Here is a 413,379-nt window from a genome sequence, read left to right as displayed (position 1 = left end):
CTTCTGCCTGCATCTTATTTTCCCCCCTCCTTGTGTTTTCCAGCTTAATGTCTATTCACATTGATCCCTACGCCTTGACACTAACATGACATAACAGGTGAGACATCTGTCTTCCCAATTCACCTGCTCCCCTCTCTCCCTTTTGACACGATCTTGGCACTGGAGACCCATCCAGAAATCCCCTGCTGGAGAAACAAATGAGTTTGCCTCAAGAAGGAGCTCTGAGGAGGAATGAAGGACGTTTCTCACGGCGGCTGATGGACACCCCGGCCCCTCTCTGCAAGGCTGGAGGTGTTGCAGGTGCTAAACAAGGGCCAGGATTGAGTGGAGAAATGCGTGTGGTGAGCAGGGCTGTGCGTTGGGTGGGATTTCACTTGTCATTATTCACATATTTGTTACAGCTACCAAGCAGGGCTGTCAGCTGCCTTCACCCATCTCCCACCCCGTCCATCCAGACAGAGATAAATGGCCACAGGAGCACCCGGCAGCATCGCTATTTCACGCCCCTAACCAAATCCACATGAACCTCCCAGCAATGCAGCCTCCAAACCCTTCACATCGTGCTTCACTACCTCTGCATGCTGCAGACAGTGGGGAGATGCCCTCAGTTGGACAGGGAGCCCAACACCAACCCTGTACATGGCACAAGAGCACACCTCAACTCCCCCATCCAGACTTTTATTCCCTTTATTTGGAGCACCAAAGACATGGCCCAGAGCTCTGCTCTTGTTTAAGAGCATCCCACTAACAGGAGCAAACTCACATCCGCGGAGCACTGAGTCATGATTGAAGGCCTGTGTGCATCTCATTAGCAGCAAACATCCTGGGGCTGGCTATAAATACACTTCTAGTTATTCAGAAAGCTCTTTGAAAGTTCCCCTGTGGGATTTGCACGTTGCGGATGGGAGCCCTCCTGCCCCCCAGCATGGGGATGCAATGAGCATGAGCACAGCTCCCAGCCTGGCTGATGAAGTCTTCATTGAGGTTTTTTTTTTTGCCCAGTAGCAAGGACAGCAAGCATGAAATCCCAGCTCCAGAGGTGGTCGTCTGTCTGCACGCTGGCACAGCCAGCACCCAGTGCTTTAATGCTGCTGAGCATCACAGCTCAGAGCTCACCACGGCTTTGTGCAGCGCAGCGATTTGGGGCCACCCAATATGAAGACACAGGACTCTCCATTTCTCCTACAAAGCCAGCAGAGCTTTGCTGTGTGCACATCCCCAGAGCTGCCCAAGGCCAAAGAAGACAAACGCTCCATCTCAAGCAGCATCCACCCCCAGGGCCCCTCCCTGTAGTTGGTCCATGGCAAGCAGTGGTGATAACACACCAGCAGCCCATCTCCTACCCTTAGGCAGCTGGCTCTGTCCCAGTTACTTAAGTCTTGGCTCAGAGCCCTCAGTCCTGGACTCGTTTTGCTGCATTGCTTTAAGCACAGCACTTCTGGCAGAGGAGATGCGCTTCGTCCATCAAGGCTTGGCCATTACCATCCATATTCTCGCATCTCTTCCCTTCTGCAGCTATTCCCATGCACAGAAGGTCCTAAAAGGAAAGTAGAACCAACAGCATTTCACCACATGGTGTTTCCACTTCACTTGAAGCACTCCTGTCAGCAGCTGGAGGCCAACAATGCATCTGGATTGAACCCAACCTTAGCACAGAATGAGTTGAGTTGGAAGGGACCCTAAAAAGCCATCTGGTCCAACTCCCTTGCAATGAACAGGGCCATCTACAGCTCAGTCATCTTACTCAGAGCCCCATCACCCTGTGTATGTCCAAGGATGGGGCAATCACCACCTCTCTGTGCAACCTTGACCCCCAGCTGATCCCAAAGCCCAAGGACGGGTGTGATGCAGCTCAGTGGCTCTGCAGACACAGGGAACAGGAGCTCAGCGTTGCAAGGAGATGGCAGCCTGCCCAGGGAAGGGTGAGCCAAGGACTGAGAAATGCAATGAGACAGCCCCTGTGTACCCGAGTCATTCACCTTCAGCAGCTTGGCAAAGGCTTCCAACCCTGAAACACTGTGGGGCTGTTTTTACTGCTGCCGAAGCCATACAAGTAATTACTATTCCTGAATGAGCACAGCTTTTCTGGACTCCCTTTTAGAGAAGTCTGCACACAGCTTTTACCATTATTAACTGCTCTTGTATAAACAAGGCTTTGAAGCTTATGGCAGCTAAAGCAAGCTCTAAAAATAGCTTGGCCAGGAGAGTTTTAAAGAAGGGGGTAAGGGCTACAGGGTGTACAAGCTGGGTCGTACATACTGATATTCCTCCCTTAAGTCCAGAGGGCTTGGGTTCTCCCCTGGGTCTTATTCCAAATGTCCCACTAGAAGCAGGGTTATCAGCCTTGATACTCAGGTTCCATCTTCTAGATGCAGGGAAGAGTCAAGGCCATGCAATGTGACATCTAAAGACCCCAGGTGAAGATGCTAAAAGGGATTAAGTGACATTTAGCCCATTAAAACCATGAGCTTTGTGCTGCAAGAGTCAGGACCTGGGCTTCACCATCACACATCCAAGTACCCACCCTCACCATTGTGCAGTTGAGTAATGCAAACATGGCACCCCAATGGCCCAACAGAGCCCATCCACCCATTCATCTGGGTGCTGCAGGGAAGATCTGAGGAGCCAGAACCATGTTCTGCTCCTTCTTAAGCAGCTTCAGATTTGAGCCAGAGCAGCAAGTCAATAGTCAAGCTGGAAGGTTAAGATAGAAGTCCGCCCTGTTGTAACCACAGGTGCCCACGGTCACATTTTTAGAGCCATTTCCAAACAGACCCTCTCTGTTTCCTTCCTTGAGGGTATTCAGCAATCTAAAAAGAAAAATCCCTTCTTTCATTCTCTAAAATTAACATCATCCTCTCCTCGAAATGCTCATTGTGCTGCTGTGATTTTTCACACACCCTGCAGTCTAACCACGACAAGGGGAGACACAGCAGTGGTTATGACCCAACTTTCTGGCTAATTAAGGAGCTCATCAAAGAGATGCTTCTTTCCTTGGAAAGCCCAGGGCTGGAAACAAGTGGTTTCCCTGGCACGTGAGTGAGATACATCATGGCATCCCATGGGGTTGGGTTTGGTCATCCTATCCCTTCTTCTATACTGTTGTGAGAGGCAGAAGTGAAAACTTCAGTGGTCCAAGTCAAATGGGGGTTGGAGCTTGATGATCCTTGTGGTCCCTTCCAACCCAAGCCATGCTGTGATTCTATGATACTATGAAATCAGTATCTGATCCAATAGAATGCATAGAATCATAGAATGGCCTGGGTTGAAAAGAGCCACAATGCTCACCCAGTTCCAACCCCCTGCTGTGTGCAGGGTCACCAACCAGCAGCCCAGGCTGCCCAGAGCCACATCCAGCCTGGCCTTGAATGTCTGCAAGGATAACTGCCTTGCCAAGCTGGGAGCTGACAGCTACCCACAAAGCCCCCCAAAATGAATCAAAACACTCAAAGCAAACCCTTAAAAACCTTGTAGAGGACAGAAAACTTTGTCTTCATGCTGTTCATACATCCCCACTGCATGAGGAAGGCTCCCATCCCTCCTGGTTCTTCCCGGCCGTGCCGCGGGGTGGCAGCAGGCGTCTGCCGATAGCAGCGGTAGGATCCGATCTACATCGGCCCTGGATGGAAGCATCCCTATGGATGTCAGAGCGCTGCAAGGAGATAGGGGTAAAACTCCCCTTGGGTGGCAATACAGAACAGAGCAAGAAGGCTGGAGATGCTGAGCAGCCAAATTGAGCTTTGAGAAGAACACCTGGCTGCCCTTGAAGACTCCACCTTGTTCTACCCAACCCCCTGCACCAAATCTGCAGGGATCAGCAAATCGTACCCTATTGCTCACCCCATTCCCCCTGTCTCTTTATAGGGACAGCACCATCTTACATCCAGCACTGTGCTCACAGTGGGATGCTGTGGGTCCTGCTGCCCTGACCAGCAAAAGGGAGCAGGGAGCCTGCTGCTCACCACAATGCCCTGCTTGTTGCACTGCAGAGACCTTTAAACATCAAGGCAACGTGACATTTTAGAAAGGAAAGATCTTAATAAGACATCTGAGCTCGATCATTCTACTTCCAGCAGCAACGTGCTGTAATTTATCACCAAAAGAAAGTGTGGGGACAACATAGTGCAACGCATCAAGGTCAATGAAAACATATGCCAGGCTCTATTCTCATTCATGTGTCATCCCCTACAGTTTTTATTAGCAATTAATCCTCTATTCTGCTCTCAATGTGTGGGTTATAACAATATCTTCTGGTTTGACTGGAGCTGGGTGTCTGGAAGGGACAGCACTGGGACCAGATCACCCCAATATTTCATATCACACTGAGCTGTGTGTATGCACATCTCATCCTGTTCTGAGAGACCTCTTCAGGATTACAACATGTAAATACCCTTGTAGATTTTATATATTAGTAGTCATTATTTTTTGATCCAATAGTTCTGTTCCCATCCAATGGTAATGGCTTTGAGTTGCACTGGCGGAGGTGCAGGTTGGTACAGGGAGGTGGTGGGGTCCTTGGTGGTGTTCAGTGTGGAGATGTGACACTGAAGGATGTGGTTGGTGGGCAGGTGAGGGTGGGCTGGGGGTGGTCTTGGTGATCTTCAAGGTCCTTTTCCAGCCTTAATGACTGCACTATTCAGGGAAGCATCACTTTGAGAGAGGCAGAGTGAAATAAGCCTCATCTTCATGGTGATTTTCTGAACTTATTTGCAAGGCTGATGTTGGGAAGAAAGGCAAATTAAGTTCTAGAGAAAAGGAGGGGGGGAAAAAAAAGGGAAGAAAAACTAAGCCAACCATCTTCTAACTGCAAATGAGCCAATGGACAAAGAAACAACACAGCATTTAAAAACTTGGGGAAGAAAAAGAAAAGTTTATGTGGAGCAGCTCTACCCTCATCACCCTGTGACCCCAAGACAGCAGCTTGCCTCCCTCCATGCCACAAAACCCCCATCTCACTCCAGGGGGTTCCCTCCCACCCAGCCAAGCCCCAATTCCTCTGTTGGTTCCAAATTGCTTTAAGCGTGGCTTAAATCCTGCTGACTTCCAGAGGACAGCCTGGAGGCATCCGGGATTGCCAAGGGAGTGGGGATGGAAGCAAAATGCTCCATGCAAGGAGGATGAGGGGCTCTTGGTGGGGATGCGTGGGGTTCAAGTGTGGTTCTACCAAGGTGGTGGTGGGGATTTAGGAGTGGAAGTTGGGTGTTGGTTTCAGTATGGGCTGGAACAGAAGCAACCCAAAGACACTTGAAGCATCCCTTCATTAGGAACACATTCCCACAGTCTGACCCATCAGACCTGTTGTCCCAAAGCTTTATGGGTTTGTATGGGGAAGAACTCATCCAAGCAGAGCCTTTGGACTTGGCGAGAGTAGAGCAAGACCAAGCATGAGCCTGATTTTAATTCTATGCAGCTAGCAAGTGGCCAGCACCCCCTCCTCCGAACATTTCCACCCTTTAGAAGTTAATTCTCCAGCAACTTTATTTTAGAGCAATTTCCAGCTCCTGTTCTGCCCGCTGCGCTGGGTGATAAGTGCGGCTCGCCGCCTATCTGCCTGCCTCCAGTCTGGAGATAGCTCTACCTCTGCCCAGGATGGTAGGAAAGTGGGTCCCCGGATTACGATAAAGGCAAGGGGTTATTTCATATGCTGAGCAGCCCTGCTAACTTACCTCCCTTTCTACCAGCCTCGCACAGGCTATTTTCCATGCTGCTCTATCTCCTATCAATGGGAAGCAGTCAAGTACAGGCTGCATGTTAGAGGAAAAGAGCCTTCTTTTACAGATACTGCATCATCCAGAGCTAATGTAACCATGGGCTTAAAAAATGATAGAGGTAATGGCTGAAAAAAATCTAATCAAAACCAGCAAAGGTGCCTCAGACAGAAAGATTTTCATTTTAACAGGGGGGAAAAAATAATAAATAAATGCAATTTGATTCTTTTTTGTTCCAGAAGAAAAAAAGTCTCTTTTTTTTTTGGGAGCTTGTTAATTTGTTTTTCCTAACGCCGAGAAATAAGTTGTGAATGTTAAATATTGGCTTGCAGAAACGGGGCCCCAGTGCTGCTTTCCATTACGCCGGGCACGCATCCAGCGCCGCGACAGCGCTGAAGTCAAAGAGTTGCTTTGGATGTTGGCCAAAGTAATTCAGATCGAAATCTCATCCCTATTTGTGCTATGGATCTGTGAAGCACTTTGGGACCTTCTCCAGGGTTGGGCTTTAAGGGCTGATGGGGCTATGGGTGTCGCTGCTCGTTGTAGGGGAGTTGGACCTCATGGCCTTTAGGGTCCCTTCCAACTCAATCCGTTCTATGATGGCCTCCATAGGCTCTAACAGTGCCAGAAGCAGGAGGTCACTCTGCAAACATTTAAGTATAGCGAAAGCAAGCAAAACAATTAAATTACGTGCTTTCAACACTTTGTCACCTACGTCAAATATTAAAGCAAATCAGTTGATTATGGAGAGAACACGGAGAGAAATTAATGGGAGAGAAGAAAACCTCTCCCCTCCTTCCTAATGAAAATTCAGGAAATGAGAATTGACTCTTGGAGGAACAAGAAAAGAAAACCCTCCTACCTTATTTACGGGGTTTGTCAGCAGATTTTTTTCCCCTTGCTTTACGGTGCATTAGCAACTAGATTGTCTTTCATCTCACAGCCCTGAGCTGGTCTCAAGGAAAAGAATTCCTGCTTAAAAGCCAGCACCAAATTAAAGCGAGCTCCCCACCAAGGGGCTCTTCAGACCCAAAATCTTCACTGCAAAATTTGGTGCTGTGTTTCCTCTCTTGCAGATCTCAAATACATCTTCAGTCTTCATGGACAGCCAGTGTCTTTGGGAAGGATCTCCTGGAGCTGATGACCAAAACTGGGAGCATCTTCTACACAGCAGCATGATGGAGGTGGTATATATGAATGCCAGATGCATCAATATATCTTCATCCTACATGTAGGATTGGTCCTACAGCTTGTATTTACAGTCTCAGAATCACAGGATCCTTAATGCTACAGGAGACCTCTAAAGATCATCAAGTCCAACCAGCAACTCATCAGCCAGCTGTGGGGCTCCCACTAACACAAGACCCCAAATGGAAGCACTTTGAGCACATGAATCACAGAACCACTGAGGCTGGAAAAGACATCCAAGAGCGTCAAGTCCAACCCCAACCCATCCCCATTAACCACATCCCTTGGTGCCACATCTCCACATTCCTTGGGTGTCTACCCAAGTAGGAGGGAAAACCCACCCAGGAGGTGGGTGACACCAATGGATCCCCCCCCCTTGACTTCTCACCTCCAGATAGAGGTGCAGATGTTGATCACCCAACGTTTCTATTAGATCCCAGTGACAGCCGATTGCAATTTTAATATCTGTTTAATTATTCCACTGCCAACCCAAGCAGCAGTGATTATTGCATGAGATTAAGCACAACGAGGCTGAGCCGCGTGCAAATTTCCTTCTGTGTTTCTGAAGACTTATCTCCTTCAGACAAAAAAAATTACGCATTTCGTAGATCGGGATTTTTCTCCTTTAATGTTTTGTCTCACAGCATAATCACTATTATGGGATGAGGAAAAAAATGGCTCAAAAAAATATGTTTTAAAAGGAAGACAAAACAGCAGCGAGTTTCATGTTAGGGAAGAAAACAGTGCTCTTCCAATGGTGCTCAACCCCAAATGAGGAAGCACTTTTGCAACAGCTTTTCCCATAGCACTGAAAGGCAATAAACCCTCATTCCCAGCACTTCTGGGCACTGATATGGAAGAAGGTTCACCTTCAGGATGCACCCATTGCTACAACCAAGTGGGGACAGCAGTTCACCATCTGATGTCACCCAAGTATTTGAGACCAATCCAGTTGGTCTTGAGTAATGCACCCTCACATTAACATGATAAAACCAACCCATAGAAGCCTTTCTTTATTTTCCTATTGAAAAAACACCTGGCCAAAATATCACCACCGAGGGCCTTAGCGGGGTGCAAGGGTGGGAGCCCTTAACTCAGTTGCCAATAAAACATTTTTCCCCTCATTGTGGCAGCCTCCTCCCACCTCCTGACCTCTCCCATTGGGGGTAATTAGAAGCTACCTGGTGTGAATGGAAGGGAATTGAAGGTTGTGGTTTAACCTTTTCTTCCCCTGTGCTCATCTCATCCCTCTTCCTCAGGGCTGGAAGGGCCCAAAATTTCCATCTGGGTTTTGGGGTGGGATGTAAAGCCTTGCTTAAATTGCAGCATGGCAGTAAAAAGGCGTGAACAGACCATAGTGGGGGATGAGTGAATCTCACACAGGTCCAGGAGGGACAGAACCCACAGGGAAACAAGGCAGGCATCACAAAAAGCAGAGGATGAAAGGAGCCAACAGCCCTCCCTGCTGCCTGCTGAGCCCCCACACAGGTTCTGCAGGTTTGGAAATGACCTGGGAAGAGCTCTGCTTTGGGGAAAGCCAACTCAAATCCCACTCCATACAACATTATCTGGATGATTTGGATGCATTCAGCCCTTTTCCTCTACCGTCCAAGATGAGAACACATCAAGAATCAGTGCTAAGCCTAAAGCCCAGGTTATGAGGGCTGCATCAGACCCTATTCATGATGGAAAACCACCACCATGCTGTAGAACCTGTGCACAACAACCAATATCATCCTGCTTTTACCACTTTCTATTCTCTAAGAACACCTATTTTAGAAGAAACACCTTCATCTCCTCACTGACTGAGTAGGGTTTGTATATAGGGTCTTTCCTGAGCTCATAGATCGAAGGCAGAAAGAAGAAAGCTATAAGGCCATTAATATTTTCGAATAAATTAATTAAAAACCCCTAGCAATTGTATAGCTTTGCTCTATAGCTTCAAGACTATCACCACAGTAATATTATGATATATATATTTTTTTTATCAGGATGTTTGCAAGATTTCATAGTTGCTTTGTTCTTATTATTCATTTTATAGGCTGTAGGGTTGGCTGCAGTCGCCTGGGCTCAGTGCTGGAGCATTGGGTGGGGTGGATAGTGCCATGGTTTTGAATTCAAGTATTTTCAAGACACAGTTGATCTGGAAACCGTGTGGGAGAAGAGGTAGAAGTCTCTGCAAATGCGTTTTTTGATCTGCCTTAACACTACCACTATAGAGAATTAAATGGAATTCATTTCTGTGATGAAGGAATTAATGGCAATATGGAGAATCAGGTTCAGGTAGGAGACTTGAATCCAAAGAAGGGAATAAAGCCTTGAAATTCAAATGAAAAAATTATTATATAAGCATAAAGGGAAGTTATTTTACACCTGTAAGACTAAATGTATAAATATGAAGCAACCGCTCCCTCTGGGAAGAGAGGATTGTGCTTTAATTCACCCAGACAAATATGCAGTTTGGTTCCATCTGATTCCTTACACTTCAGGAAAGACCAAACCAAGCCTTTGTGTTGTGTCTCTGCCATGCACACAGCTCCTTCCAGGGCTTCTATGTGATGCCAGGTGATGGGGTGGGATGCACTGATTTAGGGGCAGGGTTTAATGGGTGATATTGGTGTTGGGTGGGCTGTTGGACTGGATGATCTTAGAGGTCTTTTCCAACCCTAATGGTTGGTTGGTTTCCCTTTCTCTTGGCTGAGGTTTCATAAAGCTTGGTGTTAAAGGAGATGAGTTGTAGCTGCAGTGGGGCTTCAGCCTTGGGTTCAAGCAGCTGTGGGTGTAACGGGTTGTTGTGTGCCCGGCAGTGCAAGCAGGGAAGAGTGATATCTTTATGGGGGTGAGCACTGGAGTGGGACTAATGTGGGAACAGGTGAGCTGCTTTTCCACATAATGAGGGATTTGAGTGTACATCCAGTGCAGAGGCATCTTGACATATTTGATGGCAGGTGCTCTCTATCCCTTAAAATAAAACATGTTCTGAATGGGGATGGTTCAGTTTAAGAAGAAAACCCCTCTTGCTTTCTCCATCATTGTGTTCCAGCATCTCCCCCCATGCAGTGCTGCCCTCAATGCAAGTCATGTGTTTGGGAGAAAGCCTCCTCCCAGCTCTAAAACCCATGTGAAATGGGACATGGGAGCACAGGACTCCTGTTGTATGCAGAGCAAACCCAATTAATCCGTGCACCCCGACAGAAGTAGAACTGAGCCTTTCAGCAAGGAGGAGTTAATCTGCTTGAGAAAAACTAAGCGAAATAAAACTTGGTGTGGGGCTGTAGAACATCTCAAAAGCCACTTAGAGGTTCAAAGAATGAACAAGGCCATTGCCGGCCTTATTATTTTGATTTGTTTAATGAAAATACTTTGCTCATTCCATAGATGTTATGCTTTGATAAGGTAATTGTTCAAGGGTGCAGCTTACATCCTATTAATACTGCACTGTGGGCAAATTAAACGTGACCCAGCAGAGAGGCAGAGCCCGGTGCTGTTGTGACACTTTGCCTTTTGTTTGGTGTCTGGATGGGGGGGGGGAGAGGAGTTTTGTTCTTGGGTTTGTGTTTTGGGAGGAAGATCTGAATTCTGGTTATGTGCATCAATTGGCAGCATGGCCAACTGGACTCTCTGCAGGATTTGCATGGGCATTCTGCACTGAGAAATGATGCAAGTTCTCCTTTAGAAGCTGGATGGAAGGGGTGAGTGTTTTCACCCATCCTCTGGGCTCTGTGGTTGGATTGCATAGAACGTTCCTCCTTTGCAGCATTGAAGTTGGGAGCATCCCTTGCAAAGAAAGAGCAATGCAGAGGATGGAGACCTTGCAAAGCAAAGCGTTGATGTCTGGAGCAGAGCATTCAGCCCTTAGCTTTCTTTTCTAGACCTCTTTGCCTTTTCTAACCCACCTACAGCAAACAGTGCACTGAATTCAGTTTGCATCCCCACGTGTTGGCCAAAGGTCTTCGATAACCATTGGGTTTTGGGGTCTACCCATGAGATGGGTGCTGTGCTTCACCCTGGGGAGCAATAAGGTGCTCAGAGCAGCCTCTGCATCTCCTCCATCTGTCAAATAACACAAAACAACCCTGAGCCTTTGCTACCCTGAGAAGGAGCTCTCAAACACCGCTCTGCTTTTCCAGCACAGAGTTTTTCCTTACGCTCGCCTCGAGCTCTGCAAATATTCCTCCTCTCCTTTCTGGCTTCTCTGACAAAACAAACACTTCAGCCTCAATACGTCCCTCTGCTTTTCTCCATTCCTCAGTGGTCATTTTGAAAAATGCGGAAGTCCCTCTGAAATATTTGGGTTTAAATCCCTGGTTTTCAAGGTGGATTTATCGCCCTTTAAAGAGAGATTTATTGGATAATCGCTTAAAAAAATAATGCTTATTACTCTGAGATCTCAAATGGAAAACCTTCCCACATTAGTAATCTTCTTGTAATTGCAGAAGGTAGCAACTTTTCATTAAATAATTCATCCCCAGGCGGTTTGGAGTTGGGTTTTTGATTATTATTATTATTATTTCTTCACGTTTTCCCCTACTTGTAAGGGAAGGTATCGGTGATTAAATCCTTCAGGTTGCAGCAGATGAGCTGCTGTTTGCTTATCACCGAAGGAGTGCTCCCTTCTAGATCTGCATCGCTCTAGAAATTGAGTTTTGAGAGGGGAAAAAGGGGGAAAAAGAGGGACTTTCATTTGGAGGATGGTGATTAATAGGGTGTCCGTGGGACTGCGGTGTACATTGGTGGGGTTGGGGATCCCCCCAATGCTCCTACCCGTGGGTTTAGGGCAAATATAAGGGAGAATTAACACCCTGGGTGCATCTTTCTATAGGGGAGAATTAACCCCAGAGCCCCTTTGCTCCCATTGGGATACCTTACAACCCCCCCCATCCCATCCTCTGGCAGCGCAGAGGTGAGATGCTCCCCAAAACCAGCCCCAAGCCCATTCCCTTCTGCTTATGAGCAGCCTTTCAGCTCTGATTTACAGCCGTTCCCCCAAAGGGACCAGCGATATAGGGGCATTTATCAACCAGAAACATACCTTAGGAAACCATGGAGATGCGCGGGGAAGTGGGGAAGAGGGGAGGAATTCCGCCCTGCTCCTTTAAGCAGTTTCCTTGCTCCTTTTCCTGATTGATGCTTGTTTTAATCTATTGCTCGCTGCTCCCAGGAGAGAAAAGAAGGGGTCTCTCCTTTGTCAACGTGGGTAATGAAGCAGAGCAGTGGCTCCAAAAAAAAAAAAAAAAAAAGAAAAAAACAACCAAAACCCCAAAACACCCAAAAAGCACCAAAAAAAAAAAAAAAAAAAAGGAAAAAAAGATATATATTTTTTTAGTATTAATATTTAATTTTCAACTTTATTCTCAGGCTTTGACCCAATGAATGGCAAATAATTGAATTACGGCCGCGCTGGAGGAAGGCGGCAGTGAAGGGACTCCGGATCGCACCCTCTCCCCTTTATTTTTGTGCCTAAAACTTCACTTTCGGGCCGAAGTTTAGGGAGGTGTGGTGGTGGTGGGGGGGGTAAAGGATCTTTATTTTCGCTTGCCGGAGCCCCAACTCATGGGGCCGAGATTAGAAGACTTGGGGAGGAATTTGACACCTCGGGAAGAATTTCAGAGTTCCTTTAGCCCCCCCCCCAACCCGCTTTATTTCTCCCCCCCTCCCCTTTTTTCTTCCCCTTTATTTTCTCCTTTCCCCCCATTTTTCCCCTCCCCCCCCCCCCTTTTTCTTTTTTCCCCTTTCCCCCCATTCTCCCCCCTTTCCCCCTTCCTCTCCCTTTCCCCCAATTTTCTCCTTTTCTCCTTTTTCTCCCCCTTCCTCCCCTTTCCCCCCCCCTTTTCTCTCCCCTATTTCCCCCTTTCCCCTCACATTTTCTTCTCCCCTTTTCTACTTATTTTTCCGAGTATTTTCGCTACGAAGTTTCGCCTTACAGACATTTATACATTTACACAGAGAAGGCTGAGGATGAGTGTGAGCGATGAAGATGCGGTGGGGCCGGGGGGGATCCCTTGCGCTTTAATTTCAAAGCACAGTAAAAGAAAGGGGGGGGAAGGAGAGGGATTAGGGGATGGTGGTGCCCTCAGGGGAGCAAAGGGGTAATTTAGGGACCGCATTTTGGGTCCAGACAGCTCAGAAGTGGCTCTGGCTGCTTCATTTCCCCCCAGGACTCTTCTTCTTCTTCTTAAGGGAGGGGAAAAGAGAAGTTTCCAGCGGTTTGCACGGAAAGTCCTTTTACAGCTGCAAACAAAAGGGTTCGCGAGCCCTGGCGTCATGCCCCGCTGAGAGGAGGATTCCTGCCCCTCTCCCACTTTTTTGGGGGGAAAACATTGGGTATTTGTTCAGCCCGTCCCGGGTCAGCGGGCCGGGAGCCGCCCCTATGGCACCTGGGTTATGGGAAGGAGCGAGCGAGAGGATGGTTCGGTGGAGAACCGCGTTTCTGCCCATTCTAAGCAATGGGACCCGTAGGGATGATCCAATTCATTAAGGATGCTAATGAAGGAGGTGCGTCGGGAGCTACCGAGCGCAAAGTGGAGGGGTCTAGGTCTCATTTCGGCCCTATTTGAGGAGGGGTGTGTGTGGGGGTGATGTGGAAGGAACTCTATTTTCTCAGGGGAGAGGCAGGTGCGACGCATCCTCAAACGTCGGGAACAGCAGGGATGAAACCCATCAACCCCAGAAGCTTCGTGGGGAGGAGGGCGGGGGGCATTTGCTATTTGCTATGGGGGATTGTGTATATTTGGAACCCACCACCCCAAACCCCACCCCAGAGACTTTGGGAGGGGGCTGTTTGCTATGGGAGACTGGGTATATTTGGAACATGGGGCAGGATGTGACCCCTTTGGGATGCATACGGATGCTCCAGCCTTACACGGGCTGAAGTTTGTGAAGCAAAAAAAAACAAAAAACAAAATCTTTTATCCTAAAGTTTTCCTCATCAATATATTAAAAGAAAGGGGGGTGAGGGGGTGGGGGGGAGGGAAAGGTGAGGGGGGGAAAAGGGGGAGAGCCCCGGCTTTCCATCAAAAGGAAGCCAAGCCTAGTAATGAATAATAGCGTATAACAAAATAACCCGAGCCCGTAGATTTGCCTGCGCGTTGGGAAGCTGCTGCCTCTTATTGGTCCCTCAGCCCCGGCGCGGTACCCCCTTCCCCGGTCATGAATAAAAGAAAGGGGCCGGAGCCTATCACAGCGCTGGGGCTCGTTCTATCCTCCCCACCGCCCCAAGTTGGGCTCTTTAACAACTTCCAAACCCTCCTCCCACCCATCCCCAAAGCACCAAAAAAAAATAAATAAAAAGAGGTAGGGGGGTGGGGGGGAGGATTGAGGGGGTGGCAAAAAATAAAGCAGCGATAAGAAAATAAGGGGAACAACTCAGCTTAAGGGGGGAAAAATCAGCTCCCTCTACGCCCCCCCATCCCTAAGCCCAACCCAGCACCGAGGCAACTTTGGATGTGTCTGTTTCTCCCTGCAGTCTGGGTTACATTCCTCCGGAGCGCCCGCTCAGGCCGGTTGTGACATAGCCCGAAAACTTTCCGAGGGATTTCTGGTGGGTGATTTCCCCCCCTCCCATCCCTTCACCACCCCCCAAACTCCCACCTCCCCCCCCCCTCCCATCATCATTTCACCCCCATCTCGTTATGATTATTCCGATGAGGATATATATATATTTTTTTTCACGGAGCAGTGATTTCTCCCTTGTTTGTTTGGGTGTTCCTTTTTTTAACAGCCGAGGGCTGGAAGACCACCGAAAACCTTCAGCCTCACGGGGATCACCGAGAGGAGAGACCGTAGATCTCTCGGCTCTCCCGGGGTTCGGGGGTGACCCCGCTCCGTACGGAGCCGCTCCGCCGCCCCCCGCTATGGCAGCGCTCCCCGGGACGGTACCGCGGATGATGCGCCCGGCGCCGGGGCAAAACTATCCCCGCACCGGCTTCCCTTTAGAAGGTAGGTATATATAGATTTATGTGTGTGTAATGGGGAGGGGGACACCCTCAAATGGGATGGATTTGAAGCCGGGGTGAGGTGAGCTGGGTGAGGATGGAGCTTAAAGCGGGGGGTCCTGTGCGGAGCATCGAACTTTGAGGGAGGTTGGAGCTCTTTTCCCACGTCGTGCCGTTCCCCGAGCAGCTGCGCCGCTTTGCTCTTTATTTTTCCTCCCGTTTCGAGTAGTTAAGTGCGGGTTTGAGCGGACAGGATCGCTCCTAGTTAGTACAACTACTATTATCATTTACCAAACTCAAAGGGTCCCGGCCCTATAGAGAAGGAAAGAAGGAAGAAGGCAAGAAAACCCGATTGTTTCCAACTTCTCCCCAGGAAAATAAAGCTAAACCCAGAGCTTTGGGGCTGGGAACAGATGCGGTGCTTCGTTCGGGGCGGCTTTGGCCGAGAAAAAGGGGGGGAAATGGGAGCTGTCACCTCGAGAAGTGTCATCTATGGGGATGACATCTCCACTCGCGGAGCAACCAACTTCCCCCCGTCTTCTTCTTTCCCTTTGTGCGTCCGCCCGCCTTATTATTTCTACCCAAAGCTGAGCGAGCGGATGATAATAATAATAAATTAAAGACCCCCAAAAATATATTAAAAATTAAATCAAAATTGGAGCTCTTTCCCCGCATTTATTAAAGAGGAGAATTTCATACAGACCGTGATCAAGTGGCGAAACTCAAAGCTGGGGAAAGCCACGCAGACTGCAAAACATACAAGCTGGGGGGATTTGCTGAAGTGCTTTTCTGTAGCAAATGAAGTAAAACAGACGGCAAGGGAAAGGATCAAAGGATTACAACAATATTTGCACAACATGACTGGGAATAATGAAAAGAGAGAGCGGGCGGCGGTTTTAGTACCTCTTGAATGTAAAATTGGCCACTCGAGTGTTATCTGTCGATAATGATATATCCAGGGAGTGCTGGCCAAGTGACTTTGAATTAGTGGTGCATGATTCTCGTTAAATCGCGAGGCAATTTCTGGAATCGACTTTTCTTTGTAAAGAGAAAATCACCCCGTCGGCCCCTCCAGCCTCGCTGCAAATTGCGCAGCTGAGTTCTTCCCTTCGTGGTTTTTTGCCGTTCCATTTTTCCTCTTCCTTCACCACCACCTCCCCCTTCCCCCCTTCCATCATCCCCCCTTAATTTCGAAGCCTGTGAAATCGTATTAATCTCTGAAATCTACAGCGGGAGACACCGACCCCGCAGGTGCTGCGCATCGCGGCTCCTCCGAACCCGTAGGAAGAAAACCTCGAGGGGATTTCGAGAGCCCGTTCCCAAAAAGTTTGGCCGCTATTAGAGAGACCCTCATTAATTCGGAGCGCGGAGCCCCTCATTGGAGACGCGGAGCCCTTCACTGGGAACGCGAAGCTCTTTAATGGGGACTCGGAGCCCCTTATTCGGAGCGAGGAGCGCTGCGCGCTTTAGGGGAAAGTGTGAACTTCCTTTCTTTTTTATCCTATTTGGCTTTGCTGGGAGGTTTGAAATCTTTTCCTCTTTCGGCTCCGGTTCAAAATATAGGTGTGAAATGGCCAAAAGACGCGCAGATCCGTAACCCCGAGGGGAGATGAGATGCGCGGCTCTTTCTATTTTCAACGCGAAAACTTTCCCCTATAGCAAAGGGCACCGCGGGGATACGGGATAACAGTTCCATGGGATGGGAGAGGTTTTCCCCTGGTTTTAGGTTGCACTGGTGAGGTGTAAATCTTTGGGATGAAAACTGGAAGTGTAGGGAGGGATGCGTGGAATTTTGACGGATTTTTTTGCCCTTTTTCACCTTATTTTCCCCCCCCCATTCTCAGTGTCCACCCCGCTGGGCCAGGGCCGAGTGAACCAACTCGGTGGGGTTTTCATCAACGGGCGCCCACTGCCCAACCACATCCGCCATAAGATCGTGGAAATGGCTCACCACGGGATCCGGCCCTGCGTGATCTCCCGGCAGCTGAGGGTCTCCCACGGCTGCGTGTCCAAAATCCTCTGCAGGTACCAAGAGACGGGCTCCATCCGGCCCGGGGCCATCGGGGGCAGCAAACCCAGGGTGAGTGCAATGTGGGGCCACGCTATGGGCCCGATAAACAGCGTTAGGAAGCAGTGGGGTTCTGGGGGGGGTGACTCTTATTTTGGGATGAGAGGGGGTGAATTTAGGGATGAATGAGGTTTCGAGCAAAGGTACGGTTTGCACAATCAAAAACAGCGCCGGGAAGCAGGATGGGAATAAATTAACGGGGTTTTCAGCATGCAACAAGTGGCAAGCATTCGTGCGTTTCCTTTGGTCCCGGTTTGTTTTAGGGTTTACACAGCCCCCCCAAAAATCATCCCTCGCACCCCTTCCCTCCTTCCATCTCTGGTTAAACCCGTCCTTGCTCTCTCCTTGTCCTCCGTCCACTTTAATTTTAAGGAGAACGAATGGAATCCACACCTGGGGGATTACATTATACCTCTTCCCAGCTTTATTTTCCTCCTTCCCACCCCTTGAATTCCACTTCTTTCTCCCAAAAAAACTATCAGCCTGGCTTAATTTTTCAATTAAAAGGGCTTTTTCTCTCTCCCCTTCCCTCTCTCTGCACACGCACGCACTGGTGGCCATTGACCACAAAAGCAGGTTGCGACTCCCGACGTGGAGAAGAAAATCGAGGAATACAAGAGGGAGAACCCTGGGATGTTCAGCTGGGAGATCCGGGACAGGCTGCTGAAGGATGGACACTGTGACCGCAGCACTGTGCCCTCAGGTGAGAAGGCAGCTTGGCCATAAGGCCAACCATGGTCCCAAAAAGGCATAGTTGTCTCCAGCATCCTCTTGCTCCTTGCTCTGCATGGGGAGGGATGCAAACCAGAGTAGTTTTCTTGAGTTATTCCAGCTCTATGGGGAGAACCAGGGGTCTCCAACCTGAGGACAGGATAGAGGGGATGTCAGCCCATGGATTGCTTATTGGGGATACACAGCGGTGCTTCCATTCATCCAGGAATGCCATCGCTCACTGAGATGTTGTACCCCAATGTTGAGTAGTGCAGAGTGTCTGGGTGTTTTTAGGTCCCGATTCCTTTGGCTCAGAGTTCTTCTCTGCTCCAGGGGAGCTCAGCCTGCTCTGCAGGGCACAGATCCCCAAAAGTAGGGTCCTGGGGAGGCTGAATCCAAACTTCTGAGCCTTTTGTGGTCCCATTGAGGGTGCAAGCCAAGAGCTGGGGGCATTTTCCCTACTACAAAGCAGGTGGGAACCCTGGGACATGCAACCCCATGAGTGTGGCCAGGTGTTTTTGGAGGGGTGATGAATGCATCCATCTTCAGGAACCCAAGTTAGCATCGCTCGGATGAACTGAGGGGTGTTTGGATGTGGTTGGCAGAGGGAATGGGTGTATAACTCTGGGAAGAGGCAGGTGCCCTTCATGTGTATGAGGCTCCAGCTTGGGTTCCCCTATGCGTTCCCAGGCAGCTTATACTTGCCTTCTTGTCTTTGACTGTCTGAGGTTTAGTGAGTTCGATTAGCCGTGTGCTACGCATCAAATTCGGGAAGAAAGAGGAAGAGGAGGACTGCGACAAGAAGGAGGAAGACGGGGAGAAGAAGGCCAAGCACAGCATAGATGGCATCCTGGGCGACAAAGGTAGAGGCGGCCACGCGTGCTCCAGGCTGGATTGGGGGGACCTTTAGGATAAGGGGAACCTTTGGGACATGGCCCACCACTTTAAGATGGGCAATAAGCAAGGGGTTGGCTGCAGAGCTATACAGTTGTCCTTTCCAAATACGACTGATGGCAGAGCCAAGGTGTGATGCTGCTGGGGCTGGTGGTACCCAGCCTTTGGGGTTGTGATGTTTTCTCATCCCTGTGAGGAAGAGTTGTCGGTGTTTTGCTTGCGGCCGCTCCAGATCAATTATTTATAAAGGGAGATGACTGAGGGGAGGCATCTCTGATTCCTAAATGAATTTGTTAAACAGATTTCTCTCCTGCTCTCTAAGTGGTCCCCTGAAACTCTGGCTGACAGTTGACCGATTTGGCCAATCAATATCAATTAGAGAGCACGGGATGCACGCTGCTGTGGGGCTGCAGTGAGAGCCACCAGCACCGGGCTCGGGGGGAAATAATAAATAGGGAAATAATAAATAGGGATAATAAAGCTGGGGCTGCTGGTGGAAAGCTTGAGGGCAGCTTGGTAGGGGGGGACCTGGTGACACCACCCGTGGTTGGCACTTGTCTCTTATTGGGGGTGGGGGGGAGAATTCAGGTTCTTCAGGCTCATGGTGCTGGATGGATGGGGGAGATGATTCCTCACCCCGCAGAGAAAAGAAGAGGGGAAAACGGTATTTTTAGAGCTAATAACCGAAGTTTGGCAATGAGGGTGTGTGAAACCAGTTTGAGGAACGGAAAGGAGGTATCGCTTTAGGCACAGAATGGTCGTATCAAAGAGCTCAGCCCTTTTTTGGGGAGGAAAGTGGTAATGACGAAGTCCCGTAGAAGAGCCTTAAGAACGGAGATTTTGCTATTCTTCCCTCCTCCCCCCCCAAAAATTGATGGCAAAATGGCGATGGTAGAGGCCTGACGGGTTGAACGGCACCGAGTTTGGGGTCGATTTGCCATATAGGCAACGGAGCTCCCAGATCACCGGGTGCGAAGCACGGAGATCCATTGCAAAGTTTCCCACTGGCTGCAAAGTCTCCCCAGTTGGGGACAATGAGGGGGAATATTGAAGTGAGGGGAATTTGGGGCATAGAGAAAAGCTTCTCCGTGTCACCATCAAACGTTGAAATGAAGGTGCACAAAAGGGGGTTCTTTAAGGATCCGATCTCTCTCTCCCTTTCTCTCTCTCTCCTTTTTTTTCCCCCTCCAACCTTGAAGATGAACTTCACTTACAAAGACCTTCGAGTCTATTGAAGCTTTATAAGCAAAAGATTCCCGGCTACAAAAGCAAACAGTGGAAGGGAAAAAAAAAGAAAGGGGGGGGGGGGGGGGGGGGAAGAAAGAAAGGGGGAAAAAAAGAAGGGGAAAAACCTTAGGCTGCCTTAAAAATGGAGTAAAGGGATGGGGGAGGGAGGGCTTCTCTATTCTCATTCAAAATTCGGCAAGGAGGAGAAAAAGTTCGGACAAAGGGCCAAGGAAGGGAAGAAAGGGAGATAAATTATTCAAAACTCCCTGCTGTTAGATAGTTTTGTAATATTATAGGACCGTCTGTTGGAAAAAAGGCGAGCCGTTGGACGTTGCAAAATGTTGCTTGTGATTTGGAAATAGGCGATGCTCATTTGCAAATCGGGGCCATTGTGTGAGGGGGAAAACTGCCCCCGCGTCACCGCGCGATGCGTAGGGTTTCATTTCGGGGAGATGGTTTTTCTCCGGCTCTCATCGCTCGGAAAAGAAATGATTTTTACACCACCGGATCGGTTCTTTTTAGTTATTTTCCTTCCTATTTTTTCCTCTCTTAAAAAAAAAGCCCCCAAACGAACAGCGGGGTTGTTTGGGGAACCCGCTTTGAGTCGAGCGCTAATTTGGGCTGATTCCCTTTTGCCGCAGCCAGCGGAGCGCCCATTCCCGGAGATAAATCACTACTGATGGGCTGTTGGGCTCTCGTTCGTTTTATTTTCGCCTTTTTCTGAGTGGATTTCGGGGGGGAAATGCCGTCTAAAAACGCGTTTCTTTTGCGGCGCTGCCGAAATAGCGCGCAGCGCTGAAGCCGGGTGCGGGGCTGGCTGCGCTCCGATCGGAGCAATGAGAAAAGAACAGCGATAATAACGACCGCCATCAATATAGAGCAAAGTTTCTAACAGCCCCAATTAAGATAATTAACGAGCGGTCAGTACGTAAAGCGCTGCGAGGCGGTGTTTTGCTATTCTTTCTTCTTCCTTTTAGAGCCGGGAAGAACGATATCACTTAGAGATCAATTCCCATTTACCCCGGCAAGTTTGATATTAAATATATAGATGTGTGTATATATATACATATAAACGTATTGCTGGCACTTGTTCCCAGTTCCGCGTCGGATGAATGTATTTATCTCTTTTATTTCCCCCCTCTATTTCCCCCCCCTATTTTTTAAGGGCATTTTCATGATGATTGCGGACTGGGAGGGGGAGAAAAAGGAGAGGGGGAAACTTTGTTTTGGCCTTTTTCCTCCTGCCAAACGCCTTTGCTCCATTTGCGGGTTCTCCTCGCGGGGAGCCGGAGGAAGACAGCCCTAAATGCTCTCTCTTTTTAAGTGTTAAAGAAAGCTTCCACCCTGCGCCTGTTTCTTTCTATCGTCTGCTTGGCATTTAATAATGTTAAGACTTATTAGAGCTGGTAATGAAAACTGTGGCTGTTGAATAGGGAGCTGTGTTGGAGAAGGGTGTAATAGCTCCAAGGCATGCTAAGAAATGTATTTATCCCCAATCAGTACTCACTCTCTGAGTTCCCAGCACAAACGTTAAGTTGAAGGGTTTTAAGGCAGATTAAATTGAGCCTTTATTTCTTTGCACTTTCATCTTTAAACGGCTCACTCCAGCTAGCCCTGGGCATATATTCATGAGGCTTCACTGTATTTTTTTTTTTCTATCCTTGTTAAGAGCGAGTTATTATTATTATTATTTTGGTTGTTGTTATTTATTGTGACTGGTTGGGGTTTATTAGGGAGGGTCACTCGTGGGTGATGCGTTCCTTTGGTTCACCCCACAACCGGACACGCGAGATGGAGTCGTGGGGTGAACGGGGAAACGATCCCCCCCCCATCTCCCCTAAATTTAAGGGGTGCTGAGGATGGTGCCCACCCTTTGGACGAGGCCTCGTATTAATTACAAGCAGATGTGGGGCGGTGGGTGATGGGGAAGGCATGGGAGGAAGGGGATGAGCTCCAGCGAAGGAATGACCCCCCCCTGCATGTCACTTTACGGCCACGGGTGTCCCGCTTGGGGCTGTTGTGCTGAAATAAGGTGGGAATGGCCGCAGGGTTTGGGATCAGGGCGGTGGGGATGGACAGGTAGCTTTGCGTTATTACGCATTATTATTTATTACGCCTTATAGTTATTTATTTATACGATTTATTTTAATTATTATTTTTAATCGCTTATCGCGGCGCTTTTATGACTTCAATCTTGGTTTTTTATTATTTATTTATGACTCATCACTGTTTCGCATCCCTTCCCCAACCCACCCCCCCATCCCGCTTTATTTCTGTACTCCTCTTTATGGCGCACGGGGCACCAATGGTTACAACACTCTGTTTCCCACCCCCCCCCAGTGGAAATAATGCGAGGGGTTGGGATGGGATCGGTAAACCCGGTTGGAAGAGGTGGACACAGCGCAGCATTTAATTGTATTGGGGTTTTGGAAGCGTGAACAGGTGTGACCCTCCCCTATGCCACCCCCCCCCCCCCCCCAGAGGTGTTAATGATTTAATGTGATAGCAGTCCCTGGTGTAGTTTAGGGGTTCTTTTTTTGGGGGGGATGTTCGGGTCCTGCCAAATTGAATTAAATACGGGGGAGTGGATATGGGAAAAATAGAAGGGGGGGGGATCAGCCCCTCGCTGCCACACCTGGGAAGAGGCTTTGTCCCTAAGAGCCGGGGGGTGGGTGGGGGAGTTCGGGTCCATTTATCAGCAAACAATCTGCATCGTTGTAAAACCAACAAGCGCTTTCTCTGTCAATGTATGTTTAGGGGGGAAATGGGGGGGAACAGACACTTCATCAAATCAAGGGATTACGAAAGGTTGGCAATCTAATCAAACAGAGACCAGGCGGGATTTGTGAGTGTTGCGAGTGGGATCAGCTCTAATAATGGGGGGCAGGAAAGAGATAGGGTAGTGTCAAGCAATTCATTGGCTTTAGGCTCAGTTATTCTGTGCATATTTCAGGGAGAGAGAGAGAGGAGAGGGGAGGGAAAAGGGAAAAGAAATACAGGGAGAGGGAGAAGGGAGGGGGGGTTGGATGTGAGCACACACGGAGCTTACATGTCACAAAAAAAGCTGAGACAAATGAGGTACAACAATAAACACAGATAACAATTACAAAGGCAAACAGTGGCTTTTGGGAACAAGTAGCTGCAGAACCTGGTCTACATAAACAAAGTAGGCAAATGTTTGCAAGATAAACTCCTTCCTAAATCGAGTGTGACGGGAAGGAGAGAAGAGAGGAGGAGAGATAAGGTTTGAGGGGGGAATGAACGAGTATAATCTAATACAAGACGTCTTAAAAAACAAACTTAAGACAAGGATGCGGGGAGAGAGGTTCAATTATACAGTGGGAAGTGAAATAATATAAGGGAGATGTTTGTGATCCAGGGGTTGTTTGGGTTTTCTGCGTCCCCTCCCCTTCTTTTTGGCGGTGGGTGGGGAGAAGAATGGGTTGAATTGTAGAAAAAGGGAAAAGAAAAAGGGGAATGTGGGTACGGGGAAGAGAGGGGGGGTTCGGCTCAGCAGGAAGGGGAAGGAAATACAAGGCAGCCATAATAATCTCTAATTTGAAGGTGAATGGTAGATTAGGTGATACGCTGGGAGGGATAGGAAGCGGCTATGGGGGGAGATGGATGCCGTGATAGAGGAGGGCAGGAAGGAAGCTGGAAGGTATATATTTCTAATCCCGGGGTTTTGGTGGTAATTGGGGTAGGAGAGATGGAGCGGAGCGGGGAGGCTGCGGGGCTGATGTGCCATCCAGGTGTGTTTCCCACCCCCCCCAAAACCAAAACGCTCCCGACGCCCAGAAGGAGTTTAAGGCGGTGTTGGGGTTTATTCTCTGTTTTCTATCTGGATCTCGGCAAATGAGAATTGTATATAAGAGGGGAGAGACGTGTCTGCAGTGTGGTTAAAGGAATTAGATATTTACCAGTTTGAAATAAGCCTGGTTATAGGAAAAAAAAAGAGGGAGAGAGAGAGAGACACTGAAAAGATGAGACGGGAGAACACTTCAAACGAATTCATCATCTGGAGTGGTGAAGGGGAGATTTAGAGACAGTATTGGGAAGTTATTTAGATATTAATAACATATTTTCCTGAGGCGTCAGGAGTGCCTCCATACGCACTTTTTTCTCGCAGCTATTTGGCTGGGTGAAATATGGGAGACCCAAATGTTGGGAAGAGATAACACAATCAGCCTAGCCCTGGTCCTGTGACTGCATCATAGCATTAAACCCGGATTAACCTCCCCTTTCTCCCCCTCCTCCATTCCAACCCCCCCCTCCCCAACACACCCACCCTTACCCCCCCACCCCCCCCAAGAGAAGCTTTCCAAATTTTTCAGGGGAATTTACATGGCAGGATTTTAAAGCACATATAACACTAGCCTTAAAGCTGTAAGGTACTTACTCGAGCATTAGGGTAAAGCGGGGGGGGGGGGGGAAGGGGGGGGAGAAGAAGCATCTTTCTGAAAATTACGTTTCCTACAAAAGAAAGAAGCAAATAAGGGACCCTCTTAAGACCTGAGCTTTGGAGATATTATATATTTATAGAGACTATTCTTAAAATAAAAAAGGCAGCCCGTTTCTATCAGCTGCCACATAACTCTTCTCTCCACCAATGGCCTTTAAATTGTCTTTTCTCCCAACCCCAGCCTTTTCTTTTTTTCCTCTTCTTCTTCTTTGATTTAAGCTGAACTTCATCTCGGTTTGGACTCTTTCACTTTTCTTTCTTTTTATTATTAGTATTTTTTCTTTTTCCTTTTTGTTTTGGATGAGTTGTGTGTAAGAAGATGCTGGGATGGGGACAGCGATAAGGACGCGGCTCCGAGCTGCCGGCCGGGCCTTGGTGGCACCGCTCCCCATCCGATGTGTGCTCAGAGGATGGGGGGGTCCTTTAAAGGAAGGGGGGGGGGGGGTTACTTCTCATCCCATCCATCCCAAAGCAGTCCGGAATAAGAAGTAAAGCACCGCCGAAGCGCAGGTGCGGTTGAGCAGCTCGGTTCGGGATGGGGATGCTGTGGAGCCAGGAGGGAGATCTGCTGCATCCCCCAATCCCCTCATCTTCCTCATCTTCATCCCCATCCTCCTCCTCGGCTCATCCCGCCCCGGGGCTGGAGCTGAGCTGGCCACAAAAGAAACGAGATGTCAGCTAATGCTTGGTTATAAAGACATTTGTCACCGGGAGTTGGGGAGAAACGGGGAAAGGACGGGGTTGGATTTGGGGCTTTTTCAGGCAGAACGGGGCTCATGGAGAGGGGTCGGGGCTGCGCAGAGGGAGTGGAGGAGAGAAAAAGTAGGTGAGGAAAAGTAGAGGCAGCTTGAGGAAATTGAGAAGCTTATAGTCTTTGATCCTTGGATGCTTTTCCTTATCAGAAACATTTGTGGTGACACCGGTACAAAGGAAGTTCATCATATTACAGACTGTTCGGGCTGCTCGCAGGAATCACTGTCTATTAATTAGCAGGCGCTCTGTCTTGTGGGACATAGGAGATCTGAGGCTGCACATTACTTGCTTGGATGGCTCTGGGTCCTGTGATGAATTGTCGCAAAGACTCTGTAGGGTCTGCGGGGGAAGAAGGGGGGGGACCCTGGGCTCGTTCCTGAGCTGTATGGCAGTGCTATAGGGGAAGGGTCCCCCAGCTCTGTGCTGCTCCAAGGGCAGCTGAGCTCATCCCTTCTGTGTGACCGTGCCTGAGGTTTGGGGCTCGGGGTGATGAAATGGAGCAAAGCGCTTGTTTGTTTAAAAAGTAGATGTTTATATTAACGCCGATAATGACGATAAGAACTCGTTTTCACCTGTCGAGTCTTCCTGGAGATGGAAATTGAGGCTTTCCCTTCATGCAAAGGCAGGACTCAAGGGATGCTTCCTTGCTCACCTCCACCTGCCCGAGAAAAGCAGTCAAAGGGCTTGAAAAACAGAATTAAAAGCAAAAAGGCTTTTATTTATTTACTTTTTTTCCCTTTCGGAGGGGAAAAAAACAAATAATTGGCATTCAAAAAAGAGGGTCGAGCTTCCTATTGAGGGAGGAATGGAAAACCCGCAGGGCGGCTTTGGGGTCGCGGTGTGAGGGTGACACGGAAGGCACGAAGGGATGCTCAGAGGTGCGAGGGGGGAGATCCGATCCCTTTGCCCCCCGCCCCCGGGGCTCTCTGGAAGGCAGAGGAAACCCTTCTTGGTTTTCACTCTTCTCTGGGCTTTCTTTTTTCTTTCTGTCTTTTTTTTTTTCCCTTCCCCTTTGCTTGTTGTTGCTGTTGCTAAAATTGGAAGGAAGCACTTTGCCTGACCCTAAAAGAGTGGGGTTGGGGGCACGGCTGTTTGCAAGGCTCCCGCTCGGGGTAGGTGGGGAGGGAAGGGAAGAGAAGGGGAGGGGGGGGGGGGGGGGGTTGGGGGACGACACCCGGCAGCCTTCAGCCTTCAGTGGCTTCTTTGTCCCGAGCCCCTAAAGATCGAGGATCAAAGTGACCCGGTGGCTTCTTTAAACGGGAGAAAGAGGAGGGGGAAACGGCGAGCTGCGAGGCTGCGTCCCCGCGGAGAGACGGCTGTCCCCAAAGTGTGTGTGTATATGGAGGGGGGGGTGACATCCCATCCGACAGCCCCTATAGCGTTCCTGGGGGGCTGCCAACCCCCCCCCGCTGTACCGCTATAGGGATGGGGACAGAGCCGCGACGGGAGACGGGAGTTGTGGCAGCGCTGTGTCCCCGGTGATGTCCCCTTTTATTGGGAGGGGGGAGGCTCGGAAAAACGTAATTTTCCTTTCTTTTGAGGAAATGGAAAAGGGAAGGGAATGGGGATCTACCCCTGACCCACTACCGTTTCCATTCGCACCCAAACCTCGTGGGTGCAAAAGTCCGAAGAGACAGCATTTGTGTCATCTATTTCTTTTCCCCGTTCCCATTATGGGGACGAATCGATTTGCATATTTATTGGGAATTAAAGGAGTGAGGGAGAGAGGAAAGTTGACTCGACGGGATCGGTGTGGACGAGAAGCGCGTTCCGAGTAACTTCAGGCTCTCGGGTTTATTTCTCGCCTCGCCTGAAGTTTGCAGAAGTGGCCTTAAATCCCATAAAACTCACTTGAAACTGTGGGATTTGGGTCCCATCAGCCCAAGCGGAGCCCAGGGTGGCTCCTTCATACAGCCCACGGTTGCGTTCTTTTGCGTTTTGAAGTGTAGAAACGTCTCTAAAAGGAGAGGTTGAACGCACAAAGGACACTTGGATGTCGAGGGATATTGAGGGGACAGTCATGTTTAAATTCCCTACAATTGTTTCCAGCACATTTGATTGCTCGGAAAGAGAAAGAAACACTGACATGAATAGGAATGGGGGGTAGGGGGGGAACCTTTGTATGGTGTAAATTATCCGAGAGAGGGCAGATAGCCGGAGCTGCTGGTGATTCTAAGGGACCATATAGACGGCCACGTATTTAGGGAAAGCCGGCATTATTTTTAATAGGGATTCCTTATTTAGAAACTTCATTCTTTTCGGTTCTTCCCCCCCCACCCCCCAACTTCTCGACGAGCGTTTGATGTTAAATAGCAGCAAATTGAGCTATTTGAAGCCGCATTTCTTGGTTTATTTATTTATTTTCGGGTGGAGAACGTGAATTTTCTCTTCGTACCTCGTTGCTCTGCTGCTTTTTTTTCCTGGAGTTTCCCCCCCTTAATCTCCTTCCAGCCACAATCCATCCCTTGTGCTTGTGGATCGCAGCGGGTAAACTGTAATTTCCACTCCTGGAATTGAAAAGGAGGGGAAAAAGTTGGAGCCTTTGACAAACGCTTTCGTTTATAAAACAAAATATCCCGTTCCTCTCTCTCTTTACCTCCCCGTTCAGCGGAGGGAAGGACGGCGCAACCCCAGATTAAGACACGTCTAAAGGACGAGGAGATCGAGTTAAATCCAAGCGATGTTCCGGGGGAGGGGGGGGAGTTATGTATTTATACTGTCAAAGCTTCTCAAGAGAAAATGGGCAGAGGTGAACAGTGCAGAGATGGACAATCTTCCCCATTAGCGCTCGGCAGCAGCGCCTCTGCAAACCTCCGTTATGGAGAAAACGCAGCGCTTGTTGCTGGTAATAACATCACTTCAGCGCTAAGCACGGATCTGCTTTGGCTTTCCAAGCAATCAAAGGTCCCCAACGGAGGAACCCCCCCTCCAGTGGGGTTCCCAAAGGGTTCCCACCCGATTCTTTTCCCCCCTTCAATGTTCTCCTTCGGGAAGGGAAAAAGAAAACGGAGCCGAACCCCGGCTGCTGCGACTTCGTGACTTTTCTCTCCAATTTTAAGCAATATTGGATCATTTAAACTCTTTTACCCCCTCTTCCCCCCAGTCCTTTTATGACGGTATTTTTTCTCACTCTGTTTTCTCCCCTTAACCTCCTCTTTTTTTTTTCTCTCTCTCTCTCTGTCCGCCTTTCATTTGAAGCGAGGCTTTACAGCTTGCTACACTTTCTAAGTGCATCAATAGCCACTTTAGAAATACAAACAACTTTTAAAGATAAAATAACCAAACCAGAATGGGACTTTCAATGGGGGAATAGTTGTTGTCCTTTACCATGGAGTGTGCAGCCGCCTCTGCCTAATCCAGCTTTCATTTTCACCGACAAATGCCAAGAATCTATATCTGTCTCCCAACCCCTCGGGAGCTTGATTACACGACAAAAGGCTGCCATTATCCGCAGGAGAAAACAGGGAGGGGACACGGGGGCTCGGGCCTCTGAGGATGAGGGCATCTCCAAACTATTGACTTAGTGGATGAAGTCAAGAGCAAACACGCTGAGATCTAAAGGGGGGAAGGCAGGGGGCGGGGGGAGAAAGAACGGAGGAAAAGGAGCAGCAGAAAGTCCTTGGAAGTAGCGGGGATATCAGCCCTTTCGGGGATATCAGCCCTTTAGGGGATATCAGCCCTTTCGGGGATATCAGCCCTTTGGGGAAAGGCTTTTTCTCTCCTTCCCCGAGCAGGTTAGCTTAGGAAATCTTTCTGATTCCCAATGATTTCCCCCGCACCCCATCACCACCTTTGCCCATTTCCTCGTCTCCTCTCAGGGAGGCTGATTTTTCAGCCTCGCTCATTTCTTTTTTCCCCCTCCCCATGGGGAATTTGGGTCTTTCCCCACCGAACAGATGAGGAGAAACCCAACCTCGAGGGTGCTGAAGCGACCGGACTTCTCTTTTCCCCACTAAAACGGGGACAGACCGGGTCAAGGTCGAACTCCGAGGGTTGGGAATGGAAATAGGAACGGCCCGAAACCCACCCGCGGAGCCCTGGAAGGAGAAGTCACCCCGAGCCGACTCTTTTTAGGTTTAACTCGCTGCGTTTTGCATGACTGCCTCATTAACCACCGCTGTGCGGGGATTTACGGACCGGGCTCATCCCGGCCCGTCGTGGACAAAAGTTATTTCAACCCTATCTGTAATTTATCTGGGTCACCTAGGGAGAAATCCTCCGGGCGAGGAGAGTCCTAGGAGCAGCACCAAAGGAGTCCCACCGCCCTTAATTACTCTTTAATCAACCTAACGCTGTGGTCCCTTTTAAGAGCTGCCTTTGGTGCAAGGGCTGCGTTTAAACATCTGCTTTCTGGCCGGGTTTGGGGGAGCCAAAAAAACCTGTGCGAGCTTAAGGGATTTAAAGGTGTGAGCTGTGTATCGAGCTGGGCACTGCGAGAGTCCCTTTAGCTGCAGCCACAGAAGAATTAAACAAAGGGAGAGGGCGGTGGGGGTAACCTGGAGGCTCCCATTTAAACTACAAAAGCGCCCAGGGAGCTTAAATTCACCTTTTAGGCGAGTTTATCTCCGCGGGTGGAGGAACGAGGATGCTCGCAGGATCCCATCTCCAAGCTGAGCAGCTCAGCTTCAGATTTATCCTGGCTTTTTGGGGTTTTCTCTATGCAGAAACACCCAGCTGGGTATTGCTTTTTTTCCCCCCTTTATTTTTGCTTTCCCCTTATATAGAAAAACCCGGGGGATCTGCTGACCTGGGCTCCCGGCTTTCCTCCCTGATTCTTTAGCCCTTAGCTTGGGTTTGGGGAAGCTGCACGGGATCCCCTCTCTTTGCGGTCCTGCGGACACTTCGGTGTCTGGCATGGAAAGAGCAGCTGCTCGGAAAGAGAATAAGTATTAGAAGCAAGAGAAATCCTCGTAATCTTGGGACGTATATAATCTACGTCGCCCTGAATCCCAAAAGGCAGCGGGCCCGTCTCTCTGATTTATTTTTATGCTAGCCTAGTTTGCATCCCAAAGAAGTAAACTGCTATTTTTAACCACTGGTTTAAAGCTTAATTAAAAGCCCCTAAACTGATTGTTTTGAAAATTGATTTAGAGGAATTGCCCCAGGGCTGAGACGCTATCTAAGCCAAGTTGCAGTCCCAGAGCTCGCAGTGGTGTCTGAATCGTTAACCCCGCAGAGCCGGGAGTCGCCGGGACTGGATGACACATGGGGCTGGCCGGACTCCTTGCACCCTCTGCAAAGAAAGGTCCTTTGTTAGCCCCGGCTACTGGTTTGCTCGGGTGGATCTCCGCTGGTTTCCTGGCGTTCCGAGGTTTAATTGAATTAAGGCAAGCTCGGAGATGCTGGTGACATCGGGACGGGAGAGCTCTGCCTTTCATATGCTGGAGGGGAATGTGGCTGGATCGGGGGACGTGGAATTTGGGGACGGGACCTCGCCATTCGATCGAAGGGAGCTTTACCTGCTAGAAAAAAGACCGGGTGGGAGATGGAAGTTGGTTGAAGGCAGGGGGGCTGCGGAAGGGAAGTGGCATTTCGGCCCCTTAATTAGATGTAAACAAGAATAGGGACGGAGCTCCATGGTCAGACAACTTGATTGTTAAGGGATTAACACCTAAGTAAACCAATAAAGGCTCTGCGGGGCTGGTGAGAAGGCTGCGGGCCAGGCAAGCCCGGCACACTAATGGGTTCCCCCCGGCACGACCCACCCCAAAACGGCCCTCTCCTCCCTGCAAGCGACTTTAGGAGCCCGGTTTTAAGGTTATTAGCCAAGGCACGAGTTATTTTTTGCTGCCTGGGCTCCTTGGAAAGCCCCCTTCGGGATGCTTTAAGGTGAGGAGCCTCTCACTACCGGCACCCATCGTCCTAATTAATCAGGTGTATAAATGAACTGGAAGGGAATGTCCACGCATGGGGCTGAACACCTCCCGTGCATCCACACGTAAATAGGACCGTCCCTTTTGCACTGCAGCTTCCTTGAACCCTTTCCCTGGCCTTCCTTGGTAATAATTAAATAGAAATCCTTCAAAGCCAGCTCGAGTGAAACACTCCTGGGCGTAGCTCTCCAGGTTGGCCTCCAACCGGGCTTTTGTGGTGGTTTCTTTTCCCCCCACTTCACCCTCGTTTGGTATTTTCCCCCTCCCTTCTCTCTCCGGCCAGACTTGGAGTAGATGGAGGAGTTTAACCTTTGGAAAGTCAGGTCTGGCCTTAAGTGATGCTGTACCTGTAAGCCTAATTTTCATGGCTTTCTTGCCAGGGTGGATTTGGGTTTGAGAGAGGTACCTGAAAGACTCAGAGTCAAACTGAGTTCAATAACTTTGCTCGGTTTTGTTTTCCTCCATCTCCTCAGCTTCCAGTGGTCTCTTTGCTCGGCTGGCAGGGCTCTAATATCGGAGCACTCTAGGGTGTGAGTATTTCTTCCTCCTGATTGCAAATAACCGAAAGATTAGCACCAGCAGCTGTTTGGAATTGGAACAATAGAGAGACCTAGGAAGTGGAGAAATTGAAAAAGGAGAACCCCCCCCACCAACCCCCCCCTTAATCACCCAGCTCAAAGTTCACGAAGTCAGACTGCATGACTTAACATGACCTCCACCTCGGCTTCACAGGGCTGTTTACTTATATGAAGGTTGATGGGGGGAGAGACAAAAAGGGAAAGGGGGGTGGGGGGGAAGGAAAATAGCCAGGCGTTTAATGCAATTTCCAATAGAAATGAGAGGTTATTATGGGACCGGACGGCTCCGTTTGGTCTCTCTCAGCGCTGCAACCCTTTGCCCTGTGGGATGGGTTTAGGGGAGACCCTCTCCTTGCCCCTCAGAAGGTGAATTACCTCTTCCCTTTAGCTGCGGAGGGGTGAGTGCAAGTCCCTATCCGCCCCGGGAACCCATAGCTCTGTTCTGGGCTATGGGGCTGAGGAGGGGGTTCAGCTTTGGGGCAGAGATTTGGGGTTTCTGCAGGCCTTGTGCCGGCTGGTGAAGTGTGAGAGCGGCTGAGCTGTCAGGCAGGGTTTGAATGGGATCTCCTAATGGATTTGACTCGGAAATCTCGACTTGACCAGTTTTTTCCTCTTTAAAACAAACTCATTAAACTTGTCAACACTCATTAGGGCCTTAAAACGCTGAACTGGAGTCACTGGGGAGAGCGGTTGGTGGGGGGCTGCCTTGGGAAGGAGGTGGGGAGGGGGCAACCCAGCAGCTCCTCCGAGCTTGCGGGGATTTGCGGGGCGGGAGAAGGGGGAAAATAACCCCCTGCAGGGAAAATAAACGCCTTAAAAGAGAAATCAAGGGAGGAGAGAGGGAGCCGGCACGGGGATGGGGCCGGACTTTGCGTTGGTGCTTGGAAATAGGGGAAATCTCCGTGTTCCCCCCCCCCAGCTCCGGGGTTGCCTACAAAAGACGGGGCGGGAGGTTTGGTATTCCCCGAAGAAATCATCGTTAGCTGCGATTTGAGCTTTGTTTTGGGAGGGGTTTGAGGGGGGGTTGTATCTGCTCGGCTGTGATTTCTGCAGTTGCCGGGAGAAGGTGGAACTCGGGGGAAAGGTTCGAGCCAGCTTTCAGCCCTAAATCCTCTGGAAATGAGCCTGGGCTCCGAAATTCCTCCCCCAATCCCCCTACCCCAAATATTTTGAGAGCTGTAAAATGAGGCGGAGATCGTCTTAATTCTGTCGGCAGGACGAGAATTGCTTTCGGGTGTGCGTGTGTGTGTGTGTGTGCGCGCAATTAAACGTTGCGCATTTCTCCGTCTCTTGAATGGAGGTTTTGTTTGGGGTTATTCTGATGCTTTTCAAGCCTCGCTTCTCCTTTAAGGGGTAAGAGAAAAAAAAAAACACACCCCCACCTCTATTAAAAAACAAAACAAAACCCCCAAAAAAACCTTCGAGACCTTCTGTTATTCCCCTCTCTGAGAATGAGAACATCAGCTATTCAAGCGTATTGATGAACTCCCCCAAAAAGTTTATTAAGAGAAGCGAAAACAAAAGGACTAAAGGCCGCAGGCAACTGGACAGACAGTTTATAAACTAAGGTCCCATTGTCCCCCCGAGGCAGATGCATGAATACCTCTGAATGGGTCCCTTTGGAGTGACAAGATCAAGCCAGACAACAGCATGTTAAAAGGAAGGAGCGCTGTTTCTCTTTCTCCAGCCGAAAGATCTGCTCCCCCTACTCCTCCTGCATTAATGTACATCTGCAGGGGGAGGAATAAATAGCTCCTTAGGATCTGCGCCGCTCAGGGTTTTTATTCTTCCACCCCCAGCACTGGCTCTTTGCACCATATGCTCCAGATCAGCCTCCTTTCTCCGCAGCCTCCAGCCAGGCAGTCGCCTAAAATGATCCCCAGCCATTGCAAACTTTCTTCTCTCCCTTTTCTCCCCTCCTCCTTTCCTTCCCTCTGCCGCTGTTAAAATCGCGATTTACGGCCTTTTTGCCTAGGAGATCCCTCGTGGTCAATTAGGTTTGCACAGAGCAATTTAACTAATAGGCTCTGATGGATTATTATTATTATTATTATTATTATTATTATTATTATTATTATTATTATTATTATTATTATTATTACTATTTTACCTTGGGATATTAGCCCTGTGCTCTCAGGACACGCCATAGAGGGGGCCAACCTGGTAGAATCTTGAAGCCAAAGCCCAAACCTGCCTTAATTAAATGAACAACCGATTAATTAAAAGTCCTGAAATTGATAGCAGACCTTCCCTGGGCTCTGCTGCCCATGTCACCATTGGTGTGGGTTCCCTCCTGGCTCCAGCTTCCTTGTTATGGAGATGAGGATGAGAGATGGTTGGGTCATACTGAGCAGCTCTGGTTTCCTTTCCTTGCAGATCTCACAGCAAACCCCACAAGGGCCCATTTTGCCCAGGTTTGCTAAGGTTCAGTCGGAAAAGTTTTCAGAGTATTAATGTGTGTTTGAAGCTTTATGATGTTGGGTTATTTCATTGCCTGGATGGTGGGAAAAGAGGGAAAGAGCAAATTTCGCATCACTTTGCCCCTCAAATCACTTCTAGAGGTGCAGATGGCAACTAAATGCACAGGGCACAAGCCTGAATGCAGAGATTTATGCAGCCCAGTGGTGCTGACCTTCCCACCCCAGATTTGGGGCTTGGAAGGTCTCCCCTGCCCCTGTTGTCAGATTGGGAGCTGCTGGTGAGCCCTGCCAGCTGGGAACATCTCATCCCAATGGGGCTGGTAAGTGCCGTGATGGATCGGTCCAGTGTGTCCCTAGTGATGGAGGGGCCATATGCCTGTTTGCACGCTCCTAACAAGAGGCAGCTCTGAGTGTTGAGTTGGGAGGTCAAGCGATGATAATAATAATAAAATTACCCCTCTCCCCCCCTTCCCAGCCTCACTTTCCCCTCTGCAGTGGAAGATTTGCTCTTTCATGGCTGACTAAAGCCAAACTCCCCTCAGAGGGGTTAAGTGACACCCGCTAACCTGTATTTAGTGCTGTCCTGGATAGGTGACCTGAATGTAGGCTGAGCCACAAAGGCAAAACCAATCTATAAACTGAAATAGCTGCGGGGAGAAGACACTGAACAAACATCTAAAATACAAATCTAAAACAGCAGAAGTGATTCTCTGTTGGGGAAATACCTGTTTCGTCAGCTTGGGCAGCAGTATCCAAAGAGCAGTAGGAAGTTGGAGAGGCAAGTTTCCCTATATCCAGACGTGGTTCAGAGGTGGCAATGGGATTTTACTCGTTAGTAATCTCTTTGCCTTCAGCGGACCTACTGCTGGGCACAGGTTGTTGCTGGACCTGAAAGAGTGTTTGAGGTCCTTCTGTGCAGGAGTGCTTTTATTATTTCCCTTTGGGGCTTCCATGAGGTCCCTTTGCCTGAAAGCACTGCAGATGGGGCAGGGGGAGAAGGGGAAAAGAGAAAGAAACAGATGAGGAACCGATGTGATGAAAGAGCAGCAGATTTTGTGTCGTTCCTGTCCCCACAGTGGCTCCCTGAGGCCTTTCAAAGGAGAAAAAGAAAGAGAATTGGGAAAACACAAACACATAATCAAACCAAGGAGCCGGTTAACCAGGCCAATACCCGGAATCCCAAAGTCCCATTTAGCTGCTCACAGGATTATCACTTGTTGCTGATTCAAAACCAGCAGGTGTTGTCAGCTATTTATGATCACTGTTATTTATACAGTGCCACTGGTGTGCCTGGCGCACGGCAGACAGACAGATGAGAGCCAACCTCTCCCCTGAGAAGATACCAAACTAAATTAGACTTAACACAGCGGCAGACGTTAACGCACAGCATATGGGGACGAGGGGAAAAGAGAGGTTCAAATCCACAAAGATCATGATATCTCCAGCCATTAAATCCCGCAGCCATCAGCTGATTAATTCCCATTTTATAGGAAAAGCAAAGGAACAGTTCTGTATGTAGGGACCAGGGCAAGGTGCAGCACCTTCCTTTGCAGGCAGAGTGGGATGGATGCTGTTTGCTTTAGGGGATGAGGTGACATTAGAGCTGGGGATAAGCAAAGCGAAGCCACTTGCTCAGGTTCACACTGAGTATCAGCAGCAAAGCCAGGGCTGGAGCCTCCTGTAAAAATTACTAAGCAGAGCTGAATCCAGAGCCTTTTTCTTCATAACCTGAGGGTTTTATGCAGGAAAATACCCATGGTATCTGCTGGGGCTATAGATTGAATAAAGACCTGGAGTTTTGGCTTTTATTATTGTTATTATTTTCTTTAGAGGCTCGAAGAGCAAACAACGAGATGTGACTTGGAAATAAACCACGTTCCCAGCTTAGGCCTGCAAAGACTTACATTGGTGGTGTGACTTTATCCAAATGAGTCATCCCATCCCATGGTCCGTGAGAGGATTCCCCATGTAAGCAAAATTGACTAATGCCACGTAATGCCAGGCACCGGTAAGAAGCATTCCCCAGCTTCCAACAAGGAGGCTGCATAGGGGAAAGAAATCAGCTCTGCACAACTCCAGCAGCCTCCTCCTGCCTTGGTCTTAAAAGACAAAAGTCACAAAGCTGGTAACTGGTTGCTGCTTAGCTGGCAGGGGTGTAAAATGCAAAGTAACCCCCCGTAGTTATTTGAAGAAGGCTTGGTCCTGCTGTAAAGCTCTATAAACTGGGCTCCTTCCCCCATCCCCTCCTCCCCGGCATGTTTTAAATGATTTTGGATTTTAATGCAGGGCCCGGAGCTCATTCCACCGTATTCATGGCATCAAACAAGAGGCTGCTGCCCCCAGCTGGGTTCCTTGAACTTAGAAGCAAAGCTCTACTCAATATTACCTTAATTAATTAACTAAAGAGACAATGGCTTTTGAGGTCTCACCTCTGTTTCCAGGGAGGGGGGTCTTTTGACAGAGCCCTACCATAAACTAATTCAGAGTTCCAGCAAGGAGTCATAGGGGGAAGAGTTAAATGACACTATTTACTTGTTTACCAAGACAATTTATGCCATATTTGTTTTTCCCCACCTTCTGTCTGCTGCACTGAAAACTCTGTCGGGGGTGCAGGGGGAAAGAGGAGGAGGAGTGAGTATTATTTGCATTAACCACCGAAATCAAAGCATATTCCCATCTGAAAAATACCACTTCATAGCTCTTGGTATCTTCTTCTTCTTTTAATTTTAATTTACAAAAAGTTTTTGAAGCTTTCCAGGTTCAATATAACAAATCTGAGCTTTGATGCTTTAAAACCTCCATAAAGAGCTACAGGCAACATTGCAGTTAACCAAATATGTATATATATATATTAAGGCTCCTGGGAGTACTTGTATCTTCTCTGAATGTTGTGGGGCTTTTCGTTCGCTTGCAAGCAAGCACTGAGTCGGTGGTTTATTCCACTTAGAAACAGACATCTCATGTTTTATATCAGGAAGAAAAACCCTTTAAAAGTTCAAAATGGAGAGTGACCATCTGGAAAATCTACCTAGGAACAGATAGTGAACTCACAACAGAGCATCCTTACTGGATTTAGGGTCACTGTGCACAAGCTGGAAGGCAATATGATCAAAACTTTATAGGTAAGGAAATTAGAGCATGGCCTAGACCGAGTGTGTCACTTACTTACTGGGAGCTCACAGTTAAAAACAGAACAGAATGTGTGCCTCATGAGCTTCCCTCTCCATTGGAGCCTCCTCCACCTCCCCAAGTCTCAGTGCACCTCCCCAAGTCTCCCCTTGTCTCAGTGCTGAGGCTGAACCCACTTAAGTAATGTAAAATGGCTTCGCTCCGTGGGGTTTTGCAAATGGAGTAGGCTGTGGATTTAAGGCCCTTTAGGTATTTTGGTTCTGTGACCCACAAGCTCCATATCTCCTGTTATTTCACATGCTTCTAAGGGTAGCATTTCGATTACTTGGCAAATGATGCAACTGTCTGCCCAATTTTGTTTGCTAAAAATCATCTGCTCTGAAACGTCCAAGAAATCTCATGAGTACCAATCTGGAATTGTGTTCTTTATGTGCTATGAAACTCGGATATTTCATAGGAGATTCCCCATTTGCATCAGAGAAGGGATCAGTCACTTCTCTCTCCAATCGATACGTTTTTGCTCTGGGTTTCATTGTTCAGAACTTGGGTTGGTGCGTGCAAAATGTGTGTGCGTGTGTTTCAGAGCTCTGGGGCATACGAGAGCGTGATCGTTCATAACCGCATCTCCCAATTTAAGGCATGCAGTTTTGGAGGCCTGGGCTCAGCCACTGAAAATTCGGTCCTTATTGTCTCCTGTCTCAAATCTGCAATTACTTACATCAGTATTTAACTTTATGCACGTGAGCAGCCTGATGGCTTGAAACACAGACGTGCTAAGAAGGTATTTTGCTGCAACCTCCTAGGAAAGGGAGCAGCTGAAAGAGAAACCATTAATTCAGTTAGCAAGGACTCCCCATTGTATGCAAGGTTTCTTTTTATACTCATTTTAGAGGAGTTGTGCTCACATGCAAGGTTTAAGGGACAGGTTCTGCCATAAATGTGTGAGTCTGATGGACCTATTTGAGCTTGCAGTAAATACAGAACTTTAAAGCAACTGAATTCGATGTCACCACCCCTTTGGTTAATCTGCAAACATACAACTTTTCCTGGCTCTGGATGTGCTAAGTGTTTTGTCTAACAGCTGTGGAGCTAAGCAACAACTCTGAGCAGTGGCTTTTTATTTCTGGCTCCAGCAGCAAATTGCTTTACCTTTGAACAAGCTACTTCTTCTCCCTCTGGCTCTGTTTTGGTTCCCACCCCTGTCTTGTCTAACCAGTCTTACCTTGAGTTCATAGCATAGCAGGGAACAAAAATGACCAACCTGCCTCGTTTTTACAATAAGACAGACCAATGTTGGTTTAGCTAAGTGTCTCCTGAGGCTAAAAGATGTTTAAGAAACATGTAAGCTATCTGAATTGATATATAACCCCACAAAACTCAGGGCTGCTGCAGAAGCTACCAGCCATATCCCTGTCCCGTTCCTTTGACAACTTCTCTTTGATTCTGATTGGGGTGATCTGCCCCCAAAACAGGCAACTTATTAGATGCTCATGTTACTGGGACTACAAAACTAAGGGCTCAGACCTCTGGGTTTGGGACAACCAGTTTCCTCAAGGCTCATCCGAGACAGACCTGCTCAGTGCATGTAAGACTGGAGTTCAGACTTGAGCCAGGAACCCAAGGGAGAAAGCAAAACCCACTTATAGAAAAGGGGAGAAAGGATGTCTTGTTATCAGTTAAGCACCTGGCTTCCTTTACTTACACTGTGCTGCTTATGATGTACCTACTATTGGGGCAAGAGGGTGAGGGGACTGGAAACACTTCAGAAATGGAAATGCCGTCCATTTGTTTATGATTTTGTACCCCAACGTGTAACCTGAACCCGATGGAGTCAAAAAAAAAGAAAGAATGAAACCTCTGCATGTTTCCTACCTCAAAAATACTGGAGCGAATCCAGGGGCTCTTGAAGGCAAATTATTCCATAGGGCTGAAAGGCAAAAGAAAAACACAACACAGGAGGAGGAATTAGAAAAAGAAGGCTGCCTTTTTGTATTCCTCTTTTCTCCTTTCCCCCCTTCTCTCCAGGTTTTGAAAGAGTGCCCTTACTTGTTCTCCAACATCAATGGGCGACCCATGCATTTTCGGGAGCACGGCCAGCTAGCTCTGAAGCAAGCCCCACAATTTGCAAATAATTACATTTGTTCGGAGGATATTTGAGGACAGAAACTGATTCCAAGAGCACAACATTGCTCAGTCCTTAGCGAGGACTTCTCATTTTCCATTCGTTTTCTTTCTGTTTTCAGGGAGAATTTTCTGCTCACATAATATAAGTGAAACACCTCCGGATGAGCTTACTTGTTGCAATTATGCAGCTCGGGTTATTAGATAAGCTGTGAATATATTTTGCCATTAGCATCCTTGCACAGAGAGTTGGGTATTTTTTGTTCCTTTGGTATGTTTAGTTTTGTCATCATTTTGTTTTAAATGGAGGGTAGAATCAGCTTACATAGGGTAAAACTGACCTAGCTGGGGAAATAGCATCAGGTTTTGCACGTCACACATTGAAGGGTCATGTAGAGATAGAGGTGCTGATTTGGCTGATAATGCAAATTAAAAGTAGGGATGATGTAGGATGCTGTGATGTCACTTTGCTTTCATACCTGCTAGCCTGATATTCTTCAGTCTATGCCCAACTCAAGCCAGTGGTGAGCCAATTATTGCAAGGCGTTGTAGATGTATAATTTCTGTTTCTTCTGGAGCACTGGGAAGAAAATACACTGTTAGAACCATGCAGCAAACGTGCCTTTGTTCAGGACTCCTATATAAATAGTGAGGGAGAGGGCAGCACCTGGGGAATTCTATACGTGCGTATTTACTTTGTAAAGTAGCAGAGGCCAAAAATACAGCCTGCAGGGCCGCAAGCCTACAGGGATATATAACAAACTGTAAATGAGAGCTGCCTCCATGTGTGATTTTTTACATATGGGCTATTCATGATCAAAGCACGTGTGTAACATAAATTGGTGTCTAGATGGACAGATCTGTGAGCAGGGAATTGGCAGCTTGGGGTTATCCTGGCTTTACTTTTGCATTGCATGCAACCACAATCAGCTCTGTGGCCACTAGAAATGAGAACAGCTCCACTGAGATGGGGACAGAGATGGGGACAGCATGCTGCTTGGCCTTGCTCTGTGCTCTATCCCATGCGCGCCCTGTAGGAATGATGCTCCCAGTCACAGCGCTTGGGCTCCGTGTGGCCAAGAGGAAAATCTGGCTCTTATTCTGGACATTCTGAGCCGAAGATGCTCAGAGCAGTGCCTGAGAAAGCCAGCTGAAAGGCTGTCAGGTTTCCAGCCATTTATCCAGTCCCCTTATCCTATGGATCTAGAGGTAAGCGGTGCCGATAACTCCATTTTGCTGCACAGCATGAGTTTGGGACACCCCTTTCTAAGGGCCAGCATGGCCTTTTCCCAGCATCACTGCCAAGTAACATGCTTTAAAAACAGCCTCTCAGGATGGCAAGGGAGTTTTGGTTGTTGTTGGTTGGTTTGTGGTTGTTGTTGCTATTTTTTTTTTGGCTAACTTTATCATTGCCCGAGCACGCCTCAAAGTGTCAGCTTGACATAATATGTAACAGTAATTAAGAAATAAGCCTCTTGCCCGGTTTCACAGCAATCATTTAGCTAAGTAACTACCATGGTCCAGTGCCTCAAAAATCACCATTAGCCCACGCCACTTATGGCCATAAAATTTCTTGTTTTCTGCTTTTCATCGGACTCACCCTGGAATCTTCGTTTTGCTTTATTTATACATTTGCACTCAAACAATGGCAATAAACCCATTCCCAGAGTGTTGCAAATCAGAAATTTGTCCACATTTTTTACACCACCTTCCTGGGTGAAGCTGCCTTTTGCTTGGGAACGGCGGTGGCTGAAGGCAGCTGGGAAGGGGGGGGGGGTGGGTGTCGCTTTGGAGATTGATCGGTGCTGTTGGAAGTCGCTGGGATGGGGCAGAGAGGGGGAGCAGGGAGGAATCTGGCATGAAAAGGCAGTTTGTGGTGACAGGAGTTTCTTTTGAAAGACCTGATTGAATCAGACCTGAGGCGGGAAGAAACGGCTGTTGCCTTCATTGAGTTTTTGCTAACTTTTCCCCCCCCCTTTCCCTCCTCCTACTATCGAGGTTTTCGGTCCGGGCCTTTTTTATTTCTGCTTTGTTCTGTTTTAATGTGTCTTCTGCTGTTTAAGCTGGAAGAAATAAGCACGGGGTCCTGCCTGCAGGGTGAAAAGAAAAAAAAAAGATCAAGTACATCTCACTCAGTCGGCAGCAGCCCGAGAGACATATTTTTTGCACCATTCTAAACCAGTGGACCGCTAATTTCAACAAAGCCCGCGATTTTCGCCCGCTATTAGGAATTTCTCCTCCATAAATTACAATTAACACCCTCTGCAGGCAACTCGGTGGACTGGATCGTGATGCTGAAAGACCAAACGGCGTTGCCTTTGCTGGGGGAATCTATAGAGAAAGCTGCTTGCTTTGCCATGAGCTTCTCCCCACATATAGCAGGCAAACTATTCTCATAGGTGATACTTATGGAGCTGAAGGATGTTTTCTCCATTTCAGGCTCTTTCCTTTTGCCTCTTCAGCCCAACCATGGCCACCTCCTGCAGACCCGGTGCAGATTTTCCTGGGCGGCCGACTTAGGAGCAATGACTGCTCACTCAAGCAAGAGCCAGCTGGCATTATGGAGATTTTACCCCCAGTGACATCTGAATTGAGCTTTGAGTAAATGCCCTCGTATTTGGTCCACTCGACTTCAGAGGGAGTTTTGTCTGAATCAAAAGAAATAGGGATAGAGGGAAAAAAAGAAAAAGAAAGAAAGATTTTAGTACTTAGTGGTTAGAGAAGCCGGAATGCCCGGATTTCCCTCTCTTGTGGCATTTGGGCACTGAGGGAAGTGCTGGGACTTAAACTGAACTATCAGCATTGGAAGGAAAAATTCTCCCTGGCAAGAGCAGCCTTGGGCTGATGGACGTGTGCCGGACATGACCTACTAAGTCTTCTTTTTTCTCTTGCTGTTAAGTTTCCTCATCCCCAGCTCCTGTGTTATTCAGTTATGCTGCTAAATTTCTCCTCAATTCCTTATGCCAGCATCTCTCTCCCCAAGGAGACACTAAAACCCTCCATATAATGCCTATGTCATTATAACCTCCTGGACCCCAACTTGCTTCTTCTTCTTTCTTCCTTTCACCCCTTTGGAACCATTTATCCAACTTTCTCTCACAAATCTCAGATATTACCAACCCAGCATCAACTGGAGATGCTCACAATCCCTTTGGCAGACAGACAATGGGAATGCAGCCCCTCACCTAAGGTGAGCCAGGTGGAGGGAGGTGGGAGCTTCCTGGCTCAGCTTGCAGAGGTGTCACTTCAGCTTTCCTTGGGCTGTGCTTTATTTCTTCTTTATTTCTTGTTGTGCACTCCATCCCTTTTGTCACTGCTCCCACCACAGTGGCGTAAGGGGTGGTGCTGTCTGCTGACGTTTCCACCCTTGGCACTCAGGTATCACAGAGAACCTCAGAGATGAAGTTTCATTCTCAAACTTGCACGTTTAGCCCTTTTGTTACCCACTCTCCCCCATTTTCTGTTCTACACATCTCCCCTCTCACTGTCATTGGGGGTACAGCAAAATGTCTTGCTTCTTCTATGCCTTCTTTACTGCTCATGGCCTATGGGGATGTAAGATAGAATGTGAGATGCAGAACTTCTTGCATGTTGAGCACCCCAGATCTATCCATCACCCCCTTTAGACATCACACACAGCAAGCATGTTAGAAGGTCTATATGTCATTGTTATATGGACTATATTAGCATTTCCCATGCTTCTCAGCATTGTTATTTAGATGTGTGCAATCACTAGTAAGCTGCCTGTACCTCTCTATTTCAATTTACCTGACCATTTAGACTCTGAAAGCATGAAAACATTTGAGTGTAATCTCTACCTCGAAGCTTATGGAATAGGACTTAGAAGCTGCTAAATCGGTGCCTTTTTGTTTGCATGTCAACAGGAAAAATATTAAAACAATTGTGTAGGTGCTTCTGCACAGCAAGCCAAGGAGGGGTGAAAATGGAAAAGGGGATACAGGCCTCGTCTCATGAATATAAAAGGATTTCTAATAAATTAATAGTTATTCATGGTCTTGCTCAGATCGCTTCTAATTCCTCTCAGACTTTCAGTTCTCAGAGCAGAATCTTGCCAGCAAGTAATGAAGAGTTTATAGGGTTTTCGGGGAGGCCTTTTCCAGCCTTCAGACTCAAAACATGTGGACTTTTAGATGCTGCCTACAATGTGAATAACTATTTTTTTTAATGAAGTGATTTTTTTTTTTCCTAATCTCTATTTTGGCACAAGTCAACCATAAGTTAATCAGCACCAGGAAACCACCATTGCTTCCACTGGGTGAGGGCTGCAGGAGATAATAACAGGGTAGTTTGCATCTCCGTTGGGAAGCATCTGACACTGGGATCTGTCAGAGGAAGGACTGTGGGTATTAAACGAACCCTTTATCTCTTTTGTTATAAAAACTCCTGTTTGAACACGTCAGCAGAGGGTGACATTGTGCAGGTTTGGGATATCATCTTGAGTGCCATCAACATAAATTCGGTGAGTGCTTAGAATGGATTCCAATTTGAAGAAGGTGGGTTAAGTTTTATTGATGACAGAATTATTTTGATGTCGCATAACTCTGAGCTACAAAGATATTGAAAATCCAAATCTAATTTCCTTTATGTGTTCTTAACATTGAAGATATCCACCTCATCCAGTTTGTACGTTGCTTTGGATGGAAACTTCAGCTTTGGGCAGGGAATTTCTTGTGTCTTAGTATGAAATTGATGCAAGTGAAACTATGCAGGAAAATAATATAAGAGTTGGACTGTGTTTGTACTGAAGGAAAATTCGTGCTGTTCCTACCACTCTTCCAAGGTTGGCTGTGGATGGCTATGAACTAAATGAACTTAGGCAGCACGCGCATGTTTGTAACCTATCTCCCAAGGTGTGTGTGTGCAGGATTGGGTTGATAGCCTATGGAGAAGGTACAGTGCATTATCATGGCTCTGTGCAGCAACTAACACAACAAAGCTCCCATGGGGTCAGCACGAGGCAGAATCTTTCATAATCAATGAGGGCAAGATTGTTTGTAGGTACAAAGGGAGCACTCAGTCTCCGCTGGGTTGAGATGGGTGGCTCCACCTAATACTAAGTAGGTGCAAGGCATGTGCTGCTCTTTGAAAGTCTTTCCCAGAAATATCAGCATCCCGTGCAGATCGCAGAGACACAGTGTGCAAAGCGTGCCTTTAAAAGACCCAGTCATGGCCCGCGCGACGAGGTTCAAGGCTTGCTGGAACTTCTTGAGTTGTGTCTGTGTGTGTGTCAGCTGTCCCCGAGCCCAATACCCAACAGGAGACAATACAGACAGATAAGATAATGGATGAGAAGGGAGTGGAAAATCTATCCTGTATTCTGGTGGCATTTCTAATAGCGATAGCGCTGGCAGCATTGGACCGAAAAGCGTATCCAGCACAAAGGGGCTGGTAAGTCCTCTCCAGCTCCCACTGTGACGCTAAAGCCGGTTGCAAATATCCAACGCTGGGGCCCCTCGCAGTGGGGAGTGGGACGGTGGCTACGTGACCCAGGGCAGCCCTGCCATTCCCAGAATGGGGCTCAGCTCCCGCTGCTGCCAGGCGCTTGAATATCCCGGTGGGGTTTCTCCCCAAAACCACAGCAAGCCCAGGGTTAAAATTCATATCCAGCATCCAGCTCATCGGCACGCATTTTACCCAAGTCTCACTTCTAGGTTTGTTGCTTATCCTGGTCCCATAGTTTATTTTACATCCCGCGGGTTGTTTTAATGTTGACTTGTCTGTTTAGAAAAACCAGCAAAACAAATAAACACTCCAGCTTTCAAAGGGCACCTTTGATTTTAGACCTTTGCTGACCCATTGAATTTGCTAGAAGACATCTGAATTCTCTGTTTAGTTGAAGGCTCTGCTTTGCTACTGCTGCTCACGGCTCTGGGGTTGTCCACCAAACTCGTGCAGCCCAAGAGCTTGTTCTGTCTGGCATTTCTGAAGCATGAAATGGGAATCTTTAGGCATGGAGGAAAGTGTTAAAGTAAGAAGGGCAGGCTAATCAATTACCTGAATAATGTGTTAGAGCTGTAGGTGATATTTAGCAAAGTGATGTCTTTCAAAAAGGAATGTTTTCACCTGGCCAGGAATTTGGAGCTTGATGTAGGAGTTCTGCAGCAAGGAATCAGACCAAGCCATGAATTTTTGGGGTGTTATAATCTAAAAGTATCATGTAGAGGATGTAGCAGCTGCCTGGGAGTCGGGACATCCACATTTTATTTCCAGTATTGACTCAGACATGCAAAATGAACTCACACCACCTATTTGCCTTGCCTGGTCCTTCCACCATGTTTGGCTTAGCACAGTGTAAAGCCCCCTCTGAACCCCAACGTATGGGCTATAGGAAAGGCAGAAATACAAGTAACAGTTAATGTTTCACACCCCAAAACACAGAGAATTTGGACAATGCAGGCAACTGCATTTTTGAAGTGTTTCAAATTTCAGGGGAGGTAATTTCTTAATTTAGCTAAGCCAACTTGCTCCGTCCCAAGAGGAAAATCTCCATGCTTGCACCCTGAATGTCCTCAGCGTGCAGAATGAAATTATTTACCAGCTGAAAAAGTATGAATATCAAAAGGTTCATTAAACATTCCAGCTAATTTTCTCTGGTCTGTAAAATTCGGTCGGGAAGAAGGGCTGGATGAAAGGGGTTGGGTTTTTGCATGGTCAGTACTCAGCTTTCAAAACTGTACGTGGCCTGGAACTAACTTACATATTACTGAGCCCCATGGAGGGTGAGTGATTCTCATGTGGGCTCATCAGTAGCTGGAAAAATAGTTTTCTTGTGACTCTTTGCTGTGCCTGTTCAAGCTGAGAGTGGGAATTTCCTTGTTGTAACACTTCACTGCTTGGTTTTTAAGTAGTTTTCTTTGGGTTTCTATCTTTTATTATTGAGTGTGTGTTGCTAGTACCTGTCTTTGCTTAGAGGCTGTTTGCTTGCTAGGTGGTTGTGCCAATCCCACATGTAGCTCCTGAGATATTTTTTTGCCCACCTCTTCGCTGACTTAGAAGACTGCATGTGTCCGTACAGGTTCCAGCACACAAATGCTCTCAAATTTTCACAGCAGCATTCACTAGGGAGCCAATTGTTTGATGTCAGAGACCTTAAAAACCCTCTACCTCATGTTTGTCCAGCTTAAGAAGCAGATGCTGCTTATTATCTGCCACAGCTAGACCCTGTGGTAGGTCACAGACCATTAATATTTCTGTGTGGTGCTTCTGTTTCTGAACAGGTGTGAATGGCACCAAGATTTGTGCCTTCTCTGTCTCTAAACAGCATGGCACAACTCCTGGATACCTCAGATTCTGAGCCTGGCAAAGGGCACAGAATGGTCAGCATTGAACTATAGAAGCAGGGGCTTCTGCAAAGATCCCAGGGCCATCAGCCATGCATGGGGGGGAAATAAAAAGATCCAGGAGGTTTTCAACCTCTTCTCAAATCACAGCATCATGTTGAAATGTTAAATTCCTTAATGGGAAAAAAGCCTAATCCAAGTGATCTGAGAGCAAAGTGAGATTTCTCATTTCAGGTCCGCTTGAACATCTCTACTGTGTGAGATTAAATTCTCTTGTTTATTTAAAAAGAAATAAGAAATAACATCAGCAGCCCAAGCAAGTAGGAATGATTTAAAGTTATCCTGAACTGTTCTCATGCCTCTGCGTTTGGGGAATTTGTCTGGAAAACAGAAAACCTCAGGATCTGAACAGCTGTAACCAAAGTAAACGTAGCGACAAATGTACCTGCTCCCATCACTGTTTGACAGGCAAGGCCACTATACTGCACATATTGAATCTCTCCATTTGGTAAGAGAAGAGCACTGTTGAACACATCCCTCTGCTTTAATGATGGTGGGAAACATGGTTTACTTTGCTCCTCATCTTAAATTCCTAAGCAAGAGGGGTTTCAGCTTCTGCTGCATGTCTGTCAAGGCACAGTTGCTTCATAGGATCACAGTCCCAGAGGGAAAGAGATCATTGCAAGCCCCTCAAAGATCCCTTGTTATATTTTAAAATAGCTGAAGAATGAAGTCATGTATCCTGAGCATTCTTGGCAGATAAAAACCACAGAATGCCATGCAGATGCAGTTATCTACCTCCCCAAAACTGCTCTGTAGGGCTGGTGCTGGACTCGTAAACTTAGTTTTTCTGGGTCGATCGTGGCTTAATGTCACAGTTGTGTCCTGCTTTCATTGGGACTGAAGGACCTGCTCAGCACAGCTCTGCTCCTCTGCTGGGTTTGCTCACCTTCTAACATCCATCACCATCCATCTGAGGCTCTGAGTGCTTAATTCAGAAATCTGCCCTTTGCAGCAAAACTAAAACTTCAGAGCTGTGATCTGAGTGGAAATGGAGCCTGTAGTCATTACATAGTCTTAGAGAGCCTGGCTTGGCTCTGAGCTTCACACAGATGAGTTCTGGTGGTGTGAGCTGCCTCTTCTGTCTCAGCTTTGCATGTTCACTCTGGAACCTAATGGTGGAAAGTGTCAGCAGAGAAAATAGTTTGCAGTGTTAACAGGCATGAATTAGCATGTAAGTCTGTCATGATGCTGTGTGTGCTCTTCTGGGGGAGCATCCTTTCATGGTGTTGGAAGGGACAACCATGCTAAACAGCATCCCATTGGCAAAACAGGCTCTTGTCACTCTGGGCTGGAGGTTTTGCTGGTAGCACGGCTGAGACCTTGTCACCAGCTGATGTATTTCAGCAGCATCATAGAATAAACAGCGGTGTGCAAAGAGGCAGGGTATTTGCTCCCTGAAGCAAATGTCCACCAAGCAGGATGTAATACTGAACAGGTGAGCTCGGATTTTCCTTTAGCTTCTGGGCTCCTGTCCAGCTCAGTTCCTAGCAGAGAATCCTTGCTCCAGGACCTGGAGAGGATCTGGATGCCACTTGTCCTTACTGGTGGCCAAGAGGAAAAGCAAAAAGACACGGAGCAGTTACTCGGACAGCAGGTAGCAGATCCGTGATGCTGTTTATTTTGGCTGCCCTGCTCCCGGCTTGTGCTACCGCAGCCCCCTCTTGCTCTGAGCCACCTCCTCCCCCCCCCTCCTCTCCACCCCAAGCTTATTTCCCGGCCTCTGGAGGTTTTAATATTCAAGCCGTACCTTCCACATGAGCTGTGCTGAAGAGTTGACGTGTCGGAGTTTATTGATATCACATCGGGCAGCGCGGGGCTGTCAGCTGCACATTCAGCCTTCAGCGACCCCCTAAGGTGCGGGCTCTGGCAGCTCTAAAGGAATCTGCACAAAAAACGCCTTTTTGTTTTGTCCAAGGTGAGACAATGCTCACAGGGCCCTGCACCAGATGACAGGGCTGATAAAGGACCAAGCGGCGCAGGGATATCTTTCTTTCTTTTCGCTCCTTCATTCAATCCTTCTTTCTGTCACTTGCATTCTCTCCTCCCTATACTTTTCTTTCTTCTCTTTCTTCTCGCGACTCGGCGAGCAGAGAGCAGCAGAGACAAGCAGAGGGGTTCAATTGCAGGCGAATGTCACAGTCTGGCTTCTCAACACGTTTTCAGCTTGCTGTTGGCCAACTTGACGAGGGGCACGCTCTGCTTGCTGGGCCCTTTTCTCCTCGGGCTCTACACAGTCACGTACTTTGGTTTTCTCTCCATGGGATGAAATTAATGTAAAGCCTTCTCTGCTGTGCAAGCAAACAGGGGGGGACTGGTGTAAGCAGAGAGAGGGACAGGAGAGGGTAGGAAGGCAGCAAAGAGAACAGAGAAGCAGTGGAAGTAGCAGTGAGGATGCGTGCACACATAAAAGCACAGGGACTCAGGGAAGGGAAGGAAAAAGAAGAGGGAAACGGAATCAGACCCTCTCCCAGGACACCTGCTCTAATGACTCTTGCAGCCCTCTGTTTGCACAGACATGGTAGAGTGCAAAGCAAAGGAAGCAAAGTGGCTGCTCGTGCCCACTCTTGTACACCTCTTGGCTTCAGGCAGTCGCTCTGACATTCAGATAAATGAAGCAGGGCTTGCAAACAGCGGGAGGAATGTGTTTCTCATGTGTGGTTAAGTGGTCTCTGGTGCCTCATTCTCACAGGCTGCTTTTTCAGGGTTGGGAAAGGTTTATGAGGTTAAATTTGTTTATCTTTCCTGAAAGAGTCTTATATTGAAAGGTCTTTAACTTGATGTATCCAGCCAGGGAGGCCAGGGCTGGAACAGCAGAGGAACTACAGGACAAGATTAAGAGCCATTGGCAGAGCTATATAGGAGATGGGGATGAAAATAAAAGAGGGTGTTGCAAATTGGGATGCAGGAGCAGTGATAGAGCTGTGCAGGGACCCCAGGGTAGCAATAGCAAGGCAGCTATCGACTTGGATTGAGATGTGTTGGCAAAACACGCAGTAACAGGATGGGAACAGGAGGGATGGCAGGAGGTTTTCACAGGAAAAGGAGGCAGGTGAATTTGACTTTAGATATCTGAGACAGTGCTTCTTGCTCAGTCAGCTGGAGGAAAATTCTGAGCATAAGTAAAGTGCTGGAAGAGGTTAAGGACTAAGACTAAGGACTAAGACTAAGGACTAAGATCAGAACCAAGGAATAAGGGCAGAACAGAGCCCAGCCAGACGACAAGCATCTCTGGGTAGTTTGGATTCTCGCTCCTGTGGATCTGAGTTGTTTTCATGAAGGTGTTTGGATGGTGCAGTGTCTTTCCTATGATGGTGTTTGTAGCTCTGGGCGCCCTCAGAGTGTGGTCGTAACGCACGCACGGAGCACTTAGATATTACATTGTGCTTGGAATGAGGAGTCCAGCTGGTGTTATGTGCTCCTGGAGGCTCACCCCCTTATTAGAGTGGCTGTGATGTTAGAGATGCTTTGCTTGCAAAACAGACATTGCTGGAGCATGGGCTGAGAGCGAGGAGAGGCTGCGTGATGCTTGGGGCTGCGATGTATTGCAGCTGGTTTCCCTTTGCTTCCCATTTTTGGGAGCACTATCGATGCCTCTCCGACTGCATCGTTTCAATTCAAGTCGGGCAGCCAGCAAGCCCCTGCAGTCCCTCTGGCACAACCCTCCGCTGGACCCCGTGCCTGCCACAAACACGCAGCTATGAATATTGAAGTGAAAAAGGGGCCTTTTATGGACTTCACAGATGTGCTGGGGAGTTGGGGCAGGCCTCATTACCTCGGGGTTCTTTAAAAGGCCAAACAAAAACCAGAAGAAAGAGTGTTAAGGGTAGAGGGGAGGGGGGGGGGGGGGGGGGGGCAGGGAGGCGAGAACTAGAAACAAGTTGAAAGAAAAGAAAAGACGACTGGAGTTGATGGATATTCCATCTGTTTATGTTCAGACCAGTGCTGGGAATTAACAAAGGCTGTTGGAGACGTAGGCTCTCTTTCTCCCTCCCTATCTTTCTCCAAATGTTCTGGATGATTTGGTTTTGTTCGCTGCTCGGAAGGAACAGAGTGGGTTGTGTTTTGTTGTGTTAGTGTTTTTTTTTGGGACCATGTGTCTTTGCACTGGGGCTCTGCAGCTGGTACCCGCACTGCCAGACCCTGATTTGCAGTAGGAGCTGCTGGGGCCCCGATGGCTCTCACCACTTTCACATGCAGAGTAGATGAAGTCTCCAGGGCCAGATCCCTCACCCAGAGCAAAAGTGTTGTTCTGTTTAAACACGTTGCACAGCTGGTTAAGGATGCAATTCCTGTTCCCCTCTGGGGTTAGAAAAGCCTTCATTTAGCTTAACTTCCAACTTCAAGGCAAAGGTTTGTGCCCAGCATGAACAGGGTTACATGGGAAGATGGGACAGGAGCTGCTGGCTGCATCTTTGCTCAGTGCGAGTTTCATATTGGCATCATCACTTTTAGTGATGGATGAGTCCCCCATGGAAAACAGGGGCTTTAGCTTTTTCTTTCCAAAGTCCATTGGCACCTGACTAGATCTGAGCCCTAAAGTCACTTAAGTCAAGGAGGTATAGAGATTTCACAATGGAATATGGAGGTGAATATTGGACTTGTGTGTATCTGAAGCTGGCACATGAACCAAGAAGTTAAACTTGCATAGAGGCAGATATGTATATCATGGTCAAGTCCTAGCTGAGATTCTCCCTATGTATGGCAGGGGGGCTGTAACTGTGTAGCCCCTCTATCTTTGACACCCACCTTTCCACACTCCCCCATAGGCAGAAATTCTCTCTGCCTGTATCCCTCTTCAAGTGCATCATCTTCATTGTGAGTATTAATTCCAAGTTGTAAAGCCCATAATGGACATTACCTCCGTCTGTGGTTTGGTTACAGCTAGCCAGTTCAGTGCCTGAATAAAATAAATACATATAAAAAAACACCCAAACCTTTATCTCCTAAGGTCCCCACGCTAATGCTTTGCTGAACACCGCAGCCCCCAGCTGAGCTGTAAATGACTTTTTCATTTTCCTAGGCCTGCTACCCAGTCTGTTTGGTATTCAAGGGCACCCCACCAACAGGCACTATCATTCTGCTTGGGCCGAATTACTTGATTAAAACGCATATCAACTATTATGTGATTCGTTTTCTGCCTCCGCTCCACACCACAGCCCTCTAAACTATGTTAAACTGTAATACAGCTGCACAGGCACGAGCAAATGCTGGAGAATGGGGAGTTTACAGGTTGGAAAGGGGAGGGAGGGGGAAACCCAAGCTTTATTGTATGTGCTGTGCCGCTGATTGGTTTTGTGTGTGTCTGGGAATGTGCTTGGGCAGGGGCAGAGGGGTGAGAGATGAATTTGAAACACCTCCGTCCCCTCTTTGCAGTCCCACCTGCTGTTGGATGGGCTTGGAGGTGAGTAGGGTTATTCTGCAAACAAATACGTGTCTCTTTCTCATTGTGAACTCAAGACTTTATCATTTTCCAAGCAGAGAGAGAAAAGACTGCTCTTGTTTTCACATCAGAAAGAAAAACCAAGGCAATGCAGTTCTGCTCCTGTGATGCTGCCACTGTCTCTCTCCTTCTCTCAGGCTTTCCATGGTCTTGTTTGCATTTTGATGGGTTTTGTTTGCTTTCTGCCAGAGGGAAAGGCAGATGCTAAGAAGAAAGGGAGAGTTTCAGCTCTTGCTTCTGAAGCTGTTGGCTACAGATCTAGCACAGGAGCCATACCCTGAATAAATGGCTGCTTCCTACTGATCCTTGTTATCCCACCTGGGATACTAGCTTGCTTCTGGGAGGTGCATAGTCCCACCTCCCTACTCCTATATGTGCTAGAGAACAGCAGTGGAGCCCTCTGCTACATCCTCATCTGACTTTGCTCTATCCAGAAGCTCCGCTATGGATGTGCTGGGTTGAAGCACACCTTCTGTCAGTCCTGGCATGGTACACAGGCTACTTGCACAAGCAGGTGGTGAAAAAAGAGCATGGAAATAGCAGCATCACAGAGCTGGACTACAGCCAGTTACAGCCTCAACCTGCTAAATATACTGTGGGTGCTTGAAAATAGAACAGGAAAGAATAGGGTAGCATTGTGGATGTAGTGAATATATGCAGATTTTTTTTCTTCCCTCTGGTTTATTATTTCATGCCCTCACAGCAATCAGGAGAGATTTCCATCTGTGAGATGGGTACCTCCTTTCTGTCTTGTGAGAACGTGGCTCTGTTTATTGAGACAAGCAAAAGCACCATGTTGCAGGTGAAGCTGCCCTTTCCAAGGCCATTGAGAACCTCTTTATTGTCCTCCAACGTGCTTATACTTTGTTGTTGGGGAATCAAGAATGGCAGCTTTGGTGGATGGAGAGCTTTGTGAGCAAGGGGAGACCTGGCATAGTGCTATAATGAGTTAATTCAGTGATACCACCAAAGTGAGATTTGCCTTCATTCTTGTGCCATCCAACCCAATTTCCCCTGGGGCACCTTCAGCTTCCCAGCTGTCACCTCCAGCCCTGCTTTTGTAGAGCATCACTGCTGCTCCAGCAGTGCCTGGGTGGGTTTGCTGAAGCCATTTGCAGAACAAACAGTGCAGTTACAGCTAAGCCATCCACGATACCATTCCCTTCTTATTCACCTCTCCAACATTCAATTTTTAGGATGGTGCAGCTGGAAGCAAGAGAGAAAGAGAGTGGAAATGAGAGAGGGTGACAAAGAGATGAGAAATACTGGAGGCGAGAGTATGTGGTTTCCCTTTCCCCCCCCTCAATAATACCCAATCCCCACTTTAATGAATGCGTTTTCATGTCTGGTCCTGCCTGCCAATCCTTCCAGACGGCACCAAGGTGCTTCACCAGGAGGCAGCAGGTCCTTGTAGGGCATCAAGGGCTCAGTCTGAGCCTGGAGGGTCTTCTTGCAGCCGATTCCACCTAATCCTGTTGATTAATTTAACTCTGGGGCTAAGAGGCGCCCAGAAGCGGTGAATGGAGATGGAGAGGAGAAGGGGGGAGGATGAGAAAGCTGAAGAGGGAGGACAAATCCAGCCCGTAATTATGGAGGCTTTTCCTTACTCCTCTCCTCCAGCCTCAGTCTACTTGTGCTCCTTTCAAACCCTTCCAGAGAGCTCTGCTTATTGTACTCCAGCCTGAACAGGCATGAGGAGCAAGTAATGGGGAGCAAGAAATGAAGCACTCAGGTTTTTGGATGGATCCCCCTGGATTTGCTTGGGAAGGGAGGTTTCCTTGAGTTACTCCTGCAGCTCTGGGAAGCTTCTCATTGCACAGAAACTTCATGGAGATTATGGCAACGGTTTGTCCAGCACATTTAGGAGTGGAAAAGACCTGTTTGATCCTCAAGTCATGTGTTAGGCAGGTAAAGGACAGTCCCTGTTATCAGGGGATGCTCTAAGTAACAGGCTCATATTGCAGTCTATCTCAGCCAAACGACTTTCTGTATTATTTAGTGAATCTTGTGGCTGACAGCAGCAGCTGCACTGTACTGAAACCAGCTGGTTCCAGGCGTGCCCTGGGATTTTTCTTGCTCTCTTGGTTTTGTCTTTGTAGTTGGGCTGCTGGAGCCTTGGACTTGGCACAAGGAGCTGTGGCTCCTTTTCCCAGCTTTGCTCCTAACTCACAGAGTGACCGTAGGTGGGTGACTTCCTCCATCCCTGCCACGGCTGTGAAATGGAGATAATGCCAGCTGGGGACTGCTTGGAGTCTTGTGGATAGAGAGTGTTACATCAATTTCTGTGGCAAGTTTGGGTTCTTTCTCTTTCTAGCCCTATAGCCAGGGTGATGGCCAGCATGGTCACTGGTGCTGATGTGAATAGGACAGATTGTTACTGGTGACAATTGGTTTTCCTTTCTCAAATCCTTAGGGCAAATTGGGATCTGGACTTTTCTGACCTGGGGAGATGCTGGATCCAAGCCTTGCTGTATGCTGTGTAAGCAGCTGCATCAAGAAAACAGTGAGCTATAGTAGATAACACAGCCCAGTATTTGTCTTGGTGTATTTTCCTTTTCTTTCACTGATCCTGTCACTTTCTGAACCAAAACACACTTCTATCCCCCTTTTTTTTGTATCAATGATCAAGAAAAAAATCCTAATTGAACCAATAATCACCAGTGACTTATGTGATCAACGTGAAAAACTCTGTTGTGTGCTGCAGGTTTCCAGATGTGCTTTGGCACAGCGCTGTTCTCCGAGCTCCAGATGTGCTCCTACCTGCCCCAAATCATCTGGGGTGCAGATGTGCAGGGCTGCTGTTCTCAAGTACAGATGTTCCTTTCACACCACTTGAGATTCCAGACCTTTTCTAAACACGGATGCAACCAGAAAGCTGGTTAATATGCAACTGGAGTTAACTCAGCTCTAACGTGTCCTCGAGACATAAAAGCATTTTTGTCCCGCAGCAAACAGAATGCGATGGCATTTTGTGGTCTTCTCAGGATAAACAAGTGAGCTCCGGTGGGATGTTTGCCTCCTACTCCTCCAAGCAGAGCAGCTGTTGGGGAGGCACAGCTGCCATTCCCAGCTCAGAAAAGAAAAGGGCAGATTTTGGGTGACGGTAGCACAGGAACTGAACAAAAAGATCAGTTGGATCCTCAGGCTTTGAAACCCAAGCTTTGCTTCATGAGATGCTGCTAACAAATGCTAGAGACATTGGTAATGCTTCTGGCAGGGCGTTCCATCCAAAACCCAATGGGTCTGAGGGGAAATTTGGTGAAAATCTGTGTTTTCTTCTTCATTTCCAAGCAGAATAGGAAGAAAATAAAGAACAGAATGAGACTTGCTTATTCCAGCTCCACTATGGGGGAGAGAGAAAAGCAAAGAGATTGAGGGGACCTGGGGCTCAAGAAGGGAAAGGCAAAGGCCCAGAGCAAGGGAAGGGAGAGGAAGGAGGTGAACATTTAGATCTTAGTGAAGGACTTTGATGCTGTCTTCATGCTCTAAGAGTCTGTGTGCAAAATGACCACTGAAATCTGTGAAGTAAGAAAAGAACTCTATAGGTTGGGCAGCCCAACCCAGAGGTGAAGCAGAGATAGCAATGTTGTTCCCAGCTGGAAAAAATTCCTAATAATTCTCATTTCTTTCTCAAGGTGCTTTAAAAAGCCTGAAATCTCATAATACTAACACTTCACCAAAACACAAGAGGAAATCAGGCTGCAGAAGCCAAAGCATTGGATACTGAAAATCTTTTTGCTCTTATTTCAGTTTTTATGTATTTTAAACACAGTCCCTTCAAACCAAAAATGGAAATTACTTGAGGTAACATAAGTCAACAACTGAAATCTCTTTCCCTGTGACCACTGTGGGGTGTGAAGCATCCCTTTGTGCAAATGGTTCCCATTCTGATAGGCTGGCTTTTAACAGTACGGGGAACGATGATGAGAGACAACTGTGGTAGTGGTAGAAAGCTGGTAGATGTGTTGTATGTAGATAGAGAACTTGTTTTGATGGACGCCATCACTGTAGCACTGAGGCTGCTTTCCTGGTGTGCCCTATAGCTTTGTTCCCTATCTCTTGTTAAGCATCATTCCCCTCCTCTTGCCCACCCAGGAAACAGGCTGGATGAAGGCTCTGATGTTGAATCTGAACCAGACCTGCCTTTGAAGAGGAAGCAGCGCCGCAGCCGGACCACTTTCACTGCCGAGCAGCTGGAGGAGCTGGAGAAGGCCTTTGAGAGGACCCACTACCCAGACATCTACACCAGGGAGGAGCTGGCACAGAGAACCAAGCTCACCGAGGCCCGCGTTCAGGTAGGAACCAGAACCTTAGGATGAGTCTGGTGGCACAGCTTCTTGTTTCCCTCGGGTAGAGAGACAGCAGCGTTGGGGATGGAAGGTGGAGATTTGGATGGACCTCTTCTCTGGAGCCTCACACGTGAGAATCTGAGGCTAAAATCCAGTTGTGCACATGCCCTCATTCCCATGGGTTTGCAGCTATGCCATTTGGGTTTGGCTTCTTGCAGAGGTACCAGCTGCAGGATTTCCATCCAGGTTGGGATGAGGAGCCAAACCTTCCCCCTCTTGGCAAGGCTCTTAGCTCTCTGTTTGCTGTGCATGGAAATTCCTTGGAGGAAGCAGTGTGAGTGTGTTTGTATTTGGTGCTGGAGGAGAAATCGCACCATTGACCAACCTTGCCCAGGGGAGCAGATCATATTTTGCAAAGTTTGCAAGATCCGTGTGTGAATTTTCATCAAACTTTCTTTTTTTTTTTTTTTTTTTTCTTTCCCCAGAGAGCACAAAAAGGGTGGGGGGAGGGAAGAAGAAGGGAGGAGCAGGAAGGGAGGGTTTGGGGCCGGGGCACTCTGACATCTACACGATTAATAGCCCTTGTGGGAACTCCACACAGAGACCCTTATGTCTTCCAGATAAAGGCTGGGTCAGCAGTGTGTGCAAACACGCAGAGGGATCAGGAGTGTGAACAGATCGGGGGGTATAATAGGGTCCCTTGGGGAAAGGGAAGGGAAGGGGGAGGGAATGGGGATTGTGCTGGGTTAGAGAAGTGAAATGGAGACCCCAGCAGTCTGAGCTCCGCGCGGCCGTGCGATTGGGTTTCAGGCTGAGCACTGAGCTGTGTGCATGCAGCCAGAGCTGGGCAAGGAGGGAAAGAGCATTGCGGGCTTGTGGCAAGGACACGGCCTGTTAACCAGCCCCTCCAACACAGAACAGCCTTTTGTTTTTGTTCTGTGGTTCTCAGTGGGATGAGCTTGGTGTGATTGCCGCAAGCTTGCCCCATTTTGCCTGGATGGGGATGTTTGCCACCTGTGCACACCTGGGACATTAAGGGCTTTTTCCATCAGCATTGTGGCAGGTGCCTTCTTACCTCCTTCCATCTTCTGCTTCTAAGTACTATTCCTTGCATAGATTGATATGGGGTATTTTTTTAAGTGCATTATAAGGGAGAACAGAGTTTAGGGTGTATCTTTTAATGAAGCACGAGATATCTGCATTGCATGAACCGTGATGGAGAGGAAGGGGAAAGCCCCAAAAGTACCAGGGAGTGCAAAACCCAGCAGTAGACCTCACTGTGACAAGGCTGGGAGGCGAAAGCAGAGAAAGGGAAAGCTAAATAAATAAATAAGGGAAACCTTTCCCTTGTTTCAAGCTGTGATCTCTGAATCCCCCTACTTGCTCCCAGGCAGCTCGCGTGGAGGTTCCTGCCAGGGCTCTAGTAGCAGCTGTTCTCTGAGGCACATTCCTGATGGCTTTCTCATTCCGACATCCTGGCAGGCTCAGCTTCTTCCCACCACTTTTAAGCCTGCCGCCCCTTGTAAAATTTTCTGGATATCAGAGCAGATCTTTTACTGGCTCTCGGGACCTACAAACATTAGTCAATCAAGTTCTGGTGGGGGGAAGAAAAGCCACACACACACACATGCATCCAGCAGGGAAATCTCCTACCACCTTGCAGTCTTAGCCCTATTTGGGAAGAGGTTTTAAGGTTAAGAAATTGCACTTTGGGTTTGAGAGGGTTATAATGATGGTAGGATCAGGGGGTCTGGGTGTTAAGGGACAGACTTTGTCCTCAAGAGCATTTTGTGTTAACATGGGAGGAGGGTATATGAAAAGTACATTCAGAATAGGTGATTTTGGAGGTTCTTTCCAACCCTCTGTGAAACACAATTCTATAGCAGGGCTGTTGTCATGCTTTCTAACTTTAATGTATACAGGCACAACTTCTACATGGGATCCCATTGAGCTAACATACTTCTTTCTCTTCCTTTACCATATGAAAGATGAGCTTGCCCATCTCTCGCTCACTCTCTCTGATACCTGAGTGCTCCTGTAGTGTAATCTCCTCCACGTGAAAAGCTGATAGCTCTGTTAAACTTTATTGGCAGACCTTAGAGTCCGGCTGGTCATGCAGCTGTCCAGCTAAGTGGAAGTTTGACACGTTGACAGCTAATAAAATTCCCAAGCCGAACAACAAGAGGAGGTGAAGGGGGAGCGCTCCCAAGCTCCGGTTTCTCATCTGCTAGGATGATCATGGCAGGGTGAGCAGTGCTTTAGCGGGGTCAGCGCAGTGTCTGCATGGTTGGGATGTGGGATTCCAGCACTCAAGCTACAACACGCCATAGGGTCTGAGCCATTCAAAGGTTAATCCCAAATTTGGTGTAGACAGGGACAACACCGCTGTGGATTTCCGCTAGAGCAGGATTTCAGTTCCAGATTGGTGCCAAACGAGGCCACCAGTGGAAATTCCCACTGTGTTTTCATGCAAGGCGATGTCTTGACTCATGTGCCCACACTAATTGCCCAGCACTGAAGGAATTCCTGCCCATCTGCATGCTCCTGTTTCCACCCTACCAGCAAACAAGCTGCCGAATGCCAAAAGTTCATGGATTTTTAAAATTAAGCCCAACAGCTAAGCAATTCACTTAGTGAATTTAATGGAAGCTTTGGGTTTGATCTGCAGTGTATTTTGGGGTTTTACACTGGTTTTTTTTTTGCAATTACAGAACTGGCGATGACAATGTTTTACATGGAAGAAAAACCAAACCAACCTTAATGGGATTCTCTGATCATTTTGAAACTTTTCTCCCTGGTATTTCTAGAGAAGGGGCCATTTTCAGAACAGCCCTTTTTTCTCATAGGCTCAGCTTTGTCAGTACAGCATTTTTCAATGGGAGAATAGTTTTGTCAGAAATCCTTACGCAGGTGTGGAAATGACTTCTCAAGGTGACAGTGCCCAAAGAGACAGCGGGTACATCAGTCATGGCTCTGCAGAGTTGAACCTAATCCCTCTTGTAGATGATCCCATTTGTTGGGTCTGTTTGCCCAAATGCCTTGTGCTTTTAAAGCAAGTTATAAACAAATAGTGGTGCTTATTTCACTTTGGTGTTTGAACAACATCAACAGAAAGAGTACATGTCCCCTGATCAGCCCTGCAATCCAAAGCCATTTAGAAGTTTGTATGTTGGAAATGGAGACCTTGGTGCATAGGTTCCCACACAAACAGCCCCTTTCCCTTTGCCCTGGTGCTATGGTGAGTAAGACATGATGGGTTCCAAAGAATGATCTCAAAATCCTTTCCCAGAAACCCACCAAAATCATTATCCCACCTACCTCCCCCCCAAAAAAAAAATGGTTTTACTTCTCAGCATCACCTCCGAGTGATTCAGATGGCGATACCACAGCAGCTGGGGACAAGCACGTGTGCCACAAGCTCTGTTCATAGAATGAGAGAGTCATAGAATCATAGTTTGAGTTAGATGGAACTCTTGAGGATGTCAGATCCAACCCCCCTGCAATGGACAGGGACACCCACAGCTCCTTCAGTGCTCAGAGCCCCATGCAGCCTGACGCTGTGTGTCTCCAATGATGGGGTACCACCACCTCTCTGGGTAACCTGTGCCAGTGCACGGAATTAAATCAGGAGGGGTGGATTTGTTGTGATGTTGATGTTTGTTGTTAATCCCCAGGAAATTCCATGCACTGAGAAACAGTTATTACAATAACAAAATTAAACTAGAGAGCAGGAGTCGCAACCCAATGCTTTATTGATCATTTCTATGATGGATCCCATTGTGATTTCAGCCTGGGAGTAAATGGATGTTTCATTTAATAAAAAGGCTCAGAGCAATTCTGTTTCTGAAACCTTGGTGCATTTCTAGGCTACTCACATCATCTGTATTTTATGACACACTTTCAAACGGTAGTAAACAAACAGCCATACTCCAGATCGTGCTGCGACGGCTCCGGCATGCCAAATGGAGCACCAGAAAGAAAATTCCATTTCATTTTGCTCAAGATTTTGCACAAAGCAGTTCTGTTCTCAGGGTTGGAGGAGCTGCAAACTACCAAACCCTTGTTTTTGTAGCAGCTTTCTGCAGTCTGTTTTCCAGGTTACACAGAGAGCTGTGGGTGCCCCATCCTTGGAGGTGCACAAGGTTCAGGTTGGATGGAGTCCTGGGTAGTGTGAGCTGGTGGGGAGCACCCAGCCCATGGCAGGTGGTTGGAACTGGATGGGCTTTAAGGTCCCATCTGACCCAACCATTCTGTGGTTCTGTGATTTCCCAACAACTTCTCAGATCTCTCTGCTCTGTGCTAGAGGGATGCTCTCACACCAGCTGTGGTCAGAGGTCCGTGCTTTGCTTTCTGAAGGCAGAGGTGATGGATGGAGGGATGGGGTGGTGACAGGCAGCTCTCCCAGCTCTGGGCATGAGCTGGAGTCGTGCAAAACGGTGGGAGCCTGATGCTGTTTGCCTGCTGTTTTGCTTCCCAAACCCTTTGAGATGTGTCCAAACAGGCTCTTTTGAAGCAATCCTCCATCCTTAAAGGTCAGCTGAGAATGTTTTCTTTCTTCCTGAGGGTCTCACTCATTTACACTTCTTGAAGAGAGCTGCGAGGGGGTTATGACACAACAGCTGCCCCGTGGTTTTGGCATTGGTGCAGTGCTGCAGAGCTGGGAGCTGGGGCTCTCCTTGGCAGAGCTGAGCTTGGCACGCTTATTTTCCACGGCACTGGGCCAGCCATGCCCTCGCACACCGGAGCATCCAGCTGGGCAGAGAGCAGCCCCTGGCACTGTGCAGTCAGGCCGTGAGAACCACAGTGGTGCCTGGGCATGGTAAGGGACAGCAGCACAGTGCCAAGCTCCCAGCAAGGTCAAAGCGAGGGCAGTACGCTGATCCAGCTTGAATAAGGGACTTTGCAAGGCAAAGCCAGCAAGGCTGGATGCAGCTGAGGTGCAGAGTGGGGTCTGGATGCTCGCTGCCTCATGCTGCAGAGGGATGCTGCTAACCACATTGGGTGGTTATGATCTCTTAGCATCTCTTCCCACTCACTTAGGGGACCAGTGCTTGATGTCCCAGCATTGCTGCTCCTCTTTCACATCTCCTCATCCAGAATTAAGAAACAGAAAAGCACTTAAATAAGACTAACCAGGAGCACGCTTATCCCAGCTAATATTCTCCAAAGAAGCCCTCAATCTTATCACAAATAAAAAGACAAATGGTAAAGTAGATTTTCAGAGATCCAAACCGCATTGGCAGGTCTTTTTCCACCTAAATTTTGCAAAAGCAAGAGGTGAGCACTTGAAATTGCAAGCACGTCCCCTGCCTGTATCTAAGGGTTTGCTTAGAAAACCATCAGCACTTTTGGTATTCGTAGTAGAATTATAGTAAGCAGCACCCTTGGAAATAGAAATGTCCCACTGATGAGGGACAAAGTCCCAGCTGTGTAAGCCTGAGGGCATCTTGCTGGAGAGAGTCAGCACTATTTCATTAAGTATGAAATTTACTGGAGATGAAGATGATAAACCTAATCCCATAGTCCTTCTAGCAAAACATGGCTGGGGATCAACAGGAATGACTGCAAGCTTGAGGACGAGCAGCACCATTTGGCAGTAGCTCGTTTTGCGCTGCGTTCCTTGGTCTGCTTTGCTTGTGAGCTGAACAAGGGATTGCCTCAACAATGTGGCAAAGATTTGCTTTTCTTACAAAGGAAAGAGGGCCCAGAGGCCAAAGCAATGAACTGGGTCCCAGTTCCTCAGATGAGACCGTCGTGTGGAATGCCGTGCGTTAAATGGGAGCGGGTGCAGTCGCACTGATTTATAGCAGCGCAGTGTCTGTCCCATTGTGTGAAAAACAAACAGGGCCTCCGAGTTTTGTGAGAAGAACCTTTATCACCAAATTTCCAGCCCAAGGAAAGTGGGCCAAAATGGTTCTGGCTTTGAAACTATGTGGTGAAGCTGTTTTGGTGAGGAGGGTTGGGTTTGGAGATGTGAAGCCATAATCAAACATCTTACTGCCAAAGATGGTTGGTTTAGTCAACAGTGGTTTGCAAAATAATAATAATAATAATAATAAGCCCACATACCAGAAATGGTTCAGACTCTTCAGAAGAATGTTACAAATAGCCAGCACCTTCAGGAGCAGGGAAGTGCCAGGAGAAATATAGGATAAATTCATTGGATAATCTCATTTGTGAGGAATCATTTGTTCTGCTCCGCTAACCTTGTCTTAACTGTATCACCCACCAGTGACAGAGGTTCAGCATTGTGGGCACTGAACCAAAGTGTCACTAGGTACAGCTGGGTCCCTGCATGCATGGATAAAACCTGTGTGCCTAAAATCTGTGCCTTGTTGTGGGCTTAAATCCCCTCTGTTCTGTAAGGAATTATCTCAGCTGCCTCAATGATGCTCTTGCATTCCTAATGCTTAGGACTGGTGTGGACCAGGACAGGCAATGTCCTGGTTTGGAGGAGAACCCAATCTGCAAAGCCTCCATGCAACCTGCAGAGGGATCTCATCTGATTTTGGTGGAATTTGGGTGCCTGGGTTGTGAGATTCTTTGCCACCAGGTTTCTGCAACACTTGCTGCATCTCTTCCATCCTTCTGCAGAGCAAGGACACGCCTTGGCTTTTCCATCCCTGTTTCCATTTATGAGCTCATTTATCCCATCCATCTTTCTCCAACATCAAGTCCTGATTAGGACGAGCAGGAAAACAACAGGCTTTCTTTCCCACAGGAGGCTCTTTTTGACCTTCCTTTCCTCTCCTTGTCTGACAAATTGTGGGAGCTGACCCATATCTCAGCGGCTGCGGGGATAATTCAGTCCAGCCCCATCCTGGCAGGCAGCTGTCTCTGCAACCCTTCCCTGCTATTCTCTGCTTGAGAACAAGTGACTGGGACATCTCAGTGAGGGCTGGGTCCAAGCATTCGGGTTAAATAAGAACCAGTGCTAACCTTTGCCCCAAACCCAGGCTGGTGGGGAGGATGGGCTCTTCCAAAATCAGCTGACAGTGAGGGATTGAAGAGGTTTCTTAGCTTCTCTGTGCCTCCCTTTGCCATCTGTGTAAGGGATGCTGGAAGAGATACTCTGCAATTAAGAGGTGTGATCGCAGGTCTCAGAGCAGCATCCTTGTTTGCTGTGCAAGTGTAGCCCATGGTGCAATGCTCTTGTCACAGAGTTCTCATCAGATGTAAGGAAGAAGCTTCTTATGCTAAGGGCATCAAGGCACTGCACAGGTTGCTCAGAGAGGTGTGCACACAGCCAAGGTCAGGCTGGAGGGTTTCACTGATAGGGCTGTGGGTGTCCCTGCTTATTTCAGTGCATTTGTCCCAGCACAAAACTTTACCCATGCAGTTTTGCTCGAGCAGCTCCAAAACTTCTTCCTCTTCCTCAGCTCCTTCCCACCAGTCTGCTTTCAGCAGCCTTAGCCTTCACCCTGGGCTTACCATGGTGTAACAGGATCCTCTGGCAGGGGGAATCTTTAGTGGCTGATAAAACCTTAACTGTTGTGCAATGAAAGCAGGTTCCCTTTGAAGTGCGCCTCGCGTTACAGTTAGATGCTCTAGCCTCTGTATTTTAACTACCAATAAAATGATTTATAAGCATAAAGGCCTGAGCCACCTTTAAGGCGGGGGAAGGGAAAGAATTGCTAACGTCATTAGCTGGAATGTATCTGCCTTTTTTCTGGGGGTTATAAATAAGGGGCAGAATCAACCTGTTTGGGCCATGAAATGTCCCTTCCTCTGCATGGGAAGATAAATCCTATCAATTCCTTTGTGGAAGGTTTCGGTGTATTTGTGGCTGGAGAATCCAGGCTCTACTGAGAAGCACTGCACTTCAGCGTGTAGTTATGAATCTCATTTGCTTGCATGCGTGTTTACTATCATTATTCTTTATTATTTGCTGCGACGCTCCATCTGAGACAGAGCTCTCACCTTGTTGGGAATACCACATAGTGGGAGTTAATTATGGCCCCTACCTTAGGTGGTTTCAGGGAGCTGAAATGAACGAAAATGTCAGAAAAATGGGCTGATGGTTGGACTAAATTATCTTAGTAGTCTTTCCAGCCTAAATGGTTCTATGATTCTATGTAAAGATGGGGTTTATCTTCACTTTATAAATGATGACCTGATGCATAAGGACCAACATTTCTTGAATGTTTCTACTGATTTCAAATTGGAAAGGCAAAGCTTGTCCAAGGTCACGGGAGGAGCTTGTAGCATAATTAGGAACCAAATTTTTCTCTAGTTATAGTCCAAAGCCATGAAAATAGCTTTCCTTCCTTCCCAAGCCCACATGTACTGTAAGCTGAAGGGCATCCCAAGGGTGACCCCTGGAAAGGCCTTTCTGGCCCATGTGTTGTAAAAATATCTGGTCAGTCGTCTCTCTTCAGAATAAAATAAAATAAATCTGAAATAAATAAGAAGTAAATCAACTACACACCCTTTGCTTTGGAGAAGCATACTAATAGAAGCTGTACACACTTTTGCATTTTAACCTCGTCTGAATAAGTGCACAGACAGCATTAACTTCATGTGATGTAATGGAACATGATCCAAATCTGCTCAAAGTTTTGACATTCCTGGACTACACTGAGGGTGGTGAGGCACTGAAGTTGCTCAGAGAGGTGGTGAGGACACCCAAGTCAGGCTTGAGATGCTCTGAGCACTGATGGAGCTGTGGTTATCCCTGCTCAGTGTAACAGAGTTGGACCAGATGGCTTTGAGGGTCCCTTCCAATTCCAATGGTCTTAAATGTGGAAGAGGAGAGGAGGAGCCAAGCTACGTATCCTTAAGGAGCAGGAATTAACACATACCTGTGTGTGAGAGAAAAGGGCAGGACCATCCACTTCTAATGACCATGCAAACAAAAGGTTATTTATTTCTGCAGCTCACTGCTCTTAGAAACTGTGTCATGGGTTGGACCGGATAAAAAGAACTCGAAAGCGCTACAGGCCTTGATGCTCATTCATTTCTCTCTCCTTAACTCTGTCCTAGATTTTGCTAGCGACTTCTGGTGCCAAAAATGAACACAGAGATTCCGACCTGCATGGGCTCTGTGGATCAATGCAGATCGGATGTGAGCTGACCTATTTCTGTCACGCTTTTGGAAGGTGTTGGGAGGTTACGCCGCTCCAGGCAGCGCAGTAGGGACAGGTCTGTAAAGAGGCACGTTGGGTGCCAAGGACCTGACATCAGCACTGCATACATTTCAGAGAGCTGCTCCAAAGAGGGAAGGGAGCATTGGACTCAGATTCCATTATATTTAGGGAAGAGAGTTTTGTTTTGGTTCACAAGACGTGGGGACAGTTTGGATGGCAGTGCCTCAGCCCCCTTGTAACCCCAGCTTCTGACCTCACGTTGAGCAGCTTGGAAGCCTGATGGAGGATATTTTTTCCCTTGAATGCTTTACACTCTTGATTTTTGCTTCATTTTTTCATGTTGCTGTGAAATTTAATCGTGTTTCCTAGCCCTTTAGGCCTCACAAAGTCCAGCAGCTGCATTCTCATCTGGCTTGAAAGCTTATCCGCATACTTCTGAACCCCAAACAGGGATCGGTCCTGAGAGCCTCTCTGATTAAATAAAGTAAACCAAGCCCAAGAGACAGCCTGAGAAGCACTTCTCACTCTCCAGAAGGGAGATTGCCCATGATAAAACACATCACTGCAGGCATGAATTTAGAAAAACCTCCCCTTGTGTCTTACAGGTAAACTAGTGCTGTAGGAAACACGAGCCCAGATTTGCACATGCATTAATACTGCGTCTGTTTTAATGCACAGAGATTTAAATTGGCTGCAGTACAATGCTTGAGCACACTGCAGTGCCTCTTGCAAGGAGAGCATGTCTTAGCATACAGACAACAGTGATTTGCTGCAGTACAGAGGAGCTAAGAAAACCTTGTATTCCCTCCGGTCTGGTTGTATCTATTTAGCTTGTCTAACATAGAAACCATGATGCTAATCTGTCTGTTTATCCCTCCTAACAGTGCAGCCGTGTTGCTATTATGGTACTTAATCCTTCAGCATAATTCACATAGTTGTCAGATAACGAGGCAGAATGGCCAGGTGGTAGCAATGCATCTATTTGGTATGGACTGTCTCGGAATACACAAGCTGAATTATTCCTCTTTTTCTCACCCTACTGCTGATAGAACCCTCCCGTGCTCTTAATGATATCTTTCACAATATTAAATGCATGTATCTTTACCCAGGAGACAGGGCAGTGGTAGTGCTGTAATTGGAGAGAAAGGAGACTAAGGAATGGGGACAAATACCCTGAAAGTCAATGCCAGGGCACAACTTCAACCTATCTTTGGCCAGTGCTGTATCTTAGGACAGGTTGCCATTGGATGTGTTATTAAGATATCATCCAACTTGAGTTTATTTTCAACCAGTCACACCTACTCTTTTCTATCCCCATCCCAGGTGTGGTTCAGCAACCGACGAGCAAGATGGCGCAAGCAGGCGGGTGCAAACCAACTCGCAGCATTCAACCATCTGCTGCCAGGGGGCTTCCCACCCACAGGAATGCCAACTCTGCCCCCGTACCAGCTGCCAGACTCCACCTACCCAACCACCACCATTTCCCAAGGTAAGCACTCGTTTACCCACCTTGTTCCTCTCTTCTTGTCCTACATCACCACGTTGGCCATCCCTTCTATGCATTGCCCTACATCATCCCATTGGCCATCCCTTCTCTGCATTGCCCTACATCATCCCATTGGCCATCCCTTCTCTATATTGCCCTACATCACCCTGTTGGCCATTCCTTCTCTGCTTTGCTCTACAACATCCCATCAGTCGTTTCTGATTTGTGACAGAACTTAGACCTTTGTAATGGGTGGATGGTTTTCCTTCATTGTGAAGGCCAGCTTTTGGCTCACATCAATGGAAAGTCCTTTCTCCTCCGGAGAGCAGGTGGATCCTCTCTGCTCACTGTCTCATGGTCCTTTCTGCTACACCAATGTGTCTCACATCTGTTTAACTCAGCTTTGAGGTGAAGATTCCATCAGTCCAAAGCAAACAACATGGGCCAAGCTGGATGTGGCCCCGGGCAACCTGGCCTAGTAGGTGGCAACCCTGCCCACAGCAGGGGGTTGGAACCAGATGGGTTTTAGGGTCCCTTCCAACCCAAACCATCCTGTGATTTTATCACCACCTCTTTGCAGATGGAGGCAGCACCGTGCACAGACCCCAGCCCCTGCCACCATCCACAATGCACCAGGGAGGGCTCGCTGCCGCTGCTGCAGCTGACTCCAGCTCTGCCTATGGGGCCCGACACAGCTTCTCCAGCTACTCAGACAGCTTCATGAATGCTGCAGCTCCTGCCAACCACATGAATCCTGTTAGCAATGGCCTCTCTCCACAGGTATGTGACCCGCTTCCATTCTTTTTCTTTGGTTGAGAGCATTTGGCTGGTCCAGATCCTCTGAGAGCAGGGCAGGCTTCAGGCTATCACAATGAATTAGAGTTAACAAGGGAGTTATTGTTATTGTCGTGAGTTCTTGGAGGCAGCCTAGTTAAAGCAATTAGTTAATTTGTTTATCGGCAGTATCTCAATCCTGAGCCCATCACTGTACTGCCAGAGCATTTGCATCCTGTAGGTTACCACATTCAGGGCATCTCACTGCAGTTGTCAGGACCTAGAGCATTGGTGCTTGTCTTCTTAGTGCTCCAGAAGGATTTCTAGGGCAGAAATTACTTTACTCGGTTACTTTTTACCCTGCCCAAGGTCCAAGCAGAGCCCTGCCTTGTCCCAGCTGCCTTGCAAAGGTTATCACCTGGCTCTGTCCTATTTCTTCCAATGGCATGCATGGCATTGCACGCTGTGTGTAGCAGAGAAACGAGCCTCAGCAATGTGGAGGTTATGTCCTCCATCAGCAGCAAGTCCGGAGCAAACAGAAAGGCTTGTGCTGTGTGTGTGTGTCACAGGATGAGGCTTATGTTCTTGGCCTAGAAGTGAATGGAGATGCCAGGATTTGCACCAGCTGAGAATGCACCCCCTACTTAATCCATCTCTATCACCATTATGAGATAAAAATCCTAATTTTTTGTCACCTTGTTAGGCAGAGCTCAACACAATCTGTTTTCCAGATCCATGTTTCCTTTTAAGTGCAGTAAAGCACATACCGTATGCTGAGCATCAACAGCAATGACTTGTACTTATGCAGTGCCTGCTGTCCTGTCCTGGGGTGGGTGCCAAATGTCTTTCACTTTTGCTCTCAATCAGTTGTGAGATATGGAGGCTCATGAAGTGCCCTGCAGTCATCGTTTCAGTTTGGCCAGTATCACCATTTAGGACAGGAAGCACAAAATAATCTGATACTACTGGGATAAATTAGGTAGGCATCTGAAATGAAAAGGCTACAACTGTTTTAGAGAGGGGTCCAGTAAACAGGGACATCGCAGAGGTAGATAGATTTTAAGGTCCAATAACTTGTGAACTCTCGAGTGTGAAAACAAACATAGAGTGTCAATGGAAAGAGGGAAATCTTGCAGCTCCTCTGAAACAGTATAAAAATCCCACTTCTATCTTTGGATGGTCGTAAGATAGAAAATGTAGAAGTGTGACTGGTATGGGGCTGAATATTGCCACAAACAGTGTAATTTTGTGGGGCAAATAAGGAGACATCTTTCTGACAATGGGTTTCTAATAGCACTAGGCTTGGGAGATGAGCATACAATATGGGATTCTAAGGCAGGTTAGCTAGTTGAGGGCACATGATTAATTCCTATTATCACAAGTGCAATTTAGCACCAAGGAATAAGTTGGGGGGTGAGATCCACGTGATAATCTGCACAAGCACCAGACGTATGCAAGTCCAACATGCAATTTCCATTTCTGTACCTTCAGCATCTACTTACTAGTCCTCCTCTCTCAATCAGAGGCTCATGGAAATGACCATACCAATGCTTTTTCTGTGCTTATCCCTATCCCAAATTACCCTGCCCCCAGGCTCAGGGTAGGGGAAGATAGAGGCCTGAGCCAATAAGCCCTTTGTATGGGAAAGAGAGGATACATTATCTTGCAGTCCTGAAGAAAAGAGAGCTTTGCACCCCCAAGAAGGGGAGATTCCCATTTTCCTAATGCTTCTAATCATGTGAGGGCCAAGATATCAGCATTTAAATTCTTCTATTTCCTTTGTGCCTGGTAAGGACTAACCCAGGTTATTTTATGACTGCTTTCTATTTACTTATCTTGCCAACTCACTGCTTTCCTAAGCTCTTTGCTGTTCCTAGTGGAGGGATGTGAGAAATGCTCTTACCCTCCTCAAAAAGAGCTGTTAGAAATGTCCTCTTTTACGTGGTGAGGTGTGCAAATAGGGGATAGAGGATGCTCTGCAACTTATATGTGCACATTTCATCCATTCACCTGAATTACAGGTCAAACCTCAATGCTCCCATCCTCCTGTGCTGCTCTCTGTGATATCTCCGGGGCTAAATGCCAACTGCAGGAAAGGAGGGAATTCACGAGGTAAAAAAAACAACCAAGCAGAAAACTTAAAATGATGGCAGTTTGTCTGGGCTGCAAACAGACAGTTCTCTGGTTTCATCCCTCAGCAGCAGCAGGAGGGAGATTTCTTTGCAGTTTAGACAAGGCGGTGGGGGATGCCAGCTCAGAGCTCCCAGCATTTGCTCAGCACGCTATCCAGTTACCCTGGGATTGGGTGTCCCAGCCAGAATCCACCAGACAGGCTCGGTGCTGGCAGCTGAAATTCAAGAGGAGAAGCATGGCATTTCCATTCCCACAACAGAGAAAAGGGGATTACATTTGGCCTCAGCAGGCTTGGTCCCCCCACGCTCAGTCCTCCCCTCTTGACACAAAGGACAGACGTTGCTGAGTTTTACCCAGACTTCACATGGGAAATGGCCACATTTCTTGCTTGTTTTCCAGCCTTTTTGCCTTGTTCCTGCTCTGCTCCTGGTTCTGTATGGAGCTTCCCAGCCAGGACATCCAGTTGACCCAGTTTAGAGGCCATTGTGCCTCTATTCCAGACCTCAGTAGTTTGGTCTCCAGCTCCCTTATCCTATGGTGATAGTTGAGGGACATGGTTTAACTCATCATGGTAGCGATGAGTTGATGGTTGGATTACATGACCTTGGGTGTCAGCAGTCATGGATTGTCAGAAAGCTGCTCTGGACAGTGGAGAACATCACAGTGAAGTCCCCATCTCCTCAAGGTATTTCGTAAATACCTTTTAAACACTTTCAACTCACTTTCATCCCACAGATAAATGATTTCCCATTTGTCTGGGAACACCTATCAACCGATATTATTACAATGCCAGATACCAGGGCATCTTTAGCCATGTCCTGCTTCACATTTTGCATCCATCTGTGCTGAAGTTCTGACCTTTGCTATCTGAGAATCATCTCTCTCTGTGGCTGATGTTAGGTTCATCACAAGGTTCATCACAATCATTGTAATGGTAGACACTGCATGAACCTGGTTAAGTCCAGGTAAACATTTCTCTGATGGTCTTTCAGGATGGTTTTTGAGGGGTGTGGTTGGACTACATGATCTTAGTGGTCTTTTCCAACGTTCTGCGATTCTGTGAAGTGTGGGAAGTGGGAGGAAATTGAGTTGATGACTACCTTACAAGTCAATGTAGAGAGAAAATTAAAGACTGTGTCTGAATGAGCCTTTGTGATGATGGGAGATTCCCTGGGTACCCTTCAAATAGCAAAGAATTAGTGTATTGTGTTGTATTCTGAGCTGCTTTCCTTCTAGCACATCTTTTCTGCCTCTTAGAATGTCTTCATGTCTTCAGGATTTTTCTGTTTACTGCTTTACCTCCTCAAATCTCTGCTTCCAGAAGGCTATGGCTCCAGGCCTGTATTTCAGACGTATCTCATCCTCCACTGTGGCATGTTGGGGTCTTGTGAGGTATTGCCCAAAGGCAAAAGATGGTTGGTTTATTGCAAATGGCTGCTGTCTATCTGGAGAATGTATTAAGGCAGAGTTAAGAGCCAGGAGCTCCCTGTGCTTCCATCACATGTTATTTCTGAGAGCTTTGAATCTTTCAGCAAACCCACAGGATCACCCAGCGATTAAGACAGCTCCAGAAATACTAAGAGCCAAGAGAAACTTGTTCATCATCTCATATTTGTTGCTTTAATTTTCGGAGGGCTTTCAGTGGCTTTTTTTTTGCTCCATGAGCAGGTTCATTCCCAGTGTAACAGCTGTAGAGCCAACACAGTCAGTGTGTCTATGGCTGGAAACCAAAGATTTCCAACCAAATTTTGCAATCAGGTTTTACAACTTCAGGTTTATCACCACTCCTGGAGGGAGCCTCGAAGCCACAAAGTCAGGTTCTGACCACACGTTTTCACTCTAAACTCAGAGCTCTCCTTAGTCTACCCAAGCGTTGTATTTCTCGACACCATCCCAGCTCTTCCCACTGCCCAGGGTAATGTTTTCCTCAGCCCCGCTGGGGTGGGATTAGAGATGATCTGAATGTGAGAAGAGCCAGCTGCAGCCTTATTTTTTTGGAGGGGGGTGAGGGGGAACCTGGCAATAGGGAAGGACACGATGTTAGCTGGCGAGAGCAGAGCAGGCATCGCGGTGTCTGGCTCCTTCCTGCAGTGATATGGATCCTTTCTGTCTGGTTCTTCTATTTCTTTTTTTTCCTTCTTCTTCCCATTTTTCTTTTTTTTTTTTTTTTTTTTTTTTAGTTGGAGACACTGTGCCTTATAATAAGCATTCAAAATGAGTCTTGCTGGGCCAGGAGAAGGGGAGGGGAAGAAAGAGGGGGAGGAGAGGGTGAGATCTGGGGGGGACAAAGAGGGGGGGGAGAGAAGGGGGGAAAGGGAGGAGGGGGTTTAAATAGCAAAGAATTAGGAAAAAAAAAATCTGATGCAAATCACTAGTAGAGAGAAAATTATGTGCAATTACCCAAGCGATACTGGGCAGCCGTGCCCACCCCAACCAACAAGATCTCATTAACAAGCAGAAAATAAGATTGAAATGGTGTGTAAAAGAGCTGAAAAATGAATTTGAATGCTGCATTTGTCCACAATTACCCCCTCGTTCACACATATTTTATTGCAATTTTTTTATTATTCTTAATCTTTCCATCCCTCAAAGCAGATTGGGAACATCCTGGCATTACAGTTGCTGAGGGAGGAAGCATTAAGGATTCCCCGTTTCCCTGAAAGCAGACCCTTCTCTCGCTCGAATTTTAAAGGGTTGGTTTTGGAAGGATAAGGATTCATTTCCCCAGCTTATCTTGGTGTAGGAACATGTTCTTCTCGTATTCTTTAACCTCTGTCGCTCTTGGGTGCCACCCCACACGAGGGCTTTTTCCTTTCCTCCTGGTTTCCTCCACCTTCCTTTCCCATTCCCTTTCTCCATTCCGTGTTTCCATTCCATTCCTTTCCCAGTCTCTTTCCCTCTTTCCTACCCCTCCTTTTCCATTCCATTTTCCCCCCACGTTTAGCTCTGCTCCCCATACAATACCTCTTCCACATTCCCCATCTCTCTAGAGTGCTCTGAATCTCTACAATGAACTTCTCCCCATTCCAAAGGTGACCGCCATCCCTCTTTTGCACCCCAACCTCTCCTTACACCCTATTTCTTCCTCACAGAGTGATTTTCCTCCTTACAGCAGACTATAAACGGGATTTTAGGAGGAACACATGCTCAAACCCACATCTTTTTCCACCAGGGAGAGCCTGTTGAGACCGCGTTGGTGCTTTCCCTTACACGGTGCCAAATGCAGCTCCATCTCTCACAACACTTAATGCATGTGTCCCAGGGAAGCTGGTGCTTTCTCCACTAAAGTTTCATTATTTATTTAATTTTTTCCCCTCCCCTGTTTAACCAAACAGAGCCCATCTGCTCTTGTCAATTAGATGCCTCTGCTCCAAACAGCGGCAAAAGGGGAGAATGGAACAATTTTCTCATGTGAAAATAGAGACGTGTATACATATATATATATATATACATTTTTTTTGCCTGATTCTTATTGATGTTACTCCTGCAAGCACAGAAACAGGGTCCAAAATTCTTTCTGTCCATCTTCCCTGTGCAGTAAAACCGTCTTCCCTCACTCTTTACACCTATTAGGCTCATAACTGGGGCTGAACTAACCACGGTCCCTCAATTTTCTCCTATGCTTGCAAAGAAAGTGTACTCTTAGCCCCTGCTCAGGGTGTGAGGTGAGGTTGGTTGTGCTCTGTGTGGATTGCTGAGATATTACTGGATGAGAAAGGCTGCTTTTGGAGCAAACTGCTGCTTCCTGAGACTTGGGATTTTAAGAGGAGCCTCAGTAAGACCAGGATTGGACTGAATGATGTGTCAGAGATAGACAAAATGGGGAGAAAGGGGGATAAAGAGAAAATAGGAGAAGAAATATAAAGGAAAAAAAGCCATGAGACAAATGAGAGGAGGAATAAACACAGGGAGGTGTGAAGGTGAAACAGACCGGGAGAATAAAAATGCAGGATTTTCCCCACTTTTAATAAATAAGGGAACTCAAGACAAGGCAGGCAGGGCAGATAAAGAAAAGGAGAGATGAGCAGTTAATACAGCATCCAGCCTGGTAACGAGCAGGTCAGAGTGACCTCTGGCATTCAGAGGCAAGAGCTTGGCTGCTGCCAACGGAACCAATGGGAAACAGCAGGGAAAGGCAGCAGTGGGATACAGGATGCAAAACAGAGGGGAGGCTTAAAAGGGAGGGATGCAACAAAAGGAATAATTAGGACTCAGAGGCAGGACTCACAGCCTTGCACGCCTGCCTGCACGAGGGCATTGATATCCGTGTGTGCACACCAGTGTGTGTGCCCGTGCATCGTGTGTGCCTGTTAAAACCTGCTGATGGGGGAACAGCTGTGCTCCAGCTGTGCCCTGGCTGTGAAAAGCCATCTGTGATAGGAAAAACCTACAGCAGTGGGTCAGGCACGAAGCCCAACATGCACCCTCTTTTTTTCCATGAACAGGGATTGTGGAAAGTATATTGAATTCAGGGGGTGTGGGAGAACTGTAGAGCTATGAGGAGGTGGAACAGGTTGTGGGTCCATGACCTCCAGCTTTCCTAACCGTAATGGGTGTGCTTTGAAAGGGAAACCCATACTTGCTCCTATCCCAAAGGCAATAAGCTGCTGGGACTGCTGACAGCACATGGATGCAGGTTGCAAATGGGACATCCAGAGACTGGGAGGGCTGAGGGGTCCCTAGGGATGCATCCCCATCCCCAGAGTGTCCTCTGGGGCTGCTGAGATGAGCCATGCACATTGCACCCTGAAGTATCAGGAGGAGCTCATGGAGGAGATATGCACTAAAGGGATGCTGCATCAGTCTTTAGTGTGAGAAGAGAATTTGGGCATTGTGTCAGCTTACTGGTTCCTGATGCACTGTGCGTGGAGAGGGAGCAGTGTATTGCTGTGGTTGAGCAGGATGGGGCTATAGGGTTGTGCTTCTATAGTGTGTGGGAGGCACAGAGGCTGGGAGTTACCCTATGGGGTACTACTGGGTTCTAGGGTGCATGCCACCAAGGGGTCTCCTCCTTGCAAAGGCGAAGGGGAGATGCTTGGGTGCTGCTGCCTGCCTCCCCCAGACAGATCCACTTACAGCGGGGGCTGGAGATCAGAAATCCTAGCAGGGTCTGGGGTGGGCGAGTGGGGAATTGATCAAAGGTGTGGAGGGTCTTAGCTCGCCGCGGTAAGCTGGAGTCAGCCCTTAAGCCTATCCAGTTTGGAGATGAGGGGGATCTTATTTCAGAGAATAAGTACCTGAAAGGGGATCGTGAGCAATGCGGGAGAACTGTGGGGAGCTGCTTGTTGGAAGAATAGGAAAACTTTTTGGGAAGGATGCTGGGAGGGGAACGCTCCCAATGGGGAATGGAGAAAGCAAAGGCTGCTGTCCGTCTGTCTATCCGTCCTTGAGCTCCGGAATGGCACAGAGCCCCTCGCTGCCTCCTCTCTGCCTCTCTCCCAGCTTCTCTTCCCCCTCTCCCTTCTTCCTCCCGCTCCTCTCCTGCCATTTGATGTGGAGGAGAGCTGTCTGCCACTCGCGCGTCTGTACCGAGAAGGGATCAGAAGTTGCAGCGAGCGCTCGGCGCCTCTCCTTTGATCCATGTCCTGAGGCCTGCTTGACAGCGAAAAAAAGCATGGAGACAAAACGACTCAGTCAAAGTGATTCCTGACAACTGTCTCCATGAGATAAGGAAGCTCTCTGTGTCTTGGTTTTTTTTTCCCTCTCTCTCTCTCTCTCCTTTTTTTTTTTTTTTTCTAATACCGCCTCTCTGCTTCCATAAGAAGTCACTTTAAACCAGAAGAGCTGAGCGGAGAGCAGCGCGAGCAGGGAGCGCCTGGCTGAGCTTTATCACATTTCCCGTCTCCGTTTCCATTCCTTTCCCCTTATATTTCTTTTCTTTATTTTTTAAACCCTCTTTTTTTTTTTTTTTCTTCCCATTTCCTCCTCCATGCCGTGTTACCCTGCTGCCTTACCCCGCTGCTGCTGCTAATTATGGTTTCAGAGAAAGCCCAGCACGTTTGTAGGTGACCAGGACATCATTCAGCTCAATCCCAACCAGAGGGAAATGCCTGCCTTCCCCACGAGGGGCTGGGGGGCAGATAGAAAGCCCTGTACACTATCTGACAATAAGCAATCCTTTTAGGGATCGGTGGCAGGCCTCATTAATAGCGAGGCATTATGCCCCGCTGGCCACTTAGAGATGTTCCCCTGCTGCTGAGCCCCAGATTTTCTTATTACTGCTTTATTTTTCTTGCCTGGTTCATGTCGGGCAGGGAAGTGCCCCTGCTTTCCCTCCAGGTTCCTCATAGGAATGCGTTTGCAAGGGCTCGGTGACACTAATCTCCATGGAAGGGATGTGCATGGGATGGATGCAAAAGGGACGTGGAGCTCCTTGGAGAGAGGCGGATGCTGAGGGAATGCTGGATCCAGATGTGGAGCTTGGAGAAACAGCTGTTCACTTTCCCATCCTCAACGTCATACAGATTAAGGTCTTCCTGAGGTGACAGCACCTCCAGTGAGGGGGTTTGGTGGTCACCAATAGGATGAGGGACCAACTCTGTGCTCCAGTGGGATACAATGATGGGGCTCATCCCTCTTCCCCGACACTCACTCTAATTAGGCTTTTGTTGTAGGTTTGCTCCAAAGTGAGACCCCATTAGCATGCAGGATTGAGGGGGTGGAATGGACGAGGGGGGACATGGAGGGGGAGTTTCCCTTCCCCCCCAGAACTGCACTGTGCTGCGCTGATAAACAGTAAATATCGGGGAACAGGATTTCCACATTATCTGAGCACGGCAGAAAATCAAAATTTCAGTCTAAATCCGAGGAGACGAGGCTCATAAGCTCCTCCAGCTGATACAGAAGCCGAGCCCAGCCAGCAAGGCTCAGGAGGCACAAAATAACATATTTTTTTTCATTCAAAAAGAAAAAAAGAAGGAAGAAAAAAAGAATGAATGAAAGAAAGAAAAAAAGAAATAGAAGAAAAGAAATAAAATAAGGAAGGAATAAGAGGAGAAAGCAAGAAATATGGAATGCAAGAAGGGGGAAGAGGTAACTCAGAGCATTGGAAATGAAGGGAATAAATAGGAAATAAATACCCGAGTGTATTGAGGACAGGGAGGGGGCTGGATACTGCCCATACAATGAACTTTCCAATCGACAGCTCTGGCTCTGCAGAGTGTTGCTTGGGGATCGACCTGTAGGACACTGACAGCTGCTGGAGGATGATGGCAAACCTTTAATTAGCGATTAGAGTGTGCAGCTGAGCACAAATCCAGCCCCGAATTAGGAGCCACATGGGGTCTCCCAGACCCTAAAAGCCAATGTAGGATTCAGCAGTTCTGTCTGATGGCTCTAATGGGGCCCTGGACTGTACATGCTGCTCTTTGCAGTTCCATGCCTTGCCCTGGCCCTGCAGCTATGCCCATCTGTAGAGTGCCGTCTCTCACATAGATGTTTTGGGGTCTGCGTTGCCTCCAGCTGGCTTCTAAGTATAAACTCTTTCCACGCTGTGTAGATCCAGATGAAATCTTCCTGGATTCTGTCGCAGTATGTAAGATGTCCCACTGTGTAAAATGTCCCATTTCATAAGAAAGACGTCCCAATGCTTCATACGTTGGCTCAGATCTTGTTGTGTGCTCTTTCTCTCTTCAGTATTGGGGCAGCTGGTGAAAGCTGGAGTATCTGCCCTTTCCCTTCTCATGGAGATAACCCAGAAGTTCTAAGGCTGAAGCCCAAAGTCCTAAAGCTGAAGATCAAACCAGAATTAACATAGTTGTGTTCACATCATCTGGCTCCAAGGTTGGAGTGACTGAGCCATTCTGCATCAGTTTATAATCTGGCCATGCATGTTAAAGAGCAATATTCTCTTAAAAAATTTACTATATGTTATTTGAAGATCCTTTGGCAGGTATGCAGGGCTCTCTTCTACTGTTGAGAAGGTGGAGCTTTGCCTTGGGTTTCATTGGCATGGCATTTTGGCCTCCACTAAGCACAGGAAAGGCAGATGGAGCACCAAAGTGTGCTGAACTGTCTGTGCCAATGTATAAGTTATATCTAATCCAAACCAAAACCCATCCAGGGGACACATAGAAAGGCATAGAGATATTTCACCCCAAATATTTCCAGCAGCTCTTGCTACCCATCCTGCATGGCATGGAGCCTCAGGAGGATCTTCCTCTTGCCTTGTTGGCCAAACCATGGCATAATCTGTTTATTCCCTCCTTGCATCCAAGTCTTTGCACCAGCTCTTCGTTTGAATTCTCCCACCAGTGCCAGAAGGTTACTGCTCCCTCCACCAGCTCTTTCTGCTTCCCCCATGGCTCATTACCCAGCTCCTGCCTCTCTCCCCTTGCTTTATTTCACCTGGGGTCTCAGAGCTGCAAGAGGGTTTCTCAAACCTCTCAAGAGCCGCAGGCTTGTCTGGAGGGCGAGAGGTCAAGTACTAGCAAGTGTTTCCATTTAGTTCCAGATACCAGCCTGACAGGTGGGTGCCTCTTGATTAATTCTCAGCTCCCCTAAATGATCCCATGGTCATGTGCCGTGGTCCTGTTCAAGTCTAGGTAAAGTTGGTAGGGGGGAAAGAGGAGAATATTTGAATGAATCATAGAATCTTTTGTGTTGGGAGGGATCCTTAAAGGTCATCTAGTCCAGCTCACCAAGGAAGAGGACAGACTCCTTAGTAGGGTCTGTTGTGATAGGAAAAGGGGAAATGGTTAACTAAAAGAGAGGAGGTTTAGACTGGATAAGGAAGAAGTTTTAATAGTAAGTGTGGTGAGGCATTGGCATGGGTTGCCCAGAGAGGTCATAGAAAGCCCCATAATTGGAGACACTGAAGGTCAGGCTAGATGGGGCTCTGATGGAGTTGTGGGTGTCCCTGCTCACTACAGGGGGTTGGAATAGATGGCCTTTAAGGGTCCCTTTCAACTCAAACCATTCTATGATTCTCCTGTTCAGGCCGTCATCATTTAAAGGTAGCAACTGGAGAATACTGCCCAAGTTCATTCTTCTTATCTACTACACTTCCATTGGAGGCAAAGTCATTTTATATTCTCAGTATGATAGAGAGATGGGAATCATCAGAAGATTAGTCAGACCTTGGAAAAGCTGAATCACTCTTTGATGATGATATGAACTATGGAGAGGTGCATTGGTTGCACTGGAACCTGCCATTTCATTGCCCAGCCTTAAGGAGTTCTCATACCCTCTTTCTCTCATTTCCTTTCATATACATTGGTTTATAAATGTCCAGAAATACTAGAATTCTCACAAGAATGTCACTGCACACATTCAAGTGTGCAGTGCATGGGAGGAGCAGGGAAGGACAAATTCAGCATCCTCTGAGTGTTGAGGAGGAAGAAAACATCCAGCAAATATGAGGTTTTGGGGGAAGCAGCCAGTGCCTGAGCAGTACATTTTTATTTTATATATTTATATATAGTATATAATATATATTTTGCTCAAGGACATGACTTACTGGTGGGTTGTTAGAGTTAAGGGAGTACTATGGTTAGATTGAGGTTGGACTTGGTGATCTTGAAGGTCTTTTTCAACCTGAGCAATTCTATGATTCTATTATATATATATATATAAAACCTTATTACTTTTTTTTTTCCTTGCTGCATCACTTGCTTATTCAAATACTGCCAATTTCACCGTGGATCTGATATCAGCTCCCCGCATCTCCCAGCCTCAGTACTTGGGTTATATACGAAGAGAGAGAGAGAGGGGGAAAAAAACTGCAAGCAAAATAAAAGCTGCTATCTGACAGAATCTCTCCTGGGGATCTCAGTTATTAAAAAAAAAATAGGAATCATTTTTCTCTTAGCTGGTGTTTGTTAAATGTGCAGGAGCCATAGGCAAATTTTTGCTAATTTTGTGCATGCTTTTATCATACTGTTGATTCACTGGCAGCTTTATCCTCCGATAAGTGGATTAGTTGTTGAGCTAAACAAAAAGGTGTTTGACAACCAGGAAGCTCTAAAGAACATATTTGTTTTCCAAATAATGGAGCTGTGTTTGTTGCTCAGTGCAGTGTGGGGTGTTGTTGTGAATTTCATTAGCCGAAAGGAATGGCCTCAAAGCTTTTCTCCCTTATACAAGGCAGTGGTTCAGTAGGAACGTCTCCATCCTATCAGTGGCAGGTTATTTGTGTTGATTTCCTTTGGTCTTGCATCTCAGCTTTGGAGTGATGGGAGAGATGTCAATGGGTTTGCATGTGGGGCATCTCTCATACCACCAGGCACAGGGAGCAGCAATCCCTGGGTTTTCTGTCTACATCTTTGGTTGGGTTAAACCATTCCTGCCCTTGTGAGCAACCTTACAGGTTTGTTTGTCTCCAGCCACAAGTTATTTCTGTTCCTCCAGCAACGAGGGGTAAGCAGCATGGGCTTGCTTGTTGGTTAGAAGAGCTTTATGGCTTATAATTAATCCTGATTTGTAGGACTGGGAGCTAAACTGAGGGCGCAAAGAGATAAATGGACCAAGTGGAAGAGAAAAGGGCTAAAATAATGAGCTTAGCTTTATCTAAGGCTTTCATCATAATATCTGAGCATCTCATCATCCTGGGAAGCGTTTCTTCTCCCTGTACCATGGGGATGGTTGTTATCTCCGAGACTAAGAACGGTGGCACGAGGGTTTTGTTCTGCTTAAATTTAGATGTGTAAGGTAGGAACCCCATTGCCCCTGACTTAGGGTGTAGTCTGTGCCCTTTGCTCTCACCCCAAAGGCTTTCTCTGTAGAAGTACTTCAACTTGTAGTAATCGTGTATCTATGGATTTTGGACATGGGCAGTAGGTGGACAGTTGGTCTGGATGGCCTTAGAGGTCTTTTCCAACCTTAATAACTCTATGATTCTCTGTGCAATTGCATGTTTATTTTATGGAGTCTCCCCCGCTCATACACTCACATCCCTTTGGCTGTATCATCAAAGCAACCTGGGACAGACAACCCAAAGGGCAGTTTGTCTGCCTGGCACTCCTCTGTGGGCTTTAATGCTGATGATGCAATGCCTTTTTTCCCTTGGTCATGTCTCAGCAGTCTCAGATGATGCACTATGCTGAGCCGTGCCCTAGGAGGGAGTGGGGTAGAAGTGCAGAATGCTTTGGGTCTTTATTTATATAAGGGCTAGAAGCATCAGCTCAGGCTCTTTGGAAATGAAGCATCTTTTAGCACCCTGATGCTGAGCCTTATGTTCTCCCATGTCCTTTTGAAATAGAGACAACCTTGGTGATAAGAAGAACATAATCCTACTGTTTGAAACAGATAGCTGCATCCCTCTTGACATTTTAGGACCCCACAGTGGTGGGAGGACAGCCAGCCAAGATATTCTCACCTCTCAGCTTTACTCACAAGATGACCAAACGTGAATCCACTGAAGTTTGTTCTCCCTTTGCAAGGGGCTTAAACCCCCCCACTGGTGGGGAGGGCGATGCGAGGAGGCAGCGATCCCCCAAAGAAAGTGGCTGCAGGGTTTCAGTATTGCGCTTGCAGCTCTGGCAGAGATTAAATGAGGGGAGGGAGGGAGGAAAGAAAGGGGGGAAAATGACAGTAGAAGAGCGAAAGGTCCCCAGCTGGCTGTTAGTGGCATCTGCACTCGGAGTCCAGACTCCAGCTGAGAGCTATTTCACTATTTATTTACATGTAATTATTGCTATGAGGTGCAGATATTAACACTGTCAAGAGCAATTTGCCCTGACATTTTTCACTTGCTCTGTTCCCTGACGTTTCGGGTTTGGTGGGATTTTTTTTTCTCCCTTCTCTCTCTCTCTCTTTTCTCTCTCTCCCTTCATCACTCTGCTTCAGTTTTGGCAGCTCAGGGTCCAGGCTTTTTAATCCAGAGCCCTTCGCAACTCATTAAACTTTGAAATTTAATTTTGCCCAGCGAGGAGCTGGGGCACATCTCCCACCCGCATCTCCCCCCCCCCCAGTGCTCTCACACCCGCCACCCATCCACAGCAGTTCAAGCATTTCCACTCTAAACAAACCAAATTTACCGGTTGCCGCGTTTTCAATTGGAATGCAATCTCCAGCATTAACCTTTGCTTTCGACGCTGCATTTAGAACACAGAGAAAGGTGCTCAACCGTTTATTAGGGGGGAGAGTTTTGAAGGAGTGTACGTAGAGGGGAGCAGGGGGAGAAAGCAAATGCAGAACAAATATTTTTTGAACCAGAGCTGTTATCGCCATGGAAATCACAACCCATTTCAGAAGGTGGGTTAGGACCAGTTACCACTTCCCACTTCTCTAAGCCCCATTTCTTTCCCTTCCCTTCCCTTCCCTTCCCTTCCCTTCCCTTCCCTTCCCTTCCCTTCCCTTCCCTTCCCTTCCCTTCCCTTCCCTTCCCTTCCCTTCCCTTCCCTTCCCTTCCCTTCCCTTCCCTTCCCTTCCCTTCCCTTCCCTTCCCTTCCCTTCCCTTCCCTTCCCTTCCCTTCCCTTCCCTTCCCTTCCCTTCCCTTCCCTTCCCTTCCCTTCCCTTCCCTTCTCCTCCTGCCTAAACCATCTGAATTCAATAGCTGGTGACACTTTAAATTAAGACTTCCGGCCTATACTCGAGCCCTGATTTAATGAGACAGTTGTTGTATGTCATCTAATAAATACCAATTGTGCATTAGGACTTATTTGCCAAGGAGGAGTGGTGATGTGACAAGCACAACTCACCACAGCCTGCTTTTTTTTTTCTCATCCAATATGGTGCTTGTAATCATTTAGCATTTGTTTAATACACGATGGAGCATATTCCTCCCTAGCAGAGCTCCACCGCCCACTGATTGCCCCTCTTGTCCTATAAACCAGAAGGAAAATGATGGGTGTACTCTAGTGTAGGGAAGAGAGTGTGTATTATGAATAAGGAAGAAGTAAATGCTGAGTATTTCTGCAGTGCCTGTGCAAGGCAAATTTCCAGAAGGCATTAATAATCCCCATTCCTCCATTTTCCCTGTTGCATCTTAGGCCATTTAGCTTTTGGGTGCTGGAGCAGGGTTGGCTCCTACTCTCTTTTGACTTTATATTGGAATAGAATCAGGAATATGAAGACTTAACCCTATTTTTTTCCCCCCTGAATTTGCTCTCTTGGAGTGAGAGTAGAAAGAGAGCCAAGCTTGGTGGGAGATAGCCATAGATATGCCATTTTGGGGCACTAGGATTTTATTTCTACTGTACAGTGGTGCCCATTCCTTGACCGTAGGACTTCCAGATCTCTGCAACACAAATATTCACCAATAAAAGTGGCTTCAGTTACACATCACCAAATCCCATGTCTGCATGATGCTCACCCTACAGCTGAATGGACAATTGAGGCCAGCAGGGACAAGGAGGCAACTGGGGACATCTTGGGAAGAGCAGAATGGTTCTGTTTCATTCAGCGCACTCTGGAGAATTTCTTTTGCTTTTATAAGCAAGGGCACAAAACTGTAAGGGGATATTTTATTTTAAACGTGGTTTTGCTACAAATTGCAAGGTTTTACCTTATTTTCATCTTCTTGAAATAAAAAACTTTGCATTTGCTCTTGCATCTCCCACCCCCTTTCCATTTCCATTTATGCTGTTTGAAAGTCAGTCTTTCATCTGAGAGAAAAGATTGCGTATCTTTTTAGTCCTATAACATTTTTCACCACTTCTCAGCCCTCTGCAGACCCCTGACGATGGGATGTGTAGCACAATGCAGGAGCCCAGCAGTGTGTTCATCTCTGCGGGCGGCATGTTGGAATGTGATCAGAGCCCAGCATGGGAACTCAACATTTTCTATTCTTAGCTCTTTCTCCCCATGTTTCTCTACTTATCACCTTTATGTGTGGGAATAGGAAGCTGTTCCCACCTGTATAAGGCTGTCTTATACCTTCCAGACCTATAGGGACACCCAACAGCATCTGATGGCACTGATGTTTTTGAGGTTCCTTCGGCTTGGGGATCTTCCCTCTCGGATGTGACTCTGGCCAGCCAATTCTGTGTCCTGATGGGACAGGGTCAGGATGCTTGGCTCTCAATGGGATTCAGGGGGCTCATAGCCTGGGCTCTCTAATTCATCATAGGATCATAGTTTGAGTTGGAAGGGACCCTCATGGCCATCTGGCCCAACACCCTTGCAGTGAATAAGGTCACCTGCAGCTCAACCAGGCGTTCAAAGCCCCTCCAGCCTGACCTTGGATGTCTGCAGGGATAACGCACCTCTCTGGGCAGCCTGTGCCAGTGTTTAGTTCATAGGGATTCACGCTGCCAGGTCTTTCTTCATGAAGAAGGATGTTTTTCCTCCACATAATGACCAGAGAACAGTAGGTAGTGTGGTATCTCTACGACCCAAATACACCCACAGAACTCAGTTACCAGCTGACACGTACATCAACTCCTGTTTTGTGCTTTTTAAGCCAATCCCAGAGTGTGACAAGGATGGGAAGACACAGGGCAAGCAGTTTTTCTAAGGCTCTAACCCACACACACCAACCTGAACCACCAGTGCCGTCGGCGCTGCTGGCCTTAATGCACGGTGAGATATGGCAGCTTGTTTGCACGGCTGTTAACCAGCCTCTCCCATCCCCTTCTTGTCACTGCCCAGTGCCTGCCACAGCCAATCTGCATCCTAATCTCCATCAATTAACGAGAAACACTTTCACCCCCTCACCCTCCATCACCTCCCATCCAGGCACCCACCCTGAAGCCTTGGATAAAGAGAGAAGAGCCCCCTAGCCTTGGCCCTCTCCCCCTTTACTTCCCACTAACTCAGCGCAACCAATTAGGCATCTGACACCCGTACTGGCTGACAAATTGTTTCTGTCATCTGCTTTCTGTCTTTCATTAAACGCGAGGCGGAGGGGGGAATCGGGAAGGGAAGGGGGGAGGCTGGGAGATGTGATCTCCCATGCTTAGCGAGGCCAGATACATTAATTACAAAACGGCCATTTGCAGCATGAAAATGCATTAATTAAATTTATGCAATCATTATCTTTAAATAGTCATATCTTTAAAATAATCAGCCCTTCCTGAGTCTTCCCTCTCCTCCGCTAAGTATCTCTAATCCCTTTTCCACCATTTATCTCTGGATCAGCAGCGCCTTGTGTGCTTTTAAACTTTTGCATGCAGGAGATGCCTTGAAAACTCTGCTCGAGCACTACGAGGTGTGATCCCCCCATCTCCCCTACTTGGCCGTGCAGCAAGGGGCACAGCTCAGCAATTTTGCCATTCTCTTGTTCTTCCAAACAAGGTATTCTCATAAGAGCCAGCTCAATCAGGAGTTGTGGGGTTGGGATATGAAGTGCGTTGGGTTGGTACAGCGAGCTGTGCCGTGGTTTATGTGATCCTTCAGTTAATGTGTGACTGTTCTCTTTTGGTTGAGGTTTAGTATTAATGAGGTATTGACCCTTCCCATTGGTGTAGACATAGTTTGGCCAGCAGTCCAACGGTGTATCTTTACTCTTTGCATTGGGTAATCATACAAACTGATTGAGTTTTGTGCAGGCATTGAGTGCAGAAATGCCAAAGCACTGGGGGAAGGGGTAATCCCAACCCCTGTTTAAGTAAGCACCTCTCACACTGTGGGGAAACGCTGGACCAAAAAGCTTTGAGAGAGAGCTGGAGGACTCCAAGAGGGATATTTATCTCAACTCAAATCCTTTAGGGTTTTCTTATCGCTTCTGGTTAAAGATTTTGTTCTGCTCTTTGTGCATCTGCATCGTTTCTAATAAATCCTACATGGCTTTTTTTTTTTCTTTTCCTCTATCTGCAATGCCTGGTGGGCTGATGTCCAATTAGACAGCAGCCCATGTGGTGCTGTTTGCATCCGAACCTCACGTTGTGTTCGTTGAGTTATTAGTTCAGGATTAAGGCCAGGTAGAATTTAGGGAGGATTTATCTGCAATGAGCTCAGGAACAGAAGCACAATGGAGTCCCTTTGACACCCCAGTCATCCCCAAACCCCCCAAAAAAGGGTGTTAGAAAGCCATAAGTTATTTGGATCCAGCCTGTAGGTGATCAACTTAATGTAAAGGTGATTATAAATAATGAATGCAAAGGGTTCCATTTTTCCTGGTCTGTCCCTGAAGATGGACATTTATGGAGAGAAAGGAGAAGGTTTACTATGGAAACAAGCAGGGTAGAGGTTGTCGAGGTAGAATGCCTTGGCAGTAAGGGTAATCCTGTAATTAAGGCACCGTCCTTAGCAAGTTGCTTGCTTTATCATCTCGTTTTTTCCTCCTATTTATTTGCAATACCGCTTCCAGTGGACCCCAAAGCCTGCATGGACATAACCCCATTGCCCAGAGCTCAAATCCTACAAGGGTTCTGAGCCTCATATTTGGCCAAAGCAAGGAGCTGCCTGCCTTTAGAAATACCACACTGCTCCCTAGCAGCGAAGAGAAGCCTAAGGGGAGAGCACATGTGTAGGGCTGCAGAAGGGTATTTCCTTGGATTCAGCTGTCATTGAGAATTCATCGCTGCAGTCCTGGACAGGATCAAGGTCTGGGTTGCTCATTCATTGGAGTGAGCTGAAAAGAGAAACTGAGGGAGAGCTGGGGGAGCAAACAAACAAGCAGAAGAGGAGCTGGGAGTAGGAAACAATTCTGATTGTTCCTTTCTCCCATTCTTCTGCCAGCTCAAGTTATTAAGTTTTCTATGCGAGCCTGGCTAGCACTGCACTTGCCGAACTTATCAGGGTTATTTCATCTCCCCATGACCTCTCCGTATTTATGATGGGAACCCTGGAGGCATTGGCTTTGCTTAACTGGTGTATCTTACACTGCAGTTAAGCTGGACCTTAACTGATTACAGCCCCTCGATTGATCAGAGAAAGAGGGAGGGGAAGAGAAAGAGGAGTCCTAGAACAGATACGCAGGACTATCAGTGCACCAAGCAGCTTCGCCCGAGGCTGGGATATGCCACTCGGGGGATTCTTTGTAGTGCAGCTCCTTTCACATTTATAGAGGCTCCCCTCCACTCTCCAAAAAGAGAGAGAAAAGCAGGCGAGGGGGAGGCATGGAGCGAGCTCAAAGGATCTCAGGAAATCTTGTTTCGAAGCAGTAAGGCAGCACCCGCACTCCATTACCAGTGTCCGCGGGGGGTTGTGATAGTGAGCGAGCACAGACTGGCTTAGCAAAGGGGAAATAAATATATAAAAGGAGGGAGAGAAGTGGGAGGGGAGGAGGGGGGAAAAGGGGACCTTTCTGTGGATTTGGGGCTGTCTTTGTTAGTCTCTGCTGATGTGGGGATGCTGAAGGGTGTTCAGGGAGAAATGGCTGGAGGTTTGTTGGGTGTTCCTTGATGTTTGGTGTATATTCTTGGTGTATATTCTTGCCATCATCATATCTCAGCCTACCCAGAACTGGATGAATAGGTGCCGAGTAAAAAAACACAAGGGATCACCAGCCCAACCCATTTCCAAAGCCAAACCTAACCTGAGTCCCTCGCAAGGCTTGGAAATGTTTAGGAATTCCTGTTTTCTATGGCTGTGCCTTTCTGCTCTCTCATCTTCAATGACTTTGTGAGTTTTAAAATGGCACGATCAAGATTTGTCTTCCTGCAATTAATGCCCAGAGATGCTCCATATCCCAACAAAGCAATTTCCCTATGGAGGATCCAGTCCCCAGTGCATTCACTTGGCCTTCATGTAGCTGGGAGTAAAACAGCATCAGGATAAGGTCTGCATAGGTAGCATCAGGTGAATAAAGATGTCAATGGTTAGTAAAGAACAAAGGCCTTTTTCAGAGGGAGATGGTCAGCAGTGCACAAAAATCAGCCCTTTCAGCAGTTTCAACATGGTAAGTCATGGCTGGCTTGAGTCTCACCCAGTTGTGGGAGGGGTTAGTCTTGATTTTGTTCATTAATGAAGCTGATTTCTGTAGAAATAGAAATATATTGGGATTCCCCTATACCTCAAACAGCTCGCACCGTCACAGTAGGTCTGTTTGTTTCCTCTGGTTATCCAGACTGTTAGAAGCTTTAGCATCTGCTTTCATGTAGGTGACAATAGAGTTTGGCTCCCAAGCACCAAGAGCAGTGGCTTGTGTCTCTGGATCAAGCAGTTTTTGATGTAATTCCCATTCAGAAATGCCTCCCCTCTTCCCTCCAAATTATACTTCTGCTACAATTTTCCTCATACCCATTATTGGATGTATAACCCTGTGGTGCTTCTGGTTTCCTTACAGTATTCCCACTGAAAGAAGAGCTCATTCCTCTTACCCAGACCATCCAGCCTTAAGCAATTTCTCTTACTGTTAGAGACCTTCCCATTCTTTTCTGTAGCTTAGAAACTTTTCTGTAGACCTTCTTCATAATTTGTACATCTCTACAGAAGCAGGGTGCCCAAAACAAGATGCAGTGCTCCAGGTGGAACCTCACCATAGCCTTGAACAATCAGGTAATAACTTCCCATCGCCTTTTTTTCCCCCTAATCCTCCCCTTGTGCAGCCTGCATTGGCCTGCTTTGCTGCAGCTCACCATTGCATCCCCGGCTCCATCTCACCACCAGCATCTCCCCAAGCCCTCTCCATCCTCATCAGTCAAGTGAACAGGGTCGTCTTAGGACATGATGCTCATCTCCATTTCACCCGCTGTGTCTTAGACTACGCTGAAACATCCTTCAGGTGTTTTAAGTCACTGAAAAGGCATTGATGGTATTTCTGGTTTTACTGTTCGCTGGCAACCATTGCTGATCGCTTTGAAGGGATCCGGCACGCTCTGTCCCATGCTTAGCAGGAAGGATCCAGGAACATCGTCTTCTGTTCTGGCTCTGCTTCTGACTCATGTGGTGTGGCCTTGGGCAAGTCTCAAGTTTCACTTGTCCCCATACGCTTTCCTCTGGAGTGGAAGAGGTTATGAAAATGGAACATCATTGCCCTGGAGCAGTCCTTTGCCATTAGTGGTGAATGGTTTTTTGTGGGGTATGGCCTTTTTGTCTGCTTCCATTCAAAGTAAATACACTGGTAGTGTTGGTTAGCAAACACTGGCACTACTCTTCACTCGCTTTGTAGGAAACACCAGTCAGAGCTCTTTCAAATCAATAGTATAACAATTAATTCCTGCAGCAAAACAAATGCTCCATTTAAATTAAGAGCTAAACTCCCATTTATCTCACTGGGTCGGCCTTTCGCTTTTCAAGTGCCATTTAAAAGACATTGCTGTGGTGGTGATGAGTTAATGGTTGGAATGGATGATCTTAGTGGTCTTTCCAACCTTCATGATCCTATGGCCAACCTTTAATCCCTGGGCTCTGAAATCTCCTAGGAACTGCCATTAGACTGAACAGATCAGATTTTTCTCTTAGGTGCAAATAGTATGAAGTTTCTTGGCTTGAATGCAAAAGCACATGTGGAGGGAACGCTTACTGGATTGGTTTGGCATTTTGAGGTACAGCTCAGCTGGATCCAGTGGTTTAGAAAATATTCAAAATTAATTACTTGGCTTTGTGAGTGCAGTGTTAGTGATTGCTACATAAGTCATTTTAGGCCTACCTAAGGGCATATTTGCATATATTTATCCTCCTTTCAAGTGAAGATCTTTGGGGAGCTATTTATCTCCTCCCAACTCTTTCTTCAACTCTCAGCAGTCCTACAGTCACCTCTTCGTTTTGTTCCCGTTTAATGTATGTATAGAATAATCAACTCTCCCTCTTCCCATGAAGTGAGAATGAATCCACGGAGATCAAACAGCATCGATGTGAGGAAAGGTTACCTTCTGCAAGAGGGAAGGTAAAGATTAGCTGAAAAGGCTGCCAGGGAAAGGTGGGAATATTAAAGCTGGGTCCCCACCAAGTAGCTCAGAACAGCATTGGAAGACAGAGCATCACCTGCCCAAAGCAGAAGATGCGAATGGTGGAGACCAACCCAATGGTGGAGACCTCATAGGGGAACTCACAGCAGACCAGCTGTCTGCTCCTTGTAGGCAGGAAAGCCAAGAGACCCATAGCCTTTCCCATCATGACTATCAGATATTCAGATATTCATTTCCCACTGACTGGTGTAAATATTGACACCACAGAGCCTACAAACAAACACATTCTTCGCAGCAGAAGTTCGTAGTGCTTTTGTCTGATTAGTATTAAATATTCAAGCCAGTTGTGCTTCCAGCCTTTCCCAAAGTTGAGGTTTTATACCCATTCCTAGGAAAACAGCACCACAGCTTCAGAAATACCCCTCACTGCCATGAGTCTCTGCTTTTCCCTCTTCACTCTGCGCTCCTTTGGGACCAGCTGGCAGCTCCTTTGGAGTTAACACCCTCCAGCTAGTTGCAGATGATTACGTCTTCCTTTTATTCACAACTTAGCCAGACTCAGCAGTTTCTAAATGCAGCATTATTTCTAAGGCAGCCTCTGATTTTGGATGCTTTACGCTTTGTCAGATCGGATGCCCAAAAACAGAGACAAGCAACACTGGGAGCCACTCTGGGAAATGGTGTTTGTAGACTTCCCCATCATTTTGGGATATTGGGATGTGATCTCTTCCAAGCATCTCTGCATCCTCCCAATTGTCTTGGGCTATTTACACACTGCATATGGTGGTGTTTCAAGGTGATGTCACCAATGGGCTGCTCTGGTTTATCCCATGACTTGACCAGGTCTACAGGGCAAGGGTTGGTCATCAAACTTCCCCAATGTCCCTTCCCTGACATGCGTTTGCTCTTCTCCATCTGAGCAGTATCTTGTCCCTATCATTGTTTGCCCCTTGAGTCCCTCCCGCCCCCATAACACACATAACCACCCCCCAGCCTCCAACCCTAAAATCTGAAGGCCTGATTGCACAGATTGAAGGCCCTAATTGCGCTTCCCTTCCCAAAGCCGCATTCGTTTATCATAAAGGGTGCACATTTCCCCTGCTACAGTTTCCACGGCCAGAGGCCCTGAGGGCCAGCTCAGAAATGGAGGGAATTAATTACATTTTTTTAACTCCCCTTCTTTTAAAGTATGGGAGAGAGTGATGAAACGTCCCGGGGGGGGTGTTGGGGAACAGGGGGAGATGAGGGTGGGGAGGGCGGCAGCAGCAGGAGGCTGGCTCTTTCATCCAGGAGGGTCTTTGTGTGGTAACCTTGGGCTCCCCAACACACCAAAGCCCCCTACCACTTTTCCCCTATGACAAATGACCTCCGGAAAGGGTAGGAGTGAGGCTGAAGGCTCCTAGTACCAGGGCTGTTATTGACTTAGTCTAAAGTACAAGCCCATGCAATGCCTGTGACTGATTTGGGACAGCAGCAGAGGTGAAGGAGATGGGGAAGGGGAGAGAGTCAGTCAACGAGAGGGAGGGGAAAGGGAAGGCTGTCAGTCACCGTGATGGACAGGGAGCAGATTTCCCTCCAGATAAAACCTTACAGATGTGAAGTGGGTATTGATTTTTAGTTAGTGATGATAATGCACCAAGAAGTAATAAATTATAAGAAAGCAAGGTCAGAAAGAAAAGGGGAGAAGGACGTGGCATTCTTGAGGAAGAGATTTCTCCAGATGCACCCGCACCTTCCTGAGTTCAAAAGTTGCCTGGAAAATGAGTTTATCCAGCTGAAACAAGAAGTCAGATAGTGCTGGCCAAGGTTTATCCATGCTGCAGAGCAGAGATGGAGCACAAAACTCTGCGTCGTTCTTGTTAGTCCCAACACCTTCATGTCCTGGGGTGGATTGGATGCAAACAGGGTCCTGGCGGGGCCCAGTCCCAAACTGTTCACAGCATGCCTAGAAAAGGCAAAAAGACAGATGTTCCCATGGTCGGCGGGGATGTTCTGGTGTAATATTGGCATCCTTATGTCTTGTTATGCATTTCCAGAGAGAAATTTTGTCTTTTTTTTTCAGAAAGGGGTCTCAGGATGGGAGGAATGGTCCTTCAGAAGTGTCACTCTCTCTGTAGGTGGATTCTGGAGGATTAGTATAGACCAGAAGCATCATGGCATGGCTCAGGTTAGCTGAGTCCCAGCTTAAGTGACTCACCTGAACCCTTCAGAGTCAGTAGCAGAGCCAGGTTTAGAAATCAGCCCTGATTCTGCCTGATTAAAGCCAATTACTCTCTTTAGTAACATTTCTGCGAGTGCATTCTCCCATCTCCCAGCTCCTGTGAGTGTGAAGAGTGTGAATCTGGGTTTCATTTACCAACACAGCTTTACATCCCGCTTTCTTTTTAAGAGGGCCTTTAGCGGAAGTGTTAATATGACTTCTACTTGCTTTAAGACCCTTTTATTTTTCCTGAGTAATATAAAGCAGCTGACTCTTTTAGGGGGAGATGGCCAGGAGGGAGAGCACCAGCAAACCCTCCCATCTCTGAGTAGTTCCAGTTGCACGTTGTTTTCTAGCAGATGATTTCTTCCTGCACCTGCAGAGGTTTGCAGTGCATGCAGCAAATCTGTAGCTCTGCAACTCAGAAAGGGAGCAGCAAAACAGCCCTGATTGGTGCTGCCTGTGCCAGAGCTTGCAAAACATAGCACAGAATTTCATATATCTGTATGCAGGGAGGATGTTTATTGTTTTAAACATCAGATTCGGTTCACAGATGAAAGGCAGTAGTGTCCTGTGGCTGCTGGAGATGTGAGCATCCCAGATGCCTATTGGGGCAGGCTGTGACACCTCCAGCCCTGATGCTTGGAGGGATATCTGCAGGGACTGAGGGGCAGAGGAGGGGGATTTGTGGCTGAACCAGATCAAAGTTCGTGACCCAGCTTTAGTGGAAGGTTACAAACAACTTTGCAGCTGGAAAACCAACGCTGGGGCAGCACTGCCACTGTTTCCCCATTGCCTAAGCACTGAGGCAGAGAGGTTTGCATTACACCCACCCTCACAGCTCTGCTCACATATTAATCCACTCTGTCTTGCATATTTAAATGCAATTTCCTCTCTTCATCCCCCTGCTGTCATGGGGCAGGGGATTCCACGGGCAAGTGGCTGCAGCTAAAAAACTTCATCTCAAGGCTTCATTGAGTTGAAGTGCCTGGAGGGCTGGAGGGGATTTAGGCTCAGATGGACAAAACAGCTCCATTGCTTTTTAGCTGGTGTGGACCAGCAGCAAACTAAGCTCAGTGCAGGCAGGAAAACTCAAAGGAGGGCAGGGTAAGTGAGCTCTGCTCACAAGTGCTTCTTGTCCAAAGCTCGCACCTCCATCTCTGCCCCAGTGTTAGACTGATTTTCCAGGCTTTTTAACTCCCCCTCCACAGGGGCCCAGCCAGCCCTGCTCCCAAATTCCCCCCCCCCAGACAAATTTGGGAAGGATCTCATGCCGGCAGAGTCAGGAGGTGGGATCCCATCAAGGCAAAGCGGCTTTGCGGGGCTCCGGAGCCCTTCCGGAGGGAGGAGAAGCTTTAGAAAGCAAAGGACAGTGCATCCCCTAAGCCCCAGTCCAGCAGGAAGGTGAGGGAGGAGGGGACAGAGATGAGGAGGAAGGGGACCCGGAGCTCTATACAACAACTCTTGTGTCCTTCCAGAGAATGGATGCTTCGCACAATAGCTCACCAGGCCGCTGGCGGGGGATAAAGGGCTCATTTTACCACTTGCCAGGCTCCAAATATTTCCAATTTGCCACTTTAATTGATGTCAATAAGGTTATGCTAAAGTTGGAGATTTTCAGCCATCCCAATGCTGCTATGGCCCCCCGAGGTGACGGGCTGTCCCCTCACCTCCCCCAGCACAAATTCAGTACCGCCGGTCCTACAAACTCCTCACACCCTTAACCAGGCACCCAGGGGTCACTTTGCTTGATTGCAGGAGGCAATTGCATTAAGGCATTATATCAGGATGGAGGCCTGTAGGCAGTGGTTTGCCCCACACTCACCCACAGGAACAAATCTGGCATTTTGGTGGGGAAAAAAAAACCCCAACCCCAACAAAACCAACAAAAACAGCGTAAATTCATCTGTTTCAGGTCTCAGAGCAGGAAGATAGCTGGTGTGCAAATTCAATTACATTCTAAAACTGAGCACTGTGCTGCAATGTGACCTGTCATCTTTGAACTCGTGGACATTTCAGGGTGAAGAGAACTTTGACATTTTTGTCCCTAAAGCAGAATCTGCATCAAAACCAGAATGTCTTGGGATCTCCATTAACCCACCCCCATGCAGACTTTCAATGGCAATAGCTGATGTCAGAGTCCCTTTAGGAAACCGTGGGTCTTGACTTGTGCATCCCTTGTGTTTTCCTTGGTTTATTCCCTTCTCTGGTGTTCAGTGGCATTGTTGGCAGGGCAGCAAAGTGTAACTGAAGGCTGAGTGTGCATGGAAGGAACCTCTCCATTATCCCTTAGGAAGGTCTTTCAAATAAGCTTTATGGGTGTCCAACATTTTGGCTTGCCTGGGCTGCATTGGGTGAAGAGGAATGGGTCTGGGTAGTATATATAACATATACAATACAGTTAAGATATATAAGTAACAAAACTTATTTTTATACAGATATATTTTTTTATTAAAACATTAAAAAAGAGGGCAACAGAAACATAAAACCAGTGGGTTGGATGTGTATGAAGGACATGCTATTGTGGGCATGGGTGATGGGGTGATGGTTGGACATGGTGATCTTTGTAGTCTTTTCCAACCTTGATGATTCAACGATCCTATGAAATAAAGCCTTAGAAACAGGGGAGCCAAAAATGAGGTCTGTTCTTACCAGGTGGAAGCAGCTTTCATTCTCCATCCTGGTAGACTGTTTCTCACCTACCCCTGCTGACACATTGCCTCCCATGTTTCCCCAGGTGATGAGCATCCTGAGCAACCCCAGTGGGGTTCCTCCGCAGCCCCAAGCTGACTTCTCCATCTCTCCTCTTCACGGTGGTCTGGACACCACCAACTCAATCTCTGCCAGCTGCAGCCAGCGGAGTGACTCCATCAAGTCTGTGGACAGCCTCCCGACCTCGCAGTCCTACTGTCCTCCCACCTACAGCACCACCAGCTACAGCGTGGACCCAGTGGCTGGCTACCAGTATGGGCAGTATGGACAAAGTAAGTGCTGGGTGGCCCCTGCACTGAGAACAGGGGAGGAGAAGAGGGATCTAAGAATGTGTGGGTGTTGTCATGGAGGGGATTGGGATGGAATTGGAAAGAAGTCCATCCACATAGAGAGAAAAATGGAATCTGATAGATGGAGATTGCTCCATATAGAGATTGCTCCCATCATCCTTGCAGTCCAATTCAAAAGTCCAAAATAAAATATTTTAGGCAAAACATTTCTGCTAGAAAATATAAAGAACAAGAACTCAGAATCGTAGAATGGCTTGGATTGGCAGGGACCTGAAAGATCATCCAGTTCCAACCCTTTCCTTCCTTCTCTCCAGTTTTTGCTTCTCCAAAAGCCCAACTGCTCAGCCAAGGGGATTTTAATACCATCCCTTAGTGATGCACAACTATGTATGTTGCTCCTTCCCCTGCCCTCTGTAGGGATAAGGGATGGTTCCATGCTCAGCTTCCCTTACAAAAGCCATAAGTCTGCCAACCAACCAGGCTGCAATCCTACTATAGCCAAAGCAAGGCTGGAATTGCAATCCTCAACCCTCAGCTCAGACCTGGAAGGCACTGCAACCCAGGGAAGGTCTGTTTCTCCTCCAGAAACCCTGCCAAAGGGCTCACCTGCTGGTGTTAAACTAATAATGAGTGTGGTGTTGTGAGAGGGTGATCTGCAGAGGGTTAAAGGTGCATCCTCTTCCTCCGGGAGCGCTCCTGCTTGCCCATAGCTTGTCCTCAGTGACCTTTCCTTCCATTTGGCTGTGGCTTTTTATTCCCCTCTCCGTCACAGCCCTTTAATGTCTTTAACTTCTCCAGCTAAATGAGAACCGGCTGTGGCGGCAGACGGGATCAATAGCAGCTTCCCCCCACCCCTCCTTTTTTTGTTTTTCGGGAGTTTGATCTGTGACCCCTTGACCTTCCCCTCGCTTCTGGATGTGAGGCTGGACACACGTGCTATTGATAAAAATCTTAAACAAATTCCAATACCATGTATTTCCAATAAAGATTCCCTTAGGCAAGACGTTAGTCACACCCATGTGTGTAAAAAATAAAGCTACGTTTTTGAAGAGAGAGTGACCAGCAAAGGAGAGGGAAAGAGAAAGAAGGGTTTGTCTTGGTTTGCTGCAGGAATTTTCACTTGGGCCTCTCCTTGAAGAGCTGCCCACCCAACCCTATCTATGCTGTTTTATTGCCTTTCCTGATTCCTCTCCCTCTTTTCTGTTGGACGTCCATTCAGTTTGGGAGCCACAGGGCTCAGTTTGGAGCAGGAATGTTTTCCCATTCAATTCTTGCATGGTTGGTAGAGTTACTCAAGATATATCCAGCTGTGGCCATTTGAAGATGAGATCCCCATCAAGCAGCAGACTCTCCACATCTGCACATTAATATGTGGATATTCGGATGCCCAGCTAAATAGAGGCGATACATAAATCTTCACTATAAGCTTTTCTGTTAATGAGCTCCATTTATAATGATCTCTATGTGAAGAAACCATTTTGTTGGTAATTAGAACTGCTGAGCAAGGTCTTGCATGGTTATGACCTTGATATAACAGCATTTTTTTTTTTCTTGTCTTTCTCAGTGCATTTTATATTCAGCAGATCTTAGTGGTGAACTTTTCCAACCTTAATGATTCTGTGATTCCCTTCACCCAGAGCACAGCTGCCAAACACACACAAGGGCTTCACAAAGCTGTTATTTAATGTGATCACCTGAAATATCAGGGGAACAAGCTGGAAAGGTTTGGACACAAGCCATAGAGCAGGGTCTTCCCCAGCCTTTAACCCTATGAAGTTGGAGGCACCATCACACAACTTGCAGAGCCCAGTGCTCAAGACAAGCTGCCCCTACTGGGATTCCTCCCAGTCCAGGAGGAGCACCAGCCCAACTGTGCCACCTCCAAGTGTCCAACCAAGAGCCACCAGCAGAAGTTGTACCCTTTCTGCTCCCCAAACACCAGCCAGTGCTGTCCCAGCCGGTGAGGAGCAGCGATGCCAGATTAATGTGGTCCTTGCAGTTCCCAAAGGCCGGAGCTGTGTTAATGATGCCGGTGATGGAACGCAGAAGCGTGAAAGGAATTCTAATAGATATGACAAGTCTAATAAGAATTTGAGTCTGGAAGGGACCTCCTCTGGGGCAGGCATCTGACAAGATGTTGATGGCTGAAATTTGTTTACTCATTGGCACCGATTGTACATCTCCTGCCAGCTCCTTATTAATCTAATTTGAGACATTAAAGCTAGGGAAAGGGAGAGACTTTGACTGAAGCTCAGCTAATGAGCAATGTCACCATCCTGCCCCACTCCTCGTCCCCCCCCACCCCAGACCATGGGGCAGGCTGGAGAGTTGGGATGCATTTCTCACCCAGACAAAGTGTTTCCCTTAGGACAGAGGAATGAGTCAGCACATGGTGGTGGCTGAGTCACATTCAAGCCCTGTCCAGGTTGGTGAGGTCCTACTGGAATTTCATTTGCACTGGCATCACTGGTGGCACAGTGTGAGGCTGGAGCTGTCTCGGGCTCATCAATGGGCAACTCCCCTGGAAAGACCATTTTCTGTGGCATGAGTAGGATCTTCACCCTTAGTAGGTGCTGGGGGGGATGTGAGGGACCCACAGCCCTGGCAGGTTGATGTAGAAGGATGCACCCTATCCCAGGAGCACAACCTCTGATCCAAGAGTCAATTCCTAGGAATGGGTCTGTGGGGTCTGTTGGTTACACATCTTTTGATGGCAAATGCCTCATTTCCACTAATAATCCTCATGTTGTGCTGTTTTCTCACTCTCCCTTCCCCCATTGCTTTTCCCTTTCAGCTGCTGTTGATTATTTGGCCAAGAACGTGAGCCTGTCCACACAGCGCAGGATGAAGCTGGGAGAACATTCAGCTGTTCTGGGGCTCCTACCAGTAGAGACAGGCCAAGCTTACTGAAGAGTCCGACTGTGCCAACAACCCACTCCAGCAACTCGGTACCACTGGAGAAACACTACCAGCCTTCCAGGGATTTGCCTGTACCCGGACCTTACTCCTTCCCAACTCCCTTTCACCTTGCATCAACTTGTGAAGGAGACGGGAAAGATCAGGAGGGCTCTCCATTAATCCAGCTCCTCCAGGAGTGCTCAGAGGCAAGCCTGGCCTCATTGACCTGCATTCTCTGGCCAGAGACAATAGGTTGGGTACATTTATTAACCCCGAGTTCATGCCCTCCCTCTACCTGGCCACGGAGTTTTGCCCATGCTTAAGGACCTTCCATTCATCTAGGTAGTTGGCATAGTCAAAACCAAATTGATCTCTTTCCCCCCCCCCTTTGTTGAAAGAAGTTTCTTTTTTGTTTCCTTTTCTTTCCATTGGTGTAAATTTGGTGAATGTTGTATAGGAAGGAATAACCAAGCTGACTGTTAAGGATGATGTAATTCGGGACCACAGAAGACCTATGGACCAAATATAAGAACTTGTTTAAACAAACAAACAAACATAAAACAGCAACGCGAACACAAGAAATACGAACAAAGACAAACAAAAAGCTCAAACGTAAATTAAAGAGACAACAAATGTCCCCCACCCCCACTCTACCCTTCTGTTCTCACCGATGGCTTCCCAAAGCAGGGCCAAAGCAGGCCAGATTGCTGCTAAGCAGGGGCGGGGTGGATGTCCATCCAGCCTGGGACCTTCGGAAGGTGTAAATGTGAATTGCTGCATGAGGTCTGGAGATGGTGGGCACAGGCACGAGCAACATTTACGTTTCCTCCTAGGGACCAAGTTTGACCTGTTTATCACCAAAAGGACACGAGCGTCAGATAGTAGCAGAAGATGTGATAGCAAACTCTGGCCAGAGAGAGGGCATCAGATACAGATGACTACTGTGGGTCTCTTGCCCTTGTAATTGAGAAGGGTGAGGACTGTTGTGGCCCTTCCATCCTTCAGTAGGAGAGAAGCTGCCCATTGAGAGCAAAGACAGCAGAGAGAAGGAAGAGTCAGAGATGTGTCAGAGGGTCAGTGTGCAGAATGGGGCTCTGCTGCAAGGAAAGGGCCTCCCAAATGAAAATGGGGCTGCACAGTCGGATGAGTTTTGCTCCAGCACATGCTTCTAGGGACAGGTTGTTACAGACACTTCTGCTGTGCCCTTTTTCTCTTATTGCTGTTTCTTCAGTTCTTTCCAAATAACCTGATGTTGTTTTTGCAGCTGGAACAACGTTTTTCCCAGGGAATTCTTCCCTGCCTTGCCCCAGCCTCATTTATCATGATCCTCTGAGCTGCTTTCTCCTGAGCCATGTGGGCAAGTACCTGTTGGGACCAAAGCCGAATTTTGCTTCTTACATTGCTCAGCATCCTGTCAGATCCATGCACAGCACCAATCAGCTTTGCTGCATGTGGGTGATGGAGCCTACATTCCTAAAAGCGTGCTAACACACTCGCTTGGCCATTCTGCCAGTCACACCATCTCTGGTTGTGTCAGTGTGAAGTCTTGGAAAGCAACACAAGATGCTGCTCTTGATCTGATAGAAGGGAGAAATCCCTTTTGGACCCAAATCCTGGCTTAAATATCATTCCCAAGTCACCTTCTGTGACTGCCATATCAGAACAGGGGGTTCTAGGGCAAGGACAAGGGTGTATGTGATGGACATGAGCATAGGGATTAATGCCAGAAACACCCATTTACTACAACAACCTACTCTTTAACAAGAAGCCAGCAATCCCCACTGCTTAACCCTGAAATCTCTGACCAAATGCATTCCTCGCTGCCTGCAAAACTAGAAGGAAAGTTCCAGTTTGTGACAAGAATCCTTCCCGCTCGCAAAATCCTACCAGCTCTCTCCTCCCCACTCCATCCTATCACCCATCCTCAAGGAGCGGTGCACAGAACCCCACCAAGTCAAGTCTTAAAGAGAGGGAGCACCGTAGAATCCTGTTTGCCATTCGCCTTCACCTGAAAGTCCGTGAGCACCCGGGCACTGCTGTAAATAGAGTTTGTAGGGGAACCCGAATCGCCCCGCTAGCACCAATAGCTGTTCTCTGACCTTTCCCTCGTGGTCGCACTTTGTACATTAGTTGGAAATTGGGTCATGTGCTGTATGTTTATAGGAAGTTGACTTTCTTTCTTTCTTTTTTTATTTTCTTTTTTATTTTCTTCTTCTTTTTTTTTTTAAATACTAAAAAACACAGTGAGTGCCGTGCTAGTTAAAAATAATAATAATAATATTCAAAAAAACATAAAAAAATAGAAAAAATTAAAAAAAAAAAATAAAGGGAGGAGGGGGGAGTGGGGAGGGCGAAATGTAGAGATTTTGCCTATTGTGTGTTTTCAAAATACATTCCAGAATCTTTGGGGTGGGATGGGTTTGATTTGGGGAATTCTTTTCTCTTTCGTTTGTTTCTTCGTTCTGTTCTGAAGGTAACATTCATGTATGAGAGTCCAAGTGTTTTGGTTTTTCTTTTCTTTTTTTTTTTCCTTTTGTTTTACGGGTTGCCAACCTCAGTTCTGCTGAAAAGAGACAAACTCAGGGGGTAGGGTGGGACAGAACAGAGGGAGGTGAAAGAAAACCAAGCATGGAAGAGCAGAGCCGGTGGTGGGACCTTGAGGGACGCGCGGACCCATCGGGGATGGAGCAGACCTCCACCCAATGGTGACTATGTTGGGTAACCATGGATCCCAACCACACAAGAAGCCAACGAGCAAAGGGATGGCGCTCCAGAACCGTTCTCTCAGGTCGATATTTCTTCCATGCCTGAAGACTGAGATCCTTAGGGGACAGCCAACCCACTGATGGGTTTTGGACCTCCCTGTGCCCCTGCTTCACCTCTCAGCACCGTCCTGAGACCACAAAATGGACATTTCCTCACTGTGTCTGATAACTCAGCAGATTGGCTCCTGTTGCTCAGAGACTTTTGTGTATTTAACGCTTCTAACCCGTCATCCCTAACACCTCCATATACCCACCTGGGGAATATCTACATAGCACTATAGGACATTCCTTATTCCTAGTAACTGCGGATATGTTGCTTCTGTGTTTGACTCATAGCCATTTTGCTCCATGTGTATGCCTGCCTGGGAGTGTGTGCGCGTGTGTGCCTGTGTGCGTGAGTGCGTGTGTATATATATAATCGCACCATAATTTATTCAGCTATATGGAGTAGTAATAGTAGAAAGAGAAACTGGTATTTGCTTTAACTACCTGCTGCCTGTAGGTGTCTCTCTGTAACTCAGGCATAACTGTTATACATTAAAAGAAAAAAAAAGAGAAAAAAAAAGGATTAAAATGTGTCTTTGGATGGCTTGTTTGCTTGATGCGCTCTGCCAAGCTCAAGGGGAAGAAGTGGTAAACCAACATTAGCCAAATGCACAGACAAAATGCAGTTTTGCTCCAAAAAAGAGACCAAAGTTGTGCAATTTGTCTGTAGGAAGTAGTGGGTTTGGTGGTGATGGGTCAGTGCTTGGAGTGGATGATCTTAGTGGTCATTCCAACCTTCTATGGTTCTATGGGTGGGCACAGTGGGCATGGGTTGATGGTTGGGCTCAATGATCTCAGTGGTCTTTGAGGACTCTGTGATTCTGCCTGTGATTTATACCAAGTTGGAAAGGATCCATAAGAATCATTGAGCCCAACTCCCGTACAGATCATCGAGTCCAATTCCTTAATGCAAATCTATGTGGAGAAATGAAACATCCATTTTCACTGTGACTTTTCACAAGGGAAGGACAATCACCTGGCCTGTTCCAAACACAACTATGTCTTTATATATTAACTTTCAGCGAGTGATGGTGGGGCAGAGGGAGGCAGGATGGGACAGTGCTGCCGCTCTGGCTCTGCAGGCACCTGGCTCTCATTAGAGGGCAAAGCACAGCAGCAACAAGCGGAACAATATTTTGAAACTCTGCAGAGCAAGGCATGGCTCGGGGCTTCGGCAGTCGGTAATAAGGCATTTTGCCTTTAAACAAAGCCAGTTCCATCTGAAGATGTTTTGGTTCCCCGTAAAATAAGTTGATCTCCATCCAAGCGGTGCTGGACCAATATCCGCATGCAGAAAGCAGGGTAATTAGTCTCTGGTTTTTGGTGGGTTCTTTTAAATTTATTTATTTTCTGGTTGCCTTTCAGCAGAGAGATCGTTCCATAGTGGGGCAGTGGGAGGTGGGGGCTGCGGGGGCCCTGCCAGCTCTGGGGTCACCCAGGCATGGGGTCTGCCCTGGGGTGCTCCCATAAGGCTTCTTCCATCATTTCCTAGGAACCCTAAAACAGGCCAGCATTATTTCTATAGCCACAGCCCTATTTTCCAACTCGCTCTGTTGCTGGAAGCTCTGTGCCCTCCCTGAAACAATCTTGCTCCAGTGCTGGCCACATCCAGACAGCGCCGTTGTGTTTCAACACTGCCCTCAACTGTTCCCAGAGCTCCTCGTCCTCTTTTCTGTCTGCTCGAGCCTTATCTGAGCAGCACAGGACATCTCCCAGACCTCACCAGAGCCCAAATATTGCCCTGTGGATGATATCAAGGGCACAAGTGAGCCCACAAGGGAGCAGCTCCGGGCCGATGCAGCTCCTGCAACAAGGATCACTGCTCAATTATGGCCCTAAGCTGTCGTCAGCTTTAATCTGCCGATAAACCAGTGATAAATCAGAATCAAGGCCATTTGACACCAGCTGCTAATTTCTGCCAAACACACTGTGTCTGCAGGCTGGGGACAGGGCACTGATTGTGCCGCAAGCACAGGGTACCCAAGGTCCCCACCTCATGGCCGTGGATCCCCATGTCACAGCCTTATGGATCCCCAATGTCATGGCTTCATGTGTCCCTGTGTCATGGTCTTATGGAACCTTGTGTCATGGCCTCTGGATCCTCATGCCTTGGCCTCAAGGTCATGGTCTCATTGGTCCCCAAGTGTTCTGGTTTCATGGATCCCCATGTCACGGCCTCAAGGATCCCTATGTCATGGTGTCATAGATTCATGTGTCAAGGCCATGGGTCCCCATGCTGTGGCTTCATGGGTTGACATGTGACAACACTGAACACATACAGGCACATGTGTACTGCAAGTTCTATTCCCCAGCTTCATGCCATTGCCATTCAGCAGCTGAGGAAAGCACATGGGGATGCAGCCCAAACACGTTTGGAAGGGCATTGATCAGCACTTTTCTTTTGAATTACTGAAAAAACAACCAAAAAACTTACTTACTTCATCTTCTCAGACATTCTCATGGGTATTTTTCTGAAGTGAAAGAGGAGGAAAGGACCCAAATCTTTCTTGTTTCCACTTTTTTCTTTCATTTCCAAAATACGAGAAGAACAAACTGGAAGGGGAACATTTTTACGTTTCTAACCATGAAATTTAAAACCTCTTCTCAAACCAACACTAAGGAAACTGAGATTAAGTCTCAATTCTCTTGACTCGAGGCTTATTAATAAAAGAGAATTTAGGAAAAGGTCCTTATGATAAAACCAAAATATTCTGGAAAAGAAAATGGCTTTTACCTCCTCTCTATCACTGTTACCCATCCCAGCCCCACTGTAACGCAGTGGTTTCAGAGCTGTTTTGGGAACAGAGAGGTGAAGGTTAAGTGACTTACATGAGCCCACATGGGTCGACACGTCGTGTTCGGGTGTTACACTAAGAGAGTGGCTTTGCTGTCAGCAGCCTTCAGCCTCGCAGCATTCCATGAGCAATTTCTTTGCAGAATAGGTGTAGAGAAGTTTATTATAATGGGCTGTGGACCTGCATAAAATCAGGGTATTCCGAGCAGGGAGAGGTGTACGAAAGGGAATTAAACGACTGAAAAAGGATTTCCTTGGGAGGCCCATTTCTTTCTTTTTGAAGGATTAATATAATTAATATCCCATCCTGGGCGGGCCACGTTCTCACCCGGCACAAACCAGCCCAGAATTTTAACGGGTTTGGTTGATTTATAGTAACCCAACGGCTCATCCTGCATTCCTATGGCGCTCAGTCCCCTAATGCTGAACATCAACGGGGCACATATCCCATCCTCTCCTCCCTACAGTGGCTTTAGTGCAGAATTCCCATCCCCAGGGTGGAACACATTGGGTTTTCCCATCCTTTCCTCCTCCATTGCCCACTATTCCTTACCAGCACACAACCTCGGGGTGCTGTGCTCCCAAATAAATAACGATGCAGAAATCTTTCTGCACAGAAAGGCCTTTTGTGTTTAGCCAGGCTAATTGTTATTAACAGTAGATATGGGAAAGAAAGAAAGAAAAGGAAAGGGGAGGGAGGATGAGAATGGGAGGGAAAAGGGGAAAAAAAGGGAAAAAAAGAAACACAAACCAACCCACACAACAGAGAGAAGAAACCCACAAGAAAACTGTTCACATTTCCCGAGACGTCGACAAAGCTTTTATGAATATAACGGGATTTGTAACAAGCATTGCAGCTGCATATAAGGCATTCAGACATGGAGACAATTTTACTAGATAATAGACTATCACGCAGGATACAATTTAAATTAAAAAATGCAATTTTCACCTTGAAATGAACAAATGATTACAATTTCTATACAAATTAAGGCATTCAGGCTCTCTTTCAGTAGTGGCATCAGTCCATGAAATATGACATAATTACCATGAAATACATTTTCAAATATTTTGATTTTTTTTTTTTTTGTCCATTGCTTTTAAAAAACAGAGCCCCGTCTTCTGGGTACGTTTGTGTGTGTGTGAATGTGTATTGGGGTGGGGGGGGGAGGGTGGCCTCATCCCACCTTCTAGGGAAAAACACATTAAAAAGAAAAGAAAAAGTACCCAAAGATTACTCTCCCCCCCTCCCCACACACACACATACACCCCTTCCTGCTCCCCCCACCTTCCCCCTCCTCTTGACTTGTGAGATAAAATTGAAAGAAAAAAAATCAGACAGAAAGAAAAGGAACGCGAGCGAAAGGCTCTAAAGCCTCCAGATTTATCTAAATTACTACGCTTATCTGCAAAAATCACATCTGCTGGTTATCTACTGGCTCTGTGCATCTCCTGCCCCCCCCCAACTCCTCTTTCTGCCTTAAAATGATGTGGGTTTTTTTTAATTAATTATTTTTCCATTATGTTCTTTCTTTATAGCTGGAGAAGTAGGGTGATGAGCTGAAATGATGATGCCCCGTGCATTTGGGATCCCAACCCAATGGGACACCAACTGGTGGGGTTTCTTGGGGTCCATCACTCCTGAACCAGGGGGATGTGGGATAGGGTTCCCATCCACACCAGTGGATGGGAAACGGGAACAGTGAGGAAGTTTGTAGGAGAAAAAAAAGGAGATGGTCCTGGTTTGTAGTTTTTGCCAAATGTGAAATATTTGGGATTGAATTTCCCATTTATGTGTCTTGAGAGAAGTGGAGATGTGGGCACACAACCCAATGGGTCACCAGCAGTTGGGGCTTCTTGGGGTTCATCACACCCGGACTAAGGGGATGTGAGTTAGTGGTAGTGGTAGGGTTGGGCTTTGGAGATGCTCTGCTCTGTTTACTGTCTGACTTGCAGTCTTAATCAGCATATTTTTGAACTAATGACCATTAGTGGATTTACAGGAAGGTGGTGGAGTCACTGTCCCTAGAGTTGTTCAAGAACCATGGAGGTGTGACACTGAGGGACATGGTCAGCAGGCATGGTGGGGATGGATTGGTTTGATCTTAGAGGTCTTGTCTAACCTTAATAGTTCCATGATCCTATGATGGGAGAATGAAGTATGCCCATTCTTGCACAGAAAATCAGTGATGTGTTGGTACTTTGGTACTCTCTCCAGCACTGGTTCCTGTCTGCACACCCACACAGGCAATGGGGAGCTGTGCATTTTCAGCCTCGTGTCTTTGAGGTGTGTTGACCTCATTTCCAAGATACTGCTCCCAAAACCACAAGAGCTAGAGGTTTCTAACCAGAAATTTGCATTCTGTGGTCTGTGTTTAGCACAGCTGCAGGTCAGCAAGGGAGAAATACGCCATGTCCATTGTAAATTCAGTTACGCTGATGACAAAGAAACTGTTGGAAAACTGCAGAGGAGTTTATTGCAAAGTCTCAGAGTGCAGTTACCTGCAGCTGCCTGGCTGAGCGGACAGGGATTGGGCAGGAAATGATTTCTTAACCCATTACAAACAGTTTTATTCTTTGAAATCTCTTCACCCAGAAAATCTAACTCTGCTCTGTTGGGAGAGGCACAGCTTCACCCATAGTGGAGATTTGGGATTGCTTCAGCTGTTGCCCATCACCCTAAGGCTGCCCTGGCCCAGCTCTGAGCACACCCAACCTGCTTCTCAGCCCGATACCTCTACAAGGCTCAGATCTTTATTTAAAACCTTCCCAAAATGTTTCAGAGATCTGTTTTGGGGATGACACCACCCATGGAATGTCACCGACCAACCAAAAGCTGCGCCATGGGGCTGCCTCAGCTTCTGCTGTGCCTCTTCTCCCCACTTCAGGTACCTATGCCTGGAGATCAGCCTCACCCTGCAAAGCCCACAAGCTCAGGGAGGGAAATGTCAGGCAGGTCTGGCTTCAGGTGGTGCTGGGTGAGGTCTGAGCTTAATTAGTTGTCCAGTTATCCTCACTTTATTATTATTATTACAAAGCAATTGCAATTAAAAAGATAAAACTTCAGAAGAGGAGAGCAGAGCAGCCTCACTGACACTGTGTTGGCAGCAGTCTCGTGCCTGCTTTATGAGGCTGTTAATGAAGCCCTAATTCCTGGCAGTGATTGCTTGTATTCAGCAAAGCCCCAGCAGCCTCAGCTCTTGCCCATCAGCTCAATGCTCCCAGAGCAGAGCTTGCAGAAAGAACAGATCTTTGCTCTCTGTTCACAGACTTGCTGCTGGAGGAGAAGCTCCCTGTGTTTGGGGGGGGTGTGACATGAATTAAAGGAATTCCAAGAGAGGATTTTGTTCACCAGAAGCATGAGGAACACCGGGCTGGTCTGAGCTATTGCATGCTCCCAAAAGATCAACCCAACATTGCCACAGCTGAACCCATCCCAACTTCACATTAGTATGGCCTAACCCAACCCAACCCCACATTGCTATGGCTGAATCTCACCCAACCCAAAGGTGTCAAGGCTGAACCTCAGCCCACGTTGTCACGGTCAAACCTAACCAACCATATGTTGCCACAGGTGAACCCAACCCAACCCCATGTTGCCACAGCAGAACTCAGTCCAGCCCAACACTGCCACAGTTGAACCAACCCAACATAGCCACAGCCAAACCCAACCTAACATTGCCACGGCCAAACCCAACCCAACGTTGCCATGGCCAAACTCCAAGCAACTCAATTTTGCCACGAGCAAACCCAATCCAACCCAACATTGCCATGGCCGAACCCAACACAACCCAACCCCATGTTGCCATGGCCAAACCCACCTCAACTCTATGTTGCTATGGCTGAACTCAACCCATAGCTGCCATGACCCAACCAAGTCCATCTCTCCATTCAACAAAGGATGTCCAGCTCCAAGAGGACAGATCAGGGCCATCCCAAGAAGACTCTCACCTCCAATGCCAGGCTTTGCTCAGGTTTTGAGAACCTCCTGTGCCTTTAAGGCTGGCCCCAGCTGCGCTTGCCACCGTACAGAAGAGGATGCAAAATTAAGTTATGTGAGGCTCCTGCAGCTGAACCAGATGCGACTAAAACCAGCCTCTTTATGTATTCATGAGCTGTGTGGAAGAGAAATAAAAGGATTCATTACCACGCAAACTGTTACTAATGACATGTACCTGGTGCCGAGCACCTCTGGAAATCTAATGCGACACACTGGAGGAGAAAATGTATTCGCTTTTTCAGAGGCCAACGCTGAATGGAAAATTTCCCCTCCTTGGCCCTTCCTCATTCTGCATTCACTAAAAGCAACATTTACAATTCTTCTGCCATTATGTCCTACCAGGGCCTCTGCGCTTTCTGTCACGACCTTGATATTAGCTGAAAATTGGAAATTCGCTGGCATAGCGGAGGTGGGGAGGGCTGCAAAGCAAGTTGCTCTGCCGCCTAGTTTGCTCAGAAGAAAGAAAGAAAAAGAAGAAAAAGAGCGAAAAAAAGGCAACACTTAACTCCCTGTGAGTCACCAGCGGGAAAATGCAGAGGATGCACAAGCAAGGAGGGATGGGTGGAGGAGGTGGGAGAGCTCCACAGCGCTGCATGGTCTTTGGTGGCACCAAGGCTCTGATGCTAGAGAAGATGTTAGGGAGGAAAGAGCTTTATCTGATCCCAAATGCTTCCTTCTGTCACCAGGAAGGGTCAGCAGCTCCTTGTAACACCCATTTTGTTTCTTTTTTACCTCTTTTGAGCAGGGACAAAGCTCTCAGCATTATTCTGTATGTATCCAAGTGGGGATAAATGCTAACCAAGTGGGAGGAAATGATACTTTGGGATCTGTTCTAGCTTCCCTTTAACCCCAAGGGCTCTCTGTGTTTGTAGCCTAAGTCATTCTTTTTCATGCTGCTCCCTCCCTACCATTCCCACTCCCTTGTTTACTAAGGGCCATCCCTATTAGTTGGCGAGCTTTCTAATTTAATCAAGGCTGGTCCCTCTCACTGATTAATTCACAGGATGTCAGCTGAGCTGTTCTGCTTTGTCACATCCCCAGCACTTCGGGTGTGTGGTGATGGGAAAGCACTTTGATGCTCAGGGGCAGAGCAATGGGAGCCTCCCTGAAATGAAAAATAGAGACGTGGCACCTCAAAGTCACATGGTTAGGAGCAATGAGCCCCAAGTTCATTCCGTCTCCATGGGAGATGAACCCTTTCTTCTCTATCAGGGAGCTCAATCCAAAATGGGCAGATAGATGTTAGATATGAGCAGCCCTTTGATAATCCACCCCCGTTTCCCTTCTCTAACCCAATCACTCACTGGCTGCCAGGGGAAGGGATGTCCCTTCCTTTGAGGACCGCCATGAGCCAATGTAGGATGTGTTGCTCATAGACTTTGCCTTTCTGCACTGGCCAGGTATGGGCGGAGATGAAAAGGGGAGAGGATGGGGAACACATGGAAGAATATATTTTAAATATATATATCTGGGAGGCTCTATGGGGGAGCTGGTAAGAACTTCACAAGGCTGATTCCTGCTAAAAACTGCTAACTCGCATTCTCATTGCCAAGGGCAGCGCCAAGGGTGAGGTAGGAGAAGGTCTCCAGCCCCTCTTGTGGTTTGGAAGCACTGCATGCCTGGCTTTGGAGGAAAGGAACCAGATCTTCCATTCCCCAACCCCTCACAACTCATTTAATTGCCCCAAGGAGGACACAGCACTGACACCAGCATCTGTGAGTCTGCTTTTGGCCAAATATCAAGAGATTTTGGTTTGAATGATGGTTGGCAAACAGGGATGGAGGCCAGCATTAGGATCCCTGATCTCAGGCTTTGTCTTGAAGGTTGGATTTCCTGCTCTGGAAACCTTCCTGCCTGTTTCTGTCCCCACCACCAAATTTATTGATCACGTTTGGTCATAGTGCTGCAATAACAGCTCTCAGCTGTGCCTGAACCTGAATCCAAAATCCAACTGCGTACGGTTGTCAATCCAATCTCAAGCCAAAGCCATAGGACTGAGGCTGCACATCTGTGCATCTTTCCCATCCCTGAAACCCGATGAGGTTGGGGGGGGATTGGAACAAATTGTTGATCCACCACCCATGGGATGGTTTGAGATGCGCACCCAAAGCTTTGCTGGAGACCTAGCAGGACCCGTCAGCCCTATCCTCCTGCAGGAGGTACATACCAACAGTAACACTTGTTCTTAATGTTAATCAAAGGCAGAAATGGTCATTTGGGGGGGTCTGGTTGTTAGAACAGGGATGTGCTCATCGATGTGGTGCTCCTGGGGGGGGGCTGAGGGTCCATCTCCATCCGTGCGCTGTCCACGCTCTGTGGTGCTGAGATGCTGTGAAATCTCTTTACACCTTGTTGTCAAGACAAACCATGAGTGCACATCTAAAATCAGGGATAAGTGGCATTTTTCAACTGCTGTGGCTTAGTTTACTGAGGGATCTCCTAAGAAATAGATGTGGGCTCTTTGATTGTTGACTGCGACCCCATGGAGGTACAGGGACATTGTACCACCTCCTTATCCTATAGACATGGAAAAAAGAGTGGGATTTCAAGGAAAATCTTGGAATAGTTGGATACGTAATCTCAAAAAACAATGGTGTGGTGAAGGAATGGGTTGTTATTTATGGAGGGGATGGGCATAGTGTTGAGAGTTCTTGTAGGTTGCTGGATGGGCGGCCCAATCCAAACCTGACAAGGGAGGAAGAATGCTAAATTCCAAAGTGAGGGCTGTGTAGGCTGTGTAGGGTAGTGAAATGCAAAGGGAAGGGAGGGGGCAGCAGGAACAACAGCCACTCGGATTTCAGGGCTCTCAAGGAAAAGTCGAGCCCTGAGCTATTTTCCCAGGCTGTGAGGAGGCATCGCAGCTGGTTTCCACCCGCCTGGGACAGGGGAAGGGTCTGAAGTGGTGCCAGAGCCTTAGTGGGGAGGTTACGGCTGAGTCCCCCAGGGTTGGAGCAGAAAGATGAGAGCTGCTGCGTGCACAGCTGCCGGCCCCAGTGCCCAGCGTGGGGGGAAATCAACATCAGGAGCCAGGGACGAGTTATCTGCTGCTGTTAAAAGGAGCTGACAAGTGGGAGAGGCAGAAAATGCAGGTGTTGGCAGGGAATTACCACCTTCCCCGCAGGCTGGGCTGCAGTAAATCAGTGTCACAAAGATATCGCTTGGGGAGGGGGAATGTCTGAGGATCGGGATGCTCAGGGCTGGAGGTGCTCAGGGATGGGGATGCTTGGAAATGAAGATGATCAGAGATGGGGATTCTTGGGGAGCTTTGGGCCAGGAGCAGCTTCCAGCACCGCTGACATACATCATGTCTTAATTAGGATCAAGGGCTTAATGGGCACCTGTGTCCTTTAGGGGAGTCTGAATTCACCCCAGAGGGATGGGGCTGCCACAAAAGGCTGGGCAGTCCCCAATCCAGTAGCCAGAATAGGAGAAAAGGCAGCGATTCACCTCCTCCTTCCCTCTTTCCTCCTCTCATCTTCACTCCCTAACAGAGAACATGAAATCCAGCACATGCATCCCTGTTTCCCCCCCTCTAGCTAGCCCTACAGAAGGAGCACTGTGCCAAGCAGACCTCATAGCTGCCTGCTGATGTCAGGGCTCTGAGCAGTGCAGCTGTCTGAAAGTGTCCCCTGGATTAGAGCATTGCACTGGGATGGAGTGGGAGGGGGTACATTCCTGGGGGGTGGCGTCACTGCAGTGGATAGAGCCAAAGGCTGGGAGCCCCATGTTCTGCTGCTGTTTGCAATGGGGCAGCAGTGGGGTCTGGGTGCAGCTGTTTCCATTGCTGTGCTTCAACATTCCCATCTGCAAAATGGGCACAGCACAGCTCCGCACCCAAAACACCAAGAAGGGATTCCCTGGTGTTGGCACACAGCTGTGAATACAGAGAGTGCCATAAATGCAATACGGGGGTTCTGTTTACCACCAGGACCCGTTTTGAAGGATTCCCTGCCACCATTCCCAACAGAGACACCATCCCATTATCCCACCCAAGGAACACCAATGGAGATGCTTGGAGTTGGGAGCCCAAAGTCCAACTCACCCTAATGTCTACACCCCACAGTACCTTTTCAGATGGACACAGCCATCCATCCACGCACCCACTTCAACTTGCTCCTCTCTCCCCCCACCATTATGCCTTGAGCCCCACTTGGGGGTGTCGTGCATTATCGTAGGCTGGAGAGAAAATAAACAAAAAATAACAATTAAAAACAATAATAATAATAAAGGAAAGCTGCTGGAAGGGCTGATCTTGCTCCGATTAAAGGTTTTGGATGGCACTATCCGGGGAGAATCAATTCTCATCACCCACTCTGCCTGCCTGGCATCACGGTGCCGGCACCGAAATGTCACGTCTGTGATCTCCAGGATGTGGAGTGGGGGGGGTCAAATAAAAAACCTAACACATATAAAAGCACAGAAAAAGAAAGAACATCTTAAATGAAAATAGAGCCTGAGCGGGTTCGCCTCTGTGATAATGTTAATAATTGGTGTGAGGAAAGGGGGGGGGAAGCGGTGTTTGTTGGTAATTTTCTGGGTGCTGTGTACACGCTGATGCCTTATCGCTATAGGATGGAAAACAGCAGCAATGATGGCACTGCTGATACATTTTAAACACCCAAAGGATGCGATGCTGCATGTGATGCTGATCCCCAGGGCACTGGAGGGGGGGTACGGGTGGGATTGGAGTCCCTGAAATCCAGAGCATCCCATGGCATAGGTGGGAGCGGGCTGGTCTGCAGCTCTCTGTGCCCCTTTATTTGCTTTCTGGGATTTTCTTCTGGCCCCAAAGGGTCACATCGCTCAGTTCCAGCCCCAAGGATGGAAGCCAGGCTTTATTTACTCTAGCTGGAGGCTGACATCCTGCTGTATTCTCATGACTCCAGGACCTGGGGCTTTAGCACAAAAATGCCAAATATTAGCTATCATCTCTCCATGGCTCCGCAGCATTTTGGAGGGGCTGCTCCCTCAGAACACGACGTTTATTTGTTGAATAGGGCCAACATCTACGTCCCATCCCCTTCTTGCTCCTTGGGTTTTCCATCTGCACTGTGGGAAAGTCCCACTGTGGGGCTGGATGTGCGCTGTCTGCATCTCTCTGATAATTTCTTCTCCTCTGATGCCTTATTTTTCCAGAGGTAGAAGAGCTGTTCCTTTCTCCCCATCGCTCTCCTCAAAGGCAATTCCTTTCCCCATCCCTGCAGGCATGGAAGCACCCAAGGAAGCTTGTGATCCCCCCCTGGTGCACTCCCAACTTCAAAAAGCCAACTGCTTCAATAGCATTAGGGGGCTGATTTGAAGCCACAAAAGCCATGAAATTCGGAGTTAAGGCTCAAAAATCCACTTGACACCCTGCCCTTAAGTCCTAAAAGACGTTGAGCCGAAGGCAGTAGCTCACAGCTCCCCTAATTGCTGGCTTCCCCTGGCACAGGGCACCAAAGATGCCCCCTTCCCCTGTATTCAGCACCCAAAGCTATTTCACCTCCCAAAGGCTGCAAGGAGAAGTTTTCCATGGGAGATTATTTATTATCATCATTTCCTATCATTATTTATGACTATTATTATGATGGCTATTATTGGTGTTATCATTCTCACCCATTGCTCTCATCCTTGCTCAAAACACTGCGTGCACCGAACACGTGCGTTGTCTCAGCTCATCCTCTGGCAACAACTGGAAGAAATAACTCATTAAAACAGCACAGAAAGTTTTTTGCAATGCATTTTATTGCGATTTTCATCACTTAAGCCTGGATTTGCAGGTGTTACTGCAACTCATTCTTCACCTGCATGCTGAATACCGGCCCAGGCACGGACAAGATCAATACTTCAGTGCTTATTGCAGCAGCTGTAACAGGGTTAGCTACACTATCTGCAAATCCTGATAGTCTCTGGTTTGAGGGATGCTGCAGCCAGTTGTGCAGAGTGGCACTGAGGGTGCTAGAAAACCCCTCTGCTTTCTCCAGTCGATGTCCAAGGCTCAATGATGGGACATGGGACAGCTGGGCATCCCCATGGGTAAGGAAACATGGGTACCACGTTGGAGCTGCTGAGCCCACGCGAGGGATGCAGCCTTGGAAGTGCCTTCTGCAGTGGAATAAGGCACTTTGGATAATTTCTAAGCAGCACCGAGCTCGCAGCTGCCCTCTCTTGGCAAAACGTGCCTCCTGCAGACGTTGCTCAGAAACAAGGAAAAGATAAGGCTCAAGGCTCCCACTGCATCTCACGCTGGCTTAAACCAAACCAAGATCTCTTGGAAGTCCCTAAGTTCCATTCACTTTGCTGTGCCAGGCTCTGCCCATGGATAAAGGATGTCTTGAGAACATCGGACACTCACTGGATGGATAAAGGGGAACTGGATCCAGCACCCCTTGGTGAGCTCAAAGCCCTCTGCAGAGGCACAGTGCTGCTAGCTCTGAGATATGCAATAGAAAAGCCCTTATGTAGTGGAAGAAGTGCTACTCCTGCATGGGGCACTGCCCTCTTAAAGCACAGAGCATAGGAATCGATTCCCAAAGGCCACGGCGCTCTGTGGATTTGCTGCATCCGACTCAGTCCTTTATTTTATTAACATTATTCTTCGTGTGAGTTCATTTAATAAAAGAATCACTCCCTAAAAAGAAAACCTTTGCTAAAGAGCTTGAAGTGCTTTCAAGGCTGCGGCAGGAAGCCGCAGTGTGCGTCGAGCATCAGTAGTAGGGCACGGGTTGGGGGAAGGCATCACTGCATGTAGGCATAGCGCCAGTCTGACAGAGGCACGTGGGTTTCCTTGATGGCCTGGGGAGATGTCCAGCGTAGGATGTAGTGGGGGCCACCAGGCTTGTCATTGGTTCCTGTTTTGAAGGGGAAAAAGGGACACAAGGGATGTGGTTTAGTGGGGATGGGTGATGGGTTGATGGTTGGACTTGGGCGATCATAGCGGACTTTCCCAATGTGAGTGATTCTATGAGAAGTAGAACCTTGGGACCTCGGGGTGAAAGATGTGGTTGGAGGGGACGCATCCCATTGTGCTGATGAAAGAAGGGGGTTTTGAAGGGTCTCACCTGAGATGCGGGAGCCCCCAAAGGGTTGTTGGAACACAACGGCGCCCGTTGACTTGTCGTTGATGTAGAAGTTGCCGGCTGCGTTGCGCAGATGGCTCCGGGCTTCCTCAATTATGCTCCTGGGGAGGGATGGGTGGATGTGAGCATGGGGGGGATGATGAAAACGTGCCTGGGGGCCTCTGCTCCAACCCCAACTCCAATGGCAACAAAGTTGGGCACTGCTTTCCTTGGCATGTACCTCCAGGACTGCATGTTTAGCTAAGCCAAGTTCAACTCTCAATCCAATGGGATCTATGTGCTTATAAAATGAAGTTCTTTACACCTAAGTCCAAGGACAGCCCAACTTACTGACCTTCTATGTTAGGACAACTCATCCTAATGACGAGTAAGTTGGGTTTAATGACCTCCTAGGTTACTTATTCAATACCTGCTCCCTGGTTTCACTAATATTTGGTTTATTCTTAGGTAATCCTTGAAAAATTAATTCTCCATCTGTCTTGTCTGAGCCTCAAACTTTCTCACAACAACAACAAAAAGTGTTAAATAGGAAAGCAACACAACGCAACGATGCAATACAGGACAATGCAACAACTTGCTTTGTATACAATCTAAAAAGCTTCTGGCTCTCCCCCTTGCTTAGAGATAGTGCTCTGTTCTCTCCTAGGCTTCTTAAGTAATGAAATAAACAACTCTCTTCTTCTAATCTCTTTTTCCCATGGTAAATAGAAACTCAAAAAACAAAAGGATTCTCGAAACCAGTTTCTAACCTAAAAAAGCACCCTGCATGCAAGCCCTGAGGGGCTGGAGCACTGACTGGTGGCTGGGAGGTGATGGGAGGACCAACCCCCCCTACCCCCTCCTCTTGTCCCCTCCTCCTGTCCCCACTCGGTCCCTGCTCACCTCTCCTGGGCGAACACCGCCCCCGTGAGGCCATAGGGTGTTGTGGTGTCGACCAGCTCCAACACCTCCTGGTATTTCTCCTCTGGGTACACGTACACGGTGAGGATGGGTCCAAAGATCTCCTGAAAACCACAAACACAAATCATACAACTCAGATATTTAATATAAGCCAGCACCCTCCAACCGCCAGCATCTAAAAGTTAACACCAGGTTAACTAATGCCATCAAACAGCCAATGTGCTGCCCGAGTTATGGATCCACACCCCTTGTTTTCCCTACTCTCACCTCCTTCATGATGGGGTCTCTTGGGTCCTGGCTCTCCACGATGCATGGCTCAACAAAGTACCCAACGCTGTCATCACAGCCGCCCCCAGCCAAGATGCTGAGGTTGGGGGATGCCTTGGCGTGTTCGAGCCACTTCTTTATACGTGCAAATGACTGAGGAATGGAAAGATGAAGAAAAAGGTACCTAACTTTATGTTTGTTGTTGAAGTTGGGCTGGAGGTGAGGTTTGGGGGATGCTTTTCAGGACTACGTTGCTCGCTTCCAGCTCAGGATGAAGACTGGGAGGAGGAAATACAGCCCTGTGCACTGAGCCTTATATCTGAGATGGTTTCCCAGCAAGATATCTCACTTCTCAAAAGAAGCAGTGACATATCATAGAATGGCTTAGGTTGGAAGGGACCATAAAGAACATTGATGCTTAAAGATCACTGAGTTCCAGCCCCCTGCCATGGGCTGGTTGCCCCCACCAGACCAGGCTGCCCAGGGCCCCCATCCAATCCAGCCTTTAACATCTTCAGGAATGGGGCAATATGTGATAGTTGGGTTTGTTACTCTCCTGGATTACTGCTCAAAGCTTTGCTCCCCACCTAACCAAGCTCCTACCAGCATCCTGGTGGCAATACCTCCATGCAGACAGGACACATGAGCTCACCTTGTCATCAATCACTGCTGAGAAAAAGGTCCTAAAGTCCTGGACAGGCTGCAGGGGCAAAGACAAGACAATATAATCACAGAATCATTAAGGTTAGAAAATACTTCCAAGATCATCCAGTCCAACTCAGCATGCCAACCTATCCCTACTGTGCCCACTCATAGGGCCCTTAAGGTTGGAGAAGACCTCTAAGGTCATCTAGTCCAACCATCAACCCAACCCCACCATATATAGGACCATAGAATCCTTAATGTTGGAGAAGACCTCTGAGATCACTGCGTCCAACCAATGTGGGTCACTCCTGATGAACACACTGGGCTGAAAGATGGAGGAGGAAGCACGAGGACCTGCAGCCACCAAGGCCTGGGGTCAACACTGTGCCAAAAAAGCTGACTCTAAGACTGAAACCCCCACAACAAGGCACCCCTCCTCACCCCAAAGCACACCTCCGTTTGGAGGGACCAACCTCCCCTTTTTCAATTAGCCCGCAGTATTCAGCTCTTTGCACAATCCTTCCCGCAGATGCTGGCTACAAGTTAATTTCTAATCACTAAAAGAAAAAAAAAAAAAGATGAAGGGGGGGGGGGGAAGATGGAGGGGTGGTGGTGGGGAGAACCAGTGGATAAAAAGCTTGGTTCAATAGGAATTAGTAGCCAGTTACCGCAGTCTCTAATCCCATCAGCCACCCGCTGAGCCGCAAAGCCCTTCAGCAGCCCGGCAGCTCCACTCACGTCTCCCACTTTGATCTTCTTGGTCTCTTCCAGCAGCTTCTCTTTGATCTGGGGCCACAGTGAGCGCGGGGCGTAGAGGCGGGAGCAAGCGGAGCATTTCTGGCCTCCGTACTCGAAGGCGGAGCGCAGGGTGCTGTTCACCACGCTGGACACGTCGGCCGAGCTGTGCACCAGGTGGAAGTTCTTCCCCCCACACTCTGGTTGGTGGAGATAAAAAGGAGAAAGAGAGGAGTTGGATGGCACGAGGTATAAGGATGGGGTATCCGCGGTCCCCAAAATGTGAGCTCACCTCCAGCCAGGCGTGGGAAGTTGCGGTAGCGGTCCAGGTTTTGGGATACTTGCTTCCAGAGGTGCTTGAAAGTCCTGGGGGAGAAAGGAAGAGCTGTGGGCAACTTGGGAAAGGTGTGACAGCGTCCTGACCCTGCTGTGACACCCCATAGCACAGGGATGCTCTGCACATGGAAGACATGTTGGTGAGAATAAGACCCTGGATATCAAAGCGCTGGGCAACGCACAGAGCCCAGAGAGCACCCAGCAGAAGTTCCCCTTTTAACTCCTTGTTTTTTAGTTAAAGCAGCTCCTCGTGCTCCCCCACCCCGACTTACGGCACGCTGCCAGTGAAGTTGAGCCCACAGAAGTGCTCGGAGCTGGTGACAGCATCACCAAACACGGGTCCATCCGCCGGCACAAACTGGATGACGTTGGGAGGGAGCCCAGCTTCCAGCAGGATCTTGTAGACAGCGTAGCTGGAAAGCATGGCCATGTCACTGGGCTTCCACAGCACCACGTTTCCCTGCAGGCAGAGCACAGTGAGTGCACGGGGAGAGGCTTCCAGCCCTAACGTGACCCAATACCAGCTGAGGGAGCAGAGCAACCTCCCAGGCATGTATTAACAGAGCCCAAACAAACAGCATAATTGGCTGCAAGACACAGAGCAGCAGCCCTGCTGGGCTCCCACCCCTTTGGCTCTGTGCCCCCAGCATTGCTGCAGCTCGTGACCTGCCCTGTGTCACCATCACTGCAACCATGAGCAGGCTGTGAGCAAGGTTCAGTAGTGCAGTGCATAGAGGAGAACACCCTGGGCTTAATTAGCACCCACCTATTAGAGCACCCCAAGCTGCTCTCTGTGTAAAGCCCAACCTATGGGTGAAACATGGAATGGTTCAGGTTGGAGTTGGCTTTAAAGAGCATCCAGTTCCAACCCCTGAATTGGGCTGGTTGGCCCCCAACAGATCAGGCTGCCCAGGGCCCCATCCAACCTGGCCTTTAATGTCTCCAAGGATGGGGCACGTCTCAGATTTTCCATCCCTTTTTCCAACACTTGCCCATCTAAGCTGTTTAATGGACAGGTCTACCCAGCAGCCAGGGGAACGCTTGACTAATTAACACCCCCTGAACCTGATTACAGAATTCATGATGGGGTCTAGAAGGGTCTGGCTGAGCAGAGCATAGAGGTGCCCAGTTTTGAAGCCACTTTTGGAAACAGCCCCAAAGGGCTCCTCCATCCCCAGGTGCAAATAACCTGAGATTTAGGATCAGGACCCCCAAGATTTGGGAACAAAAAGGGGAAACACCACTCCATGATGCTCACCATCAAAGCCGGAGCGCCTGCCAGGTTACCACCAATGGCTGTGAAGTTGAAAGGAGAGACAGCCGCCACAAAACCCTATGGAAGGAAGAGGAAAGGGATGGGTTTTAGCATCCTACATCACCCTACAGCACCCCATGACACCCCATAGCCATGAGTTTGACCAGCTGCTCACCTCCAGGCCGCGGTACACCATGCTGTTGGTGCTGGCCTCCACGCTGAGCGGTTGGCTGCCCTGCAGCTCCAGAGCAAACTTGGCATTGAAGCGGAAGAAGTCGATCAGCTCCGCTGCCGCGTCGATTTCTGCCTGGATGACTGTTTTGCCCTGGTCATGGCCAATAGAAACAACAGATTACACTGGGATTTGGCCTTTCCAACAAGGGCTGGGTCCCCTTCAAGACCCCCATCCCACTCCTTCCAAGACCCCATCCTACTCCTTCCAAGGGCCCATCCTATTCCTTCCCAAGACCCCATACTGCTCCTTCCCAAGGCCTCAGATCCTTCCTGCTCACCCCAACCCACTCACCTGCCCCACCATGGTCTTGGCCAGCACCTCGGCACGCCGTGGGCCGCTCAGCATGTCGGCTGCTTTGAGAAAGATCTGGGCCCTGTCCTGGATGGGTTTCAAGTCCCACTCCTTCCTGGCAGCCACGGCAGCATTAATGGCTTTGTTAATGAGGTCCTGTGGAAGGGGAATGGCAGCCATGAGGAGATATCCATTACAGATGATCAGGGTGGGGGTGAAGGGCCATCTGCCCAACGATCTGTGCTCACTGGGCTATCCCCATAAGGAAAATTAAAGGGAAAAAGGGCTCACCTTGTCAGCATAGCAGAACTTGGCCACTTTATGTGCATGGTTGAATGGCTGTAAAGAGAACGTAGTGTCACAGTAATTCCCTGTCATTGATGCACCCCTCAGAATGCCATATTTCACCCCAAAACTCACCGATGGTTGGTACCGCACCGCTGACGTCCACACCTCCTCCCCACCAACCACACAGGGGATGGCTTCAGTCCGACCCTTCAGCTCAGCGAGAGCCTGGAGAGCAGAAAGGGCAGCGTTGGGGATGGATGGAGATGGGTTAAAAATGGGGGGCGGGGGGGGTCTTACCTTCTGGAGAGCTGATCTCTCAGGGCTGCCAGGCTTGAACTCGAGGATGGGCTCGTTGGTCACTTGGATGGCTGCATGGTGAAGGCATCTCCGCCTATGGAGGGAGGGAGAGAGGGATGGGGAAATCCCACCCGTGCTTCCAATAAAGGGTGGTTTTATCCCCCAAAAGTGGGGTTTTACCCCAGTAAAATGTAGTTTTATTGCTATGTGGTTTTAACCCAGCAAAACATGGGTTTAACCCAACAAAACTTGGGTCTATCCCCTCAAAAACCGATATTAACCCAACAACACCTGAGTTTAACCCAACAAAACTTGGGTCTATCCCCCCAAAAACTGTTATTAACCCAACAACACATGAATTTAACCCAACAAAACCTGGGTTAATCACAATAAAATGTGTTTCGATCACAATAAAACATGGTTTTATCACAATAAAATATGAGCTTACCCCAACAAACACAGCTTTATCCCAACTAAACTTGGGTTAATCACAATAAAATGTGTTTCTATCACAACAGAATAGGGTTTTATCTAATGAAAAGCTGCATTTCTTCCCCCCAAAATGTGATTTTATATCAACAAAATGTGGTCTGACCCTCCATTTTATCACAATAAAATGTGTTTTATCCCAATGAAAAAAGCCTTTGTCCCAATAAAGTGTTCTTTTAACCCAAGAAAACTTGTTTTTATCCCAACAAAACATGAGTTTCTCTTCCTAAAATGGGTTTATTCCCCCCATAAAAACGTGTTTCTATCACAATAAAACACGTTTTTATTCCAATAAACACCATTTTATCCCAACAAAGTTTGGTTTCATATAAAAACTCGCTTTTTGTCCCTTCCCCCCCAAACAAAACGTGGTTTTATCTCTTAATTTACATCTCCCAGTCTGAAAAGGCTGCAGAAGACGCCGGATCAAAGGTTTCTATATGAGATGGGAAATGGGGCTGTGGGCACCGGAGCGTGGCAGCTCTGAACCTTTGCCATCCCAACGCCCACCCCATAGGGGCAAAGGGGAGGAAGGAGGGCAGCGAGAGGGGGGCAAAGGTTGGGAAGGCAGCGGGGGCAATGGGGGGGGGAAGGAGGTATTAGGGGACAGCCAAACACGCGTGGAGCTCCCCCACTTGTGTCCTCCTCCATAGGGCATCAATTGGGGTCGGGGGAATGGGGTGAAAGAACGGGGGATGCCTGGGGGGGACAGGAGGATAGAGAGGGGGGGGAGAACGACAGACAGTGGGAATAGGACAGACTGAGGGTCACCATGAGGGGGCAGAGGGACAGATGGGGGGACATGGGGTAAGAGATGGGACAATATGGGGGGATATGGGATCGTCCGGCACTCACCCACGGCCCCGCAGCGCACGCCACATCCCGCACCGCTTCCCACGGCTGAGCCCGCACCGCTCCGAGAAGGGAAGGGGGAGGAACGAAAAGTCTTCGTGGTTATTAAAAGGAGAAGATGATTTGGCGTTATGTGATAACGGGAAGGGGAGGGAGGTGATAACAGCTCGGGGCTCACGGACACGAGTGGGGATGTGGGGTCCCGGTGTTGGGCTGCGAGATGGGGATGGTGACGATGGGAAATCAACCCGGGTACGGAGCGACAGTGGTTGAGGCCGGGACGTAGGAAGGGGCGGAGCGTTAAGATAAGGGGAAATAATTAAATAAAGGCAATTAATTATTTTTCTACCGCGTGGGGGGGTCTGAAGGGGGTAAAAGAAAAGGGGGAGAGAGAAAAAAAGGGGAGGAAAAAAGGGGGAGGTGGGGGGAAGTGGGGGAGGAAGAAAGGAGAAAAGGGGGGAGGAAATAAGGGGAGGAAAGGGAACAAAAAGGAGAGAGAAAGAGGGAAGGGAAAAGGAGCAAAATGCGATTGTAGCCCTAAATGGATCCCTGGCACTTGGCATGGTGAGGTTGGGCTGTGTGAGCATTGGGTGCTTTAATGCCCCCCTCCCACCTCAAAAGGATGAGAGCACTGCTCAAAGAGCTCCATTCTGTACTGGGGTGATTTGGGGTTGGCTCAGAATTCCCTACACCTCCTAAATGTGGGGCTTTTAGGGAGCAATGATGGCCACCCCCACACCCCTCCCCACCCCTTTACTGCTGGCTGCAGCACAAGAAGGAGCAGGCAGAGGCAGGAACCAGGAGGTTGGTATTTATTTAAAGTGTTTTTCTTTCCCCTCGGAAACAAAGAGCCCGACCTGCTCCCATCACCCAGCACAGCCCCTTCCTGCAGAGCAGAACCGGGACGGACGGACTGACGGATGATGGAGGGAGCAACGAGCAGAGCTGAGCGGTGGGTTTTGGCACCAATGAGGAAAAACTGCAATAATCCATCTGATATCACAAGAGTTGGAGTCCTTTGTAGCTCTTCCATTAGGATTGAGGTCAACGTGAGCCTTCATTGGTCCCAAATCCACCATCAATGAGCATCAGACACCATGGACAGGGCCCAAATCCACCCCCAGCTCAGCTCAGGACCCGGTGCTGCTCCATCCTCAACTTGGAGCCTCCGGTTGGCATCACCAGTTCTTATTTTTCTTTAAAAGAAGCCAATATACAGAATACAAAGCACAATATTTACAACCGGACGGTCAACAGATCCCGCACCCATCAGTAGTCTGTTTTAATGTGTATAAAAAAATACCCCTCTTACAACGACCTAAAGAGGGACTGACATGAAGTGACACCAACGTGGGAAGAGATTCATTCATCGACACCTTCCACTCCAATTAAATAATAAATAATTGGGGTGTTTTGTGGCAGAATCGAGGCTACGTAGGCTTGAGCGAGGGCTAAAATGTGTTTGTTTTAAGCATTATTTCCTCTACAGAGACCCAACCCAGAACTGGGTGATCTTTGAGGTCCCTTCCGACCCAACCTGTGGTCCTATGGAATTAAATAGGAGGAGAAGCATCACGTACCCATTTCTGCCAACACAATTTGTTGCTTCTGCAAAAGAGAAGCTCGGAACGGCTCCCATGAACATGGAAGGGTCTTAAGACACAGAACTATACACAAAAAACAGACAACGAGAAATAATCAAGTGTTTCTTCACTACTCTGCCAAAGACTTGGGGTCAAGCCTCCACCAATGGGTGGGGAAGGACTGAAGTAAGAATTTGGCAGGCAGTTATTGTCTTGTTCACCTCTACCACCAGCATCATTAATACCAGGATACAGTGCAGCAAACTCAAACTGACCAAAGTCACCTTGTAATAAAAGCTTAAAATCGAGCATTTTGGGTCCCCCTGCAACCCAAGTGTATAAGAATCAAAACCCAAAAATCCTGAAGCAAAACGTGGAAAATCCTCATTGGGGTGTTATTACACCATGGAAGCACGGCATGGAAAAGTCTGGTCAACCCCATTGGTCGACCAACTGTGATTTAGCGTTGACCACAGCATTTTAATTGCTTTAAATATCACCTCTAAAGTAAAGCACTCACAAATGTGCAACACAGCTGGAGACTTCCCCGTACTGCAGTTCCAGCACAAACATTCTCCCAGCTATTCCCAGAGCCAAAGGAAACAACAAGCAAAGAGCTGCTCCACATAAGGCTGCGCACAGCCAACCGTCGCCACTCTTTGGACCATGACCTCAGCTTGTGTTTTTGCTGGCAGCAATGGTGATGGAAAAACACCTCGTCTTGGGTGGAAAGAGCTTTAGATCTACAGCCAGGCTCTATTTAAGTCTACAGCCAGGCACTGTTTAGATCCACTCTATTTCATTCATTTCCATTTACACTGGCGTAGACCAACGCAACGCGTCTTCCAAGCGGGCAGGACACGAAGCCAAGGTTGGGGCAGTACTAAAGCAGCAGTGATTCTACAGGTTGAGGCTGTCAGCCTGCTTGTCTTCCCTACCTCTGAGGAAGCAACGGGGAGCACATCACAGCCATACCCATCCCATTGTCCCACATCATCAATGGGAAACAGCCAGAGATTTTGGAGTCCCATCAAAGCCGAAGATACTTCACGGGGGAACAGCTGCATTTGCCAACAGAACTCTGTTTGCACTTTAAAAACCTCTCATAAAAATAGAATATATACTGTGTGGTTTTGGTTTTGTTTTGTTTTTTATATATAAATAATTACATATTTAGCTTAGTTAAATTTCATTGCCCCTCCCACCCCACCCCCTCCCCATTTTTCTTTAATACATTTGTTTTTACGTTGCCTGAACTAATACAACAATGATTACACCATTGAGAAAGTGTTTGTATCACATCACTCTTTGGACATTTCTGAACGACATGCATCCACAAAAGCAACCGCCATTGTTTACCGAAAACGTTATTAATTGTCCATATTATTTTTGTACAAACCCATTTTAGGAACTGGACACATTATTACACAGCTAACAAGCAAAAAAATTTGCTTCCTTGAAACCCCCTTTTATAAAATGAGAGACAAATGAGGAGGATTTTTCTGATTATCGGTCTAAAAAAGTGTCAATATGACACCGCATTATGAGTAGTAAACAAAAATAAAGTATTTACAGCTTTACAAAGGAAAGGAAAAGAAAGAGGTCATCAAAATCATTTTCCAGCATTTTCACCATGTTTTTTGTTTTTTTTTCTGGCAAGCTTTTCATCTGGTTGCTACAGAGTGGTTCAACACAAACAGAACAGGGCCGCTGTCGGCATCACTTGATGCCAAACCAACCGAAGACCTCCAAGGGAAACTATCAAGGACCAACCTTGGTCATATCCAAAAGATTGACCTCTCTGAGACCTACGTGAAAATAAAACCCCAATCCCAAGTATGAAAACACCTCTTTGTTGTGTTTTTTTTCTCTCCCCTAAAAAATGGATTACATATGGTTATAAGAAAGACACCAACGAGCATGGTAGCTTCCCATCACACACATCACCACCGTACACGTTATTTCTATACTGTCTACTACAGACCCACATCCCCTACACTTACCAAAAAATACAACCCTATGACTCCTCTACAACCCTATGACTCCTCATAAGTATGGCTACGAGATAAGCTGTAGGCTACAGCTCGATTCCTGCTTCCTCACTTGGCTCCTGCTGTCAAACTGAGGATGTTCTTTCCCATCTCACCACACCAGCTCCAAGTTTCAAGACCACTCAGCCTTTCTCTTACTACGTCACCAAGTTTTATAGCAGCTAAGCCAGATGGTCATTTAAACCAAAAAACATCCCATAATTTGAGGACAGCCACACGACAGCCTCCGACGAGGCTGACACACTGTGCAAGGAGATTGCTTAATGCCTCCACCAAAGTCACTAAAGCATCACAGACATTCAGCTTTGGCAGACGGTTTCTCAGGCCTTGTGAGAAACAACATATTTTAGCAGCTGAAGTTCATACAGGCTCAAAAACCCCAACAGTACTTTATTGAAAGCATGCAGTCACAAAAATATCCCATCTGGTATTTCTTACCCCCTCCCACCCCACACTCGCAGCCCTAAAGACGTGACACTTACCGCTTTGGCCACCAAAGAAATAATAGGAATGAGCACTTTGGAATAAGGTTTCTTCCTCACCCTACGCGATGAAGAAGCCCCTAACACACACCACAAGAACCAAGAAGCTGCTAACTCTGCTAATAACAACGCTGAGTATTTTAACCAGTGAAGGAACCATAACCTTGGATCTCTTCTTTTGGACGGAGGCCACGGATGCTCACGTTGCGGATCCAGATGGATCACCCCCAGTAGTTCTCTTTGCTCTGAACAACCAGGAGAATCCCTCTGAGGTCCTGCCCCCTCTGCACAGCTGCATGAGATGGAGAGGTATTTTCAGCCCATTTGCTGCAACACTCGTGCTCTTTTTGCAAGGAAGCAATATTGATCTCTACTGGCTGTATGCTTACGATGCAGCCCTGCTGATTTCAGATCAATAAAGAAGAGAGGCTTGGAAACAATACTCAGGAAGCTAAAAGATGGCCACCCTACCTTTATATAACACTGAGAGGGTGCTTAAATCTGGAATTTCCCTGCCCAGTCCTAGAACTGCTCAGATGAAGCAGCTGCTGAATTTTCTGGCAGGTACAAAATACATTTGGTATTTGCTCCTCAAGTCTTGCAACTGCTAGTTAACTACAGAGCTACCTTTAGGCAGTATTAACTACACTTGCAATCTTGCTCTAAAATACAAACAAACATTATTGGCTTAGGTTTATACCCTGTTTTTACCTGGCTGAGGTGCTACGACCCCCACTAATAACCACAAACAGCTTGATGATGCCAGAGATTAAGACTTCCGACCCTGCCTTCTCCTGCCAAAGCTTTCTCACAGAGAAAGCACACAGCTGTTCCTCCCTAACTTTAGGGCAGCAGCAGTTTGGGACTGACTTTACTACGTCCTAAAAAGGATTACAGTGCTGTCCATCGTTCAGCTTTGCTGAAGAACAGTGGTCTGGAGCTCTCTGCAGTGTCATCTCAAGCCCACATCCATAGCATAACATGTCAGTTCATCCTGATGTGTCAACTATCCCACATCACGAAAGCAGCATAAAGCGGAGTTACCTCCCTGTCAGCAAAGTAAAATCTGCAAACGTTGTGGTTTAAAAAACATATCCTGAAGAAAAAGAAAACAAAAAACAGCTCCGGAACTGAAGGTCTCACTTCCACCTTAATCCAACCACTGGAAACAAAGGCATTGAAACAAGACTTTCCTCCTCAAAAGAAGCTCTACAGGTAACTAATGTGTGCAAAGTGTTTTGAGCTTTCCTTCCCCCAAGAGATAACTGTAGCCCAGCAGGGACCAAACATTCCATATAAATAAGGCGCGCTTATTTTTTGTTGCATAGTAGTTTATCAGTGACAGTCCCACCCCAACAAACCCTCCCTCACCCACTGCTTTGCCACCGAGCTGAGACCTGCTGCTTCTGAGTCTGGAGTTTGGCAGAGAGCTTGTCCAAATCTCAAAGGCTCCTTCAGCCAAAAGGAAGGAATGAAGAAACACCTTTCAGTCTTGAAACCCTGTTATTGTTTTTAAATGTTTACAGATCAATTTGCAGGCATTCTTTTTTTACCTTCGTGCCAGGCATTGGTAATTACACCACAACTGCCTCGGGTTCCTTACTCAGTGTTCCATTTGCCAATCAGTGCAGCAGTTCAATAAAACCAGAAGCTTATTGAAATATCCGGAGCCTTTGCAGCACCATTCTCTGCTGCGACCAGATTTTTCAATATATATATATATAATTTACTTCTTTTTTTTTAATATAAAAACACCTGCTAGTAATGTTCCACTGGAGCTCAAAGTGGCTCAGCTTGGGGCAAAGGCACAATTAAAACACCGTGTTTTCTTACAGGACTCTGCATTTGTGAATTGTATAACAATAGAAATTTACAGCACCAATCCTTGGGTGGGGTGGGGATGCGTGTAGGAATGAGTCCTTAGAAGCCCAATGCAGGGGCTTACAAGTCTTGTATTTATTCTTTTCACCCCCCAACAGTGTGTTGTTTTCCAATCTCTGTCTTCCCTTTCACTGGAATGCTCCAACCACGTATCAGCTGACCATGGGCTCCACATCCGCGTCTCTGTCCAATTCGTCCTGAATTTCATCTGTGTTTCCTGAGTCACTGCTGGCTACAGAGCTGGGAGATGGAGAATTTCTGCAGAAAATTCAGAGAGAGGTTTAGACAAAGCATTAAACACAGGCAAGAAAACGTGGGGCTCGTGAGGGGAATCATCACTTCAAACACTCTTCAAACAATGAAGAACACCTTTCATTACCAACAAACTTCAGTTTCGCAGTAAATAAAAGGTAGGATGGTAAGGAGGAGGATTCTAAGATTCACTACCTGTCAGCTGAACCTTTGATTAGCCTACGACAGGTTTCCATTTGTACATCCAGGCCCCTTTTCATGCTGCACATCTCCATGTACTCGTGAAGGTGGCGGTTCATGTCGCTCTTGGCTGTGGCCAATTCCAGCTGGAGGAAAAGAGAAAAACATCAGCTCAAGGTGAGTTGCTGGCAGCCCCTCCCAGCCCCTATTTTACACAGTGCTGGGGTTACATAAATCCTTTATGACAGTGTTGCATGCTGAGAATGAGTTCATCTCCTTATGAGGTGTATTTTAATCAGAGCTCAACACTGGCTTTAGAACAGCTCTTACATCCCGTTCTGCTGCTTGGCGCTTGGTTTGTCAGTGTGTAGTAATGAATGAAAGCACATTAAGGCTAAGGTGGTGAGAGGCTACAGATGATCACCACTACAGATTGCATTCTTGATAAGAGATGCACATTCTTCCTTGCCAGTATGTGCATGTGTACATGTGACCAGGACAATCCGCACGATTTTGTCCATTAGTAATTATTTATATGGTCATGAATCACTTCCTTACCTCTATCTGCCCTATTGTTTCTTGGTATTCCTTGTCTCTTGTTTTAAAGAAAGATTCTGTTTCGTGGATCAGGTTGCCCAGGTTTTCTTCCTGATGGGAAATCGGGACACAAAGAATTAGTAAGAAACCAACAGAGCAGCAGACTGCTCTCATAGAACCTCACTGGGAAATGCAAGGTCTTACATCCTTCCATGCAAAGGAGCCTCAGATCATCACTCCAGCAACAAACACCGACCTGATGAGGCCAAAGAATGAAACCACTGCATTTGCAGAACCTTCCCCAGTCAGATCGTGCAGAAATAGGCAGCAAATGCTTTCCAGACATGAAACTCCATTCTCTTCCTTGTATTGAGCACACCACTACTTACAGCATTGCTCTGGAATCCTTATTTTCCGATATTCCATACTGTTACTCCCAAGACCATTCAGTTTCCATCATACACACAGCCTACACTCATTGTTTCCCATTAAAATGTGTTACTTAAATGCTATGTAAAGTAATCAATTTAACACAACTGCCTTGATGAGCATTAATTTTGCCACCATCCTTCGGCCACATCTGCAGCAGCTTTATCAGGATCCTACACGGGATCAACGTCAGGCTAACCAGCCTATAGTTACAAGATTCACTCCACTTATCCTTTTATATGCAGAAAGCGCTTCGAGGAGGAAGGTCTTCAAAGAAGGTGGTGAGGGCACCGTATAAGAACTTGAAAGGAATAAAGCCAGTGGAAGGAAGATTCAGGCATGTAAAGCACTGTGTTAAAGACCAGGCACAGACGGAGCAGTCTTTATTCTGAATCTCCATCTACAAGACGGATCTACCCTTTCCTTGTATAATTTTCATTTAGAAGGATTTAAGCTTCTTAAAACCTTTAGAGTTTTTGCACTGAAGGTCTGAGTTCGGCAATATTCCTCTGATAGCTGTGCTTATACACGCACACATGGGTATATGCAAATAAAGCTGTCACTAATTCCAGTACATGGCTGCACGTTATCACTCTGCCACTCTTCCTGCTCAGAAGACGACGTACAGCTCTAAGTCTGCTGCTTTCTGCAGTCCCAGCACTTTGAAATAATCTCTGCAGTTTCAGGCTATGCCAGATGATACACAAATGGGAAGATGTAAATTAACACACCCCTGGCAGTCAACACAAGACAATATTCAGGAGTCTGCTGCCTCAGCATCTCTGTACTATGGCAATGATGGGAGAAGGCAGGATTATTGCCTACCTACTGCTGTCATGCTGCTCAGTAATGAAATAATAGCATCACGTTTAAGACTGCCTGCACAGAGCCAGACCTTGCCATTTCAATCTCTCTTTAGGCCTGTTTAAAAAGGCTCAGGAGTCACTGAATAAGGCAGCGTGCAGCCATTAGCTTACTTTGCATGGGATCTTAAGGATTAAGAGCAAGCTGTTTATTATCCACCAGCACCAGGAGATTCCTACTGACTGGGAAGATAGAAGCACAAGATTCGTGGGCTCAGAAGATCCCTCGGGCCTTCCACAGCTCTTTGTGTCTGGCTGTATGTACCTCAGCATCACACACGGCCCACACCAAGTTTGCTTTTCTCCCTGCTGGAATGAGGGCACAGTACCATCTCACGCACTACATGTGCTGTTTTGACAACAGAAGGGTGAATGACACCCTGCAGAGAAAGTGAGATGCTGCAAGGAAGATAAAGGGCTTTAGGTAACTTGCTGGTCAGGGTGACAGATGGTGTGATGCTTCTACAACAGCCAGAGCCTTGGATCTTTTGACACTTGCTTGATATTTCTATCTCCTTCAGTTTGAAGGAGAAGAAGAAATGAAGTTTGGTAAACAAACTGAGAAGCAACCACGGAGAGAAAGCACTAAGAGGATTTTCAAATCAAAGCAAGTCTGTGTGGCAAACTAGATCACCAGACAAACATCCAAAGGCTCAGATGGCTGAGAAAGCAGATGAGGGATACCAGTTTTGAAGAGTTTAAGAAGGTAACTGAAATACTCACCTCTCCTTGGAGGTCAATCGAAGGGTTGCAGTTTGTGAAGTCCTCCCAGAGAAGCAGCGTTTCCTCGTTCTCCTCCCATGTTAAGCTATCACAGTCGTCATCGAAGTCAAATGTCTCACGACTGTGAAGGTAATGGAAAAGCATGAGTGAAAAGAACTGCCCCACTGCTTCAGCCCTTCAGTCAATGCTTAAGGAAAAAAGAAAAAGCAAAAAAAAAAAAAAGAAAAAAAAAAAGGGGGCTTACAAGAACTGAACAAAGGAAACAAAGCAGTTGGAAATCCAGAAAGATTTTAAAAACAGGCTTTGCCGCTGTCTGCAAGTCCCTCCTGGGCTCTTTGCCACTCCAAAGTGGAATAAAAGACCCTTGTTAGCATTCCCAGCCCAAGCACACAGTCCTAGATCTGTCCTCCAGATGGTGCTGCTTGTTAGTTTCCCCTGTTTGCAAAACCACAGAAATGTTTTAAACTGTTCTTTCTATACATGGGAAAACGAATTCAACCACAGTTTGGGGAATTACACAGGAAACAGCCACTAGAAGATTCCCTGCTGATTTCATGCTGAAGTTTAGCCAACATTTTCCCCTGCAGCACTCACAAACATTCATTTCAAAACCAAGTATGAAAAAAACTGAGCCCCAGAACGATGCACAAGTGAATGTAAGTACTTACTATTGAACAGGACAGCCAAAGATACTGCTAAAGCCACTTAAGACTGAGAAAAAACAGTGGCAGAGTGGCCTTTAACCTCACTATTTGGTCTAGCCCCTTTAATATGGCCAGTTGTGCAATAAAGGAAAGTTTCAGAAGGCAGCCAGGTCCCTCTTGGTTTGAACAGCAGGCAGTGAAACACAAGTAGCTGCTTCTTGTCTTTGTTAAGGAGGCCCGGCAAAAACCTGAAGCTGCTCACAGCAGCAGTTTGCTCATTTCTGGCTGATGCATTTTTGTTTCTTTAGCTCACTTCCTTTTTAGCAGATAACATCTCAATCCGGAAGCTGAGTCCCCCCACTGTCTTCAGGAGGCTGAGAAGCTTGGCACAAGAGATGGCGTTTATCTCCACTCAGTACAACTTCATGAAATAATAAACATTTTGGACATACATGATGCCGTCTTTTGCAATTGAATTTCTCCAGCTCAGTTTCTTTTCGCTGCAAGAGCTATCAGAATGCAGACTCCCACTTCTTAATGCTGCCTATTGCAGACCAATGTTGTTCACCATCAACTACGTTTCAGCTTTTCAGTGCTAGGCACTTATGCATTAAGGTCATCACTATAGACACAATGCAAGTTGCATAAGGTTTCTGTTGATAAGATCAACTTGTAAAATACACCTTCTACCTGACAAAGCCTCCAGATGAAGAATTTACTTAGACATGTATCATCTTCAGTAAGCCACAAACACAGCACCAGGAGTTAGAACATGAAGAATGGCTGCTCGGGCACATCGTGCCCTCCTACATATGAAACTGAGGAGGGAAGGAAGGGGGCATGGCTTGAAAACAGAACTTCTAGCAACAGCAGGCAACAGAAGAGGAGCCAGTGCTCCTTAGAGAAAGACTTGTATACTCCTACGTATTAAATGCTGATGTGTGGGTAAGCACTAGGAATTCTTTTCTCTCCCAGCGCAGTCATTGCATTAGTTGGCAGAAGACAAAAATACTGAAATGCTACTGAAATCAGACCTACAGCACTGGCTGGGGCTCCCTGTGCCAAAAGAAAACAGCAGAGACCCTTAACTCCCATTCACCCGTGGACACCAGGGGTAAACTTTTAGGCTAAATAAATTAACTCTTCCTGCCCAGGAGACCTTTGACATTCTTGGAATCTATACAGTTGTCATCCTCTGCTACCACTGATCTGGACACATCCATCACTGCAATGGACCTACAGCTGACCTGAAAATCATGGGAAACAACAGAGAAGTTGGAATCACTCCTGAACTGAGCTGTCGGTCACAATGATGCCATATTCCATCCAGCCCAAAAAGCAGCAAGGCTCCTCCTAAAACCCCAACACATAGAGAAAACAGACTCTGATTCTGTAGCATGAAAAAACTTCTCAACACTTATAGAAATAACTCAGTATCTGAGCTCTGAGACTAAGTCTACACTTCAGTCTTCCCCATGTTATCCACGATACTCACAGCTGATTGAACATACGCTTCATTTCATCTGTGATGTTCAAAGAACAGCTGACCTCGTCGTCAGAGAACCTGCTGTTGTCTGCATCCTGTTCTGAGAGGTCATCATCAGAGGCGAGTTTTCGTTCTTTCTTCTTGGAAGCCACCTTAATTGGAGAGAAGAGGAGTAACTAGAAGGTTCGTTTGAGATGCTGTGTCAAATAAAGGAGAGCCATTACGTTGGGGTGGTTACAACCACATCAACTCCCAGGCAGTTCAGGGATTGCACGTATTCAAGATTTGCATCCATTAGTAAGTGGGGAACAAAGAGCACAAGGAAGCAGTTCAAAAATGGCAAAGAGCAAAGCAAGCTGCAGGCTGTCAGCGCTCTACAGGTGTTCATCTGTTCACTGACAACAGCCCATGGCCTACCAGAGAACATGCAGAGGTTAGAATGATACAGGGGAAAAGCAAAAGCTTGCAGGAGTGCCCAGGCAGCAGGCTTGAGAGCAATGACAGAACTCTCCCTTTCCTGCCACCACCACAGGCTGTTGCTCCCAGTGTTGAACAACTGCGAAGAGTAGACAAGAAACCTTCCAGAGATTCTTTAAGTCAGGTTTGTTCCCTCCCCCATAAGCAGAGGCAGACTGTTAGTCTTCACACTGACAGGAGGAGGATTGACCCAACCGTGACAATTCCTGGACAGCCTCAAAAGAAAGGAAGCTTGCAGATGTGCAGAGAATTCAAGGGACACTCCGTGCCACAAAGGGCAGAGAGCATCGCTGTATAAGATGCAGTGCCACTGAGTCACACACAGCCTGCTCCCAGCCTACTGCAGTTTTCCATCTAATTGGCACCTGAGCCATCCTTTGTTGGTGTTGCTCTCCATCCTGATCATTTTAACCACTGCATGCTTGACCAAAAGCGTGCTTTGCAGTTACCTTTGAGCAGAAAGACAGAGTGATTCTGCCCAGAGACAAGAAGGAACCATGAGCACAACGCAGTGGCTCAATATGCTACAAAAATTGTCTCCGAAAAGGAGATCAGAATCTTTCTGGAAACAAAAGGGAAAAAAACCACCCCAAAACAGAAAAACAAACCACCAAACATTAAGGCAACTTCATCACAGCCAAAATACACAATCAGTAGAGACCACAAGGGTATTTATAGTGTTTTCACATGGCATCACAACACAGGGAAAAGCACTGGACTTATTCAGGGATTGGACAGGACACACTGAGACCAAAGTGAAGCTGGGTTAATCACAACTGAAAGAGCAGGTACGACACAAGACCAACTGCAATGGGAGTTACAGGTTTGCTCAACACACAGCTATAACTGCTGGCTTTCGTAGCAAGTTATACGACTTTTCCTACTAGCACAAGGAGCCATATGAGCTCAAAGAAGGCAATTAGAGCTGCTGGTCTCACAAAGCAATCATAACCCACCACCATAGAAGTGTTATTTCTGGCTTGAGCCAGAAATAAGAACATGGCAGTTCTAGAAGCTTAGAACCTCTTATTGTGAGAAGGAAACCATTTATACAAACCTAGGCCCTGGAATGCTTTTTTTTAATGCATCCATTACCAAATGGGATCAAGACTAACATCAGGTCTTTTTTTCCCCCTCTTAGTGCTACATCAGAAGACAGCCACACTCCAGCACTGAGAAAGAAGAGAATAGTTCCATACAGAGACATTTCAAAGAGTGGGAAGCAACCTGGACAATGCTTCTCAATGGTGCTCCCTCTTGACCCATCACTGCTCGTCCTACCCTACAGAAAATTCACAGCCTCATCACCTGGAATATCTTGGAAACGTCTTCAGAGTTGCGCTGCTGCGCTACATCACACAGCTTGGCTGTGATATCGATTCGCCGACAGATGTCCATGTCCACCTTCATGGCCTTTTCTTGAATCTTTGTGTCCAGGTCTGTCATGGGCTGCAGGAAGGACAGCAGTGATTATCTTCTATTATTATACAGTTCAGGAAAGCAGAGATACCCCATAGTATCTCTCTAACCCCAGGGCAAACCATCCTTAAACAATATTACGTCCTGTTCTCCTGGGAAGGCAGTCTAAGCAGACTAGACAGCTAACAGCATTAACATTTGTGTCCAAGAAAATTTCAGCTCAGTTATTTGCCACTGAACAACATCTGAATTTATAAGGGATGCTCCTATTCAGACAGTACTGCTGGATTCCACATGAATTAACACCATTCTGTATAACACCCAGCCCAGGTGAGACGTTCTCTGTTGGAAAGCATCTCAGTGGTTGGGAAAACATCCCACTCTTTGCAGAGCACTCTTAAATGGCAAATTTGCTTTCCAACAATAGGGCTGGGTTTTGTTTTCTTTGTTTTAAAGCATTACGCAGGTTTCTTTAGGAGCTGGACTCCATGTTCTTAATGGGTCCCTTTCAACTTGGTTTATTCTATGACTCTGATTTTTCTCCATCTTCTATCAAACACCTCTGGACAAAATGGGGAGGTTTTTATACTCCAAACACACTGAAAAAAAAAGGGAGGCTATAAACAATGCCACTCTTTAAACACAATCTTATCAACTGAGCAGGTAGCAGCGATTCTTATTGACAGGAAGGCAAAGAGGCACACGCCAACATTTTGTGTTTCCTTGCTCTATATATTTACACGGGGGGGATTCAAACAAGCATTCTTGCTGCTTTCCTTAGGCTCTCTTCCACCTTGCAAAGCTCAAAGCACACCTTCTCTCTCGAGTCCAGCAGGATATCCGCATTCACCACCACCCTTTTTGTACACACTGAACAACACTTTTCCCTCTGTGAACGAGTTCTAAGCGATGCAGCCCTAACAAGATTCACACTGCCTCTAACCAAGCATGCCTATTCTTCATTAAACACCAGAAGAAGAGACAGCTAATTGCCAAATTTCGCATGAATAGATCCAGTGGCCCCGAGAGAATATATTTGACACCGGGGAGCAGGTTCTGCAAGCTTATATAAAGACTGGAGGAAGCGGTTCTAAACAAAATTACTGAATAAATAAGCATAATAGAACATCTTCATTAGACAACTGGCATCAGCACACTGCTTCAGTCTTACGGAGAAAGCCACTTTAGTGTGCACACAGCTTTCCTACCAGATATCTGCATGATTATATGATCGGTATGGCTAAAATGCAAGATAGCTGCATGGTGAGTGAATCCTTTTCCCTAACCTGGGAGTGCTCCATCACGTTCCCCATGGCTGCAGATTGGAATGCCAGCATCGCCAGCAGTGGAACAGGGGGAGGAAGGGAAGAGTCCGGTTTATGGGCCAAGCAGCAAGTTAATGCATCTCTACACAGACCAGACAGGAAGCAGGGGGGAAGGGTGATCTGTCTGATGCATTAGATCATAAAGGCGGTCATAATACTAACTACAAAGCAGCACTCACTAAGACCATAACTTTTTCATGAATGAAGCCATTTGCACAACACACACATTTCGCAGAGGCAGTGGGAGTTGGCCACTCTGCTCTCCAGTGTACTTACATCACTCATCAGACCCTTAAACACCACAAGTTCTGCTTTCAATCTCTCAATCTTTTCATTTAACTCCTCCTGAAGAGCTTCCGCTTCCTGTGCCTCCTGCAAGAGAAAGCACACAAAAGAACTCAGAGGCCACAGGGCAACACACACTTCCTCACTTAACCTGAGCAGGGCTGATAAAGCATGTCACCACCCCCACACTGCACTCAGCTTCCAAGCATTCTCTCTAGCACACAGCAATGCATTCAGCTGCTGGGACAACAGGAAGGGTTTTAATTAAAAGACAACAACTGCTTGAATGATTATTAGCACAATGAAAGGTGGAGAGAAAGCATGTGCTATTCAGCATGTGCTATTTGCACTGAGTGCTGTGGTTGGTGGGCATGGTGGGGATGGGTTGATGGACAGACTTGGTGATGCTAAAGTCTTTTTCAACCTGAAGGCTTCTAGGGTTCTATTCCAAGCTCACCTCTCGCAAGGTTTCTACCATAGACTCCAGGCTCATTCTTCTTGTCAGTTCCTCTTCCCATCTGAAAGACAAGATGTGCAGATGGAGTGTTAAATGTGGGAAAGGAGGTATTTTTTTTCCATATCACAAGTTTTCTGCTCGCTGTAGGATGATGACAGCTATTTCAAACGTCAAGCAGATGGTCCCCCCTCGTTTATACACCCTCAAACCAGGGATGGAAGTCTATAAAGGAACAGAAGTGAAATCAGCTCTCGTTGGGATCAACACCCTTCCTACAGTTCTGCGCAATATTTGGTTCCAAATAAGGTGGGAAATGTTCAGAGCAACAGAAGGTGTTTGAAGTTGAACCACCCAAATCAGCACTCTCACTATTCACCTGTTCAGTCCAATCAACTCAAACTACATTCATGTTCTTTACATCAAAACCTGCAAGAACCTACAAGCCTCTGCCACGTCCCTGCAGTCTCAAGTAGAGCACCCAGATGAGCGTCTCTGAACGCAGGGCATACACAGGACTGTGAGGGTACAAGGAAAGGAATTACATCATCACAGTGTAATTAAACCTTATACTATGAGCATCGTTTGGATACAGAACCATTAGTTGATGGGCATGGTGGGTTGGTGATGTGAGTGGTCCTTTCCAACCTTCATGATCTAATGGTTCTGTAGTGCCACAGGAGACCTGCCCGGTCCATTATAACAGAAGGAACTGTGTGTTCACTATCAATGATCCAACAAACACTGGAAACTATGAGACTGAAACACTCACGTGAGCATCACCTCTGAGGACCATAATTTCTGCTACCACTTCCACTTCTTTTTTCCTTGTAGGGACCAAAACACGATCAAACAACACACTGAAGGGTGAATTTAATCCCATCTGAACTAGAAGGTGAGGAGGATGATCTCCTGCCTATTGCAGCTTGCACAACTTGAGGCAGCTGAATGGGTTACAGCTCACTGCAGCAGCACCACGATGACATGCTGGCTGCTCCTGCTCCCTCCTGCCTTTGTGCTGCAGCAACAGCCAGCAAAACAGCATGTGCACTCACCCCTTACAACCCATGGCTGATTTACGCAGGAAGGTTTGTGGTGCATCTTTTTACCAGCAAGGATTTACTGCCAAGCAGGGTAAAATATTTAGGCTGAAATCTGCATTTGTCATCAAATATTTTCGCTTGTATTTCCACATCCTGTTTCCTTTCTGACTGCTGATTACATGTGTGCTCCCTATAAAAATAGCAACTTGGCTTTCCACATTTAATATTCAAGTCGAGAAGGTGAAATTAAAGCAGACAGTTGTACTGCAATCTATGATAGGCTCTTTCAGATACAGCAGTGCTGCTGGGCTCAAATCACTCCTCCTGGTCATGCAAGTCGATGCTGGCACTGCATGCTGCTCCTCTAGGCTTTAATTGCTCCATCAGGAATAGAGGCTGCATTCAGGTTACCCTGCTGTATTACCTGCATTCCTCTATGAGCTCTGCAGTGGAGGGATGTGTTTTCGGGAGCTGGAGCTGCATATTTGGAGCGACTGTGCCAAAAAGCAAGCAAAAAGGATTAGCATTCCACCCCAGCAGTTCAGCCATGCTGGGAAGCTGCCAAAATTACACATCTCAAACGTCTGCTCAGCCCAACCTCCCTCATCCTGTAAAAAAATTCCAGCCGTTCCATTTCTTCTCTTTATGCCACTTAAAGTGCATTTCGCAGAGCAGTGATTTACAGCCCTAATTCCTTTCCTTTAGACTCAGAGAGAAGGAAAAGGCTGCCCTCTCTTACACACAACACACCCCACTCTGGTTTCTGTTTCTCTTAATTAGAGAAGCCATCGGGTCATTGGTAGGGAAGAAGGGAAAGGAGAAGGCTGGGAAGCTGGAGGAGTGACAATGAGGCAGTTGATTCATTCTCCGTTTAAACTTCCAAGCAAGTGAGACAATAGAAAGATTGCTCATTCATACGATCATGCTCTATTTGCTGTAACACACAGGACTTTACAAGGGACTTTGGCAGCTGCTATCACATGCTCCAACAAATGCAACAAGAAGCCACTGAGAAGATGCTCAGTACGGCACCAGCATCATTAATAATCAATGTGCTCCAAGTTATCCTCCTAATACCATTATGTTAATCAATACCTTCTTGATACTGATTTGACAGCAGAAGAGCTGGTCACTGGGGTAGTGACAGAGGAATGCAGAGGTATGGCTGTACTTTATGATCTCAGTGGTCTTTTCCAACCCTGATGGTCCTATGGCCTTCCCCAAGGCTCAACCACTGCCTGCTGTATCAGAAATACATAGCACAAGCCTAGCCATGCTTTTTCCCCGCTTTTCCCACCTACCAAGGGTGCTTTAGTCATAGCCACCACCCCCGAAAAAAGGCTTTTGTCCGGAGCAGATCCGGACCCATTCCCTTTTAACAGATGTGACATATTACATTCCAGCAGTGTGCAGTCACTGCAGCTCCAGGCCCCAAACTACTTCTGCAGCCTGTGATTAAGAGTCAGTGTCTTGCGTAGCTTAGAGGAGAACAAAGGCTGTTTGCTGTCTTTAAAGGGAAGAGCAGCGTTGCAGGGCTATTAGACAAACAATACTCACCAGCAGTCAGCTAGGATTAAAGTTGCTTAAAGCCTTATTCCTGTAAAGCTGAGTCACACTGCAAACTTGTGTGTTTCCTTTGAAATTGGAAGAGCAGATACATCAACACTGGTAAAGGGGGGGGTATCCCAAGAACTCAATGGTATCCCCTAAGATCTTCACCAAAGCACACAAACCTCAGCATTCATGAGGTCGACACAACAAGCTTCCAATCTTTATCCTGTATACCTGCACCAACCAACCCGAGCTTAATTCTTCTCCCTCTATATCATCAGAGTGAATATCAGAAGGAGAGAACTGCCCATCAGATTCACAATAGCTATTGAGGAAAGGGAGATTTAGAGACATTTGCCTCTGCAAAAACTGCTTGGTGAGTTTCTTTCATGAATGCAGTACAGTGTTATTTAGACAACAGACAAGATGCTTGCAAAATAAGCCAGATATAAACATGCAGCCTTAAATATGCTTTTGCTCAAGGCAAATAGAGCAGCTGATCGTTAATGATGCCTGATGGCATCCACTGCACTCTTTCTTTCATTAAAAACACCTTTCCTCAAGGGAGCAAAACCCTCCTCAAATAACATTTAATGACAGTATAGGTCTGGACTTGGAGTCTTTCAACTCTGCCTTTTCTTCAGTTTGCAGGGAGATGAAGAAAAAGCAAAGAGCTCAAGTGCTGAAGTCTACAATAGGAAAGAAAGGAAGTGTGTATTTGAACAATGGCTAAAGAATGCTCATGGACGTACATGGCTCCAGTTGGCTTTGAGTGCCTGATGACTCCAGTTGGCTTTCCTTGCACGCCAAGACACCACCAATCCATTTTTGGGCATGAGATGCACCCAGTCTTGCTCACCTGTAAGAAATCTATCACCTAAGCTGCATTCTCTGTGGCACCACACCTGCAAGGAAGTGGAGAAAACACCCACCCCATGGCAAGACCAAGCCATTCCAATGGAGACACGTTCCTTTGTGCCAGCACCGCTTGTTCTTTTGTGCTCTCAGCCCTTTGACGCCCATCCCTTGTTGATGGCAGCTCCAAATGGAAGGTGTGCTGCCTGCTCAACACCTCTGGCACGGGATTGAACACCGTGCACTGCCCAACCCATTTCATCACCCCACATTACTCATGGTTACGCACCGGGGCTGCAGCAACATGCCCACTAATCCCCTTTCCACCACCTAGATCATAACTATCAACATTACACTTCATAACTCCAGTCATTATATGCTGATTTCACTTAACGGCCCCTCAGAAGTCAAACTATGGCACTCCCACACATGAGGATGCTAATCCTGTGTATGGCTGGAGGCAGAATATGGGCAGGGCATGTAGGCTGGGATGCACACCGGGCTAAGAGAGACCGTTTGGACTATTTTAGGGGGATCTGAGGCTTTCTGGAGATGTAAACAAATCTTTACACTACAAAAAACCCACTTTCTGTTCTGTTGAGTCAAAAAGCCAACCAATGTTCTCCTTGTTTTTAGAATCCATTTTGCCATCCGGTCTGTTTTGCACTAAGTGAGCTGCAAGGTCACGTTAAGCAATTGCTAACTGTGAACAATTAGCTTGCTCACAAATGCTACCTCTTGATTAAGAGAGCTTTTGCCACACAGGGATTCTCCTAGACGATCCCAAGCACAGACCACTCTGTTCCCACATGCCCTGCCTTCGTATTGAAGTAAATTAAATGTTTGTTGATGGGCTCCATGTAAAACGTATTAATTTAATGTGCACATCTGATTCCATTAAAGGCTGGCTCTAACACAGCAGCAAGCAAGCAGCGCTCTTGAATGAAGTCATCTGTTGTTTGCAACAGGCAGAGCAGCATCCCAGCATCAGATCTCCCAAAGAACAGAGCAATGAGGGCATCCATGCCTTGAACCTGTAGCAATGGTTGAGGCTAGACAGGTAAATTGCACTGTTAAAGCTCAGGGGGTTTGTTACAAAGGAGAGGTTAATATTAAAGCCCTCTTCTAGGCTCCATTCCTTGTGAAGGGAATTAGTGGAAGAACTTACTATACAGAAGAACATTGTGTAATTATACCTCTTGATTATATTCATGTGGAATGATGATTGAGCCTGTTAATGGAACCACAATAAAAATCAGCTGCGAGTTCATTTGTTCATTAAGTTCATTAAGCCATGCATAATGTCACAGGAGCTCAATAACTTCAAGCAGCAGCAACATGCTGGCATTCCTTTAGAGAGCAAATGGTGTTGCTTTTCTTACACTGGGAGAATCTACATATAATAGTGTAAGATTCAGAGCCAAATGTAATGCATCTTAAGTGACACAGCTACAAGACACCTCCTGTATGACAACCCTGCAATTAAGTTCTCACTCTAAAGCACCTTTTGATACCCAGACAGGCCTTGTTTTTTGCACGTGCACCTTGGAGGCCTTCCATTGACCACTGCAGGGTTGGACGTGGTCTTAGTGGTCTTCCCCAGCTATTAATGGCTTTGTAACCTAAGCCTGCATGACTCTGACCTGCTATTCTGCAGCTGTGAGTGATTACAGTTAGATTAACACATTAACCACACCTCCTACCACCCACAGCCATACACCCTCCTGAAATGGACCTGATTAGGTAAGGCAATTCCATTTTGTGTTACCTGCAAGCTCACAGCATCCCTACATTTCTACACAGCTCCGTCAGGCATGTGGAAATCCAAACAGCTCTGGAGGAATGGAGCTTTAAGGAGCAAAACCACACAAGGCCTTTGCCTATATGGTTATTTCTCTATGAAGCATCCATACTCTGAATCAGAATGTAATTAATTAGAGTCACATTTACCTCTGGAGCTCACCAGCTCCTCGAACCCAACTGTTTCCTGCATTAAGAGATTTCTGGTCAGTCGATAAGATAGCAGCAAACCTCATGATGTAATGCACAATACATGAACTACTACACGAAGTTAACCAAACACTGCTTTCCACAGCCTCCTCCTATATTTGCCAGTGCTGCAAAGAGCCTGTATGAAAGCAGGAAGGATCAGATAGAGCTGGATGTGCTGAGCTCAGAGAGCTGGGCATAGCAGTCTGCAGCCAAGGGTTCCAGCAGGATTAATGCTTGTTCTTTCCCACTCAGCACCAGCAGCTTAAATTCATTTCTCACTCCTGTCTAAATCTTCTTGACGGTGTTTACAACCCCTGAACAAATATACTTCTCTTAAGCATGAACAAACAATTCTGCAGCGTGGCAATTTTTGACAGCTGAAATGCCATTTTGTCCAGTGGTATAGAAGACCCTGGGGAAGGGGAGAAGGATTTGTTCAGTAACGTGAGAACACAGGGCTGCCTGCCTTCCATTTTGCAGTGAGTAACTGAAGCTAACCCAGTTCAGCTCCTCACAAAAGAGCCTTGTGGGGAGGGGGGGAAGCAATTTAAGAACATGCAAGGCCTGAGGGTTGGAGGGTGGGCAGGGAGTTCAGCATTCACTCTGCACAAAGAGCAAGAGTGAGGATACAAGTGAGAACGAGGAGCAAAACCATATCAGTATCTTAAGATGAGGTGAAGATGGAAGGGGGAAAACAGAAGGGGAACTACTCAAAAGCTTCCATCTGCAGAGCTCATCAGTCAGTCCTGGCTGGTGGAGCCCCTGCAGAACACAGCAGCAATGAGCTGCTCCTATGCATGAACACAACGAGCCCCTTATCTCCTTTGCCACCCAGGTATAGAGGAGACAACTGCGAGCGCAGCTTATGGAACAGCCACAGCAAAGAATATTACATCCCTGCGAAACTGTTGTCATAACTGCAGATAAAGTAATTACTCTGAGTCATTTTGAAACAGGTAATCTCAAAAGCACAGGATTACACGACTGCATAGAGCTGCTAGCTACGAGTTAATTATCAAATGCTCAATTCCCATGTAAGGAAATCTCCAACAAACACAAGCACTACAAACACCGTGCATTAAAGGCAGCTGATCGTGTATAGACATTTCTTTTGCAGCTACATCATTCTGGTAGGCAGCGTGTCAGACATCCAGGTGCTCGGTCCTAATGCTTTGCAAACTGCTCTCTGAGATTTGGCCAAGTAAATGTGTTATTCCTGTCTATATTTCCAAATATTTCCCAAACAGAGCGACAGATGCTGCAAAACTCAAGCGAAGCACAAAGAGCAGAAGGGAGACTATGAGCCTAAAGAAGTGCTACGTGCTAAATTCCATTATTAGGGTCTCATGTAGACATGTACAAGCATCTCTGAGCACAGCATAGGGTTGAAAAGGACCACAATGATCATCCAGTTCCAACCCCCTGCTGTGTGCAGGGTCACCAACCAGCAGCCCAGGCTGCCCAGAGCCACATCCAGCCTGGCCTTGAATGCCTGCAGGGATGGGGCATCCACAGCCTCCTTGGGCAAAATGAGAAGCATTAGTTTGACATCTTGATATAGCGTTTATTTCCTAACCCTCCAACAGCAGGGCAGGCATGGTCACCAATGCAAAGCTGCAAAAATCATATTGCACTTATTGCACGGCCTGCTCAGCACCTCAGATTCATTCAGAGAGAGCCTGGTGCAAGCATTAATGTGAGCAACTCATAGAGCTGCAATGGGAAGGCTGGGGAAAACAAGCTCAAAGAGACCCCGTGCACACAAAGGGGACTGTGAGCTGCAGAATACAGTGTGCCATTATCACCGCGTCCCAAAAACGCCACGTGATTCCTTTGGGCAGCTCATCCCCATCATCTGCATCATTACTGACATAAATACAGGCTGCAGCGGAGCAGAACGGAGAGAGAAAGGTTTCCTCACCCAAATTGTCAGGTTGGACTTTTGGATGGGAGGTACCGAGAAGACTTTAGCACTCAGTTTCAGGAAGAAAAAGTGCTCAATGAAAGGGGATTATTATGACTGAGTCACGTTATAATCACAGAAGAATCCATCCATTGTTGAGAGAAACTCAGAAATTGCTTCATGCTCATCATTTCATTGCAAGAGATGATGATAGGCACCAGCATGCCCAGGGCATCACCATTCCCCCCCCTTCAATTATTAGTTCTTTTTGATTTATATACATTTAAATCCCCATGTAGGAGACACTCCAAGACCTGGTACAAATATTAGCACTCTGGGGGCAGGAGGAGAATAGAAAAACTAAGCAAGGCACGCTTTGCTCTCTTAGCAAAACAAAGCTGCTTGCCAAAGCCTGGCAGCTGAGGAGACAAGTAGTTAGAGATTTAGAGCCATAATAAGGTCTAATGCTAAGCTGTCGGAAAGAACAGGCAAACTTCTGTGGCATGAATTTCCTTTCTATTTGCTATAAACACCTAATGAAAGCTTTCATGAATGTCCTCTTGGAGGCTGCCAAGTTAAAACGGTGCATTATCTCAGCTGATGCACATGACTGCGTGGAAGATCCTTACATCACAGCTCTAAGCAGTAACTGAGCAAGCTTTTTAACTAAGGGCAATTTTTCCCATGTAGGGTGAGGATTATTGCTTTTCAGCACTGCCTTCGGACCTCACAGCAATGCTATGGGAAAAGGCTGAGCTCTGTGTGTCTCCTGCATGGAGCAGGGAGTTCTGAGTAACACTTACATAAGAAGTCTTCACTGAGTCCCCCTGATCTCAGAGCTGGGTTTGCTATGGGCAGACAATCCTCATCTGTGTTGTAACCACACTGTGACCACCGTGGAGCACTTCTGGAAGGCACAAGCCTTGATAAGACCAAGCAATAAATAGAATTGCAATGATTTCTCTGCAGAATGGAAGCAGAGCTCCTGCTGGAGTGTAGTGCTGTCAGGTCTGTGTTCACTTCTGCAGTTCCTCAGCCTGAAAAGCCAAGAGTAAACACTAAGCCTCTCTCTACCCTCCCTCTCCCCCCACGTCCTCAAAACCAAGAGCCAGACGTTGTCTTAATCTCTGCCCCAACACTGAAGGCTTTGTTGAACCCAATAAGGCTGTTTTATCAACTGAGATAACCCTTATCAGCTTTCAGGAAACCAAAGTGGCAGTTGAGATACACAGCAAAGCCTTCACACTGTGTTCCTATGCACTCAGCTTTACCTTACCTCTATTTTATGAGCTGGATTATCTTTGCAAAGGTGAATCACAGAACCTTTAAAGTCAGAAAAGACCTCTATGATCATCCAGGCCAACTGTTCACCCATCAACAACATTTACATGCAACATCAGGGCTCTAAAACTGCGAGCAAAAGCAAAAGGTAGGAAGTAAACAGCTCTTTAGAGCCTGCTGTGATACTTGAGGAAACACACAGCACTCCTGACACAGCCCTCCAAGAACTGTGAGGGTGCTTACTGTGTTTAAGCTGCTTTAATCACTTCAGTACAATGGGCAGATTAATTTAGTTTAGTATTCCTAGCTAATTACGGTGACTGGTCTTTATAGTAGTACCATTAAACAGCAGTACCCTGCCATTTCAATGGGAGCAAATTAATAAAGATGACACCAAGGAGGATACAGCATTCAAGCTCAGGCATTTTTCAGTGTGTGGAGATCAGCCTTAAATTCACACCACCACAATGGCTGTTTTTGTTGTAGCATCAATTCCCAGTGACATAACTTAATGCACAGATAGACAATGAGGGATGAACAGAGGCTGGTGTTGGAGATCTGCTTTGCAGAGCAAATGCTTACATTACCTGAGCTAAATGAGCAACGTGGTTATTAGTGGGATGCAAAGCTCCGGCAGTGGAATGCTTGTGCTATTTAGGGAAGGGAAGAGATGATGGAGGGCTGAGGAGCTGCAGGACAAACTTGGTTTGAAGGCAGCAGGGCTGTCAGGAGCAGCGTGGCTGGCAGTGAGCTCACTGCCTGCAGCTCCAGGCTGAGTCACAGCCCCAAGCCCAGCTAACCCAAGGGACGGCTGTCCCCAAATGAGCTTACTGAAGTCCCAGAGCTGTTTTGGAAGGGCTGAAATCCTTCATGGCATCGCTGCAGGAGGGGTTTCGTTCCCAGGGTCGTTTTGTTCCTGCTGGCAGCCAGCAGCTCCACGTGCTGGGTAAAGAATACAGATTAGTGGGAAAACATTGCCCTGTGAATTACGAGTTCTTAAGGGCCTTGCACTCCTTTTTCCTCCCTTTCTTTTTGAGAGTGGAGGGTTTCAAAGCAAAGCGGAACATAAAGACAATCAGAGGTCAGGGATGCTGGTGGAGTCATTGGGGAGGTATTTGGGGGAAGAGGAAAGACAGAACTCAGACTGCTCAGTGCTTCATCACAGCCAATGCTTTACAGGAAGAGCCATGGGGGGGTTATGTCACATTGCCTTATGCCTGCAAGGGGGAATTCTGTTTTTCACCCTGAGAACCGGCCCTGAGAGCAGCAGTGGGGCTTATTAGAGTGCTCAGAGTGTGAGCCAACGCTGCTTTTGCATGCTGACCAACACCACTTGTAGCACAGAAAGCAGGAGAGGGATTCTCTTATGTGTTAAGGACAACACTAATAATTTCATTTCTAAGTTCCTGGACTCACCAGCAGGCACTGGGAAACCACTGGGATTTTTCATGCCTGCTTTGAAGCAGAGAGACCCAGAGACAGCCAGGGATTACAAAATGCCATACACATGACTTCTTTCTTTCGCACCAAAACCAAATGCCACCCTCCAATGTGAGTCATTAACCAGCAAGCGTGGGCATCTCCAACCTCAAACCAATGCTTTCCAGCAATATATCCAAAGCATCATGATCTATCAGTGCATCTGAGCTCACATCACACTCTCTTTCTCCTCTATTCTGAAGATAAAATGGAGATGCATTCAATCACATCGCTTGCAGCTCACACTGGACACAGCCCATAGGCATGGCAGTCATGGGTTGATGGTTGGACTTGGTGATCTTGGAGGTCTTCAACCTTAATGGTTCTATTTAGGGACACATTCAATGGGCACGGTGATGGCGTGTTGATGGTTGGACTTGGTGACCATAGAGCTCTTTCCTAACCCTAATGATTCCATGAAAACAGCTGGACTTTATGTTGAAAATAGAGACTTGAGCCAAAAAGAGCAACATCCTGTGAATACTTCCAGCAAACTGAGAATAGTGAGTTAGTCACAGAGAAGGAAATGCAGGCAGCTAACTTAAGACCTGGCAGAGCTTCACCACAAATGCCCAACCACAAAAAAGCAGCCATTGAGCTGTCTATGGGCTCAGCGCTTCCTTCAGCTCCATCCCAGTGCTCACTGCAGAAAGGCTGTGATTAGCCATGGTGAAGAGCCAGAAATAACTCGGGTTTAGGTTTGTTTTCGCCTCACCTCTATGCTGGAAGGGTCTTGGGGTTGATAAGTTGGAGATCAGAAGCACGTGGGGGTTTTGCAGCCCCATAGCTGAGTTCCCTGCCTGGTTATTCCCCTTCACCAAGTCCGAGGCTTCCCACCGTGAGTCACTGAGGAATAAAAGGCCAATTCAACACACACAGAAAGCGTCGTGGTTCTCTTTCAACAGGGGAAGCCACTCTTTGAAGAGCACAGCCCAAGTTTCTCTGAAACTCACGGCACGACGCGGCCATTCCTCCCTCTGATCCAATTCATCTGCAAGTTCGTCCTTTTAATTGGGGTTCTGAGCTAATAGCGAGGCAAAGATAAAGCACAGAATGAATAGCTAATGTGCTATTTGAAATCAGTCTTAGCAACTCAACCCTACCCCCAGTGGTTCCCATTCCAAGCCAGTTTAATAAGGTACAACGTTCATCTGGTGTAAGTATTTAACAAATAGAGCCTCGATCCCTTGGTTCTGTGTAGCACTGCTGGATAGAAGGATCAAAAGGAGCCCTGTGTTCTCCTCCCAAACTCATCCTGCATTACTACAGCCCAGAAATCCCATTCTCTTGCCCTTGCAGGGTGAGTAAATTCCTCTTTTTAAGACTGAATATCCCAAAGGTGGGCACTTAAGGGTGGGCAGTTGGAGCAAAGGTCTTCTCCAGCCTTATTGATTCACATCTATGAGGGGTACCTGAAATCAATGACATGGGGCCGCATCCATATGGGAAGCGGCGCAGAACACAAACAACCTCACTGCAACACAACCACCCCTTATAAATATAAAGCTACACATCCCAGAGTTAAATACATCCCTATATGCACCGGAATTAAACGTATACCCACATATATACGTGTGGCCTTTGCATCATTGCCAGCTCTGTAACCAACTGAAAGTCCAACCCCCAGGTGCTTCTGCTGACTGCATTCTTCTGGAGGGATAACAAAACTACTTGTTTCTGCTTGGCTCTATGCGTTAACATTTGCATCTTGTTACCACTGCTTTAAAAGTCCTCAGCCGTTCCTCCAGGGCTTCTCTTAAGCACGTTTTTATTAAGTTCCCCCCCCCTTTAAAACATGAGACCCGGTGAGTTTTGACGCGCGGTGCCTTTGACAATGATCATCTTTGTCCTTTCCAGCTGCAGCAAATTTAAGATAATCTCTTTCTTCAAGTGGACTTGATTAATCTTCCCAACCAAATACCATCTTGGGGGTAAAACAATTATTTCCAGTCTAACCCTTGCTAAGAGTTAAGCCTGGGTTGGGAAAGACAACCAACATCTGGCCAGCTCAATATCTGCTCCAATTAAGAACAATTTTGAAACCATAATAGACAAATCTATTCAAGCATTCAGAGCAAAGCTTGCCACAGCAGTTAAAGGAAGGGAGAGGAATAGAATAGAGCAAGGCAGGACTGCAGCAGTGTTTCACCACGTCAGCAGAGCTCTGTTGGCAGAGCACACGGGTCTTAAAGGAGATCTTCAAGGCCTCTTCCAACCCAAAGCTGTGATTCCATGGTCTTTAAGGGCAGCTGAATGCAAAGTGTTGCCTCTTGCATGGCTTTGTAGGATCGCAGATCTGTATCAGAAAGTCCTGCATGCAATGAGCTTTATGCAGGCCCTAACAGCACGAGGCTCATTATCCATTGGAAGATTGTTTCCCTAAATAACTTGAATATATTCCTGCAAGATAATGTCAACATGTGCCACAACAAAGAACCCTCCCCCTTGCAAACAGGCATGAACGCACTCACACCCACCTTTCCAAGGCTGCTGATAAACACAACACCACGTTAACCCAGGATAATAACACCAAACTGAGGCATCTAATGCAAGAATGGCACTGCCGACACCACAGCCCCATTGGTGAGCAGGGATGAGGGTGCTCAAAGCCAACCCAGCCCATGGAGCACAATGAGAGGGCATCCTGGTGACACAACACCCAGCCCCATTGCACTGCAGCTTCCTCCCATCTCCCTGGTACCAACCAAACAAACACAGCCCCACGGTGGCAGCTGAACAAAGAGGAAACCTTCTTTTTTCCATTGGATGCAGTGGGTGACCCAACGCTTGGCAATGAAGGCACGGCAGATTGCAGGAGATGCATTGAGATTAGCTGCTAGCAATAAACACACAGGGCAGAAATCATTACCAGGGCAGAAATCATTACCGGAGCAGAATATTCCTACCTATAGATGCATCCTGAACCAAGTTAATTCACGAGTCCTGTTATAAAACAATGCAAATAAAGCCACACAATGCAGCTCTGTTATACAGGAGACATTCAGCTCCACCAGAGCTGCTCCCTAAAGAAATAAATAAAGGATTACATTTGCTCTCCAGCAAAAAAAACACAAAAGAAACACATTTTAAGCCCTAAAACACCCCAAAATGGGAGCGCTCACATCCATCCCATCACCCAGCAGCTCTCATGCAATGCAGGGATATCCCTGCAGAATCCCTTCTACCCTTTTTCTCTCTCTTTTATTCCTCCCTTGGCCTCCATCTCTACCACAGACGCGTTGAGCAGCAAACACAGCACTGCAAAAGGAACGTTATCCGTCATTGGGGTAAAGAACATCATTTCAAACCCTCCCCAATAAGCTGAAGGGAATCTTGAGGTTCCCAAGGCTCACAAAGGCTGCCTGGGTGGCTTTTGTTTTGTTTTGATCAATTCAAAGCAGCTCCCCTTCACGTAAACCTTCCCCTGCAGTATTTGCAACCCAAATATTGCAGCACTGAGCTAATTGAAGAGAACCGGCGGACCAAACCGATGGCTGATTAAGCCACAAAATGAAGAACGAGCTCAATTAAGGAACAACGACCCAATGCGATTTGAACGACAGATTATTCCCCATCTCCAAAAAGGGGGTTTTGAGGGGTTTTAGAGCACAGCTGACAATGCTTGGAGCACGGAGCCTCCCTGCAGCACAGTGGATGCTGGCGGAGGAGCAAACCCTCCTTAATTATGGTCCCCCCCAGCACTAAACCCATGAGCATCCTTCCTAAAGGGGGGAGCTTGGGCTGCCAGCATCTGGATTGTGATGTTGGGGGGCCCATCCTCCTGCCACCCAACCTGGGGTAAGGGGGTTAAATCCCTTCTTTAAAGATCATGGTGCTTGTGGGGGGGGTACTCACAAATCCCTTTTCCATAGGCTGTAAAGTGGGCCCCATCCCCAATTGGGGTCTCCAGATCCTGCCTCCAAAGGACTGTGGTGCTAAGGGACATATCCCTGTGCCCCCAGGGCTGAGCTACCCAACTGAGGGGACCCAAATCCCTCCTCCAGGAGGCCCATCCCCAATTGAGGGTCTCATATTCCCTTCCCAAAGGCTTCAAGGGGGGCCCATCCCACAACCCCAGGGCTCTGCCACACAACTGGGGGATCCCAAATTCCTTTTCATGGGGGCTTAGCCCTAGCTGGGATCCTCAAACCATTTCTCCAAAGGATAATATAAACAAAATAGGGGCCTAACGCCAGCTGGGGGTCCCCATATTCCTTCTCCAGAGGATCACAGTATGAGGGGGACCCAAATCTCATCTCCAAAGGCTCCTGGTGCAGCCTAACCCCAATAGGGGTCTGCGTATCCCTTTGCCCCCAGGGCTGTGCCATCTTATAGGGGAGGGGGAACTAATCTCTTCCCCAAAGGATCACAGAGCTGGGGGAGCCCAACTGGAGCCCCCAGGTCCCTTCTCTAAAGGAACACAGTGTCTGAGGACCCAATCCTAACTGCAGTCCCCACATCCCTTCTCCAGAGGACCATGGTGGGGGGTGGGGGGGCATCCCTTCTCAAACAGGTCACAGTGTTGGGGTCCCACCTGTAATGGGGGGGGGGCTCCAAATCCTTCCTCCATAGGATGGAGGTGTAACACAGGGCCCATCCCTGTGCCCCCAGCGCAGTGCCACACAACCGGGAGGGCCCTAAATCCACTCTCTATAGGGTGTTGGGAGCCAATTGGGGATCCCTTCTTTGGATGCTGGGGGGAAGGGTATTCATAACTGGGGGAACCCAAATCCCTTCTCCAGAGGATCAAGGTGCATTCAACCCTAAACAGAGCCCCAAAACCCCTTGTAAAGGGAAGGGGGGGGTCCAATTGAAGCCCACCCCCCAAATACCCCACTCACTTTCTCTTGTACTCGTCTCTCTCCCTCTTGACTTTGGCCAACACGTTGTAGAGCGCTCGGATCTCGGGTGTGATGGTATCGATCTGAACCCCGACCCCATCCGGATGAATCCACGATACACCGGGTCCTTGAACCGTTTCTAACCCACCACCACCGGTACGTCTCACTTGGGTGTAGCTCCATATAGTACCGGGTAAACGACTATAATGAGATGGAACCAAACCCGGTCCGGTGCCTGCAGACAGAGCAGTTAACGGGAGGCCTCCATCGGTTTGAACGGCCTGGTCCCGGTTGAAGGTCTTATATCGAAGCCGTCGGTCCCGTTCGCATTGCTGGGCCGCTAATTGTTTCTCTAACAGCCGGTTCCTCCGTTCCAACTCGTGCACTTTAGCCAGGAAACAACGGAACCTCACGTTGAGGCCTTTGAGGAGATGGATGTTAGAACCCAAATCGTTCCTCAGAGCCGCCGTTACCGGTGGGCCTCCCGCAGCTCCTCCAGCAGCCGGACCGGGTGAACCGCTTCCAGTCGTTGTGAGTCCGGGGGAGAAAGCACGGGCCATCTCACCGAATAGAAGCGAGTTCATGGCGGATGGGAACGGAGGGGAGCGGCCGCCTCACGGGAGGGGAACGGCCGGTGTGAGGGGACGGGAGGGACGGGAGCTGCCGCAACCGCCGCACCGGCACTAAGCCCCGCCCACCAACGCTACGCCCCGCCCACCGGCACTAAGCCACGCCCCTTTATCCACAGCCGCCCTCCGCTCTGGCCACGCCCACTATTCCAGTGAGGCCACGCCCCCCTCTGCATGTGTTGGTTGGGGGTCGTTTATGGGGGGGAGTGAGGAGAGCTGGAGGGGAATGGGGGATGGGGAGTCATATAGGGCCATTGGTGGGTATTGGGGAGGATATAGGGCTATTGCTGGGCACCATATAGGGCCACTGGTGGGTATATAGTGCCATTGGTGGGTATTGGGGGGGTGTATAGGGCCACTGTTGGGCATCATATAGTGCCACTGGTGGGTATATAGGGCCATTGCTTGGCACCATATAGGACCATTGGTGGGTATTGGGGGGTGTATAGGGCCATTGATGGGTATTGGGGGGTATAGGGCCATTGCTTGGCACCATATAGTGCCATTGGTGGGTATATAGGGCCATTGGTGGGTACTGGGGCTATATAGGGCCACTGGTGGGTATTCGGGGGGTGTATAGGGCCACTGTTGGGCACCATATAGTGCTATTGGTGGGTATATAGGACCATTGGTGGGTATTGGGGAGTATATAGGGCCATTGCTTGGCACCATATAGTGCCATTGGTGGGTATATAGGGCCATTGGTGGGTATTGGGGGGTATATAGGGCTATTGCTGGGTATTGGGGGGTATATAGGGCTATTGGTGGGTATTGGGGGGTATATAGGGCTATTGGTGGGTATTGGGGAGGATATAGGGCTATTGGTGGGTATTGGGGGGTATATAGGGCTATTGGTGGGTATTGGGGGGTATATAGGGCCATTGGTGGGTATTGGGGGACATATAGGGCCTTTGGGGGCTATTGGGGGGTATATAGGGCCATTGGTGGGTATTGGGGGGTATATAGGGCCATTGGTGGGTATTGGGGGGGTGTATAGGGCCACTGTTGGGCATCATATAGTGCCATTGGTGGGTATATAGGTCCATTGGTGGGTATTGGGGGACATATAGGGCCACTGTTGGGCATCATATAGTGCCATTGGTGGGTATATAGGTCCATTGGTGGGTATTGGGGGACATATAGGGCCATTGCTTGGTACCATATAGGGCCATTGGTGGGTATTGGGGGGTATACAGGGCCATTGCTGGGCACCATATAGTGCCATTGGTGGGTATTGGGAGCATAAAGGGCCATTGCTTGGCACCATATAGTGCCACTGGTGGGTGCTTGGGGCTATATAGGGCCATTGCTGGGCATCATATAGGGCCATTGGTGGGTATTGGGGTGTATATAGGGCCATTGGTGGGTATTAGGGGGTATATGGTGCTATTGCTGGGCACCATATAGGGCCATTGGTGGGTATTGGGGGATATACAGGGCCATTGGTGGGTATTGGGGGGTATATAGAGCTATTGGTGGGTATTGGGGGGTATATAGGGCCATTTCTGGGCACTATATAGGGCCATTGGTGGGTATATAGAACCATTGCAGACACCATATAGGGCCAGTTGTGGATATTAGAGGCTATATTGGGCCATTAGTGTGTGCTGGAGGCTGTATAGGGCCACTGGTGGGTTTTCAGGGCTATATAGGGTCATTGATGGGTGTTAGAGGCTATATAGGACCATAGGTAGGTGCTGAGGGTTACATACGGCCATTGCTGGGCACCATATAGGGCCATTGGTGGGTACTGGGGTCTACATAGGGCCATTGGTAGGTTTTCAGGGCTATATAGGGTCACTGATGGGTGTTAGAGGCTATATAGGACCATGGGTAGGCGCTGGGGGCTATATAAGGCCATTGGTAGGCACCATATAGCCCCCCAACTCCCATCAGTGGCCCTATGTAGAGCCATTGGTGAGAGCTGGAGGCCATAGAGGGCCTTGCACAGTGCCATCCTAAATCCCAGATGAATCACACTGCATAAAACAAGCAAATAATTGTGACAGCCCTGGGACCGCGCTCCTCACATGCTGATCACCTTCACATATTCTCCATATTTCTGCACACTGGGAGTTCCTACCATTATCTCTGCAATGGGACAACACCATCTCGGTGTCACCAACATCCCCTTTCCGCGTGGAGATAAACGAAATGTTTTGGAAACAAACCCGCAGCAGATACAAAGGGAGCGATGGGAGGTGCAGGTGACAGCACTGCAGGCAGAGCATGGCAGAGACACGGCCCTTGGTGATAGGTGGTAACATTGCCTGCTTCCCCAGTAACCAAATATTTGCATCAGCATTGAGAAGAGCAGGAATCACCCCGATAAGTCGGCACACTCATCACTATGGCATTTCATTGAGGCAATTTGACTTTACATCCCTCCCAGGGAGAGGCAAACCTTACCCAAGTTCTGAGCATCCCTTTGGCTGTAACACATCCCCACCTGAAGCCCCTCCTGTATGATCCCTATTGGAAGCAGCAGTGCAAGGCACTGGGTTCCCTTGAATAGCACCCAGTGGTTTTCCTACCCTCATGTCCCAAAGGTGGGACCCAAACATTGTGCTCAGAAAGCAGCAGTTTGGGCGGCCACATGGGGAGATAAATGACTTCTACATTGGAAAAACTGCAGGGAATCCTCCTTGATGCCCAGAAGCACTGGGGTGTGTTTGTGTTCGGCTGTATTGAAAACATACCAGGGCAACGGCTGTGAGAAACAAAGCAGAGGCTCAGCCCTGGTTTAGGAACATGGAGACTGAGGCAGAGGAGCGAAATAAGCACCTGCAGAGGTGAGAAGGAAAACAGCACTGTCACCCATCTGCTCACTGCCAAATCACAGCACATGCTCAGCACTAAAAGGCATCAAACAGGCCGGCGAGTTATTCATCCTCTGAAATAATTACTAGTTACAGTGACGGGACTGCGTTAGGATTGCAGAAATTCAAGTTCAAACAGAGATGAAGATGACAGGGAAAGCTTTATTGGGTTCCAGCTCAGCCAGGTGGCAGGTGGGCTACAGGACAGCAGTGGTAGAGGCAGCTTACCATCATGCACAGCTCGGTAAGAAGGGCAGGGCTGTGTTCAATGCAGGCACATGGTGCTGGGTCAGGGCACAGCAAAGTGCATGATTTACCAGCAGAGAGCAAGCACCCAGCTCTAGAAGCACGTGGCATCTTGTTTTCCATGCATTTTTCATAGCTGAAAACTGTACTGGATTAAAGAGAGGAGTGACACACAGCTCCCCTTGGCCAGGTGTGATAAGGGGTGTGTGTGTGTGCAATACACGGGTCTCTAAAGCTCACATCCCATAAGGGAAACCTGCTCTGTGAGTGCATCAGTGACCACTGCCAGTCTGCTCCCTGCAAGGCTTTTGCTTCCTATGTCTCCACAAAGAGCAGCAGCTCTGAGCTCTGAAAGAAAAGATGGGAAAGAGCTTGGCATTTAGGTTAAAATACTCGTCAAACCCATCTTACTTATTGGTTTGATTTATTTAACTTCAAAGAGGTGCACACTAAAGCATTAAGATTTCCTAGTATGGATTCCTCTCTGTACAAGTTCTTTCAACCAGCTGAATACACAAAAGGCTTTACAGACAGAAGCACTGAAATAAAAAGATAAAACAAAGCTAAATTCCACATCACTCCAGGAAGAAAAAATCCTGTAGAAAATAAAAACAAAAGAAAAAATAAACAACAGGGGGGGAAAATAAAACAACCAAACACAACCAAAACCAAACCAAAACCCCAATAAACTGCAGCACTCCTCAAGGAAGGGATAGACTGCACGAGGAGGAACACGGGGATGGAAGGCAAGCTAGTGTGGTCTCTGCCCATCACTTCTGTGCCGGAGGCTCAGGGGATGGAATTCAAAAGATCTCTGAGGAAGCTGTCGGGGTCACTGATTTCTGATAGGAGTCCTTTAAACAGAAGAAGACAAGACAATAATTAGCTCCAAGAAGTGGTTTCTCCAGCGGACGCTACAGATTGGTGCTAAGGGCATGTGGATTCTAAGTTAATAATGACAGCTGCGATGTTATTTTTAAGTATGGACCCAACAAAGATAAACCCTTCTGAATGCATGGGGCTGAGGTGTGTGTGTTAAAACCATGCAGGGAACAGAGCTGCTGCAGGGACCCAGTGAGCTCCATACATTGGAAAATGGGAGGCACTGGGAACTCTTAGCAGAAGAGCAGCTTCTCTGTGAGTTTTTAGAAGCTGGGGATAACGAAAACCCACCAGCTGGAACAATGATCCACTGCTTCACTGTCTGAAATGGCTTCAGACTAAAAGAGGGGAGATTTGAGAGTGGATAGAAGGAGGTTTTTTTACACTGAGGGCCCATTGAGGTGGTGCAGACACCCAAGGTCAGGCTGGAGGGGCTCTGAGCACTGATGGAGCTGTGGGTGTCCAGCTCAGTTGGACCAGGTGGCATTTAAGCGTTACCTCCCAGCTCCAACCATTCTATGGTTCAGTGATTCATATACCCCCAAACATCCTTATGCTGTGATGTCAGCTATTTAACAGAGCAGGGGGAGGACGAGAAGATCAGGTGAGAGAAATTTTCCTGTCTGGGGATGCTCAAGCGTGTTTGGGAAATAGCTGAGGCCACAGCTGGGTGCCAAGGTCTCCTCCCCTCCCTGCAAACAAGTCGTTGCTGTGTCGGGAATGTTGCCGTCTGGAGTCACGAGTTGCATAAGGCAGCCTATAAAAGGGAAAGCAAAGTGCATTGCATGCTTACCAGCCACATCCAAAAACTCGGAAAACGTTTCGACTGGCATGAACTCCTCCTGGAAGGTTTTCAGAGCCTTGTCTGCAGCTTCGTGTATTGGCATGTCGTTGTGTCGGATGAACTCAGCAAGAGAGTAGGACCAGCCTCCCTCTGTGTTACTGGTAGGCACCTTCTGTAAGAGGAGAAAGAGGGACAGCTCAGTGCCAACCGGTCCAATGGACAACTTCAAGACTGACAACCATGCCCTGCTGTCACTGGATTTGTCCCAAACCCCATTACAAAGTCACCCCATTGATGACTTCCCAGTCTCTTTGTACAGAATGCAATGAGGTCTCTTCTCACCCTAATTATTTAACCCTTCCTGGAAGCTTTAAGCTATTTGGTGGATGCCCCTATCTGGTTCCTCACCCTCTGAACACCCTTGGTTGAAAAATAAGCAAGTGCACAAGCATAACCTTTATGATTCTCTTACCTTGAACATGTTGTAAATGAGATCTACGAGGGCCCAGAAGAGAAGCCCAGAGCGGTACGTTGCGTATTCCTTCACCGCCTTATCTGCCAATCTAGAGAGATAATGAAATCCATCTTGGAGTTAATCACTTTATTATGCTTTGGTAACCCATGTGATGAATAGTGTGAAAGCTGAAACGGCCCCAAAGCTGTCAATAATGTGTGGGGAATGGCTGTTGGGGAGCTCTGCTATGTGCTCTTGGACACAAAACAAACCTTGGGCATCCTGCATTGGTTCCTGTGGTTGGGAAACTGCTTTACGAGCTGTACCTGCTGTTACCAAAGCAGGTGAGCCAATAAAAAACATGTTTCATGGGGAGAAATCAAGCAGAGAGGGAAGTGAACTGCTAAGGCTGAGTGGGGAGTCAACAGCAAAGCTGGAAATATAATGCACAGCCCTTGCTTTTATGTCCACCATAGAATATTCCCAAAGAAATAACAAAACATGGGTCTCAGACAATGGCAGAATGTGATTCCAGCCCCTAAGAGGAACCTTGGTGAAATGGAACAATTTCTGCTTAACGCTGCTGGATTCCTGTACGGCCATGGGGGGGTTTGTGCCTTGGGATGTCTACCATCCAGCTGCAGAAATGCTACAAAAGGAGCAGAGCTGTCGTGGTGCACCAACTCCCAAAGCTTGCAAGATGAATCACCAACAGGTTGTGGCACGGCAGAACCTCCTGCCAGCAGCTCTCATGCCTTTGGAATTCTCTTGCACACTTTGCTCAGGTACAGCCACCTCCGTCACCAGCCTCTTCCAATCACTGCTCAAACGCTTTGAAAATGGCCTTTTTTGGGTATCCAGAACCAGCCCAGCTGCTGCTGACAGCAGGAAGCAGGACAGAGAGTATCACAGAATGGCTTGAGTTGGAAGGGACCCTTAAAGGTCTTCTAGTTCCAACTCACCTGCAATGAACAGGGACAGCTCAATCATCTGACCATCACCTGCAATACGCTGCTGGGTGGCAGCTAGGCTTAATTATTTGAAGGCAAAGCAATTAGTAAAGGTGACTAAGTTTGCATGGGAAGAAGAGCAATGTAAAGCGAGGCTAATTCTAGGCTCCTGAATACTGCAAGCCAGAGTTTCTTTTCATGTGCCTGGTTTTGATCTAATTGCTGTCTGCTCCTTTAATTGAAAACTAAAAGGCCCTTGTAGGGTCAGTCTGGGTAGGTTCCTTCTGGAGCAGCTGCTCCATGTAATACTCTACCTGGTCATTAATGTGAGCCATAGAATCAGGAAGGTCGGGAAAGACCACTAAGATCATCAAGTCCAACCACTGACCCATCACCTCCATGCCCACCAAACCATCTTATCCTCATTTGGGGAGGATAAATGGGGTATAATCTGTCAGAATTCATTAATCCCACATTTTTGACAAGGCTCTCCCCAGATCTGTTTCATACACAACAGCAAGGAAAGGGTGCTGAGGTTACACCACCTGCACACAGGGCATGGGCACCATTTCCCACCTTCATTTAGCACAGTGTTCTCTGCATCCTCCTTAATGAGATTTCATGGCCCTTTTTGGGAGCTGGAGGTGATGCTCAGCTGCTTTCAGATGCACTGATAGTTGCTATAGCAACTCTCCTGCATCTCTGCCACAGCAAGAGTGGAAGTGGGTCCCTGTTTCTATTCAGCATTCCAAAGTGCTGCGAAAAGCAGCGTTTCCACTAACGCTCTGCACTGCTTCTAACAGGGAATGCTAATTTTAATCTACTGCATGCAGACGTATCACCCTGTTGTTACAGACACAAGCTCCCTCACCACTGAGATATTGGCACTTATCTGTGGAGAGTCTGGACATCCACCACCCTCCTCCTGACTTCCCACAAGAATAAATAAGCCGAGACCTTGGAAATCAGAACTGGTGTTATCAGTGGAAGGCTTTGTGCTCTCTTAGTCTGCAGAGATTAAAGAAAGCCCTTGAATAAACCTTGACATAATTCCCAAGAGCTATTTCTGAGTGTTCTCCCTTGCAATCCCACAGACTGTGGGGCTGCTGGTGGTTCCTTCCACTTCAATCTGCTTTTATTGCCTACGTGCCTGGAGATAAGTTTGGAAAGAAACAACACCACGCATGGAGGGTTTCCAAGAACACCAGTAAACCCACACAGGGGCTTTGCTTCACCCATCTCTTCTGCAGACCACATGAAAGCATGAGCAAGCAACCCTCCAAGATAGCATCTCCTGTAACTGCTGCTCCCCCTTCCCAGCACTCAGGCAGAGGAATGGGAGCCAAGCAGGGAGCAGGCTGAGCTGGAACAGCAGAAAGTAACGCAGCAATCAATACAATAGCCCCTTTAAGGGCAAGGAAGCTCTTTTGATGCCTCTAATAGCATTGATGCACACTGTGTTATATGTAACTGCAATGTAATGACTTTATCAAACACGTAATTAATGTCATCAGAGTAAGAATGCCCCGTAAGATGACTTAGAATAATAATGAATGCATTCCTAATTATGACAGCTATTTAAAATCATCTTTTCAGAAACTGGAATTCCCCTTCCTGCTCTGGAAATATTTCCTTTTGTCAGGCAGCAGAGCCACTTATTCTCGTACATCTCAAGTGCCTGACAGCTGCTATTGATTCTTTTCTTTTTGGAAAGCAATGGCATTTGATTTCTATTTCTATTTGTCTATTTAAGGAAGCTGTTGTACTGATCACAAAGAGAACAGAAGGAGCCTTTTTACAAAGGGAAGCGCAGGAAGTTTTACTAGGAAAAATGTCTTCTCTAAAGAAGCAGTGATGCACTGGGGTAGGCTGCCCAGGGTGGTGGTACAGTCACTGTCCATGGAGGTGTTGAAGGAACAGAGATGTGGCACTGGGGAACACAGCTTACTGGGCATGGTGGGGATGGGCTGGGGTTGGACTGGGCAATTTTAGTGGTCTTTTCACAAAATCATAGAATGGCCCAGGTTGAAAAGGCCCACAATGATCATCCAGCTCCAACCCCCTGCTGTGTGCAGGGTCACCAACCAGCAGCCCAGGCTGCCCAGAGCCACATCCAGCCTGGCCTTGAATGCCTGCAGGGATGGGGCATCCACAGCCTCCTTGGGCAACCTGTTCCAGTGCATCACCACCCTCTGGGTGAAAAACTTCCTCCTAATACCCAACCTAAACCTCCCCTGTCTCAGTTTAAAACCATTCCCCCTTGTCCAATCACTATCCATCCTCGTAAACAGCCTTTTCCCCTCCTGTTTTATGCTCCCTTCAAATACTGGAAGGCCACAATGAGGTCTCCCTGGAGCCCTCTCTTCTCCAAGCTAAACAAGCCCAGTCCCCTCCAAGCCTAATGACTCTGATTCTGGTGGTTCTATGAGTGGGCATGGTAGTGATGGACAAGATAATCTGGTTTTTTTTTCCAACCTTAATGACTTTATGATCAGCTCCACCCCCACTTTATGATCAGATCCACCCCCAAACTCACACCTCTGCAACACTGAACACAGAGCTACAAAGAAATGGTTAACAACTGCCATTCTAAAATACTCATGTTCACTTCCTCAGGTCCCCACAAGCTGCCCATGTGGCTCAGGCAGTAATAGGAAGGAGGAGCTGTTGGTGGCTGACCTGCTGGCTCCCCCTGGTGACACCACCCTGGCGTGGGAGGTCACCAGGAGCCGCTTGAGGATCTCCACTCGTATGGCTTTCCACTTCTCAGGGGGTGAGATGTGCAACGCCAGCACGGTGTAGTAATGGGGCCCATCCACCTCATAGGCACTCTCCAGCCACTTCTCCCTGGGGTGCTCCATGAAGCTCTGGAGGTTTTTCTCCTCTCTCGACGTTGCTCGCGTTCTGAAACACAAGAAAAGCTTTAGCAATTGTTCTGGTTCTTGCATGCTGTTTGCTGCTTCCCAAATTCATCCAGTGCTTGAGTCTGTATTTGCTCATAGTGAAGCATGCAAGCCTAACAAACTCATTTCCCTGGAGCTGCATAAGTATGAGAGGTCTGCAAGGCAGCTGGCATTGCCCCAGGAAGACAATAATACTGTAAAGCTATTTTTCCTTTTGTTAGGGGAAAAAGTCAGGCCAAGAATCCCATGTGTTGGGTTGAACCTCTGCCCAACTGACTCTAAGCACGACTGCTCCTACAGCCAGATCTCAGGATCGATCCGTGTAATTCATCTGCTGCAAAAGCAATCAAGGAGGAGATACAGGCCAATTTGAAACCAAAAAGGTGGAGTGCTTACTGTAAGCTTCCATATTTTATACATGTGCATGTATATTTATCTCCCTTCTCTGCTCTGCTCTCTTCAGAAGAGCTATATAAACACCTATGAAGATGTGCAGCCCCTTCATCACAGCTCACTGCTGCATCCTCCCCATCAGGAGGTACCAATCAGTATCCCTAGCAGATAAAGCTATGTCTGAGCGTTCCGCATACCCCACATTTGCTATATAATGCAGCTGGTAGCCAACTAGTAGCTCTTTATTTTCTACATTTAGTAACAAAAACTGTGTCTGGAAAGGACATAATGCATTTTTATACAACAGCCACACAGCGGTTGCTGGGCTCGCTGGTGCCACTAAGCAGCCTTACAAGATGAAAAGAATAGTTTCATTTATGTGTCTCTCGAGAGACTCAGAAAAACAATAGTACAAGGATCTGGAGATAGATATTAAAAACAACAGGCAAATTGCATTACAGCCAAAATGCTGATTAGTTCCAGGCGGCAGAGATTTCACTGCACTCCATTTGGAACGACCTCAGTTTAAGAGGCACGTGTATCAACACTTACAGCCTCTTCCCATTAATATTACTTTTCAATATCTAACTGCAGAAATAAAAGGCATAAAACTGATACTGACGTGTTGAGGACGTAGAGCACCGTGTGGATGATGTAGGGAATGAGGTGTATGTTGCTCTCCCTTCCTCCTCCTCCAGTATCTACGCTGAACGATTGCTCCATAGCAAAACGCAGGAACAGCAGTTTAATGTCATGGACATTGAGCTGGTAGGTGGGCTCCCGCTGCCCTGTGCATTCTTGGAGGTAAGTGTTGTGTCTGAAAAACAGCAGTGAAGTGTCATTGGATTAAGAGTCTCTAAAGACTTTTCAATAAAGTTTCTTCTTCCACACTATGAATAAGTTAGAATGTGAGCAAGTATGTCAAAGCAAAGCTCTATAGAACAAACAGAATATGAAGATGCAAAGAGAGGCTCTGAGCTTACTCCAGCCAATCCAACTCCATGTGCATACACATTTACACACAGCAATATTATTTTCCTATGTCCAGGGCTTGGGATACAGCTCCTTGGCTGAAAAGCATTAGAGAAGTTACAACTCCTCATTTCTAATATGACTTCTAGAAGCCCTTCACAAAGTGAACCAGAATATGGACAACAGGATGATCAATCTACAAGCATTCTAGGTAAGTGGCAAGGACATTGTAACTCATTAGCACTGAGATATGGAGATCTACAAAAGGATTCTGTTGGTCTCACCTAACTCAAATGCAAAACACCATGAGAAGTGACAAATACTCACCGTGCTAAGCAAGTAGCAAAAGCAGACTCTGGCACATGAGGTCCCCAGACTGGCAGGAGCCCATTACACTTGGTGTTGGCATTTTGTAGGGCTGCACTCTCCCACTCTTCACGGCCACGAGCGAGTCTGTATTGAGAGAGCAAGCCATACACAGGCAAGTTAGAAACATGCAAGATTCTTTCAAAGGAACCACGAACAACTTGGCAGTTCCATAGTTTAAACTACAAACTACAGGCCTGACTTCCATTTAGCACAAGAAAGCAAACTGCAAAAGAGAAGAATGTGGCTGTCTGCAGGCTGCAAAGTGACAAATTCCTAAGCAAAACCCATTATAAGGCCAAGTGCTGTGCCCACACGCAAGCTCAGAAAGTAACATCAAGCACCACAACTCTGCTTATCATCAGAACGTACCGTACAGCTGCAAGGTGACAGTCGTAATGGACAATGTTGAAATGAGAGACTGTGCTGTACCCCTGCTGCTTTCGGGGCTTGTTCTCAAACTCCTCTAGTGCAACACGCTTGGTGAAAGTATAGATACCTAGGACCTTTGTAGGCTGCAATGACAATAGCTATGTTAGAGATCATCCACATTAGGAACAGTTCACACTTTGTGCCATTCTGACACTGCACTGAGTTCAAAAACTTGCACTGAGTGCATTTTCCCCCCAGCTCTCAATGGAAGCTTCCACTTCCCAACCACCTTTAGATCCCAAGAACCAAACCTGGGACTTCCTGACCTCCCAGAGCCAATGCACCGAGCCCTGTGAAGCTGGATGCTGAGTCCCCCTCAGGTGGTGAGAGAGCTTTGTAAACATATTGTGCTATACCTGAAACTTGTATCCTTCTCGGCAAATGCAGCAAGTCAGGCCTGGTTCTTCTATGAGCTCCTCCATCTGCTTAAGCAGTGCAGTCTTGGTCACCACCTGACCCTTCTCATTCGTCTGGAAAAGAAAACAACTTGAGCAGGTCAAAAAGACAATAAAGAACTGCACCGTCCCCACCACTGTAATAGGAATGCCCAACCCTATTCCCAGCTTGCTATTAGCAACCATATTTACTCTCCCAGCAGCACCAAGCAAACCGTGGGCTTCAGCTCTGCAATATTTGTCAATAAATCATTTTACACAATTCCTCATGTGGCAGTTTTAGCAGGGCACAAATAAAAGCCCATTAGATCACCAGTTGTCACCGGTGCAAACAGACATTACCGTCATCCCCAGCGTGCCCAGGGCCTTCTGTCTCATTGCCATGGCCATACGCTTCTTCTCTGCCCGTGTCTCCTTCCGGGCAGCGTCGATCTTCTTATTCACCTCTGGATGTTCCCTCAGTGCCTCCAGAAGATTCTCTGCTAACGTCCCAATCCCTTCATCACTCGACACCTGCTCGAGCTTGTGCAGGTTGGTAATGGAGTCTGTACCTATCAGCACCTGGCAGACATTGAAACACAGCACCTTCTTCAGAAAAAGGCTACATGCAATGCTGACCCTTCTTTTTGATCCCACTCATCACAGCTGACCAGAAGCACTGATCTAGAAGAATGTTTTGACTTCATTTATTCTTACATTATGGACTCTGGGACTTAAAACCATGTACAAGCAGCCTCTGCACTGGCCATCACTATGATACTGTCCCTCTCCAAGCCCAACAAAAAGCGTAGAGTCAAATACTGTAGAAACACCTGCTTAGCTATGACCACAAAAAGCAGTGTACCGAGCCAGTCATGCTCAGCTCAGCTTTGAATGTGGTCTCCTTACCTGTGTAGCAGGGTGCTGCGTGGCAAGTCCTCGGAGCAGGCGCAGGATAAAAGGAAGCGCAGGTCGAGATAAGAATTTCTTCCATATGTCTGCATCCAGACTGCACAGAGAAAAAGAGGCAGCAGCTGAAGGGCAGTCACCCATTCCAAAAAGGCCACTGGCAGTCAGCCAGCTGCACAGCTTGCAGAGCACAGGCTGCAGGCAAGACAAGCACCCCTCCCCCTGTGCCCCTTCTCTATTAATTAATGAACTGACATTCACACTCACACTTCCATGTTGTGCACATTAATAGCCAGACTGTCAACTCTCAGCCTTGGGATTTATGTTTGTGAGCTGTGCAGCAGCAGCAAAAGCTCTGTTCCAGTGTCACAGGTAAGGAACAGGCAGAAAAAAACCTGGCACTATGATACTCTGTTGTGATGGGTATCAAATGGGATGACTGCAGGCTTTTTAGCCTCTCTCTACAGCAATATTTTCTCATTGGATTCTCTGCATCTCAGATTTAGACAGTACCAAGTCTAAATGCTTCAGAAGGTGGACTTGTTAATAGCTGTCCTGGAAGATCACTGCATTTGGCAATGAAGAGATGAGACAAAGGTGTCTCACATTATCACGCTCATTAAGTAGTGACTCTTACTTCTTTGCACTGGGAATGTGTTTTTTCATGTAGTCAAGGGCGTTCTGTGTAATCCCCTTCTGGAGGATGAGATCTTTCAGCTGATGGCCGTTGCTGTTGTTTTTTATTCCCGCTGCTATTTTACAGAAGCAATCTAGGAAAACTTTATCATCTCCACTATGCTCCTCATCGTACCTGAAAGAGGAAAACAAAGGGTGACTTGGAGGTTCTTCAAGAATCTCTGCCTGTAATTCTCATTGCATTTATCATTGAAGGAATGTACATACTACAAATCAGAGACTCAAAATCCAACTCAGACCCCTGTCATCTCAGAAAGTACTTTAAAGCACCATTATTTATTTAAATTTTGTTTAAATGGCTAAGAAAATAAATGGGAAATCAAGCTAATGTACTAGGAATCTCTGAGGCTTTGTATTACACTGAAGTAAGCATCAGTAAGGTATAGATCTATCAATGTATTTGATTTCACATGTTTTTAGTTGAAATACGGCAACATACTTATCAAAGTTACAGTAGGGCTTAAACCGATCCACCAGGATCTGCATTTTCTCCATTTCCCCAAAGGACAAGTAAGGGATGATGCGTAACAGGCCCTGCAGGACGCTGAGATTGGAACGGACAAAGGTGCTGTTAATCTGGTCGAGCAACATCACCAGCTGATCTTTGTCACCAGTTAGGAGGAGGTTACCCTGCAAAGGGAAAAAAAAAGGATGATTTATGTTCAGGAATAAATCGACATCCTTCAAGGAAACCCAGTTTTGAAGGATTAGATTTCTAGACCCCGGATGAAGCAAGAAGATCCATCCTCATTTCCAAACAACTTATGAAATGGTTGCAAAACTCTTCAAAGCTGACATCTAACTTTTTCTACCTACTATTATTTTCTAGTCTAATAATCCCAGCCCAAAGGAAGGCAGATTCCTATAAAGCAATAGTTTCCAATGATGAGCAAGAAACTCTTTTCACTCTTGATGTACTTGAGATACAGCTCTTATCCTCAATTAGCTGTAAAACCAAGCATGTTTTCAGTATGTACAAAAACACTTGACAAAACAAGGCAGAGCCGCGTCTTTTCTTGTCTCTTATTGCCCTGTGGCCCAAAGCACCAGGGAAGGGATCCAAGCAGTGCTTATTAACCCCCACCTGGACTGTGCAAGAATCATCCCAAATAAGCTTTGCAGTGCTTTTGGTTCCTCCTGCCCTACCTTTGAGGCCTGCTAAGACATGCCAGCAAGCGTAACAAGGGTTAGGCTCCCATTTAGCACACCTCTGCAGCTCCCGAAGCTCAGCATCCCTGTAAGAAGATCCTCACCAGCCTTGAATCCCAGTCAACATTTCCATTTGTGCAGTAAGCCCCAGGCACTCACCTTGTCCTCACTCAGAGGTTCTGCATTGGATTCATCCAGTATTATTTCCATTATACTGAGCACTTGTTCTGCCACAGCTGCACCTCCACTGTCCTTACTTTCTTGCTCAGCCACCAGAGCCTGGAGAAGACAGCAGCAGTTACTGAAACAGCAACCCAGCAGCACTTAAGATCTCTTGCAGTTGTCATAAATAAGCATGACGGTAGAGAGGTAGTGTAAATTCACTGGAGTCCATAGAAAGCACTTCATGGAAGTCCAGGATGTCCTTACCAAGTTGAGAGTTCCCAGCATGACATTCAAAGTGTTCATCTCTGGCTTGACCAACTGCTGACGATTTATTTTCACCTTCACGCAGTAACTGAACAGTTTTAGCAGCACCTGCAAAACACAGAATGTGCTCCCTAGGGTACCTTCAAAACGAGCACTGGGGTTTTGCTGAAACCAAAAGCACTGAACAGTAGAGAATGATTATAGAAACAGAATGATTAGGTTGGAAAGGGCCTTAAAGACAGTTCCCATCCCTGCTGTGGCTGGCTGTTGCTCAGGCTGTCCAGGGCCCCAGCCATGACCCTGGTTGTATCTTCTAAGAAGAGAAACTGAGACTCACAGTGAGAAGGTGCCGGCCTTGCTTGAAGTCCTTAATACCAGTCAGCCTGTTGAGCATGCACTCCAAGCCTCCACACTGCGCCATGACACCTGCCATCTTGTAGACTTCTTCCTCATCCTCCTCTTCATCTACAGGAACAGAGACAGATCATGAAGGCAAAACCAGAGCACAATAGTGTACATTTACCAACAGTTCAAGTCACATTGACTGTATCAAATCTGAAAAGGCTTATGAGCAGGAACATGAAGGAGGGCCAGGCAGAACAGCCACGTGCCACACCAGTGTTTGTGTCTATAAAGCACAGAGTTGAAGTGCTGTTAAAATCCTCCTCCACACTAGGTGAAGCAGGTAAAGGCAGCAAAAGGAACGTCAATCAACTGTAAGCTGTGGGGATAAACAGTGTCACTGCTCTGCAGCGAACTTCAGACTTCAAATCTAATCCCAGCTTTCAGGAGACAAGTGCATTACCGGTGGTGGAGTCGAGAGACTCGATGAATTCCTCAGTTGCATCTCCTAGTAACCCTCGCATGCGGTAGATGATCCTCATTGGCTCCCCCTGCAAGAAAGGAGAGCATTATAGGAACTGTGCTTCTGGGAACATGCATATACACAGCCTTGACTTGACCTGACAGCTGATGGTAACAGGGAGAAATCTTTCACTGCCTCATTCTCCCCTTACTGAGATGAATTAGGAAAACAGCAAAGCTACTACCTACAAAAACCTCAATCACTCATCTGTCTGTCTGCTAAGTTAGACAGACAGCCCGTAATAAACAGACTCCTCCTTATGTCTCCTCCAATGGTTTCCTTGAGCACCAGTGAAAGATGCAGGTAAGGAAAACGTGTTCATCTCTAGGGAAGCATCTGCTTTTCACAGCAACTTCTCTGAGGGTATTCACAGCATACCTGGGAAATACAGGGCACTGGCAATGAAGCAAGAAAAGCTAATTGGATGAATGATTTCAAGCAGATAAAATCCGCAGTGATGGAAAATGGAAGAGGAGCAGAAAAAGCCAATTTAACGTGCTTTTAAGTAAGGTGGGATGTTATTACAGCGATACAACCAAACCCAATACCAGGCCGTGCTTCTGCCCTGGGAAAGGATGAGTTTTCCAGCTGGAAATATTGACTGCATATCGCTACACTTTCCATTTTAATCCATAGGTCTGAATAAAAAGCAGAAAAGAAAAATCCCAGATTTGGGAGCAGGAGACCTTGTGAGAGAAAACCTGTCAGAGAGCGCGCTAAGCCTAATGTGGAATAAGCAGTGCTTAATGTCACAGCAAATACATAAGCACGGGGAAAGCCCCGGGGGGAAGATCTGCTCAAAGGCCACGCTAGAGACCAGCAATTAACACCACAGGGGCCCTGGTAAAATGGCAGATGAACAAAAAAAAGCCAGCAAGAGACAAGAGAAACAAAAAGGGGCCTGAGGTTGCTTTCTTGTGAGCCTGTCTATTTCCTAGGGAACACAAGCTGCCACTCCAGAAGTGCTTTGCAGAGGTGCTCACAAAGGACGACAGATGAAAGCTGCTTGGTGACAGTAAAGCTGAGCACACTCTGCCTCTCCCTGCCAGCGCTGCATCTCAGAAGAGAAGAGCTCTGGGTGCTGCTCAGAGAGGGCACGTGGGCTGGGGCAATGTGTGCCATGGGTGCCCTCATTTCCCTTTGGGACTGCACTCAAGTTCAAGCAGGACCTCAGTGGTTGAGACTGGCATCTCATTCCCCTGTTCAAGCTGAACAAAAATGCAAAGCAATATGGAGATATGTCAGATGCTCTCTCTGCATAAATAATTTGGGCTCATCCCTGAAGTGCAGACTGATGGAGCAATCAGGTGCCTCAGACTGCAAGCACGCAGTAAGCTGCCATGTGCATACGGAGTGTGAAATGTGCTTTGAAAGGAAGTGACACAAAGCTCAGACCCTTCCCTAAAGGAAGGTAAGAAAGTTAGTCACTCAAGAAGGCAGATCAGGTACCTGACATACTGCACAGGTAAGTTCAACACACTCACCTGGGTCAGCATGATGTGCTTTTAAATCACTTATGTTGCAGAACTGACTAACAGTCTATCCAAATAGAGCAAAACAGGTGCTGAGCAATTATGTGAAGAAATTCTTTGTTAGGAAATAAATACCGACTTGTGATTTATCTGTTCTTGATATCAAGGATAAGTGCTTTGTGCTGTTAATGTACACACATATGAGGATAACACATACCTCATTAGTAGGACACCACACCTTCTTGTAGACCTCAGCCACAGGCAGATCCAAACTGATGATCTTATTGTTCACCAAAAGCTGAAAGAGAGAAAAACAATAGATCTAGAACAAGCCCACAACACATCAGCTGCCTGGAAATGTCCCCACACATTTGTGCAAGAAATCCACACTTGTGCATTCTCACCTCCATTCCACTGTCATCCTCCAGCAGAGCTACCAGGTCACAGTCCTGACAGATTTTGTTCTTGATGTCCCTCATGAGCGGCCCAATGCCAGGCTCATTACTGCTATAGGGATTTCCTGGCATTCTGCCTTGCAAGAAGTCTTCCTGCTGAGGATCTTTCTCCAGTGTTACAAAGAACTCAGTTACTTCATTCTCCTCCTAAAGAACAACAGAGCAGAGGCAGGGTAAAGGAGTTTTCTCCAAGTCCCATTCCTATTCTTACATTCTTATGGTAGCAATTAGCAGGATGTCCTTTAAACATAAAGTGCTTCCATCATTGGAGTATCCTGCTTTACACACACACATCACTTAGTTAACAAATTCCTGAAGACAAAGCAATACTGCTTTTTATTGCATGCCAAAGCAGGAAACCTCAATATTAAATTCCCCAAATGGGCCTGTTTTACATTGGCTCACAGTAAATCATTATCATAGGCTATTGTTTTTTGACAATATACTAGCACTTCTGATTCCATACATCATGCTGTGGCCATCTGTATACTTACAGGATAGATAATACTGCACAATCTCTCAAAGATGAAAACAGGAGTCCTGTAGTCATCGAGGCTGTAACGTTTTGCAGTCTCTATACACACTGCCATAAACGCTTTGGTTTCAGATTCTGTGCCTGCCAAGAAACACAAGTATTACAAAAGACACAAGAGTCAGTATAAAACTGGAGACCAAGCCATTAAAAAAGCCAGCAACAACTCGCTATAGAAGTCTCTTAGAGAGAAGCTCTTCATGTGGCTGTAACTATCTGCTTTTCATCTTAATTGATCCAGAGCCTGTATTCATGGAACCAAGGTGGCTTTACCTGTTGTCATATCTTCCAGCATCTCCAGCAGCATGTCCTGGGTTTCATCGATCAGCTTTGTTCTCTGTACTACTAACTTCCTCAAACACAGGTACCCATTCAGGACAGTACCCACCAGGCGGCTTTTGAAGTGTCGTTTGATGGACTCCACCTCCACAAAGGAAGAGAGAAGGCCTACAAAGCAATGACATATTCAGGAAGAGGGGAAGAGAATTTGGTTTGCTGGCTCTGAATTTCATGTGGCCAGAAACTGGGCAGAATAATATAAAACAGCGTGATGAACTGTCTTATTCCAACTCCCCTTGTCGGTTTGTGGTTTAAAACTCAAGCCTATGAACTGAATGGTTGGAAGCAAAAATCTTGGCCTGCAAGAGCTGTCTATAAATTATACCATGTGGAAATGAGGAAAAGGTACACAGAGATTTTTCTCTTGTGAGATACTTCAGAAGCAAATGGCTGCTCCCCTTCCAATGCTGAAGTTGCCTCTGACAATGCGACTCATCAGTTACATCACCACACTCCTTGTTAATACAGCAAAGAAAGGAATCAGTGGACATTTTGATTCTTTCCCATTACATTTATCAACATGCTTTTTCTGGCCAGAAGCCACGCTTTATGAGTTAGTCCATTCATTTCTGAAGAATGTGCAGGAGGATAGAAAAAAGAACAACCTAGTTATTATAAAACACTCCCATTTCCAAGAAAAGGGGAGTGGAAAAAAAGCATACATCAGGAGATTGAAAAATGAAAAGCTATGATACATTAAGTGAGAAACAAACAGTAGCAGCCCCAGGAATCATAGTGGTCAATAAGTACAAAGGAGAAAAGTGATATGACAAAGTTTGCTCATGATACGTTACCACAGTTCAGGTAACTGCATACTGAAACTGACCACAAAAGATAAAGGAAAGTCTACTTTGGGACTGAATGTTGAACTGATGGCAAAAATCCAATGCTGACAGCTGAAGAACATTGAATCACTTCTCAGAAATTTCATTATATGCTGTGATAGAAGGATGATCATCCTGCCTCCAATCCTACTGCAAGAATTACATTGATACCACCAAATACCTGTGAGACTCTTCAAGGCATATCCTTGCTGCAAATCAGTGCTGAGTGTTGCTTCCTCCAAGGCAAGTAAGCGAGCTATTTCCTGAAAATAATTAACAAGTCCATTAGGACAACGAGCTGCAATGTCAATGCTGATGAGCTTGTGAGCGTCTAACAGACTGAAACCTAACATACATTGACTCGTGGGGTGCAGAGGAACATAGTAAAAGAACAAAGTCAGCCACAGAGAAACTACAACTGCTCTGCAGCAGTGAGAAGGAAGAGGAGAGAAAAAACAATCCAAATCTCCTCCTTTACATTCTCCCTGTACTCACCTCATGACTATTAGCATTGCTTTGCTCTAGGGGCCCTCCATGATGGACCCACCACCCCCACTGAATCTGTCACCTTCTTTGGGGTGCAGCTGTGAGCACTACACAACAGCTAAACACTAAGACCTCACTCTCTGACAAATGCAATTTAAATGTGTTTCCTCTCCAACAGGCTGTAAATTCATGTTTAAGGAATGGTAGCACACCTAATCTTCCCTTGTCATGAAGAGCTTTCAGAGTCCAGCCTGGCAGCTAAGACAGCTTTCAGCTTGGACCTCATGCCAAGTCAGGGGAGCAATATTTATACCCTTTAGCACAGCTGTGCACCTAACAGATAATCATGTACCAGGCAGTTTACACAGAGGCCTGCTACTGCTGGGGCTAAAACCACTGCAGCTGTTTCTGTTGAGATGACAGGGTAAAAGTGTGAAATTCATAAACCTGGCAGTGGTCAGCAACTGAACAAAGAGATGAAGGTTTAAAAACACAAAAGCCAGACAGATTGAAGGGTCTGGGACAAGCTTTCTGCTACAATTTACTTCCTCCAAACATGCCCATACCTTCGTGATGAGGCTGCCAATATAGGGCAGAACGCCTCTGGCTGCCAGGTAGACTTTCCAGTGGGCAGGTTTGATGAGTTTCTGGTACAGTGCCAGGTACTCAGCAGCACATTCGCCAGCAATGCTCAGCTCATCCAGGTAGCTGGTAAAGAGAAGCACATGCTGACAACCAACACTCAGCAACAAGTCCCCCTCACTCTCTGTTCTTCCTCACTAGCAGCGTTACCAGTATTCGTTAATCACTGCTAAAGTGATACTTCATCCAAAAAAAGATGGTGACCAACTGTGATAACACTGTCACTTGTGCTAAGTTATGTCATGTTAGTTAGAAGAGAGTTTCCCCTGTTATCTTGCTGTCTAAGAGACCAAGAAAATTATGTCCACGCAGCTGAATATCATCTGCTTACCTCTGGAAAATACAGAATGCCAAGCAACAAAAAAAGTCTTTCCTAAAACACTATCCACCAAGCTAATTAAATTTAAGAACCCAGCACAAAACAAGATGTCAATCAGAAGTATACTATAGGCGGAGGTGATAAAAGAAGAAGGGAGTGATTCTCACGGGAATTAAGAGAAAAATAATCCAGGAGCTGCCAAGTGTGGCATCATGGAAATACCTCGTAAGGAGATCAAGGACCTGTTGTTTGCGGCTGGGGATGGTAGCCAGAGCTTCCACAATGGTACACGCAGCCTGCCTTGCGGCTTGAGTGGCTGGAGTAAACAGCACCTAAAGCAAAAGCATTAACATAAGGTATCACTTGATGTGCGGAGATAAACCAGGGATACCTCACTAGACAGCACACATTGGGACAGTTTGGTGACTTGATGGCAGCGTTTATTTGTTCTTCTAAAGACTTCATTCTAAGAGAATGCCTACATGATGTTCTACATCAAAACATTTATACTATGCACTCATCCACACAGCATGTAAATGATGGCAAACTACCAACATTCCCTGGTGGTTAACTGTGACCCATGGTGCTGACAGGCCAATACATCACACTGGAGCTTTCACCCATGTTTACCTGTCGCAGCCAATTGTTGTGTCCCAGCTTGAGATCCAGTGGACAAGTCCTCTTCCCACGACGACTCATAAACTGCTTCCATTTCCAGACATATTTTTCTGACAAATAGAGTTGGTGAAGTTCTGCTTTGCTGGGAGGTTTCCCATTGGCATCTACACCTGCAATATTGAACACAAATCAAGAGAAATGTTTATCTTCAGGCATAGTGTGTTTTCTGCTCAGAAGCTGAGCAGTGCAGCTTAGAAAGGTCACTGCTGCCATCTCCACAGATGGCATGGTTAAGTGTGAAGATGGTATCAGATGGCAGGGATAGGAGCCAACGTAACAAAAATACATGCATGTTCTTTCACAGCTAAAAAACACACAACTACCTCTGGCAGGGAGGCACTTTTTCCAAGCTTCATACGATGCTTTGGGGTCCCTCTTGAGCCACAGTTGAGCTTGTGCATGGATTTCATTGCTGTAAGGCTTCACAGTGGTGAGTGCATCTGCAGGCACATCCTAGCAGACAAAAGCAGCTCTGTGACTCCTGACAAAGCCACAAACTGCAGCTAAATCAGTCATGGAGCAGCCAACCAATATGGCCTTTATCAGAATTATAGCTGTATTTAAAAACATGAGTCAGATGTACTTGATTCCACAAAACTGCTGGATGTACCAAGAGCTTACCCCTAAAAAGCAGACTCTAATCAGCTCATTTTCAGATACTTTGCTCCAATTCTAAGGCAATACCTTGTTTTTCTTGCTGGTTGGAGCAGGTGGTTTGATCAGCTTTTGAAGAATGCGCAGGCACATGAGGGTGATGTTTTCAACAACCACTGGAGTCTTAATGTTCACTGCCATCAGAAAGAGGCTGAGAGCTGAAAGAGAGACATGCTCATGCCACCAAGATCTGCACGTGGGGACCCCTCCACAGCTCTGTACAGCACCTCAGAAGTGCTTGGACCTGGGCATAGCGTTTAAAATAAAGCTTTTACTTCTAGCTCTTTCAACTCACCACAGCGTAGTCGGAGCTCCCAGCAGCTGTCTTCCTTTGAGATGGAGTCTGTGAGCAGCAACATCTCATACTGGAGACTGCTAGCCTGTAAGAGAGACATGCAAAAGCTTAAAAAGGTGACAAAGGATTCCCTTTTGCCTTCTGATATTTAAAAATACAGCTTTAAAACACATTGATCCAAGTACATCTTAGTCCCATCCCTAATTGAGATGACAGGCAGTCTGCCTGAGAGAGCTGCAAGCTGAGCTGCAAACAACAGTTAAGGCATGTAGAACAGCCTGAGGAAACTCAGGCATGTTACTATCATGTGATGTTGTACTTTACCTTAATTCCTATCAAGACACCTTATATATCACACACAGATTATGATAACAGAGAAAATGTAATGACTGGAATACACCAGCAACTGAAGAGGGTCAGAAAAAAAAACAAAGAAAGCACTGGAGTCACTCACCAAGTCTGGATTTGCCCAGTGTCCCTTCAGAGCTGCAGAAACCTTCCCTATGATTAAATCATTCATCTGCTGCGTGGCTTCTGGATTGTCCCTAATGCAAGAAGGGAAAAAGAGAATGCTGCTATGCTGTGCTCCTACTGAATACCAAAAGCTCCTGGGATTTCAGCATAGCTGATGACAAAGGTACAGCAAGCAGTTACGGTCTACTGTTTGCTGATGTTAGATTTCTCCCCTACACAGCTACACCTTCCCAGTTCTGCTTTTACTAGGAGAGGGCTATGAGCACTGGATCAAACCATACCTGGTCAGAAGGCACATGAGCTGACGGACCTCCTCCCTCATGGTGGCTGCACCCCGCCGCAAGTTGTAGTCAAACAGCTCTCGGATAAGGCCCTGGGACACGAGGATATGCCTGATGGCAGAGTTAGTTGCCAAAGCCCGAAGCAACGTTATGCAGTGTTCAGTGACAGCTGAGGCACAGCCGTAACACTTCGTTGACGACGTGTGACCGCAGCCTAGAACAGACAAGGCACGGTACTGGCTGGCAGTGAATGTGGGTTGGACAGTGGTCCGTGAGGACTTTGTTGCTGCCTCCCTCTGTTGAAGGTCATACTCCAGGAGCTCCTTCCGAGAGGCAAATACTTTCTGGAAACACAAGAAAGGAGAAATGAAAGTTGTGAAGCAGTACACAGTCACTAAACCTACTTACAGATCACTTGCACTGTACACTTTATGGACATACATTATGTTTCATAAAACTCAAAATCTCTCATGTCAGTGGCAGACTTGGGAAATTCATTAGAAATGTCAGCCTAAGTCCCAGTTATCTGCTCTGTTTTAAGGCTCATTGTCCACATTAGAAGCAGAAAGAAACACATGACCCAAATATAAATCAAAGCTCATCGTACCTGGATGATTTTGGAAAGTTCATCAAATGAGTTCTTGCAGTCCCCACAGTACTCCTGGGCTAACTGCAGTATGTATCTGTTCACACTAGCTGAGGTAGAACTAATCCCTCCACTACTACCAGATTCATCCTGGAACAGAGAGGAAAATAAAAGGCATCAACATATGGAAACTACATGCAAAAAATAACCACTACAGAACAGCATCTGAGGCAAGGGTCTCCAGCTGTCCTTGGCAATATAAAAGCCAATGTCCCGCCTGCCTCCTACAAGGGTTTTTCTGTGCAAAATCCATTTGTCCTTTGTTACCTGGGGCTTTTCAGGAGCTGCTTCATTCACTTTGCACAGAAGGTTTTCCAGCTGCGGTCGATGTCCCATCAGCTGGTGATACACTCTGTCAGCTTTGTCCAAGAGAGTGTTGATGTTTGTTACTGCCTAAGAATAAAAGAAGAAAGGAAACTTTTGGTTTATGTTCAGACAGGATTTCTAATTCTACTGAGCTACACCTCCAAGTTTTCCCACATCTTATGAAGTGTAACTAAAAAGTGTGAGCTTTGCTTCTTCCACAAGTATCCAGTGTGCAACACTGTAATCTGCACACTCAGACTTTGTGACAGGCCACACGGACACTGCATGTACTGCAATGGGTTCCTCTTTCATTAGCAGGACTCCAGAGATGGGATGCTAATGTGTACAGCACAACATTGCACAGCAAGACAAAGAGATGCAGTGCTAGATAGCTAGTATGTATGCAAAGCACTGAATAATGTCTTTGAAGAATGATCTACTTAGCGGATGAAGAGAGTAAATAAGGGATTGCATTCCATACTTCTCAAAATGCCAGACATGAGAATGAGGATTTTGAGAGATCACCAGAATCAAAGAAAATGCATTCGTCAGTAAAAAGCATAGAAGGAGCACTGCTTTTCATGTTACTCCCAAGACAGATGGGCCTCTTATGTCCCTACACTGTTTACTTAGCCAAGAGACACAGCATTTTGTTAATAATTCTGCTATTAGCCCAACCTTCTTTCGATCCTCCTCGTTCTCTATGGGATCCACTGCACAGCAAGGCTTGGCATACAACATGAAGTCAAAGCGCGCGTATTTACAGAACCCACAGGCATTGCAAAGGAAGGGATCCTTCTCATCGTAATTAATGGACCTGGAAGGCAAGCCAGAAAGGTCAAAGTATGCATCTGAGCTTATCAAGGTAACTGTGAGAATAAAGCAAGTAAGCTCTGAATGCATTCATTCATTAGGCAAAGGAGGATGGCCACCAAAACATCTAACCCACCTTAAGGAAGCTATTATGAGTAAAGCACATGTGGTATGTGACAATCAAAACCTAGGCACCAAAAAATCCACGTAGAAGTAGTACATTCTGAGCAGGAAGTAGAAACAGGCATGAGTTTGTGCCTAACAATCCTGCTTCAACAACAATTCCCAGCAGAATGTCAGATGAGGACACTGTGACCTTTATGAGGACACAGATTAAAAGAAACAGTTTTGTAAGGTCTGGGCTCTGAATAGCTTTCACTCTCCACACAGTTGCAGTGGGACTAACTGCAGCATACTTAATATCCTCTGTTGCAGACTAGAGTAGCATGATGTGAACTGGTATATAGCTCCCATATCTCAATACTGGACATGGAAACCTTTCAGCAGACCAACAATCAAATGATCTGTGCAAAGAATCTGCTGAACACCTCGAATCCCCCGCATACTTGAGAGCAACGTGGGACAACACGATGGGGGAAGAGACACCAAACGAGGCAACTAAACTCACAAAAGAGGAGGATTTGTGATACTGTAGTAAAAGCCTGAATAGCACACAGTAAATTACACCCTGAGCCCTGCTCTGAATGAGGAGAGCAAAACAAAAGCTCTGAACAGACAGCACAGTCCATCCTGCACACCATGATGGGGAATCCTGGGGGGAACCCCCCCAGAATTGAACTCCAGCTCCTTCTTTAACCAAGCAAACTGAAAATAAGCTCCTCCTGGGAATGTGCCATTTTAAACTTCTGAGGGCTTGCTTCAAAACTTCAGCATTCTCTCAGCATTGTTGTATCAGGTTTCCTTTGTTCGCCTGCATTAATGCTAAATCCCTCTGTAAGCCTGTTTTATACTTCCCGACTAATTTGATTGCTCGCTCCTATTAACCAGAATGGTGCATTTCAATAGCGGGGTATTCTGCTGAACATCCAACGTGAGCAGCAGCACGAGGGTTTGAGGGCTCCATAGAGAGGAACTGGGACGACCTACCTGCACTTGTGGCACTGATACACGTTCTCACCACAGTTCCCACACACCCCCGGGTTGGCAGGGACGGATGCGCTGCATCGAGGGCACTGCAGGGTCTCTGTGGAAGCCTGATAGTTCTCATAGAAATCTGCGAATTCAATCATCAGGTTGGAAGCCACGATGGGTAAAGGGAGGTCAATCTTCACCTCTGTCTGGCCTGGGGTCAGCTGGACCTTTTTAGCTTTGTGCCATCGAGCTGGCCTGGGAAAGAAAAGAGAAGCGCATAGCTTTTCAATGGGGAAGTACCCTCCTGCCCACGCACAAAGAGGAGCTGAGCACAACTGCCTCAGCTCCAAATCTACTTTATATGGGATGAATGGAGAGCAGTTCTAGGATTCGCTTCCTTAGCTTCTGTACTGACATGATATGTAGCCAGAAATACATTTTAAGCCTTTATCCTTTTCATAGAGAAAGACTGTTTAGGATTAGAGAGCTGTTGATGCCTCATGGAAGAACTTTAATTCTACAGACATTTTCTAGGGATTTTCACCTCCTTTTTTTAAAAATTTTTTTTAATTTTTATTAGTAAAGACATTTGCATGAAAACAGGATATTTATTTCTAAAGATCTCATCTACTCCCACTGCTTATTTTCAACCTGAAGTCAGAATCCTCTCTTTGTGACATCATAATCCCCTCCACAGCAGCCACTCGTGATGTCACAGAAGATTAAGACTTCAAATAAGCAATAAGCAGCAGGCACAGATTAATCCTTAAGCCAAAGAGATCTGATTCTGGTGAGAAGATCTCAAGAAGTGAGAAGGGAAAGCATATAAGCAGAACTGGCTCCAGACTGAGCAATGTACTGAAAAAAGAGAGGTTTTTCCCGAGTACAGCAGCACTTGTGAGCTAGGCCATCCAACTTCTACTTTTAGTTCTACTATACAGCTTCACACAAGTAATGTTAACACTTCCAGCATTCCTGGATGCACTGCAAAGCCCAAATTCAAAGTCAAAATCCCCAGGATGCTCTTGGCACTGTTTTCTAAACACAACACAGATTCAAACCCATCCACCTCACCAGAAATCCCAATGTCAAACTCAATGACACACGTGGATGAACGTACTTGTTTTTCAGCTCCACTATGGCTTGCACTGTCCTGTTGTTGTAATAGAGGTTGATGGTTCGGACCATTTTGGTGCGTTTCAGGTCTCCTATCTTCACTGTCACTTTGCTGATGGTGTGGCTGCCAATCAGCTTCACCACTTGCTGGGTGGTTGTATATCGGGTGTCCACTTTAATGGAGGAAAGCTTAATATACTGAGAAGAGAAAAATAGGGACGCATTGCCAATATGATCACATTCCCCCGAAATACAGAAACAGCTGCTGTAAATGCTGGGAACCCTGTAACTAATTGGAAAGGGTTTAAGAACGGCAATACTTACACAGAAGGGCACCTCTGGATTGTTGCAGACAAGGCAAGGATCACTCTCTAGGTAATAGCCATCAAATTCCACCAGCCCAGACAGTGTGCTGGAACGAAGAGAAAGCAAATAAAACAATCAACCACCAAGGTATGACTAAGAACACAATTAACAACTCTGCACATCTATACTCTCCAATCATTCCTACTATTTTCTAACAAAAAGGAAAGCAAAAAAGCCAAAGCCAAACTACTGCCAATAGCGCATATATTCATTTCTTTTCACATGGCAGAAAGGAGTTTGCTATTCTCACAAGACCAGCTGCAGCAAGCATGTAATCTCGGTGGGGGTCCTTCCTCCATCCCAGTTTCATTACAAGAACTGGGTATTGCTCTGTGGATTGCAGTTCATCTGCTAAAAAGCAGAATGGATCAAAGGCAAAAGTTACTCACTTGTAAATGTTGGAGTTAGGGTGGTTGGTAAGAATGTGGTTTTGAGTCCGGAGGATCTCCACAGCCTTCTGGGAGTATTCCTTCAGCTGAAATACAATTAAGGGAATATTGTCTGCTCAGCATTTTCTTTTAATGCTGCTAAGACATCACAAGGCATGCTCGGTCCCCCAGACGATATGTTTGCTGCACCCACAGGTATTTGTGTGGTTAAGTCATTACCCAAGAATGTAACAGATCCTAAAGTTAGACCTTTACCACAACAACAGCACTGTTTGTCACAGCCAATGACTGGAATGCTTGCCAAGATTCATAGGGCATTTCCAAGCTCTTTACAAACACACACGCAATTATCAGTGCATCTAAACTAGCTGTTCTCTGTTTGTGGCCCCTTAAGAAATTCCACCACTGTCTTTATTCAGAAGTCACAGTTAAGAGACGAAATATCATATCTGTAAATTGGAGCTAGCATTAGAGCTAGCAGTACTTTCCTCATAGACTTCCCAAGGAACAGTTTTGCAACCCACAACAGAACCACACAAGAAAAATCCCCACTCTCCATTTCAAGGAATCCAGCTGCACCATAAATGAACACTGAGAAAACTCTTGACAGCTGAACATGAGATGCTGTTCTGCCTTTTCTGAATGACACTGTACCTTCTTCTCAGTCTGCTGTGTTTTCAGAGAGAAGTATCCCAGGAGATCAACAAACTGGGCAGCCTTTCTCCCATAGGCTGGAAGTTCTGGCCAGATTGACCACATGAGATCCAACAGTAATTCTTGCTGAGACTTGTTAGAGTTCCTGTTGGACAGATTACAGATCAATTAGGCTTGTCAAGATAGCTATAATGACAAGATAGCTATACACAGAGGAAGGAAAATACATTTACAGTTCAAAAAGAGGTTGCAACTAATTCTTATCTTGCTATACATGAGAGCTCACAGAGTCAAATGTCAACTCTTCTCATCACCAATGGCGTTCCAGCACTCTTCGAAATGGAAGAGCTCTCTAGTAACAACAGACTCCTGAGGGAGTTCAGCACCCTGAAGCCTGCCTTGACACACACAATTGCCATCTTTTTATCTGCACCAGCTTGTGTTTGCCTTGGGAATTCATTCTCCCACAAACACCAGATTCTAAAGGCAGAAATCAGATGCTTCTTGCAGATGGTAACTCACGTTGATCAGCTTTTAGGGCAGAGACAGATCTATTTCATCTTTCCAGAACTGAGCTGGGACTGATTCAAAGGAACCAGCTCAGAGAGGCTCCCTCCCAGCTCACCTGTAGATGTGGAGTGCGAGGCAGTGTGCCTGCCATCTGACAGAGGATGAGTTGGATTCCAGCAAGAAGCAACGCAGGAATTGAATGAGGGTTTCCTTATCAGCAAACTTGTTCAGCTGGTTCACCAGAGCTGTACACAGCTGGTCTTCCTGACTGCCTGAATTCTCACCTAGGGGACACCGGGTAGCACAAGAGAGAAAGAGTTAATAAAGCAGATGATTTGAGTACTTCACAGGCAGTCCAGCTTCCTATTTTATAGACCATACAGAAAGAACATGGGAATAAATGACAGCGGTTCAGGCAACACGTATAATATAATTCTCTTTTTCAATAAATATAATTTAACACTCCTGACTATTACAGGAGAAAACTCCTGCAACGCTTGCCAGTAAGGACATGAGAAATGTGCTACACATCCCGATAAAAAGAAAAGGAACAATAATAGGGCAGTGAATAGAGTCACAAAGAACCGTCTGTCAGAGAAAGCCAAAACAGCTCCCTGAAGAAAAGCCAAGAGAGAATTTATGCCCATGACTTTTATAGAAAAGCTTAATTACTTTCCCAAGACTTTGGACATCCATTAAGAAGCAGCCCTGGCTCCAACATAGTTTACAAGTCAGACAGAGGAAACAAGTCTGAACACAACCACTAAGGAGCAGAGCTAACTGGGTGTGCATCAACAGCATTTGTTTTAATTCCCATGAGGATTTTAGCCTCCTACATCTGAAGACAAGCAACTTAGGTAGAAGCTATTCAGTCACTGCTATAAGCAACTTCTTTTAGACAACTCAAAGCCCACTCAAATTAATAAATACTCACAATGGGTTTGGGATATGCCCAGTATCCAATTTCAGCCCCAACTCTTACAGCATATGTACTCCATCTTTGAACCTACTATTATATACAGTGAAACTGCTCTTCCCTCCTAGATGTTGCTACAGGTTTCAACCACCCACGCCAAGATTCATGCCCCCTTCACAACAGTGGTATTTAACACAATTAGAAGCAGTGCTCTCTAAAGAGAGGTACATAAAGCTGAGAGGAGCAGACTTCATCCGTAAAAGAACCACAGAAGAGGGCACAGCTGCAGCTCACCCTCTCGCTCCTTTTCCTTTTCTTCCTTCTTGCTCTTTTTGGTGGATGATTTGCTCTGTGTGGCTGGCTGCCCAGAGCCTGATGCTGCAGGAGCAGAGGTGGAAGAAGCGCTTGATGATCCAGAGGATGAAGCCACAGACAGCACTTTGCTGCCACACAGAGCACAAGAGAGCAGCTGCAGGAGAACTGGTGACACTCCTTCATCTACCAAGAAGCTGACTTGAAGGAGGAAATAGAGAACCGCTGCAGAGAAAGGAAGACAATTTTGATTGCCTGAATTCAAACTAAATGCACCCACACCAAACCCAACAAAAACTACCTCCCAACACAATAAGGAGCACCCCGCATGCTGGCAGAACCCTACGCTATGGAAGTAAAACATTTGGGTACACTAAGGTTAAGTATCACGTTTTAATTTACAAACAGCAGTGCAAACAATGCAGATTTCCTAATTCATGTTCTACTAAGTTATCCATTACAGCATACTGTGTTCTTCAGCTAGGGAACAGCTGCAATTAGAGCACTGTGATAATCAGTATTGGAAACAGTTCAGTCCGAATCAGACTCTCAGCTCTGTTCCCCCTTTATATCTGCTGAGCTTCTCCATCTGAGAAGCCTTCATTTGAAACAAGACATGCAATGCAAACCCTCTGCTCTCCTGAACACCCTCAGAGAAAGAACTCACAGTCATCTTTAATGCAGAATTTCTGCCAGTTCACTGTTCGCTGCGTCGCAATCTCTGCGCAAGCCTTTAAGTGTTCCATCTGAAAGGCACAATGGGACAGGATTAAACACCATGTCACTATATCTAGGACTGACATCTTACAGAAGTGCAGCATAGGCTTTCTCCAAGTACACGTGCACACTTTTCCTTACCAAGCTGATCAATGTATCATACTGCAGAGCAGAGCCTGAACTTGCTGTGACCACACTGGCACGAAGGAAAATGCCTTGCTCTTCCAGGAGCTTTTTGATTCCACGAACATGGGAGTCTAAAGTGTGGAGGTCTCGGAGCTGACGGTATTTATCCTTGGATCCACAGATAAAGAGCAAAAGCTTGCGGACTTGGCGGCGCACAAACGGAGTCTGCTGGATCATCAGGTACTAAACAAAGAAAAGCCCATAGCATCAGCACTGTGAACTAACCAGTAGGCAACTTGCGACAACAGAAATAAGGCTTTTGTACAAAAAGGACAAGATAGTGGAGATGAATTAACAGGGAGTCACCCATAAAAGCAAGTAAAAGGCAGAAGACACTGCATGGCAATACTGCAGCATCCTGAGCTGAGTGATTGGGAGTTTGCTTCTGAAAACCATTCTGTAACCTCAGATAAAAAGCTGGTCAGGCTTCATTAAGAAATCCTTTCCGCAAACTTGTGTAAGATAACTTGTTATGTAGGGAGCTATTCAACCAGAGGAAGGAACTGAAAATAAATACTTCAAAAATCCTACTGTTTTAAGGACTAAGTGAAGTTCAAACAGCAAAGCATGAAGTTACATTGCACCATCAGTGAGGTTTTAGGTTAAAGCTTTCTGCAGGTAAATACTGAGTTATACAGACTGAAAGACACCTCATTTTTCACATATGCTTTCTTATAGTTATTCAACAAGAATAACGCAAAGCCAATCAGACATGGATCAGATTGGCCCTACAGAAGTCTTCATCTCTCCCAAGTAAGGTAACATCAGTGGGATTTTCTGGTTGAAACCTGTGGGTGTATTACGTTCTCACCTCAGACAAAAAGTAGAACCAGGAATGATCAAAGACAGGAGGTGGGATACGGGAGTTTGTGTCTGCAATCTTCTTGATCTGGTAGGGCAGCCGCAGCACCATCTCTGTCAGAAGCTGAGTGTAGGCCTCAAACACATCTGCGGCGTGACCCTGGGAGTGAGAGACATCAGCTGGGACCAGTGTGTTGTTCTGACACACTACCCAGTGTGTTTGTTTAAAAACATAGTTCTTCTGCACCTTAGAAACCTGAAGAAACATTTCAAACTGATAAACAAACACAAGCTGACAAACCTGCACAAGGAGCTAATAGGCAACACGGAGGATGCATTAAGCTACTCTGTAGCCCAAAGGCATTTTAATATACAAGCTTTCAACTTAGGACACGTGCTTCTATACAACTAGCCCTTTTTTCACTGCACCTGTACATATATAAAAGGTCTCTACTGGAATAAAGGTGACTGAACAAGTCTGGGATTTAGTGTGAAAATCCCCACCAACTGCTAGGTGTAGGGCAGGACTCACCTTCACATACTGGCGGAGGAAGAAAGGGCTCATGTCAGGTGGAGAAGAAGTAGTGTGAGGTTTCAGGAGCTGGCTGGTGGCAACAGGCTCCTCATCATTCTGCTGACTTTTCCAGTACTCCAGTAAAGACTTCAGCACATGCAGACAGTAGTCAACAGCACCAGAGCTCAACAGTGCAGCAGCAGTGGCACTGGAGATAAGCGAGGAAGACTGAAAGGAAGAGGGGAAGGATTAACAGAGCACCTGAGAACCACCATGTCAGGAGAGCAGGGACAATCAGACAGCTGACACTATGGGTAATTGAGGAGGGTTGTGGTGTTGTCTTTTAAGAAACTTTACAGGCAGCTTTTAAGTTTGAGGTTTGTTTGAGGTTGGGTTTGGGTTTGTTTGGGGTTTTTGTTGTTATTTTGTTTATGAAAAAGCAACTTAAATATTTACAGAGACTCTTTTGAACAAGCGCTTAGTAAAGGAAAACAAATAAAATCTCTTCTTAAGTCTAATCTCCCCTCGACACATGTGCCAGAGGCCACTGTGCTATGGATTAGACGACTAGGGCTTTTTTTTTCCCCCTCTCTCTTCTTCATTTTCTTCTTTAAGTTGGGATTTCTATTTGTTTATCTGGGATTTGGCCAGCTGGGGGTGAATCCTGGTAGAGAAAGAGTCCCTGTTGTAGATGCTGCTCAGAGGCTCTGCTCCACCCAGGTATTGCTCCACCTGCATTCTGCAAGACGATGAGCTTTGATTTCTGTGGGAAGCTCAAGTGAATAACAAAGGCTGGAGAAAAAGCTACTGTAAATAAAACTATTAAAGCAGCCCTGTAAATCCAAACAAACCCCACAGCTCATAAGCTCATTAAAATTTGATGCAGTTCAGACTAAATTTTTTAACCTCTATGCTTTTTTATTAATCTCCTTCCCACCACACATACTGCTTTTTATGCCTTATTACTGTACCTTTTAGCAACAAATATCTAAGGAATCCTCTTAGCGACTTTTACGTTGACACAGCAGCATATTGCTTTCCAATAATCACATTACAAATCCTTTTTAACCCGTTCAGTGCTGGTGAGATGCAATGACAAATCTGCTAGAGCATTTTAAATAACCTTTATAATCTTCTGCCCTCAGCTCAGCCAGAGACCACGCACAAAACAAATTCTAGCCATCTTCTCATGCTGTTTTCCTGTGTTCCGAGTTTCAGCAAGCATCCTTTATGGCACGAGTCAAGTAACACTGTTTTTGCAAAGTATTTTAAACTGTCCTTTAGTTTTACACCATCTATGTGCACCTTTTATACCATCTCTGATGAAGAAAAGCTCCCTAACCACATCCTACCCCTAAAAAGCACCCTGAAGAACATACCTCACAAATGGAAGACTTTGATCCTGACTTTGTTCTGGACATGAACACACTAAGCAGCCTCATTACCACCAGGTGGACTTCATTCACAGGAGAGCGTTCGTTTTTCTTAGACACATCCTGCAAAGATAGAGCTGTCTTACTTACAGAGCTGAGCATAACATCCTCACACCAACGTGTCAGTGCTCTGACCCTCACAAGGTGCTTCTAATTTAAGCTCAAGCAATAACACCAAGAAAAAAGCAGTCTGAATTCCACAGTATAAGAGCAGATGGTAGCCTGGGTGTCAGAGAACAGTTAGACAGATAGACATGCATGTATGTCAATACATCACTGATCGGTCATCCCTGTTTGAATTGTTGAACTCAAGTCATACAAGTTATCATGCTCACTTGCTGATGTTGGAACTAGGTAACAGTGAGTTATTTCATACATTATGTGAGATTAGCTGTCTGAACATATCCATACAGCAATTTGTTGCTATGATTCCCATGCACCCAACCCCTCCATGGGAAGAAAACCTGTCTAGAAGGAGCAAATCAAGACTGTGTGCTTATATTACAGCTTGCCTTTTTCTCCATGCACAGTTCTGCAATCAGCTGGGACAGAAGGTTATCTAAAGCTCCCTTGTCCTTCTCGTCATCTCCATCCAGGTCTGTTGTGAGCATGAGAATAACCTGGAAATAAAAGTCAGACAATGAACAGAAGACAGATGTTGTGTTTTCAAAACAGATAGAATCTTTCACAAAACTTCTGTAATTTACATATTGATTAATTTTTGCTTTTCCCCAAATTCTCCCTGTACAATGACACCTTTATAGGAATACTTGGTATAAATGTGAAGGACCATCCCACATACATAAAGGTTCAAGGACTTTAGCCTTTAGGGTCACCATTAAACAGCCATGCAACACTAAGAAAGTGCAGATGTCTAAATCTTTGGGTAAGGAATACAGTGCAACAGATTGAACACTTCAGAGAGGGACTCCTACACTGTGACTAGGCAAGAAAGAGAAAAGGTTAAAAGTGAGCGCTAACAAAAGCCTGTCATCAGTGGCAGCAATAAACTTTTTGACTAAGGCTTAAAACCTGAGCCCTCCTCAGTTACCTGCATGTAAGGGATGGCCCGGACTCCCCCAACGTTCCTCAGCTGCGGTAAGTTCTGCAGCAGCCTCTCCAACAACATCAGTCGGACCATGTGCAGCCTGAGAAGTTAGAAAGCAGCAAGCAAATGTAAAGCATTTTCAGACATGCTGAAAGAAATACTAGACCAACAAGATTACCAGCTTGTAACTCTGCTACAAACAACACTGCAGAGCAGAAGCATGACTTTTGAAAAGGAAAACAAAGCCCCTTACCTGTTGCTGGTGTGGACATCTCCCTCTGCCTCCCCCTCTCCTTCTGAGCCATCTCCTTCTTGCTGGCCTGTGGTAGTGCTGATTGCACCCGTGCTGGAGCTGACACTGCCTGGTCCAGCAGGATGGCCCTCAGCTGTCGTGTCCCCATAGGCACTGCTACGGCCAGACACTGAAAAACAATGAAAGAAAAAGAAAGGGGCAGAGCGGGGAGGGAAGAATATCAGCACAACTGAACAGCCCCTTCATACCAACCATAGCACTACCCTGTGGAATTATGGTTCTAAGCAGACAGTGTCCGTGGTTACTTTCAGAAAGTTAAAAGAGCAGCACTTGCACAGATACAACACAACACCCTCAGCAGTGCTTTGTTCACCAGCCTCGTCTTGGTGGCACAAACTGAACTGGTTCCACAGCAGTAAGTTGAAGGTGGGTTAAAAGAAGGGTGTACAGCATGGGCAGCATGAACACAATTGTTCATAGAAGCCTGTTTGCAGCCTTTAAATAAATCATTAATTTATTTTTCCAATCAGTTTTCTTTGTTTCCTCAAACAAAGGGGAGGAAACTACATTAATTCCATTTAAACTTATCCTGTATTTTAAGGATTTCTTTTATTCTTACCCTAGGTTGCTGCACTGTGTAATTGATCAGCAAAAACTGCTATTCCACATCTCTAGAGAACTATAAGAGGAAATATTCATACTCTGTAGGGCACTTTGATAGTAACCACAAAAATGACGCATGGCATCACCTATCCAGAACAGATTTCTTCTCTTCCAGGGACTTCCCATCCCTTACTCACTCCTGGTAAGTCTTCATACTGTAGAAATCAGATGTACAAACACCGTTCCAGCAACAGATACTCACCACTGTGCTCACCAGCCACTGAGTCCACAGCACTGCCACCACTCTCCGAGCCCACACTTCCACCATGGTCAGCAGGTGAAGTCCGAAGAGTTGAGCCATCTGTTGCAGCTGTGCTGCCTTCATCATCAGACGCTGGAGCTAAAAGAATAAAGAGAGCTGTTACAAGTAAAAACACTGTCTTAATAGAACTGCAAAAGTAGTATATAGTACAAAAGAAAAGCCACAAAGATCTGTCTTTTAATTTTCAACTACAAATCCAAAAGGAATTCGGACTGTTCAATCAGTGCACTTAAGCCTGATAAAAGAAGTGCAAGGGAGATACCCTGAGAATGAAACCATATTAGTAACCTGGAGGGCAACATCTGTCCACTTTACATGCAAAGAAAATACTGCATATGATTTACTTTATTTTAAGAAGAGGAAATCAGTTCCTCAAAGAAGCACACAAGGAAGGTCCTCCAAAGCAAGCAAAGATCCTGTATAAACCATTAAAGATACATGAAGCCAATAATAAGGACTGATTCTTCAAAACGTCATTTGCAAACGATTTAAAAATCATTATTTAACTTAAGACTAAAATAAAACACAACTTGATTCCTTGCAGTGAACAGTTACCTGATGCTGTTGTATCTGAGAGTGTTCCAGCATCGAGAGAAGAAGAGCTGGGTGCTTGGCCAGACAGTCCTAAGCTCTGCAGTCCAAGCGCACTGCTGCTGCTACCTGCAAGAAGAAAATAAATGTTGAATACCCTTCTCCATATAAACTATGTTAATTCCGGTCTACTATGTGCATTTCATTATTCTGTTATCTTTGTTTCGATGGTGGTCACATCAACAGCTTCTGCTCTGCTTTTTTCTCAGTTTTCTCATATTCTGTTTCCCTTTTTGAGTCACAGCAATGTTGTCATCTTACCTTGCTGATCCTGTTGCAGGCTCAGGGCAATAGCCAGTTCCACCATGGTTTCATCATCTGCATCTGGAGGGATATCCAGCATTGGAGGGAATCCCTCTGCTCCAGCCAGAAGAGCCTCCAGAGGAGAAGGGTTCCCATTGTTCACGTTTTCAGAAGTCTCCAGAACCATTGATTCAGACTGTGGAAAAAGAACACAGTGAGAGAGATTTTGCCAAACCACCGTCAGCTAATGGAACAGTAAGTATCAATTCATCATACTCTATAAACAAACCCCAAGCACTGACCAGATTCCAAAGAGAAGCACTCTGGACTTACCACCATCTCAAAGTCACCATGATCAACTTCACTCTGCTCCTGGCTTTCTTGGCGGATATGTTCACCATTTGCTATCCCAGAGCTCTGCAGCTTGTCTTCTGCATCATCGTCATCATCATCATCTTTATCTCCTGTGTTACAAAAGATCAATTCACAAATTAATTCCCAAAGGCTTTTAGGTTTTTTTTTTGTGTGTGTCTTTTCTGACAAATCAAGTAGGTCGTGCTCATTTAAAGGCAAAGATGAATGGATTTGGCATACCCATAGGAGTATTGCTGCGAGGGGAGGACGGCAAGGTCACATGTCTCCTCTTGTTCCTTGGTCTCAGCACTCTGATCAAGGCTTGTTTGCAAGAAAAGCTCACTGCAGGATCCTAAAGGGTTAATAGTTAACCATTAAACTTAAGCTTCATGTGCTTACACAATGTGGAAGGATGGGAAATAATGCTTATGACTCTGCTGGTCATGATTCACATAATGCTTACATCACTGCCTAACTTCTAAACTCCCTGTCTTCCCCAGCAGCCATAAAGCAATACTTATCATTACACAAGCAGTACATGACATACATTATTAAAACACAATGAGAGACATTTCTCCTTCATTCACTTCTGGCTCTATGTTTTTGGCTGCATGTCTCTACTTCGTAAAGCCTCGTCTTACCATTGTACCTTTACTTAACTCTCTTTGTGTCACTTGCATTATAGGCTGATAGAGAGCAGAACAGATTACATACTGGGCAAAGTAACATCTGCATGTAGATCTTGGATGCCGTATGGATACAATCTAGTTCACACGTGCAGTATCCATGGATAATATCCACCAAAGCATTGACTGTGGCCTCGACGTGAGTCAGACCTAAGGAGAAATAAAAGCAGGCCTGGAATCAATTCCCTCTACACTTCAGCACAGAACACAACACTGCAGGATGCATCTATTATTTGAAGACTTTAAGGCACAAAAAATTCTAAAGCTCCAATCCAAAATGAGCTTACACACCAGCCCTGTATGATATATGGAGTACTGCACATGCCACACACCACTGAATATCCTGATAGCAGCATAACCAACCATGAACAAACCAATCATCAGTCCCTTTTTATTAGGATATACATGTATTTTTAACAAAAATGTCAGTGTAGAATTTACAGACCTACCTCAGAAAGCATGTGGCATCATTAGCAGCTTAAGACTAGTTTGGAATAAATCATTTTCTCTGTTTACAAGCTTAAAATAGACCAAAACACACAAGCTTGTCAATAGTAAATGAAGAGTTAGCACACCTGGCAAGCAGGCAGGAGCAAGGAAGGCATTTTTGGGCTTTGATGCGTGTAGCTTCCAGAAGTGGTTTACCAGCTGGGTAATAAAGGTGCAGCCCTCCCCTTCAGTGTGTTTCTGAGCCTCCTGCCCTTCTTCACTCTCTGTGCAATTGGAAGAACAGTTGTCAGACTTGTGCAGGAAGAAGTACTAACAAACATGGAAACATCAAGTTTATTTGAAAAAGGCCTTTGTTAGAGTGTCTGATGTCCTCATTTCAAGGACCATCTCAGGCCTATTATAGTTCAAACACGGCCCCATCACACCGGACCACAGACCACAAAACATTCTGAGTTAACCTAAAAGAGAATTAGAGAAAATCCAGACTTCTCTACCTGTTTCCAACTGTGACAGCTTCGACTCCGTATAATGGACCAGATTGTTGGGTCTCATAATAGCAATGGATCGAGCAGTGATGACCAACCTCTGAAACACTTCAGGATCAAGGTCCTTTCCTTCTTTGGTTGAGGAACTCAAATACTGAATGGCTTTACTTAGCAATGCTTGATCCTGGAAAGCAAATGATAACATTGGCAAAGAGAACCAATGCGCAGCAGAAGAGCAGAACAGCTGAAATACAACTGTAGGATAGTTCATAGGGGAAATTTGCTTTAACTTTCTTGGCCAGTGTCATCTAGAAATGACAACTAGTATTATAAAACCACCCAATAACATTAACAACAACAAAAAAATCTGGCTGGAGAATCCAAATATTCTTTCCATCATGCTTAAATGTGGACAGGAAGACCATTGTAAAACCATAACCACTGAAGTGGTTAGCAAAGGCTATCTGCAGGCTTCTATGCATTTACTGCAATTATGTTAGCAAGTATCCTAACCACTACTTACTCTAATAACTTTCCTGTCACCCTAAGCCAGATGCATGGGGAAATGGAAATCTTGAGCTACACAGTTTACAAACCTGTGCTTCAAGATCCTGATTTCTGTTGATTAGCAGATATTATTCCACATAAAAGTTTTCAAAGAGCATTTTAGCTAGTGAAGCTCTGAGGAAACACTATCAGCACAGCAGACAGCAGGATCTAAAGGAAAATTAGTCCACAGCACTACACTGCAAAGAGAAGGTGCTTCTAGGGCTGGCTGCAGCTCTACCATAAGCTAGCAAGAGGGCAGAAGATGTTGAAATCTTTGAACCACGTTACCTTATGGTTATGGTATGCTGAGCGACTGGTGTGCAAGCTGGCTAAGAGGCTCTTGGTTTGCTGCTGGACACTGGAAGGAGCAGGCATGGACAGGAGCATGGTAGCCAGTTCCTGAGCAGTCGCCTTATTTTTCTCCTGTTTCCAAGAACAGACAAAAAAAGACCATTCTTCAGATCACAAACCATTAAGGTGATGCATGACTCCAATCTCACTGCAAGTTCCTACCTCCCTGCAACACAGTTTTGATATTCCCTCAATGTATTATTTGACATTTAAAGAACATTTCACATGCCTAAACAAGAAAAGTCCTTCTCAGATTTATGGGTTTCTACCCTGCTGTTTTTGCAAACGAGGTCACTCTACAGCACAAAAATCCCACCAGCAATAAATGCAAATGCCAATTGTCATTCTAAACTAGTTTCAAATGCTTTTCGCTAAGTCAACTTTCAGATCAGTGCTGTGAGCAAAACGGATGCGGCTCTCTCCTATCAGGCCCCCAGGGCTGCAGGAGGTGCTGCTGATCTCACCCCTCCTCCCCCATCTTAGAAGAATGTATTCAGAAAGTTACTTGCCTTCTCGTTGACTGGTCCTACAGCAAAGCAGCTTTCCAGCGCTTCTAAAGAACTCACTACTAGCCTGGAGGGAGAAAGGAAAGCAGGCTTGAGTACAGCAACCCTTCTCTCTCCTTAGCACTTTGCTTTATGCGGGCTACAGTCATGAGTAGCTCAGAGACAGCTAACGAATGCCAAGTACAAAATCAAAGCATGATAAAACCTGCCACAGGCACCATGCATATCATTTCATTGTGTTACAGACCAGAGTTAAACCTGGCTCACGCTCACAGACAAACTTAGGACTGCTTTAATAATCCACAGCTGAAAGACAGGGGCTTTTCTCTACCAAAGAGGATAAAACATTTCCTTACGCAGCCTGCAGCAGGGATAACTTGGATTGTCTTGACAGTACCAATTCACCATGGCCCACAGACGTACATATGACTGCAGATCAAGGCTTGGTATGACACATGGGAAAAAGCGTAACCGACTTTTCTAAGGGAGCAAGATTCTACTCGCTTGCTATTTTCACACAGGTTGCTCTTTCCAATTTGGAGTTTCAGCACAAAATACTCCGGAGGAAAATTAACTGGGTATGACCCGCCTGAGAGCTGCTGAAGTTCTGACAGTAATAAGGCAGGCTGGTAAAATACTTGCCCCAAGGAAAAAAACCTTATTTACACCTTTGCAACAAAGTGCTGACCCTCCCCTGCAGCACCCCTTCATGCCTTGAAGTAGAACTAGCTGAAGTGTCACCTGGCACACCAGGAGCAGAGCAAGAGTATAGGAAAAGGGAGGGATGAGACAGCGTTAAGGGGAGAAACAACAGCGTAGGATTGGATACAAGGTAGAAGGAACAACAATTCTGAGGTCTGGAGGTGGTAAATAACATTGATTTCCCGCACCCGCAGCCATAAAGCCAACAGGGGAAGAGAAGTGGGAGAAAAAAAGCATAAAGAGGGACAAAGCAGAAAGGAGTCTGTCCAACAAGCAACAGTCAAGCTGTATGCAGCAAAAATCCGCCTCATCTTTACATTTTGCTAAATCATCTGCCATGCAATGACCAGAATGTAAAGAAGCGAATGTCACTTGGAAAACAGAAAATCAACAGTCAACAAAAGCCACAGCATGTGTTCTATCTCTGACACACACTCATTCGTGCAGAGAAAAGGATGGCATACTAACCGGTCCAGGGTGGTTAGGGACTCAGTTTCAGAACTTTGGGGGAGCAAAGAAAAAGGAAAAAAAAAAAAATATAATAATAATAATAATGTGTAAAGCTCACAGAAAAAAACTCCCTACAACACATTCTAAGCAAAAGGCAAATTAAATGGGCAAATCAGGAAGCTGGGAGAGCGATATATACAGTCAATCTAAGCATGACTCTTTCTGTCTGGGCAGCAGACACTTTGCCTAATAGCACAATGGATAAAGGAGACCCAGGCCACCTAGCACAGAGAAGCCAAGCACAATGCTTAAAGCACAACTGGAGCTTCAAATCTGAAGTACAGGCACTGAAGTTCTGATAGAAAAGCTGCTTTAGCTGTTCCTGTCCAAGAGGCCCTTTGTAAGGTAACCGTGCTGTGTTCTGTATGTAAAAATAAAATGCATCATTTCTTTCAGCTCCAAGTTTTTAGGATCTAATCCCACTGCTTTGGGAAATCACAAGGCATGTCTGTGCAGAGAGAGACATCTGGTGGAGATGTCACAGCGGAGGGGGGGGGGCAAGAAAAGAGAAATTACACGCAGGACAAAATTAATGCCAAGATAAAACATTAAAGGACAGCAATCAGCGTCCAAACAGGTCGTTCAGGTGGATGCAACTGGTACTTCAAGTCCTGAATTTTCATGTGAGGATGTCAGTAAGACAATTAGCTATGACTTGCTCAAAGTCAAGCAGCATATAGCTTAGAACACCAAATTTTCAGCAGTATTATCTCTCCTCTGACCTGTTACCCTCTCATCCTTGCTAGCTTGCCAGACTGCATGGCACAGACTGAATAAGCTCAAAGCAAATGGGATGGACATCAAAAAAGTTCTATTTCTTCTGCCCAATATATCCCCAGATCACCCCTATGAGTCTCAATAGGGATACTGGAGGAGGAATCAACACCTTCTCCCCTGAAGTAGTTAGGCCTGCAACATACAGGTTATTAAGACAAGCTGTTGGGAAGCACTCTAAGCAAAGTCACACTCCAAACTCAACTTGAGAGAGGCCTAAACTTGGTGAGCTCCAGGGAATGGAAGAGGACTAACTTGAAATGAGAAAATGCACCAAAGAAAGCAGAAATCTACTTTAGCCCTTCAAGACTCCTACAGCAAATGGATTTAGCAACATGAAGCATGCACACAGAACTCTCCCTCTTTAACTCACCAGATAAATCAAGAGCACAACCATCAACTTTTCAGCTGTTATTTTGTATGGCAGTGAGAACCTTGCACTAATACCCTATGTTCTCCAAGTTACTGAAAGGCACACAAATATGACTAGGAGCCTTCTAGAGCTACTGTTCATTTACAAGGAGCAATACAAGAAAGACTGCAGAGATACCTCTCCAGGACAGTCCCACTTGTAGCAGCAGGAGTAGCTGACTCGGTGTCTCCAGTACCGTTCCCTTGATTCAGGTTTGGGGGACAAACGTTGCTCACGGAAGCAGATGGGAAATCCTCAGGGGGCTCGTCAGGCCATCCAAACTGCTCTTTGGTTTTGCCATAGATTTTTATGGAATCCAACATGGTGACTCCAGCAGGATCCACAGAAGCCCCAACTGTGGTGAGGAGAGAAATTTGTTCAATGACTAACAAAATAAGCTGCATGATTGTATGCCCATACTAACAGTTTAATCTCCTTTTCAAGGTTACTTCCCTTCTCTATTACCTCCACCTACTGTACATTCATCCATCAGGCCCTACAGAAACAGCTACTGTGTGTGCATGATCTGCCCCTCAAACTGTCTCTGTGGTCAGGTCAAAGCAACAGCTTGTGGGAACTCTCCTTACTATGAGCTGAAGTAGCTTCAGCACAGCCAAACAAAACCAACAGGCAGGCAAAGCAAACGATTAACTAAGACTTACTGAAGAAGGTTAGTTTTTTGTCTGCTTGCAAGGCTTCCTCACGAGTGAAAGGGAAGTCAAACCAACGAGCTCTGGTCAGATTCAGCTGCATAGTGCGGCCAAATATCTCCAGGTATGAGGGTGCTCTCTCTATTGCTTGTGTGCCTATCTGGATCCGCATGCCTGTCATCACCATCGTGCTGTTGTTGTTTGTAACCTCAATAGTGAAACCTCCAGGCTGCAGAAGATAAATCACAAAGGAATATCATCACTCTGGACAAGAACATCACCCTGAAGCCCAATGAAATGCCCAAAGTGCCCTCATTTACCTTTGTGTTGGCCACATACATGCCAGTTGAATTGAGCCGGTGCCTTATCTGCTGAGCATTGTAGACCTGCAGCAGATCATTGCCTCCAAACTCCACATCCGTGAGCTGCTGGTTGTGTTCAAAGAAGTCAATAGGAAAGTTCACTTGGCTGGATGTGCGAGTTGCTAGAAGAGATAAGATGGATGTTTCTGACATTAAATATTGTCAGGAGGCAAAGATACAGTAAAACAACCTGCAAGAAGAGCTCTCCTCCTTTGGAAACACCCATGCTAGCCAGATAGCTACATACTGTTACATAGATATATAGAAAGACTTCAGCCAAACCAGTACTTAGACCTGAGGTAATTGTCAAAAGGGAACGTCTTAATATCTACACGAAGTTGATCAATCTTCATGTTTCTATTTGCCACTGCTACTTTGCACGAGACATAAGAGAAGTCCCTTACCAATAGCAGCTGCCTTGCGCTTGCGGACAGGCTTCATGATGCTGATGACACTGCTAGGCTGCAGGGAGGGCTGGAGCCAGTAGGAGGTGTTCTCCACATTGGCCATGTAGATCCTCAGGCTGCCATCTTCACACAGCAGGATCATAGTAGTTCTCTGCTGCTCATTGCAGGCTGTGTGGCGGATGGCCACCATGTCCTGAATCTGTGAATGCAGACAGTGGAAGTCAAGGAAAGGACCTGGCAACTGCTACTTGAAGAAACAAACACTCTGGATTAAAAAGGCTGCCAAAACTAGAGATCTTGATATTGGAAACAAGGGATTACACCTGGAGAGCCAAAAATATAGAGAATCTCCACAGACCTTTGCTTTGGCTGGCAAGGTTTTAATCTCCTGGATAAGAAAGGTGTCTGGTTTCACCATCACCACCAGCGGGACACCTGTGGTTTGCTGAACACAGCACACCAAGCCAGGATGGTTCATGACCTCAGACCACTGACACAGTGCTGGTGAAGTCTTGCTCCCACCATTTGAACTGCAAGAAATGAAGGACAGAATGACATTAAGAAGCAACAAATGGAACCACATAAAAATTCATGAGCATTAGACCAGTTAACACTTCCTCCACTGCTGGAATTCGTATCACTGAACTGCCAGGGACATATGTACCCAGTTCATAGAGGAGAGACCTGAGATTAAAGTTCTGGATGTCTACCTGTGCAACCTACTTTAGCTTTAGCAGGGGGTTTGGACTCGATGATATCTTGAGATCCCTTCTAATCCCTGCAATTCTGTGATACTGCAACTTAAGCAAGCTGTTATCAGGCTACCATTACGGGTAGCAACAGACTGCTATGTTCGAGCACAGGAAGCTGGTACGTAGGTTTCATTCACATGGATACACAGTTCCATGTTTCAGCACACTCAGTAGCACTAACTAAGGGCCAGTGTAGGAGAATCTATGTGACTTTGTCCACTGGATGAAAATAGAAAGCTGAAGAACACTAAGCCAAACATAACTGAGGACAGAGAGCTCTTGGAACATGACCCATCCTCAGGGCCTACTCAAGATAGTGGCTTTGTGTCAAGCCAGCAATGAGCCTGTGGCTGAAATGCCCAGCTCCAGTTGTCAGAGCAGATGACAGGACAGATTTTTTTCTTGCCACATTCATAGCATAAGAGATTGGTTTCCCTCGAGGGAGCCTGAAAATAAGCCTTAATATGCACAATGCACAAGGTCCACTGCAGTACTGGTGCCGAAAGGAAACAAAGGCTTCCTGCTCTGCAGCCTCTGTGAGGGTGGGTAATCCCATCAGTTCCAGCTGCCGCACCAGAAGCAGCTCCACAAAGTGCAGTAAGGCTGCTCTGAAACCACCTTTCTGTTGTGGAATCCTAGTGGGAAGAGATGCATATGCATCCCAGTGCTGAAACACTCAGCTCTAGTTTCAATTCATCCTGATATTAGGCCAGAAATAACATTACAAGCAATGAAAAAACATCAGTCAAAGAGGGGGACTTCACTACAGGCTTTGGCTATTTAGAACTGGGTTGTTAATTAGTAATATTTATTACTAATAAATTGACAGAAAAACTTCAAAGGGGCTTTGCACCTGAGTCTCACCTCTTTATGTTAATCGGGAATAGCCGCTGCACTTCCAGACTGGCCCGGCTGATGGTGGCTGCAAAGGATTTGCCTTGACAGTAACTGAAGAACAACATCTGTAGGACATGGGAGTAATACACTGACACACCACCTCCTGCTACCTGGCCATTACTGTCCTGTAGGATGAGAGAGAAATAAGGATGTTCAGGATAGACATGCATCCTCTGAAACACTCTCAAGCATTCAGGCTTTTAAGTTTCCCAACTGATCAAATTACTCCAAAAGCCTTTCCATCACTCCCTCTCCACCTGTGAGAGAAAACAAGTCCAAAATGACATTTTCTAAGCTAAATTCCCTGATGAACTCATCCAGCAGATACTTCAAAGACTTCCAAACGAGATACTGAGATTGCATACTGCAGGTAGGGCCCACAGCTATTGCATCTGTGTGCTTGAATGCTGTATGGCAGCCTCACACGGAGCACTCCACATGTTCCCAGCTCACAAAGGAGCTGTTCTGCAGGCCCTTCCTCTCATCTATTTCCCTGATTCAAAAATGCAGGCTGAGGGAAAAGCACTGAGCAAAACGTGCATGGATTTTAAAGACACCTGCATGCATAGCACATCCCAAGAATACAGAGCTGCTATGAACGAGAAACAATGGCTCATTCCACCTAAGCAGCTCCAGCAGTGGTCAGTAACTTCATTTGTTCTTGCTGCCACACCTCTGGTGTGCCTCTCACTGAACAGCACAGCTCTCAAGACGTCTCCCTGCTGAGAAATCCTGCTGGGCATAACTTCAGAGGGAGCCATGGAAAAACATGCTACATTTTCTAGATGAAAGGATCAAGGGGTTTAATTTTTACCCCTACTCCCTTTCACTGCAAGGATATTTCTCTCCTCAGAGGAATGGCAAACTCACTGATCTAGATAAGCAAGCTTTAATAAAGGGAATAAAAGGAAAGGAAACTTTTGTCTTCGACTGTAAGACTAAAAAAAATGAGAAGTCACTGTGCCTATACTACAAGAAAGAGAAGTCATCAGTACCTTTAGGTCCTCATGATTGACTTCAAGCACATTGGTGACATAGAATGGACCATGCTGGGCACCGCTTGCCTCCTCCATGAGCTGTGTATAGATGTACCCGGCAGAAGACATGATCACTATTATGTTCTTTCCCTCCTCATTGAAGAGGAAAGTGACATCCCTGATTTTGGAACTTGGTAGAAGGAAATAGAACGTTGGGCTCAAGGCATCCACTGAGAGATCATAAATCTGTGGGAGGAATGAAGAAAAGAGTCAAACACTAAGAAACTAAACAGTCTTTTATTTTCCCACAGCATAATTGGACAAAAGCAGGGGATGCCTATTACGTGTTATAGTTCGATTTTCTGCTCTTTGAGTTTTGCCTTTTCTTGCAGTAGCACAAGCTTACATTTCCAATTTGTTTCTAAGTATGAATATAACTCCTCTTTTCAGACTTCAAGTCTGAAATAGACAATCACAAATCATCAGAAGCTTATGAGCAAAGCATACCTTCACAAAGTCTGCAGTCACGATAGCAAGCTCTGTTTGGGATCCTGGCAGCCACACAGCTTTAATGATGAAATTCCCAGTGGCCAATTGGGGATGAAGTACCAGATGGTCAGAAACTGATCCAGAGCTGCTGAATGTTAACACGTGGCAGTCCTGGAGTAATGAAAACAATTGCTCAAATATCAGAACAAAATACCTGTATATGTTTCAAGCCAAGAACAGAGTTAAAAGCTGGCATTCATTTCAACTTCAATAATGATTCATGCACTAAGAATCTAAAATTCCTGCTCTTAACGTGACATGAATGTCAGTTTAAAAATACATATATATATTCTGTTCCAGCTGTTTCTCAGCTAAATAACAGATTTGTGGCTTCTGCACTGTGAAAGCTGAATTCGAACCTGTGAGAATACCAAAAAGCGAGTCCTTGTTACAACACACCAGTTGTTAAAGAGCAGGTTTAACACACTTCAAGTTCCACATGGATAAACCTTGAATCCTGTCTTCAAACCTGGCCTAAATACAGTAAGAACTATTATTTTGAGGCATTGCCCCATGTATTATGTTACTCATATAGGTACTGCCTCTTTTACTTTATATATATAGTAAGAAAGTGACTCATAAGCTCGAGTTAGTGACAGACCTTTGGAGCTGGCTCTGAGCTAGTTCCTCAAAAGAAAACCACAGATGGCTTTGAGATGAGGCTTCCAGCTGTCTAAGGAAGAGTTAGTCAGGCACTTACTTTCAGTCCACACACAGCTAAGTAGTCCTCCTTGCAGGGATTCCCAGTGAGGCTCAGTACAGTAAAGGGAACAGGTGCAGATGCAAGACGTGTGAGGGTCAGTTTTCTTTTGCTGGAGTCTGCTTGTTTCAGCAATGCTGAGAGCTGAAGGACTGTAATCTGCAAAAAGAAATGAACTTACTTACCCAGATTTACAATTTCAGAGAGAAAGCCATCTCCATTGTAGCTCTATGGTGCCATCCCTGTGCTTTTCACCATTTCTGCTCTAAGAATTCTTTCCTCTGCAGTACGAATGGTTGTTCTAAGCCATGCAATCCTTGACAGAAGACCTTACTCACTCACCTTGCCCTTTTCATGACTCACAGCCAGGTGCTGCCGACGTCCATGTGGGGATGACAGCACACACATTGCCACCCGTCTCAGCACATGTGCACTGATCAGCTGCCGGATCGTCTGGCCCTGATCACCGCTGTAGTTCATGCGGACATTCTCAAACGCACCCTCTTGGGAGCCAAGAGTTGGGACCTGAGCCATTAGCAACGGACAAAGAATTTAAAAGTGCATCACTGAATGTTAAAAGCAACCCATAAGTTAATAACCCAGAATAAGCCCTTCAGTATCGTACCATCAACTGATCTGTCATTTCTACTGACTTGTCCAATGTATGCAGCTCATTGAGAGCCTGCTGTGCACGACTGCTGCTCCCCATGGCTGAAGCTTGCTGGAAGTTTATCTGAATTGCATCCATTAAGAAATTCAACATCTCCAGCACCAAAGGAGCAAAGGAGAAGTTGGCCTACAAGAAAGAGATATGGCAAGTGAGGATCAAGGTGCTCCTGCTGGGTATTCATACTTGTTTTTAAAACCAGAAGTCACTTCTGTGACCTCTGGCATCAAAAAGATGACCACAGAAACCAAGCAGCTTGGCTGACAACCAACACTGCTTGCTTAAGATCCTCTACACTGAACACCTTCCTTCTAACAGCCAGTTTAAAACTATACCTGGGACTGTAATTCCTCTCGACAGCCCTCAACGTTTCTACACAGGCTGCTCTTCTTGGGTTTTTCTTCATCAGGGCCCTTTCCCTCACTGATGGTGACCTTGGCCTTCTCTGCAGGAGAGGTGCTTGCATGTCGAATGACACTCTCGGGCACTCTGGGCTCACTCTGGAAGGCCGATTCCTTCATGGTAGAGCTCATACCACTGCTAGGAGTTCTCTTCACCAAAGCCTGGCGATGACAAAGGAATATTAAAAGCCTAAACTGCCTTGACATCACTGACAAAATGAATACAGATTGTAACAGCAAAAAGACAAAGGCAACTGCAAAGAAACAGAATGCAAAGCTCTTAAAAAGCAGAGATTTTCAAGAAAACAGTATCCTGCACACCACTCCCCATCCAAGTACCATAAAAATGTTCCTTTTTGATATAAAGCTACTCTGCTGCTACATGAAAAAAGATAGTACCAGCTGCACAGCTAAGGCTAACTTGTGCATGCTGTAATGGTAATTGGAATTAAGACACTTTACCAGGCAGCTGCCATCTTCCTTGGCTCCACAGTCACAGAAGAACGATCCGTATTTGGCATAAGAAATCTCATGATCCTTGTGACAAACTTTAGCACAAACGGTGCAAACACCAACCCCATCAACCATCTTGCAAGTGTGACAGTGATACCTGCATAAAATAAGCTGGTTATGTAACACAGTCCTTCCAGAAGGCTCCATAGACGGCATTTAGGTTTTTTTCCTTTAATGGCCTGAATTAGCAGGCTGAAATTCTGACCAAGAGTTTTGAGAGATTCTTACCAATGCTGATTCATGAATTCTTTCTGTGTAATGGTGAAGGTACAGAGTTTATTACAAAGAGAATCTTCATCCTATTAAGAAGAAAAGCATTCTGGTAAGGTATTATAACTGCACTTCTACATCTAAGGCATGTGGCACAGAATGCGTCTCCCATACATTTACATGAGTATTTTAACAGCAGTAAGTTTTAGAACCACCTGGCTCATTTACAGCATTAACTGTGTCTGTTGCCTACCGAATCTTCAGCTTGAGAGTCCTCCTCTTCCACTGCCAACTCTTCCACCCAATCTGAATCCACCTCAATTGCCCGTTCCTCGCCATCGACAGAAAGATGACTTGGTCCTTGTCCACTGGTCTGGCTCAGTGCATTAGTGACATCAGCCAGGTAAGAGACGATATGGCACGTACACTCCAGGATAGTAACATGCTATGAAGTCCAGATGAATGAAAATGAGAGGCAACACTTAAATCTCATAGCAGTTACTATAAAGCAGGAAAATACAACGCACACACCCCCAGTCAAATTGCTTTCAAATTCTCACTATGCAACAAGAGAGCTGATGCACCTCGGCCTGAGACTTATTTCTGCCAGTAAAACAACAGCCATGGGCCTTACCTTCCCCTGCATGACGTTAGCATTCATTTTTTCTACGACGTTCTTTTGAGACAGGTATTTCTTGCTGTAACACATAGAGAAGATCATTACAACCAGTTGCCTTTGGGAGGTATAAACTCAGTTCCCATGTTAGCTTCAAGCACTGAATTTGCTCTAGCTCAGCAACAGCAAGTGTAACAATGTAGTGATTAATTAAAACCATCAAGAGCAGAAAAGATGAAGAAACCACGTTTTTTTGTGGTGGGGGAACACAGCCTAGCTTGTCTCAGACACCCTATACTCCAAACAACAAAATAAGTGAGCATCAGTAAATATGTGCTTCTGTTCCTTTATTATCAGAAAAAAAGATAATTTAGTTGAAGCAAATGAACAAATAGCAGTATACAGTTTGCTCTTACCATTTGCCCAGCCAATCGACAGCAGCTCCGTGAAGCTGGAGGTGTCCTGCACCTTGTCCTGCACTAGCCAAAGTCGCCATCACAACCATCAGTTCAGGAAAGCCTGTGCCATCACCATTGGCCAACATTTCTGTTGCCATTGGTATCAGAGTACTCAGCAGAACAGTGCACACGCCTTCTCCAACTTGGCTAATAAAAAAGGAGAAGGTTTCAGACGCTGCACATCACCTACTGGAAGGGCAGCTAAGGCCCACATTGCAAGAACACTGACCCAGCAATGCCCTCATATGCAACAGCTATGCCCCAACCATTTCATTTGAAAGCTGACAAAAGGAAGCAATCAAGAACTCAATTAATTTATGTATCTAGAGACTGAAACAAACCCACAGTGCACAAAGTAATGACAAAAGCTGTACTTCACCTGTTTTCCCGAACAATGTAAGTTGTCAGGAGTTGTAACAGCTGCCTGTTCTCTTGAACAACATCCAGTTGGTCTGAATCTTTGGGTGGAGACATGGTCATCCTCGTTAACCAGGCTTGGAGACGTACGGGCTCCACACAAGCCAGCTGAGCCAAAGAGCCACAGAGTCGCAGCAGGCTGGGGTTGGGACTCTTCTCAGCTGATGGAGAAAACTACAGTGAGTGACAGATGCTACAGTGAATGTGTTTGAAGGTGGCTTTCCCTCTGTTAATGGTCCTACTCAGATAAAAACTTTACTTGCAATGGGAACCTGGTGCAAAACCCTTGCTCTCTCTCCTACTTAGGAAAAGCAATCAGCTATAACAAGCAAATGCAATTGTTTTCAGGATGCTTCATTTATTTCCTGACGTGAGCTCAGACCTAAATCATGTTCATCTTTCTCTAACACTAAAATTAGCTGTTATTTGGTATTAAAAGGAAAAAAAGCCAAACAAACTTGGGAAGCTTAAGAGAGGAAGTGAGAAAGGAATGAGCAACACACAGAGGTGACACAAAATCATTAAGAGTGAAGTCACACCAATTCCTTTTAGAGCTTTTCTTTCAAGCACCTTCCTATTGCAGTCTCTCCAATCCAACAGCAGCAGTAGGCAGACAAGGACATGACAAGGATATTCAACACAACCACTTACTTAACTGGAAGAGTTTGGTGAAGAATTTCAGCACCCTGTTGCAGAACTTTGCTGAGAGGTTTTCATTGGCTGTTGCCATCATGATCTGGACCAATTCTCCACTAATATGAAGAGAGTGAAAATTAAAGCCAGCTTTACAAAACAGCCCAAAACCAGACATTAAGTCAGCTTTCCAATGAGGGAAAAGCTTTCCTCCACTTAACCCTTTTATATCTCTTCGTATCACTACTGTGGTGTTAGCAGTTTCCAACACAATTAGTCTTGGTAATTCAGTGCCCCACCTTCATCCCTACAATGAGCCATCTTTTGCTTTGAGAGGACAGAGAGAAACTGGGATATCACAACTTAAACTGCACTGTCTTATAGTACAGAGCACCTCACACCAAAATGCTGATGCTTTTAATTTCACTACACCTCCAGTGCTGATCTCTACAAGGATTTGCTCATGTTTTACTTGGAATGACAAAATCCTAAGTCTTCTCCCACACAGAAAATCTTCTCACTCTCCTGCACTGCTTGAAGGCTATCCTGTCCTTACACGGGTCTGCATTGTTCTGCACAAAGGCATTAACATTCCTGAAGAGCTGACAAACTGACAGAAGTGATGTGTTTGCTTTACAACTTTCACACAGATTTTACCTTTCTGAAAAGAATTCCTCCATGGCTTTTCGAGCTTGGCTGCTCTCCAGCTGTTTCTCCAGATGCTGTAAGCATTCCTCCAAGATGGACTCATCCAGGCCACTGAAGGTCAAAAAATGCATATTAATTAGAATATATAAGAATAATTTCAATAATTCCAAGAGCCAATTAGCAAAATAAGAGCCAACACTGCTAACACAATAGTAACAAACCTTCCACTAGCTATAAGAAGCTCTGCTTCTAAGAGACAAGAGAAAAGCAACTGATGAACAAACATCACATAAAGACCAATATATCCACTAAATGATCAGGAAAAAAAGGGGCACACACTGTAGGCAAGCAACACAGAATTCTAGGACAATCTACATCTTTCCAGCTTCTCATGTTTCAAATTCCTCCAACTTGCTGTTCTTTTACAATCTCTTTCAGTTACTCCACCCATTCTTTACTGTGCTCACTCTTGCTCCACAACACACACTGCAAGCAAAATCCAATTATTTTTACATTCTCTAACAGAAGGCGCTATAGATCTCCTTCTGAATACCCTCCATCCGGGGAGGATCAGTGTTAAAAAGATGCAATATCATCACGCCTAATGGTTTTATGTTTCAGATGGGCACAATCAACATCTGTGCACCAAGCTTATCCTCTCTATATACATAGCAAGTAAGGGGTGGGAAGCATAAATCTGGCTAGTTGGCCACGATAAAGGAGGGATTAGCCATCCTTATAAACAGCAAGAATAGAGACAAAGGAACATAAAGCAAGTTAGGTCGGCATCTCCAGCTTTGATTTTGTGCTTGTATTTACATAATTTTCTATTTGATTAAATAAAAAACTATGCAGATACATATGTAAGCCATCCAGAGTTAGAAGAGATGATTAAAATCCGCGCTGCCTAAACTGCAATGCTGAAAATGCTGGTGAGCTGAATAAAGTATCTTACATTTTCAGTCAACAAGTATAATAGTCTTCAACAGATAAAAATAAGCTGATTTTTTGCCTCTCTGTCTTGCTGCTCAAGAAACTACACTGATTTTTAAATACACTGTAGTAATTCTTTGTACACAGCTTAATTGGAAGAGAACTAGAAGCCACACAGTCCGTTACCTGTTTGGATCAGAGTGATGGGCCAGTATGTTATAGCACCCTGTGATCAATTTCTCATATACACGTGCCAGGAATTCATCTGATTCTGCAGGACCCAAGATCCTTTCTAGGGAGTTGCTGCTTATCTCTGCCACACTCTCTGTGCTGGTTTCCAAAAGGAGGGGTAACAGGGAATGGATCACCTGTGGTGGGTTTAGATCATCTGACCAGCTTGAAAAGAAAGAAAAGTAGGTAACTATATGCAGTGTAGACAATTATTTTGTTTGAGATTATCTCAGTGTTAAATGCCTGGAAAAAAACAGTTCTTTCATGTCACTTCTTTCTTACACTTTGAAAAGATCACATAAATGAATGAAAATAGTCACAGTCAGATTTGATCCATATGGCCTCACACAATCATAGAATGGCCTGGGTTGAAAAAGATCACAATGATCACCCAGTTTCAACCCTCTGCTATGGGCAGGGTCACCTACCAGCAGACCAGGCTGCCCAGAGCTACATCCAGCCTGGCCTTGAATGCCTCCAGGGATGGGGCATCCACAGCCTCCTAACCCAACTAAGGGTTCCTTATCAAGGACTCTACCTTTGGAGATACCACACCAAAACCGAAGAGCTATTCAAGTAATATAAAAAAAGACCACTTACACAATGAGATCCCCAGTGAGTCTGACCAAGGAGAGAAGGGTGTGCTTTAGGGAAGCTGCAAGAGGTAGACTTTGACTGCAGAGAGTACCAAGGTGGGCAGCCTGAACTGCACTGATGTAGCTTTCTGCAGGGATTGTGTCATTTGCGAAGGCGTTGCGCTAAGGGTTGAGACACACACATGAAAATCAAACCAAATTGTGTTTAGCAGAAAGGCAGACTATTTGCCATTCCCACTAATTTAGAGAGTTAAGATTATGCTGGTTCAACCCACAAGGCAGGACTCACCCACGAGCCAATGTTTGGAAATTCATTGGTATGAATATTGTTCCATGAGTCGCATAAAGTCTGCACAGCTGAAGGTAAGTTCTGAACAAGCATTGAACCTGCAAGCAATCCAGAATTGTAAGGCACTGTGTAATACCACAAGTCCTGTTGAAAACCAGAATACTTCTAAAAACTGTTCAAAACTAGACCTTGAGTTAACCAGGACACCATTGTAGCTAAGTTCTATCTGTTATCCTGCTGAAGGCTACTCTCATGCTCCTCTACCAGTCAAAAATATTCCTAAAGTTTGCATCAGCTTCTTTCTCTTCATTAGAACAGGAAATGTGGCAAAAATACTAATTCACAGCTGTCTTCAACACATGAATATTTCACAGTTTGCCATATATTTCCATGTCATTCTACTGGAGCACCAGAATGGTTATAAAAGCATTTTAAGAAGCCAGATAAGCTCACAAGTTAGTTACTTTTTCAAGGCTTGCCCCTCTTTTTCAGCTGCCACAATAATAAAAAGAAAAGACTTCCCAGTTTGATGCTGACAGGATAATACAGTCATCTGAACACGGTGGTAGAGGGGAAGGAGCACATCAGCCAGCACACAACTTTGAAGCTCAGAGTTGGAAACACTGTAGAAAGCTTCACCTGTGCACAAAAGGAAATCTGAACCATGCCAGATGCTCACCTAGAGTATTGGACTTGCAACGGCTGGATCCAATGGCCAGGACAGCAGCATAACCTTGTAGCTTCTCTTCAGAAGGCTTGTTCTCACTGGAGCCCTCCTCAGAGAGGCTACGTAGCAAGTAAGATCTGCATTCATGAGGGAAAGGATTCACTTCAAGGAAGCAGTTCTGAGTTTCATAACTAAATGTGTCAATATGGTGACAGATAAGAAAGCAAACTTCTGAAGTTCTGCCCCATACTTCATGTGATATCACTATGAGAGTTCGAGGCTTTTATCTCCTCTAAGCTTCTTACCAGCAAAAGCATCTGCTCAAAAGAAAAAGCTGATTTACTTTTGCTTTCTTCTGCATAGGGGCTAATGAGAGTTTAGAAGACTTCAGACTCTTAATCTAAGAATTAACACTCCCCTCCTCTCTCTGATGGTCTCTGACAGTCTCAATAATGAGAGTGAAATAACCTTAAGCAGCACTGTCCTACAGAGTGGTAAGAAGAGGTTTCATATTTGGAGGAAAAGCTGATTTTGCAAACTTGCAAGGAAGTCTTGTAAGATCAACCTACTTAGAAATAATGACCAAATTACAGCCCGAGTAGCTTTGCCTTCTTTTAAAAACAATGGTCAGTCTAAAGGATCTAAGTTAAGGTATCTATACTGGACTATTAACAGATCCAGCTCTCTCTACCAACAAAACAAAATAAAAACCCTCACGTACAGAAGAAAACATTATTTCTATCACAGATTCTATGGGTTGTACCTGGTAAATGTAGCATAAGTGTCAATAAGCTGCAACGTAGCAGGTAGGAGGTTCTTGGTCATCTCTGAAGACTTATGTGGATCAGTTTCTGCAGCTAGCTTGGTAAAGTGCTCATCTAGAGAAACCTGGATCTTGGAAATTGCAGCATCAAGGGTGTAAATGGACTGTAAGCTGGGAACTTCATGCAGCTGGAGAATAGTTGTACAATCGATGCCACAAAATGAAGATATCTTAAAATATGAATGAATTGGAACTGTAAGTGCAAATCATTCCACAAAAGCAGATGTTCCACGTGCATGTTTGTATCTGAATCAGCTCACCTGTCGAGCAAAGTATTCTTCTGCTATTTCCACATCATATTTTACTGAGCTGCACTTGCTGGAGGCCAATTCAATGAGAGACGCAGCATGTTCAGCTTTCATCCCCTGTTTGGTAAGGTGATCCTACAGATACCAGAAAAAGACCACACTTTAAAAGTGCTCTATAATAAAGCACTCTGCCAACTACCAGGCTAGAAAATGCAGACAAGTTCCCACTTCAAACCATGCCCACACAACAAATCCCACACGCACTAAGCATAGAAGAACAAGAAACTGACATTCTTACTAACAAACAACATTACAAAACACCCCCAATGAAGATGAGACTTTAACCTTGATCCATGTGACATAAGATGGGATTCGCAGGCGAGAAGACCAGCGCAACGTGTGTAAAATATCACATTCACTCATCTCTGGTGTGTTTGTAGCCAACTGATTCATGTAGTTTTTGGATGGAGGCAATATCCCCAGTATCCGCCACAGTATCAAGAAGTAGTACTGAAGTGCACAGGCTTCCTAAACAAGAGCACGGTTGGATAAATTAGTAAAGGAAGGTGACAGTTTCAACCATTCTATCTACAGAAATGATTTCATCAGGGCTCCAGACTCGTATAGATGTGCTAAATCAGGCAAACATGGTGAATACTTTGTTGAAAACACTAAGATTGAAAACCTGTTACACCTCAGCACAGACAACATTACAGCAACACATAACAGTCTTACCAGTGCAGTGACATTTTTGTTCTCTTTCCTCCTGAGTGTATCAAACTGTGACCCCGCTGCAAGTAGCGAAGTCAGCGCTGTGTAAAGCTCATCATATTTCATAGTCCTGGAGAAAAGGACCTCACAGACCTGCAAAAGATAACAGTCACAATCACTGCTTTGCATCTGCATTTATTTATACTTTCCATTAAGTATTCAGAACACCCACAGACCAAAACTATGCAAGAATGTGACTTCAGGAAGTTAATTCTGCCAGGTATTCTGGAAGAATTGGATCAAACTGAATGGGAATGTAACCCTACTTATAATAGCCTTGCCTCAGATGTTTTAGCAGCAATGAGAAGTAACTGTGGATATGATGGGGCTCTGCTTTGCAGCATAAATAATTGAATCACATGTATTATGACAAGCTGTCCAACATAGCTTCATAGTAGTACATCTGAATTTGCAAATGGACTTCCCTGACATACAACTCAGTGCAAAAAAGAATCCCACATTATCTTACTGAGTCACTTCTCTTTTCTCCATTTGGATAAAATTCCTGCTCTAGCCACTGCCTCAGGTCCTTCCTTCTCATCTGTTTGCCCTGGCACTTGTCAAGCCAACACTGCCCTTTGAAGGCTTACAGACATATAAATCCCAGTACCGTGCTATCCAGACGGTTCAGATCATCTTCACAAGCTTCTAGGGATAGGATGCAGTAGAACCTTGGCTGTGGAACTGCATCTGGAAGGCCATAAACAGCAAAAGTGTTGTTTACTAAAATTGCTCAAGCACAATTACATGCATTTTTATCTGATTTAAGTATGTGTCTCAAAGGCAAGAAAAGTTACCGAAGGCCATGGGAATGGCTTTCATCTATTTGCAAAAGCAAGTCTTGGAACAAAAAACTCCTCACAGGTTCTTTCTTACCTGATGAGCAGTGTTTGGTCCAGTTTTCTTCTACCTCCTTAAAACCATGATAGAGTGGGACAGAGGTTCGTCTGCTACTGTCCTGAGACCCACTCACCCAGCCAATGGGTGGAGTCAGCAAATTATATTGCACCTAAGTAGAAAAGCATTAAGCCATTAAGTAGGAGAAAGACAATAACAAAACAAAGAGCCATTAAGACACAAACAATCCCATTCCTACAACACTGTTTTCTCAGCTTCTGAAGGAAGACCTGGATCCTACCTAACGAGCTTCCACCTACTGAAAAAGCCATACACAAAATACTAGCATCTCATTAATGAGAACAGTGCCATAACTCAATAGGGACAAGCTAAAGCAAGAACAGTGCATATGAAGTATTTGAAATGATATCTAAATACACAAAATAGTAACAACTTTGAAAGATGAGGCAGGGCTTTCACCCTGTTCCCAGCAGGATTTATTAGGACAGCAGTTACATCACAAATGTATGCTCCAACTGAACCTGCCATTAGGAATCAACAACAGCAGTTACTCTCTCATTATAATCTGAAAGACTGGTAACAAAACCAAAGAGATTAGAATGCACCAAATGATTGTCACAGATTTCTGCTGAGCAGTGAGCTACATTTCAGAATAGAATCACAAAATTTTACCTGTTCAAATAAGTACACAGGGGCTTTGGAATACTGATGGAGCAGATAGTCAAACACCAAGAGCAGGCGTGCCACAATAAGCGGTACAGAACTTTGCTGGGTGTCCATGTTCACTGTCAGCTCCACAATGGTCTGGATACAGAGCATCATGATAGACCTGCGGCCCCTCTCAGAAAAGTTGTGAAAAATAAGCAGCAGCAGCTGGAGATGTTCAACGTTCAGATCTTCTGCATCACTGGGAAGAGTCCCTTGCAAGGCATTCTGCTTCAGCGTGCCTACAAACCTGACAGTAGGAAAGGAAGTTCATACATGACTTTTCTTCTTGCTTTGTTACATCTTTAAGATCTCTTTAACCAGAGCTTAGAGAAATATTTTTATCGTTTCATTTTTCTGCCTATTCTTCTAATCAATATCGATGATTTCACAAAGATGATGACTGACTTTCAAGCTAAAATAATATTATCTTACCTTTCCCAAACTTTAAGGCATTCTGGGACGTCAGGGTCTCCCTGGGCAGTGGCTTTATGCTGCCAAATGAGGAGAAGTCGTGAGAGCACCGATAAACTTTGAGGGTGGATGTAGAGAGGCCATGGACCTTCAGAGAAAGGGGCAACTCCCAGTTGCTGAAGAAGTGTGTTCTGGAATAAAGCAGAGACTTGGTGAAAAGAAGGAAGTACTGCCTGCTTTCTTTAATTAAAAGCATGATTTGAATAAAGAACGTTGTTCCCAGGGGTTGTAAATGGCTAATACAGCAATATTTCTCTAATCTTAAATATATCACATAGCTACTGAGGGATATTTACATTGTCATTTTGCCACCTAAGACATAACAAGTTTTGAACTTCAGCACCAAAGCAGGACAAAATGGCATTAATGACCTCTACTCATTTGCCACAAAATAAGAGCAGGACATATTAGGCTTTGGTAGAATCATACAGATCAGCCTACAGTTTGTGCTTCAGCAAAAAGGTTGTTCAGCTGCTTTTAGGGGAAAAAACAACTGTAAAAAAATGATGTTTTAAACATAGACAACTAAAAGCATAGGCTCTGAATACACTGATTGGTAAGCAAACCCTACTTACAGTGTTAAGTCAGGTCAGTCCATGACCCAGCAAAGAAACCTAAAGGCTACAAGGTTAGCGCATGAAAGCAAAGGGATTAACTTGATTCTCCTGAGAGAATTCCAAGGCCTTTTGGCATCAGTCCTGACAGAAAAGTAAATCTGCAGGAATGCCTCTTGCTAACAAATGGATAGAGGCAAGTCTCCAAAACAAACCCACTTCTCCTTCAGCCTTCATCACCTCCAAAATGCAGTGGATTAACCTGAACTCTGGATGTTAAGCTTACACACTGCAAAGCATCATTCAATTTGGATCCAAAACATTCCAAGCTCTGTTTGAAAAGTACCATTCTCTAGGGCCAAGTGGAATCACAACACGCTACTCCAGGTGCAAAGTCCACACAGAAGCATGAACAGACACCAACATTTGTTCATCTCATTTACATATTCATCATGGCTTTACCTGCAAGGCAGGGGACTGAAGATCTGAGGTCACTAAGGAGTGGTTGAAGTGATACAGTGCAGCAGCAAACTCTTCATCCGAAGTGCCTGTAATACAGAGATTGAGCCATTTACTTACTGTTACTCTCCCATATTTAAGATTTCTGTATGGAACTATAAAAATAGACACCTGCAAATCCTACTATCTATGATTTCCAACAGAGAAGTACTGCTCACTCACCCTTAATCCCATCTTTATCCACTTCTTTGATGATGCTAGCAAGCGTTGCCATGTGCTGCTCTGAAAGAGAGACGCTCAGGTAGTTGCGAATGAAGTTATTCCTGGAGTTCAGCATAGAAGAAGTGATAAAGTTCAAAATGTTTGAAGCTAGGCTCAAAAACTGAAAAGAAAAAGAGAAACACGCTGTAGAAAGCAACAACAAAAACACATTAAAAAAGCCAGAACTGTTGGTAAAATAGATCAATTTCCCTATTAACAGCCCTGGCAGCAGAGAGCAGATTTACTTTACTCATTGCAATGCAGTTAGTTTAGTAATTCTCTTAAAAAAGAGAAAAAAAGTCTCTAAAACTCCTGGCAGCAGAATTTCTTGGTGTCTTTCCCCAACACTAACAGCATTCCATCAGCAACTTCACTCACTTATAGCTCTGCCCTCATTTTCCCTCTTCCTTTGTAACCCACACTGATACTCTCAGTCTGATTCCCTAGCAATAATCAATACATCAGCAATATTCCACTTGATGGAAGAATAATGCAAACATTTCTTCAAAGCCAATCCTCCATCAGCAGTATACTTAATATCTGACACATATCACGTTACCTGTCAACACAGCTAGCTACAGCACACATCATTTCATTAACCCTGGAGACCTTTCCATACCAACTCTGGATCTTTGCGGCTGGCCAGGATGTTCCCATTCTCTCCAGCAGTCTGTTTGTTTGGGCTTTTGACTCTAGGAGAGCTCTCCAAGGGTGGTGGTGGAGGGGGTGGTGGTGGGGCCACTTTCTCTTTGCTTGGAGATATCGTCTCTTCAAACCATTGCCCAAGGATTGGTTCACTGTCATCATCTGACATAGGAGGTAAAAAAAGGCAAAAGCACAGGGTTGTAAAGAACAACCTCACACAAGGGACTTGGTACAGTAAAGGCCTGGAGAAGAACTTCAGTGAGCAGAGTTAGAGCATCTGCAATCTTCATTTCTCCCTTCCACTCACAATGCTCAGCAGTTTTACAGTGGGAATTCACAAGATGAAATTATTTCCACCCTCCTCTCAAGCAAATACTGCCAAATACCAGCCTCTCTGGCTTCAGTTTACACAAAGGAGTACAGTCAGCATTGCTTCTGCCAAACAGATCTCACAAACTGCTTCATATTTTCAGCATTACATGTTATTTCAGCCCAAGAAGGCAAAAATCCCAGTAGCCAGGTTTCCACTATATCTGAAAAACAGCATAAAACCCTGACTTAATTTCTTTGCTGGAAACTCTATTACCTTGGCTGCTGTCCTCCTCAGTGCTGCTAAAATCATCCTCGTAGTAAGTATTTGAATCAGTGGAGGCACTTGCATCACTGCTCATGGAGCCCTTTCTCTGACGTTGCAAGACACACGCCTTACAGGAACAGCAGAACAAATTAAATAAAGAATATGAAAACAAATTATCTTCCTAAAGCATTTTAATTCGCTTCCAGTAAATTCCAGTTGAGCGATTTATTAACAGTTTCTCAAGATCCCTCTCCCTTAAAGTTGTATCAGAATTTATGCGGGTTGGTTGAAAAGAAATTATGCATGCCAAGAATTTAAGCAACACTTCAAGTAACAGCTTTAACATGAAAGCATCTGTTCTGAACACGGCCTTTTCATCTTCTCGTTAAATTCACAAATGCCACCGTGCTTACAGAGCTATTTTGTTACAACAAGTTTGTCAAATTTACGGCCTCCAAATGAGGAGGGATAGCGCCTTTGCTTGACACTGTCAGTTCTTCTTTGCATATTCACAGCTAAAGAGAGAATTCTTCCACGCAGATGACACTCAGTGGGAGTTGCTCAGATATCTCCCCAGCTGCACAGACCAGTTCCTACCTTTCTATACGACGTAGACAGCAAAGTCAGCAGCAAATTAGTGAGTGGTACAGAATCTATCAACCGCTGGATTCTCTGGATCGATGTGCTTTGAGCCATGATATCCAGCACTGCTGGTGGGCCATCGCTCTCCCAGCCCTGGAGGACAGCATTGAAGAGAGAATTTAAAGCATGTTTCAGCAGAGAAGGGCAAGTGTTTCACAAGAGCTACCTACACACCTTGTGCAATGCCTCCACTTGCAGATCTTGAAAGAGGGATGACAGCAACTTGATGGCATGATTTGCAAGCACCACTGACAGAACACCAAATCCTTGATGTCTATGGAAAAATAAAAGATACAATGTAATTACGGGGGGGGGGGAAGCAGACTGAGTGAGGTGACTGAGGAACTGCTTTGCTAAATTGAAAAAGAAAAGGTGACTCGTTTTCTTTTCAAGAATCAAGACTTGAATAACAAATGGCGAGACCAACCAGACTCCATAGTAATTATCTGCTCTGCATAGTTACATGGACAATACTCCAGTGGGGGCCTTACATACCCTTTTCCAGGTCCGAGTTTGGGAGACCCAACGCCCTCCTTGGTCCGAGCAATAATGTCTCTGACACGAAGAGCAGCCAATGGATCTTTCTCCTTCCCCTTATCAGCCAATGCTGTGGGGCTGAGGTTCAAGATGAGGAAGAGACTGTTTAGCAAACACCAGGCCCCAAGCAGCTGGAAGTTCTGATAATGCTATCATCCAAAAGGTTGAGGGGAAAAAAAAAAAATAACAACCAAACAAAATAGTGTGAATCCAAATGCCAAAATACAACAGCATAATAAGAGCTTCCTGAAGGGCACAGATCTTACCTCACCCCCAGCTCGGCGTGAATTGCTGATGGCTTGTCCAATCATCTCATAGATTTCAAGCTGCAAATAGATATAAAACCACAGTAATGTTTAAGCATTGGACTGGGCAATAACTAAACCAGCCCACACACTTTTCAAACTCCAGACATGATTGCTGTTTCCTATCCGCAATTAGCCAACCCAATCACTTTATCAGCCAGTCTATTGCCTAGAAATAACAAGCATCTACTGCAATCCAAACAAATACAAGTTCTATATTTCGCTTGCCAAGAATGAACAAACACACTCTTTCCCATTTACTTACACATTTCTGTACAATAGTAGCAGCATCATTTTCATAGTCTTCTTCTTTGGAACTCGTAGATCCAGTCCGTACCTGCTGAGTGGTACCCACGTGTAGGATGGCCATGCAAGTTGCCACACTCACACCTGGATGAAAATAAGTGAAGGCAACGGCCTTCTTATAACCCAATCTTGGCACAAAATCTTCCCATTTAGCACACAGAAACAAGCAGAATTAGACATTCACACATGTTATGTGAGAGGGAAGAAATTACAGGTTATTAAGATGTTGAGTCACCAAGTCACACTTGCAGAACATACCAGAACCTCAGTACCACCAGAACAAAGCTCACGTTGCCCCAGGCCCCACATTATACAGTATGGGGTAAAGCTGTCGCATCCATAATGAAGATTACTTGTGGGGTGAGCCACAAATGTGTAGGTAACAAAGGAGAGAAGAAGCAAGAATGACTTAGAGGCCTAAAAATAGAGGAAATCAGTCACCTGCATAGAGACAGCTGAGAGCAAGAACAGTCACATCTTGGAGCCGTGTGGGCGTTAGGGGCTCCAACACAGGCAGAGACAGAGTATCCAGTGCCATGGTCACATCTATTACCAGCGAGTGAAACCTAAAGTAACAACACAGGTTAAGGATCAGCAATGCAGTCTGTACAGTGCTCATGAGAGCAGCACGGTACAGCTGGTACAGCTGTTTCCTCTCATACAGTGCACCCAGCATATACCAAAGAAGAGTGATGACACGATCTTACCCGTTACGAACAGCAGTGGCATCTGCCACAGTAGCTGGCATAATAAAAAATGAGTTGGCTGACACAGCATCTTGAAACCGATTTATGTATCTCAGGAAGTATGGGAGGTTCAGGCACACTCGTAGCAACTTTTCAGAGCCACCTACCAAACAAAAACAGTGTTTTACTGTTACTGTGGCATGGGAGAGCTTCTAAGCAGAACAGATCTAACAGCCATCAGGAGAAATGCTTGCTTTATCCCTTCAGTGTTACAGAGCTGATCCTCACCCAGTTCTTGCAGGCTGGCTACATTCTGAGCAATGAATATGCTTTTTGTCTTTGCTGCAGAGGTTTGATCTGCAGAAGCTTGATCCTCGTTTTCTCCTTCCACCTAAAATCAAGCACAAACTAAATATATCACAGAAGCACAAAAAATATAGGGCATTGCACCGACTCTACAAAGCAGCAACGTGCATCAGCAACAGAATTCAGACAAGTCCTTGAGTGCACCGATATTCATGTTAGAAATCAGGCTGCTTCTACTCTGGAGCTGTATACCTGTGTCTCTGGCATGATTGATGGTGATGCTGAAACTCTGGGGTTAAAGACTGATGTCAGCTGATTGAGGAAGTTCATCTGTACTTCTTTCTGCCTTAGTTCTGGGCTCACTGGGGAAGCCAACTCCTTCTGGTCCTCTACTGCAGGGCAAACAGCAAAACACCATTTCATCCATCAAAGCACATAACGTTTTCTACAGCTCGCTCCATTGCCACAGCAATATAACAAATTGAACCACCTACCATCAGAGAGGGTTTTGATGGTCTGAGGCAGCTTGGCTGATTTCATCATTGCTGTGAAAGTGATGATTTCTGTTCTATCCAGGCGGCTGCAGCCTGTGCACAGCCCCTTTATCAGCAGAATGAGGTGTTTCTACAAAGTAAAAGGCATCAAATACATCATAAACTCTCTTGATTCCAAGTATTTAGTGGCATCGTACACCCTCAGCTGCTGCATTATGAGTAATGCAACAGCAGCATCTCAGATCCAATCTGATCTCATAGCAAAGGTCGTGATGGCACTCTTGCTTTGCACAACATCAGAGCAAATATTTAAGGAATTAAGAGGCCAGAGTCCATTTTTGCTCTCAGGGCCACGTGGTTAAAATCTGTGCTCACCTGTGATACAGCACACGCTTCATCTGGGTTCTCTAAACGCAGAAGGGAGAACTCGATCAGGACTTTACATGCTGCAGCCACAGACTGCAATTGGTTTCTGGGTACTGAAAAAGCAGATGGTAGCATCAGTTAGGACAAGACCTGAAGTAATTTGGTATAGCATGTTCTTAATGCTTTTGATAAAGCAGAATGCTAGACAGCATGCATTCATGCATACATTGTCCATCATGTCTAACAGAGAGATATAGTGTCAATTTGGTCTAATTAAAATGTAACTTAAGAAACACCAGGAAAGCAAGATTAAAACCTTCTAACACAGGCACATACGATGGGTTTCCTTGCAACATTTATGAGCTTATGGACTGCATTAATATCTGACTCAGAAACGGGGCCTGAGACAATACACAAGAGAACAACTCAGGCCTACTTTCACTATCCTTCAGCTGTTGTACAAGGGTAAAATCAGAGGATGGAGAACACTTACTGAGACCACACACAGTAGTGATGTAATGTGTTGAAAGTGCAACAAAGGAGGAGTAAAAAGGCTCGTATTGTTTGTCGTGGTGCAAGATTTCTGATTCACTGCAATAGGAGAAGAAGGGATACGTCAATTCGATACGGCACAATAGCGGCTGCCATACAACACTCAGAACATGATATATCCATTAACACGTGTAAGACAAGATCATTAAGATCACACGATCTTTCCAAATCAAAGTGTTGAGGACAGGATCTTGTCCTGCATCCCATTCGTGTACCCTCAGGCTTGAAGACAAATCAGGGCATCAGGACTACAGCCTACACTGGAAGTTTAAGCAAACAGCCCCCAGTATGGCCAGTACTTTTCCTTTCCATCACCAGAAGTCAGCCTCTCTAACAATCACCCTCCTGTCAGCTTTCATTAATCTTTAAGTTCCTCTAAAGTCAGCTGCCCGTAAAGTTGGGGCTGTTTGTTCTGCTGATGCCAGGGCTGCAGCACAGGCATTCCCGTCCTGCCAAGGCAGAGCCAACAGCAGTTTATGCAATTCTGCAAAACAGAAGGATCAAAACCAGCCCATTGCATAACAACAACAAATACTCAATGCGACATGTGCACAAGCAGAGGAGCAAAGAGTTTTGGCAGGTAGCACACAGTCCAGAAGAATACATCCGCTGTCATCAGCCTCGTGGGCAGAGGGTGGTGATTTCAGAGCTTTACAGCACTTTCTCTGCACACAAATTAACACCAGTGTAAATTCAACGTCGACTCAAAGCTAAAGTAAGAACTGGGAAGCAAAAGACTTGTCAGCACACCGAGAGTCAAAGCTCTGAGGCTTCCCATTGAGGTCTGCTGGCCACAGACAGCGGCCGTGTGTTACAGAAACGACACACCGAAGGCAGCTGTGGGAAGGCTTCACCCCACGTCCCATCTGCACCGATCTGAAGGCGGCCACAGTGAGAAGCAGAGCTCTGCCTGCAGGGCTAGGCCAGCCCACGAGTCCACCCATAAAACAAAGTGGTGTGGATGTCCGCTTATTAAATACTTAAATTAATTGCCTTCCCATTTGCAGATGACAGAAACGCTCAGGCAACGAGTGAGCTGGATGAAAAGCTGGCACGACAGCTTCACCAGGCACCCTGCTTCTAATAGCAGCAACTCTTCCACCTCTGGCAAGAAGACCTTATTCCAAGGGAGCTGCTTGGAGGCAGAGGCTGCCAGCTGTCATGGGCACCATTCCCAACCCAAAGGACAATTCCTCAAGCTTGGCAACAACCAGCACTGTCAGACACTGGATGCGCCAACGCATTTGTGCTGCTGTCAGACACTCGTTTTGCTCACCTTCTGCTTTATGGCCAGCTCTAAATCAGCGGCTGTGGGTGCACATGATGTATTTTAAGACAACAAGCAAGAACAGTTTGGGAGTAACAGAGCACAGAAGAAACTGGCAGCACCTAATGAGCTCGCTGCCATAAAGGTCAAGCTGAGCAACACACAATACCTGCAGGTATAGGAACAGATATAGGTATAGGTACAGGTATAGGTAGGTATAGGTGCAGGTATAGGTACAGATACCTGAACCGGGGGGGGGGGTTCACCCCAATTGGACAACAAGAGGATTGAGATTTATTTAAACAAGTTGTGGTCATAAAGTGGAAGGCACCTGTCTGCTAATTGTCATCATCAAGTCCTTGCAAATGACAAGAAAAGAGGTAACAGCTTAACCTGTAATGTGTTATAGTGTATATACAGTGAAACTTGATAACAGCTTCAGGCCATTGTGTTGTGATTTATTGCTTAAATGACATTTGCTTACCAGGGAAAATCATTACTCACACTAAGAAGCCAGCCATCAATACAACCCTTCAGCAATGAATACCACCTCCTTCTCTCTCCTACTTCCAAACCTCAAGCAGCCAGAAATAGACCCTTTATGTAAGGCAGCAGCACAGAGCACCCTCCTCCAAGGAAAGGTACAACAGCAGGTGCAGCTCTCTCCCTATTGACAATCTTTGCTGACAAATCAGCCCCATCACAGACTCTGTAAAATGTGTTTCTCTGGGTCTTTCCATGAGGTTGACATCTATTCATCCCTGAGTATAAATGTAATAAGAGAAGGAGTCGATAATGTTTAAGCTTAGGATTAAAATAGAAGAGCTATCAGGAAAAGGAGCATCTTAATTCACTTCAAAACGAACGATGTTGGTGATTTCACTGTTGTAGCGCCAGGACATCCAACCACACTGTGGATCAAGCAGCCAACCCGCTCACTATCAATCTTGTGAAAAAAAATATGACAAAAGGGGCATATTTTAATGAGAAATCTAAAGATAGGCTGGTTCTTAGAACAGAAGAACATGGTTCTGTGCAGTAATGAGCTATTTTTTCCCCCTGCGCGAGGCATGACATAAAAGCTTCTGCCCTGCAGGACTCCAAAGGGATGTGCAGAGTTTACCCAATGCCAGGCAGCGGGTAGGGGAGGAAACAGGCCTCACCCAGCAGCATTACAAGGAGTCATTTGGGTTGGAAAAGGCCTCCAAAGTCACAATGTCCAACCCCACCACACTGCACCCACTGCCCATGTCCCTCAGAGCCACATCACACTGAATAATAGTGACCCAGGGTGGGCAGCTGTGCCAACGCATCGCCTCTGTGTAACATAAAGCCACTCCCTCTCATCCTATCGCTGGAGAAGCGCCTTGGCCGACCCCACCTCACCACAACTAAGAGCTGGAAGGCGATGAGATTTCAGAGCCTCCCATCACCCAGCCTGACCCATCCCCTTCCCTCAGCCGCTCCCTCACAACTCAATTCCCTTCACAGAATCACAGAGTTATGTGGTTGGAAGGGACCTCTAGACATCATCGAGTCCAACCCCCCTGCCAAAGTAGGCTCCCTACACCACATCACACAGCTCGGCGCCCAGACGGGTCTTAAATATCTCCAGAGAAGGAGATTCCACCACCTCCCTGTGCAGCCTGTTCCAGTGCTCCGTCACCCTCACTGTAAAGAAGTTCTTATTAAGGAACTTCCTATGCTGTACTTTCATCCCATTACCCCTAGTCCTGTCCCCGCGCACTACTGAAAAGAGACCAGCCTCACCACTATGGCTCCCACACCTCAGGTATTTATAAACCTGGATCCAGTCCCCTCTCAGCCTTCTTTTCTCAAGGCTAAACACACCCAGACCCTTCTATTGACTTCAGAGCCCCGAATTCACCCTTATATAACACACACAGCACTGAAGAGCTCCGAGCAATAACACCTCAGGCCCGCGCGCCTCCTGAGGGGAAAAACAGGGCCCGGGGCCTCTCCGTCTCAACCCACGGCTACCGCCCTCACCTCTCGATAACGGAGGCGAGCAGCTGGGGGAGCTCTTTCATCTCGAAGGCCGAATAGGAGGCGGAGAGCAGCGGCCTCACCGCCACCTCCCAGCCCGGCTCCGCCGCGCCGCCGCCCGCCGCCATCTTGCCGCTGTGCTGCGCCGGGGGGGGGCGGCGGAGGGGGGGGGGGGAGCGGGCCGGAAGTGCCCCCCCACACTGCGAGCAGCGAGACAGGAAGTGAGGCAAAGCGCATGCGCACAGCCAGCAAGATGATTGGTGGATGAACCGCTACCCTATGCGCCTGTGCAGTACGTGAGTCAGCAGGATTAGGGGTGGCGCATGCGCAGTGTGCTTCCCTCCTCCTTCCCCTTCCCCCCCACTCCCCGGGGGTGGCGGCGCATGCGCACAACTGAAGGCGGGAAAAAGAAGGCGCACCTCAGGGCTTCAAGAGGCGCTGAGGGGAAACACCACACAGACCTAAACGCTGTGTTATAGTCCCAACGCAGAAACGTTTAAAGACTGGAAGAAAGTGATGTTTTAATCGTAATAAATAAAGGATATGGAGAGAGATTTGACATTCCGAGGTGATCCCACACAGCCTGACAACTTGAATTCAATGAGTGCCAAAGGATGTTTCCAATGGTCAGGTAGGAAACTTTTAAGCTTGTTAATGGGATGAGTGTGCGGCTCCTCACATCTCATATACACACCCATGGTTCGGTCACAGTGGGCTCTGAGGCAGCAGGGAGCACCCCAAGGACACATTCTTGGTAAGGACGCATTATTGGTATAACCTCCCTTAAAATCAGCAACAAAAAGGTTGTAGATTTTAGGGCTGAAGCTGTAGAGTTGTGGGAGGTTTTGAAGACGTTATATTACTGTGTCTCTTCATCATTTCTCTTCCAGCAGCTCTCCCCTCCACTATCCTCCAGTTATAATGTTTGCAGCCATTGCAGTCGCTCCAGCTGGAATTACTAACAGAAACCCCCACACAGCCCTGCTGGGTCACAGATCCTCAGCCACAACAGTGCTCAGGTACCAGCCCCAGCCCCATGTTGTGTCTCTGCAGTCCTACCGCCAGGCTCGGTTCAGTAGTTTCACCTGGGCCAGTCTCTTGGTGATCATGGTGGCAAACACCAGCCCAAAGAGGACGCTGCTGATCAGCACGTAGTCATAGTCATCTTTCAAGACATCAAATTGCTTTGAGGGATACACTCGGGTCTGGTAGATATCCAGGCCGTATGCCACAACCTAAAGAGATATCATTATGAGCTGGTGTTTCATAAAATAATCATCATATATCTACAGTTTTGATTAAAAGAAGGAATTATGAAGCGCTGAGCAGCCACACCATCAGAAGTTACAGACTGCCTGCTGCTCATAAACACCACCACTCCATAGAGAAGCTGCTGCCTTGTGCTCACCAAACAAGTAGACTCCAGCCCAGATGGGGATGTGTAAATCCCTCTTATTTGGGATACGGTCTGATTGTAGTTGATAAACCTCTCAGCGTGGATCTGCACATCTGGGGAGTAAGGAATCAGGTTTTCTTCTCTGAAAGGCATGTTAAAAGAGAGATCAAAACCCATCCAAATAGGTTACTGCCCTAAAACAGCAAAATTAGCAGCTCTGCCCTAGTGCAGATTTATTCTTGCTACAATCAAATATGCCAGCTGGGTCAGACTGCACTGCAGCAGCCTCCTTTTAGGGTTCTAATGTTTTATGTGTCACTCTAACAGGCAGTTACTCAAACTGCTACCTCTTAGGGTTTTTGCTAATGGGAAGCCCTGCTGTATTACATACATTCCATTGTCACATCCAGGGAACAAAGCAGTTTCACTTAAGTTCCTGTAAGAGTTGCCCTGAGTCTGTACACTTTACCACACTGTTATTATACACAAGGCTTCAATATAGCAGCTGTTGTGCCTTCCTTACCTGCTCTGCTCTGTGGGGATCTCTGGGCGGCGAGGATCCAACAGAGCCTTGGGAAGGGAGAGGATGGCACCGGAGGGAAGTCCGACTGTACATTAAAAGAAATGAACCTTAAAACCTGTCAGTTCTGACAGCATTTTCTAACAGGTAATACAAACACACTCCTAGTGCACATTCTAGCACTAGCCAGGAGTCCAGAGCAGCCCATAGGTAAGCAAAGCCTTGAGCAGAGAATCACACTGGCCTGGTTTTGAGCACAGTGTCCGACAGTACGCACTTACTCAACAAATGACGGCTGGTGATGCCTCGCTCAGTGATGGTGGCCTCCATGGCACTGATGGCAGAGGGGAAGATGTAGGACTGCTGGAGGACCTGAGGTAAAAGCGGGCGGTCCAGGGAGCTGAAGGCTGTGGCGTTGTATTGCTCCGTCCCCTCGTACAGCTCCAGCACAGTGAACTCGTTCCGACGTGCCTTTGTGTTCCAGTACTGGTACTGAAAGGAGAGAAGGATCAAAAGTCTCCTCCATGTAAGTTTACCAATTGCCCCTAAATCCTAAAGATAAAGAGTTAAGAACAGAATAACGCCCCTTACCACCACCCAGTTCTCTGAATGGACGATGTGGACAGGACCCTTTGCTTTCTTCTGTACTGAAGAATGGATGATCCTGCCTGTGACTCCATCGATCAGGTAGATCCCAACGAACGTGCGCTCATGGTGCGTATCAGTGCTCTCTGTCACCACTGCAAGCAGGTTTGGATTCAAGGACTGTAGCAGCAAGTAAAGAAAAAATCAAGTAAGATCCTCACCTTGGTGCTACATTTCTCTGTATTTCACCTGGCATATAATCAGTTATCCCTATTAGAGCAAATAGGGAGAAATAAAGCAGCAATTTGCCCATCATTAGATGCCTGAGTGCACTGCAGCAAGAAGAATAAACTGCAAAAGAAATCTGCAACACAATTAGTATCGTTTGGGAAGATTGTAGATACATAAATAGGAAGAAACAAAAGAGTGGCACCACAGAGCAAAGGCTCAAAGTCACGTCCACAAATGCTGAGATCTTTCAGTGAGTGAATGCATGACAGAAAGCTCCTACGGCACCTTATAAAGAACACTGCGATCTCCCATCACACGGCCCTGCGAGTGCACGTGCTCACTGGATCTCTTCCCTTTCACTGTCACTATCCTCTGTACTTCGGTGGGTATGGACACCTGCCAGCTCTCCTCTGTTGTCAAGTCCTGCAAGAAAAAAGCACAGCATGGTAGTTAACCTGTCCTCACAAGACACCACCTCAACTGGTAAGACATGAGCAGCTTTTGAGACATGTTTTAAAGCTTGAAAGAATTCTTAAGTCAGCTGAATTGCTTTTATTTTATTCCAAGCAAAACATAACAAACCGAGTGATCTACTGTTATCCAAACAACACTTAAAGAAGGTGACATCACTTAGATTGTAATATATCCTTCCGTACCTTTTTCAGTCTGAACCCAGAGAGCTTTCCCTGCTCGGCATCCACTAGATAAAAGAAGATGGAATGGGCCATTTCTTCCAGCTGGCGAATAACGTTCTTAGTTGCAGGGAAAGCTGTAACCTGGGAAAGCAAAGAACAGTGGGAAGAGGTTAAAAATGAACAAGCAAACAGAAAGCAGAGCAGATTATTTCCAATGTGTTAAGCAGGATGAGCTCTGCATTACCAGAATAGGATTATAAAATATATATATATATATATATAATAGAAAATGAGACTTAATAGCAATTTTTTTTTTTGCCCAGCTCCCAAAGGAAATGGAATCACTGGCCACAACATAAAGAAAACTGTCTCCAGGCAAAGCAATTTACCTTGTACTCATCATCAATCAGAAGCAGTACTTTGGCGTAGTCTTGATCCATAATAGGCAGAAGCAAAGTCTGAAGAACCGGACGCTTCAAAACAGGGGGTGCTACTTGGCTTTTCTTCCCAAAGATCGGGTTAAAGACGTACAGAAAGCTCATTTTGGTTTCCTGAGAACCAAAACAAGATGCAAAACTTTATTTAAGACAGACAAAAGAGCTGTTTTTCTATCAGTTATCTGCTGCTGTTCATTATTCAAAACCAAGATTCACCTGCTCCATCACAGCATTCTGTCTAGATGTCATTATAGCACTGAAGTAATTTATCTAATGAGACACTGTGAGGGACAGAGGGACCCACCTTATCCTTAACAAGCAAGGTGCACTGTGGAGGGTGGGGGAAGTGGGCTGTTGTTCTTTGGACCATCAGCTTGAGGGAGGCACCCGGTCTCACGTTCCTGAGGTACTGCTTCCATAGGATGGTGCCAGAACTGCTTTCAATGCCAAAAAGCTGAGCAGAGATGGAGCAGAACCAAAGTCAAGAACACCTCTCTCGCATTCAAGCACAGCACCTTCTTTTGGGGTATGAAACAAGAGCTTCAGTTCCTCCCAAAAGCTACTCTGCACATCTTCAAGACATCATTCTCAAAGCCCAGCTAAAAACTGGGGGGAAATTCAGCTCTGAGACTCTTCACTACAGTCTAGAAACAGAGCACCACTCTGGCTTCCTCACCTTTCCCGAAGCAGTGACCATCACCATCATTTTCTGCAGGTTGAACTCATCCCTGGCTAGATTGTCAATGTTAATCTCATTTTTAATCTGGCTCCGGGGTTTCCTGGCATCGTAGAACATCTTCCAAAGGTGAGCAGTCCAGGCTTGCAGCAGGATAAGCTGCGAGGACAGCCGCTTCAGAAACATCCCCAGCAACCCATCTGCAAACAGACCAACGGTGGTAACAAAGGAAAAATGCCTACATCCCACTTCATGTCTGAGACTGCAGCCTCAGCCAGTAGAAGAAACACTGCCATGCATGAACTTACACTGCCTGTTTTCCTCTGCCTTTCCCTCCAGATTTATACTCACTTCTATGACAGACCCTCTGGCATTTACCAACCTTTTCCCCCTTACACCTTGACCCAACTTTTATCAACTGAAAGCAAACCTTCATCCAGAGAACATAACCTCCTCTTTAATATCCCTTCTTTCTCGTGCCACACAACAAAAACCACAATTCTGCCCAACAAGAGTTGATATTCAGCTACTTGAAAGAAGCAAAGCACAAAGCATCAAGTGTATTTTGCTACTAGGAAAGCAAACAGAAAGTAAATCAAGTTCCACTTGAGAGCTGTTAGTTTAGAAGCAATTAGAAAACACTGCATGCAGTCTGAGGTTACCTTGAATAGCTGCATCCAGGACAGCGAGAAAAAACAAAACAAAGCAAAAACAAAAGCTATTGCAAATGGGTCTTCCAGAAAGGGGACTCAGAGGGGATCAAAGGGAAATGTTTAGGGGGAGTGGTGAAGATCACCCACAGACAGTGGCTGGTTTTGACTGTAATACATTCGTGCCCTCCGCCTTTAGCATCAGACTTTAAAAGCTTAGGCAGAAATGGGTTTATTTCTGCTCACTTTAATTGCCAGGAGTGAAAATTTGAATCTGAACTCTTAGCTCAGAGGGAAAAGAAAATGATCTACTTCTTTAGGGAGAAAAACAACCAGACTCAGATGCCTAAGGGTGATTCTGTTAGTCTATGGCTTACCTGCTTTCTTCCCAAATTCTCCCTCCAGCTCAGCCTGTGCACCCGTCAGAGGCAGGTCCACCATCTCCAAGCTCACCACTTCTGCCAGCGACTCCTCTCTGCTCCACACAACCTTTCCTGGTAAAACAAACCAAACCACAACGATACTGGAAAAAAAACTCAGAACCAAGTGTGAGGACATAAGCCCTGGAACATTCATATCACTGAGATGGACCTGCAACCCCTTCTGCAAATAAATGTTATCTGTCACAAGGGTTTTTATTCTGTAGAAACATTGAGAAAGATCTAGAATGTGGTTAGACTCACCCTATGGTAAGATGTTTGATAAACCCTAAACTAAAACACTATAAAACTGATTGGTTCTCCCTATACAAAGAACATGGCAGAATAGTCATCTCAGGTGAGATATCTTTTGAGGGTGAAAGATGATGAAAGACTGCAGTATCTTCCACAGCACAACAGCAACCCTATAAATATGGGGCCTGGGTTCTACAGCACTGCAGTTTTCTTCTCCTCCTGAAGAAGGTTGCTGGTAAAACCCAGGTCAGGTTTGCAGTTTGTTCCAATCACCTGGCTGCTGGAGGAACATCAGCATGTGGTCTTCTGTTTGCACCAAGGCTCGGTAGCCCACCGAGTCATCCTTCTTCAGGAAAACCTGGATGTAGAGCTGAGGGAAAAAGAAAAAGATTAAGCCAGACGGTTGGGTTAGTGATCACACCATCTGCTTGGATAACAGTAAACACACAGGTGAAACAAACAGCGTAGCTGCACACAGTAATGATTTCACCACATCTCAACAGCTCTACAAATGGTGCCAAATCATGGTGTGAAGGCGATTGCAAGCATCACAAACCAGAGGACTGAAGTAATCTCTTCCCACCCACCTGCTCCGGCTTGACACCGTTCAGCTCCAAGTTAAAGGTGATGGTGGTATCCAGCAATCTTTGTCCAGTTTCAACCAGATAGAGATTGATGTTGTAGGTTTGATTGGAACAGGTTAAGGATTCCTGTAACATCGTGCAGAAAAATGCTCAGATCAATTTACCAGTCACGTCAAATTCTGCTGCAGAATCTCATGTGAGCAAGCATTATGGTTTCAAAATGTTTTTAGATGGTTTATCTATAGGTGCTGTGAAACATCAGCCTCCAAAACCAAAGTGTTACACCTTCTACGTTCTATTCCCACAAGCAAAGGAAGAAAAAGGAACCATCAAGAACTTCTATGGCATATGGGAACTTGTTTTTCATACTTGTTTCTGGGAATCCTCCAGAACACTTCCATGAAGGCCATCAAAACTCCCAGGTTTCTGCAATGAGGATGAGAGAAGGTAACGTGATTTGACACTGCCATGAGAGCGTGATAAATGAATTGCTTTGTGTGCTTGGCAATCTCAGCTTGGCTTTAAAAGCAGCAGAGAGTTATGCTAAAAACGAGGCTGTGCTCAGCTCAGTGCCCGTAAGAACTGAAATCCACTGCAGTGAACTTATACGTGACACAACAGCTTAGACAAGGTGAGCCTAGGCTGGATGTAACCAAGACCTGCATGCATTACTTCCTAGGCCCGAAAAGATCATTAAATCCCACTCTTTCCCAAGCTACTCATCATGCAGGCCTGCAAAGGAATAAGTGTGGAACCCACTCTAAGCCACATTCAGATGACAGAGCTGCACCTACCAGCTCGTTCCTACAGGTCAGCACAGCAGCAACAGTTTTCTCCCCAGTTGTTGCAAAGCTCACCAGGGCTGCCTGAAAAAAAGGGAAAAAGAGAACGGAGCAAGAAATGATAAAACTCAATAAAAAGGGGTGTTTGTTGTTAGCAATGTTAAGCTGTGTTGGCCCTTTCTCCTGGTTACCTGCTGGAAGTCCCTCAGGTGGCTGAGCAGCCCCTGTTTGCACTGCAGCAGGGAGAAGGAGCCCGGAGAGAGCTGCAGGAAGAACTGAGTGCGCGAAGCGTTGATCACACTGGGCTGAGTAGCCAATATCCTGGGCTGGAAACCATCAGCAAACTCCAGGTCAAGCGACTGTGGAAGGGAAACAAGCACATGCATTGATGGAAACTTCTTCCCCAGTGAAACTAACAGCTTCCTTGTATCAGCAGCAACAGACAGCACCGCCAGGCACCAAATCAGCTGGATAACTGCACACAAAGCCTCTCAGCACCGCTCACCTGCAGCGGGATCTGCTTCATCTCCTGCTCCGTCTCCAAAGAGCAAACATAGAGCGAACGCGTGGCTGCATCTGCACACACCAGCACTGCCTCCCCCACCACGTTGCAGGCTCCATTTAAGCTCTTCAGCCACGGGGCTGCTACTTTGGTCTGCCAAGAGAGACATCAAGAGATGAACATATCAACAGCATGATGATGTTTAAGGAATGAACTTACACAGCTCCACACACTGTGTTTGTTCATATCAAATTTTCTATATTGGATCCATAATCAAGCACAACTACCTGTTCTATGACTTCTCCATCCTCCACACTGAGCGTTAACACCTTCAGATGGCTCTGGGGGACAACTCCGAGCACGTGGATCACTCCAGCCCCACGGGAATACAACATCTGGTATCGAGTATCCTCACTGTGCGAGAAACAAAGGGCACGAGGCATCATTTGCTCGTCTTATTGCTTCCAAAGCTTTTCAAGGACACGAAGGAACTGAAGCATCCTGAGTTGGGCTGTGAGTCTGAACTTTCTTCAGCTCCAAATACATCCTCACCTTTCAGGCAGCTGTTCCACCCACTTCTGGTGCCCGTTGGACAGGTAGTGCAGGGAGATGGCCACCTTCTTCAGCACTGCCACGTATTTCACCGCGTCCTGCAGCCCCACCAGACTCGCGGCCTGGAAACTGAGCACAGGTCAGAGATGGTTGATTAGAGAATGATCTGTGGGCTCTCAAACAGGGGGAGCTGTTGGATACAACCATCCAGATTTTCAAAGCCTGATGTCCAAACTGCTGTACTGCAGACAAGGTACGTTAAGCTTACTAACTAAATACTGACTTATCCCTGGTGCCCAGCACTACCTGCCCGTGTCCAGCGACGTCTCCCAGTTCAGCCCTCCGATGTTGGTCTCCCAGGAGCGCAGGATGCGCCCGGCGCTGGATACAGTGATGGCATCTACACAGGGAGCAAAGGGGAGGTGAACCCAGAGCCAGGGCATCCAACATGGGGAGCAGAGCAGCTGCTGTGTGTCATGTGCTCACCTTGACCGTGGATCAGCATCACGTCGATGGCTCCTTCAGGGCCAGCCTTGTCTGCATGGCGCCACACTGAGACACAGAGCAAGGAAATGAACACAATGAAGATGTTGATGACTGCTCTCAAACCCACAGCCCTGGGACCTCCCAAAGAGCCTCACTGCAAAGAGCCATGTCCTCACTGCAAAGAGCCATGTCCTCACTGCAAAGAGCCATGTCCTCACTGCTCGCTGCGGGAGCTGCAGCTTGGATTTCAGGGCCAACATCCCCCTGAAGGCGCACTGATAACTGGCACACATGGGCTTGGTGTCACCCTCATTGAGGACATACAGCACTGCGGGCAGTGACCCACACCCCGCCCCACTCACGGATGTCTCCGCTGCGGGAGTTGAGCGCAGCCACCACGTTCTTCTCGGTTCCCACCAGCAGCTTCTTGGAGCCCTGCGAGGCCTCCAGCGAGGCGAACTTCAGCTTCCCCACGTACTGCTGCCTCCTGCGGGGACGGGCAGCGTTACACGGACACGAGCCGTGGGTTCAGCCCCGCACTGACAGCCCGGCACTCACCAGTCGAACTTCCCCACTTGATCCTCGTACACGGCGGCCGCCAGCGGCAGCAGCAGCACCCACAGCCCGGCCGCCATGACAGCGCCGGGACCTCCCCGCATCACGGGGCTGCCCTGCGCTCCGCCTGAACGGGGAGGCACCGAGCGGGGCAGCCCGCACATCCCCAGCAGCACCCGCGGTGCCGGGGGGCCTCGAAGCACGGGGAGCCATGCCGAAATCCAAGCGGGACCGTAAGGGTGAGTGAGCGGCTCGGATCGCGGCGTTCCGTCCTCCCCTTCAAACATTAACCATTCAGGGGGATGGAGCACCTCCACTATGAGGACAGGCTGAGGGAGTTGGGTTTGTTCAGCCTAGAGAAGGTTGCGGGGTGACCTCATTGCAGCCTTTCAATACCTGAAGGGAACTTACTCCCAGGAGGGGAGTGAACTCTTGGAAAGGGCTGACAATAGCAGGACACGGGGAAATGGTTTTAAGTTAAAAGAGGGAAGATTTAGGTTGGATGTTAGGGGAAAGTTCTTCACTAGGAGAGTGGTTAGGCCCTGGAACAGGCTGCCCAGGGAGGTTGTGGATGCCCCGTCCTTGGAGGTGTTCAAGGCCAGGTTGGACGGGGCCCTGGGCAACCTGATGTAGTAAATGTGTGTGTTTGGTGGCCCTGCTAGGCAGGGGGGTTGGAACTACATGATCCTTGAGGTCCCTTCCAACCCGGGTCATTCTGTGATTCTGTGAACCGCGTCCCCTCCCCACAGTGTCCCTGACGCGGACGCCTAAGAAGGGACTGGAGGCCAAACAAGCGCTGATCACGGAGGTGAGTCGTGCCCGGTGCGTGCTGCCCCGCTCCACCCCCCATTAGGCCCCGCTAACCGCTGTCGTGCAGCTGCGGCGATGCGTGGACACCTACAAACACATCTTCATCTTCTCCGTGGCCAACATGAGGAACAACAAGCTGAAGGACGTGAGGAACGCGTGGAAACACAGCAGGTGAGCAACAGGATGGGGGATGATGAAGGGGGGTCAACCCCATCATCATCATCATCATCTTCCACTTGGTTGCATTGTAGGATCTTCTTCGGGAAGAACAAAGTGATGATGGTGGCGCTGGGCCGGGAGCCAAGCAGCGAATACAGGGAGAACTTACACAAGGTGGGAGGGAACTCAGTTAGAAACAACCAGCACAGCTGCCCCCGGGGGGGGGGGGGGGTTCATCATCCATGGAGGTGATGAGGGCATTTCCAGCCTTAACTCTGAGTCTCAGCACCTCTGTGCTCCTTTATCACAGGTCAGCGAGCACCTGAGGGGTGAAGTTGGTCTCCTCTTCACCAATCGCACCAAGGAGGAGGTGGATGAGTAAGTATGTGTGTGTGACCGAGCCCATCGCAGCTCATTGTGAGTCCAAAATGCACAACAGGCTGTTCCTCACCTGCTCTGTCATAAAATACCCCCAACCCCCAGCAATCTGCACAGTGCCTCCATTCCTGGGTGTGCTCATCTCCCTCAGGTGGTTCTCCAACTTCAGGAAGGTGGATTTTGCACGAGCAGGGAACAAGGCGACCTACACGGTCAGTCTGGACATGGGGCCCTTGGAGCAGTTTCCCCACTCCATGGAGCCTCAGCTGCGGCAGCTGGGATTGCCAACAGCTCTAAAGAAAGGTACGTGGTGTGAGGGAGCTGCTTCCCTTTCTCTTCCATTGTTCCTATGCAGTCTGTTAAAAAGAACATTCTGTAGGCATTTAGGGTTGAGTTTTGGAGCAAAGTTGGTGCTCAAAGCCTTATCTTCTTCCTGTCGCACCACCTGGCTGCTGCCATAGGAAGGGAGGCAGCCTTGTGCCCTCCTGCAGTGCTGATCCACTAACAAGCCACATTGTGGGGTTTTCTTCCCCTGCTTTTCTTCCTGCAGGAGTGGTGACGCTGCTTTCAGATTATGAAGTCTGCAAAGAAGGGGATATTCTGACCCCCGAGCAAGCGCGGGTCCTGGTGAGCAATGGAACACAATGGAACACAGGCACTGGGACGTGCGCTGTTCCATGTGGTTCTCACAGCAGCTCATCTAAGAGCTGTGTCATTAGGATAATGAGGTGGGATGATGAGTCTGTGTCCTTTCCTAGAAACTCTTTGGCTACGAGATGGCAGAGTTCAAAGTGACCATCAAATTCCTGTGGAGTTCGGAGACGGGCGACTTTGAGAAGCTGGCGGGAGATGGGGAGGAAGAGGAGGATGAGGAGGAAGAAAAGGAAGAGGAGAAAGAAGAGGAAGATGTTGACATCAATGAGGACTAGCAGCAGTCCTTGTGCTTGGACACTAAGCTCTATTTTAGAGCTGAAAGATGAGGATGTTTTCCTTCCCTGCCTGCAGGAGGGCACAACTCAGCATTCTTAAAGGTGATCTAACTCCACCATTTTTATATAAAAATATCTATAAAACCCTCAGATATTGTCGGTGCTGCCTGTTGACACTTGAGTGAGGAATGGGGGATCCATTTCAGGCCCAGATTGGCCTCCACATGTGGAGCCAGCACTGCCCTGCCCAGGGGTTCTACGTCATGAGGTTCAGTTTTAGCTCTGCGGGCATTTTAGCTCAGCTTTATTTCTGAGCACATTAAAGCTCTGCTATAAAGACACAGCGTCTGCATTAGAAAAAAAATGGTTTATTCTCATCCATGCTCCAGATTTGTTATTAACTGAGTGCAGATCTAAAGCCTTCCTTTGATTAAGTGCATTTTGAAATCACAGCATAGATCAAGGTCCCCAAGGGGAGACAGTGTAAGGCATGGCCCCACCTGTAGTGCTGGTAGCGGTAGTGTAGGCACAGGAATGGCTGACCCTACAAAGCTTCATTAATAGGACAAATCGCAGCCATAGGGCAGTGTGGGTCAGTACCTCCTGCTCTGCTCCTCTGCTGGCACTTCCCTCTCTGTCTCTAGCGGAAGTAATTGGGGCAGTCGTGTGCAGTCAGATTCCAGGCTCTGTCAAACGCCTCCACCACAGGAGCAAGCAGCGGCCCCTCCTCGCTGTACTTCAGATTCTGCTCCAGCTGCTCCATGTTGGACATCCCAACGATCACAGCGTCTCCGAGAGAACCCTGTGAAGCCAGAAGGGGAATCACTCACCCCCAGATAACCCCAATGCCTCCCAAGCCAAACTGTGAGTGCTGTCAAACTCTGACCTGCAGCTTGGAGTGGTGATACAACCAACGCAAGGCAGCGGAGGTCAGGCTCGGTGCCTTGGAACCGTAAGCATCTTTCAAAGCTTTTTCTACTAGCTCAATTCCTTCAAAGTTGTGCTTCTTCCAGTACCTGCAAGGAGGCAAAGAGAAATACATCACCATCATTGCCCTCGAGAATCATCAATCCATATTTGAAGCAAGCGTGACAGGCTTTTAAGAGGCTTTTAAAAGCTATTTGTAGCCCCCAAGACTTCTGCAATCCAGCTCAGTCACGAGGCACGGCCCAACTGCCTCTAAAAGGAGGAAGCGAGCTGCTCATTGTCCCCAATCCCTGCAGCCACTGAGACAGGACATGAGGCTGCAGAATCACAGCGTGAACTTGAGCCCATTCCGCTCCCTCCCATCTTATAGCTGGGATTTGTGGTTGTGTTTAAACGCAGCCGACTCCTGGCCCAGCTCAGCAGCTCAGGACACACCTGTCCCTGTAGGCTTGAGCCCAGTCATTGCCAAAAAATCTTCCAGTGGGTTGTCGTGTGTCTTTGTCCTCATACTTGTACTTCCCAGTCAGGAGCCCTCCTGCAAAGTGTCAGCAGCATGTTTAGCGACGCTCCAGCTCTTACACTGCCCTACATGGCACAGCTTTGCCTCCACGCTCCAATCCAGACGACACCTCAACAAACCCTATGGCCTCACACCTGCTTTTAGTTACCCACATCACACCTCCCCTCCCCATACCAGCCAGTGGATTGTAGGCGTAGAACCGCAGCCCGTAGTGTCTCAGACAAGGGAACAGCTCCAGCTCGACCTGGCGGGTGGTTGCGTTGTACATGCCCTGCACAAAGACAAAGCAGGTGGCTTCAAACACGGGCTGACAGCACCAGGATGGGCTCACAGCTCCAGCACAAAGCCTGGCTGCTAAAGCACGACCTGGATCTGCTTATCGGGTCATACCTGGGTGTCATACTCAGCTCTAACCATCCCATAAGGTCCTAAATGAGCAGCTCCTCTGTGCCTATAACACAGGGCTCCCACATACCTGGTACACGGTTGGCATCAGCCAGTTGTTGCACTTGCAGATGGTGCAGATTTCTGCCACCTCCCAAGCTGCGTAGTTGGACAGGCCGAGTTCTTTAAACTTTCCCTGCAGGGAAATAAAAAGACATTCAGATCCAGCTGCTACAACAGCATCGGTACCTACACAGTGCAAAATACATACAGTGAAGGGGACAGCACTGAGATTTAGCCCAGAGTTCTGTTCATCCCCACTGCAATATAACACCAGCCATAAACATAACCCCTATTGCATGAGCTGAATTCACAGCTTTAATTCTCAGGCCAACACAGCTCATGAATTCATCTCTGCCCATTATAATAACATTAACTGGTTCAGTCAGAAAGCAAAGTTCATCAGCTCTAACATTCCCCATCAAAGAGCAAAGGGCACCACGTGAGCAGCTCTTGGCAGCCCCCTGCTCCTTCCCTGCACTGCACAGGGGCACAGCAAGCACTGATAAGGTGTCAGGATGGATTCAAGCGTTGGCCCCAGCTCTGCGTTACCTCCTTGTGCAGCTCGTTGCAGACACGCAGAGTCTCCTCCACCGGGGTCCCGTGGTCGGGGGCGTGGAGGTAGAACAGCTCCACACTTGTCCTCTGCAGCCGCTCCAGGGACGTGTTCAGCTGTGAGCGCACACTGTCCGGCTTCAGCGTCTTCCCATCCCACGGGTTGGCTTTGGTGGCGACTTCCACTGGTAAATAAGGAGAAATGAAGGAGGATGGGAACGGGGCATGGAGTGCTCAGGGTGCTCTCAAAGTGTGTTCTCTATGGAAACACAACATCAGGGGGACCCTGTTCATTGGGGTGGAGGTCTGCCCAGAAAACAAAGGGGCTTTTCCTCACAGATATCAGCTGCACAGCAAGGACTTCACCTCATGGAGCCCCTTCACCTTATGGAGCCCCTTCACCTCATGGAGCCCCTTCACCTCATGGAGCCCCTTCTCCTCATGGAGCCCCTTCACCTCATGGAGCCCCTTCCCCTTATGGAGCCCCTTCTCCTCATGGAGCCCCTTCACCTCATGGAGCCCCTTCCCCTTATGGAGCCCCTTCACCTCATGGAGCCCCTTCACCTCATGGAGCCCCTTCACCTCATGGAGCCCCTTCACCTCATGGAGCCCCTTCTCCTCATGGAGCCCCTTCACCTCATGGAGCCCCTTCCCCTTATGGAGCCCCTTCACCTCATGGAGCCCCTTCACCTCATGGAGCCCCTTCACCTCATGGAGCCCCTTCACCTCATGGAGCCCCTTCACCTCATGGAGCCCCTTCACCTCATGGAGCCCCTTCCCCTCAGGGTCTGGGGGCTGCCATACAAACCAATACAAACCAAGGTCTCTTTCCCTCACTAACACCTCATCCCATCAGGGAAAGCCCTTCACCTCAGGAATCGAGGCTTTTCCTTTCCAAATGAGCCCATTTTACCTCAGCAATCAGCGAGTCCTTTCTCCTTATACCCCATAGGCGCCCCCTCCCCTCACACAACACCGCTTTCCTCCTCACACCCCCATACCCGAGTGCTCCCCGCCGTTCAGCAGCGTGCCGAGGATCCGCTCGGACTCCCCTCCCGCGTACATGTAGGCGGTGTCGAGCAGCCGGTATCCCCGCTGTAGGAAGGCTCTCAACATGGCGGCACTGGCCTCAGGCCCCGCTCGCCGCCCCATCTCCATCGCGCCCAGCACGACCCCCGGCCGAGCGCCGCCCGCCGCCATCTTGCCGCCTCCACTGCGCAGGCGCAAGGAATCAAGCCCCGCCTCAGAACCCGGCGGTGAGTTGCGAGAAAACGGGCGGATTTGGGGTAAAAACAACCGGATTTGGTGCAACGCCGCTGGTTTAGCACTAATACAGGCGGTCTATAAGGAAATCAGCGCGTTTCTGAGGAGAACGGAGCTTCGGGGGGAGGAAAACAGCAAGATAAACAACACCGAAATCCAACCCAACTTCTGCTTTCCCAAAAAGTTACTTTTTCGCCTTAAAAAAGAAGCATTAAATAAAGCAGCGAGCGAACGAGGTAAGGGGGGGGATGGGGAGCGCTGGGTGCCCTCCTTACAGCCAACTACCGCCACCATGACCGTATATATATATAATATATATATGGGTGTTATTGCAGGCTGTATCTCCTTATCTCCCCATAGGTTCCATCCCCCCCATATGGCCGAGGGGTTTTGGGTGCCGCCCCCAGCCGGGAATGGGTCGGACTGTCCCGGCGGTGCCCGCTGGGTGCTGCGGCTGCTGGGGGAGTGCGCCCGGGATGGGCGCGATGTGGGCAGCGCGCTGCTGGGGATCGGCTCCATCGGCTGCTTCGCTGCTGCTGCGCTGCCGTGAGTGAATGGGGTGATATGGGGGTGGGAGGGGAGTGGGGAGGGAGTTGTGGGGGTCTGGGGGCTCTGAGTGCTGGGAAATGGAGGTGGCTTCCAACACAGCCATCCTAAGGTTCAATGAACTTTAAGGACCCTTCCAACCCAACCGTCCTATCGTTCATTACTCTTTAAGGACCCTTCCAACCCAACAACCATCCTATAGTTCATTGATCTTTAAGGACCCTTCCAACCCAGCCATACCCAACCATCCTATGGTTCAATGATCTTTAAGGACCCTTCCAACCCAACAACCATCCTATGGTTCAATGATCTTTAAGGACCCTTCCAACCCAACCATCCTATGGTTCGTTGATCTTTAAGGACCCTTCCAAACCAACCGCCCTATGGTTCATTACTCTTTAAGGACATTTCCAACCCAACCATCCTATGGTTCATTGATCTTTAAGGACCCTTCCAACCCAACAACCATCTTGTAGTTCAATGATCTTTAAGGACCCTTCCAACCCAGCCATCCTAAGGTTCAATGAACTTTAAGGACCTTTCCAACCCAACCGTTCTATGGTTCTATAATCCTTAAGGTCCCTCCTGACTATCCTATGGTTCTATAATCTTTAAGGTCCCTCACAACCATCTTATGCTTCTACATTATCTTCCAGCTCCCTCCCAACCCAACCATCCTACAGTTCTATGGTCTCTAAGGTCCCTTCTAACCTAACCCTTCCAACCCAACCCATTCTAGACTTCTCGTTTCAATCTGTGCTCCAGTTTTTTGCCCTTACTCTCAGTCAGACCTGGGAGCAAGACCATGAGGTCCCAAAGCAGCTTGGAACAGGTTAGAGCTGATGCTTTGTGTCCTTCCTACAGGCAGTTCTACCAAGCCTGCAAGACAGGCATCATGGACCAGGCGCTCTCCATATACTTCCTTCTGGGCTGGCTCGGTGGAGACCTCCTGAACCTCATTGGCTCCTTCCTGGCAAACCAGCTGCCCTTACAGGTACCCCCAGATCCACCCAGCGTTGCCCCCCTGTCCCCAGGGCTGGGATCGGGGTGTGCTCAGATCTCCCGTCCTTGTTCTGTAGGTGTACACTGCTGTGTACTACGTGCTGGCAGACCTGGTGATGCTTTCCCTGTATGGCTACTACAAAGCCAAGAACTGGGGCACAAGAGGTGAGCTGTGACTAATGCCCATCTATGGGGACATAAGTGGGGCAAGGAGACCTTGGGGACACCCACAAGGTGTGGGATGCCCCATTCCTGCTGTTGTTCAGGGCCAAGTTGGGGGTTGGAACTGGGTGATCTTTGAGGTCCCCTCCAACTTAAGCCATTATTTGACGTAAAGAGAGCCCCTCTTAGCCCTGTCCCTTTAGCTGGGTGGGCTGCAGGGTTGGGGCAGCGTGGCAGCAAAAAACCTTGGAGTGATTTTTAACCCTGAACCACAGAAGCTGCTGAGATAGGAGCAGTTTCCTCCCCACTAAGTTACAGATGGCCCTTATCACTGCAAGATAAAAACCCCACATGCCCCACGGCCGGATCCCAGTGCCACAGATAGAGATAAGAGGGCTCAGACCAAACCGAGCCCTGCAGAAGGAGCAACCCATCTCAAGCATCCCTCTCTTATCTCCCCATAGCCACAGCCTCCATCAACGCCGCCTGCCTCCTCTGCCTGCTGGGAACAGCCACGACCCTCACGGTGCTGAGCCACAACACAGACCCAGCCCTCAACCCTGCAGCCTTCAGAGGGAGATCTCTGCTCTCCTTGGGCCTGGAGGGGCCTGGCCCTCAGGTGGGACATGGGGGTGGCTGGGGGTGTGGGTAGCCATATGGCCTTGCTTAGGACTCACCTTATCTGCAGCCCATCAGTAAGACTGAGATCATCGGCTTTGCCATCGGCTCCATCTCCTCCGTGCTGTACCTCTGCTCCCGGCTCCCCCAGATCTACACCAATGTAAGTGAGGGCAGTGGGCAAAGTCTTGGTCTGAACAGGGCAGTCTATTTCTTCCTTCCTTTCTGCTTGCTGGGTGCAGCTCCCTTATTTCTCACTGTGTCACGCTGTGAGGCCCGATTCATTTTCCTTCCCCTCCAACTTAACAGTATTGTCAGCACGGAGCTTTCATTTCTCATCCACATCTGCAAGCAAAAAGGGAACCAAAAGGCATTCAGTTGGTTCCTGTTGTCTCCTTACCCATGGCAGGGTGATTAACACCATGTAGATAGGTGGATTTCAGGGCTTCTTTCCATCTAACGCAGTTCTCCCTCCAGTACCGCAGGAAATCCACGGCCGGAGTCTCCTTCCTGCTCTTTGCCCTGGTGATGCTGGGGAACTTGTTGTATGGCACCAGTGTGCTGCTGAAGAACCCGGAGCCAGGGCAGAGCGAAGGCGACTACATCCTGCATCACCTGCCGTGGCTTATTGGCAGCCTGGGCGTCCTGTCCCTGGATGTCATCGTATCCTTTCCCTTTCCTTGCTTTCCTTCAGGGTGGCGATGGTTTGGGGTTGTGATGTGTGTGATGGTTCCTCCATCCCGTTGCTTGTGACTTATGCAAGAGCTGAATGCTTTGCTTATAGTCACATCCAACGCATTGTTCTTATGGTGCAGATGGGCCTGTTGTGCTGGTCCTCACCTCGTGAAGATCCTTAATGCCTCCTCAGATCTCATTCCAGTTCCTCGCCTACCGCACAGGACGGCCCAGTGCTGGTGAAGAGAGAGAGGCGCTGCTTGCTGAGCATGGTGACAGCTGATGGAGTGACCCCAGTGCTCCTGGTCCTGTCCTCTTCTCTGCCTGGTGCTGGGGAGGGGGGGACTCAGGCCAGCCATGACTTATGCTGCTGAGACCTTCTGCCTGGCCTGGTGGCACGTGAGACCTTGAGCCCCTTTGGTACCAGTGGTGGATCAATGAGAAAGCATCACATACCTCAGGAGGTCACTGAGCCCTGTGGGGTGACCGACCCATCTCAAGCACCAGCACTTTGTGGTTCTTCTGTCGCTGCCTCTGGACTTCTGGAAGACAGGGCAGCACCTGGAACCCTTTGGAATAAAGAAGGGAAGGTGCAGGGCTGCCAAAGTGTTTCAGGTTATGGGTATGGCTCAGACATCCATAAAACATTGCCCCACGTGCCTTTGTGTTCTGTTGGTTCATGTGTCACTTCCTGCCTCTTAATCATTCTCATTAGTCCTCGTTCCTGTGTAATGCTTGGACTCTTCATCTTGTCTCACCCCTGTTTTGTTCCTATGGGATCTGGGGGAAGTTGGTTTGTTGTTCTGATGTCAGACAGGAGCTGCAGCATTCCGACTCCAGGAGGTCAGTGCTGGGAACCGACAAGCACTTGTTGGCATTACCAACATGGTGTTACAGCAAGGGCTGAAAGGAAACCAGCACAGATCGTCCCAGAAAAGGGAACTTTCCCTCTCCTACACTTTCCATGAGCTCGTCTCTTTCTTCCCCTTTTTTCACTCTCCAGCTTTCCTCGCCCTGCCCTCCCAAGGAAGGCACAGAGTCTGGATGCTACGTGGGACTGTTTGATGCCTCTCTAACTGCCACAGCCATTAATTAATTAAAACCAAAGCAGCCCGTGGTTGGAGCTCACCCTTTTTGTTTCCAGACTCCTCAACCTTCCTGAATGGAGAGGGTGAGTTTTTCTCCTCTGCTCCACGGCTGTTTCCCATGCAGGGCTCCCTTGCTGCTCTCCTGGCTGGGCAGTGGCCAAGCACGTGTTAGCAAAGGTTTTCTTAAGGCTGGAAGAGCCTCTACCTAAAGAGATTAAAACAAAAGGGAGAAGAAGGGTTATTCACACAGTGTAACCAAAGCACAAGGGCTGGGAACCCAACTCTCTGCATCCCTGTTCCCAAAGGGGTTTGGGTGTCGCATTGAAATGGAAAAGGCACAGCCATAAACCTGTAGGCCACAAGTATGTTAACACAGCTTCATTTTTGGCTTTAGTGCAGGTAAATGGATTTGGAGGAGGAAAACAAGCCTTGCAAACAAGCACACACAGATGTGTGTTGCTGCCTCTCCCCCACCCGTCTCACACCCTGTTGTTATTAAGCTTCAGGACTTCCCACGAGCTTATCTCCAGCCTCACATAACAGAGAACAAACAGCCCCACACACAGGAGCAGCTTTTTAAGAGCATCATCAAAAAGAACCACCCCACCTGAACCCACCAAGCCCCAAACACCCCCCTTCCAACCCTGCCTGCAAGTGCCAACACAACCAGTGGGTGCCCACTGCCACAAACAGGCCATCCATCCTGCTTATAACAAACACACCTTGCAAGCTTTCTAACATATAAAGCCATATAACGCAGGAGATATTTGCATCACTGCTGGGCTTGGTGATCCCAAAGCCCAACAACAAAACCATCACATCCAGAAGCATTTAAAGAACCAATATCAAATCCAGAACCAACCCCAAGCAATGCAACAGGAAGGAAAGAAAGAAGGACGACACCAAACTGCACACACAGCATCCTGGGATTTGTTTTTATTTTCTTTTTTTTTAAGTCTTTTTTTCTCTTTATTTTTTTTAGTATGGAGGCTCAAGTATCAGATGTAGATTCAATTTAAGCTTTACAAAAACAAAAGAAACACCCCCCAAAAAAAAAAAAATCAAAACCGAACCAAACCCCATTAAAAACTGACAGGAAAAAAAAGCGCCTTGGAACCAGGCTATAGAAGAGCAGAAGGTTCAGCAGGTCTCCTAATCAACGTCTCCTTACACATCTGGTTTAGTCAGTATAGTACAACACCAAGGAACACCCTCTCTCTTCCCTCCCTCCCATCAGCCGTTACCCCTGTGCCCGACCCCCCCACCCCCATCAAACACACACGTGGAATAGATAATTTCTGTTGGTTGTTCCAGTTTTTCCTCTTTCACACACCACAGTCATTTAATAAATCGTTTTTGTTTTACATTTTTTACACCAATGTAACAAAAGGCAGGAAAGGGGGGGGAAAGACAGACGATGATCCGTGTGTATGTGTATAAATGGGGGAGGGTGGAATAGAGGGGGGGGAAATAATACATGGACGTCTACAGAAACAAAGCCTAAGGTCTCAATAGTAAAACGTGGTGCAAAGTAGGCCTCAGAGACTGAAAAAGTTTGTACAGCTTTATTCATGGGGAGAAGATGGCGTTGCATGAATAGTATTGAATGCAAATCGTGACGTGACGTAACAGAAAAGGTCGGGGAGGGGGATGGAGTTTTCTAAGAAAGGAATCTAACGAGTGCATGGCATGTCTTGTTAGCATGAAGAGTACTTTAACTTTGCTGCTTTCTCTTCAAAGCCTCCACCAGGTCGTTTTTAAGAGCTTCTTGTTTTGATTTGTCTGCAAAAGTCTGCACAGACCTGTGGGGAAGAAGGAGACAGCAAGTCAGAATCAATGCTCTTCGGTTGGTTCGCACACCATGGGAGCAATAGCAGAAGCACCTCAACCCAGGCTTAGAGAAAACAAAACTCAGCTCGCCTGTTTAATACAGGAAAAAAACAGAAGGCAAAGTGAACACTTCAGTGCATATGTCAGAGAGGAGTTAAGCCTAGAGCAAGGGCTGCACCAAGAGACGCTCCCAGCAGTTGCAACCCACCTCCAGCTGCTGGAGGGGGAATCCCACTGTTTAATGTTACAGGTTGGAATAAAACCCCCAGTACACCACCAGCAAAAGGTGTTAGTGCTCTCACTCTCCAAAGGACCACGATAGGAAGGTGGAGAAGTCCAGGCTCTGCCCAACCAAGAGGTGAAATCCCAGCTCTGAGAGCTCCTGAGCCTTCCTGCAGACTGTTCACCCAGGATGGAGCAGCCACGTCAAATCCTCTCTCCAGCACATTCAATAATGGGAAAAGCACCCAGAGTTTGTCCTTGGATTTGCTTTTCCAGCTTAAACCTTGCCTACAGTTTACTGCAGGGCTTCCTTTTTGCTACCAGTTTGGTTACAAACAGCCTCCCAGCCATCTGGGCTCACTATAACCACAGAGAAACCTCACTTTCTGATGGTAAAAACTTCCAGCTTCAAGAGAACAAACTTAAACATGACCATCAATGGAATGACCCTACAAACACAGCAGCAGCTTGGTAGGGTTTCTCCCCCCCAAAAGCCATATTTCACACCCTCCTCTGTGCTCCAAGCTACCTCACTTTGCCTGGATGCCATCTGTAAACAAGGCTGCTCTGTGTCTCAGTTATTTTTCTAACAGTTATTTCCATTCTCTGGTCTCTGGAGACTTTCACCGCCTTAATGAAAATATATACATTTTCTATTTGCATTTGTCACAGGTTAAAGAAGTGGTTCTCGGTTCCATTATCAACAAACAGTGCATTTTCCCCTTCGTCAGCTGAATACAGACAACATCTGTAACTCATTACCAACTGGAGTGGAAGGTTAAATTGGCTCAGGGTTAGTCACTGGACATTCAGAGCTCCAGAGCAAATGAGAGCATATGAACAAATCCCATTGGAGGCCATGCAGGGCACTCAGCAGAGCCTGAGTAGGTCTGGATTTTCAAGCTGAAGATACACCAAGCACTAGATGTGCATGTAGGGGAAACTGACTCAAAAGTAGCACAGACATCTTGCCCAGACATTCCAAATGTTATTCCTTTCTGCAAGGAGGACTTGAAGATTACAAGGAATCTCTCCATTGGAGCAATGTACCACAGCTGTAATAACTCAAGGTGCACAAAGGACAGAGTCCCAGGGCTCATGGAGGCAGTAAGTCCAAGCTAACAGCTCTCTAGGTAAATGACCATGTGCTCCTTTCTTGCTCCCGAGCTACAGTGCAAAGTGGTAAATGCTGCCCCATTTCAGAGCGTGACATTTCAGGTCTCAAGTCAAACCACACACGTTTAGTTGGCTGTATTAAAGAACAACCCCTGGGTGAAAGATGGGTCAGATGTTGCTGGTCAGTCTGCGGGAGTTAGGGGTTAGTTCTGCCCTCAGTTATCATGCAGAGGTCTCGGCTGGGTGAGTCCTGGTTTAGTGCTGGTTGTCACACCTGGCAGGGTACCTGGATTGGTTTAGTTATCAGGCTGGATGTAGATCTGGCGCTGGGTCAACACTTGAGATAGTTCCCTCTGCAACTGCTTATACTTTTGGTTGTCGGGGATAGCATCAATAGATCTACAGAGAGCAGTTTAGAAACGAGGGGGGTAAACAGGGAAAAGAACAGTCAGAAGAAATCGGTAACACAGAGCCGGTATTCTGGAACCCACTGGAAGCAAAACTGAGGGAGGAAAACTGTCAAATCCTAAGTGGGAAGAAACAGGAGAAAGGCAAGAGGGAAAAGCACAGCTGGATGCTCTGCGTGTTGTGAGCAGATCATCTCAGCACTGCACAAAGTGCCACACGAGCCCACGGGGAGACACAGGAAACGTTTGGCTGTAAAATGTGAAGGCCACGTTCACAAGGAACAAAGTCTGCAGGATATTCTTCGTGCTAAGATACGATTCCTGGTTAAAGCTCTGCACGCAGCAAATGGAAATCTCGCTTGGAAAGCTGGGATTTGGAAAATAAAAGGTAAAAACAAAACCAGAAAAGCTGCTTTGTCATGATGCTGTCGACTCCTTCTGGCCATGCACAGATATTCAGATACTCAGTCAGCTCCATTATTCCATCATCTGAAGAAGAGGATATTGATTTCCCCACCCTGTATTTCAGAACAGGAGGGAAGAGCAGCACACATCTGTGCACCACTTGGATATTACCCACTGTGCATAGGAGCTCTATGTGCAGCTTAAAAGGAAAAGATTTGGCATCACATTTCTACACTTTCCTCTCTACAAGCACGAGAACCACCAGCTTGGGATTGCTATACAAAATGACATGAGAAGGGGCTGAAAAGCAGATAGTTTCCCTGCAGAAAGGCACAGAGGGCTCATTCACTTCATTTGTATGTTATATTTTGATCAGAGGTATTGAGAGAAAGCCAGAATTTAAAACAAAGCCTAAATATCACAAGCCATTTACTGTCATTACTTAATTCTGGGACTGTCTGTCTTTAAGAAAGCTGCAAAGAGAAGTCAGAATTTCAGGGCTACTTTCAGAACTGTGCAGAATAAGGCTCCCAATTAACAGTGGTTCAACAAGCTGCTAATTGAGCTGGTTTCTTCCTGGTGAGGGAATAAAGGATTTAAACCCTGCAGTTACAAAGTAGAAACGTTCCCCAAACTCCACACAACAAATCAGCACAGTGAGGTGAGTCATTAAACGTGGAAAGGCTTTGTGTAGGAAAGGGCAGTGCCAGCAAATGAAAGCAGATGACTGCTGGGGAAATAGAGCCACAGGCACAATGAGGGGGACAGATGTTCAGCTGGAGGGCTCCTTACCTCAGCCCATTCACAATGTCCTTTGTTTTTCCAAAATAAATCTCATTCAGTGTACTTCTGATTTTGTTTTCCATGTCCTAGAAAAGAAAAGTATGAAATCAGTCTTTAGGCCGTTCAGCTGCTTTCAGGACTGTGGCACTTACACTCCTTTGTGTAGCTTACATATTCACCTCAACGTTCAACATTATGGCCCTCATCTCTCTGGTCTTATCCAAGTTTAAAAGGCTTAGCTCTGTTATTGCCCAATCCCGAATGTTACTCCATGAGATGGCTGTTCTGGGCCACAAGAGGGCAGTTTCTGCCCACCCATCTTTGTTTCTTTCCTGCATACAGCAGCAAAAAAAGTGCATTTCACCTCTATTTTACATGGTAATTTCCAAGCACTGAACAGTCACCCAACCCCAAGTCTTCAGTGTCACCATGCTGAGCACATGAGACCTACAGGTGCCATAAAACCATAATCAGAACCAATAATTCCAGTCGACTTAATAAGCACTCAATTGCATTTCTGAGTTCTGAATAACACACCCTGCCTTCAAATAATTCTGCCCTAAAAATGACTGTAAAAACAATCAGGGGGGCAGGTTGTTGTTTGCTGGTTCTCAGAACAGTTTCTTTCATAGGAAGATTACTGCTCTACTGACCACATGCAGATGGTCCTTTTGCATCTACAGAGGGTTGGAGGATGTGCCAGGAGATCTGAGCCACCAGACACTGAGCACCATTGAAACCACTAGGTGTGCTACAGTATAAACCAATAACTTGCTTGTGAAGCAAGCAGAACCCAAGGTTCTTCAGCATGGGTGAGAACCTACAGCAATCTCAACCTACAGTGGCTGCACAGCCTTACCTCTACCAAGCGTCCAATATTGGCTATGTGTGGAGAAGAGTCGCTCACAGTCTCATCTTTCTCCATCTGTTAAGAAAAGACACAGATCCATCAGTGATATGGGAATCTGATGACACATGCACGACAGCTTTACTTCTCAAAATAAGGAGTAAAAGAAATAGATCTCAAAATCCTGGATAACTCTATTATTTCAGTGTGCAGAGATGTAAAATACTGAGAAATTCCCTGAGCTACACCAAGACTCACATGTTGATAACAGAAACGTGGTGTAATGAAAGCCATGAATCAAAGCAAAACCCTGCAGTAGGCTCCTGGTGTAGACAGGCACAACAAAACTGCCATTCCCTGCCTACTAAGGGGCTGCAGGAGCTGCACATGGAGCAGGGCAAGCAGCAAAGGAGCACAGCAGGTGGATGCAAAAACAAGGCTGCTGATGAGATGCACACAAGGACGGTGCTGTCAGTCTAACTGCTGGGAACTATCTCTGCAAAAACAACTGTTTCTTCTCATCTTCATCTCTATTTCCAACCACACGTGGGGCACAGTCTCTATCTGCAGGATTTCCTGGCAAATGAAGTCTTAGGTATTACCAAAACCAAACCAACTTAGCAGATGTTTGCCCACTGGGGGAATAAGTGCTGATTGTTAAGTATGGAGGGGAAAGAAGCAGAAGTGAATCAGAGTTGGCCCAAGGTTAAGTAACATCACAATACCACACTCTTAGTACTGCTTGAACAGGAGACAAGCACCAACCCAGGTGAGATTTTCCATTACAAAGACTGAAAACTGGAAGCTGGCACTGCAGAATGCCATGTTTTCTATGTTTAATCTGCCTTTATCCAACACAATGTTCACCCAGGGGCTGTGGCTGGCTGTCCATGATCTGCAAGCTTCAGTTGCTAAGGGAAAAGACAATCTTCCCCTGTTCCCAAGATGAGAATCCTGGCTAAGAGCAGACAAGCTGTTGAGCAATCAGACCCAGGAACCTCAGATGACACAAGATGTGCTGAGATGGCATGGAAAAGAAAAACAACCAAAAACTGGGAGAAAAAATGTACTGGGAAGAACAGCCTTCAAAGGGTTTCACTAATCCCACTGAATTCTCTTATCCATCTGTTCATATCCCTCCCTCAGGGTAGAGTTTAAATATCTGGGCCAGCTACAGGTTTCTTCTAATAAGCCAAGTCTCTAACAGGCTTAGGGAAGCATGTAATTTAGTTGGAACCCTGAAGGCAAAAGATAACCCAGAAGGGGGGGAGAAAAAAAGTAAGAACGTTTAAATTCTTCCTTTAGATTACAGTCAGATTGTTTACATGTAATGGAGACACATTGCCTGAAGAACGGATCCAAGAGAAGGAGAATATAAATGTGAACTATGAAAACACACACGCATACAAGTTACGGTGAGTTCGGGATCTATCAGTAAATGGAGCAGATCTGGGGCTGCGGGGCAGCTGGCAGTGGGTCATTGACTTTGACAAGCTCCCCACTGTGTCTCCTCCACACCTGGACACGCCAGCTTCATTGGTAAGAAACAGCAACTGAAAATAGAATTCTTTTCAACGCGTATTATTACGTCTCCATAAAATCTGCTGCCAGAAGGAAAACATTTTTTATGTGCTGTAGAAGCCCAGATGTTACGAGAGGCTGTTTTAATGGAGTTCAGAGTCAGTAAGCAGCCGTGTTATACAAACAGCAGAGTTGTTGGGATTTTTAAAGGTTCCTTCCATTGGTTGTCACTGCACGGACCCAGGCAAAAAGCCTACAGCTACTTAAATAAAGGGGTTAATTTGCTCAGAGGGGAAATTCCATTCTCTAAGTTGATGTTAACAAGCAGCTCGTCTTCCCACTATCCCTCCCCATCTGCCACTGAGCTCAGCCAAAAGCCCTAATGCTCCACAAGGAGCCAAGTCCCATCTCCATGGCCTGGTCTCTCCCATTTGAGGGAGATGCTGCCTGGCTTCCTTGCCTCGTTTCCCCAGCCATCTGCTGCAGGTCTGACTCAAAAGGAAACCGGCTCTTCTGGGCATATTAAGCTCTCGATGGCTGGCTGATCACTTGGGTTGTTTCCTGCATGGAACACAGCGGCTGTTTGGGTTTTCTGTAAATGTTATTTGGAGGAAGAGTTAGCGCTGAATGAGAAACCTAAGTTGGATAAACACTGGTTCATCATGAAAGCATCTAAGAATACGAGAAAGATAAGAGGGAAACTCATCCACATCGCTCTGAAGAGCTGACGACAAACAGCCACAGCTGCTCTGGCCATGGAGCGACGTGAAAATCTCCTTAATGAAACACAAACAGACCAGCTTGAGCTGAAGGCTCCCAAGCCACAGGCAGTGAGCAGGCTGAGGTCTCCAGGTGGAAAATATGCGGAGTTATTTGGATATCAATGAGGCAAAAATTGGCCCTTTTCTCAAACACTTATTTCAAACCCTAACCAGATAAACGAAGGCTGTGAGCTCCACATAGCTTGTGGTCATGTAGAAATCAGCCAAGAGCTAACCTCATCCTTTCACGGCCTTCAAGCACATTTATTCCCATCAGTGTTAACCAAACAACATCCTCTACCCTTTACCAAACTGTACCTTCCAAAACATGAGCAAAACCAGTCCTATTACACCAGCTCTCCATGCTATCAGCCCATATTTGCTCATCTCTTTTACACTCTCTCATCCTAAATCAGTAAAACCTTCATGCCAGGTGAAGCAGAAAGTTTCCTTTTCCTGTACAATTACTTCTCGGTACATCTCTGCTATTCTCTGCACCCCAAAATTCCTCCAAGAGTTGGGACAATGGCATAAGGAGACTGACAGCTACAGCTTACAGATCCCTCTGTTGGAAATACACTCCTGAACACCCCATTCTGCCTCAACATCTGGAAGTCAGTGGGATAGGCCTTTACATGAAAGCTCAGCTTGATGAAAATATATGACTTGCCTAATTGCAGAGCACTAGCCCCAGAGGATTTACCTATTATGATAAATGGCAGAATGTCTCTGTTGGTGCTTTATTGAGCGGTAATATATCACAGAGCACATCTTCCTGTGCGCAGGAAAAGCTCAGATTGCAGCAGACCAGCCTTCATCCAGCTCTGCAAAACGTTCCACCTTTGCTACAGAGTATTTCAAGCACAAAAATCAACACACATCTGCGCTGCTTTAATCTGAAATCCCAGGCTTCGCTTCCTCTACAACTTTATATCCTCCCCTTCCCATACCTCCAGATGTAAATAAACTCCAGGTTTGGAGACAACGTCTTCCTCAGTGAACTGGCACTTCCTCACAATGCTCACCCAGGCTTAGGAAACACAGACGGGTTCTTTGTGCACAGCAGGAGCTCAGCAAGGCACCTGTTGGCCTTGCTTTTAAGGAGGGGGGCTCCAGAAAGCTGTCCAACAAAGTGCACATTTGATTGTTTGCCAGAAAGCTGGAAGGTTTCTTTCTACTTTGCATAAAATGAAACAGGACCATAGAATTGCTCTGAGTGAAATTAAAGCGCAGCCTGATGCAAGCACAAAGCTTGGTCAAAGCAGCACGGTACCATGGTGGACAGCACAAGTAATTGCAGCACACACTGAGGATGGGACCTTAATGTCTGTCAGACAGAGAATCATGTGCCAAGCATCTGGCTCGAATCAGGATGGGGTGGGAGCTACCTGCTGCCATTGGAGTATGTGCATGGTAACCAAAAAGCTGCTGGCATTTTTCATTCCCCTGTAAGCACCACTCCTTGTTGCAAATTGAAGGCAGTGTGTCCTGTCCTTTCCTCTCCTCTCAGACGTACAGCACTTCAATCTGTGGCCCCTCATTGACGCAGACAGCACAGAACATGCCGAGTTCCTTTCCAAATTCCAGCCTCGCTCCCTGTATTTATTGAAGCCTGCCAGTGTCAGATGTGAGCTGGGAGCTGCTTCCTCCATCCTGGCTGTGGTGCAGCAGCTCTGCGCTCTCTTGAACAGCATCCAGGCTTGTCCCCAGAACACAAGCTGCCTGGAGAGCACTCTAGTTGCAGGAACAGGCCTCTATCTGACTTTTCTTGCCTTCTGGGGCAAGACAGTAGCAATGGATATTGAATGTACAAAGCGAAAGCCTGAAGTTCTCATTTAGAAAACCATCAGGCTAAGTGAAGCTACACAAAGAGCTTCAGCCTCCCAAACCAGGACAAGCTCCTCAGTGTCTCACATCTCTCCCTCCTTATTCTGTCTACTTACAAACATAAAATGCTGTAGTCTCCCATTCCAAACAAAGAGACAAAACTAAAGGAGACACAGGACAGGGAAATGACTTCTGAGTAATAACTACCCAGAACAGAACTTGCCACGGCCCCAGGTCACGTATAATACTGAGATACACAGCATCTGGGGACAAGGCAGAGGAAAAAAAGGTTTTAGTCTTAAGAAATCTCTGCAACATTCAAGAAGAGCCTAAACAGGAGGATTTTAGGCTCTTACTTTCATATCCTTCCACAGTACCGTGCTGTCCGCTCATAGAACAAACAGGACTGCCTGACTGCTTGCACCCTGTGTCATCTGCAAACATCAGGACGGGGAATTACTGAGCAAGTGTTTCCATTTGAAGCTACAAATGCTCCCCACAGCATTTCAATGCGAGCCATGCCCAGCTCTTGGAAGCTGCCAGAGGTGGTGAATTAGGAGGCATTACATGAGCTGTTCCTTTGCGCCTGCTGCTGGCCACCAACTTAATCATTCCAGTCATCACTCGAAAAATACCCGATTTGCAGCTCGGAGGTGAAACTGGTTTCAAAGTAATGGCTCTCAACAGACTTCCCTTTCCAAGCACTGAAAGGTTCTCCCTGCCATCAGCATTTAAGCCAGGATATTACGAAACTTGTGAACACTTCAAAAGCCTGCACTGAAACACAAGGACATCTGCTGTTCGCATTTTAGGATCAAAGGTGGTCAAGTAGCTTCAATGTTGAGTTGACCAAAAACATGAACAATCTACTCTAGATAAAGGCACTTTGTAATGACGGTTAGAACAGCTTACTGATGCTGTCAGACAGCGACGTGTCATTCACATGATAACTACAACCTACTGTCAGTGTATGAGCTCACTGTAGACTGTATGAAAAGCCCACCAGGAAGCAAAAATAGAACTGCTGTCCCATTAAGCGTATGGTGGCATCTGCAAAGCAGAGCTCTCCAAGCCCAAAGCTAAATGCTAAAACTCAAGTTTCCATTGTTTGTGCAGGAGCAGTGCATCATTACCCCAGTGGCTCCTTTATGGTTACTTACATTGGAAGCAGGCCCCTGCTTTAATGCATCACATATGAATTAAATGATCTGCTGTTCAAATGATGACAGAAGCATGAATCTCCTCGCTAAAGCTGAGAGAGTGAAAGTCAAACTAAACAAGGCCTAGGAGTTCAGGCCAAGGTGTACTGAGGACACCCATCCTCAACAGACTCTTGTTTTCCTTGGCATAGCTCTCACACACCATAAGTCCATGGCCAGAGTCAAGCCCTTGGCGTCCACTTCACAGCTATGATTTAAAGCATTAGGAAGGCCTGTGATTAAATATTTGTCCGGGTCACCATAACTCGAGTGTAATTACTGCAAACATTCTAAAAGAGTACACAATGCTCAAAAACCATCTCCAGATGCTTCTTTTTCCCTTTCCTGTTATTTTTCCTATCAGTTTCTTCTGTAAGTCAACAAGGTGGAAAGAAAAATCACCCAGGTCTAGGGCAAGCTTCCATGTCTGCAAGAGTAACACAATTCAGTTCCTTCCGATGATCGTAGACCCTTTGTTCCCTTGCCTGACTCAAACCTGTACAAAACCACAGGCTGCTTAACAGAGTCTGCATTGTCCTTTGTATCGAAAGCAACAGGCTGCCCTGGGAAGTCTCATAAAGGAGTTTTAGCAACTGCCAATCTCTCTAGTCACTCATGACCACACAATATGCCTCCTGTCCCCCTGAGTTTATTACTCTTTTCGTGTCACTGACTTCCACAACCCAGATCTTAAACAACCCCAATTCATGCAGTACAGAGACAGCAACCTCTGGCAGGTGGCTGGGGCAGAGGCACCTTCAGGCAATGCACTCAGCTCTGCCAGAGCCTTTGACAGCAGTGCAGCCTAACAGTCACCATTCTGGCACCCTCCCTCTGAGAAATGGCTTTCTCAAGGGGAAGCCAAAGCAATTTGAGCTGGAATAAAAAGCAAATGCTTAGAAGACATGTCATTTTTTATCACTGTCCTGGTACTGCAGGACTAAAACACTAAAGAAGGATACAGGCAAATACTGAAAGCCTTTCAGAACAGAACTGAAGGTCTAAGCACAATATAGGGCTGGCTGCAGTGACCACAAATTAAAGACTTAAATGAACATCTAAGCTCCCGCTGAATGCTTTGTATTTCTAATTGAAAGTTACAGTGCCATCAAGCCAAATTCAAGGGGCTTCCTGGTAACCACACACTTGTGCCTTATATTCTTCAGTAGAGTGCACAAGCAGCATGAGAACAGACGTTGATCCAACACCTCACAGAATAAGCTTTCTGTTCCTGACTGAGGCTACCGGGTATATAAATAAGGAAAGGCATGCAGGGTCTGCAATGTGCACCGGCGCAGTATGCAGGCGTACCTGTCTGGTAAGGCTCCCGCCAAGGTTCATGGTACCAGAACCAGTTTTATTAGTCTGCAGCCACAGCATCACTGTGGAGGTCAGCTTGTAATGAGCAGTACGGCCGCTGGATTTCTCCTGCAAAAGGGAGGAAAAAGGAAAAACACAAAAGGTTACAAACCCTCCAGAAACTACACAAGGTGGCTGAGCACAGAGGCTCCACGAGTAAAAGGACAGATGCATGTAACTGCAGTTACAGGGCACAGCCTGCCTATTAAAAACAAGCACAAGTTTGCCTATTTTCCCAGTTCTCCAAAAGCAAAATCTTGCTGGAGCAATTTAACCTCCCGTTACCTCGTTTTTATTACCTAATTAGTGATATTTATCTGTAAACCTTTATGTTTCTTAAGAGGGGGGAAAAAAAATCATCTCAGGATCGCAAGTACAGAAAGCAACATACCTTCAATTCTTCTGGGATTCTTTTTGATTACAGGCCTGACTTATCTCTATCCAAATTGCTTCGGGGAATTTTCAAAATTAACAGGGGAAAGAAGTTTACAGCCCCGAACACAATATTGCATTGTTCAGTGGAACACCTGTGCTCGTTAATTGTCTGGAATTAACTGGGTTTTGTTTTCACTTAGGAATATCAGCTGCCCCAGAGGCTGTACCTGAACCTCCACCACGTGGATGGAATCCCAGCATCCCTTAATCTTCTTTGATCCATCTCCAGCTTTCTTAATGAGGATCACACCGGCAAAACCATGATCCAGATCCCAGAGGTAGACAGAGGAGACTCCACCTTCGAAATACCTGCAGGATGCAATCCAATAGGCGTGTTAACAGAAAGCAGGATCCAAGCTGGAGTCAGATAATCATCTTATATAAGCAGAACCTCTACATCTTAACAAAGATCTTTTGATTGTAAGACGGCCCAGTCTCAATGGTTAGATACCTAGAAACAAAGCAGTTGACATAATTTTATGATACACAGATTTTAATTGCAACAAGACCGTGTATTTCTCTAAAGGAAAATAAAAGTCTAGTGAGAAACAGAGCAAGCTGCACATTTCTACAGTACTTTAGCAAACAGTCCCTCTGATTCCAATTAACTATAACAGCTGGTGAAAGCACAGGCTACAAAGCAGGCTGAGTAAGGCTTTATTTTTTACAGTTTTTGAATCCTTTTCCTCTTTTTCTTTCTCCATTGAGCAAGTCTGGAAGTTCCTTATATCACAGTCTGCTAATTAAGACGAAAGGGAGCAAGTAGCAGCTTTATGCTGCTATCTTAAGAGTTTGGGTGATGCTGACTTACTGACTGCAAACGCAGCTGAACTGAAACCAAAGTCCTCATGAACAAAGGGATGCTGTCTAGGTTCACATCATACTCCAGCTTCAGATACAGCATACAACAGACAACAAGCTAAACCACCTCAACCTCACGTTTCTGGTAGCACAAGGTGTATACTAAGAAAACTAACAAAGCAATGACACGTGCAGAACTCAGCTGCTTTCTAGCACTGGTGCTCTGTATTCCTGCTTCTTGCTATACAAGCAACATGATCACAAAGATCTTCAAGTGGCTGCAAGTTTCTCCTCTCCATCAAGAAAGGGAAGCATCGCCAACATGAAAAACGTGTTGGAGCCTCCCACCTTCGTGCTCCCCTCCTTTCTAAACACGAGCCTGGCAGTTGTTAATGGCACTTCAGATGTGATTTCACTGTGCATTTTGGGCTTGGCATATCAAAGTGCTGCAGGTTCAGGAAAACCAACCCATCATCTTCCACAAGCTGGGCAAAAAAACATCAGGAATGTATTGCAAATAACCTATGTTGCTTTGAACACTTGATCTGCGTCTACAGACCGGTCCAGCATGCTGTTGGAAGGCCGAGTCACCAAAACAGCCCTGATTCTTTTCAACTGTGTGCATGCGTAACTGTATAATTGAAGAAACAACCACACACAGCACTGTCCCGTGACATTTGTTAAGGCACTGCCTTTAAAGGAAAGCCCTGTGCTCTGCAGGCGTGCTGAAGCCAGACTTCCAGCAGGCAATTTGAACCTAACAAACCAACAAACACCCTTTTTATGTCCCCAGGGGAATTCACAAGTGGATTTTGGTTAATGCAGTTAACAGGAATTTCAGGACCTCAGCAAACTAAGTTCTGGTTCTGATGTTAAGTTCTGATGCTTCCTTTGACAGAAGGGCTTGAACCAAAGGCCAGGGAGCCCAAAGCACTGCCCACTTCCACAGCAAGTTTGCTTAAAATATTAATATAAGGAATAAGTGAATTAACTCAAAATGAACTGGAAGCCTCTGAGAACATTACCATGTATACAGAGTTTCCCTATTACCCACTTTATGAGCTTGCTACGAGCATGAAACATTAATTAAGAGAGAGACCAAAACAAGGCTTTGGGAAATTCATTCTTACCTACTGTACTTTGATCCTAATGACATGAAACAGGAAAAAAAAAAGAAGAAATGATTTTTATGTGGTTCACCTTTATGAGATTTTACATAAAGGCTTTTGTGGGTATTTTAAGAATGTGCTAAAATGTTGTCTGAAACCACATAAAATCATCTGAAGAACCCCCCGCCAGAACTAACAGCGCACACATGGAAATGCTTTAACTTGCCTTTGTATATTTAATGAATCAAATATAGCATTAATATTGTTTTAAATACTAATGTGCTACTTCATTGAAGTCGCTTTGACACAGTATATGGGCACTGGGTGATTGAACCATCATGAATCCAAGGCACGCTGGGATGAATATGACCCAAAGCTTTCTCTGTGTCTCATCAGTCCACAACCATTCCACTCATTCCTCCTTCATGGGGAGAAAAGCTACAGAAAAGAAGACATTTTTTAGAGTCCTCATGCTGCAAATGCACTGAAGGGAGATTTCTGAAGACTATTTAAAGCCAAGAAAGTCATGTTTGGAGGGGGGAACGTCCCTTGAAACCTTGAAATTAAGAAGTAAGACAGGTTAATTGGCTGCTGCATAATAGAAAATGGGATGACAGGTAGATTGGTGGGGATTTAAAGCTACATTTGCTGCAAGAAGGTTGGGTTATCTCCAAGAAACCCCTTCAACTATGATTGAAATATACATATATATATTTACTAAAAGCTTCCATCTCTTTGGGCCAGATCCTACCTTTCCCTACAGCAAAATTAAGGGAACAACAGAAATTTTGTTTTATAGATAAAATATAGATATTATATAGATATTTATGCCATCACTCACAGCCCTCTATTGCTCAGCAAGAGGTCACCATGCTAATGCTACCACCTGCTCTGAGGACAGCCAGTGCTCATTCACCTCCAGTATAACCACCTTTTATGTGGCTGCCCAAGAAGGTGACTGAAAGCCATAAGCCCAACATAACCCCTCGCTTTATTTCCTCTGCAAAATTCAGTCTAGCATTTCACTCAAAACCAATTCTAGCTCTAAAGCCGTGATCAAACACTTCAGCTCTATATCCGCTGCTCATCAACCACAGAGCTCCTGGAAAAAGCTGTTTTGCACAAAAAATGTCACACTTAGGGCTGACCTACTTTACGAACGCAAGAAGAAAGGAAAGTATTTAAGCTAAGAGTGATCCAAAGCTTTATGAAGTGTTTGAAGTTCCAGAGGGTGGAGATGCAGGATGGAAATTTGTTTAAGGAACCTGAGCTGTATCCATCAGACAGAAGCTGTGGCCAGAACAAAGCGGTGACTTCAAGAGGGACCTGACTGATTCCTTGGTATAGGACAGATTCATAACGTTACCACTAAGGAACACATCAGGAAAGACACCATAACCTTCCCGATAGCATTCTGCTTCCCAGAAGCCTTATAAATGAATGTTGAGAAAATGAATTTCCATCACACGGCAATAAAAAGAAGCCTTGACTCTCAGTTACACTCCAGAACCAAATCATTCATCCATAAAAACACTTGTGAGTCTTCCAGTAGGGAACTGAGTGCCAAAGGCAGTGGGTGGGTTTTTGTAGCTGGCTTAGGACTGTTCACAGCAACAAAACCCTGATGCCAAAGTACCAATAGTGGGATCTCAGATGGGCCACGCAAACCTTCAAAAGAGGTGCAGCGCTTCAAGCTGGCTCTTGCAAAGAAGTAATATATTTTCTCAAGGTTGCATGGATACTTCTTCCAACTGCACAAGTTCAGCATGGAAAGGGAAATGTCCTTATTCAGACTTAGAAACCTACCTTAAAAAAAGGGGGGGATGTATTGAGTGTTCACCTACAAGTTGTTTTTTACTGCAGTGACAATGACTGGGTCACAACCAGAGAAGCAAGTGTCTAATAGCAACCCAAAAACATGATGAGGTGAGGAAGGAGAAACCTCAGCTCCTATTAAAACACATGACACTACTGCCATGTGACTTGGTACAACTTCCCCCCAGTCCTTCCTCTGTGCCTGCACCCTATTGTTTCAAACACAAACAGCAAGAGAAACATGAAGGAAGTGGGCAATTTCAGCAGTTCTCTCCCTGCCAAATCCAAAACACTGCTGAGGTGTCTGTTCCAATCACCTGCAGCCATGTAGCTCAAGTCAGGGGGGGAAAAGTCTTTAGGACAGCAGCTGTCACTAAATAATTTCACTGCCTGCATCCCTACTCCAGCTTTCTAGTAATGATGCTCAAGAGCCTATTCTCTATTAAAAGACCAGGCTGGTACCAGAACTAACACCTTTCCTGCTGGCCTGCATACAAGTGATTGAGAATTCACCTCTCCCTCCTTGGTCCCAGGGGTTCAACCATGTAACACATAAAGAATGTTACCTAAATACTTACAGTGCGGAAGGTAAAATGTTTGTGTATTCACACCAGCTGTTTTTTTCCCCCCGCAGTTTATGAACGCAGCCCAAATTATGCCCGTGGACTCTGCACAGGTATTTTACAGAAATTCTTTCCAGCATACACAGGTGCAAAAGTCCCTGGAGCAAACATACCAATCTTGTTAGGTATGTGTAACTTCAATGCCAGTTGTACTTAAAAGCACACATCTGGACCGTGGTGGGATGACTCAAACTGTGAAGCAGAGTTGTGAAGTGCAAGAACTCTGCAAACAGTTCCCAGACAATGGGATCCTGAAGGCTAAACATCCCCCAGGACCTTGGATTTCGTGCTTTCTAGTGCCTTTCATTATATAAAAAAACAAAAACCTGCATTGCTCACACCTTCCTTACCATCCAACTGCTCTTAGAAGATGGAAACTACAGACCAAATCCCTTTTGAGAAGTCACCTGGAAACAGCTCCACCTAATAATCAAGACAATGGGTCACTTTGTAGCATGTCCAAAGGGGGAACTGGCTCATTACCTGCCAGGAAGCACTAAATGCTCATAAATCTCTCACCCGTGCCCATCCGTTGGAGCAGCACATTCTGCACTGCTTCATCAGCCAACAGTCTGACACGTTGCAGAGGCTGCCAGCTACAATTCCTGGATGGGTAGGAAGGGAGAAGACAGCAACACAAGTCTTGTGTGTCATGTACTAAGTGTGCCAAAGCCTGAGCAGGCTACAGATCACATGCAGCTTCTTCCTTCAAATATGCATCTATCAGATATGCTGCAAGATGGCTAATGCTTGTTCCATCCTTTGAACTCCATACATTTGTGACTGTGCTGGTTTCCTAACACAAGCTGTCCCTCTTGTGCTCAGACTTTATGTAATCATAGGGAACCGTGGGAACTCAAGGGAAAAACCTCCTCCTCCTCTGAAAACCTCAGATTCAGAAGATAAGAATGCAGCCTGTGCAGATAAGCTCCAAAATGAGGCACCCAAAGAAAAAAGGAATTGGATGAAAAACAACTAATTTAGTTTGCACAGCATGACAGTGTGCTTAATGCTTTCCTCTTCTAAGTTCACCTTAACCTTTGTAATGCATAACAACTCCAGCTTTGGTGCTGCTTTGAGTTTTGAGCTGGTTATGGGTGAGCTAAGGAAGGGATCCCAACACTGCTCTTCTGTTTACTCTTATATCTAAACACAATTTTCCTTGGGAAAATAACATGGCTTTAATTTTAAAAGCACACAAACATTAAAGCAGTGAACATCTTGGCAGTTTAGGTTTGTCTTATGAGCCTTCATCTTGTACTTATCAGCATAACCCAGAGGCAAGAATCTCACAGATGACATAATCCTGATGTCACACCCTATTGTGCAAAAGCCCAGCCAGCAGTGAGATGGAAAGTCAGGTTTCCTTAGTGCTAGGATGCATAACAAATGCATCTGGATTCAATCTGTATGGCCCTCGCTGTGCAAACCACAGCGACTCTTGAGCCCAAGAGAAAGCCAGCACAAAGGGCTAGTAACCATTAATGAGGAACAGTGAGCTAATGGCAATAAAGTCACTTCAAAGCTTTCCATGGGTTTTCAGTTTAGGCGAAGTAGGTTTACATCTAAACACAGACAGAAGGCTTACAGAGAGGGTGTGCAGCTGCCTGGTCCCTTGGAGAGCTGGAAGCTGGATTGTGCCGAACCCAGTCGTAAGCTTCACCTCCTCCATCTGCTCCTTTGCTATCAGTGTGGTGGAATCAGCACTTCTCCATGTGCAAAATGAGTCAAATTGGATCAACTTGGTAAATAAAGTAATTGCTACCAACCTTGCCAGCAGTGCAAAATGCCCCATCCCTGGAGGCATTTGAGGCCAGGCTGGATGTGGCTCTGGGCAGCCTGGGCTGCTGGTTGGTGACCCTGCACATAGCAGGGGGTTGGAATGAGATGATCATTGTGGTCCTTTTCAACCCAGGCCATTCTGTGACTCTGAAAATATTTTCAAACTCCAATGAATGAAATCCACTTGGAGGATCTCGGAGTCAGATCAGGCAAAAAACATAAGAACACCTAAAAAGGGGAAAGCTACCCAGAGCTCCAGCACTTGAAGACACTCAGTGGTAGAGATGACAGCACAGAGCCCCAGAGTTGATCCACAATAAGACATCCCTATTCTCCCTATGATTCTACTTCTATGATCCCCAAAGAGGAAATAAACCAGCCTGTGCAGTGACATCAAACACCAATAAGAATAAACGGAGCACTCTGAAAGTTATAAGGTGAGGTGCCAGCTTGTTTTTACCTCCACTTCAGACACAATTCCAATCCAAAATTCAATAACAAGAGGATTATGCACAATAAAAGACATATTTTAGAGGTCAATCCTCTCCCAGACCTCCTTCCACTCCCATTAAATTCCTCATCCAGAGCCCTAACATAACAAATTGAAAATGGATCAACATCTAAACAAAGACAGAAGCAGAAGTTCAAGGCTTCAAGGCTGAAATAACTCAGAGTCTTAATCAATAAAAACATTTACAGAAGCTGAATGATCAACATGAGAAGGTATTTTGTTGTTGGGGTGGTTTTTTTTGGTACAGCTGTTAAAAATCAAAACCACTAAGAAATTCAAGAAATGAAGAGGTAAGAACAGCTCTCTAAGTGTATGTGCACCTACTAAACTAGTCTGGAGTTGCCAAAAATCACCCTGTTTGCAGCAGCGTCCTTCCCCAGGGAGGTCTATTTAATCACTTCAGAAACGATTTCTTCCAGACAACAAAGAGCGATTAGATTACTTAATTAAAGCACTGATTATCTCCAACCCAAAACAACAGAATGCAGAATCTCAAATAGATTCACCCAGCCGCCCTGGTCCTCATTATGCTTTGATTTCAATCAATTGCGCGCACACACACGTCAAAGCAAAAGGCAATAAATTACAACCATGTGTTTGAAGAAATTATCTTCACGATACTGGAAGTGGAAAAGCCAAAGCCCTAACTGAATGGTATGAGATATTAGGCTTCCATCTGGGAATAATAACCCGCTGAACAAAAACATACCAGGGCATTAGCTTCAGGCAGCGGCTGAGTTAAACCTGGCAGCAGGAGATCAAACTTAAAGTTGTTGTTTTTGGGGGGGGGAGGAAAGTGACATGCATTTTGGTCAAACTGAGAAACGTGCTTGTTGTGAGTGCAAAATATATATGAGCATAACACCTCTTCAACCCAAGGAGACACGAATATGCTTCCAGAAATAAAAGGTGGGCAGCCTAGTGATGTTAAGAGGAAATAACAGCATTGAGGCTTCCACGCCCCAGGAAAGCTTTTCTCAAGCCTTAATGATTTGAAACTATTCTGTTGGGCTCTACAAGACTCCTCCAAAGTTGTTGTCAGGCTGCAGTCACCCCATGTGCTGCTCAATAAGCTTTTAGGGGGCAAAACTCAAACATACACCACCAGCAAATAAATTCGAATGGATTATTTCACGCCGATTGTTAACAAATGCACAACAGGCTGCTTTCCTCAAACCACCCACGCTAGCAGGTGTCAACCCCTTGGGAAATGGCAGATCCATGCTGATGACTCACTAGATGTAGGTGGATACTTAACCACACCTGATTACAACAGAAAACTAGAAAGGAATGGTTATGTGGGCCAAATGGGACCGACACGAGGAAAAGCTGAAACTATCTGAGGTTTTGGAAGAGGTTCAAAATGAACTCTGTGAGATATTATCACTTACTGTGCATGAAGGTAAAAAGGGAGATAATCCAGAGGAAGCTTGGACTGCTTGCTGAGAGCTGAGTGGGAACAGCACATATTCTCTACAGTACTTATTTTTCTTTGGAAAGTAAACATCCTCCTCTTCCGCTCCCTGCTGGAATGGCTGCTCTAGGATATATTCTAAAGCTGAGCACCATGCAGAGTAACATCTCAGAAACAAGTACTTCCAACGTACTAATTTAGGCCAGGGTAGGAAATGCTCTGTTCCCTTTATTATGGTCAGTATTTTGTCTCAAGCGAAGGTTATTCATCCTAACCTTCTCACACCCACCTGCAGGCTGCCATCCAATGCCAGACAAACATGTATGCTGCAGGTTGTTGGCTGGGTTTGCTTTTGTTGTTGTTTTTAAACTTGGTTTCCTTGTGCTCAGGCTCTTCTGGTGCAATTAACACAAATTGCTTTGGCAGCCTGAACTCACCTCTGCATACAATCTTCCTCCTCCAGCCCTACAATCAACAAGCCCATACAGTGCAATGTCTTTCTGCCTGGAGAAGTGCAAGTACAAGAGTCAGCGGGTCAGCCCAGCAGGGCTAAGAAACAAAGCTTCAAAGTGCTTTGAAACACCTAGCAGAAACGTTCATTATATGAAATTTGAGCACAGAGGAGAATGGTGTTCTATGTGAATGAATGTCTAAAAACCAAACCAGAAGGCTAGTGACACCCCGAATCAACAACACTCAGACCTTTGCAGTGGGGATATATGGTTAATTTCCAGCTTCAGCAGTTCATGGAAATGACATCAGAGCAATTGCCATCTTCTTCCCACTACAAGCTTCCCCACATTTTGGGCTCCCATGTGATTATAGCAGCTGTTATGCTAGTAATTGTTACAGCCATTCCCAACCTGACCTGCTGGCAGCAGAAGTGTGAAAAGCTGGCACTTGTTACCCCCACCTCATTTTTTCCCCCCTTCGATCCCCAAGTAAAAATTAAGCTTTTGCTGTCAAAATACCAAATCCAATTGTTAAGGAAACGGCAGAGTCCAACTATAAGAACAAACTCATGTTTCTATCCAGACCTCTCTTGTATGTGGAGTACAAATCACTTCCAATTCCAAGCACTAGGAGCCCTTCAAGTGGTTGGGTTAAGTTTCCCTAACTTTGCAAATTCTTCCCAAAAATACTACAATTTTCACACCACTCAGCAAAACGTAAGCCACTCTTTTCCTCTTTTTCTGACACCTTTTTGAGATCCTAACATGCATCAGAGTGTGCTCTGCTGACTGATGCTCTTATCTAGTCTGTACTGCAAGCCATAATGCCTCAGTCATTTCTGGCTGGTGCCACAAGAATGAGGTCTTTGTGAGCAATCCCCCCTGTATCCCTCTCACAATGTATTGCCTGCCAAATTTGGACTGGCTGACTGAAAGATGAAATTTGATCAAATCTTTCCTTTTACTTCCATACAATATATTAATGCTACTATTGTACCCCATGCTGAGCAGGGATCGGCAGATTCACCGAGTCTGAGGGCAGGCTGTACACTGAGCTTTCCTTTCTGGAAATGAAACTTCTTTAGAGGAGTTATTGTATCCAGCTGTGACTTCATGGTTAGTGATCACAGAGGGATTCAATCTCTGTTCCAGAAAGCTACTCATTTTCATCTTAATGAACAAAAAAACCTACTGGTCTGGGTCCTTTCTGCACCTGAAGAGTAACTGCAAACCTCCCATTCCTTCCCTTTACATCGCTTTAACAAGACAAGGCCTAAAATACAACTATCAGAGAATGGTCTTTACAGAAGTACTGACTCCCCACAGCACTGCCACATCTCAGAATTAACACGTGCAATCTGACAAGACATACAAGTTTCTGCTGCACAGGTAGGTATTTTGAGAGAGAACTGTCTTGAGGGAACAGAAAATGCAGATGCTTTAGGACTGAACTTAGTCAAGATCAAAGAGAACACAGTCATTTCAGGACAAAGATGCCATTAATCTATTCAAGAGATGAGAGAGCCAAGAAAGCACTTCAGCTTCTGCCGTTAGCATCAGCTGGCAAAGTGGATCATGTTTTCCTGACATGAAATCATAGGCGATATGTTCCCCAGCAGAAGATCAGCTGCTGCCTACCCTTCTGCCTCCACTATACACAGTCATGCCACCCTCAGAGGTGCTGCACTTCAGACCAATACACGTAATGCACGCCTGCTGTAGGAAACAAAGAAAGTAGAGGGCTGTGTATGGTAGAACTGACATACAAGTCTCTATACTGGTCAAAGGCATTGTTGGCTTCCACCTCCAGCTTGCGCAGGCGAGCAGATGGCATGGCACCGTCTTCCAGGGGAGGATCATACTTGTTACTCCACGGTGATCTGCAAAGGAGACAAGGAAAGCAGAGTTAGACAACATGGAAACTCAGGAGAGGTCAGAGTGGTGGGTCTGACCAATCCTACAGCAGTCAGCATCCTTTGTATTTCTGCTATATAAATAGCTATACCTGGGTTTGTATCTGCTCCTTCGCAAATATTCAAAGGTTCAGCCTCAGCCGTTGCACATCAGGTATTTAAAAATGATTTCCGTGCAAATACAGATACATTGTGCAGCTTGTTTGGTACCTCACAATACATAAGCCAGACTTTGCTGTCTACAATTAAGGTCCAAAAGTTTTGCCTTCAAATAAAACCCGTCTTTCAGCACAGCGGTAGGAAAACATTTGAACAACACACAGGGTTTAACAGGGTCTGTTAAAGCTCCGAGTTTTTATTGTATGATTTCTGCAGGTGTGGAAGAGATTTTGCGCTCCTAATGAAAGATGTGGTATTAAAAGATTAATGGAACCCTTTGCCCATCTGCTCGAGACTTTTATAACTCCCTTTCTGCAAACTTGCATTCTCCTCTTCATTTCCCCTGGGGATAACCAACCTACATCTATCACTGCTAGTCAAAGAAAAGGTACCTCCACCTTCTGCCTACTCAGTTTACAGAATACTCCAGTAGACTAGCGCTAGGTCTTAATGCAGTCCATACTTAAGGGCTTTTTTCTCAGTAGCCATTTGTTATTCGTTTCTCTGAAAAGTAACTCGTTTTGACATGTTTAATGCAAAGCACAAAGTAACAGGCTCTGCTTCATGCTGCCCTTGTGATTTCATAGCATTTCACCCCTCCCCTCCTGACAAATAGGTGAGACATCAGGAAGAGCTAAATCACCGTGTCACATCCACCCAGGGCAACGTGCTTCAGCTGGTGGTTCTCAATGTTAAATAGGTGTTTAAAACTCACTTGGGTTGGAGAAGATGGCTGACATTTATTTACCTATCCAGCCTGCTGAAATCCAGAAGAGATCTGCAAAAAAATCCCTCAAAAGGTAAGGCTCCCAAATAGGACACCTGCACCCATTGGGCAGCAAGCTAAAAGCCAGCTTAGGCCAAAGAGATCCAGGAGGACGAGCACAGAATCAATGCTGAAGGCACAGTGGAAATACACAAAGTGCAAATTACATTTCTGTTACTGAGAATGGATTAAGAATGGCACCTGAAAATGAGAATTACACTGTGTGAAGTAGAAGAACTTGGAGAAAATTTAACTGCGATTATTTAAAGGAGATTCTTAGAGGAAATGATGCAAGATGGAGATAAATGAGACTTGAAATACCAGATGCTTGTAAAAAGCTTCAGTTTCCCACCTCTGACAGATTGGTTTGTGATCAGATCAGCAGCCCCTTCACGCTTTGTTTCCTTAAGTGTGGCAGATCCTTATCTGTCCTTATGATCCTTATCCGCACATAAGTAAGACAAAGAGCAACTGAGTTCGTAGTGCAGGGTAAAAGTAGGTAATAAACATTTATGAACTTATAGGGGTTGCTAGACCCCTTAGTAAGATCTCTTAACTGCCAACAGGTACACTTGGTGGAAGCTTCTGCATCCAAAATGGTGAGAAATAAGACAGTGGCATGATCTGGTGGGTGGCAAGATCTGGTGGGTGGCAACCCCATCCACGGCAGGTAGGATTGGAACTACATGATACTGAGCATCCCTTCCAACACAAGCCATTCTCAGGTTCTGTGCTCAGATCTCTTTTGCAGGCTGCTGGGATGGTGCTGAAGGGAAGGCCAGCAACTGTGTCTTTCTAGCAAGCAGACCATGGCATTTTCAACCCATTATAGTTGGAGCCAGAAGCAGCTTCACCTAAAACAAAATTCATAACACAAGCCCATAATGTTTTCTTCTGCTTCATGGAAAAGCACTCACGACACATTTCAAAGCTTTAATGGAGGCTATTTGAAGAAAGACAGATGGACAAGGGCACTTACATTTCAAAAGTCAGACCTCTCATTTCCCTAAAAGAGAATGTTTTTTGTTTCAGTTAACAGGCTTCAGTGTTGTTGGCACCAAATCCCCCATAAGGATTCCATTTAATGGGCTGATCAAACATACTCTGAATGGGAATGTATGGACAGAGTCAGAGACCTTGAAGTTCCGTATATTGAAAAAGAAAATGTTGCTTTCACAATGTGGATTCCACTGCCTTTTGATATGCCCCCAAACCTTCCTTTTATTACAGGAGCACTCAGAGAACTGCCTACAAGCAGATACACATAAGAGGCTGATCGCATAAGCAGCAGTGTGATAATATGATGAAACGTGAAACTACTGATGTATGAAGATCCAAGAGAGACTCCAGGATGTACTTTGTGGTCTGATCCATGCCAACACAAAGAAAATCACGTTCCTTAATACGAAGAAGGAGTGAACTGTGAGCAGCTCAGCAATTAGGATATTAAACTCCTTGAATGATGCCCCATGAAACAGGTGAGGTTATCATCAGAATGGACAAACATCCCTTTCTTTTCTCAAAGCTGCCACCCAGTCAAACTGTAAAGCTGCTCAAAAAAGGCCTATGAAGCTTGATTCCCAGTGAGGAAGCAGAATTCATATGAGCCTCAACTGTCCACTGAACACCTTCAAATCCTTGGATTTGTATTAAAAGAAATGCAAAGTCTCCAAGAGAAGAAAACTGAAGCTTAGTTCAAAGCGTGCAGTAATTGGGGATGCAGCATTCTGCAGGTGACTGCAGCCCTTCTTGTTGGCTTCTCATCTAGCGTGTGGTTCTGAAAACCTCAAAAGCTTTTAGAAGTATAACACACTCTTCCAATTCTGGTCTAATTGATTACATTAGTGCAAGAGCCACTTCCCAGTAACAACTACAGAATTTATGAGGTATGAATAACATTATCTGAACACAGGCACGGATTGGATCAACACATGCACATGTTCATGTTGCCTGGTTTTCAAAGGCTTTTGCCTTCTGTTGAAGGAAGGAATTTACTTTGTGAAACAGAGCTGAGGTCAATCAGTTCCAGAAGGGAGAATCACTTCAATCCAGAACACTTGAAGCAAAAGCCTTAGAGAAAGCACAGCCTTCTTTAAGGCCAACAATTAATACATCATGGCTATTCACTACAAAGAAATGAAATACCTTTTCTGAAATCTCATTATGTAATAAGTTCTCCTGCTTCCTTGTCGCTATTTAAGTACCTATTCGGTAGAGAAGCAACTAAGCAAATTTCAGAGGCAAGCATGAAACTAACCTTAAAGAAAGGGCTTCCAAATGCAGTAATTTAACATGGGCTGTTGGGGAATGGAGAGGGGTGAGTGTTATTAGTTATGTAACAAGTGCCTTCTCCATTTTGCTGAGCCTCTTGGCAATAGATGCTCATGCCAACAGCCTAAAAAAGATCCAAAGAGACTGACAGAAACACATCACGGCCTTGGGGAGAAAACATCTCGTGAAGGACCCACAAGAAATACATCATCTGTGGTACGCTCCATCCTCTTGCATGTGGCAGAAAGGATGCAGCTGTGCACATACATCTTGTGATGGCCTGGAGAAGATTTCAGCGTTAGGATAGTACCCTTTGGAACACAAGCAGATGCTTCACCTTAGAGACTTTCTTACCTCCCGGCCCACTGTAATAGAGGATATACTTAGAAAAGCTCTCTGTCATTTACAGATGGCCATAACCCAGATGCACTGTCAAACTCCACATCCATTAGCAGTCTGCTCCTCACGCTAACAGGGCAAAATGAATCTCAGCATGTTCTCTGTATCAATCATCTACAGATGTGCTTTCAGTTTAGTTAAGTACCTCTCCTGCAACTCAAAGTGATCAAAACCAACTACGTTACAACCCTTCATAATCTTACCTGTGTCTGCAATGATGGTCTGAGCCAAAGAATAAAAAAGTCATAATATTTTCTGGAATAATTTTCTTGAAACTTTCTGGCCAAATGAACATAAATCACCACCTCAAAGCAAAGGAAAGCTAAACTCCTACTGCAAAGCAGCCCCAATTGTTAGCACTAGAAATGTAAGCTATTACACCAAACCAGAAAGGGAGCGCAAGATGTAAGCCTCTAATCGGAACCAGAGGAGGAGGTGGAACGGCTGAGCTGTTAACTCAGGACAGAAGATGGATGGTGTTCATTACTTCATGGCGTAGCAGCCTTGGTTAAGAGAAAAGAGCAAAAGCCAGGTGATGCAATGTTCATAGAGGCTTCTGGACAAGCTCTGTAATTCTTTATGAAAGTATTTGGAACCATGGCACCGACACTACAGACATTAACAAAAGACAGGCAGTGGAAAAAGGAAAACAAATAGCTTTAAGCATCGGTCGCTGAAATACAATCATCCTAATGGCAAGGTATGGAATAAAAGCATAAAAGGAGAGACTGCATTCAAAGCAGCTGCCAATATACTGAACACTCATCGTATTATTACAGCCCTTTCCACTTTGAAATTTATTATAAGTATCTAAAGCTCATATTGTTCAAATATTTTCATTGTCCTCGCCTACAGTTCTCAAAATAAATGAGCTATTTTGGTAGAAAGGGATTCCTTTCCTTCACTAAAAGCTAAGGCCAAGATTTTCATTGAGAACTAATGACACTGAACGTCCAAAATGAGAACAACCCCTTGAAAATGCAACTGAAAGAAGCTTTTCCCAGCTGGCAAGTCCACACTGCTTTGTACGAACCAATAATTCTTTCTCTCTTATCAGCCATTCCAAACATTTTACAACCTTACAACAAGAGGTGATTTAATTTCACACCACAGTTCTGGGGATCCAATTGGTTCCAGTCCTCAAGGATAGAACTGTGCTACATGAAGCCTAAGAGGAAGCCATTAGTGTCAGCCCTTTAATGGGATAACAGCATCAGATTTTAGGCTTAAATGAATGACTACAAATCTTGGTACAGAAAACACACAAAGTCCTGGGGTTTCTAGGATAAAACATATCTTGTTCCTGAGACAGACAGACAGAGACCTGAGCTGCAAAGGTCATCAGATTAGCAGCCACACAACCACAAATGTCTGAAAGCAAAGCATTCTATAGTTGTTAGGTGATGAAGATGTTTGCATCAGGGAAACACTTAGGACTGTTTCCACAGTCAGTGGATGTATTCTCTTACTCAAGAGAACAGGATTTGAAACAGTCCCAGATTCATCACCAAGATGAGTTTAATATAGTTTAATATCATTTAAATTTCCCTTTTTTGGATGAGAATAAGAGGGAGAAGGGACTTCAGTACTCTGATATAGAAAGTGAACCAGATTGGTCCTTTCTTGAACTCACCTATACGAGTCTCCATCTCTGTTGTAGTCACACAATAGATAGTCTTTTCCTACCACCTTATCTCGTGCAATCTTCAATGGCTGATCAACAGAGGAGAGGAGATCTTCACAGAGGCTTGGGACCTGAAGGATGGGGGAGAAACAAAGACAGAGAGAGAAGGTAAGAAGATTAAAATTAAGAGACGGCGGTATCCCTAAGAACAGCTTTTGTTATTAACAGCCCACCTCCAATAATTTCAGATTTAATTACCTAACCACTGGTGTGGTCCAGTATGCTTAAATATACACAGCCTGAATGTCAGCTTCTTGCCAAGGACGGCCAGTAAAGCAATTGTTGAGGACTGATGAACCAAGGCAAATATTTATAATGGAATGGAAAGCAGAGAGCTGCTAAAAGAACACACCATCCGTATGCACTAATGTATTTTTCACAAGCTCCCACTCCGGGTACAGTTTAGAACAGTTTCCAGGCAGCTGGCCAACCATTACCATGCTGGTTAATAAAAATATGTGCATTTATGTGCACACGCTCGTGTAAAACCAAACCCATCTCCTACATGGGTGTCAGCATTCCTGCATTAAGGATCATAGCAAATCCCCTCACCCCTCTCCTCTGGGGGTTAAGGTGCATTTATTTATTTACTAAAGGATCCCTGGGGTAGAAAAGAATGAGAAAAACACAGTAGAGGTAGGACTTTGGTTAAAGCATCACTGCAAAACACTCAGATGCCATAGAGGGATGTGGAGCACTAAGCCTTGTGGTTCCAAACCCAATGACCCCAAGCACACAGGGATGACTGCATCATCCCCACCTGCAGAAGACAAATCCGAGATCCAAGATCACCAGCTAAAAACCCCTCAGGATAAAACAAAACCAGACCAAACCTACAAATTCCCATTTAAAGTTCTATTCAGTCCTTACAGAACTCCACAAATTCTCACATCCAAGACAGGCAAAAGAAGTCGGGTTGTTATTGAGCGGTGCTCAGAGGTTGCTGGGATGATTCTTCTTGTGCTGTTACAGCTGCAGGCTTTTTCCTGTGTTTACAACCCTTGTTTTCATAATGTAATAGTAAGGATTTGTTATTAAAATTCCAAAAATTCCATGCAGAACAGCAAGATGTGCCACTCCTGGAGATCCCAGGCTGAGGGTGTTGCTGCATTTCTTACTGGAACAGCACAAGCTCTCAGTGACTAGAAAGCACCCTTGACACATTACTTACATCTTAAAAACAATGAATTTCATTTCTATGTAGTAATGATTACTAAACTCCTCCCTGGGTGATTCAGTAACAGAAATGTGCATAAGCACAGATATTTTTGCAATCTGTACGAGCTGTACAAAGCCTCTTAAAAGGCAAAGCCACCAACCTCCACATTTAATGCTAGACCAGGCTGCCCAGGGCCCCATCCAACCTGGCCTTGAACACCTCCAGGGAAGGACGGGGCATCCACAGAGCAGCTGTTTCAGCACCTCACCACTCTCTTAGTAAAGTACTTTTCCCTGACATCCAACCTAAATCTTCCCTCCCTCAACTTAAAACCATCTCCCCTTGTCCTGCTGCTGTCTACCATTTCAAAGAATTGATTTGATTCATCACCCCTCTGTGAGTAAACGTTACTGCAATGAAAACCTTGGCTGTACGGGGATGGATTGATTCATAAGCAGAGTGTGCTCCCATCTCTATTCTGACACCCATTTCTCCTGCCTTAAGCAGGTCACGTGCAGAATATAATCTTAGCCTTGTATCTTGAGCTAAAAGCCATCATTAATTCTATTCGGTCCATGGCACACCCATGTTTCCACAAATAAGAGCTCAATGACCTATTCTGCAGCTCATATGCACAGCTATGAAGCGAGACCACCCTCGATGTACATCAGTAAAGAAAAAAGAGGGCTCTTGGGAGGCCCCGACTCAGCCTGGAACTGAATAGCAGCATCATTCAGCAGCACATACTTTGCAACAGGGCACTGCTTGGGGGGATGGATTTCTTTTCTTCCCAAGGAGATAGATAATGAATGCATAGTACAAAGGAAGGAGAAACAGAATGAAAGTGAGTTAAGCATACTCTCCTGCATGTTGAACAAGGTTTCTGTTGTCCTGTGTAACAATATTCTCCATCAGAGCAAGCCAGGTATGTGGACAGTGTTTTAATTAAGTCGACTGCTATCATGACAAATAATCACTCGTGCCAAAGTCAAAACCATACCCTTCTCACAGCAGCTCACCTAGTAACGATTCCCTCTCATCTCACTTCTTGGTAAAATAACATATCACCAAAACAATTACTGCTGTTTTGCTGGTTAAATTAGCAATTTAAATTAGCCCCTTAAAAAGACTGAAGTAAATGAGCAGTAAAGGATAAAGAAGTCAACTCCAGCTTTTCACATCGGATACTCATTCTCCACCTTGGCTTTGATCACGCTCATTGGATTGCATCAAATTCTTCACCTTACATATTCAGAACAGCTAATGGGTTGGCTTGCTAGCCCTGCAACCCGAGCACACTACCATCATTGTTTTTTTCCAGCAGCCTTGACTGAAATGAATCATGTTCGCAATTGAAGCAGTAATATTGTTAGTGTGAGGTTCTGGGCTTAAAAATACCTCTTTTTTTCCATGTTTATGCAGTGGTCAGTACATTCTGACCTCCACAGGAGCCTCACGTTGCTGGAAAACTAAGTTAGAAGCAGTAAAATTAACAGATGAAGTGTTTTTCCTTAAGGAATCAGAAGGAAGATGGAGCTCCAGAAGTAATACAAGCATTCCGATCTATTTGCTGTTTGATTCAGGGCCTGTAACACACAGGTATCCAAAAGCATACACGACAAGTTGCTTTTAATTAAAACCTTCATGCAAACAGGAAACTGAATATTTTAGATGTGTGTGAACTCATGGGTTTGATTTGCTTTTTCTCTTTTAAGACAACTCACACAATAAACCCTGCACGTGTCACTCCACAGCAACGAAGAGCCCTTGCAAGTCACCAGCACTTCTACAGCAGAACTGCTTTGGCACCAGACCCCCATCTGCAGCCTGAGTTCCTCCCCTCTGGGTTAACATCTAATAAAATATTATTATAATTTGAGTCATTCCACAGCCTCAGATTTTCCTGTTCCTGCAGAACACAGACACGGCAGAACGGATGTTGTGGAAACTCGAGAAGGAAGCCTGGCTCCACTCATCTTGGGCCTAAAACCACCAGTAAAGTCACTCCCACAAATCCACACAGTGCTAAACCTTAATTTGATCCATCAGATGTCCAAAGGCCGCACATTCTTTAAGCTCTGTTTATTAAATGACACTTAAATGGACTTTTGTGTTCAAGGCCAGATGAAATTGATATTGGAAACAGCTCAGCTTTACTCGAGTATCTCTGCACTGAAGTCCAACGCTGCAACAATTTGCAGAAGTGAAATAAAAATCAATTTGCTTTGCTGGCAAAAGGCAAATGCTAATTAGGATGCAGGCCTAGTTAGTGATGTCATGGCAGAAATTAATTACAGACATTTTCAGCTTAGCTGAAGGAAGTGCATCTGAACTCTCTGAAAGGTGACAACCAGGATGGAATTCAGCATTATGCAGCTTAGCGAGAAACAAAAGCTGGCCATCTGGCAGGCACAATGAGATGCCCCACTTTTTGACTAGTGACCTGTAGGTGAAGGCTTCTGTATCCCATTACCAGTCCTGAGTCCCATGAGCCATCACAGCATATCAATATCTTGGGAAGTCCTGGCCGTGCATCCAGCTGGTGGTGGAGATACCCAGTGACAGCTATGGGAAAGGCAGAGGCATACATACTCTGTGCAGTCCTTCCTCTTGATGTTTCTATAGTCTAACTTTCCCCACTACCTTTAAAAGAACATAGATAGTTTTCTAATTAGGATTCAAGCACATCAAGCGATTCCCCTCCCTACATTCCTTTAGGAAAAGATTTAAACAGGCAATTCAAGGGTTTGTTAACAGCAGCAGTGCAATGGCAAGAGCCTGAAAGAAAGGTACAGTTTAGGCTTAAAAAGAAAAATACTTAGGTGAAATTGAAGCCAGAAGTGAAACAGAAATGCATGGCCTCACACATGGGGAGGTTGCAAGCTTTATGCCAAGTGTTCTATTGACAATTTAGATGCACTGCAATGTCCAGTTGCCATCAAGATACCCAGAGGGAATCTTTTCTAGTTGGAAAAGCTCCTGCTTACAGCTACTCACCAAATGGAAACCTGGCTCTCACCCACCATCAATTCACCCAGAGCCAGAGCCCCTTTCTTTAGCCAACAGGCTGCTGCCAGCCTGGAGCGCACCACAGCACTCAGCCAGCTTAGGACCAGCAGCAGGGCAGAAACCCAGCTCTGGTTGGTCAGTGTCCTTCTGCCTCCACACTAAAGTCTGAATTTTATTCTAATTTTCATTAAAAGAAAATCTTCCACCATCACCAGTTGCTCAGCTAGCCATCTGTAGTCTATTATTTTATCTTTCTTCACAGTACTGCAGATTGCTCAGGCTTTTGGATTCCAAATACATAAAGCTCCAGTCACATTCTCATGTTCTTTATGGTCTGTGCAGTTTTCCAGAAGATAAATTCTCCAGCTTAATGTATGTTCTGTTACTGAAGGCACACAAGCAGATCTGAGGCTTGCCTGGAAGCACAATGTGAAGCAAGCTCATGAATAGTGTTCAAATATTTCAACATCTGAAGTTCATACAGGCATAAATTCATCACTCTGGGACTTTCTAGATAGTAACACATGCTACTAAAATAATTAAGCATTCTCCTCTGATGAGAAACATCAAGTAAAGATGGTCACCCTCAAAACTGCAAACAACCCTTGGGAGAAAACAACACATAACAAGGTTAGCAATTGATTAATAGATGAAGAACTTGAGCTTTGTTTCTTCTGTGGCAACAAGAACCTGAGTCTTTATGACAAGAAGGCCTTCACATTTAACACTGAATAAAAATGGGATAAGCTGAATACCAGCTTTACTAGGGAGAGAGACAAAGAAAGTCATGGCTGAGAGCAAACCCTGTCACGGCAAGTCTGTATGTCTGCTCTGCAGTCAAGTTCTATAAGGACAGTTCTCCATGCTCACCTTCATGCCAGCCATCAAATTCTTCCAAGTCAGCTGGATTTTTTCATTTAATTTATACATGCACCCACAGGCAAACATCCAAATTAAACACTCTGCAGGAAATTCTCACTTGCAGGGGGAACCTGCTTAACTTTTACCAACACAGAGGGCACATCAACTTCCATACTTGAAGCCAAAGTCATCAAGACATCCCTGTTGCAGACTCATTACTTGTGCATATGGCCCACGAGCACAGCCAACCCCTCTTCTATCCTGTGATGGGAAAGGTGTCAAGAAGGTGGCACTCAGCCACTGCTCTCCTACCTGCTGTGTGCTCCTTAGCAGAAGTTCTCCATAGCTCCACCTGAAAGCTGATGTCTTCTGTGCTGTTTCTTTTGGAAAGAGCACAGCAGAAGGTATGTGAGGACTGACTGACTGCACAGATGTCACCTTCACAGTAAGGAAGGAGGAGAGCAGCTCCCTGAAATGGGTCTGATCTGTCAGTATAAGCCATTTAACAGCACTACCAGCCTCCTTACTAGTGGCAGGAAGCGTGATTTGCATGAGCAGTGCAATCACTTCATGCCTTTTTCATGTATGCTGCTTTACATCCCACACTTGGCTGACAGGTACAAGCTCCAAGGCAACCCTCATATGATTTTCCAGAGGCATTACACAAAAATACTTTAAATAAGTTGCCCTTAAAAAGGCATATACCTGCACTAAACACATTTGCTAGTGATTTAGAAGTCCTCATGCACATTCTGACAGCCTCCAAGTAGCCTGTTTTACAAATAACAGCTAATTGAACTCCAAGCAGTGCATTCCATGCCAACACACATCACCAGCACCCTGCGCAGCTTCTTTCAGGCAGAGCTCCTGAGTCCTGTGATTGACAAGGTCTCTAATGAACTCTAATTGAGGACTCTGCAGTCTGAAAAAGCAACAACAGATGTGGTAAAAGGGCAAATCACAAACTGTTTTGCTAATGAATGAAAAGTGTCTGGTCTGATGAGGGCCAGTGACCCAAAAATCCTATTCTTTTCCCCCAGCCTTTTACTTCATGTTCAAGTTTGGGACCCTTGCCTAGTCAGCCTAACACTTGGGGGCAGTAATGGACAGCCTTGAACATATTCCTGGCACCAAAATGCTCTTTTATTAAAAAGCAGAGCTTTGGGTATAGAATAATAGGGACCCGAGAGAGGAAATTTAGCATAGCTGTTCTTCCCAGCAGCATGACAAACCTAGGAAATAGACGTTACTTACTTTCTGGATTCGTTTTGGAAACACTTTGCATACAAAGATACCTTTAAGTCACCATCCATGTCTTTCAACAGGTTTAAATAAGCATCAAAACAGTAGCTATGCATCATTCCACAGATCAACTCCTATCAGATGGAAACATCCTATCCAGATGGAAAGCTGAACTGCAAATAGACCACGGAATAACCTGTACTTCCCACAGGAGACTTAAAAAAAACAACAAGACTTGGGTCTCTGCACCAAGTCTACTCCAGCATGGAAGTGTAATGAAGCAAGGAAACTAAATGCAAAGAAAGCAGAAGTCAAGGTGCCATCTTTTATAATTCTATCACAAACTTAATGAACCTGCTTGTGCTCGTCACGCATTTAGGGCCTGACCTTTTACATCAAGGAGGTTATTGTCTGGTAATGGTAAAGCAAACAGAATAAAAATCATCAGCTGTAAAGGTTTGGATGAAACTTGCCAAGAAGGGTCAAAAAACCTATTTGCTAGAGGTTGGCTCGTGATGTTTTTGGAACTCTTTCAAGGTGGCAATGCATATAGTGCTCTTATCTAAATATTGTAGGCTTCTGTCTTGGGGAGGTCAGGCTGAGATTGGGCTGCAGAAGAGGTTTAGAGATGCCTCTCTAATAAATAAATCATACTGGTTTTAACATGTTATGTCATCTCCACCCCACAGAAAGGACTGCAGAACTAATGAGGGGGGATCTGTATGAGTCCTTCCTCTTTGGCATGTTTCAAACTGGTCTGTTTCATGTTACGCTTTCAATATGAAAAGAAGCCCCCAGAGCGTGCTGCTGATGGAAGGCATGTAGAGCACTAATGAGCACCATCCAAAAGTAATTCCTACAACTAGCAATTTTCTGAGTCATTAGAAAAACCTCATACCAATTACACGGTCAGGCTTACCATAGCTCCCCAAACAACTCATTGTTCTGGATGCCCCTTGGAGTTGCTCAGACCCTGATATCCACTCATTCCCCCACATTTCATCAGAAAACCTACTGTATCAGACCAGATCAGACAAGGATTTAGTTATTGTGTCCTACCTCCTACAACAGCCACAAGAATGATGCCTTGAGCTGCCAGGAGTTTTGGTGGCACAGATGTAGACAATTACTAAATGGTTTCAAGAAAGAGAAATAATCCCTTCCTGGAGGGAATGATTTCTTTCCCTGACCCATAGAGATTTCTTACCTATATCCTGGCTTATGTAACCAAATGCAATATTTAAATGGAGTTTGATAAATTTCAGTCAGCCAGAGCTCTTTCACCATAGGACTCCTCCCAAGCTCACCAACACCAGCTGCAATACCACTCAGAAACAGACTCCTCAGCTAAGTTTTTCCCTGTTAAGCAGCCACTCTTCTGCAAGATAAGATGGCAAACAGCTTGGATGCTATTTAAGCAGTTTAATTAAGAGGTACCAGTTCAAGCAGATGCTACACGCAGGAACACCAGGATTTTAAAGTGGCTGACAAACCTAGTCTGAGAGTCACATATAAGATTCAGATCCACCAATTCTCACAGGAAAATAGGAAGAAAGTCTTAATTCAAAGCTCTTACAGCTCTGTTCCAAACTCAGTATCCCTGTCTGGAAGCTCAGGTCAGAATACTGTTGAGCATAAATCATATATTCAGAGTGGACAGTGGAAAAATACTTTTCCCAGCTTCCTAAACAGTTGGTTCTATACAGATTACATTTGCATTTAGTACTACTTTAACCTGCTCTAGAGGCAACTGTGGCACAGTTTTGAGGGACAGCTGACACTAACAAGCCTATTGCAAACCTAGATGCATAGCACAGAATGCACAACTCAACCTTATGCAACTGAGAATGGGAATATGTGCACTGCTTAAGACTTAAGTTACTTTGCTACCAGTTCATGGAAGGATAATGGGCAAGCAGAAAACAGGTACCAGCACAAGGTAGTTGGCAAGGATTCCTTCCTAGATACTCACTGGACTGCAGACTACCTGGTATGTCATAATGTATAAATAGATCTGGACACTCTCCAGAACTGCAGTGCTCTAGTCCTGCAATATTTTGTTTCAGTAAGGCCTCTGAAGGACGTGTCATTGTACATCTGCTGCATCTATGGTAAAAGTCCCATGTCAAACTGCAGACTGGAAAGTAACTAACCTGGAGAGAATACTCATGTATGAGGGCATGCGCCCAACTTGTATGAACTCTTCAGTTATTTTTAATGAAAAGCAGCCTTCAAACTGTTGGTTTCATCAAGAAAGGTGCTGATGATCCTTTAGCCAAAAGCATTTCCATGCACACACAGCAGTACCTGCTGCTCTGCCCAGAACAAACACCTGGTGTTGTTTGGGCAGTTCTTTAACTGTGCCAAAACAGGTGGAGAGAACTTCACCATACCTGGGAGATGCCTCAGGAAATGTTCTTACATACCAGATCTGTCACACCCAGGACTCGGTCATTCTTTGGTTGGAGCATGCTGTACTCACCAAGTCAATGAGGTCACTGAGATTCTTCTCTATCTGCTGCGGAGGCAGACGCCTCATCAAATCCAAGGCACAATCCAGCTGCTGGTCACTCTGCAGAAACAAGAACATCCCTGTGTCACAGTATGCACAGATAAGTACAAAGTCACATAAACGAGAACTGTAGTGCTTGTCAACCCTCCTAATGGGGAGAGAGACAGCAGTTCCAATCTGCGGAATGTTTTACATCAAAAAGATTTGATAAAACACCATTTAGAACCATTTCAACACTGATTATTCATATGGTATTGCAAGTGTTCTAAAGCCCAGCTCAAAGGGCACTGTTTAAGCTGGTGCTGTGCCATCGATTTAACACCAAACAGTTCAGTCCTCACCAAAAACTGTCTCCTACACTTCAGGAAACATTCAGTGCAATGTTTTTCCACGCTATCTCAGCATTAATCTGGGTTAGGGAACTGAAAGTTCCTTCTCCTGAAACAATTTTAGCACTTCCTCATTCGTGTTGTGTCATTCAGCTCAAGACAATCAGTACCAAGGCAAATTCTGTTCTGACAGATCTTTCTCTCCCCCTCCTTCAGCTTTACCAAAAAGCAAAGTGAAACACGCACACAGTATGATCCATTATTGCCTTCTTATTCCAAAAGACAATCCAAAAGCTGCCTGTATCTAAGGAATCAACAGCTTTAATTCTCTTGAGAAACCACAGCAACACACCCCAATGGGATTTATTACAGTTGGCCTCCCAACAATTCCACACAGGAAAAAGAAGAAAGCCTAAAAATCATTTCAGAGTCGGGAAGTCTGCAACAGATGTTATTGCAGACACTTGATGAGCGGAACGAAGTTCCCAGCACAACCTTTTGCTCTTCTTCTCACCAAGGGTCAGAGTCACTTCCCTGCAAACCCAACAGCACATTCCTTTCATCACCATCGTGAAGCACAGCAAGTTTGTTTTCACTCTTCTTCCCCTCTCTTTTTGTTTCTCTACTTCTAGCTGCCCATATACAACAATCTTAATTTTCCTCACATTCAACCAAGCTCTAAGATGTACTTAAAGGCTTCAAAACTGAAGCAGTTGCATTACCACAGGATTCAAGTAGCAGCCCCCATGCCAGGGAGAAGAAGTGGGAGCTCAAGTTTTGTGCAGACAAGCCAAACCCTGGCAACTGAAAAAGTCCTCAGTTCAGCAGCCATCCGTTATGAAAACAGATCTAAAAAGGCACTGCCTATTCGATATCAAAAGGTAAATACTGTATGGACAGCAAGATAGACAGACCGGTTTGGTGAGATTATGGAGTAACCTATTTCTTAAGTTATTGAGCATCACATTTGGCAAAACACTCCAGCTCTACAGGCAGGTAGGCATCAACTCACCTCTCTGCATCAGCCAAGCCCAGGCAGGGGATCTATGACACCAAGTATTATCTTTACCTCCTGCTATCTCATACGTCACAGAAGGAGAGCTGTATGTGGTTGCAAGGTCGTGCTCCCTGCTTGGGGATCGTGGGAACGCTCACGGAAGTGCTCTCTCCTGCTCTGCCAGCTGCAATTGTTTGACAGACAAAAAACTAGGGAAATAATAATGTTAAAAGCCACTATTAAAGTGCAATCTCAAAGAAGGTGTTTTATAGTATGGCAGTCTCGAAATGAACTGCATCGAGTGAAGGATTATCTTCTGCAGTTGCAGAATCCTTTTATGGATAACCAGAAGAACTTGTACTGACACTTTTATAACAGTATATTCATTAGCAGCTGTGAAAATACATGAGCAAGACTGCTTAAGGCAGAGATTCTTAAAGGCATTCAGCCACAGCTGGCACAAGTGGCTGTTTGCAACCAAGAACAGCACAAAAATATCCAAGCATACACCAACAAGAAGCATATCTTTTCCTGAAGGAGAAACAAGAATGAACAGCAGGATTCCAGCCTTGCAGAGTATTTAAATAATATTTGAATGGCTTGCTTGCAGATCCCTTAAAGCACTGAAATCAAAGGAGGTTCTGATGTGACTCTGGGCCTAAGTTTGTGGCTATATGGTGACTTTAACCCGGCACAAATCCACGCTGGTCCAAACAAGAATACAATATGAAGCACACTCAGCACAGCCATATGTTTGGGTGCTGGATGCATTTATTACGCCCTAGTTCAGAAGGAAATGGGTAATTCCACCAGGAACAAATGCTTCTGCCGCTTTCTGTGCTGGGGAAGCGAGGCTTTTAGGAACCAAACCTCTAGACAAAACACTGCATAATTCCTGCCTTTAGCCATGGAGAGGCTTACTCCCCAGCTCTGTAAGGTGATCAGACAGCCAGCTCTCAGCCTGGACTTGAAGCCAAGCGCTTTGAGGCTGCAGGACTTAATGAGCTTAGTGTTTACTTGATACCAGCCTGCTTTCCCCTCATCCCACTGTTATATCCAGCACAGAACTCCCGTGGAGGAGTAGGGAGTTCAGACAGAAATTCTAAATGAAGTTTTATTACAGCTCAAGTCACTGAAGGATTTAAGAGATCATAGGAATCTCAAAGACTGAAAATATTAGCTGAGATGAAAGCTCCTTAATAAGTTTTCTCTAAGATATCTGGCTATCTACAATCTCTACTTAAGCATCTGCTATACTGCTCCCATGATACCACTGCAGGGCAAAATGTTATGAATAGGTCTATAGGAATAGTTATTTAGCTTCCTTTGCCTGCATTCTGCTCTTCTCTGCTGTCTGTAGCAAATAAGCCAAGCATAGCAAAGACAGAAACCCTCTCAAAACAGTCACAAGTCTTTGTTCATGTCAGCACAGCACTGAGGCTGAAAAAAAGGCAGTTAATAAGAGCATAGTTGGCTTATTTATCCTGTTCATATTGTAAGCAGGAGTGTTTGAAGGCTGAGGATGGACCTATGTCCTTCAACACAGAAGGCACAAAGGAAGAACCCAGGAAGTGACTACAGTGTTGTCTGATTGTTTTGAGGAGGGTTTGTTGGCTACATAGTAAACTAGTTTGTTTCCACCTTCCAATGTCTGAAAGAGGGGCACGTTAAGGTCATTGTTACTTAAGAGCAAGGGACTCCTGACCTTACATGTGTAGGCAGCTAGCATGAAAGTGGATGTGAGCTGCACAGAGTAAGGAAGTCACTCCATACATTTACAGAAACTCCTAGGCTGCTTCCCCAGGTTTTCCCAACTCACTATTGCAGCTACCTGAGATTCAACCCACACTCCAGGCTTTAGAAGGCTCATTTTAAAGGCTGACCACTACAGATTGAATTCCTTATCCCCCACAGCTGTGTTGGGACGGCTCCTGCTCATTTGCTTATGTTGCTCCTGAGCACAAACAAAAATCAGCTTTTTCTTCAAAAAACAAACCTGACTGGTTTCACTTCTGTGTTGTCTTCCTATATTAGCACTGCCTTGAGCTCGGCTCCTGAACCAAGACAGACCAGCTGGGGCAGCCAAGTGTTGTTGCACTGGGCACCTCTCCCTGCTTCATCCTGTTCTGGGAAATAAGCCACTTTGGGCAGCAAATCTTTCCAACTAGAAGCCAGCATAATGCCCATCCATGCCAGGTCTGGATGTGCTGCACTAACCCACGCTGTCTCCAGTCTCTGATGCAAGTTGAGAAGAACTAAATGACCTAAAAAATGACTTCACAAGTTATGATTAAGGTTAAAAAAAACAAAGCACATGTGAAAACATCCATTATTTGTGCAGTGCTGCCCATGTTTACCAGTTGAAGGCTCTGGCTTGGCTATATAACAGCATGGCTGCCAGGCCCCTGGTGATGACCTGGAGGTCTGCAAGCTGCTCGTACTCAGATTTGCTCCAGCCTGGAAGGTGAAAAGTTACCAAACTTCAAGTACAAACTGGCATCTCAGCTTTCAGAGAACTGAAATAAAAGATAAAGACCCAAAGGGACACCGAAAATAGAATATTTGCTTAACTTAAGCAATTTGAAGCAATCACACATCAGAGCGCTTTGATCGCTGGTCGGCTTACAAGCAAAATACCTCCGTAAATTAATCCAGGACCAGAAGTACGCAACCAGCAAATGGCTTTTTCTCTTCCTTTTATGTTGCAGACATACCCCAGATTGTAAATCATATTATTTCCTGCCAGTTCTCCCCAACAGGAATGTCTGACTAATGTTTCAGCTTTGTGGCACTAAACACTAAATTTCTTTAATTGAAACAGATACGTGGCTTCCCATCCTCCTCGTCATTTTACTCCTTGCCAACTTCCCGAGCTCAAAAGGCAGAAGCCTCCTCTTTCAAATTACACAATAGGATAGTATTACTGCTAGAAGCTTTAGCAAAGGGTTGAATTATTGTAACCCTGAGTAATGAGAAGCACAGCCGTATGTTAAGAGCAGGATTCCACGCCGGCTCCCAGCACAACAGGCTGTCAGCAATCACTTTTTAGTATGTTAGATGGGAAGGGGAACAACTTCATCCAATCTATGAATCCCTGCATTCATGACACTTCCATCAGCTGCACACACCCCTTGCAATCTGTTTTCCTTCGTCATTTTCCCCTTGTCTATTAACCCTCTTCTGGCAGACCCTATTTAAAGCCACTTGTAAGGCTGTTATAAATCAAGGCTTCCTGGCAGCACGGCACACCAGTGGGAGAAAGTCCGACAGCACACTTAAGAAACAATCGCATGTAGTAAAAGCTGAAGATCCATTACATCACGGATAGTAATACAGAGTAGTTCTCTTAATAATCTTTGATCGTGACTCTGACGCAAACAGACTCCTCCTCTTGGGACTACTCTCTTGTTCGGATGGGATCCAGAGGCTTTTTATCTTCCCAAACAATTACGGCCATCACATATCTTTAGTAACATTTAGCTCAGTTTGCTGTTACTTTAGTGCTGTGGTCAAGATCAAACAAGACAGGCCAGCTGCTGAGAAAGCTCATTCCATAGATGTGAAAGGAGGGCTGAAGATTACAGAAGAGGTTGTCAAAAAGCAAGAGGACGACCCTGACCAGCTTTTGGTCCATGAACTAAACAGACAAACCTCGAAGACAGGCACTCACAAGGCACCTCTTCTTTGCAGATCTTCTGCAGGAGACATTAACACAGACATCTGCTCCAAAGGCTTGCACAGGAACTAAAATAATCCATGGGAAGGAGAGCAAAATGAGGCAGCTTAAGTTTCATTGCCACCAGCATGCTAGTGACATCGGATAGTTAACACTATTTCAGGCTGACAGCACAACTAAGGCAAGTTCTGGATGGAAAGAGCAGCACTGGTCATATAGGAGCAACTATTGGAGAGGTCTATTCCTGCAGGCACACTCAGTGATCTCAAAGCTTGCAGGAAGCCTCTTCCCAAATCCTCGCTGCTTTACCTTTAAGCAGATGCTTTCAAGTGCCCTTTGACTCAACCTCTGTGTTTTGACTTCATTCACTGTTACCACCAGATCAGGTGAGCACTGCCCAGCGCTCACAGGGCACTACCCAACATTCTTGCTCAACCTCAGCAACAATTACCGAGTGGATTACAGCACACCGAAGGCATTTCCATCCAGCAGTTTCAAAACAAACCACAGCTCATTACACTACCTTACTAAGAAGCTCAGTCTCGTGGAACAACTGTCAAACTATTTTACACCGACAGAGGAAAACCGAACAGCACTGATGGTTTGGGGCAGGCCAATGGACTGTAACTCTTTGCTGTAGAAGCAGGAATTCAGCAGCACATTCTGCAGCCAATTTACACTCCTTGGGGCTGTGTCTCTGTTAGAGGCATTTCAGCTCCTGCCAGCACATCCACAGGTGTGATGTAAAGCCCAGTGCAAGCCTGTCATCTGTCCCACAAACAGACAAGCAGGGTGGACCAGCACTAAGGCTTTCTGGGAACAGGCTATTCATCTTGACCTTTTTTTCCACCATCACTAATGATTTCTGCACCAGTGTTTGTCTTCTGGGTAACAGAAACAATGTTTTATTTATTAAACTTGTCATTGAACATGACAATGTAATTTACCGGCTTTCATCTTCTGCCAAGAATTCCTGTGAAGCGTAAAGTTTGCAAAAAGTCATTTCCCAATAAATCATGGCATCAAGTGAATGTGCAATCTATTAGCCCCACATGAAAGAGTCAAGAGGAGACAGCACAGCAAACCTGCAGACAGCAAAACCGCATTGCTAACTCTTAATAAATGGGATTAAAGTCACTGAAGTTGACTGCAGAGTTGACCACCTTAATCTAAGCAACGCTGAGAAATTTAATTAGGCTGATGTTAACTCACAATGGTTGTGAGAGACTTTTTGCTTGGTTTAAGCTTGGATGTAAAACAAAATAGCATCTGCTTCATTAGATATTTCTATAGATAGGGAACATAAGAATGTATCCCAGTCTTGCAACCGCTCTGTATGAAAGCTTGTCTATCTGCCTAGCAGCTCTGCTATCGGAATAGATGCTGGCTGCAGCACAAGCACACACATACCCCACTGCAGACATCCCGGCGCAGGCTGCTTTTCTGACACTGTAACCATTCAGTGTCACTTAATGCAGCCAGTAACTTAAGATGCCTCCAGATATTTCCTCGCGACTCAAGTCAGCACTGTACTTTAATCCCTTTCTGTAGCTCCACAAATACCACGGCATGTACAAGGCACCCTGCAGGTAAGCACCTCTTGCTTTCTCAAGACTGAAGGCACAGCTCCCCTGCCCCCACGTGCAGGTTCACCCTGACTCACCCAATGCAGCTACAAGTTTTCAGAGAACTTGTAACAGGAAATTGTTCAAAGGATCTTCCTGACCCTATCAGCCCTTTGGCTGAACCTCCCTTTATCTCAGCTTCAGCCCTGCAGATGTACCCCAAATTACTGAGTCTCTTGTCCCCGCATCCTCCCATTTCATTCTTTCTTTGCACTGCTTCTGATTACCTGGGTTAGCTCAGCCATTGAAATAAGGCAATGGAACAGAGATTCCAAAACAGGAGGTTCCATTGTGTGCCACAGTCCCTTTCCAAAGGACAGCACTGAGGTATCAGACTTGGGTACCTCTCAAAGAAGCTACCTGCTTACCAGTGGATTCACAGCTGAACGCACAGGGCATGTAGCACCTTCAGATGGGTGTGATTAGAACAGGAAATCCTTCCATTTCATTTTCAAATACAAAAACCAATCACTGCAAACCCAGCAGCTCCTGCGACTCAACACTGCCATTTGCCATCCTGACCATCTGTGAATGCACTGCATGAGATGCTTTCTTTTAATCCCAGATGATCTCTTCAAAGCACTGCTCTGTCCTACGTGCTGCTTTGTTTCACATCCCAATCAACTTGGTCACGAAAAGCATCAGAAGAGAAGCTGCCCAAATCAGATGGTGCATAAAGTGAGCAGCTCCTGGCCTGGCAGATCCACATTCTCCTTTCAGCCAACTGCAACCTAGATCTTTTTTCATACTAACATCAAAAACAGGAGAGAAAGCACATGTTATTATAGCAGCAGGGAGGCACATACACTGTCACCAAATGACTACGAACAGACATGCTTACTGAGAACCTAATCAACACAGCTTCATGCTGGGCTGTTAGTGCAGCCCTGTGCTCCTGCTTTAGGACTAGCTCAGCACTTTCCAGTGCCCTGAAGTCTCGTAGCTGGGGTTGTAAATTCATGGGATAACTCTGGCAAGTAATCGGATGCTTGGCAGGGCAGCGAGGAGACAGGGAGAGGTTATCTAATTAGCTCTCATCCCCCAGCATTCTCCCATTGCCTAAAAGGTCACAAAAGTAGGTTAATATGCCTTTCGGCTGTGCCCAGCGAAACGCACCTTGCTGATTACACCTCAAAGCTTGCAAACAGTTCAGCTTCATCCAAAGGATCTAGTGGTAATAAAAGTTTTAAACTAGGAAGCTAGTGGTTTTACTGTACCAGGGCCATGAGATTCCCATCTCCATCCAATACGATACTCATGCACCCTGGAATTCCCTCTCCCCTTGCCATAACACTAAGGCTTACCCAATGTTTCCATGTTTTTTCATGCTTTTCCTGCTGCTTATGCACATGTTTGACCTACCCCCAAGTCAGAGCAGCAGTCAGATTCCAATCCAGATATGCATCTGTTTCCCAAGGTTTTAATACATTTAAGGAACATAGACATGTTATATTGAGGTGCATATTTGCCAATCCCAATCCACATCAAACTTCCCCTTCAGTTTCATACAAAGTTCAGTTACTCCATTTGACCAGTTTCCATCTGACCACACTCTGCAGCACCTCCACCTGTACCAACAGCCATACAAAAGCTGTACTTGGCCATCCAGCACAGCAGTCAGCATTGAGCCAAGATCACATCCACTCTCCACACTGCACCCAAAGCTCTCCAACATGACCCCTGGCTTTGCACAGCAATAGGAATTGCTGGATAAACGCAGTTCTCAGCCTGATGCAGCTGATATTTTACCTCATTTCCCAGTTTTCTCATCCCTTGAATTAACTTACCTAAAGAAGGGAAAAAAAAGCAAAACAACAAAACCATCTCTTGTTTCTTAAGCCTGTCTCAAGTTGCCATCACAGCCACCTCAGCAAGCTCTTTTTAAACCCAGCTATTTCCCAAAGCAAAAAGGGGAAGCCAGGTTACAGGACATCACTTGCAAGCTCAGCACTTTAGCAAACATAGAAGATAGAAAGTATCACCTGAAAGAACACAAAATACCCCAGAGGAAATAAAAAAGTATTTCATTTATGGTGGCGTGGATTGATGGCTTAAGGCAACCTCTAAGCTGATGTCTTCAGCGCCATCTCAACCCTTTTTCCTTCCACACGAAATCCTCTTAAGTGCTCTTCTTGTTCTTGTCTGGCTGATGGTGCTAAAATTCTCAGATCTCAGGTTCTGTTTTCACCCAGACTGCTCGCCCTCCCACTTTGCAACAAGGACGTGATGGAAATCCCAAGGCGCTGCACAAAGCAAGAACTCTGCTCTGCTTTCCATTACTGAAAGACCTGGAGGACATCCTCTCTGAGATCAGAGCACCACCAGTAATGACTTGCTCTGCAACAAGCTATGTGAGCTATATGTGAGCTATGAACACTTACAGAAATGTCTTATGGGTTTAAACCAAGAGGCAGGGCTCCCAAATCAACCCCGTGCTGATAAACAGCACAAGCTACGCCGGTGGAATATAAAGCAGCAAAGCCGAATTTGCATTCATTAGGAATAAAGCAGGTAATTTATGGGAAGGGCAGCCAGATAAGTCAAGTGCCTACAGATGTATTCTGTAATGCTTCAGCCCAGCTCGGATGAGGCAGCACATAGAGCACAGCACATTGCACACTTCCACTCTAAATCCTAAAGGAGAGTGGGGCCAAAGAAGAGAACCAAATAATACAAGGAAGTCTGATTCTTTGATACCACCATTCTAGGAAACCAAGCACCAGGTATTACCTAATGCAATTAAAGTAATTCTAAATAAAAGCCTATTTTAGACAACCACAGATAGGAAACAGATCCTATTTCTGATTCTTGAACTTAGGAGATTTATTCCATCTAAACAGCCAGAAGGATTGTGTTGCCACTCCATTTGGCACTACCCCGACAGCATCCATTGCAGAAAATTACAACTTTATAATTAGGAAACAAGCAGAGCAGCTTCCTCAAGCATTCTCCATTTTCTCCTCATAATAAAACCTCTCAGCTCAAACAGCAGGGAGACATCTTTAAAACCTGCTTGACCAGCATTCAGTCTTGAATTCTTGTTCAAGTTAGAAAAGCTTTGTAATAAATAAACAAACATAACCTACCAGCAAGCAAACCCTGCATCACAGCACAGCTAGATGGACCAGGGAGGTGGGAAAAGGTTTATAAAGCCCAGACATTCATTGCTCCTTCACACACATGGTTTTAAGTACAATTTTCCCCCTTCCTTGCTGGAAATGGCAAAGGATCAGGAAAAATGGGCACATTGGAGGCAATTGCTTTGGACCCTGTGCACCAGGGGAAGAGAGACAAAGGTTTGGAGGGGCATTGCAAACTCTTCAGAGCTCCTTACATAAATCAATTGGAAAGAAATTACAATGCACAGTGTCTGAGTGACAGCTCTACAGTGTGAATTAGAGTGAGGAACCCTTTGGATGTGACCAAACATACCTCCAAAGGGCAGGCAGGAGAACGCTCCATGCACAGCCTGCAGCTCATCAGCCATCCTTTGCATGGGAAACTCAACAGAGAAGTCCAGCTGATTAATGCAGAACATATCTTTCCCAAAGAGAATCATTGAGCTACTAATGTAATAAGCACTAAAAATAGTAATTCAAAAGAGTTAAACTGTGCTTTCATTCCGGTTTATTCCCAGATGTTAACTAATAAGATATCAGCACATATATTTACCATATGAGGAAATCCCATCTGAAGATCTTGTGGTTCAAATATTCTCAAGCCAAAGATTTCTCATCACTGCAATGACAGTATTCCCTATCCCAGCAATACCAGCCAATTTGATTTACTTGGAGAACTTGGCTTTTAAGACAGCATTTATCTAAGCTCACATACGTGGCTAACAAAACATGGACTCTACAAAATAACACGAACGAGGATTTCTTAGATGGTACAAGGACTAAAGGATGTGCTGTGGGCACTGAAAACTTTCCCTGAGCTGATGCCATGAGTTTCAAGAGTGACACAATCACAATCAGAGACTCAGAATTCAGGGAGATGAAAAAGTGTTTAGTTTCACAAATCTTACATTGCTTTGGTAGCAACCACGTAAAACAGCAGCTGTCAGTGCCAGACCTATTTTAGTTCCTTCATGCTACATTTGAGTATTGTCTACAAAAGCAAAAGATCCTGGGGATACTGTAAAAACCAGAAGGGAACTAAAGTTGAAACTGGGTGCCAGAATTGCATTGTCTGCATAACGCTGATTCTAAAAGCAAGGCTTTATTAACACATCACCACAGCTCATTTGTCTCCTGTAACCAAGCCCAGTGACCTTTCTTGCAGTAGGCCTGCATAAACCACACTCCAGTTGCCCCACTCAGTGAACAAACCTTCGGGTGTGTACACAGCCACCACAACACACAAATAACGGGGCAGCTGCCACAGGTTCCTACCTGAAGTCCACCCAACAGCTGAGCCTAGCACAGCACTGTGGATCCTGGTCAGGTTTCTCCTGTGCCCACTGATCTCCATGACTAAACATGAGAAATCAGAAGACAGCAAAAGCTTACAGCACTCAAAAAACTCCTAAAGGGCTTGTGCTCTATCTCCCCTAAGGAGTAACGAAGTCACACACCTCAATTGAATTATTCTTACAGCATACTTCTGCATTCCCTTAAAAGCAGCAGGTAACACCACTGTCATTTTACATGAAGCCTGCTTGTTTTCCTTCAGTTCTTTCTCTGTGAGGATTTTTAAGTTAGGACAGTTGGTTGGCCTCCTGTCTAATAAATCCTGCAGCAGGTCTTGTGTACAAAGACTTCAGCCAGGGCTCTTGGTCTAACATTCACATGTGAAGTTAGATGCTCCATCACGCCAATCCCACGCTTGGGTGCCAAGCACAGCTTTGTTCCAACAGGCACAGAATCTTGACCATAAGCATTCTTCACCTTCCACTAGAAACCAAACATCTTCATCCTGTGCCATATAAGCATTGGGATCACCAGGACCTTCAGCCTCCAGAGGAAAGGATAAGATACTGCCTCTGAAATTCTTACAGTTGAAGCAAAGGATTGATTACTAAACCATTCTTTACATGTAACCAGGTACATTTTGAACCTAACTATATTTGAACAGTCCTAAAAAACATCAAACCACAAATTCCTGAGCAGTACCAAGCACTGGAGCAATTACAGCCCTCCAGGTACGCTGTATTACAGGGGCTCGGTGGGCACCCCACCAGGTGGGCTGGGCACAGCAGGACCAGTCCACCCTTAGTGCTGGGTGAGCCCATAGGAGATGAGACCCCAAAGGCTGCACCCCCTCCATGCACAGCACCAAAGGGAAACCGAAGGTTTTGTCCCTTGGGTGAACTTGAGTTAAAAGAAGGAAGATTTAGGTTGGATGTTAGGGGGAAGTTCTTCACTAGGAGTGTGGTTAGGCCCTGGAACAGGCTGCCCAGGGAGGTTGTGGATGCCCCGTCCTTGGAGGTGTTCAAGACCAGGTTGGACGGGGCCCTGGGCAACCTGATCTAGTAAAGGTGTATGTTTGGTGGCCCTGCCAGGCAGGGGGGTTGGAACTACATGATCCTTGAGGACCCTTCCAACCCGGGTCATTCTGTGTGCACTCACCCCCCAGCACATCGCGGCCAGGCTGCGCTACACGGCCGCAGAAGCCAGACACTCCAACCCTCATCGTGTGAGCCGCACACACCGCAGCGGTGTCTGCCCGGACAGGCTCGGCCGCCCCGCACGCCGCCGGTTCCTGGTTCCGCACAGCTGCGGTGCGACGCGGGGCTGGAGGCAGCGCTCCGGCCGCCAGTTCCGGCTCCGTTCGAGCCGCCAGACCCTGCGTTACCCCGGGCCCTGCCCCACCGCCCCCCGCGGGCCCTGCCCCCACCGCCTCCCCCCGGTGCAGGCCGCAGCCGGGGCCTCCCTCACCGCCGCCCCGGGGGAGGGAAAAGGAAGCGATAGGGCTCAGCTGCGGGGCTGGAAGCGGCGGATCCCGCACGGTGCTCACCATGGCGGCTCGGCGGGGCTGCGCTGGGCGGTGGCAACGGCGGCGCCTCCCGGTCCGCTCCGCTCCGCTCTCCCTCGTTCCGAGGCAGGCCGCGGCCCTTCCACTTCCGCCGTTGCCTAGGAGTGAACATCCGGGTCATCGCCCCGCCGGCCCCGCCCTCACCTCACAGCTCAACCAATCAGAGCGCGGCTCGCCGGCCATCGCCAAGTATGGAGCGCTGCGCGCGGACGGGGCGGGAGAGAAGCGCGGGAGGGGCGGAGGGAGCAGCGCCAAGCAGCCAATGGGGGGAGACCGGAAGAAGCTCAGCCAATCAGGTGCAGGGGGTGGAGCCTGCGGGAGCGCGCCGGCGCGCCGCTGTGGTGGTGGTTGTACTTTGCTTTCCTTGGTTTGCTGTAGAAACTGTAAGGGGAGTCATGTATCGCTTCCTGCTGTGATGCAATGCTGTGAAAGCACGGCATTACTGTGTGCACTTGTAACAGAACTGATGTGTTCTCTAAGGGAACGGCTTCAGTTTTTCCTGGGAGGTGACGTTTTGTGGTACATCCACCCGGCGGGTCACATCCAAGGCCAAGCTCTTATTTTCCATTCAGCCATTATCACAGATGGTTTTAGTTCAGGTTTAGTAGCTCTCAGATACCAGGCAGAACCTTCCAAGAGATGCCAGCTCAAGCAATCCAAGCACCTTCTATTATCCAGCCCTTCAGTCCTTCCAGAGGTCCCTACCAGCAGTAATTAAAGGCTGCCTTCATCACTCCAATACATTATTCCTTCATTTAACAGCATTCCACACATCTAACATGAGCTGGGAGCACAGAGCAGATAAAACACACGTTCTAAACTTCACAACCTTTGTTAGAAACACATGCAAACTCCTCAATGGCTGTTTTGCTTTTAGGTCTTAATGAGCAAAAAAGGTTTCTACCCTCTTGCTGAACACAAAGCAAAAGCAGATTCATGCAGCCTGTGTTAAACAGTTTGAGAACTGAATGAACATCGATGCCAAGAGGATGTTTTTCTCACAAGAAATACCAGCATCCTGGATTTTGTTTCCCTGCTAATAGGTATAAAGCAACAGAAACAGCTGCTTTTTGTTTGCCCCAAAATATTTGCATGAAGAAGAAGATCTGCGGATTCCTTTGTGAAATGGATGTAACGTCTTTTCCAATGAGGACCAGCTGCTTGCTTTGCTTGTTTATAGCAGGGAATGCTTTTGTTTGTTTATGAAGATGTAGGAGCAAGCTCTTCCTGGCAAGCTGCAATTTGCAGCGTGGAGATCTCAGCTGGTTGAAAGCTCCCTGCGTGGAGCTACAGTTGTGGCCATCCTACCTTCTGTTGTAGCTCTTGGAGGGGCTGATATAAAACAAAGCTAATTCAGGCTCTGAGTGGGAGATATTCAGTAGATCTGGGTGCTGTGAGTTGAACTCCAGGCATGTCCCACAGCTCCCAGCATGGAGTCATTCACCTACAGCCAGGAGTGCACTCAAAAGGCTCAGCAGCAGGAATTATGCATCTTAGAATGAGGGCCTGTAAGCAAAGGAAGCAAACAATTATGTTACTCAGTGGCTTAACAGCCCTACAACATCAGATTCATGTGTAATTAATAACAAAGCTTTCCATCTTTTCATCAGGGACTATAAAATACATATGCTCTCCCTGTACTTTTGATTATATTCAAAGAAACAAAAGGATAAATACTCTTTTTTAGCACTGTCACGTTTAGCCAGAACTCCTTAAAACATGATATGCTTTTTATTTTATCCTCCTTGCACGTGTTGTGAAACACTGTTTATTTTCCTTATTCCAGCATTAAGCCAGGACCAAAGAGTAAATGAGAACAAGCTTAGAACCCAGGTCCTACAGAAAGCTTTAATGCCTCACTGAATACTCATTTATCCACTAAAGAAATAGACATCTTAGGCTTCTTTTTCTTTTTTGTTCAGTCAGATTGAACATTTACTTTCAAGTCCAGCTTGAGGCACTTGAAAGATAAGTAAACTTTTTATTAGGTGTTGTCATAAATTGAATTTACTGTTATTTATAAGGAAAACTCACCGATGTGGTTGCCTTCAATAGGAAATACTGAAGCAATCTCCACCAGGCAGCAATCCCCAAGAGATGCTGCCTTAGTGGTGGTCAGCCCTTAAATGGGGTCTAGAGGAGGTGGAGTCGAGCTCCACCCCTTCCAGGAGCACAGCTGAATTACTCTCACCTGTGCTCCCACAGCTGACCTTATTTGCCTCAGCTGATTAATCAGAGGTTCAGGCTGTGATTAGCAATTTCCCATACAGCTTCTTCATTGTGTATCTGAGGATGCTGCTTACTTTTGTGCTAGTGATTGCAATTTTACCTGTAAAAAGTGCAATAGAAAAGACCACCCAGAACTGTCTATAGCCTGAGCAAAGAGTATAGAGAACATTCTTGTCAATCTCGGTCATTAGCTGTAGTAATAATGTCTGCAGCCTGTCATTAAAAGAGAAGCAAGGAGAAGCTGATTAAATGCACCAGAAAGAAACAAACCTTTCCATTCCTTAACTTCTTCCTTGATATGTTACACTTCATTGGAAGCGTGCTAATATACCAGCCAAAAGAGTTGCAAGGGCTTGGATTCCTCCTTAATACAACAGTCATGGTTCACTAGTTAGAATCTGCATAGAATTAGTCAGTGACATGGGCAAATGGAAAAGTAAGTACTTAAAGAGCTGAGAAGGAGAACTTTCTGCAGGATTATTCATTAGACAGTCTCTATCAGTACAGTGATACTCACAGTACAGATACTCACAGTACAGTGAACTACAGTTTTCTTTCAACAATCCAACTAAAAAATGGATGACAAAGTAGCACGCATCAAATGAAGACGTGTTATAACAGTGCTGATGCCTGCAAAGGAGACAGCCAAAATCTGGGAGTTAGCAAAAGCTCAGCTCAGTCTTTCCATGCAAAGTGCTTTCTTTCAGGTTCCTGAACCAAACTTCATGGCAAAAGCAGCTTGAAGCAGAATTAGTACAACGAGCTGTGACACATCTTGTTCCATTTCTTAAAGTTCCACTTCAATCAGCTGGAGCTGACAACTGTAACCAGCACCACACCGCTGAATATAACATTACATCAGCTTTGCAAAACTGGCATGAAAATACATTAGCACAGACACAGGATGGACTTATTAATGTGAATGTGATCACTGTGAAAGAGCTGAATGATCACTCTGCATCACAAGCTGTGTTTCCTAACGCAGTACCTCAGCCCTTGGCCTATTGTTCATCCCCATCAGTATCCGAGTGCCTTCCACATAAAATCAATAAGAATAGCAAAGCAGACTTAATGGAGTCTCTGGCACTTTTCCCACTTGAAGGCAATGTCTTGCTGAGGAGGGGTTTCTTTTTCCTCAGAATTTGGATTTATGCTTCTTTTTGTTGTGGCTCAAGTAGCAAGGAGGCTTTTAAAGAGGAAAATAAGCATCGGTATCTGCTGGCAAACACTGGTTACTGAAGTGGTGACCAAGAGAAGTTTCCAGCTTGAGTTTCGTTCTCTCTGTAACATGAAAGAAGCATTCTGAGAGCAAGTGAGGATCCACTATGGTTGTGTCAACCAATTCAAGCAGATAACTCCTACGCTGCTGTCTTCCTCTGCTGCTCTTGGCAAGAAGAAAAAGTGTGTGTGGGAGGGAATTCATGTTATTGAAAAAATAGGCGAGAACTTACATGTGCATTCTTTGGAAAAGAGGAGTTTGGGAACACACTTATGCCCAATAGGGAACTGACAAGAGAGATGCTACAGGATTGCTTGTACCAGATGAGGTGATATAATTATCCCAGGCGAAAGTCAGGATTTAAAAGAAAGTCGATTGTAGTTTTGTAACAAAAATTATTGAGGTGAATGTGAATTTGTCCCATATTGCATTATGCATTAGCAAAGGGTGAAAAGACAAGCAACAGCTTAAAGAGTTGACCTGTGTTGGTGTAGCACCAGGGAAGCTCTCCACCTCTGGGTACAAGCAGGGACTGTGCCCTCTGCAAGCATCTGCACAGCTTCTTCCTTAGGGAAATACAATTCTCCCCAGTTCTGTCTCTTGATTGCTCGATGGCCATCTGTAGAACAACAACCCACAGTGTATTTATGTCAATCCCTAATGTGAACAATCCTATTATTTTAATACTTGAAGTATACAATTAAGTCAACTGGTGATAGAAGATCTGAACCAGTTACAGTTTGATTTCCATCAGTGAAAGGTAGGGATATTTAAAGCTTCTTTCAATGCCCATCCTCTGTCTTTTCACATCTTTATTTTCTATGCTGACAAAAAGACTGGAAAGGAAGAAGAGAGTGCAAGGGAAGAAGGGAGGGAAGGCAGCTCATGCCAGACTGTGAAATGTAAAACAGGTTTTTCAAACCCACGTGTTCTCAACATCACCTTGGAGTCATACAATAATAAATACTCAATACTAACTGAGAGGGTCTAATTGCCAAGTAACTATAGCAATGGGGAGAAAAGGATCTTTGGACGCATTCTCTCCTGCCTTAGTTTTCCCTTGGGTGTGTGGGGGAGAAGGGGTGCAGAGAATGTGTTCTAGATTGTTAATGGATAACATTTTCCAGAGACCCATCAGTCAGTGAGTCTGGGATTTAAAAGAAGCAGACATTTCTCAGAAGAAATCTGGACATCCAAAACAATTATACTGAACTATTCCATCTCTTCAGAAGGGGTTTAAAGCATCAGGTTCCTGACACAAGGCTGTCAAAATACTTCAAGACCCATTAAAAAGCAACATGACCCTTCATAAATCCTCTTACAGCCCAACAGCTCACTGCCACTTCCTTCATCCAGGAAGAAACGGTGCATTCCAGCAACTCGAAAAGCCTGAAAACAAAGTAAGTGTGAAGTGAAACTACACACTGACAATAACAAATAGCCAGCACAGGCCAAAGACAAGACAGTATTTCTGGCTTGTTTGAAAAATATCGATTGCTAGAATTTAAATTGGGGGGAAAAGGAAAGAATAATCTGAATGCTTTAAATATCTTTTCCCTCCTAATATGTTTCAGAGCTGAGTGTGCCTGGAAATAGAAGGGTGGAGCTGGCACACTGGGATGTACCACAGGATCAGCAGTTTCATCCGGCCAGGGAAAAAATTGCTTGATGCTGCTGGTATTTTTATAAGCAATTTGATGCACGGCTCTATTTTTGATACTGACCCCAATGTGAAGTGATGCGAGTATAGAGGATGGAGGAGAAAATGAGGCTCCCTTTACAGGGAAACAAGATTTGCCTTCTCAAGTCAAAGCTATTAAAGCTGCAAGGGTTTGGTTTAACCATGTGCTTTCCAAAAACCTTAAAAAATAAGTTAGGTTATTAAATAAGCAAATATAACAGCCAGTTATGAACATTTCATGTTTTGCTTTGGTGAAGGCATTCAATCAATGCCTTCCATCATTGCTCTAGATCAAGAGCAGTTACACCTTTATGATAAACCAGAGTGCACAAACAATAATAAATAGCTTCAGAATATTTTCTACCCACTTTATTTGTCAGCTCAGCCTTTCTCTTACCTTTTAGAACATCCACTTTTCTAAAGCAATAGAACCTTCATCTCCTTAAGTTGAACTTCATCGTAACAACTGTTAAAAGGTTCATACTAACTTGAGATATGATTATTTGAAAAGCACCTTCTTTTTAAACAAGGCTTCTAGAGAAAGACTTCAAGGGAAAAAGAAGAAGGAAAAAAAAGCCTACACAGCATCTGGAAGCTGAAATTCATGACAGAAAGCTCAAAACTATTTACACACACATTCCCAGCTCCACAACACTGCAGCCCACTTCAGGCTGTACCAAAGACTGGTGATTGTGATTCTATGATTCATTTAAGCTCATCATTCACGTAATACCTCTCCCACAGATCCTCACCCTAATGCTGCCATCGTAGGTTCCTGAAGGGTGCTCTTTTCTTTCTGATGATACTCTTTTTTCCCACATAAGGAAGCAGGACATAGGGCTGAGTCTGGCCTTAAGGAGTCAATGGCTATAGGGTATCATTGGGGCTGGAAACTGCTTTCTGTTCAATCCTATACCTCATTTCAGGCCCTGAGGAGATGCTGTGCAGGATGAAGGTCCTCTGTGAGTCTTGCTGTGTTAACAGCTGCCTGTGGGATGAAATGGACACAGTGAGAGATAGAGCCCTACAGTACAGAGGGGCTCTTACCAACTACAGGTGGGAGCAGCTCTGTGGGGCATACCCTGGGCTGTGAGGGAATGAGGATTCTGCCTGACGGATCTGAGACCTCAATAGGGCACAGTAGAAGCTCGAATGAAGAGATAGGGCCCAAGAGTGGCTGAAAGTTCGGAGCCGGGCACTGTAGGGAAGAACAGCCCTTATGGGAGCGGGGATGGTGAGGAGGAGAGGCCTTGAGAAGCAGAGCCGCCATCTTGCGGCTTGCCTTCCCGCCCGTAACCTCGACAACGAGTATCGCGAGATTTCCCTCGCCTCCTCTAACACACTGCGGAGAGTCTCGCGAGAATTGCTGTGAGGAGGGGGGCGGTAGAGGCGCGGCTTGAGGTGGGAGGGGTCTGTCAAGATGGCGTCGGAGGGCGAGCTGGGCAGGAAGTGGGATCGTTGTCTGGCGGACTCCGCCGTCAAGCTGGGTAAGGGCGGGGAGGACCCTGAGCAGGAGGAGGGCCCGGGGAGGAGCGGCGGTGGCAGCTCGGTGTGTATCCCGGGGCTGTGTATGCAGGCTTTGAGGGCACGGCGTGAAGGGCCCGGTCCGGCCTATTGCCCCCCTTGGGGGTCCTGTGTAGGCCGCTGAGGGGCGGGCGGCACAGCGGGGGGGTCCTGCAGCTCCGTCCTCACCGGGAGGGCCGAGGAGCGGGACGGCTGGAGATTGTCCCGCAAGGTGACCTTGGCGGCGGACACAGACCCCCAGGGCCTGCGGCTCTGCCCCCGGCCCGGGCTGATGGCGGAGGGTCGGGTTTGACCTCTGGTATCGCTCCCTGTGTTGAAGGTGAGTGGGGTCTGTGAGTCAGTGCTGAGCCCCTACGGCCAGTACTGAGCCCCTACGGCCAATACTGAGCCGATACCGTCAGTGCTGAGCCCCTACGGCCAGTACTGGGCCCATACGGTCAGTGCTGAGCCCATACGGTCAGTGCTGAGCCCATACGGTCGGTACTGAGCCCATACGGTCGGTACTGAGCCCATACCTTCAGTACTGAGCCCATACCTTCAGTACTGAGCCCATACCTTCAGTACTGAGCCCAGATAGGCATTGCTGCGTCCATCCTTACCACCACCTCAATTTTGCTATGATGGAGATTTAGGTTTAGAATTGTGTGCAAGAGGGACTGTGTGTATTAAAAGCAATACGCAGCGTGGCACGCTGATAGCTTTGGCATGTGTTACATAGTACAGCGTGCACGCTTTGACATTGAGCTTTCCATGTGGTGTCCCAGCTCTGCACACAGCAGTGCTTCTTCTTAAAGCGTAAGAACATCAATTCTTGCTTTCTTGTTTGCTTATTAGTCCTTAAAGTTAGGACAGTGTGTGTGTCTGAAGCAATTCACATGCAACAAACCACTGATAGCATTTAACATCAACCTGGGAGCGATCAGAACTTGTCTGTATGGTTTGATCTCCACATCACTGAATGAGAGACTGGTTGTGGCTTGTGGAAAAGAAACACGGTGATACAGCACTTACGGATAAGGTTTAATGGGCTGTATTGGTGGTAAGCAGACAGCTGGACTGGATGATCGTAGAGGTCTTTTCCAACCTGAATGATTCAGTGGACAGAGTGCAGCAAAGCAAGTCTTTAAATGCTCTGTATGGAATGAGATGTATCTGATATGGGAGGCCTAAGTGCCCTGTTGGTGCAAAGACTTCTTTTAGGAGCATAAATAATATCTGAGAAATGCGAGTGTTTATCTCTTGTTGCTCTAGTGGCATTAAGCTTAAAAGCTGATGAGGGACTTGGGGCTTTAGTTGCCTAATACTTTTCCATTAGAAAAGCTGTTTAATAATTTTGAGTAAACTGAAACTTTCCTTGTTTATAACAGGCCTTTGAAAAGTGTCAAGTGCTCTGGAGCAGTGTTTTGTCTTCTGAAATTCTATTCAGGTTTGCCTGACAAACATATCCGGATATGTTTATGTTTCCATACCATTGGTTGCTTTATCATAAAATATTAAGTATGCCAGATTATAAACAAGAGCTTCTTCCATGCTGCAGCTGTAGGGGTCCATTATGTGCAGAGCTTCCCTGGGAGGCTGGAAGAAACATTCAGATTTGATTATGATGCAGCATTCCTCTTCATCAGGCCTTTTGTTATCATTGATGTTTTCATCTGTCTGAAAGTGGTGATGGAGGAAATAAGACATGAAACTTTGGCTTTAGAGTTCCTGCTTGTTATCTTCACAGTGGCATTGAGTAGAGGTCTAAGTAAAACTCAGATTGATCACTATATTGCCTCAGGTTGGCAGATGAGCTGCACTCTTTGATTTTTATCCTTAGCTCTCCTCAGGTGCAATAGAGATTTTTGTTGTTGTAGATACTAGATTAAAAGAACAGCAATCTCTTTTATGGCAATAACAGCAGGATGGACTCTCTGTGAACTCTCTGACACCCCAGAAAGTGCTTCCTATTGCAGTAAGTGACTGAAGATGATGCTGGCCTTGAAAAGGGACGTGGCTTGGGCAAACTGTTAACTCAGTGGCAGCACCAACTCAATGGCAATGATTATTTTCTCTGCAGGAGTTCAAAACCTTGATGGTTGTGGTGACTTTTTATGTTGCTTCTGTGTTGGAGTCTCCAATAAACTCTCATTGGTGGTTGTTATAATGGAAAGAGAATGGGTGAGCTTTTTCACTTGAGAACTTGTCAGTTATGTGAGATGTAGAGATAGACCAAATCCTCACTTTGTTGGGTGCTGGCTTCCATCCTCTGTGTCCCATCATATCCCAAGCACAAGGGGCAGGAAGTACCATCAGAACCAGCTGGGATGAAAGTGAACCTGGTGGTGAGCTCTGCATTTTCCCCTTTAGGTGCTGTAATAAAGATGGACATTCAGTTTCTGAAGCTTTACAAGCATCTGTGAGAACTGTAGCAACCTATAACTGCACTGATTTAATGTGAGGAATGAAGATTCTCCTCTGCTGCCTGTGTACCTTTATAAGCAAAAGTATTTTGTGAGATAATAGCTATGGGGTATATGCAGCCTGTCCTGTATTATTAGTCTGTTAGGCTTCCCACTGGTCTCTTAAAGCAGTTTGTTTGTGTATGGCTCTGATGTTTGTAGTTATGCTGTACTGTTTTAGTTGGAGATGTCCTGTCTCTACAACATCCAAAATACATATTTATCTTAAGCTGTATCTTCTGAAATCCAGTGTTATATTTTTGACCTTTCGGTCACTACTTGGATGCATCTTGTAATCCAGTATTTAAAGTCTTTCTTTTTTCCTGTATGAAATAGATCTGTTGTCAGGTCTAGTGAAGGCAGTGTTTCATTTCAAAGGATTGAATACTTAAAACCACTGTGTAAAATGTCAAATAGCAGCTAAATGGGGTTTGTGTGCTATCCTCCTTTTGAAGGAGACTGTCTTTTTCTATGGCTAATGATGAGGATGAGTCTAAATCTGGCTGCAACCACAGTGTTCTGTGCACAGTGGGCTGGTTTGCATGTCCTTGGCTAACCAAGGGGTTCCTATGGTGAGTGATGCAGATCACTCTGACTTTGGCCTCAACCAAATTGCTTCCAACCCCGCTGCTTAAAGGGTTTTGATGTTGGCTTTGTTTTCTCTTTGTTTTTTAACTGATAGTTTTTGCCTCTTTATTTAGAAAGACAGCTACATGTAAAAGACTGGCAGAGCGCTTTTCCTCTGTTAGGCTGTAATTTAGGGCTGTTTTCAGAGCAAAGAGTGTGTATGTAAGCGGAGGTGGAATTTCTATGCATGTGTGTTGTGTTGTTTTGGATCTGTTGTATTTTTACAGTATTAAATGTTGTAATTTACCTGTAACCAGAAGGTAATCCAGGAAATCTATTTACTTTTTGGCTCGCATGTTAAGTTGCTGTGCTGACATCAGTTTATTTTTTGCAGAAGATGAATGTTTTGGAGTATGTCTGTGTTTGACCAAGATTCAGCCTGGAAGCTTATGAAGAACTCAGCATAGTAACGTCCATTTTCCTCTAATCCTCTGTTTTGACATCTGAAAATAAAATGCTTCTAATTCCCATTTAATAGGAATTTTTTAAGGGAAGAAGGCACTCTATTCTCCTGCAACTGTTTCATGATTTCTTCTGGCTTGCATCATCTTGCCTGCTTGAATAGCTGTTTCTGTTAATGGTAAGGGTAGGATGGTATTGTTTGTGTCATTCCCCAGATTGAATTCATCAGAAAGAGCCCTTGTGTGGATTGCAATGTCAGTATATTTAAATAATCCTTCACATGGTTATGAACAGGACAAAGTCAGTCCATATAATGATAAAACTTGATTACACTTTCTGAAAACTGGATTAGACTTTGTCTAAATATACAAAAAAAATCCTGAAATTCCTATTTTTGAAGTTTTTGTTGGCTGTTTCTGTTGTATTTTTGTCTTCTTTTTACTTGGCAATTGTAAAGTGCCATTTAGTCTTAGATAGAAGACTTGTTTTTCCTTTGGGAATTTGGTTTTAATGCTGGAGGATGCAAATGTTCTTCATACACGTAACTGCGTTATCATGTTCTCTGTTTGTAACCCCAGGTTTGTTTCCTTTATCTGTAAGGTGGCAGCTGGTTCTGTGTGTTTGGCTTGTGCCTCCATGCCAGGGAGCTGGCAGCAGTGCTATGGGGAAGCCCTGGATATACTTCTGTTGTGCCAGGAAGCCCAAAGGAAGATCTGCGATGTCCATGTGATACTGCAGCCATTTGAAACCTCCTGACTTCATAATATCTCTTCTGCTGGAAATAAATTCAAAACTCATCAACTTCCTCATCCTCTGCACGAGTGCATTGTTAAGGTGCCAGCTTTGCCTTATTTAGGAGTTGGCACACGGGGACACTGTCCAGCAGAAGGTGACTCCTGCCAAATGGTGTCCTAAATCACTTGTTAGGGCCATGAGATACGACAGCAGTATGTGGAACAACTCCTTGTTCTTTGAGACTCATATTTCCATCTAAATCAGGGCTTCTAGTACACACAAACTATTAGCAAGAGATTTGATTAGAATTTAGGCTGCTTTTTGGAGCATTTCTAGTAGGTGTTGGTGTTTCTGCTTCTTGCTCTGTTGTCACTGTCCTTTAGTGGTGTCTGTAGACATCAGTAATGATCCTCCTGCATTGGGGGGGATGTGAAGGAGCCAAAGAGAGTGCAACCCTGATTTGTGCCCACAAGCTTCATGCAGTATTAAGGAGATCCTTTCTGCAGGATGAATTATTCACAGAGCTGCTTTTCTCTTTTCTCCTTACCCTCTAAAGGAGGAAATGTGTATGCCTTCTTGTCTCATTCCCCACTGTGGGGATGAGGAGTTTCTTCTTAGGCTCTGAGACTGAGTGGCTGTGACCGCGTTAGGAGATCACACACTGAACTTGATACTCCCTGCTGCACTCAGTCTACGTGCAAAAGTGCTGATGTCTATCTAAGCTTTGCATCTGGGCAGTGGTTAAACTGCAGGAGTGCTGAAGGGTGAAAGCGGCCCCTGAAAGCGTGGCAGCATTTTCATATTATATGGCTGTTTGGCTATTTTTATTCTGTCTTTCCAACTATTCTGTGTTACTACGGTCAAATGCTACAAGAAAACAAAACACGCTTTTTTCCTGCTTCTTCCTCGAGTCCTTGGGATATGGTTTCACTGTGTTTTCTTCCAGTGTCCTTGCTCGTTTTTCTGTCTGCAATGTAAACAGTCCACGCAACAGGGGAGATGAGAATGAAAGCTTGAAGGTTGGTGTTTGAAGCAAATCCCACTCCTGCCATGAAAGACCTAGCAACAAATCTGCTTGGAATTAATTTCCTCTTGGTAAATCGGTGGTTGTGTGCTCTCAGACTTCAGCTGGTGTAATGTGTAATGGCTCCAGTGTGCAAAGAAGGCTCACTTTTGCACAATAGTTATCTATGTATGTTGTCAAAGTCGTTTTTTAGGAGCAAGATGGGGAAGTTAGGATGGGACATGCTACAATAGGAAGGAAAGGATACTTTGCAAACAGCCTGTTTTGAATACCTTAATTTTTCTTAAAGCACTTTCTGTTGCTGCTGAGCTGAAGCTCGCATGATACTTGGGCCTGTGGAATTGGGCCTTCACTGCTTCTGTTGAGTCTAGTCTCTATGGAGGCATTGCTATGGAAGGAAGCCAGATTCCAGCAGTTGCTTCCTCATTTTGCTGTAGTCATTTAGAAGAACAAAGTGTAAAATGAGAGAATCTAAAGGAGATGCTGAAGCTTTGTGTTTAGGAGAAGGAAAATCATCTGATGACCAATAAAAAAACACCAAACCCAAACTCTTAAGTCATTGAAAACCTTCCAGCTGCTATAGTAACGATGACACGTTGCCAGATGTCAGCAAGCACTTTAATCCATCTATTTTAAAGCTATTGGAGAAAAGGCTGCCGAGGTGTGGCAACACTCATAGCTGCTCCAGCCTGTCGCTACTTGGGTCTGTGTGGCTGTGCCCATCCGTGCAGCTGGGCATGTAGTGTCTGCTGAACCCCCCTGTCCTCTGCTGACACCGACTGTAAATGAGTTTGAGCTCAGTTGATAGATGGAGGGTGGAAGAGGCTGCTTTCCTAGTTAAACATTTTAAACTGTCAAGACGAGGTGAAAAATGTGTTGTACCTTTTCCTGTGGCCTTTCCCTCCAAAGAGCCTGTCATGCAAGAGAGGGAGGGGGAAAATGTGCCCAGTGTGGCTCAAGCCCTTGGCTTTTCCATGTCGGTTTGTTTTTATTGTAAGGTAAACCTTTCATGTTTTATTGTTCTGAAGCTCAAGCCTGGCCTAGAGGTGCTGCTCTTTAGTAGAAACAGCTGCAGAGTCAATGTCCCCTGGTCGGGTGGGAGGTTCTTTGAAGCAACGTGTTGCCTCTTTAAAGGGAAATTGAGCATGTGAGAACTTAAACCTGTAAAACTCATCAAAGGCTCTGCCATTGTTTATCTCTGGTGTAACTTTATATAGAATTAAAGCAAAATGCATTACTTTGCTTCCAAGAGAAGATGGTTCAGCTCCCCCCTTGGTCTTGGAGACGCAGGAAATGACCACATAACCACAAATACTTTCTAGTGGAACGGAGATGAGTGACAGACTGTCCGCAGAAATAGATTCCTAACCAGATGGGCTAAGAAGTGAAATGTAGCTCAAGCTTCTGGTTTGAAGTTCAAAACAATGTTTAAATCAACCAAGAAAAGAGCAAATGTTATATAAGCAGTGGCTACATGAGAGGGCAGAGCTGAGCTCCTCTTACTGATGGGGGTGTTGGGGTCAGCCACAGCTTTCTGCATAGGTAGAAACCTATAATCTATAACACCTTACCTGGCAGATCTCTATTTCTCTGTAGTGTTTTCATTACTTAAAGCAAGGCCCTGGCTAATTTACCATCACTTTTCTTACCTAGTCAGCCACTGTACTTACCTTCCTCCCCAATAGGATGGAGTGATAGCATCGAGAACTCAACGCTTTGCATTTTCATTGCAAAGAGAAATGCCAACAGGAAGCTGTGCTGATGATGTCTGTGCAGAGCCCTCACAACTGGGGGGGGTGATTCTCACTTCTGAAGGAGGGAGGTGAAGAGAATACAGATAATGAAGATTTCTGAATGTGGTTGGAAAGAAAATGCATTAACTACAGCTGCTTCTGTATTATAGCCTTTTTAAGACCAGAACATAACTGGTTTACCACCACACTGGTAAGAAGAAACGTGGGTTTGACTGGTAACGGTGTCTGGAAAATATGGTGTCATTAGAAACTGCTGTGCATTGAGATGATGCAGAGTTTGTCATCCTTCAAATCATTTCTCATTGATTAGCTAAACTGTTTGAATTGGCAGAGGGGATCGTCTCTTGGACTTCTATTCTTGCAGCAGGACAGGCCTTCTGAACCAACAGTTCACACATCACCCAGTGCTTCCTGCCTCCTAAAAGTTGGATTGTGACCTGCAGGACAATAGCTGCAAACAAAAAGGCAGTGTATTGTAGGAAAAGGCAGTCGGGGAGGCAGGCCAAAGGGGCAGACAGTTGTCCATTGGATGAATTCTTGAAGATAGTAATTATCCCTAATAGCATAAACATTCTGCTAGAGCCAGCACCAGCTGTTTTATAGCAGAGGTACGGGAGGAAGGCTCTGCATGGGGACGGGGAGTGGAGGGCTTAGTGGTGATGAACTGCTTGATGTCTCTTCCAGCCCAAGCAGAAATGCCAGTCAGTGATACAGGAGGAGCAGTGAGCTGTTTATATGGGATTCTCCCGAGTATTGCATCTCTTACTGCCTGGATTGCAGAGAAAAAGCCTGAAACTCTGCATAGACGTCTGAGGAGCTGAGACTTTATCATTTATCAGCTTGGTTAATATGGACAGTGAAGTCCTGGTGGGAGAGTTGACATAAGGAGTTTTATTCTATAGTCATCTTGTCTAATGCTTAAGACTTGTTAATTCAAACCCCTAACAGGGTGTGTTTGCAGCAAGACAAACCTGAAACTGCTGGGTATTTTGTAGTGAGCTTATTGCGTGCATGACTGGTTTTATTTTATTATTATTTTTCCTTTAAAACCTTCTTTTTCTTCTGCACCTTATCTGAAATTCTTGTCTTGAATGGACATAATTAAGGGTAGGATTCAGCTGCTGAGCTCAGACTTTTCACCGTTATATTTATTGGGTTTGGGGAGGAATTTTGCAGACTTGCCTGAATTCTCCCTCCAAAAAATCACATAAGCACCTTCCAAAGAAAGCAGAAATTATTTTTAAATACGCCAGCTGAGTTCTTTAATGGCGTTGGAGAAATGCTTTCAACTGCTGCACTTATTTCTATATATAGGATGGGGATGTGAAAAGTCACTCATTGCTTTAAATACGTTTAAATGTGCTCCGCAGTGAATGCTGTGGATGTGAAAGATAAGCAGCCCCAAGCTTGCTTTTGCAAGGTATAGAGTAACACAAAGCACCGACGTTCTGCTGCCCTCAGGCCACACGTTGAAGTAGTTAACGTTAGCGAGATAAACCAAATACAATAAGATATTCATCTGCAAAATCTGAAGCTCAAGGACACAATAAGTTTTCATTTAAGCGCTTCTCATTTACTGACAATGAGCCAAATAAATCTTCATTCCACATGGTGAATTGTGACACAAATTCAGGACGTTTTCTCAGGGATGAGAGTCTGGTTTGTTTCCCAGCTCCTTCTGGTTATAGAGTCCTTACATGTGTTAGGATTCTAATCTGAATGAGCTGCATATAATCACTGAAGAAAGTAAGAAGTCTTGGTTTCAGAATTGCTTTTAAGAGCACTTTGGTGTGCTGAAATCACACGCACTCCGCTATTCCTGAGTCACAACAAAGAGTGACTGCAAAGAACTAAATAATTCTCCATCTCTTTGCGTTCTCTTAGGTCTTACTCACTGTATTTCTTTCTTACAGGTGCTGGATTTGGGTTAGGAATTGTTTTCTCAGTCATCTTCTTCAAAAGTAAGTGCACTGCGGTCATCTTCCTTTCCTAGCTGTTGTCCACTATAGCTGCAGTTTAAAACCAAGACATTTTTGAGGCGTGTAGAACTTAATTGAGGTGTTAAAGCAATTCATTATCAGTCATGTCTTTCAAGCTGAAGTGAAGTTACCCAAGCTTTTAACTGCTGGGTAACAGAGCCATTCTATGTAGCATCTCTAAACTACCCTGCTCAGCTCAAGTTCTGGAAGTGCTGTGCCAAATTAATCTTGGTGTTTATGTAGTAAGGCTATTGCTTTCATATGAAATTAATGGCCTTTCTTGGTATATTTACCCTTTCTTCTGTGCTTTTCTTCCCACAGGAAAGTCATGGCCTATTACATTTGGGTCTGGGATGGGGTTAGGAATGGCTTATTCCAATTGTCAACATGACTTCCAGTCTCCATATCTTCTCCATGGTAAATTTGTGAAAGTAAGTATCAGTTATTAGTAACTGCTTATTGTGTACTGAATCCAAAGACCAACTCATGAATGTTATCTTTATTTCTTCATGTATAGAAGTCAGGACTGTTTTTTTCTGGTCACTTTTTGTTGTTGCATCTTAAAACAAAACAAAAATGGGGGTATTTTGGATCTGCAAAGCAATACAGTGTGAGAAGCGCTGCAGTTACCAATGGAGAGCCACCCACCGGGTGGTTATGTGAGTACTTCAGAAAGTACTGACGTCAAATGTCCTTCCAGGAGTGTTTTGTGGTCAGTAAACAATGCAGAAATTGACTTTGTTTCATTTATCTTCTATCTAATGAGGCAGATCTGATTGTCAGGCTTTTCCCAAACACATCCAATGCATCTAGAGGTGAGAGGTGAAAGTTGAGACTGGTCCTCCTTAGATTGACTTGGCAGATGAGCTTATGGCAGCCTTACCCAGCACAGCTATTCGTGGTTATCTCCAGCTGCCCCTTAAGAAAGGGAAATAATAACAAGCTTCATGAACTGCTACTCTAGGAAAACATAATATGGATAGCAAAGCAGAGCAACTGTGACTTAGATCTCGCTGATACAACATTACCAGCTATGGCCCAGTAAGAGTCTGTGTATAATTTTTCTGGCCATATTAGTTCATGTCAGAATTGTGTTAGTTTTGTGCACCATCCTGAGCAGATTCCTCCAGTTTATAAAGAAGCTGGAACAAAATGCCTATGGCTGCACATGAAGGATGAATGCCCTGCATACGCATTCTGAGAAAGCATTGTTCATTCTGTGATGCTTGTTACTAAGGATGTTGAGCAACAGAAAACTGACTTTCAGGTCAGCCTAGTAAGGGATTTTGTTTGGATTAAGGACTAATCTGTGCTTTGGAGCAAGGGTGGTCCTTTGGAGCATGAGGTAATCAAAAGGACACTGCACAGAAGAAGCGCAGCTGCCTGCGTGGCACAAGACTAGACGAGTAGTTTCCAGCACACTGTCTCCACTAACTTTCTCTGGCACAAAGAGGCTGAACATACTGAGAGATGAAGGCATCTAACGGTTAATGCCATTAATTCTCTCCAAATTGTCATGTCATGGATAATGGATCCAGGGTTATTACAACAAAATTAGTTCATTTCACTTGGTTTGGAGCATGGAAAATATTGTTGCATTATCACTCATCTGTTTTTTCCTAGAAAATACTGGAATCTATGGGACTTCCTTTTTCAAAACTTGGTGGTTTTTTTTTTCTTTCCAAATGCTAACTTCTCAAAATGTGAGATTCTGCAAGAAAATCAGCTTTACTGAGGGAGAAACACGTAACGTGGATCAACTTGAATGCAGTGATTTCTAGTTTTGTGACCTGTCACGTTCATAAGGTCACAGGATGACTGAAGTTGAAAGGGGCTTCAGGAGGTCACCTAAGCTAACCTCCAAGCAGGGTCAGCGTTGAGGTCAGAGCAGGTTGCTCGAGGCTTTATCCAGTCTGAATTCTTGATTCTTCAGGATCAAGTTCTTAATTCTGAATCCTATGTGAGAATGAGAGAGGATGGAGAACCTTCGTGATAGCAGATAATCAGGAGATTCCAAAGTGACAGCGCACCCACCCTCGCTGTAGATTGGATCATCATTCTGCCTATTGAGTTAGTAAACTGATCATGAAGCGCTAACACCAATTCCAGAGCCATTCACCTTCAGCAAGAGACTCATAAAATGCAGTAAAATTCTAATCTGTGATCATAAGATTCTGAGGGCTTTAAGTCATTTGATCAAATGGATTTTACTGTGACTTCAGCTGATTTTAAACTGATGTAGCAATTATTCCAGAGCTTAAAAGTGCATAGCTGAGAATTACGTGACCTAAATATCATTGCAAAATGAAAACATACAGTTCAAATACCTGAAAAATGATTTAGCATGCATGAAAAATAGACGACAAAAAAACACCACTAACAACGTGGATTGTATTGATGTACTGCAGTACAAGAAGTTCAGCTGTTGGAATCTTTTCTCCTGCCTTTGTGGCTTTAATTTATCTGATCTCTATTCAATCTTTAAATAGTGAACTTGAACAGTTTGGGTTTTTAAGTACCCAGATGAGCAGAACAGAGGCTTGTTTGCACAAAAGCACGTTGCTGGTATGAAAATAGCTGTGTAACTTCTCCCTATTCAGCTTCTCAGTGTAGCGAAAGTTGAAAACATTAACCCACCTTCTGGAAACATTACAAAGCTAGGAGGCTTGCTTTACATCGTGCAGCACCTTCCACGCGAAGAACCCAAATGGCTTTTTAATAATATAAGCCTTCTTACTTTACAGGAACAGTGACTAATGACTAAGACTATCCCAGTGGGAAGGAAGGAGAAATCAATGATTATTCCTCAGGAATACTGAAGTGCGCCTGGAATAAGCCAACATTCTTCAGTAATGATCACCAGTAACTCTTTATACTCCAACAAACTGTTTCTGTACACGAAACAAAGTTCTGTTTTCTTGTTTTGTATCTTGTGTCTGGAAAGTGCAAGGAAGAGCTCGTCTGGGAAATAAATAAAAGCAAAATGGCTTTCTCTGGTGTGTTGACTTTGTACGTGAGCACAAGAGTGAAAGAGAGGAAGGGGAGGACTTCATTTTGAGTACCTAGCAGCAGCTGTGTCCACCTGGGTAAAACCTAAGTGCTCTTCAGAAAAGACAGCCGTGGTATGTTGCTCTCCACTCTTGAAAGGCAGCCCCATCTAACATCCAGTTCAAAGAAGCATTCCCACCTCATAAATCACCCATTAGACCCCTGCTGCTTGTGCTGGTGTTTGGAGAGGAATATAAATATTCCTATGTCCTGTTTGCGCAGTTGCCCTTCAAAACTGGATTTTTTTTTGTCCTTTCCAAAGAGAAAGAATAGAAAAGAGCCAATCCCAACCCTGTGGCTGACTCAGTGTTGTCCCTTTGTAGCTTTGAGTTGTGGGGTGAGCCAAGCTTGGAACTTTCTTGGTATGGTGGGTGAATTAAACAGATGCACATGCTGCCTGGCTCTGAGCTTTACGATTCAGGTTTGATTGCTTTTTCACCCCTCTTCTGTTGGGAGAACATTTCAGTGTCTGGGAGTGGGTCGCAAATATTTAAATCTCTTTACTGCCTTGGCAACTCACTGCTCTAAACGCTCCCTTCTGTTTTACATTTACCCTGCTCCTTGTAAATAGCTGTTAGCATGCAGCTTACTGCTCTACATCTAACTTGAGGTCTTTGCTGTTTTACTCAGCCCAGTTTTCTAGCAATTTAGATGGCTCTTAAGGACTTAGTTTCTTCCTCCCATGCTTGCTGCAAGGTATAAATGCATGACTCCCAAGACAGAGAGGAAATGATACGGGTTCATACAAAGCATTCCTCTCTTGCTGTTCTGCTGCAGGGTGAGTGCAGGCAAACAGAAGAGTGACAGCTCCTCTCCACGAAGGGGAGACCATGGAAAACAAGTTGCACAATATTTATTTTACAAACTGTGCCAAGAAAGGAAGGAGACAGACTGAGGGACAGCCCTGTGAGTTCAGCGAGCTTGAGAAGCTCCTTACCTTGCAGAGCAGCAGCACTGAGATTTGGCTTGGGTGCTACAGCAGTCCTGCACTCCCACCACCCCCCAGGTGCTTGTGTGTGGATTGTGCACGCTGAAGGAACATGTTGAGCTGTGCTCGGAGTCAATAGAAGCAGGAGAGCCAGCCTAGAGCAGGGGACTTGTGAAATAAAATTGCTTTCATGCCAGAGCAGCCTTCAATTCTGTCAAAGCATGATACCATCCAGGACCAGTGCTTGAGCATGTCCTTGTTTTTCCACCTCCTCCCTTGCTGGACTGTCTTCATCCATCAGGTCAAAACAACTTTATTGGAAACAGGATCTCTTCCCAATTTTGAATCATTTTATCTGGCCCCAATTTTTAATTGGAACTATGTACTTTGGAGCCATTGCTCCTCTGTGGTTTGGAAAGTGTTTTTATTGAGCTCTGTGCTGCAGTGCTAACAGCCCAGAAAGCCAACAGGTTCAGCTGGAGAGAAGAGCATCAACCTGGGTAAGAAACAAGAGAACCAGAAGTGGCTGCAACCATCAGAATGTGACCATCAACATGCAAAAAAGCTTTAGCCAATGTTGTGTTATTGACTGAGAAAATAATGTTTCTGATTTGCACAGCCTTGCTTCTTGATATGTATTTTATATATCTATGCCTATGTAACTTGCGCACAGTCAGCCTGTATCTATTAAGGTGCGATTAAAATTGCATTATTCAAGCTGTCTTTTTGAGCCTGTCCATGTAAGCTGTACAAAACCCCTTGTGAGGACAAACCTCTTCTATGAGAATGAGACCGTACCGTTCCCAACCGAGGTTGGAACAGGAACAGTTTCCTGCTGCTTGATTCCTAATTACATAAATGGAAGGGGAAAAAGTGGAAATTCTAAGTACCAAAAGGCACGTTAAATTTAGTGTAATACACTCATCTGGAAACTATCACATTTTTCCTTCTTTCTTGAGCCTGCTGAAATCATTGCTTCGTCTGACTGTAGTGTGATTTGGATCCATACCAAAAAGTGCAAGAAATAGGCCTAAAATGTCAGGTGTCTCTAACCCGAAGCTTAATGACGCCTCTTAGTGAAGAAGTCACTGTGTCACCCTGATGTGATTTTAATGGGAAAAATGGTGAGTATGGGGTGAATAAAGAAACCATGTTTCTATCTGGGAAAAGGGGGGGGGAAATAGTAGCTGTTTGCTGAATAGAACTGGTTTGGAGCATTTAACAAGTCCCTGAGTGCTCGACTGACAACAAATTAGATTAGATTTCTGCTGAGGCTTTGGGATGGATAAACAAGTCACGGAAAGCAAGAGACTGCAGAGAAAAATATCAAGCTGCTTTTCTGTTGTTTATCCGAGTTCTTCGTGTTTGATCAAGATAGCGTCATTTCTTTGTATTTCAGTCATGCCTGGGAGCCCTTGCCAAGGTCGGGACCTTGCTGTACGTAGCACTGCACACACTAATAGAAATTAAGCTCTGCCGTGGAGGGTTTACAAACTAAACACATAGGATTAAAGGGACGGGGGGTAAAAAAGGGTTTGTAGTTCTCATTTTAGAAATGGGAAATGCTGCTGAGACTCTGATTCCAGCCTCCATCAACCTTCATTTCTGACTGTTCTTTCACTTGGCAGGTCGTGGAGTCTCAGGGGAAGGCTGCCCACTTCATAGGCTGGGAGTCTGCAGAAGGGTATGTTCTGTAACTGTTCACTATGCTGACATTGCCTCCTGTTCTTCATTAAACATCTCTGATAGATGAGGAATTGTTTTACCATCCAGTGAGTGGCTGTTTGTACAATCACTAATGCAAACACCAAGATCCTCAGTATTGACTTTGGTGTAAACCTGCGTGTGATAAGCAGAGAAGATACTGAAATGTATTGCCTGCTATTGAATCACAGCCACATCTGGGATGCTTTCTCATGTAATAGGGCATCCCTGTGTCAGGTACAAATAGCCTAAGCATGAGAACTTGGACACTGCCATAGTGCTCCCACCTTAAGGATGAACTTATGGAGGGAGAAGATAAATAGGGGCCCATAAATACCCCGGTAGGAATGGGGGAATTTGGGGACCATAGGGACCTACAGATACGAGGTGGGACCCATAGGAAAGGAGGGCACCCATAGGACCCATAATAAAGGGGGTAACCCATAGATATAGGGTTCTTCAGATGGGGGAGGTCCCTAAATGATATGGTCCCTAAAGATGGGGGAAACCCATAGATATCCCAACAGGAATGGGAAACAGCCCATAGGATTCAGAATGACCGGTGTGAATTCTGGCACACTAACACCAGTAGGCAGCTGTATGCAATGTGTACAGAGTCTTAACTGCCCCGATCACCCACCCTGTAGCCCACACACAGTGAGATACTAAACTGAGACCAGCTAAAAGGGAACAGAGTTTATGGAAATTCAGCTGTGAGTCTCTGTTTCTCTGGTGACTTCTGGCTGTCAGCACTTAGTGCTGGCCTTTTAAAGCTGGATATTCCTTGTGGTGGTGGATACCCACCTCCTGTTGCTTATAAAGATGCTGAGAAAGTTGTTGGTGACTAATAAATCACTCGTCATCTATATGTCTTTATTGGTACTGCTTGTAAAGGCTCCAGCTCTGGGTTAGAAGTGTATATCCCTTCCTAGAAAGGGTCATGCCCTTATCAGTTCAAACTCAGTTCATAAATCTCTTGTTATATGAAGGGGTGTGTTTCTTTTAGAAGTCTAAGACAAGAATACTCTTCCTCCCCCTCAGTGTTGCATTTGAAGTAGCAGTGACTAAAAGCTTAACCCAAGACCCTCACTAATCCCATGAGCCATGCGGTCCCTGAGGATTTAGGAGCCCAGTTGTGATAGACAGCACCTCACTTTTGTCCTATGATAAAGCCATGATATTCTCCCCACCTGGCCACGGCTTTGAGCCCTGCTTCACCCAGAGGTGATTCAGCTCTTTGAGGATACCAGAAGGACAAAGTACAGGTGCAAAAATGGCCACAACAGTTCTTGAATCAGGAACATGCACTGAGAGAAGCTGTTCCTATAGCTGTGAGAGGTGGTCTATTAAAATATGGAGCTGAATTCATGGAAGGGAAGGGAAAAAAATACACAGGACCAGGGTTTACTAATGGGGAGAGGTACAATGAGAAGCAGAGAGACTAAAGCTTGACCCCTGCAGCTGGGTGTGAGGCACTGGATTATAACCATTGAGAATGGGGTGAGCCAGCATAGGAATGGGTGCATTTTTCAACTCTCGGTGTCTGAAATACAAGTTACAGCTCAACATGGGAGTAACCGGGTGAAGTCTAATGACCTGTAACACACATGGATTCATATCAGATGATCTAACTGTTCGTGTTGGCCACAAATTCTACTGAACTTCCAAGGCTGTAAAGGTTGACTGCACTGTTCTCATCTCCATCCCACGGCTTAATCTGGTATGAACTAAAGGCAGGAATTTATTCGACTCAAGGACACCATTAGACACTCCTTGAAGATGTCCCTGACATGCTTCTCTGGTGTAACAACCTATTTCTATGCTGATCATGACTGCTTTGTTCTCCCAGCTCCTCCCTATCGCCTGTTTTCTCTTCCTTGCTTTGGTCTGAGGGAACAGCTGATGCTGTTTGCTTTTATTCCCCTTTTCTTCCGGGCACGGGGCCCATTTTTTGTTTAGTTCTCTCTGAAGTTTACATGGTGTCGGAGATAATCAGTCAAGAGCTGGGGGTGTTTCATGCATCAATAAATGCATCTTTGGATGATGGACATCAGCCTGGGGCTGCAGGAACTGGGTTCTCCTATGCCTGAGAAGTAACTCCCTGAAATCCTTGGGTGCACCCCGGTAGGCGACAGGCCTGTGGGAGGCTGTGGTTTTTCTATCAGCTCAGCTGTGGATTTTATATCCATATTAGGTATAAATAGAGGTGGGCTGGCAGATAGAGACAAGGTCGCTGTGACTCTTCGGAGCACAGGATGAGCCTCTAATGATTTCACTGAGGCTTCAGTGTTTTAACTCTTGTTATGCACCCGAGGAGCAACTGAAGCACTCGCTACCAAGGGCACTGTTAGAGACATTAGAAGTAGAACAGTGAAAAATGGCTCAGACCTCTTGGCGTGCTGAAGAAAGCAATGACAAGCCAAGACTTCTGGCCGTGTCCCCTGGCAAGCTGCGTTCAGTTCCTCACCAGCTGCAATAGAACAAGAGAGGATTGCAGTTAAGGTGGTTACGGGGGGGTTTAGCTGGTTGTAATGGAGTTGGAGGGAAATAGAAGTGGAAGGGGGGAAAAAAAGGGTTTGAATTGTTAGGGAGGAGGACACCTGTGAATGAAGCCCAGCCTTCATCGCAGCCTTCCCAGGTAGAAACTCTCCCTGCAGACACGGGTTGAAGAGTTTTGCATGACCTGAGTTGCTGGGGAAGGAAGAAAGGGAGGGATGGAGGGGACTGACATGCCTGCGAGCGGGAGCAATTGGGCAAGGTGGAAAGAAAAGCAATTAAACACACTTGGACTTGCTCGCGGATGGGAGGGGTACGTTGTTTTTTACTGCTGCCCCAGGGCCCCAAAATGCATTGGCACGGCACTGCAGAGAAACCACTAATCCCAGTCACCGAGGGGAGGGAGCAGGACTTTCTGGTTCCCTCCTGCATGCAGAGCATTGGACCCCCGTGGCAGAAAGGCTGATGGGATTAGAGGAAACAGCTGGCTCGAGTCTCACCCTGCAGGAGCTCACATTCCCTGTGCTGGAGAAGAGAGGAGCGCCCTGCTGCTGAGTCGCATTCCAGGTCTTTTGCTGAGCCCAGATGTTTTCTAATGAGCTTGATGATAAATCCTTTTCTCTTACTCCTGAGCACAGACCCTGCCAGCCCAGTCTGCCCATAAGTTTTGCTTTTCTGCGCATCTTTTTCTGTGTGTTGGGCTTCCTACTTCATGCCACCTAACCCAAAGAAAGGCTGCCTTTCCCTGCAAGTGTTTTCTAGCATCCAGCCCTGGGCAGGTCACCTTGGAATCTGTGCTAAGACACAAATAAAAGGAATCATTTTATTTTTAACTTTCCAAATCCACCCTGTTCATTCTCACGCCCACAGTTCCTAGTCCTGTCCTGACAAGCGAAGGAGCCCCTGGCACTGCGGGTGTTTGTCAGCAGGCCCAAAGCAGCAGCAATGGGTGAGGAAGGGAAGGTCCTGGAGAGTGGATTTGTGCTCTGCAGCAAGGGAAAGGGTGGAGGTGGAATGTCCATCAAGGCACAGACCTTTTAGGCTCTGCTTTCCAATGGCATCTATGTGTGATGTCATGAGGTGAGACTGCAGCACGGTGTCATACTAACCCACATATTGCACTGCTTGGTGTGGGAACAGCAGTGTGGTTTGGCACCAATGTTTTGGGGGCAGGTAGGGAGTTCCCAGAGCCCACAGTGAGCAGGAGCCCTCACCCTTCAGATGCTCCCCCACCTTCAGATGGCCACGTTTCCTCTTCTGCTGTTTGACTGTTTACAGCCCTGGAACACAAATGAATAGTAGGAAGCAGTGAATGAACCTCGGGCTGGTTTACATGGCTCCAAATAATCACACCCAGCTGAGATCCCACGTATCTGGTTGTGCCTCCAGCTTCATTATCCATAGACCTGAGAAGCTGCTTCTAAAACTGCGGCGTCAACCCTTTCATCATTGGGAATAAAACATCCCCCTGGGCAGGAGCTCGATGCTGCTGGTTGCACTGGCCCCGAGGAGCAGGGCTGAGTCCAAAGCCCACGTTCAGCCCCGTGGGGTAATTGAGTTCAAGCTGCTCCTTTGTCTATTGTTGGCCCTTTTGGGGCTGAGCAGTTTGAGGCCAGGTAGGTTGTATCCAGCAGGGTAAGAAAGAGATGATGGAAGCGAGATTTTGCCATTGGGTTTCGCTGTGAGTCTGAATGGGAAGGAGGGAGGTGGAGGGAGAGAGGGGGAAAGGGAGAGAAAGAAAAAGAAAGGAGAAAAAGGAAAGCAAAGTGTGTCGTAGAACGTTCTCAAAGCCTTCCCCGTGGCTCAGCCTCTGCCCCAAACCCTCTCTATTATATACTGCGTTTTAATGGGAATTGTTTGCGTTCAGCGAGCCAAAGCGCAGCCTTTGTTTATGTCACCGCTGGAAGCAGCGCTGGGAAATCACCTCCGCACACAGCGCTGCCTTCGTCCCACGGCCCCGTTCGGTGGCTCAGAAGGGCGCTCTGAGGAGGAGGAGGAGGCGGCGGTCCCCTCCCTCTTTCCCCCCCCTCCTTTCGCTTTCCTTCCCCCCACGCCCCGATTGTGCAATACAGAGCGGCGGGGCCGGCGGCACCGCCCGGAGCCCGGCACCGGGGAGAGGGAAGGAGGGAGGAGAAGAGGGAAGGAGGGAGGGAGGGAGGGAAGGAGGGGAGGGAGGCGGCAGCTCCCGCCCGCCCTGCGCCTCCGGGGGCCGCGGCGCCGAGGATGCGGCAGCCGCCGGGCACCGCGGGGCTGTAACCGCCCGCAGCCGCCGCCCGCGGCCCCGGAGCCCATGGGATGTGCCCGCCGAGTCCTGGGTGGTGAGTACCCCCCTGCCCGCACCGAGCGGACCCGCTTCGCTTTTCTCAGCCCTTCAATCAGCGATAGATTTTCTGCCTCGTTTTCTCTCCCGTTCTCCTCCGAGCGATTGATGAGCGCGCTGCCGCCGGCACGAAGCGCTTTGCAGACGGGGCGATCCGGCTGTGCGCTCGATAAAAGCTTTTTTCACCGCCGCTTTGAGCTCGAATGAAATAAAGAGGACGAGAGACGGGGAGCACTGAGTGCGCATCTGTAGGGCAGAGTTCTTCCCGGCCGTGTTGGGGCTTTAGAACCGCAATACTCGGTTCTCAAAGCAGCGCAGGACGAGCCGTCGCTTGGGAAGTGGGGAGGAAGGTCCTTCTCAGCTGCGATCGGCTTGAGAAGTTCGCACTGCGAATGGATCCCGAAGGTTTTACCTCCTTTCCTCGTAGCCGGTTTATCTGAGCTGCCTGTAGCCGCTTCTGCAACCATAACAAAAGCATTTCCATTTTTACAAGGATTTGCAGCAATCCTTTACGTGTTCAATACAACAGGCTGCACGTTTGGGGGAGGTTTCTCTTTTTCTTACTGATGTTTCGGGGGCCAGAATGCAGTTTAGCTCATTAAAGCTAAAGGATGATCCCTTATGCCATAATTTGCCTAATTATGAGGGCACCATCCTCATGCTCTGCCCCACGGACTAATTCTTTTGTATGGGATTAACCCCATCAACTTCAAAACTCAGATTGATGTGTTGGTGCAGTTGCCATAAAGCTTTGCCATATGGATTCTTTGGGGCGGGGGGAGGAAGAAATCAGCACCTCGCTGAAACAAGCAGGGATTTCCCTTGTAACTTTAGCCTAAGAACTTCACCATCCTCTTTGCAATGGCCAAAAATCTGCCGTCCCACAAGTGGCACTTTGGCTTTTTGAAGGCAGTTTCCCATCTGAAAAACAAAAGCAGCTCGCCTCAAATTTGCAAACCGCAGGACGGGAAACGGAATTCGCCTTCAGTATAAGAATCCCAAGTGTTTGCAAACAGCTCCAGAGAAGAATCCGAGCTCTTGGCTTGACCTCTCAGCGCTGAATTCCAGCTTGGGGAGTTTGTGGTCTTGCAAAGGGGTCGAACGAGCTCAGCCTCATGAGCGCCCGGCTGCGGGGAAAGGAGCACAGCTGGAGGGAGGAACGGCTCGGCCGCTTTGATCAGGCTGTGATCGACCTTCACTGCGGGTTCTGGGCCCAGAGCTGCTGTTTTGGAGAGACTGAATGTCAAGTGTGAGGTCAGCCCCAGCGCCTGGCAGTAATTGCAGAGAGCAGCAGGGCTGTGAGCGGTTCCATTTGCCCTGAAAGCCGCCGGCCCTGCAGCGCTGCGTCTTCTTAATCTTCATGCCGTGGGTAAGTAGTACAGGCCATGGATTTTCTATCAGCAAAACAGAGATTAATCAAGCAGGTAGAACAGCAGCACTGGAGCTAGATGGATTTCTGCCCTTGCTTTGGCTGCGGATACGGCCCAAACAGGACAACAGCAGGACCGTCGCTGTGGATCCATCCCTGTTCTGTCCCCTCTTCCCACCTCCCGCTGTCAGCTTGGAACCCGATCCCGCTGCACGGGGCACGGCTCGATTCTTTATGCAAGTTTGGTAATGAATGAGCGACCGAACCAAAAGAGAGCGGGGTTGGCATTCGAGACAACACCCATCCCATACTGCGAGCCGGCCTTACGCTGCGGGTGTGCTCAGCAAAAAGAAATCATCATCCCGGTGGCCACTATTTACTCAGACTGGTTTTATCTGGTTCCAGTTAGGCTTGTTTTCGAGTAGGATGAGCGGTGCCAGATTCTGATCTCATTTGCACCAGCGGAGTCATTCAGAGGGAGCCGGTCCCAACTTTGTTAAGTGAAAGCAGAGCTGGGGCCTGCTGGGATCCAGCGCCCCGGGGACGTGGATGGTGCTGGCTTCATATCTGACACTAGGAAAAGCTTGGGACCCTCCCCAGCTTCACTCACAAAGGACGAGTGTGCAGGGAACGAGCAGCCCCTTCCCACAGCAGATATAGGAGGGACTGAATAACCGTGGTGTCTGATTTAGGGGCAGCACATGGGAGCCTCACCTCGCTCAGGTCTGGGCATGTGAACACGGTCTGCAGCTGCAACGCTGCTCCAGGTGCCTGGAGGAGAGAGGGGACAGAGGGCAGCGCTTCACGCCCCTGTCCGTGTCTGTGTTAACACTGAGCAGATCGACCCGCTGGAATAATGCACCAGAAACTGCTTACGTTGCTCTCGCCTCCACCACAGGCTGTCGTGTCCTTCCAGCAACGCTCCTTTCAGAGCCCATCCTAAGCCTGGGTTGTTAAGTAGCTCGCCAATGACTTTAGTAGGCAGAGGAGCTTGGATTTCTCTTTCCAGCAGCATCGGTTGGGTTTTTCAGGCACTTGGCCTCCCTCCCTCCTGCTTTATTCCTGCAGATCAGCCAGCCGTGCTGTTACAGAATGAGGAGCTCTAACAACTCCTGCTTCAGAAAGGAGCAGTGAGAAATGCTGCGTGGTGAGAGGGCAGGAGTTTATAGGGCTTTTTCCTTGTGCAATTTAAACACTTTACGGTGGGTGTCCCCTTTTTGTTTCGTGTTGTTTCATCCCAGGTTTTGCAGCTCAGCGAAGCAAGGCCGAGGCTCTCAGATGGGATTTCTGCCTTCACTTAAGCACTCATCTGTCTTGCTGTCCTGAAGAATTACCTCTAACCGCTTTCAGAGCTTGGTCTCTTCCCTCTCCCATGGCGATATTACCATGTCATCACTCACATTAATTCAGGGCACTGCTGGCACAGCAGTAGAGCCCCAAAAGGATCCGGTGCTGTCTGGTTTTAGTGGCCGAGAGCTGACTGTGTTTCCATGCTGGTGGGCTTTGAGCCGTGTTTATGAAGCTCAGAGGTCTTGCATAACCTGGGATGCAGCATGTGTGGCCATGGGCACCACATACATACATACATCTTTATGCCAACCTTATGGCAAAACTGCAAGATCCTGGCTAAGAAAAATACAGCATAAACGTATGAAACCACTCCTGAAACACTCCCCACGTCCACCTGCAGGCTCATCTTCTATCACAGTTTACATTTCCCTCTGGAAAAACAGGGTAACGCCGATTAGATCCTTTTTGTTTTTCCTATTTTTCCCTCCTGAAGTGTTTGGTTTCCAAATGGCTGGGAACAGCTGTGGGCTGGGTGCTGGGAATGTGGCCTCATAGGGAACTTGCTGTCATTGATGCAGGTTTTCCCAGCTGCTTCCAGGCATCATTGGGACCATCCTCCTTACAGGGCTCAGGGCTGCTGGCTCTCCACCTCCAGACCCCCATCCTGGGCTCTGCCATGAGCTGACACCCTTTGGCCATGAATATTTTACCCTTTGGCTCCGTGGGTGCAGGTTGTGGCTGGAAAAGGGCTGTGGGTTTGAGGCTGCAGCTGTGCACATGTTGTTTGTCTCTGGAGTCCGGGATGTGCCAGGCTCTAGGGCTGAGTCATTTCTTTACTCCTTCATCTGGGAGAGGAACTTGGGGCTGTGATAGAAGTGTTTTAATTCTGGTTTTTGGTGCTCATGAGTGACCTCAGGTGTCTTCAGGGCAGAGCCAGGGCGCCTGGGCACTGCGAGGGAGGAGGAGGAGGAATACAGCTGGGGATGGGCAGTGTGGTTCCAGAGGGGGAGACCCTGAACTGAGCTGAGCTTTCTGCTTGGAAAGCTTTGGCCAGAACAATCCATGGAGAGGAGAAAGAAGGCTCCATGTGCAGTGTCCTGCCTGCAGGCCAGGCCTGGGGTCAGTGCTGGGGAGTGCACACTTGTTCCTTGAGGGGCTGCACCACGTAATTTAACTTGTCACTGAGGAATGTGCTCAATGCCTTTATTTCATGGTGAGTTTGCAAACCTGCTTGGATACTTCGTCTTCCTTTCTTGCTTCCCTTCCCAGCCTGGGAGGAGAAGGAAAACAGTGCTTTTGTCCCCCGCCCTGTGGCTGCTGTCACATGGATGGTTTTCATGGCAGCTCTGTTTGCTTGGCTGGTTCCAACGATGCCAGAGGAGGAGGCACAGCTGCCAACAGGCTCCTTCCAGCCCCAGCTCCCTCCCAAACTCAGCTGCACTGCTGTAAACGTCCTGCTTGGTGCCGCTGCAAACAGCACCATCCCCACAGTGTTGGGGCCCCGGTCTTGAAGGCATCGTTTCTCAGGACTTTAACATGTGCTTAAGTGCTTTCCTGAATCCAGGCCAGGGTCTGTGCTTTAGCAGAGCACACAACCTCACCCTCCTTCCTCTTGGTATCAGAGGCAGGAGCCCAGATGCTGCAGGTGATCCCTGGTGCCTGGGTGTCTGCTGAGCCGGGCTGCAGAGGGACGTTCCCAGGGCAGTGGAGCTATTGGGGCTGCTCTCCTCCATGTGTACATGCAGAGAAACCTGGAACAAAAAGCAGCCCCCACCTCCTTTGGAAGGAAGGAAATTGCTCTCATGTGGAAGTGAACTTGTGCGCTGACTCCTGAGGAATTTCAGCTGTTCCCCGGGGGGTTTGCAATTGCTGTTTGGGTCACATCCCAGCTCTGATCTCGGACTTGCCTTTGGGAATGGGATTCCTCAGCACGGAGCCGCCGGCATCTGAGGAATGAGTGATGCTGGAGGAAACCAAGCGAACCCAGCGTGTGCAGCTCAGCGGCGTGTCCCTCAGCAGGACATTGCAGGCTTTGCCTAATGAAACGGAAAGAATTCTCAGGGAAATGAGCCCTAAGAATTGTCTGCCATCCTCAGAAGGACAGCGCTGCCCAATGGGAACGGCTCTAAACATCAACGCTCCTTTGGCCATCTCTGTGCTTTCCTCTGGATGGAGGTTTGCTCGTGTCCCTGCTGCCTTGCAGCGACACCTGCTGCGTGCTGAATGGAGAAAAGCTGTTTTCCTCCCTGGGAAAGCAGCCCCGCTCTGCTGGGAAGCAGCGAGGATTTGGCTTTGAAGGTGGGAGAAGCGGAAACGTTGGGAAGTCTGCGCCTTCCTCACATACAAACATCTCCGCGGGCTGCGACCTTTCCAACCTGGCGCGGGTTGCGGTGGAGATGCTTTTGTTTTGCAAACTCCTTCCAGCCTGTGCTCGGGTAAGGAGTGGTGGAAATGCTGCTGTTACTCCTGGCACTGAGCTTGGCAGAGAAGGGTTTGGTGCAGGGGGGAGGCAGAGCAGCGTGTCCTGCTCCTTGTGCAGCACTCCATGTGTGGGTGTCCCAACCAAGGGCTGCAGATGGGTCAGTTTGCCTGTTTTCCTTCCCGCTGACACTTTGCTCCCTGGCTCCAGTTGCAGATTTCCAGCAGAGCTGGCCATGATGTTCCGGTTTGTGGTCGGATTCCTCTTCCCAGTGCTGCTCCTGGCTGCACCACCTCCCATAAACAAACTCGCCCTCTTCCCGGACAAGAGCGCTTGGTGTGAAGCAAAGAACATCACCCAGATCGTGGGGCACAGCGGCTGTGAGTCCAAATCCATCCAGAACAGGTAGGGGTCCCACCTGCCAAATCTCTTCCTGCCTTTGTTGGGAAGAAAAGGTCCCTTCCCTGAGCCCTCCTTCCTCCTGTTGTCTCCACAGGGCCTGCCTGGGGCAGTGCTTCAGCTACAGCGTGCCCAACACCTTCCCTCAGTCCACAGAGTCTTTGGTTCATTGTGACTCCTGCATGCCAGCCCAGTCCATGTGGGAAATCGTGAGTATCCCTGCTCTATTAGTCCCTGCATTATTCATCCTGGGTGCCTCACTCTGCATCCTCATCCCTCTCCCCAGGTGACGTTGGACTGTCCAGGCAACGAGGAGATCCCCAGGGTTGACAAGCTGGTGGAGAAGATCCTTCACTGCAGCTGCCAGGCTTGCGGCAAGGAGCCGAGCCACGAGGGAGCCCTGTTCAATGTCTACTTGAACGCGGAGGAGAACATGCCCGCAGAGGGTCCCGGCCCCCACCACTATGCCCACCACCAACAGGAGGTAGAAGAGCCCCCTGCTTCCAGCCACCACCACCACGAGGAGGAGGGCGACGAGTGACCCGGCCCTCACAGCACAGACTGTCCTTGCGGCGCGGGCAGGGAGTGTGTGTGAGGGAAAGGGACAGAGCTTGGGGAGGGAGGGGGGTGGTGGAGGCTTTGCTGTCTAATAGCTGCCCTCACGCTTTGCTCTCCATGACACCCTGGAGCTGGAGGAGCATTTTGAGGCACGAGCTGGATGTGGGGCTGGAGCTGCGGGGACAAAGGAGGGCTGGGGGGTTTCTGATGCAAAAGTACTTGCACATCATAGTAATAATATATTGAGAGAAGCAGGGATGTGGGCTTTGGTAGAGAGTGGGAGCCAAGCCGGGCTCCCCAGGGGGTGTCTGTAGGATCCTCAATCTGCTGTGGAGCCCTTGATGAGCTCTCTGGGTTTTTCTTTTGTACGTGGCTCTTGCCTGGCCTGGAGGAAGAAGGGATGCAGCTTCCCTGCAGCCACACAGGAGATGCACATCTCTTCTGTGGCATGTGGGATGGGAGGGTCTCCCTTCTTCCTCTCACTCCCCCTGCCCACGTAGGGATGCCTGGGCTCAGCATGGGCGCTCTGTTCCTCCTGGCACTCACTGGGTCTTACTCCAACCCCCATATGCCTTCACGTTAGGTAGCTCATAGGGAGTATTTTGCCCTGGCTGTGCCTCTGGGGCTGTGTGTGAGGCTGCTGGGAGCCGTGGTGCTCAGAGCCCTTTCCTTGCTGCTCCTCCAGGCCACCACAAAGCTTGCAAAGGTGCCACGGGCACCGGGGGTTTCACATCTCACAGCCCGTGCTGGGGTGGTTGTGGGTGGGAGCCGGCCCCTCTCCCCTCCTTCCCTGCTGCACTTTAATGGTGGTGGAGGGAGAAGGGGGACGAGTCCTGGGACGCTGATGGACCTTTATAGGGGGCTGCTCTGGACCCCACTGCAGATGCAGGGCTGGGCTCAGGGTGGGGGCCCCTCCTGCTACCCCTCTCTGTTGTATAAAGCTGTTTTCTTTGGCACTGTCCTGACAAGAGCTTCCAGAGCTTGTAACCGACGCCTCCCTCTCCTTTTTTTTTTTTTTTACAACTTTTGGGTTGTGTTTTTCGTTGGTTTTTGGTTTGTTGTTTTGTTTTGTTTTATTTTCCCCCCTTAAATAAATTAGTTCTGACTTCCATTTCTGGGCGCTCCGATGCGTCTGACTGGTTTTCAGCACCAAGTTGGATGTCAGAGCCGGGCAGCGCTGCAGGAGCACAAGGAGAGCTAAGAAACCCTTCAGCTCTCTGCCTCCTTCCATTCAAGAGCAGGAAGAGCTGCTGAAAGGAAACCAAACCGGCCCGTGTCTGCACATCTGGTCCCACTGGCGTGGGCTCTTATGGTACATTGTGACCTTGGTGGGTTCTGTTGCCACTAGGTGACACTCTCGATCCAGTTTGTTTCGTGGCCTCCAGGACCAGCTGCTGGATGGGCTGCAGCGTGCCCAGGTGCTCAGGCTTTGTTCGGTGTCCTGTGGAGCAGCAGCTCTGCAGTGAAGCTGAGATGCTGATAAGGAAGCAGGACGTTGCACCTCCTCACCAAGCAGCAGCATGAGCCCAGCTGGGTTCAATGTGCTGCTGCAGTGATCTATCCCAGCTGGGAGGCAGCGCAGTGTGAGCTCAGGGTGGGTTTCTTTGCTTGTTCCCAGCGCAGATGGGACGAGGAAGTGAAGCTTTCCTGGTACAAGCACTTTATGCTCAAGAAACCTCCTGCTGCGATCAGAGCCTGGTGTGTGCGTGCTCTGCCCCGGCTGCCTGCCAGGACAGCGTGACGCAGGGGAGGTTTGCATGGGAGCATCCCAGGAGGGGGGTCCTGCAGATGCAATGGGGGCAGAAGCTGCATGCAGGCATAGCCCTGCTGTGCATCTCCTTTCTGTCTCGCTCACAGCTGGCATCCAGGCCAGGCACGGCCATTCAGCTGCTATGAAAAGCAGGGCAGCGTTGTTGAAATGAGGATTAGCGAAGCAGATCTCGACAAAGAGACAAAGTTCTGTTCCTTCCCTTCATTCATGTTTGAGTTTCCTGCTGGTACCACAGGCATTAAGATGCCTTAGGTGCATTAGGGTCAAACAGGCACATCCTCACAACTCATTGCTGCTCTGGCCATGGCGATGTAGGGTTGTCCCATCTCTCCATCAGCTGCATCCAGGTATTGGATGCAGGTTTTGTTGCTCCATATTTGGTTCAGCACAATTTTGCTCTCATCGATGCCGGCCTGCAAAGCGAGCACGGGGTCTGCACAGCACAGAGCACGGTGCGGGCTTGTCTCTTTAAGGCAGAGAAGGGAACTCTCCGGCTGCCACTTCGTAGAGTTTAGAGCAAATCCCCGTTTCCATTAGCATTTCATTTCATCTCCTCCTCTCCCCTCCGCTCCACCTCCTCCGAATCGGCATTTCTGCATCCTGCGCTGTGCATCGCAGAGCAGCAGGTAAAAGTCTGGCTGGCTCCTACACACACACACGAGCTCACACACATCCTTGCACGCCAGACCCGCATCTGCCGGGGGGCAGGAACCGCCGGGCGGCTCCCCGTGGTCCTTGACTCCCGGTGCGGAGCATTCAGAGCATCACAGAGTCCGAGGTGTCCTCCCGTCCGGAGCTCCCGCGGTACCCACGGATCCAGCAGCGCTGTCCGGGCACATCCCGGCACGGAGAGGATTTGCAGGGACGAGTGGACGCCGGGCTGTGAGTAACGGGGAGGGGAATCTTCCTAGTGCTCATCGTCTCCTGGAAATGTCACTGTGCCCTGATTGCCAGTGAACAGAGGGAGAGCAGAAAGGAGGACAGCCGGAGGGATGGCATTCCTCCCCATGCAGCTGGCTCCGGCGATGATCACTTAGCACAGGTGGAGAAGGTCCCCAGCTGCAGAGCCGGCCCTGCTGCCCCGCTCCCCATGGAGGGCAATTTGGGGTCCCCCAATGCCAGCGTGCTGGGGGAGCGCTCGCTGCTGGTGGGGAGCAGCTGGGTGGCCGCCTTCCTCTGCTTCATCATCCTGCTGACCACAGCCGGGAACTTCCTCCTCATCCTCCTCATCGTCACCCAGCGCTCACTCCGAAACACCTCCAACTACTTCCTGGTGTCCCTCTTCATGTCCGACCTGATGGTGGGGCTGGTGGTGATGCCCCCGGCCATGCTCAACCAGCTCTATGGCCACTGGGTGCTGCGGGGAGACTTCTGTTCCCTGTGGTGCGCCTTCGACGTCATGTGTTGCAGCGCCTCCATCCTCAACCTCTGCATCATCAGCTTGGACCGCTACCTGCTCATCATCTCCCCTCTGAAATACAAGCTGCGTATGACATCCTGCAGAGCCCTCTGGCTCATCCTGGCCACCTGGACCTTGGCTGCGCTGGCCTCCTTCCTGCCCATCAAGCTGGGCTGGCACAAGCTGGAATTTGAGGTTTGGTCCCCAAATGTCACCTCCCGGGGGGACGAGGAGCAGTGCCGGCTGGTGGTCAGCTTGCCCTATGCCCTGGTGGCCTCCTGCCTGACTTTCTTCCTCCCATCTGCTGCCATCTCCTTCACCTACTGCCGCATCCTCCTGGCAGCCCGCAAGCAAGCTGTGCAGGTGGCTTCCCTTGCCTCCAATGTGGCCACTGCCACCGCCGATGAGAGCACGGAGCAGGTAAAGGGCTGCAGGAGGGTGGGCGGGGGGGGAAACAATCACTGGGAGAAGCCAGGGAGCAGGGAAGGCTGTGAGGTCTCCACAGCTTGAAGCTGAGTACGATGGGGCTCCAGCAGGTGCCTTGTTCCCATGTGTTGTGTCACAGCCCATCACTGCCGGCCGTCAGCAGCATCTCATGCTCTCCTGGGATGGGAGTGGGGATTTGGTAACTGGATGGAGCAACACTCACCTCTGTGGATGGAGGACGGTGGCTCTGCACTGTGCCCACATCTCATCCCTGCAATGGCGAGCAATGAAACTGCTCCGGAGCACAGGAACAGCATGAGCAGAAGCAGAGAAACAAATTCAGATGCAAAAAGACAAAATAAATGCTGCTTCACCCCCCTCCTGTCTCATCCCAGAGGGTTTTAATCTGACTTTCAGCTAGGAAATCTTGGCCGTGGTGGGTGTGAGACATATGGGGGAGCAGGAGTTTAAATAGCAAATAGGAAATTCTGGAGGGCACCTTATTTTTGCACACCCGGGTTCTATTTTTGTTACCTGGTCTACAGTAGGAACTGCAAGATACCAAAGTGTGGCTGCAGCTGGGGCAGTCTGCATATCTCCAGGAGAAGGTAATTGCCACTAAATCTAACAGCTTTAATTCCTTCTAATAGGCTTTACTGACCTCATATCCTACAGGAAAAGACAAAGTTAATTGCATTTAAGTGCCTTGATTTGGTTTGTTGTTCTCTCTCTTTTAAGAAAGGAGCCAGGACTCAGACCTAGCCAGCCCTCCTGCACACAGTGAGTTGTACCAGACTTTGAAAAGGTAAATTAGAATCAAAGGAAAAGCAGGCAATATCGAGATGTGTTCGTTTTCTCCCCCCTGGATGATGGGTTTTTGGACCCTACAGAGCAAACCAAACCCAACCAAACCCAACCAAGCCCAACCAAGCCAAACCCAATTCAACCAAATCCAACCAAGCCAAACCCAACCCAACCAACAAACCCAATCAAACCCAACCAACTAAACCAAAATCCAACCCAAATCCAACCCAACTAAACCCAACACAACCAACAAACCCAATCAAACCCAACCAACTAAACTCAACCAAACCCAACCAAAACCGAACCCAGCCCAAATCCAGCCCAACTAAACCCAACACAACCAACAAACCCAGTCAAACCCAACCAACCAAATACAACCCAAACAAAACCTAAACCAAACCCAACCAACCAAACCCATCACAGCCTCATGGCCCCACTGCTGCCCTGCTCAGGGGGTGCCCAGGTACTTTCCTCTGCCACAGGCAGCCTTCATCCACCAATTATTCAGCAGAATTAAAGTGAGGAAATGATCCCAGCAGGGTGCAGGTTGTAGGTTGTTTGTAGAAGCCCCACATCAGCTCAAGAGTGTGGCCAGCTGACAATGCAGTGTCAGCTGGGGAGACTTTGAGCTTTCAAATGGATTTTCGTTCCTTTTTTGGGCAGGAAGCTGAGTGGCAATAGGGCCTCACCTAATTATGACAGAGAGCTGAGATAGTAATTTAATTTTAGATTGAGAGAAGGGACAGAGAACTGAGTTAGTTACGGTGTTTGTAGGCTGACATGTTTGACGTCCCACTTTTAGAAGTATAATTAGTTTGCTGCTCTAATCAGCAGCTGGAGCTGCCTCTTCGGGGCATGCTTTACTTTCACCAAGACACTATATAATAGTGAGGTTTTCTTGCAGGATTTGCAGCACCAAATTACACTTCCCTTGTACAGGAGGCTCCAGCCTGGTGAGAAGTGTTTACTCACCACCATCTATCTCCTACTGCAGGTTCCCCATGCCCCAAGTCAACCTGCAGCTGGAAGTGAGAGCAGGAGGTTCGCCAACAAGCACAGCAAGAAGGCACTGAAGGCCAGCCTGACGCTGGGCATCCTGCTGGGCATGTTCTTCGTGGCCTGGCTCCCCTTCTTTGTCACCAATGTGACGCAGGTAAGCAAGTTCTTGGGTTTTCTTTTGGCTGAAAGAGCTTATTTTTTCCAGTGGAAGCTGTATCTAACCCTCACTGTCTCCCACCAGGCAGTGTGTGACTGCGTCCCAGCTGGCTTCTTTGATGTGCTCACGTGGCTGGGCTATTGCAACAGCACCATGAACCCCATCATCTACCCACTCTTCATGAGGGACTTCAAGAGAGCCATGGGCAAATACCTGCCCTGCTGCCGGCGCACTGGGGAGCCCCGGCCCAGCGCCATCTCCCTCTCCATGAGGAACTCCAACAGCGGGCCCCGTGTGGCCACGTCCCTCAAGAACGTCCTCACTTTACAAGCTGAGACTGACTCTGTTGTCTCTGAGGTGGTGGCAAATGAACACAGCCTGCTACCGAGAGCTGAAGGTGCCCTGCCAGCCCCCAGTGCTCACTTGGTCGGCCTTTTTGAGATGGAAACCCCAGAGCTGGAGCTGCAGCGCCGGCAGCTTGGCACCCCTGTGGCCTGAGTGCCAGCCTGGGTATGTCTCCCTGTGCTTCAGCCCAGGGGAGGTGCTCAGCTTCTGATTGTACAGCCCACTAACTCACACCAAGAGGAAAGAAAAGGTGGGAAGCACATCCCATGACTCACAGACAAGGTTTGGGGCTGCTCCAGTCCACAGCGCATCGTGTTTACTGGGGGTTTAATTTCCTCGCCTGGTCTGGGCTGTATCTGTCAGTTTCCTGTGTGACTTGCAGCACGCTGAAACCATCCTCTTTAATCATGAGCAGTCTGAGCTTTGGGGGATTAAATCTGATGCGAAATGTTCAGCGCTGCTTTCTGGATACTCCACAAGGGCGTGGGTGTTCAGCTTGTTTGTGGCTCCACGGGTATCCTGACAAGTAGTAAGGAAAGAAATAAGCTTTCCTTTAGCTTTCATCCTACAGCTTCCTATTTCTGGCATACAGCCATCACACTTTGCTCTGACAACCCATCAATTTGAAGATGATGCCATTAAAAGACTTTTTTTTTAATCTTCCAATGCAGTCAGCAGGCATTTAATAAACACCAACAAATTCCTTCAGCCAATTCTTCCTCAAGTGCCTTTCAGATCAGAGATGGGTTGGAAGGCTGTTGTTGTGCCCTTCTTGGACTGGTACCCCACCATGAGGTTTTGGCTGCCCCCCTGAAGCACACACTTACACAAGTGGATCCAAAGCGTCCCTCCAACATGGGAAGCAAGGAGAAGAAAACCACACGGCAGGCGAAGTCTCGTTTCATTTTCATCCTGTGTTGCTGTGCTGCGTGTTCGACTGCATGAGAAATAATCCGGAGGTAAGGTGTGTGGAAAGCTCGGGAAAAAAAGGGGAGGTTGTTGGCACAGGGAGGGCTCCAAGTGAGCCAAAAACACAAGCTGTAATTGCACTGAGTCAATGAGACATTCCAGATCAGGAGGTGGGAAGGTATTTGTACCATACAACGCTTGTTTTGACACTGAAAAACCCAGAGGTGCTCACAGGAGGGGGTTTATCCTCTTGCCACGTTCTTACTAAGTTGCATTTTCTTGGGCTGAGCAGCAAAATCAGTTAGAAAAGGACCTTGTGTAAAGCTGAGTCCCTCCAGGTTGAGGCTGAGGAAAAAGGGAGCAGATGTCAATTTACTTTATGAAAGGAAAGAGATATCAAAGAGGTTTGTGTTAATTCTACACCAAGTATTAGCTTTATTTTAAACCAATTAGAAATATAACTAGAGGGGGCTTTTAAGGCTGGAGATGTGTGTGGGACACAAGATGAAAGTCTCTATGGGTTGATGGTTTGCAAAGGAAGAAGCTTCACCAAAGCAATAAGTCATAAAAAGCCCACTCTGTTTTCTGCTGTTTTTTCACCTATGGGACTCAAAGCATGTTCCTTGTAGTAATGAGGTCTCAGACACTCATCGCCCTCAGTTTGCAGTGAGGGAAATAACCTTGTAGGTTGGAAAGTGTCAGAGCCATGGTAGCAAACCTGCAGCAGAGCAGGGAGGGCAGCCAGAGGCTCCCAGCCTTTCACCTCCCTGCTTAGCAGAGCTGAAGTGGAAAAATGTTTTTAATGACCACAACATGCTTAAAGATACCAACAGAGCCACCTGCTTGCTAAATACCAGAACCAAGATCCCTAATGGTGGCAGCTGCTTCCCTCAAGAATAAAAGAGCTTGTTCAGTGAGGGGACTGGCACTGCTTCCTGAGGAACTGTGCTGATTTGGGCCAGAATTGGCTTTTTCTTGTCAATGGGAGAGCAGTGGGAGACTGCTCTGAGAGCTGTGATCCAGTGACACTGTGATGCCATGTGCTGGGCCCTTAACAGGGCCTGAAAGCTGCAGCTCAGCTCTGTGGGCTCTAATGATTGTGTTTTGAGAGCAGATTTAGTGCTGGCTGAGTATCCCTGCTGGTCACAAAGAGCTGCAATTGGCCTCCACACAGACCAGGCAAAGTATGGGCTTGCTGACAGTTCTGCTGCCTCCCACCCAGCCACGCAGCAGCCGAGGGAGCTGCAGGGCAGCAATTCACACCCTGCATGGGAAGCTCTGCAGACTGTGTAGGGCAGGAGGCTGAGGATGGCTCCATGCAGCTGATTCTGGGCACGATGCACGTGGCAGCTGGGCTGTGAGGAGAGAATGTTTGGAGATTCATTTCAGTCTGTGCTATCACCCGCTGCCTGCTTCACACTGCTGGGGCAGGCTGGGCAGGGAGGTGAGCTTTCTGCCAAGAGAGATCCAGGGGAATCCTCTTGGTGAGCACAGCTGGCCAAGGAATCATCTCCTGGGTGCAGGTCACCATCGCTGCTCGTGCCAGCACTCACTGGCTGTGTTAGCGCACAGCTCACACTGGTGCTGGCTGTGGGTGCTTGGCAGTCACTGTCAGCTCCATCCTCCTCTTGCACAGTGTTTTCCTCTTCCTGAGTCTCACTGCCTGCTGCCTGCTGTGATTTCTTGGCTAGAGGGGAGAAAAGACTGACGCTGCCCTTCTCCTCCTGCCGACACTCCTTGGTTTTAATGCCCACAGCTTTCAGAATCACGTCCATTTGCTTCATGTAGTCCAGGTGGCCGCTGACCTACAAGCAACAGGAGGAGTGCAGTTAGTGGGGAAGCTACAGGGAACCCAGATCAGTCCAGTCCTCCATCCCCAAAGCCACCACTGCCATGAGATTTGGTTTCAGCTCCGACAAGCTGAAAGGGAGATAGGTGGTATTCTTTGGAAATAACCCTACATGGCTGTGCTCCTGGATTGCTTTACCCCTAAGGAATGCATAGAGTGACAAGACTGGACTCTGAGTGCCAATGAGGGTAAAGGAGGAGGTGATCTGCGCTGGTACCAGACTCCCAGGTAGGAAACTCCTTGACTCAGTTAAACTCCCTGTTCTCTGGTAAATCATGAACCCTCCCTATGCCTCATCTTCCTTGTAAAAGTAAACAGCTAATTTATATTGAGATAAAGTAATTGGAGCAACAACTGCTGAGTGTGTTGGCTGGAAGAGGAGGTAGTATTTAAATGTGCATTGATCTGCCCCATATAAAACTGGGAGTCCACGAGGTTTTAAGTTCATAAACCAAATTAAAACCAGCAGTAAATAACCAGACATTTATCTGTAGGGTGATTTCCATGATAAGATAAACCCTTCTGATACAGATGTTAGGAATGTGTCCTTCATGTCAGGGCACAGGAGGGAGAGAAAACCTCCTCTGCAGCAGTAATTATTGTTATGTGTTAAAGGCTACCTGGCTGCAAAGGCAGAAGCTGCCCTTTCTGATTTGGGTGTCCCATTCAAGCCTCACATTAGAGATAACTACAGCCAAGACCCTCCTACAGACCGGTCTTCAGATCTCCAAAGCTGGAAGCACAATGCAGAGCACAGAGCTCCTACCCAATTGTGTGAAGCAGCCTCTGAGTGGTAACATTTGGAGGCACTTAGGACTTGGAGCAAAATGAAGGATTTAATCAGCACGTCAGTAATGCAATATGCGACTTTAATCAGTCCAGATGGTTCAACAGGCTCTTGATGTTTTGAACAGATTAGTTAATTAAAATAACTATCGAGGGTCTCATGGACTGGTTGTTAAGATGCTCTACCCAAGAGTACAGATCTTTTACTGCCCCACAGCAGAGCTTGGTGCTAAGGAAGGAAACAAGCCCAGCATTGGAAGAAGTTGAGAGAAATAAGAACGCAACAGACTGGCTGGGAAGGGCTGCTGGATCTCTTGGTTTGCTGTGTTCTGAAACCCCTATGGCCATTACAATCAACCTGTGCTGGTCAGGGCTTGGGGCAGAAGTGGAATGGAGTGACATGACGTAGAGTGGTCATAGGCATGTGCTGAGGGCTGAACTAGATGATCTCAGTGGTTGGAATCTTACTGAACCATCACCAACAGAACAGCAAGCAAAATTCCCTGCAGTTTCCAAGCAGTGAAGGCACCACAGTGGGAAAATTCAGCAATTCCACTTCTCAAAAACCTCTTTCCATCTGCTGTCCAAAGAGCTGAATGCTTCTGCTGGGTGTGTTGGGAACTTCTACATTGCAACAGACAATAAAATCTTTAAAGAGAAATAAACAATTTTTTTTGTTTGAGTCTTTGTCAGATCAAAGTTCAGGAAGAATATCAGAACAAAAGGAATGGAAAAGTGTTCTTGTAACCAAAGCAAACAGATTTACGCTTGTTGTAAGGAACAGTGGGTTCGGTTTATCACTGTGCTAAGGTGACTTCTCCCCTCTTGTAACTGATGTCACTTTGACTCACTGGAAGGCATGACCCAAATATTTATACCACCAATTTGGTACAGTTTGATTATAGACTGTAACAGCATTCGGGTAGATTTATCAGTCAGCTGGAAGGAGCCATCACTTCAGAAAGAGATGGAAAGACCTTCAGTTTAACATCAAGAGTTTCCTCCTTTCGGTATCAACAGTGAATGATCTACAGGATTTCCTTCTGATTTTAAGGGAAGGAACTCAAATGCCTCTATTTCTTCTTTCCAAAATTCCTCAGTCATGGATACTGCCTCAAAACCCATGCAGCCTCCTGCTTCCATATGGTGGCAAGGACCATCAAAATGCTTGGAGTTCCTCCCACTTGCTGGGTGTACCCTGCTTGACAGAGGACATTTGGTTTTGCCAGAGTTTCCTGTTTTCCCCAGTGTTTTCTGGAAGCTTATGGCAAAAACCCAGCAACCACACACTGCTCAGCCAGAGGAACGGTGCTGGAGCTGGAGTGAATGTAAAAGCCAATGGAAGAGTGGATTCCCATCATGAGATGCCATCAGAACATCAAGCAAACCTTGAAAGAGGCTGTGACTGGGTTGAGTTACCACAGAAACAAAATTCTCCAGCATCCATTCTTTGGAAACAGTGTTTTACTGAAGCGAGGACAGTGAACATGACCAGTAATTTAGAAGCTGGGATTTAAATGGATTAATAAAGAATTTGACGTCTGCAACAAGTTCTATTTGTGGAAAATTCGGTGGAGCTGAAAAGACTCTCAATGTCTCTTGCATTATTCCTCTTTAATGTTTCTATTCCTGTTCTGAATAACTGATGGAATAAGGGTTAGAGCATGATTCACCATTATAGTTGGGAAATGGTCTGGTGCCTCATCTCAGACTGCCCAAAAAGACTCATCCTTTACAAGACTTGTGCTGATCCCAAGCACTTCTGCTGGGGCCATGGCTCACATCTCTCTCTGCTCCCATTTTGTTGATGGAAATGACTGTACGTACTGAGAGGAAATGATAAGGTGGCTGCAGAGTGATAACAGCTTTCAAGATAACGCTTAGGTTACAAGGGCATAACTCTCCTCCTTACATCAGCACCCACTTCTGCACTGCTAGAAATCAAACTGCCCTCTCTCTTTTAATGGGTCATTCAGGGAGAGCTGTGCTGCTTCAGCGTCATCCTCCCGATGCAGTTTACAGCCTCTTGTCCTTACTGCCTCCTATGCTGGACTGAAACTTTGCATGGGTGGCCTCAAGACATGGGTTCAACCAGCAGCAGGTAGGACACAGGAAGCTAAATACTCCTAAATTCACCCAACTGTGCTTTGTGTAGCCACTCTTCCAGAATCAAACATTATTACACGACTTATGGAAAACTTCCACTGCTTTTACTGGCAGTTATTAATGGTTCCATGTGCACTTTTATTTTTGGAGAAAGCCTTTCAGTTCCTTCCTCTGTTTTCAATACATTATCAATGCCCACTGCTTGAATTCTAAAGATAAAAATGTATTTAACATGTATTTAATATATTATTTGATTGTTAGAGCTCCCATATGTCTTCAACAGCAAGAGGCACCATTGAAAACTAAGTCCAACTTCAGGGTAGCAGGGAGACATGAAGAGGAAGAAATCATCTCTGTGAGCTTTTATATCCCAGTGCACCTCAAATAATGGAGGAACACAACCCTTACAGCTTAGCAAACAACTCGACTTGTCTCCACAAAGACTTGCATACAGCTCCAGGAAGAAATCATCATCAAACCTGGCCACCAAAGAGCTGTTTCAGCACCACCATCACCAACACTTCCCTTCTGCCAGCTGACAAAGGGATGAGAATAAAAGAAACACATCTTTGGGATGCTGAAGAAGTTGAGAAGAAAATATTGTGAGACTAAAGGGAAGACACTAAGGAATTCTTTCAGGGTAGATCAGTTCCCTGTAACACCATGAAGAGGACTGGATTTGTCTCTGCCTGCATTCTGACTCTGAGCAGTGCTGCAGTATTCAAATGTTAATGCAAAATGTAATCTACAATATCCCACTTGAACAAACAGCAATCAATCTAATACATTGCAGCTCAATGACTTCCTTGGTATCTCTAACAGGTGCTGTCAAATAAATCCACTGAACAAATCAGTGCCATTGTAACCATTAGGAAGGCTTTTATAACTGCATTTGCTGAGTGGGAGAAAATTCTTCCTTCATTTTTTATTCACTGACAGCCAGTAAAAAAAAGAAAAACATTCTAATCAAGAGAGACGTGCCAGAAATGCCTCACAGGTGAAGTCGTGTTCAGAGGGAGGTCTGCTCGTCCACCACTCATTTGAAGATTGTAATGCAAAGAGAACCAAGCCCTTTGGGCCCAGAGTAGTGCTCATCCTTGATGGACTGTGAGATGATGAAATACTGAAGCTGTCCATAAAATACTTTCACACTCAGCAGCCCTGCATCACCCAGGTTTATTTCTCTATCACTGCTCATCCCTCCCTGTCCCAGGCTGTGTTTCAGCAGGACCTTCATTGTTCCAGCTGCCCTTGCTGTAGGTCCCTCAGCAGATGGGTGTCTCCAGGTCCTTTGCAGAGCCCCAGAGTGATCTGTGAGGGCTGAGGGCAGAAACAGAAATGAAGGCATGACAGATAAGCTCATCCCAGTGCCTACTGATCGTGCTGAAAAGCAGGCAATTAACGATCATCATTAACTGTTCCTCAAAAGCAGTGAGAGCTTAATTGAAAAGCACTCCTGTTTTTTTTTTAGACTCTTAATTTCCACTGAAGCTGAGAATGAAATGTACTTTTTCTGGTGATCTCAGGATGCAACAGAGACTTCTGCAATCCCAGCAAGCCAAATTCTTCCAAGTACAGCCAGGCACCCTCACTGGAAGCGCCGCGTCAAGCTGTCTCCTCATTAGCAGCCCTATCTCTGTGGGCTGTGAATGTGCCCATTTCTCAAGTCATCCTATTTATTCTTAATGTTTTGTGAGCCAAAGAGGAAAACTCATGTGGGGAAGCAGCAAAGCAATAGGCTCCATTGAATCACCACGGAGCACTTCTCAAGCAACACAACCTACAAACAATGGAGACTCTGCATCACTTCAGGGCCTTTTTCAGATCAGATGTGTGTTGTGGGTTATAAATCTTTCTGCATAAGGTATTTGAATGAAAGAAACTCCAAATATTTTATGGAATTCAGTTAAAAAAAAAAAAGAAAAAGCCTTTACTGGGAAGCTGAATCCTACAGAGGCCGCTTAGTCCTCCTTTATTTGAGCCTTTACAGTTCATTTATCTGAAACGTGCACCAGAATGACAAGCTCTTTGCAAGGCAGATACCTGATTTACATGTATAAATAAGGATATGCATTGCCATGGGTGTGCAGTGCCTCCCTCTCCCATCTTCTGTATTTCTGTAGGAAGATCAGGAGGATGTTCTGTTAGGCAGGATACTGGGCTTGATGGATATTAGCCTCAACTGCTGTAGATGTTCTCATGTTTCATTTCTTCTACCAGAAAGACAGATTGTTCTTTCTTCTTTTTTAAATAAAGCAGCTTTCTTGTATTCTGCAATTTATAGAAAACATCCCTCTATATTTCTCTTATGCAACCACACTATATTTGCAGCAAGATCCATCCCTGCTTACTTGTCACTTTTTACACAGAGCCTCTGAATATCTCCTTCCCCTTCTTGCTCTCTCCTTTTACTTTTAAAAAGAACACACTGTGTTTCTTTTCATAAAGCTCCATGCTCTGGAAGATGGATCAAGAGAATGACACCTACTTAATACAGGTTTTCCCCTCTGTGGGAATTGCTCTTTTTTTTCCCCCCCCGGTGCTTTGCAGTAAGATTAAAGAAGTGAAATTGTCAGCTCTTTCTGAAATGAGAACAGTGCTGGGATTGTCTGCTGGCATCAGGCAGCACGGACACAGATGCACAACAGCAGAAGATGAGCAGATAGCTGCTCTGCAGCCACGATTCATTTAGCTGAATGGTAAATGGCTCCTATGGGGAAGAATGGAGAGGCTGTGGGCAGGGTCAGGTCTGCGGGACTCCAGGGGGTTGGAGGGTCAGGAAGCAAAAGGTCAATAGAAATAGAAGGAGAGCAACCACGTTAAAAAGTCTCAACCATACCACTTCCTTCTGGGAGGCCTACATTATGGTCTGTGAAGTTCTTCTTTTATCTGTATGGCATTAAGCTCTGTGTTTTCTGGCAAGGGCTCACAGCTCAGTTATAATGAATGAAATGAGCTGGTAACAGTTGGGTATTTATAGGCACAGCAGGCTGGTGCTCCAAAAAATCTGAAAGAGTTTAAAAGTGCCTTTGGCTCCAGAGCAACACTGACAGTGCTACCAGCTTGTGGGGATAGGCAGGAGGGGTCACAGCAGGAAGAATGATGATGGATGTGCCCTAAGCTTTGTGCTGAGCATCTTCCAGTCCAGTCTGCAGAGTAAAAGATGAGCTGAATCATTAAGATATGGGAAAACAAGATTGCATGCCCAAGATCCCAGTGAATATGAACGCAGAAATGAAGTTCCGCATGATCTGCTCTGTAAGAGGTCACTCATGAGTAACAATGAGGCACTGAGATCATTAGTTTGCTTACGATAATCAAGCTGAATACTGCTAATCATTAATGACGGCTTTGAGGAAGCTGTGTCTACCACGCAGGTGAAACAGGTGAAGCAACACTTCCTGCTTCCCAAGAACACGTATTCCAAAACACAGCAGCCTCGCAGCCTAGGAAACTAGCCATTGCTACCACAGAGCTGTCAGTGCAAGCTGCTTCCTGCACCAGGGTCGTTGTGGCCCAGGACCAAGGTACAAGGGCCATGCAATTGTCCCCGCATGTACTGGCACTGCGCCGGAGGAGCCACCCAGATAAGGCTTCAGGCTGCACCTGCTCTGCTGCCACGCGTTGGAGCCACACGTTCCCCAGCTGCTGACCTACCTTCCCGGCATCACACTTTCTCTTGATCGATGAGTGTGAGGGCAGATGGGAAAAGTAAGACTAGAAGTAGTACTTACTACAGATGAAAGGTCCATGTTTACCATCCTCCTGTCGTCCAGCTTGACTGGCTGGAGGCCAGCAACGTTGAGCTGGACAGAAGAGGTTCTGTAAACAAATCCCAGCAGCCAGTCCCCCCTAGGAGCAGAGCAAAAGAGGAGTGTGAATAAATCCTGTTGCTAAACGTACACAATATGTGACTACGCAGAGCACATGGAGAACAGAGGGGCTGGGAAGCACAGTCTAGTCTGGAGTGATGCCCATTGCAGCTTTGTCAGACACAGGAATCAGAGTAGTTGCCAAAATCGGGACAGACTCCTGGGATGTAAGAGTGAGTCTGAGTTAAATCCTGATCTGGGGATGCAGTCTCATTGCACTCTGTGAATTTAAAAATCTGACCCTTTCTGTATTTGCCTGGATTCTGCTATACATTCACATTTACTCTTTCTAATGCACTAATAGGTTGAAGTTCTCCAAGCTCCAGAGAGCTGTTAACGTGATGAGACCAACGATACCAATGCTGCTGATATAAACATCGACTGTGAAGCTCCTCGGTGTGCTCCTGATTTATAGGTACTGTATAAATATGTAGTTTGAATTACAATACTAGGATGGGTCTGTTTCTACTGTAAAGCGTTGCTGTAAGTCATTGTGGCAGTATCAGGGTAGGCTACAGGATGAAGAGAGAAGGTGATGCATCCTTTGGAAATACATCACTTGTTCTGTATCACTACAGTCTGTGGAGCAGATTTAAGCTGGATGTGAGGGGTGTGCAGGTTCAGGAAAGGCAGAAGATGAGGCTGCTCCTTTCACTGCAAAATGCTGTGAGCTAAGTCAAGTCTACAGAGCTCTGCAAAATCTTTGCAGCACATCCGCGCTGCATTACAGTCACTTTTTGATCTGTCACCCCATGGCTGGCTTTTTTTGACATGCTCTATGAGTCGTAACTAATTTGGTTAAGGTTTTCCACTAGGAATTTGTAACCTTGCTGTGAAATCAAGAGGGACAGCCCTGACAGCTGGCTTTCACTCCCTGGCTCCTTTCAGACTTCAAAGCTGGAAGAGATGAGCTGCAGCGGACTGAAGCTCAACAAATTGTGTCCAAATCTGATCTTGCAATGTAATTCGTGGGAACTAAATATAGTTACTTCTGAAGTGACAGAACAAGGACAAAATTTGTATGAGCAAGAGACAGAGTGATGAGATTCAGGTGGGGTCCTTCTCTCATAGCCAGTGAACCTCCCTTACCTGCCCCTTGTGACAGCAGAGTAACATCCAGCAGCTGAGAGCAAAGCAGGGAACTAATGCAGCTGAATATTCCCTGCCAGTCTCCTCACCTGCTTATATCTGTTGGCAGCACGCTACAATTTCTACACCTTCTCTCATTCAACACTCAGTGGATGGGCAGACTAACCAAATTACTGCCTGCACAAAGATATGAACACATAACCTGCTCCAACAGCATATAGAGGCTTTGAAACTGTAACAAAATGATTTCTTTTTTATTACAGCAAATGGATACGCTGAGCTTTTAGCACTGAGAGAGATAACTTGCTTAACACATGGAGGAGCGATATTTGCCAGGGCAAATGCAGCTCTGTGCAACAACTGCTGTAATTTATGGCTTCTTGGAGGAACACAGAAGCATTCCAAGTCCCCAGTCACTAATTGACAGGAGGCAGCAATTGCTTTTTCCCTGTGTCAAATAAAGAAATATTTTAACTGGTGTGCACATCCGGCATCCATAAAATGTCCTGTGATCCAAAAAAGACAAAAGCAACATTTTTCAGCCTGACAGATGAGATTAATGATCATTTTGGGGGAGGTTATAATCTTGAATGCTCTTAAATCCTTTTATTTAGTTCTTCTTTGTAAATCAATACACTATGTCATTAACTTCTCATCTTATACACATGTAATACATACATATGTGCATATGGAAAGGACCAACAGCATTTCAGCTGTCCTTGATCTGAGGGCTTGTGGCTCTAGAGCTGTCTTTACTCAGTTATGTGTTCTTTGCTCATCTTCTTGCCTGGCTATTTCTCAATTCCCATGCACTTCCCTGCTTCATTCCTTTGTTTTAATTTCCCTCTTCTAATTGTGCTGGTAAATGATGCTCTTGCCACAATTATCTTCCAAAACACAGTCATTAGATTTGGTGCTGTCACTTGAATTCTTAACAGATTTTGCAACGCTGCTTCAGTTGCCTCTGGCCTCTGAATCTCCCTCTTCTTGCCCAGCAGCTCTCACACCTCTGCACAGTTTTAGAGGCAGGTTTTAAGTTTCAAGGTAACCTTCCTATTCTTTCACATCATTAGTAAATTTGTGTCAGCTATTACAGTTGGACCCCCTCTGCAAGTGAAACCTCCTGTTCATGTGGACTAAGTGGGGACAGAACAGCCTTGAAACGTCTCCTGAAGACTGTCATCTCCAACTAATCTGAAGGAGTGACCTCTGGAGACAAGAGACTCAGGCACTGTTCAATCAATGGACTCATCAGCTGAACAAACATGCACTCACAAAACATCTATAAGGGATAGATGTACAAAATCATTTCAAAGTGACACTGGCATAATGAAGCAGGGCGCTGCATGCATACAGACCTGCAGTAACCGTTTATGATCCTTCCTGACACCACTTTCGTGATCGCCTTCCAGTACTTGGCTTCACCCTCCACTGGAGCTCCCAGTAGGACCACATCTTCAATGATCCCCTGAGAGTCTGTTAAAGTGAAAGCAGAACAGCTCGGGTTTAGAAGACAGATAGATCAGACAGCATTTACCAACACAGAGTGATCATCTATCAAACTGGTTTGATTTTCTTAAGAGGTCACTGCACACAGCACCACCTGCTGAATAGGCATGTTGACTTATGTAGTACAAGAGCTGCTCCAAAAGTAATGTCTCCTATATTACTCTGTTGGTCCATGACATCAGAGGCAAATGTTGGGGGTATGGCAGCAGAGGTTGAACCTTCTACCAATATCCTATTACATTTTGTTACTGCAGCAGAGGGGCAGCCTGACAGAGAGGCATCTTTGTACAGAGCTGAATATCTCCTTTAATGCATTGGAAACAACAGTGGCAATGTTGGAATACTGCAAAGTTTGCACCGGGGGGGGATGCCATGAATGCTCACATGGGAAGAGAAAGAACATCACACACAGGTTTGTCAGGACCCACTGAATCAATATGAGACTGAAGGTGACAGTTACCTGAATCACACAGTTATGGGTGATGTAATGTGGTGCTGAAGAAAATAGCTAATGGTGGTGATAAATTTGCTCTATCAAATAGTGTTACCGTGCTCTTTGCAGATGTTGTATTTTCCATGGAATTAAACAGAAGGCATTACTTTTGGAGCGACCTACATAAATCTTCCTCTCTTATGTGACAGCTGCAGCTGGGAAATTGCAGTAGAAAGGGCTGTATGAAAAATATCGAGCAGCTCTGCAACAGCCCTAAATTAAAATTTAAATATTAATGTGCTTTCCCACTCCTGCCATCTGAAGACAAGAAGAGACAGCCTCAGTCTAGACACCATTCAGGGCTTATGGAGGGACTTTATTTAGGTCTTTTTCAGTTAGACTTCTGTGCAGATATAGGCTTGAAAACAGGGAAAGATACGTTTAAACAATACGTTAATACATACTCCTAACTCTTCTTTGTAAGGAGACATCAAGCACTTGATGTTGTAGTTAAGTGAAATTCAGCCCTGCAGTCTTAGGAGCCTCGTGGGCACGCTGTGCTGAATCGATACTCTCCAGCTGAGAGCAGCGTTCACAAGGCAGGAGCTGAACTATTTTCAGGCTGGTGTCTGCAGTTCGTAAAATAATATGCTGAAAATTTCTGGGAAGGGAAGGTAATAGTGCACCACTTCAGGCTATGATGGAGAGGTGGTGCCTGGCGAGGCTTTCTAAATAGAAATCAACTGGTTTCTTTTCCCTAATAGCGCTAAGAACTTGGAGCTCCCTGCAGTGCCTGAATCTTTCTCGACACAGTGTAAATCCCAGCACCTGACAACAGTCCAAAAGAGCTCTCTTGGTATTATTTCTTATTGCAAAGCAAATGTTGCACCAATCAAGAGAACAGCAAAGAGCAATTCAATTTTGTTAGTGTAACCTGTGAGCAATAAAGTCCCGTGTTTCCACAGTCATGGGCAATGAAAAGGAAACCCAGCGCCTGTTCAGGGAGCTTGCTCCAACTGAGGTACTAAATTCCATGGCTACAATGTGAGCCAACTGAATAAACAGCCAGTTCAGTGGGATCTTGGACATTTGGGCAAGGTGTTGGAAGCTTTTTCTTTTTCCTCCAGTCCTTTGCACAGCTTATTTTGTGCTTAGAAGGAAAAAAATAATGTTCAGCTTTGGCTGAAAAATACCCATTTTCTTTCAATGCTGACAGAAACCTGAGAGCAGATCGCTGACCTATGTGGTTGCTGGCGCTCGAGATGAATTAAATGTATTTCACAGTTTGCAGATCTTTTATACTGATGGAGACAAACAAAGCCTGCATAAAGCAGGAAAATAACACTAAAAAAGCAGTTACTGATGGGAAAAGATTGCTAACTGATAATATTATTTTCCTGGTAAAGGTGTGGGAGATCCAGGCTAAGTGGGAGGATGTAACCAGCTTTCAGGAGCCAGGCATTCCTGTGCCTCTAGTACAAATCACTGAGCAAAAGAGGAACATCAGGTCAGTCCTCACTGGATAGAGAACAAGATGGAATTCGGGAACAAATCAGAGCAATGAACTCCCTGTGCCATAATATGTCTCTGACAGGGCATTACCACACCTCAGACTATAATGGTATTTTCTGAAATTTTCTGGCTTCCAAAGTCATTTGCAATGAAGGATCTCAAAGGTTATTTACCTGAATGGCAAAAGAGTGTTTTTCTTTTAATGGGCTTTGAATTTCTGCCACATTCTTTCACTGAATAATCCATGATTAGTTATTTGTCCTCATAAATGCCACTGCCATTTGGATGCAAAGGGCTTTCTATTTCTTTTGTGTGAGACAAACAAATCCAAACCGAAATCAGACTCAGATGTCCCAGGTCTCAGCTTCATTCTGTGGCTTGCTCTGGAATGTGCATGCGAAGAACGCCTTGGCAATCTGCACCAAACATGCTGCTTTTCATCTCACAAACAGCTCTCAGCTTTCATAATTCAATTAAGGAACTGAAAAATCAGTGTACTGTGGGGAGCTGCTATGATACATAATTACGATGCTTAGATTTCTTTAGAACAGCAGCCAGCTTTAAAGACCCCATATGATTTCCTTTCATGTAACTATGGTCCCATGTTATTCCAGTGAGAGACAGCAGATCTCTAAATAAAAGCCTGAAAATACTTCATCCCTTGACATTCTTAAGACACAAAAAGAGTTGATCTAGAACAGGATTAGGATCTGGATTCTGGCTTCAGTGTAACTCCATCAGGATCATTCTGGACTTGATCAGATTTATCGTGAGAACAGAATTCTGTATTTGAGGTTTTCTTCTTAAACCAGAAGTCATGTTCTGGTATCCAGATGTCAACAGAAAATACACTGACCTCCTTTACCCTCACCTGACACCATCTCCACCTTCCTGAACTTTATTGAACATTTTACTTCATGGAGCTCCTTATTTATGAGAGATTTATTGTGAGACTGCATGGTTAATGAATCACATGAGCTACGTATGGGAAGGCAGGCTGCACACACACACTCATACTGACTCAACTCCAAGATGCATTTCACATCAACTGATCGTAATGATTTTATTTTTTTTCTAAATTAAAAATAGAATCTATTAATAAACAGAACCACAAACTGGTAATAAATTGACAGATGGTTTTATACTTGACTTCAGGGGAAAATTATCATGAAAATAGCAGATGACAGTGGCATTTCAGTGACTTAAATGGAAGGGAGGACTCTTGGAATTAGATACAATAGCTACAGAGAGCTGCCAATAAAGGCAAGGCGTCCTCTGCCAAGATCTCAGTGGCTCTGTGCAGCTCACAGACTGATCTAGTGATCCAATGTCACAATATCTACAGACTGGTGATCAAACCACGCTGTCAGCCACAATGGTGAACCTCTAAGAAGGCTATGGTTCCATTGAAATGGTGGAACTGATAGGAGAATTTGGCTCCAAAAGCATTTCAAAACCATTTTTTTAGGTTTCTGATTGATTCTAAAATAAAACCTCAAACACTCTTGCAGAACAACATTTCATTGGAAGGAAAACTTACCAGCAGTAAGGAAAATGAAGAGGAAGAGGACCAGAAGGTGCAGCTTACCTTTTTCTTGAGCCATCTCCTGCAGACAGAAGTAGATGACTCTGGCACCCAGACTGAAGCCAATCAGTGTGACAGGTCGCTTGCCCTAAGAACAAAAGAAAGGAGGAAAGGCCATAAAATGCTGCACTAGACCTGGAAAGAGAGACCAGCCATGGGATTCCTGAGACCCTGACACAGAGAGCACTCATGTTGGTGCTTGGTCTTTTAAGCATGTGAGAGATTCTGTCAATTTCAAAGAGGTTGTCCCTGATGTTTTACACAGTTCAATATCCAAAGTATCTGTTATTTGGGCTTTTTGATAGCTAGAAAATCAATTGAAAGAATCCAGTGACAAGATGTTACTCAAACAGATGCTCATTGTTTTCAAACTTCCAACAGAGAGCCTAATTCGTGGAGCAAAAATTCTTCTCTGGAAATGTTTCAATAAACAACAAAAGCAGCAGTAAGTCAAAAATAGTGGACACTTCTAGATTTGAGACTGAACAGCAGCAGCTCTGTGTGGCTGTTATAAAAACGATGTGTGGAAAGCTTTTATTTTGAACAACCTAATGAGATTTTCCTAAAGATCAAAGAGAGCTTAATCTCAGCAGCAACAGTCTGTGTATGAACCAGGGAGCAGGTGTGTGATGGACTCTTTAGACATCAAGTTAAATCGTGTAGGCTCTGCAGCACATTGGAATGTGTGTTTCCACAACAGTTAACACTTGAAAGGCAGTAACAAATGCCCCCAGCACAACAAAGGGCTTGTATGAAATAAAGTTTATTGCCTTTCCTGGGATTGTATTTTTATGAGAAATCAAGTTTGTTTCTACTCTGCTGTTTCACACTGTTATTGATGACGTGCAGCTTTGTGGCTACAGCTCTCACAGGGCTCCTCCATAACAGATAATGGACTAGCATAGCATACCTGTGAGAAACACATGGCCAGCAGAACACTGCCTCCCCAGGTACCAGAGATAGCCCAGCAAACAATGGCAGGATTCAGGAGGCAGAAACGTCTTTCACAAACCACCTCAGGGAGCTTTAATGATGTCCATCGCTTCTTTCAGGTACCAGCCCATTCCACTTCCCTTTTTTAGGTGCTGTATGTTACTTCTACTTCAAGCTTGCATCCCATTTGGACACGTTTTTTCTTACAAGTCTTTAATATCCTGCTGCTCCTTCTTCCTTTCCCATTTGTGAATGCCTTCTGCTTTTCTCACTCTCACTTTAGCTCATATTCTGCTTTTTGTTTCATGGGTTTCCAACAGGAGAGTGGAATTTGCTAACAACTGTGCCTTTGCATTTACAAAGTACTTGTTGGAATCACCTGAAAAGCAACATCTGTGTGGATCTGTGCTCATGGCCACTTCTATAGCAGTGCTCCACAGCTGCAGCAACACAGGGAAGCACAAGTGTGTTTCATGCTGCATGTAATGCTACATGGTATTCTCTTACACTGTTTTGTGCCCCTTGATTCACAATGGGTACTTTTAACACTCTGTATTCTCTCCTCCTGCCCACCTATCTTTCCTTCTGTTCTCAGATTTTCACTCAGTGAGTTGGCCTGGCACGTTCAATCCACTTATCATTTATGACCTGGATCTCTCCTTCATTTAGGGAAGCTTTGGGTTAAACAGAATGAATCTTAGCAGGAGTTCTTTGATTAATTTGGGACTTTGTAATTTGCCTCAATTAACTACATACATGCTGGTCAATTTTGTACGTCATTTAATTTTTCTTTCCATTTTTCATGTTGTTATTCATTTTCTTCCCCGAGGAAAGATAATTTTCCTTCATGTCCCAGATCCTTTCCTGCCATTCTTCCTGGATAATTTCTAGTCAATTACCTGCTGTCGACTGAGCAGAATATGTGCGAGGTGCTTGCCTACTTCAGCAGACCGATGCAGACACACTCCCCAGGGGTTGTCAATGACATTGGCAACAGTCAAGAGTGAAGTTGGCCAAGTCAAGGCTGTAACAATACCTGCAACACAGAAAACAAACAGCCCAGCACAGTCACTAATCTGGACTGCTCTTAGGAAACATCAAAAGAAAGACGGTTCACTGAAGTTAAAAGCTAAACCTTGGGCCTTTTATCATTTTCAGTGCTTCTTGCTCAAGAGCTGGTCTGAGAAATGTTTTGCTAGACTAAAGATAAGAAAGAATCTGATGTTCTGATATGGAGGCAAACAGACGCTATATGTGAACATAACCTGCATGTTTGAAAGGTTTATGTGAAGCACTAAAACAGTTTAACAATATAAACACAGACACACACAAAGAAAGGTGTTTCCAGCTGTAATTTTAAAAGAACAAGTCAGTGACACAGAGGCAGAGCAATCCAGGAAAGCAACTCTGAATTACAGGTGTGGCAGAGAAGGTTCTCAGGCCACTTTTGCAGGGCGATGCCAATATGTCTTCCCAGAAATCCTCTCAGATAAGGAAAGCCCCTTTAAATAAACACCAACAGTGAAACTGTACAAGCACAGATCCAATGCAATATAGGTTCTTACCCGACAAAACAGTGAATTTTAGGGCTTCCTGAGCCATCATGTTAACAAAACCATTCACCAGGGTATCCAAGGCGCTGCCAAGCTCCATCAAGTACTTGGATTCCCAGGCCAGACAGTACTGCTCTCTCGAATGCAGCATGTTGCTCCATGGTGCTGTGAAGCTCCCTGTGAAAAGTTGCAGGCATGGAATTCAGAACAGCACAACAGTGGCAAGATAGCTTCAAAAAAAGAGTCAGAAAAGAACCTGCAGGGCACTGGAACATTTTGTGATAATTAGGAATTGCATTTAAAAATACTGTTAGATTTAGACTCCATAATTCTACTATTTTACGATAAATTTTGGCTTGGTAAATAATCCCACAGCTTCAGCTGCTTTGGCAAAGTGTTCAGCACAGAGATACTGCATGCAGGCTGAGACTTCATGACCCACTCAGGTAGCTCAGAGCCTTCTGAGAGAGATGGACATTAATGTGAATTATGTAGGCACTGAAGACATTCCTCTTATCCTCAGACATCAGGCCAAGTCCTGCAGCTGGGCTTATATAATCTACCACAGGGCATCTTCCAAGTACTTTAGTTAGACAGGCAAGGATTGCATTAGTGGCTCTGTTGGAAAACAAGGAATCTGTATTTGCAGATCTAGATTGCGATTATTTTTATTCTGCTGTCTAACTTAGCCACTTTGGTTTAATTTTCCCCCTTCAGAGGCTAATCAAAAGCAGTGCCTGAATGCTTAAGAAAGAATGGATAATATACACTGTGCAATGTCTAATTTTTGGCTGCAAGACCAATTTTTAAGCCGTACTCTGCCCTGTTCATCTGAATTAATTAAAACCCTTTGACTTTGTTCGTTCTCTGAACAAAGCAGGGTGAGTTGAGGCAGCTGCTGACCAAAGTGGCATGTCCCATGCCAGACCTTGCCACTATATCCTGCTGTATTTGTGGATGTACAGATAGGCAGACAGTGAGAGATCAAAAATCACAGCATGTTCTCACTCCCTCTGTGTTAACAAGTCATGCAAGTGTGCAAACCGGCACAGCTGTAAGGAAGAGAATGGACGACAGTTTTAGTTTTGCTTTTTTAAACATTATAACAGATTGCTTGTTATGGAAGAAGAATGTGTGTCATATGTAACTCCCTTTTAAGGGCAAAGAGACACCAAGAGGTTCCTGAAGGATGCACTTGTGTTTCTAACATTGCCTGGGAGCCCTCCAACCCCAGAGATTTGGAGCCCTGCTAAGCAATGAGTAAAGCCAAAGCACAGTACTGTGAAGTGAAAATAACCTTACTCTGACAGCTAGCTGCAATCTAACAAGCAACAGGACAGAGAAAACCTTCTGCATTAATAATACCCAGTGTTAATTATGATGGTTCTGAATGAATTGGCAGCTGCTGAGCCAGGTTGCTGAACTCAGCAGACAGTTGACATATTTTATATGACAAGCCATACTAGAAACTAAAACAATACAAACTTTCCAAGGCTGCTGCCTCTGAGTTCACTTCCTGAGTTCTGTGCTTAATGGGATTTGCTTCACACAACTTTCTTGCCAATAAAACTCATTAGCTGGCAGATGGAGAGAAAGAAAACAACACTGTTTTCTGTTAATTGCTGGAGGATAAACATAAAGTCTCAGAGGTAGGTGAGACATATTGTCCTAGTGCTGGAAATCATCCAACCCAACCAGATTCTTCCTAGGAAAACCAGACAGGATTTACTAACAGAAACAGTCACACTATCACTACCACCAATCCTACCATAACTACCACCAATTTACTGTACTTTCTCTGTTTTGATTGGAACTGCAGATTGGGTTACAAAGACTTATGTTAACAGCTGATGTGTTTTATTCAACAGCCTATGTGAGCGTGTGGAAGGCACGGTGCTACTAAAGCACAAACGCTGCTACACTCCTCTCAATCTCATCTTATTCTTACCATACTTGCCAGCACACAGCCAACCAGTAATTGCTATGGTGATGTGAAGCTGCCTTCCTTCTGTAAGTGGGAGGAATTCAAACTCTTCTATGGCTCCCACACGCTTCTTCATCTTGTATCCTACACATAAGACAGAAACACGGATCTCAGAAATCGCACAAGGACAGATGCTGTTAACAGCAGAAATTCATAAGAGATGACTTGGCTCGTGACTAGGGTTTTCTCTTTCCAAGACCCTCAGCAAATCTATGTATTACTTGGTATGGAGCCAACAGGATCCCTCTGAGCTCTCATGATCTGTGGGTATCTCAGCAGAAGGCTGTTTTGCAGAAAACCCAGCATGACCCGTGACAACCACTGCTCTCTGTTGCTGCACCTTTCTAATCCAAAGCAGGAAGTTTTCATTTCTTTTACTTAGCCACGTATCAAACACGATTTCCCTGGTTAGTCATCAAGCATGTCTTGAAATAAAACTCAGCTTGAAGTTGTGAGATCACACCTCGCATCACTTTCCTTGCTCTGCAGAGCTTGGTCATGCTCTGCATTTTGGAACACAATCCTGTGCCTCATTACTTGTGAAATGTGCAGTCACTCTCTTACCAGTAAGGCCAGCTCCTGCAGCTCCAAAAAGGGATGCCATGACAGCAATTCCTGCAGTTGAACCAAGAGCAGCTGCTCCTGCACTTCCAATGATAGTGGCAGCCCCAGCAGCAACCAGAGGGGCAGCAAGGCCTCCTGTCAAGCCTGAGAAGGCAACAAGTGAGTTCACCAGTCTTTTACCAAGTGCAAAAACCAGTTATTTCCCTGTGCTGTGCGAGTACTACTAATTCTATTGAAAAAGTGGTGTCTGTTTTGCATCACTGGAAAGGGGCTTTCTGAGATCATCCCCAGGCCCTGAATCTCTGCACTCATTCTTTGACTGACTTCAGTAAAAATAAAGAATAACTTAAGTCAAGGAAGAATATTGTGCCCCAAACAAACATCATCCAGTCTCTCTCTGGTATTTTTAAACTGATTTTCCAGTATGCACTGAGAACCACACCAACAAACAAAGTGGATTTTCACTTTTACAACTAATTCCTGTTTTATTTTTGCATGGCAGAACCTGAAGTGACAGACTACCTTTAGCCTGGCAAAAAAAAAAGAACACTTTAAAATCACAGCCTGGCTTCTGCTGCTGAAAGTGCAGGTCAGAACCCCACTTTCTCCCCCTTGCACCGTGCATGCAATTCAGGAGCGAGCTTCTGACAGCCCAAGGCAGCCTCACCAATCACTGTTCCACCTCCAACGGTTGCCAAGCCGATCAGCAGGTATCTCTTCAGCTTCCTTCTTCTTTCCTTCTTTTTTCTTGAGACTTCTGCAGTTCTGCAGGGGGATTAAAAAAATAAAAGCTGGCAGATAACAACACTGCACCACAATCTGCTTATATCCTCCTCAGTGTAATTTCCCTACTGGGAACAGTAAAAAGTACCATGCAGGTGTGGACTGCGACAACACATTCAGATTTATGAGCATGGACATAAGCCACAGATTTAAATCGAAACAATGTAATTGCTTGGAAAAGGCAACAGATGTTACTTACTTTGAAAACACTTCCTAAGAGGGGTGAAGCATGTTAAAAAAAAAAAAAAAAAGAAGAAGCAAAGTCAGAAACATTTCAATAGCTACGAACTGCCTATGTGTCTTACAGAAAATCTATTGCTGTTTGTAGGAGATGAAAACCATTTCTGCATTATCAAGTTAATACTGTGTGTCTAATGGAAAAGAACTGGCTCCTACATATTTAATGTATTGGCAGACTGCATTGGAGACTCTCACCTCTAGGCTGCAGAATGACTACCAGGCTGATTTGGCCCATAATTACTAGTTATTTGTTGTGAGATGCTCTCAAGTCAGACCAGGTTGCAGGCTGAAATCCAAACAGGAGGCAAACAGTGAAAGCTGAGGGGTACTTAGCTCAGCCTTCAGGGAAAGAGAAAGAACTGACCAAAAAAATAACATGTACACCGGGGAGAAGGAGACTTCACCTTGGGGACAAACAGCAGAGAAGCTGAGATGGGTTAGCTCAGATCATACATCACTGGGGTGAGCTGCAGAGCACACACAAGGCAGTTTCCATTAAGGTTGGTTCCCCATTCCTCTGTCATTAAAGGCTGCACTTGCTGAAAGCTCACACAAGAACAGTCCGTAACTGAGGGGAAATGCTTGATATGCATTAAAAGTAAACCCTGAGCATAGATAGGACTTTGAGCAGCATCTGTGATATCGCCAGGCAGGAAGATAACTGCCAGAGCTGTCAGTTCTCATCTCAGTTTTTAGGGCACAGCCTGCAGATCAGGTCCCTGAGGCTGTGAGCATATCAGCATAAGGCTGGTTGTAAGGACAGCAGGTTAAATCATGTCTGTGTCATGTAAATGCTACACCAGCACTATGTACATCAGATATTCGTAAGTGAAAGCAACCCTACAAATGTAAATGACTGCTGTAGTCAGCTGTGTAATGATATTTTTTTTTTCTGATGGTGCAGTTCTATGCTGCTTTCTGTTTTGGTTTCAGCAACAGAGCATCAAGAAAACTACCTAAAATGCACCATGACTTTTACTTCCTTGTATTATACACCAGACTCGTTTTAAAGACCTGATTAACAGAGAAAGTGCAATTCAACTCAGGAACTGATTTTGACCTGGTGACCTCATCCAGCCATGCCAAATGCTACTTGATGGTGCTCATTAAAGTGAATGCTATTCATTAAGATGAATGATCCTTAGCAGTGGCCACAGGCCTCCAGACCTGTGAGCTGCTGTGTCAGACCTGAACCAAAGGCCAGCTCCTCCTCCTGTTGCTCATAAACAAACTGAATTATGTTAGTATTAGAAAAATCAGAAGCAGAAGCAGAGAATAAGGGTAATTTGTGCTAGTTAACAGTGAGATGGAATCAAACTATTTTCCAATAGCAGACTTTATATTTAGCTGCTCTCTAATTATACCTCACAATATAATAACATAATAGTTATTAAACACAGTCACTATTTCATTTGTCTCTGTGCATTTAAGCTGCACTTTAACAAACTTACCCCAAGCAGGTAAATAAACTGAAAACAATGTCGCTTTTCAGGCACCAATTTTGGTTTATCTCTCACAAGAAGCACCTTCCATTTCAGAGGAAAGTGAGAGAAACAGAGGATAATGAAACAAGTTGTTTACAGGATAAGTTTCCTTCTAACCTGCCTATTCAGTGGTTAATCTTGGCCTTGAAACATGAGAATTTATCTTGCTTCCAAACTTGGATATTTTCCCTCTTAATCTGAACCTAATAGTGGATTTTCATTATCCATATAATTGCCTAATCCTTCATGGAACCCTCTAAGCGTTCTGTAATTTTGATAAAGACAATTTTAGATGAGTCCCAAACAATACACAGCTTTGTACAGCACAGCAGGAGGAAAATGAAGCACAGTGGGAGAAATCCCTGCTTCGCTGAAGTCAATGGCAGAACTCCCACTGACTTGCATGGCACAGGGATCTCAGCTCCACAGTGATCCTCCAAAAAATAAACCACTGCCTATAACCTCTGCTTGCACATTCTGCAGTTGCAAATGTAGCTGTCAGTGAAAGATGCAGCCTGAATGGCAACATCTTTAGCAACTTATCTGCAACACACTGGGCCACAGGACGTGTCCACAGGAGCAAAGGCAAGAGCAAAACTTCCCATTGCAAGTATCAGTAAATAATGCATAAGCAGAAGCTGCCTAAAATCCACTTGGTTGTTCCTGTTCTTGCAGGGGATGGGCAGAGCTGGAAGGATTCAAAGCAGATCCTAAGACTGTCTTCCCTGCCCCCAAAAATCTGTGAGGTCAAAGCAGCAGTGAGATTACATCCTGCTTCAGTTCCCAGTTGAGTTCTATCACTAAAACAGAGTCATGAATTCCCCACAAGTCTCAGCTTTGTGCTAGTTTTAGTACTGCAGTAATGAATGTATTGACCCTGCAGTTGTGAACTGCTCTTATTGTGGGGATTTTCGTTTTCCTCTTTCATCTAACAGCTATTTCCACAGCTGCAGCTTGGGCTTCTAAGGAAAGAACAAGAGTGAAATCAATGGCTTTTGCCACACAATGTAGACATGATAACCACTAAATTAACTACAGCATTTGAAAGCCACACTCATAACTATATAGCACAATTTCTGTAGTCACTCCTGCCACTATCAGACATCTCTTGGAGCTGCACTACAACCCACTTCAAGAGCCACAGTTCCAAGAGAATTAAGTATCAGGGCACCATCTGTGTACGTGAGGCCCCACTCTTAATATGTGTGCTGTGCCATGTTAGAGGCTCAAGATTGAATTTATTTTCATAAGCCAGAGCAAAACAGTGCCCATCTGTACCAACCCTTGCTCCTGCATTGCAGACGGTGCTCTCTTTAGCAGTGCATGATCTTTGAGATTATTTTGACTTTCCCTTTTTACAGAGCACTATAAAGTTAAGCTTTATTTAAATAGTCATAATTGAAAGGCATCTGCCACCTGCTGAACCCCAGAGAAACGTCTGAACATGTTCTGCGTCAGAGACATCGATTAAAGCAGTTCTTGGCACTCAGGCCAACCTCGTAACATTTATTGCTGAACTGGCATAAAAACATTAAACAGCTCCTTGAAAGTCTCCTATGGACAGGTTTACCAGCTCACACACTGCTAAACCTTCACACGGCTCCTGGCTCATAGGCAAAGGACTGTGCTTCTAATAGGCACCAACAGTCTGGCAATTCTGAATATAAGAACTTGCAATTAAGAGGCTTCATCTTACATTAATAATAGAGAAGTCAGGTGTTCAACAGTTTGATCAACAAAGGATTTAATCCTGAAATTTTATAGGAACTTCATTCTGCAGAAGGCATTATTGCAGAGGTGTGAGTTTGGCCTGGAAGAAATAGCCTGGCTTTAGCCTTGACATATTCACATTGACTCATTCCCTTTTGTAAAGCAGAGTAAGGGAAATAATCAAAACACATCAGGCCTGTTTGATTTTCAGCTTCATGGTTTCTCCAGAGGGAACAATCCCCCTGCAAATCTATTTGTTTGTATCTGAAGAGTACTAGGCCAAGAGATACAGATCTTTCTAGGAGCTTAGGATACAGCCTAGGAGATAAAATTGGAACAAGGAGATGAAGGAGTTTGGTGTGTGCATTCACCAGCTTGGCAAGGTTGGGCTGCAGCTCTGATTTTACAAATGTTGAGCATTGTTGGCTCTCAGTGCAGCTAAAGTGCTTTGAGGACCCTGCAACTCTCATCAAGCCATAAATGATTAAGTTAAGAGCCACAGGGAGAATGAGCAGAGCCTGGACTTAGGCAGAATAATTGATGCTAAACTTACAACCACCAGCAGTGATTCTTCATCCCTTATATTCAACCCTAGTATTCTTACTCTGACTCTTCCTCTGTTTGTTCCTTCAGGCTTTCAAGCAGAGATTCCTCCAGGACTTCCAGCTCCTCCAAGGGGATTCGCAGCAGCCAGCTGATATGGCAGATCAACACCCTTACTCGTGCATCGTAGTACCCTTAAACAGAGGAAAACCCAGGAAATCCATCACTCCTTATCACATCAGATTAAACAGCAAGTGGAGAAACCCAGCTGCACTAGAGGACCACGTTACACAAAAGCATATTCCTCCCCTCAGGCCCTCTTCATCTTTCATGTGTTTGAAGACAACTGTTATTGTCTAAAGAAGAGAGCCCGAAATGGAGAACCTCCCCCACTGCAAACCTCATCCTGTCAGCAGAGCCACTACACCAGGTAACTGCCTATAAGACAGGAGAACATCTCATATCACTAGGTTTTCATTGTCTTCGACAGAGGACAATGAGAAGAGGAATGGATAAGCTGACACAACCTGCAGCAGGAGAAAGGACTACTCTTGGGCATACAAACAAGTGTGGTTAGAAAAATAATCATAAGAATTTAGATAGAACAGATTTGTGCCAACTCTTTTTTTTTTTGTTCTCAGTAGCATCTGCTGTTTGCTGATAGCAGGCGTTTATAAAGGGCATTCTGTGATGAAAAGCACAATAGTTTCTCTGGGGTTACGTAAAGATACCAGCAAGACACAACAACAAAGTATAGTTCCGATATGTGCTGCACGTAGATCAAATACGGCCATTGGCAATCTGTTCAGTTTATTTATTTATTACCATCATTACCAAGATACCAAGCTGCTTCAGTGGGCTTTAATGAGGTCACTTTTAAAGTGTGCTAAGCAGAGAAATAAGGCTAATGCTTATCCTCCCTTCGTCCCTGATATGTAGCACAACACGCAAGGAGTCTTAATAGTAGCCTTCATGCTTCCTGCCAGCAATACACAACTTAGCTTCTCACGTAGCCAGCTTGGCACTAAGTCACCAAGGCTTGAAAATACATTTGTTTGAAATTCCAGCTTAGCAAAACAGGCAGTTTTTATTCCCACCAGAATTTATTCCCTGGATATCTATTTGTTTTCCTTTTAGGCAACGAGTGATCTGCGAAGCATGTGGGGGTTGAAACTTTCATAACAGCTCCATGGCTTCCCAGAAGGAAGAAGAGCTCACCTGCACCCTTGGAAGCACTGGAGGAGAAAAACATTCCAGTCTAGGTATTTAACTTCAGAACTTTTCAATCAGTTGTATGCCAGTGCATGATATGTGAAGCTACAGAGGTGACCAGTTGTGCATTATTTAACAGGTGGTTTCAGTTGTCTTTCCTATAGTGGACATAAGGAAAGAGTGTGCTACTCTTGCATGTAAAGTATTAGATATATGAACTCACTGATGTTACACTTACAAAGAACAAACACTAACATAAACTTACCATCTCTAAGAGAGAAGGACAAAAGATCCTAAAAAGAAAAGAAAAGAATATTGAAGTTAAGTTTGATGGTGTACAACTAGAGGTCTTAAAATGGAAGTATGAAATCCCATCAGACCACGATTTAATGGTTGCAGAGTGTCCATTCTTACATGTGCAAAGGCAGGAAGTTGATTTCAACAAAGTAAAGCCAGATGCTTCCAATGCACAATTGTACATACACACATGCAGGTAGAACTGACTGAACAGAAGTAGATAAGCACAGGATGGGAGAGTAATGCCTGCTTGGTATGTGCTGAAGCAGCTGATTCTTGGTTTGTTGTTGTTATTGTTATTAGCAATCCTGTTGCAAGTCCCTGTGATTACACGGGACTTCAAAGTCAGGGGAAATCAGGCTGTAAGTTCCCAGCTGCACTGATGCCTTCTGCTCTTCTAGTCACACCTACTTGTATTTTCAGCTCAAATAGGTTTGAATGTTACTTAGATGGACCAGTGGCCCCTGTTTCCTTTGGCATTCTGGGAATTCATAGCTATAGGCAGTAGGGCTGAACTAGAATGAAGTTCTTATGGATTAAGTACTCAGAAACAAGAGTTATGGTCATCAGAAAAATAAATAGGAAAAACAGATCAATTCAATATAAAGCTTCCATGGACAAATCCATGAAAGAGGTCAGTGCTCCTTAGATGAGAAGAAAGAGGTGGTGTTTTTACTGCTGTGTTCTTTTATTGTCACTAAATAACAATAACAATAAATGTTAAGCTCTTTACGTAACTACAACACTAAACGCTAGCTCAGTGTTCCTCTCCTCCAAGCACAAAGCACAGCTGAATTTTATAGGGAATCCTTTGATCCTTTGGGAACATGAAAAATACATTCAAAGACACGGGACGCTGCCAAAGAGTTTATGTTTATTAGACCCGTAAGCTCCTAAGCAATATTTGTATTGTAAAAATGTCTCTAATCTGCTGCACGAGAAGCATAGAGGACAAGCAATCTTTAATCCAGTCCTAGAAGAGGGGCAGACTGTAGATGTTGAGTCAAATATCAATACCTGTACTCTGAATGTATTGCTCAGGTGCACGATGACTTGGGTGCTCTGCTGCTACATATCTACGTGGTTGTGCCCATCCTTTGCCTGCCTGCCCTGCAAGGTCCAACAGGATAAGGTGCTTCCTGAAGGTTCTGCTGATCCGGGCTCTGCACAATATAGTCAGCACTCCTGCATTTCAGTGGCCAAAGGAAAAGGAGAGTCCCCAGTCTCCAGCTGCCATTCACCCTGTCTGGCTTCAGGGCTGCCAGGAGCTGGGAGGCCCAAGCAGAAAGCTGGTCAAACGTGGAACCTGAAGTCTGGAATTAGGTGAAGCTTTTGACCTTGCTGCTGTCGTTTGCTAATGTAGGCAGTCTCCTGAGCAGGGTTGCTGTGCTGCACAGAGCCAGTTCAGAGGCAATAAATGCTCCCTGGGTTTTGTGAAGGAGCCATAGGTCATGGCTCAGCTCCTATACAATTTATCCAGTAGGCTCAGTGGCACCCAATGTCAAATAACCTCTTTGAAATATCTGGCCTAAGCATTTAGATACGTGTAGTTCAAAAGGTGAGAGATGGATACGGGTAATCAGGTGACAAACTGGAACAACTGTTTGATTGCGTTTGTAACCATTAGCATACTCAAGTATTTATCAGTGCTTTAGGCTTTGCACGTACTACCATGCAGTCACCTGGTGTCCAATCAGCATTGATTAGATTAGTTCACAGCTAGTTTGATTTCTCCCTCCATGCAGTAGCTACTGTGGTTTGGTCATTTTGAAGTGGAAGTGTTTGTAGTTTTAATTATGCTTAGGATCACGATTATGCACGATTGAGTGAAACCTTACAAAAGAAAGCTGTATTTATTACAAGTCTTTGCCAGTATTTCATTAATTGCTACAAGTCCAAAATCTATCTCCTTAACAGAGAGTTTCAAATCCACACTGCAATACTGCTGCATATGGGAGGAGGGGGGAAAGGATAATAAGGAACAACACAGGAAAATAGTAAATTTATTCCTATCCAGAAAAGAATGACTGCTTTCTCATACCACACCCACAGCTATTTGTTATGACTGCTGTCTAGAAAGACAGCATTTGCATGTATTCATCACCTGCAATAAATGCAAATGAAGGAGTAAATCCATAATCCTCAGTTTTCCTCTGAATCAGTGGTGAGCTCACCTGTCCCTGTGCGTCATCCCTTTGGCAGAGGGCATTCAAAACTACAAGCCTTAGTGTCACCAGGACCCTGCCACTGAACACAGTGAGCATTGCAGCATTCCTGGGATAACCAGTTAAATAAACAGTGAATGTGAAGTCAGCAGCAGCAGAATGCAAAGAAACAGTAGTGCTGTAAAGCAACAGATGAAGAACTGACAGAGTTTGATCCTGTGGCTTATTTTCAGGTAATAAGGAAAAAGCTTATCTCAGCTTGGTACCTTAAAGTTTCCCATATGCCAGTATGCTTTCCCACCAACACCCTGCAAGACTCTCATCCCTTGCCCTGCAGCAACCTTTAATTACGTGTTTCATTTGACAGCACCAATCACCTCACATGACTGCATGAGGTCCAACTGTTGAGGCATTAGGCTGATAGCTATTACTGATCTTTGCTTTCAACTAATCAAAGAATCGTTATCAAAGGCTTCTGTGCTCCACAAGGAACCATGGCAAGTGCCTCCGTTCTCGTAACAAAATATTGCACAATCCTAGAGATCGTGATCTCTGAGGATCCAGAGTGTTGAGTAAAAGCACATGGAGACTTAACATCGAATAAACTTGGAGCAAGCACAAGTTACATTTTGCCAGCTAGGAAACACAAAAGAAGGCAGAAATAAAGGGGATTCATCACGACCAAGAAGGAACACTCCCATCATCTCTTCTCCTATGCAGCCTTGTCTTGTATGTAGAAATGTTTTGTATTACAGGAACTGTATAAACCATGTCGAACTGCTGGCCCTCCACACACCTCCTTGTATATGTGCATTTTCCTGCTCCTCTAAAATCCCCCTTGCTCACAGTAAGAAGAAAGGAGCTCTTAAATGAAAAATAGGGCTTCTCATGTTCAGTGTTCCAGCAAAATCTGCAGAATGCCCACGAGAATAAAAAAGATTGCAGCCACACAAAGTAAAAGCTTTGACAGTTCTCTCTAAGGCAAAGGCATCAAAGATAGAACATGTTAATTCAGCAGTAACTGCATCTCATGCTCATCACTTCCATGTGCTGTAAGTGGACAGATTGCTAGGCATCCACAGAGCTGTGCAGAAGGAAATGCATATCAGGATTCTGATTTACTTCCCTATCTGTACAAACAGAACTGGACAAACAGGCAAGTATGGCAGATCTTTTTCTGTAAATAGAGACAAGAGGAATGTCTGAACTTACCTGGGTAATGACAACAGGGTTATCTTTCACGGTGGGATCCTTTAGCAAAAGCTGGGCAAAAGTTTCTGTGCCCTCCCCTCCTAAGCCACTAGCAAATGCTGTCATGGTAGGCAAGACAGCATCAGGCAGGTCCAGCCATTTCACCAAGGCCTCAATGAACTCTGTCCTGAAGGAGCTGTAAGGCAACAGAGGCAAGTGAGGCCCTGTAACAGAGTATTTTTGTAAGCCTTGAGTGGTCCCTGCTTCCTTGGGATGTACCAACATATGCTTAAGTCTTCCTTTTATTTTTTAAACCCATTCCACCCCATTTGCAACACTGACTCTGACCCCAGTTTGGTGTGAGCTGCTCCAAAAGCCACTTCCCTGTGTTCATTCCCTGTACCCACATTTAGTACCTTTGCTCTTTTTCAGGGAACAGCCACGCCAGGGATATCCCACAGAGCGCTGCATAAGTGAACCTTTCTGCTTCACCCAGCTGCTGGCTCAGCAGCACACACGATTCCTTTCCTCCTGTTTGTTGTTCAGCCCCCCTGTGCTGTTTTGAAGCTGAACTTTTCCACCTCTCTTCTGTAGCCATTTTTACCTGCAAGTTCAAAGAAGAAAAAAAAAAGCAGAAAGGAAAAAATAACAAGTGGAAACGAGGAATCGAGGAGACAAATCGCCTTCGCTTTTTTCACTGCCACACTTGCTGGTCTGTAGCTGGTCTGTCAAAGCCTAACTTGTGTATCTCATTGCAACATGATGCTGTGACCAGAGACAATCAAAATCAACAGTACTTCTCAAAAGAAGCCGTCCACTTCTAGATGCAAAGAGACTGGGCTCCATTCAGGCGTATTATTCACATATTTACTGCAAAAAGAGATGGAAGAATAAAAGCTCTGCACCTGGCACAGGTAGCGGTATGGCTGCCTGGGTAATAAGTTGCTTTTTTCATCCCCAACCCAAATTGCTCCTCTTGTTCTTTTTGCTGACAGTGTTAAGAAAGTTGAGTCCAGCTGCAGCCCCTGATTGGGACTGTTAATGGAACTACTTGTTTCCCAAGGCCATTGCTATGTTTTCCTTATAGTATAATCTTATCTATACAACCTACTAATGCATGTCACTCAACATACCATGCCCATGCCACATGGAACTAAGGCTGGGCCAAAATATGATTTCCAGAGAGCCAAAATGCAAGCACCTTGTGATCACACGCCTCCAAATGAACTGCTCCAAAGGGCTCCTGGGAGCCTCACTGAGTATACAGGGAGTTTGGGCTGATAATCCAAGCAGCCAGCAGAGAGGATAGAAATCGGGCAGAGGTGACAGCAACACATTTCACAACCAAACATTGGTAAGTCTGCTCCAAAGCTCACTTACACGACCTGAAAGTTCTATTGACTACATCAAGACTCAATCCATTTCCAAAGGGCACATCACAAACCATTTACTTGCTATTTGAATGCTCCCTTTCCTCTGGACCCTGGTGATAGGAACTGGAGACAACCTGCTGTAACAGCATCAACCAAACACTCCATCTCAGAAGATACAGACACAACTTACAGGGTAGTTTAGAATTGCAGTAGAAAGAAGTACAGCAGAGGAGCAGCTCTTTGTAGAGACTGTATTATCTCCATGCTATCTGTCATGATGTTCCAGGTAAGCTGTCTGTCTTGCTGTCCCACCCAGAAATATATTTGAGGCTATTCATATTTCTCAAGGCTTGTGCTGTGTAACAGCTGGTGTATAAAACCAATTCATCACTGGAAGGCTGGGAGCTGCTGTAACTCACATTCCAGCAACACGGGAGCACAAAGTCCTCAGGAATAAATAAACCGTGTTATTTCTATTCCAGTCAAGAGAAGGGGAGGGCCAAGTGATGCTCCCCCAGGGATCAATGCTGCACTGTACTCCCCTCAGCACACAGTACCATGCCTTGGACTGCAGCTCTGAAGGCACAAGGTATCTCCATGCATTGCAGGATTTCAACCCCAAACCCTAAGGCTTTTTATTACCTCAGCAACCCCAAAGCCCTCACAATGGGTGACCAAAATCCATCTCACACCCCTCTGTGAGCTCTGATCTTCCTCAAGCATCCAGAACCCAACCCAACTGCATGGAAATGATGGGACACAAGGACTTCATGTAAAATAACCTTGCACGTCCACTCACCTCTGAGCATAGATGTGTTAACTTATTATGGGAAGCACCATTGGAAATGCAGTGATTTGTGATGCTGAGTGTTTAGAAGGGCAGCTTTGCTCGGCCCTTCTCTGCCACCTCTTCAGGTTCTGAGAAGTACATAGATATTGATTTCTTCAAAAATACCTATAGAAAATGGGGGAAAAGAGGGGAAAAATAGGCTGATGGCACCAAATTCAGGGCTGTACAACATGAGCAATATATAACACTGCTATAAGCTGAAATGTCACTTAATTTCTCTCTTATTTTTCACCATTTGCAACACTTGTTTCTCACACAAAACACTTTTTGTTCCCTTAAGATAAGGTTCTTAACAATTCTATTGAGAAAAGACGGATCCCAACAGGACCCGGAGCTGTGGAGAAGCACAAGAGCAGCGAAGGCAAACGCTCAGCGGGAAAACGCAGCTTTCGGATATAGCATCCAACAAACAACCCTGAAGCAACAGCCTGAAGCCAGGGGTCCCCCGGCCCTGTCCCACCTCTTATCCCGGCCCCGAACCCTCTCGGTTCCGACCCGTTCCGACCCGGAACGCTGCGTTCCCTTCCGCCGCCTCCTCCCGCCCCTTCCGCCCGTCCTTTCTCTGCATATCGCCCTTACGCAGTTTACGTATGGACAGCTCCAAGCGGCTCTGTGCTTTCCTTTACGCCGGTAGCGTAGCTTACGAAGGGCGGGAAGGAAGAGCGCAGCGCTGAGGTGGTGTCTCACCTGAGGTGATGGCGGGCGCCTACATGAGGCGATGGCTTCTTACCTTGGGGCTGGGGAGGAAGCACCAAGGTCAGTTGCTGCTTGATACTTAAATCAGTCGATCAGGAAAGTCTAAGACTCAAGTTGGGAGTGTTAGAAAGCAGGCATTCTTTAATAGAAGCGTTGGATGCGTGGGGGTCATCCTATCATTATAGCTTATATAGCTGATCTTCATATCTTATATACATATTCATATATTATCATTACACATTCATATATTATATATATTACTCGTGTTATGCATGCAGGAGTTTCCTTGAGATCCCTTCCAACCCAGGTCATTCTGTGTGTGATCCTGTGTGTATGTTATGTATGCAGTAACCAATTCCAAGCAGGACCTCCTATTTCCCTGGTAAAACACAGCAGAACTTCCTTATCTCTTTGATCCGGTGATACAGCTCTGTGTGTTACCTAAACAAACTACAGGCTGATCCATCAGCAAACACCAACATCCATAACCCAGAGTTATGGGTGCAATCAGCTTGGCAGGCTCTGCTCAGCTCTGCTTAATTGGCCTTGTAGAAGTCCTAGGGTTGTGTTAAGGCTGTGGAGTTAATTCAGCTCCCTGTAAGGCTGTTGCATTGGTTTCATGGGTTTTGGTCGATATTTTTGCTCTAATGGTGGAGCAGAGCAAGCACAGCTTGGCCCATTTCTCACCATGAGCTATTTCTATGCTACAATACGTCATTTAATCACTATGTGAAACCAGGACCCACCTAACAACTGTAAGCAAGGCAGGGTAATTTGGAACTGCAGCTTGATTGCCACTCAGATTGGTATGAGGGAGAACTGCATGCAAACAAACCCTTTCATGTTTTAGAATACAAACACATATATATATTTACAGCTTTTCACCATAAACTTATATGCCCCTTCAAAGTTTTGCATTGTCATTGAGCCTCATCTTGTCATTAATAGCTGCTGTAAAAGAATTCAGCTCATAGAATGTAATGACTTCTGCCAGCATCCATGAACCCTGAATTAGATCCTGTTAGTGGCTGTAAAGGCTCAAGCATTGCTCCAGTTGAACTGCTGAGCACAAGTCTGGTACAGAGCTGCAGGATGACCATTTTGAGGGAAAACATTCCTTTCTAGCACTACTGTGTGCTATGAGCATCAATGCAGGATCAGTATCTCTTGACTGGAGATAACAAATGGATCCTGGATGTGACCTGTACACCTTTCTAATGTGGATGTTGTTTGGTGCCAGTCTCACTTGGTCTCTTCCCAAGTATCTTCTCTTGAGCCAAACTGCCCTTTAGGTTTTAATTGGGGTATGTTAAGGCTGCAGCCCATGTCATCTTTGTCATCTTATCTTCAGGACAGCGTGTTCTACCCCTTGCTATCTTCTCAATTGAATCAGATCGGTGTTCTGCGCAATTGGTGCACGCTTTTCCTTTAACCCTTCTAGCTTATTCCTTTGTATTCATGCACATCACATTGAGGCTCACGTTAGCATTCATTACAGACATTTATAGTGCCAGCCATCCACTGCTGCTGGTGGAGAGGGCTTGACAGTAACTTGCAATGCTTTCTCAGCTGTAGTTCCTGTCAATGAGGGAGCTGTCAAATGTTAATTGGCACACAGAACTGAAACACAGAAGTCCAAGTAGCATGATGAAGCTTTAATGGACATATTCCATATATTAAAATAAAAGTCAGGTTTGGCGTAGCACGACAATTGATTTTTATCTCTACAAGGAGAATTGTGGACATCTCCAAGAGCAACATCACAATGGAAAGAGAGCAGAAGGAGAAGGGGTACAGGAAGCCAGATAGAGGAGTGCAGCTGAGAGGAGCCATTTCAGTGCTAAATAACACAGAGAGCCTGGAATATCGTGAGCTTCTCAGAGCCTCGCCCTGTGTAAGTTGTGGACTCAAGATTACAAGTGTTGATTTTACCTCTTCTTTTGCATTCAACAACCAACCTCTGCCTTCTCCCACCCCTGACAACAACCTTTTGCTCCATGATACAGACGAAGGTGATAAACTGGGTTCAAATTGCCCCCTTCCATTGGGGCTAGTTGTCCAGTCCCAGATGATCAGGCTAATTATCACAAGGAAAGGTGTGGGTATGTTAAGAGAGCAGGAAAACACAGCACTGGGGGCAGATTTTTCAGTGTCAGATGTTCCAGATAATATTCTATAGCAGTAATGCAGAGATGACACCAACAAGAAGACCAAAGCAAAACAAAGTCATTATGAATCTGGGATAAAAGGCTTACAGTTCTCTCTTAGGAATGTCAGCATATCAATGTATTTTCTATGTTTTCAGTAATAAAATTAAAGCAGCACTCTGCAGAGCCGTTCAGCCTTTAGGGCTATGTCAGACACATTGAATTTATGATGTGTTTGCTCTCAAAGTCCAGTAACTGACTCGTGCTTCTGCCATTGAGCCGTGCAAGGGGAACCAGTCATTATCTCCAGGCATCTCACCTCGTTTCAGGCAATAGCAGCAATGTGGGTCTCCTTATGGCACGACCTGAGCGAGCTTCCATTGCAGCTCCAATAAAACTTAGGAGTGCAGCAAAGCACCATAGACATGAGCAAGCCCAAAGTCAGCATGATACAAATGACCCATTTAATCATCCCGGAGTATATAAACGGGAGGATGAGGATGGTGAGGATCACCAAGAGCAGCAGGAGCAACACAAGTCTCTGCACAGCCAGTCTGTTGTCTGCTGGGACAGTTTGTTCTCTGTTTAATATGTCCTGGCTGCTCTGAGCCCAGCTGCTGCTATCCAGCCCTATACCAGAGCCGTGTACCTCAATACATGAATCAGGGTGTTCCAAGAGCTCCATGATCTCTTCTTTATTTGGCAGCGTGCGGATAAGTCCTCCTGAAACAGATGTGTTTTTTCTGCACAGGGGGCAGGTGATGATCCAGGCGTTCTCTTCTTTCCTAAGGATAAGCTTGAGGCAGACTGCACAGAACGCATGCTGACAGCCCAGCAGCTTCGGGAGCCGGTAAATATTGTACTTATTAAAGCAGACCAGGCAGTCCATGTCTGCAAGAGATGATGAGGGTGAAGGCTGCTCGTTGCTTTTAGAGCTACATACCTCGGGAGAGCTTGGATTTGTTCCCATAGCGAGAGATGCTGAGTTCAAACCTTGTGAAAACGCAGTTTTCAAGGCAGCAGGACTGAGCAGCTCAGTGCCTGCAGAGCTCTCCATGTCTTTGCATTGCCCCTCAGTGAACCCTGCAGTGGGAGCAGGACTGACCTCAGCCTGATGTACTCCACAATCTCCCCATTTCTTCTCACTGCTCAGCGTGGATTCCTCCATGGAGATAAACCTCACTGCAGCTTGTCTCCCGTTATCCATAGGATCTCCCATGTTTCCGTCTCCTTTTAGGTGTCCCTTTATCCCTGTTGTATTCATGCTCCACTGACAGTTGCTTTGCAGTGTGTTGTGCTCTCACAACGTTTTATGAGCTGCAGAGTTAATCATTAGCTCCGTGGCCAAGACGTTTTACAATGGCTGCTATCACCGAGTTCCCATCCAGAAGGAGATCCCATAATGTAATATGTATATATCCCATAATGTAATATGTATATATCCCATAATGTAATATGTATAATAATGACACTGCAGCTTTATTCACAGCCAGACCGAGAGGCTGGCACTGCTATTATTAATCAATTAGTACTTGGTTTGTTAAGGGTGATTTCTTTGGGTTCCAAGCAGTGACAGCCAAAGGAACTCATTGATGTATTGAATGCAGAGCTTTGATTAAGGACTGAATGAAGGGGGTGGGGGGGGAGCAGCAGAAAGAGCTGAAACAACCGCGATTAAAGGGGAAGGAATCCAGGAGGACTCTCACGTGCTGACTGCAGCCCTCCAGCACTATGTATGGCCAATTCCTGTTCCGTTAATCCCAGTTCGTCGTTGGTTTCCCGGTTCGGTTGGTTCGGATGGTTCAGCCCCGCTCCGCCGCTGCCCCCTGCCGGCCGCTCCTCCCGGCGTGCTGAGGGCGGGGGAGCACAGTGGCGGCGCTCTATCTACCTCCGCTCTGTTCTCTATGGTGCCACCCCGCTGTGCATGCGCGGAGCCGCAGACGTTGATGTCCCGCAAGCAGGCGGCCCGGTCTCGGTCCGGAGGCCCCAAGAAGGCCCGGAGGCCTCGACAAGCTGCCGGCGGAGCGGCTGCCAAGCCCTCGGAGGGCGGTGGAGGAGGCCTCGCCAGGCAGCTCCGGGCCCTCGGCCTCAAGTTGCGGGAGGTGCCGGGCGATGGGTGAGTGCCGGAGGGCTGCTCCTCCTGGTTGAGCAGGGACTGCGCCCCACAGGGATCCCGGCTTTCCCCCGTGCCCTCGGATAACGCCGGGTCTGTCCTTCAGCCCTCTTCCTCGCTTGGACAGACTTAAGGCTGTGCTGGCCGGAGGGCTTCACGTCAGTGCGGGGCATTGGAGGACGGGGTTAGACACGTGCTTCTTGAGAAGCTGGTCCATGAATCCTTGGGTTGGCCTTTGTTCTTTGTCTCCGTGGCAGTTCAGGACAGCTTGGCCCTGCACTGTGCCTGCTTTTGAGTTGCTCTGTAGGAGCTGATGACGTGTTCACTTAAATCTTATGTTCTTGCCCTGCATTCTTCTAATCTCAGTTCTTGCTGTCCAGCCTGTGTTTTTTTCTGCTGCAACATCATTGGTTTAGTGGTGTGGGTTTTTAAGCAGTGCTGCCAACACACTAACAGGTAGTTTCTCATTCATTAGCAACTGTTTGTTTCGTGCCCTGGGTGACCAACTGGAGGGACACTCCCGGAACCACCTCAGGCATCGCCAGGAGACTGTGGAATACATGATAAAGCGACGAGAGGACTTTGAGCCCTTCGTGGAGGATGATGTTCCCTTTGAGAAACATGGTACAGTTTCCATAGGACACTCATAGATAGGGTTATTCTGGAATATGGTACTTATCATTTGAGCATTAAGCTATTCCTCATCCTATTACTGTGTTATTATGGTCAGTTGCTGACCTTTAGTAACAGCATCAAGTTTACATTTATTATGTTTCTGTAGAGTTTTCCTGGAACTTATTTGAATTTAGGAAGAACTTGGAAAAGGGAAGAAAAAAAAGCAAAGAGTGAAAAGTTAGGGGTTTTTTACAAGGAGAAAATGAAGCCCACAAGGTTTCACTTGAGAAAATGAAGCATCCAGAATATTGGTGGCCATTGAGTGCTGACTTCCTTGGATTCCTTTCTCCTTGACGTGTGATGTTTTATAGTGTTAATCTAGAGGAAGATCCAAAGCAGAGACCAATGCAGCCTTTGTTCTCACAGCCTTGTGCTGGTGCCAAGTGACTTGAAGGTGATCCATGAAAGCAGTGTGGTCTTTTAGTATGTGGCACCTTTCCAGAAGCTAATACAGGACTGATGGCCTTGCATAATGTAAGGTGTGCTGCCTTTTCTGGACTCTCTGTGGTCATTTAATACTCATAAACTTCTGACACTGCTGGATTCTTGCCCCTGCAGTTGCCATTTAACAGTGGGATTTCCTTTCCAGAATTTATTTCTTGGGCCCCTTGTTGAAATTTTATTACTCTCTATCGCTGCTTTTGGAACTGTCAGAAATTGGTCTCCAGCTCTTATAAATATCTTGAATTTTTTTCCTTCAGTTACCAATTTGGCAAAGCCTGGTACCTTTGCTGGCAATGATGCTATTGTGGCCTTTGCGAGGAACAATCAAATGAACGTGGTTATTCATCAGCTGAATGCACCGTTGTGGCAGGTGAGTAAAGAAAACTTCTGTGTTCTGGCCTAACTTCTAGTTGATGGATGCAAATGGTTGAAACTTTCTGATCCATCAAAAGAGCACAAAAATACTGCTCAGCAGCCATACTTAGATTGGCATGATGGAGAGCTGGCCTTGCTTTTTCAGCCTTGAAGAACTCAGCTTGACGTACTCAGAAGCACTGTGGAGTTGGGCATCCCTGTGATGACTTCTTAGGGCTTTAATGACCTTTAACTTTTTCTTTATACTGGCTGAAAATGTCAGGCTCCAAGTTAGCACAGACACACGGGTTATGTTGCTGGCTTTTTGGGTAACTCTTCACCTTTTTCCAGTGTTTTGTTTTTGTTTTTTAATCTGCACATACCTTTAGCTTAAAATTCCACTGTACTTTGGAGAGAGCTCAAGTGAGGCTTCAGTACTGACAACCAAAGAGATTGGCTTATTTTCAGTCTTAAGATTTGTTAGATAACCACTTAGGCTCTGACAGATGAGAAGTGTTGAAAATAAATCTGAGATTCAGCACGATGAACAACTTAATAGGATAAAAGGCAGGAGTTAAATGTAACCTATTATTGTGTTGGAGCTCAGAGGTGAACAAGTGTAAAACGGGTGAATGGGGAATATCTCTTGTGAAATGTTGTTAATGCAACGCAGACTGCAGACTTGGTTGAAAGGTGACTTGGTGTAAATGCTGCAAGCTGGGAAAAGACGTAAAAGGATTGGGAAACTGGAGCCCTAAAGCAAGCATGCTTTGTTTTTTACTTACTGGCATCTTCTCTAGCAGAGGTGTCATATCTTTGAACTCTGGCTGTGACAGGTGAGCAAAGGAGACTTGCAAATATGGTGTAATATTCTGCATTCCTTGCAGGAGTTGAAATGATGTTAGCTTTTATCTCACAGATCCAGCTAAATTCTCATGGTGAGAATACTCTTACAAAAGCTGCAGTGTTTGGTGCTGACAGAACAGAGGAACTTTTGATTATTAATGATGCTCTTGAGTTAATAGATTCTTGTCATTTTTGTTTATTGCTATTTCTTTTATAAGCAAAACATCCACTTCAAATGCAGATCACTAAAACGCTGCCTTGTCACAACTGCAGAACAAAACTGCCATGGGTGACTGCTTCTACTGCAGTCCCAACTTGATCAAGCTCTTTTTCCTTACACTTGAGGGGTTAAAAGGCATCACACCTTGAATGAACACTGTCACTGAAGATGGGTTTGGAAAAGATCATCAGAAAACTGTAATTGTTTCTGTAGAAAGCTTAGAAAATCTTCTTAAGCTTACCGTTACAATATTTTCATGCTGTGTTTTGTTTGTAATGAAGTAACTGATCCCACAATGTGTGTCTTACCCTTCACACAGAAACTGTGTTGTTACTGTAGGTATGTCTGGATTATTAGGTCAGAGTTTCCTGTTTAAAGATACTTAATCAGCTACGTACTTTTCTCCTAGCACGGTGTTAATCATTACTTCAATAAGTAATGCTAAGGAAAATGTGACTCTGAAGTGAAGTTCAAATGCTCATTTGCAGTCTGTTTGTTTCGATCAGATTCAAGGCACTGACAAAAGCGATGTGAGGGAACTGCATATTGCGTATCGGCATGGAGAGCACTATGACAGTGTGAGGAGAATCAACGATGATTCTGAATCCCCAGCATATCTTCGGATGGAGGTTGGTTGTGTCAGAGTGACCTGATCAGCTGAGGCTGACAACTAGCAGCCGAATGTCACCGGTTTATTTACTTCCTCATTTGCACTGAGAGAAGAGTTTGGTCCTTGTCCCATCCTGGGTATGGAAGAATCCCTAAGATCAATTTAATTAGTACTGCCAACTTTCTTTGCCATATGTGAAGTGCTTAAATTACTGGCCTGGAAATCAGTCTTGAATGTGATGCACTGATGTATGGGCTGTAGGAGTCCTGAGTCAACACAATCTCAATTAGATTCATCACCTCAAATACAAAACCAAATGGGAAGGAGGAAACAGATGGAAATGCAACATCCAGATACAATAATCTTCATATCTCACTTTTTCCTGTTAATGAGTGAGCTGCCCTGTTGGCAGGGTTTGTCTGCATGTATTTGTATTTATTGCTTCATTTAAAAAGCCAGTGATTGATAACTGATGTGCATGATCTTGTAGTATGTAAGAGTTTTCTAAGTGGAGTGTTTATGAATCTTAGGAAGGGGTGTCAGGGACAGTGGAAGTTACACAATTTCTAAGATACTTTGATTTTTCTGAGAATGCTATGATCCAATTTATGTTAGTGTCAAACTGTATATGATAAAAGTAATGCACACTTCTGGGCTTTGCTTTTCTTGTAGATGCTCCCCAAAAATGAATCAAATAAGGAGGAGGAAACGAAGCAACAGAAGGATGACTCTGAAGATGAGACTGAAATTGAAATGGAGGCTGCTGTACAAAAAGTGTGCAGTGCAACTGGGTGTTCAGTAAGTATTGAGTGCCCTTTTTATGCTCCATATTCAAAACTTCTTGATATGTGAAGGTAATCTTGGAGGAAAAAAAGTGTTTGTCCTGGACAATCTCAATACTGCAGGCATAAATTAGGGTGCGTAGTATGCTAGAATCAATCAAGTATACTTTGTATGGATAGTGAATAGTTTTGGAAGCTTTGTCTTAGAGTCTCTATCAAAAAAACCTCTTGGTTTAAAACAGATTCTGTAAAATCTAGACATCCCACACTCCACAAAATTTAGCTTTGGTCACTAGATTACACATGGTTACTGAAGATGCAGAGAACAGAATGGATCAGGAATGTTGGCTGTTGAATGGCTGTCTGTATGTCTGGTTTGAACTCTCTGTGTGTTATCTTTCTCTTGGACAGGACATTGAGTTGGTAAGCCAGGTTCTGAAAACGGAAGACTATAACTTAGAATCTGCAATATTTGCCATCTTTCAAGTGCAGGAAGTAAAAAGAATCAGTAAGTACGTGGACTTTGTCACTTAGTGCTTCAGAAAAATGCTGTCTGACATTAACGTTCACTGTAAACAGCAGTTCAGCAGGGACAGTGGTAGCAGAAACTTCCTGTTAGCTGTGCTGCTGCCTCTTCTTATGTACTCGGAAAACTTTGGAGGGCAGATTTTGTGCTCCTGCTTAGTCTTTAGGTAACAATGAGACAGACCTGGGACTGCTGAAGGCACTAAACTGAGTTCTGATATGCCATTGAGCGTATCCTATTTGTTGTTCTCCACTAAAATCGTGAGAAGCTCTGTGTAAGATTAGTAATCCCTGGAGCCATTCTTGTGGCTTCCTGACCACATAACTGAGCTTTCAGGTTTATAACATCTCCAAGCACGTTGTGTCCTAGTTCTTTTCTCTGGACAACCTGATGTACCCAGAAGTGAGCAGACTGGTCTTTGTCTTTTTCCATATTCGACCCAGCTTCCAAAAGAAATCACTGTTCCAGAAAGAAAGAAGGAATTGGCTGACAGAGACAACTTCTGTATAGAGTGTCTGAGAAAAAGCTCTGTTGTTGGTAGGTGCTGAGGAGCAGAGTGATCCCCAGAGCAATGGTCAGGAACTGTGTGCCTCAGCTCTGTGTGAGGAGAATGGAAGTGGTTCAGGAATCTTGGGAAGTCAGAGTTTGCATCGACGTGAAACAGAAGATAAATTGAAAGGACAGGCTAGATCTGATGAAGAGAGTCGAGCTAACAAAAACGTAAAGGTATGTGCATGGTGGTTTGGCAGTGATTTAAACATCCTTTAAAGTTTAGGGGAACGCTGTGGATTGCTTAGCCAGCAACTGTTCTCCTTTTCATTAAAAAGTACTTTGGGTTACTGGATTTTGTTGCTGCTACAGTTGTGGCTTTTCTCAGAGGCGAACATTTATTAATGACAAATGGCACTCTTCCCACAGTGACACAAAGTTCAGATAAATAGTCTGGAATAAACATTTTCTGGCAGCTGCTTTGGTATCTGCTCGCCTCCTTTCCACCGTGTTATTTTTCCTCAGCTGGGCAAAGAATGTCTGTTTTCAGCTTTGTTTTTATTCCTCCTTTTTCAGGTATTTAAAAAACAAAAGAAGGAACAGCAGCGACTGGAGAAGAAGAAGAGGCAGGAAGAAAGGCACCGGCAGAAGGTTTTGGCCAATAGGAGTAACTGTGCAGATAACAGCAAGAAAGAGGTGGACTCAGATAACCAGATAACCTTGGTGAAGACCATGGCAGCTCTAAATATATGACTGAACGTGTTCTAAGCGTTCTGGTGAGAAAAGCAAAGGAAACTGGTGAAGATAAATCTCCTCTTAAGCAAACTTCCAAGCATCTCTTGTTACTGTGAAGTTGTTTTTTGTGGAGATGGCTGAGCATATAAGCACTTTGTTTCTTCACTTGCAGGGCAAGCAGTTGTTGAGTAATCCTACAGCAACCTGTGCTGAGAGAAGAGCTTTAACCAAAAAGTAGGGACTGCTTTTCATTATCTTGGTGGTGATGATGATGATAAAGGTGAGACAGTTTTCCTCACACAGCAACATCGGATTTGCTTTGAGATCTCTTCAAATGCTTAGATTTATTATAGCAACTTTTTACTGTGGAGAAGATTTATTTTACCTTACTGTCAGGGAAAATGTTAACAATTCTCAACTCAGGAATGTGCTGCTTTTTTTTTCTATTTAAGTTTAAAAAATAAGGGAATAGTCCCAGAATTCTCTTAAAGTGTTAGCCAACACTATCAAACATGAGATTCCTCTTTCCTTTTTCATCTGAGTGGACTCCTGAGGCTGCAGGGCTGATACATTTGATCTGGTGAAGTCTAACAAGGTAGTAAAATACGATACGAGCAGGCTTGGAGTTTGTGCTGATTGTTGTTACTTGGACATCTGGAATCTTTTCTCCTTTACCATATTCTGGAGCTTTAGGGCAACTCCTGAGTTTTAGTCCAAGCCAGGAACTTGATAGTCATTAGTCTCTAAATGAAATTAGAACCAATGGATCAGGAGTCTTGGGGAAAAAGCTTCCAAGCAGCAATGGTTACTGGAAACCACGCCTGGTTCACTCTTTGTAAATCAAGCTTTTTCTAGGGTAGGATTTTCACCTTAAATTCCTCTCAGGTATGGTCACTAGGTACCATTAAAGTATGCAGCTTGAAACCTGTGGTGCTTTCCACTACAGAATTGGGAATTTGAACTGAAGTGGAAGCACTGTAGGACTTGGCTGTAGATTTATGGCCATTTACATGTGAATGTAAAGATGCCTTGCTGTTGGCTGGAGTGAAATGTGTTTGCACTCAGAAACCTTAGAGGGCAGCATTGACTTGATTAGCTGTTTCCCAGCTAGGTTCTATCTCATTTTTCCCTTCTGGTAAAAATGTTTGGTTCAAATTTCTGACCAAAGAGAAGCTTAGGTATAACTTGAAGTCCTCTCTCAAATGGAAACCTAAAGCCCTGGCAGTGCCCCATAGCTTTAGTAAGTAATTAATTAGCAGGGCAGAGCTGGTTTGCACCTGCAGTTTGGCTGCCTTGTACTGTTGGATCCAATAACTCTGCTGCAGCTTTCCCACCCATTCAGGCACTGTCTTGAAACAACACATTAGAAGTTGTCTTGGAAAACTATTTTTATTTGCAAAGATTTTTTAATGATTTCTTTAATTCTGAGGAGCAAGCTTTCCTTGTGCACCAATTCAGGGTCTGGCAGGCTTGGTGGAGAGATTCCAAGTGCCTTTTTGGTGCAGTGAGTCTGGAGTTGTGCCTTGCTCCATCTCACTGCAAGAAGAGAATCTCAATTTAAAACATTTCCTTCAGGTTTCAAGTCTGGCATCTCTAGCAACGGGGAAGTGAGCCCTTGCACTTGAAGTTTGAATAATTCTGGTAGCTTTTGCTGAAGGTTCCGAGGTGCCTCTTGAAACACTCTGCTGCCTTCTTGTCACACTCGCAGGTACCTCTTTTACATGAACTCCCAGATCCTGGAGGAAAAGGAGAGGAGGGCAGAAGCTTGGAGTTACTTTTCAAATCATCCCCATGAACCTTAGGGTAGCTGAGGATGAATCCTGTTGCCACTATACACCCCTGGGGCATGGAACTATGTGGCTACAAACCAATAATGACCCTAGAGGGAGCATTTAGTTTAATTTATATAGAAATCTGTGTAGATGATGAGGAGGTGCTCGGTTTTGGTCCCCTTATCCAGAAGTGATATTGTTTGCTCTGGGTTGTCACAAGGGGCAGCACAATGACCCTATCCAGATTAAAACCTCAAATGTTCTGTGTCCAGCTTGGCTGGGTCAGTATTTGACCTCCACAGAAGAGGAACCCTCATCCTCTGGGAGCTCTCCTAGCTCTCAACTTTCTCATGGCCCCAGCTGGTACATTAGCACCACTTCTGGCACCTTTCCTTCTCTTCCACCCCCTCCCCAGCAAGTGGTTTCCCAGCTACGTTGGTATGAAGGACATCAAGGAAGGGATTCCCTGGAAGTGAGAGTGGTTGGGCCTCGCGCCATCTCTTACCGCATGTGATCTGGCCTCCCTTGATGGAGAAATTGTAATGGACAAGGTGGGGAACGCAGGTCAAGGATGTCAACCTCTTGTAGCAGCAGTCGTGGGCATGACAGCACCTGGTGTCACATGAAGTTCCATCAGGGCAGGGTGAGGAGCATAGGGGAAATGGTGGTGCACAACCTGTGCAAAGCTGCACGTGCTGCACCACCACATTCCCATTTTTCTGCCTCAGCAACTTGGTGTAACACCAAATGGCTGCTTTAATTAGCCTGGCTTTGTTAGATGATCCTCCTTTTGAAAGCAGGTGAGCACAGCGTGAGCTGCTGCTATCGAGCGGCTTTTAAAGATGTGCATTAGGGTTACACTGACTGTTATGGCATTACTACCTCAGCTTCTAGCCTCATACACAAGGAGAGGCAGAGAAGACCAATGATATGAGATTCAGGAAAAGCTGTGTGTCCTTCCCTGCTCTGCCTGCCCCAGCTTCACCCTGCATTGAGCTTTGGGAGAAGAGGGCTGGCAGCACCCTCTGCTTCCTTGCTTACCAGTCAGTTGGATCCACCGGCATCTTGGATCCCCCAGGGCCGCAGTGGCAGCCGTAGGTGTTGTAGGACAGCGCAAACTTCCCAGTCTTCTCCTTAATCATGGAAGCAAACTGAAGCAAGTCGCAGCTCACGGGGGCCAGCCCTGCAACTGGAGACATGCTGTTAGTGGCGTTGGAAAGAGAACCCTCTAAAAATGGACTAAAAAGAGGAGCCATCAGCCCCAGCCTTGCCCCATCACCATGCAGGGGGTACTTACAGCAGATGAGGAGCACCAGGAGCTTCATGGCCTCGTGGTAGGCAGCACTCGTGATGAGCAGGATGATCCCAGGGTGCCGAGTGTGCACCCAGCCTTACGTTTTATAGACAACGTGTGTCCGCTCAGCGGGATTCCTCCTTTGATTTCTCCAAAGTGGGCAAATATTGACAGATCTCACCATATTGGTTCCGTTACATGTGCAAACTGCTCCTGGCATCTTGGAGGCCTGCTCAGGTGTAATTCCCATTACTGGAAATGTCGGGATGCCCTTTGATGGGAGGGTAGGGGATGTTTACATGGACTGGAACTGAGTGAAGCCTTGTCTGTGCATGACTGGTTATCTCAGCGCTCTGCACAAATAGGGAAAACTGAAGGGAAAACAGGAACAATGTTGTCCTTAAATGGCTTTCAAAAGCACCGTGCTTTATCTTACTGTTTCCTTAATTGCTCACTTGGACAGGGAGAAAATCCCTTCCTGCTCCGATGTGGGTGAGATGCAGAGCTGTGGGTTTTGGTGATGCTAAATATTGCATGTCTCTGTGCCCCAGCAAGTGCTGTAACAACGTTCTTGGGATCTGTCTGAGGTTGCTGGTAATAATTAATGAATTTGGCATGTTTACATGGAGTTGCCTTTTTTCTCTCCTCCCGTCCCCCCCAGTACGTTATGCACCAATTCCAGTGCTGCTTTTCAGCACTTGTGCAGCTCACTTCATTGCATCTGAGCTCACAGAGCTGCCCACAGAGCTCCATGTGAGCTGATTTGTATAGCAGGATGTCCGAGAAGAAAAACACATCAAAATTAAACAAGGAGAGAGTGTTTCAACTCATCCTGGTGTGCAATCTGTCAGCTGAATCACCTCTGTTATCCCATCCTGCCAAGGACACGATCCTTGATTTACACCTTGCAAACAGCAGCTGCTTGGCGCAGGGCTGCACTTTCCTTCCTAGTGGGTGCTTGTGCCCCCCCAGGGCTAAACTGTGGGTGCCTGGTTTGCAGCTGGTGGGGAGCATTTCTGATTCAAGGGATACTTCCTCATTCAGGGATTCTTCCTTGTTTAATGGGTATTTCCCAGCACCACTGTCATCACGTCTGGGACAAGCTAGGGTGTGAATTGCAGCTGGCAATGCCCAGGGCACAGCACAGTGTGCTCCTGCTCCTGGGGGACACCAGCTTTTGTGACTGTTTTTGGGGTTATACTTTGTTACAGAGCCCCATAGGGTTTGCAGCACTGTCCAAGCATTCCTGTGAGGTCAACTGTGCTGAATTCACCTGCAGGGCAGAAAACCTGCATCGTGAGGATGCTTGGGGCAAGAGGAAGCAGCTGTCTGCCTGACTGCCTTTTCCTAAGGGACATGCTGGAGATTGTTGCAAAATAAGGCCAAAACATTCTTTTCTGATGAGAAACGTGTTTTGTTCTGCTCTGACTGTGAGGCAAGCATGACTTCCCAGCCACCCCATCGCAGCAAAGCTCTCTGGCAGCCAGCCCTCCTGCAGCATCATGCCTGACCACTGACTGACAGCAGCTTCCATCTCTCTGTGAATTATAGGGGTCTGGAAGGACTGAGGGGTGCTGATGAGCACTGGTGGGGGATGCATCGCCCTTTGTGGACCATGGACAGGCTCTGAACCCTACAGCTCAGCTCTGCTCCTTAGGGCTGGGTGCTATTTGTTGGTGTCTCTGCAGGATGCCCTGCTAATTGATGAGCTTCCCCCAGTGCCAGGGGTTGTCACTGAACGCAACAAAGTCATATCACACAGAGGACCGAAGCTTTGTGCTCTCTGGTTTTATTTTGGAGTGACTTAAAAAGATTCGGCAGTGAAGCAAGAAGCTGAGGGAGCCAACATCTCCGTGCAGCAGTTTGCAACTGGGGAGCTTGAGCCAAAAGGGGTGAACGCCAACAGCAAGACTGCTTCCATCATCTCGCCCTTTGCTGTGACGAGGTGCAGGTGTCTGCTCCTCCCTTGTTTTTCTGAGCACAAACATTACATCTGCTCTACCCTCCCTCCTCGGACCCAGTGTCTAATGACGCAGCTTCACAAAAGGGCGGTTGTCCTCCTATTGTAGCCAAAAAGCCCTGAAGAAGAGGATGGGGAAGCGCTCCTGGCGCCGAGCCGAGCTCCTCTTTGCTTACCAGCATGGAGGTGGGTTTATTACGAGGAGCCCTTCTCCATCAGCAGCGCCTGCCTCGACACCTGCGCAGCGCCCTGCTGCGTGCCCGGCACAGCTGGGCCAAACGATCACATCTGCAGGCTGCTCTCTGACACCGCGTCCCAGAGCCTATGGGAGCAAGAGGAAGCACAGCGCTGGGATGGTGGCTGGAGGAGGAACCCAGGGTGGCAGTGGGGGCTCTCAAGGCTGTTGGATGAGAGGATCCTAAAGCATGGCCACTTACTGCAGGCAGGGACCCGTGGCTGGGACACAGCGAGGCGTTGGGTCTGTCCCACACGGCAGCGGCGTGCGGCCAGCTTGGCGTAGCAGCAGGCACGGAGCAGGCAGCACCTGCAGCGAGAGTGAGAGCATGGCCCTGACACAAACAGGCTGGTAGCAGGGCTTGCATCCTCTCCTGCACTGGGCAATCTCCAGCCTGCTCCCCCTGCTCCCACACCCATCTCTTATCAGCTTCCCCCTGCAGCCTTTCACAGAACCCCAGAATATCCCATCTTGGAAGGGACCCATAGGGATCACCAAATCCAACTGCTGGCTTCAGCCTTTCTGCACACTGGCTTTCGGACCAGCCCTGCCCTGTGCTGCCATCCCATCCATTTCAGTTGGTGATCTCTGCCTCGACAGGGCTGCAGGGAAGGGTGGCCCTCACTGTCCCTAACTCCTGTTCCCCTCTTGCTGCCACTTGCTGATGCTGTACCGGTCCATGACAGCAGCTCGACCACGGCCCCATCCTGATCCACAGCCATGGGCTGTCAGGTTTCCCACAGTGCTTCCTTCCAGCCCTGGAGCAAACGTGTGCGGGTGCTTCCCACGAGCTGTGAGCATGCCTGAAGCGACCGGAAAATAGGATTTTGTGAGCGAGATAAACAAGCCCCAGGCAGCTGGAGTGGAGCAGGTTTAGCTGGGATCTCCTTTTCTGTTTCAGTTGCACTTACCGCAGGCGAGCAGCAGCGCCGGCATCAACAAGACCTTCATCTTCCTCTCACCTGCACCTGGGGGAGAAACGGGAGCTGCCCTGCCAACCTTGCCCTGCTGAAATCAGGTAGAATTCCTCCAGAGGTTGAAGGGAGGGAGGCAGGAGGGCTCCTATCCCATCGCCCACCCCCTCCAGCTCTCATCCCACCACCCCTCACACCGAAGAGAACTTGGCAGCAGCATCTCCCCAGCTCAGTTTTCCCCTCGAAGCACTAAATCACAAGGCAAGGAAAACAGTACAGCGTGCCTCCTCCTCCTCCTCCCAACACCCCGGCCCTATTTTCACTTCTGCAGTGCGTTGACCCCCAGCAGCAGCGGGGTCAGGCAGGGGTCTCTTACCAGGAAATGGCACCAGTTCCGATTCCAATCCCTTGCTGGCCGAGCGCTGCCCTGTGCCTCTGGCTCCTGCCTGGAAGTGCAGAAATGCCTCTCGCCTGTCCCCACGCTCAGTCCTGCTACGCCCCGTCCCTTGCCGGCCAAACCCACAGCCTGGTGTGACGCAGCCTGGAGCCCCTTGCTGCTGTCTGGGGACCCCCCAAGCACCCTCCCAGTGCCCCCTGCTGCTCTCTGTAGCCTCCTGCTACACTCCCACTGCTTTTTGTAACAGCTCATTACCCTCCTGCTGACTCCCAGTATTGTCTTGAGCTTTATACTGCACCCCCAGCGCTATCTAGAGACCCCCAAACACCCTCCCAGTAACCCCAGTACTGCCAAGAGCCTTCCAGTGTGCTCCCATTTTCCCCCCATTGCTCTCTAGATGCCCTCAGTGCTGCCCACAGACCCCAGGCATCCACCCATCTTCATTTTTTTGTGTCCTGGACCTTATTCTTTGAACTCAGACTTTATCTTACCCTCTAAAATACCATGTGGAGGATCTAACCATCCTGACTTTTGGTCACAAAGTCCCTTTTTGAACACCCAAGTACTAACTTTAAGGGCTTGTAATCCTGTTTGTAGGGCCCAGACTCTGATTTTTCAGTCTAGGGAGTCATTCTTCAGGTTCACAGGTTCATCTATAGGATTCAAGTCATAATTTTGAGGGCTCAGGTTTTCTTTTTTCATTCCATATTCCCATTTTGAGGGCCTGGAGCCCCACTTGAGGGTCCACAACCTATTTTTCAGCTCCCCAAACCCAATTTTATTGATCTAAAGCCCCATGTTGAGTGTCCAAAGTCTCATTTTATGAGGTGCTAGAAGAGTACTGGGTGTCTGTAGGCTGCAATGGGGGGCACTGGGATTTAATTGAAGGGCTCTGGGCAATGCTGAGGTTCAGTGGAAAGGCACTGGAAACCTTTAGGCTACACTAAGCATTACTAGCAGGGTACTGGAGGGCTCAAGACAGTAGTGAGCTGCACTGAGAGGGCATAGAGAGGTTATAGTGGGTGCTATGCAGCACTGGGAGTATATTGGGGATTTTCAGCAAGGATTGGGGTCTGCTAGGAGTGTGTCAGGAGGCTCTGCACAACACTAGGGGGCACTGGGAGCACACTGGGAGGTTATTGGGGTGCTCTGAGCGTCTCTAGGCAGCATTTGAAGGTGCTGAGAGGTTCTTGAGCTGCTCTGTATAGTGCAGGGAGGTACTGTGTGTGAGCTGGGAGACTCTGGGACGTAATGGAAGGCACTGGGAGGGCAGTGCTGGGCTGCAGCTCACAGAGGACCAAGATGATTTAAACGCATAGTTTATTTTCACATCGATTAAGTTCAACTCGAATGTGATCCATGCAGGGGCTCAGCTGCAGATGCAAAACTCATCCAAACTCAACCTGGAGAGTCTTCGCTTTGCACGTGTTCATCACCTGCACTTGCGCTTGGGGTACAGGACGTAGCGCCACTTGTAGCTCCACGTGCTCCTCTGCAGGCACAGCCCCAGGCTGCGGTCACACTCACAGGACAGCTGGGCACACCACAAATCATTATCTGCGGGCAGCACAGATTCTGATTCCATTTCATTTCATATTGAGAAGGGAAGAGCCCCGTTTTCAGCATCCCCACTTACTGCAGGTGAGGCGGCCGCCGCGCCAGCTGTACCGATAGTGCTGCTGCTTGGCGTTGCAGTGGTAGTGCTGCAGGCTGTCATAGCAGATGTCGTGCAGCTGGCAGCATCTGTGCAGGGCTCTGAGCTTTCAGCTTTTCTCCCCTGCTTCCCACACCCCTTGGATTCGAATGATAAATTGAGGCAGGGAGATTATTAAATGGGTGCTTACCTGTCTGTGGCATCTTTGGGCTGCCCTCGGCCCCCCATGCCACAGTAGCAGCCATAGGAGGAGTAATACAGCACGGCGTTTTTCCCTGTCATCTTTGTGACCACCTTGTGCAGCTGCCAGAGGCTCCCACCAGCCAACGATGAGCCTGGGGGGAAATCAGTGTAATAACAAAAACCCTTTTCTCCCCTTTTTTTGTCATCCTCCTGCTATATGGAGTCTTTCACCACCAAGTCATCCCTGCTGTGCTGGAGGGGAAACTCATCCCCAGCACAGGGGAGCTGTTATCTGGGGGTGGGTGTTATGCATTTTGAGGAGGTGGGGGTAGAGAGTGAAAGCTTGAGAAAGTCACAGCTCTGATGTCTCTGTTTGATGCAGGTGTGGCCGCCCTGGCAGCACAGCTGAGGACACTTACCCCAAGCAAACAGCACGGCCAATGCAAGGAGAGCATTCATCTTTCCTGCTGCCCTGGAAGAGGAACCCAACACCAGGTCATCCTGTGCATCCATCCCTGCTTGCAGTACAGCTCATAGTTAAGGTAGGAAATAGAGGAAGGTGTTCCTCCATCCCTGCTCACCTCGGGAAAGCCTCTGCTGCTCATTGCTGTGTGGTTGGCACGGCCCCATTTATATAGGGCTTGCTTTCACTTCCACAAACCTTTTGTGAGATGCTCAGCTTGTCCAGTTCTGCGAGTGGGGCTTTTCTGTAAAGGAGAAGGCACTATCCTTCCCCTTTACGTGAATGCAGGAAATCCCCCCGCCCCCATTCATACCAGCAGTGATGCCAATAAAGCTGCGTCACTTCCAGTGCAGGAGGAAGGCAATGCACTTTGCCCCAGCCCTGGCAGCTTGGGGGTGTTTTCCTCTGCCTTACCAGCCCTGCTGGTGCTGTACTGTGGAATAATCAGCCCTGATTCGGGATGTTTAAATCTAAGCCCTAAAAAGGGTTAGCAGGGGGCAAGTAAGCCTTGAATACTGGCAAAAAACAGCTTTCCTGATACACTGCATTGGGATGATCCCCTGGCTGTCAGAATAGGTTTGCTCTGCATGTTGGCTCTGGGAGTGAGTTCAGGGAACAAAGAGGGGGATGTTGGGAGAAGTAACAACCCCAGGCTCACTGCAGGGAAGTTCTATTGACAAACCCCAGGGAGTTTTAGTGGGTGGCATGTGCTGGTCCCCATTTCTCAGTGCTGGGGGACAGACCCATCTCACAGCAGTACAACAGCAAAACACCACAGAGTATTTTTCACACCTTTTATTCAATTCCTTTTTCCTTTGGCTGGAAAACAAAATCAGTTGAGAAAAGAGAGGAGGAAGGGGAAAGGATATTGCTTTTGGAGAGCTGGGGATCTCCAGCCATAGCTTGTGCCCTGCTCACCCTGTGTGTCACCTCGCCAGGAGGAGGAGAGGGGGAGCAGCCCCTCTCAGCACCCACATCACCCTGCCCTTCCCATAGCAATAAGGCACTCAAAACCAGCAGACACTGTGTGGATTTCAGCACTGGAGCTTGCTCCCTTTGCACCTCAGCTTGAAGTAGAAGCGGTAGAACACGTTGTAGGAAGGCAGGGCGCTGGCAAAGCACGAAGCCACAGCCTTGTCACACAGGCAGATCTCTCTCTTGCACCAGCTCTGCTCATTACCTGCAGGGGACAAATACAATGCTTTACCCCAGTGCTGCTGTGCCATGGCACACCATCCCTATGTGCTCACTGCCACACCAGGCAGTTTGCTCCCTGCCACTCACCACAGGTAATGTTCCCATTGGTGACATCAAATTGGTAGGGGGTTATCAGGGGGCTGCAGCCGCTCTCTCTCAGCCTCCTGTAGCAGCAGTCATGGGCATGGCAGCAGCTGCAGGAGATGTGTTAGAGGTGAGGGAAGCACCAGCCCCAAATATAAGGTGACAGAGAGGAGCACACAGCCCCACAGCAGCATGATTTTCCAGGTACTCACCTATCAGTGGGGTCCACTGGGGTCCCTCTGCCCCCGATGCCACAGAAGCACCCATACCAGCTGTAGGTGAGCAAGGCGCTCTTCCCTGTGGTCACTCTGATCATGCTCTCCAGCTCCAACACACTGCTATGTGCCAGAGGCAGCCCTACAAGGAGAGATGGGGGGACAGAGTGCCACCAGCATGGCCCATCACCCAGCCCCACACAGCAAAATGGCAAAGCTCAGCCAAAAGATGCTCAAAGCTCATGAGATTGTATGGTTTACATGCAGGAAAGGGGGATGTGAGACCCCCAGCCTCACCAACTCACCACAAGCCAGCAGCAGGGCGAGCAGGAGGTTCCTCATCTTCACAGTGGAGAGATGGCGAGCAGCACCTGGGGCTGGTGATGAAATGGGGGCAATAAAATCCCACCCACCCCTCCCTGCAGCTCTGAGGCTTGGCAGGTTTGCTTTATATGGATAGAAAGGGGGAGAGATCCACCCCCTGCCCTTTGTTAGTGCCCCATCCTCCCCCTTTACATGATACCATGAAGCCTTGCAAGTGGTTTGTGCCCCAATGTGGATGGATATAGTACAAACATGGTGCTGCAGCCTTGGCAGTGCAGTTTGTGGGTGCTGTTAGCAGCTTGTTGGTTGCTCTTTGGTTTTTCCCTTGCAGTCTAACCCAAATATGGAACAACCAAGTGCATGGGGGGGAACCTGAGGCTTCTCAAAGGCTCTGCAACATGAGGCCATGTGCAAAGCAGGCTTGAAATCAAGGCAGCCCTATGGGAGATGCCTTTAGAACAAGGCTTATCGAATCACTACGTGATGCAAAGAGATAACATACAATGGTCGCTATCGCTGCTGAGGAGCCATGAGGCCCAGAGCAAACAGGCTCCATTCATCGGCACTGCTCCACCCTTGGTAACTCAGTGCCCTTCAAAGCCATCAGTGCGATGCTTTGTGTGCACAGTGATGGGGTGAGGATGGAGGGAGCTGAGCTGATCTGATCCCACCCTGCCCCATATCAGGGCCTTGTATGGAGCCACTGGGATGGGGTGGTGGATGTGTGTGCTGTGTGTGGCTCTTGAAGGGGTTCTCAGCCCAATGGATGGGTATGGGGTTCATGCGCCCAGTTCTACCCAGTGGTTGTTGCTGTGGGGCTGTATGGTCGCCTTGGTCACTTTTGGGGTTAAAACAGCAAAGTTTGGGTAACATGGCGCCCGGAGGACTGCCGTAAGGGGGCGCTCTACCCAGCGCGGCCGCTCCTCTCGATGGTGGCCGGAAGTGGAGTGATCGCCGTGGTAACGCGGCTGTGTTTACCGGGCGGCCCCGGGGTGGAAGGTGTGAAACGGCGGGACCGGGCCGTGGGGCGGGGAATGGGGGTCAGCAGTGAGTTGTGGGGATGGGGGATGGATGTGGGGCAGGGCCGGGCTCAGCTGTGGGGCTGGGGGCTGCATGTGGGGCAGGACTGGGTTCAGCTGTAGGGCTGTGGGCTGGATGTGGTGCAGGATTGGGCTCAGCTGTGGGGCTGGGGGCTGGATGTGGGGCTGGACCGGGCTCAGCTGTGGGTCTGGGGGCTGGATGTGGGGCTGGACCGGGCTCAGCTGTGGGGCTGGATGTGGGGCAGGGCTGGGCTCAGCTGTGGGTCTAGCTGAGGGGCACAACGGGCTCAGCTGTGGGGCTGGGGCACTAGAGGCTCAGCTAGGAGCTGGCCTGCACTGTGGGGCTGGGGCTTACCCCACAAAAGGGGCCCACTGCTGCCCCACGCCATGGGTACGCAGCACTTTGGGCTCCTATGGGTGCTGCCCTGTGGGTTCAGCCCTGTCCCAACCCTGTGGAGCAGCTCAGGCACCCAAAGTTAAACTGCTCTGTGCTGACAATCCATGCAGTGCTGGGGGGGTTGGAGACCCACGCTTGGATGCATCCCACTGTGATGGCTGCACAGTTTGGTTGTGCAGTGTGTAACCATGTATATAAGTGATGCAATGCATTTAGGGTTTCCTCTTTGTTGCCTTGGAGCGTATTTGTTGGCAGGAGGAAATCAAACACTCCCCCATGTGAGTGCAGTTGTTCAGAGCAGTGTGAGCTGTGCTGCTCTGCAGAGCCCTGGGATGGGCATTGAATACCCAGGCTGGGTCAGGGTGCAGGGGTTGTTCCATTCCTTCTGCTTGTTTTGGGCAGATTTTGTAAGCAATCTGTGCACCTATATTGGTGTGGATCCCATTGCCTCTGGTCACGGGATTCAGACAGTGACACATTGGATATTTGTTATTAGATGACATGCAGCACAAAATCATCAGGGAGATTAAGGCCATTTCAGGCCGTTTACTGTAACTTTTCATTCTGCTTTCCCACCTGCAGGTGTGTTGGGAAGCAATGGCCACAGCAGCTCTGCTGAACCCAGTCCCACTTTGCAGCTCCTTCCCTTCCAGCACTTTGGCCGTCTCTGTCTTTCAGCCAAACTCCATCACCATGCACATGACCCGGCCAAAATCTGCCAAGGGCCGCACAAGGTCGGCCTTCAATTACTCTGGGACCGCGGGCACTTCTCCTTGTGCAGTGCCATCATCACCAGCAGCTCCACGTGACTTACAGAGCAGCCAGAGGGCACCAGCTATGAAAGCAGTGTTCCCTTCTGGCCACATATCCCCAGGGGAGATCCCTGAGCTCCTGCAGCAGGTCCCATTACGGAGCTCGTCCTCCCTGAACAAATACAGAGTGCTCCCCTCCATTGGCCGCAAGGATGTGGAAGGTGCAGCAGAGCAGAGCAGCCATATGGGTGTGATGGGTGCGAGCTGTGGGCAGGAGAATGCCCCAAAAACAGCAGCTCCTTCTGGAGAGCAAAGATCTGCCTGCAGGGCACCAGAAAGCCATGTCCATAATGAAGAAACCTCTTGTGCTCCTGAGAAGCCAGGAAGGAAGATGAGGCAAGAGAGCCCTTTGTTATCGACTCTCAGTTTGGAAGAACCGCTTCAGAAAGAGTCTTGTTTGCTGCTTGCTATTCGGTCTCCCTCCGGTCAACGATTTGAACATCACTTCAAACCCACCGACAGTCTCCAGACGGTCGTTGCTATAGCAGAACACCAAACAGCCACCAAATACGAATGCTGCAGCATTGAAACCACAGAGGTACCCAGACGGAGCTTCCGTGACCTCAGCAGGTCCCTGCAGGAGTGTGGGATCCCCCACATGTCTGTGCTGTGCATCCGGCAGGCTGAGCAGCAGGACACCGACCTGTAGGCGTGGGCTGAGCACTGGAGCAGCCTCATCTTCTTCATCTTTCCCTAAGTTCCCTTGAAGCAGAGTCGTGGATACCAAAAGCACGTATTGAAGTGCTACTTCAAGCGTATCCACCTCGACCGACTGCGTGGACAGTGTCTTTAATCCACAAGTTACTTGAGTGCCACCAACTTTGGCTTTTGAAATTGACAGTTTCCTTCTTAGATGTTGGTTCTGTTCTTGGAGCAGGAACTTTCTGTGGCCTCTTCTCTGTTTCAAAGAGGTGCCACTTCCCAGAGGGGATCACCCACTTGGGAAGACAGAAGCAGAACTGTTTTACTCTGTAAAACTCAGCTGGATTGTGGTTGTATTGGTGAGCAATGGGATTTTCTCAGTTTTTCTTCTCTTGTTTGATGACTGGTAGTTAAGAGGAGCTGGACGGTCAAGGTGGGATGTTGCAAAATGCTTTATTTAATGCTTGTATGTTGAAATGAGTTAGTCCTCAGGCCCAGCAAATGCTGCTGTGGGAGGGTTTTTCTGCTTTTAATTCTGTGTTAATTGGCTTTGACTGAGGAATTGGCTCACCTAGTTTTGTTTTACTGAACCAACGTGGCTCTTGCAGAGTTGTTTTGTCAAAAATGGCGAGTAGGGCAACTTCATGTGTTTGTGCTGTAAAGAAATGGACAGCTTGCCACACAGCTGAGCTCATTTATAACACTGCAAGGCAAAACCCAGGCTTTTCAGCTCAGCACAATTCCAGAGCAGCTCACAAGAGCAATAACAGTAGAAAACTCATCTTGGTATCAACCAAGAGCATTGAATTTCATTCCAAAGTCAGTGTTCAGGGCTGCAGGTCTCAGCTGTTGGTAGCCAGCTGTAGCAATGCCAGTGTCTTCAGGGAGAGCAGACCTGGGATGCTTTCATCAGACCTTTCACAGCTGCTCTGTTATGATACTTAAAGCAGCTTTGAGAACGTGGATGGTTCAGGACAGCGGATGTGGCTGGTAGAACAGCACAGCAGTGTTAACACGCGGGGACTGGTGCCTGGTCAGTGTATGTGGTGTCACTTCTGCTGTCAAAGAGTATTTTCATACAGTGTGGTGGGTGAAAAAAAAAATCAATAAAACCTTTTCAGCTAAAAATTGAACTGGCAATGATTTCTGTTCGCTGGATGTTCGGCATCCTCTTCAACAAGCAGTGTCACTCAACTGAAGGCGATTGCTCCGGAGATGGCCTGGATCAAACAGCTCAGCCCTCCAACCAGCCCACATGGACTGCAGTGACTCCAAAGAAGCGTCTAAAAGCACATTGAGTCTCCATCTATGCAAACACAGAGCAGGAAGAAGCTGCAGCTCCTGTTTTCCCCCCCTGCCCTTTGCAAACAGGAGGCGAAACATCACTTTGAGATGTTCCTGCATAGAAAATGGATCAGAAAATGGGCACCTCCTTACCTACAGCTCTTCACCAACAAGGCATTAAGAAACAAAGCGGAGCCATCAGTCGGTATGTGTTCTTTATTCCAATTAAAAGTACATTAGAAACAGCACACAGGCCCAGCAGCAGCTTCCATGACAATTCAACTCACTGCTGTCACGAGGTCGTTCAGCTGTACCACGAAAGGAGGTGATTGCAACAAGTCTTCCACTCCGCACGCAAGCACTCACTCACCTGCCACTTTAAATAGGTTTCCAACAGAATAAAAATAGATACACCCCAGAATACAAAAAGAGTTTTAACAGATTTTTTTTTCTTTTTTTTTTTTTTCTTTTTTTTTTTTTCCCCCACTAAATCCTTTATACAAATCGATAAAAGGGTGCACAGGTTTCCTAAAATTTTAGGTACATTTTTAAACGAGCCTCTGGTTTGGTTTGATTTATTTTACTTGGTAAAAGGATCCACGTTCCTGTCTTTGAACAGAATACGACGGGCCAGAATCGCAGAGTAAATTCCTAGTTTTAAATTGACAATGTACATGTATCTGTTTGGAAGTGATTCCTGCACCGAGTGGCAGCCCGGTGGCTGCTCATGTGCGTCCCCCAAGAGCTGTGTGCCACTAAAGCTGGAGCTCAAGAGCCTCCACCCTCCTGCAAACCAGGCTGGGGGTGCAACCTGCAGGTTTCCCTGTGTGCTGCAGTGCTCCCAACCCAACCCAAAGCCACAGAAGTTGCTGCTCGTCCCCTTCCCTGGCGTGGGTTGCCTTGAGGCAAAGGCATGGCTGAGCTGCACCGCGGGCACAATGGAACCCTCTGATCCTGAAGCATCCCATCACAGGTACAGTGTTTCTAAAAGGGGGTTGTTGTTTTTCTTTTGGTCAATACACGCTGTTAGGATTTCTTTTTGTTATCCATTTTGAAAGCCAGGTAAATACTTCTATGATTGGTCAGTGAAATCCAGCAGTTCTGTATACATGATTCACGCAGCAGCATCTCAGAACCAGCACTGCCTGCCTGAAGGTGGCTGACCCCCACTCCAATGGATGCTAGCATTTGACAGAGGCAAATTTATTCAGAAAACTAATTAATACAGTTCCCTCCACACCATCCCTCCCTCCCCCCTCAAGTAGTTTGGCAAGGTTAAATGCTTCAGGTGAACTTCTCGAGCGCTGACTCCAGCACTGTCACCACTGCACAGCGGCTGTTCTAACAGATCAAGGACTAAGTAAAAAGAAAGCACTGCCCAGCAAAAGCAACACGGCACCTGTGTTAGAGACTCTGATTTACTGGAGACCCCCCCCTTGGGACAATTTACCTAATGAGAAGCTGGGCAAATCCATCATTAAGCCAGAAATGAGTCTTAAGAACTCAGGGGAGCATCAAAGAGAGTGACATCCTATTCTGTACAAGTTGAGTTTTTAGCCAAAAACCAGCTGCCTTGGTTTCCTTTCTATCTTCTTTTTGTCTTTGAACAGATCGTGTTTATGCTGAACTTTGCTTCAATTAAAAGCAATAAAGCTTTTTGTCCCCCTTCCCTCCCTCCCACAGATTAGTTTTCAGTAATTACACGTTGCCCACTCACGGCAATTTGACTTCTTAGCATTCAAAAGATCTCCCCCATTTTAAGGCTAGACTAAGAAATGTTAAAAGCTTCTGTAAACATTTCCTCTTCCTCCCCCCCCCTTTTAGTTGCACATCTGAAAAGTCCAACTGCAATTTGTAAGATGAGGTAATTTTTGTGTACTCGTATCTTAGGAGTCCTCTTCGGGACGAGCTGAGAGGCGTGCCAATCTGAACGCTGATCCAATTGGAGTGGGAGAGCTTCCACAGCAGGTTACGCAGCGGTTCCAGCAGCTGTCCTTCAGTTAGTTATCTTCTCAATTTCATCCAAGTCGTCGGTATCCAATTTGTTGATCTTTTTGCCTGCGAAAGACAAGAAATGAGTCAGCCACCACGTCAGGGAGCAGCAAAGGGAAAGCTGCTTCCTCCTGAGGAGTGCAGCAAACAGCCGTCAGTCAGATCTGCTCACATCTATAGAAACCACATCTAATTCTAGGGGACAAAAGCCACGTACTGAAGTGTTCCTGGATCCTGTTGAGGATATTCATGCTGTGCTTGCTGTCCACCATGTTGATCGCCAGCCCTCGCTTGCCAAAGCGACCCGTGCGCCCGATGCGGTGCAGGTAGGTCTCGTTATCTGGATTTCCATCCTTATCCACAGGAAGGTCAAAATTGATAACAACAGAGACCTGCTCCACATCGATCCCTGATAAAAGAAAGCATCGGATGCTGTGATTTAAACCATTCTGTAGCAGGAACAGCCTCCTCTGGCCTGACCCGTTGTGTGTTTTGGTCAGTCTCCAACAGATGCTCACAGCTGCTGTGTGGTCACCCCCAGACTGAATGAAGCCAGTCTCAAAGTCTGAAGTAATACAAGAAGAAGCAACAACCAGCCCACAGAACCCATGAGTGCAGCTGGAAAGGGACCTTCTTCACAAGATACTTCTGGGGTACTTTGACAAACAAGCCATCCAGCTATTAGCCCAGAGCATGGGCTAATGAAAACTGCTCAGAGTCACTTTAGGACCCTCATTTGTCCAGTGTGGAACTCGAGGATAGAAATGCTTTCTGCCAGCAATGCTAATGAAGAGCTCCTGGCCCAGCTCTGCCTTGCCTTACCTCTGGCACACACGTTAGTGGTCACCAGCACCTTTTCCTTGCCCTCGCGGAAGCGCTCGATCACTGCAGCTCTCTGTTCCACCATCATTTCCCCACTGAGCAGTGCCACCTGGTGGCCTTCCTTCGAGAGCTCTGCCGCCAGCCAGCCGGCCGTCTTCCGGGTCTGAAACACAAAGCAGAGCCTGTCTTTGCAAAGAAGTTCTACTCCACTTGACAAGCGAGACCTGCGTGATGTACATACACTGAAATCTCAGAACCATCGTCAAGAAAACAAAACTACTCAGCTCGGAAAGGGGCAGCATTTGAGGAGAAAGAAGCTGGGAAACCCAATATAGGCCCTACATGATGTTGAATTAAACTGCTTCCATTTGGTTTCCTGAACTCTGACACTGTCTGACATCTTCCCCATCCCTTCCTTGGGTTCCATTGTGAACCTAGCCAACAGGGTTGCTGGAAGTAACTATCCCCAGAAGGACTCACGTGGCAGAAGACCATGGCCTGGGCAATAGTGATAGCGCCGTAGATATTACAGAGAGCACGGAACTTCTCATCTCTGCTATTGCACAGCACGTAATACTGCTTAATAGTGTCCAGTGTCTCCTCCTCTCGCTTCAGTTTGATAATGTTTGGGTCAGGAACAACTTTTTGAGCAAATTTCCACACAGAATCTTCAAAAGTGGCTGAGAACAGAAGCATCTGGCAGTCCCTGGGGAGCATTCTGCAAGAGAAGAGCAAAGTGGGCAGCATTCCCACACAGCACCCTGGAATCTCCTTGCTGGGATGGACACTACAACCTCAGAGCCAGATCAGTGCTATAGGTATTGTTATAATCTCATTGCTTTGTTGTGGAAGTGTCCAGAGAAGAACGTATCCCTGTTGCCCCTATGTTACACCTGCAATACTTACCTCTGAATGCGGATGCTCTGATCCTGATGGCCCTGGGTTGCTATCATCACATCTGCCTCATCCAAGACGAACACTTTGATTTTCTTGGGATCGATGAACTTCAGTTTGGAGCACCAGTCCAGCACAGTGCCAGGTGTGCCAATGACAATCTGCTCCGAGATCTTCTGACCTCTCTCCACTGTTGAGACAGAAAGCCACACATCAAGCTCTGAGATCAGTGTAACTCATAGCAGTGCTGCATTTCACCCAAGGAAAATCCTTTTCGTTTGCAGTCTGTTGGTGGTCTTTCAGCTTACTCACATTTATTGCCTCGGACAGCATATGCAAGCTTCAGCTCTGGGTAAAACTTCCCCATCTGTTCGATCACCTTTCCTGTCTGAAGTGCCAGCTCGTATGTTGGGGAAAGGCACAGGCACTGAGGGGACAGAGGAATAATGAGCGTGACATAACCAACACCAACAGGAGATATTTAAGGAAAGAATTCAGGCCTCAGTAACGCTGCTCAACTATCTCACACAAGGAGACTGGATTTAAAAAGCCTCAACAGAAGCCCAAGGCCCTTCAGTAGGGGTTACTGCACCACTGCAAACCCCCATAGAAGGGCTCAGCTGTGCTACAACCCACCTGTGGGTACATGGGAGCCAATACCCACCTGTGGGTACTTGTTCCCAGGTTCCACACGGCTGAGCATGGCGAGGACGAAGGCGGCTGTCTTGCCAGTACCAGACTGAGACTGTGCGATCAGGTTCTGCGGGCTGCTGTGACACAGAGCGGGGTTCAACATCAGCATGAGCTCAGGAAAACACCCCACAATGCCATTCCCACAGCTCTGAGATGGGTCACTGCTCCGTCCTTCCCCTACAGCCCCAACGCTGTCCTCCCATCCCAGCAATTATCTTTCAGCCCTTTCCTACACTGGGAGGAAGAAAAAAGCACGTGTACATACGGTTCAGCAAGCATCATGGGCAGGGCGTTCTCCTGTATCTTAGATGGTCTGTTGAAGCCCATGGCATAGACTCCTTGCAGGAGCTGTGGTTTCCTGAAAACAGAGGGGTTCTCTGTTAAGCTTTGCCTTGGAATATCTTAGAGGCAAACAGCTACACCATCCCCATGGGCAAGAAAAACCTTGCAGCCAGACCTCGAGCAGCAATGTCTGCATCCCTGCAGGGATTGCACTGCTGCATAACCACCATCAGTGGCAGGAGGCTGCAAGCAGCAGCACAGCGCTCTTTGGAACAGAAACTTTACCAAAAAGCAACTCTCAATTTACTGCATTCCTGCTTTTCAGCACAGAAAACCTTATATCACAGCTCCAGAAGCTGCTGCTGTGCTTCTTGCATGTTCTAAAGCAGCTTTCCTGGCCATCCTGGAATAGAGGCCACTAATCTTGTCCACTAATCCAACCTGAAACTCAGGTCATGATGGCAGTGAGCTGACGGCCTCCAAGCTGTAAGCAATGCTCCATTCAAAGCAGGTTGCACTTGTTCTGTCCACCACTTCCCACTGCTCAGCACAACAGGCTGCTTGAAAAGATGGTATCACTTTCAGAGGGCGGCTGGAACAAAAGCCCTTTGAGAGGTAACCTTGCACTGCTCAAGGACGCACCAACCCCAGCTCTGACACAGTTGCTAAGGCTGCACCAAGCCACAACACAGGGCTCAGTTGGCCTGGCCGCCTCATCCCTGACTCCCCCGGACTGTTTTGCCTTCTGAAAGACAAGAATTAGTCCGACAGACTCTATAGGAGCTCTGCTTTTTGGGATACATCCAGCCACTGAGGTTAAAGAAGCAGAACAACACCAGCGTGAAGTCACACCAGGTCTGTTTTCCCTTGCAACAAAGCAGCAAAGCTGAGAGATATGAGATCACCCCTATGATCAACAACAACCCCACACGGCCACCTCTTGGCACACGAATCCATCACACACAGCCCCGTTTGGCACTTACAGGTGCAGCTCCTCGAAGGACTTGACAGAGTAGAGCGGTGAGTTGGGGTCCCTCTGCAGCACCTCCACCTGGTTGGTGGTGTCCACCAGGTTGCTGCGGATCAGTTTGTTCAGCAGGGACTGGGCAGCTCGGTCCTCTGCCAAAAGGGAGGTGGATAAAACATCACAAGGCATCGCTTCTGATGTGATGCTGCACTACCCAAGGAAGGAAAGACCCAAATTTCCCCACAGACAGTCCAGACTTCCTGAATAGCAGGACATCCCACAGGTCTACACTTCACATTGAGCTGCACAAAGTGAAGCTGGTGGAGTTTTAAGGCTGAATAGAGACTTTGGGGCTGAACTGATTTAAGTTACTATGGGAAGCAGGGCTGAACTGTCTGCTGACATGGAAGCTTTTAGGGTTTTTCATACCACCATTAAGGCTGGGAAGAGCAACAACCCACTGATGAAAGCAAAGCACAAGGAAACAGCACTTGGGTGGGTTCCAGTGCCAATATAATAAGGGTGAATGGGATCAGAATGGAATCCAATAGGGTTACACGTAGGGCTTCCCCTATAGATCCACATCCCGAAGGATGTGTGCTCACCCACCTTTCTCCTCATCCTCCGTCCTCTCCACGTTGTCGTCCGCCTTCAGCACGGCCCCTATGGGGGAAAAAAGGCGAATTTTAGGCCTGAAAACGGCAAATAAGAGCCCAGCCCTCCCCCCACCCCATCGCTCACCATTGGCGTCGGGCTTGGCCTTCTCCTCCTTCAGCTGCAGAGAGCTCAGCTGCAACAAGGGCACACGGTGAGCCCGGCTGCGGGGCAGGGCAGGGATGGAGGAAGGGGGTGTGTGTGTATAGGGATGGGGAAAGGCCTCACCGACTCCGCCGCCGCCTCCTGCTCGTCCACGGCCAGGGCCCACGAGTCGGTGGCCATGGCCGGGCCGGGCCGCGCCGCCAGCACCGCAATGGCGCCGGGCAGCGCTCCGCATCCGGGTGGAGGCGGTGACACCGGCACTATGGTTCCGGGGGAGCGAGGTTCCGCCGAGATGGTGGGTTTAGGGTCAAGCAATGCCCCCCCATACAGTGCCCCCATACACCGCCCCCCATACACTGCCCCCCATACACCGCCCCCCATACACCGCCCCCCATACACTGCCCCCATACACTGCCCCCCCATACACTCCCCCATACACTGCCCCCATACATTGCCCCCCCATACACTGCCCCCCATACACTGCCCCCCCCATACACTGCCCCCATACACTGCCCCCATACACTGCCCCCATACACCGCCCCCCATACACCGCCCCCCATACACTGCCCCCATACACTGCTCCCATACACTGCCCCCCATACACTGCCCCCATACACTGCCCCCCCCCATACACTGCCCCCCCATACACTGCCTCCCATACACTGTCCCCCATACACTGCCCCCCATACACTGCCCCCCATACACTGCACCCATACACTGTCCCCCATACACTGCCCCCATACACTGCCCCCATACACTGCCCCCCATACACTGCCCCCCATACACTGCCCCCATACACTGCCCCCATACACTGCCCCCATACATTGCCCCCCATACACTGCCCCCCCATACACTGCCCCCCATACACCGCCCCCCATACACTGCCCCCATACACTGCTCCCATACACTGCCCCCCATACACTGCCCCCATACACTGCCCCCCCCCATACACTGCCCCCCCATACACTGCCTCCCATACACTGTCCCCCATACACTGCCCCCCATACACTGCCCCCCATACACTGCACCCATACACTGTCCCCCATACACTGCCCCCATACACTGCCCCCATACACTGCCCCCCATACACTGCCCCCCATACACTGCCCCCATACACTGCCCCCATACACTGCCCCCATACATTGCCCCCCATACACTGCCCCCCCATACACTGCCCCCCATACACTGCCCCCATACACTGCCCCCCATACACTGCCCCCATACACTGCCCCCCATACACTGCCCCCCATACACTGCCCCCATACACTGCCCTATGGTGTGGTGTAGCCCTATTCAGTGTGTCTGTGTTGGGGTCACGCTCTGCCCCATTGCACTGTATGGGGTGAGCCTCGCACTCAGCGGGCTCAGGAGAACGGGGCGAGGTGGGCTCACACAGCTTTGGGATGGTTGGTTTCGTGCTGATGTTGCTGAGCTGCTGCAAGGAGGGCTTCCCCTCATTGATGTGTCCCTGTGCGAGCTGGGGCTGAGGGCACAGCTGTGGCGTTTGCAATTTCCAGCCCGAGATGGAGACGCAGAGGGCGAGAATGGGGCCGTGGAACACGGAGGAGCCGCCTGCCCCATCCCCGCCGTCTATCGGGACAGCAGCACATCTATGGGGCAGCCCCATAGCTTCGCTCCCTCGCTGCGGGCACCCTCCAGCAGGGCAGGGCGCTGCCGTGGCACCCCATAGACCCCCGTTATCCCTGCGGGCTCCGCACCGTGCCCCCAAGGGCCGGAGGGGCCGCGGGAGGCGGAGGCGAAGGCAGCGGTGCGGGAGCGTCATCGTCATGGTTACCTCCGCACGGCTCCGCTGTGCCATGGGCTCCCGGACCTGCGTCCGTCCGCCTGGGTCACCCCGCTCCCAGCCCTGCGCGCTGTCTCTCTCCCTCCTCCCCATCTCTCTCCCTCCTCGTCTCCATCTCCCCGTGCAGAGCAGCGCTGCCTGCCCGATTCCTTTCATCCCCCCGCGAGCCGAGCAGCAGGAGAAGGGGAGAAGTTGCTCGCCCTACCCCGTCCCACCTTCCTCCTCCTCAAGGTAAGGAGCAGCGGCACGGCGGCTGCGTGTGCGGGCATTGCCGTGCCCAGCAGCACCGGGCTGCTGCGTGAGCCCCGACACCGCACCGCTGCAACAGGCGGCCGGCTGTGAGCGCACATCCCGCTGCAAAGCTGTAAGCGGGCTGCGAGCCGCTGGATGTCAGTGTTGATTGATGCAAACGAAGCCGGAGGAACGTTTTGAACCTTTTGCACAACAGCCGTGCTCCAAGTCGGGGTTATCCCAGCGCTGTGCGGGGCCGGGTGGTCACTGACTTCCAGCCGAGCCCACGCGGATGGGATTACGGGGACGGTGCCGCTGATGCGGCGCTGATCCGTCCCGCTGGGGCCAGGCCAGCGGCTGTGACGCTGCAGCAGCCCGTGGTGGTGGTGATAGCTGCTATGAGCCCAACCGTGGGGCTTGGAGTGCGTGCCAACCTCCTCGGTAACACGGGGACACTGCTGCTGTCCCCCCGCTGCGGTTTGAATTCACCTCCAGGGCTTCTCAGAAATCAATTCCCCACTCCTGCTTCCCCACTGCTCATTCCTCCCTTTCTTCCCTAAGGCAAAGCGCTCCCTCTCCTTCCTCCCCCATCTGGTGCTTAATTACTTCCCAACGTCCCTCTGCCCTCTGCCACCTCTCCGTGGTGCAGCAGCCCTCTGTTATCTCGCCCCGAGCACCCTATGAGTCAGCTGGCTGGAAATGATGCTGCGTCTCCCGCAGCTCTGAGCTGGAAGGGGAGGAAGCACGATGGGGATGGGAGCATGGAGCAGAACCTCCAGGGGAAAGGGTTGCAGCGCTTGGCAGAAGCTTTGCAGCTGAGCTGTGCTGAGCCAGAGATGAGTCATGGTGTGGGGAGGGAGGGCAGAGCCTTCCCTGGGGACCGAGGCACTGCAGGGTGGAGGATAGGCTGAAATTGACCCATTCTGTCCCAGCTTGAGCGGGTGAGATGTGCAGACAGGAGGGATGTGGTGCTCAGGGCTCACCCCTCCCTTCTGTCCTCAGGGCTCTGAAGGCACAAGGAGGCTTCTCTTGTGGGTTCTTCCTTCCTAAGCACTGCGTGGTGGTGGAGATGCCAGGGCTGATCAACCAGAGCTCCCATTGCCCACTGCTGCTCACCACCTCCGAGGTGACGTCCTGTGTCAGTGGCTATGCCCTGGGCATGACAGCATCGCTCACCTACCGCAACCTGCAGGCACAGCCCTGCAAAGGCAAGTGAATCAAGCCCATGCAGTTCCAACCCCCAATGCCCCCCACCAGACTGTGCTGCTCAACGCCCCATCCAGCCTGGCCTTGAGCTCAAGAACTGATGGGTTCTGGATGTGGGCTTGGTGTTGCTCAAACCTTCCTGTCTGGCAGGGCTCTTCATCTTCCCCCTGGATGAAGGCACCACCGTCGTGGGGTTTGAGGCGGTGATCTGCCAGCGCGCTGTGACCGTGCAGATAAAGGACAAAGCCAAGATTGATGACTTGTATTTGGACAGCATCAGCCTCCCTGATGGAGGAGCTCCCGATGGGGGTGGTGAGAGAATTTGGAGTCGTTTGGGGAACACAGGGAGCCAAGGGGAAGGGGAGGTGGTAGAGAGTGGGTGGCTGTCATGTGCTGTGGCGTCAAGGGGGACTCATGTCCATATGGCATCTGCCAAAATGGTGATGCAGGGGGCTGTGGTTTGGGTTCCTTAGGGAGGAGAGTTGGTGTGGCTTTGGGAAGCCCAGGGAGCAGCATTTTGTGTGGTTGTGACCCCCTAATATGGCTGTCTCTCTCTGCAGAAAGGATTGCGATGGATGAGGACTTGGAGAGGATCGCTTTTGTGGCCAACCTGGGCACGATTCCTCCCCTGGAAAGCGTTTCCATCTTCATCAGCACCTCCTCTGAGCTGCAGACACTGCCTAGTGGGGCTGTGCGGGTCCTGCTGCCAGCTGTATGCGTCCCCAGGGTTCCCCAGCCCAGCCTGGAGAATGCCAGCAGCCTTTCCAGCCACCTGCTGCGAACGTATGGACCCCTGGGGTGGGTTCTGGGTGGGACTGGTGCAGGGGGACAGCACTCAGGCATTTGTTGGGGTTCTCCTCACCGGCAGGGACAAGCAGTGCTGCACATCGGGGAGCCCAGAGCTTAGGAGCAGTTTCTGTCTGTCCCAGCTGCTGCAGAGTGAGGCCACCAACCCCTCTGAGTATGAGTTCAGCTTCCACCTGGAGATCCGGGGGCCATGTTTGCTGGCAGGTATAGGGCTGTCTGTGATGTCCACACTCATCATCCTCCTTTCCTTCCCCTGCGTGGGGTCCTCTGGCCTCCCCTAACCACCCCCTGCTCCCTCTATGCAGGCGTTGAGAGCCCCACACATGAGATCCGAGCAGATGCTGACCCCTCTGCTCGCTCAGCAAAGAGCATCGTCATCACATTGGCCAACAGGCACACGTTTGACCGACCCGTGGAGATCCTCATCCACCCAAGTGGTACGTGGGCTCTTTTGCACATGCTACCAGGGGTCAGGCTTCTACAAATAACCCCAGACCCCCTCAAAAGCCATTGCAACCATGGGGTGAGTGCAGCTCTTCCAAACCTGCAGCTGAGCTAAGGTGGTTCTCCTTGCACTTCCAGAGCCCCACATGCCTCATATCCTAATGGAGGAAGGCGATATGACGCCTGCAGAGTACGAACAGCACCTGAAAGGGAAGAATGATTTCATTAAAGGCACAAAGAAGGACCCCAGTGCTGAGAAAAAGGTGAGAGGCACCAAGGCTTTCCTAGAGCTGGGTGAGTATGTGGTTGCCTGTTGGTCCATAACTGCAGTGTCCTCCCTTGGAGAGAGGTTTATATGGAGGAGGAAGGGAAAATTCTGCACTGCTTCTGGGTGTGGAAGAAGCTCTGAGATGGGTATTGTGTGTATAATTAGTGCTGCTCTAGCATAGCATAATTAGGTAGGTACATTATTATAGCATTAACGGGTATTATAATTATTGCAGTGACATTGAATAAAGTATTCTTTTAATTGCTCCGTAAATGTTTACCGTTTCGGGATCAGCTGTCAGAGAGATGGAAGTGATTTGGCTTGGAATAACGAGCTCAGCCGAAGACAAGGTAGTAGCAACTTCTCTTTGTTCTGCTGACGAGCAAATAGAAACATCTCAGCTCTGGGATTTGTGGCTCAGCAGCCCCAACTAAGTGACAGCTCAGTGCTCCCTGCCTGCCATGCAGGAGGCGGAAAGGAGGGGACCGCTGGGAGCCGTCTGTCCTGCTATGGGTTCTGCATGCAGGACCCCCAAGCACTTACAGCCCTCAACCTGCTCATGCTCCATGCTTGCTCCCCATGCTGCTGGTGCTCCTCGTTTCGCTGCAGCCCCTTCTCTTTTCCCTTCCCCTTGCAGCACGGTGATGAGGACGGTGCTGCTCGCACGGCAGGCGCTTCCTCTAATTGCGTTCAGCGTGCGGCAGGTGGAACGAAATGAACCTCCCACGCCACAGCTCAGATGGCTCCCTAATTATTTCTGTCTTTAGCACATCAACTTATCATTGGGAGGATCATTCCAGAACCGTTTCCCTGCGGGAAAAGCCACCTCTGTGCTCCAGGAGGACTGGGCAGCAACCACACAGAGGATGAGAAACAGAGAAAAAGCCCCCAGTGAGGTGCACGCCTTGGATAAAGCCCTCAACAACTGGTGGATTTCTGCTGCTCAGAATCATGGCATCATTAGGGTTGGAAAAGATCACTAATCTAACTAGGTTGGATCTTAGGAGGAAGTTTCTCACCCAAAGGGTGGTGACGCACTGGAACATGTTGCCCAAGGAGGCTGTGGATGCCCCATCCCTGCAGGCATTCAAGGCCAGGCTGGATGTGGCTCTGGGCAGCCTGGGCTGCTGGTTGGTGACCCTGCACACAGCAGGGGGTTGGAACCAGATGAGCATTGTGGTCATTTCCAACCCAGGCCATTCTATGATCACCAAGACCATCTGCCAACCTGTGCCCATAATCCACATCCCCGAGTGCAGCAGAGTGCATCCTGAGTCCCAACAAGCAGCCCACGGAGCCTGGGAAAACCCAACAACCAATTGATTCTCTCTCTATGAAAAAAAAAATGAGGCAGAAAAATCACTCTCCTGGATTTTTACACCCTTTCCTTCTTCTCTGCAGATGGAAATCATCAGGAAACGCCTTCACAAGGACATCCCCCACCACCCTGTCCTCATGCTGAACTTCTGTCCCGAGCTCAGCGCGGCCCCAGCAGACCTGCAGAAAGCTGCTGGAGAGTTCATCTTCCTGGTGGACTGCAGTGGGAGCAGCACGAGCATCGGCCATGCCAAGGTTTGTGCTGCTGGACCCTGTCTGTGCTCCTATGATCCTCCAGCTCTCTGTGCCTGAGGGCTTGGGGTATCCAGAGACCAACTGTAGGGCTGTGCCCTTGCAACACTTCCACAGCCCCTTTTTCAATCACAGATGAGGGCCTGAGGTCTGGTGTGGGGTTATGAGCAGTGTGCTGGGAGCTCTGGGTGATGGGAAGGCCTCATTAGGATGTTTTGGGGTTCCCATGGAGCTGTCAGGTCCCCTTGCTGTCACCCCTTTGCAGGCTGTAGGACCACCCCTCATTCATCCTTCCTGGGACCTTACTTGGCTTTGTGCTGCTGCCCATGGGATCTGGAGAGGTTCCTGAGGCCACTGGGGACCTGGTAAAGGGGAAAGCACTGTGGGAGCGTTAATTATCATTAGTGCTTGTTAGAGTTGTTGGAGGCAGGCTGGTGTCTGCTGGCTGCGAGCTGGCTGGTGCTGGTGAGATGCTGCAGTCTCTGGCAGAAGCTCTGCATGGAGTTTCTCGTGTTTTTGGGGCCACCTGAGCCCCAGGACCTTAATGGACATCACATCCTCCTGAGCAGGGCATGGATCCATGCTGCCCTTAGTGTATTCCTTGTAGACAGGGAATTGCAGAGTCCCTCAGGGCTTTGGGTGCTGAGCATGCAGAGGCTCCATGATGTGCTCATACTCTTCCCTAACCCAACTACAACCAGGTTTGGGTGCAAACACCCGGAGCCAATGCATCCCTGCTCCAGCAGCAGCTCTGCCTGCAGGCAGGGAGCATTCTGAGCCCATCTCCTTCCCAACCTCCTCCTGTTTCCATGGGAACTGGCTGAGGACATCCACCTCCAGCTACGAGGAGCGTGCTGTCACCCTGAGGGATGGCACCGAGCCCCCCGAGGGCCACAAGTCCCCCCCCCTTTTTCCTTTGCTGTAAAGCATCCACACAGGGTTCTTTGACTTGGGCTGGGTTTGAACAGGAGGTCTCTAATCTGACTCACCTAGGTGGGAAGTTCAGAGCTTTGTGCATCCGATCCCTTCCAACAGGGAGAAGGGGACAGTGCTTGCGTCAGCACTGCCCGAGCTGGCAAAATAACTGGGAATTGACTTCTCTGGAGGCAAACATCTCTTCCTATTGAGCTGCCGTATTGATAGAGAGTGCAGCGGGATCAGGATCAATATTTACTGCAAGAAGCAATAAATCCTTCTGCTTGATGAAACAGAAGGCAGGCTTTGAGAGCTCGCTTCGGGAAGCTCTTTAACAGAAATATTTGGAAATCTGGGTGATTTTTTTATGCTTTTTTTTTTTTTTCTTTTCCTTTTCTTTTTCAATTTATTTAATCTTTGTAATGAGTTCCAAGGCGAGATGTCAGATCTGCAGGAACCAGCACCCCCGGAGCCTGCTGGGAGCAGTGATATAAATACATCCCCGTAGGTTTGAGATAACAGCTCGGTGTGAAGCTGCTAAAGGGCAGCCCCACTCATGGACCACGCAGCGTCCTGCCCATGCCCTGCCCTGGGATGAGGCCAGGAGGAGGCTGCCGTGACCTTGGCAGCTCCTCTCCCAGGGCTGGCTCTGGGTTTTCTGCTGCCCTAGGCAGAAGTCTGCTGTTATCAGAGCACACACAGCTCTGCCAGCTCTCTGCTCCCCATCCTCCAGCACTGCTTGCTGCTGGAGTTGACCACGGTGGCCGTCCCAGCAGCTCCAAGCTCTGTCCCCTTATGTAAGAGACCAGGAGCGGGCGAGTTAGATAACCACTGCTGGTAATGACAAGTGCTGGAAGCAGCCTCTCCCTGCTATTTTAATTGTGCCAGCTATAAGGGAGTTGGGGCTGGGGGAGGTTTCTCCTTTTGTGCGACTCGAAGCTGTTTGTTTATTTCTGCTGGTTCGGGCACTGCGGTGCATTACGTGGCGCACGGTTCTGCTTCACACTCTGCTTCTCACCCCCCAGCTCTGTGCTGCAGTGCTGCGGGGTGAGCACAGAATTCACTGTTTTGGAGTAACAGAGATCTTGTTGTTTGGAAGCCCCCCGTTGTCTTTGCTGTGTCGAAACCCAAATATCATTAGGGAACTTGCAAGAGAGCAGCGGTATGCAGAGATTTCTCAGCATAGGGAATCATGTGAAAGAAACTCATTTAGAATCATTAAGGTTGGAAAAGACCTTCAAGATCTCCAAGTCCAACCCCAACCCATCCCACCGTGCCCATTGACCGCATCCCTCAGTGCCGCATCTTTGAGCGCTGCCATGGGGGGAGCTGTGGGTGCCCCATCTCTGGGGATGCTCAGGGCTGGGTTGGGTGAGATTTGGGCAACCTGATCTCATGGGTGGCAGCCAGCCTGTAGGATTGGTTTGGGATTGAATGGGCTTTAAGATCCCATCTAACCCAGCTGTTCTATGAAGCCAAAGCAGACAGGAGTGGTGCAATGTGCTGACCCACTGCTTCCTTCCATCAGGACGCTCTGTTGGTGGCCCTCAAGAGCCTGATGCCAGCCTGCCTCTTCAACATCATCACCTTCAGCTCCACCTTCAAGATCCTATTCCCAGCCAGCAGGACTTACTGTGAGGTGAGTGCTGGGTGTGTGGGATGGGAGCTGGGGGTCAGGTGGGCGATCCTACACTCCTCCTACAGGACAGCCTGGCCGTGGCCTGCGAGAGCATCAGGAGGATGCACGCTGACACCGGGAGCCCCAACATCTTGTCTCCTCTCAAGTGGATTATCCGGCAGCCCATCCGCAGGGGTCACCCCCGCCTGCTCTTCCTGCTGTCTCACGGGGCAGTCGACAATGCAGGGATGGTGCTGGAGCTGCTGCGGAACCACTCCTGTTCCACCAGGTATGGGACACAGAGCTGCAGCTCATGGCTGAACCCATGTCAGGAACACACAACCTAAGAAGGTTTGGAACAGAGCCCACAAGTTCAGATGCTTCTCTTAACAATCAAGCACGGGGGAGAATTAGGCTGACAGCTTCACAGGCTCTCTGCTGGTGCTTCCTGCTAGGAGAGATTGACACACCAGCAATCTTCCTTGCTGGGTTTTTGGGAGGTTTTTGGTTTCTTTTTGCTTTTTATTATTATTTTTGAAGCACATCTGGGCTTGGACTCAGCTGCTTCCATGGTAGGAATTGAATTTGCTGAAAAAGAGCAATGGGATGAGCAGGAAATGAATGCGGTGAGCTCCCAGCCCTCATGGTCTGGTTTCTTCCCCATCTCTTTAAGAGAGATGAAACATTAGGAAAATGGAAGAAAATCATAGAATAGCTTGGGTTGGAAAGGAACCTAAAGATCATTTAGTTCCAAACCTGTTAGGCTTGCCAACCACTGAATCAGGCACTAAAAAGCCTTACTCCTCCCCGGTCCAGGGCTGATCAGAGAAGCTGCTCTTTGCTTTCTTCCCCCTATGGAGGACTGAGTGCTTCTCAGCAGCACAGCACTACCTGTCCCCCTTTCTCTCTAGGTTCTGGATTCTGAGCTTTGAGCCCTCAGCTCAAAAGGAGATCAGAACCTCTTTAAGAGGGTGTGAGTCTCTGGAAGATTTGCAGCCATCTGGAGATTAAAACCTCCAAGAGAAAAGCCCCCCGGTGCAGATGCAGATGGCTGCTGGGGGTGTTTTCTCCCTCTGCCTACCCCTGGTTTGCAGCCCTTGTCTTGCTGAGTTGGGTGAGGTCAGCAGTCTCACCCAGCTGGTTCTTCTTGCCTTGAGAAAACGTTTGTTTTAATTGTGAGCAGAAATAATTACTAGCTCTTGAATGCTATTGACCGCAGGCACTCAGTGGGGAGAGGAGCTGGCCTGGCAGCCAAGCAGTTGGGGATCCTGCTGGCAAGCCCCGAGTGTCATTCCTTCATAGAACCCAAGAATCAGAGCGTGGTTTGGGTTGGAAGGGATCTGAAAGCCCATCCAACCCCAACCCTGTGCCATGGGCAGTGATGCCAGGCTGCTCAGAGCCCCATCCAACCTGGCCTTGGGCGGGCAGCTCCCAACCCCATTCCAGCCACCCAAACAAGGAGCTCCTTTCTCTTCCCTTTGTAGGTGCTACAGCTTCGGCATTGGGCCCCGTGCCTGCAGGAGGTTGGTGCAGGGGGCAGCTGCTGTGTCCAGGGGCATCGCTGAGTTCCTGGTGGAGGGTGAGAGACTGCAGCCTAAGGTAAGACCATGTGCCATCACCTCTCCAAGCCATCACATTTCAGTCCCATTCCCCCTCCTCCTGCTGCTTTTGCAGCTCGCACTCGGCAGCAGGTGGATGAGCAGGAGGGGATGGGAGCGTCCTCCTCTCTGCTGGTGGAGGCAGTGGGAGGTGTTTACCCCACGCGGGGATGGGAGAGGCGATAGCCACCGTGCAGCCGCTCCGGCTTCAAAGCAGCTGCTGCCGCAGAGCAGAGGAAGGGCAGAGAGCCGGCATCAAAGCAGCCAATTAGTTTTGAAGTCAGGCTCAGCCCTGGCGCTGCTCAGGCGAGAAGTACCCGGGGTTGGAGGGAGGGGAGCGTGCTGCAGTTGCTTTGCCTATTAAGCTGACTTTAAAGCAAATGAGGGAGCTTCGTTTTCGCTCTCCCCGTGAAGGCTGTGCTGTAAGAATGGCCCTTTGTGGGCTCTGTCTCCTGGTAAAAGAATGCACTGAGTGACGGACCCGGAGACAATCGGGTCCTCGGCTCAGAAATATCCTTACATTCAGTCTCTGCATCCTCCGTCTCAAAGGGCTTCAGCCCTCGTCCCTCTGCAGGGACCTGTAGCACACAGAATCCTCTCTAAGACAGAACGGCATCAGCGTTTCTGATGTAAATTAAAAGCAAAGACAGTGAAGGGAGGTGATTTCTTTTTTCTTTTCTTTCCCTTTTTTAAAAATAGAGCTATTAATAAAGTGCTTTGCCTTCAGCAGTCTGAGGCATCAATTAATAGCCTTATAAAACAGCCTGGTGCATCTTCCAGAGCCGGTGACAAAGCAGTGGGAACAATAGGGAACACAGGAGATACAGAGCTGTGAATCTGGTGCTGACATCCCACAGCGTGCAGGGATGGCTTTGCAGTCCACGTGTCCCCATAGATGTTGGCCTTCCCCATTGGGGCAGTGTGTTGTTATCTCCATTCATTTGTGCTGGCATCGAACTCAACCAAACCCACCCGTGTCAGGGTCTGGGGCTCAGCCCTATGCTTCTTGGTGTGGTTTCTCCTCCTGTTCCCCACCCCAGCTGATCAGGTCACTGAAGAAGGCGATGGCTCCAGTGCTGAGTGATGTGTCGGTGGAATGGGTCTTCCCTGAAAGCACCGAGGTGTTGGTTTCCCCTCTCAGCTCCAGCTGCCTCTTCCCTGGGGACCGCCTGGTGGGCTACAGCATCATCTGTGACACCTCACTCTACATCTCCAAGCCCAGAGCCGTGAGTGCCACACTTCTCCCACTATCACTGAGCTCCCTGCGTGGCTGAGATCCCTTTGGCACCGGTGCACAAAGCCAAACGCTGAGACATCTCTTCTCTCCCCAGGACAAGAGGCGAAGATACAGCACCATGCGCTCCCAGGAGTCGGGCAGCTCCGTTTTCTTTCACTCCCAAGAAGAGGGGACTGGTGCTGAGAGCTGGAGCTACCCAGAGGGATGCGGCACCCCGGATCAGCTGGCAGCAGGCAGGGACCCCAGTGGAGAATCAGACACGGATGCCGGTCAGGCCCCTGTCTTCCTAACCAGCTTTCATCTCTGCTCTGCCAATTTGCTCGCCTGACAGCTCCATCTCCCCAGCTGCAAAGTGTCAGAGGGCTTTGTGGGAGGATGACACATCTCGGTGAGGCTGTTTGGTTCGGATGTTTTACCCGAAGCTGTCAGGAAACCGATGGCAGCCCTGGAGATCTGCCTTCCCCAGGGGTTTCCAAAGCAGCCCCAGCTTAGGCCCGTTCTGCAGGGGAAACCTCTGCTGCCTGTGGGATATCCTCTGCTGATAGTCAGAGAGGAACTGCACCAGCCCATCCTCTCAGCCTTGTCAAAAACAATGAGAAATCACGCGTTTCCAAATGAAATTTTGCTCTTGCTCTGACAGGAAAATGTCTGCGCTAATGAAATTTCATTAGTAAACCCCTTTGTCTTCTCCAGGAAAGGTTTGGGTAAATGCAGTCAGCTTTTTCTTATCTTTCTTTTTGGGTTGTTTTTTCTTTTCCTGGCTGAAAACTGCTCAGACGAAGCCTCCCCTGCCTGCTCTCCTGGCATCCCCCGGGGTTTAAGTGTAGGCTCTTGTTTTCTTCTGCGCTTTTGCTGCTTTGCTTTGAACCGAGCAGGGCTGACTATGTCCTTGTCCTCCCCAGGAGGACTGATGCTGACCCTTTCTATCCCCTCTCAGATGCGAAGGCATCCTGCAGGAGACGTGCATACAGTGCCAACCAAATCTCTGACCGCCAGCCCCTCTACAAGGAGCCCACGGCCAGCGACCCGGGCAACTCGCTATTGAGGAACCCACTGCGTAAAACCCAGCTGCAGGACCTTCAGCAGCTCAGCCCTGAGCTACAGCCTGTGCATTTCCAGGTGGGTGCCCCTAGAGATGCTCTTGTGTGCCATAGGATGAGCCCACAGCACCGGGTTGTGGAAGAGAAGGAGCCTGGGGTCACGCCAGCCCTTGTGGGTGTGCTGCAGTGTGCCACAAGCATGTGGCAAACACAGATGGGATGCTGATGGGATCCTGCTCCCTGCTTCTGTTTGCTGAATGTCTCTCCTCCTCCCACACCTGCGTGGTTGGTGTTTAGCTTTGCTGTTATCTCATCCCCAGGCTCCTTCCTGCCCATCTCCCCAGCGTTTGGCTGTGGTGTGTAATCTGACCGTGGCACATCTGTCCCCTCTAAGGTCCCCAGGTCGGTCCCAAAGCACATCCCACAGCTTCAGGCTGGGTCTGGATGCATGTGATGGCCCATAGGCCGAGCCCTGCCCTGGAAAGGGTTTGGGGCTGCTCCGTGGATGGGGTGGGTGTAGGTTTTCTCCTGTCTTCAGCATCACCACGATGCCCAGTGCTGAAATCTGCATTGGGAGGATGTGCAGCGGCCGCGCGCTTCTGTTCCCATGGAAACACAGAGGGATGCTGGGGTCTCATTTCTCTTCTGCTGACACTGGGGTGAAGGGGGGCTGGAGGCGAGCGGATGGGAATGAAGCCTCTGCCCTGTAGCAACAGCAGGGAGGGTAATGAAAAGCACAGCAGAAGCAAGCTGATGGGTTTGGGAGATACCTGCGACCTTCCTTGCACTGCTGAGGCCCGCAGAGCATCCTGCCTGTGCGTGGGATGCTCAGCATGAAGGCAGAGATGGAAATGACTCCCTTCTGGAGGGCAGTAAACCATTACCGGCGTTCATCCCGCTCGTAATTAATTGCAGCCTGGTTTTGCTGTCCCTTGTGCTGCGAGGGCTCCTGGCAGCTCTCCGAGGCTGGCTGCCAGGGCTTGACATTTACTGGGCCGTGAGTGTGAGCCCTTTGCTCGCCTCCACACGCGCCGTGCTGGGATGGAAAGGTCAGGGCTGGCAATGGGCAGCTCAGTGCTTGGCTCCTTCCTCCTCTGGGAGGAGAGCTCAGCATGGAGATGGAGATCTGGATGGGATGGAGCACTTCTGTCCGACTCTGAGCTTGGGGTGCTCCTGTTTTGGGTCACACACTCAGCTTTCTGCCTCCCTGTTTTGCTGGTGGGTTCATAAAGCATCACACCCTCGGTGGTGAGTGATGGAGGCTGGCTGCTTGCTGCTCTCCGTGCTGGATGCAGCACCAAGATGCTGCAGGGGAGATTCATGTCTCCTGCAAGTAGAGAAACAGCCTTGTTAAAAACATAAAATAAAATGACTCCCTTCTCCCCATCCTCTACACCCTCCTCCTCTCGTTACCAAGTAACTGGTGCTTGATCTTTCCATCTCTCTTCTTTCCCTTGTCTCCCAAACGAAGCCATTAAAATGTCTGCAGGGCTGAAACCCATATTTTACCTCCTGTGCAAATAGGAAGAGAACCCCTGGGACCTGAGTGCCTCGGGGATGCCCTGCAGGTCTGTCCCAGCCGGGGGGTAAAGCTCAATGTCTTTGCATTCCCCAGCCCTTCGCTGCCACCCCACGCATCTCCACCACCCGGATCTGCAGTGCAGGCACCCGCCGGCCCTCCCTGCTGCAGCAGAGCCTTGTGTCCTCCTGCCACTGCCCCACGTCCCCACCAGCATCTGATGTGGCTGTGGGATGGGGTTCAGGGCTACTCGATGCCAGCCTGCAGTCCTCATCCGACAGTCGGAGCCCTGGGGAGCCAGGTAATGTGGGAGAGGGATTTGGGTTGGTGTTGCTATTAGGATCATACAATAATTGAGGTTGGAAATGACAAATTAACATCATCAAGTCAACCCATCCCTATTTACAGAATCATAGAATCACCAAAGTTGGAAGAGTCCACCAAGGTCACCACGTCCATCTCCCCATCACCACTGTGCCCACTAAACGCATCCTTCACTGCCACCTCTCAGTGTCTCCACTGGTTAGGGTTAATTATGGCTTTGTGATGTGCCCACCATTGTGGTTAATTATGTATTTATCTCTTCAGAAGCTGCCCAGCATCCGTCCTTCACTTTTGAAACAGAGACCTCTTCAGACTATGAGCCCCAGGACTGGGATTCCGGTGCCACCCGGGGGTCCCCGCGTTCCCCCCGCGCCTCCTGCAAGGCGGTGGTGAAGGGGCTGCGGGGTGGTGAGCCCAGGCAGTGGGAGATCACCTTCAACCTCCCTGCACTCCTCCGAGAGCGGGACGGGCAGGAGGAGGGCGAGGAGGATGTATGGAGTGAGACCTTCCACCAGCTGGCAGCCAGGGCTGTCATCAGGGACCTGGAGCTGCTCGCCGAGAGGGAGCGCGACATCGAGCACGGTAACGGAGCCTCGGCCTCATGTAGCACCATAGAGCCATGGAACATCCCAGGTTGGAAGGGACCTCATTGGATCAAGGGATCCAACCATCAACTCACCCCCACCATGCCTACATCTCAGTGCCACATCTCCACGATTCTGGAGCACCTCCAGGGACGGTGACCCCACCACCTTCACCTCTTTCAGAGAGGAAGCAGAGGTCTCTAATGCTGGTGTCTGTCCCATGCAGGGCCAGGGAGGAGATACCAGCTCAACGCCGTCCACACCAGCAAGTCCTGCAATGTCATCAGCAAATACACTGCCTTCGTGCCGGTGGAGCTGAGCAGCGGCACCTACCTGCCCCCCATCATTGAGTACAGCCACACAGGTAACGTGGGGCTGGGGATAGGGTGGAGGTTGAGGTGTGCTGGGTGGGGGGCCAAGGCTCAACCCAGCACCAGATCTGTGCACCCAAGGCTGGTCCATCCATCTGTTGCTGGGTTCCTGTCACTCTCTCTGGCCAGCTTTGGGTTGGGATGGCAGAGGGACTGAGCTCACCTATGGGGTTTGTTGCTGCCCCAGTCCCTAGTTAACACCAGCCATTCTCATACCAAGGGATACTGTCCAAGCAAGGTGGCCACAGGAACCTCAGCTCGGGGCGCAGGAGGTGTCGTGGCCTTTCCTCTGCACAACCCCTGTCACCGTGTGGCCAGAATGGAGACGATGGATTTTATGGCATGGGTAAGACCTGGCTTTGGCTGTGTCTCTTTGCTGTTGTTCTCATTGACTCAGTCCATGAAGACGGACTGGCCCAGTGGTTGGCAACCAACCTGCTGCAAAATCCCTTCCAACCCAACCGTGACTGGGTTGGAATGATTCTATGACTCTATGAAGATATGACCTTTCCCCCACCCCCCCAAAAAAGCCCAGCCATTTGCTCACAGCAATTAACCACACATCTGGCTGGAATCCTTCTCCTTAAACAGGGAAGAAGCTGCAATTTTGCTCTGAAACTCACAAACCACAGACAGTGGCTGCCAACCATGCTTGGAAGTTAATTGGCAGCCGTAGCACAGATAGCATGAGGGATGAAGCGGGGCGTAATTAGAGGCAAGGGGACATGAGGCACTTGCCTGTCACCAAATCCTCTGCTAATGAAGACAAGCTGGGCTGGGACCGCATCTGTTGCTGTCAGGGATGTGGCAGAACTAAAATCACCTCTGTGCTCGGGGGATGGAGGTGGAACAAGGGAGATTTCAGGTTGGTAGCGATGCTGCTGTGCTTCCTTCCTTGCAGATATGGATGATCCCAGGCTGTCACCCTGCAGCACCCCGCTGTCCTCCAGCTGGAAGCGTTGCCGCATCCCTGAAGGTAGAGGAAGGCTTCCAGGGTGCCCCAAAGTGGGGCAGCCCACAGTTACATGCCATGCCCCATATTTTGGGCTCCTGGGCCGTTCTTGCTCTCCACGTGGCTTCAACTCTCATGATTGCTGCTCTTCAGAGTCAGGTCTGGGCTTGGGAACAGGCAGGAAAATGGCTCAGAGCTGCCGATGCGTAATTGCTGGGGGAGTGAGTCAGTGATTTGGGCTCCCCACCTGGTTTTCTGCTGAGTGCTCTATTGCCTACAATTAGGCCTTTGAGCACAAGACCTGGCTGCTTCCTGAGGTGAAAGGCACAGAGCCTTTGGCACAGATTCCCTCACGTTCATTTTTTAACTCGGTTATCCTGCATCCCATAGAAGCAGGAGGAGAGGCAGGATTTTAGCAGACGCAGCAGATCCCTCCCCATCACAGTGTGTTTCTCTCCCTGTTGCTCCATCAGTCACTCTCCTGTCTCATTCTCTTTGTGTTTCTTCCCAGTGCCATCCCAGAACCCGGCTGCTTCTTCTGCACGTTCCCCAAAATCCATCGAGAGCATCTTTGCTGCAAGGTATGAATGCACCCCACCTTCCTGTGCCACCTGCAGGTCTCATGTGTCTGACACAGAGCAGTGACCGTCACTCTGGTGGCTGAGGATTGGGGTGGTTGGATGGGATGGGGAGCTGGGCATCAGGAGGGGACCATCCCATCCCCCTGCAGGCTGACCCTCCAGAAGACCAGGCTGCTGACTCGGGCTGCCAAAGGTTTCATGAGCAAATCTCCAAGCAGAGTGAGCGAAACCAGCTCTGATAGAGACAGTGAAAGCACCGATTACCTTCCATTGGTGAGCAGCTTAGCCTTGGGCAGGGGACCCCTGGACCATACAGCACTGTGTCAGGAGGTCCATTTGAGGATGGGAATCTCCTCTTTCCACACACAGGGTGCATGTGGTTGGTATTCAGAGCTTCTTGCTGCTCCTTGCAGGTCTCCCTGCAGCTGGCCTGCGGTGCCTTCCTCATGAACAGTGCGTTCTGTGAGGCAGTCAGCATCCCCATGGAGAAGCTCCGCTGGACTTCACCCTTCTCCTGCCACCGCTTGGCACTCAGCCCCTCCAGCTCCTCCAGCACCAAGAAGCCAGAGCAGCGCGGAAACCCCACGAGCAGCCTGGTCCCCAACAGCAGCTCTGCATGGGATAGTGGTGGTGCCATGGAGAGCATCTCCAAAGCTCTGAGAGCTGGGAGTGAGCTCTCCCCTCCTTCCATCACCATCCGTCGCTCCCCAGCTGAGCAGTGGGATGCCAGCATCTCCGAGGCAGACAGCACTGATATCCAAACGCTGCTGCTGGATATCGAGCTGCAGAAGCAGACAGAGCCCGAGGGGATGCTGTGGGCCACAGCTGTAGCACTGGCCTGGTTGGAGCACAGCTCAGCATCCCACTTCACCGAGTGGGAGCTGGTGGCTGCCAAGGCCAGCTTGTGGTTGGGTGAGCAGGACTTCCCACAGGGCTGCAGCCTGGCTGCTGTGAAATCTGCAGCCCAGCAGCTCTTTGTCTTGCTCAGGCATTGGGATGAGAACCTGGAGTTCAACCTGCTGTGCTACAACCCCAGCAGTGTGTGAGATGGGGCAGCAGGACAGGGTCTGTGTGGGCCAAACACAGCTCTTACCCCTTTATTGCTGCCAGGACTCTGTGTTCTTCTCCCTCACCCCAAAAATCCATGTGTCCCCACATCCTCAGCTACTCCTATCTCAGCTATCTTGTAGCAGAATTGGGCATCCCTCAGCATTTCATAAGGGAGATCTGCTGTGATGGACCAAGGTGCTGGGAGGATGCTGCCTTGCCTTGAGCCCCATGAACTGCCCCAGTTGCAATTATGGGGACCGTAAATCGGGAAGGTGCTGAGCTCTGTAGCCCCAGGCTGCCTTTCTAGGAGCCCATGCAGAACTCCTTCAGATGGCAGCATGCCTTAGGGGCTCCATGGCAGAGCGGGTGGGCAGGGAGAGCAGCTCCCCAGGGACCAAATAGAGACACCCTGTGCCAAAACAGCTGGGGAGTTGAACTCCCTGCCAAAATGCTGCATCCCCTGTGTGCAGTGCTCTGATGTTGTGCTGTCAGCTAATGTATTGTCCGTGTTGCTCCTTGTAGAGCTGTGGGGAGCAGAGATTAGGCTGCAAGGGGACATTTCCCAGCCTGAAGCACCCTAAAGATCCCACCTGGAATGCTCCAGGGATGTGGGCATGTCACGTTGCCTTTTCCTCCCTCATTGTGCTTCAGGTTTCTGTGCTGTGTGTGTATGTGTGTGCAGTCAGGGGTTCGTGAGCATCAGTGTCACCCTGTGAGGTCTTTGTGATGGGATCATTGGCACTGCTGTGTTGTCTGGGTAAATCAGAGCCCGCCTTGTTTTGGGGTCACCCCACCTGTCTGCAGCGTGGTGCGGGCTGTGCAAAATGGGGAGAAAAAACAGAAGAAGAACCAAAAAAAACCCACCTTTTAACTTCCTCATTTTGGCTCAGAGGGGATGGAGATGCGCCTGGAGCTTCCATGGTGTGTGGAGAACTGATGGTGTGGGGTTTTAGGAGCAGTTATATGAGTGCCTTCTCGCAGGTGTTTCCCCACTGCCATCCCTTTCTTTTTCTCTCTGCCCCACGGCTGCTCCCTTGGCTGAGCCACACGGATGGCAAACACTCATTTATTCCCATCCTCTCACCCTACTGCGTGCCAGTCAAGTGCCGTGCCTGCCTGCTGTTTCCTGGACTCATTAGCCACCTCCAGCTGCCTAATTGAGCTGCTGATGAGGGCTGTGGGGTCTGCCTGGTGTGGGGACAGGTCCCCATGGCTCTCACTGGGTTCTTCTGGGGACTGGATGGAGCGTGGCTGCTGGGATGCTGTTGCCAGAGTGACCGTGAGTGCCTCATTAGCAGAAATGAGTTTGAATACAGTCATCAGCTGGAGCTTAATAAATGAGCCCTCCGTGCTGCGTGGGGAGAGAGTGGCTTCCCCCCTTTCCAGGGGGCAGCTGAGCTGGATGTTGGGATTTTGGGGTGAGAACCAACCCAAATGGGGCATCCCTGGCACCAAACTGCAGACCTACCCAGGGCCAGACCTGAAACCTCGTGTTCTCCATAGATGGGGCTCATCAGCGGCGTATGGGCGGGTTATGAAACCCACCAACACCATCCCCATCGAGGGATGCTTCTCAGGAGGGATGTGGCCGCTCGGTGCCGTGGGCTCAGAGCTCCTAAAATAGAGCCCGGGGCAGCTCTGGGTGTCGGAGGCATCCGAGCTCAGTCATGTGGATGTTATGCAAGAGTTGATGATAGGTTGTAAACAGCTATTAGCGTGATTGACGGAGCCGGGACCGAGTGTTGGGGGGGAGGAAAGGAGAGATGAGTAATAATGATTAAAAATAATTAGCAAATCGAGATGTTCCCTAAATGAGGGAGAAGCTCTGCGAGGATGGAGGAAGGGGATGGGAAGGAATTGTCACCCCAAGGGGTGAGGGAACATGTGGGTCTTGGGAATGGGAATTTGGGGGGCTTGGGGGATTTCTTCTCCTCTGCTCTGGACCCATCTGGTTGTGAGGGGTAGAAGGGCACCAGGTGCCCTGAATGAGTTCCGTTGTGTTGGTCTCTTGGAAACCCAAAGAGAACAGCTTAAAAACTGACCTCAGTCTGGGGGGAAAATGGATGGATTTGGGTCCATTGAGCACCACTGGGTCCCAGCATCCCCAAAACCAGAGCCTGAGCTCAGCCCTGAGTTAATGAGGAGAAACGAGCAGATTACGGGAAGACAGCTTCTATTTATACATAAATACTGCAGCAATCAGTGGCGCGGGGCAAGGGAAATCCAATAGAAAGATGCGACTGTCTAAGGAGCTTTTGGAGCCAAACGTTACACAATCAGTTGCTTTTTCTTGGCTGTACCTTCAAATCCCAGCAACTGAGAACAAGACGGTGGTTCCGAGGGGTTCTGCCCATTGGGTCATTGAAATATGGGATCCAGAGACCCTGAACATGGGACCCCTATGGGTATGGGATGCACTTTGAACCCAAACTTAGAGGTTTTGGGAGCGGAGAGCTGGGGAACCGCCTGGCAGAGCCGCGTCCCCGCGTGCATCCTATATATATAAAGAGCCATATGCACCCTGTGCTGTGTTTGTGCCGTGTGGGGCTGTCAGTGGGCGCTGACGGCCTGAAAATAGCTGAGTCCGCCGACGCCTCGACCCACGGGAGAAAAGGGGCAATGGGGAAGGGGGATGGGGTGCCCCATAGGGGTCGTGGGCTTCAAAGTGCTCCCCTGGGTCAGACACGTATTCCTAATGCTATTCCTATGGGTGTTTTTCCTATGCTTACAGTGGTGGGGACATCAGGGACAGCTGTGTGTTGGATTTGATGCAGGTGGTATAAAGGTTCCCCACACCCCTTTCCAGCTGCTGTGGGGTCTGTTCTGAGGTTTGCAGGTTCATTGGGATTTGTTATATTAGGGGGCTCGTGTTTATAGTGCTGTAACCCTTCCTGTTTATTTCTAATCCCTGGGTTAGGATTCGGGCTGTGCACCTCTGGGGAGGTCCCGTTAATTGTTTGAGTCATTAAACCTCCTGAATGCAGTGGGATTGCAGTGCAGATGAGCAAAAAAAGCCAAGCTGGAGCTCTGTGAGCTTCTCCTTCCTCCCTAACCTGTTGCATTGGGGGATTTGCGGCTGTGTTTTGGATTAACCCTTTCCAAAGGGTGGATCTTGGAGGGAGCTTCAGATCCATTAGGAATTGTATTTTGGGGGGGTTGGGTTTGTTTTTCCCCGTGTACCTGTGCAGGATCTGGGCTGCCATCTCTGGTCCCCATCCCTTGGGT

The 413,379-nt window shown here is 46.9% G+C and overlaps 23 protein-coding genes and 6 long non-coding RNA genes across 85 annotated transcripts; 12 read left to right on the top strand and 17 right to left on the bottom strand.

The window, feature by feature from the left end:
- The first annotated feature begins 14,065 nt into the window (after positions 1 to 14,065).
- Positions 14,066 to 100,742, top strand: PAX7 (paired box 7). Of its 8 annotated transcripts, XM_085509728.1 has the most exons (12): positions 14,081 to 14,189; positions 14,362 to 14,436; positions 14,617 to 14,834; positions 16,675 to 16,910; positions 17,472 to 17,601; positions 18,338 to 18,472; positions 55,966 to 56,165; positions 66,569 to 66,734; positions 67,312 to 67,511; positions 87,895 to 87,960; positions 94,250 to 94,496; positions 97,309 to 100,742. In XM_085509728.1, exons 3-12 carry the CDS (start codon positions 14,750 to 14,752, stop codon positions 97,422 to 97,424), a joined length of 1,581 nt encoding a protein of 526 aa, XP_085365854.1. In that variant the 5' UTR covers positions 14,081 to 14,189; positions 14,362 to 14,436; positions 14,617 to 14,749; the 3' UTR covers positions 97,425 to 100,742. The 8 variants fall into 8 exon arrangements, with proteins under 8 accessions (XP_085365855.1, XP_085365854.1, XP_085365856.1 ...); XM_085509729.1 differs by lacking the exon at positions 87,895 to 87,960 and having other exon boundaries at positions 14,066 to 14,189; positions 17,475 to 17,601; XM_085509730.1 differs by lacking the exon at positions 87,895 to 87,960 and having other exon boundaries at positions 14,086 to 14,189; positions 18,344 to 18,472.
- On the bottom strand, positions 26,303 to 33,334 carry LOC146759884 (uncharacterized). Of its 5 annotated transcripts, XM_085509732.1 has the most exons (5): positions 33,000 to 33,320; positions 31,225 to 31,365; positions 29,693 to 29,812; positions 27,341 to 27,452; positions 26,303 to 26,902 (listed from the first exon to the last, which is right to left on the bottom strand). In XM_085509732.1, exons 1-4 carry the CDS (start codon positions 33,124 to 33,126, stop codon positions 27,382 to 27,384), a joined length of 459 nt encoding a protein of 152 aa, XP_085365858.1. In that variant the 5' UTR covers positions 33,127 to 33,320; the 3' UTR covers positions 26,303 to 26,902; positions 27,341 to 27,381. The 5 variants fall into 5 exon arrangements, 3 of the variants coding, with proteins under 3 accessions (XP_085365858.1, XP_085365857.1, XP_085365859.1); XR_014932101.1 differs by lacking the exons at positions 26,303 to 26,902; positions 33,000 to 33,320 and adding an exon at positions 31,772 to 32,048 and having other exon boundaries at positions 27,274 to 27,452; XM_085509731.1 differs by lacking the exon at positions 26,303 to 26,902 and having other exon boundaries at positions 27,274 to 27,452; positions 33,000 to 33,316.
- A 6,255-nt stretch (positions 100,743 to 106,997) lies between the features above and the next one.
- On the bottom strand, positions 106,998 to 112,695 carry LOC146759883 (uncharacterized). The gene is made up of 3 exons (XR_014932099.1): positions 112,609 to 112,695; positions 111,080 to 111,189; positions 106,998 to 107,128 (listed from the first exon to the last, which is right to left on the bottom strand). It is a non-coding gene; the product is annotated as an uncharacterized LOC146759883 (long non-coding RNA).
- An 851-nt stretch (positions 112,696 to 113,546) lies between these two features.
- ALDH4A1 (aldehyde dehydrogenase 4 family member A1) lies at positions 113,547 to 120,722 on the bottom strand. 2 transcript variants are annotated; one of them, XM_015882677.3, is made up of 15 exons: positions 120,665 to 120,722; positions 119,321 to 119,414; positions 119,156 to 119,248; positions 119,027 to 119,074; positions 118,736 to 118,891; positions 118,385 to 118,534; positions 118,213 to 118,287; positions 117,227 to 117,414; positions 116,911 to 116,984; positions 116,622 to 116,818; positions 115,891 to 115,938; positions 115,239 to 115,391; positions 114,954 to 115,075; positions 114,054 to 114,172; positions 113,547 to 113,843 (listed from the first exon to the last, which is right to left on the bottom strand). In XM_015882677.3, the coding sequence occupies exons 1-15, from the start codon at positions 120,688 to 120,690 to the stop codon at positions 113,731 to 113,733; spliced, it is 1,656 nt and encodes a 551-aa protein (XP_015738163.1). In that variant the 5' UTR covers positions 120,691 to 120,722; the 3' UTR covers positions 113,547 to 113,730. The 2 variants fall into 2 exon arrangements, with proteins under 2 accessions (XP_015738163.1, XP_085365853.1); XM_085509727.1 differs by lacking the exons at positions 113,547 to 113,843; positions 114,054 to 114,172; positions 114,954 to 115,075; positions 115,239 to 115,391; positions 115,891 to 115,938 and adding an exon at positions 116,412 to 116,440 and having other exon boundaries at positions 116,552 to 116,818.
- A 260-nt stretch (positions 120,723 to 120,982) lies between these two features.
- Positions 120,983 to 121,738, top strand: LOC116654314 (uncharacterized). 2 transcript variants are annotated; one of them, XR_004309460.2, is made up of 2 exons: positions 120,983 to 121,032; positions 121,511 to 121,738. It is a non-coding gene; the product is annotated as an uncharacterized LOC116654314 (long non-coding RNA). The 2 variants fall into 2 exon arrangements; XR_014932100.1 differs by lacking the exon at positions 120,983 to 121,032 and adding an exon at positions 121,139 to 121,225.
- Positions 121,739 to 123,503: 1,765 nt separating this feature from the next.
- On the bottom strand, positions 123,504 to 151,400 carry IFFO2 (intermediate filament family orphan 2). 2 transcript variants are annotated; one of them, XM_015882678.3, is made up of 9 exons: positions 150,678 to 151,400; positions 135,736 to 135,796; positions 135,270 to 135,365; positions 133,558 to 133,698; positions 131,782 to 131,924; positions 129,643 to 129,763; positions 127,649 to 127,738; positions 127,106 to 127,236; positions 123,504 to 126,916 (listed from the first exon to the last, which is right to left on the bottom strand). In XM_015882678.3, exons 1-9 carry the CDS (start codon positions 151,259 to 151,261, stop codon positions 126,811 to 126,813), a joined length of 1,473 nt encoding a protein of 490 aa, XP_015738164.2. In that variant the 5' UTR covers positions 151,262 to 151,400; the 3' UTR covers positions 123,504 to 126,810. The 2 variants fall into 2 exon arrangements, with proteins under 2 accessions (XP_015738164.2, XP_015738165.2); XM_015882679.3 differs by lacking the exon at positions 133,558 to 133,698 and having other exon boundaries at positions 126,710 to 126,916.
- Positions 151,401 to 154,778: 3,378 nt separating this feature from the next.
- Positions 154,779 to 220,576, bottom strand: UBR4 (ubiquitin protein ligase E3 component n-recognin 4). Of its 11 annotated transcripts, none has more exons than XM_015882446.3 (107): positions 220,410 to 220,576; positions 217,074 to 217,171; positions 216,590 to 216,693; positions 216,215 to 216,344; positions 215,973 to 216,112; positions 215,703 to 215,805; positions 215,436 to 215,577; positions 215,170 to 215,294; positions 214,688 to 214,812; positions 214,384 to 214,443; positions 214,076 to 214,266; positions 213,755 to 213,854; positions 213,536 to 213,673; positions 212,948 to 213,065; positions 212,336 to 212,523; positions 211,678 to 211,837; positions 211,459 to 211,544; positions 210,404 to 210,573; positions 209,936 to 210,218; positions 209,282 to 209,414; positions 209,016 to 209,095; positions 208,370 to 208,498; positions 207,980 to 208,162; positions 207,647 to 207,769; positions 207,327 to 207,556; positions 206,576 to 206,700; positions 205,897 to 205,994; positions 205,612 to 205,769; positions 204,967 to 205,176; positions 203,857 to 203,958; positions 203,218 to 203,318; positions 202,529 to 202,727; positions 202,108 to 202,296; positions 201,710 to 201,773; positions 201,329 to 201,520; positions 201,094 to 201,164; positions 200,815 to 200,962; positions 200,287 to 200,514; positions 199,910 to 200,080; positions 199,627 to 199,809; positions 199,285 to 199,443; positions 198,543 to 198,695; positions 198,054 to 198,281; positions 197,026 to 197,183; positions 195,768 to 195,939; positions 195,407 to 195,608; positions 194,961 to 195,124; positions 194,653 to 194,869; positions 194,129 to 194,345; positions 192,763 to 192,795; positions 191,596 to 191,659; positions 191,024 to 191,158; positions 190,196 to 190,370; positions 189,827 to 189,964; positions 189,280 to 189,401; positions 188,806 to 188,917; positions 188,545 to 188,675; positions 188,230 to 188,407; positions 187,933 to 188,037; positions 187,318 to 187,473; positions 186,453 to 186,621; positions 186,203 to 186,299; positions 185,664 to 185,771; positions 185,098 to 185,214; positions 183,737 to 183,946; positions 183,215 to 183,364; positions 182,359 to 182,586; positions 182,168 to 182,246; positions 181,483 to 181,725; positions 180,388 to 180,556; positions 179,763 to 179,907; positions 179,109 to 179,194; positions 178,678 to 178,765; positions 178,358 to 178,551; positions 177,253 to 177,492; positions 176,011 to 176,149; positions 175,294 to 175,419; positions 174,988 to 175,116; positions 174,381 to 174,724; positions 174,080 to 174,170; positions 173,626 to 173,710; positions 173,361 to 173,488; positions 172,997 to 173,129; positions 172,629 to 172,786; positions 172,221 to 172,330; positions 171,604 to 171,745; positions 170,733 to 170,814; positions 169,662 to 169,835; positions 169,351 to 169,472; positions 168,806 to 169,003; positions 168,619 to 168,699; positions 166,870 to 166,957; positions 166,402 to 166,529; positions 166,065 to 166,172; positions 165,795 to 165,914; positions 164,926 to 165,116; positions 164,428 to 164,601; positions 163,791 to 163,890; positions 163,245 to 163,463; positions 162,864 to 162,977; positions 162,448 to 162,590; positions 162,037 to 162,162; positions 161,360 to 161,554; positions 160,121 to 160,345; positions 156,510 to 156,600; positions 156,047 to 156,209; positions 154,779 to 155,225 (listed from the first exon to the last, which is right to left on the bottom strand). In XM_015882446.3, the coding sequence occupies exons 1-107, from the start codon at positions 220,532 to 220,534 to the stop codon at positions 155,161 to 155,163; spliced, it is 15,537 nt and encodes a 5,178-aa protein (XP_015737932.2). In that variant the 5' UTR covers positions 220,535 to 220,576; the 3' UTR covers positions 154,779 to 155,160. The 11 variants fall into 11 exon arrangements, with proteins under 11 accessions (XP_015737932.2, XP_015737933.2, XP_015737934.2 ...); XM_015882447.3 differs by having other exon boundaries at positions 173,000 to 173,129; positions 220,410 to 220,575; XM_015882448.3 differs by having other exon boundaries at positions 187,318 to 187,455; positions 220,410 to 220,575.
- Positions 220,577 to 220,901: 325 nt separating this feature from the next.
- On the bottom strand, positions 220,902 to 229,776 carry EMC1 (ER membrane protein complex subunit 1). The gene is made up of 23 exons (XM_015882298.3): positions 229,675 to 229,776; positions 229,479 to 229,603; positions 229,117 to 229,182; positions 228,937 to 229,030; positions 228,631 to 228,759; positions 228,366 to 228,492; positions 228,082 to 228,231; positions 227,768 to 227,935; positions 227,589 to 227,660; positions 227,164 to 227,220; positions 226,798 to 226,920; positions 226,484 to 226,580; positions 225,914 to 226,030; positions 224,887 to 225,086; positions 224,515 to 224,664; positions 224,163 to 224,324; positions 223,795 to 223,914; positions 223,424 to 223,561; positions 222,914 to 223,087; positions 222,604 to 222,814; positions 222,326 to 222,410; positions 221,815 to 221,944; positions 220,902 to 221,641 (listed from the first exon to the last, which is right to left on the bottom strand). Exons 1-23 carry the CDS (start codon positions 229,773 to 229,775, stop codon positions 221,462 to 221,464), a joined length of 2,976 nt encoding a protein of 991 aa, XP_015737784.2. The 5' UTR covers position 229,776; the 3' UTR covers positions 220,902 to 221,461.
- Positions 229,777 to 229,867: 91 nt separating this feature from the next.
- MRTO4 (MRT4 homolog, ribosome maturation factor) lies at positions 229,868 to 232,097 on the top strand. Its single transcript, XM_015882317.3, has 8 exons — positions 229,868 to 229,910; positions 230,421 to 230,479; positions 230,549 to 230,652; positions 230,733 to 230,814; positions 230,951 to 231,018; positions 231,170 to 231,321; positions 231,569 to 231,645; positions 231,777 to 232,097. The coding sequence occupies exons 1-8, from the start codon at positions 229,883 to 229,885 to the stop codon at positions 231,945 to 231,947; spliced, it is 741 nt and encodes a 246-aa protein (XP_015737803.2). The 5' UTR covers positions 229,868 to 229,882; the 3' UTR covers positions 231,948 to 232,097.
- A 198-nt stretch (positions 232,098 to 232,295) lies between these two features.
- Positions 232,296 to 235,610, bottom strand: AKR7A2 (aldo-keto reductase family 7 member A2). The gene is made up of 7 exons (XM_015882307.3): positions 235,395 to 235,610; positions 234,391 to 234,578; positions 233,870 to 233,974; positions 233,569 to 233,665; positions 233,310 to 233,409; positions 232,834 to 232,963; positions 232,296 to 232,749 (listed from the first exon to the last, which is right to left on the bottom strand). Exons 1-7 carry the CDS (start codon positions 235,591 to 235,593, stop codon positions 232,588 to 232,590), a joined length of 981 nt encoding a protein of 326 aa, XP_015737793.1. The 5' UTR covers positions 235,594 to 235,610; the 3' UTR covers positions 232,296 to 232,587.
- Positions 235,611 to 235,638: 28 nt separating this feature from the next.
- SLC66A1 (solute carrier family 66 member 1) lies at positions 235,639 to 239,318 on the top strand. Of its 5 annotated transcripts, none has more exons than XM_015882310.3 (8): positions 235,639 to 235,892; positions 236,017 to 236,202; positions 237,067 to 237,196; positions 237,282 to 237,369; positions 237,831 to 237,985; positions 238,055 to 238,147; positions 238,462 to 238,647; positions 238,853 to 239,318. In XM_015882310.3, the coding sequence occupies exons 2-8, from the start codon at positions 236,033 to 236,035 to the stop codon at positions 238,940 to 238,942; spliced, it is 912 nt and encodes a 303-aa protein (XP_015737796.2). In that variant the 5' UTR covers positions 235,639 to 235,892; positions 236,017 to 236,032; the 3' UTR covers positions 238,943 to 239,318. The 5 variants fall into 5 exon arrangements, with proteins under 5 accessions (XP_015737796.2, XP_085365105.1, XP_085365106.1 ...); XM_085508979.1 differs by having other exon boundaries at positions 238,450 to 238,647; XM_085508980.1 differs by lacking the exon at positions 238,055 to 238,147.
- LOC146759882 (uncharacterized) lies at positions 236,562 to 236,944 on the top strand. The gene is made up of 3 exons (XR_014931829.1): positions 236,562 to 236,677; positions 236,721 to 236,780; positions 236,819 to 236,944. It is a non-coding gene; the product is annotated as an uncharacterized LOC146759882 (long non-coding RNA).
- Positions 239,319 to 241,297: 1,979 nt separating the features above from the next.
- Positions 241,298 to 289,637, bottom strand: CAPZB (capping actin protein of muscle Z-line subunit beta). The gene is made up of 9 exons (XM_015882316.2): positions 289,527 to 289,637; positions 276,912 to 277,001; positions 268,108 to 268,229; positions 262,733 to 262,846; positions 252,627 to 252,768; positions 251,977 to 252,093; positions 245,370 to 245,435; positions 244,520 to 244,596; positions 241,298 to 241,549 (listed from the first exon to the last, which is right to left on the bottom strand). The coding sequence occupies exons 1-9, from the start codon at positions 289,527 to 289,529 to the stop codon at positions 241,462 to 241,464; spliced, it is 819 nt and encodes a 272-aa protein (XP_015737802.1). The 5' UTR covers positions 289,530 to 289,637; the 3' UTR covers positions 241,298 to 241,461.
- Positions 289,638 to 290,123: 486 nt separating this feature from the next.
- LOC107323350 (uncharacterized) lies at positions 290,124 to 295,973 on the bottom strand. 2 transcript variants are annotated; one of them, XR_014931830.1, is made up of 3 exons: positions 295,755 to 295,973; positions 295,426 to 295,661; positions 290,124 to 291,050 (listed from the first exon to the last, which is right to left on the bottom strand). It is a non-coding gene; the product is annotated as an uncharacterized LOC107323350 (long non-coding RNA). The 2 variants fall into 2 exon arrangements; XR_001559211.3 differs by lacking the exon at positions 290,124 to 291,050 and adding an exon at positions 293,473 to 293,611.
- Positions 295,974 to 296,080: 107 nt separating this feature from the next.
- On the top strand, positions 296,081 to 308,151 carry MICOS10 (mitochondrial contact site and cristae organizing system subunit 10). The gene is made up of 4 exons (XM_015882324.2): positions 296,081 to 296,160; positions 305,094 to 305,141; positions 305,481 to 305,590; positions 307,904 to 308,151. Exons 1-4 carry the CDS (start codon positions 296,094 to 296,096, stop codon positions 307,910 to 307,912), a joined length of 234 nt encoding a protein of 77 aa, XP_015737810.1. The 5' UTR covers positions 296,081 to 296,093; the 3' UTR covers positions 307,913 to 308,151.
- On the top strand, positions 299,600 to 300,472 carry LOC107323348 (uncharacterized). Its single transcript, XR_001559210.3, has 2 exons — positions 299,600 to 299,845; positions 300,268 to 300,472. It is a non-coding gene; the product is annotated as an uncharacterized LOC107323348 (long non-coding RNA).
- A 6,328-nt stretch (positions 308,152 to 314,479) lies between the features above and the next one.
- Positions 314,480 to 328,001, bottom strand: LOC116654312 (uncharacterized). 3 transcript variants are annotated; one of them, XR_014931832.1, is made up of 3 exons: positions 327,867 to 328,001; positions 325,510 to 325,578; positions 314,480 to 314,615 (listed from the first exon to the last, which is right to left on the bottom strand). It is a non-coding gene; the product is annotated as an uncharacterized LOC116654312 (long non-coding RNA). The 3 variants fall into 3 exon arrangements; XR_014931831.1 differs by lacking the exon at positions 327,867 to 328,001 and adding an exon at positions 325,821 to 325,957; XR_014931833.1 differs by lacking the exons at positions 314,480 to 314,615; positions 327,867 to 328,001 and adding exons at positions 315,982 to 316,112; positions 325,821 to 325,957.
- Positions 315,534 to 322,801, top strand: NBL1 (NBL1, DAN family BMP antagonist). 2 transcript variants are annotated; one of them, XM_015882319.3, is made up of 4 exons: positions 315,534 to 315,653; positions 320,944 to 321,138; positions 321,230 to 321,341; positions 321,419 to 322,801. In XM_015882319.3, exons 1-4 carry the CDS (start codon positions 315,631 to 315,633, stop codon positions 321,671 to 321,673), a joined length of 585 nt encoding a protein of 194 aa, XP_015737805.1. In that variant the 5' UTR covers positions 315,534 to 315,630; the 3' UTR covers positions 321,674 to 322,801. The 2 variants fall into 2 exon arrangements, with proteins under 2 accessions (XP_015737805.1, XP_085365118.1); XM_085508992.1 differs by having other exon boundaries at positions 315,534 to 317,024.
- Positions 322,777 to 359,620, top strand: HTR6 (5-hydroxytryptamine receptor 6). Of its 2 annotated transcripts, XM_015882302.3 has the most exons (7): positions 322,777 to 325,280; positions 327,085 to 327,243; positions 327,331 to 328,550; positions 337,418 to 337,528; positions 353,126 to 353,465; positions 354,173 to 354,297; positions 358,333 to 359,620. In XM_015882302.3, exons 1-3 carry the CDS (start codon positions 324,552 to 324,554, stop codon positions 327,742 to 327,744), a joined length of 1,302 nt encoding a protein of 433 aa, XP_015737788.2. In that variant the 5' UTR covers positions 322,777 to 324,551; the 3' UTR covers positions 327,745 to 328,550; positions 337,418 to 337,528; positions 353,126 to 353,465; positions 354,173 to 354,297; positions 358,333 to 359,620. The 2 variants fall into 2 exon arrangements, 1 of the variants encoding a protein (XP_015737788.2); XR_014931824.1 differs by lacking the exons at positions 322,777 to 325,280; positions 327,085 to 327,243; positions 327,331 to 328,550; ... (1 more) ...; positions 354,173 to 354,297; positions 358,333 to 359,620 and adding an exon at positions 348,847 to 348,985 and having other exon boundaries at positions 353,126 to 353,264.
- Positions 328,906 to 360,663, bottom strand: TMCO4 (transmembrane and coiled-coil domains 4). Of its 2 annotated transcripts, XM_015882299.3 has the most exons (15): positions 360,584 to 360,663; positions 360,073 to 360,228; positions 358,317 to 358,504; positions 357,922 to 358,096; positions 354,513 to 354,540; positions 353,097 to 353,229; positions 348,943 to 349,040; positions 348,276 to 348,419; positions 347,676 to 347,795; positions 345,740 to 345,904; positions 345,074 to 345,210; positions 343,245 to 343,329; positions 339,561 to 339,678; positions 336,976 to 337,093; positions 328,906 to 330,305 (listed from the first exon to the last, which is right to left on the bottom strand). In XM_015882299.3, the coding sequence occupies exons 3-15, from the start codon at positions 358,496 to 358,498 to the stop codon at positions 329,886 to 329,888; spliced, it is 1,923 nt and encodes a 640-aa protein (XP_015737785.2). In that variant the 5' UTR covers positions 358,499 to 358,504; positions 360,073 to 360,228; positions 360,584 to 360,663; the 3' UTR covers positions 328,906 to 329,885. The 2 variants fall into 2 exon arrangements, with proteins under 2 accessions (XP_015737785.2, XP_032304559.2); XM_032448668.2 differs by lacking the exon at positions 360,073 to 360,228.
- A 2,017-nt stretch (positions 360,664 to 362,680) lies between these two features.
- On the top strand, positions 362,681 to 374,448 carry OTUD3 (OTU deubiquitinase 3). 7 transcript variants are annotated; one of them, XM_085508978.1, is made up of 9 exons: positions 362,681 to 362,713; positions 363,718 to 363,816; positions 365,555 to 365,703; positions 366,456 to 366,568; positions 368,125 to 368,247; positions 368,901 to 369,026; positions 369,422 to 369,518; positions 370,078 to 370,262; positions 370,602 to 374,448. In XM_085508978.1, the coding sequence occupies exons 3-9, from the start codon at positions 365,640 to 365,642 to the stop codon at positions 370,776 to 370,778; spliced, it is 885 nt and encodes a 294-aa protein (XP_085365104.1). In that variant the 5' UTR covers positions 362,681 to 362,713; positions 363,718 to 363,816; positions 365,555 to 365,639; the 3' UTR covers positions 370,779 to 374,448. The 7 variants fall into 7 exon arrangements, 3 of the variants coding, with proteins under 3 accessions (XP_085365104.1, XP_015737791.2, XP_015737790.2); XR_014931828.1 differs by lacking the exons at positions 362,681 to 362,713; positions 363,718 to 363,816 and adding an exon at positions 364,897 to 365,082 and having other exon boundaries at positions 369,422 to 369,522; positions 370,602 to 370,801; positions 370,933 to 374,448; XM_015882305.3 differs by lacking the exons at positions 362,681 to 362,713; positions 363,718 to 363,816 and adding an exon at positions 364,897 to 365,082 and having other exon boundaries at positions 370,602 to 370,801; positions 370,933 to 371,377.
- RNF186 (ring finger protein 186) lies at positions 363,142 to 364,364 on the bottom strand. The gene has a single exon (XM_015882308.3). It carries the CDS (start codon positions 364,228 to 364,230, stop codon positions 363,292 to 363,294), a length of 939 nt encoding a protein of 312 aa, XP_015737794.2. The 5' UTR covers positions 364,231 to 364,364; the 3' UTR covers positions 363,142 to 363,291.
- Positions 372,354 to 373,906, bottom strand: LOC107323344 (group IIE secretory phospholipase A2-like). Its single transcript, XM_015882321.3, has 4 exons — positions 373,830 to 373,906; positions 373,574 to 373,721; positions 373,038 to 373,144; positions 372,354 to 372,496 (listed from the first exon to the last, which is right to left on the bottom strand). Exons 1-4 carry the CDS (start codon positions 373,855 to 373,857, stop codon positions 372,354 to 372,356), a joined length of 426 nt encoding a protein of 141 aa, XP_015737807.2. The 5' UTR covers positions 373,858 to 373,906.
- Positions 374,449 to 375,599: 1,151 nt separating the features above from the next.
- PLA2G2E (phospholipase A2 group IIE) lies at positions 375,600 to 377,404 on the bottom strand. Of its 8 annotated transcripts, none has more exons than XM_085508987.1 (6): positions 377,312 to 377,404; positions 376,933 to 377,029; positions 376,695 to 376,824; positions 376,224 to 376,330; positions 375,963 to 376,108; positions 375,600 to 375,905 (listed from the first exon to the last, which is right to left on the bottom strand). In XM_085508987.1, exons 2-5 carry the CDS (start codon positions 376,970 to 376,972, stop codon positions 376,002 to 376,004), a joined length of 384 nt encoding a protein of 127 aa, XP_085365113.1. In that variant the 5' UTR covers positions 376,973 to 377,029; positions 377,312 to 377,404; the 3' UTR covers positions 375,600 to 375,905; positions 375,963 to 376,001. The 8 variants fall into 8 exon arrangements, with proteins under 8 accessions (XP_085365113.1, XP_085365114.1, XP_085365116.1 ...); XM_085508988.1 differs by having other exon boundaries at positions 375,600 to 375,886; XM_085508990.1 differs by having other exon boundaries at positions 376,933 to 376,989.
- Positions 377,405 to 378,635: 1,231 nt separating this feature from the next.
- Positions 378,636 to 379,983, bottom strand: LOC107323345 (basic phospholipase A2 Cdr-13-like). Of its 7 annotated transcripts, none has more exons than XM_015882322.3 (5): positions 379,751 to 379,983; positions 379,589 to 379,641; positions 379,177 to 379,321; positions 378,969 to 379,075; positions 378,636 to 378,889 (listed from the first exon to the last, which is right to left on the bottom strand). In XM_015882322.3, the coding sequence occupies exons 2-5, from the start codon at positions 379,626 to 379,628 to the stop codon at positions 378,765 to 378,767; spliced, it is 417 nt and encodes a 138-aa protein (XP_015737808.1). In that variant the 5' UTR covers positions 379,629 to 379,641; positions 379,751 to 379,983; the 3' UTR covers positions 378,636 to 378,764. The 7 variants fall into 7 exon arrangements, with proteins under 7 accessions (XP_015737808.1, XP_085365122.1, XP_085365120.1 ...); XM_085508996.1 differs by having other exon boundaries at positions 378,636 to 378,866; positions 379,751 to 379,947; XM_085508994.1 differs by having other exon boundaries at positions 378,969 to 379,042; positions 379,751 to 379,943.
- A 429-nt stretch (positions 379,984 to 380,412) lies between these two features.
- LOC107323343 (phospholipase A2, membrane associated-like) lies at positions 380,413 to 381,529 on the bottom strand. Its single transcript, XM_015882320.3, has 4 exons — positions 381,434 to 381,529; positions 381,126 to 381,270; positions 380,917 to 381,023; positions 380,413 to 380,812 (listed from the first exon to the last, which is right to left on the bottom strand). The coding sequence occupies exons 1-4, from the start codon at positions 381,468 to 381,470 to the stop codon at positions 380,667 to 380,669; spliced, it is 435 nt and encodes a 144-aa protein (XP_015737806.2). The 5' UTR covers positions 381,471 to 381,529; the 3' UTR covers positions 380,413 to 380,666.
- Positions 381,530 to 382,401: 872 nt separating this feature from the next.
- On the top strand, positions 382,402 to 385,471 carry UBXN10 (UBX domain protein 10). Of its 2 annotated transcripts, none has more exons than XM_015882312.3 (2): positions 382,402 to 382,451; positions 383,472 to 385,471. In XM_015882312.3, the coding sequence occupies exon 2, from the start codon at positions 383,487 to 383,489 to the stop codon at positions 384,348 to 384,350; it is 864 nt and encodes a 287-aa protein (XP_015737798.2). In that variant the 5' UTR covers positions 382,402 to 382,451; positions 383,472 to 383,486; the 3' UTR covers positions 384,351 to 385,471. The 2 variants fall into 2 exon arrangements, with proteins under 2 accessions (XP_015737798.2, XP_085365110.1); XM_085508984.1 differs by having other exon boundaries at positions 382,402 to 382,499.
- Positions 385,472 to 385,828: 357 nt separating this feature from the next.
- On the bottom strand, positions 385,829 to 392,264 carry LOC107323332 (ATP-dependent RNA helicase DDX19B). Of its 2 annotated transcripts, none has more exons than XM_015882300.2 (12): positions 392,160 to 392,264; positions 392,019 to 392,067; positions 391,887 to 391,940; positions 391,294 to 391,429; positions 390,294 to 390,386; positions 390,000 to 390,105; positions 389,648 to 389,762; positions 389,348 to 389,525; positions 388,922 to 389,159; positions 388,442 to 388,604; positions 387,837 to 388,028; positions 385,829 to 387,685 (listed from the first exon to the last, which is right to left on the bottom strand). In XM_015882300.2, exons 1-12 carry the CDS (start codon positions 392,214 to 392,216, stop codon positions 387,624 to 387,626), a joined length of 1,443 nt encoding a protein of 480 aa, XP_015737786.1. In that variant the 5' UTR covers positions 392,217 to 392,264; the 3' UTR covers positions 385,829 to 387,623. The 2 variants fall into 2 exon arrangements, with proteins under 2 accessions (XP_015737786.1, XP_015737787.1); XM_015882301.2 differs by having other exon boundaries at positions 390,000 to 390,102.
- Positions 392,265 to 393,473: 1,209 nt separating this feature from the next.
- VWA5B1 (von Willebrand factor A domain containing 5B1) lies at positions 393,474 to 411,953 on the top strand. Of its 2 annotated transcripts, XM_015882325.3 has the most exons (22): positions 393,475 to 394,071; positions 395,074 to 395,279; positions 395,428 to 395,589; positions 395,838 to 396,060; positions 396,146 to 396,288; positions 396,390 to 396,521; positions 396,667 to 396,791; positions 398,198 to 398,368; positions 400,809 to 400,919; positions 400,985 to 401,187; positions 402,383 to 402,497; positions 403,537 to 403,722; positions 403,828 to 404,002; positions 404,671 to 404,852; positions 406,389 to 406,593; positions 406,881 to 407,198; positions 407,427 to 407,564; positions 407,792 to 407,917; positions 408,473 to 408,547; positions 409,035 to 409,104; positions 409,254 to 409,377; positions 409,518 to 411,953. In XM_015882325.3, exons 1-22 carry the CDS (start codon positions 393,560 to 393,562, stop codon positions 410,148 to 410,150), a joined length of 4,335 nt encoding a protein of 1,444 aa, XP_015737811.2. In that variant the 5' UTR covers positions 393,475 to 393,559; the 3' UTR covers positions 410,151 to 411,953. The 2 variants fall into 2 exon arrangements, 1 of the variants encoding a protein (XP_015737811.2); XR_014931817.1 differs by lacking the exons at positions 406,881 to 407,198; positions 407,427 to 407,564; positions 407,792 to 407,917; ... (2 more) ...; positions 409,254 to 409,377; positions 409,518 to 411,953 and having other exon boundaries at positions 393,474 to 394,071; positions 403,828 to 404,556; positions 406,389 to 406,482.
- The last annotated feature ends 1,426 nt before the right edge of the window (positions 411,954 to 413,379 follow it).

The sequence above is a fragment of the Coturnix japonica genome, chromosome 9 (assembly GCF_054131305.1).
Source record: "Coturnix japonica strain WE chromosome 9, WE-NBRP24, whole genome shotgun sequence".
Lineage (NCBI taxonomy): Eukaryota > Metazoa > Chordata > Aves > Galliformes > Phasianidae > Coturnix > Coturnix japonica.
The sequence above is the reverse complement of the archived record's forward strand: the minus strand, read 5'-3'. Positions and strand labels throughout refer to the sequence as shown.

Bases quoted from the DNA above. Each gene is read 5' to 3' on its own strand.
- MRTO4 (XM_015882317.3), top strand. From the start codon at position 229,883: ATGCCGAAATCCAAGCGGGACCGTAAGG. The intron at 231,019-231,169 runs GTAAGTATGTGT...CATCTCCCTCAG, and splicing joins ACCAAGGAGGAGGTGGATGA to GTGGTTCTCCAACTTCAGGA. The intron at 231,322-231,568 runs GTACGTGGTGTG...TTCTTCCTGCAG, and splicing joins GCCAACAGCTCTAAAGAAAG to GAGTGGTGACGCTGCTTTCA.
- PAX7 (XM_085509728.1), top strand. From the start codon at position 14,750: ATGGCAGCGCTCCCCGGGACGGTACCGCGGATGATGCGCCCGGCGCCG. The intron at 14,835-16,674 runs GTAGGTATATAT...CCCCATTCTCAG, and splicing joins CACCGGCTTCCCTTTAGAAG to TGTCCACCCCGCTGGGCCAG. The intron at 94,497-97,308 runs GTAAGTGCTGGG...TTTCCCTTTCAG, and splicing joins GTATGGGCAGTATGGACAAA to CTGCTGTTGATTATTTGGCC.
- SLC66A1 (XM_085508979.1), top strand. From the start codon at position 236,033: ATGGCCGAGGGGTTTTGGGTGCCGCCCCCAGCCGGGAATGGGTCGGAC. The intron at 236,203-237,066 runs GTGAGTGAATGG...TCCTTCCTACAG, and splicing joins TTCGCTGCTGCTGCGCTGCC to GCAGTTCTACCAAGCCTGCA. The intron at 238,148-238,449 runs GTAAGTGAGGGC...CATCTAACGCAG, and splicing joins TCCCCCAGATCTACACCAAT to TTCTCCCTCCAGTACCGCAG.
- AKR7A2 (XM_015882307.3), bottom strand. From the start codon at position 235,593: ATGGCGGCGGGCGGCGCTCGGCCGGGGGTCGTGCTGGGCGCGATGGAG. The intron at 233,975-234,390 runs GTAACGCAGAGC...ATTTCCCTGCAG, and splicing joins GCAACGAGCTGCACAAGGAG to GGAAAGTTTAAAGAACTCGG. The intron at 232,750-232,833 runs GTCAGAGTTTGA...CTGGCTTCACAG, and splicing joins ATCACCACTCCAAGCTGCAG to GGTTCTCTCGGAGACGCTGT.
- EMC1 (XM_015882298.3), bottom strand. From the start codon at position 229,775: ATGCGGGGAGGTCCCGGCGCTGTCATGGCGGCCGGGCTGTGGGTGCTG. The intron at 229,031-229,116 runs GTGAGCACATGA...CTCCCTGTGTAG, and splicing joins GATGCTGATCCACGGTCAAG to ATGCCATCACTGTATCCAGC. The intron at 224,325-224,514 runs GTGGGTCCCTCT...TTTGGTTCTCAG, and splicing joins CCTTGCTTGTTAAGGATAAG to GAAACCAAAATGAGCTTTCT.
- VWA5B1 (XM_015882325.3), top strand. From the start codon at position 393,560: ATGGAGACGCAGAGGGCGAGAATGGGGCCGTGGAACACGGAGGAGCCG. The intron at 408,548-409,034 runs GTAGAGGAAGGC...GTTTCTTCCCAG, and splicing joins GCGTTGCCGCATCCCTGAAG to TGCCATCCCAGAACCCGGCT. The intron at 409,105-409,253 runs GTATGAATGCAC...ATCCCCCTGCAG, and splicing joins GAGAGCATCTTTGCTGCAAG to GCTGACCCTCCAGAAGACCA.
- LOC107323345 (XM_032448673.2), bottom strand. From the start codon at position 379,682: ATGGATGCACAGGATGACCTGGTGTTGGGTTCCTCTTCCAGGGCAGCA. The intron at 379,322-379,588 runs GTAAGTGTCCTC...ATTTCCCCCCAG, and splicing joins GGCCGTGCTGTTTGCTTGGG to GCTCATCGTTGGCTGGTGGG. The intron at 378,890-378,968 runs GTAAGTGGGGAT...TGCTGCCCGCAG, and splicing joins CGGCGGCCGCCTCACCTGCA to ATAATGATTTGTGGTGTGCC.
- TMCO4 (XM_015882299.3), bottom strand. From the start codon at position 358,498: ATGGCTACAGAAGAGAGGTGGAAAAGTTCAGCTTCAAAACAGCACAGG. The intron at 345,905-347,675 runs GTAAGAATAAGA...AACTTTTCACAG, and splicing joins GCTGTGTGCTGGCAAGTATG to GGAGCTTCACAGCACCATGG. The intron at 337,094-339,560 runs GTCTGTATGCAT...CTCTGCTCCTAG, and splicing joins ATCATAAACGGTTACTGCAG to GGGGGACTGGCTGCTGGGAT.
- CAPZB (XM_015882316.2), bottom strand. The intron at 252,094-252,626 runs GTACAGCCTCTG...TCCCTTTTGCAG, and splicing joins TCCACGTGGTGGAGGTTCAG to GAGAAATCCAGCGGCCGTAC. The intron at 244,597-245,369 runs GTAAGGCTGTGC...TTTCTTTTCTAG, and splicing joins ATATTGGACGCTTGGTAGAG to GACATGGAAAACAAAATCAG.
- LOC107323343 (XM_015882320.3), bottom strand. From the start codon at position 381,470: ATGAGGAACCTCCTGCTCGCCCTGCTGCTGGCTTGTG. The intron at 381,024-381,125 runs GTGAGTACCTGG...CATCTCCTGCAG, and splicing joins CCAGTGGACCCCACTGATAG to CTGCTGCCATGCCCATGACT. The intron at 380,813-380,916 runs GTGAGTGGCAGG...TGTCCCCTGCAG, and splicing joins CAATGGGAACATTACCTGTG to GTAATGAGCAGAGCTGGTGC.
- NBL1 (XM_015882319.3), top strand. From the start codon at position 315,631: ATGTGCCCGCCGAGTCCTGGGTG. The intron at 321,139-321,229 runs GTAGGGGTCCCA...TTGTCTCCACAG, and splicing joins TCCAAATCCATCCAGAACAG to GGCCTGCCTGGGGCAGTGCT. The intron at 321,342-321,418 runs GTGAGTATCCCT...CCCTCTCCCCAG, and splicing joins CCCAGTCCATGTGGGAAATC to GTGACGTTGGACTGTCCAGG.
- HTR6 (XM_015882302.3), top strand. From the start codon at position 324,552: ATGGAGGGCAATTTGGGGTCCCCCAATGCCAGCGTGCTGGGGGAGCGC. The intron at 325,281-327,084 runs GTAAAGGGCTGC...CTCCTACTGCAG, and splicing joins CCGATGAGAGCACGGAGCAG to GTTCCCCATGCCCCAAGTCA. The intron at 327,244-327,330 runs GTAAGCAAGTTC...GTCTCCCACCAG, and splicing joins TTGTCACCAATGTGACGCAG to GCAGTGTGTGACTGCGTCCC.
- PLA2G2E (XM_085508985.1), bottom strand. From the start codon at position 376,972: ATGAAGGTCTTGTTGATGCCGGCGCTGCTGCTCGCCTGCG. The intron at 376,825-376,932 runs GTAAGTGCAACT...CGGTCGCTTCAG, and splicing joins GGCGCTGCTGCTCGCCTGCG to GCATGCTCACAGCTCGTGGG. The intron at 376,331-376,694 runs GTACAGCATCAG...CTCTCGCTGCAG, and splicing joins CGAGCTGCTGTCATGGACCG to GTGCTGCCTGCTCCGTGCCT.
- MICOS10 (XM_015882324.2), top strand. From the start codon at position 296,094: ATGGCGTCGGAGGGCGAGCTGGGCAGGAAGTGGGATCGTTGTCTGGCG. The intron at 296,161-305,093 runs GTAAGGGCGGGG...TCTTTCTTACAG, and splicing joins GGACTCCGCCGTCAAGCTGG to GTGCTGGATTTGGGTTAGGA. The intron at 305,142-305,480 runs GTAAGTGCACTG...TTCTTCCCACAG, and splicing joins CTCAGTCATCTTCTTCAAAA to GAAAGTCATGGCCTATTACA.
- IFFO2 (XM_015882678.3), bottom strand. From the start codon at position 151,261: ATGAACTCGCTTCTATTCGGTGAGATGGCCCGTGCTTTCTCCCCCGGA. The intron at 135,797-150,677 runs GTGAGTGGGGTA...CTTGTCTTTCAG, and splicing joins AGAGACGAGTACAAGAGAAA to ATGGGAAGAGGAACTGACAA. The intron at 127,739-129,642 runs GTGAGTATTTCA...ATTTCCCATCAG, and splicing joins CGATTGACCTCCAAGGAGAG to GAAGAAAACCTGGGCAACCT.
- UBXN10 (XM_015882312.3), top strand. From the start codon at position 383,487: ATGGCCACAGCAGCTCTGCTGAACCCAGTCCCACTTTGCAGCTCCTTC.
- UBR4 (XM_015882446.3), bottom strand. From the start codon at position 220,534: ATGGCGGCGGGCGGCGGCGCGGCGGAGCCGGGCTGGGAGGTGGCGGTG. The intron at 202,728-203,217 runs GTAAGTGGTTGT...TTTCTCCATCAG, and splicing joins CACCAAACTCTTCCAGTTAA to CTGAGAAGAGTCCCAACCCC. The intron at 195,609-195,767 runs GTCTGTGGAGAT...CTGCATTCACAG, and splicing joins CCTTGCCAGCCAAAGCAAAG to ATTCAGGACATGGTGGCCAT.
- ALDH4A1 (XM_015882677.3), bottom strand. From the start codon at position 120,690: ATGTGGCGTGCGCTGCGGGGCCGTGG. The intron at 119,075-119,155 runs GTGAGTTTTGGG...TTCTCTTTACAG, and splicing joins CGGTGCGGTACCAACCATCG to CCATTCAACCATGCACATAA. The intron at 118,892-119,026 runs GTGAGCCCTTTT...CCCCTTCCACAG, and splicing joins AGTTCTGCTATGCTGACAAG to GACCTCATTAACAAAGCCAT.
- LOC107323344 (XM_015882321.3), bottom strand. From the start codon at position 373,857: ATGAAGCTCCTGGTGCTCCTCATCTGCT. The intron at 373,145-373,573 runs GTAAGCAAGGAA...ATGTGACACCAG, and splicing joins CCGGTGGATCCAACTGACTG to GTGCTGTCATGCCCACGACT. The intron at 372,497-373,037 runs GTAAGAGATGGC...CTTTTCCTCCAG, and splicing joins GGGAGGCCAGATCACATGCG to GATCTGGGAGTTCATGTAAA.
- LOC146759884 (XM_085509732.1), bottom strand. From the start codon at position 33,126: ATGTACATTAATGCAGGAGGAGTAGGGGGAGCAGATCTTTCGGCTGGA. The intron at 31,366-32,999 runs GTATTCATGCAT...ATTTGCAATCAG, and splicing joins CCAAAGGGACCCATTCAGAG to GAGGAAGAAATACTCACACC. The intron at 29,813-31,224 runs GTACCTCTCTCA...CTTTCCGAGCAG, and splicing joins TTTGACTCTGAGTCTTTCAG to CTGCTCTTTCCATGCCAGAC.
- LOC107323332 (XM_015882300.2), bottom strand. From the start codon at position 392,216: ATGGCCACCGACTCGTGGGCCCTGGCCGTGGACGAGCAGGAGGCGGCG. The intron at 390,387-391,293 runs GTAAGTGCCAAA...CTCTGTTTTCAG, and splicing joins TCCTTCGAGGAGCTGCACCT to GAAACCACAGCTCCTGCAAG. The intron at 390,106-390,293 runs GTATGTACACGT...TCTGTGTCACAG, and splicing joins CCCATGATGCTTGCTGAACC to CAGCCCGCAGAACCTGATCG.
- OTUD3 (XM_015882304.3), top strand. From the start codon at position 364,913: ATGTCCCGCAAGCAGGCGGCCCGGTCTCGGTCCGGAGGCCCCAAGAAG. The intron at 366,569-368,124 runs GTGAGTAAAGAA...TGTTTCGATCAG, and splicing joins TGAATGCACCGTTGTGGCAG to ATTCAAGGCACTGACAAAAG. The intron at 368,248-368,900 runs GTTGGTTGTGTC...CTTTTCTTGTAG, and splicing joins CAGCATATCTTCGGATGGAG to ATGCTCCCCAAAAATGAATC.
- RNF186 (XM_015882308.3), bottom strand. From the start codon at position 364,230: ATGAATACAACAGGGATAAAGGGACACCTAAAAGGAGACGGAAACATG.